This window comes from Phalangium opilio, unplaced genomic scaffold, assembly GCF_054372755.1.
Source record: "Phalangium opilio isolate 3A_F unplaced genomic scaffold, DU_Popi_V2 ptg000070l_1, whole genome shotgun sequence".
Taxonomy (NCBI): domain Eukaryota; kingdom Metazoa; phylum Arthropoda; class Arachnida; order Opiliones; family Phalangiidae; genus Phalangium; species Phalangium opilio.
Window position 1 is genome coordinate 10194466 of NW_028324182.1, and position 551445 is coordinate 10745910.

Sequence of the window (551445 nt, forward strand, 5' to 3'; positions counted from 1 at the left end):
TATGGGATACCGACCTCTTGAGGTACCGACCCCAATTGGGATACCGACCTCATGAGGTACCGACCCCAAACGGGATACCGACCTCTTGAGATACCGACCCTAAACGGGATACCGACCTCTTGAGGTACCGACCCCAAACGGGATACCGACCTCATCAGGTACTGACCCCATACGGGATACCGACCTTTTCAGGTACTGACCCCATATGGGATACTGACCTCTACGACACTGACCAACTTCGAAGATTGATCTTTTAGGTACTGGCATTCAACGGCGCTACCAACTGCGCCACGATACACGATATTGAACCCTCTTTGAGCTAATATAGTTGTGAATTTGAACTAACGAGCATAAAAGAATATCTCCGCACCCACCCGGTCTCGAACCCGGGACCTTCGGGGTGGTAAGCGGAAGAGATAACCATAACACAGCTTCGAATTTTTCCCCATGGAGTAATAACAACGGGAGTGGTTTTTTTAATAGTTGAAACAACCCCTTCAGAGCAAACTTACTCATACTTCAGAAATTACCCTGAATTTTTCTAAAAATTTCTAAATTTCCCTTAGTTTTTTGGCAACTATTTATTTTCTTGAGTTTTTCAGGTTTGTATGAACCCTGACAGTGTCCTGGTGCTAAAAATCGCATGATTCTGGGAGGTTTCAAGGCGCCAAACATCAAAGAAAGATCATTTTAATGGCGGTTTTTAATAGCCCAACTTATTTTACCCCATTTTGTTTTTTATTTTAGAGTTTATCATCAAAATTCAGGCTAAATAAATAAATTTTTAACTACTAAAGACTTTTCATGGGATGTCAGTTTTGGTTACTTTTAATTCAGTTTTGTCCCTATTTTATTAGTTATGATACCTTTCCCCTGTGAAGTGTGCCTAAAAACTTTGAAACAAGATGGTCAAAGCCATATTAACGTCTCACTCACAATCTATATCTATATAAATCAAAGTCCTGACTGACTGACTGACTGATAATCAACGCCCAGCCCAAACCGCTTGCCCTAGAAGGCTGAAAATTTGCAGGAACGTTACTCATAAGTAGTAGGCGCGTACTAAGAAAGATTTTTCCAATCCGCCGCCATCTTAAAAAATGGCGCCCAGAAATGTAAAAACTCTTCTCTATGCAACAAAGTCCGCGCGTTTCAACCAATTTCACAGATATTTGGTACACGGGTTTCCTTTAACCTATAGACGGACTTAATGGTCTTTAGGGTTCGATTTGTTGCCATCTTTTTAAATGGCGGCCAAAAACTAAAAAACCCTTCTTTATGGAATAATGTCCGCGTGAAAAGTAATAAAAATGTCCCGACGGGCTGACGGGCAAAACCGAGTGCCTTCGCTCCTAGGGTGCTACAAAAATATTAGTCATCAGTAAAATCTACCCATTCTTTGTATCATTTTGATGGAAGTTCTTATTACACGCGAGCGACGCCGCGGGTAACAGCTAGTCCAGGGCTCCCACAGAAATTTCTTAAAATAATAGTGAAAAAAGAGACCTTTCACGGTAAAAATAGGGTAAAATAAGGACCAAATTCTTGGAAATAGGAACCAAATAGAGACCAATTCAAAATCAAAATTAGATCTTTATTTGTACGGAAGTATCACAAAAAAAGTTGGGAAACCAAAATAAACCTCTCCGAGCCAAGACGAATTTACTTTCTAAACACAGTTCCACCAAACAATGAGAAAAACCGGAAACACATAGTTCAAATTGGCGAGATATTGCCAAGGTCATTTGTAAAGGTTATGGCGTTTAATAATTCCCTGTGGATCGGAGTGAGAATAGTTTTACTGTTGCAAAAAATTTTAGACGGAATATTAAAAACGGGAATTTTTGAAAATAGGGTGGTTTAGAGACCAAATGGCGATTTTAGGGTGGTTTAGAGACCTACCCAAAAAGTAGAGACTTTTAGGTATTTTAGAGACCAGATGGGAGCCCTGCTAGTCAGAAATATAAACAAACATTTCTTAGCTTAATTTTCTTTATTATCATTAAATTCAAATACATTTTTTTTTTTGAGATGAGGAATTTAAAGAGCAAAGCTAAATTACGTGGTATCCATTTCATTATTTTGTAAATTCTTAGTTTTATACAATTTCATGTGATTATCAGCGCCACCACTAACAATGTAATTAGAATCACCCCAATCACAACAAAGAATTCTATCATCATGACCTGACATGTCATAAAGCGGAGCTCTAGGGCTAAATATTAAAAAGAAAATTGTAAAAATGAATAAATTATTATAATTTAAGTTTAAAATTAATTAAAAAATAAAAATACCTTCTGGTGTCCCATAATTTGAAAACCTTATCGTAAGAGCCAGAAACAAAATGATTTTCTTGTGTAGGAGACCATTTTACGCAAGAAACCCAAGCATTATGGGAGGTAAATGAAGATTTGACGACATTTCCCTCTGAAATTAAATTTACATAAATTATTAATAACTTTTTAATTAAAATAAAGTATGTTTTAGAACTGATTTATTAATTTATTACCCTTTGTTCTGGGGTCCCATAAACGAACGTGTCTATCAGCTGAAGCTGTAATAATATTCCTGGAGAGTTCAGAATATGAAACATCAAAGATAGACTTGGATCCATTCTAAATAAAATAATTAAAAATATGAATAAATTATTAAAAAAAATGAATTAATTATTAAAAAAAATGAATAAATTATTAAAAATATGAATAAATTATTAAAAAATATGAATAAATTATTAAAAAATATGAATAAATTATTAAAAAATATGAATAAATTATTAAAATATATGAATATATTATTAAAAAATATGAATAAATTATTAAAAAATATGAATAAATTATTAAAAAATATGAATAAATTATTAAAAAATATGAATAAATTATTAATTGCTAATTAAATTTTATTACCAGTTGAGATTTAAGACCAGCTAATTCAAGATCCCATAATCTGACAGTATGATCTAAGGAAACAGATAAAATTTCATTTGTATCTGTCCATTGAACACCGCTAACTGCTTCAGTGTGTCCAGTTAAAGTAACAATGCAATTCTAAAAAAAAAAAAAAATTTAATTAAACCAATTAGTGGATTTAAAATAAAAACAATAATTAATTCAATTTAATTTACCCTGTATTTAGTTTTGCCATTATCAGATTTAAATTTTTTTCTTTGCATTTGTTCTGGTTCATCTGCACTAGAGGTATCATTATCATCATCAACAACTAAAGGATCAAAATAATTAATTAATTAATGATTAACAACTTGATTAAAATAATAATTAGCTTATTTAAAATGGGATTACTTGAAGACCAAAGTTTAATAGTTCTATCATAAGAACCAGTTACAAACTAAACAAGATTAAAATGAATAAAATTAGAATGTCTTGATTTAATGAGTCTTTAACCAATAATTTTTAATTACTTTTCCTTGGTAAGGTGCACAATCAACACAATCAACGCTTCTTGTATGTCCTTTACAAACAGAAACCCCTTCAATAGCATTTGAAACGTGATTCCATTGCCACAACATAGCAGTTTCATCATGTGATGTGCTTATAAAGGAGCATAATGGGTCACCAATTGTCACCCATGTTACTGATTTAACTGGCGCAATATGGCTAGGGATGGTCATTTTATGTTCTCCTTTGTTACTCCAAAGATGGAGTGTGTTATCGTAACATCCTGATAATATCCATTTATCACATGATTTTACAGCACTAACCCAATCATCGTGTAATAGACTATCTTCCGGTGTTGGGGCTGGGTATCTTTCCAGAAATTCAATTTCAATAACATTTTCCTAAAAATTAATCATTTTAATTAAATTAATTAACATTTTTAAGGTTAAACATACAGTGTTTATTTCCTTTTCTTCTAAATGCTGTTGCAATGAAAGACAAAGCAATTCAGTAGCAACTATAAAATCAAATTCAACAGCTTGCCAATCTTCGTGAGTGCCTAATGTTTAGTACAATAATTAAAAATATTAATTAAATTAGTTAAACATGACCAGAAACATTACAACATACTTTCTAAAATGGAATTAGCTAATAGATTTAACTCTTTTTTAGTAGAAGTCCCAGGAATTGAGAAGGGACTATCTGGAATTGAATATCTGTAAAAGAAAATGGGAAAAATTAATTAGAAAAAGGCAGTAAATTAATTAGATTTTACAGAACGTTAATTGCTATTATGCACAGCAAAAGCATTAGCTTAGGGCAAGGCTAAAAGCAACCAAGGCTTAGCAAAAATTAGGTTTCTTTCCGTAATAGCTTTATTTATTTCTTCTAAAAAATTTATAATTTTCGAATATAACTGGATTTAAAACTAAAATTTACTTACTTTTCATTTTTAGTGAATAAACTAATTTGAATTTGCGGTGAAATGCTGATTGGCGTGGTATTAGCGACTGCCATCGTGCATGCTTTATTCGTCTTTAAGCAGTCGACGTTCAACCATCCCACGTGATATTTTTCGGCCAATTACAAAGGCGCAATGCACCGCTTTGACTTATGGGATGGAAAGTACGGGAAAAAGTCTCAAAGGCGAAGAGAGAGAGTTCCGAATTAGTTGCATCTTTTTGATGTAAGCCTGGTAAATAACGTTCCGAACTCTTTAGATGATTTTTGCGTGTTAAAACGTATCTAGTTAAATTGACATTAAGCCTAGGCAGTGTGCATTAACGCGCGCGAAGTAGAGCATCACGCCTTTATAGGTAAAAACTTAACCCTGAGAAGCTAGGAGGAATCGCGAAAGGCCAAGGCTTACCGTTTTCTGAGGAGGGACTCCGAGGGAGTGCTTGTGAAAAGCCAAGAAAGAACGTGCGAAGTCCGCCAACAAAATTTCACAATGGCGATTTCGAACTTGTCATACTAAAAAAAACCGTCGGTTTTGGTGATCGTCTTCTATATACATTTGTAGTGAAATTTTAACCCCGGTTCAAGGGGTCAATCATGGCCTCTCTTTCTCTGAAAGGAAGTAGCAAACTAAAGAAGAAACATCTTCGTGTAAAACATCAAAAGGCCAAAGTATTCCGAGCAAATGAGCCTTTGCTATCAGTCTTCATGTGGGGTGTCAACCACACGGTAAGTTTACAATTTTCTCATTATATCTGTCGTAAAAATATATTTTGAATATTAAATTTCGGTTGACAACTTAGAATGACATTTTAAACCTAATTTTTAAGTTGCTTATACATGTCATTCATTAGCTATTACAAAGATTAAGTCACCATGAAGGTCAAATGTTTGTAGGGGTGTTAAGTTGTAGTATCTTGTCAGAAACAATGATTAGATTGTTTAAAATCTGAATACACTTCTGTCGGCGTAAAGTCAAAAGGGTTAACTCAGATATTATGGCACTTGAAACAGATAAACATATATAGTGGGAAAACATACATCTTGTCAAAGGTCAGAAATGATAGGTCTTTTTGATGATGGAATTAGTCTTTTTATTAATCTGTATCCCAGATTTAACAAAGCAGTCAAATGTTTGCTCAATGATAATGAAAACAAAATTTCATTTTTTATTATTGAAATATTTGGGTAGTATATTAGAAACATTTTAGGTAGGGTAGTATCTTATCTCTGTAATTTTTAAGCAACTACATTTTTGTGACAATACCATTTCCTTTAGCTAGAAACTTCCTTAGTTGGGTACAACTACGCAATTTTATTTTATTTTTTTTCCAGAAGTTTAGGGTGCAATAGAATTGTTGTTTGATGCATTTTTGGGTTGTTAGTAACACAGCATTGTCATTCTATATTTTTAGAATTTCATTATTTTATCTATAGAAAATTCGAATTATATAAAATCATTTCCTTATATTCTATTCCCCCTATCTAATCATTTAATGTTTCGACAGTTAGATGTAGTTGAAAGTCATAATCTAAATTAGTTTGGTATAATAAAATCAGAACTTATCCTGATCCTGTAAAGTGTAGCCTTATTACATAAGTTTATATATAAAAAAATATACTAATTCAGACATTCATTAGTTGAATCATAAACAGTCTAAAAACATTTTAGACTCTTTTAAAAATGAAAAAAAAAAATGTGCCACCTACTTGTTCAACCTTGTAATTTATGTGGATATGAGTTTAAAGAGCAATGATTGTTTATAATTATTTCAAACTGTCAACAACTTTCATAGAGAAAAACAAACAAACTTTATTTTAAACTTCATTTAGTTACTTTACAACAAGCTTATTACTATTATTATTGGTTCATGGATGACAGGGTTCCCAGAGTACCTGGAAATCCTGGAAAACCTGGTAAAGTCAGGGAATTTGAAAGAAGGTGTAAAAAGTCAGGGAATTTGGAAAAAGGTGTAGAAAGTCAGGGAATTTGAAAAAACGGTGTAGAAAGTCGGGGAATTTGAAAAAAGGTGTAAAACGTCAGGGAATTTGGTATTTGGTAAAAGGTGTAGAAAGTCAGGGAATTTGGTAAAAGGTGTAGAAAGTCAGGGAATTTGGTAAAAGGTGTAGAAAGTCAGGGAATTTGGTAAAAGGTGTAAGAAGTCAGGGAATTTGAAAAAAGGTGTAGAAAGTCAGGGAATTTGAAAAAGGTGTAGAAAGTCAGGGAATTTGTAAAAAGGTGTAGAAAGTCAGGGAATTTGAAAAAGGTGTAGAAAGTCGGGGAATTTGTAAAAAGGTGTAGAAAGTCAGGGAATTTGGAAAAAGGTGTAGAAAGTCAGGGAATTTGGAAAAAGGTATAGAAAGTCAGGGAGCTTGGAAAAAGGTGTAGAAAGTCAGGGAGCTTGGAAACAGGTGTAGAAAGTCAGGGAATTTGGAAAAAGGTGTAGAAAGTCAGGGAATTTGGAAAAAGGTGTAGAAAGTCAGAGAATTTGGAAAAAGGTGTAGAAAGTCAGGGAATTTGAAAAAGGTGTAGAAAGTCAGGGAATTTGTAAAAAGGTGTAGAAAGTCAGGGAATTTGAAAAAGGTGTAGAAAGTCGGGGAATTTGTAAAAAGGTGTAGAAAGTCAGGGAATTTGGAAAAAGGTGTAGAAAGTCAGGGAATTTGGAAAAAGGTATAGAAAGTCAGGGAGCTTGGAAAAAGGTGTAGAAAGTCAGGGAGCTTGGAAACAGGTGTAGAAAGTCAGGGAATTTGGAAAAAGGTGTAGAAAGTCAGGGAATTTGGAAAAAGGTGTAGAAAGTCAGAGAATTTGGAAAAAGGTGTAGAAAGTCAGGGAATTTGGAAAAAGGTGTAGAAAGTCAGGGAATTTGGAAAAAGGTGTAGAAAGTCAGGGAATTTGGAAAAAGGTGTAGAAAGTCAGGGAATTTGGAAAAAGGTGTAGAAAGTCAGGGAATTTGGAAAAAGGTGTAGAAAGTCAGGGAATTTGGAAAAAGGTGTAGAAAGTCAGGGAATTTCCGTTGCATACTGACTTGAAAATGTATAGTCACGGCCAACTAGGCACACCAGCTCAAATACGGGACAATTTTAATGTTCTATAGGCCTACATTAACTTTTTCCTGATAGTTCCTAATAAAGTTTTTTAACTACTAAATAGTAGTTTCAATTAAAAACTTAATAAAATTAGCACAATTGTAAGTACAAAGCTGATGATAAATTATAAATAAGGCATTTTAAAAGGCTGCATTCTTACTTTTCTGTTAGTGTAAGTTTGAAAATTGGTCAGGGAAATTGGCTTCAAATGGTCAGGGAAAACCTGGAAACAGGAGAAGTCAGGGAATTTTGAAATGAAAAATCTGTGGCAACCCTGAATGAAGTTTTTACTGTTGAGAGATCATTTTAGTCCCCGGAAATTAGGGCACATCGATTGATGGGTTGCTAGAAACAGAAAACAGAGTTTATAAAAACATAAACGGAAATTTAAAAGTTATTTTTCAGTCTGTGTGTCATAAAAAAAATGTGCTTTCTCTCTGTAGCTTTTGTTAGGGATTATTGTTTTTAACGGCATTTAAGTCAATTTAGGGTGGTAGTTATTTATGATGGTAAAAGAAGAAAGAAAGAAAGAAAAAAATGCATGTATAGGAACCGCTTTGATTTATAAACCTCCCCTGTCCAAAATAGCCGCGATAACACAATGGTAGCTCAAACACCGGGGATTCTGTCCTCGCCGCCGCTTTGGCCCCCGTCTACGCTGGTGGCTTCCTGTTTCAAAGTTACGTGACAAACTGCCCGAATTTTTACACATTTTTCCAGTCCAATTTTAGAGGCCTACCTTCCAGTGAACCCAGTTTGTTGTCTGGGTTGCTAAACTATAGCTTAAAAGGTTAGATTGTTAAGAAGTTCAACTAAAATACTGGACTGGAAGTTTTAAAAATTATGTAGAATGGTCAAGGAAAATTCTGGAAACATTAAAAATTATGTAGAATGGTCAAGGAAAATACTGGAAACATTAAAAATTATGTAGAATGGTCAAGGAAAATACTGGAAACGTTAAAAATTATGTAGAATGGTCAAGGAAAATACTGGAAACGTTAAATTTTATGTAGAATGGTCAAGGAACATACTGGAAATATTAAAGATTATGTAGAATGGACAAGGAAAATACTGGAAGCGTTAAAATTTATGTAGAATGGTCAAGGAAAATACTGGAAACGTTAAAATTTGTGTAGAATGATCAAGGAAAATACTAGAAATGTTAAAATTTATGTAGAATGGTCAAGGAAAAACTTTGAATATCAAAAATGTATTCGATACGATCAGGAAAAATATGAGGGGCCGGTCACTTAGTTTAATCGTTGTACACGGCTGTACCTTTAACTGTACTAAATTGATTTCCGGTAATCTTTAAAAGCCCTGCCCTTGAAACAGTGCTAAAATGATTACACATAATCGGGGTACAGGGTCTTTGACAGTGATTAGCCCCTCGGAAAAATACTTGACACGTTAAACTGGGACCAAAATTAATTATTCACAGAAAAGACTGGAAATGTTCAGTAGAATAAAAATGGTCCGAGAAAAGTTTGGGAATATTAAAAATTAGTCTAAAATTGATGGTCTATGGTATGTACTTCTAATTCCTCAAAACTGGTATCAGTTTAATTCGTGATATTATAGATTTATAGCTATTTAAAACGCCCAAAATCCTCCACAGTAATTTTGTCAAAGAGCCATTTAAATCCCACCTTCCCTTCTTCAGCTTGTATTACCACATGCCACAGCGCATCCATGGTTACTGTCCATTCATTACGCAAGCAATTAGATCGTTTTGACTGTCCTCAAAACGGGTTTCAAAATACTTTCGACGCTCGCCATCACCTTGGTTTTTATTTTTAAATTTTTTTACTTTTTGCGTGCGTCTCTATACCTTTCTAGAATTGCATAATTAAAGGGGTTGGTTAGTTAGTACCATCGAAGACAGGTACACCATTCGACAGTATTACATAGACTGACCCTACTTTTGAGTGCATAGTATTAACAGGGATAGATATAGTTTTAGAAGTAGGAATGGAGAACGGTTAGTATTAACTTCAGTCCTACTCATAGCCCAGTATAGAGCCCCTCCCTCCAACACGTAACGATAAGTTTAAATTATCTTATTGGCTGCTCACTTAAACTATGTTTTGATGACGTTGCTGACGGGGACGGCGCAAAATACGTTATTCCTTTTTACCTCTGTCGCTATGACCCGCCTCTTCTTTCATACCCATACGTCCCTTGGAAGGGGTCCAGCAGGACTTTGACGCGCGCCCTGACTACTCTGTTCTCCATTCCTACTTCTAAAATTAAAGCTATCCCTGGTATTAACTAGAAATAAACTTTCTAGTGTTATAGTACAGCTTTTCTTCTGTCGAATGATACTAGGGTAATGGAGGTGATTTTACACTTGATCAACTTTTGGTTATATAAACCAACATATAATGACAAATGGGATGCCCCACGGCGTAATTAGAGGCGGAGGCCAACTGTTAGCGATATAGATAGAAGAGAACGTCATCTTGTTCTGGGTCCATCGCTATAATTTCCTTCGTGACCGCAGTTCTTTTTGCACAGCGTGGAAAAGATGAGGCGGATGAATAAATAATGATAAACCTCATAGAGGTGAAAGTAGTAATTGCAAACTGTCACGCGGGAAAGGCCAATTGTCGCTTCAGCGATTTTCCAGCTCAAACTTTCTCCCCGCTGTTTAGTGTTTCTCCGCTCAGATGTATTATTTCTCGATAAACGCGAGATGGGGGACGGAGGGATAGGGAGAGAGAGAGGGTTACATTACGGACGACGGTGTCCTCCAAACCAACGCTTTCCTCTTGGTTCCGGACGCGTGGATACCCGAAACTAGCTCGAAACGGGAGCAACCGACCATAAGCATTTTCCAGAGATTCATCCTCGCACGCTCTTATGAGTCTAGGGATCCTTAGAGGCTGAAGGATGAAAATATGCTCTAAACTTCTCCCTCTCTCTCGCTTTTGGTCGGAGTTTTTTCTTCTTTATACTAACCCGTTTTTTTAATAGGCCGATTAAGTTTCATCTTTTATGACTGGGTCTAAATCTAATTAACTTTTTTTTTGGCTTGGTCTTTAATATTAATTTACCTGGTTTTTTTGTCGTCGTTCGTCGCACCGACTAAAGTAGATGTAAAGTAGTTCAGTTTGAATCAGTACTTCACTAACTTGCCCCACCAAAAGTCTGACAACACAGGAGAGAAATTTTCTCTAGCTCCTTTAGTTATAACTATCTTGATTTTTCCAAGAAAACCTACCTAGACTTTTTTTGTAGAAAAACACTTTTAAGTTTGAATATAAAAGCTTTAAATATATTTGAGGAAAGTTGCACACCAATACATCTCCCTAAAAAACTTTATTCTATGCAAATTTAATGTTGTTTTCGTATTGTACCAATTTTGAAAGCTTCTTCATAATTAATATTTGAAACGTTGTGCCTGGAAATGCAGTAACGCACGCAAGATCTTTCGCGCACTTAAAAGAGATAAGAAACGAAAATTTGGTCGATTTAGGCCAGCTAGGTAATTTTGTCCTTGGTCTAATCGCTTTTCGTATTAGTCAAATTCTTAATGTCCACCCAAGGTCTTTGTCCCTTCCCACACGATGGTCTTTACTACCGAGGAGTTGAACACTCGTCTGTAAATCTCTTAAATTCCCCAGGGAAAATTTACGTAGGGTACCCAAATTTTGTCAATATCCAACCCCCTTAGGTAATTATTTGGTTAATGGCTTTTGGTTGGCGTAGGAGTGCGACCTCATCGTCCCGAGTCAAAAGCCATACGGTATAATTGTCGCGTGGATACAGTAATTTCCACCCCATTGATGATGACAATATTGCGAACTCCGAATACGTTGCGACTTTTGTTAATTAACTCTAAACATTAGAATGAATTCCTCTTTTTTTTCTGGTTCAAAACGAGTTTACATAATTAAATTCTGGCGTATGTATGTATGTATTCTTTGTCCGTTATCGAGTCGGGTTGATGACGTATTGGTTATTTATAACGATGTTATTCATTCTCGAGAGATCGAACACTAATATAACAGTTTATTATTTGCCCCATAAAAGTAATATTAAATATTTTCAAAGTATATTAAACCGAAATAAGTGCGTCCCATTATGGTGAATGAAATAATGGTGAAGTTTTTCGGAATATAGAGAGCTTTCAGTTGGAGGAGGAGTTGAGTCTTGTGACATAATTTTCGCTGCCATATTGGTGGGTTTAAAGCAGGAATGAAGCTGAGACCACCCAATATGGCTACCAGAACAGGAGTAAGACTTGGGAGGGTGTGACGTACTACTAACCCATCTGAAAGCTCTCTATTCTGAGTTCTGAGGGAATTCCACAAAATTATATGAAGGGCAAGTAACCGACGTACCGAATTCTCTGACTATGTGTAAATATTATGAAAGATTATTAGAGCCATAAAAGCTACACTGCAAAAGAAATAAGCGCTGTAATAAACTTGTTTTTCTGTTACTACGACCCACCGACATGGTGTTAATTAAATTGAGTACTTGTAAGGGGTGGGTCTTCTTTATGAATATAAGCTTATCATTACTTGTCAATCAATAAAAGATCGTTTTATTTATTAATCAATTCTCAACCCTTTCAGATAAACGAACTGTCTCATGTCAATATACCTGTGATGCTTATGCCTGATGATTTCAAGTCTTTTCGAAAGATTAAAATAGATAACCATCATTTCAATAAGTACGCAAAATTTTTAATCAGTTTTGCACTCAAAATTTCTTTAGCAGCTCAAAGAGTATAGTAGTAATTTTAAATTAAAATTAATTTTACTTCTTGTTGGTTTTTATTAAAAGAGAAAATCTGCCGAGTCATTTTAAAGTGAAAGAATATTGCCCATTGGTCTTTAAGAATTTAAGGGAGAGGTTTGGAGTCGATGATAATGATTACGTTGTACGTAAATTTGTTAACTTTGAAAGCAAAACGCGACAATTCACCTAAAAACTTTAAAAAACACGCATTTCTTTCAATATCTCTGTATAGAACTCTCTAACGAAATCACAGCCTGTGTCTTTTCATTCTTCCGGCCGTAGCGGTGCTAGGTTCTTTCTGTCTTATGACAAACTTTTCATCATGAAAACTTTGCTCAGTGAAGAAGTTGAACAACTACACATTCTCATGAAACAATATCATCCTGTAAAACCAATTCTTTTCTTCTCAATCTTTTATATAGCAGTATATTCCCTTTAGTAACGATACATTATTTTATTCAAGTATGTTGTGGAGCGACACGGTAAAACTCTTTTGCCTCAATATTTGGGAATGTATAGGCTAACTGTAGAAGGAGCTGAAACATATATAGTAGTCATGAGAAATATTTTCAGCAGTCATTTAACGGTTCACAAGAAATACGATCTGAAAGTGTGTACCGTTTCATACCTATTTCGTTCATATATTTTTATATAGGGAATTATTTTAATAAAAATCGTGTATGGATTTTGTAGGGCTCGACAGTTGATAGGGAAGCTAGTGAAAAAGAAAGAGTAATTAATTGATTTGATTTAATTTTTCGAACATTCTAGAAAGGGCTTTATTTAAACGTGTGTATAATTTTTAGGAGAAAGATCTGCCTACTTTGAAAGACAACGATTTTGTTAGGGATGGTTATAAAGTTTATATAGGTGCCGATGACAAAGATAAGCTGATGGAAATGTTAAACGCCGATGTCGCTGTGAGTTAATCTTCAAAGGCAATGAAATCCGTCGTTCGTTCGTTCGTTCATCCCTGATTGTATTTGTTTTGACACAGTTCCTTACAAAAATGAACCTGATGGATTACTCGTTGTGTATGGGTGTCCATGATTGCGCTCGAGCTGAACAAGAGGCCATAGAACAAGAGAGAGAGGCGATGGAAGCCATGGAAGGTAGTGGCGGTGAAGGGGGTCCTGGTTTAGGTGGTCCCACCGATGAAGACGAAGACTCTGCTGGAAGTGGAGGCATTGGAGCTGGACCGACTCCTCCTGATTCTCCAGCTGCCTTGGGTGCCGGTGGAACAAGGGATAGCCTTACGAATGGAATTATAACCACATCTAGGGATATTTACACTATCCATAGTAGGCCAGGTAAGTGCATGAAGTTAATTAATCTATTACATACTTAATTGAACTTAATCTTCGATGGCGATTCTATTCCCCATCTATTAGACGCGCCCAATAAAGAGGTGTACTTTATCGCTTTGGTGGATGTACTCACCCATTATGGAGTCAAAAAACGAACGGCTCAAGCTGCCAAAACAGTCAAACACGGAGCAGCGGCTGATATATCTACAGTTCATCCAGAGCAGTACGCTAAACGTCTGATAGATTTCATCACTAAAGCTTTTGAAATTCAATAAATATATCACGTTTCTCTCGAGGGGGGGGGGGGCTAAAGAAAGGATAAAGACTTGATAAAAGGTAAACAAACAAACAAACATACAAAAATTGGAAGCGTTTAAAACCTAAAAACAACAAAAAAAAATACAAAATGCACAACACCTACCAAATTGAAAACAAAATTATGATAATAACAATTAACAACAAAAAAGCGTAAAAGAACAACACACATTATATATTCTTCTTTATCTTCTATTTAAAAAAAAAAGAAAATTATATATATAATACCAACATAAAAAGAATCAAATATTGATGGAGGAAAGAAAAAAAATTTACCGTAATATTTACAATCACCTTTTTCTCGCTATCCAAGAAAGTAAGTATTTCTCATTGGTCATCGTTCTTTATTCCCCTTGTATCTTCCTTACAAAAAATATATATTAAAATACGGCACATTGTTGAGATGATATATACCTTAAGAAAATTATAGATTAAATATATATAGCGACAGTTAATTGTCTTTGGGGAAAAAAAAAGAATAATTATCTCAGATTTTATAAGTAGTTTAATTTTTTCTTATTTTTTAAATGTTAATAAGTGGGCGAAACTTCGTATGATAGATGTTGTATTTTGGAAAAGAAAGAAGAAGAAAAATGAAAATTGATTTCTATACGTTTTTAGTTAATGAAAGTAAAAAAATTTTAATTCTAGATGTTTTGGTATATATTATATATCATATATTTCTCTATTAAGTATTTGGATAATTAGTTATCTATTTATTCGCGCCGTACGTCTTATGCGCTAGACTTAGTGAATAATAAAAATAAATATATATATGGGGTGTTTTTGTATCAAGCTCAGTTTTTATTTTTTCTTTTTTGACTTGGGCCTTTTTATTTTATTTTCTAGTGTGTTAATTAATTAGTAACCAATTAGGAAATTCATGGAGTTAATTAGATATGGGGGAACGATAAGGGAGTGTTAATAATTTAGCCTTAGTTTGCTTTCAACATTATTTGAAGTTTTTAAGTCAATTCCGATACAAGCCGTATGTAATAACTATCTTCCAACAACCAAACAACCAACCAAATCTGGTATGGGTATATATTTATATATACCCATCATTATTCAATCAACTCTGGTCTTAGAGAGTTAATTATTATAATAATTAATACTTAGTTCATTTCTTCGAAATATTTCAGTGTAAATAATCATTTATTTTCAACAACAACAATAAGATTTCAAAAACAAATTTGCCATTTTATAATATAAGCCTAAATGTCAAAACAAACAAGTTGAAACAACCCAGTGATAAAATTATGAAGATTTGAATTAATACACGCGCTGGATTCGAAAACGTTTTAATTATAATTTAATTATAATTTAATTATAATTTAATTAAAATTTCTTAAACACATTCCATAGGCCCCCATTAATTTTGAAAAAATAACTATTCAGGTTACATAACATTATGCCTTGAGAGAACGGCCTTTTTCTAAATATAAAAGGAAAAATATTAAAAAAAGAATAAACAACAATCTTATTACAAAATAATAGGCATTGAGTTAGTCTTAAAAACGAGGACTACTGCGCCATCCGCCATTTGTTTAGTGTCGTCTGCTAAATCAAGACACGTGCGTGATCGAGTGGGCTGTGAGAATTCAACCAATCCCTTTAGAGGTACGTGGTAGACGCGATTAAAGCAATGGCGGCGCAGTAGTCCTCGTTTTTGGACTAATTAAATGCTAATTATTTTGTAAAAAGAGATAATTTATTATAATTTTAATATTTTTCCTTTTATATTTAGAAAAAGGCCGTTCTTTTAAGGTATATATTGTTATGTTATCTCAATTTTTCCTTTAAAGAATTTAGTCTTAACAAACACCAAAAGTGAAGGGTGCAAAAAAATTATATATCTAGGATATGCAAGAATAATATAGGAAAGGTAAATAAACAAATTAAAATATATATAACGTTTGTCGCGTGTGTAATCATAGATGGTATCTAATCTTTGTACCTTTTATGGAAGGAAACGATCAAGAACTTAAAAATTAATATTTCTACCAAACCCTTTTTAGTATAATAATAATAATAATAATAATAATAATTAAGCGTGAAACCTCAAACCAGTATAGTTAATTAATATTTACTCGATCGTGTTTAGCATGCATCTTCAGAAATAAAACGTAGATTAAAGGGGAGAGAAATATCGTAATATTTCGCTGTTATATTCACCCTAAGATAACATAAAACAATCCATAACTTCTTATATTTGCAGCCAAAGATTAAATTTTCATTTTTTTTTTCGTCAAATCCTCGTGAAAATGTAATTTACCTTCAGAGCTTAATTTTTTTTAAAGAGACAGTGAGTAGGAATAAATTTTAATTAAATTGTCATCACAAGAGGGTGTAAAATCAAAAACTAAATTAAGATCAACAAAATTATTTTAATTGTTACACCCTTCGTACACTTTTATCCTAATTTTCACGTTACGTTATTTTTGTGTTTTCGCGAGATTTGTACTTGTTTCTCAATTTGCCCTCAGTATTTCTAATTTCATTTGGTGGGGTGATGTGCCAGCAGTATTTTGTGATTGTATAATAAAAATTAACGAAGAAACAAACAAACAAACAAAAAAAGAGATAGCGAAGCATATTGTCATGTAATTATTTCTCACCGATTTTCTCATTCATAATATTATTGTGTTTAGCTTTTGTATATATCATGTTTCGTTCCTCTTTGAAAATGATGTTGTTATACGTTAGCCAAGTTTTAAAGAAAGAAAGAAAAATTGTATAACTATATATATAAAAATTAAATTGGCTCGCCTAGAAAAAAAACACAGTCTACTCGGTAATGTTTTTACGTTAACGAACTTTTATTTTTTTCTATACATACATCAACTTCTAAAAGTTACATTACAAAAAAGTATATAAATTAATTAATTAATTAATATTTTATGAAAGAGTAGCCGTCTTGAACATCAGGAGTTTTGTGAGTTCCATCGCAAAATGGTGGATTTTTCGTTTGCTTGCAATTGCAAAACCAGTATGGTCTTGTTTCTTCAGCAACAAATGGCATGGGTCTTAAACTAATCCTTAGTTCTTGTTTTTTGTGTGTGTTATCGCAAAAAGGCTGTAACGATAAAATTAGACCAATTTTTAGGTCTAATAATTGATCTTTCCCTACTAATAATTGCAAAACAAATAGAAGTTTGAACCTACTTGAGATTTACTATGACCACACGAACACCAGTAATATCTTTTGCCTTTTTTGCAGTCATATTTGAAAGGTTTTTTGCTATAAGCCATTCCTTTTTTTGTAGTATGATAGATGGAATATATCTCCCTTTCTTTAGGAGGTTTCATTTCAGGATATTCTACCGGGGATTCATTATTTAAACTTTGGGAATCGGATGAGGATGGTGATGAAGAAGAAACTGATGATGAACTTGAAGAAAATCTTATACCGGCATTGCCAAGGCTTAACAACAACTAATGGAAATAATGAATTTTAAGGTGATGGAACAGTAATTGAATTGAAATTATAATATTTTACGTTATTTTGAAGAGAAAGTTGTTGAAAAGTGCAAATTTTTGAGCCCAAACCAAGTATATTTCGGTTAAGTTTTGCTCCACTCGTGCAGTAGACAGACGCCATGATGGATTACGAAAGTTGCAAATTTTCAACGGCAGATGGCGCTAAAACCTCGTGCGAAAATTCAAATGTTTGACATTTAGGGCCGTAACCAAGGTAACCACGTGCTTGTTTGTTTATACGGTCTTTTAACAGATTGCGAAATCGCCTTGATTCCACCACTTATATCGAGTGGCTATTATAAAACGCAGTTTAAATCTTATGTTTCGTTCAAAGTTTTCTATTTATCAAAATCACCGTGATGAAAGCGGAGAAATTGAAAGTATTTACAACTTGGTTCCAAAGGCTCCAGAGGTATTAATTAAACCTAAAAGGTAAAATAGGCATATATTTAAACGAAAGCTTAGCAATTAGGTCTAATAAAGGCCTTTTTGCCTTCAGATATTCCTCGGTTTATAGCGAAAAAGTTAGGGACGAGGTTAAAAGATGTAAATCAGCTCATAGGACTTTCGGTTTTTCTAAAACCCCTCTTAGTCCACCTAATGAATTTTTGAAGAAAAATTCTTTAAGATATTCATTACCAAGCTCAGGTAACCTTAAAGATAATCTCAAAATTAATCGTGGCTTAAATGGCGATTTATTTAAAATAAAAATTAAATTTTAAGCAACAAAATCGCGCCGATTTTGTCATTTGGAAACACGTAGACCATCATTACCACCCAATAAACAACGACCGGGGACTTGTGGCGCCCAGAGGAATTTTGTCTACGAAAATGCTCACAAAACAATTTCAAATTCCTCTAAAAGTAATAGTGTAAATAATTTTAACCATTCTCCATCTTCACGGGAATATTTGGGAAACATCCCAAAATACAAAAACAAAAAGGTAGGCGTATATATTTAGATTTTAAAATGAGGAATTTTATTCGCAAGTACCAAAACGAGAGAGTATTTTATTACGGTGTAGGACTATGGTACTGTACCCAAATACATTTACCAGTTCGTGGAAGAGATGAAAAAGAAGAGAGAGGAGGAAGAAAACAAAGAAAATTTGGACAAATTATCGTTGAGAAAACTGACGGAAGAGGAAAGAAATAATTTACTTCAAGTAAGTGAATAAATTTCAATATGGTTTACTTCATTTTTTAAACCAGGGGTGGCAGCGGGAATTATGATGAATTTGAATTTATTTTCAATTCACTCAAGAATATTGTAATCCAGGGCTAGGGATAAGAATAGGGACTTGGCAATTCGGGCTTAACTCCGCCCCTAGAGCCATTATGGTATGTTTTTTTTAACAGAATGAAAGCTATATAAGCTCCTCCTCCTGGTATATTTTTAGCACTAGTGAAAGGTAGTCTGGCGTTGCATGCAGATGTAGTACTTCCAAGTCCCTATAGGGAGCTAACAGTTCTGACCCTGAAACGTGACAAACGTCACACCCTTCTATCTCTTACTGGAGTTTCATCCCCCCCAACGGTTCGAAACAGTATTCTACGCTCAAAAATGCCAACCAGAGGGGGGCTGCGTGACGTCAGACTATCTCTTCCCCATAGCCAGCTGTTAGCTCCCTATAGAGTAATTTCGGTAGAGAGGGGGAGTGAACTGTGTATCCCCAACGTTGTAAGAGAGAATACTATTCGCTTTCGGAAGGCGGAATATCACTAAGGTATGAGATAGAGGGTTTTGGGAAAAGCTGCAGCTAGGCAATTTCGCTGCAATATTCCTGTGTAAATTTTATAAATTATTGACAAGTCAAATATTTGTTCGTCACCGAGTCACATTTCCTGGTTGAAATCATTTTAAAGGATTAGTTCCATATTCTCGACACATTTTTTATCGTTTTAGCGGATAAGATAGTGACGTCAAGTAACTTTTAACATTTCGACCTAAGTAGAGGTATTTATATTTTCTCAGTCCCTGGAGACTATCCCTTTGAAAAGGCCTTAACTTGCGAAAGATTTAGCTTGCTTATCGATCCCCCGTCGAGTTTAGTTTGTTCGCACGTCGCCCCTAGGCCGCTATATTTACTTTAGTGGTAAAATTTCAAATTATATTATATCGTAGATTTATAGGCGATTCTATTCTATTAGTAGCAAATGGTAGCAAAGAGGTCCGATTTTTAAGGTTACTTTTCTAGCCTCGCTTTAAAATACAGGGTGTTTAAATTAAATGACTGCTTTTAGGGGTCAATCAATGTTAGGGAGCCCTTCCTAACTATAAATGTTGCAGACCCCCATGTTCTTTGACGCATATTATACGCAGTTTGACCGTAAGAGCGCATCCTCTAATTTAAGGCTGATTTATTAGAAACACCCTGTATACATGAACCCAAAAGCCATAAATGTCGTCTATCAGAAGTCTAAATGCTAACAAAGAGGGTATAAAGAAGAGGAGTTGAAGCTAGCATCTTTGGCAAGGCAGTTTGGGAGTTTTCCCTTTTATTTTAGTTTTTATTTATTTGTTATATTATTCTCCTAATATCCTATAAACCAATAAGAGGGCGGAGAAAGATGCGCGCGCACAACAGAAGCTTACTGGAAAACTTTCAAAGCGAAAACACTTCCACTCCTCCCCGTTATATCCTCTTTGATGCTAATGAAAAGTACAAACGCTTTTTGTAAGAAAGGTTTTTTAAATGACCGCAAAATGTAAGTGAGAAAAAAGTTTCTTGTTTATGAGTAACTTCGCAAAGAAATTTCATCATCCTTTAAAGCGGTTTGGGCTGGGTCTTGATTATAATCAATTAGTCAGTCAATCCAGGACTAATACTAATTGATTTCTATCGTTTCAAATTGAAAAAAAAGGGTTTGAAACACAATTTGGGAAACCTTCAATGCCAATATCTCAACTTATCGGTGATAATCGATACGCCTTCGAAACGTAACAGAAAAATGTATTTGGAATCGCAAATTAATCAACTAGAGAGAGACATTAATATGCTCGAAAGACATCAAAATATAATGATTATGAATATGGATCGTTAAACTAACAAGAAAATCGTTTTCAAATATTTTATTCCATTTTTTTATCCCACGCATTTTAAAAATTAAAAATGAAAAAATATCGTTATTATTCTGTCCTCGTAGTTCGAGAATTGAATAAAAAAAATAATAAGAAATTAGAATTAGAAAAGTCTTTCATCTCTTTGACAAAAACTTAAAGAGTAAATTGATAATGACTTTTCAAATATTCCAAATAATTTGCATACCGAAATACTTAATCTCTATAAAAATTCAAAACTAGAAATTATGCAAATTTCGAAAATCAAAGCATATTTTTTTTCGAAATAATTTCAACCCTGCCTATATATGGGTATTAGCAGGGATAGATAGACTTTTTTAAGACTTAAAAAAGTCTATCTATCCCTGGTATTAGAAAAGTATAATTAGTACAAAAAAATGTCATTTGAACCTAATTTGAATATATTTATTTATTTAAATTTGAAACACGAATTGCAATGAATATATACTTAACATTTTTAATGTGCTCATTAAACGTCACGCTTAAACACGACACACACGAGACGAGAAACGCCATTAACTTTATTTTGTTTCAAAACTTTAAATACAAATATAAGCCTTAATAGTGTCAGATGATCTCGAGATAATTGCGAGAAATCGGGATGAAAGCCAATTTTCGCGGGCCATCAAAACATCATTCTAAATTTGTCTTTTGTTCTTGTTAAATGGTGTACGGGTGTGAAATGGCTCATCATATTTTAAATAAAAACCTCGTTGCCATTTTTAAATCATTCAGTGTCGACGTATAGTTCAACTTTTTGAGATGCTGGGCGGATAAAAACTATACTAGAAATCGTTTTTATTAAATATTGTAAATCATCAGCGGATATTTGCGTCACTGACAAAGCACCCCATCCTGTCCCCCCTCTTTTAATTTCCTCTCAGTTGAACTCGAAATACTCCCATAAAAAGGTATAGTTGATTAGAGTATCAGACCTGAATTTATTAAATTTTTATTAAGAATATCTAGGCCTAGCTTTTATTGTAAGAACGATGTGAAAGAAGACCTGACCCTGAAATCAGACTTTCAATATTAATATTATTTTTGACATTGAATTTATTCATGTTTAAGAGGCGACCTTACACAGTTGCTCGCCCGTTAATAAGGTTGTTAAATATTTAGAGAAGTTCCAAAAATCCCCTCGATATTTGGAATAAATTATTTATTATGCATCGGTTTTGTGTTTCCCGAAATTCCCTTTTAAATTTTTGAATTTATTTTTGGAAGTTTCGCTTTGTCCTGTTGTTTTGAAGTAAACAAACATTCCCCCTAACCTGAAAAGTTTTCTATTGAAAGTTCAACTTAAATTGTATTTGCTTTGTCATTGTTATATCATCAGCGCTGTTATTTCAAAACTAACAATGTATTGTTGTTTTTTTAAATAATATAATGATTTATTCATTATTCTCTGTTCTTCTCTACATGTTGAATAATAAACGAAAATATAATTGATATGAGCGAGTTGAACTGGTAGTTAAAATTCTAGCCATAAATTATCTGATTTTTGTTTATTATATTGTTGTTTGCTTAAACTATAATAAACAAATATATAAAATAAACAAAAACCGTTCTAAATTTTTAAATGTCTAACAAGTAACAACACTGTCACTGTTTAGAGAGGGGTTACGTTTTTTTAAAAAAACCCTCTTAAGTCGATATCTTGAATTCAGTGAACTAATAAAACTAATTTAATTTTTTTTTTCGATTTTACAGTGAAAAGGAAAGGTAAGGTAGTCGGTATATCACCGCTTAATCAAAAACACGTGCGCGACATATCTCCCCATCAAAACAAACCATTTCTCAACCAGCTGCGAGCGAAACTATAGCAAAGCCATTGAACCTTATCCCCCCACCTAAGGCATAGAAAACCACCATGTTTCTTCAATAAACACGCTGATGAAACTAAGAAAAACTAGGTTAAGTTAGTAAAGTTGTGGAATAGCTACTTTACTCTCAACTTAAGTTGTCAACTAAAAGCCAAGGAAAAAAAAAGAAAAATTGGCGAACTATTAAAGAGTTGTAAAAAATCGAAAGAGAAAGCCGCACTCTAAATTAGCAATTTAAATGGCAAGGACGAGCGTGGGATTATCATCTTCTCTTTGAAGTTCAGAAGCAAAATACACCGAGTCAAGAAGATAAAGATATAGTGCCAGCTGGTGTAATCAAAATTAGTGTAGGGCGTAAATTCACTTTGGAATTCCGCATCGCCGACCTCTTTCAAGATCTATAAATTGCGGTTGTTATTTGGGGTAAGAAAGATATATTATTATAGTATAAATTGCAAACCGGTAGCTAACTCCTAACTCGCCCTATATTGGCTTTGTTAAATCTTTAAGAGGCGCGCGCATTCTCTTACTGCACCTCCCCCTTGTTAGGGGCATAGCCCACTCGACCAGGCGCTCACTGACGCAAACTGGATTCTCGGCGGAAAATTCGGAGGAGACCGAACGGGAAGTAAGATTTGTTGGTCTACCTTCGTCGCTCTTAACTTGTCATACCTTTGATATTTATCCATTTGGAGGTTAAATTAACTTAAATAAATAAATAAATAACTTTCTTGGAGGCTTCTGATGTTGACCGTTTTGCGTCCGTTAGCGCGTGATCGAGTGGGCTATGGTTTTTGGCCAACGGAGGAGGGATTCTCGTAGAGAGAGCTGTCAGACTCATTCTGCGACTTTCTCTATTCAAAGAACGTCCGGCTCTTGGAACTCTCTAGGTCTATTGTTATCCGAACAATAACTATTTCGAAAGTGATTTACTTTTATATTGGCGCAGTCAACCCCGCAAGACACGTCTGTAAGCCGCGAATATTAATATAAACCTGAAATTAGGCTTAAAGTCCCCGAAGTCGACATCCGCAACCGCAACTAAATTCGACCTAAGCCTTAGTCAGTGTCATTCTGCCTCGGTTAAGTTTGTTTGTAAACATTTTTTTGGTCTTCTTGAGATGCAGTCGTAGTTCTAGTTTCTCGCGTAATTCGGCTTGTCGTGTCAAGGCTTTTAGTAATTAAATTTCGGATTGTCATAACGCTGGAAACTACGAGGGTTCACCCAACAACGATGATCCCAAAAGTTAACCGTGGCTTCTTGAATAAGTGAGTTATCTTTTTCGTTAAATCTTCTCTGAATGCCTCCTAAACTTTACGCGCATAGTAGTTGTTGCCATGGCACCTGTCATAAACCCGCTCTCTATATCACACCCAGTAATAAACGGCTTAGAGCTTGCACGAAACGGTACAATTGCATTATATCTATTTACATGAAATAACGGTCTTACCTGACTAATTAGACCACGGGGAGTTTAAAAAAAATCGTTAAAAAAATATTCGTCCGCCGGAACTGGGCCAAAACTTCGTTTGAAAATTTGAAATCACCAAAAATTCGCATCCCTATAGCTCTAGGTTAGGTTTGATGGATTCTGTAACTAGTTGCCACCTTTTCCAAGATATCGGTTTTTAAATTCAGTGCAGGTTAGGTTAGGTTACCTTTTCCTAAACATGAGTTTTAAAATTTAGTTCCTTCAGCCAAAATAATGCGCCTTTTCCAAATTATCGGCTATTAATTACGTTTTTTACAAGACTGAGTGCGGAATACGGTATACAGGAGTTACGGTAAAAACATGCAATTTTGAAATTTTCGAAAAAAAATTAAAAATACTTGCGGCGGGCCAATATTTTTTTAACTATTTTATTTGAACTCCCCATGGTCTAATTAGTCAGGTAAGACTGTTATTTCATGTAAATAGATATAGTGCAATCCTACCCACGAAACCTCAGATTTTCCTAGAAATATAGAGAAAGATTTATGACAAAACAGACAAAAAGATTTAGTAAAGTTACCCTTAGCTGTTAAACTTATGGGAACAAAACTTTAGCGCAGTGAACAGCCCCTCGTATGTTTAAGGTTATTTATTCACAGATGGGAACGCCGGTTTTATTTGATTTTTTAAGCACCATACAATTTTATATTATTACGCGGGTAACCAGGAACTAAAATCAGGGTTTTATATTGGCTAGAAATATTATTAGAAGTACCAGCTGTACTGTATATGCAAAATATAGAGGTTGGTTTTGACTTAATTTGTTTTTTTACGACACATACAAAGCGCGCACGAAACATAATTATACCAAACAGTACCAGGCCTTGTTATTCCTACAAAGAACGTAAACACTACATTAAAATCTCATTTAAACTTCGTGAATAATTTTTCTGAAATAATTGCTTGCTTAAATTACAAGGATACAAATATTATTGTACATGACCATGGATTAAAATTTCGCGTTATACATTTTGAACGATTTTAATTAAAATATTACGAAAATATTTAAAATGCATTCAAAGCAACGGTCCTAATATATAAATAAGTAAACACCCTAAAATCGTATGACCTTCGATTCGAATACGAGTGATTTCGTGAAAAAGTTTGAAAACGGGAAATTGCTTCAAATATCAACTCGGGTTTGAAAGGTTGAGTAAACTTTTTTGGCGTGAAAAAAAAAATTCTTAGTAATTCTATAGCTCCTTTCAATCTGTCAGAAATGAAATACAGGTACAATCTAAGTTCAGTTGAGTTGGAATCGATAATGGGATTGGGGGGGGGGGTGATTTTATTATACGAAATGGCGCGAGTTTTCATGGCAACCACAGTCCACAGCATCATCACGAATTTGGTTCTAGGAAATCCGGTTTCGGTTTCTCCAAGAAGAAATAATAAAAGAAAAAAGCTTCGTTGGCTTCTGTCCAAAATAAACTTGCAATCTATTTTTCTGGGAGCACGGCAGTGCTCCCAGCCAAGTCGAGCACTGACATCCTTTTCTCGAAGCAACTCGTGGCTCTTTTAAGCCCACTGTAACTTCGCTATGGGTATAGGTAAAAGTCTGAAATTTTCCTTGCCGCGAGGACTGTCAATTCTAGCTATAGTTTCCAAATTTCAAGATCCTACCCAATATACTTTTCGAAATATCGCAGGTGAAATTTACCTTATTTTGTCACTCACTCACTCACTCACCGATCATCAAAATTCTAAGGTACTTCTAGGGTAGATAGAAACTTAAAATTCAGGATTTAGCCTAGTTTTCATTTATTTTATAAAGCACAGAAAAATTAAAACATCCCGAAATTTTTATAAAATTGTTCTTTAGTTCTTTATTTTAAAACTAGATGGCGCTGCCGTCTTTTTAACAGTAATAGTGTGTGTTCTTGATGAAAGGACGTAATGGGCCAAAGTTAACCGAAAGTTAAATATATATTAAAGCTAATAGGTGTAGTAATTTAAAAGAAATGTGTCGTAACTGATGCTACATTCTTATATTAGGATATCGCGTACAACCTTTATTGCATATTCTCTGCGGGTCGAAAGGGGTAATTCAGCGTAAATATGGAGAAACGTTAGCGATTATATTGGTAAACGAAGTACCACGAGAGGGTCTTCTTTTAATATAACTACCGAAGTATAACGAGAGGGTCTACAAAAAGAAGTGAGATCCTATGAAAAACATTAACATGTACAAAAATGGGCCAAGCCTCGCTTCGTGCCCGCTCCGCCGTAAAACGTTCTGAGATCCCATGTAGAGCCAAGTCTGCCTTTTGTTCTCATTCAATCGCCAATTGAACAATTATGTTATAAATTAAGTCCTTTTCCTAATTAATAACCAATATTCTTTGACTCTATCATTATTATACATCTTTGTTCGTATCAAAAATATCGTGACTTGGCAAGCGCAGGTAATTACCTTATAAATGTGTACATAAGGTTATGTATAACTCACCTAATAAACATGTAAATAGGGTTATGCATAACTCACCATATAATTTGTACATAGGGTTGAGCATGACTCATCTTATAAACTTGTACATATCCCCTATACCATAAACGATTTAGTGAACATCCCTTCGATTATTTTAAAATCGGCAACGATTTAGTGACTTCCTTTTAATATTACTTACCTGCGATTGCCAAGTCACGATATTTTTGATACGAACAAAGATGTATAATAATGATAGAGTCAAAGAATATTGGTTATTAATTAGGAAAAGGACTTAATTTATAACATAATTGTTCAATTGGCGATTGAATGAGAACAAAAGGCAGACTTGGCTCTACATGGGATCTCAGAACGTTTTACGGCGGAGCGGGCACGAAGCGAGGCTTGGCCCATTTTTGTACATGTTAATGTTTTTCATAGGATTAACTCTTTCCAACACATATACGCTTCGTTACAAATTATAGCGCGTTTCTTGGGTGATCTTTAATTTCAACTTGGAGGAAGTAATGTGACGAGGTATCGCTACATAAGTTTTTATCGGGGAAATAAGGTGAAACGTTTTTACAAGAACATCTTTATTCGATACAATCCAAAACTGAAGTGAAGTCTTTTTCCTCTCTTTTTACCGAACACTCCTTTGACTCCAAAAAACCCCAAGAAACCCCAAATCCTCTCCGGTGGTCGAGCGAAAGGGGTGAATCATCTTTACGGAAAGTTTTCCAAATAAGGGCATGAAGTTCATAAAGGGACCTTCCCTAAAGTCACAGTGAGTAACGTAGGGACATTCACCGAAGTCCCCGTTACAACACCCCCCCACCAAAATTGGAGCACAACTGCGACAACACTCTTCATTATCTTCATTATACAATAGCAAGAAAAATTTTAAACAATGACAAAAATTGGCCAAACCAGAAAATAAAACAAAACAAAAATACAGTATATTGAAAATCCAAATACTAATTGAACAAACACAGTAACTTATGGTAACAAAAAAAATTAAGAAAAGCAATTTATACAACAAAAAACGAGTTAAGCTAGAACACTGATTGTAATATTTAATCTTATGTTTTACTACGTTTGTATGGCCCATATGACCCGAAAAAACATCCTGGGGTTCATCTACCAATTCCTGAATAACAGAAAGGATATCTCTCTTTTCTTTACTCGTTATTTGACTATCCCAATTGTGGGCTTCTTGTTCTACTGAAGCGACAGTACTAATCATCCCATCTCTATTTTTTAGTGGGTAAAGCGTTTCGTCTGAACCAAAACAATAAGACGAAAGATGGGGTTTGACATACAACCCGGTATATAAACAAAAATCCCATCCGAGTATAAACTCACTTTCTAACATTGGCGTAACTATTACGTCAAACCTCCAAGATTTATCTTGTATCTTAACAACAATCCTAGCTTTTCCAATGATTTCCAAATTTCCTTTATTTGCTACCTGCACCGTACCACCATTCCAAGGTTTCAATTTGTTATTACCCTTCGCCTTGTCCCACACTTCTTTGGGTAACACCGTTACATCCGAACCACTATCAAGAACCGCAAAACCATCCCAGGATCCCACTGAAACGGGAATTTTTGGTCTACCTTGCTCTTTTATAAGTTTTCTCACTGCTAGAATATTTAGGTCAATCTCATCTGAAGGCTTTAACGCCGCAAATGGTGACATTTCATCCCATGTTAGGTCACCCATTTCTTTACCTATTCTAATTTCATTCGGGGAATCTTTAACGACTCCTATTAAGCTAGCGTGAAATTGAGGACGCTCGTAATCCCCCTCCTCCAAACCCATTTGATTATTCACAAAACTTAACTCTCCATAAGCTACTTCTACCGCATTATCCGGCTGAAAGTCAGGGTCCCGCCCCTGACCGATAGCCGATACTTTGGGCATAGACGGTCTTTGGTTATCGTTCATACCAGGACAATTAAAAGATCTATGACCGAACCTGTTACACTTGTAACACTGTAAACCCGAATCTGGTTTTCTCGGTAAATAATTATTGGCTTGAATTTGGTTATTTCGAGTAACCGGATTAGGGGGCTTCCCATAATTACCCCAATTTTCGCTTCCACCCAAATTTTTCCTATTTACGTTATACCTTTGATTTGTTTGAGCGTTAGGTCTAAAAGTTTGACTGTTCCTATATGTTGAGCTATTGTCACTACCAGACAACGAGGGAGGTCTAGAATAGAAAACTCTATCATATTCTGTAATTTGTTCATTTAGACTTTGTGCCCTTTGAGCTGCCTCCTGCACTTCCGAAATTGATGGGCTAGGCGATAAACGCATAATTTGCAATAGATGCGGGTTCATTCCGCTCAATATTTTACTAGCGATGCTAGTTGAACTCATTTTTGGTTCAATTTGGCGACATAGGCGCTCCTTTTCTAACATATACGTTAGAACGCATTCATTTGGCTTTTGCCTCCTACACGCTAATTTGTCTTCAAGTTGATATCGGTAGTCGATACCAACAAACGCCCGGCAAAAACGGTCCCGAAATTCCTCCCATGTACCTAAATCGACATTTGCCCTGTCCCACCAAAGAACTAGATCACCCTCTAACATGCATTCCATTTTTTCAAATAGTTCCTTATCATTTAATCGCGATAATCTTCGGTACCTTTCCACGTCGTTTAGAAAACCCAGGGCATCTTGTCCAATGGCAAACCTTGGCATCGTTATATTGGCACTAGATGGACTCGTACTTGGACAGTGTCCAGCTACATCAGGTCTAGATCTAGTTTGGGGAAATGGCTCCACAATAGATCCCGCAGTGTCGAATGGTTCGGCACCAGCGTTCAGGTCACTATGAACTTCATAGATTTGAGTATCCGAATTTGACGAGCCCTGGGCTCCGCGTAACGTCTCGAAGTTTGGTGCTTCCAAATCCGCGGCCGCGTCCTTTTGAATCGAGGTTGCGAAACTTTCCAATGCCGCGGTGTTTAAATCTACGAGCTTTCTTTGCTCATTCAACAATTCTTTCATCATATCGCCCATTTGTTTGGTGACCTGGGTAGTTACTGCAGTCAGTATACTAGTCAATTCATTTGGAGTAAAACTCGAATTTGACTGGTTTCTCGCCGTACTCAGCCCTTCACTATTAGTCTGACTGCTGTTTTGGTCGGTCACGCTAGGTTCATCACCCATTTTTGAAGATTGGTTACGCGTCATCATTATTCTTTTGTTCTTCCTATGGTCCTCGACTTTAATATATTTAAATATACTTTTGGGTCGTGCAAATTTTCTTATAGCGACTTCAATTGTTTATATCCTTTGACTGTTCTTAACCAACGTCCTATTTCTTTGTCTTCAATTACCGTCCGATTTAATTTACCGTCCTATTTCTTTGTCTTCAATTCCCGTCCGATTTAATTTACCGTCCTTTTTCTTTGTCTTCAATTACCGTCCTATTTCTTTGTCTTCAGTTACCGTCCTATTTCTTTGTCTTCAGTTACAGTCCTCTTTGTGGTCACTAGTCTTCAATTACCGTCCGATTTGTTTTCACTAACCGTCCTATTTGTCTTCACTAACCGTCCTATTTATTATTTACGTCCTATTTATTAATCTTCATTACCGTCCTATTTTTTTAATCTTCATTACCGTCCTATTTATTAATCTGCCCGGCGCCTCCACCAAGTTATGTGACGAGGTATCGCTACATAAGTTTTTATCGGGGAAATAAGGTGAAACGTTTTTACAAGAACATCTTTATTCGATACAATCCAAAACTGAAGTGAAGTCTTTTTCCTCTCTTTTTACCGAACACTCCTTTGACTCCAAAAAACCCCAAGAAACCCCAAATCCTCTCCGGTGGTCGAGCGAAAGGGGTGAATCATCTTTACGGAAAGTTTTCCAAATAAGGGCATGAAGTTCATAAAGGGACCTTCCCTAAAGTCACAGTGAGTAACGTAGGGACATTCACCGAAGTCCCCGTTACAGTAACTCCTGGAAGCGTAAATACCTTCCCCCCATTTGTCTTTCTTAATTTTTATACCTTGAACTTACAATTGTTCTCTTAGATGATCAATAAAAATCTGTATAGTTATTTCCTCCAAAAAGATCTTACAAAGATGAAGTTTTTTTTATAGCCTAATTGGCGGCAAAGAGTCGAACCGTGTTTTCAGTGTCAATCATTTTATTCTATTATCGAACCAGCTGGACTTTTTTTAAAACTGTCAAATAGACAAAATTGAATCCAAACATGTGACATGACAATACTCCTGTTATTTTAGCAGAAAAAATAGTTCGTTTTTTTACACTTACAAGCTAAGCCTAAAGCTTAGAACACTTCTTTACGTTCATGCTTAGTAGGAAGGAAGTTGAAATGTAGGTCGTTCGTCTGGTTTACGGGCTGGTAAACAACTTTTCGTAAACATGTTTTCTATTCAATGGAATTATGAATAAGCGAAGGCGGATAGGTTATATAACTTCTCTTAACAACAATTTCAATAACATTTGAGGAATAATGAGCTCAGACACTCGCTTCAGACAGTAACACGATCTGTTGTAAGGCTTCCCATTGTTTCTTAAAATTCTTGCAAATTTGACTAGAGTCAATACTAAGCTGTCTTTACAAACTGGTGTTTTATCCCTTAGTTCTCGTATAAAATTCTAGAGATTATTTAAAAAAAAAAATACAGGACATTTTATAATTATTTAAATATATGTGGGCTGTATTATTTAAATTTTCAGCTTTCTTTATCATTTAGTTTTATTTTTGTGATTTTATTCGTAGGCATTTTGCCAACGGCATTCCATTTCCTGGGTGGGTAAGGGTTGCCCTTCGTGTTTTTTTCTGACAAACTTGTTGCCAAGGTAACAACCTCCTAAGGGAATTGGAACCCTTTCCTCTTTTGAGAGAGAGAGAGAGATAGAGAGAGTGGGCTGCTACCGCCTTGTCTTGTCAATTTTGTTATTGCCTCTCTGTTCTTGCTCTTTCTATCTTTTCCCGATACCTAGATACAAATGGAGAAAGACATTTTCTATGAGTACTCATTTCAAATATTTATGACATACCCATATGGTAGCCCCTGTAGTAAAGTCATTTTATATCTTTGAGGTCTAGCAAGAAGCGATATCTAGTTTACTAGGGAGAAGGTATAAATTCGCGCCACATTTCCAGCTTTATCTCCAGTCCAAACGTAGGTCCGGAGTTAATTAACCCCGCCTCTAAATTACAACCAGCATCTCATTGGTTCTTGAAAACTCACGTCAGCGCGACGCGAATGACGAAAATTACAGTCATATTTTCCGACTGAGGAGAGGCGAAATAGCCCGGCCTCCTTTTACGTCCCCCTTGTATTTTGAAAGGGGGACTGGGACTATGGCATCTTATACATTCTCCCTAGTAAACTAGATATCACTTTTTGGTGCAGCTATAGTTCCTCATTTCATTATTTAGTAGCCTTATCGATTTTCTCTTTCATTTTTGTGACATTTTCTCCCTAAAATTCCTTTGATCCGTAAATAGCTTTAATCTCAAAGTTCGATTTCAGAGCTATCGGTTGAAAAATTAATTAACGACGTTGTTAATCTCTCAGGGATAACCATTTCGATTCTAATATCAAATATACGCCTACGTGAATTAATCTTCGAACTTCCTCGAGTTGTTTTCGTTAAATTGCTAATTAGTTTTCTCGTTTTTCAATAACAGGTGTGATAAGGTATGTTCCATAAGTTTGTCACTGGTTACTGAGAGCTTGACGTAGGTGAAACACTCATAGGTTCTCGTAAAGCGACGCCTAGTGAGGCGTTGTCAAAGGCTTAGTAGTACAGACTAAATAGGGAGATGGACTGCAAAACCGAGTGTAGTCAATGCTCGAACTGTAAGTCTCTAGCATTACAAAGTATAGGTAGTGTCATACTTATGGAACATATCTTAGAATAAACTTATGCAGGTATTTAAAATGCGTAGTAAAATTTTGAATAATAATTTATAAGTGAGTTTATTATGACGTACGATTCTGAAACTTAATTTTCTAGTGTAAATGTTTTCAACATCATAAGTTTATAGAATAAGTCTTATAAACTTAACTAATGTCAAGGTTGTTTTGAAATGTTATACGTTTTCACGCTTTATAATTTAAAATGGGCTCTTCCGGTGATAAATAAATCGTACCTGATTATTAAATAAAGACTAATGACGTTGTTTTTATAATGGATAATAGACGAGCTTAAGCTCGTCTATTATAACTGACTCTCACAGTTGACTGCGTCCAGTTTAATTTAAAAACGTACAATAGAGCTATTCATAGTCATTTTTATTTTCATTGGAATATTTGGAGTTCAGTTTTGAAAGATGAAGACACAGATCGATAAGATTAAAACCGGTTAAAAACATACTTGTTTTTTAGATTTTTTAGAGAAAAACAACTTTTATTTTTTTGGCTGGTCTCGAAATATTTGCATGAAACGATAAAATGAACCCGCCGGGAAGGGAGAGGCTATATAGTTTTATAAAGTTTGTAATTAGGGGCCGTCCATTTGTTTATGTAATAAAAAAAAACACACAGTGAAACATACATGCATGTATTTGTTATAATAATTAATTAACAAAAAACCGGTTCGATTTAGGTATACTTAATATAATAAATTAATATTAAAATTTAATATATTTTTTAAAGCATGCAAATTTTAAATATAAATCTACTTTTAATACTGAATAGCTGACCCCTAGTCTATGGCAGAAAGAGAGGGGGATGGAAAGCCAATGAGGACAGGGTGAGGGAAACCACGTGACTATCTGGCGGCGGCGGCGACGACATAAGTGTTTTTTTATGTTTTTTTTTTTTTTGTTTCTTTCATTTTCCTCTATGAGCGGTTATAGATACGGTAGTAAACGTAGCGTAGTAGTAAGAGACGTATGGTTGTTATTGTGTCGAACCAACGATAGGCTGACCTCGTTCCAAGACTTTTAGAAATAAATTATAAGTGTTTTTCCCACTAATCGACTTTGAAATTATTATTTTGCACTTAGTGGAGGGTTTTGGGTATTTGTTTACGATCGCATTCGCGTCAATACCAAATAGTACAAAATAAATGTGAACTTGTTTGTGTGAAGGAAGGATCAAGACTCAGAGTGAGTCAGTGCAGTGAGAACTGAGATAAACAGTTGTAAGTTTGGAACTAGGAAGCTCGGAAGGAAGGAAGGCAATTGGATTTACTAAGCCTTGGCATCAAAGCAGTGAAAACGTTTACTACATAGATATATATACGGGTCTAGATACACTTCCCCTCTGTTAGGCCCTTTAAAAAATGCGGAGGTGAGAACTAGCAGTCGACGCTTTACGGCGGGGGAATTAGATCCAAACGCCATCTATTGAGAGTTTCAAGAAACAAAAAAACGAAAAATTCGAATATGGAAAGCGCGGGAAATTCGAATTAGGCTTAACTTTTCAAATAGCTTTACGTATTTTTGATCTCCTTTATACGTGTAATTATGTTCTTAAGTGAAATAAATTGTTTTTATGTAAAAGAAGTAGTGTTTTTAATGAAATGTTAGTGAAATAAGGCATTAAAGATGGTTAACAGTTGTTCTTCCACACATTGTCATAATTTATCAACTTCTGGAAAAGCAATATCTTTTCAAGTATGATTAAAAGTTTGTTTACCACCTCGAAACCAAATAATAACATTATAACTACCAAATACAATTGCAAAGCATCAGCACGCCCGCTGGCAAAAGTTATTTATCCAATTGTTTAGCTTTTAAAGTTCAGCGATAGATGGCGCACTAGGTATATTCCCCCGGGAAAATCGCGTCGACTGCTAGCTGTCATCTCCGTATTTTCCCCGATTCAGTAGGGTATCTAGACCCGTATATATATCTATGGTTTACTATCGGGAATTTGTACCTTTGTACGCGATATATATCTGACGTAAACAAATGAAATTTCATACTGATTAGAAACCAAAGTGCGTGTTTCTTGGAATATATATATCTTTAAACTTCATGATTGTGAAATGAATGTATCAAAAACGCCGTTTTAAAATGGAAAATTGATTATTTCTCATTGATTAACAAACGAAATAGCGTCGAACCCGCTAAACAAAGAATACCCCCGCCCCGAGATGATGGGAAAAGAAAACTTTTTAATAAGGTGCGGTTGCTTGTTTGCAAGAAATTTTAAATTTTGTTATAATGTGTCTTTGGGGAAGATATCTTAGTAAATCATTGGCACTTGTTTAAGAAAACAATTTCAGTGCTTCATTTTTGTTTTTGTGTTTTATGTTGATTAAAGTCGTCTTGTTTATTTTGTCTCGCTTCCATTCTCCTCCCAGTTGTGTGAAGCAACAACGAGATGATATCTCCGTCCAGTTACTTTTGGGAACATCAGTTTCATCTACAACATCATCTAATGAGTCGGATCACAATTTTCTTCTATGTGATTTTGACAATGGCCCAAAAGAGGTAAATATTACTTTTCTACTAGATTATTTAAGGTTTGAACTTCAGAACATTTGTATAAACTGTGTTGTAGTGTTTCATTCTGTCGATCTCCTAATAGACCATTTTAGAAAAAACATACAGAAAAACTGGGGTGAGGTCGCCATTGGGGGTACTCTTCTGGCTCTCGCCAATAAGCACCCAGTTAGAGGCAGTGCGAATTGGCTAGTGTAGGGCGTGTAGTGAACTCTAGGTCCGTCTGGTGTTGCTTCTTGGCGCGAGGTAGAAAGCCCCTATGGTGGCCTCGCCCCTGTGTGTTGGTTTCTCTGTACGTACTTTTTGAAATGGTCTATTACTCTCTAAACACGGACCTATAAAAGGATGAGGAAATTTAATATTAAAATTTAAGGAAATAGCAGGAAGCAAGATATTTTAATATTTTAAGTATAAAGTGAGGGAAGGTCATTTCAAAGTTAAAACCGGTTTTCCTTAAAAAAATGATGTATAGAGACCTTTCATTTGGGTGAGTAGTATGCCCGACCCTCCTAAGTCTTACATCAGTTGTGGTAGCCATATTGGTGGTGTTCACCTTTCCTCCTGCATTCAACCCACCAATATAAATTATCTCACAAATCATAGCTCCTCCCCCAACCGAAACCTCTTTATTGACAAATTTGTGTTGAAAATGTTATGTTGTCAGAAGACAATCGTAGATAAGGAATCCAGGGCTCCTGGAAATATTCAGTTTTTTCCTTTAAAATATCTTAGTTGGACTTTTTCCTGGAAGATGGTTCGGTTCAAAGGTTAGTTGTGGAAGAAAACTTGAGAGCTATTGACCTCTGTCACGTTTTGGCTTTGAAACTGAATGTCAGCGAGTCTTGTACATGGACATTGGTTGAGCAGTTAAGTGAAATGGGGATGGAGAGAACTCTGGAAGAACACGAAGAAGTCCTACAGGTTTACGCTGATTGGGGTCCCGACTCGTCAAAGTGCCAAAATAAATTTGTCTTTAGACAAGACTTCCGCAAATACGAGTTGTTTTTAAGTCCTCAACAGTTCTTCCCACTCAATATGTTGAACCTTGGTCCATCAGATTTTGATTGCCTTTCAGAATCAGCCGATGTGGCCAAAATGATTACTCTGCAGGTTGGTAGTATAACCTTTTATTCTTGCTAACGTTAAGCGCGACAATTACTTTAAATCTATCCTTGTATAAAAGCTGAATTATTTGAATTGGGGATTCTTGTATCATACCAGAAGTATATAATACTTCTCTTCGAGAGAAGTGTACCACAAAGCTGGGTGAGTGTAACGTCACTCTTCCCAACATCGGAACACTTAGAGCAAGGTTACTAAACCGAATCACATACACGATAAATAGTTCCCTCATCATTACTCTATTAGCGCTTAAATATTTGGCAAGACGCATGCGCTTGTGCATTTTTGTCCCACGTCAAGACAATCAAGGTTTGTGGGATGATTGCTGGGGATTTAGTGCCAAACAACTATAGAATTCACCTTACGGTGCGATGCCCATTTGTAGTTTGATAAGCGGGAAAGCAAACTAAAAGGGGGAGCCTGGGAAGAATGACGTTACATAACTAAAGCATTAAGAGGATAAAGAGTGTCATCCTTCTTCTATTATCCCCTTCTGATCATACTTATAGTTATAAAGTTACTTAAGCGGTTTTTGTTGTAAACATTATGAAGTGGGCTGATAGGGGTGATAAATATTCTTTAGAATATCTTAAACTCTGGAGAAAAACCACCACCGATACAGGGATTCATGTATTTCCGAGAATCCAGTAAGGCCTCTTGGAAACGTCAGTTCTTCAGAATTGATGGTGCCACACTTTACACTGGAGCATCAAAAGATTCTAAAGTAAATAATTACTTATTTTTAGTGGCAGGAATCCCGAGAAATTCCTAATTTCCTATCTTCTGTTTCTATTTTTTCCTCACCTTTGTACCACACTTCTTTTTATTTTTTCAACCTTAGCTCGAACCTTGCCGAGATCTGATTTACCATGATATCTACTGCCCCATACCCATAGAATCGGAGGAAAAGCCCACCTCCAACAAACAATTCGTGTTTTATTTAAAACCCTCGGGTTTCTGTGCCACCCAAACCAGTTCAGCCAGTTTTTACGTAGAAGCTGAAGATACTAGGCAATGTTGGGTGGCTACCTTAAGGTTAGCCAAATTTGGGAAAAAACTGAGGGAAAACTACAAGGAACTGAAAACGCGGTTTGCCGAAAGCGTAACGAATTATCAGTCGCGAAAAACTACTACTACTAGCACTACTGTCGATCCTACTTCCGATTACACACCTATGAAGACACTCGTCGCTATGGATTTCACTGGTGACTATGGTGGAAGGGTCATTGAGGATCCACGTGAAGAACAAGCCATAGCCGCTGCTGAAGGACACGCGTGGAGGGTAATTATTACCGAACGAACTTTAAATTTGTCATCCTGACAGTTACCAGTTAGTAAAAGATTTATATTTGCAGAGAAAGATAAGTTCCAGAACAACAACATCAACTTCCGGTACCCAAAGCTTAAGTCAAAGTCCAGTCTCTAAGGCTCCATTTGAATTTGGGGTTCACACTGCCCAACCTTGGTTTTATAGCGATTTATCGAGAGAAGAGGCCAAAACACTACTCAAAAAATATGGCACCGTTAACGGGTAAGTTTTAATTGTTTTCCCCATCATCAAAAATAACTTTAATAAATGGTACCAACACGTAGAGTCTTCCTGGTTCGAGAGAGTCACAGGCATTTAGGCAGCTTTGTCCTTGACTACATTTATAAAAATAATGTACATCATGCTGAAATCATTCCTGTAAGTTGCATGGTTTTCAACACTCGTGGTAATAGTTTAGTGCTCAGGTTTAGGCCTATATTAAAGGGACTGCAAAGAAGGCATCGGCGGGTGGGTAAAAATTATTTGAAATACGTCACAGACATCACGTGATGCCAAGATACAAAGACTCCTCATGGAGTGGGACTAGTTAACATCTAGTCCTTGTTTTTCGCGAGATTGCAGCGCCAATTCCATGAAGTGGTGGTTCTCGAAATAAAACGAACTAAGCTTCTTTGAACCACGCCTCTCCTTGGTCACGTGCCTCTGACGTATTTCAAATAATTTTTACCCACCCGCTGATGCCTTCTTTACAGTCCCTTTAATGGTTTCAAACAACGCTAAAGTTGGGGTTGCAATAAAAAAGGGGCGAAGTTGTTTCTCTCCATTATGTTGTTTAAGTTGTTATTTGTAAATATCATAAAAGGTTGAAGAAAGGCATCTACTTTGTTACTCCTTGGATAACGGCAAGACCAAATTCTATGACTTAATCCAGTTGGTGGAATTCTATCAACTCAATTTGGGATCGTTACCCACCAAGTTAACTCACTTTCTGGTACACCGACCCAAATGCAAAGATACCAACAAATAGATGGGGTTCCTGGAGGGAGGAGTATCATATCGCTCTACTTTATTTGTTTTTAATCTCTATAATCTTTTCACGTCATTGTTATTAGTCCTTTTGTTTTTATCATCGAAATCAGTAGGAAATTCCATAGAGTAGACGAGTCAATCAATAGAGTTGACTCGGTTTTCTTTTTATATCAGTTGGCTGTTAGATTTTTCTTCGAGCGAATGCTAATTAATCTTCATTCATTCATTCATTATTTATTTATTTGGTTGGTTTTTACGCGTTCTGAAAGAAATATGGAGGGAGTGAGACAGAGAGAGAGAGAGATACCGCGGACGTTTATCAGGTCCGGAGATTATGCTTAATGTCTGATTTGCCGAAATTTATAATTTGGGTTTTCTATATAAGTCGTTCCTTTTATGTCCAATCTCGGGGGTTATGAAAAACTTATCCTTCAAAGGTGGCTTTTATTAAATAGTTTAAAAAGAAATTGACCAAAAATACGTAACAAACATCCAAGAAGTCGGGAAATTAATTTCTAAGTCAATTTCTTATATTCTCTATCGACTTTATTCATAATACAAAGAAATTTCTTAATATTTACGTTACGTGTTTTAAAATTGATAAAAGAAAAGTGTATTTTTATTTCATTTCCTATTTTTATGAAAGTAGTAACGAGTATGGTTGATATGTTTGGTATGATATTGCAAGTATAATAAAAAAATGCGGGTAAAATAATAAGTGTGGGGTATTTTGAAAAGGTTGAAAGGTACTTTGGTTTCTTTCTTTGTGCGAGAAAAAGGAAAGAAATAATTGATAATTCTCTTTAAAGTATTCGTTTGTTTTTTATCTAAATTTTTCGTCCTTGCAATCTAATTCGAATTTTCAGTCATATTACATTATCAAAACAAACACCCAAATACTATGGTTTATATTAATTTATTAATTTCAATGAGGTTTCAAACAGCGATGATATGTATTGAAAAAGGTGAATCTAAAAACCTACACTCCCATCATGCTTTAAATTTCAAAGGGGAAAGTTCCAATTAAGACCCGGGCTAACGTAATCTATAGTAACCGGTCGATTTTCCAAAGCAGACATAGCCAACATTCTACCGCCGATAATCTTCACAAAAAAAGCTGTGATTAGCAGTTTTACAGTCAAACATGGATGCACAATAAAAAAATAATAAGCTGTAGCTGCTTAGTATGCAAAAACTCTAAAATAAAAATAATATCCATTTCTGAGCTGTAGGCGAAAAAACTTAGAATTTCATCAATACATTAATTCGTAACATACGCGTATTTTTCGAGGTTTTCTCATTATAAACGATTATATTTTACAGATATTGTCTTATAAGTTACAATAGATAATCTTAAGAAAACAAAATCCCCCCTAGTCTTTAAACAACGTTAGAGAAAGGTTTACTGCCACATTCCATATTACAAGCAATAGAAATGTTTAAGGAAAAGTTCAGGCAACATAACATTATACCTTAAAAGAACGGTTTTGTTCTAAATATAAAAGGAAAATTATTAAAAATTAAATTATCTCTTATTACAAAATAATTAGCATTTAATACTGTCTTAAAAACGAGGACTACTGCGCCATCCGCCATGGGTTTGCTAGCGAATGTTAAATCGAACCTCTCACGCGCGTGATCGAGTGGGCTATACCTTACACTTCCCTCTGAGCCTGTAAGAATTCAACCAATCCCGATTGGGATAAGAGGGTCTGGCTGTTAGACGCCACTAAAGCAATGGCGGCGCCCTAGTCCACGTTTTTAAGACAATTAAACACTAATTATTTTGTAATAAGAGATGATTTATTTATTTTTAATATTTAATTCCTTTTATATTTAGAAAAAGGCCGTTCTTTTAAGGTATAATGTTATCCTACCTGAACTTTAATCTTATTTTCCCAACCCTATGGACCCTAGCTGGTCTAATTAGTAACGTCCTATCATTGTGCAATACGAGGAAGGCCCGGAAAAGCGGCTTTACGGTTTTTAAAAAAAGAAAAATACTGAAACATTTTTACAAATTAAAACAGAAGTCTGTAATCAAGTCAAGGAAGTTTGCTCCGTGTTTCATTGGGGTGTAGGCCTACAATATATGGACCGTTCTTTTCAGTTCTTACTGACTGTTGTATGCCTACAGCATCGAGAAGATATGAATTTTAGAACCCCTTCCCAAAGTTATTATTATAGACTTCTGAATCTTGTACATAAATTTACTCTGAAAAGAAAGATTTTTGAAAGCTTTTTAGAAATACAAAGGCTTCCAACTGAGAATATAATACATAATCAAGAAGTTATATCTAGTATCTCAGAGAGAAGGTATAAATTCGCCAGATTTCCAGCTTTATCTCCAGTCCAAACGTAGGTCCGGAGTTAATCCCCGTCTCTAAATTACAACCAGCATCTCATTGGTTCTTGAAAACCCACGTCAGCGCGACGACGCGAGTGACGAAAATTACGTATTTTCCGACTGAGGAGAGGCGAAATATCCCGGGGGGGGCCTCCTTTTACGTCCCCCCTTGTATTTTGAAAGGGGGACTGGGACTATGGCGCGCGAGTACAAAGGCATCTTATACCTTCTCTCTGAGATACTGATATAACTTCTTGATATAATTTCTCAATGTATAAAGAATTAGAATTAGAAACAGACTCAAGCTACTCTTTTTAAATATTTCTAAGATAAAGAAACAAAACAAAACAGTTGTCCAAATTTTAATTATTTTTTGACTTACTCTCAAAAATTAATCTATGCATCTAATTTGGTAAAAACTATAAAGATTTGAAGATCGAATAGTAAAAAAAATTCATATCAGAATCGAGTTTGAATTGATTTGAAAGTTAACGAAAGGTTCTTTTTTTTTTCTAAGTGTAAACAGGAATATTTATTATTTCTGAGAAGTGTAAATAATTCTTTATTTCTGTTTATTGTTTGTTGTTGTTGTTTTTCATCCAACTTAATTAACTTTTTAAAACGTTTGACTGTATGATCCCTTATAAAAATCTATTTATTACATCATTGTGTGAACCATTCTTTTTATATATATAAAATTGAACAGTAATAATGGTAAGGTATTTGTAATTTACTTAGTAAAAAATAAAATTACATCCCTGATATTTTTAATAACCGAAAACACACGATGTGGAGTGAGTGTAAAATAATGCGTACGTGCAGAAGTGAGATGAGACTAGAAGTACTGAGCTAACCAAATTCTTCACTCGGCGAAAGTGAATATTCTTGATAACACAAGAACGGTTGGCCCTCTAGTAGCGGTTTCTGAATTTTCCTTCCAAAACGTGAGACGCTCGCGGTGGTAGACGGCCGAACTAGATTCAAGGAGCTGCGTCCGTGTTCGGCCGCTTTAGGTTGAGGGGAAGGGGGTAGGAAATGTTTTTGGAACTCGACCATTTTTTTTCTCAGTAGTGTAGGCGCGTGGGAAGCGGCATAAAATCCTCAAATTTGTTCACTAGTGCCAGGATCTACTATCAATGCTAGAGCCCTTCACTTCTAGTCTCATCTCACTTCTGGTACGTGTTAATTCAACAAAATGGTCATATTTTGATAAGCAAAGTAACTAATTATTGTACTACAATATAATATTATCAAGATTTCTCAAACTTGAACTGTACCTCATACAGGAAAAGATATAATTTTATTGTGCCAATTTTCCAATTGACGACTTCCTTTAGAAAAATAGATTAGCGCAAAATATTGGAAACTTAAAAAAAAAAAAAAAAAAAAAATAGGTGTGTATTTTTTATGTAAGAAAAAAATAGTCAAGTGAAATGATAACTTCTAATCATCTTATAGTAGTCTTAACTAATTGGCTGTTATTAGATGGTTAACTTATCTATCCATTATCAAGTAAATTCCTTTTTCAGATAAATCCATTAACCATAGCTGATTTGATTACAAGGTATCGTTCACGTAACATATTTACAAAACAGTTGGTACGTTGAGTGCAACTACATTGCTCGATACTTGTACTTTATTTGGTCTCGTAATCGTAACTCAATAAGCATAGTCTAGCTACCATTTTTATGGTAGTTCAATTGGACAAACATGCTTAAAAGAAATGTCCGAATATCAGTGCTGTCATTTTTATTCGGATTCAGTTCCTGGGTTGGAATTACGGGATTATGGCTTGAAATTCCGTTGATGGTTCAACAATTACCCGAAGGTCCTAATTTAGGTTCAAATTTATCTGTTGCGCTACAAGTATGTTTTACAAAAACATAGTTCGTTTTAATAACAAAATATGAATTCATTTGATTTTTTAAAAAGGCTGCTAATGTAGCTTGTATAATTTATTGGGTGATATGGAAATTTTATCCAACTGAAAAAACTGAAGAATTATCCATTCACGTAATGATTGGCATTGGATCTTTGAGTTGCATGTTACTGATTTTCTTTTGGTCAGCGACCACCGTGATTAATGGGTTGCCATACAGTATCGCGCTTTATATTCTATCATTTGGATTGTCCATCGTGGATACAGCTTCGTCTATAACGTTCTTACCTTATATGAGTCGCTACGAGTCTGTCTACTTAACTCCTTTCTTAGCCGGTGAAGGAATGGGTGGTTTTATACCGAGTTTGGTATCACTGGCGCAAGGAGTCGGAGAAGAGGAATGTTACAATGCAACTCAAATTAACAGTGAAAATATCACCGAAACGGTTTGGCTACCCATAACTCCAAAGCCACGTTTTTCCGAAGAAGTTTTCTTATTTTCTTTATTAATTATTGTGGTTTTGAGTTGGATTGCGTTTGCTTTTATGAATCATAGTGCTTTCGCTCTAAGCAAAAGAAAGCCCAAGGTAATAATGAACTTTTTTTGGATGTCACTGATTTTAATAATAATTTTGAACAGCGTCCACTTGACGTAAGAGATCATGATGAATACCAAGAGTACGAAGTGAATTCGGTTAATTTGAAAAAAATTAACAAACATAGTAAAGACGAAGTCGAATATAGTATGGAAACTAAAGTAGTAACACCCAAAATTTACGCGAAGTTTCAAAAAATATCGAAATTCAAATACTACTATCTTATGAGCTTGCAATTTTGGGCTTGTTTAGCGACATTTGGTATTTTCCCTGCGTTACAGGTAAAAGTAATTAACTGAAGTATATTAAAACTTGTTGTCAATTAGGCTCTAATTTGATTATTTATTTAGCCTTTTTCTTGCTTGCCCTATGGCACCAGCGCTTTTCATTTGGCCGTCACCTTCTCAGGGATGGCTTACCCAACTGCTTGTTTCGTTGGATTATTCTTGGAAATTAAATCAATTAAAGGTGTAACATTAATCACGGCCCTAGCAACTGGAATATCGGTCTATCTCTTAATAACGGCAGTTCTGAATCCAAATTCGCCTTTGAAAGATACCTGGTTTGGTAAAACGCTTCTGGTAAGCAGGTAAAATTATTGCAGTGATATAGTTCTAGTAATATACATATGTCCGGCGTTAGATTCTATCTTGGACATTATTCACTGGACTGTTTTCTTACGTAAAAACGATGATAACTGTAATTTTGAGTGACATGGGTCACAAAGTTTTGTTCAAAGTTGGAGCCATAACTCAAGTCGGGGGTTTTGTAGGCTCAATATTTATGATGGGACTTGTTAATTGGTCAAATTTATTTAATGAACAAGTTTGCTTTTAAAGCAGTTTATTTATTAGCGAGTACAATCTGAAACATTACTACTTTAATAATAATAATAATTAAATTGTTACAAACAAACAAAGCAAACCACCGTATTACATTGCCAATAAGTTACATAATTTTATTCTAAGAGAGTTCAAAAGGTTAGGCTTCTGAAGAAGTTGGTGTTACAGGCCCGAAATTCAACCATACTGTATGATTAAGCCAAACAACGTGTGAATCTCTATTATCTTGACTTTGAAGTTGAACCACGACATTGACGAAATCTTGCTTCATCTGCAAACCAACTATGACATCTCCATTCTCAATCTTGGGTGTTACAGTGGCGTAAAATCCAATTTTGTTTCCTTTTTGGAAAGAAACTATATTTGGGTCGTATCTCTGTCCCAATCCTGAGTCTTGAACATCGTCAAACTCTGCAGTATCATCTCTGGCCAAAATTGCAAAATCTCCTTCCGGCATTTCAATCTTTCCAGTTTGATCATCATTCTCATCTTGGTCCAAAGGTAAGAAGGAGACGTGTGCAATGTGGTTTGTTGGATTGCACAAAGTTAAAATGACTCTGGCAGTCTCATTGCATCTCAGTTCCGGTACTTTCTTAATTCTAAGCTCCACAATGTGAAAAAAGGCTGTCAGTTGAATTTTAAACTTGATCGAAGAAGGATTATATTCTGGTTTGCATAAATTATGCTCGCATTCCTTGCAACGTTGCGATTTCTTGATAAGAAGGCTTTTATGACGTGGATAAAAGTCGCTAGTTAAAGGTGGTTGGAATTCGGGTTGAATTAGTCTTTGCTTTATGGTGGAGACTGTGACCAAATTGACGGGTTGAGTCAAGATAGATTCATCAAAAGGTTCAGTTTCCTCAACAGCTACGGAAGGAGCTGGTTCTTCCAATTTATTCTCTTCTTCTTTAAAACTGGATAGGCTTAAACCTGCCAATTTCTTAGCTACAATGGCTGACAATCCAAATTTATCAGAGAAATTTACACATCCAGTTCTTTGGGTGATTTTACGACGTTCTTTATCAAGTTTTTCTTGCTGAGCCATGGCGCGATAATGTTCCAAGAGATGGTTAATCCTTTTAATATAGATGTTTTCAGGATCAGGCCAGCTGCCAGTGGCCACAGTTTGATCAGGGATCCCTACATCCCTTGAAGTCCACCGACAAAATCCACAGACTAAGTAGTAAACTTTCTTGGGTGTAGTTTTGCTTGGATCTTCAGGATTTACAACTTGAACGTTGGAAGCCCTGATGGACAATGTATGCATGCAACTGGGGCAATCAAAGCAATTAGCGCATCTATTCTTTTTAAGCCTAGCTTCCGGAGAAGGCATATATTCCAGACAATTTGGGCAATAATGAGAATCTACTTCATGTGATACGCAATCACTGCATCGCAATTTAACGCAGTGTCTACAGAAATATATCTTCGTAATAGGCCGTTTTTCGTTACATGAACATTTGTACAACACTTTGTCATTCTTCAGAACTCCAGCCATCTTTCTAGGCGTAGTTTATTTGACAAGCCAAGGCCCAAGATACAAAACTTCTGTTGAAAATTACTAAGGATAATATTCGAAACTTTTTCACCTACAATAGTTCGTTAGTTTCATCTAATACAGTACTGTTTTAATTTTATTTTCCTTCTTTAATACAATGTTTATAATAATAAATATATGCTATTTAAAATAACACGTAGCTAGAACGCCCGACGCCATTACGTACAGAGGTCATGACTCATGCGTGTTTTCCAAAAATTCCCATCATGCCAATCGGCTGCACCCAGTGCCTCTCGCGGATAATATTTAAACAAAGTAAAGCAATTTCTACTCCGCGTTTCTCAACTGTCATTTCACATAAAAAAGTTTTATTTCGGTTTGGTTAACTGTAATTATTAAAAGTTGACAGTGTAAACTAAAGTGTAATTCGTTGGAAGAAAGGGTTCAAGATCAACTCAAAAAAGTAAGTCATAAGCTTTATACGTTTTTGTTTACAATAGTTCGAAAATTTGGTTGTTACGGTTTGAGCCTTGGTGACAAAACAAAGGAAATTTTAAGCCTAATGCAATGATAGTGCTTTGTTAAATTTGTTACCTTTGTATGATCGTATCAGAAGTAATTTTTTCTTCTGGTTGTATTGGCAAAAAACATTTTTATATTTTCGGGCGTTGATTTATGAAAAAAGAAGCGATTTCAAATTTGGTTCAAAATTATATTTTATTCATCAAATCGTGTTAAATTCGGTTTTCTACATAGGTAGTTCAATATTTACAGCTTTTAGCGCATCAACTACCCAAGTAGGATAATTTTTTTCGGGGTAGACATTAGCCATAAAACTAAGAACAAATTTGGGGAATGTACCATTTTTTACATTTTCTCTTATACTCTTCATCAAGTTCATTTGGTAGGCCACATTGTGCACTGATACCAAATGACAAGCGACAGTGTTCTTGGTCACTATGTGATGCAAATAAGCCCTAGTATATCGACGACAAGTCGAACATTGACAATTTTCGTCTATAGGTCTAAAGTCATTCTTGTATAAGCCATTCTTCAAATTCAGGGCACCACTAGGTACTAGGGCTGAACCAAATCGCGCTGTTCGGGTGGGAAAAACGCAATCAAACATATCGCAACCCAAAGCAGAGCAGACCACAAGGTCTACAGCAAAACCAACACCCATCAGGTACCGAGGCTTATCCCTTGTAAGGTGGTCGGTGCTTAAATGAACCATTTTCCAAAAATCCTCTTTACTTTCGCCCCCACTCAATCCACCTATTGCAAACCCGGCAACATCTCTTTTAATTAGTTCTGCAATACATTTTAAACGAAGGTTGGTATCCAAACCCCCTTGAACAATGGGAAAGATGTTTTGACTCTCTTTCCGGGTATGAGCTTCCATGGAACGGTCTAACCAACGAATGGTTCTGTAAACGGCTTCTTCAACCCTATCCAAATCAGTAACAGTACTGCTAACCACGTCATCTAATTGCATCATGACATCAGCCCCAATTGCGTTTTGTATCGAAATTGATTCTTCCGGGGTCAATAGTATCTCCTTGCCATCGTAGGGAGAGGTGAAACGTACCCCTTCTTCAGTCAGTTTTGACAATTTAATCAAGGAAACCATTTGGAAACCTCCACTGTCTGTTAACAGCGCATTCTTCCAGCCCATAAACTTGTGCAAACCACCGGCTTTCTTTAAAGTTTCTTTACCCGGTCTCATACCCAAATGATAAGTGTTCCCCAAAATCATACGACATCCCAATTCTTCGATTTGTTCCGGTAACAATCCTTTCAATGTTCCTTGGGTACCAACAGGCATAAAGACTGGAGTTTCTATTGTAGCGTGTGGCAGAGTTAAAACCGACGTTCTTGCTTTTGTCGTTTGACATTCCGCCAAAATTTTGAAACTAAGGGGATGTTTTATTGATGGTTTTAAAGCGGACATTTCAATAATTTAGAACGGTATTGAAGTATTGCGCAATAACTTATAAATTTGGCCACGGGAGAGAAGCCACGTGTTTTTGTAAAAGAGCAGCCTTGGCATTGTCGAATGATCGAATCTTGGCTCTAGCAGACAGAAAAATAGTACTGACATCTGCTGGATGTAACAGTTTTCGCAAATCGCAGCCGTTTTTCGCGTTTAGGCGGTTTATTTGACGCGGAATTTGCGGTAAAAGTTGTAAATATTAAGTTGAACGCGGTTAATTTGTAGCTAAGAAGAAATAAGAGTGATTCAAGGTGAATATATACAAACTTAACTACCATCTACGATCATATATTGATTCTTGACAATGATATGATGGCATATTCAATATTTGACAGATGTGTTCCTTGGATATGTTTCCTTCACCTCCGCTTAAAGATAGAATAACGATTTGTGAATTTGAAAGTTTACTTATTGATGGACCACCTGATTCCGATGTTAGGAAATTTACGGATAAAGCTGAACTTTATCCCAGGGTTTTTTTAACTGCTGATGCTCTCAGGCCTTACGCTTCCAGAGAAAGCGCTGAAAGTGCCTTTTTAAAACATGAGACATCCTTGTGGAAGAATTTACGACAAGCATGGTTATATCTATTATAGATTTTTACAATTTTAATGTAAAAATTATTGATGTAATAGCAATTTATCCACATGACAGGAGTGAACGAGGGATTTTGGGAGTTTTAAGTGAAGCTTCCTTGATGCCTGAACAAAATTACTGTAAATGTAACTCAAGATAATGAAGGGCCATCTTAAATAATTAGAAAACTTAATTACAGATACAGTAATACTAAAAACTACGGCTAAAACTATTCTTCCATTTTATAACTTTCTACAGTCACTTATGTTTACAATCTACCCTCATTTAAGCGTAAGATAGTTTGCACAAAGATCATAATAGCTAAAAGCTAAAATTGTTAATCATACATTAATTAGATGAACAGGGAAGATATGTTGTCAGAATTTACTCAGGCTCTCGATTGGCAAGTTAAATTATAAATATATTGAACCCTTTCCTCTCTAATCATAATTAGTTATTAATTATGTTATATAGGAAAGATGGTGTCATTCGAGCTTGTGCTTGGGATCCCATGACTATGAAATTCGCAGTTGCTTTTAAAGACGATTCAGTTAAAGTTTATAATTCTCCCAATAATATCACGCCTCTTTTAAAACATACTTTACAAAAGGACATAACTTCCATGGCTTGGAAGTACGTTCCCCCTTAATTACTTTATTCAAAAAGTTTTCCTTTTGAAGTTTTATAAATAGCGCCTTGAATTTTCTAGACCTTACTGCGCATCAATGTTAGCATTAGGTTGTCAACGTGGTGTTATTCTCTGGCAACTTGATCCAACATCCTTAGTCACCAGGTCACTCTGAAGGTTGTCAATTTTACCTTTGACCTTAAATTAAACCTAGTTTTAATCTTTCATTAGGCCATCGTCAACTTGTATGACCTTATTATCAAGAAATGGTCACTTGAATGTTAGTAGCGTTTCTTGGCACCCAAACGGAGATTTTTTAGTTTCAGCTTCACCTTGCGATACTTCTATGCTTGTACGATCGTTGTTCATTTTGTTCTTTAAAAAACTTATATTAATAACTGTAACAAATCTGAAATTTTCTAAAAAAAAAAAAAAGATTTGGGATGTGGCCAAAGAAGAATGTACTCCATTGCAACGTTATAATGGAGGGGGTGTTAGTTTCGTACGATGGTCACCTGACTGTTCTAGAATTTTCGCAGCCACCCCTTCTAATATTTTTCGCGTATGGGAGACGCATTCTTGGACTTGCGAAAAATGGACCAAGTTAATTTCACGTTGCCAATCCGCTTGTTGGAGCTCTGATGGAGCTCATTTACTTTTTGTTACCAAAGACGAATCGACTTTGTATCTTATTTCTTTCGGACCTTCCAGCCAAATTGAACCGTTTAACGTTGTTGGGTCGAAAAACGCCATACCAGTTGCTGATTTACGCGAAGTTACGTTTTCTATTGATTCCAGGGAATGTTATCGGTAAAAAAAGCAACTTGCACTTTGCTTATACGTATATCTGCAATTGATATAAATATCAATTTCAATTATTAGTGTTGGTGGTTGTGTTCAAAGTTTGGCTTGGGATAATACCGGCGAAAGGCTAGCTGTTTCATTCAAAAGTACTTTTACACTTAACATCGTTATTTAAATACCATATTATAATTAAATTAAGTACTTGTTTCAGATAATCCGTTAATTGCAGTTTTTCGAACCAGGATTACACCCTCATTTGAAATCAGTCCTTGGTATAATCGATGGTGTTGTGTAATTAAAGTTAATAGCTAATTAATTAATGCAATTGATAATTATTTTTAGTGGCTTTATAAGAGGGCCAGTTATGCAAATCCCTCAATTAATGGAGTTTCATCAGAAATTTTCGTCTGGTGCTTTACTCACAGTTGTTAGTTTTTTTGTAATGTACATTAATCTCAACTTGGTAATTTCTATGAAATAAATTGAATTTTTTTATCAACAGTGTTGGTCAAACGGAGTGATTACACACACGCCAATGTTATTCGTCCCTAGTAATCTTTCGTCTATTCCTAATTCGAGTCCACCCAGAATTGTACCGCCTCGATTTACCTCTGAACATAATTTGAGTTTGGGATCGAACCATATACTGTTTTCGACACCCACCTCAAATATACAGTGAAATTCTTCAGTTTTTTGTAATATTGTTTGAAATAAAGCTTTTTTTGTCACTTTCTTTGTACCATTTTTCTTGTGAAACAAAACAATTACGCGCCTTAAAACACGTGGTTTCGTGTTAATGTTAAAACTTGAAACTTGAAAATTCAACATTTTTTATTTTGGCATTAAAACTTTAAAAACAATAACCATATTATGGTTTTAACAAAATCTTTGGCAGTATTGCGTATAATTAACTTTAATTTATATTAATTTTTGGCTAGATTAGGCCTAACTTCCTATACTTTATCCGAAAAAGGCACAAAATGGACGCTTATTTCTTGCTTCTTTTGATTTTATATATTTTTTTGCGAATGGTTGTGAATATAAGTTTATTATTTAACTTTCATAAGTTTGACACTGAAGTGGGTCATAGATTCTTGTAAAGTGACGCCTGATGAGGCGCTCTCAATGACTTATCACAGACTAAATAAGGAGATAGATTAGAAATAGAAATACGCCTGTCGTTCGGAAACTATTTTCTTTTTCAGGACGTCTATATGCGTTATTATAAATTTTAGAAAGTGTCGTATTTATGAAAAGAGTTATGGAAGACAGCAGGAAGCGAATTTTAAAATATAGTTTGATTCTTATAGGAACTTTTTGTCCCTTATTTCTTTGATAGATAAATACAAATATCTGGCGACAATTCCTCCAACAAAAGACGCGATCCAAAAGACAAATATGTGTCCCAAGTTTGACATTCCTTCGCAACCGAATTTTAAACCAGCCGCTAAGATTGGATTGAAGAAACCACCGGTCGACGTTGCAGCTATCGAGAAATGTTGATAATAATGTAAGTTCAACTATTTTTTATTATTATGGGTCTTAAATATTACCTGACAAGACCAGTATGACGGTTGTGATAGCGTTAATTGGGTTAGCTACACGGTCGCTAAAGTAGGAAGAATTTAAAGCCACAAATCGACTGATGAATGAAATTACCCCTTCGACCCAAGCTCCTTTCAAAATTGACACCTGAAATTGAAATTTTCCAAATCTTTTTATTTTTTTATCGATAAGTTTAACCCATATCGTTTAATTGGGGACATGTCCTGATTGTTTTAACCACGAGTAATAAATGCCGTTGGGAGGGAATGATTTTAATACCATAGCTACCTTGATGCAACAGTAGTATCTAGGTAGCTATGATCATACAATTCCTTGGGAGTTCGTTGCAACAACGCTTGCTAATTGTTTAATTAATGAGTAGAGGCCAAGTAGACCTATATCATCCTTAATTAATTAAGGAATACAGTCGTATATATTTAATTGATATAATATTAACGTCCTAAATATGGTCAAACTTTATACCACCCCGTTGTTCAATAATTACCCCGATAGAGCCGTCACATCCGTTCCTCAGGTACCTCAAATGATGTGGCATAGTTCCCTGAGACCATATATACCTCGTGTACCTACGACAATCAATAATCGTTTTCGAGTATTTGAACCAATTAAATGTCACTATAAGAACTTTAAAAGTACTTACGTGTAAGCGTATTTCGCGGCCAGTAACTCTCCAATTAGTTTGCAAGTCGAAGTTATCCAACTGTAATTACTGTCGAGTAAATGCCCCTCCAAGAAATCGCTGGGACACGCGTCCGCACCGCACCAACATTTCCCCCAGAAAAAGCACAACAAAAACAAAACCAAACCGTAGGCCCATGAACCGTGAAGTTCGTAGACAATATCTAGATAATTATGGTCGTCAAGTACTTGCGTGAGTTAGATTCGCGGTAATTCCTTACCTAATTCGGCACAGTCCGTAATCAGCTCTACAGTGGCTATGAATTCCAAGATAATTGCGGCAAGTCCTCGAGGAAGAGGCAAGACAGTTGTTATCCTTCTCAATATTTGAAATAGGACCGTATTGAAAAACAGAACCCCATATGGTACCAGGGCCCTGATGGGTTCAAACTCCATGTCGGTTTCGGCCCCCATATCCACGCCACGAACCCTCTAGGGTCCTCCTTTTAAGAAAACGCTATTCGTCTTCGATAATACCACTGAAGAAAGATAACAGATATTGCGTAAACCGTATGCGCGTCTCAAGGTTTCTTAGATAACATTTGTAAGAAAAGATTATAATTGTAAAATACCACGATAGTTTACGTACCTGTTAACGAAGTTTTCCCCTTCGCTTGATCTTGGTGCTGGTTGGAATCCTTCGGGACTGGAGTTGTTGGTTTCTGAGTTCCAAGATCAAAAACGGGATCAGGATGAGCTAGGGCTATTTCTATCATCTTCATCCTCGGATGGGCCTCTTTTCTCTCTTCGTTCCGTTTATTTTTAGTTATCTTTTTTATTCGTGGACAAAATTTTGGGCAACTTGCCCGGAATAGTCAAAGGGGAAATCTTTTTCATCGAGCCAAATGAAAGTGAGGAAGGCCAGGAACCTTGGCTCTCATAGTAGTGAAGAGACATTATGGTAGTCTATCCGGAGACATCGGGTTTTGTCATTTTTACTTGTACAGTAAAGGATTGGATAACTTAGAGGATGGGGAGGACTTTGATATTGTTATCAAATTAAACTGTTTCAATTGGTTCTTCGACGTGGAATCAATGACACTTTTAGTAACTAAATATTCACTTTTTATTTTTTTCTCGAGAAAGTGTGGTTTAAAGAATACAAATTAAAACACGTTAATCATGGCGACGATGCAATTACCGAAATTAGAGTAATTAAGTCAAATAAGAGCTTCGGATTTTTTTTTTGAGCGTAGATTTGAGTTCTTTTTGTATCATCGCGTCGCGTTTTAGTTTCTATTATATAAACTCTAGGGGTAAAAATAAAATAATAAATTTGACGAGCGAAATGGACGAGTTATAAAGAGCGAACGCGATCGGTAGAAAAGAAATATTTACAAATTGTTTTCTTTCTACTTGTAATTAAAGATTGTGTCCTATTATTATAGCGACACCATTAACGGCTCTTCTTTTATCATTCCATTTCGACGCGCGATCTGAAATATTTTAATCAATAATAACTGTGTTTAGTAAATATCGGTATTTTTATGATGTAATGACGCGAGAAGTCCTCCGAAAATCTGATATTAATTTATTCAGTTAGGTACTTAATTGTTTAATATGAACGGACTTTATTTTGCTGAAGGTATTGATTTTAAAAAAAAGAGCGTACGCATTGTTCCGGCAGCGCGAATTCTATTTTAATCGAGTCCTATTATCTCAATATTGTTGCGTTTTGGCTTTCTTATTTCGACACGGCTGTTGGTCTGTTCCTGCTAAGTGGGTTGGGACGCGCTCGGTTGTTGCTGAAGAGTGGTGCGCGAGTTCTCGTACGGAAGAGTGGATTCCTGCGAGGAGCTTCCGTGGTAGAGGAAGCGGCCGCTTCCGTGGGCTCGGATTCGTCCTTAACCTCTTGATCGGCTTCATCATCTTCGGGAACTTCGGAAGTAGCTTGGGTCGAGCTCTGACTTCCGCTCTCTGTCGTGGCGGCTTTAGAGTCTTCTTCTGGTGCGGCGGAAGAGCTGACCGCGGTTTCCTTATCCTCTTCTTCTTCAACCTTCTCCTCAATTACGGGCTTGTTTCTCGAGAAGGGAGACGGACGTCTACCGGGGAGTCGTCCAGTTGGGGGACGCGTGCGTCCAAAGAGGCTAGACGTTCTGGGAGATACTCCTCCGGGTCTTGGTCTTGGGGTACCTCGAGAAGAGTACTTTTCCGGCGTGGCTGTTGTGGTAGTGGTAGTTGAGGTACGAGAAGCTCCTGATCTGGATGGGGTAAATCTTCGACCCGAAGCGCCGAACCTTCTGGCTGCTGCGGTGGTAGATTCTTCGGGTTCTGGGGTGGTGGAGCTTGTCTTGGTATCTTCCTCATCTTCATCTTCTTCGTCCTTGGGTGCGGTGGTTGTAGTACGTCCTCTGGGACTAATTAGAAAAATATAGTTATAGTTTTGGATGAACTCGTCTTGGGGATTATTTAGATACTTACCGGGTTGGCCTGATGCGAGTACTCTCTCCAAAACCTGGTCTTCGGCCCCTGGGACGAGGGGTTCTTCTGGTCGAACTAGCAGATGCTTCGGTGGTCGTGGAACTAGTAGCTGGGCGTCTGCTTGGTGAGATTCTATTGGAATTTCCTCTGAAACGGCTCCTGTTTCCGTATCCTGGTCTTCGGCTAGTTGCGGTGGTTGTCGTTGGTTCTTCGGTGGTGCTGGCTTCGGTTGTTGTTGTGGTTTCCGGTTCAGGTGTTTCGGCTTTCTTGACTTCGGTCTTCTTGGCATCACCGACGTCATTGGCTTCCTCAGCTGGTTTTTCCAACGAAGCTTCCGACGTTTCTTCGAGAATCGAGGGTGTGGTGCTAGAAATTTCGGTCAACGGGGCCTTGGTTTCGACGGAAACTACGGTATTGGCGTGGGTTTCGGGGGTGACGGCGTTGGTAACTGCCGTTGTAGTTTTGCGAAGGTCGCCGTGTTTTATGATTGGAGCTCTGGGAATCTCGCTGTTTCCATAACGGTAAACGTTTGGAACTGGAGATTGTTGAGGTCCTTCTGACACGGAAACGGAGACAGAAACCGCGGTAGCCGATCTGGGTGGGGAGGCGGTGGTCAAGTAATCGTTGTGACCGGGCAATACGTTGTGGACGGATCCACTTTGGTGAGAAGCTGCGGCTGAAGCTGGTCGACTTTGAAGGCTGTTTGGAACCCCGTTGGCCACGACGTTGCTTCTTCCTGTGGTCTTATTGGCGTTATCGTACTGTTCCAAATTAGGGATGTCGTCAAAGTTTAGCGTCAAGTTGTTCTTTTTATTTTCGTCATCGTAGTAATAGTAGTAATAGATGACGTATTCATCGTCCTTCTTCTTGTTACTGGCATCCTTGTCCTTCGCGACGGCTCCCTTGTCGAATTGGATCTCGGAAGCGGGCGCCTTTTGAATGGCTTGAGCCGGAGCTTGCCCCGAAACTACCTTACCCTGTCTAGCGGCGTCCGACGTGAAGGACGTCGAGAAGGAAACAGGTTGGGCGTTGGAATTTGAATTAGACGAAGGTTGCTGAACTCTTTGGGGAGAACCACCCGACGAAGGAACCGAAGGTTGTTGGGGAGGCGAAACGTACTGTCTTTGTTGACCTCCAACGTAGATAACCTGCGGATGGATTAAAGTTAGAGGTTAGAAAGTCACGTACGGACTACATTTTGAAGGGATTACCAACCTGTTGGTTATTGTTGTGTTGGGATTGTGGGAGCGACTGAGAGTGGGAAGGTTGTGATGGTTTGAATTGAGGCGCTAGGGGTGGTTGGTACTGAGGAAAGTTCCTAACTTGAGGTTGTTGCTGCGGTGGTTGAGATGGCTGCAAGACGTTGGGTTGCGAATGACCAAAACTACCTTGATTGAAGTCTGGTTGAATGTGTGGTATCAACGGAGGCCTTCCGGGTTAGGGACAACAATATGTCTCAGTTACGTTCTTACAGGGGGGGATTAACGATCTAATAACGTTTTACCTGTAAGGTTGCGCTTGAGGCGATAATGGAGGGCTGTATCCTCCGTGATTTTGAGGTTGAATTGGAACGGAGTAAGGACTGGGGGTGGCCGGAGAATGGTTTTGATTTTGAAGGGCTCGAACGTAGACGCTGTAGTTATCGGGAAATTGCGTATGACCCCCCTGGGGCGCCGTTAATACCAGCTGAAAAAGGAACGCCAACACCCAGAGCTGGTTTTGCCAGCCGAACCTAAACGATATAAATTAGAGAATTATATAGACAAGTAAAATATTATTTTAACCCTTAAGAGTCCAAAACCTCAAAACCTATATACATAGATAAACGAGGTGCGCATTCGAGACCAAATTTTTTAACTTTATCCAAATCAATCAATCGTCTTTCCAACGCGGCCTACATTTTAAACACTTCTATAGCCACTATTCTTTTTAGTAAACACTGCTAAGACTACCTCAGACCGTCGGAGAAAAGATTAAAATGCCTGCGAATTAATTTTTGTCGGCTAGACATGACTTTATTTTTCCGAGTAAAAGAAAACTTCCCGATGAACTACTAGGCTTTACATACTATTGTAACGCGTTCACTCGACTCTAATTTGCGAATCCACATAGTTTGCGTCACTCGTCATTGTTCTGATGTCTTTCTAACTGTAATTTCATTGATTGGTAGCAACGCGAGGTCAGGTGCTTGCACCAAGTTTAAAATTCGTCATAGTCTAGCTCTTTCTACAAATCTGCCTATAGATGCGTTGAGAAAATGACTACGCGGTGATTCCTAGTAACTGTATGCATTCCTGCATTTAATATTAATTAAGAAAACATTTCAAACAAAACAACGTAAATTCCCACGTATTTTCAACATCAAAACGTGTCTATTGTTTAAAATTAAAAACCCTCTTAACTTGGATTTAAAAAAATAAAACTCAAATTTTTTTTCTTTTTAATATTTAATATATTCTGGTTTTAAATTCCATTTTAAAACCCTTTCTGTTACAAACACACAGAAACCTAAATTAATCGGTTGGTTCCGCAGCTGGATTTAGGAATTAGATTTAGTGTTACACGTCGGCAGGCACGTTTAAAGGAAGTTTGCAATACCGATAGAGTTTAGTAGATTCCGTTTGGTTTAGCAGGAAAAAGGGATAAATTGAATATACGATGAAAAGTTGCCAAAGACAATTAGCAACCTTATAAAATGCCCCTGGAATTTTTTTTTGATACTAGAAATTAAAAAATCCCAAAACGACATAGGCGTTACCAATATCGAAAGTTAATGCTACATTTTTTTCCCTTAAAATTACTTCCCAGTTTTTTTTTGTTAATTCAAATAAAGGGAAGACGACAGTGACACGAATTTTAAATTGAATTTTTAAACAATTAAATAAAAATTAAAGCGAGATTAAATCAACCTTAACTTTGATCTCGACTAAAATTATATCCCTTTATTATCAAAATTTACATTAAATTAACCTGTTTTTACGTAACTTTTATATTCAACTTAACGTTTCTTACACTGTTTAATTTTAATTTTATGAACTATCTATAGGCCCTATTTTCACTTCATACTTGATTTTAAGCAAGTTCAATATGCATCTATACCCATGTTGTTGTTTACTATATAATACCTATCATTTTCCCTAACACCAATCGAGAAATTACTAAATTTACATAATTGTTTGCGGCAATATCTTCATCTATTTATTTACATTTTAAAAGAAAAAGATTTAAGAAGAAATATAGTAACTAGCCTGGTTTCAAATTTATTTTTTAAAGGCATCGAAAACTAGGCCTAATTAACAACTTTAGTTTAAAATTTAAATTTTGCCTAAAAATTTCACAGTACTATCGTAGTGTTATGTGCTATTTTCACTTTCCCTTTTTGCTAGACCCTGTATTAGTTGTGGTTGTATTTAAAAATTTGCTGGAAGACATGAGTTTTAAGAGGAAGCTATTTTACTATTGACGTCTGCACTCACAGTCTTTTAGCCCCTAGGGTCTAAATGCTGCGGTAATATTAATAATTGTCGCTTTACATTAAACCTGGGAGCGAATTCTATCAAGTATGCGTGCGTTTCCCAAACGGGTTTATAACGTTGCTCGGCGCGCAATTACGGAAGTTTTCTTTTTTCTTCTATACATCACTGACCTACTTTTATAAATTTCTGTTTCTTCGAAATATCTATCAACTTGGCTTTTAGAGAGTTTTCGGTATTAATAAATACCTCAATGTAAAAACCCAGTAACATAATTTATGTATGTGTATAAAGGTCCTGACTGCCTTATTGTCTGATAATTATCAATCAGCCCGAACTGCATGCTTTACTTGGGACTTTTCTTCAATAGCTGAAACTTTGATGGGACATTTTCATATTAAGTTAGGGAGGAGTACTGGCTAAGAAATATCCGCTTAGATCGTTGAGAATGACGGTATTGCTGAAAGCTGTAACGAATAACGTGGACCACTTATATATATGATTAATAACGTGGACCACTTATATATATGATTAATAAAGTGGACCACTTATATATATGATTAATAACGTGGACCACTTATATATATGATTAATAACGTGGACCACTTATATATATGATTAATAACGTGGACCACTTATATATATGATTAATAACGTGGACCACTTATATATATGATTAATAACGTGGACCACTTATATATATGATTAATAACGTGGACCACTTATATATATGGTTAATAACTTGGACCACTTATATATATGGTTAATAACTTGAAACACTGATATTTATGGTAAATAACTTGAAACACTGATATATATGGTTAATAAATTAAACCACTGATATATATGGTTAATAAATTAAACCACTGATATATATGGTTAATAAATTGAACCACTAATATTAAATATATGGTTAATAACTCGAACCACTAATATTAAATATATGGTTAATAACTTGAACCACTAATATTAAATATATGGTTTTGGATTTGAATATATGCCGATATCTTTGAAGGTACTGTTAGGTTAGGTAAGACAAGTTTAAAGTTACGTAGTTGTTGAATTAAATACGCCATAATTTTCCATTTAAGAAAGTAGTTAAGTTTTTTAATTTTATTTCTGGAAGACTAGCCAAAACTCGTTTCTAAGACCAGCCCTATCTATATAAAAGTGGAACTGGTTTTTAAATTCAATCGACCACATTCTTTTTTAAAAATCCTTCGAAGGACATTCGTTTTACCAGGAACTTCTTAATAATAATAATATGTTATAATTTCGATTGACTTTTCTTTTTTCGCTATCGGGTAGGAAAAATTAAATTCTAACGAAATTCCTGACTGACTGACTTACTGACTGAAGAATGATCTAGTCACGTTTTTGAAACGCTAGTTTTTGGCATCTAAACCGATAACGGTATTGAGAGAAAGGGAGTTGCATTTTAAAGAAAACCGTTAACTCATGATTGCTATCGCGGAGTGTACCCCTCGAGCACCGGTTGTTTTTATAAGTCAGACTGGAATCTTTTAAGAGTTCCAGACAAGACTCTCGTGTATTCCCTTTGCTTTCTAATTGATATGGAGACATTGAGGGGTAAATCACTTCCAATTAAAATTGGCGTGGCATTCTTTTGTTTGGACATGAAGAGTTATTTTAGCTATTATTATCATCAAAACGATAATTCAATAGCAATTTAATCACGTTTTTAAACAGGACGTTTCTGATAAGTCTGGCTAGCATAAATTAAGGGGGATGCGAGGGGGTAGACGCTTTGGATCTCTGTGTAAACCTGAGTTCAAAAGAGTTCAGCTTTTACGTGCATTGAGTTCAAAGCCTTCGGAACTCAGAGTTCAGCTTTGACAGTACATAGAGTTCAAGACATATTGTACACCTGAGTTCTCAAGTGTCTACCTCCTTAGGGGGGATGTTCTTGGGGTGCACGACTTCGATTTTGAGTCGTAAATGTAACTTCTATCTCCATTTTGGCGTCCTGGTAACTGTTTTCGAGTTATGATTTGACTTGTGTTTTGGGTATGACCCCTTAATTAAATTAGAAATCATTGTCTAAATCAGTTTTTTAATTAAATTTAAGGGGTCATCCGCAAAATACTCTGGTCAATCATACCTCGAAAACAGTGGCCCGGATAGAAGTTATTACATTTTCGATTCGAAATCGTGCACCCAAAGAACATCTCCCTTAATTTATGCCAGGCTTATCAGAAGCATCCATTTCACCTATTATCGTCATAAAAACCATAATTCAATAGCAATATATTGCTTCACGTTTTGCGCTCTATAACTTTATTTGTTTGGGAGCATAAAATTAATTACTAGCGACGATTACCTTACTTTTAAAATTCGTTATTCGTCATATAATCCGGAATTTATAGAAATTTCTGGTACAACGTTTTTTCCGGGATATTCGCAAGTAAAAGAGAGAGAACCTCATTTCGTTCGAGCGCTCCTAATTACGTATGCGGCCGAATTTAAAAGATTCCCTTACTAATGATTTGTCGCTATCTTTTATTCTTCGTCGTTCATTCGAGGACGCATTCGAGAAGTTTCTTTGTCAGAGCTATATATGCCTATACCTAGCCTCTTAATGTTATTCATTCATAGCGTAAAATTGTGATCTAGGTATAGCTATTTAACTTCCGATTAAACCGTGCACGCGATCATTTGGATTCGCTCGAATTAATTTTACACACCACGTCTCGTACGTAACTCAAGCGTGCCATTATTTTTAAACTCATTTTGTTTTATTCGGGTACATTCCGGCCCCTGGACAAGCGAGGCAAGGACGCGCGTCATGGGAATGCGATTTTTATTTTTGTAAATTTTTCTTTTCAAGACGTTGTTGATTTGTGCAGAAACATTTACTGATGTGTTTATCACGTGGTAGAAGCTCGGAAAGCTGACAAATATGACTTTAGAAATATCGAATTTATTTGAAACGTTATCACGTGCAGCTCGAAGATCGTGTTTATCACGTGGTAGAAGCTCAGGAAGCCCAAATTTTCCTTTTAAGTGTATTGGAATATTTCAATAGGGAGCTAACAACTGGCTAGGGGGAAGAGATAGTCTGACGTCACGCAGCCCCTCTCTGGTTGGAATTTTTACTGTTTCCAACCGTTAGGGGTGATGAAACTCCAGTAAGAGATAGAAGGGTGTGACGTTTCAGTGTCAGAACTGTTAGCTCCCTATAGTGCGTATTTGAAAGTGTATGACATCATGGGGGTATAATAACCGAAATATCTAGGCCTAATATTTTATTGAATGTTTTTGTTTTTGGTCTCATGTTGTTATTTCTTAGTAAAAACCCATGCATAGACGATTCCTAAGGGCGTAGATATATTTTAACCTAGCCCGTGTACAATTGACCCAATTAAGAAATACATTTAATAATAGTGTATATAGGAATTCGTTAAAATAATTTCAAATTAAGAGATAAAATAAATAAATTATTATATCGTTTTTTGTAATAAAAATGAATTTTTTATTTTAGATTGCGTTAGTTCAAGCCATGTGGAACTTTATTTGGCGACGAGGTTCTTATAAATCGTAAGTAAGTTTTAACGTACTAATATTTCTCTAATACCACTCGACTCGAGTTGGGTGACCACCCTTGATCAATAACACTCGGCGTGTCCATACAATATTTGTTTCGAAACGTATTGACGTAATTACAATGTGTCGACTCAAAATTGGTATCAATATTTTACAAGCCAAACCCCTTAATAATATTTTGATATTATGAAGTCGTATTTACCAAGCAGCTTGGAAAATGTTTTTAATTGAGGTCAGAAAAAACCCGAGATCGACGTATTTGAAAGGTTTTTTTTTTTCTTAAAACCTCCTAGAAATAAACCTAAGTAAAGTGTATGTATGTATCTATGTACCCTTTCGGTTCACGAAACGTGTTAGAATTAGAAAATGAAAAAAAATTCACTCTTCTGGAAAATGGGTCGCGAATATAAACTTCGATATGTCGAACGAACGAACGAACTAACACCGGTTTCGGAAACTAGTGTTGAATTTTAAAAGATATAAGTTTGTTTACAGTGTTTTAGAAGTTTGTTGTGTCAATGGAACACGATTGTTTACGAGTTTTAGGTTAAGGAAAGTTTTGAGTTCGAAATTGAATTTGCATTGTTTTAGAGTCGGATACGTGATGCTAATTTAGTTTAATGATATTCGTATCTATTAGGGTCATCTTAATTAGTAGTAGCTAACCGCGGAAGCTGCGGATCCTGGTTTTTTAAGTTTAGTCATATATTAACAATGCCGAAGAGTAGACAGTTGTGTTGACAATACAGAAAAACGTGTAAGAAAACGTTTAGCGCTCTATATCTTGAGAATTTCTCGGAATTTAGCAGTTAATTTATGAAAATTTCAAGCAAAATTTCGTGAAAGTTTTTGGGATAATTGGGACGAGGGAAATCACCTCTGAAAGTTATAAACTTTCCAATGAAAACCTTAATCGCAATTGCATCCATCATAAGGCAACGAATAAACAGAAAACCCTTTTAAAAACCTAGAAAACTAAATTGGAAACAGGATCTTGCTATTAAATTTGTTTGCGCGAGGTAAAATCGTACATTTTTTTTCCAATTTTCATTTCCAAAGTAGGTTTAACTCGTACAATAAAAGTTCTTGCGAAATTTAATCTTAACGAAGGGCAGAACACTTTGACTTATACACTCTCTAATCTCGCGTTCTGAATGAATTTAGCCCACAACAATTAACGTAACGAATGAATCACAATTCACATGAAGTCAAACAAGGGATGTATAGGGGAGTTCCCTTTCGTTTGAAAAACTTTCTAGGCTAACTTTCTTTACAAGTTTTCTCGAATTGTTTAGCCTTTAAACCTTGAGGGTGTCATAGTGTTTTACGCTCCCACATATATATCGTTGGCGTACAGCGCAGGGCGTATATTTTAGACTCATTCTCGACGCGACACCCTTAAAACCCTAATTAAGGCTTTCCATTTTTATTTTTTTTTTGTCTTTATACTTTCGGTTCTGTCGGTCTTGGAATTTTACTTCTCGTTTTTTTTTTTGTACCTGGCGGCGTTTTAACTTGAAGTGAGGTTTTTATTCTTTATTGGAAAGTGTGTCAAGCGAAGAACGAGTGCGTTCTAATCTCTCTCTCTCTCTTTCTCTCTCGCTCCCTCTTTCCCTCTCTCTCTCTCTTTCTCTCTCGCTCCCTCTTTCCCTCTCTCTCTCTCTCTTTCTCTCTCTCTTCTGGCTGCATCCCATTTTTGCGCCCCGACTTCTAAGAGAAATTAATTACGAAGAGAAAATTTGATAATGATTGTGTTTTTCGGCTTTTCCGTTCGCGAACTTTCTTTCTTTCCTTCGTTTACGTAGCCTTAGGTTGGTTTGTTTTATATATATATATATATATGTATTTTTATGAGGGGAAATGAAAGGGGTGATTATTGCGTAATTGATGATAAAGAACAAAATGGGTTTCCCTTCAGAAATATCCTGGAAAGAATAGCTTCTTTTTGTGGCTTATCTCTATATGGGAATCGAACGGAAATGGAGTCTATTGGGAGTGTTGTGATTGTGTATTTGTATCGAGGTTTCGATTAGTTCGGTGAGGAAATTTGCTCTCTATGAGTCTATGGGAAATTTGTTATTTGGGTCCCTCTATGAGTCTATGGGAAATTTGTTATTTTGATCACTTCTATGGGAAATTTGGTTATTTTGATCACTTCTATGGGAAATTTTGTTATTTCGATCACTTCTATTGGAAATTTTGTTATTTCGATCACTTCTATGGGAAATTTTGTTATTTCGATCATTTCTATGGGAAATTTTGTTAATTTCGATCACTTCTATGGGAAATTTTGTTAATTTCGATCACTTCTATGGGAAATTTTGTTAATTTCGATCACTTCTATGGGAAATTTTGTTAATTTCGATCACTTCTATGGGAAATTTTGTTAATTTCGATCACTTCTATGGGAAATTTTGTTAATTTAATCACTTCTATGGGAAAATTGCCTAAATGCAATCACTTCTATGGGAAAATTGCCTAAATGCAATCACTTCTATGGGAAAATAGCTTGACTTAAATCACTCCTATGGGAAAATCGCTCAAATTGAGTCACTACTCCTTGGGAAAACTGCTTAAATTCAACCACTCCTATGAGAAAATGGCTTAAATTAAACCACCAATCAGATAAAATTTATTTATTAAATCCCTTACATGAAAAATAACAAATATTCTCGAATTGGTATTAATAAATAAATAAATAAATACGTTATCGTTATAAAAACTTGTCCCAAAAATTAATTAGACAGTCTACCTTCTTTCCAAAATGGAAAGAATATTATTGATTCGTTTCTTAAGACCTTGATAAAAATAATTTACTTTAAATCTTTTTCTGTCTCTCCCTACATCGTCGTCTTATTTCTTTCAAAGTCGCGATGAAAATTTGAGATAATCTACAGACATTTAATGCCGTTCATTAATTCTACCCAGTACTAGGCTAACTCTAGATATACTATATCCAAGTTTACGGGAAAGGAAAATCAAGAGAGAAACTAATATATAATACGTAACCTTGATTCGCGATCTTGTTTGTACCATACGACGATTATATACCCCATATTCGAGAACGAAGACAGTAGGGTATGTAATTTTAAAAAAAGAAATACATTTTAAAAGGAAACCACCCCTTTTTACAAGCGCGTGTGCAAATTTTCATATTCCAGTTTTTCAAAAGGGTACGAGGAATTCCGCCTAGATAACTAAGTTTATATCTATATAGAAAGGTAAAACAGAGAACTAGCTTAACTATTTGGGTCGCGTTTCGTTTCAAATTTCTCCTTACCTCTCTCTCTCGCTCTCTCTTGACCTTTGTTCGCGTTTTTTTTTGTACCCATATCTAACCATTATTGACCTTTTCTTACGGTCGTATCGTTAGTGACGTATATATCCCCTTTTTTTTCTTGAGACGTTTTTCGTTTAGGTAAGGGAAACTGGGCCGTCCAAGAAATGAGAGAATATACTGTGTATATATATATATATGCTCTTTGTTTGTTACGCGCCTCTTTTGTTCGGTAGTATTTTTTTTGTTTCTTATAGTGGAGCAAAGGAGATTAGTGTCAACTTTTTGCCCCCCCCTCTTTCTCAATCCCGCATTTTTTCTGCGTTTTATGCTAAATTTAACAACCCTTAAATTAAGTGTAGTTGTTCTAATAGATATCATGAATATAATGTGTAGAAATTGAGACGAAACTCGGATGTAGAGGTTTTTTGCTAATGATTCTAAACTGAGAGTATCCTCGTTTTTCGTTTTGTATGTCTATGCAGACTTTATCTATGCTAATTTATTGACTGGAATCAATGGGTAATTTTTATCTTGTGAAAGGATTGAGTTTATTGACCCCCGTCTTGCAAGAAATCAGAAAACGTCTCCTTTTCATTTTAGTTTAACTTTGGAAATTTGCAGTATATAGTGTTGTCAGGCATTTTGCGAGTAAATTTAGTTAAATGCAGAGTTAAACTGAACTGGTAACCTTTCTGTTGACGTTTAAATTTTAATTTGGCAAACATTGGACTAATAAAGAACTATAACTCCCTTTAGTTAAAATATTCAAGTTCACCAGAACATCAATATATCGTTCATAAAAATTTAAGATAATTTATATGAATTTTATAATGCGTAATTGACAATTGAAATTTATCGACCTTACGCTTTGAAATTGAAATAAATCCTTCTAAGAACTTTCAGAACTGTTAATAAAAAGCTACAGACTTCAGTTTTAAATAATGATAACTCTAGAAACCCTTTAGTAATTCCGAATACACACCCAAAAAAAAGTAAACTTGATTTTGTTTACAAGAATGTTTGGTTCGAGGTCTATAAACTCTTAAATTATCCGAAATAGATTCCTCCTTCGCACGTTATGCACCAACGATTATTAACATTAAAGTCTGGGGTTTTTTTTTTTTTTTTCAACATTCCCATGCTTCCAAATATCTTATTTTCTTTTAATAAAAACGAAAATTTTCGCATGAAATATCGAAATACGCAAATTTGACGTAGTTTATTCATTCCGGTTTTTTCTCAAACTTATTCAGGGATAATCTGAAAACGTTAAGGCGTTGTTGTAGTTCTCGGTTTCAAGGACCTCGTAATTTATTTTTCTGGAACGAACACTTGCGCTAAATTTTTGTTACGTATGGTGTTCTCTCTCTCTCTTTTTAGGGATATCATGCTGTGAGAACATCCTTTCTTAAACCCTAAATAAAAAAGAAGTTGATCCTGTCGTATACATTCGACTCTACTCGACCCCGAGTTTCTTTCAGGATCATAAAACGCCCCAAATATTTTTTTGTCCATACCTCGTTTTCCTTCGTTCACTTTTATTAAAAGATTGAATGAACTACTTAAGTTAAACTTCTCCTCGGTATTAATTTCTAGGATTTTAGAACAATCTTGAAAATTTTGCCATTAACCGCTCCGCTCTTAACCAGTTTTAGCCGGTATTTATTTTTTACTTTTAATTAATAAATTATTACACTTTAATCGGGATAGGCGAAACCTTCGATATTATAATAAGGAACAAGGCGACTTTAATCGAGGTTCTATCATGATTTTTAGTTGTTAATGAGGTACGACACTTGTACATATTGGAAATAATGAATGATATGTCATCTGTCACGTGTCAGGCTAATTTACCATAGTTCGTATAAACACTGATTTAATCATAATTAACGTCGTTAACGCCCAAAAAAATATATTATTTGTCATGAAAATTTTTTTTTTTACTTCCAAAATGTCATTTCCTCTTATTTAAAACCTCGTTTTTCGAGCCCTTAGGATTATTTTTCTTACCCCCAATTTTTGCAAAGAACTAAGCATGGCTTCTAACAACGTACGCTCAAATAATAATAATAAAATTAAAAAAAAATTATATATATTCGGAATTTCCGAATTATTTTTCCGTTTTGTTAAATAACGGAAATTCGCGTTTACAAAAATCCGTTCGCACGTGCAAAAAATTTTTTTTTATTCAAAACCGCAACTTCCTTCCGAAATAAAGCTTATATTTAATTTTATTTTAAACGAAAAATTACTTAATTATAATTAAGTTAAATGGGTATATTTAACTTGTTCTTTGAGTTAATTAATTTCAACCGCATCCTCTGATAAAGGAAGTAAAGAAATAATTAATTTTTATGTTCTCAGGCTATTCTTATCTTATTTAAAACAAAGACTTTCGCTTTCTTTTTCTTGTGTGTGTGGTTTTGTTTGTTATCAACGCTCTTTATGAAAGGGCGTTATATACAGTACACTTTGTGTTTATAATCAAAAGCTTATATTTCCTTGAAGGTTTATGAATTAACTATGAATTTTTATTCAGACATTGGGTGTATATTTATATCCACCTACAATAGTCATTGTTTAAAATAATATTTAATTTTAGAGTGTTTGTTTAATTGTTTTAGATATTTCTAAATAAATAAATTCACAATAGCTTGAAATTCAGAGGGAAAACCCTTTCTACAGGCGCCTATGGGAGTTTAATGATATTTTAAAGCCCCTATCTAGTAGCTTTCCCGTGAAATATTGGTGTGTAGCAGTGGAAATCGTTTGCAGGGGCTAATATAGTTAAAAATGTTTTTTTTTTTTTTTTAAATATATTTTCAAATATTCTCCTAGAGACTTACTGACCATAAAAATACACCTACATTTATTTTTATAAATCAATTCAACCAGTTTTAACACAGTATACCTCTACTACAAAACCCCGCAACTATTTATTATATAAAAATAAATATAATTTAAGAAAAAACTAGTCAGTCTTGTTTCGACTTTCGAGATCGTAATGATGTGTTTCTTTTCTTTCTTTTTAAATTTTTTTTTAAGGCGACCAGTTTCGCCCGTTACTCCGGATCGTGAAACAGAAATAAATTTCATTTTCTTATAGGCCTAGGCCTAAATCTCGCGTCTAAAAGGGTTATTTCGTGATTATACAGGGTGTTCCAAAGAGGGAGGGTGATTGGACCGCGATGTAGAGTTTGGTTCTATGAATAATTTTGAGTTGAAAATTTATAACTTCTATGAAATTAATAATTAAATACCATAAAGGTCACCCTAAATAAGTTACGATTGAAGTGGTTTACCGAGTGACCCCTTAAAATTAAGTATGGTACTTAAAGATAATGATATAATTTAATTATAATTAACGGGTTATCTGTTGTAAAACACTAGATAGTCGCAACCTATAAACTGTGGTCCGTAATACAGTTAAAATATTTTAGAAGTTACATTTTCGGCTCAAAATTGGATACCCTAGTTTTACTTAAAAAATAATATTCACATAATAATAATAATTGCGAATAACACTAATTGCCGTCTGGGACTAACTTAATTATTTCTCTATAATTGCATAGATGTCTTTATCAATTTTATTGTCTTTTCGACTCAATGGGTCAGTCTGTGTCTATGTTTAGGAAGGAACTTTTGTAAAATTTTCACCGGTGGATGTTCTAGTTAGCTCGTAGGGGAAATTAAATAAAAATAATATTTTCCCTGTTACTTTAATTAAAGAGTTGTGATCTTATCGTCGTATTTTATACGATTTGAAGTAAAAAAAAATTTATATTGAAGTCACGTTCAATTATGGCTTCTATCCGGCGCGCGTTATTTTCACTTGAAATATATAGTTTTTATCAGGAGTACATCAGTATTTTTATGGGCTAAATCCTGTTTCTAATAGTTTTCCACATTTTGAAAATAATGTAATTTATCTTTAAAATTGTTTCTGCATGTTTATTCGCTGTCTTGCAATGGATGCAATTGTGATAAAGGGTTTATTTAGAAAATTTATATAGCTTTCACGGGTAATTTCCCCTATCTTTTAATTGATTTCCGTCCCAATTATCCCAAAATTTTCATAAATTAACTGCTAAATTCCGAGAAAATGCCCTAAATTTTAAGTGATTTCATGCAAATTTCGCGAGAAGGGTGATTCCCAAACTTTTAATTGATATCCGTTCTAATTGCCTCAAAATTCACGAGATTTCGCATAATTTTTATGAATTGATTAAAAATTTCCAAGAAATTCCACCCGATTTCACTTGATTCCATGCAAATTTCGCGAGATTTCCCTATCAACCAGACTTAAGATCTTCCATAAATTATAATAAAATAATATTTCAGGAGATTATAGACTTTCCAAATTAATTTTAAAAATAAAATAAAAAAAACGATTATAATTAAATATCACTTATAATTAATTTGGATAAAGTTGAAAAAAAATTAAATCCGAAAAACAATCTAATTCAAAAATTAAACTTACCCTAACATCTTGGTGTTGTTTTTTGTTTCTCAAAAATTCAAATCCTTAATTAAAAAAATATATAAATATATATCAAAATTATAATAATCCAATCAGTTTGCACATAAATATAGTCAGTTGTTTTCAAATCGGATCAAATATACGCTACGTGTTAAATCCGAGACTGATATTATTTGTAAGTGGCGCACCGAAAGTAATACGCGCGCGATTGGTACCAAAGCGCGTTCTGAAATGAAATCCCTAGGGAGGCCAACTCGCACCAAACCAAACCAGAATTCTTCGAGGACTTCTTTTTCTACTGGTAATTTTCTCAGTCGATCTTTTTTTTTATTTCGTTAAGTTCTCTCCCTTTTCCTACATTATTTTTCCTCCTACGATTTTGTTGGTTTTATTTTTTTATTTTACAGTTTTAACTATCGAGTCTCGATCGAACCAGGTTTACCGGTGGTCGATTTTTGACAAAATGGCGGACCAGATCGAGCCGACACTGTTATATAGGGTGCATCGCAATGACCTCGATTTTGGACGAATTTTTAACTTTTTCTTTTTCTTAAAAAAAATGAAGAAGCGAATGCGGGATGGGATTTTATATCTTCACAGTGGTTCTTAGTTTAAAGGAGTATTATCCTATAGTAGTTAAAAAAAAGTTATAATAATTTAATTTTGAGGGTAGTATACATATAGATATGATTAAATGCATGCTTATATAGGAAACACCAAAAATTCAAGGGACTATTAAGGGATGTACTGTACAGTGTGTTATGTATGAATGGGCGGGGTCTATATCAAGCTTGTCTTCCGTCAAATAGAGCTCTACTGGGCATGCGTGAAGTTCGTAGTGTTATCAATAGAGAGCTTTCGGTTGGAGGAGGAGCTGAGTCTCGTGACATAATTTACGCTGCCATATTGGTGGGTTTAAAGCAAGAATGAAGCTGAGACCACCCAATATGGCTACCATGAACAGCGGTAACACTTGGGAGGGTGTGACGTACTACTATCCCATCTGAAAGCTCTCTATAGGCGTGAATCTATCCGCCGTCGAGTTGTTCCACGCTTTTAGGAGAATCACGTGACATTACTCAACCCAATCACTTTTTTCAGGAAATAGTAACACTGCTACTTAAAAATATAGTTCTTGACACGCCCCTAACATAACACGTTATGGTTGTGTATGCCTTTAAATACAACAATTAGTAACCCTTAACGAAAGTTCAATGATGTTGTCCCACCTCCTAACCCTTAAACTGCGTCGACGCTGCATGCAGTTATCACATTCGTTCTATGTTTAATCAACTTATTTCACCCTCTCTTGAGAAAGAACCCAATCGCATTTTACGCGATTGATTTTCGTTTTTGACACGCTTGGTTGGCATCGCTTGAATCAGATTTTCGATGGATTCTATTATGGCTTTAGGGCCCCAACTTCTTCGCCCAAAAGATCCTCCTTCGCGGCCGTTTCTCTGATTTATACATTGAGGAAATGTGGAACTCTCGTTTTTCTGGGCCCCTGAATATCTAGAATGAATGTTTTATTTCTTTCTTTTTTATGTTGAAATTCATGTCTGTCTCACTTTGGGAGGGTTTTTATTTAGAGTTTAGCGTTGGTGTTGCGTGTGAGTTGGTCCTAAACAACTTACTGACATTCGCTTTCCTCGAAAAAGTCATTTTTAACCGCGGCAACCTACGATTTAAGGATGTATCGAAGGGTTGTGTTGATTTTGGAGATTTGTTTTTAATCCTTTGGAAACCCACGATAATTGGATGGATCTCTATGGGCTACGGATTTCTTAAGAAGTTGAAATCAAACGGCTACGGTTTCTAACACTAATTAACCTAAGGCGCCAAGAGTTGAGCTTAGCAAAAGCTTCAGTTGACATCGTTGTCTAATTCACCGTATTCACGATGCGTGTGACAAGGCTTAACACGCCATTTTTAACTGGCAAATCTGCTTCTGAGAATGAGGCGTCGTCCGCTTCAGAGTCGAACCGTTTCAATATTTTTAACTCTGAAGCGGATGACACGTCATTTTGATGCGAATTTGTCAGTTAAAATTGAAAAAATGGCGTCTTAAGCCTCGGCACATGCATCGGGAATAAGGCAGATTGAAAGTGAAATTTCTGAAGACTTACGAAATCAAAACATTTCGTTATACTGAAAACTTTCTCAATTGAACTTTTGAACTCTCCCTCTATCTTCCTAGGGCACGGTTCTTCAATGAAAAAGTTTGATCTTGCTAGTTTCTGTTAATAAATATCTCTATAACTAAATCATCCTGTGTACCTTCCCCCCTGTTTCTTTGTAGTTACTGCTAATCACTTTTAAATATATATATACATTTTCTTCTTCCACTTGGTGTTCTGCGCAATTTGCGGGCCAAATTTTTGACACAGTTTCCGAGCGTTCACTTTGCCCGAGGCAATTCTGTCTTTTCTCCATATAATAAAAAGCGAGTAAAGATACCCGAGTTTCTCTCTTCTGAAAAACGAGAAATCTTTTAACTTTTGCCCAGTTTGTTGGAAGTTTAGGCACTGACGTTTTCACTGTATCAAGAAGTGATATCTAGTTTATTAGGGAGAATATATAAGATGCCTAAGTATTCGCGCGCCATAGTCCCAGTTCCCCTTTCAAAATACAAGGGGGGACGTAAAAAGAGGCCGGGCTATTTCGCCTCTCCTCAGTCGGAAAATACGACTGTAATTTTCTTCATTCGCGTCAAGCTGAGGGAGGTTTCAAGAACCAACGAGATGCTGGTTGTAATTTAGAGGCGGGGATTAATTAACTCCGGACCTACGTTTGAAGTGGAGATAAAGCTGGAAATGTGGCGCGAATTTATAACTTCCCCCTAATAAACTAGATATCACTTCTTGGCTGTGTATTGCTGGTTCTCCGATAGAAGTTAAGTTTTGTTCGTCGCCTTAGGGAACTTTTCAACGACGTTTACCTGATTATAGACCGTATAAATGAATTATAAACTTAATATTTATCGTAGAAATCCTCGGATTTTATTATTTATCAGGGAGGACGACTTTAATACGCACCAGAGATTAAAGTATATAGGGCTGTTTTAATTTTAATATCGGTCATTGCCGAATATATTCAAACATGATTCCTTCGTGTGTGTTTTGAGAAAAAGTGTATTTAGTTTTATGGTTTAACTTGGCTCATTCATTCTTCAGACGTCCTTCCTGGAGATGAAATTAAAATTAAGTCCTCGCCCCTCAGAAAAATAATTTATTGTGACTCCGAGCTTAGTAGAAATAAAATTAAGTCTAGAAGAAAGTTATGGTTGGAGAATTAACTTGAAATGTGCAGTGTGGAAAAGATATTAAAAGTGCTTGCTATTTTTCCAATAATTGGCGATTTTGTATTATCTGTAATAATAATTGGTAACTACTGATAAAATGGGCAAAAAAATGTTAGGGAGTTTGAAGAATTTCAACAAATTACAGAGGTGTTGATTAAAGTTACTAAAATATCTGGTCGGTCACTCCGCAATTAATGTTTTACATTAAAAATATGCTTTAAAAATGCGATTTAAACTAAATTGTTTACTTATAATAACACTCTTTATATTTAGAACAATAATTGGGCCTAAAAACAGTAGGAAAAATAGTAGAAAAAGGTCAGGGAAAACCCTGGAAAAGTCAGGGAATTTGTATATGAAAATTTCTCTTGCACGCTGTACAATGAAAATATTATTAATACGCGTGCTGCTTTTGAGACCCGGTCTTTTTAAACTTTCGTTGTTTTTTCTCTTTCTTTATCTCCTTTGTTTCAATTGCATGCCGGGAACGAGTTTAGTTCTTTGTTTCAATCTTTCGCTAAAGTTCTTTTCAAGTCACAAAATACTTAAAATATTCCACCGCGCTGCGAAAGAAAAATCTGAAGAAAATATATAGGTTGAGAATGAGGCTGGTGGTCTCATTTTCATGTTTATTCAAAACGATTTTTAATTCCATTCGTTGGAAGTTTCTACATCAGGATTTTTGTTTAATTAGATGCGAAAATTGGTAGATTTATTGATTAAAATTCATCCTTTTTTCTTAAAGTATCTCCGCTTATGAATTCCAATAAAGCTCATTGACATCTGTTTAAAGATCCCATCAATTGACTGACTAGCTCCCAAATTTGAAATCGCAATTCTCTAGACAAATTATCTTTTATTTTTAGTTTTGCTATGGAGTGTCGGGACTCATGGGTTTTATTTTTTTATAAGAGATTCGAGGGAGTTCTCAAACAATTACCAAATACTTAATTGGGACTTTTTTTAAACAGTTAATTCAAAATTAAGCTGACTTTAAAGAATTGATCCCATACCTGCATGGGACGTCAGAGATTCAGGTAAGTCCTTGCAGGGTTCATCTAAACCTGGAAAGCTCAGGGAAATAAATAGTTGACAAAAATTCAGGGAAAACTCAGGGAAATTAAAATGTTGACAAAAATTCAGGGAAAACTCAGGGAAATTAAAATGTTTTAGTAAAATTAAGGGAAAACTCAAGGAAATTAAATTTTTTAGTAGAATTCAGGGAAAACTCAGGGAAATTAAATAAAATTAGTAAAATTTAGGGAAAAATCGGGGAAATTAAAAAACAATTAGTAAAATTCAGGGAAATTTAAAAAAATTAGTAAAATTCAGGGAAAACTCAGGGAAATTAAAATTTTTTTGTAAAATTCAGGGAAAACTCAGGGAAATAAAAAAAAATTAATAAAATTAAGGCAAAACTCAGGGAAATTAAAAAATTAGTCAAGTTCAGAGAAATTTAAAAAAATTTAGCAAAATTCAGGGATGGGGCTTGAAAAGGAAAAAAAATAACTTGGAAAAAAAAATTTAACTTTGAAAATTTTGTGATTTTAATATGCATAAATTCCATTAATGAAAAGCAAAAAATCACTATTATCAAAGCGTATCCCGTATCGATGTCACAATTTCCGGATGATTTCATTCGTTGTTTTTTTTTCAGGTGTCGATATTTTTTTTTCTTTCATCGCCCTTTCTTTCCCTTATTCTTTTTAAAGAATATTATTTATTATTGTCGAATTGGGCCATCGACTCGTACAGTTTTAAGTAAATCTTCCCGCCAAAGAAAGAGAGAGAGAGATAAGATTCCAATCGGAAATTAAAAATGTTTTCGGGCCTTTCATACTCTAATTGCGCGCCCTTTATTTCCACCGAAAAATTAATACAGCAAGGCGTCAACTTTTGTCTTAATTGATACGGAAAAATTAATTTATTGCCGTTTTATACCATTTTTTTATTATTATTATTTAAGAAATATAACGAAACATATTAACCTAGAAGTTAAAAGTAAAATTAAGCTTTTTTTTTTGCTCCCAAAAGAGCCAAATTATTGGTTTGCATAAACGCTTATTTCTCAAAGATTATTTCACTTAGAGTCGTAATTCTTTTTTTCCTGGCGTGTAGGAAGGTTTGTTCTGTGATGTCTAATTGTAATCAAAATTGAAAAGTTTATGCTGCTTGTTTTAGAGTCATTTAGCAATGTCAATAAAAAATTAAAATTCAAAAATATTATTCTAATTAGAAATGGGAAAAAATCAAGATACTTCGCGTTAATATACTTCCTTCACTACATTTTTTCCGTCCTCCAAATTTCCGATCTGTGTCGATTTTAATTTTTAATCGAAGTTTTAAATAGTCACCCGGGAAAAAAATTTCGTGAAAACTTAAAAGTAAGAAATAAAAATTAAATAGCATTGAATTACAGTCCTATTTTTTCCACATCATACGGTCGATCGCGGTTGTACAATTAAAAGTACTAAAACGGATTTTTTTTTTATTTTAAATTGTTTTACTAATAATTAAAGTGTCCCGATTAACAACCAATAAACATTTCTGATATTGACGTTTCATTCCCCTTTCCCCAAAAATATAGATTAGTAGCCATTAATTAATTGTTTAAGTAATAATTAACGCGTCCTCGTTAACAACAATAAATATTGTTGATATTTTTATGTCGTTTCAAATTTTAAATTCTTCTAGTTAGTTTTGACGGTACAATTAAATTTAAATAATTGATAATCAGAAAAAATAATTGATGATAGTAGACGATTAATAATAAGAAGAAAAATAAAATTTAGGTCAAGGAAATATAGATTTCTTTAATAAACGTTATATATCTTATGGAATTTTTGAATATACCATTCCGTAAGTATAAGAAGTTTATCTCGTTTAACTTGAATAACTTCTTCCGCGTATCTTGAGAGAAGAAATAAAAGTCAAAAGAAGAAATTATGGGTATAGAGCCAGATTTTAATATCCCTTGCTTGTAAAGAAGCCGGGCGAAGGTTAACAATATCTGTAGCGTCGACTCTGAATATGAACAAACACTAAAATTCTGATTTTAAAACCGGTTAATTAAAGAAACACAATGCGCTAGAATTTTTAATCGAAAGAACGTATAAAAGAATGAATATAACCAGGGATAGATAGACTTTTTTAAGACGGAATTCCCAACGGTTAATATTTACTTCAGTCCGACTCATAGACGAGTACATAGCCCCTTCCTTCAACACGTAACCAAAAAATTAAATTTTCTTATTGGCTCACTAAAACTACGTATTGGTGACGTTGCTGACAAGGAGGGCCAATAATACGTAATTCCTGTTTACATCTGTCGCTATGACTACGACCCCTCTTGCGTTGTACCAGAGCCCACTCGATCCGCGCTCCCGGACGCTGCGCTGCTCGCGCTATATAGCGCGAGCAGCTTACGTCGTGATGCGCGTGATCGAGTGGGCTATGGTTGTACAGAAAAGCATCTTTACAGGGGTTCAAAATGAAGCTGTCTAAAAGCAAGGGTACGGAAATTATTCGGGAATTGTTTTTAATAGCAATTAAGAGGTAGGGAATTTATTGCCGGTGTTTTGGATTTGGAGTACATCTGTAAGGGTGAAAAGTGTTCGCTAATTCTTTCTAAAGCCAATCATGTCTACTATCCTCATAATTTTGTAAGCGAATTTGATGAAGTTAACCAAGGCTTAGTGAATGGCCAGGAGTTTTGTGAGCTTAGTGTTTTGTTAAAACCTGTTCGTGTTGTAATATCTATGAAGGCTTTTAAAGCATCACTACAACTTCATCAAAGAGAAATAAATCGTATTTCAAAATGTGTTTTGGTTTCAAGCCCTATGTCTTGTGTTACTTCCATTTTTAAACAATGTTCTTTCAAAAATTACAATCGGAGCCCAATCCATTCCAACTTGGCAGACGACGTTTATTTGACCCGGATATACATACAACGCCATAATGAAAATAAGACCCGCCTCTTCTTTCATACCCCCCCCCGTCACGGGTAAGGGGGTCGTGGACTAGGACGCGCACCCGAATAACCCTGTTACCCATTCCGTCTTAAAAAAGTCTATCTATCCCTGATATAACAATTGGAACCATGTTTCTATCTACAATATTTAAGAAGATACAAAGCGATTAAGTTTAAGCAGGGATAGATTTAATTTTAGAAGTAGGAATGGAGAACGGTTAGTATTTACTTCAGTTATTCCGACTCATAGCCCTGTATAGAGCCCCTCCCTCCAACACGTAACGAGAAGTTTAAATTATCTTATTGGCTCACTTAAACTACGCTTTCATGACGTTGCTGACGGGGACGGCGAAAAATGCGTAATTACCTTTTTTACCTCTGTCACTATGACCCGCCCGCCTCTTCCTTCATACCCCCCCCCCCCGGTCCCGTGGAAGGGGGGGGGGTACCCACATTACTCTGTTCTCCATTCCTAATTCTAAAATTAAATTAAATATATTCCTGGTTTAAGTAATGGATGGCACTACGCGTTAGGCTTTCCCGCCAAGCACTCACTGGGAGTGCCTCTATTGGTCGAATCCGTCATGTGGTACTAGGCGTCCGTCCAATAGAGGTACTTCCCAGTGAGTGCTTGGCGGGAAAGCCTAACGCGTAGTGCCATCTATTGCGCGCCATTACAGCAATTTTATTCCTTGTATCTTCTTTAAAACGAGAAATATGACCCATTTGAAAAAAAAAAAAAAAAAATCAATGTTTACTACTCGAAACATAATATTATTTATTTAAAATTTGCGGATATCTTTTCAACTTGAAACATAAATACATAAATATTCTTACGGATATTGAACACCGGGATTACCTTTTACGATGTTACGGGCTGTGTATTTATTAAAAAAGAAAACAAGATTACCATGCGAAATGATAAACCTCAATGGAAGAAGGTACGCTTCTAATATAATACCTCTCCGTGACATACGTCACTGGGAGAGGTAAAAATTGAGATTGAGGCGAGTATTTTATGGGAATTGATTATAGCCACTACCATAATCCCACCCCCGCGTCCTCGATTTTCGAACAAAGAATCAAACCATATTTCGGGAGATGAAGTTCTTTCTTTAGAAATGTCTGTGAGGGAAACTCCATCCAGTGGGTACCGGCGAAATTACTAGGCTTAGATAGCGACACCTTGTTTAAAATCGACCATGACAAAAGAAACATAAACTTGGCCAGAGGTTAGGCTTAACAAAAAGAATTGTTTTGTCAGATGAGAAATGGACTTGTTGACATCTTCGACGACATGAAACAACTATTGCGGAAAAGGTGTCTAACATTTCCCGTGCGTTCTCTCAGTTTGTTTATTGGGAATGGGAAATATGTTCTCTGGCTGCGCTTCATTTTATCTTAGGACACGCGTGACGTACCTAATATATTTTTTTTCTGTTTTTGGAAAGTATCCGACTTCTTTTTAGGGTCTCACGCTATCAGAAATGAGGTAAATTATTCGCTCCATTAATTAGTTTTTCCATCTTAATCGACCCATTGTTTTAAATCTTAATTAGAAATATCATGGGCTTTTCTTCTTAACAATATCATTGTTATTTAGAATAAAAAATAGGTCACAAATAGGCCAGTATTAGGTTAACTGCGAGCCTTGTAAAATAGACCTATTTTGGCGCGAAATGCCTAAAATAGGCGAGTGACACATTTCTACACAGACAGTATAGAGAATATGTGAATATAATATACACCTATATGTGGGCGCGGTACACTAATAAACCTTACACACTTTTTTATCAATTTAATCAATTGCAAATTATTTTATTTAAATTTATTTCCCCGGCAAAATTAATTATAACAGGAACCAGGGATAGATAGACTTTTTTAAGACGGAATGGGTAACAGGGTTATTCGGGTGCGCGTCCTAGTCCACGACCCCCTTACCCGTGACGGGGGGGGTATGAAAGAAGAGGCGGGTCTTATTTTCATTATGGCGTTGTATGTATATCCGGGTCAAATAAACGTCGTCTGCCAAGTTGGAATGGATTGGGCTCCGATTGTAATTTTTGAAAGAACATTGTTTAAAAATGGAAGTAACACAAGACATAGGGCTTGAAACCAAAACACATTTTGAAATACGATTTATTTCTCTTTGATGAAGTTGTAGTGATGCTTTAAAAGCCTTCATAGATATTACAACACGAACAGGTTTTAACAAAACACTAAGCTCACAAAACTCCTGGCCATTCACTAAGCCTTGGTTAACTTCATCAAATTCGCTTACAAAATTATGAGGATAGTAGACATGATTGGCTTTAGAAAGAATTAGCGAACACTTTTCACCCTTACAGATGTACTCCAAATCCAAAACACCGGCAATAAATTCCCTACCTCTTAATTGCTATTAAAAACAATTCCCGAATAATTTCCGTACCCTTGCTTTTAGACAGCTTCATTTTGAACCCCTGTAAAGATGCTTTTCTGTACAACCATAGCCCACTCGATCACGCGCATCACGACGTAAGCTGCTCGCGCTATATAGCGCGAGCAGCGCAGCGTCCGGGAGCGCGGATCGAGTGGGCTCTGGTACAACGCAAGAGGGGTCGTAGTCATAGCGACAGATGTAAACAGGAATTACGTATTATTGGCCCTCCTTGTCAGCAACGTCACCAATACGTAGTTTTAGTGAGCCAATAAGAAAATTTAATTTTTTGGTTACGTGTTGAAGGAAGGGGCTATGTACTCGTCTATGAGTCGGACTGAAGTAAATATTAACCGTTGGCAAAAGGAGATGATCCAAAGGACATAGCTTTCCAGCCTAGGAATGAGGGTAATGTGTGTCAGGTTTTCTCTAACGAACGTCTCATCTCGAGTGTTCCTAAAACGTGATATCCCAAGGCTAGGCCGAATGTATTTACTGTAGAGTAAATGGTAGTTGAACACCCAAAGTTTTTCTCTACTAACATTTTTTCTCGGCGCAAACTAACATCAGCCGCGGAAAGCTGGGTCTCGCTAAAGAAATTCCACCCCCCTTAAAAAATGTACGAAACTTAAATTTTTCGATGGGAGGTTGGGTCCGCTTGTGATGAGCTTTTCGGCCAATAGAGAGACGTAGATCCGCTCGCGTAGATCTAAGGCGATCGGAGTTTACGTTATGGCGGAGCAAGTTAGGTGTAAATGTATTAATTTAGAAATGGATAAAAGGCTCTCAAAATAAACTCAGAGTATTTCCGCGCCAGAAAAATATAATTCCGTCGGCTTTCTCTAAAAACGTTTGCACACCACACGCCATAAAAAACGCAAACACAGTGCACTTGGATGAACCCTCCATGCTTGAACTTACTCGATAAAAAAATTAACCCCGCCTGTTTTACTTCACTCTCCACCGCTGTGGAGCGCTGCTTCAAAAGCTCGTTTTCGGTCGTGGCCGATATTTTAGAAATTTTATCTCTTCATTCACGCGAGCTCCGTTGGAAACTTTAAAAAGCTTAACGTCAGAACTTTCAGACACAGAGGCTACGGCAAAAAATCTTACATAGGAACTTGGTGTAAGATTATTCTACTTGTGCCGTTGGGAATTCCGTCTTAAAAAAGTCTATCTATCCCTGAGGAACATTGGCGGGATAATCTAATCTGGGATATTTTAATAATAAAAGCGCGTAGGTGTTGTTGGGGTTTTGAAAAGGCCGATGCACTTGTCTTGGGATGGATATCAGGCATTTTAATCTGGTGCTTTTATTATGGACTAGAATGTGTTGAAAATTGAGAGAAAAGGGTCGCGGCGCGCGCGCATTTGACCCAGGCCGAGTTTTTTCCTCGCTCTGTCCGTAACACCCACTCGAATGTCCAAAAATAATACGGGTCACTAGCCCCAATTCTATTTTCTCTCCTCTCCTCTCTTTCATGCTTAAGGGAAATTTCAAACTCGGAAGTGATTCACCGGGAAGAGGATATACAGGGACTGAAGAGTGAAGAGAGGAATAAGAGCTTCTCCAAAAACTAATCTTCCTTCTCTTCCCTTCTCTTTCCCTTCCTAGATTTTCCTTTTTATTCGTTTATTGAGTTTTGGCGGGAATTTTTAAGCCTAGTCTATCGAGAAATGATTTTATGCTAAATTTACGGCTTATTCGTCTTTTTGCCTTTCATGTATTATAGGAGAAATATGTATATTTCCGATCTTGGACTTCCTAAAAACCAAATCGATCGAAAATAAAAAACAAGAAAAGTAACAATTACCTAATGTTAAGAGCTACGTGTGTAGATGTCACTCTATAAAATAGTGTGCTACCACGAAGCTAGGGGGGAAAAACTGTGACGTCAATATTGGGTCCCGAATTTGTATTGCCCAAGCTGACGACGTCTCGCGACTGCCAATATGGTCGCCTGAAACTAAGGTAAGAGATAAGAGCATGTGACGTCACTACAAAGTTCGTGGTAACACACTATACTCATAATTTTAAACCTCACCTAGAAGATTTTGAGCACAATATAAAATCACAACCACAGCATTGGATCCTCGCGCAGCACTCCCATGGAGAAATAAAAATGGTAGTCGTAGTTTCCAGCGGAATGGAATCTCCTATTTTTATTGCTCCTTGCTAAGGCTGCGCGAGCACCCTTTGGAATTTTCCATAAGAGCCGGTGCGTAGTTAGAATAGGAATTTCGACTATATTCGCCTATTTTCAAATCCCCAGAGAAACTTCTTATAAATCCAGTTCATTTACTGAACTGCCGTGTTAGACATTATTAATACAGGAAAAGAGTTCAAGTTGCGCTTTGCCGCATAACCCAGCGTGCACCCACAACAACGTTCCTATAAGCTACGTTGTTATTATATAACCACACACGTAGCTAATAATAAAAAAAAGCGCGCCCAAAAGATTTCTTCTCCTATATGGGGACCACCGTCCAATAGAGAGCGGCGAATTGGATGACGTTGCCGGTTAGAAATATATGGCCGCCATTAGGTATGTTGGTTTCGCGTCGCGACTTTTATAAGAGGCAGGTTATGCAACAGTTTAGTTGAAAAAATTAATTTCGAGCTTTTCAAAATGATTGGAAGATTGACTTTGATCGAAATACGAATTAATTCGCGAATGGCAACCGCTTAAAGCGGAAATTGTTTGACTGGACGAGACTGGTTAACATGAAATCGGAATTGCTGTCAGTCGACGATACCAGAAAACAAAAGCGGCGCGGCTGCACCGGCTACGAAACGATGTCGAAAGCCGCGACTTTAAACGGGCGGGTACCGGCTTCTAGCGCGGGCGGCGCGCCGGACTTTCACGACTACGTATCCCCCCGACTTTCTCCTTCTTCGCCGCCCATTTTGACCGACGAAAGCGGTGCTGGTCAAAGGGGTGATTGTACCCCCCGAAAAATCGCCCCTTGCGAAACCGATCACATTTACGCCAATTTTAGCGGCAATAACAATAATAATAATAATAATAACAATCGCAACAATGTCAGTGAGCTGGTCAAGATTCCGGCTACGAACTTGAACGACGAAACGCAAAAATTGAAAGAAATACTATTCACTCAACTGGACGTGATTCAACGTCAAAGGGAGGAAATATCGCAAAAAGACCGCGAAGTAAATAGACTTAAACAAGAGAAGGAAGCGGTAGGCTTATTTACTTTCATTTTATAAACAAATTTAAACCAACCCCTCGGTTCCCGCCTTATCAGGGTTATTTTTAGACCAGGAGTGGGGTGGGGGGAATGGGTTATTTGACAGTAGGTCAGACTGACAGTTGGCCAAATTTTCTCTGACACGTCCCGCGATGGTTTTCAATGATGAGAAATTATAGAAACCAAAACGTATTTATTCGTTTATCCAGTTTTATCGACCTTGATGAGTTTATAGGCCTCGTCACGGTCGGCGGCTTTTTTAAAGGTCTCCTGGTTTGGGTTTAAGGCGTAGTAGGCCTACAGTTTGCGACTTTTGGATCGAATACGAAAGTAGGCAGTAGAAGGGAGAACAAAGGACCATGGGAACAATTCGAAAGTTTTATCAGGGACGCAAAATCGATAAATACGCGAAAAACATTTAAAGGCCAAAAGCACGTGCTTCGAAAGAACGAAAAAATTGAGATAGTGTTTCCTTATTGCGTCATTAAATTATTTTGGAATAAAGCAAAGTAATAATGAAGTAAATACAAGCCCTTTAAATGATTTTTAAATTATCGCGATCAAAGTGATTACGTCATTTCCGTCAGGTGAGATCATTTTCCGCCCCTCTTCCCTCTGATCCTCGAACCCCTTTCTCTTTTTTACGCGCTAAACTCTCTCCGCGCCCTAGACCCGGAGATTGCGCGGGAAATGGCGAGAGAGGAGCATGTGCGCCTTAGCTAAAGCTAATAATAGGCTTAACTTTACGTTTCTTTTTTTTTCTTGTTTTTTTCTTTTGCCGAAGTTTGCTAAGCCTACTTCAGTTTTTGTTGTTTGTTGACTTCAGGATTTTATTCTTCCTTGTTTTCTCTCGATAGTCGTTATTGTTTAATGATAGGAATTAAAGGAACACCCTTAAAAAAGTAAATATGAATTTCGCTGTTTTGTATCAATTTTGTAGGTACTTTTACAAGGTGTTTAGTTTGAAAAATCATAATGGGACAATAGAGAGCTTTCGTTCGGGGGAGGAGCTAAGATTTCTTAGATAATTTACGCTACCATATTGGTGGATTCAATGCAGAAGGAAAGCTGAAATCCACCAATGTGGCTGCCAGAACATTGCTAAAACATAAGAGGGTGTGACGTACTACTTAAGAAAACTGAAATCTCTGTACGTTTAGATAGCGCGTCGCGACTCGCTAGCGACCTTGGCCCTTGGCTTCTAAATTGCATCAAAAATCATATGCAAACATAAATTGTCATAATAGACATAGTCCTAGGCCTAATTAGGCTTAACATTGATTAATACCTGTCAATTATCCGCGTATCCCTAGTGAAAGGCTTGAAATAATGCTTTAATTTTTGCATATAACTAATTATTACAGGTATTTTATTAATATTTAAAACTTAGAAAAGAGTTAATGGAAGTTTTTTTTTGTTATTTTGCTTTTGTATTAGCTTAATATACGCCTGGAGCGTATGGAGCGTCGAGTCTCTTATTTAAAAGAGCAACATAAGAAAAGAAAATCTTCTTCAGATATGGGATTGGAAGGCGGGCCAAATTGTCCAAACTCTATAAATAACTCTAGTTACACACATATTATTGGAAATTCATCACCTATAATAGGCCTTGGTTTTAATGAAGATCTAAATTCAAAGTCGTTAACTAGGTCTCGGAAAAGGTAACGGGGAATCTTTGTAAACTGCGTAACTTATTATCAAGAAGTGATATCTAGTTTATTAGGGAGTAGGTATAAATTCGCCACATTTCCAGCTTTATCTCCAGTCCAAACGTATAGGGTCCGGAGTTAATCCCCGCCTCTAAATTACAACCAGCATCTCATTGGTTCTTGAAAACTCACGTCAGCGCGACGCGAATGACGAAAATTACGTTGTATTTTCTGACAGAGGAGAGGCAGCGAAATAGCCCGGCCTCCTTTTACGTCCCCCCTTGTATTTTGAAAGGGGGACTGGGACTATGGCGCGCGAATACAAAGGCATCTTATACCTTCTCCCTAATAATCTAGATATCACTTCTTGTTATTATATAACTAATTATAAATGTTTGAAAAATCCTTTAGGAATCGTTATTCTACAGAATCTCTTAAAGAAACTGTTAAAACCACCGATTTTGCCTCACCTGTCAAAAATGATTTTAGGTGGTCTAAATCTTCATCAGGCATTTCAACATCTTCTACCAAACCGCCCGATTCATTTGAATCTAATAATAACAAAAAAACTTCATCGGTTTCTCAACAATTCATTGGTTCTCACAGAAGATTATCGTTATCGGTGGAGTCTAAAAACCAAGATGAAATGTTAACCGATAAACCTTACCACACTTTATTGGACATTTCATGCCGATTACCGTTACCTGAAAATAATTCCAAAACATGTTCCACAATTGAAGGTAAGTTAAGTAACGAAGTAGTGTTTAGAATTAGTACAAGATTTCATTCAAAATTAATTAATTTAAATTTTAGTTCCAAGTTGGAGGTATCATCCTGTGACAAGTTGTTATCAATTAGAAGGAACAGAGGTAGATGATAATTATTTATTTAATTTAATTAATTAAGCACATATTTAATTACTTATAATTGAATTAAAACATTTTTAATAAAGAATATTGACGATGACATATTTCTGAAAAGACATTTAAAATTAGAAATTGATGAAAAAAGGAGGAAAAGGTGATAATTTTTAATTAATCTTATGTTTTAATTGTATTTTTTAATTAATCTAATGTTTTAATTGTATTTTTTAATTAATCTAATGTTTTAATTGTATCTTTTAATTAATCTAATGTTTTAATTGTATCTTTTAATTAATCTAATGTTTTAATTGTATCTTTTAATTAATCTAATGTTTTAATTGTATTTTTTTAATTAATCTAATGTTTTAATTGTATTTTTTAATTTATCTAATGTTTTAATTGTATTTTTTAATTTATCTAATGTTTTAATTGTATTTTTTAATTTATCTAATGTTTTAATTGTATTTTTTAATTTATCTAATGTTTTAATTGTATTTTTTAATTTATCTAAAGTTTTAATTGTATCTTTTAATTAATCTAATGTTTTAATTGTATCTTTTAATTAATCTAATGTTTTAATTGTATTTTTTAATTAATCTAATGTTTTAATTGTATCTTTTAATTAATCTAATGTTTTAATTCTATTTTTTAATTAATCTAATGTTTTAATTGTATTTTTTAATTTATCTAATGTTTTAATTGTATTTTTTAATTTATCTAATGTTTTAATTGTATTTATTTATTTAATTTAATTTAATCTTAATTATTATATTATTATCAGATGGGATATTCAGAGATTAAGGGAACAAAGGCAGGTTGAAAAATTGAGAAGAGGTAGAATTGCCTCTAGAGAGGCAAGAAAAAACCAAGTTGCAGAAAGGGTTTCTACTTATTTTCCAGCTGCAAGTGATGGCAAGTTTCTATTTATTTAATTAATTAATTATTAATAGTTACCAGCAATTTAGTTAATTCATTTTTATTATTCCTTTTCTAGTACAATGTATTGAAATCTCTGAAAAAGTTCCAATTGTCGCATTTGGTTGTATCATTCCTGATGTAAAACCAAGGTATAAAACTAATTAGTAATTAATATTCCTTTAAAGACACTTGACTCGATTCTTTATTACTTGCAGTAACTTTTCCCTGAGTTGGTTTTCAGTAGCGAACAGGTTAAAAGATGAACAAAGTAGAACTATAAAGAAAGTTCCGAGAGAAAGTAGTACTAGAACTCTATCAAGGAGAGGAACCTGAATAATCATTCATATTACAAAACCAAGACGTCTTGGCTATTTGGCAATTGGCAATTGGGGGATCGATTTTTGTTTTAAATAAATTTCAATCCAAAAAAAAAGGGAAAAACAAAAAATGATCATGATCATGTTATAAAAAGAAACTAGTCGTTCTAAGTCCATTGAGCTTCTTCGGGTGTTAATTATGATCTATCTATTGAAAGAAGGAACTTTTTAAAAGAGGGTTTTCGAGTTGATTGACTCTTTTAAGTGACAAAAGAGACTGAGCTCCAGTTTTTATCTTGAAAGAATCAAAGGAACACTTTATAGGTAACACCCTACAAAATGTGCAGGGTCCGTCTGTCCTGTCTGTGATCAGTCACACATCACTCAGCAACCTTGATGATCCATACCATAGCCTGTTGTAAAAATGATCGCGTGGTTTTTATGTAAATAAGTTACATTTTTTTTAATTTCAAGTACAGTAGTAGGACTCTAATCATGCTCCCTTGGAAAGCTTCGTTAAAAACTTAAAAACTGGTGTTTTAATTTCATTTTCTCTGAAAAATCTCTGAGGGGCTGATAAAAAATGAAAATTGAAAAACCCAACCATTCAATTGGTCATTGGTCACTGAAACAATTCCAATTCTCATTTATTTTTGATTGAAACAAACGAAGAAAGAAAAACTAATAATAATTTGTTATCTGGAATTGTTTTTTTAATTATTTTTATTAAAAGCACGTAGTGCGTCTTTCTTTTAATTAATTAATTTGCTGAATTCAGTATTAAACTGATATTTTTTTTTACCTCATTGTTTTTTTCTCTCTTTCTTCTCTCTTTCGATGACTAAGGATAAAAAAATGTGCCTGATAGGGAGTAATAAAATTGTTCATTGTAATTTGTCACTTGTCACTTGTAATTTTTCTTGCAGTTGGTATACTAATTATTTAGAAAATACCTACTTCGTTTTGTTTTGTTTTGCTGTGTGCAGGAGGATTTTTTTATGGAGATTACTGCGTTCATATCATTCATGATTCATCTATTTCCAAGAAATAGGTAGGACAGAGGGACTCCTACCTTTCCCTCGAAATGGTGGAAAATATTATAGAGTGGAGGGCTAGATTTATATTATAGAGTTTATGGGGGAAATTCTTTTTTGTCATGTCATGTTAATTAAAGATGTAGGAGGAGCTTTGAGCTTGTATGACAATTGACAATGTGGATGAGGACTAAACATCACCAGGTCACATCACATATCTTCCCACAATTCCCTGTATCACCTAACCTCTCCAATTTCTTGTTACTTTTGTTGTCTACCATGATAGGATTTCTTCCTTTCATTTCCTTTAGATAATTTTAATTAGAAGTTGGTCTCATTAAGCCTTTGCTTTCGTCAGAAGTATATAATACTTCTCTTCGAGAGAAGTGTACAAGCACAAAGGGGGGTAAGTGTAACGTCACTCTTCCCAACATTGGAACACTTAGAGCAAGGTTACTAAACCGAATCACATACACGACAAATAGTTCCCTCATCATTACTCTATTAGCGTTTAAATATTTGGCAAGACACGCTTGCGCATTTTGTCCCACGTCAAGACTAGGTTTGTGGGATGATTTCTGGGGATTTAGTGCCAAACAACTATTGAATTCACCTTACGGTGCGATGCCCATTTGTAGTTTAACGAGCGGGAAAGCAAACTAAAAGGGGGGAGCCTGGGAAGAATGACGTTACATAACTAAAGCATTACGAGGATACAGTGTCATCCTTCTTCTATTATCCCCTTCTGCTTTCGTTTACATACAAACCCTGATGAATGATGATGATGATGATGTCATCATAAGTTACGTAACACCTCATTATTTGCCTCCCAAGTACAATAATCTACCAAAATACTCGGTTTAATTATGAAATTGCCTATTTATATCCTTAAATTAGACACTTTTTGTAAAAATCATGTTACATCTTTAATAAAATGGTCTTTTTTTTCGTTTTATTCTACATGTACATGAAATAGTTAAGAAACAAAAAAAATAAAGCAAAGAATATTTTGGAAATGTGGCAGACATTAGTAGTTTTTTTTTGTCTTCAAAATCAAAAGTAAGTTGTTTTATGAATATTAATAAATGAAACGATGAACAATTCAAAAATTTATGAATGATATTTTTTTTTTCTTTTCATCTGTACAGATAGCCAGCACGGAGATTTTTTTTTTTTATAAAGTTACTTATATGATGTGATAAATTACGTTTTGAGGAAAGAATCTTTTTAATTTTTATCGAATAATTCTTCCGTTAACAAACGAGAAACATGTATGTATATCCTCAAAAAATAAAATTTTTAGGAGAACTTAAAACTTGAATGAAATTAATCTCCCCCAATTTTTAAACTGACAAATTGCGCTGGCTATAACTTTCTTTCATATTGGAGATATTCATTATTCATTACAATCCGCCTGTTTGTTCCTGATAAACTTCGATAACATCGTCATTTTCCATTTCCAACTGAAAAAAAGATGGTGGTTAACAAATAAACTCCCTCCATGATGAAGAGGGCTGTGAATTATACCTGCTTTGGTGTTTCATCATCATTTATTCGTCTACCGTCAAAGAGAAATCTTAGAGAAGTGACTGGAACACCCTGAAAAGAGATGGATAAAAATATTATCAGAGATGATATGAGCATGGATAAAGAATGCGTGTGAGGAAATTTGTTTTCACTCTACAGGATCGGCAACTCCCTATCTCGAACGACAGCTTATTCTGTATATACTCTGTTACAACATCGGTTGTCAGCACGCATAAAGCTAGGTCTCTATGTAATCTAGCCTTGCGCGTGCTGACAAGAGACAAAAAACTTCAGGATATTTTAAACGATTTTAAATCCTGAAGATCCTGAAGTTTTTTGTCTCTTGTCAGCACGCGCAAGGCTAGATTACATAGAAACCTAGCTTTGCGCGTGCTGACAACCGACGTTGTAACAGAGTATATACAGAATAAGCTGTCGTTCGAGATAGGGAGTTGCCGATCCTGTAGCGTGAAAACAAATTTCCTCACGCGCATTCTTTATCCATGATATGACAGTTTAGATTGAAGGTGTCAATCTAAAGGTATTTACCACTCTTTCACTATAGGATTTTTTTAATTTTCCCATTTGAGTTGTCATTTTGACTCTAAAGTGGATTTCATTGCTGTCCTGTGAATGCAAGAACAAAGATCTTTCATTAGAAAACCAGTGTAAGATTTACTCAAGTATCAATTAAATTTTTCTAATTTTATAACTTCGAGGATCATTATCATTATCATAACGTGATGACAAAGGCGTAGGAATATATTTAAGCCTTGGTCAATGGCGCCATTAATAGTTAACTAGTATTAGTTAGTGTACACAAGGGTTAGGCTTAGCGAAAACTCCCAAAGTTTACCTGTCCCACAACTTTCAACTTGATGTATTCCGAGCCGGAATCACCCGTTTCTGCCTGTTTAATTAATAAGAAAGTATTTAAATAAATAAATTTAATAGATATTCATTTAAATAAATACTACGTACCTGATGTTGGTCGGACATTGTTTTAAAATCTCTCGCAACCGCTCTTTTCCGTTAACTAGAGAAAAGAAGAAAGCCTTCAATTTTCAAGGCACAATTTCCACAACGCCGGCTTTTTTTCTATCTTTCTTTAAAGACAGTCTCGATCTTTAAATTTGTCGAACTCTATTGGCTAGTTTGGACCAACGAAGTTTGAGCATTGGGTAATTCTAGTAACCTTGTTTTTCATTGGTTAAAAATCAAATGACGTTTTGATCGAGACTGTCTCGTAGCACATGGTTTCCGGCTTTCCCGCCGAAAAATTTCATTAGCAACACGTGCTAAAAATTATTTTTCTGTGTTGTATAATTGTATTTTTCACGCTTTGCTTAACCTTTTCCTTTGAAATTTTTCAAGATTTTGTTGTAATTTTGAAAATTTCACACATTTAAAAATGAAGGAATCGAAGAAAAAATCGCGAAAAGCAGTAAATATTTATAACGAACAAGGTTTTATTAGAACTATAGACGATGATGAAGATATTGACCAAGGCTTAGAAGAAAATGATCCTAATCACGAAGAACGTGATGGCTCGGGAAGTGACATGGAAGATGAAGTCAATGAAAAATCAAAAATAAGTCTTTCTCTGAATTCCAAATCATTTTTTACTGATAATTTCCATCAGCAAAATGTATGGGAAACCTTAAAAGAAATGAAAAAGAACCAGGTCCCTCAAGCCAGTAAAGTCATCATTGAGGATGAAGACCAGGACAAAGATATGCCAATGGATTTCAAAAAAACATCAGACAAGAAAGATCTCTTAAGGGAAAAGAAGAATAAAACTAAAGGATCAAAGCTCGAAAATCCCGTAGAAGAGAATTTCGAGAATGATCATATGTTTTCAAGTGATGATACTTCATTCCTTATGATGAATCTATCAAGACCTTTACAAAAAGCCATTCAAGCTATGAATTACATCCATCCAACTAGAATTCAAGCTTCTACGATACCAGTGGCGCTATTGGGAAGAGATATCTACGCTTGTGCTGCAACTGGAACTGGAAAAACAGCAGCCTTCATGTTACCTGTACTTGAGAGACTATTATTTAAGCCCAAAAGCAAACCTGTTACCAGGGTTTTGGTACTTGTACCCACAAGAGAATTAGCTGTCCAAGTGTTTCAAGTTTCACAGCAACTAGCCCAGTTTACCCAGATTGAAATTATCTTGGCTACTGGTGGCTTGGATGTAAAAAGTCAAGAAGCAGCTTTGAGAAGAATGCCAGACATAGTGATAGCAACACCAGGAAGATTGATCGACCACCTTCAAAATACACCTAGTTTTACTCTTCAAAGCATTGAAGTTTTAATTCTGGATGAAGCTGATAGGATGTTAGATGAATTTTTCGCCAGTCAGATGAAAGAAATTATCGATCAATGTGCTCCAAGGAGACAAACTATGCTTTTCTCTGCCACCATGACTGAGGAAGTCAAAGATTTAGCCGCTGTTTCATTGAACAATCCCGTGAAATTGTTTACAAACAGCAATACAGATGTTGCTTGGAACCTGAGACAAGAATTTGTAAGAATTAGACCCCACAGGGAAGGTGACCGTGAGGCTGTGTTAGCCGCTCTGGTTTGCAGAAATTTTGGACAAAGAACCATGGTTTTTGTTCAAACAAAGAAACAAGTTCATAGACTAAACTTGTTGCTCCAATATCTGGGAATTTTGTCCGAAGAACTTCACGGAAATTTGAACCAAGTCAAAAGATTGGAAGCTTTAAGAAAATTTCAAGAAGAAGAAGCTAATGTATTGGTTGCCACTGATGTAGCTGCTAGAGGACTGGACATAAAAGATGTTAGAACCGTGATAAACTTCACCATGCCCAACACAATCCAACATTATATCCATAGAGTTGGACGTACAGCTAGAGCAGGCAGGGGAGGAAAAGCCATATCCCTTATTGGGGAATCTGAGAGAAAAATGTTAAAAGATGTTCTAAAGAAGACCAGAAACGTCATCAAACAAAGAGTTATTCCCCAAGAAGTCGTTCTAGAGTTTCAAAACAAGATCAGCAACCTAGAGGATAAAGTGTCCCAATCTCTAACAAATGAGAGAGTAGATGCTGCCCTGGAAAGCTCGGAAATGCAAATCAAGAAAGCTAAAGAAATGATGGAAGGGAAAGCCAATCAATTATCTCAGAAAAGAAGCTGGTTTCAGACATCTAAAGAAAGGAGAGAATCTGAAAAAGCCATGCGCCTGACTCCTAAAGTTCCCTCCAAGAAAAACAGGGGCAAGAAGATTGAAAGCAAAGACCAAGCAACTGACAGGGTATCCAGGGAGTTAGAAAAGGTGGCTCAATATCAAGCCAGATTTGTCAAACGCTCTCAGAAGCCAAAGAGAATTAGAGCAATTAATGAACCTAATGAATCTAAAACTAAAGTAATTAAGAAAAAGAAATCTAATTTTGAGGATGAATTAGTTAATACTAAAAGGCAATCTGTTAAAAAATTTCGATATATGTCAAAGGAAAAGAAATTTCCTCAGAAAAAGATGAAAAATCAACCCAAAAGAAAAAATAAGAAATAAAGTTATGTTATAATTCAGATAATTGCAGTCAAATCCATTTTATATAAACTGGAGTGGGTATTTTCAATATGTATTTTTACCTCTCCGTGTGACGTAGTCCAGGAGAGGTTCTGTAACGGCCGTGTCTGTGTGTGTGTGTGTGTGTCTGTGTGTCTGTCTGTCCGTTGTTACACCCACGTGACCGCGTTCGCAGTTTGCGTATCGGAGCAAACGTGTTCGCCATTTCCGAACTGCTTTCACAGTCACGGAAATGGCTCCTCTACTTGAGTTCTCACACCACCAATCTTCTGGTCTTTGTCCATACCACACGGACACTAGTCTGTTCTTACTGGCTGCTAATCACCACCATCTTCTGGTCTTCGTCCATTCCACGTGGACACCAGTCTGTACATACTGGCTTCTAATCACCACCATCTTCTGTTCTTTGTCAATTCCACATTGACACCCGTCTGCACTTACACTGCCTTCTAACACCACCATCCACTGGTCTTCCGTCTATTCCACATAGACACCAATCTGTATCATTGGCTTCTACTCCAGTATCATCGTTTGGTTTTAGGATATACGCGGCGATCAGCTAGGGTTACGAGAAACGTCTAGCCTCCCTAAGGTAGGATCGCTACCAAAGGTTTTCGCATTTGCGGTTTTTCCTTACTATTATAATGGAAACGAATCGTATATATACCCCAAAATTTGAAGAAAGCGGGAAGAGGGGTACCCTTCACTTTAAACGTCAATATTAGCAAAGTTTGAGAAGATAATAAGTATAACTTTATTTTAAACGATTTAACTATTATTAATGTTAATTATTGAAGATTAAAATAATTAAAAATAATTATATTTATTTAAATATTAAAGATAAACCTCTCGTGCAAAGAGAGAGATTATCATTGCCTCCTATATCTACCAAGGCCCATGCATGCGATATATTTCCTTCATTGCCTCCTATATCTATCAAGGCCCGTGCATTGTGATATATTTCATTCATTGCCTCCTATATCTATCATTGCGATATATTTTTCAAAACAACAACAAAAATGGGAAGCTCCTCTCAGAAACATAATAATTTCATTTCTCTGTATATGAAATGAAAATATGGATAATATTGCGCTCCTTTAATGGTATGAATCCTTGCCTGTCTATTAATATTTTACGTAGGAGTAATACGTTTTTAGCGAAGTTTAGAGAGGATAAACATAAGCGAGATTGTTTCGGAAAAAAAATACTGCTTCCACTAATGGGTTTATACTCCTTGTTACTGTTGTATAGAGTAATCATGATAAAAGCTTAAAAAATTACGAGAGGACAGACCTTTTTTATCCTCTTGTTTTATTTTTAATAAGAATATAAAACATTTATTTTGTATCAAAAAATATTTTTTGCTGCTAAGATTGCTTTTAAAAAATCCAAACGGTTAGGCGTTGGTAAAAAAGACAAATGATATTTTTCAAATCTAATGAGATAACGCCCACCTAGTTGAAAATTGCCCTTTTTTTATCCGCGGGAGCCATTCTTAATGAGAATTTCGATGCTAGTAGGTTGTCAATTAAACTAGCGGTATATTATTGTTGTTGGAAATTGGATATTAAGTGGTTGTAAAGAGCCAGCAAGTTTTTGCCACTTCTTTTTGTGAGTATTTGATTTTTGTATGTAAAATGGAGGAAGATAATGTTGAGACTAAGGATGAAATGTGGAAGCGCAAAGCGCGGGAAAGGATGAGGGCAAAAAGGTCGACGTTTTCATTGGATACTTAAGGTTATATAATCTTCTCGACACGGAGAGGTAATATTTTGGTTTTCCCAACTTGTTTTATATATCTCGAGATTAGGGTGTTGAACACGTGTACATTTAAAAATTAATAATTTCTCTCGATTTTGATTTTATTCACCCTTTCCATGATGCAAACAACACGTGGTAGCACGATGGCGCGTGATTGGTCGATCACGAATGGATGAGGTGACAATAATCCATTGTGATTGGTTGTTACGAAAATCAAAGCGCGCCACCTTTATGATAAAAATTCTTAGCTAATTTTTCCGGAATACGGCGGCCGAGTAGAGTACTACAGACGCGACGGGCGACGACGTGTACGCTGTGCCGTTTACCGATAATCATTCTATCGCTAGTTTCGGCGACGTCAAGGCCGTGAAATTGTTTACTACCAAGATAGTTAAATTTTTATCGGAAAATTCTAGCCGGCCAATATACTGGTTACGTTACGCAGGTGCCACACGGAAAATCAAAAATTTTCAGGTAAATTTTGAAGTCTTTCCTAATTCTAATCTATGGTTTAAGCCTCGGCCTAGGCTTACCGCGTTCATTTAGTAACTAAAAAATGTGTGTTTTCATTTGAAATATTTACATAAGAGGCTAAGAACATTAGAACAAGCGTCTTAAATCTTTTACTTTAGAAGGCCAAGGCCTGTTGTTGATAGCGTTAAGAATTTTACATCCCATACCTTAGACTGGGCTTCGCTGAACCTGTATTCTGACCTATGTTGACCTCTGAGTCTGAGGGTTTAAGCAAAAGGGGTTTAGTGTTCGATCTATTATTTTATTACCGATTTTTTCGATTCTTAGTCATGTTAAGTGTTTTTTAAAACCAATAAATTACGGTCCTGAATTAGGCTACTAATTGTTATTACTTAGTGTAAAGTTCAAACAAGGTTGTACTTGAAACCTTTTGCATACTTGCATCAGCATTCAGAAAATTAAACGTTTTATATTTGAAATAGTTTTGCATAAGAAAAATCAGTTTTATTAATTTTTTCTCGCATTTTATTATAAAATTATGGAAGAATACTAATACATAGGTGTAGAAATCAAACATTACATCGCTTTGTTAGATCTGTTGCCTGTAATTGGATACAATATTAATAAAAAAAGGCGTTTAATTAATTGAGATCCATGATATATGCTTAGGTGTGAACGCGAAAAATATACAGCTGCATACATTTTTAGATAGAACCTTGCTATATACTAGGGCAATGCAAAATGAGGTTAATGTTATATTCTTATTTCCTTGAAAGTGTTTTACTAGTCATGATATAAATCGTATATACAAATTTTAAACATAATTTCAAAATTTACTAATTAATATATACAATCCAAGGAATAGGGTGTTTCAAAAATGGTACTTTTTACCATCTTTTAAGTTTTAATAAAATCGGTAATTTTTACCAATGGTAGTGTTTATAAAATCCACGTGTGTCAAGGTCAATTTAAAAATAAAAGGGTACTTTTTCATGGGATAAACCATTTACCTTCTTGGGAAATTTTAGTTTGTAATATTTTATAATCTAGGGACCAATTACTCAATAAACTCGTACCTTGACAGTGATTAATTTTGACTCCTAATCGTGTACATAGAATCTGAGAGTTATTAGACCAGTTATATTGACTTGGCATGAAAAGTAAATTTTGTCTTTTGATAGAAATACGCGTATTACCTTTTGGTGTTGTTCGATAACATCGAAGTAGATTTATTTTTAGATAAAGCATGTTTTCGGTATTTACTTAAAGAAACCATGCTTACAAGATAGTGTGCGATGAAGGGGCCAGAGAAATTTCCTCCCCCCCCCCCCTAACCGTTTAACTTTAAAAACGCGCTTGGGAATTGCTCGTAATTTGCGATAGGATCTCAGAGGTTTGAAGCGGAAGGCTCTTAAGCTTTTCAATCTCCGCTGTAGATAGGGGTTTATTTGCACCTGGGGTCCACACGGGATGGGGTGTGTTTGCACTAACAAATGACTGGCATGATTTATCTGCACACTATCTACTGTTATTTTTATATATTGTCCTCTGTCCACTTCTTCGGGCGAAACCACAGGGGAGAATTGCATGCCCTTGAAATAGTTTAAAAGAAGAAAATGTAGGTGGTCTAGAATTTCCCTCGAAAGTAGAGTAGCACTAGTAGGGAAGGGGTGAAGGAAGATTTTACTATCTTGAAGAACGTATTTTCCTTCACACAAAAGGGAAGAAAATGTTTTAAAATTCTTCGGGGGTTTTCCCTGGGTAATAACTCAACTTGCGACAGTATAAGTAACGTCACAGTTCACACGTCACCCTTTAACTTCTACTGGTGGTAGAAAAGGTGGTGTCAAAAGGGAAGGGTTGTTTTGTAAAATACGATCCCACCTGAACCCACTGCACTGTCTATTTTTAGTTACTTTTAAAGCGTTTTATACGGTTTTGGTTTATAAAACCGGCTTGGACATTTTATTTTACAGTCCACAGTTTTTTCTAAAATATGTCTGCCAAAGCTATTTGCGAAGCCTCAGGCAAGGATCTGCTGAATCGTCATTTACCGGAAGGAATAGCTGCAAAATGTCAATTTGCTTCAATAACTGAAAACTCTTCCTGGGATTCTGTCATTAACAATAATGCTTGGCTCAACAATACCGTGAGTGATTCCAAACTTTTTCTTCTTTAGATTTGAACTTTGACACTCGGGGGCGAGCGATTGAAAAGAATTGGGTACTTCCTGATAGTGTTTAAATTGCTTACAAAATTATACCTCTACCACTTATTCTACGGTGTCATTAAAAACTCAATAGATATTTGTGGGACAGAGAAATATTTCATTCCTAAAACTTCATAAGGAAAAGGGCAAAGGCATCTTCTACAGTTTAAGTTATAGTGTCGTCGTGTTTCTCAAGGATTTTTTTTTTTTAAAATGTTTTTCGCTTTTTTCCTTATTGGAGGGGAAAGTAAAATAATAAATTACCAGACGCATAAGATTACGCTTGAAGATCAATCCTTTTTTTTATTATTATTATCGGAAGATAAGACTTGACCTTATTCATTGATAATGGATCAATAATGTCTCCGTGAACTAGAAAAATATGTGCCCTTTTTTTGTCTTTAATCGCGGAAAGTTAAAATTTCTCATTTCATTCCTTGTAATTGGTTTGTTTTCCCAAAGTTTAAAATTGGTTTTTATTACAATTCAGTAACCGAACTTTATTATTATTATTGCCGATGTTTCAATCATTTATTTCAAGCAGGGATAGATTTAATTTTAGAAGAAGGAATGGAGAACGGTTAGTATTTACTTCAGTTATTCCGACTCATAGCCCAGTATAGAGCCCCTCCCTCCAACACGTAACGAAAAGTTTAAATTATCTTATTGGCTCATATAAACTACGTTTTGATCACGTTGCTCACGGTGACGGCGAAAAATACGAATTACTTCTTACCTCTGTCGCTATGACCCACCTCTTCTTTCATACCCCACCGTCCCGTGGAAGGGGGTCCAGGACTTTGACGCGCGCCCATATTACTCTGTTCTCCATTCCTACTTCTAAAATTAAATCTATCCCTGTTGCAAGCAAAATTACTCTTTTTTTTTCTGCAAAAAAGAGTAGGGATGCTGTTATATATTGAGGAATAATTTTTCTTCAGTTTATGGGTCTCTATAATAAATTTTGGGGAATTCCATTATTGGATTCTCAAGCATTTATTTTTTCCGTGGAATTTTTTTCCCTTATTGTTTAGTCCAGTCAATAAGAGCTCATTTCCTATATTGATTTTTCCCTGCTTCCGTGGAATTTTAGTGTTATGACGCGCAGTTCCATTTTCCCTCTGCTTTCTCCGCACCCACCGCTTCTCTCCAATTTTTATTTATTATTACCACGGTACCATCTCAAGTCTTTGAGGGGTTCTTCAAAATTGATGGCTGTGGAGAAGCCTTATTACATCAAATTCCTGTTATTTATTTTTCGCACTCTTTTAAGTATAGCATAGCTTATAAACTTGGTTGGGGTACAGAACTTTAATGACATTAATTTATAAAATTAGGTCGTACCCCGTTGCTATGCAAAGCAAGCAAATATTGTGAAATTGTTTTTCTCCTATGTTGTTTTTTTGGAATTTCTTGGGTGCTTTTGAAATACATTTTATCATAAACGATAATAAAAAATTAACGTATTTTAACATTAAGTAATTAAAGGCATAAATAAAGTTTGAGGTATTACCAAGAAGCGATATCTAGTTTACTAGAGAGAAGGTATAAATTCGCCACATTTCCAACTTTATCTCCAGTCCAAACGTAGGTCCGGAGTTAATCTCCGCCTCTAAATTACGACCGGAATCTCATTGGTTCTTGAAAACTCACGTCAGCGCGACGCGAATGACGAAAATTACGTATTTTCCGACTGGAGTGAGGCGAAATAACCCGGCCTCCTTTTACGTCCCCCTTGTATTTTGAAAGGGGGACTGGGACTATGGCGCGCAAATACTTAGGCATCTTATACCTTCTCCCTAGTAAAATAGATATCGCTTCTTGGTATTACTTTAGTAGGATTTTATGTAAAACAAAACACCTATGTTAAAAGTTGAGTAGTTATCCAACTTGTAAACGTGTATTATTTGCACTATTAGAAATTGGTCGTTAAACCCGATCAATTAATCAAACGGCGAGGTAAACTGGGTTTGATTAAAGTTAATGCCGATATCGCCGGCGTTAAAACCTGGGTTAAAGAAAGAATTGGAAAAAATACCCAGATTGGTAAAGCGAGTGGAAAACTTCGAAATTTCATTATCGAACCATTTGTTCCTCATAATCAAGTATGAGATTATAACTGTCAATCGCGAGTTTTATTAAGGAGCTAAAGGCTTAATTTTAATATAAAATTAGGATGATGAAGCCTACGTTTGTATCTATTCTCATCGACAAGGAGATACTATTTTATTCCATCATGAAGGGGGTGTTGATATTGGAGATGTCGATGCTAAGGTTTTTATCTATTTAAATTAAATATTATCGAACTTAAGTGTTGGTGATATTAAAGATTCCATCCGCCCACGCGTTTCTAGGCTTCTAAGCTAGAAATTGCAATTGATACAAAACCTTCGAAAGAAGAAATTAAAACCAAACTTATCAACAAACTTGCTTCAGATAAACAAGAGTAAATTTTATCAAAATCCTTTATAGATCAACTATGAAACTTGGTATTGAAATACGATTTTTATTATAGAATCGTTGCAAATTTTATATTGGCTCTTTATGACTGCTACGTTGATCTTTTCTTCACCTACTTAGAAATCAACCCCTTGGGTATAAATTTAAAGACAAATTTTACCCGTTTTTTCCTCGTGTTCTTGAAGAAGAAAAAAAAAATGTCCTCTTTTTTTTAGTCATTACTCAAGGAAAAGTATACATTCTCGATCTCGCTGCTAAACTTGATGCTACCGCTGAGTTTATTTGTAAGCAAAAATGGGGGACCATTGATTTCCCACCGCCTTTTGGTAGAGACGCTTATGACGAGGAAGCTTACATCGCCGATCTTGACTCTAAAAGTGGCGCTTCTCTTAAATTAACCATTCTGAATAAAAATGGTCGAATTTGGACCATGGTGGCTGGAGGTGGTGCTTCGGTTATTTACAGTGATACTATTTGCGAATTGGGTGGGGCTTCCGAATTAGCTAATTACGGAGAATACTCTGGAGCACCGAGCGAGGGACAAACTTACGAATACGCTAAAACCATCCTTAGTCTTATGACCAAAGAAAAACATCCTAATGGTAAACATTCCTTCAGAGTCCATCGGAAATTCTTGAACTTGTTAACCCTATCTTCTCTACAGGCAAAATACTTATTATTGGAGGTGGTATCGCCAACTTTACTAATGTAGCAGCTACTTTTAAGGTGAATATCCCAACATTCTCGCGCTTTAGCTCATAACAGAATGTTGGGAAGTAACCTTTTGAAATTTTCAGGGCATCGTGAAAGCCCTTAGAGAATACCAAACCAAACTCGTAACCCATAAGGTTTCAATCTTTGTACGAAGGGCTGGTCCCAATTACCAAGAAGGATTGAGGGTTATGCGCGAGGTTGGAAATACTCTCGGAGTTCCCATTCATGTTTTTGGACCAGAAACCCACATGACTGCCATTGTGGCCATGGCCATGGGGAAGAAATCTGTGCCAGAAATGCCAGAACCCAATGTGACAACTGCTAATTTCCTTCTACCTGGTGGAATGGAATCGTCCAATTCCGTTCCAGGAACCCCAAAACCCGATCATAGAAAAACCAGCCAGATTCTTCCTCCGTCTGCTGTGGGAGTTCCAACTAAACCTCTGTTTAGACCAGTAAGAAACAACTCGGGTCATTCTCTAAATTCCTCGGAATACCCATCTTTTTACTTCATTGTAGTCCACAAAAGCTATTGTCTGGGGATTGCAAATCCGCGCTGTTCAAAGTATGATGGATTTTGACTTTGTCTGCTCGCGAAAAGAATGGTCTGTAGTTGCCATGGTTTACCCCTTTACTGGAGATCACAAGCAAAAGTTTTATTGGGGTCATAAAGAAATTCTTATTCCAGGTAACTAACTACCTTTCAGAGCCCGAGAAACAATACAAGTCCCTTATGAATCCTTTTGTTTAGTTTACAAAAACATGGCTGATGCCATGAAAAAGCACGGTGATGCTGATGTCATGATCAGCTTTGCTTCATTGCGTTCCGCTTATGATAGCACCTTAGAGACTTTAGAATACCCTCAGGTTAGCTGTTGTATATCTCTCTCTGTCTCTCGTTACCTGGCACGCGACACTAACTAACGCCGAAACCTAGATACGTACAATTGCCATAATCGCCGAAGGTATCCCTGAAAACTTAACCAGAAAGATGAATAAGATTGCTGAAAATAAAGGTGTAACAATCATTGGACCAGCGACGGTGTGTACTTAAAAATACAACATCTCCCCGAAGTCGGTCTGTACTTAAAACCAATGTTAACAGGTTGGTGGCATTAAACCAGGGTGTTTCAAAATTGGAAACACCGGAGGCATGATGGACAACATATTGGCGTCAAAGCTTTACCGACCTGGAAGTGTCGCCTATGTATCTCGATCTGGAGGCATGTCCAATGAACTGAATAACATTATTTCCAGGGCAACAAATGGTGTTTATGAAGGAGTTGCCATTGGAGGCGATAGGTAAGGCTTTCTAATCTATATTTCTTTTACAGGTAGCTAAACTGAGCGTTTTCTTGTACAGGTACCCAGGAACTACCTTTATGGACCATCTACTTAGATATCAAAGAGAGACTGATGTTAAGATGCTGGTTTTGTTGGGAGAAGTTGGAGGTGTTGAGGAATACGAAGTTTGCGAAGCATTAAAAGATGGACGAATTAATAAGCCAATTGTCGCGTGGTGCATTGGTACTTGCGCTGGAATGTTCACCTCTGAAGTTCAGTTCGGACACGCTGGTGCTTGTGCTAATAGTGAAAGGGAAACTGCCATGGCAAAGAACAAGAGCTTAACCGAAGCTGGAGCCCATGTTCCACCTACCTTTGACGAACTTGGAAACACAATCAAGTTAGTTGAAAATATTATAAGCATGAACTTGTTCTAGGAACAAACCTTACCTTATCTTCCAGACGCGTTTATGATGACTTGGTGGCTTCAGGGGACATTGTTGTTCAACCCGAAGTTCCTCCACCCACTGTTCCCATGGATTATAATTGGGCCAGAGTATGTTTCAATAGCTCAAGAGTGCAACGTTTTTCAAAACTGACCTGAATTCGAATCTCTTAAAGGAATTGGGCTTGATTCGTAAACCAGCTTCATTCATGACCAGTATTTGTGATGAGAGGGGACAAGAACTCGTTTACGCTGGCATTCCAATTACCCAAGTTGTTAAGGAGGAATTGGGAATTGGTGGAGTGCTGAGTTTGTTGTGGTTTCAACGAAGATTACCTCAATATGCTGGGAAGTTTATAGAAATGGTTTTAATGGTCACTGCCGATCATGGACCAGCCGTCTCGGGGGCTCACAATACCATCGTTTGCGCCAGGGCTGGCAAAGATCTGATTTCTTCTTTAGTTTCTGGGTTGCTAACCATCGGAGATAGGTTCGGAGGAGCGCTGGACGCTGCTGCTAAACAATTTAGTGAGGCTTATGATAGTAACATGATTCCCATGGAGTTTGTCAACACCATGAGGAAGAAGGGAGAACTCATCATGGGAATTGGTCACAGAGTCAAATCTGTAAGGGTGGTTGGAGTTAAACAGTAGTTTTCTACATTTTTATAACTTCAAATTTACTAAAGATCAACAATCCAGACAAGAGAGTTCAAATTTTGAAGGAGTTCGTCAAAGAAAACTTTCCAGCCACTCCAATTTTGGATTATGCCTTGGAAGTTGAGAAAATAACTACGTCCAAAGTAATTTAACTGATCCTGTTTAATAACTCGATCGCGTTAACTTTAATCAGAAGGGGATAATAGAAGAAGGATGACACTCTGTATCCTCTTAATGCTTTAGTTATGTAACGTCATTCTTCGGAGGCTCACCCCTTTTAGTTTGCTTTCCCGCTCATCAAACTACAAATAGGCATCGCACCGTAAGGTGAATTCAATAGTTGTTTGGCCCTAAATCCCCAGCAATCATCCCACAAACCTCGTCTTGACGTGGGACAAAATGCACAAGCGCATGCGTCTTGTCAAATATTTAAACGCTAATAGAGTAATGATGAGGGAACTATTTATCGTGTATGTGATTCGGTTTAGTAACCTTGCTCTAAATGTTCCGATGTTGGGAAGAGTGACGTTACACTTACCCCCCTTTGTGGTACACTTCTCTCAAAGAGAAGTATTATATACTTCTGCTTTAATTGATTCACAGAAACCAAACTTAATATTAAATGTTGATGGACTGATTGGAATTGCTGTGGTTGATCTATTGCGCAATTGTGGTTGTTTCACTCGCGAAGAAGCCCAAGAATACATTGAAATGGGCGCTTTGAATGGACTCTTCGTTTTGGGCAGGACTATTGGCTTTATTGGTAATTAATTATTAATCTTATAAGTTTTAGTCTATTTTCAGGAAAGAGGAAACCTTTACTACAATTTTTTTTAAATATTTCATCCGATAAAGGCCATTACTTGGATCAAAAGAGGTTGAAGCAGGGTTTGTATCGTCACCCTTGGGATGATATCTCATACATTTTACCCGAGACTGAAACTATGCCAGATGACACCAACGCCTAAATAAAATAAAATAAAAAAATGATAATAAAACTAAATTATAAAACCTATTATTATTATAGACATTTATTTCCCTCCCCCTCCCCCCCCTTCGCCTTAATCGAGGCCATCCTGTGCACTGCGCAGACAATCATATTTGTAACGCGTCGTTGTTACGTACGGTTTTTCATTCGTGAACATGTATGTATCGTACTTACAAAAAAAATATTTCATTAGGTATAAGAAATAAGAGAGTTACGCTGGTTTAACGTTAAATAATATTCTTAAAAGTGGTATTATGGCTTTTACAAAAATGAATAACACAACATAGATCATATCAGTAACTTAACTATTAATATAAAATATGTGATAGTCTTAGTTTATAGAACCAAAAATTAATATTGAGTAACGATTTACTTAAAAACAGAAAGTTCTATTCGATGTTTAGGAGGTAAAAGTAAATCTTCGTGATGTTATATTTAAAAATAATTATTAACTTTAAAGTAAAATAAATTAATTAATTCTAGGTATATTAATTATGAAAGAAATTAAGCAACTGCAAACATTCCAAATGGTTGCATTTACAATAATGTGGTGTTATGTTATTAATTATTATTATTATTATTAATTGCGTAACGTAACAAGAGGTTTAAATGAATTTTAAGTGGGCTCAAGTTGTGTTTTTTTTATTTGTTTAAGAAATTTATTGTTTTTTTACACGAGTTTTCCATGAATTTGTTTTTTTTTTTTTTTACATTGTATAATTTCTTTTTTGGTTAAAAAAAGAAATTAAATAGGTACAAATGAATGTTTCTGGGCCTGTTATGATGATTTAATTTGGTCTACGAGTGACTTATTACATAGTAATTCTTGGTATTGGGGTTTTAACGTGTGCCAACTGAATTTAGTAAAATCCATCTATAAATAGTTCAAGTTTTTTAGTTGGATTCTTTACTAAATTTGAGGTGAGTAAATTGACCTTAATTTCTTTTTTTCTTAAAAGGGAAACATTTTTGCACCAATTTTTTAGTTTTTTATGTAATTGGGTTTCAGTGTTATACAAGCATTCATCTGAAATTGTGAGTGAAAGTAAGTACGGTTTTATTTTTTTCTTAATTTGAAACATTCAGGTAATGTAACATTATACCTTTAAAGAACGGCCTTTTTCTAAATATAAATTAATAAATATTAAAAACAATAAATGATCTCTTATTACAAAATAATTAGCATTTAATTTGTGTTAAAGACGATGACTACTGCGTCGCCATTGGTTGAGACGCGGCTGCGAAATCAAAAATCTTACGCGCGTGATCGAGTTGGCCCTTTGTTTCTTATTTCCAGCCCTGTACTCTAACCTCTCTCAGCCAATGAGAATTCAACCAATCCCGATACGGGTAAGAAGTTCTGGCTAAAAGACGCCACTAAAATAATGGCGGCGCCCTAGTCCTCATTTTTGAGACTAATTAAATGCTAAATATTTTGTAATAGTAGTTCATTTATTTTTTAAAATATTTTTCCTTTTTTATTTAGAAAAAGGCCGTTCTTTTAAGGTTATGTCATGTGACTTTTTCTTTAAGCTTACTAGGAAAAATTTCGGGATAAACTAATTTATTGGGACATAAAGGAAAACATCCGCACATTGTAGCTTCTAACCTAGTAAAGAAAAACAATAATAAAGCTTTATCTTTCATCATTATCTTAAGGATTTACGTGGGAAATTTGAAAGAAATGGATTGTCTAACATTGAAACTCCAAAAAATTCATGATTTGCTGTAGAAATGACGACATCAGCTGAGTAAAGTACGTTGTAATAGTCCTGTTTTGTCTCTTTATATCCCCAGTTAATAATTTCGTCTTTCAAAACTTCCTTAGCTTCGTTATAAATGGCTATAATGTTTAATAAATTGCCATAAATATAAATATGCTTTGTGTTTATCTCTTCGAAACTTTTTACCAGGTACATCCTGAAATATTTCACCTAATACCGATAGTTTAAATGGAATGTTATCAGTTTTAAGTTGAAATAGTATTTTGAAAAACAGTTCTGGGTTTTTATCGTGTTCCCTGAAAGTTTTAATTAGCACTAAAATTATCGTAATTGGGCTAAATTGTTGCGTAATCACCATCTATGGGGCCAAACAATGTGAAGTTCTTCGTGTTTTTGAATTTCTTTCACGCGAGGAATGTTCATTTCCAAAGGAAAATATAAAACTTGACATTTAGGCCTAATTTCGTCTACTAAATTTTTAGGCCTAAAATCGGGCATGATATTGAAAAACGAAGGGATAGCATTCAAGAATGATTCCTTGTTGTATTTAGAGTTGAATATGACACGATCCGCTACCAAACTTAAATAAAAGTAAGACCTTAGTTATTAGGCTTAGTTTTAACAACTATTGGTTTTAATTATATTTCAGTTTTCAATACCAGGAAAGAACTTGATTATAACCATATTGAAAATCCCTTTCTTTTTGTTTTTGTATAGGATAGCCTAAAATGTTAATTTAATGAGTACTAATTAATTATAATTTCATTAATTTCAATATCTTTACATAGTTGATTTTCATGAAAGTAGATCACTTTACGTAATCCACTCAAATCATTTCTCAAAGCGATAAGTTCCGCTAGATTTAAAACTGAACTCGTAAACAATGTTCTAGAGTTGAAAGAAAAATAATTTGTAATTGTTTTTAATCAAGTAGCAATAATAATATAATATTAAAATTATGTCAACTTTTTTAAAGTTTAAATTTCATATCTGGTTTTTAACTGGCCATTTTACCGGTTCAATAAAGGATGTGATTGGTCTAGCTAGAAGTGACGTAGAAGACAAAGGGGGAGATCATTCAGAAGTCACGTTCCCTAGCACCTAATACCATTGCGCGGGGTATCCGTACGTCCCCCCCATGGTCCCCCGTACTATTCGCGTAGTAGCCGAGATGATCGGGTCGTTTTTAATTTCGCGCTTGTGAAAATTCCCAAATTGGATTACTTTACTCAATTTGTAAGTAAATTTTAAATAATATTTTATTAGGTATTTAAAGACCAAAATTAGCGCTGTCGATAACTGTTGGTCTAGAAAAGCGGTTAAAGTTTAAACTTCGATTATGATGACTATTCTATTGTTCGCCAAGGCTTCGTGTACCCGCGTTTTTGCCAAGGCCCGATAGAAATGTCAAAGAGAGGGCAAAGCCCTGTAGTTTTGAGAATTTGGAAATATCGATGCTATTAATCCACGAATCTTACCTGTACTTTTCGTTCTTTGGAATTTGTTGGCTGAAATAAAGAGCGGATGTTCTTGCCCTCCAATGCCATTTTTTCGCTGGCAGAGTCGAAATAAATTCTATATTTTCCAATTCTTTTAGTTTGTCAATTAGTTGCTTATGGGATCCGCCATAGAAAGGCTCAATGATAAGCGCCATTTTGGGTTGGGCCGCGTTATTTTACGTTGGGGATTCTGCAAGTTGCGGTTATATTGATCTAAATAAATTGTAATTAATATTATATGAAATAAACTCTTATTACTCCAACCTGTTTGAGTTTTAAACCTATCTATCACTCTGAAAAGGGCTGAAAAGCGGGTAATTTACCGCGATGGCGCTACTTTATTAATCTCGTCAAGAGGGGGAAATTTTTTCATGTTATTTCGGGTTCCGTCAGTCTATCTCTAAAGGCCGAACAGTTAGAGTAGGGTGGGAAGAATTGTCGTATATGCTAAATTTTGTAACGTTATCCGAGTTTTCTAGAAATATTCTGTTCATTCGTAAGTACCTAATTGTTATCTTTATAATGAGGCACTAATTAAAATTCCAAGTCTATACCCCCAAATACTTTTACTTAATTCCTTGAAGTTGGTGTGAGCCTAGGCCTCTCCTCTTCGAGGCGTAACCTCTAGGCCTATTCTGAAATTCTTCAACTTATTAAGCTGTAGGTTTATTAAACCTTTTCATCAAAATTTAAGGTTTTTAAAACGAACAGTGTTAATTGTAAGAGTAAAGTTCAAAGTACTACAAACGTTGAGTGTCAAAATTTACCAGTTTTTATCTTTGGACATTCGGAGATAGGCTTTTCCAGCTAAGAGATTGTCATGTAGAGATTATGGTATCTAGAGTTCATTTTACAGGGTTCATACAAACCTGGAAAAATCAGGGAAGTAAATAGTTGACAAAAACTCAGGGAAATTTAGAATCTTTAGTAAAATTCAAAGAAATTTGCGTGAAACAGTGGCCCAGAAATTAAGCAAAATTTTCATAAACATACCCTCCATAGGATTAATATTACTCTAAATTTTGGAAGCTCATAACTCTGGTTCTACTAGAGATATGGGGATGTCCTTTGAGTATGTTATAGTCCTATCTGCCCCCCATCGAAGCATACTAAAAACTTAGGGCTATGACAAACAGTGGCCGAGTAATTAAGCAAAATGTTCATAACCATACCCTCCATAGGAATAGCCTTAGACCCAACTTTGGAAGCTCATAGCTCTGGTTCTACTTGAGATACGGGGATGTCCTTCGAGTACGTTATAGTCCTATTTCCCCCCATCGAACCATACTAAAAACTTAGGGCTATGACAAACAGTGGCCGTGTAATTAAGCAAAATGTTCATAACCATACCCTCCATAGGAATAGCCTTAGACCCAACTTTGGAAGCTCATAGCTCTGGTTCTACTTGAGATACGGGGATGTCCTTCGAGTACGTTATAGTCCTATTTCCCCCCATCGAACCATACTAAAAACTTAGGGCTATGACAAACAGTGGCCGTGTAATTAAGCAAAATGTTCATAACCATACCCTCCATAGGAATAGCCTTAGACCCAACTTTGAAGGCTCATAACTCTGGTTCTACTTAAAAAACGGGGATGTCCTTTGAGTATGTTATAGTCCTATTTGCCCCCCATCGAACCATACTAAAAACTTAGGGCTATGACAAACAGTGGCCGTGTAATTAAGCAAAATGTTCATAACCATACCCTCCATAGGAATAGCCTTAGACCCAACTTTGGAAGCTCATAGCTCTGGTTCTACATGCGATACGGGGGTGTCGTTTGAGTATGTTATAGTCCTATTTGCCCCCCATCGAACCATACTAAAAACTTAGGGCTATGGCAAACAGGGGCCAAGTAATTAAGCAAACTGTTCAAAAGTATACCCTCCATAGCAATAGAATTACACCCAACTTTGAAGGCTCATAACTCTGGTTCTACTTGAGATACGGGGATGTCCTTCAAGTATGTTATAGTCCTATTTGTCCCCCTCCCCCCTTCCTTCGTTAACATTCGCTCCATAGGATACTAAAAAACCTAGAAACTTCAGGGAAGTATATGGGGGAAAACCTTGAAATCGCAGGGAAATTGTTTTTTCCAAAAGTTGTATGAACCCTGTTTTAGGTTTTTTTAGGATATGCTGTAATTTTCAATTCCAAACCTATTTATAGGGATATAGTACATAGTTAAGTATGTGTACTGTAAGCTAGTGTTTCAATTTAATTGATAAACACTTTTGCAAAAGTGAATCATTTTGGTTTGGATTTTAATGAGCAGTTTGATAAAATTCGAGATTTCAAGAGAAACATTTTATAATTGAGAAATATTTTTTTTTGCACGAAAAAAGATGTTCCGTGTTTTAATTTGAATTGGGCCTTAGTTTAAGGATAACACAAATTTTTACCCCATTAGGATGGTTTTTGGCAAATAAGCCAAAGCAAGTATTCAAATGAACGGCGGTGAGGGCTCCCCTTCTACTTTGGGGGGCGGTGACAACGACTTAGTCGCTGATTGTTCTGGTGTAAGAACTACCGCATTGAATGGTCCAGATCGTACAAGTTCAGCCGGTAGTACTCAGGATCAAGCTTTAAACCGCCATTACCAGGTGCCTGACGATAAAAAGGTTAATTGGCAGTCATTTCTATATAAGCCTCGTTTTTTTTTTCATTTAATTTTATAAAAAAACATCAGCATGCCTGAAACGTTTAATATTGTTCCTCAAGAAACTAGCTTACAGTACAAGTACTTAATGATTCCGTTTTAAGTAAAATTACAGGACACTATACATTGTTCTGGGGGGAATTATTAATTAGCCGAATTTAATTAATGTTAAATATATTTCTATGAATTAAGTATTAATCCTTTCATTTTCTTTGCAGAAACCCACTGTTTTTAATCGTCAAACAAGTCAAGGAAATGGAATTAATTACAAACAAACAAATGGCGCTTATGTCTTAGTGAATAAGGTGAGAATTTTTCACATATTTTTCCCCATGTCCTTTACCTAACTTGTAATCGCGGTGACACTGTCTCAGAGATGTAGTGTTAGTTTTAGGAACATTAGGGACTCTATAATATAGTGTTAGTTTGTCATTTGGGGATTGGAAGAAAAGGGTTTTTATTGGCATTGTGCCCAATAAAGATTGAAAAGAATAAGAAAGACATTGACACCACGTGACTGGTGTCGGGAGATTTTCGGGAAATTGGTTTAGTCACTGCTTGTTATAAAACTCTTTTTAGAGGTGCTTCAACCTCTAGATTCGTCTTTTGTTATTTATTCCTATTTATCATTAATATTTTGGGCTTCATCATTGATTAATAACTATCGAAAGCATTCCATCAGGATCAGTTTTTTTATACCAAACCCAAACTACCAATACTAAAATTAAATTAAATTACCAGAAACATTAATGTAATGGTTAGTTCATGAAAGTTTTGACAGAACCTTAGTTATTGAAGTTTATATCAGTTCCAATAGTCCCTATTCCTTCACCTCCCGATTTCCAATGGACCCTATTCCTTTACCTCCCGAGTTCCAATGGACCCTATTCCTTTACCTCCCGAGTTCCAATGGACCCTATTCCTTTACCTCCCGAGTTCCAATGGACCCTATTCCTTTACCTCCCGAGTTCCAATGGACCCTATTCCTTTACCTCCCGAGTTCCAATGGACCCTATTCCTTTACCTCCCGAGTTCCTAAATAGTCCATATTCCTTTACCTCCCGAGTTCCTAAATAGTCCCTATTCCTTCGCCTCCCGACATCCAACAGTCCCTATTCCTTCGCCTCCCGACATCCAACAGTCCCTATTCCTTCGCCTCCCGACATCCAACAGTCCCTATTCCTTCGCCTCCCGAACTCCAACGGTCCCTATTCCTTCGCCTCCCGAACTCCAACGGTCCCTATTTCTTCGCCTCCCGAGCTCCAACGGTCCCTATTCCTTCGCCTCCCGACCTCCAACAGTCCCTATTCCTTCGCCTCCCGACCTACAACAGTCCCTATTCCTTCGCCTCCCGACCTCCAACAGTCCCTATTCCTTCGCCTCCCCACTTCCAATAGTCCCTATTCCTTCGCCTCCCGCACTTCCAATAGTCCCTATTCCTTCGCCTCCCGAACTCCAATAGTCCCTATTCCTTCGCCTCCCGCACTTCCAATAGTCCCTATTCCTTCGCCTCCCGAACTCCAATAGTCCCTATTCCTTCGCCTCCCGAACTCCAATAGTCCCTATTCCTTCGCCTCCCGAACTCCAACGGTCCCTATTCCTTCGCCTCCCGAACTCCAACGGTCCCTATTCCTTTACCTCCCGAACTCCAACGGTCCCTATTCCTTTACCTCCCGAACTCCAACGGTCCCTATTCCTTTACCTGCCGAGCTCCAATTGTCCCTATTCCTTTACCTCCCGAGCTCCAATTGTCCCTATTCCTTTACCTCCCGAACTCCAACGGTCCCTATTCCTTTACCTCCCGAACTCCAACGGTCCCTATTCCTTTACCTGCCGAGCTCCAATTGTCCCTATTCCTTTACCTCCCGAGCTCCAATTGTCCCTATTCCTTTACCTCCCGAGCTCCAATTGTCCCTATTCCTTTACCTCCCGAGCTCCAATTGTCCCTATTCCTTTACCTCCCGAGCTCCAATTGTCCCTATTCCTTTTCCTCCCGAACTCCAACGGTCCCTATTCCTTTTCCTCCCGAACTCCAACGGTCCCTATTCCTTTTCCTCCCGAACTCCAACGGTCCCTATTCCTTCGCCTCCCGAGCTCCAACGGTCCCTATTCCTTCGCCTCCCGAGCTCCAACGGTCCCTATTCCTTCGCCTCCCGAGCTCCAACGGTCCCTATTCCTTCGCCTCCCGAGCTCCAACGGTCCCTATTCCTTCGCCTCACGAGCTCCAACGGTCCCTATTCCTTCGCCTCACGAGCTCCAACGGTCCCTATTCCTTCGCCTCACGAGCTCCAACGGTCCCTATTCCTTCGCCTCACGAGCTCCAACGGTCCCTATTCCTTCGCCTCACGAGCTCCAACGGTCCCTATTCCTTCGCCTCACGAGCTCCAACGGTCCCTATTGCTTCGCCTCACGAGCTCCAACAGTCCCTATTGCTTCGCCTCCCGAGCTCCAACAGTCCCTATTCCTTCGCCACCCGAGCTCCAACAGTCCCTATTCCTTCGCCACCCGAGCTCCAACAGTCCCTATTCCTTTACCACCCGAGCTCCAACAGTCCCTATTCCTTTACCACCCGAGCTCCAACAGTCCCTATTCCTTTACCACCCGAGCTCCAACAGTCCCTATTCCTTTACCACCCGAGCTCCAACAGTCCCTATTCCTTTACCACCCGAGCTCCAACAGTCCCTATTCCTTTACCACCCGAGCTCCAACAGTCCCTATTCCTTTACCACCCGAGCTCCAACAGTCCCTATTCCTTTACCACCCGAGCTCCAACAGTCCCTATTCCTTTACCACCCGAGCTCCAACAGTCCCTATCCTTCACCCCACAAAGTTTTGTCAGAACTTGAAAGATAAACAATGAGTTTAGAAATAACTTGACACTTAAAAACATTTTATAATACAGTAGTTTTTTTAATAGTACAATTATGTGTAATTTTAGTCAGTCTTATCAATGACGGTGTATATTTTATTTTAATTTTAGCAAGTTCGTCCAAATTATCAGAGCAACTATAGTCCTAGACCGAGATTCTCAAATAACGGTTACTACAGTATGACCCAATCCAGCACTTTAATGGCCAGTAATCCAGCAGGTGCGGGATTACCCAATATGTCATACAGGGTATCTTGTATGGGTCCTTACATGCCTCGCTACTCTAATCCAAATCCGCTTCCTATGGGGCCTTACTCTGGATACCAGCAGCAATCAGTTGTAAGTCATTAAAAAATTTCTTTTTTCTTCTTTAAGTTTTGGGGGTAAATACTATAAAAAAAAGGTGTTTACATTCGGGTAAAAAATGTTGTTTAGCCAAGGGGAATATTCACTTGACTACTTTGTATATTGTAACCCTGTGTTTTGGAAAAAGGGCGCTAACCTTTGCCCAACCAATGAGCATTATTCTTTAATGTCAAAAAAAGCCTACAAATTCTTCGATTTTATTTTACAGTCTTCGCTACTTAATTTGATTAGTGTAGGAGGTTTTTTTTTTAAATTAAGAGCGGTAAAAATGGTGGGTGCCTAAATTTCTGTTAATACAATGTCCCATGTATGAAATGAGCCAAGAATTGGATAAGTTCTGAGCTCATTTAGACGATTTGTGGCATTGTTCTTGTAGTAGTTAATATAAAGAATTTTTCTTGGCACACTTTGCATGCAGGAGGCATTGCTCCGTTTAATTGAATTTCCCAATAGTACGCGCTACTGCCGGGGAAAAATAGTTTTGGGAAGATGGCACCACCTTCCTGAAATTTTTATTGATGGTTTCTTTAGTGAGAGAATGTGTAATATATCAATCCTTGGAATGGGTCACGCCTTTATTAAGCCTTAAAATATGCGTTTACGATTATTTTTTTGTGGATTAAAATATATAGTTTTGTTTGAATTAAATCAGGTGAACTGTAAAAAGTTTCCATAATTTCGCAGTGATTAAAATCATGTTGTAATTGCTAAGTGATTAGAGTCATGTCCATTCTCGCGGGCGATATTCTTGGGCTCGTCCCCTTTTTTATTTTTTTAGTTTCGTCCTAATTTGTTTGTTGAATATAGTGCGTAGGTGTTTCCTGTATTAGCAGTGAGGTTAGAATCTAACCGCGAATTTAGTATTTTGCGAAGTAGGTGTAGGCATATTTATAAAATATGACCTACTCAAAATAAATAGGGGATCATGGGAAAAGGAGTGAATCGATGTCGACAAGAGGGATTGAGTGAATTATTTAACTAGTTTGACCATCTTGTTAATATTTGGGATGGAGTAATAACCGCCGATGTAGGGGTGGGACCTCGAAAAATTGGCGTCTGCGAAGTTCGTGCGCGCGCGCGCGTCCTAGGTCGCCGCCGAGCGGCGTAGTTTTTTGGGGGGACCGGCATATTACGGCTTCGAAGGAAAGAGCGGCGGTGGGACGAGGGAGGAAACGTCGGGTGAGTCGGTCGGAATCCATCTTTTAGGAGCGGTGTAGGACGAGCGTAGAGAGACTAATAAACCCTTCCGGCAAGCTTCCGATCCTTTTGTTTTTCGTCGCTCTCGTTTTTATTCCACCATGTCGGCCGAAATATTTATTTTCTGACTTATTTCGTAATCAAGTCGCGCCATTTTAAGTATATTTTCGCGTCGCTTTCGCGCCTGATAAGTCGGGAGTGATAAAAAATACGCCGATTAACTAAGCCTAACGGAAGGATTTAAGCCTAAAAATCGGATACGGTACTATTTGGCTCTCTCTCCCTCCCCTTCGGTCCTTGTTTTTTTGAGCCTTGTTTTCCTTCCACTGATGGTGCCGGATTTTCTCGGTGATTTGTTCCTACGCTGCGGAGGTGATCAAAGATGCAACATTCATCGTATCAACAGTCTCAACAAGTTTCTTACGGCCGTAACGTTTACGCTCGGTCCGAACCAAACTCCAATAACGCTCAAGGCCGTACGGGTCCGAGGCCCGCCAATGTCACGGCCGCCGCCGCTTACGCGAGTGGGGGCAGCTATACCCTGAAAAAGGTGAGAAAAAAAACCAGATCAAATAAAACGAATCACTCCATCCCTATTTTAAGCCTAATTGACCGTAAATTACGACTATTAACTATGGCCAGTTAGTGACGTAAACCATTATGACTGCCGGTAATGCGCCGCGATATAGCTCCGTTAAGCCTTGGCTGGCTTCTTAAAAACCCAGCCCCCTCCCTTGTTCACCCGTATTATATATATTTGTCATCAATTATGGCGCAATAGAGGCGGGTTTCAATGATTTTTCTCGATAACGAATAAAGCCAAGCCATTCGTACACTTCATACATGGATTTATATTCATAGATATGAAACTGGCTTACATTTTCCGTATTTTCAGAAATGAAAAAAAAAAATTTAGCATGTTGGAAATATTTAGTCGGCGGTTTTTTATTAGGGGGGGGGGTGTTAAACCCCATTCGACATGGGTTTTTTCAGTCCGTCGAAACCATTAAAATCCCTCGATAAAAACCCCTAAGCCTTTGATTTGGACAAAACCTTTAATTAGAAGCCCTTGAGGAAGTTATAGACTGGGTTTATTTTTTTTTTATTATTTTTTGAAAAATGTAATTTAACATTTCTTTTTTTATTGATTTCGAAGGTCATTTTAATTCTGCCGATTTTAATTTCTATCATGATAGCTAGCTAGTTTAAAGTGTGGTTGGTCCAAAGACCTAGTCCTTAGTTTCAGCCCCCCCCCTCTCTTGTATTTACTTTCACAATTAAAGGGGGAATAAAAGGTAATTTTTTACAGAAATTGTTAAGTAATATTTTGTTTCTCTCTTTAACTTCCTTCTGTGGGTTTTTATTTATTTTTTTTAACGGCAAAGCTGCTTGCTAAACTAAAAACCTTGTCATATCAACTTTCCCCTCCCCCTTTTCAATCAAATGGAACTTTGTATAGTGACACTTTATGTTAACTTCCCTATAGAGCATTATGTAGTCAAAGGCAGGGAGTTGCCTTTACTATATTTCTGTAAATAAAACTTGCCAAAGCTTTAGGCTAAGGTTATCCTCCAAATTTTAATCGCCCCTTCCCCCCCCCCTCTAGGGTTTTGGTTATATACTTTCCCTAGTGTGTTTTACAATGTACATGTAAAGAAAATGAATTTTGTTTTGCATTTTTTTTTTTGAAAGCCCTTGTCGAATTTTGGTAAATGTATAAATTATGCAGGACCTTTTCTCTCTCTTTCTTTCTCTGTGAGACGATGACTTCCTCAAGAACTTTGGCTATCTTTTTTTTATTTTCTCATCTACATCTCTGCTTAGCTTGCATCTTGATCTTTGAACCTTTAGACTTCACAGTTTTATCAATATACATACATACTTCTTTTGGAAATCGTTTTATTTCATAATTTCTAAAGGGAGGGTGAATAGTTACTGAAATAATTTGTAATACAGAATTGATTCCTTACAGTCTGTTATAAATTTTGGACGTTTAGGGTGTAGGCCTACTCAAGAAGCGATATCTAGTTTACTAGGGAGAAGTTGTAAGATGTGCCTAAGTATTCGCGCGCCATATCCCCGTTTTTTTTTTTTTTTCAAATGTATGTAACTTATCGCCTTTAGCCATTTAGCTCGCTCGTCCAAGAAGTGATATCTAGTTTACTAGGAAGAAGTTATAAGATGCCTCAGTATTCGCGCGCACTATAGTCCCAGTCCCCCTTTCAAAATACAAGGGTGGACGTAAAAGGAGGCAGGGCTATTTCGCGCCTCTACTCAGAGTGGGAAAATACGTAATTTTCGTCATTCGCGTCGCGCTGACGTGAGTTTTCAAGAACCAATGAGATAGAGCTGGTTGTAATTTAGAGGCGGGGCTTAACTCCGGTCCTACGTCGTTTGGACTGGAGAAAGATAGAAATGTGCAGAGTTTATACCTTCTCCCTAGTAAACTATTCTTGGACGGTCTTCTGTAGTAGTATTAAAGTACCTTCCTATTGTTAGCAAAAATCTGTAATGTTTTTAAAATAATCCAGCGTTTGTTAAAGACGTTTAATGATTAAGAGAAATTATTTACTATATTGGGGGGGGGGGGCTATATTGAATATATCTGGTTTGATTGGGTCTTAATTGGAATCCGTTTGTAAATTAATCGTGAATATTTAGGATAACCTGTAAATTTTCGAATATCTTACCATCCATTTGTTGCAAATATTATTTCACTCTCCCTTTGATTGAGGTAGTCATACATAGATATGGAATTTTTATCCTTATAATACATCGATCAAGTAATTTCGTCAAGTTCCCGAAATTTATTGGTATCTAAGGAAGATGACATTGATATAACCCCCAAAAAATATGAAAACCCATCTCAGTATATATTATATTATATATTAAATGATTAAATGGAATTTTTCCCATTGGATTTATTTTCTTTTTAAAAACTCCATCATAATTTTTAGTTACCATCGAACTGGTTTTTAATCGAGTTTGCCAGCCACCCTGTTCTTTTTACTTTTCCCCCCAAATATCTTTAGGTCCTAAATTAACTCAATCCTTCGTAACTTCTCTCTCTATCTCTCTCTCAGAGGAAACTCTTTACATTCAATAAGGGAAAGAGACAGAGAGAGAGAGAGAAAGAGAGAGATTGGTGTAATTAAAATATTTTTATCGTTCTACCATTTTTTATTATTTTGTTAGAAATGAAAACGATTGAAGAATTTTTCATTATTGAATCATTGAAATAAGTTTAGATATAAAGGGGAGGGAAAGAGGGGTTTTAATAGTTTTATAATGAAGTGTCGAGAGGTAGTTCACTTGTGAAAAGAGGGATTTTTTCTTGATAATGTTATTCATATTTAATGATGACATTACGCCCCAAATGTTCACAAATTCGCCTAAAATTTCACGAGATTTCCTTATATTTAATTAGTATTAAGATATTCCGTGAAATTGCCGCCCTCCATTCCTTTCACATCTCACGAGTTCTCTGTTTAGATCTCGTGTTCACGCTGCACATATAATGTGATTCTTATTCGATGATGACATTACATCCAAATGTTCACAAATTCACCTCAAATTTCACAAGATTTCCTTATTATTAAGATATTCCTTGAAATTGCCCCCCCCCCTCCATTCCTTTCTCATCTCACGAGTTTTCTTTAGATCTCGTCTTCACCCTGCACATCTAATGTGATTTCCAGGCTTATTTAATGATGACATTACATCTAAATGTTCACAAATTCACCTCAAATTTCACGAGATTTCCAGGCTTATTAAGATATTCCGTGAAATTGCCCCCCCCTCCTTTCACATCTCACGAGTTTTCTTTAGATTTCGTGTTCAGCCTGCAGATATCACTAAATGATTTAGCCTCTAATATTGTGACACTATCTCTTCTCTTGCCTCTTGGCGCATTTTCTTCAGGAATTAAGTAGTTGAATGAGTCCTCTCTCAACTCTTTTTAAATATTCCAACTCGCGTTTGTCGTATCATAAGTTTATAAGATATGTTCACCATAAGTTTGTTAATCTCTGGTTACAAACCGGAGCTTGTCATGAAGTGTTTGAAGTAGGTCATAGATTCGAGGTAAAGCGACGTCTGGTGAGGCGCTGTCAAACGCTTAGCTCAGGCTAAATAATAAGATAACTGCAAAACCACGTGTGGTAAATTTTCAAACTATAGCTCTCAGTAAAGCCGCGTTTACACGAGACACTTTGGAACCGTTTTGAACCGTTTTGGAAAGACCTAACTAATTTTTAAAAATATTTGTATTTTCTCGTGAAAGATCTCTGGTTTTAACAGCGTAATATTCTTTTTTTTTGTACATTCCAAAACGGTTTAAAACGGCTCCAAAGTGTCTCGTGTAAACGCTGCTTAAGTCTCTAGCATTACGAAGTATAGGTATTGTCATACTTATGGAACATTTCACTTATAAACTTATGGTCGTATGTAGATTCGTGTAAATTTGATGCGAATTCCATTAAGAAATCCAAGTAGTTGTATATGCCGCCTTCCCGTCTTTTCAAATGTTTCTTGAACTTGTAAGGTTTCGTCCGTCTCGAAATGGAAATTTCGCGATTGCCATAAGTCAGTCTAGATTATTTTTAACGCGTTTTCAATTTCCGCCGACGGAATTCTTACATTCTAATTTAGCTTTATACCTATTTGCAATGAACGTTTTGAGATTGTAGGGACGACGAGACAACTTGAAAATGATTTGAGATTGAAATTAGGCGATTTTGATTTTAGTAAATAGGTGTTTGGCAATTATGGCATAGCTCCGCCCCTTGTCGCCATTTTGGTATAAATTTTTATGGCAACGTAGAACCTATTTCGGCCCCTTTTCGACCCCCTCTTGGTGTCTTTCCTAGAGTGAGGTTGTTTAATGAAGTACTGCCATGTCTTTATTATGAAAATTGTCAACTCTGTGAGGTAACAAGCGATATGAGTATGATTTATTATTGCAACTAAGACTCGAGATTAAAAAAATTAATAAATATTTTAAAAATCCTTGAATGTTTGTTGTTCAACGGCGGCTGGTGAAACTAGTTTGTTTTTCGTGCCGACAGTTCAGTACTTAATTTGAAGATAGTGTTTAATACGCCGCGACTATAAGCAGCAAAAAGTGACTCTAGTGTGTTTAGACCATTTAGTATTAGTAGCCTTTACATGTACCACTTAAATTAGAATTTTTTTTTATTTTCATTATACACGTCTAGTTCTACGAAACAATTAATATTTTTTTGTTTTTGGCAGTCAGCCTTATGCTCCTAACTTTAAATCCTTTAGTTAGTTGAATAGTTGTTCTGTGGAAATTCATAACTAAAACACTAAATATTTATGCGTTGTATTGTAGAATGTAATATAACTGTCAACGTAAGTGTACGTGCTGTTTTTCAAATGACACTACTAGGCTGCACCTTATAGGATGCAAGTTTTATCAAAGCCATAGCTTTGTAACTGAATTTATCTCCCAATCCCTGTTTTTTTAGACCTCGGTGGTTTAAGAGAAAACCCTGGTCACTCGTAAATCTGTCCTCAAGATATCTTAAATCGCGGGATTAAATTGAAAATGGTTTACACAGTGAAAGTAGATTCAAACGAAGTATTCAATTCTCGTTCTATAAAGATTAATTAAATTTGTAAAAGTTCTCTGAAGTCCAGTGCAAGCTGCTTTGACGCAGAAACTTTAAACTTTGTTGGGACCTTTATCTCAAGTAGGGGCAAAGAAATATTTTTGGCCAATTCCGTGGCCATATTGGAAAATGGGCCCCCAGAAATTCCTCGGGAAATAGATAGGTGTTTAAACACATGGAGGGTTCATACCATTTACACCAGGAGGCCGGGCTTGCTACCTGGAGGACAAAAACCCGTCTGCTTTTGTCCTTCAGGTGTAAATTGTATGATGCGTGTGAAGTATCTATAACCTGCCTACGTTTTAGCCGCTGACATTAAGTGTACTTTATTACTATATCCCATAGACCGGCCCGACTTTGCGGTATTTGATATGCAGCAATCTTTTATGAAGATGTGTATTAACAGCTTTCTCTACTCCTAAACTAGCATTTAAAGTAAATTCCACTAGCTTAATAAATTGACTTAAAAAATCAAGCTGCACATTTCAGTTTATCTCCTTTAGTAAAGTTATATCAGGCTGATATCAATCCCTGACTTTCAAATTTTTTAAAAAGAAAATATATATATATATATATCCTAGATTCTTAAATCGTAGAATTATAATTTTTTGTGCGTGGTTTGTCTTATATATACAGTGTTATATTTTCATGGTCTCTCTCTGACTCTCTCGCTTTTGGTAATACCATGGTTACCCTCCCTTAAAAAATCATCCGAGTGAATCGCCTGAACTTATGTGAAGGAAGCCTCACCGCAACTAGTTAGAACCCAAATGGAACTCGAGATTCACGTTTAAAGATGCAGTAGACCTTTCCATTAATTCCAGAAGGGAAGCAAACACCACAGGGGGCGGGGCGCGACTTCATGGGTTATTTCCCTGGCGTCAAGAAGTAACCGCTAGAGGCAGTCCGAGTTGGCTAGCCTCCCATGTCATGTGTAGTAATCACGCGTTGCCTCTTGGTTGGCGCTAGAAAAATACCCTCAAGAGGAAGGCTGTGTGTTGATTGGTTTTCTATGCAAGTAACTAATGTAATGGTCTATTGGGATGTCGTACCTTAATCCCAAGATTTTGCTTTGTCCACTATTCCCGGGTCCCCTCATCATACATCGCCTCAGAGCTCATGGAAACCACGATATGTTCTCAGTTTCTCTATAGGTTCTTTCTTGCCTTGGGTAGTCAGAAAAGCAAGTTTTCCCTATCCTATTCCCACCTCCCTTCCCTTTCCCTATGTCAGTTTTCCCACATTCCTTTTTTTACGAGTATTTTCTCCGGTTTCGAGAAAAAGAAAGAAAAAATATTTAGAAGATATATATAAAGAAGTACGTTACTTGAAGTAACTGTTATAAACAGTGGTTAGCTTGGTGTTTTCCTTTACCCTGTTTGATTTTTAGAGGACACTGTAAAGGGATTTTGTTGAAAGTGTTGTTAAGCCTGGTTGATGTGTCGTTTAGGTAGTAAGATCGTTATTTCGATCCATGGTCAAGCTCAAAAGTATGAGGATGTTTTTACTATTGATTTTCAGTGGACAGCCTTGCATTTGAAATAAACTAAATGTATATCACCAGGGATAGATTTAATTTTAGAAGTAGGAATGGAGAACGGTTAGTATTTACTTCAGTTCGACTCATAGCCCAGTATAGAGCCCCTCCCTCCAACACGTAATAACGAAAAGTTTAAATTATCTTATTGGCTCACTTAAACTACGTTTTGATGACGTTGCTGACGGGGACGGCGAAAAATACGTAATTCCTTTTTACCTCTGTCGCTATGACCGGTCTCTTCTTTCATACCCCTGCGTCCCGTGGAAGGCCAGGGGGTCCGGGACTATGACGCGCCCAGATTACTCTGTTCTTCATTCCTACTTCTAAAATTAAATCTATCCCTGCTTGATCCATGCTAAGTATGTAGTATCATTGGGTAGAAGACCATTTGAAATTAAAAGACTATCGTTTCTTAAGGCGATACTCCCCATTAAGGCTTGTAAAACTCGAGTTATGATTGTTCAGAGTCAGTGTTCATCTCCCAACTTCAACTTCCGGTAAAATGGAGTTCGAGTCACTCCCCCTTATGATGAAGTGGCCCGTACTACTGTTTTACATCATTTAATAGATTTCCGATCAAAACTTCTTTATATTAATCCAATGGCAATCTCTACCGGTAATTTTCTTTCAAAAAGAACTCGTTTCTTAAAAAAGGAAGAAAAAAAATGAAGTTCTTTTGGCTACTATGTAGAAGAAAGCTATTTTGGAGAATGTTTCTTGTTTTTAGAGAGACCGTGTGGTTCCGCCTCCTATTTTGACTTACGGGGGTCTTTGGGAGAATGCCTGGCCGACCGACGGTCGTTCCTTGAAACTAAAACTTGAAGGGTTTCTACTTTCTACTCAGTCTACGAGCGTGTTTTGGGTTGTTTTTTTACCATCCTCTTTAATGTTTTTTTCGACTGCCCAAGTTGCTGCCAGTTTATTCGACCTCTTTATGTGGCACGTGAAGTCTTAAAAAATCCACACTTTTTTTCGTTTTTTCGTCGGAGGCTCAGTCAGTCACTCGTCTCAGGGAGCACAAATCCTATTTTTGTGCTCACTGCTCGTTTCGATCGATGAAAAGTTAAAAGATACGATACTCAGCTTGTAAAAGTCTGGGTTTAGTTTCAAACCGTTTAAAAATAGGCGACAGGGTTTCATGATTCATTAGTTTGAACGAAAGAAATTATTTGGGTTTTTTTTGTCTTTCTTCGGTTTGAAGTCTGTGTTGAATCGTCTTAACCAACAAACGAACACCTTCGATTTTTTAATCGGATTTAAATTTGAATTTTCAACACAAAGTTATTATCGATTTTTATGTCAAATACATTGTATTCCTTTTGTAGTATTGGCTGTTAGTAGAGACATGTGAGTCCGTAATTTAACCTTCAGTAAATTAACAAACAGTTTCCAGATTAGGAAGCTCTGAATCAAAAACATTATTATTTTATTATAACGGGTTAATTTACCGATATATCGGTTAGCAATCGGTAAAAATAGGTCGATATTGGTTTGTTTCATTGGGTTAGAACTGTAGTCTCGCCGAGTTTAAATAATCTGTATCGATTCCAGTAAAACTTCGATATCAATATCGGTTAATTTACAATATCGGCTGTTAGATCAAGTTGTACTATTTCATGAAATGCGTTCAGAAGTTTTGAATGATCTCTTTTTACAATTCTTTTATACTGATGATAATTTAGTATAAACGTTTGGGTTGGGTTGACCAATTTTAATTTTTCTGAATGATAACTTAAGCGTATTTACACTTTTAAATAATTATAATAATATTATTATGAAAGGGGTGATACTCGAAAAAGGCGTTTTAATAATAGTTTATGGGTTTTAAAAAAATCCGTAGAGCGAAAAGTTCTTCAATATTTTTTCTTCTAAAAATCGACGACAAATAAGGTGTGTGTTTGGGTTGGCTGATTACTTCTTCAGAGTGATCGTGACATTGTCGATTAAGACGAGCTCTCTTTTTTCGGTCAACTTGGCAGCAGCATCAAACTTTGCATTGACGTTTGAACGATTCTTCCGACTTTACTTCAATTATATCAAGAAGCGATATCTAGTTTACTAGGGAGAAGGAGTATAAATTCGCCACATTTCTAGCTTTATCTCCAGTCCAAACGTATAGTAGGTCCAGAGTTAATCCCCGCCTCTTAATACAACCAGCATCTCATTGGTTCTTGAAAACTCGCGTCAGCGCGACGCGAATGTCGAAAATTACAGTCATATTTTGCGACTGAGGAGAGACGAAACAGCCCGACCTCCTTTTACGTCCCCCCTTTTATTTTGAAAGGGGGACTGGGACTAAAGCTCGCGAATACTTAGGTATCTTATAGCTTCTCCCTAGTAAACTAGATATCGCTTCTTGATTATATACACCCCCTTGGATAAAATACCTCTGAAAATGGGTGATGGTTTTTTTATTATTTGGTAGTGGGTGGCGTAGAGGTTTGGTTTGTTAAATACGGACCAACGGTTTCCTGGGATGAATGATTTCCTGGCCCTTATTTCCATGTTTTAATGGGAATTTTTATGACCTTAAATTGTATTTACTTTAAAAGAAATAAACTTTTTGGAAAAAGAAGTACCGAAAATATCTAAAATTAGAGGTTGGTTCGATATTCAAACGCAATGTTGCGGTTAACGTGAATTCTCAAGAGATACCCAGAGGGTAGACGGGGTATTGCAGATATATATATTCATTTAATTCATTGTTGTATAGATTCACGGTATCAGATATAAAATTTCCTGATCATATATGACTCTACGTTAAACGTCTGATACTTTTATGTGATCTAAACCTCTTGAACATATGAACGTACGAACTTTGAACACGTTTTCATCATTATTAAAGGCGCTAATATACTAATTTTGATCAAAATTTAGTTTTTCGTGATCATATGTAACTGTACATTAAACATGTGATAGATTTGTGATAAGATTAAATTAAGTTTGAACATTTTTTGATCATTATTGAATACGGTAATATATTAATTTTGATCGATCAATGATATAAAATTTAGCTTTCCGTGATCATATATGACTGTGCATTAAACATCTGATACATTTGCGATCAGATAAAGTTAACTTTGAACGGGTTTTGATCATTATTGAAGACTAATATATTATTTTTTATCGAACAATGAAATACATTTTTTTAATATAAATTTCCATTGCACCTTGAGTACTAAATCTCTTTCTGTTTAAGTAAGCATTATCGTATGATTTTGCGTATTTGGACAGCTATGATAGATATAAAGGCCCCAAATGTCTGCATAATAATTTGTTTTTAAAAGCAAGCTGCTAGAATTCTTTCAAAAAATATATAGTCAAACCTCGCACGGCATGCACCATTGTCTGTCCTTCGCTCGTAGTATAATATTAAAACTAAAAATAAAACACTCCATTTCTTATTCTAGACTCTAGCCATTGGATTAAATTTGAGATAATTAAGCTTAATTGATGACAATAGTCTTTCTCTTTCCCTTTCTATCTCTCAACAGTTTATTTAGTTAAGTTATGAGAAGAAGATGGCTTTGAAGAATTTTTTAAGTGCGGTTTTTTTTATACCAGGGCTGAGCATCATCTGGCGGATCCATTACATTTTAGAATTGTCCAATTTTGGTTACAGTCTGTTTCTGTCTTCCTTTTGTACCCCTTTCTCGAGTTTAATACAAAGCCTTTTCACCGAGGGGCTGTTAACACACTTTAGATGATGTACACCTTGCGTAGACTCTTTTAAAAAGTCGTCTGCTCTAATTAGGGTTGTGGGTTTGGGTACATAGACATTAGAGTGGACTTCAATGTTACTTGGTCGATATGATAACGTCTTGTTGTCGACACACCCATCAACAAGGCCGGAAATAAGGAAAATTTCTTATTTCTGTTTGACTGGAAAATTTATAGGACATTGTCGACTTAAGTGTGCAAAAATAGTGTCGCTCGCTTTTCCTGAGTCAAGGTATCAAAACTTTAATGGTCAAATTGTCCAGTGACCCCCCTTAGTTTAAAAAAAATTATGGGATATTTTAAAATTTTATTGGAAAGTGTCCTGTGCTTATTTCCATTCCTGCCCATCAATGCTCCCTTTAAAGACAACAAGGTGATGAAACACCAGACTCTATTTTACCCCCCTACTTTTTCAAAGGTTCTCTTCATCCTTGGTAATGCACCGAATTCGCTAGTTAGTAGCCCCTCGGATTTTACTAATCTAAATACAGTTGTTGAACGCTCATCTCTCTCTCTCTCTCTCTCTCTGCTAAGTCTTGATTAAAACTGTAGAAATTTATGTTTAAAAACTTGCGCTTCGTACGCAACGAAGCGTTAAGGCTAACTATAAGCATTTTATTTTATTTTTAGTGGGGGAACCATGGGGGGGGGGAATATAAACGTTTTAAATGCTTTTGTTCCAATTATTTTACGCGCGCCGATGTCTGGTAATTACCTTCCGTTTGTTCAAGGTTGAGGCCGGGCCATTCTTTTCATAACTTCTCTCTTCTCTTTTTTTTACCGCGTACCTTTTTTTTTCTTTTTTTTTTCTTCGAAAAATGTGAATAACCCCAAATTCTAAGAAAAAACAAATAACCTTTTAGAAAAGTTTTGGGGTTCTTTTTTTTTAAACTAAAATTGTTAATTTGTCGTTTACCTTGGTTTATTTAAAAACCTTATTATTTTATAATTTTATTTTCACTAGGCCCCTAGTTCTGGTTTATATTATAAGGGCCGAATTTTATTGGTACTATACCGTGGGAAAGAGATGGCAATTTTTATCTGTCACGCGTTTAACCTTTGCGATAAAGTATATTCAGAGTTCTGACGTGCTGTCTAAAGTGTCAATTTTTTGAACCTGATGTTTTATTATTTTTTTTTTAAATCTTATTTAAGCTAACTTTGATTTTGTTGATAGAAGTACTTGATATAATTAATTAGTCATAGAAAAATTTTAGCCGAACCAAAGTTTGACTATCTATACATAGTTCACACTAATGGCCGTTCCCACAGTGTTGCCAGGCCGATGGTGATTGCAGAGAAAAGGGCTACCTGTATTTGACCCCTTAGTACTTTAAATAGCCATAGAACTATTTTTATGGCCGTTCCCACAGTGTTGCCAGGCCGTTTGTGGGTCAAGAATGAATGGCTAACAGTTCAGTTGAACTCAGTACTTGACCAAGTTGACTCACAGAGGGCTTGACAACAGTGCATTGAAGTTAAGGCTTTGGTAAGGGTAGTGACGAATCTTCTGGAGCCCCCTTTGACCCCTGTGACCCCACTTGTTATTTTGACCTCTAGTTGACCTAATGTAAATCGATGTATAGTTTCCCTTTAACTTTAACTTTAACATTTAATAGGAAAGTAACCTTATAGGAGCCATATCTATTAATTAGGATTTTGGAAATATTTGCCAAAGGGTTCGATACATGTTTTTTTATTGCATCTTTGAGATGGAATCCAATAAAAATAACTTGTTTTCGCCTCCTTTCAGGTTTCCTTCTTAAGGAATGGTGTTAGGAGGAGGGAGGTAGATGGGAATGGAAGGAACCCCCCATTCTTTATGTATTATAACCTAAATTCCTTTTATAGGGCCATTATTTTTGTTGAATCCCGTCAGATCCGGAAAGTATATTGACTTTTATCCCCGCCCCTCCCCCTTTCCAATGAGGTAATGGTCCGTGTTTATTACGTCAAGATGCTGGCTGTTTTAGCCCCTTCTTCCCTGTAGCTCTTGCCTACCTTACTTATATTTATATTTATTTTTATTTTTTAAAAAATTTAAATACTATAGTTAGGAAATGATTTTCATCTCTCGTGGTTTTCTTGTTTCTGTTTCGACTAGGTTAACTACTATAAACAACCTTTACTAACATCCGCTTATATTTAAGGGGGGTGTAATGGGGGTGGGAGGAAAGACTGTAGGGTGCCCTTGGCCTACCAGTACCGGTGGCAACATATTTTCCCCCTGAAAATTAAGGTTATTTACCAGTATTTCCTCAACCTTTCTTAATTTTTTTTTCTTGTTTTCTTGGTAGAAGGGGCTGAAGAAATAGTTTTTTTTTAAACTTTCTTCCTTATTTCGTTTTATTTCCACACCAAAAATAATGATTTTTAACCATAAAATGACTGTGAAACCATGAAAAATATTGCGTTAAAGAGAGTGCATGAAATATTTTTACGCCATTTTTTTAGTTCGTAGTTTCAAAATACTTCAAATCTCATTCTGGGTTTTCTGGTTGTGGTTACGATTTAAATATTATGTACAGGGGTGTTTCTGATAAGTCTGGCCAGCTGAAGGGTCATCATTAAACACGCAAATCTAACTCTAAAACGGTGGCCCGGACCGTAAAAATGCCATGGAGATAGAAGTTACATTTTCGACTCAAAATCGTGCACCCAAAGAACATCACACTTAATTTATGCCAGGCTTGTCAAAAACACCCCTGTGTAAAGCGTATTCTTTATTAGTTTTTCTGTATTTTAACAGTCAAAAATTCTTGGTAGTTGTAATTAAACGTGTTGTGAAATTGGTATAAATATTATCCCACAAAATTAATTTGCATCCTCATATCCAAACCCCTTTATTTCCTCCAAGTACATCATACAAGGGGGGGGGACATGATTAAAAAAAGTTTACAAAACGATATTAATTTTTTTAAAAACATTTCTCAAAGATTAACCCTTGAGTCAACTTTCCCAACACTAATTCAATTATTTTTGGGGCTAAAGCATCCTGTTTCTATCCCAGACGCTAGAGGCATAAACTTAAGCTTCAAGCTAGCCCAAACCCACTCGCGTAAGAAACTTAACGTCAATAACAATAGAGAGACAAAAAGTTAATATGATGGGTCGTTGAACTATCTTCTAGACTCGAAACGTAATGTTCCCTTAATTCCTTATTCAATTTAATTTTAATAGAAAATTAAACCTGATTATAATTTGAACCTTAACTCACTCAAACTTGTTCAAATATCAATTTGCTAATTGTACCAGTTACCACCAGTATTGGTACCAGAAGAATGTCAAAGACCGAGTGTATGAGTAGTATTAATGTATTTCCGAGAATTATCAGTATATTTTTAAGGCTCTTTTAATCGGGTTTCGCCGACACAGACTGTTACTTCGGCTTAAAGGAAAAGTTCAGGTAACATTACATCATACCTTAAAATATCGGCCTTCTTCTAAATATAAAAGGAAAAATATTGAAAAAGAAATAAATCGTCTCTTATTACAAAATAATTAGTATTTAATTAGTCTTAAAAATTATCAAGGACTACTGTGCCATCCGCCATTGCTTTAGTGGCGTCTGCTAAACCGAACCCCTTACTCTAATGGGATTGGTTAAATTCTCACAGGCTGAGAGAGGTAAGGGTAAAAGGCAGGGCATAAATAAGCGCGTGATCGAGTGCAAGAATTCAACCAATCCCTTTGGAGGTACGTGGTTTCATCTTGTAGACGGCGCTAAAGCAATGGCGGCGCAGTAGTTCTTGATAGTTTTTAAGACAAATTGAACGCTAATAATTTTACTACTGCGCATCCGCCATTGCGTTAGAGTTGTCTGCTAAATCGAACCTCTTACGACCACGGGAGTAACGGGATTGGTTGAAGAGGTTCGATTAAGCAGACGCTACTAAAGCAATGGCGGCATGCGCAGTAGCCATCGTTTTTAAGACTAATTAAACGCTAATAATTTTATAATAAGAGTTCATTTATTTTCTTTTAATATTTAATTCCTTTCATATTTAGAAAAAGGCCCTTCTCTTAAGGTATAATGTTATGTCACCTGAACTTTTTCTTTAAAAATTTTCTTTAAAATAAAAAATAAAAAACTGCCGGTCGCGTAGAGCTTATTTAAAAAGTATAAGTGGAGAAGAGAAGGAAGGTCTTGGAATTTGGAAAATGTAGGCCTAGCGTGCGCCACCTGCTATAATGTTGTAGTTAACTTACACACCAGACTCCTCATCTCATCTCATTCGGTAATGAGTATCTAGAAGAAATTTTTTAAGAACCTGTTCCGCCTGCCCGGGTTGAATGAGACACTGTCGATTCGAACAAATTTTTTTTTAACTCTTCAATCGTTCATATACCTCCTCCTTCCTTCCCTCCTTACTTACCCAAAATCTTATCTTTTAAAAAGCTAGTTTTAACAAGCGTCCATCCATCGTTCATATTGTTTCCTCCAGGCAATTTGCCACTCGGTGTTACACTACAACTGATTTAAAGAATTAAGTTTGTACAGGTTGAGTTCGCGGCGGTGTTGTTTAAACATCTTTTTTATCGAATTTGAAAATCCGGTGAAATTACTGTTGAGTTTACTTTCAATAGATTTTTTTTCCAATGTTTTGAAAGAGAATTATATCTAAATGTTCTGTTGTTGTTTGGAAAAAAGAGTAGAATTTGAAATTGTTGGTTGTCATTAATTTATAAACATTAGGTCCGCTAGAAAAAAAATAATTAATGTTTGTATTGTTACAAGTGAAAACTTGCTCTTGGGATTTTTTCACTTTTTAGTTCATCATTTCAAAAGCAACAAGAGAAATTCTGAAAAACGCCTAACCATAAACAAAAACCGGTCAAATTGATTTGTTGTAACTTAGTTTTGTTTTGCTGTATTTTGTCGAGATCGGTTGTGTTGTATTGTTGGGATTTAGTTGTGATTGAATCATTTCAATAGATAAGTTGGAAATCAAAACACGGAACGGTAATAGGCGCTCGCGTTCAGTATTAACTCCAGATAAACGGGAACTTTATGCGAAAATGCAATCAAAAGTGACCAGTCGTTATAAATTCGGTGCAAATTGTTGTTTTATAGGCATATCCCCCTCGGGTGCCGGCTGCTTCACCTCCCAACTCTAGCAACTCTGGCTCCGGATCTCATTCTGGCTCTGGCACTGGCTCCGTTTCTGGATCCGGAAGTTCTGGATCTGGAGGCGAACAACTGAGTAAAACTAACCTGTACATAAGGGGTTTAACCAACACTACCACTGACAAGGACCTTTTAAGCATGTGCTCTCCGTAAGTTTAAAGTTCAAACCGTTGAAAACTATCCGGTGATCGTTATTAAACACACAAACGCCGTCGGTAACCATTTTCCACTTGGACATCTTTTTTATTCGTACAGTTACGGGAATATTATATCAACGAAAGCAATATTAGATAAGAACACAAACAAATGCAAAGGTACGTGTGTTGTAGGGCTATATTCAGTCTCGTCAGTTGTTGGGGAAAAACTATCAATTATAAAATGATCATAATTGGATTTGCCTATTTTTCTTTCCTTCTTCGTACTTAAGGATATGGCTTTGTTGACTTCGAATCTCCTGCTTCGGCAGAAAACGCCGTTAAAGCTCTGCAAGCCCAGGGCGTGCAAGCTCAAATGGCAAAGGTAAGCGGTACCAATTTAGTTAATAATTTAAGGGTTAATATTAAACACTAAGTTAGGCATAGTATAAAGAGGTAACGAAAGGTTTTTTTTTACGATTTATTATTTTTTTTTTTTATTTCAAACCCCGCAAAAACCAAAACACAATTCAACCATAAATAAATAAGCGTACGCTAAAAGGTTAACGCTTAAGTCAATTAAGTTTGACTTGGCTTACGTACTTATATAAAAGAAATCGCTCAAAACATCATAATGGCTTTTTAGGCAATCATTTTTTACTTAGCTCATCATTATACATTATTCTACCATACCTTGGGCTATATCTTTATGCGCCTTTCTATCTCAATTTTTTTATTTATTTATTTATTTAAATGATTGGCTTGCCAAAATTATAGATATTATTCTAAAATATAAATAAAATAAATAAATTTGATTTCCGTAAATCGGATATAAAAAAAAAAGAAAAAATTTTCCAAAACAATTTTGATCGAAAAGCAAAATCAATTGGTGTTGTTTCTGTGCCCTCTTTATCCGTCTAGTGTCAGTCCCGAGCTAATACTGCACCCGTGATGACTTTAGATGTAATGGTAAGTTCATTTGTTCCGATAGATTCTCCAAATTAAAATTTTCAAATACAACTTAAAATAAAAAAATAAAAATTATCAGAAAATAAAATACCCCCTATCTCCCACTTTATTATTATTAATTCAATGCATATTTTACGAAACACCTTTTTTATATTTATCATTAGTTTATTATTGTTAATTAGTTGATGTTGTATTTCCTTCCACCACCACTAACACGGGCATGCGTTCGCGCTAGTTACCACATTATCCATTGTGAATACGTTAATCGGTGTTACTGTTTTCCTTTTTATAATAAATATTCTTGGTAGTGGTAATTCATTGGAAACTTAGCATTAATTTGCATGCATGTTTGCCCGCCGCATTCATTTTTTATACCTTTGCAATAATAACTAACCTCTCTTTCACATATCCATTATTATTATATATCACATTTGATTGTTGTATATATATATATAGTTTTCATTTATTAATCTATTATGCGGCTTATTCATATTTTGACACCCGCTAGGCATACAATTTTTTATCTGTAGTGTCGAGAGTAATGTTACGACGACTTATTTTTTTATGTCGTTATATATTACTCCTGACATTTATTTAATTTTATACGCATACACTTGATTGAAACAATTTATTTTAATTGCGCAAATGCAAATATATTGATTGCATGAAGAAAGTTTTGCTTTAATAATTATATTGCAACTGAACGCTCGAAATTTTAATTTTTATTACTTATTATTATACTTTTTAATTTTTTTTTTTTTTGAAAAAAAGCTTGCGTATGCTGTTTTTTGTGTAAGAAATGAATAGTAGCGAATCTCCCATTGAATATTTTTCGTGTACCTTTTTTTCTTTTTGTTGCCTGCGTGTATTATCTCCTTCTCCCCACACGCATTGCGAACTCTTTTGACTGTAGTGTTGTTGTAAACAATGGCTCTTGCAGCAACAAGAACAGGATCCGACCAACTTGTACATTGCCAATTTGCCTATATACATGATGGAGCAAGAGTTGGAGCAAATTTTAGCTCCTTACGGATTGGTCATTTCAACTCGAATATTAAGAGATAGTAACATGCAATCCAGAGGAGTTGGTTTCGCTAGGTTAGTTAAATACGTGTTTTCCACACATCAGCAGGGTTGCCACGGGTCAGGGAAAACCTGGAAAAGTCAGGGAATTTCAAAATGGGCCAAAAAGGTCATTGGAAAACTTAATGTAGAGAGTTTATTTATTTTTAAGCACTTAAAACGTGCTGTAAACATTTACACTCTCGGCCTAAAAATAAAAAGGTCAGGGAAAATCGCGGAAAAAGGTCAGGGAAAACCTGGAAAAGTCAGGGAATTTGAAAAGGGGCCAAAAAGGTCATTGGAAAACTAAATGTTGAGAGTTTATTTATTTTTAAGCACTTAAAACGTGCTGTAAACATTTACACTCTCGGCCTAAAAAGGTCAGGGAAAATCGCGGAAAAAGGTCAGGGAAAACCTGGAAAAGTCAGGGAATTTAGTTCGGAAAATTCCGTGGCAATCCCGATTAGTGTCTAGACTACTTTATCATGTAACAAAAGCCCTATAGTAACCTATTGGCTCAATAAACACTACTAACTCTTGTTCTTCTTACGCTTGAAATTCCGCAATCTTTAGAATGGAAACTAAAGAAAATTGTGACCAAATTATATCCGCTTTCAATGGAAAACTTTTACCGGGTTAGTTTACATAGAACTTGACTCGTAATATCTTATCTAGATATTAATCGACATTTTTATATAAAAATATTAAACCAAAAGGGTCAAAAGAGGTTTTACTCGTTAAGTTTGCTGATGGTGGTAATAAAAAAAGGAATCAATATAAAAATCAGGAACAACGGATATGGAGAGAAGGGGAGGGAATTCCTCTGTCCTACGAACAAGCGGCTATGCCCCAAAACGGGTAAATATAATATTCTGACCAAGGGCTATGGAAAAAGAGAATTTGTCGTTTAAAAAACAGTTGTTCCTAAAGCGGTTTTTTGAATACCAACAGAGTGGCGGCGCAGTTAGTGGCTAGCCCCATGAGTAGCTACCAGAGGCCCTATCCTGGGCCCATTTCCACTTACCCATTTCCACCCACCTACATTCAGGCTTCTCCTCAGTACATCGTTCAACCCCATATGGGACAGGTACTACTACTTCCACTCATTTCGTTTCGTTTCGTAGTCCTTTCGTGTTGTTGTTTCTTCTATAAAAAACATCGCGTTTAAATAGGTGTTACCTTCATCTTTGGATCCCAATGCTCTTCATTACGGTCCAATGATACCCCAACTTACAGCACAGATGTCACAGCTCCAATTGTCAAACACATCGGTACAAAAACTAATTAACTATATTATTTTGCGAAGGGCAATGCGAAATTAACTTAACTTAATTTCTTTTGTAACGTTAATTAAGTATATGGCGGCAGCTGCAGCTAGCGCTCCTCATCCTTATGCTGGCCATCCTTCAGCGGCGCCCATTTACCAACAACCCGCTCAGTTGGTTCAGTCCATATTAACGGAAGTACGTTGTTGTTTCTAGGTTTAAGATCGCGCGATGCTGAAGCTGTTTCTGAGGAATATTTTGTTTGTTTGTTTCTTTGTTTCGTTTTTGCAAAATAATAGGATCCCGGTAACCAAGGTGTTGTCTCGGGTCCTTCATCCGATGAACAACATCAATACCAGGGCTATAATCAACCAAAATGAAATCTAATTACCATGTTCCAATTTTTGATTTAGATAATATTATTATAAAGAAGGGTAAGTGTCTTGTACTTCTTTCCTACACTTTTAAACGTTGTGGTAATACTAATATTGACAGGGTGACCATTCTTTCCTTTATCTTTCATTACCTTCCGATAATTTCGTCCTGTTTTTCATATTGACAGGGTGACCATTCTTTCCTTTATCTTTCATTACCTTCCGATAATTTCGTCCTGTTTTTCAAGTGTTTAAGTTGTGTTTCATCGTAATATCCACACTTTGAAATGGTCACCCCGAAATTGTGACTATCATGTTATAAAATGGTTTAATTTTACTATGTTTAGTTGATGCTGAAGATCTGAGAGAGACTTGTAAAAAAAAAACAAAAAAAAAACAAACGGAAGTTAAAAAACAAAATAATATAGGAGAGAAAACCCTCGGAAACCTTTTTTTTATTTTTTTTTTAATTGATCTACGTGCATGATTGGGTTTATTCTAAGAAAATTTCTGAAAAAAATCCAACACAAGACACTTAAATTAATTATTGCGTTTCATAAAGAGGGTCAACATTTTTTTTTTTTTTTTTGGTCCTATATTTGATGATCCCAGTTTTTCTCTTTTTTTTTTTAAGAATTGTTTGTGTAAAAAAAAAAAAAAAATATTGTGGAATTTACGGGAGGGTGCTCTGCAAACCAAACCAAAACCATACGATGATGATTTAAAATAATAATGCCATTTTTTTAATTGGTTTTAATACCATGGAAAGATTGAATTTTAGAAAAGTGTATTTTGTGAAGAGAAAGGGGGGGTGCAGCGCAAAACTAAGCCCAAAAAAAATTAAACAAATTTACGCCTACTTTTAAGGACATTAACACACACGACAAAAAGTTTAAAAATGAAATGACAAAACCCCTAAGAAAAAAAAATTTAAAAAAAAATATTCAAAAAAAAAAGACAAATATTTGTGTGAAAGGGCGAAAGATATTTCTTCCCCCCCCCCTCGTTAATTTTTTTTTTCAATGATCCCCTCCCGTCTTGTGCGTTTTTTTGTGTTAATTACGATGATTCCTCATCAAAGAAAATCCCTTATTACCCAACCCTATATATTGTTCACCATTGATCATCATCCCTCCAACTTTACCGCGAGAAATATGATGGAGTTGAGATGTAAAAAGTGAGTTTTTGAACATTTATTTTTTCCCACACCCCTTAGCTTATTCCTCCTGTAAATTTAATTAATTTTGCCCTAAATGATTCCCATTGTTTCCCCCCCCCCTCTACAACCCTTTAAATCCCAACCCAATTTTTTTAATTAATTAATGAATTGCGTGATGTCTTGTACCACCCCGGTTCGCAAGGAATGTTTAGTTCTAAATCCTCGTACTTGTTAATTTTTCCATTTTTTTTTTCTTCTAAGTTTTAAATTAATTAATGTTAAATGAGGCAGAGAATTTATTTTATTATTCTAAACTGAAAAAAATAAGATGTCATGAAAATATTTTATACAAAGAAAAGAAAATAGTAATGTTCAATATTACAGGCCTTGTTTTCAACATCGATAGTGTGTGCTTTATCGAAAAAGGTTTGTTTTGTTGCCGATTTTATTTCACACAGATTCTGCTGTAATTTTAGGGATTTCTTGTTTCCCTATTTAGAATTATTTAAGTGAGAATTAATGGTTTTAACGCAAAAAGATTTAAAAAAAATTAATAATAATTTAGAAATGAAAAAATTAATTACCATTTTATTAAATTAAATTAATTTAAATTGAATTGAATTGAATTAGCAATGAAAAAATATACCGGTTAATTAGATAAATAATAATTTAAAGGATCCAATCCCAATTTTTATGGAATTTAATTAGTTAATTTAAATTAAATTAGGTAGAATGAAATATTGATTTACATAGATTTTTTTTTCCCCTTATTTACCTTAATTTAACGAATTCAAATTTTTATTTTTAAATTTTAATGGTTAATTTAAAAAAACGGCCACTATGGTGTTCCTAATATAAAAAAAAAAATTAAATTAAAACCTCTTTATTTTCTTCCATTTTCATCCGCCGCGCCGCGTTGCGTTGCGTTAATTTTCTTAAGGAAAGTTCTACGTTACGTTTTTAATTGTTTGTCGATCGAGCGCCTCAAATGATTGATTTATTTCGTCAAAAGTTATCATTCCCCCTTTTTAATTAAAACCTCAAACGTTAAAACGATGAAAATCAAATCAAATCTAATGAATGAAAAAAAAAAAAATCTTATTTTTCCATACCCGTCCCTGTCTTTGTACGTCCTATTTCCTATATTTTGGTACCTTTTAAACAAATACAAGAAAATACAAGAAAAAAAAATGAATTTTTGCACGTGTGGTTGTTGAATTGAAAGATTGCGCGTTTGTCAAGATGGTGGTAAACAAACTAACAAACAAACAAAAACTGAGAGAAGAAGATAAAAACTTTTACAAAACTTGTTTCGTTTCTTATAAAGATGAAAAAAAAAACAAACAACAACAGTAGATTAGGCACGTAGAAATTTAGTGTTTCTATTAAAAAATCAAATTGAAAATGGGTAAAAAAACGAACCATTTTTAATTGCCGATTTGCGATTTTGAAAAATTTCCCCAAATGAAATCACCCCATTTTTCCCCCGCCTGCCTACCTGCATACCAACCAAACCCAAATTGAACTAATTATTCATTAAAACAAATGAAGAGAGTTGAAATTAACATTTTGAAATTATAACAGTGTCAATGATGATGATGATGATGATGATGATGAAAAGAAAAGTTTTTTCGGAGATATGATTTTTCATTTTCGTTACAAAATAATGATAATAATTGATTTTTTTGCGAAACAAAACAAAAAAAAAAAACAGTGCGGTGCCTTTGAATAAGTTAAATGAGCCCGGCGAATGAGATATGTGTAAAATTTTGACGTTTTTAAGGAAAACAAATAGAGCTTCTTTACCCGGGAATTTTTTTATTCATTCATTATTATTATTATTATTAGGACTTTTAAGAATTTAAGGTAAAAAGAAGCGGCAAAAAAAAAAAAAATTTCTCGATACACGCCCGCATCTCATCGAAACGTTAGAAAGACTTTGTCTTCCTTCATGTTTTGTGGAAATTTGGAACCTACAATTTACAATTTCTTTCGACTCAAGAAATATATGTCAATTGGCGAGCGATGTACGTACGTTCAATTCAAAGGGGATAATTGTAAGGTCTTTTGAATTACGATGATAAGTTTTTCGTTTTGAGAAAGAAGAAGAATGAAAAAAAAAAAGAATTTGAAATTAAAAACACGTTGATTGGAAACGCAACGCTTAATTGCATGATTATAAAAAGAAAAATTACGATTACGATTACGAAGTTGGTTGTGTTTTAATTTTAACTGACATAATGGGGCGCAAAAAGAAAGAAAAAATTGAAGACAATTTTATTTACTGATGCTTTTGAAAGGTCCTAAAGTTTTTCTTCTTGAAATTTTGGTATTTCGAGAAATGGTTAAGTAATGAATAAATTGTAAAAAAAAAAAAAGAAAAATAATGAAAGAAATTTTTTGGGGAGTTAAAAAAGGGTGTTTATATTCCTTCTCTCTCGACAAAGTTGATGATTGTTTTCGTTTTTATAAATTTAAAGAGTTTTTGCAAAAAAAATTGATTAAAAGGCGCGAATTGTAATCTGCGATATTTGTACTCAACCCTACTACAACTACATACAACATACACACTGACACCGGAAGGAACACTTGAGTTTTGAAAATATCTCGTTAATACCGGTTATCTACATACACATTATAGAAATAAATGATAAATTGTTAACTTAATTTTTTTTTATAAAAGCCCTAAAACAAAGAGCCAAAATAAGATATAACTTAAGAAAACAAACACAAAAACGAAAACATGCCAATGAGTGGAGTAAATTGAAGTTATTATTCGTTTATTTTCACGAGTTATGGTCTAAGATGTTGGGGAAAGTGTCCGAAAGCGTTAGAATATCAATGTTAAGAAGTTAAAACAGTATAGAATAATATTTTTTACGTTTCGAACAAGAAAATGATGGAATTATCTGTGATTTTTATTTGAGTCCAACAAGCAAATAGCAGTAGCATGAAACATGACAGCAATTGAATGAAATAACGAAGAAAACTCATTCCCTCTGAGAAATTAGCGAAGGAAGTGAATGGTAACTTTTTGACATTCATATTTAAACGCTTATAGAAATTTTTACAATATCTTGATCATAAAGTGTACCGTTCCGTTATTTTGTCTAGTTTTAGAACATTTTAGTCTATAGCTAAAGCGCGGAAAATAATTTTAAGTATAACGACAGCAGCTGCGAAAGACAACTAGAAAAGAATATTGTTACTAAGAATATTATAGTTTTTTAGGTTATTTTTTAATTTTCTCTCACGGAAAATTGTTTTAAAGAAAAATGAAAAAAAAATATAACCTAAACTATAGTTTACTATTTAAAGTGTGCCTGAAACAAAGTAAAATACAATTGAAGGATTAAAAAAAAAAAAAAAATAATAATACAACCACTTACACGTAACGAAATAGATTTTTGCTACAAAAAATGATTAAAATAAATAGATAATATAAGTAATATAATTTTTATTCCTTTTTAAACAAAACAAAACAAAACGTAAATGATGAATCTTTAAAAAAAAAAAAAAAATAAAATAAAAACCTGTACGTCTTCCCCCTGATAAAAATCCTAACTTTAAACTATGCCGTTAAATTAAAAAAAAAACTATTGAATATTTAACAAAAAAAAAAACATGATATACACCTCGATAAAAGTCTCTCAACGAGGTCTCTTATTGGATTTAAATAGCTTTGTCAACTGCTGTGCCAGTATTTTAATGCGTGTAAACTCGAATCTGTACAAAATTAAACGTGTGTACGGAAGTATTCTACCTTTTTCCGGTCGATAGTTAGTAACGTTTTTGGAATTTAAATAAATAAAAAAAAAAGGTTTTCCCCGATAAAAATAAATATTAAATAATAAATAAATGAAGAAAAAAAATCTTAGAACAAATAAGTCAGTGCCTTGTTAACGAAACATATTGGCTATTTTGCCTTAAGTGCGTAAATTTAAATAAAATAAAATAAAAAAAATGCTGATGTAAAATAAAATTAATAAAATCTAACTTAATGGGGGAAAAATAATCAGTGATATTTAAAAAAAAAAAATTCGATTTTTTTTTTTTTTTTTTTTTTTTCCTAAGAAAAAAATCTGACATTCCTAAGTTATTTTTAATTTTTTTTTCTTTCAGTAACAAATCAAGGCTCGCTAATTATAATTAAAACTTAGATTAAATGAGATAATTATTCAGTTCGTTAAAGGGAAAATATTTAAAAAGGCATTTGAAGAGCTTTAAAGCGACTTTTTATACATTCCGCCCGCAATTTTTCAATTTTTTCAATTTTTTGTTTGCAGAGCAAACAGTGATATTGAATATTAAAAAAAAAAAAAAAAAACAACTAATAATACTAAGCACTATTAATTTCTAGGTAGTTTACTTTTAATTTAAACACACTATAACTGATATTAAAATTAAAATTACAGTACTGGCAAGAGGTTACAGAGTCTATTTTTTGGTACATAATCTTAAAAAATAAAAACTACTACTACTACTATGATCGAGTAGCGCTGTCGGAAACAAAAAAAAAAAAAAGCTATTCGAAGGATTAAATTAAAAACTGTAAGATATTTAAAACTCAAAAACACGGAGCGATTTCGATTTCGATTTTGACATCGTCATTAAAAGCAAAAAAAAAAAAAAACCCTGAAACAAAAAAAAGGGGAACTTATTAAGTGATGGAAAGTTTGTAATCTAAACAAAATATGTTTAATACTATGTAACAACGTAAAAGGGTTGTTAGAAAAAAAGTTTTGTTAAGGGAAAAAAAGAAAATTCTTTAGATTTAAAAATAATTTATGTTGATTGATAAAAATGATTTTTTTTTTTTGAAAGTCTGTGCGAGTTAAAAAAATCTAGCCAAAATCGAAAAATAAAAAAATAAATTAACGTAAACCAAAGTTTAACAGTACGTACTGCGTGTTATTTTTTTCAGTTGCTCACACGATGCGAAATGTAAGAATATATATTTTTTATAAATAGTGACAAAGAAATTAATGATATAAATGAAGAAGAAAAAGCTTTGTTTTAATCTTTACTCGGAATTTTATTTTATTTATATTAATTAACTCGCACAGATCTTAAAAAAAAAAAACATTAAAATAATTTACAGAGAGCTAAAGTAAATATCCCAACTTTTTTGAGAACGTTAAAAATGGACAAAATAATTATTTAAAATGATTTTTTATTAATAATTATTGTTTTTTATTATTATTATTATTATTTTGTTGCAAACTGTACAAAACAAACTACAAAAAAAAACAAGAGAAACGCGTGAATATATTTTGCAGTTGAAACTGCACCTGATTTAAAAAAGGGAAATTTTCAACAAATTGTGGCATTTGAAGTTACATGAAAATTCTTCGAACTACTTGCGCCATTTTTTTTTTTTTTTTTCGTTTAATATTTTTATTTGTTATTTGTACAGAGAAAAAAAAAGATTGTGTGGTTTTTGTGTAGTTTTGTGACAAAAACTTTTACGATGAAGATAAAGACAAAAAAAAACAAAAAAGAGAGCGCGAGAAAGAGAGAAAATGCGAACAGTTTTCCCAAAACTTCCAAAATTGGGAAACATATTTTGATCTTTAATTTTTTTTTCGTTTCGTTTCTTTTCTCCTTCCTCTATCCCTCAAGAAAAAGGTGCCGCTTTTTCACAACAAACAAACAAAAAAAAACCAAAAAAAAAGAGTAAACAACAAATAGCCCTTCTGTTAAAAAAACAAATTGAAACGAAAACAAACAAATGATGGATGTTTTAAAGACAAACCAAGAGAAAAAAAACTGAAAAGTCGTGTTTTTTTTCACATTTGTTTTTCCCCAGCAGAAAAAAAAGATAATTAAAAAAGTGAAAACATGAAAATATAAAACCGATTTGAGGGAGGGGGGTTCCTGAAAAAAATAAAGGGGATAATTTTGTTGTTGCTGAGGAAAATAAAAAACTTTTGAATGAAATGACAAAAACAAAGGTTTTGGTTTTTGTTATTTCTTTAAATTTTCAGCGTTTACTCGTAAGCTTATATCAAACTAAAGGATAAGTTCAGGTTACATAACTTTATACCTTAGCCTGAAGATGCGAGTTCATGGTTTGGGCTAGCACACGCCACTAAACCAATGGCGGCGCAGTAGTCTTCGTTTTTAAGAACAAGTACATGCTAATTATTTTGTAATAAGAAATCCTTTGTTTTTTTGAATATTTTTCCTTATATATTTAGAAAAAGGCCGTTCTTTTAAGGTGTAATGTTATGTTACCTGAACTTTGGTTTAATTACCTCTCCCATCATAGGCATACTAATACGAATACGACAAGTAAAAATTACTTGGAAATGTTTATTATACAAAATACGACAGATGAAAAGGCTTGGAAATGTTTATTATACAAGCATTTGTAAATATTACAAAAAAAAAGGCCTAAATAGTGACACACCATTATTATTGTTATTATATCACAGTACTATAATTTAAAAACGTTGACACTTTTGTATGTAGCAATTGACATTATCGTTATCTTCTAACGTTTTCTTAAATCCCATTTTTGAGCAGATTCGCTGTTGCACATTACCAATAATACATGTTCACCTTTTTGAGGCTTTTCCAACCCCAAACAGAGACCAGCGGCAGGATTATAAATAGGAGTATTGATACTAGTGGAATGTCTCCAATCCTGAAGACCACCCATTTCGTGGCATTTATACAACCTTTGGAGTATCATTTTAAAGATATTTAGATCATTTTACATAAAGAATCCATGACGGAAAGTACCTCGGAAACTTTTCCCCAGCGTCTAAACACAACAAATACGCTAAACGAAGATCATTCTTCTTGGTTTCGAACCAAGTTTGTTTTTTAATAGGAGAGCAACGTTGCAAGTATAAAAGTGACCCTTTGGAAGTAACTTCTTCCTCAGATTCTATGCATAAATCTGTACCAGCTAATTGTATCTATGGCCGGTAATAAACATTGTTGGTAAACGTAATTTCCGCATGGTTTGTATGATGTTAAGAAATAATAACCTGGTATTTATCTACAATTTCAGGGGGATCTCTCCTGAAACTGGCACCAGCCTGTTTCCCATTAATCAATGGAGTATCAACAACTTGGACATTTTTTTTCTCTGATGGAAGTTTGAGGTCCTTATAGACGTTTTTGACATACCAGTCAAAACTTTGGCATTTAAGATTTTTTCGAAGTTCTACCCGTTCTTTGACATTACCGTAAGGCTTATCCCTAACCTCTGGACGAATTTTAAAGTAATATTCCTGTAAATTTTGCAAAAACCATTAACCATAATCACTTATTGATTCTGGCTGAAGAATAATACAATATATTCGTCCATCCAGACATGGGCGACCCTAAGGGAATTTTTTGTTAGAGTATCTTCACCACTGGAAGCCCCATAAGGGCGTCTGTGTCTGAAGACGTGACCAACCCTGGAACACGGAATTATTTCAAGACGACCACCACACATCCAAACCTAAAAATGTCAACTACATTAAACTGTTTGAACAGTTTTGAGGGGCTGTAATGCTATACCCGAAAAGACAACTCCAGATTTTCCCCACCCCATACATCCATCCCTTCATCGTATTCCCCAATATGGTTGAAATACTTTCTGTTAACAGCAAATAGACCACCTGCCATTGTCGGAGATCTGTATAGAGTTGTTGTTTTAAATGTAAACCTGATGTTTCTTATCATTCAGATCTTACTCTATTGGTTTAATAAAGTCAGATTTCTCTTTCAGCATATCGGAGGCGACACTTTCCCACTTAAAATGTAAACCCCAATTGAAACCCCCTTTGACAATGGGTGAAGCGGTATATTGAAATGTGTCGGGATTAATTATATCAATTATGGGACACACTATAGTGGAGTTGCTGGATTTAATTCTGGTTAAGAGGGGTTCCAACCAGCCCTCATTGGTTTCACAGTGACTGTCCAAGAAAACCAACACCTCTCCAACTGCTTGACGCGCTCCAAATAACCTGGCTCTTATCAAACCCGCTCTTTCGGGCGTTCTTAAGAGTTTCACTTTTGGAGCCAGTTCTTTTTCCATATATTTTTGCAATTTTTTGATCAGATCTATAAAGAGAAGACTGGCATTTAGATGTTGAACCATCTTAAACCAGCTTGGAGCCTTAGGGCTGTAAATTGCCTGAATCGCTGAAATCATCAACTAATATTATTTCTTGAATGAGATTTTCCGGACTTCTGTCCAACACTGAATGAACAGTTCTCAAGAGTGTGGATAATGCCTCATTGAAAAAACAAATTATGACACTTGCTTTTGGCAAGTTGCTGTCGTATTTCTCTTTTTTACACCTTGGAAAACAATGGATTAAAGGATTTTGGTGTTAAACCTCGAGTTTGTTACCAGATTCGAGGCGATGTTAACTCACAAATTATGTCGGGTATCAGGAATGCTTCTATGATACATCAAGCGATTGCTTATGAGCAAATTGAAGGCATGTTTCAAATAGCCTTCATCTTTTATTCTTTGGTCTTCAGGCTCTTTTATGACACCCATCATAAGGAGATCCGTGTTGTTTGTACCTATTTCGCTGGTATGAACCACGCCACTCGGAATCTTTTTACGTTTTTTAATACGAAACCATGACCCCTCGTCTTTTAAAATTTCTTTGGGGCGTTTTATCCATTGAATGCGGTTATTACTTTGACCATGGATTATTTCATTGTCCTCCTCATTTTTATAATGGCGAGGTATTAGTTTAACTTTGGGACTGCTACTTAAATTGCTTCCATTCACGCTGATATAAATATACATGACAGCGAACCAAATAACCGAAGTAAATAAAATACCAAAGAAAAATGACTTAAAACGCACGGAATGGAACATGGTTCTTGGTTTATGGCAGCGGGTCGTCGTGCTAAATTTTCGTGTTCATGATCTTAAAATTAACATTTAAACAATTTGAATTTGAAATCGTCATCAATACATCATCGTCATCAACCCAGTGACGCTGGATCAGGGCGGGAAATAAGTCTGTATTTTCTTAGTTAAACTTGTAAAATTATAGATACTTATCAATCATAAAGTGTGGATTTCGCTTAATATAAAAAGGAAATTATTTTCATTCAACTATGAATTATAATTACAATTATAAGTAATTATTCGATAAAATTTGTATTCAAAGTAAGTGGCCTTATTTCCACTCCTGTTAAGACGCAGCCATTATTCGTATCAATTTCATCTTTCATTCGCGAAATTTTCATCAACGACAATGGTACGTGGTTTTCGAACGTCGCGGTTTGTGAACGATGGTAAAATTAAGTTATCAACTATTAAGAACCAAGTTTCAAAGAAGTGAAAGCACCAAGAAATGGATTATCTAATCATCTAAGAGGGTATGTAATTCTTTAATTAGTCTAGACCTAGTTTATTAGTTAAGCGCTCGAAAATTGTTTTGAAACTAAGCCTTGGTTCGCTCGTATTGTCTGTTGTGTTGGTGCGAAAACCGATTGACATTGCGTCATACGCGCCACAAATACGTGTTCGTAACGTTATACATTATAGACAGTTCGAATTTCGCGTAAAGGTATAACTGTAAAGTGATTTTTCTCGCGAAGTGCGGTGTAAGTAATGGATAACAATATGGAACAAGGTATTGCTCAGCTGAGAGAGGTTTTTAATAGCTTTGATGAAAAGCAGACTGGCTTCCTCGGAAAAGATAATCTTGTTAGTTTGTGCAATCAGTTGCAGCTGGGAGCGCAGGCAGACGTGTTAATTCGACACCTTTTTCACGGTAATATAAACGGTAGAGTTGACTTCAATGATTTTAAAGAAGGGTTTATCGCGTTATTGACTTCCGGGAGTGATGACCAAGACCACGCGAGTTTAGACGAAGAAGACGATGATATGGATTCTGTTTTCGCGTCAAATCGAGAAGTTTCACCAAAATTCGTTCTGGGGGCGAAAAAATATGGCCGTAGGTCTCGACCCGCGTCTGTTATTGAAAGTGACAGTATTGACCTTTCAGTGGAGCAATTAACTGAAACTGAGATATATGTAACTTCTTCCACAAACTCTCTCGTGAAACTCGCCGAAGTTAAGAGCGACCATTCCAGTTTATCGTCTAATTCTGATTTATCCGAGACAAAACTTTTGCAAAATTTGGATTTAAAAACCAACGCGTTATTGTCAAATGAAACTGAGATGAACTTGTCTCTGCCCTCTACCCCAGAACGCGGACCGCGTTTGCACTATCCTTTAAGTCGAAACTCGTCGTTTCAAAGCCAGTCAGAATCTGAAAACCTACTTCTGGTTGCCCCGGAAGAATACTTGAGAAATCTATGGAAGCGTCTTGGAATTGGCAAAAGTGGGTACCTGAACCTGGAAGAGTTGGGTTCAGTATGCAGTCATATTGGAATGGAACCCACTAACGAAACTGTGGCCCAACTCTTTGAGAAATTGGATTGCGACCGTGATGGAAAGGTTACCTTTGAGGAGCTTCTTCAAGGTCTATTTCAACACGAGGTTCCTGATGATGGAAAATCACCGGTCGCGTCTATATCGGAAATGTCCTTTACCAGCAGTCCAGTTAACCATAGGGTCTTTCGCCACGGTTCCCAAGAAGAGACCCAAGTTTCCGAGCCATCAACAGAAGCTGGTATGTTTTCCTCTATAGACCCGGAAAAAGGTGGCTATGTTCCGGCATCCGCTATAGTAGATTGGTGGGAGTCTCTTGGAATTCCTTGCGGCCTGCAACTCCTTAAGGATCTCGGCTTCGATGTCAATTTGCGAATAAATCTGCAAGATTTAACATTACTCTTGGAGGAAGAGCTGACCAACGCCAGTTCGGATCACGTTTACCAAGTCGCCTTGACCACATTGCAGAATGAAGTTAGACACACGAAGATCATGGCGGCTCAACTTAAAACCGAAAGGGACAAACTTCGAGAATCAGTCGTGGAAACGAATGAAAGGGCCGCTCTTCTCGCCCAAGAGATTGACGACCATCATGCCCGACTTGAAGAATCTTCCAGAAAAGAAATATCTCAATTGGAGAAGAAACATCAGGATCAAGTTCGAGATCTTCAAGAAGAGCTACGCAGGGAACGAGAGACATTAACCACTCAAATGGCTAACATTAAGCAGCTACTTGAAAAGGAATTGGAAGCCTCGCGCGAAGAAGAATCGAGTTTGAAAAAGGAATTACTGGCCCAGAAGGCCGATAATACGCGACTTGAAAAAGAGCTTCACGATATTTTATCCAGGCTATCAGATTCCGAAGATAGAAACGAACAGTTACAAAAAGAGCTTGATTCCTTAGCGGACGTCCGTTTAAAACTCTCGGAATTCGAAGCTTCGACGAACGAGGACAGATACGACGCTTTAAACCAAGAGATCGAGGACTTGAGAAAACAGAATAAAGATCTTCAAGACCACACTTTAGAATTAACCCTGGAGATTGAAAACTTGAAAATAATGGCTAATTCGGGGACCAACAATAAACGATCGCATAATCGTAACAGCTCTTGGTTAGCCGATTATAACAAATGCACTTCTGAAAGCGCCATGAATGGAGCCTCCAGTTTTTCACTCAAAAGACGAGGGAGCGGCTCCTCTTCGGATGGCAACTCGGAAGATGATAGCCGTATGGTTGGCAAAGTTAGACGATGTTTTTCCATCAACTCCTACAATGGAGAACCAATGGCCGAATCCTACGAAGAGGGTTCCTTTTTGGACGAAGATCAGATGGGTTTCACCATTGCAGTCCCTAAATCGGAAAACCAAAAGCTATCGACCAGTAACTCCTACCCGAAATTCACCGAAAATGAGGCGAGGGGAGAGAAATTTTCCAGTTTGCAATCGACCAAGGAGAAAAATTTTGATGGTAATACTTTTGACAAGGACGAAGTCATCGCCCGTCTGCGAGAAAAGTACCAGGGCAAACTTAACTCCCAAGAAAAAAGACTTGAAGAAGAAATTCGATGCCGGAAAGAAATTCAACTTATGATTGACTCCATGAAGAGTGAAATTCAAAACACCGTTTGCGAGCTATACCAACTGGTACAAAACTTTTTCCAAAAGTCCGAGACCGTTGACAACCCGGTGATTGTCTCTCTAAAGAAGAAAATAGAAGATAGATTCTCCAAAGTTCTTTTAATGGCGGATCGTAGCTCTGACAAAGAGAATTCCCAGTTTCCCGAACAAAGCGTCGATTCGTTTCATTCAGCGTGTTCCGTCGACTCTAATGACAGTTACTTCGAAGGACAACCGAGTAAAATGGACACTCTTCTTCGAGATCTTTACCTAGAAAATGGTAGACTCGTTAAAGAGCTCAAGTCAGCGGAAGAATCTAAACTAAAAGCAGAGCACAGCAATATGAAATTGCATTACAAGTGCAAAGTTCTACAGAAATTGGTCGCCGATGTGACCAGAGCTAGCATCAAATAACATTGGTTTTTTTTTTTGGTCCATAACACGCTACGGTTTATTTTAATTTACCAGGTGCTTTCACTATATAGGATTCAGATTATATTTTAGGAGATAAATAAAAAGAAATGTTTTTACGCGGCTATATAGGCTAAATTAATTTTATTTTTGAATTTGTATAAAATTTTTTTTGCGATAGGGTAGACGAAAAAAAAAAATGAATATCCTTGTTACTAAAAATATGCAAATTTTTACGCTTCATAAAGCAAGAAATCGGGATTAACTATGTTAAAAATGTTCGTTGGAAAGACCAGCAAATTTTTTTTTATTCAATGCTTACGAATGATTTGAATATGGTGCAAATTTATATCTTATGTAAATACAGGTTTGCTCTTTATTATAATATTGTATCAAAATTTAATGATTTAAAAATTAACACCAAAACAAAAATTTTAATCCTTGTTACGATGTTACACTACCCCATATTTAAGGCACAAAAATCTCAATACCTCGTGTCAGTTATTATTAAGAAGAAAAACAAATGTGCCACTTTATGATTTTAATTAATTAATGTTTTTTAATCATTTAAATTAATTTAAGCATTTTTTCTCGTCGGTGCCAGCCATTAAGGATTTAAAATGTGATAAAACAAATGCAAAAATATGCTTAAATATTTCTCTAGATAGTAATTTTTTTATTATTATTTTTCAAATGCGCAGATATCCTATATAAATTTAGAATAGTGTTTTATTTCTTTTTTTCTAAAACAAACGCCCGCTTAAAGGTTAGTGGGTGAATTAAACCAGTTTAGAGACACTCATAGAGCCGCCCAGCTACCTAGCTCTCTATCTCTCTGTGACGACAATTTTTCGAAACTTTTTGGGTGCTAACTAACTATAAGATATAGAATATGAAGAAAAATAAGTATGTTAAATATAATATTTAATACTTTATTCTCAATACGCGATTTAGAAGAAGAGAAAAAAATTATACGTAGTATTCAATTCCAATTCTGTAGTTAGCTATTTTTAGAAAGAAATTATTTATTTTCTATTTTCACTCCTCCCTATGTCTATCCTTGTTTTTTTGTATGAGCTTTTGTTTCTCCTTTGTGTTTAAGTATGTATTACCCTAAATTTAGTCTAAACTCTTGCCATTTCTAGAATATTATATCCGCGTGTAAAATATATATAGCTGGTCCTAAATTTGGGGTCATTTGAAAAATTGCCCTAAGGATGATTTATGATACGGGGATGTTTTTGGAAAAAATTCTATCCAGAATTAACTCTATTGGTAGAAAGATTTATGGGCCTTCTAAAAGGGATTGTCCACGATTGAAAGAACTCCTTGAAAGTTTGCTATATTAGTCTATTGTGGCGAAATACCGCAGAGCTAAACGTTTTATGGTATTTGTCAAACGCCAATTTACTAGATTTCTTTTATGTTTAATGAGAGTAAAAGTAACCTTTCTAGCTAAAGATCTAGTGTGTTATGGTGGAGGTTTTAGGCGTAATTACGTCATCCACCAAAAATTTTAAAATTTATACCCCTTTTAAACTTTATATTCTAATAATCTATGCAAAGCATGTATATTAGAAACCCTCTTGGAGGTATGGACCGTAAAAAGGATACCCCGGTCTTGAGTTTTTCATTTTTAATCAAAAGAGCGTATAAAATAATGTATATATTAATTGGAACCATGTTTCTACCTAATATATTAAAGAAGATACAAGCAATTAAGTTTCCTTAATGGACACTACGCGGTAGGCTTTCCTGCAAGGCACTCATTGGGAGTACCCCTATTGGACGAATTCTTCAGGTGGTACATGGTTCCAATTGACGTATTTATTGTTTAATACGCTTTTTCGATTAAATAAGAATATTTTTAGCTTGGATTATTCCTTTAAAAGAAAGGGCCACGCTAGAATTTTATTCGAAATATCGTATAGTAAAATCGTAAAAATTCTGAATCAAGAAGCGATATCTAGTTTACTAGGGACAAGTTATAAATTCGCCACGTTTCTAGCTTTATCTGCAATCCTAACATAGGTCCGGAGTTAATCCCGCCTCTAAATTACAACCAGCATCATCTCATTGGTTCTTGAAAACCGACGTCAGCGCGACATGAATGACGAAAATTACATATTTTCCGACTGAGGAGAGGCGAAATAGCCCGGCCTCCTTTTACGTCCCCCCCCCTTGTACTTTGAAAGGGGGACTGGGACTATGGCACGCGAATACTTAGGCGTCTTATACCTTCTCCCTAATAAACCAGACATCGCTTCTTGACTGAATATTGTAGACTGACCTGTAGTTCGAATATTCGTTATTTTACATTACATATTTGGTATAAAAAAAATAACTATATTTTAGCGTGAACCTTTCAATTAATGTTTTTAAGCTTAGCAACCAGTTTGTTCTAACTGACTGACTGACGTGCTTCCCAACATCCTGGTTACGTGTATTTTTATTTTAAAAATGGCATAAGGGTACCATTTTCGTGAACCTATAGGCGTGTGAACTCCCAAGGTAACCCACCAATTTAGCTTCAACTTGTATATTACCATATTTTAAACCCTAATCGTGTCGTGTTTTTCCAGTATATTTAAGTATTCTTTTTTGTTACCTTTTCAAGGTCTTTTATATCTTGTATTGTATCTCGCCTAAGATCTTGTCCCAAAAAAAAAATGTTAACAGAGATATGAAAATATTTAACAATTCGTAGTGGTATGTAGGTTGTGTAGGCGAAATTGTTTAGCATCCCAATTAACTAACGTTCCTAAAATTTATTGTTTTTTTTTATTATTATTGAAAAAGCACACCACCTTAACCGTGGCCTATTTTTAATTTAAAAAAAAAATAAATTTACTAATTATTATTTTATTTTTATTTTTTGTGATTTCCACGGAAATTATATGGCAGGGTTATTAATTATTAATGTTTTTATACAAATTTTAAAAATAATTTATGCACCAGCTTTTATGTAAAGCTTTTTTTTCGGTATTAAGAAACTTGTATTAAAAAAAAATACAACAAAACCTATTTAACTTGCGTTTTTGTATAAGGATTGTTTTTAAAAATATCTATTCATCATTTGTTCACTATCCAATTCTAATTTTTGTTTAATTCCACCTTTAGCTTTAATTGTTAATGAACCTATGAGTTAAAATATAATTAGCTGAATGTTGTTATTTTTTAAAAAAAATTCAAAAGGAAGTTAGTTAACCCGAAGTTCTGTTTTCATTAGTTTAAAGGGACTGTGAAGTAGCCAACGTCGGATGGGTAAAATTATATGAAATACGTCAGGGACACGTGACCGAGGAGAAACTTAGTTTTATTTCGAAAACTAGCTCTTTAGGGAATTGGTTCTGTAATATTGCAAAAACAAGGACAATATGTCGAGTTCCATCCATACAGAGTCTTTGGATCTTCGTTTCACCAAGGGTTTCACGGGATTCCTGTGACGTATTTCAGATAATTTTTACCAACCCTCCCTTATTTGGAGTCCTTTTAAAGGGGTTTCAAAAGTGCCTCGCACACACACCCCTTCGTATTGCCTCCTTCGCGTCTCAGTTTTCGAAAAAATAAAAATCCCACGGAGGTTAATAAACTACCCCTAACGAGGTACTTTAGTAACCCTTTAACATCAAGTTAATTAACTTCCGTTAACGAGTACCAACCAGCGACGCAAGCGGTCATGAAGCAAATGGAGGCGCCGGAAATCAAGGATCTAACCACGACGGAGGACAATTCTGACCTCCTTTCAGGTATCAATGACCCCAAAGTTCCCAAAGCTAAACCCAAAGAGGATATTGTGTAATATCCACACACGGAATATGTTGCTATAACGGCCGATCGGTGCTAAAAGTATTTTTGTAAAATAAATTGGCGTAGGTTAGGAAATGATCGATGGAGTTAGTACCCTCCTACATACCGATACTATTCCCTTATTTTCAAAGTCAATTAATATTCGAAAGGCAGACGTGTTGGAAAATATTAAATTTACTCCCACTAACCACGCAACCGCACTGCAATCTTGAGGTTCGACACCCATAATGTAAGCCACCGGTAGAAATAACTTAGAGAACATCCACTGTAATTGTAAAATATGTCTTGGAGATTGGCATTTGTAACGTAATTGTTGTTTTTTCTCTCCTCCTTACCTTCAACGATATATTTTCAATACCCACTAAGGAACCAAGCCACGTGGGTATTCGGTTGACGAAGCTGATGAAACTGCCGAATGCCACCAACGTGGCGCAAATTCGCGCCAAAAGCATGGCGCCGTCAATAGCCCCAACTACAATGGCTTCCAACATTGACTTACATTCCCTAGAAAGTGAAAATGCGCGCTGTAATTAGGTAGTTCTGCTATTTCTAACCAAACAGTTATTAAAAAACTATCCAACCCTTTGTACACTCCGATATTCCATACTCTAGTTTTACTTTTCCCCGTTTCTGGGTAGAATAACTTTGAGAACGCGAATGATCCACATGTGGACAGAATGGAAGCCGAGATCATGTCCACGGCGTCGACCTATCGAAATATTTTAAAATATATTGTGTCCATATGTTATTGTTAGTTAACCTTACACCAAGTTGTATATAAGCCCCTTGAACGCTTCCTGGTACATTAGCGAAACCAGCCGCCATGACCACGTGTAATTCGGACAGTGTCATGTCTTCTAGATATGGCTTGATAGTCAAACAAGCCATGGGCTGCTCGAGACGAAAAGAGAATTGACGGATTAACTGTATTGAACTCTTATCACCAAGCCATCGTTACTAACCAGACTCAAGGCGATATTTGACGCCACTGCCATGGACTCGCATACGCTGGTGCCCATAATCATTTCCAGGAACCATCCTATTTTGACAACGACAATTTGCATCACACCGTAATGGTAAAGAACGGACATCCATATGCTGACGAAAATTATCGCCGTCAATGTCTTTAAATTTAAAACAACTCGTTTAATTCAACGTCCGAGAAAGATTCCTGCCTTTAAACTTACCTGGAAGGCAAAAATATGCTGTTTCGTACCACCATCGGTAATTTTCCCGCTTACTAGGTAAGCGAACAAGGCCTCGGTACCGTAATTGGTATTACCCAAGAATATTGTAATCTGATATTCGATTATTTCTAGAATAGACCGTCCGAAAGTCGACCGGATGAAAATAAACCCGAAAGCGTATTGTAACGCGACACCCCATAAAACCGGTCGCCATTTTACCTAGCCAAAGGTAAGTTCATTCTTTTATCAGCGACTTAGGGAAGATGCCTTTGACACCTACCTTAGTCCTATCCGCCGAGAATACGTAACCAAACATAAGAATAATGACAACACCCGCTGCGGACATTAAACGAATTCTATTTCCGGCTGTATCAATCACCAGAAATACAACTAATCCAGTATATAAAACCACCCAACATGTTCTAGAATGTAAAAAGTTTCGAATTAACGCGTCATACCTTTAGAATAACAGTCAAGTCAACAAAGTTTACCTTCCTAATATTCGGTACCAGTTACTTTCACTAGCCCGTTTATGCGCTCTTTTAATTTTTCTCAATGTCGGTCGAAGAATTCGCTTTCTGCACGCGCTGTAGTATAAGACTATGACGTAAACGATTAGTGTAACTGTCACCAACAGTCTAATCCCCTGACTGTTATTAGTGCGTCCCCAGTGTAGAGAAATGGCGTAACAGAGGAAAGCGTTGTAGAGAACGAATAAGGTAACGTACATGGCGCGTTTACGGTTCTTGTCGCTCAATCCTTGAACGTAATTTCGAATTAGGTGAACGTATGATAATAGAAATCCGCAGGTTTTCCTTTGAAAGATGCTTTTACGACGATTTATTCGGTTACTGACCACGTAGATCGAAGCTTTACGTTCGTCCTAAGGATATGCTTGTAAATTTAAGTACCAACGACCATAATAATGTCTATCTTACCGATTTGACCCATCCTTCGAAGTTAGTGTACATATTTGGGTCCTCAAAATGGTTAACATTTTCCTCATCGTCAAAAGAAAACAAAACTTCGGGTTCTTCCGTTGATTGTGGGTTTTGACAAACGGTGTCGTCAAATCGCGTAATGCGTGTAGCAGGCGCCTCATCCTGGTCAGACTCGCGGACATTAAGTTCATGAACGATACTAATTCGTTTATTGGAAGTCATGTTTGGTGATGGGTCAGAAGAACCCGCGTAACTCTCTTCGTTTTCCTTAAACGAAACCATGTCCGCAACCCCCTACGCGATGCGATTCTTAGTTAACTGAATCTCATTCTGAATTGGTACAGCCCCAGGTTCTCTTCGCACGCATTCCACCCCATTATTCTAAATTATATTTACGTCAGTCCTGAATTGTTTGTCAAAAAGGAAATGACAATTTATAATTTTTTGAGTCCGAACGGAAAAGGGATTTATGTTTTTAATGTCAAATGAATTTATTTCGCTTTATTTTAAGGATGTCGGCCTTTTTTTATCTCTCTCTCACTCCTTTCATAGCAGGGTATTTGGTATTGAATAAATCAAATTACCATTATATCATATTGAACAATAGAATTCTCTTATAAAAAAACAACCTCAAGGTGAAGTTGCATGGTTTTAATGGTTTTATCATTCATCTCCCTTCGCAATTAAAAAAGACTAATTTGAAATGAATGTTGTTTTCGTTTAAAAATAAATACTCCGTTTACTCAACAACTTAATAAACTATGTATACACGAATTCAATATATTTCAATGTACATATTGGAAGTGTCATTAGATGGAAGATAGTCCGTTAGACCTTCGTTGATATCTTTTGTCAAAGACCCTGAAAATGTTATTCAATCATGTACTTTAAATTTTTGGAGTGAAGCGGTATTTATTGCGTCACGAACACTTCACACTTTCCAGCCTAACTCTTACTCTTACCTACAACGCACGCGGTCATCAAACACGAACAAGTACCGGCCACCATGGCTCTCATAACAATGGAGGACAGTTCAGACTTGCGTTCAGGTACCAAGGCAGCCAATGTGGCGTAAGCCATACCGACACTTGACAGATTGCAGAAACCACAGATGGCTATTGTAGCCAATAGCTCAGATCGATCCTTAGAAGTTAGGAGTCGGTTAAATAATTAACTCGAAATGAAAAACTCCCAAGGAGATATAATAACCCTTACAGTCAGCATCTTACTATGCTTCATATCTCCCATAATCTTATATCCTGCCATATTAGTAAATAGGAAATTAACAGCTATTAACCAAGCAACTTTGCCACGATCGTCCCGTTCAACCCCAATAACGTAGGCTGCCGGGTAGAATAGTTTTGACATTAACCACTGCAAGGACATCGTATTAGACTCTTTTGAATTGACTAAAGAAAAAATTATACGTACCTTGGCTGACAGAAAATCCATTCCTACAAGCTCTCCAAACCAACCTGGCAGGAAGTTAATGAAGGCGATGAAACTTACAAAACCGATTAAGTTGCCAGCCAATTTCATGATAAGGGCCATCCCATTCGAGGCCCCAGTCACGATGGCTTCAATGCAAGACTTGCTTTCTCTGAAAAAATCATCAGTAAATTTTTTATTTCTTAAAAAGTTATAAATGGATATGAACTCTCACCCCTTATAAACTACGATGTTCCATGCCCTGGTTTTGCTTCTCTCAGTTTCAGGATAGAAAAGTTTAGAAAAAGCCAAGGAGGCCGGGCCTGATAATAATGACGCGATCAAGAGGTAATTGGCGCGGGCCTAAAATATGGTTCAATTACAATAGGGATTAAAAACCAAGATCCTTCATTTGACCTTACCCCTAGTCGAACGTACGCCACGAAGACATTACATGCGATGGTTGCGAAACCCCCTGTTAGAAACGCGTGCATCTCCGACTTGGTCATGACTCCCATGTAGGGTTTGATTGTCAAACAAGCTTCTGGCTATGATAAGATAATCGTCGTTGCATAACGAACCATTTAAAATAAGAGAAACCTACCATTGTGAAGATTATATTTGCAGCTGCCGCCATTGACTCGCAGCATGTTGTGTCCATGGTTCTCTCCAGCACCCATCCGACCTTCATGATGATTCTTTGCATGATTCCGAAATGATAGAGAACGGACATGGTCATGCTAATGAAGATGATGACGGTGAGATTCTATTAACCAAAAATAAAGAATTATTCGCCACTTCCGAGTGACAAGGTTGCTTTTCGCCATCCTAGCGTACTTTGTAAATGAAAATGAAGTCCGTGGGGGTGTCCACGTCTAACAATTTTCCCGTGACCAAATACCCATAAACGGCTGAAGTGCCGTATCCGGTATAGTTTAGGAACTCGATTATTTTCATTTCCAGGATGTTAAGAATGTTTTGTCCAAGAGGCCAACGTACGAGCAGAAGCCCCATGCAGAATTGAATGAAAAGACCCCATAAGATAGGTCTCCATTTAACCTATGAAAAACAACCAAATTAACGGAATTAGATTTATTGGATCATATAAACGGAGTTAAGCCAAAGGTCTCGTACCTGAGCCCGATTGTAGGAGAAAACGTAACCAAATACCAAAATTATGCATAAACCCACTAAAGAATGGAGGCGAAGTTTTTGATCAGTCGTGTCCGTTATTATGAAGATTAAGAATCCCACGAAAACTACGCACCCGGCAATTCTAAGGCGGAAAAATTGTTAAAAATGCTTTTCTCGTCGGGTTTTACGAAGTTGTTCTTACACTTTTAGTATATGCATTTCGTATTCGTGATAAAAATTCTTGATTTTGAATAGGGTTTTGATTTTGGCCCAAATGGGACGTATCACCCTTTTCTTTAGAAATATTTGGTACAGGATGACCGCGTACGCCAGAAATGTCAAACTCAATAAGAATTTCATGTCACTTTCGCGTTCTTTATGCCGAGAACCGTATCGAAACGCGAACGCGACGAAAATGTTATAGGCGACAAAAACGGACAATTTCACAAAGAGTAGGAAACGTTTGCCGCGACTGTAGTAAAGTACTTGTGACCATCTTAACATGAACCTCGAAAGAAGTAATTGTCCACCAGATAGAACGTACATGGAACCTCGTCTCTCCCGTACCTGTTTTGGAGGTTATTTATTACCAATTACCCTGATGAATTCTAGGCCTAAATATCAACAAACTTACCTGAAAAGTAGGTATGTCGGTAGAGCTATAGATATCCATTTCCTGACGTGACCCCATCTTTTTACCACCTTAATTACACTGTTCCTATCTCAAACCTCGTATCTATATCCATTTTAGCAAAGAGTAAAGGCGTTCAAATTCACTGTCAAAAGTTATTTATAAATTTTGTAATCTTTGATTATATTTCGAAAGATTTATCTTCTCTAATTAATAGATTATCACCACCACCACCACGTGTTGGTGATAATCTTAGGTAATCACTCAATTGAACAATATTATACTTTTTCCTTCGAATTCTGAAATCACCTTCATTTGTAAGGTTGACATTTTGATTATTTACACAATCTATTATCTTGTAATAAATTAAACTTTGAAATTATGGAATATACATCAAGGTCGAGAGGTATCGCACGTGCGACGTTTTTGTAGAAGCTTAATTTTTGGATGTCCAGTTTGTTTGGAGTTGGGTCAATCTAAAGGTCAACTGATTGGTAAAACTAAAGGGTTGCGCGTTTCCAAACTAATTCAGAACACGCCATAATTTACAATTATTCTACTTCTAACCCAACTAATTTTAAAACAAACGTTTTTGGCCACATAATGTGCGATAAGATAAATGCGAGCGTTCCACCTTTTTTTTCGAAACTTTTATCAGAAAAACGAGGTATTTGAAATAAAATTACCCATTTTATTTAGCCAGAAAATTACTGTCATCTCGAAGTAGCGAACTAAAGTGAATGACACGAAGTAGAAGATAGTACTATGTAGTTTTACCGTTTTATTTGACTTACTTCGTGGCGATTGTAGGCATATGTCAAGGATTCTAGTGTTGTACATGCAATCAGTAAAAGCTGTTTCAATGTCGTGCTGTACCTTTGATTGTTTAAGTTAGTATTTTCTATTGAAATTGAAAAAAGGGTTGTCCCGAAATCAGCCGGTTTTCCTCACGAAAAAGAAGAATTAAACTTATATTTACTCTTTTCTAAAGATGAAACGAAAGTGATTGCTTGGCAACTAATCAAGAGTTTTCTTACGTAATATGGTATAGATTGTACCGCTTTCTTAGCCCTGCTTCAATTCAAATAACATCCCAAGTCACTCAAGGAGTATCTCAGTTTGAGGAAATTCCACGATATCACTCAAGAGTAGTTCAAGGAACTTTATTTAAAGGGATACATCAACGGTTGACAGACAGTCTTACAAATATTTGCATAATCTATCTTGAATCAATATAGCTCAAGTTATAAATATCATTTTAAATTCGATTTCAACCTTAAGTACAATTTGAAAAATATGTGTGAAAATGTCACCAAATCAGAGGGGACCTATTTCTATAACCCTATAAATTTTTCACGTCTTTAAATTTTAACTAGCAATGATGGGTTTGAATAAACAATTCCGAATCCAAATTGCCTTTTAAAGGGATGTAACCAAGAGTTTGTTACTCACCGTTTTAAGTTAGTTTCTTCCATTGTACGTACCATTTTGGAACACTTGACCGCCTGACTGGCGGCGTACAAACAGAAATTCTTTGGAATAATGAATATTTTCACTTCCATTGTGGAAAATATCGCAAGGTAATGAAAATATTAGTTTGTTATAGAAAACCCTCACGTACCAACCAAAAAAAATCCAAAATGTAATCGTAATTTGAATTTCAAAAGTGAATTAAACTGAAGCTGAAAATGATTTAGGTACTAAAGAGATCAAAGGGTTTTTTTACGCTTTATCAAGTGATTCAATAGTTGCTTCTGGTTAATTTAAACCAAAATGACGACGCATCTAATTGAGAATAATTATTATAATCGCACGATGTCCCATCCTGTTTTTCACGCGCTAGAACCTTCAACTTTTCATTAAATCTGGAACGGTCTTCGAATGATTATTATTTTTCTGATTTGCCTGTTGAAGATACATTCGGATATGTTATAATCGCGAATTTGTTTTTTTTTAACATATGCTCATTAATTAGAATAATTGGGCCGATAAAATAAAGGCGCTATATTGAATAAGTATTTTATTAGTAAGAAGACAAATCTTATGTAATCAGATGGATTCCATCTGAATCGGTACTTTTATTATTATATTAATAATATACATTAATGTAAAATTTTCCATGATTCTAGTTCGTCTATATTTACAAGTCTAATTCTTCATCCTGTTTTTCCCCAAAATTTGGCATTGAAATTTTGGCGACAAACTAAGCTGAATCGTATAAAAACATATCTTCACGTGACTGGTAAAATTTGCATGTGTTCATCCGATATGGTTTTGCGAAAGGTTTCGTCTAAAAGAGCCCCTGAAATAATTGCGTAGTCTGTTTAATTTTAATTAATTGGATTGGTATAATTGCTTAATAACTATACCAGCTATGCAAGCTGTGGTAAAACAAGCCGCGCTTCCGGCAATCATAGCCCGGACTGCTACTTTAGCAAGGTCACTTTTTCGGCTGGGAGCTAGTGTAGTTAATCCACCTAACATGATTCCGATGGAACCAATATTGGAAAATCCACAGAGGGCAAAAACAGAGATGGCTTCCGAACGAGGCTGATAATTTGAGAATGAATAATGGTGAGAGCCCTGAAAAAAAACTTGAGTTTTCTGTGTATTCTTACAGATAAACCCCCATGCTTCTGCATAAACGCCAATTCCTGGTACGCCACGAATTCATTTACGATGGTTTTGAGACCGATTAGTTTTCCGACATTCTCGCATTCAATCCAGGGAACACCCATGATGAAGGCCAGAGGGCGGAATATTTGCGATAAAAGCCACTAGACCATGAAAAAAAAACAACTTATTTTCGTTCTCGTGAGACGTTATGTATTGGAAGTTGATATACACAAAGAAAATAAACTACACTTACCTCGAAAGTTAGAAAATCCCATCCGACTAGAGACCCGAACCAAGAAAGGTTCGAATTTAAGAAATGAATGCCGGCTAAGAACGCGATTAAATTGGCAGCTATGTTGGCTACCAAAGACACTGCAGTCGCGGCACCATTCGCCGCGGCTTCAATGGCGTTTCTTTCAGACCTTGAGAGACCAAGTCTTCAGTTACGCGATCCAAAAGATCCTATGTTTTTTTTAAATCTTACCCTCTTTCAACCGTGATGTCCTCACTTTTAGTCTTGCTGACCTCAGTCTCGGGATAAAAGAGTTTAGCGTAACCCAATGCAGCAGGAGCCGACATCACAGACGCGGACAGTAAATGGCTAGGATTAACCCCGAAGTTGATGTAAGCCGCCAAAACTGAACCGGCTACCGTCGCGAAACCCCCCGTCATAACAGCGTGTAGTTCTGATTTAGTCATCAGGGATAAGTAGGGCTTGATCAATAACGGGGCCTCAGTCTACAATACAAGCCGAACTTGGTTACATAGATCTTGATTACCATGGATTACGATAAATACTTACCATTCCCAAGAATATATTGGCCGCGGCGTTGGTCGATTCGCAAGCGGTGGTTCCAATTGTCGCCTGTAACATCCATCCGACCTTCATGACCAGGACTTGCATAATTCCGTAATAGTACAAGATGGAAATTACGAATGAAAAGAAAATAACCGTACTCAAAACCTGGAATAAGACGAGAAAATATGATATACGATACATCTCGTGGTATAATAACTATACCAACCTTGAAAGCGAAGATGGGGAGCTGATCAGGAAGGTCTTGAAGTTTCCCCGTCACTAAGTACCCGAAAACGAATGCGGAACCATTGTCGGTAAAGTCCAGGAAGGCTTTGGTTTTGTTACCCAAGCACTCGAAAAAATCCTGACCGACCTTCCATCGCAGGACTATTAAACCCAGGACAAATTGAAGAAACAGTCCCCATAGGACATGCCTCCAGATAATCTATAAAGATAAATAATTTCGTTGCAATTGTAGGTAACTAATAAACTGAAAACTACTAACCTTTCTTGGGTGCGCTGAGAATATGTAACCAAAAGCTAGAATAATTATCAAACCACCGGCCGAAATCAGTCGAGATGTATTTTCCCTCGAATCGTAAACCAAAAAGGCTGCTATCACGATACCTATCACCGACCAAGAAACTCTAAAAAAGAGGGATGATCAAATTAAACATTTCTCTTTCAGATATCAAGTCAAAAGCGTCTTCTTACCGGCTGAACATAGGATGATTGATAACTAAAGATATTTTATCCTTTTTCCTCTTCAAAGCTTTGGAAACCGGTCCGAAAAGGTATGGTTTAACAAGGACGTAATATACGATTAGAAAATAAACGAGGGCCGTAAGCAAAACCAGGAATTTCACTCCATCACACCACTTTTTCGTGACGTTCCATTTCATGTGGATGGCGAAACCCAAGTAAACGTTATAGAGAACAAAGATGCAAAAGCCAACCACACTCTTGATGATAGTTCGATGACGGTTATAAAATGCCTTTACGGACTTCTCCACGAAGCTCAAAGCTCGCGAGATAACATTCTCAACCATGTCCGGGGCAGGGTGGGTGGTTTCCAATTGGTCCTCGTTGTTGCTGCCGCTACATCGGTCATCTTCTCTCGAGGTAACCGACTGGTCGTCCTTGGATCCTCGTGGAGTTAGGTTGACTTCTCCGCGATTTGTCTTGCCATTTTCGATCTATGAAAGTATAAATTTGTCATTGGTACACGTTAGTGTTAATAACTGACGAACGAAGTTGGAAGCAACCGAACCTACCACTTCCATTTCGAAAATGCAAATGAAGAGGAACATGTCAACACTTACAAAACTGTTTAGATTTTAAGATAATAATATCCCTGAACTTCAGACGATTTAATCAAAACATTTTCTTCTATGGTAAAAATCTTTAGCTGACACTTTTTTATCTCCCGGGCTTTGTATTTTGACACTCGTCTAACGCGAGAGACCTTCAAAATCTGTCCCTCCCCCTCCCTTGTACAGGTCTGAATATGTAAATCAGTCATTTATATCTTTCTACTAATTTCTCAATACTTAAGAATGCCATCAAAATAACTAAAGCACTTGAAATAATTATCTCAGCCCATGTTTCCTATTTGTCACAAGGAATTTACTCAATACCTTTTTGAGAAATGAAAAGAACTATCGATATGATGCTTGTACTTACTGGTAAATCATCGATGAAAGCTGGATTGACGTGTTCCAACTTTGACCCGAAATGGTTCAATGCGTCCTTATCCCTGTTCAAATTCCGTTGTAATTCTTCTTGGGACCCGTTCAGTTCTGGTTTATCACGTGTGTCCGAAAGGGATATGGACACTTGATCAGTCTTTCCATCATGGTCTTTGGTTATCACATTTGGATCCATGACTTAGATCCAAGATTGCAAGCCTTTGAGGTTAGAGTATGGTTTTCGACATGATGGTATCCGAATCTTCAAAAGGCAGATGATTTCGTTGCCCACGATTGTAATTCCAGGATTTTAGCGTACTTTTTGATGGTTAAAAAGTAACAGTTTGAAACGGGAAAGGCGCTCCCGATCCGCGGTGCCTGCCGAGGTCGAAATAGAACAAGGACACAAAGATGCGTTTGGGGTTGTTTTCCACTCCCCCGCGTCCCGAAACTCTTGTTCAAGCTATCCGCTTCGAAAACGTATCCTACCAGAACGAAAATAATCAAAACATTTAAATTTTTATTTCAAGAAATGTTGAAATTGGCGATAGAATTTTTCCTCGTGAAGAGAGATACGATAGAATGATGAACGCTATGTTATCTCTAGATCAGTTGTAGCAGAGGGTCCGAAAACTAGTAAGGGAATTATTTGTGATTAAATAGCGTGAAACAACTCTGCCATCGTGTTCAGGGACATTCTAAGGAACATTGCCAGCACGATAAAATAATTTAAACACCTACTCCCTTTAACCCTTGCTAGAAATTAGTAGAAATTATTAGGAAACGGATTTCGATAACCAATTTTTGCATTGTTCCCTTATCAATACGTCATATGCTCGTAGATATTTTTGTGAGATCATATGAATCTCTTTTCAATAACCAGTGACATCAGTAGAGTGGAGCTCAGAATTCTGGCTTGCTAAATGTGCTAGGGTAGCGTGAACCCGATTTTAAAAAATTATTTTATGGTTTGAGATATTTGATGTCAAAGATATCACGCAGATCACAATGAAAAATTAGTGCTGGTAATGGGTGCCAGGCAGAAATGAAAAATAGTCCTCTGAGTTTTATATCCTTGGGGGGGGGGGGGTATCTAAGTTACGCATTAAATGAACACCTTTCAAGACTGCTCAAACCCGCAGGTTTTAAGACTTTAGTTTCTTCAGACCCCTGCCCCCCCCCCTTTCTTCCGTGTCCCTGTCAATATTCAGAGGAACTGATAGAAATTCTTGATTAATTGATTCTTTGATGTAACTTTATCGCTCAACCAATATAGTCTTTATCGCTCTTTAAAGTGGGCAACTTGAAAACATCCGTGAAAATATATCGAATTTCGTTATTTTAGTTATGGTTTCATATTTTTCAATGCGTCAAAGTGAAAAATATCTCACAATTTCCTTTTGGAAATATCCTTGAATTATTCTTTAATTTATTCCAAAACTATAAAAGGTCAAAACGTTATCGAGAAAATCTATTAAATTGTTCGAATAATATTGATAATCTAATATTCAATAGAAAGTTTCATTGAAGTAAATTGAAACGGAAAGTCACACAAACATGGTTGTGGAGGTGAAGAGGCAAAAAAATAAATATATATATATATATTAGACCCGTATTTGTGCCATTTTTTGCATCAAACTGCGCTCTATATTTGAAAGGGTGACCTGATTTCACGATAAACGTATTCAAATAACAAAATGTAATTCATAATTCACGATTTAATTGAGGGATGATTAATATAAATTTCAAAATACTGCGTAATTTAATTAATACAAATTTTCAAGGCGAAGCGAAAACACTCACCTTCGTTTAGTTTTGAACGAAGAAATGCTAGGCTTTACTATACTTTTAGCGCGTATTTAAACTAACAGCTACCATCAAACGTGTACAGCGGGTTTAAAATAAAATTTTTTCGCTTATTTTTGACTTTGCGTAAGTACACTCTTTGATGATTCGTTCTTTCTTCTCTCTAGTTTTTACCTGACGAACTCTCATAACGATTCACCTGCTGTTTCGTCATGCCCGGTATAACAATATAATAGTTCTCTTTTATTTTGTCGCGGGAACACAAGCAATTCGTCGGTATTAGCGAAAAAAATAGGAGGGTGAGCGAGGGGGTCTGGAATGGAGGAGGAAACAGGATAAGGAAATAACGTCATTTGGCGCGAAAGTTACCTAACTTGTATAATGGTTTTATCAAAACAAGATGAATGTAATTTTCGCTTTTATGTATAGGCGTGGATATACTGGAAATCAAGGGATGATTTTTTCAAGTAACACGAGTTACGTGTCCAAACGGCAAAACCGGCTTTTTATGTAACTGGAATTTATCCATAAAGTCATCAAAAATTGGTTTGAGTTAAGTCCTGATTATGTCAAAATACTTGTAGTTAGTTGTTTAATACTTGTGAAGTTTTTAAAACTTTTATAAAAACGTTTTTGTTATCTGAACATTTGTTATTGCTGTTTAAATTTTGCGCCTTAAAATTCAACCAATCATCTCTCGTTTAGTTCCAACCAGGGCCATACATAAGGATTTTATTTTTTTACAGTGTTTGCTCCAGACTTAGAAATAAGGATAATTTTCAAACTAGTCCTTGGGACCAGTGACCCTCCTAGTGTCCTAAATAATAAACTGGTCTCCGGAGTGGTCCCAGCCTTTGTTCTCCTATAGATTTGCCATTAATAAACTGGTCCCGAGGACCAGAAACCCCCACTTTTTGAATTAAAAAACTAGTCCAAGCCATTAATAAACTGGTTTTGGACCGGTGGACGTGTGCTATTTCTAAGTCTGGTTTGCTCCTGCCTGCCCTGCGGGAGTTGGAGCAGCGAGCAGTACGGTCGGTGACGTCTCGTCTGTCGAGTAATAACTTGAAAGCAATTAATTAATATATGTTTTAGTTTAAATATTCGATAAGTAGTCGGGATATCGCCTATTGAGCTCATCAAGGTAGGATTTGGTGAGTTTCTTTATTTGTTGGTAGAAATTTAATCGCCAAGGCCTGATTAACGCTTCGCGAATCGCGACGGTCGGACGGTATGGTATACGGCCCGGGCCTCTTTTTTCCCTGTGCCGACGGGTCGGGCAATGGCCCGGTGGCCGGGGCTTCGAATCGTGTGAAACTAAAGCGCCTATAATTATTACCGAATTCCCTATTGTTAATTGTTGATCAAGGGTTAATTTAATATAATTGAGTCATTAAAGCAGTACTAGAACCTGAAATTTCATGACATGAATCTATTGTAGGGAAATTATTAGGTCTCAATCTTCTAGGGATCGCTTTAAATGTATAAATGAATTTGAAAAACCGCGTAAAGTTAAGTTTCAGCTAAATTGGATGATCAATTAATCCATCTCCACATTCAACCAGTATTTAGGTGGTGAAAAATTGCATCTATTGAGTTATAAAGGTAGGCTTACTTTTCTCACCCTATGTTAGTATGATGGTACCAACCTCTTTATCATAAAACGGAGATTGTTTTAAAAAACAGATAAATTAATGGAGGATACCGAGAGTTCCACATCTGTCGAAGACCGTACTGAAGACTATGCCGAGTCTCCTACGAGAGATGCCTTAGCGGAAGGTCTTTTAGGAGTTTTGAAACCTTCCATCGAAGCGTTAGATGAACGTGTCAAATCCACCAGAATAAGTCAAATGGAGCTCCGTCAACAAATTGATAGTCTCGCCGATGATCTTAGGAAGATATCTGAAAATCAACAGTTGCCATTTGACTTGGATGCTTATGTCAAGAAGCTAATGAACTCTAAGAGAAGAGTTATGCTCGTTAGCAATATATTGCAGAATTCTCAAGAGAGACTTAACAGAGTTCATCAAAGTGTTTCTAGGGAAACATCCAGGCGTAAAGCTCTTCTTGAACCTGGTACTTCTTCAGCCTGCATAACACCAACTACTTAAATTAAATTAATTGGCTAAAATCAACTCCTGATCTTTATTGTCTAATTAATTAATGTTACAGTTAATTGTCATTATTATTTTAGAATATTATTTTATGATGCATTAATCATCTGTTAATTGTCAATTATATTAATGAATATATTTATACATCAAAGCCTAAGTTCAAATGTAAATGTGGATGAAATAAAATAGTATCAAATGTGAAAAGTTGTGGCGTTTTTAGTATATTGCAACACATTGTGTCCTTTTAAAGGAAAAGTTCCTCTAACATAATATTATACCTTAAAAGAACTTCCTTTTTATAAATAAAAAAAGGAAAAATATTTAAAAAAAAACAAACAATCTCTTGTTACAAAATAATTTACAGTAACTAATTAAAACGGGGACTACTGCACCATCCGCCATTTCTTTAGTGGCGTCTGCTAAATTGAACCACTTACCCAAACGGGATTGGTTGAATTCCCACAGGCTAAGAGGTAAGGGTTCTGGGTAGCAGACGCCACTAAACGAATGGCGGCGCACTTGTCCTCGTTTTTAAAACTAATTAAATGCTAATTATTTCGTATTAAGAGGTTGATTTTTATATTATTTTTCCTTTTATATTTAGAAAAAGGCCGTTCTTTTAACGTTGTGTTATGATGTTAGGTAACCTTTTCCTTTAAGTCTAATGAATACTGAACATTTTCAGACTGAAACATAGATATGACTGACTATATTCGAGGAAAGAAAGCTTATACAAAATGGGACGTTGATGCTGAAAATGTCGACTTGGATCTACCTAGTGATGGTGGTCGTCAGCATCTTCATCATAAACCAAAAGTGATTCGTCCTAGTTGGTCTTCCGGTGCCAAAGGAAAGACCGTTAAGGTTGATCTCTTTTAAAAGCGCCCGACTTTTAAATTAATTTGGGATGAAAAACAACAAACTTAAAATGTTTAAAACAGATATTATTCGTCATTGTCACGTTCCTTATTGGTCTTATATTGGGATATGTTGTGAGGAGAGGTGTCCATGAAGTGATACAACACAGAATCTCCACCACATGCATTGATGACACGGGGGTTTATATGTACCAAGATTTCAATGGTCGATTTTTTAAAAAGAGTGTCAGTAACGAAAGCATAGCCAATTTTTTGAAGTAAATTCTATACCAATTCCCGAAGTTATATAATAATAATAGTTAATAATAAAGTTGTAATACGACTTTTAACCTCAAAACCCCAGAAACTTCAGTTCTGAAGTACATAGAGTTGGTTCTGAAAGTAATCAGAGGTTTGGGGAGTTAATTAGAGATACGTGGAAAGAATTTGGGTTCAAAACTGTCAGAATTGAAAAGTTTAATGTCCTAATCTCACAGCCAATCAGGTAGCTAAGCTTCTATAAGTTATGTTAGTTCCTTTTTAAAGTACTTCGATTCTGATTTCAACTAAATTAATTGCAGTAATCGCCCAAGTTCTGTTAGTTTATGGGATGGAAATATTGAAAGAACAGTTGCTAGTTACGAATTTGAGGAAGAACAGGACCCATCTTCTATTCCATATTTAGCGTATTCACCAAATAAAACTGTTAAAGTAATAACAAACGAAATATTCTGCGTGTTGCGCGATGAATTGACATTGTAAATTTTTAGGGAAAACCCGTCTACGCGCATTTTGGTCGCCCTGAAGACTTTGAATATTTAAAAAATCAAAGCATTTCCGTCAGAGGAAAGATTGTAATTGCGCGAAATGGGAAAATTCATAGAGGACATAAAGTAGCTTTGGCAGAGAAGATGGGTGCCATTGGTGTCATACTCTTCTCAGATCCCGCTGATGTTGTCCCAGATGGAAGTGACTTGGCTCCTGATGGACCGGGTCTTCCTGGTGATGGGGTTACAATGGGTTCCTTGAAACTATCACCGGGAGATCCTTTAACTCCATTGACACCTTCTGTCGGTTAGTTTTAAGACAAAACCATGACTTTCAGTTGAATATTAAGGAAATGTGAATGGTTTAATTGTTTCAGAGGGAATTTATAGAATTCCTATTACTGAAGCCAATTTTCCGTCCATACCCGTTCTCCCAATTGGATATAGCAACGCGCACGTTATTCTACAGTAAGCTAGCTAAACTTGTTAGGTTTGGTATGGTTATCTGATAAGTTATACCTCAACATTTCAGAGGTTTGGGTGGTAATGAAGCTCCGGCTGATTGGCAAGGAAAATTAAATATAACGTACAAGTTAGGTCCTGGTTTCAAAGCTCCTTCTGACAATTAGTACGTTTTACAATGCCCCCCCCCCCCCCTTGGCTATAAACTCAGTACTTGAAGTGTTTTACTTCGTTTCCAGTGAAATAATAATAACAGTTAACAACGAACTAGTGTCCAATGACATTTTTAACGTCATAGCCGCTATTCCTGGAGAATATGAACCAGGAAGATACGTCATAATTGGATGCCATCATGACTCTTATACTAATGGGAGTAGCGACCCCAATTCAGGAATGGCCATTTTAATGGAATTGACCAGGGTTTTTGGGTTGCTTTTGAAAGAAGGATGGAAACCAGGTCGAACTTTGGTATTTGCTAGTTGGGATGCTGAAGAATTTGGTGTCTCTGGATCGACCGAATGGGTTCAATATCATGCCAAAGAACTTCTGCATCGTGCAGTTGCTTATATAAACTTGGATGTAGCCATCTCTGGGAATTATTCTTTGATGGCTGTTGGAAGCCCACTTTTGAGACAAGTATTAAAAGAAGCCACGTCTGACGTTAAATGGCACGAAGAGGGAAGAGATGAGACCAATGTTTATGAAGTTTGGAAAACCAGAATGCCTCAGGATAAGAATAGTGCCGATACCGAACCAGAAATAATAATTCCAGGATCTGGAAGTGATTTTGTGGGATTTTTCACTGGACAAGGAATTTCCACAGTTCATTTACAGTTTATTGATAGAAATACCGTGAGTTTCAAGATATTTTTATAATAGGCATATTTTTTGTTAACCTTAATGAAAACATTAATTCTTTTAGTTTGGTGACTACCCTCTGTACCACACAATTTACGACCAGTTTGACATAATTGCCAATTTTGTCGACAGAGAGTTTAATGTGGCACAAACTTTAACCAAAATAATTGGAGTTTTATTGATGAAACTTACAGACAATTTACATTTGCCTTTAAAAGCCGAGGATTACGCTGATCACGTACAAAAGGATTTGAACGCCTTTGTCCACAAATATAAAACGCTTTTTTCTGATAACGACATACCTCTTGGTAAATATTTTACTTAATTAGCATTTACCTTCAAATCAAACGTTATTTAACAGGGATAAGCTTCATTAGCAGTTTATTACAGAACCCAATATAATAAACTTCATGGTTCTAGTATAATAGCATTTAATTATACACCTGTAATGGTTTTGTCTTTTAGAACCTTTGGTCAAAGCTAACGAACAGTTCAAAAAGGCTTGCCATGAATTCCATGATAATTATGAGACTGTTAATAGAAATAAGTAAGTATTAACAGAAGTATATGATACTTCTCTTCGAGAGAAGTGTTCCACAAAGCGGGGTAAGTGTAACGTCATTCTTCCCAACATCGGAACACTTAGAGCAAGGTTACTAAACCGAATCACATACACGATAAATAGTTCCCTCATCATTACTCTATTAGCGTTTAAATATTTGGCAAGACGCGCTTGCGCATTTTTGTCCCACGTCATGACGAGGTTTGTGGGATGATTGCTGGGGATGTAGTGCCGAACAATTATAGAATTCACCTTACGGTGCGATACCCATTTGTAGTTTGATAAGCGGGAAAGCAAACTAAAAGGGGGGGAGCCTGGGAAGAATGACGTTACAAAACTAAAGCATTAAGATGATTCAGAGTGTCATCCTTCTTCTATTATCCCCTTCTGGTATTAATGAATAAATAAACATTTCCTTTTAAATTTAATGATATTTAACACGTTTTCTTTAGTTTGCTTTTGGCTTTAAGGCAATATAACGATCGTCTTATAGAGCTGGAAAGATCGTTTTTACTTCCACCAACTGCTTGTAGTTCGCAACCTAATTTTAGGTAAGTAATTAATCTAATAATATTTTTAATTTTATCATGATTAATTTGAATAAAACACTTAAAAAACCTTTCCCTTCAACAAAAAGACACGCAATCTATGGCCCAAATTTAAGCAATGTTTATGAAGGTATTGCTTTCCCTCATTTGATTGATGCTATCGAACGAGCCAAAGTTGATAACCAAACTCAGTCCTGGAATAAAGTTAGGGAGCAATTATCATACGTTGTTTACGCTTTAACATCCGCGGAAGGTGTTCTTAATAATCAAATCCTTCTTAAGAAAGAAGAACTTTAGCTATAAGGGTTGAGTAAATAAAAACAAAAACACCTAAGGCTTATATAATAAATAATATAGTAGCAAATGTGGATGAGAGGGAAAGTATGACAATGGCCATAGAGCCTGTGTTAAAAAACGCGGACATCTAAGTTTCGCCAATAACTATTTAGTTTACTAGTGCCTGATGGACTTGCAAACTCGCGACTGAAAGTAGTTCCGACATTTATGCTCCTTGGTTTAACCATAGCCCACTCGATCACGCGCATCACGACGCAAGCTGCTCGCGCTATTGCTAAATTACCGAGATTTGTTTTAAACGTATCTAGTTTTACGTGCTCTTCTATTGCTTCGATAACCTTACTTAAATCCATATTATACCTTCAAATACCTTTTAAAACATTACCAGCTACTCTTTCCTGACTACAAACACAAATCAAGGAAGTTCTAGCATACACAATAGCAGACGACTGTAACCACGTAACCGGGAATTAACACAAGACCTATTTTAAGGGAGTGAACAGGCCCAGTATAGCTACTCCTATAAAACGGTCAACTACGGCGAAACTCTGATGACTCGCCACTTTTGGCCATTTTCATACTTTTCCTCTCATCCACTTTTGATAGTAGGAATTTCTTTAAGAAACGCATTCCAAGTTATTGAATCTCGAGTTCCGATGTTCGACATTGCCAGCCTCTCTTTAAATGTTCTCTCCAAAGATTAATTAAGAAGTCTTTAATTAAAAATATCAAAGGGGCAATAATAAATTCCATTACTCTAATAATAATATAGTATATATATAACTTTTAGAGTATAATTACAAACTAAAAATAATATACATTTACGATGGTAGGTAAGTAATCTTGCATGCCGGTACCGGTACCATAGGAATTGGTAGCTATATATCTAGATTAAATTAAATTGGTGGATAATTTATCATTTTTATTTACCAGTAATCAAAATTAATAGATAGTTTTCACACATGGAGGATTCATACCATTTACACCAGGAGGCCGGGCTATCTGGCGGACAAAAACCCGTCTGCTTTTGTCCTCCAGATAGCCCGGCTTCCTGGTGTAAATGGTATGAATCCTCCATGTGTGAAAACTATCTATAATTGAACATTTTATTTGATACTGGAATTCTATTTCCATAATTGAAGTTTAGAGTGACGTACGATTCCGATATCTCGAATCAAAAATTACCTTAACCAATTAAAGTATTAAAAATAAAATTTAACGAATCGAATATCCCAGTTGCTCAAAATAATAGCTTATAATTTAAATTTAATTTATCTCCTGAAATGAAAATACGTCCCTATTTTGCGTAAATAAGTTTAGTTTCAAGCTAATCCCAATTGAAAATATCTTGGATATGAATGAATGAATGAGGGGATAGTATCGAGATGGAAGTATTTTTATAACTATATACTTTTTGTCTTGTTGGTTGTGATATATTATATAATTAGGCTGCGTAAAAATTAATCCCCTACTCTTCCTAGTCAGTTTAATTCTTCCAATGGTCTAAAAAAACTAACGGTGGTATGCTGTGAACGTGTTAATTGGTTAATTATTATTTAAATTTAACCTAAAACCATTTTCCCAATATGTTAATTAAGTTATGGGATAAGAACGTCGGAGTTAGTGAATAGGGACTTGGCAATTCGGGCTTAACTCCGCCCCCAGCGCCATTATGGTATGTTTTTTTTTAACAGAATGAAAGCTATATAAGCCCCTCCTCCTGGTATGTTTTTTAGCACTAGTGGAAGGTAGCCTGACGTTGCATGACGTAGTACTGCCAAGTCCCTATTCACTCCCCATCCTCGCATACTTTATTGAGAAACTTCGTCTGCTTATATTTTGACTCCACCCACAAATTCTGTATAGAGCTATTTCAGTGGGGGAAAAATTTCGTCTGCTACGAAAATTGGGCCTGCCTTTGGCGGACCAGGGCGGCCATTTTGTGCAGATTTTCTCTATGGGCAAATAGCATTGGTGACGTAGCCATTACCCCCTCTGAAATAGCTCTATATAGCTACTTCTAGAGATCGAATTTGTGGGTGGAGTCAAAATATAAGCAGACGAAGTTTCTCAATAAAGTATGCGAGGATGGTACTAGAGGCTAAAGCTATGATCCGACGTTCTTATCCCATAAATCCGTTTTTGGTTGTACTTATGGTGAATATTTTACTAACAAAGGTCTGATTTTTTTAGAGTAGAGTGTTCAATTTTTAATATTTAAAATAATAATCAAAATTAAATTAATAATTATATATATATAGTTATCTATTATCTAAGTTGTTAAGGCACATATATATACATATATTATTATGATTTAAAGAAATATATATTTATTTACTAGAAATATACAATTTTTTGACAGTGAAATATTTTTTTATTATTATTATTGCACTGTTAAATATTTTATTTTATTTTAGCCTCTTAATTGTGACTAGCAGTATTTCTTTTACAAAACAATGTAAAAACTAAAATTGGTATTAAAACCTTTTGTTTTTGGTAAATAGTAAGAGGTGTACTATATTATGGTGCGATACGCGTACAGTATCACAAATAAGGTGAGAAACTATAGGGATGGGGGGGATGGAAATTGAATGTATAGCGAAGATTATAATTGATTAGCAAAGATTAAAAAAATAGAAATAACAAAAAAAAACTTAATTATAAATGAGAATAAACATTTGGGGAGGAGGTAATGTTAATTAATTAATAATAAGATTATTTGGTAATTTTAAGTTTTTATGGCGAGATTACTTCCTCTCCGAACATACACCGTCTTGGCAAGCTTGGCAGAGTTCGCTGTTATGAGGGTTACGAGGTTTGCCTGGTCTCCGATTTTTTTGTATTGGTGCTTGGCAGAAATTGTAATATACTTGGCCAACTCGATGATAAATATTAATAAGAACCTGTAGCGATAATAATCATATCATTAGAAGAGTTTCTAGAAACATTAAAAAAGATAATAAGTGCGAATGCAGAGAAAACACCGTCACTAACGTCAGAAACGCATCTTTAAATTTCGCGCGGGAAACTTAGTGGAACGTTTAGCGCATGCTCTTCCCTCCCCCCCTTCCCGGCAACCTATGAAATTGACACGTGACCATTGGTGAATTGCGGGTTATTCTCGCGCCCTTCTTTGTTCGATGGTACGCGTGGTTTTTGCAATAACCCTAATTCGATTTAAACTCGAACGAATTTTAATGAAACGTAAGTAATAACGTACTTTAGTAACTTCTTCCGGGTACCACATTGCCGGTTCGAATTTACCAGCTTTACAACGTTGACACTGTTGCCCGTATAATTGGAAGAACACAAAGCCCTGGTTAAACGCGTTGAGTATGAACCAAAAGGTGACTCTACCCTTCATGGATGTCCACCCATGGCCGCAACCCTGAAACGATCCAAGTTTTTCGTAAGTACCATTTTATTTTATTATTGAGTGTGGGTGAAAGCCTGTCATCGTATAGCTACATGTTAAATATGTATGAAGGTCAAAAGGTCAAGCCTTAAAAAATGTATTGGTAGATTCATTTTGGGGTCTTAGATGCCACGATGGTTATTAATAATTTTCCCTTATTGTCTCGTTTACAAAATAACTAAGCTAAGATTCATGAAGCGAATTAGCTTTGGGTTTAAGTGAAAAAGCGGTAATTCTATGCCCAGTCACGATGAACAAAAGGTTTTTATGTGAAAGCACGTAAAATATCCAGCATGATGCGACAGAATGTCATTTTTACTTTTAGCCGAGCCATGCAATAATTAGTCTTTTTCAGACCGAAGTTGTTGAATGCGTAATAATTATTCTCCATAGCTTCTTTTGTTTTCTGGCATAAATACCCTAATTTATCAAAAAAATAGCGGGGGGCGCATCGTTAGACCATGTGTTAATTTTAAAATGAAAGAATAAGCCTTGGCTAGTGTCTTAGACGAAACGAAAATGAATCGGGTAAGGTTAAAGTTCATCCATAGCCTCAAACTTTGGGTTTGGGACTTCGTGTTTTAGCTTAATTTAAGTGTGTAGTTGAGTTTATATGATCGTAAAGATAGTTTTTGCTCTTACTTCGCAACAAAAACGAACTTTGGCAGAATCGACGAATGTGAACCAATGTCCCTCTAGTTTATGCGTCAACATACTTAATTGCCAATTTTGAGGAAGAAATTGAGAAAATAGTTTGTGAAATTCGGAATACCAGACTTGTTCCATGCCACTGTAAAGCAAACAATTACCCAAAGATCAGCTGATTAATTACTTAAGTTAATTAATTATAGGATTAATTTATGAATATTCCCAGATTATAAAAAATATGTGATAAAAATTCTGAAATATATTATAGCCCATCAACTATACATTTCTAGAGGGTAAACGTTTCTTAACTCGGTCGACTCGACCAGGGGGTGGTTGAATTTCAAACCAAACTTCATAGCAGGTGCTTTTTATTGACTGCATCCATTAATATTTATAGATAAAACAAATTTAAAAACTAAGTTCTGTGTGTTTTACGAGAACACCTATTGTAAAATTAGCATAAATTTATTCGGCAAGAGCTCTTAAAAACTATCTAGAAATCGCCTCTCAAGTCTCTCCCTTACCACCCCCTCTCTGTATTTTAATAAATCACAGACAACTCATTGGTTTATTCATGAGGACATTTTCATACCGGGCGACATATCCGAAATGTCGATCCCAAACTGCCAAAACAGGAGAAGGCAGAAGGGTCTCTTCGCTTGCCCGATTTTAGAAGAGCATAAAGAGCGGAAGTCGACCCGGGAGAGACCCCATACGTTGAAAGAAATCGTACATTCCCCCCCCCCCAATAAAAACTTGACATAATATCATGACGATATATATCACACTGCCCATTAAGTTTTGTTATGTGCCACTCTTTATGTTGAACAGATACTATCAAATACTAGTGGCTTCTCACGTTATGGGTGCAATTTTGGGAGGGGTTTCGTAAATACACCAATATTTTGTTGTATATTCCCATGAACCTAATAATAGACTTTTCATTTTATCAGTCAGTTTGAGGTTGGTAATCATCCGAAACAATCCATGAACCCTAAAATAGATGCTATTGTTTTGCCATTTCTCGCCTGAGCGATCCCCCTTCCACGACTATTGTGATATTAAGATTTAATTGTTACAAAATGGGACTATTTATTAAGTTTATAAAGGTCAGGAATGAATGCAACAGCATCCGTTATGACCCCCACCCTTGCCTTTTCACGAGAGGAAAGAAAAAAATATGTTACGTTATGTTGGTCAAGGGAAAAATGGGCGCTCGACATAGTAAAAAAACCGTTAAGGAGAATGTTTCAAAATGCGTCTGTAACGGCTTAATTTTGTTTCGTAACCTTATTTTGTCACCTAATAGTATTTAACCTCGCTAATTGCCATCTTAACCTCGGTATGTCAGAATTATTGAGTTTACAACACGTTCTGGAAAGTCCTTGATAGATCGGTGGTAACACTTCTTCCCTAACCACATGTTTAAAAATAAGAAACCTCGCAATAACCAGAAGGGGATAATAATAGAAGGATGCCACAATGTATTCTCTTAATACTTCAGTTATGTAACATGATTCGTCCCAGGCTCACCCTTTATGTTTGCTTTTCCGCTCATTAAACCTCGGATGGGCATCGCGCGGTGTTAGGGTGTATTCTATAACTGTTTGGTACTAAATCCCCAGGAATCAACCCACAAACCTTGATTGTCTTAACGTGGGACAAAAATCCACAAGCGCGCCTTGGCTAATAATTTAGCGCTAATAGTGTAATGATGAGAGGGAATGTGATTCGGTTTAGTAACGTTGCTTCAAATGTTAAGGGATGTTGGGAAGAATCATGTTACAATTACCCCGCATTGTGGTACACTTCTCTCGAAGAGAAGTATTATATACTTCTGCAATAACCTATTCAATGTTGCCAACTTCTTCCCTTGTTGGCATTATTTTGTTAAACCTGATTAGAAGAAGCTTCAACAAACTTTGAGTCATACTACCCCTGAATTTACATGAAAATTAAAAGGCCAAAAAAAAAATCCAACTTACTATGACTGTTTCCACGTGATCATGGGACAGAATGACGGGGTCGGGGTAGGTAAGGCATTGATAACGGTGGCCTGTTGTTGAAAAGGATAACTCAACATTTGACTTGTCAGAGTCAGTCCTGGATGGGTAATTGTAGGATAAGGGGCTGCCGGACAGTAAGTAGTCGGTGATCCGGCGCAGGCCACCGTTTGACACAAGGGAGCCGAGCAGACCACCATCGGGACGCTTGAAGCCCGACTTGTCACTTGAATCGGAGGCGGCGGTGGTGGTGGTAATGGTCCTGGTAAAGGCGGCGGAAGAATGGCTTGTAGAGGCACGGCAACTCTTTGCGTGTCCTATGACGCGTCAGGACAAAAAAAAAAAGAATAATAGATGGTAGAGAAAATCCCGCGAATAACTGTTATAGACAACGACTATCTTCTCGCTTCCCTGACAACTAACTAAACGTTTTGTCTGATTTCAAACTTTTAACGTCGGGGTGTGACACTAAGTTGTTTTTAGGCGGATACCACGTAAAGTTGGGTCACGTGACACCCACTTTCGCTTGGTAGGGTCTCTCTCGTACGCCAGGTATATTATACCTGACTCCCGAATATTTTTGCGTTGGGGAAGTTATTCACTCGCGTTGCACCCTCCCCCGCTCTCGCTCAACTAAAATTCTTTCACCTATGTTTTATGGATGATCTATCCTCCTAGCCCGGGACATACGCGGCGAAAATGAAAACGGAATTGTTGATTGGTAACGATGTGACTATACGGTGAGGTTTTACTCTTGTCAGAGGGGCGGCTCACTATACCTGGAATTAACGTACCATTACGTGAACTGAGGTTTTACGAGATAGTTTAACGTCATAGCTGTTCCCATAAGGTTTAATATTGATTGGTGTTATATTATGCCTGTACAGAAAAATTTATAAATGTGGTTATCCCCTCACTCGTCCCAACTAAAATCTAATGGGGATGTATAGCTAGGTGTTAATTATTATTCCAAAATATTCCTATACCTCTACCTTGTTTTTGTTTTAAAAGGGAAATTAGTCAAGTTTTTATATCCGATTTTAATTTATAACCAAACTAAGTGTTTGGTGCGTGGTAGACGTATATTCATGCGCCTTTGGTGGCTTGGTTGGTTTGCCTCGTAATTCCGGGGCTTTTCTTTTTATATATATTTATATAATGGAAACTAAGCCGCTCAAATACTGTAAGGGTAGCGTTTCAAACTCTGTCTTAAGCTCACGTCAAGTGTCCAATCCCGTCTGCATAATAATAATTTACGCCCCATTGCGTATATACCTAAAGATCAGAGTCAAATCATGATATAACGTAATTTCCGGTACCTTATAATTTGTCAATAAAGGGAGGTCAGACTGTCTGACCTTTCGCCAGAGATTTCTACCTCAAGTCGTGTATACAATTGTCTTTAAACGGGGTAGTTTGGGAGTGGCCTTTAAATTACGTAAGATGTCTTAATAGGTTTAGTAACATTTTCGAAGGATATTTATTTCTCTTACCACTGCGTAACGCTTAAGTAGTTTTCTATAAGATATATTGTTCTTTTAATATCAAATCGACATCGGAATATAGATTTTAATTTATAGTTTTTACCGTTTGTTTTGTTTTATTGGTAGGAAATGCGTCAAAATGTTAAATAATTAAAAATTGATTCTTTTGTAGTATTAACGAATGACAATGCGAAAAAAATATATGAAATGTCCCCCTACACTTAGATGAGTATAGACGCTATGTGTTTAGAAGCGAGGTTGCCAATCCATCCCATTCTACTGCCCCATATCCCCAATGAAATGGAACTCTTCCTATATTTTCGATTGAACGGCAAAATTTTATTAGAAGTAAATTAAACGCGAAGCTATTGATTTTATTCTTACCCTACGCTCTTTCCCATTTAGTATCTTCATTTTGAGGTGGTCGTAACTATACGGTAACGTAAGAGATCTTGGGGTTTTATGTGGTAGTCTTATACTTATACCCTTTGCAACGATACTAGATTTTTGAGGTTCTGTTAAACCGGGTCCGAAACATAATGATTTTGGGTAATGCAATGCAATGAAAAACGTGGCCACTATTCTCTTATTGCATCTTTGTTATGGTAAGAGATTCAAAGGTAGTCCTTGAAGTATAAGACAGTTCTACTTCCAGTGGCGTTTAAAGGAGACTTATGTCACCTCAGTGGCTCCCAAAATGGCGGAAATTGCCTGACAAAATAACATACTTAGAAACAGTATTTAAGCCAAGATGTTTTAGGCGGAGTATTTAAAAGAAGAAATTTTCTTTTTTGAAGCGCTTTGAGGTCACTAACCCATCAATTTTTGTACCAACCAAAAGTTACCAGAATTCGTTTAAGCCCAGTTCTTGACTTAATGGTTACAAAGACGTCGAAGACTAAGTATTAACGAGGGGGTGAAATAATTTGGTAAAAAAGAGACACCACCCATGGATGGATGGTTCATATACTGACATTCATTCTTCAGTTATAGAATAGGGGGGGGGGGTAAAGTTACGTAACAAAACTTGAGTATAACCATCGACAATTATTTTTATTACTCATGGTATTTTAACTTTTTTTATTAAGTGAAAATTTTAAAGTAAACTTCTACCAGACTTTTTTCTCTAAAGCATTTAAACAAGGGTTCGTACATAACCTGGATAAGTCAGGGATTTAGTTTGGTTGATCAAACCATGCTTCGAGCAATGCTAAATAAGGGCCAGGTCACCCAGGTGTGATGAAGTGGGCTCTGCGGGTAAACACCTTAAAATGGTCAGGGATATTGGCCGAACCTGGTCTAATAACCTGGCTAAGTCAGGGATTTAAAGTTTTTATCCTAAGAAGCCAGGGATAGGGTCAGGGATTTACTTGGGTTAATCAAACCATGTTTCAAGCAATGCTAAATATGGCCAGGTGTAATTATGAAATGGGCTCTTAATGGTCAGGGATATTGGCCAAATTTGGTCAGGGATAGGCTGGAAAAGTCAGGGATTTTCGATACAAATATTTCGTCCGAACCCTGTAAACTCGCTTTGGAATAATTAAATTTTTAAGATTGTAAAGGTATTTCTCTTACTTGGGTAACTTCGACAGGCGCTGTTTGTAGTTCGGTGATGGTTTCGGTACCCATAGTTGAAATACGATATCCCAATCGATGATTGAAGTAATCGAGACGTACCCAATTTCTCTTCGTAACATACGCCGCGCGATTAACTCGCGGCGGTTAACCTTTTTCTTTTATTTCATGCCCGAGAAATTGTTTTTTTCTCTCTCTCTCTCTCTTGGTCCTCGAGGTACGGTACACGACTTTGGAATCCAAATCCAACTCGAGATTCGGTAATCCTAAATAGAAAGAAACTGAAATGAATAGTTTCGCTGAGTCAGTAGCTATGTACAGTGTCTGAAGAAAAAGAACACCTTTTTCCCACTGTCCCACCCGTTTTGCATTTTTAGAACGTGAGTTCGCGTATCTTTTGACTGTTTTCTTATGATCCTACCATGTTCATATATCCCCCCGTATGTTAATAATATGTCTCTAAGTTTATAAGATATGTTTGACTCTTCTTACGCACTTCGTAATGCTAGAGACTTACAGCTCGTTCTAGTTCGAGAACGACAAGTGAGAATTGAAGTCCTACACTCTCGGTTTTGCAGTCCAACTTCCTATTTAGTCTGTTCTAAGGCTTTGACAGCGCCTTACCAGGCGTCACTTTACCTCGAATCTATGACCTATCTCACTCACTTCATGACAAGCTCCAGTTTGTAACCAGTGACAAACTTGTTTAACATATCTTGTTTATAATAAATATTCCTGGCCTGCTTGTATAATTGTTGTATTGCGACGGCTGTATTTCGATTTTAACACAAGTGTTGGTCCCTCCAAGATTTTCATTAATGCGAGGACATAAACTTCTGTAAGAATTATTTTACTTATGGTTATACCTGTAGGCCGCGTCAAAGGTTCACTGCGAAGAATTCCGAATAGCCTGGAAAGCCTAACATCTTTTCTTTGGCGGAATAATGAATAAAAAACTGTCTTTAAGTGTTACGAGTGAAAACATTTCGCATCTGACCCCGCCTTCCAATTGGTATGTAAGGTTATTCCGTGGTGCGCTTAATGCTTATGTTGATGTAACGGGTCGACTTTTCCGGGTTTCACGAGATACGTGTAAATTTAATTATTTTTACACTGTATCTTGATTGGGTTATGAATTGGTACTAATTTTGCATTAGATGTTGACATTTATTGTAAGAAAATTTAATTTTTCTTGATCACTGTTAGAAACGAAGAATGGAGAATCGAATGATCAAACGTGTTCAATAGTTTTCTAATTTGGTATTGGAAAATTTGGGCTGCTCTGAATTACATTAATTTAAAACTCTAGTCGTGACCTTTCACCCCAACATGGTAACTTTCACGGACGTTTGTCCTTTATCTAAATACTCTACGTTTAACAATAGCTTTGAATAACAAGTACATAATTTAAATTATTTAAATTTTATTTAATTTATTTACATCATCATGGAGGAGAAAAAAAAACGTATTCTTAAATAAAATAACAAAAATAGTTGCGCGACCATCTAGGCATTTAAAAAAAAATTAAAAATTATCTTGTCTAATATTATTAATTAGTTTCGAATTTTCAAGTCTCGCTTACGGAAGTTGCGGTGGACGGAATTCGTTTGGCTAAAATACATCCTTATTTACAATTAGGAGTAAAAATAAAATGTCGTACAGTAAATTTATAATTAAAAACTAAACTCTATTAATTGGCGAGATTCTTTAAGTTAAGCACAAACAATTTTGGACGCGTCGTTTGAGATCTTGCAGTCGATATAGTGAGCTTGGAAAATATGTTACGGGTTACGTATGTACCCCCGAAATAAATTAGATAATATTTATCGATTGATCTTTCGGGGTTTTAATAATTTTGTTCGATAGTTCTCGTCCAACCACGTTTATTACGTTTGGCGAAGATAGTGGTTGAAGTTGGTTTATGTAGTTTAATTAGTTGGTGGTTTGTTTAAATTGGCTTGTTAATTACTTCCTTCCTTGACTCTTCACGTTTGACCACTGAGTTGTCTGTTGAATCGTAATTCGTCGCAGTATCTTCGTGGTTTTCTTGTGACCCCTTGACTGTAAGGTTAAAGTACTTGCGTAAGTTGGACGTTACGCTTTTAAATCCTAACTCCGCTTACCATCTAGTTTCTTGTTTAAGACGGCAGAAATTTAAGTACAATTTGCCATCGCTACCGCATGTAGGATCTAAGATAAATGTTTAAATTAAAGTTTTCTTACAGATCATAAACTGAGGACTTTCGTGGCGACATTACCCGGAAGTGGGAGACAGAAATCCGGACATTGTTGCGACCTCAAGCACTGGCTCAATTCGACGACCTGAATATCTTGCCTGGGATTGTAAAATTGGACAACATGCCGACTAACATAAGGTTTTTCGCTTTTCTTTTTTATTATTTATCATTGTTTGTCTATACGAGAATCCAGCAGGTTGGATTCTGGTATAGTTCTCAAGCCTTTCATGTCCATATTGGACTTGAAGGAAGTTATGTCTTTCATTTGGCAAGACATTTCGCGTTTGATTCAACTGTTCTCGAAAACACCAATGTTGGGTGTGGTTTTTTTTTCTTCATCAAATTAGTTTTAGTTCAAATGTAAATGGAAGATTGGCGAATTCGAGAACAGGTCTTACATTAACCAAACGTTTGGTAATGGTTGTACCAGGAAATTATATTAGTGAAACGGGCAATTCTTATTGTAGCGCGATTATATTAGCTTACTACGTAAGTACCTTAACAACCATTATAATTTCCTGTTGGTACTAAGCCGTGTGAAAAATAAGCTGTACTTTAACAAGTACAGTTGTAAAATTACCCGCAAGTACGGCGTCGAAGATGGCACTCGCTCATGTATAAAATGCCATCACTTCCACAGACCTATAAGAATGGTTGTTGGACTTAATGACCGCACTCGGTTTCAAATAAGAACGATCTAGTGTAAATACGTACTGGTGTGGGGTTAAACTCGTGATAACATGTATCGGGACATGGTTGATAATTTCTGAATTCTGCTTGAGAAAAGAAACTACTTAGTTTTTGTCTGGATTAGATAAGACCTTAAAACGTTTTCGCTACCTTTTGCTCTGGAGTAACAGATTTTTAAATCTTGAGCTTCCATCTTTTTGCCGCAATTTCTCATGCGCATGTGGCAAAGATTTCTGTAAATTCTGTTGAGACAAAAGTATAACGTTAGAATTTGACAGGTGTTTTAGTGTTCTGGCTATAACGTACCGGAAGTCGTTGCCACAAACAGGATCGTAGATATTTAGACAATCAGATGGACACAAGTAATGTTTGCCTCTGCATAGTTCCCATGGTCCTACGGTAGTATTGGTCCTATTTTCGGTTAGGAAGGGGTACCAGAAATTAATTCCTATGCTTATCATGGTGGAAGTGACGCGACTCAAGTACTTACCGGAACATACAGCTTATCCTGTGAAGATGGCATGTTGATATGTAAACCTCTCCATCCGCTGTAAAATTTATCAATCATGATTAGGATGTAATTTTGGTTGACTTAATGTTAATTAGTTTTTGTAACTTACTGCCACATACTGGTGACTCGGTGGGGTCGATCTCGTTGCAAGGCAAGTTGCAGTTTATGGGTTGTTCAGGGTCTTCTTGTTCCAAGGGAGCGATAGGGTTGGGAACGTCAATATTTCCTAAAACCTCTTTGCGGGCGTTGAGAGACTCTTCGTTGTACGCGATTGGATCTCCTTCCGGTACGAAGGTGTTGCTACTTCCGGGAAGCTCAACTAGACGAACATTCTCGATCTGACCATCCGCTGTAATTACCGGAACTTGGATCATTGTGGGGTAGGGAAGTGGTTGCTCATTAACGCGTTCTTCCGAAGCTTCAACGGGTGGGGAATCTACTTCCGGTTGAGGATTGGGGGAAACTTCTTCCGGGGCTGTTTCAATCTTAGAGTTTTCTTCGTTATTAGTATCGCCCACAGAGACCTCCTCGTTAAAATTTTCTCGACCAAACTCATTTGGGTCCTCTAGTCTTTTAGGTGAACGTTGGTTCTTTTCCAAAGCGGCTGCCTCGATGTTTTCGGCACTTTCAGATGCAGGCGATGGGGGTGGCGTCGTTGTTGTGGTTGGTTCCACATCTTCGTTAGGTTGGCTAGTTGTAGAGGGAGCGACTGTTTCAGTAACAGTAACATCTCCTTCAACGGGTATGGATGAAGTTGTAGTTGTAGTGGGCACAACTGTCTCAGTAACAGTAGAATCTCCTTCCACAGGGACAGGTGAAGTTGTAGTTATAGACTCAACTACCTCGGGTGCATTTTCAGTAACGGGTGTAGTTTTTGTTGTTGTAATTTCTTCGACAGGCATTGTAGTAGTGGTCGCGTCATTAGCTGACTCGGAAAAGCTACTGGTGGTTGGTGCTTCATCGGCGGTTGAAGCCGTAAGGTCAACAGTTTCGATCTTAACCGTAGTGATTTCGTTTGAACCCACTGTCGTTACCATTTCGCTATCAACCGGGGACTTAGTTCCCTGGACCACAGACTCGGTTGTCGGTTGAGGAGTGGTAGTTATACTTGCTTCGCTTGAAGAGGATGTTGCTGGAACTTCTGTCACGGTGTTTGGACTCGCTTCGGTAGAAGGAACGTTTGTTGTACTGATTAGAGAAATTGCATCCGTGGAAGATTGGGTTGGGGCCGCTTCAGTGGTTGTAACAACTACTTCTTCCTTTGGAGCCGCGGTTGTAGTTGAGGTAACAAGTTCTTCATTTTGTGTTTGCGTAGTTGTTTCTAATGGCGCCAGCGTGGTTGTTGGATCCATGACCATCAGAACCTCAATGAATTGATTTCCGGTTCTGTTAGATGCGGCTCGCGCTAAAATTTCTTCGGAGCTGTCTTCCTCGCTTGATTCATCTTGTTTCTTTGTTGGTGGGTTTAGAGTAGTGGTGATGGGTCCGTCTTTATCATCCGATGAAGTGTCTTCGCGCGAATCGTCGTCGTCACTTTTTGATGTAGTAGATCCTTCTGTTGTGGTAGTTTTTTTCTCGTCCTCTTCAGAAGATTCTTCACTAGAATCCTTGTCCTTTTTTATGCTTGGTGTGTCAGTATCTGTAGTTGTTTTCTCTTCACTGGAATCATCTTTCTTTTCTTCTGAAGAGTCTTCGTCCTTCATATCTTTACCAACCCTCGGTTCGTCTTCCATTTCTGGGTTCTTTAACTTTCTGGGGTTTCGAATAATCGTGGTCAACTCGGGGTCGATGGTAGTTGTGCTTGGGCTATCGATGTCGATGGTAGTAGTGCTTGGGCTATCGTTGTCGACTGACAAATCCGTCGTTGAGGAAAATTCCTCGGTGGTTGATTCTACTGATAAAGTAGTGGGCTCTTCCGTTTGGGATTGGAACGTGGTTGTTGATTCTGACTCGGGTAAATCGGTGGTAGTAGTTGTTTCAGTATTTGAAGGCAAATCGGTAGTAGTTGGGATTGACTCGTCCTCTCGGCGTGATAACCTGTCTGGAATAGTGGTGCCTTCAACGCGTACCATGTCATCGGTGACGTCATTTCGGGACGTTTTTGGTTGTTCAGTTTGGACGGTTGCGACTGTAGTTGCAGGTTCGCTTGTGGTACTAGAAGTAGTAGATTCTTTTACCTCTTGTTTGGTTGAAGTCTCGATACTGTTGGAAGCTTCAATTGGGCTTAATGTGGTTGAATCTTCAACTCCTCTATCCGTCTTACCCCCGACGGTAACTTCCTCTTTAACCTCAATGGCTACTTCGGTTGTGGTAGTCCCAACTTCCGGGGCAACTTCCTTAACCGTTGTTGTACTTTCGATGTCAGATTCTATTTTAGTCTTCCCACTAGAAGCAACCTCTAATAAATCTACTTCGGGTTTATCTGTTGTCGCTTTCGGAATTTCAGTCGCAATTTCGGTTTTAAGTTCGGGTTTGGATGTAGTGATAGTTCCTACCGACTCGGAAATTTCCGTAACTACGTCGATTTTTGTTGCAAAGGTCTCATCTTGAGCTGGAATGCTTCTGGCTTCTAATGTTTTTTCAGTCTGTGAACTCTGTTCTGTTGATGATACTGGCGTAGTTTGGCTAGTTGTAGCAGGGCTGGCAGTCGTAGTTGCTTCTGAGGCATCGGCTGTTGTTGAAGCTGGGCCAGCGGTCGTGGTTTCTTCTGGGGCATCAGCTGTAGTCGTACTCGTAGCAGGGGAGGCACTCGTGGTTACTTCAGGGGCATCAGTTGTAGTCGTAGCAGGGGAGGCAGTCGTAGTTGCTTCTGGGGCATCGGTTGTAGTTGTAGTTGGGGTGGTAGTAACTACCTCGGTTGCATTGACTTTGACCGATTCGATCGTGGTAGTAGTTGTCATACCCACAGTTGTTTTGGCTTCTTCGGTTGAGGTAGTACTTGATACCGTAGTAAGACTCAATGTACTTGTAATTGGCTCTTTATTTTCGATTGTTGTAATACTTGGTAATGTAGTAGGACTCAATGTAGTTGTTGATGGCTCTTTACTTGATAAAATCGTTGTGACTTCCTCAACTGTCGTCGGCATTTGGGATGTGGTAGTTTGGGCCTCTTCTAATTTCGCTCTCTTAAAGAAGGGTGAAGCCGTAGTTGGTTCCGTTTCCTCATTGACCGAGGTTACGACGTTAATTACTGTTACAAAATCTTGTTTCTTAACTTCCTCGGTAACTTTATCTGGTGCGGTGGTTGTCAAGGGAGCTATAATTTAGAAAAGAAAAAGGAAGAAAATGTTAAATCGTGGTCTTCTTTATTTCTTTATTAGTAAGGAATTAAATCAAATAGTACTGCAAAGGACCATATCTACGACATAATGTAATTAACCAACATGGTTAATTGTCCTTAATTGAGATATTTCTAGTTTTTCACCAGGTTCCTACATGAACCTACTGTATAATCGGTCCACGTTTTAAAAATACTTTGAAGTAACTGACATCAGTGGGTTACTTGGTTGATAAATGCGTCTGGTTCCTCTTTTTTTAGAGACGATTAGGGATAGTGTTTAAAAGAAGCGGGAGCCAGGTTTAATTTACTGTCGATCTTTAACCCTCTAGAAAACCTTTAACCTTTTACTGGGCCAATCGCGCTTTAGTATCTCGATTTTTCTTGGCTACGTTTGTCAGGAATGTATGTCGGCAAGTAGTTAAATAGTTTTGGGGATGTTCCAGGCTTCTTAACCTAAAGTCAAGGTGAAATAAAATGTAGAAAAATTGACCCCCATGTGCCACGTTCACACTCGATATAAATTTAAGAAGATTAACGATAAGTGGAAAGAATATAAAGAAATAAAAGTAACTTTTGAAATTACTGGAAAAGTCTTAAGATATAAAATGAGGGTAAAATGGTGATGATTTATATTTATTACTGATTTCTGGTTTTCCAAAAACCATGCAGCTAGATTCGTGTGATTAACTTTATCGATATAATTATTTATTATTACTATGATTCAAAGGTAGTTTTAACAATTGTAAAGTGAACTGAAGCGCAGGTTAAGCGGAGTAATACATAATGTTAATGCTAATGGGTAAAAATATAGTACTAACTTTTTAAACCGTGAGTGTTTTGGGTGCACGAGCACTATCATATATTACTACGCGTGCCGAATTTTAATTGCGCAAAAAATATTATGCAGTTATCGAAAAATTGTTTCCGGAGATGATTTAGTGTCGATTCTCGAGGCGTTATGTTCCCTACCCCACGTTTCATAATTTTCTGTAATTTTTTAATAGACATTTTGATAATTGCAGTCCAATCTAACCTTAGGGCTACCAAATTCTCTTTTATCTTGGTTCTCCGTTGGTGTCAAGAATTTTGTTTTTTCTAACTTCCGTCATGCCATGACTCTAATGTCTAATCGGATAAAATGAAATAAGCATTTTTTCCCATTTTTTGAGGCGCGATATGCCTTGTACAAAAATTTTTAAACTTATGTAATGAAACCGTAAAAAAACTCGGAAGTTAAAAGTTTATTTTTTTGTCCCGAAATTCTTCTTATGAATTTTATATTCAATCGTAGACTAGTTATAAATGGACTTGTTCCCTCATAATGATTTCCAACCCTAGCTATTAAATTACTGGGAAGCTAGAGTCTATCTTTTCGTCAAACTCTATTACTAGTCTCTGGTTTTCCCATATGCAAATTAATTTTTACGTGGTTCGAAAACCAGAATCGATTAACCGTCCCAAACTGGTTTTTTGTTGTTTGGGTTGTTTGAAACTTAAGAACGGAACCGTATAGTTAATCTCACGGAAATGAAGGAAAGTTTAAAGGAAGCTTTAATCACGTCTCTCATCAACCATTAAGAAAGAGTGAATCTTATTTGATTTATATTTTTAATGCCACATGTCATGCATATACACGATCAAAATAATGTTTTAAAAATTTTTTTAACTAGACATAGAGTAAGCAAACATTTATTTTTCCCTATTCCTTCTGTATCCTTCTGTAAATTTGAACTTTCGTTATCAGATAATTTTTCACGTGTAAATGATTGATATCCTTATATGACATGTTATTAAAGTGAGGATAAACCGTTATGGAAAGACCCGGGCTTGTCTGTCTCTCTGTTAGTAACGCTAGCTCTTTCGGGGCGGGGAGCTCATCCATAGACCCCTTTGGTTGTGAAAAGGGTAATAGCAGAAGGGAATAAGAGAGAAGGGACACACTTTATATCTCCATAATGCTTTACACTCGTAACAACAGTCTTACTAACCTCAAGTCAACTACCGTTCACTGATTGGCTATCTAACTTCTGTCTTAGCTGTGACGTCACATAAGAGGGTGAGTCTCGGTTGACGAATAAAAAGTAGTTTTGTTTACAACTTTACATTGAAGGAGATAAAAATGGCCGAATTTCATGTTGATAAACGAAATCAAGCTGTGAAATTAATTTAGATACACGGGAATTGAGAACATACCAAAATCAGATAATTTGAAGGCATTAAATAGATGAAAACTAATTATTCTGAATTAATATTAAAAAATAAAAAATTAGTTTCAATAAAATACATACTTGAGGTTATAATTACACAAGAACGAAACATCGACAGCCCTAAGCCTTTGGAGAATGAAAATCTAGCAGACAAATAGACCGCCTGATACCGCGGAGAACTTAAAGAACTATTTTTGCAGTAAATTGGTTAAAAGCTGTGTACTTGCGCAAAGTTTTCGCGGTTTTCTTGAGGTTGGTCGGACTCTCGTTACCAAAGCAGGCTCTAATGTCTCCCTTCTCTCTTATTCCCTTCTGGTAATAGGCAACCCTCACTGTCGGGACATAGATCGATTTCCGTCTCTGCGCATCTCTCAGGATACAAAACGCCTACAGCGCAGGCGCTGTAAAGCTGGACTTTTATCCCCGCACCCTTTCCCTGTTAGAATGACCTAAGTTGAACTACGATGTCCTAAGTTGAACTTTCTCTCTAGAATGATGTTTCTACTAGATAATGAAATGTTTGGTTTCGATCCATCACCGTATTTTTCTTTATGCATCTCATCTTTTCTTTGAGATGAAGGCGCCAAAGTTAAGGTCATTGTCTAATTTTTGTCCTTTTAGCTCTAATTTGGCCTGTAGGCGCTTTATTTAAAAAAATCAAGAACCAGAAGAACCGGAGAATAGCGTTGCAAAATACTTATTACCCCCGCTCGTAACTTAATTAGATTCTCGAAAAGAAAATGGTAAATAGGAATTAAGCTATAAACCCAAACTGTATTTTCTCTCTAATATAATTTGTTCTGGTTTTTTTTTTCTAAGGCGTTTAGAAATTTTTAAAAATAACGGAGCAACTCATTAGAGTTGATGCTAGGAAATATTTTGTTTCCTACGTTTTAATGTCGTCAGTGTAATTATATTAAACTCGAGTCTTATTTGAATATATTATCCTCAGGCTATTCGCAATTAGTTAACGTTAATGATTTTTATTTTTTTTTTCCGATTGATTTCGACATTGGAATGAAAAACCCAAAATTTGAAACATATTTAGAAGTTGACATTTATTACCTATGATTAATCTATTTAATGATTTTAAAGTGATATTAGTAGAAGTAGATTAACGCGAAATTCTAAAAAAAAAAATAATCGAATATTCGGTTTAAGAATCTAATAATTCGACACTACACGTGTTTCGGATTTATTGGTTCATTTTCTGATTAATTAGAGGTGTATTTAATCTATTAACCCGATCGAACTTTATTAATTTTCTAGTTCAATTTCTTTCGAAAAAAAGGGGTCAAAATAGTTCGTCACGGTGACATTGATGTCAATTAAAAGGGCGCGTTAATTATTAAGACTGGCGCCATATTGGGTCATAATATTGTGGTTGTATATGGATTTTTATAAAGGTGTCGGTCGGATTTTAATCACTATCGATGAATTATGGCTTGATTGCGAAATTTTCCTTAGTATTTTTTTTCTTTTTCTATGAAAGAATTGTAAAACCACCGGAATGTTTATGATAATTCTCAACTAGAATTTTTACGGGGTCAATTCTCGTAAAGAAAAATGATTATTTTTTCCGCTACAGGCGATGATTTTGAGTGACCTTTCCTTGTAATATATGTTGAGGGTTTCGAAACGGTAATCTGCTGTTGTTTTTTAAAATCGATTAGGTCCCTTCCCTTGAAGGAATAACGAATTTTACTTATTTCGCAAAAATATGTGTAGTTTTATTATTTATTGATTTAGGTAAGGATGAGTCATATCTATTGATTTAAAGGGATACTTCAGGCTAGAATATTTTATATTTTAATCGAAAGAGGGTATGAAAATATGAATATATCAATTAGAACCATGTTTCTATCTACAATATTAAAGTAGATACAAGCAATTAAGTTTCCGTAATGGATGGCACTACGCGTTAGGCTATCCCGCCAAGCACTGGGGAGTACCCCTATTGGTCAATGTCCAGATGCTAGTAATTAATCTATAATAGTGCAATGTTTAAAGTTCTTCACGTGGGTGACAATTTGCGTACCCACTAACAAGTATCGACATTAAATTATACTATAACCTACTATAATCCAATTTATCCTTTGATTGGAAAATTTCCAAAAAAAATTTGAACAAAATTTAAGGGCGTTTCAAATAAAAATTAATTAAAAAAAAGAACCGTAAAAACTTCGACCTTTCTTTGCTTTTTTTTTAAATCCAATCACGCCCGCGTTTAATTTTTTTTTTTTGGTTTAAACTCCTTGTATAAAGACTGAGAAAAGAAAGGCTTTATTTTAAAAATTAGTCGACGAACAAAGGACATTGAAAATTAGATTATAGACTGTTTTATTAAAACCTTTGGGTGTTGTTACGTATTACATTAAACCGTGACAGCTAGCACACGCTTTTATTAAGTAACCTCAATTATATTCTTTTTTGAATAAATCGATCGTAACTAGTTTATATCATCGTCGGCATTGACAGCTTGACCTTAGTTTAATTTAGATAATAGAGTAATCACGATTTTTTTGGTAAAAAATAAACCCCTCTAAAGTGGTGGTTGTTATTTGTAACGTTTGTTTTTTTGGCCGAATATATATATAGGCTAATGACGAAATTTGTACAAACGACACAGAAATGTAAGATTTATTTCATTTGTTTTTGAGAAACTCATTTTCCTTGCTTGAAGTATTTTGTAAATTATTTTACGTTTGGTTTGACAACTGGTGAGCGATTGAGTTGGTTTTAAGTACTTGGTTTAAAGTACTTGAATTTAAGGGGGATATATATAGTTATTTTAATTTGGTTTGTCTGTATATGGAAATAAATTTTTAATAATTTTATTGAAATTCTTTAACGGTGCATGCAAGGTTATTTTGTACCTGGGGCTGTATCTGACTTTGGTTGTTGTAATGATGCTTATTAACGGAGAGGTTTTAAGAGGAAAATACACCTGAGAATTTAATAGAGTACTTGAAATAAGGTTTTTTTTTCTTTTTTGAAGTGGGAGATAATTTTCCATTTTTTTAAAAAAAAAAAATACAAGAAATAATTTAGTGTTTAACGGTTTTGGTAAATATTCATTCCTTAAGTTAAAAGTTAATCTTTAAGTAAGGCTCTATTAAACGAAGTCTGTAGGGGTCAGTAGGGTTAGTTTGACCTCTAGCGCGTAAGTCTTGAACCTAACTAACGTTTATGGAAACAATAGTTCAAATTTATGCTTATAAAAAATTTTGATCGTGAAAATTCCAACTCTTTTACCCAACATTCCTTTGGTACTAAAATTTTAAATGCAAAACTTCACCTAATATCACCCAAAAACATTTAAATTATTCGATGTTAAATTAGGCTTGCAGTAAAAAAAAAGGGATTTTTCATTTCAACCAACCCGAGGTGCCGTTCACTCAACATATTCTATGAATGCACCAATAGGGATTAGACCATGGCTTAAATAGTAATTAGCCCCTCGTGGTATATCCTGAGAAAAATGAGGTGAAGAGAAAGAGCACTTTTGCCTTAACCACAATGAAATAAACGGACCGTAATTCCGCTTTTTCAAAAAAAAAAGCGAATCCGAATTCTTTTTGTAACTAAAGCGGAATAAATATTTAGGAATTAACTTAATGAAGGGGGACGATGGAGAGAGGAATAAAGTGTGGAGAACGTAATATTCCATGGACTGGAAAGAGTTAGAATAATAATAATAAAAAAAATTGTCGGTGTAACGGAGCAAATCGCAATATTGGGATTAAGTGGCACCCACTGACCTATTACTTTAAATTGACCTCTCAGTTCCATCTTAGAACACGCGGGGTCTGACGTACTTTCTTTTAATTAATAAAAGGTCTATAAGATGCTTTTTGTTTTGCTAAGAAATTGGCTTTCGTTTTTGGGATGAGTTTTTTTTTTAAATTACCGGTTTCTAATTTTTGTATAAAGAGGGTGGAGATGATATTCGTGGCTTCTTAAAATACGATGTACAAAGAAAGTATTGACCCATTTGTTGTTGTTGCTGCTTGATTAGTGGTGTACGGTACTCGCCACTGCCGGTTCTTTTTTTTTTTAAATCTTATGGCCAAAAGAAAAAAAATAATAATAATTTGGCATCTGTTGCATGATTTAACCTCTCGTTAAAGGGAAAGTTACGAAGTATTTTCGTTTAATTTTAAATTATTCTGATGGGTTTTAATATTAATTTAATTTTTTGTCATTGATGGACGGTTTATTGAAGAATTTTATTACTTTTGGTTTTGACCTATACTTGACCCTGAAGGTACTGAGTACATGTGCCAATCTATACCAAATGTTGATTTCTACGCAGTTTTTAGTAGCTATACAGTTCTGACTTTGTAGGTAATTTTGATCCTAAAGATACAGTATCTTGACCAGCTTATGATACTCAAGATACTGACCACACGTTCTGTCACAACGTTTCGATCTGACCCTAAACATATTGACTACGCGTTGCTTCGCTTTCTATGCAATTTTTACTAGCTACAGTTTTGACCCTTCTATGTAATTTTTATCCTAAGAATAAAATAACTTGACCAGCTTTGATACTCAATATACTGGACCACGTGTTCTGTTCCAGCGTGTTGATCTGACCCTAAGCATATATTGACCAGGCGTTAGTTAAGTTTCTACACAATTTTGACCCTTTGGAAGTTAGGATATTTCATAAAATTAGCAACGCTACAAATTTAACCCGCATTGACCCTAACGATATTGACCACACATGGGTCTGTCTCACTACACCTTTTGGACCACTTATAATTAACTATATATCTACTTTCCCTTTAAACACTCTAGAATTTAACTAAATAAAAAATAAATAAAAAACCTTCCGAAAATTAAAATATTTTAAACTGGATAAACTAGAATTCTCGGCATTCTTTAAATACGTTAGATTATGAAAAAGGAAAGGAACTTATTTTTCGGGCATTGTTACGTATATAGTTCTGGTCCACCCCCGTCGTTTATATCTTCCATATTCCATTGTAAATTACGACTTCGCAAGTACTTGTTTGTATATATATTTTTTTCTTAACAACGCGATGATATTTGGAATTAAATAGGCCTACCTCGTTTTATAACGTTTCAATTGATTGAACAATTGAAATCGAGGCTGATTTTTTTTAATATTCCCTTATGAAAGTGTTACGATGTTACGGCGTTATACGAGGGGTTAAACACTTCCGTAAATAAACTACGCGATTATACTAATTTTATTGAAATATTAATTTAGTAAGTAGCCCCACGATTTTATTAATATATTCGAGAGAAACAATATTCTTATTTGTTTATTTTTTTAATATACTCTGTTTTTTAAAGGCGGTTTGTTTTTATTTTAGTTTTTTTTAACTAAAAGGGTTGTGTAGAAATTATTAAAAAAATGTTTCAAAATACAGGAAGAAACAATGTTATTTATAGGGGAATGAACTTAATTTATGAAAGAAATTAAATTAAATTATATCACGATCTGTTTAATTTTAAATCAATAATAATTAGTTTTTATTAAACTATATTTTTCGTCTGAAGATAATTATGATTGTTCTCTCAGCTCGGTTAATTTTAGTTTATATTCCATATAACATAAACAAGCTTAATTATTATTTAATCTTAAAATAAAAAATAATTATCCGGGAAATTTAATTAACAAAATAAATAATTATAAATCTTACCTGATTTAACGGTTACCAAAATCAATGCCCAAGCGACGATGAAACCGCTTAAAATTCGCAACTTATTAGTTGCCATAATTATCTTTCACAGTCACCAGCTGGTCTTGTTAGCAACGAAAATAAAATCCAAATAAAAAAAATACCGACTCGATGCAATTTTCTATATAAACACGAATTTTAAAGTTTTTGGCGTTTTTCCTTAAAAAGTTTAAAATATTTTAAATTCACTTTCTGGAAGAAAAAGCCTCTCCCAAAGCCAAGATATTGGCGCCTCTCTTTTTTAAGGACAGTGTCTATCTCTCTCTCTCTCTCTCTGATCTCTCAAAAGTCTGGCTGCTGGTTCAGTCGGTGATCAGAATGAAAATGCAAGGCCCCTTTTCTCCGGCTTCTTAAAAGTTCTCGACCACTCAACTGTTCAAAGCAAGTTAGTCCGTTCGGTACTACGGTTTTTGCCCCTCTTTCTCTGTGTTAAATATTATCCTAATGCAACAGGTATGGATGGAATACGAAAAAAGACCTAGCATCTGCTGCTACTTTCGCTTAGCTTAGCTTACGACTTTCTTGAGAATTCTGGAACATCTTAGCGACCCCCTATTTCTTTTATATATAAGGTGTAACTTTCGTTTTAAATTCATATTTATTGAGAGAATTATTTAACCCCCCTTTTTACCCCCTTGATGTCTTCACAATGAATTTTATCTTGCAAATGATGTAATGATAAAATTTTTTTTTTATTATTATACCCAAGTGAATTAAAGATATGTCTCATGGACAACTTAAAATTCAGGCTTCCTTTTGTCCCTACGATTTTGAACAGTAATTTATCTGGTATTTAGTCGTAAGGGGAAAGGTGAAAACGTGCCCCCATTTTTATCAAAAATATTTTATGGGTAAACTGAAATTAAAATTAGTGTTAACCTTTCCATGAACTTTAACCCTAGCTTAGATGATTTTGTTATATATGGTAGTTGAAATTTTTATATTTATGGAAGCCATTCTTTGTGATGGATGCTTTCAATGGTTAATTTTCTGGTTTTAAAGATGGCGTAATTAAATTTAGAGTTAACCTTTCCATGAACTTTAACCCTAGCTTAGATGGTTTTGTTATATATGGTATAGTTGAAATTTTTATATTTATGGACGCCATTATTTTTTTCTGGATGTTTTTGGTTAATTTCCTGGTCGCCATTTTTAAAGATGGCGTAGGGACATATTTAAACCAAAAACCATACAATCCGTCTTTAGAATATATAGTCTGAACTTTAATTGATGTTTTGTGGTAACTTATTTAATTATTATTTATCATTTCATTTAAACCGCGTATTAAGTCTTAATTTTATTATAAATAATTATAGTTAAATTTAAATTTTAACGCTAATTTCGGGAGGGATGTCCCATTAAAGTGTGTGTAATATATACGTCATCAAGGTAATTTACCTATGAATTTCATATAACCTCGAACATAGATAGAGGAAATAGGTACTTATACTCAGGCTTTAGGCGTTAATTGTGAATTAAATTCTAATCAAGTTTAATGACTAAAATGAGGTGGGGGTAAGAATAAATTACGAAGAGTAATCTAAGGGGTAATATTTTTAAAATCGAAAATAATTTTTATTTCGTTTTCTCCAAGAAATATATTTACAAGTTTCAGTCATCCGTTACAAAACAAACGCGTAATTCGTGTGTTTCTTCGTGATGGTGTTTTTTTTTTTGTTTGTAGATATTAATCTTTCTAAAACGGGGTATATTTTAAGAAACTGTTTCGAGATCTCGAGGTTACATTTTTGTTATTATCAAAAATGGAGACCCTCCCTATGCCTTCGAGCAGACCTAAATTAACTATGGTTAATTTTCTCTTATTGTAATCCTTTGAAATTGAAAGTTTTATGATGACGAAACTCTTTTCTTTCTCTCTATCTTCTCTTGACTCGACCTCGTACGAAATTCTTGGACGACTTAATTTAAGGTCAAATAAATTCCCATATATATATATATATATATATATATATATTTATTTAGTTTAAGAGGAACTTTGTGGGCAATTAAGTTAAATTGATATAATAGGGGGAAGGTGAGGCACAGTGATACGTAGTGTTAAGTCCCGTAAGAAAAAAAGTAGTGTTTGAGTAGGTACCTTGGTATTCATTATTTATTGCTCTTATTAAGGCCCATTCAGAAGTTATTTTGCTCACACTTAATTACACACGTGTTAACGTCTACGTAGAAGATTCTGATTCACGGACTTAGTTTGAAAATCAACTTATATGATACTCGTTCTGCGTCGTCCGCTTTCACGTCTGAACAGGGAAGATAACGAGGAACTCGACGAGAACATAAGATTTTAATTTTGTCTGCATGGGCCTTGACAGTAAAATTGTGATTTATGTGAAAATGGTTAGAATTCAGCGAAAAAATTAATATTTTTGTCAAACATTATCATTTTGTCGTCACAAAACATTCTTACGCTCAATAAAAGTCCAGCTTTGAATAAAAATTCCCCCCTATTATTGTACACACAATATCGAGGGATAAGGTACTTATAAAAAACGTCGCAGTGAATTACCCCTTGGAAAATAACCCCATGTTGAATCAGAGACTCTGAGAGGCCGTTGTTGTTTTCCTTCTTGAAGTATATTTAATAAAAATTTATGTTTATTATTGATTCGCAGTTTAGTCTTAGATTTATTATACGAGTATGGCTGTTTGCAAATTTACAATTGATCTATTGTTGAAAAATATTCTCATATTTGAATTGACCCAGTTGAATTCTTTGAAATGAACAATTTCGATCGTTTAATCCATGAATTTGCCTATAACGACTGCAGCGTGTATCGATCATCGAATAATCAATCAATGTTTATGACTTTAAAGTCAATGTAAACCCTTTGATAACAATTATCACGGCGTATCTTTAGTAAATTGGTAGTCATTTCACTCTCCCTTTCGTGTATTGGGAATCAGAATTGATAGAAAATTCGGGACTTGAAGCGAGTTGCCGCCGTGTTGACCAACTGACCCAATGATCGTAGAATATGAAAGATCATAAATTTTTTTATTTTATTATAATACGAAATGCCAATCTTAAATAATATTAATTTTTTTAAATATTGGGTAGATTTAGTTCTACTCCCCACTCCACCCTCAATAACCGTTTCCCCCGAACCCGAACGTGTTCTCTTATATAACTTTCTAAAAGAACGAAACGAAACGATTAGTTTAAACTTTAGTTAGAAATTGGAATTATTATTTAGTTTTTAGGTCGATAATCGAGAAAATTAGAATATATATTACCGTTTACACCCTAAACAACCTCAACCTGTTTTGAACTTTCCGATTGGTGTTTGGAACTTTGAATTTATTGTGAAATTTACTTTAAAGATTTATTGAGAAATTAATGGCAAATTATCCACCGCCTGAAGCTACGTATAGTTAAAATGTACCTGAGTTTTGGTTGCTAATTTTATGGTCGCCATTGCCTAAGATGGCCGTTGATAGGGATAAAGAAATCTTTAATTCTTAAAGTGGGATAATAAGATTATTGTATTCGTATTTAATTTGGAAAGTACTAATTACTGTATATTTTTGAAGTCCTGTTAATTGCATGCTTATTTACGAAGTATTAAGATCAAATTCCTGTTGACTCGAGTTTAAAAATGAAATTTAAATTCTTTATTTTTCAAATAAGAGGGTATACATCGTTTTGAGACTATGGAGGATTCATACCATTCACACAAGGATTCCACGCTACTGTAAGGACAAAAATACATGCTTCCCAGACTACTTCGTCCTTAAAGTAGCCTGGCCTCCTTGTGTAAATGGTGTATGAATCCTCCGAGTCTTAGAACCATGTATTGGTTAAAAACAAAATAGGAAAAAGTGACTAGTCCGTTATAATAACTTGTAATACACCCTTCGGTGTTACGAGAAAGAATTTCGGCGTCTTACGTGTACGTGACAAAACTTGGTGAATAATCCCCATGGAGTTCTACTCAGAAGGAAAAATTAAATCGTTTCTTTTTAAATAATTTTTTACCTTCCTGATGAAATAGATTATTCGATCATAGTCAAGGTCGGATCCAGTCAGTTTTCTGTTTTAGGGAGAGAGTTTGGTTGGGTTGGGCTCGATCCCCGTTTTCTTTTCAAATGTATGTAACTTATCGCCTTTAGCAATTTAGTTCGTCCAAGAAGTGATATATAGTTTATTAGGGAGAAGGTATAAGATGCCTAAGTATTCGCGCCACGCCATAGTCCCAGTCCCCCTTTCAAAATACAAAGGGGGGACGTAAAAGGAGGCCGGGTTATTTCGCCTCCCCTCAGTCGTAAAATATGACCGTAATTTCCGTCATTCGCGTCGCGCTGACGTGAGGTTTCAAGAGCCAATGAGATGCTGGTTGTAATTTAGAGGCGGGAATTAACTCCGGACAGGCTACGTTTGGACTGGAGATAAAGCTGGAAATGTGGCGAATTTATACCTTCTCCCTAATATCACTTCTTGGCTCGTCGCACATGCACCAAAGTGGGATTATATTTCTTTTATATATTTAATTTTTTTTTAGTGCGTGATTGCCTTCGTTATCACGATACCGGTAATATATTTTTTTTAACAAAAAATGTAACGGTAAAAGTTTCGTCTCTAAACCGCAAGGTCATCGTCGTGTCCATGGTTTCGTTAAGTTTATCACGCACACCTTGTCAATTATCTAGCCCCTGGATCTATAGATATGTATTTAAAAATCAAATTTTAATGGATCATATATATATACAATTATGAACGAACCTGGTTGGTAGGTTGCCATCGCGAGCTGACAGACAACCTGTCACTTATATCATGGTTTAAATGTTATTTATCAGGAATATTCTTAACACATTTCAAATTCGATCTGCTGATGTATTTAAAAAGGGCAATTATTTGAAGTTTCCTCCACGACGATGTCTATTAAATAAGTCAACCTACGATTTTATTTACCGGTCTGAGTTTTAAAGAGAGGTTGAAATGTTACTCGAGGGGTAGATCACTTCTGGATAAATGAAGTGAAATTACTTAAGTCAGAGTAATCATAATCTCTGATTTGATGAATCCAGTATAAACATTTTGAAGGTATCTAAACATATCTTCGGTGCTACCTTAAGGTATCGGTTCACCTTTGTTAATAGGCCTATTGAATGACATACCTTATCGGTAGATCGAGCTCTGTAGCCTTGACAGAAGAACAATTACTCGAAATTGAGGACATCTTAAGTGATGTCGTTTTTGGAACTGATATTTTTAATCATTATTTAATTTTCCTTTTTATGTTTTTATTCGTCTAATTATTATTAAATCGGATTTAATCAACTATAAGGTGACCCACTCCTTGGTAAAACTTTTGTTTAAACAATTGTAACTTTTTAACATGTAGGCTAATCCCTAAAAAAATAATAGCTAATACCTTATGCTCTTGTAGATGGGCGTTTGCCGAGTTAACACCCTGTAGGTAAATACTTCGCCTTATGGGTGATACCAAACGAGAGCGAGCCATTTATTTGGACATACGTCGGTCCCAGGTTGGATTCCCACTATTGGTTCTATCACACATAATGCGAATTCGTTTGCTTACGCACATGTCGCGGTTAAATTTATAGAAATTCTGGGTTTGTCTAGGCCTACATAAATTTGGACAGTTCCAAGCTTCTCAAGGACTATATAAAGTACTTTCTTTTCAAAAAGGGAAATGTTTAGCGGCCTCTGAAACGACTCGATGTATCATTTACTTTAAAAGGCATTTTCTGCAGGAATTTCATGTCGTGTCGTGATTCTTAGAAACAAATCGTGAAAAAAAAACCTTACTTTGTTCAAAGTGGATTTTGTTGTTTCACAATCATTTGAAAGCTCATTTAACCTTGGGACGGTATATCCCGTAATCCCATGAGAGTAGAGTTGACGCGACTCTATTAGCGAATGGCCTACAAGGAGTTACAACTCAATCCAACCATGCTTGACCATTATGAAGGTGAATAAATAGTAGTTAAACAAACGTGAGGGATGTGGAATTTAAACCTCGTTGCAATAGCCTAGGTCCCCCTTTTAACAATGGTTTAAATTGTCGGTTAAAAAAGGGTATATACTTCAAAATCAGAAATTCAGAATGATGTACAGATTATAGCAAAGGTACGGCTGGTTGATTTTGTCGGTTTAAGCTTTTTGTTTGCGTGTAAAAGAATATGATTAGTGTGTTTATCTGGGGACTTTAATTTCTTCTTGAGAAAAATGCTAAAGTCTAAAAAGTATTGCGTCAATTTTTTTCTACCACGGATAACCTTGTGAAGGCCGTTATTTATATTTCTTAAGATCAATTAAGCCTTTTCCTGTCTACTACGAAATAATAATCGCTTTACGAGTTAATGTAAGGTGGAATTAACGTGTTCTTGAATACCGAATTTATTTTTCTATGGAAAACTTTACTGGTCCTTTTATAAATCCGTGTAGGATCATTTGCGACGAATTTATGTGAGTCATCTCCGGTTCTTTCCTTTTTTTTTTTTTTTTTTTTGAGGTCCCACGACATTTTTTTTTATTTTTAAATTACATTTCAGACTAACCTAACTCTCCCAAACCCATTTTTCTCAGATTTTTATCAGGTATGAGGAGGCACTGAAATAATTTCACTTTCGCTATAGATTGAAATGGAATTTCGTTTTACCTTAAATTTTTTACTTCATTATTTATTAGAATCTCTATTATTTGATTTTTTTTTACAATCTCTAGAAGGTTCGAATTGCGCATTGGAATTTAGATAACTGCAGTTAATTCTGATATTATTTTTCCCCAGAAAGATGAAACTATTAAAATGTTATTTAATTTGTTGCGAATTTGAAGGAAATCTATACTTGGAATTTGAAAAAATTTCTAATATTTCAGGATGATGGGCGAGGTTTAATCTTAATTCGTTTATCCATTTTTCTCGAAGTGTTAAGGTGCGCGTGAATTTCACTTGAATCATCGTCACAAAAATTAGTGAAATAACTTCTAAACACGTGCGAGGCTTGGGCCTAGTTAGTGAGTGGGTCATAACTAACTAAACTTAAAATTGCCTTTCTCCAAACTCAAAACTCCACAGAGCCTATGTAGGGTATTCAATTTCAATTTCAAAAAAATCTAGACCAAATATTAAATCGCTGATTTCAAGAAACGAAATGAAAAATGGAAATCAATTGATTTTTCGTAAAATTGGAGAAAAATTTAAAAGCATTCAGAGAAAGTGGAGCGATTCGAATTGAATGTTTCTAATTGAAATTGAGCCAAGTAACCCTCCGTTTCTGGGTCCTCTTTCTATTATAACCATTGTTTCAATTAACTATATACCATTTTAACAAAAACGGAATTAAACCTAGACCTTATTCGTCAATCAATTAAGTTAATATCTATGCGACTAAATTCAATCTATAGTAAAATTAAAAATAATTTGAGGTCGGTATTATATTATATTATATTATTAATTTATAATTGTTTTAATTTAAATTTACTTGTTTTATAGGCTAATTGTAATCAAGGGCTGAACGGATTAGCGCGTGCAAAAATTAAGATTAATTTTTCTCTAAATTCTTAACGCGAATTCTGTTTTTTGAGTTATCATCTCTCCACGCCTAGATAGAAAAAAGGGTTATTAACTTCTTAATTAAAAAAAACTCGTTACGGCGAAAGTTAGAGGGTGGCATTAAAATAAAAATTAAATTAAACGCATACCATTTAGTTTTTTTTTTCTCTCTCTCCAAGCCCCTTTTGTAAACATTTTTCAAGCAAACTTCAACCTCAAAAAGTCATATTTTTAAGTAGTTCAGGGCATGAAACATTCTAGTAAATATCTACTAAACAAAAATGCAATGGCAATGTACTACTCAAAACCGCCTCTATTGCAGTCTTAAATATCACTTAGTTTTAAGCTGAATTTAGTGGCAATGCACCTTTTAGTGTCTCGCTTATCAAAACTGAAGTTAAAATAATATTTTTCACCAAGAGATGATAATGAAGCTATTGGTTATGAGGGCCTGAGAAACTGGTATCCATGCCTTTTGGTTGTAGTATCATTTCTAATTGAAATTTAATTCAGTTTAAACTGAGTCGAAAATTATTTAGATCACTGGTATTAAAATATTTTTGTTTTAAAAGCTTACGAGTGCTCGTTTCCGGATTGAGGATACGAAGGGGGATTTTTAATATAATGTAACCTTTAAGACGATAAAAACCTTTCTCTCTCTCGCTCTCCCTCTCTCTCTCTCTCTTTAGAAATGTAAAGAGTTATGCTCTTAGAAACAAATACCTAAGGTTTTGAAAAGCAACGTCGTATTACTTTCTTGGGTCGAGAAGAGGGTGTGACTGTGTAATCTCTAATTGAAAAAGGGAGCCGGAACGTGTCAATGATTTTATTGAAAGAGCAAATATAAGCTCCATTTTTATTAAAGGTAGCGTGAAATGGAATAAAGTTCGGATTTCTGACCCTTTATTATAAAGTGAAAATTGACCAACCAACTTTTTGGGGTTTAGGGATGGTTTTTAAGTGTATTGTAGCTCTAGTTCCACCGGTGATTTTAGACAGGGGTCAAATGAATGGCGATATTGTGAAATATCAGCAGGGTTCATACAAGCCTGGAAAACCGGGAAATATCAGGGAAATTGATTTTAGCGTCAAACGTCAGGGAAAAATCAGGGAAATTTCAAATAAATAGTGTAAATGTCAGGGAAATCAGGGAAATTTACGAGGATAGTGTACTTTTCGCCCAATCCAGTTTATTTTCGATCGAGGTAGCCGAAAGAAAAATAATTTTCGTGTGATTTAATAATAATAATTTCCAGCCAAAGAGATGGCCCCAGCGGTACTCGCGTTCCCTCTGAGTCCTCTCAAGGCCATGTTTGTAGTGTTATTAGCATAAAATTAGGGGCACTTACACCTGGAAATATCAGGGAAAAACCTATGAAAAAACCTGGAAATGTCAGGGAAATTGATTTTCCAGATTTTGTATGAACCCTGTATCAGCTATTATAGTCTGCATAAGTTTATAAGATATGTTTGTTACTGGTTACTCTGAGCTTGTCATGAAGTGACGTGTAGATGAAACGTCATAGATTCTGAGAAAGTATAGGCTTTAAATTAACATTGAATTCCTCACAGGAGTGACCATTGAATATCTAATTTCTAAACTCTTTATAAACCTGATAATACTTCATTGTACCTTTATTTCCGATATCGCTTAACATAAGCTTTCACATCTTGCATTTCAATCACGTACCAATATACCAACTACTGAAATTCCTCCCAATTCAACGATTTAATTAATTGATATTCAGCACTACCCGAACCGATCTCGTTTGTCTTTTGAAACCAAAGCTCGAACGAATGTATACATTTGATATTTAAAAAAAATTAAGAATTCAGCGTTGAAAAAAATGTTATTGTGTTGTTTAATACAGCTTGTCATGATTTTATTGATTTAAAAGCAACACGCCCCCTTTCTTCCTTAATTCTTTTAGTTTATATTTCTGTTAAATACACAAAGCTTTACTTGGAACAAAAAAAATAAATTAAAAGTTTCAATTGTCTTTTCCCTATTAAGCCTTTTCTCTTAAATAGTTCCGTAAGGATATACCAGATTAATTATCACGATTTTTCTATATTTAATTTCTTTCTCTCTCTCTCTCTCTTCTTTTAATTCTTCTTATAAACAGTTTTTTGACGAGGCTATGCGGGTGCTTGGATTTTGATCATGTTTAGAACCAACTTCTTTCGGAAATATAGAATATAACCGTTGTTTAAGTCGCTAGTAAAGTATATACTTTACTTAGATTTACCAAGGATTTACATTGTAACTTTCAACCAGTATCCAGCTTGGGTTTTTCTTACAGTGTTGAAGAGATCGGTTCAACACTTGATTTGTTTGGAAATCGCGATACTTCCGAAGTCTGCATTCTAAATTGCCGAGCTATCAAACTGGGAGCTTGTACAATTAGATAGTAGCGAAACTCATTTGATTTTTTTTGATTTTTCATGGTTAATTACAGATAAATGTAAAATTAACAATAAGGGATAAGGACCTAATTTCGAGCCACATAAATATTGTATCTTTCAAGCGTTGTAATCTAATCGTTCACTTTTAATTATCCGTAATTACTCATTTAGATGATAAGTACTAGCAGAAGTGGTATGATACTAGAAGTATTGAGCTAACCAAATTCTTCACTCGGCATTAGTGAAAAGACTTGATAAAACACAAACGGTTGGCCCTCTAGTGGCGGTTTCTGAAATTTCCCCTCCAAAACGTGAGACGCTCGCGGTGGTAGACGGCCGAACTAGATTCAAGAGCCGGGTCCGTGTTTCGCCGCTTTAGGTTGAGGGGAAGGGGGTAAGAAATGTTTTTGGAACTCGACCAATTTTTTTCTCTCCGCGATGGAAGCGGCATAAAATCCTCAAATTTGATCACTAGTGCCAGGATCTACTATCAATGCTAGAGCCCTTCACTTCTAGTCTCATACCACTTCTGGTACTAGTAAAATCAGAGAGTTTTCGCTTATTTGTAACTGTGCACTGCAAGTTTTACTAGGTCTGTGGTTTAGTATACCGATTTGTTTTGTCGGAAGTATGGTAATTCCGGGACAAAAGTATACATGCTGGTCTGCTCTACTCCACACTGTATATCCCATAAGTCCGCGTTGTTTGTTCAAGAACCAAAAGGATTTCTCTTCAAGATATATTTTAGGTTTAATCTGATTGTTATAATAACAAGTCGGACGGATTTATCAAATGAACAATAAATTTAGTGTTACATATTTTAACATAACAATGAGGTGATTTTTCTTTGGAATGAAGGCTAAAATAATCAGCTTTAAAATCTATAATTCTGGTGTTAAATTTTATTTCAAGAAATCCTAGGGAAAGAAGCTATTGTCTGTCATTTTGTGATTAAAACTTTATTTGGCGCACTTGTTGACGAATCTGTCATCTTTTCTCTGCTGATATAATTTAGTACTGGCAATCTTATTTGCCAGATTCTCAGAAATTTCTCAAACCTCTAGTGGTATTCGAGTTTTTTTACCTTTGACCCTATGCCTTATCATACGATTTAGTTTAGTCCTGACTATCTCATTTCCTGGCCACTTATTTTTTCTAGACCCCTAGACTTTTAAAGAAGTCTCAAACCTCTAGTGGTTTTCATGTGGGCATTCATCAACCTACTTGCAACCTTTGACCCTATGCCCTAGCATACTAAACTCATGCAGCCAACACTAGGTTCAGACACGAATTAACTTAGTATCAATAAAAACAAAAAGATATCCTTAGTAGTATGTATGATATGAAGAAAGAAAGTTAAAGTTTATAATATTGTTTGTTTAACCCATATTTATTAGAGGATTGACGAAATCCCTCTTAAAACTTTGTCCCACTTTTTGTTATATCCGATTATTTCCTTCGTAAATTGTATCTTCCCACTGTTATAACTTTCAAAACGGAAGGATTCCCCTAGCACGCAAAACATATTTATGTCTGTAGGAGTTAAATGGATATGGATTCAACTGTCACGCCCGCGTGTCCGACATTACATAAATTTACCTTAGAAACAAAGCGAAGTGAAGCAAAGACTGGGCTTCCAATTTCCATCACGAAGCGGTTTGACATTCCGCCAACACACGATTATTATCCTTTTATAATCGACTTTAACAGCACGCGCCCAAGTAAATTGAGTCTCGAATTGCGTACTCTTATTGGTCATAAATTAAATGAATCATAAAAGAAGCCCCTTACCTAACTAAACTCGACATATAGAAAGGAAACTTGTACAATTCAATATATGAAAATGGTTTTTACGAATCTAGTTTTTCACGGTTCCGTTCTTTTGTGAATCAACCAAAACAAATCAGACTCTAAGATGCCTTTATTTTCAATCCGGAATCACCAGTTTAACCAGTATATATTACGTATAATTTGAATAATATGAACGCATTTCTTTTTTTTTTCGGATAATAGGTGAAGTTGAGGCAATATACAGGGTGCTTTTAGCGTTGGCGTCTTGGCTTATCCACCCTGTATCGTTGTAAGGTCAAAATGGAGGTTACGGTTTCCTGCGAAGTACTGGGAGTACTCCTATTGGACGATTCCGTCATGTGGTACTAGACGTCCAATAGAGGTACTCCCAGTGAGTGCTTCACTGGGAAGCCTAACATGAAGTGCCCATTACGGAAACTTAATTTGTTTGTATCTGTTTTAATATTGTAGATAGAAACATGGTTCCAATTGATATATATTCTCTCTTTCGATGAAAAAAGAAGAAGAAATTCTAGCCCGGAATATATACCTTTAACGATATAACCCCATATAAGATTATGAAAAATTTATTAATATATTCAAGAAGAATGAGATTGAGATCACGTCGTGAACTTAAAGTTCAAATAAACTCTAAGAATACCTTATAATATTCAAGTTGTTTTTGTGCATAATTTCTATCTTACTTTTTTTACTGGTTTCGAGATAAAAATATATAATATACCAGACTTTTGACTTTACGCAAGTTTTTTAGTTTGTAGATACAATCTACACGAGGTTTAGACTGAGAAGTCGCGGTTTTTTCACTGTAAACCAAATAGAAAAAAAAAACCAACTTACAATGGAATCTAGCAGATATTTGCCATTTTTCATCGTTCTAATTTTATCATATGGTTCGTAACTTTCTCTTGATTTTTTTTTTTTCACACCTCTTTCTGTCCGTTTTTGAAGAAGTTCTGACTGAGGTATTCTTTAATGTTTTTGTATAACAATTTTAACAAAAATCTCCCGTTGTTTTTTGTTGCGTCGAAAAATATATATTAAGGTTCTGTCTTTGTAAGCAGTCATTTGTGTCCCGAGGTGAACGACGCCGTTTGTGGTGAAGATGGTCGTATTTATCAAAATCCTTGTTTTTTAAGGAATGCTGGGTAATATTATGAATCTGTTTAATTCCACCAATGAGTGAGGGTTTTTTTTTCATAATTTCAAGTTGGTGGGACACATGCTCTCTCTTTCAATTTATCTCCAAAAATGCGTTATTAATATTAAAATTTATTTTAATTAATACATACTGCGGTCATCTTGGCAAATGGCTGCCAGAAAAGTTAATAATATGTTGGACTATTAACAACATTCCGCTCATCACTTTTTACAATCTTGCACAAAGTAAAATTTTCACAGAATTTTTTATAACAAGTCAAGTAGTAGATATTTATTTTGCTAGTGGATAAATATTCATGGAGAAAATTAGTAAATTCAAGGCGTAAAACATGGAACAAAAAAAAGGCTTAAAATAGAATTCATTATTCATAGAAATTATATTTTAATCTTCGCACGCTCTTCATCTTGACCTCGGTTTTAGAAAATGAAAAAAAAAAAAATATTTTTTAAATGTTTTTCTACTTAAAATTGTTTTAATTCAGTACCACCCTGCAACAGCTAGTTTTGTTTCTTTTATTTATTTATAAGTAGTGTTATGAAATTATTTTTAAACCCAAAAAAGAAGCTTGAACTGCTTCGAAATGGTGGTGGTTAGGCAGGCAACTGTTGACTTTTGCCTTATTGATGCCCTAGGGAAAGTTGTCCGATGTCTTGGACTACGAGACGTCTGTCTTACCAACTTAAATGGATGGATTTTTAGCGTTCTTTATTTCTTTTTTTGGTTAAAAAGTTTTGGGTTTTACCTTAGCTGTCTGTTCCCGTGGGTGTTCTGTAATATATTGCTAGTTTTTATACGATACGTTTATTAAAAGGGTTCGTCCATCCACAGTGTAATAGGGGAAACGCCTAAACCTTTTTTAAGTCTGGATTTTATTTTAACATTTTTAATTTCTGCATGCCTTAATTATTTTGATAGTGTTAATGAAGCTAAGGATTGGAACGTATGCAAAAGTAGGCCTAATAATAAAGATGGTGATGAAAGTTCTGTACCGTGCCCGAAAGCGTGTCCATATATCTTAGACGAAGTTTGTGGCTCTGATAATAGGATATACTCTAATCCTTGCGAATTGAAACGAGTTAATTGCGGGTAAGATAATCCTTGATAAGTAATCCCCTTCGCTTATCTGTCGCTAGAATGTAAATATATTTTTCGCAAAGGTCAAAACCTACATACGCATTTTGTTTCTTAGTTTAAGCTTTTGAATATCCTACCTTCGAAGGAAAGGACCACGCTACATTTTTTTATGCGAAAGATAACGTTTGAGCAATGCCATGAGCAATTAAGTTAACTTTGGCGTTACCAAGAAGTGATTGAGAAGGTATAAGATGCCTAAGTATTCGCGCGCTATATTCCCAGTCCCCCTTTCAAAGTACAAGGGGGACGTAAAAGGAGGCTAGGCTACTTCGCCTCTCCTTAGTCGGAAAATACGTAATTTTCGTCATTCGCCTCAATGAGATGCTGGTTGTAATTTAGAGGCGGGGATTGACTCCGGACCTAGGTTTGGACTGGAGATAAAGCTGGAAATGTGGCGAATTTATACCTTCACCTTAATAAACTAGATATCACTTCTTGGCATTACCTACGCATTAGGTTTTTGTAAAACACACAGGTGGTATAGTACTTGTTTTCCAATAGAGTTTTATTCCCCAACGTTATCTGCCTCATGCTTCTCAGATAGACCTAATCGTACGCTAACTTCATTGCTCGTATAATTTTCAGTAAAATTATCAGGTACAGACATATTATTCATTATTTTATATGCACTTTCGAATAAGAGAAAAGGTTTTAGTATGCAATTTATTTTAATGTACTTTGAATTTCCAACCTTGGCCTGACTAATGAAACAAACAGAAGTTTTATTGTCGTGTTGGTAAGAAATACTAAAAGAAAACAGGATGACTACTTAATTTTATTTTTTTTTTTTTTACCCTCCCAACGTGTTTATTTCCTCAAAAATGCCAATAAATCTCCAGTCTTTGAAGAAAAAAAGGGTTGTACTTGTCATGCGTTATCCTTGCGTTACTTCGTCCCCAATTCAGTAAGCTTGATGACTGTCTCACGCTTTTAATAATCTCAAAATGATAGCCCTGATCCGTCACTTAATAACTATGCATCTCTATAGCATTTTATTATCAATGAAAAGGGGAGTTATAGTTCTTAATCTCATGCTTAACGCGCATCCTGTTTACTTCTGAGAATGTGTTCGGATTACGTAATGTCATGTTCGTGACATAATGAGTGTTTTGCGTAATTTTAACAGTTTGTTTTTGATATGCAGAAAGAAGATTCGCGTTATTCCATTTGTGGAATGCAAGAAGAGATCATAAATTGTTTCTACGAGAAGAATATGATTATGTTGTTCAAATAAAACGATGTTTGTCAGGCAGTGAAATCTCTGAGTGAATTGAAACACACAAGTTATATCTAAATCTTTTAATTCACAAAACTCTTAAGGCACATTTCCTTAATTTACAGGATTGCAACATTCTCTCTTTGTGTTAAATTTGTAATTGAACTTTTTGGGCTCGAAAATGAAGCTTTTTAGCATTCTCCCCTAGACTTGACGTAGACACTACGGATTCCGCAGTTTTGGGACCTGTTGAATTTCATGTTAATTTCTTGAATAGCGTGAAATATATATGAGGTATAATGGGGTTTACCTCATGACGCATTCAGTGGCGTAGGTCTTTCCGTCAGTGGCGCATACTGGGTTGTATTCCATGGTGCAGATGCTTGGGCACAAAGGGTGGTTAACACTTCTGCAGGTTTCGAAAGATTCGGCTTCCTCAACCCTAAATTAATTTGAGATTTCAAGGAAAGTACTTGCTTTACGATTGAATAAGTTAAGTAATTACTCGGCGAAACGGCGAAGACAGTCGTTATCGTAAACCTTTCCGTCAGCTCCGCAAATTGGGTAGTAGATCTTGGGGCAAGCTGGTCCAACAGCGGCCTGTTGAACTTGGCACTCGGACATTTCAACTTCTTCGACTCTATTAAAATAATCACCATTTTCATTTTTAAATTCCTTGTTTTAACTAAGGAGAGACAATGCGCGTGTCAAAGTGACCATTAGACTTAAGGACGTACCCAGCGAAACGGCGGAGACAATCGTTGACGTAGACCTTTCCGTCAGATCCGCAAGTGGGACGGTAGATCTTGGGGCAAGCTGGTCCAACTGGGGCAGATTCTGCTTCGCATTCGGACATACGACGGGTGAACATCAATTTACCGCAGTTTCTGGCACGCATGCTGCATTCGTTGCTGTAAACCTTGCCATCACTTCCGCAAACTGGGGCGTATTCCAGGGTGCAAACATCGGGGCAAAGTTCGGGGTGACCGCGACAAGTTTCGAAAGAATCGGCTTGTTCAGCTCTGTAGAAACAATGCCCTTATTAAGTTGTTCATCCTTTTAGGCAATTTTTTAATCATTTTACCCGGCGGCTCTCAACATGCATTCGTTGCTGTAGACCTTTCCGTCAACACCGCAAACTGGAGCGTAAATAGCGGGGCAAGCGACTGGAGCAGATTGAACTCTGCAAACATCGAAGCTTCTGGCTTCCTGGACACTATACAGAATCATAAATTAGTTAATTAATTTAGCATTAAAATCGGTTAGGAAAACAAATTACCCAGCGCTTCTCAAGAAGCACGAGTTTCCGTAGATCTTTCCATCGACACCACACCTTGGGTTGTACTCCAAAGTGCAGATACTGGCAGCGGCTATTTTAATTACCATTTTTGTTTATATAGTTCATTTGAATCATAATTTAATTGTTGTTTACGTGTACTTACCACAATAACCGGCCAAAGAGAGCAATAAGCAAGCAACAGCGGATTTCATGGTTAGGCTTCTAATTGGGAATACTGGGTTTTCCTCAAAGTGAAAGAATGCGACGATAATTTGTCCTTTTATACTCTTTACTGTTTCCGTTTTTATCCAGTGGGACACGTTCTCACGATAATTACCGCAACCTGTATGAGATAACTTATTTCCCAAAGAACCATCGTCAGATGTTTTAATTTCAGAATCTTAAACCTTTACCTACAAGGTCTAAACACTTCAGAAATCAAACGAAAAATTTTAAAATTGAAGAAAACTATGAATTTTACAACAGATTTTATTATAAAATGTTACATAATTTGTGGGAATTTGAACATAAGATAGATTGTTCGATAAGTTATCGGGAAGTTTCTTTCAAATTTAAAAATTTAGTTAAAAGAATGTTTCTGGTTGAAATCAGAGAGGGACATTCTTTTGGATATGAGCACCGGAATCCATGGCCTGCAAGAACAAATACTCAATTGGTTTTGAAATCCCCGCTGTAAAGTTTTGTATTTGAAGACTTAATTTAAAGTTTAAGACGAAATGAAATCTTAGTACGTCTTTCATTCCTTCTAGTTGAAGGAAGAAGATGATGAAGTTACTAAATTGAAGCTTAAATTTCAAACTGAAAATTTTATAATATACTAAATTGTATATAACGTAAGGCCAATAACTAACTAAATTAGTAAATGTATTTTAAATTATAATATTGTAAGACATAAAGAGCGTAGATGTCGGTAATGTCTTAAACAAATTTCAAGAATGAGGTCTTGTGACTATTGCCTTTGCCAATTCGGCGCGTAGCTTAATGAATTCACATCACGTCTCACGATATCCTTGAACTAAAAACCAGTATTTTAATAAATGTGTTATGTTACGCTATAGTAAAAGTCGGAATGGAGCGCTGTTAGAGTTCAGAGGCTTTTTTATCGCGCCGGGATTATGGTTCATGGTCTATAGTATAGCTGCATATCAATAACGTTTACAACTGTACTGTTATTGGCGACGGTCTTTTAATCAAATTGTATAGTATAAACATTTATACTATATATAATACTGTTGCCACCAAAAAATTGATGCCATGAAGATAGTACGGGTATAGCGTTTGGGTCTATGAAACTAGACTGGAATTGTAGACAAAAATGGAATTCGTTTTGGGTGGAACCGCCGCCTGTATGGCCGGTATTTTCACGAACCCCTTGGAAGTGGTCAAAACTAGGGTCCAGTTACAGGGGGAGTTGAAAGCCCGCGGGATGTACTCCGTCCATTATAAAAACGTCTTCCACGCCTTCTATACTATCGCCAAAGCTGACGGTATTGTCGGGCTACAAAAGGGATTGGTGCCGGCATTGTGGTACCAGTTGTTTATGAACGGTATTCGATTGGGGACCTACGATTGCATCGAAAAGTTGGGGATTACTAAGACGAAGAACGGAGATGTCAGCGTGCCAAAAAGTATTTTGGCAGGTGCCTTCGCGGGGAGTATGGGTGCCTTCGTCGGAAGTCCTTTTTACATGGTATATAATGACGTCATTTCAATTGTTGTCTAGCTCTGTGATAGGTCTCTAAGGTTCTTCCTCGTACTATATAGATCAAAACTCATTTACAAGCTCAGTCGGCGCCTTCCGTGGCAGTTGGCCATCAACATAGCCACGAAGGAATGACGCACGCTATAAGAACCATTTTTAGGGACTTCGGATTCCTCGGGTTATGGAGAGGAGTCAGCGCCGCCATGGTTAGAGTTACTTGCGGATCTAGCGTACAATTGGCTACCTTTTCGAAATGCAAAAACTTGACTGAAAATTCTGGCGTATGTTTTAGTATCTTACCGAGTAATTCTAGCTACTTAAAATTACGATTTATGTTTAGATTGTCGTTAAAGATAGTTGGTTAGCCGCGTTATCAGCTAGTATGATGTCCGGTGTCATGGTTGTCGCTTGTATGACACCCATGGATGTTGTCTCAACGCGAATGTACAATCAACCCGTGGATACCAAGGGGAAAGGCTTAATTTATAAGGGAGTTCTAGATTGTCTGACTAAGATATTCAAGAAGGAAGGAATCTACGGTTTCTATAAAGGGTGGTCGGCGTCTTTGCTCCGTACTGGTCCTCACGTTGTTTTGAATCTCACATTCTGGAGCGAGCTCAAAAAATTAGAGAGAAGACTTCGTTCGCCGCCGCCACCTATACCTTGTTAAAACGTTGCCTAATTTATTTAATTTTAACTTCAGTTATGATATTGTTAAGAGTTTATTTTATACACTATTATTCTACACTCGGAAATCTCATTATAATTATCATTTTATACCAATGTTACTTACTAAAATATACTATGAAATAAATTTTTACGAGACGAAATATATTGTTTTACAGACGGCGCTATTGTGGTTAATTGCCTCTTTACACGTTGGAGATTAGCAGGCTTATCAACCTTTAAAGTACAGGCGTGTTCTTATAAGCCTTTTATCTCGTGAGTCATAAGTTAATCGCTACTTACTTATATAAGTAACTCATCGGCGATTTCTTCCAGTGATGAAAACCATTTATTAGGTCAATCTCGTAAGTTTTATAGATAAGCAAGGATAATAGAGCCTCAAACCTAATCTAGTATCTTAAATTATGGTTACTAACGTCAATACGCATGTTTAACTTATTGGGACTAATCATTTACTTATGAATATATTATAATATTGATAAGAAACGTAATTTGAGTGCTATGTATACATATACCAGTTTGGAAACTCGGATAAAGGCGATTTAAAAATGGAATACGCTTTGGGTGGTACGGCAGCCTGTATGGCTTGCCTCTTCAGCAACCCCTTGGAAGTGGTCAAAACCAGAGTCCAGTTGCAAGGCGAATTGAAAGCCCGCGGGATGTACTCCATCCATTATAAGAATATCTTCCACGCTTTTTTCACCATCGCCAAAGCTGACGGTATTGCCGGTCTTCAAAAGGGATTGGTACCGGCATTATGGTACCAGTTGTTTATGAATGGTATTCGATTGGGGACTTACGATTGCATTGAAAAGATGGGGATTACTAAGACGAAGAACGGAGATGTCAGTGTACCAAAGAGCATCGTGGTCGGTGCCTTTGCCGGTAGTATGGGTGCATTTGTAGGAAGTCCGTTTTACATGGTATTGTGTGTCAAAATGTTAGACAATTTCTGATGAATTCTAAAGAAGTTTTGGATACGCCCTAGATAAAATCTCATCTCCAAGCTCAGTCCGCGCCCTCAGTGGCCGTTGGACATCAACATGGTCACAAAGGGATGACACACGCGATACGAACCATATTCAAGAATCACGGGGTATTTGGGTTATGGAGGGGAGTCAACGCCGTCGTTCTTAGGATATCTGGCGGATCCGGTGTCCAATTGACAACCTTTTCCAAATGCAAACATTTGATCGAAAAATCAGGCGTATGCTTCATTAATTTATTAATTTATTTATTTTCTTTTTTGATTATTTTTTAATTATAATCTTGGGAATATTGGTTCTTTAGATCGTTGCTAAAGATAGCTGGGTAGCGGCCTTAATGGCTAGTATGATGAGCTCGATGATGGTAGTTATTTGTATGACACCAATGGATGTAGTTTTGACGCGAGTGTACATTCAACCGGTGGATTCAAGTGGAAAAGGGATCATTTATTCAGGGGTCCTTGATTGTTTTAATAAGACATTCAAAGCGGAAGGAATGTATGGATTCTATAAAGGATGGTCAGCTTTATTACTTCGTAGTGGTCCTCATGTAGTTTTGAGTCTCACATTCTGGAGCGAACTGAAAAAGTTAGAAAAAAGACTTCGTTCGCCAACGACACCTTAATGGTGTTTTAAAAAAGAAATTTTAAAAATAAAACAACCGCATTTCATTAGGTGCCATAGATATCTTAAATGAAATAGGCCTAGAAATTTTAACTAACTCTCGGTTCGTTATCGGGGGTAGTGACTAGGTCAAAGTTTGGTGTGGGAAAGGCACAAGGTTTCTAAAAGTCCGCCTATTTGTTATTTCCAATGTTAGACTGACCCTAAAGAATATCTGAATTTTTTCATTGAAGTTAGGAAGTTAGAACATCGATTGATTTAGAAAAGTACTATACTTTTAATCTACAATTTGTAGTAAACTTAAAAAAAAATACATACATTATTATGAGGAGTGGAACTAAAGTTTCCAGAACTGATTACTTAAAAATAAAAATAAAAATTATACAAGTAAGTTGTAATACCCCAAGTCTGATAAAGTAGTATATCATATTGATACGTATGACACTTCGTAGTCTGCTTAGAATGAATTTTAATATTTTTATTATTTTAGTTCTGTTAATTCATTGTTTTTAATTCATGAAATAATCTAATTACATATTTATTTTTTAAATTGAAACATGTATATGTATTCTTTTAAATTCTTGTTTGGAAATTAACTTTCTTTTGGACACGATGAAATTAAAATTAAAAACAAATTAAATATATACATTGATAGTGGAAATAAAATGATGATAGGGAAAAAACTATAATATAAAAAAAATATTGATTTTACAATAATAATACTCGATCGGAGTATGTACAACCCCGACGTTAATTCACTCTGAATTGATAATTAAAAATTAGCTAATTAACTATATTAAAATCCTCGCCCTCAAATCACAAAATAAGAAAATAATCAGCTTTTTTTATACAGAGGGTGGGTATAGTTAATGGTCGACTACTACTAATAATAAATTAATTACTTAATATTTTGACACTTTTTATTGTTAGTCTGGTTTTGAATTACGCACGGGATGTAACATTCTTTTTTTTTTGGGCTGGTTTAAATATCTAGTCAATTTTGATTAATAATGACCTTATTTTGACTAGATACCTTTTTTTTGTGAGATTTGAGAGAACGAGGGACATTTAATTCGGTTGGTATATTTTGTTTTTTTAGTCATTTTTTTTATTTCTTGATACCTGGACAGAAAATAAGTACTGGTCAGTTACCCGATCCGTGGTACAGTCCAGTTTTAATTAATTAAATTCAATTAATATACTTTTAACGTTGTCCGTCAATTAGGTAAGAATCTAGCCGACATCTGTGAACGTAAGAGGCTATACTGACGTCATCCGTATCTCGTACACATTTGTAGGACGGGGCGCATTCGCAACTGTAATTTTTAATTACTTTTTAATCTATAAATTAAGATTTAAATTAAACTTACGGGCTCTTTATGTAGTAATCCAATGCTCGATTCTCTTTCTTGTAAACGTACCATCCGCATGGTGTAACGTCATCGCAATAACCAGTGCTTCTCTGAAAAACCATGTAATTATATACGTTATTAGTTGAGTTATACCCAAAGTGATCGTTAGTAAATATAATTTCGCCTTAGTTTAAGATATTTATTGAAAATAAGGTGTACAGGGTGTTTGTGATAAGTTTGATATACATTAAAGGGGACGCTGCGTTCTTTGGGTCAAATGAGTGGAAAGTGCACCAAAGAACATGTTGGGGTCTACAACGTTTAGTTATACCAAGAAGTGATATCTAGTTTATTAGGAAGTAGGTATAAATTCGCGCCACATTTCCAGCTTTATCTCCAGTCCAAACGTAGGTCCGGAGTTAATCCCCGCCTCTAAATTGCGCGAATACTTAGGCATCTTATACCTTCTCCCTAATAAACTAGATATCACTTCTTGGTTATACCTAAGACATGGGCTCCCAAAATATTGACTGACCTCTTAAAATAAGGAAATAGTCACATGGGGAGTAGTTTATTTTATCAGCGTACGTTAAAAGTCGCGTTATGGTGAGAGAGATTGAAATATTGGCATACGTGCGAGATTAGCTTCCGAATTTTTCCACCCACACGTTTATCTAAGTTAAATGCAGTTTTTTGTTTCTTTCTTGTGCTATCTTATTTGAAGTAAATTTCATGTTTTTGTTTATATCGGATAAAGAAAACTATTATGAGTTCAAAGTTTAACAACCTTGGTTGTTATAAATATATATATGGGGCCAACGCTACGTGAGAAGCAAATATTCCCAAAATTTCTGTTTGACGCAGATAGAACACGTTCTTATCACGTGACAAGTTACGTCTTACGAGAATCACGTGTGATAGATTAATTAATTTGAAGTTAATTAGGCGTACTGATCATTATTTGATAATGAGAGTTTCTTTTTAAATAATGAGCTTGCCAATAACGGAGGAGGGGGGGCGCTTTCTTTTTGTCAACCGAGTGATTTCTATATTATTGATGATGAAATCAGGAAATGGGTGGTATTAATTAAAATATTGTATTGACGTCATTGGATTTACAAACGCGCTCAAAGTTTCAAGTCCAATCAAATTAGCTTTCAATATTTCATCTTAACTTAACTACAAAATTAAATGCTCTATTAAAATAGAGAAATGTTTATTAATTTTATGCAGGGTGGTGTTTGTGAAAAGGTTGGTAAGAAATTATGACTTCAATCATAACTTGAAAAACAGTGACCCTACAAATAATCATAGAACATTTTCAATTCAAAATCTCTCAAAGAACATCCCCTCTAATATCTCACAGACCTTTCAGATACACCCTGTTTAAATTAATTAACCCATTTATCATGATATTTTACGATGAAAACAAAACGATTTTTGATTGAAATTTATCTACAGATTTGTTTTATATTGCCTTATATTAAAAAGCCTTGACCGCGTGTTCTTCTCGATAATTTTCCATAACAAATCGCTCGCTTAACATTGAACTTTACACTTATTTAAGTGTACACTTAAATTATCATTTTCCATCAACAAGAACGGGGATATGTTCTAACTTCTCAAACAGTGGAGGGAGCTGAAGTATAGAGCTATATCAGTTGAAGGGGGGGGGGGAACGTCACAGTTGGGCCTGCCAATAAACGGAACCGGTTTTCACCCTCCCTCCGTGCGGGCCGCTGAACAACTCTATGCTAAATTTCCCGCAAAATACGGCGCCTAGGCGGGGACTAGCGAAACCCCGCCTCAAAATATCTCCTTTCCCCCCGAATTGAAATAGCTCTATAACAGATAATATTGCTTGTAAAACCTGAAGAGCCGTTGTACATATGATACAACCTAGCTGTTAAATATATTTAGGTCTACAGTTTAGTATACCGATTTCTACCATCAAGGTTTTCAGAAGAAAAATAAAACACGCAACAAGCATTGGATCTTATCTCTAACCCTATTAATGGATTGAGATTTTAAGCATCTTTAATGTAGTAGTAGGTGTGAATGAAGTATCAAAAAGGCTTTTTGAATGAATTGAACTTCGTAGAGTATGTTAAAGAGATACGAACGTAATATGTTCAAAGAAGAAATATAATTGCGTAAACGTTTCTTTTACCCTACCCCTCAATTCACGATGAGAAATGTAGTGTATCAAACTTTCGATAAAGTTTATGTTTGCGTTCCATTCGAGAATTTATTAAATCGTTACTTGAATATTCAACTTCAAATGGAGGGGTAAATTTTCGTTAGAAACTTTCCTAAGGCTTAGTTACTTAGAGTAATCAATGTTGACGCTTTGAAAGCTCTACCCAATTGACAGTGTTTACACGTAAAATAACCCTTTAAAGCCGTGGGAAAGTTCTAAAATAATAATTTTACTGGGCTATAGGGCCGGGATTTTTTTTGGAGGGGGGGGGGTTCTTGTACTACCTTTCCCGGTTTTTTCACGCATTGTCGCGATGAATCACGTCATAGAAAATAAACCTTTAACCAACTGTATGATAAATATTGAATATTCATGGGATGATTTAATAAATTTGCCTTAATCAATTAACTGGAAAAAGACTCCGTCGTACGTAATAGGGCGAGTTAAGTGGGGCAGAATTTCGAAATCGATAAAGTTTATAGTATTATTTACGAAACGGAATTAACTGTAATGTCACACTATATCTTGCGTATATCTGTAGTAAAAAAAACTATTTGAAAACTAGTCTATTCCGGTAATAAATGATTATAGCGCAATTTGTGAATGAGGCCCTCGATGTAATATAAACAAATTAAATAGTATTGATTGGAATCAGTTTGATTGATTAAGATTGTTTCCTTTTGTTGTGCAAACTTTGACTTTGAAGATGAAAGAGATTGAAAGGGATTAACCTAGGGTTGTAAATTTTCCGGAAAAATAAAACGCGGAAAATTTTCCGCTAATCGGAAAAATATAAAACTAGCAATTATGTGAGCTTTGAGTCAATTTATCTAACTTTTAAAGATTTAAAACATTCTCCAGTTATTTTGCCATCTTTAGTAGATCTATTAAAGTACTGGTACCACCAAATATTAGTGGTTGATTTTCCCATAATTTGTGACTTTAAACAGGGTTAACAAACTTAATAACATTAACAACATAACACCTCGTTTCCCTTACAATGACGCAGACGATCACTATCCTTTATGCCTGATAATTTTAGTTTCACTTGGGTCTCTTAACGGTTAGGTCTCGACTCTCTAACGCCTTATACCGTCATAAGAGCAAACAGTAACCCTATGCTTGCAAGCGATAGCAAATGAGTGAGCTTTTCCTATAGAGAATAGGGGTCACTAGACTCTGTGCCCTTGGACAATTTTTTACCCCTCCGAATTCACCTAAAACAAAATAATGAATGTTTTGAAAAGAAAGGCAATTGAAAAATTTTAAAGTTTTAACTTTTTAATTGAAAAACCGGTAGCGGAAAAATACGGAAAATTTTCCGGAAAAATATAGCTCGGTCATTTTCCGCGGAAAATTTTCCGACTTACAACCCTAGATTAACCCCATAGTCTATTTTTTTTATTGAAACACTCTCTCCTTAGACTTGGTTGGTAAAAATAAGAGTAATGTACTAAGCGGGGGAAACAAAATCGGAACAAGTTGAGAGAAAGACCAGCTCCCCTTATAAGGGATTAAGTGTCGCGAAGCAAACATTCTATCTAATCCAGGGGGTTTTTTATGGTTGTTTCTCAGACTTTTGTTTGACCTCTACAATATTGATTGAAAGATTAAGTATGTCTATACTGCTTTTGATTTGAAAATCGTGGGAACGTGTTTTGAAGATACGGCATGGTATTTCTACACAAATAAGTAACGGAATTAATTTTTTTTTTTGATAAACATAGTTTAGAAACTTTGAAAGGATCATTTGCATTTAAAGTCAAATTAAGAAATTTAGATTAGGTTGTTTTAGTGATTTAAAAACCCCTAAAATTTAGACAAAAATTGGTGGTTTTTTTTCTTATAAAAGCAATATACCTGCAATTTAGGCAAGTTTAACAAATGGACGTGTCCAGTTTAATTAGTGTAATATTTACACATGGATTTTTTTTTAATTTTAAGCTAAAGTCTCCGTATCTTCCAACTATGGTTATCTCTCCTTTTTACTGCCAAATTTTAATTCCCCTCTTCAAGCTTCTCTCTCGCGCTCTCTCTCCTAAGAATTTGATCGGACCCAATGCCTTCTCTCAATCCCCCTTCTACATCTATCCTCTTCTCTTCATCTTTTCCCCTTGTTTTAATTTATAGAAAACTTTCTTTTGCAATTAAAATATATTTACCTTAATCATGACGGATTTGCAATTGGCCGGGCAGATAAAGGTTGAAATCAGGAAAAGCGTGGCCAGGGTTGTAATAACGACACATATCTGGATTGAGTTTCGACCCATGGTCAAGCGGTAATAATTTAAATTTTAAAAATAAACAAAATTAAGTTTGGAAGATTTTTTCTTTTTGGTGGTATAACTGATAGATACGAGACTGTTCCGTGGCCGGTCTCTTCCGCGCTGTTTGATAGTAGTTTATTATCGGTTCTGGTTGGCACTTCCCTTTTTATAAGGGAGACAAAATGGATTTCGTATCCTTCTACCCCCTCCCCTTCTTTGACTCTAGCTTCTCCATTGGCCAAAAACTCGATTCTGCGCAGTTAAGAATGAATATAGGCGCGAACATAGAAATCAAAGAAAATGAATTGAAGAAAAAAAATTCTTGGTAAAGGGGCTAGTTAGTCATTACAACAACTTCTCCCCTGGGGTACATTCGACTCTCGCCAAGAATTAGTGGAAGCCCTTAATTGCTATAATTACAAATAAAGAGAAGAATGGGCGGAGGAATTGGACGGACTAGGAGAATCGTACGACTTTACGTGACTTTAATCAGGAGTTTTAAAGAAATTTTGGGGACGCCGCGGTTCTCGTGATGTTATGTAGATTATGATGACGAAATATCTATCTTTTGTTTCGTAAATGGGACTTAACGAGGATGAGAAACGATCTAGGGAGCTCGGTTGGGGAATTCGTTGTTTGTTGTAGTTGTACTATAGGCCTATAATAGGAATGAATTACGTTTGATTTCCATGAATTGTTCGACAGCACGCAACCCTAATGCCAGTTGTCTAAATTGAATAAACAGGACAGGTGTAACTAATAGCCTCACAGTAGATATACATCATACGATGTATCTAATTAAGGGTCAGTTTATGTACCTTCCTAAGTAGCGGCGGATGATGTTAATTCCGGAGGGGGCGGGGAATAATTTGGGGGTTTCCCTCGCTTGAACCCTGTATTAATATGTATGTTAATATCGAACATCGAGAAAATTCCAAACCAAGTTTGATCAGAGTATACATAGTTTTTATTATCTCTCTCCTTATGATACTATGTATCGTTATAAAAAAATTCCCAAAGTAATCTAGGGTTATTCTTATGACTATTTCAAGTTTGTGTTGGTATAATTTTATTCCAAGTTTAAAAATATTTGTTATGCTAATTTAGAGAAGAGAAAACAGGGTGGTTAATCCTTTCGGAGAGATATTTTCTAAAATAGCATGTTTTTTTTTCTTTATTTTCTAGTTGATGTCAACGAACGGAGAATTGATTTTTGTCTATCTTTTTGTCTGTAATCGAAATTCTCCGAAATTGTACTCTGAGATTGTTTCGCTTCCACTGAAAGGACGCTGAAGTACAGATGACCATACCAAAGGATAAAGGCGGGAGTTTTGCTATTTCATGATAAGTCTAATCTGAAATGGAGGAACGTGCCAAAGTCATTTTCACGTACTATTTTCCTCAATTAAAGATTAGCTCCTGTACATTTCATGACGAATGACGTCATAGGTTGATTTCACCGCTATCCTTTGTTAATCTCGCATTTGCACCCATGCACTTGCGGCGGCAACAATCTTTAAATCTATTGAAGAACCCCGTTTTGGCCCCGAAAAGTTAAACCCCCTAAACTCCTCTTAAGAGTAGGCCCCTTTTCAAAGTCTCCACCATGGCAATGTCAAGATCGTGAAATCCAAGTTTTATCACTCATAGCAAGCCATACGGCTGGCTTTTCGGTCTTCTTGAAAATTGTATCGCGTCCTGCATTTCGGTAACAGATGGTACTTTTTGGTTCAACTATGACTCTTTAAGTTTCAATAGTAATTCTGTTTTTGCACACCCTGGGAAACTCGGAAGTGACCCCTAACTTTACCCTTGTCCATTGCCCTGTGACAGCGGTCATAAAGGAGTGAAATATATAAATCATACTGCCCATTGTCACCACCAAAAATAGGGCTTTTTTTTGTCAAGGTGTTGAGGTCGTCCTAGGTATTCCTGCGGGATCGGGAGTTAAGACTTCTTTACAAAACCTTTTCGCAATTGTTGAGATTTTTCAATTCATACCAAGTTTCGAACTCTTTTTTTTTAGGCATGCGATAAAAGAGTTTCCTGTAGGGTTTCATTCAATGATACATCTAAACGTGCCTTTTTTTTAAAAATAAAATAGACCTGGGATAGCACCACGCGTTATTTCTCTATTGCAACCAACGCGGTATGAAGCTAATGTCTGCCAATACTACCAAACATAAGAAGCCTATTATTCGGGTAGCCTTTTTAGTTGGCTACTTTTTTTTTGGCCATAGAGTAATTTATTTTCTATAAATGGAAACATCATAAGCCTCCTTGGTGATATCCCCCCTTTTGGGGCCGAATAATATGGTATTCTGTATTGCAAGGTTGACCCCAAGCTGGTGGATACACAGTTCACCTTAAGCCACGTTCACACTTACACGGGAAAGCGATTCGAAGCGATTCAAAACGCTTCCAAAGTCAAGTATGAACAAAATTGGTACTCGAGAAGCTAATTACAAACGCGGTTTCTTGAAGTTGCTTCGCGAACCAACTTAAAGCGGCTTTGAAAGTTAGTTTCTAGTTTTCAGGGGTATTTCACATGGGATGAGACAAGTATTATGGGTATTTTCTACGGCCTTAGCAGACAACACCAACGAAAAGATAAGCAGACAGCACTAACAGGAGGGCAGGGGAGCGTCTTAAGCTGTGAACCGAGACTGTTGAAAAGGCTTTGAACTGGTAAGAAAGAGTGTTTCAAAACTAATCGTGCAGACGAGTTGTCAACTGACTCCCGTGCAAGTGTGAACATAGCTTTAATAATAGAAAGGTATAAGCTTGGCCTTTTCTTAAGGTTTAATCAGGGATAGATTTAATTTTAGAAGTAGGAATGGAGAACAGAGTAATGTGGGCGCGCGTCATAGTCCCGCAAACCCTTCCACGGGACGGAGGGGTATGAAAGAAGAGGCGGGTCATAGCGACAGAGGTTAAAAGGAATTACGTATTTTTTGGCGTCCCCGTCAGCAACGTCATCAAAACGTAGTTTAAGTGAGCCAATAAGATAATTTAAACTTTTCGTTACGTGTTGGAGGGAGGGGCTCTATACTGGGCTATGAGTCGGAATAACTGAAGTAAATACTAACCGTTCTCCATTCCTACTTCTAAAATTAAATCTATCGCTGGTTTAATAAAACAAGTACGTTAAAAATTTCGCTGTTAAACGACTTTTGATGGGTTACGTAAAGTTTCTCACACAAGGTCATTTTGTATGTACCACATATCTCGCTCGGGCACGTTGACGGTGACTTAAGGAAGAATGTTTTAATAATTTCTCGTGTCTAGACTTGTGAAGTCTCCAAAAAATGCCCGAGTACTACTAGTAAAAATTCTCTTCTAACTACTACCGATACTCTTTTCGGGGTATTCAATTAAAAACAATTATTCCTAATGTTTAATGTCTGGCATCGTCTACATCTTTAAAAATTCTCGCGTAACACGTTGAAATTGGAATGAATTCTTTACAGTATTTCTCGTAATATATTTGTTTTAAATTGAAGTGGGTTAGAAACTTAGAATAAATAATCTGTTCTTCAGAATTACGCTGTTACGCACACGCTTACGAAACTCATTGACGCTCGTAATAGTTATGAAAGTGAAAGCACGTGCAACTTTGCCACGAAGATAGTAATAGGAAGATAATGGCGGAACAGAGCGGGAATTTTTCTATTCTTTCTTTTTCATTAAACGTGTTGTTTTCGTTTTGGAGTTTAATTGAATGACGTATTGACCTATGCCATTATATTGGTTTGGTCAGGAAATTAAAGCCGTTATAAGACTATAATTGCATTAAGACTAAGATGTATATATCTTATAGTTTAAACCATCTTGTTGTTTTCATTTTATTTTTTTCGATGTAAGATACCAATAATGAACATTGGAGCACTTGATTCCAACAATAATATTATGTTGTTTTCTATTCTTTTTTTACTATGTAAGATACAGAATAATGCACATTGGAACACTTGATTCGATCAATAATATTATGTTGTTTTCGTATTCTTTTTTTACTATGTTAGATACAAAATAATGAACATTGGAACACTTGATTCGAACAATAATATTATATTGTTTTTCTCTTTTTTTTTCATTTTTTTTTTCAATGTGAGATACAAAATAATGAACATTGGAACACTTGATTTCAACAATAATAATATAATTTTTTTCACGAAATATTTGAATTAATTATTATAAATTGATTCTCGAGAAATCATCAATAAGGTATGGCTTAAATTTGTTTAAAATTCTTTTCATAACTTCGATAAAAAAAGTTTCGTGGAATTTATGATTCTACGAAATTTGAGATCGACAAACGATTGATATTTCCGATTTAAAAATTTCGTATAGCAATTTTTTTTTTTTCAAGAGATGAAAAGACACTCAGTCTACAGTTTACCTGGAATTTGCTTAGGGAAAGAATGTGGATTTACCTTTCTAGACCCTCTCTTCATCTTTGGGACTGACTCACGCTGGTATACCGAATTTGGAATACGTCAAAAACCTCAGTTTAACCCCCTCAGGCGCTGTTTTAATTCGCTCTAAAAATATTATATTTATATAATGTCATAAATTAATAATCTACCTTTAAGTTAACATGTCTTAATGAGATCTGTAGAGAAGTGTCTCTACAATTGCTTTTTTTTCGAAGCGTAAAAACATCAGAAGCGTAAGGGGTGGAAAAGTACCACGTGATTCGGGTTAAAAAGGCAGCGCCCACAATAAAAAGGGAGACCCTAAGCTAACAATTTCACCCAAGGGAGTTAGGCCATCGCCATATATACTTCTCTTGGCCACGGGCAGCGTTACCATGGAACGAAAAATCTCGATTTCTCTTAAAGGACCACCGTCAACAGAATCAAAATATTCGTGTTTTCTGTACAGGGTGATAGATTTTATATCAAATATTATCCCTCTTAAAGGATTTAATTATTAAAAATTTATTTAAAATGTTATTACAAAAAGTTCAAATTGTATAGGATAGCCGCTCAGATTTTAAAGATTCTAGGTTTAACCTACGTGCAGCGCCTCTCTAGGGAATTTAGTGTAACTATCGACGCCGGCTGATCGTAACTTCGGCTTATTTCTAGGAGGTAGACCGTAGCTCCCGCGAGTGCGCGGCGGGTCTAGCCAAGGCTTACAGGATTTGTAAAGGGAAATTTTTCGGATTATGTTAGTTTTTTCTGTTAAACAACTTGAACATCCAAGAATCGCGCATCGTTTATTGTAAGGCATCGCAAAATAAATCTCGATCAAAAGGTAATTAACTAGCGATAACGGATAATTGAAAAAATTAGCCGAGGCCTAATACCACAAGACCGCCGCCATAGAATGATAGAAATTAGATCAGTCAGCGGAAAACCGGGAATGAAACTCGACGCGAAAGAGATGGCGCTACACGTAGGTTCTTTCTGGCGGTCTAAACTAAACTTTTTTTGGGGGGGTGAAACTGTATCTTTCGTTGTTAATTACCTAATTAAATTTTTATCGTATTCTGATGAAAATTGGAGATTAACCATTTTTTGGTGTCCTCTAAATATTTTCATGGTTTTTAAACAAATTTTTTCTGGTGACGGTTCTCCTTTAAGCGCTGACCATAAGGGAATTGCGGGGTAGACACTGCACTAAAGTACTAATGATGGACACTTAAAGAAGATTATGTGCTTATGATAATATAGGCCTGGATGAAATTTTTCTTCGAAATTTTGGCGATTTTCTTTCTTTCTTAGAAAATTTGTTCTAAAATCGGTGAGAGTTATTAGAAAAAAAATTAATGAAAATTCATTTTAATAAAATGGAAACAAAGAAGGGGGAACGATGAAAAGTGGTGTCTCTTTTTATTAAGATGGGCTTTCATAGGTGTCAGATTTCTTTTAGATTCTCGAGATCCATTATCCCTGACTAATAAATGAAATCTTGGATCTTGATAACTATAGATTCCTCGGAAGTGGATTCCCCTCAAACAAAAGGCCGGATTTTGAAACGTGAAGTCTTTCAATCAGAGACTTCTCCAACTTTATCAGCTAAAGATATACCCTTCCCCTTCCCACCTTCCCATTCTTATCTCTAATCCAAGGGGTCGGATACATACAACGACATCCTAGTAATATTCGTTCGGTAACATTTGGAAGATTACTATTTTATGATTTTTATCCCCCAAAAGTTCTGACGTGCCAATTTGTCTTCCCATGACTCATGGAAGAGTCTAGAGGCTAGAAATGATTGAAAAGTTTGTTTCGACCTTGATATCGGACCTACAATTTAGTATATCAATATCATCATTAGAAAGAGGACCATTTTATCTATCACACAGATCTTAAACGTGTTTCCCATTAATGCCACAGTTGTGACATTTCAAAATTAAACATTCTACATGACCTATTTTTAATAACATAGTTAAGGCTCTTCATATACTTCTTAATATATATATTTAACCATTTGAAGGTTTTATATATACTATTTAACTATGATTAAAGTTAATTAATTTGCCGTTATTCATTTAAACAGGACTATTGTTCCTATTTTTTAATTCTTCAGACGAGAAAAATCGAGGGTAGCGCCTTATCATAAATAATAATATTTCTTTTTTTGCATTGACTAGAGTGCCCAAAAAAGTTCACTGACACCGTAATATCTTCAAATATTAGGACAAAGTCTGATATTGCAATCTAGTGAACCATTCGCGCATTCGCGCTTTAATTTTATAAGCTTCTGATACGTAACAATGCTCTAAAGACCTAATCAAGGCTGATGATTCAAACTGTCTCTTCTATACAAATTAGCATGAGTAAATAAATAAATGTTACCAAATAAGTGACTTTATTTGTATCCGGAGTTACGTAAGATTATCATAAATCACCAAATCTTACATCTCAGCGTAAGACCTACTACCATGACTGAAAATGCCACTGTAATGTTAGCCAAAATTTTTAGGTAAGTACTAGCAAGGGGCGTACTATTAGCGTCGAAAAGATTAGCATCGAATGAGAATAGCGTCGAAAATTTTATGTTGGAGCAATAGCACCGAATGGAAGTGAATCGAAAATCTTAGCATCGAATAGAATAGTGTCGAAAGGAAAAGCATCGAGGGCGTCAAGCCTGCCATTGGAATAGTGTCGAAAATATTTTATAAAATTAGGATTAATGGCGAAAGGAATATCGCCGAATTTATGTGATTGAGATTAGTATCGAAAAGATTTGTATTTAAGTAAGCCAATACTTGACATTTGCTCATCAATGAAAAATAAGCTTTTACGACCACTCTCCGATTCAATTTTCCAGCGTAAAAATCCCCTCTGTGCAGGGTTTTAGAATACCTTGGGCCAATGTGTACCTCTTTGGTAGGATTTTAACACAACCAACACTTGATTCTGATTAATTAGACCACGGGGAGTTCGACAAAAATTGTGAAAATATTCTAAACCCTACGCAAGTTGGTCAAAAATGTTTTGGAAAATTTGAAAATTGCATATTATTATTGAGACCGTTGACCGCCTAAACGCGTTCTGCACGCAATCTTGAAAAATTACTAGGGGAAAAACATAATAACAAGGGCTCGCGACGGAAATATAGCTATGAAATTTTAAACACCGCTGAAAAATTTACAATTCTTATATCAGGATAGAAAAATATTTTGAAGAAAACTCCACTTTGAAAAGTAAACAATATTTTGGAGAGAGGTAATATTATTTCGAAACGTAAATGAAGATAACAATATTTTGGAAAAGGCATAACATTATTCGGAAAACTAACTCAATGTAAACATCCATATTTAGGAAAAGGCATAATATTATTTGGGAAATAAATGAAGATAATCAAAAATATTTTGGAAAAGGCGTAATATTGTTTCGAAATAAATGAAGATAAACCACAATATTTTGGAAAAGGCGTAATATTATTTCGAAATAAATGAAGATAAACCACAATATTTTGGAAAAGGCGTAATATTATTTGGGAAATATATGAAGATAAACAACAGTATTTTGGAAAAGGTGTAATATTATTTTGGAAACTAAATAAATGAATATATCAAATTTTTGGAAAAGGTATAACAATATTTGGGAAGTAATTGAAGAGAAACAACATAAAATTTTGGAAAAGGCGTAATATTATTTCAAAACGTACATGAAGATAAACAACAATATTTTGGAAAAGGCGTAACATAATTTGGGAAGCAAATTAAGGTAACCAATATTTTGGAAAAGGCGTAATATTATTAGGGAAATATATGAAGATAAACAACAATATTTTGCAAAAGGCGTATTATTATTTGGGAAATATATGAAGATAAACAACAATATTTTGGAAAAGGCGTAATATTATTTAGGAAGCTAAATAAATGAAATTATCAAATTTTGGAAAAGGTATAATATTATTTGGGAAATATATGAAGATAAACCACAATATTTTGGAAAAGGTGTAATATTATTTTGGAAACTAAATAAATGAATATATCAAATTTTTGGAAAAGGTATAAAAATATTTGGGAAGTAATTGAAGAGAAACAACATAAAATTTTGGAAAAGGCGTAATATTATTTCAAAACTTACATGAAGATAAACAACAATATTTTGGAAAAGGCGTAACATAATTTGGGAAGTAAATTAAGGTAAACAATATTTTGGAAAAGGCGTAATATTATTGGGAAAATATATGAAGATAAACAACAATATTTTGGAAAAGGTGTAATATTATTTTGGAAACTAAATAAATGAAATTATCAAATTTTGGAAAAGGTATAATATTATTTGGGAAATATATGAAGATAAACAACAATATTTTGGAAAAGGCGTAATATTGTTTAGGAAACTAAATAAATGAAAATATCAAATTTTGGAAAAGGCATAATATTATTTAGGAAACTAAATAAATGATAATATCAAATTTTGGAAAAGGTATAATATTATTTTGGAAGTAAATGAAGATCAAAAAAAAATTTGGAAAAGGCGTGATATTATTTCGAAACGTACATGAAGATAAACAACAATATTTTGGAATAGGCGAAACATAATTTGGGAAATAAATTAAGATAAACATCAATATTTTACAAAAGGCATAATATTGTTTGGGAAGTAATTGAAACATTTTTCTGAAATATTTTTCCAAAATAAAATTACACCTTTTTCAAAATTTTCTTGTTTATCTTCATTTACTTTTCGAAATAATGTTACGCCTTTGCAAAATTTTGTTGTTTATTTTCATTACCTTTCAAAATATTTTACGCAGGTGTTTAAAATTTCATAGATTTATTTCCGTCGCGAGTCTGTTGTTATTATGTTTACCCCCTAGAATTTATCAAGATTGAGAGCAGAACGCGTTTAGGCGCTCAGCGGTCTTAATGGTGGTAAGTACATGCAATTTTGAAATTTCAAAACGTTTTTGATCAACTTTCGGCCAGTTTAGAATTTGTTCTCTTCGTTTTTCGAACTCCTCGTGGTCCAATTAATCAGAATGAAGTAAAATCCTACCAAAACGCATATTCGAAACTCCCACACAAAATTAGTAAGCTTCCGGCTCCCCAACGACTCTCCTTATTAAATATTGATTCTATCACTCTGCGACATAAAATTAATAACCTATGCTTAGTTTTTGACATTATAAATAACAACCTTGATTTAGATTTTTCGCTATTTTTCACCCGCCATATTAATGCAAGAACCCGTGGTCACTCACACAAACTAGTCAAACCTAGGGTGCTAACTACATTCCGACAAACGCACTTTGCGTATGCTGTTATTGACGATTGGAATTCGTTGCCCAATGATGTTGTCACTCTAACTACTAAATCCCATTTTCGTCGTAAATTATTAGACATTTTTCGTGTTAACTTGTGAGCTCTCTACTTCTTCAACCCTCCCCTAATGATTTTATAAAAATTACATTATTGTGCAGCGAATTCAATTTTCTAAATTTTCTGATATTGTTTTAATTGTTATCAGTGTTATTATTTAATTGTATAATTAGTATTATTATTGTTATACTTATTTTTATTATTTTGTTTTTTCTTTAATATTTACATTATTAACCGTTTGTTAGTTCTCATATTAATGTACTCCTCAACTCCTGTAGTGTCTTTCAGTAACATGGACTACACTTACGATGTTCACACATACGTCACATTGTTGACTTTGTGGACAGCACACGAAATAAATAAATAAATAAATAAATTCTTGGTCTAATTACGTCACTTTTTAAGGTAATTTAGTCAAGCTTTCATTTGTTTAATGAGGACTCAACGTCATTATTGAGAATAAATAACTTGAACCTAACCTCACCTCATCTGAAACTAACCGAACCAAACCTAATAAGCCACTTACCCATCACAAGCTACGTTTCGACTATAATGACGTTCGACATAGTTCCGTGTCGACCGTATTCCGATTTTGTTATTTTCATCCTCATTCCATTCGATACTAATCAAATTTGTCAAAATGTGGTTCGCTGCTAATCCTAAGAAAGCGAATTTTTTCGACTTTAAGGACGTTCGATACAATTCCTTTCGACTCTAGGTTAAATTAGTAAATTGAAGGAGCAACTCTCTATTCGACATTAATCAATTCGATACTATTATGCGACCCCACTAGCAAGGGCTACGTGGGCTGCGATATCTAATTCAGGGTCGAATGAAGGGGATAAGACGACAGACAACCTGACCCTTCTTTCCAAAAGATTAACCCTGTAGCGATAAGGTCAGGTTGCTTTCTTCTTCTAACCGGACTCAGAATAGAGCTTTGGTAAACGAAACCCACTGACCTAACGAAAAACGTGTACATCAACGTTTCTTAGACGTATTACACTTTAATTTCGGTAAGTTTAAATTTCACTTGAAGTTGCAAACGTTAATCTTAAAATGAAAATTGTTGAACACGTGCGACTTTTCCGGTCGAAACTGGACTTTTTTCGTTGATTTAAACTCTCTTTTATAGGAATTAATTTCCCTAACCAAAATCGTTTGAAACGAACAGGAAGACGCGCTAAATAGGATTTGGAATTTCAGAACCATGTGTTTCTGTGTGGGTGACATTAGATGGATATTGCCACTTAAGAGGTTATCCTGTCCTGTGACTCCTGTCACGCCGTTAATTTTTATTTTATCGAAACGGTTTTTGGGGTTTTGGTTCTCGTGATGTTTGTCACGTACACAAATCTAACACAATTCGCGAGAAAGTGGCGGGAAAATTATGGGTAGTTAGTAAGACGCTATTATAACAGGGGTGGCTATCCAACATAAGTGATAGGGTGTTTTTTTTTTAACTTAATTTTTGTTTACATCTGTGAATGTAATGTAGGGGGTTATAATGAAATGCCCTGTAAGGTTTCCCACAGTTCAGTTCAAACAGTTCAGTTTTCGGTTCAGTTCAGTTATTTTCGGTTTCAGTTTAGGGACTAAACTGATTTGATTGCTTCAGTTCAGTTTCAGTTTGCACATCTCCAAACTGATCAGTTCTCAGTTCGGTTCGGTTTATTTCTTAAACTGAACTGATGAAAACTGAACTGAAGATATATTTAAGTACTCTTTCGATCTATCGCGAGAAACGATATCAATACGTTCCCGCAAACATTAGTAGAACAATAGAAAACTGGCATCGTTTAGTATTGCATGCTGTATGATATTTTGGGGGATGTGTAGCGTAAAGTTACCTTATTAGAGTCGCGTATATTTCATCATTTATGTCGCATATATTTCATCATTTATGTCGCATATATTTCATCATTTATGTCGCGCATATTTAATTATGCATAGAAATAAGCTAATAATTTAAGTCCCGTGATTAGCTGGGACCCTCTGCAGAGAGACACAGGCTAAAAGAATACCAATAATTAGTAACTAAAAAGGGTATCGTATCGTAGATATTGAATTTCTGATCCACGGTATTTTAATATTTCTAATGTTGTTAATTTCAATAAGAACTGCTACTCCATGAAGAAGTAGTTCTTATTTAAATTAACAACATTAGAAAAAGGGTATCATAATTAGTTAATTAGTCAAAGTAAAATTGTTCAATGTTAATAATTAGTAGTTTGTGAAATAAACACGACTCTTAAGGTATGGCACTTAACGATTCCAAAATATTTAGTAGTAGTAGAAAACGTTAGCGGTTAATAGTTACAATCTGGGGTTTTCGGTTCAGTTCAGTTATAACTGAAAACTGAACTGATCAGTTCGGTTTCTTGGCTGAACCGAACTGATAATTTCAGTTCAGTTTCAGTTCTTGAAAATCCTAACTGAAAAGTTTCAGTTCAGTTTCAGTTTTAGTCCAAAACCGATTTGAACCGAACTGTGGGAAACCTTAATGCCCTGGTTCTAATTTGTTTTTAAGAATCCTGACTTAATTAGCTGTACGCGAACGTTTCACACATGCATCTTCCTCGGAACAACTTGTTTTTTTTAAAAAGTACAAGTCTATTTTACTATATAGAGTGCTGTCAGAAGCGCCGGTGTGACGTCACCATGCTATTTTCTCATAAAGAAAAAACGGTAACTGTCATGGCCGCCCATTGCTAAAGGCAGAGTTGTGACGTTTAACCTTGGATCTGACGTCACAACTGACAGCACTCTATAGAGTGCTGTCAGAAGCGCCGGTGTGACGTCACCATGCTGTTTTCCCATAAAGAAAAAACGGTAACTGTCATGGCCGCCCATTGCTAAAGGCAGAGTTGTGACGTTTAACCTTGGATCTGACGTCACAACTGACAGCACTCTATAGAGAGCTTTCAGTTGGAGGAGGAGCTGAGTCTCGTGACTTAATTTACGCCGTCATATTGGTGGGTTTAAAGCAGGAATGAAGCTGAGACCACCTAATATGGCTACCAAAACAGCGGTAAGACTTGGGAGGGTGTGACGTACTACTATCCCATCTGTAAGCTCTCTATTGCCAAGTTTGTCTGTCTCTCAGCCCTTTATTGCCCCCCATGTGTTTTGAGATACACTGAGAAATAATTGTAGGAATGTAAAGTATATATTTTAATTTAATTAATTAACACAATTAGCAACAAAAAAAAATCTTTATTATTTTTCATTAAATACGTTTTGATAAAATATTTTACAATGAATAAATATTATCTTTCTTTTAATTCATGTTTAATCAGAAAATCCCGGGTATTTTTCTCAGCACTGCAAAATTAAATATTTGTTATCATATTAACTTAATAAAAATCTTAACAATACGCACCATCCAGCTCTTATGATCTTAAATGAACCCATCTCTGATAAGTCAACAATAGTTGAACCCAATTTTAAGGGGTCTAAATGACCAAGTGGTCCTCCATCAATAATTAAACCTAATTTGGGCCATAATTCTGAAAATTCCTAATTAAACAAATTATTTTTAATATCGCGAGCTACTAAAGTATTTAATTATTATATTTAATACCTGAATAGTATGTGTACTTTCATGACAACTAATATTTGCACTTGTTAGTGCTAATGGCTCCCCGCAAAGTCTAGCTAGTTTTTGAATAAAAGAATGTTTTGGTATTCTAACCCCTACAAGTGGCGTATTTAAAAGAGGGTTTAAACTTTCACTTCTGTTAAAAAACAGAGTTACTGGTCCTGGTAATAGACCCTCCAATATTTCCCTATTAACAGTAACATTACTCCACCTAAAAAAGGTGTGAAACTTTTAATAAACATTTTGGGGCATATAATTAATATATTAAATATACTTTGGAATGTCAGAAATATCTCCCACACATATGGCTATGGGCTTTGCAGGATTTCTCTTTTTTATACTGTAAAGATTTTCAACTGCAGTTTCATTTTGGGCCAGAGTTGCAATACCATAGATTGTATCAGTTGGTAATGCAACAGCACCATTAGCTTTCAGAACTCTAATTACTTCTTTTAGTATAAAGTCTAATAATAAAGCCATATATGTCTTAAAGGTAAATTCGGCTTTTGAAATCTATAAAACTTACCTTCATTTTCATTATTATATTTTAAAATTATATACGAATTTGGTTTTGGTATCCCATGATTCCCATCAACTTCGTTATAACCATTTACTCTAGTGTCCTTAATTTTGTAGTTCATTTCGCTTTTTTGCGAATCTAATCTCGTTGAATTATACAGGTAGTTGTAGTGAAGTAAATTTGTTCGATTTACGTCAAGAGATTCCCATAATTTCCTTAAAATAGACCCATATTTACGCATGATTTACTGTTTACATCATCTTTCAATTTAAAATCAAGGGCCAAGGCTTAGGTCGCACATGGCAAAATATGCGTCACCGTGAGATTCACGTAAATTGCGTCATCGCAGGTGACGTCATCGGTATAAACCCGCCTCTTTAACCAGGGATGCCATATTGGGCTGGAAAGCCGCCAATTGGGCTTCTTCTCCAAAATATTGGCTGGAAATAAAAAGAATTGGCTGTTGGCTGGAAATTAGGCTTGTCGGGGTTTTTCTTTGGCTTTTTGTACTTAAAATACCGCCAATAGGCGAAGATCATTAAAATGTCCCAAAAACTGACAAATGGTACTGTAAAACCATTTGTGTATCTTATAATTCCTCAATTTATGGTTAAATAAAGTGGTTTCATTTTGTTTTGGGTTTTAAAAATGGTGTCAGTATGTAATATGCATTGAAATTTCTAAAAGAAAAATAAATTCCAAATTTTCACGATAAATTTTTGTCTTGTTTTTGGGCTGGATGTTTAGATCTTAACCAGTTTTTGGGCTTCTTTTCGAAATATATATTGGCGGTTTTTTGGGCTTGTTTCCAATTTGATTTTGGCGGGTTGAAGGTTTTCAATCTGGCATCCCTGTCTTTAACCGTCAAAGAAATTTGGCGGGAATCGTTGTCAATGTTTTGCAAGCCGATGAATATTTGGTGTCAAATATTTCGATATAAAGAGTTTTAATATTAAGAATAAATTGCAGGGCTTTGAAGTCCGAATATAAAAGAACCGTAAGTTAATATTCATTCTTATCAAATCTTAATTTCTAATGAATTGTTAATATGAATTTGAGAATTATGCTAAGCCTTGTAAGTTGTACATCGTATGATTCTGACTTGGACTGGTTTTTTTTGGTTAACAGTAACAAGTCAACAATGAAGTTGCGAGCCTCAGTGAGAGGGAAGAAACCCTTAAACACAAGTACAGAAATACTTGCCGAATTGTTTAAAGATCCAAAGCACATACAAACACGTGGATCTAAAGCAAACATTTCAAATGAACAAAAACCACAACCAACTTTTACGAGTACCAAAAGAACAAGGGTATTAAAACCACCGAAGAAAAACTTACCCACAGTTCCTAAATCCAAGAAAAATAAGGTCACAAAACCTTCGCCAGTAAAAATTGTCACAAAATCCCCTGTTAAAACAGTCACCACGAGATCAAAAGCCAATAAGACAAAAGCATTAACACCTAAAAAATCATCTAGAATGTTCCAAGAAAAGTTAGACGAGGAAAAGGCTCTTGATGAAGAAGTAAATGATACAAAGAAAAAACAAACACTTTGTAATCAAATTACTAACTACTTCAAGAAAGATCCAATCCCTAAGGAAGAAAGAATGAAAAAGGGCATAGTTTTAAAAAACACGAGAAAGAGTGTTTGTTTTGCCAATGCTTCGATTTTGCTTCAAAAATCCCCATCTAAAGTTGAAGAGGATCCTTATGAGTTTATCCCAGACTCACCTAAACATAAAAAACAAAACAGAGTATATCGTAAAACTCCAGCAGTTGTTAAATCTAAGATTAAAAGAAACTCAAATAAGGACCCCCCTCCGATATTGACACTTAATGAAGACCCTGTTATTGAAAAACCATTGCCAAAACCCTCAGATCCGAGTAAATCACCGGAAAAACAAACTTCCAAGGAAAAATTACCTAAAATTGGTTCTTTGAGTGATAAACCAGTTATTAGTGAACCAGTTAAAAACAAACCTGTACCTGCTACCACATTTATTAATATGGAACTTTCTAGTATCAATGATACAAACCATGAAAACTTAACTTCCCAACAACATAAGACACTTGATGTAACGGAGGATTGCCAAATATCCGAAATAACCCCGTTAAAAAATGACAGAAATCCTGGAGAGAATTATGTTTTCAAAACTCCTGGTTTGCCTTTGAAATCTACTGAAAACAACGTCAATTTTTTCTCTAAAGTGGCTGCTATTTCTACACCTAAAGAACTTCCCAAAAAACCTGAAGAATTTCCCAAAAAACCGAAAGAACTTCCCAAAAAACCAGAACTTCCCAAAAAACCAGAAGAACTTCCCAAAAAACCAGAAGAACTTCCCAAAAAACCAGAAGAACTTCCCAAAAAACCAGAAGAACTTCCCAAAAAACCTGAAGAACTTCCCAAAAAACCAGAAGAACTTCCCAAAAAACCAGAAGAACTTCCCAAAAAACCTAAAGAACTTTCCAAAAAACCTGAAGAACAAAATGCCGCTGCTAGAAAAATTATGGAATCTACACCTAAAGTTTCTAACCGTATTCCTCAACAAAAATCTCCGGTGAAACAGATTCCAAAAGGAAAAGACTCTGAAAATATATCTCCAGAGTCTTTAAACATAAGAAATGTTGATATATCACCAATAGACACTATCTCAGCTTCACCAACACCCATACACCCTGAAGATGTCGATATTTATGATGAAATTGATGATGAGAATGATTGTATTATGTCAGGGTCTTTCATTGACTGCGAGAAATCAGTTTATGATGATGAAAACTTGAAACGGGCCTCTACCCCTGAGAATAGTATGGTTGATCACAGTTTAGTCAGATCAGAGAGCTCCGTTGTGGGTAACCAATTGGATCCCTATTCCCTTTATGGCTGTCCAATTGAATTGTCTCCTGTTAAAGCCCATGAATCGGAAGATGAAGAAAATGGGGAGAATTTAAATATCAAGGTGAAATTGATTAAAAAAGGTGGTATGACAAAGATTAAGTCATCTTCAAATGAAAATCAGGGGAATTTTAGCCCAAGAAAGAGGATGAGGTCATACAGTGCTCATCCACGGAAGAAAAAGAAGGTAGAACCTAATGAGGAGGCTTATGAGAAATGGGTTAGTAGCTTCAGGGCTGAAATTGAAGAAGTGGAGAAAACTGAACTTATTTTTGATTAATTAATTAATTAATATGCCTTTATTTGTGTAATGATTTATTCATTGAGTAACAGTTTCTTAAAATAAATAAATTCCTTCAAATCAAACCTATTAATAAACTTAAAGTTTAAACCTTTGCATTTAAAAATTGTTTAAGCTTGCTTTTTGTACAATGCATCATTAATATTTGGTGTTTTTTTTTTTTTAATAAAATTTGTATTCCATTTCTAATTTTTGACCCGTTCTTATGCTTATTCTTACGCTTATTCTAATTCAAAATAGGGGCAAACACCCTTGGCCAATCAAGTGCAGAATCGAGTGGGCTATAATGCTATTGGTTGAAGTATTACGCGCATGCGCACTAACCTCAAGTATAGCAGCTCAGCCTCGTTGCCAGACGTACTATAATTATAGTACAATTCGATAATTTTAAGAGTTTTTTCGAAGCGTACTATAATTTTGACGCTGTACTATATAGTACACTAAATTCGATAATTCGGCTTAGGCGTACGATAATGTACTATAATTTCGAATTTAGCGGGAAATTGTACTAATCTGGGCACAAAAGTCTCGCTAGGTATAGAAAAAGGCGAAATAGGAGAGAGTGATACATGTTCATCCCATAGATATAATACACTTAAGGCCAAAGGCTAGATGTGAGAAACGCTTGGAGACGTTATTTATCTATCTCCCTCCGTACCCTTGTACTGATTTTAGTGTAAATACAAGATGAATCAGTACAACCGCATTGGCTTTACCGCTATTTTTGAGGCGATGCGTACGATAATTTTGGTTGAAAATCGATAATTTTTTGGCTTTGATACGATAGTTTGGTAATTTTCATCTGGCAACGCTGAGCAGCTGTCTGCTTAGTAATTTGGCGCGAAGTCTAAAGGCCCGTTTTCAATCAAGATTTTTTTGAACAAAAATAAACCTTTTTTTCAAAAGTAGAAGCCGAAAGCCGAAGTAAAAAATCTTAAATATCAAACTCATTTAGATATCTGCTTCTCGAAGGTTTAAAGCCTGAAAAGACGAAAAGCTTAATTTGAAGCTTGTTTGAAAACACTAAGATTTTTTACTTCGGCTTTCGGCTTCTACTTTTGAAGCAAAAGCTTAATTTTTGTTCAAAAAAATCTTGATTGAAAACGGGCCTTAACTGTCTTAGACCGCGTGTTTTGCATTTCGTTAGCAAACTATCTCAATTATCATCGTTAAATCATGGATACTCCGTTAATGACAAAGGTTAAATTAGTTAATACATGGTTGGAAGAACAATATTTGATTAAAGTACCTCTCGCGTGGTTAAAAAGTTGTATTCAAAAAGTTCTTGATGAACCAGCATTTACAATTACTGATGATGACAGACTAAAAAGCGCGGTTTTTAATTTCTGGCTTAACACGGATTTATGTGAAATTGCGTGTGATAAACTGCCCGAAAATCTCCATGACGTCCCTGCTCTTAAAATTGAAGGCTGTTACAATCTCCAAATTAATAAACTTCAAGATATCAGTCAATCTCCTTACGACCAATGGCTTAAACTAATTGGATATGATAATGAAAATGTCCGAGTTACTGCCGAAACTTTTAGTTTCAAGGAAGAAAAAGCCTCTAGAGTTTTGAAAATAGAACTAACTGATGGGTTTCAAATTATAAATGCAGTTGAATTTTCAACTGTATCCACTTTGTCAGTAAATACAAAACCAGGAACAAAAATTAGGCTATGTGGCCCTTTTAATTGTTACTGTGGTCAAGTAATGTTGACCAAGGAAAACGTCATTATATATGGGGGACAGGTTGAGAGTTTACTACAGAAAAATTGCCAGTACAATATATTGGCAAGATTATTAGGATACCCTGAGTTGCAAGACGAAGACGAAGCTTCTAAGTTAAACTCTAATACAATCTCAAATGAAACTGGCAGATCTGAACAGGAACAGCAAATATTATTAGAGAATGATAATGTGGACATGATCTTTGAAGATGAAGCGATTTTTGATTTAAATGATGATTTTGATGACATGATACAAAATGAAGAGGAATCTGCGGTTAATTCTAATAGTCACCAAGATTATGATGATGAACCTTATACCTATCTAGCAAAAGCTCTGGATTCAGAATTGACCTGTTCTAAATCAGTCTTTGTTAAAGCTTTTGTCGGAACTTTTACAGGAAAATTAGAAAGAAACGCAGAAAAAAACGAATACAGTTTGAATGTAGTGATTAATGATGGAACTATGGCTGTGGAAGCCACAATTTCTAATGAAGTTATTAAAGACATAATTGGAGTTGAAGCCAAAGATTTTAATCAAACATACGCGGCTAATAAGAAGGCTTTCACGAAAAAATTAGCGACGTTAAATACTATTATGAAAATAGAACTTAATCCACCTCCACTGGCTCATAAAATTCTCGCTTTTGAAGAGGATGTTGAGAAATTACAACAGTTATTGTTGAAATCATTTGAAATAGATTTTTCTGAAATTGGAATAAATTCAGACTAAAAATAATTGATTTGTTTGTTTTGATGTTAATAAAATTTTCATAATTATTATTAGGCCTATTGTTTTTTGTTTTTTTTTTTTCAAATTTCCCGGGAAGCAGGGAAGCTCCATCTGCCGGGTTGGTACGTAGGCCTGGAAATAAGCAAACGCTTTTATCTGACATTTGTCACTATCCTCGGTGTAAAAACATATTGAACCAGAATTAAACTGAGTTAGTTATTATTTAAAAAGAATCTATAAATTTAAAAAAATTTCACCATCTTCCTTGATTTCTCGGACAAATATTATCCGATATTTTCAAAATCGGAAACTATGCTTATTTCCGATCATACAGCCTACAGTTCCATTGGCCAAAGTCTGTCACATGTGCTTTATTTTCTGCTTGGACCTTTCTTTTATTTTTGGGCGCGAAACGTGGTTGGCTTCATTTGTTGCCTTCATATCGTCGTAATTTACATTTACATTAAGATAAATAAAATTTTTAAAATAGAGGGTGAGTATTTGATACAGTATCTTTCACTTACAAAAGCTGCGATCCCTATAAGAACTGGCATTTCTGTTCCTATTATTTTAACATCAATAGATAACAATATTTGATTAGGCTTAACTCCGATGATAATCAGTAAAATCTTCGGACGTGGATTTAATATTGGTCCAAAATATTGTCGAACCCTTTGGACAAGCTTGGTGTTAAGGAAAGAACAATCTAAAGTTGACAAGGACAAAATACTCAATATGGTTCGCGTCTTGAATGTTGCTGAGAAAAATGATGCTGCCAAGAATCTGGCAGAGATTATGTCCAATGGGAATTATAATAGACGGGAAGGTTTTTCAAAATTCAATAAAATCTACGAATATGATTATCAGATAGGTCGAGAAAAATGTCAAATGATTATGACATCTGTCTCTGGTCATTTACTTAATATTGAATTTGCTGGACAATATCGTAATTGGTTAGTTAATTTAATTAATTAATTGTTATCAAAACGGGTTATTTTAACGCATTTTTAATAGGATGTCATGTAATCCTGTTGCCTTATTTGAGGCGCCAGTTATCACAGCTTGTCCTGAAGATTTTACAAAAATAAAAGTAACAAATCTCTGATTGCGATCAAAAAAAATAATTGAGAATGGCAATTAAAACTAATTAATTAATTCCATAGAGAACTTTAGAAAGGGAAGCGCAAAATTGTACTAAACTTATTATTTGGACTGATGGGGATAGAGAAGGGGAAAATATTGGCTTTGAAATTATAGGGGTTTGTCTAAATGGTAATTAAAATAATTAACATTTGTTAATTATAACTTCAAACCTAAAACTTAAATTTCCGGGTCGTTATAGTTAATCCAAGATTAACTGTACTTCGAGCTCGATTTTCTGAAATAACTAATGCGGCAGTAACAAGGGCAATAAGCAATCTTCAACCTCCTGATAAAAATACCAGTGACGCTGTTGAAGTCAGAAAAGAACTGGATTTAAGAATAGGTTAATTACTTAATTTTAATTGGCTAGAACCTTAAATTATAGACTAGTTTTACAAATTAATTAATGACGTACTTAGGAGCTGCATTTACAAGATTCCAAACATTAAGGTTAAAAAAGGTTTTCCCTCAAGTACTTGGCGATATGTTGATAAGTTATGGGAGTTGTCAATTCCCAACTATGGGATTTGTTATCGAACGTTACAAACAAGTACAAAATTTTAAACCTCAGAGCTTTTGGAAAATTGAAAGTACGATATTATTTTTATTTTTTTTTGCAAATATTGCTTGATTAATTTAATTTAATTTAATTAATTTTGGTTAAAATTGTAGTTCAACATGAAAGGAATGAAATAACAACATGTTTCTCTTGGAAACGCGTCAGACTCTTTGATAGAGACGCGGTAATTGCTTTATACACGCCTGTCTGGAATGTACGCCATCTTTATTATTAAAATTAATCACCACTATCATTCTATGTTAATTAACCCGATTTAATTATAATTTTTTTAAAGAATCCAGAAGCCACTGTTCTAAGAGTAAACAGCAAGTCTAAATCAAAGTGGCGACCACTTCCTTTAGACACAGTGGCAAGTTAATTAATTAACTTGACTCGATCTCTGGATCGAGTTTTTTTAGTAACTTTTGTGTTTATGAGAATGTATTTACAGGAACTGGAAAAAAATGGGTCGAGGAAACTCGGTATTAATGCAAAAGAGACCATGAGGGTCGCGGAATCATTGTACACCAAAGGTTTCATTAGTTACCCTAGAACGGAAACAAATACTTTCCCAAAAGAAATGGACTTGGCCGCTTTAGTTCAGATGCAAACAGTTGATCCTAACTGGGGAGGTAATATAATTATAATTAGAGGTGTGCGAGTCCTCATTTTTAGGTTTCGAGGCCGAGGCCGAGTCCTGGAATTATAGAGTCCGAGTACTCGGACACGAACTCGAGTACCCGCGCAGGACTCGTTCCCGGAACTAGAGTACTCGCGCAGGACACGGGCTCGGAACTCGAGTACTCGCGCAGGACACGGACTCGGAACTCGAGTACTCGCGGAGGGCACGGACTCGGAACTCGAGTACCCGCGCAGGACTCGGACTCGGAGCTCGAGTACTCGCACAGGAACGGACTCGGAGCTCGAGTACTCGCACAGGAACGGACTCGTAACTCGAGTACAGGCGCAGGACTCGGACTCGTAACTCGAGTACAGGCGCAGGACTCTTTCTCGGAACTCGAGTACCCGCGCAGGACTCGAACTCGGAACTCGAGTACCCGCTCAGGCCTATTATTAACCTATTTCAGCAGCGAAATAAATAAACACAATCAACATTACTATTTAGATTTTGCAAGACGTGTGAATGAAACTGGTCCTAACCCTCGAAAAGGAAACAAAAGCGATAATGCCCATCCTCCAATTCACCCCACAAAATATACAGATAGTCTGGCTGTGCGTTTCCGCCACTCGCCTATTTAATTATAATTAAATTAATCATTGTTTAATTTTAATTAATCATTAGGGAAATGATAAGAAGATTTATGATTTCATTGTAAGACATTTCTTGGCTTGTGTCTCAAAGGACGCTAAAGGAATGGAAACATTAGTGGAAATTCGTATCGCGGAGGAATTTGTAATTATTTAATTGCGTTACTTGATTGAAATTTGAATCAACGTTTCTTAATTAAATTAAAAGTGTTAATACTAATTGGTTTTAATTAGTTTTCGGCTAAGGGACTCCTTATTCTTGAACGGAACTATTTAGAAGTTTATCCTTATGAGAAATGGAGTGATAAGGTTCTATAGTAATTAATTTATTTTAAATTAAATTAATTTAAGTGGTTTAATTAAAAATTTAAAATATAGGAAATTCCCGAGTATAAGGAAGGAGAAGTTTTTATTCCTGATCAAATTGAGGTCAGCTAGGTCTAATTTTGATCTATTTCTTTCGTAATTTGAAATAACTTTTATCAGAAGGGGATAATAGTAGAAGGATGACACTCTGTATCCTCTTAATGCTTTAGTTATGTAACGTCACTCTTCCGAGGCTCACCCTTTTAGTTTGCTTTCCCGCTCATCAAACTACAAATGGGCATCGCACCGTGCTAGGGTGAATTCTATAATTGTTTGGCACTACATCCCCAGCAATCATCCCACAGACCTTGATTGTCTTGACGTGGGACAAAATGCACAAGCGCATGCGTCTTGCCAAATATTTAAACGCTAATAGAGTAATGATGAGGGAACTATTTATCGTGTATGTGATTCGGTTTAGTAACCTTGCTCTAAATGTTCCGATGTTGGGAAGAGTGACGTTACACTTACCCCGCTTTGTGGTGGTACACTTCTCTCGAAGAGAAGTATTATATACTTCTGCTTTTATGTATTTAGATTGAAGAGGGAAGTACAACAGCTCCTGCACTTTTAACGGAAGCGGATTTAATTGCTCTAATGGAAAAACACGGAATTGGTATGATAAGAATTAAAATTAATTAATGGAACAATTAATTCTTAATTATTTAATTAAGGTACTGATGCCACTCACGCTGAACACATTGAAAAAATTAAAAGCAGACTTTATGTTGGATTAAACAATGAGAATCGTTTCGTACCCGGTGAACTTGGAATTGGATTATCAGATGGTGAAACTATTAATTTTTTAATATTAAAATTAATTAAGTATTTAACTAACTTTGAGATTTAAATTTAATTTATATTAAGGGTATGATTCAATGGGAGTTCAAATGTCAAAGCCAAATTATAGAGCTGAGTTAGAAGCTGATCTAAAACGTATTTGTGAAGGAGTAAAAAATCCTGAAGGTAATTAATTACTAATTAATTAATTTATATTTTTAAAGTAATTAAATTACAGTTTAATTATTTAATTTATTTTTTTATTTTTATGCTTAGATGTTCTAAGAGAACAAGTAGCAAAGTATAAAGAAATATTTATTAAAGCTGTTGAACAGGTAATTAATTATTTATTAATTAATTAATTAATAAAAACAACTACTTGTTGTTTTTATTTTAATTAATTTAAATGTCCGTTAATTAATTGTTAAAAATATAATTTAATTTTAAAGGCGGTTAAAATTGACGAAGAATTAGCCAAATACTTTGGGCAAGCCCAAGATGCTCCTCAAGACAATGAAAATCAAGAATTAATGCCCCAATCTGTCATGAAATGCCCAAAGTGTAAATCCTCCGATATATTTTTAAAACAGAAAAAGGATGGAAAAAGGTAAACTTAAATACTTAATTGAAACTAATTAATTAATTAAATAAATAAAAAAAATTAAAAAATTTTTATTTCAGCTTTTACCTTACATGTATGGGATACCCAGATTGTCGGACATCTATTTGGTTCCCGGAAAGTGTTGAAATGGCTCAAGTTACCAATGAAATTTGTCAAAATGTAAATTAACTTAGCTATTTTTACGTTTAATAATTAATTAATAAACCCCGAATTTAATCATTTACAATCTTTTACAGTGTCAAAATGACAATGGTCCGGTACATAAAATAAGTTTCAAGTACCGTCTATATAATATGATTGAGCAGTAAGTCTCCGTCTCCGTCTGAATCCAATTTTAATCATTTAATTAATTTTTATTCCAGGAATTTCATCCTTAATTAATTAATTTTTATTTTTTATTTTTATTTATTATTAAAGACATACAGTTTGTTTTGGAGGCTGCGATCGTAGGTGGTTTGAAGAACTTGATATAAAACCAATACAAACTAATAATACAACAGGACAAGGCGGTGTTGGTGTTGCTAATAATAATAATAACAACATTGTTAGACCCATGAGGAACTTAGATCTCGGGGAAAGCTGTTCAACTTCAAATAGAGGCGCTTCAACTTCAAATAGAGGCGCTTCAAGGTCAAGAGGCGCTTCAAGGTCAAATAGAGGCGCTTCAAGGTCAAATATTCAAGGTGGAGGAGGTGATAGACGAACAAAGAATGAAAGCAATAATGGAGGCTTACAAAGTTGGCTTACAACGTAATTAATTAATTAATTAAGAAACGTTTTACAAAAACTTCTGACATAAGAATGTGTAATTTTAATTTTAATTTTATTTTATAGTAGAAACAGGACAAACGAAAGTATAAACGATGGTGATAACATTCAAACACCGAATTGTAACTGTGGAACGCCGGCCATAAGACTAACAGTCAAGAAAGAAGGGCCGACTAAAGGAAAGAAATTTTACAAATGTCCTGAAACTATGGGACGTTGCGCTTTCTTTAAATTTGAAGATCAACTTAATGAAGGACACGACGGGTAATTAACTAATTATACAGATTTATATACGGTTTTATTCATTAGAATACAATAATGTGTTTGATTATAAATGGTTTTGCATGCAGTGAACCGCCGGAAACAAATGAGAAATGCAACTGTGGACTTCCTTGTAAATCGTTAGTTTTTGTTTTTCTCTTAAATTTAATTTAATGGTAATTAAAATTTATTTAAGGGTGTTATTACATATGTTTTAAATTACAGTTTAACAGTTGCAAAGGAGGGTAAAAATAAAGGAAGGAAATTTTACGCATGCTCTAAACCACGGACTGAATCGTGTGGTTATTTTAATTGGGCAGATGATACCACGTGATATAATTATTTTATTTCTTAATAAAGTGTATTGTATTTGTATATTATTTATTTTTTGAAATATTGTTGTTTTAGACTTATTTTTTAACCTATTTTACTTTTACTATTAAAAATAAGAGTTAATTTTAAACTTGGTTTGCTTATTAATTCACGTGTAGACGTAGAGTTTGTATTTAGCGCCATTAATGGCTTTTAGCACCATCTATTAAAGTATATAAGACCCGCGCAGGCGCAAGCCGCGCAACTTCGTTTCAATGGTTCGAAGTATCGGGAACACGTGGTCGTGCGCTTTCGTGGCCGATTTGATTAATATATGCAGAAAGGTATTTAATTTTAATTTTTTTCAAGCTTTACTAACAATTTCTAAGCTAATTAATCAATTATGGTATCCCTTGCGCAACTTTTTGTTTTGCGTGGTGATTTATAGTGCTTTGTCAAACTTTGAAACGCTAAGCCTTGGTCTGGTAAATAATTTAGGCCTACTAAGTGAAAAATAAAACTCAAGCGCAATAGTGCGAATTAACATAACCCTTAGCGAAAAAAAAGAATTGTGTAACATCATTTTTAACCAAACCTATTTATGCTCGCAAAGTTAGGCTTAGGGGGTCACGGTGCCCTTTTAATTTCTAAACCCCCATCCACGAGTAAAATGGCGCCGGTTATAAATGACGCGTCATCAGAGGCCAAAAAAGCAATGGGTTTGGCCACTTCTTCGGGTTGTCCAACTCTTAGCAAGGCATGCGATGGCGCACTTTGCTCCAAATGGGCTTTTTTGGGAATGTTTAAGCGCTCGAATATAGGAGTGTCGATGACCGCGGGATTGACGGAATTGACCCTGACTCCGTCGGCCCCAAGTTCGAGGGCCAAGTTTTTGGTTAAGTAATCCAAGGCGCACTTCGAAGCGCCATAAACCATAGTCATTACGTGCTTGACCTCTGACGCCACGCTGGAAACGTTGACGATGTTGCCTTTAGTTTCTTTCAAATAAGGAATTACTAGTTTGTTGAGTTTGATTTGCGCCCAGAAATTTGTCTCGAAGACGGCTTTAGCTTTTTCCATGTCGATATCTTGGAAAAAACTAAAATCCGCAATGCCAGCGTTGTTAACTAATATGTCTATCTTGCCGAAGTATTCCACCGTTTTTCGGACAATTTCCGACACGATTTCGTCATCGTTAATATCGCCTGGTACGATTAATACTCGCAATTCCTCTGATCCGGCTTTATTACGACATTCTCTGGCGACTTTGGCTAGATTTTCTTCGTTTCTACCAGTCAGGGTTAAGTTGCAACCTAATGATGCGAAATGTATGGCAGTTGCCTTACCAATTCCCGAACTGGCGCCCGTTATAATGGCGATTTTTCCCTTAAGACATACCATGATGCGTGGATTAATTTAAGACTCTTTGCGGACGTGTCTGATTTATACTTTAATGGTTAAACCTTTGGTTAAACGCAATATGTCAGGCAGATGCAAAGAGGTTTGCTTTGCTACGTGGAGCAAACGTTTTTATTCATGTACTGTGCACGGTAGTTGCATTACAGCGACGTTTGTTTTCCCTGTTGTTACGGTTTCTAATTACATCTCTGGATTTATTCCTTCCAGATGTGGGCTTTTTTGAACTAGCATAGCTTACGTTTATCAGATTTTAAATATTTCCTCATCTTTAATTCAACTTATTGCAATATTATAACTAAATCAAAGATTTTTTTCTTGAATAATGTAATTTTATTACTATATATCTTGCTACTAACATTACAAAATTTTCTTTCAAGTCTACTATATTTTGTGTAAGATGTGATATCGTGTTGGCAGACATTAGGCTTTAGCACCAGGGATCATTAGACAAAACCCACCGTCCACTAACATAATACTTCCAGTCTATGAGTACAAAAAATATAATACTTTATTAGACTGTGTAATTTGGAAATCAAGTTATGATAGTGTGTTGAAACTGTTTCCAAACTTTTCTTGACTCCAATATATATTTTGAACCAAGAACTTAAATCGAGCGTTCCAATATTTGTCAATGATAAGTATTTTAATTGAAACTAAACTTACCATGAAACTGGCGTCGTCCGAAGCCAAGAACGCGATGGGTTTGGCTATTTCCATTGGATCCCCCATACGTTGCAACGCGTGAATTTTGGCGCCGTCTTCCTGAAGTTTTTTCTCCATTTCCTTGTCTTTGACTCCCGCGGCTTCGAAGAAATTCGTTTTAATTCCTCCAGGGTTGATAGCGTTGACTCTGATTCCATCGCTTGCCAAGCTCAGGGCCGTGCTTTGAGTCAAGTGGTCAAGTGCCGCCTTCGAAGCGCCGTAAACGTGAGATTCGTGAAAAAGCCTATGAGAAATCGCACTCGAAACGTTGACAATATTGCCTTTGGTCTTCTTCAAGTGAGGGATGGCCAATTGCGTCAGGTTAAACACCGCCCGAACGTTGGTGTTCATTATACTGTCATAATCGGACAACCGAGTTTTCAATAAGCTAGGGCTAAATATTGAAAAACCCGCGTTGTTTACGAGAATGTCCAGTTTTCCAAAGTGAGAACTAAAGACATTAACTGTTAATTACAACCATTGAAATGGTTACCCATGCAGTTGTCTTACACTGTCTTTTGGATAATGGACGCAGCGTCCTCTTCCTTGCTAACATCCCCAATTACTTGGAGGACCTTATCCTTGGCAATTCCCGTCTTCAAACACTGGTCAACTGTCAGTTTCAACTTCTGTGCATTACGTCCGTTGACCGCAACTCCGCAACCTAGTTGCGCAAAGTATATGGCGGTTGCAGCCCCGATCCCGGAACTGGCACCCGTTATGAGAGCAACTTTGCCTTTCAAACACACCATTGTTTACTCTGTAAATAATCAACGGGAAATTGACAAAATAACGAGGAAATCGTCTAATCATTTTAATTGAAATTGAATGATTGATTAACATTCTCTCGTCTGCTAGGCGACTATTATACTACGTTGTTTTTTAATGACACTTAATTGGCATAACCAAGGACAGTTATTTAATGGATACCTAATAATTACCTACTATTCGAGGAAATTGTTTTCGTAAATTACGTCTATAGTCTCAAAGGAAAGTGGCGTATTTACCAATTTTTAAAGGGAGTATTAATATACGCTATTAAAATTAGCGTTACGAAATTGCATGGTTGATATCATTTCTGGAACCCTCGGAAATATTTCAAAGATTGATAAACTCAACTTATTGTTTTCTATTATTGCTAAACTAAGACAGTAATACCGGGGCAAAGTTGATAAAATAATGTCCCCAAAGGTTTTTAATAATAATCATAATTAAACTTAAGAAATTTAGTAATTACAATGGATTAAATCAAAAGACATAAACAACGGTGAAACCAAGGATTTTGTTATGGACAACTGTCAAAACGCAACTAAAATACTTATAGAAAACCTAATTATTCTACATATTCCACTGGATTAGGCAAAAAAACAAAAAAACCCGAAGGTACTAGCAAGAGCCTTTAAGGCACGTTTTCAACAAGTTCTTGGAGCGCTCTAGAAAAACCCCTTGTCTAGAACAAGCTAAGGACCACCATGTAGTCTTACCGTTAGTGGTGATTCCTGGAATATGAAGTCGCGGAGAGCAAACGCCAAATGATTTACCTCCAAAAGACATTTCGCGTATTTATGTAATGTTCATTATCTAAGCAAATGAACGCTGAATCTATAGTCATTATAAATTCAAGGATATCTATCCTTTGCGACGTCATAGAGACATTTGATTGTATTCTAATACTCGCGTGGGAATCCCAAGACGATGACTATGGGATTTTTTACCTGAATTTAAGCCTCTTGAAGGCATCTTAAAATAATTCAACTTTTCAATCATGTTGCGGAACATTAGAACCACGGGGTACCAGGGTTACCAAACGATAACGATGGTTTGGTATTAATTCATTAATATTAAAACAATGATATGGCGGTTTTTGGTTTGTGTATGTCCCATTTCAACAGAATAATTACATGGTTTAGTATAAATACTAGAAAGAACCCATTCATGAACTGAGAACGCTCAAAATAGAATTGGGTCCTAAGGGCTTTTTTCTAGAGCGACAATATGAAACCTAAGATATCTATTCAGTTCTTATATGAGTTCTTGATACTGTGAACAAGAGGTTCTCGATTGAAGAGATGTCCATATTGAATTTTTCTTATCAAAGTCAGCGTGTTATATTGTATTTTATACGTTTCATTACTTATTCATAAATGAAAATTATTTTAGTTTGTTTGTTTCGCAAGCACCTTAAGAAATTTTAATGATTTGACAATTTTTGTCTTGGGGGCAGGGAAAGAGAGGGTCGCGTTTTCGAGGGGCTATTCACTCAACGTCTAGATGTTGTAATTCTACTAAACTAAAGGTATGACGCGAAGTTTTAGAAGTAATACTCTCGAGTGTTGAACCCCTCGATGTTTATAAAACTCGCGCGCCTTGGCGGTGGTTCCTCACGTACCATTTTAAAGAACGATGACGTAAGTCTTTCAAGGTTAACTACTAATGTCCTTCAACAACTAAACAAAAGCGACTGGACAAAAAAACACGGAAAATAGACTCCGGACCCGTTTATATAAAAATGGGTAGCAATTAGCTTTGGGTTTGATTGACGTTTCAATGAAAATCTCTCAGATTCAGAGGAAGTCCGTTAGTTTTTAGATAAGAAAAAAATGAAATCGAAAATTCTCGACGAATAGCGGCGTAATAGCGTCACGGTTACTTAATAATTATAAAAATATAGAAACTATAAGTTTAAATCACGACTTTTATTCAAAATTTACTAAAGTACACGTTTATAAAATAAAGAAAGTGGAAAGTTATAGAAGGAAAAAAAAAAAATACCAAATTCCAAAACAGAAGAATGGTATTGAATCTGTAATTGTTTTGATTGTCCAGATCCTATTATTTCGATCCTCCTCAAAATTTCCCCGACAAATACCATAACCAAAATCAGTTGTAATCTTTTCACGAACAACGGGATGGTGTTTTTAATTTTTCAAGCAATACCCACCGTCAGCCAGCATAACGGTTCCAGTAATGAATGAGGCTTCATCGGACGCCAAGAAGGCAATAGGTTGAGCAATTTCGATAGGATCAGCCATTCTACCGAGGACATGTCCTTGCGCAACTTTAGCCTTGAATGCTTGCAGTTGCTCATCATTCATCCCAGTTTTTGAAAATATCGCGGTATCAACGTAGCCCGGGCTGATGCAGTTAACCCTAACACCGGATGGCCCTAGCTCCAACGCCAAGCACTTGGTCATATGATCCAAACCAGCTTTTCCCGCGGCGTACGGGAAAGCTGAGACAGAAGGACACTGTCCCAACAAACTCGAAACGTTGATGACGTTACCTTTGCTCTTCTTCAAGTGAGGAGAGGCGTTTCTAATCAGCAACAAAGGAGCACGCAAGTTGGTGGCGATGACTTGGTCAAAATCCGTGGCTATGGTGTACTCTAAGGGCCTTATTTTGGCAAAACCGGCGTTGTTTATCAGGATATCAAGAGAACCGAAATAATCCACCGTTTTTTGAATGATGCTCTCGCATACGGTCTCTTCGCTGACGTCTCCCAATACCACGAGAAGTTTGTCTCGGGGTAGCCCCTTTTTGACGCATTCTTCGAGAGTTTTGTTGAGATTCTCTTCATTTCGACCATTAAGAGACACTGATGCTCCCAGAGATGCGAAATGGATAGCCGTTGCAGCACCGATACCCGAACTGGCACCAGTTATGAGAGCGACTTTACCTGACAAGTTCGGCATGTTTGAGACTTACTTCACGAATAAGTAAACTCAAAGTTTGACTAATAAAGAGTCTTGAACGTTTCGTCCTTGTAATTTTGTAGATAATTTGAAAACGATTAGTTTTTGTACCTTTTCGAAATTTGGTCGTTAAGTATCTATTCGTAATTATACTTTTATCGCGTGACAATTTAAATAACGACACTCTGAAGCGATTTTATCTCTTTTTTTTTTGTTTTAGCAATGTTTTTGGCTATTGAAACGTTTAGAGTAATTTCAACGAACGACTTCGATGGATGACGATAATTTGGAAACTTAAGCGATCAGTCTTGTTGTTGTTCTTTTTCAAGTTTATTTTTTATGAAAATTTAGGTCCCGTTTTATCTTCGGAATTTACTTCCTCGTATATACGCGCTAATATAATTGACCTAGAAACTTTGACATTGAATCAAGGCACTAAAATCGTACAAGTAAATAGGTCAATATTCAAACTTGCAGTCGAAAGTTTAATTGTAATATTAAAATATAACTGATTTTTCTGTTATTTATTGAATGTGATATTTGATTTTGAGAAGCGAATAATAGGCAGTTAGAGATATTAATATAGAAATATGTACGAAAGTCCTACACTTTAGACTTAGAACTTTAAACTTTCATTTAATTTTCGTGAAATAATACTTATAAGATCTTGTGACGTAACTAAACGAAAGTACCGAAGGTTTAGGGTATTACACGTTCACGTACGCGTTTTTCTGCTACTTTCCTTCTAAAACTATTATTTTTATAAACTTTCCCAATTTGTTTTTCATCTCAAGCAAGCGAGTGAGGGAGATGTATCGAACCTTCGTTCCCTCTTTCTCATGATTCCAAACAGGTTGTTAGCGCGGTTCAGTTTGAAACAATTCCAAAGTATATTTATCTTACTGCGTTGCCTACTGAATAAGAATACTTAATCAGTAGGCAACGGTAACTGACAACACTCTCAAGTCATTTCTTGTGGTTTTAAAAAGGTTTTCAAGTATTTTTGGCTAAACAAACCGTGGAAGAAACAACATTCCTAATGTTTTTTTTGTTGTTGTTGTTTTCAAGTACCTTAATTGGCAACCATTTTTCATGTTTAGTAAAAAGATGAATAGATAAGGAGAGAAAATTATATTTAATCAACCCTTGTACCTCGAACCGTTCGTGACGCTTCTTGAACTTGTAGAGCCTTTTAGAGTGTTAACATTCCTTGGATAAGCTGACTTTCAGTGGGATTATAGGGGAAGAAAGTCTCTCAAGGACTATGTCTAAAAAACGATTTTTCAAGGCTATAGTTTATGTTTGTCCGAATAGATGCAAATTGTATCTAGAGACTGAATGTGTGAGCAGTTACTGTGGCGGTGAAACTAGATAATCATCTTTTTCAAGGGCATTTTTAATACCAACCGCTAGGGAGAAACACTTTGCGCATAAAGTTAGAGTTTCTGGTGTGCCTTAAAAGTTAGTAACAGTCGTGAACGCCTCTTATTGATTTCGGATATGTTTTGGTTCATAAACACGCGAAACATTTGTCGTTCCTCCTAACAACCGAATCGAGTTTGGTCTCGTGAAAAAGTTCTAAGGACTCAGTTCAAAAGGGTCGATAAATTCTTATCGCGTTAATCAAGTGTTGAAAGCTTTTCGGAAGGAATTCTCTTCGATTTCCAAAAAATTTGGTGTTCAAGAAATACGTCAGTTTTCGATTTGTAAGGACTTTTAAGGTGAGTTATTTACTATATGTTGTTAATGGGTCATAAATCATGACCCTAGTTTTGACGCGTTTGCTTATAGACATACTAAGAATGTCATCTGAAAACGGTCCGTTTTCCGACTTGAAGGAGAAAGTGGTGCTAATAACTGGTTCTAGTCAAGGAATTGGTGCGGCTGCTGCTGTATACTTTGCGTCACTCGGTAGTTACGTCGTAGTCAATGGACGCAATGAAGAAAAGGTCAACAAGACGGTTGAGGATGTCATTGCCGCCGGTTGCCCCGAAGATAAGGTCTTAGCAGTTGTCGCTGACGTTTCAGTTGAAGAAGACAGAGAAAGACTTATCCAAGAAACGATCGACCATTTTGGATCCCTCGATGTCCTCGTTAACAACGCCGGAATATTGAAAACGACTCCTAATCTCGTCGAAACGTCCATGGAGGATTTTGACGCTGGCTTAAATTTGAATCTTAGATCCCTGTTTCGTTTGATGCAGTTGGCGATTCCTCACTTGAAGGAGACCAATGGAAATATCGTCAATGTTTCGACCTCTCTGTCTGTCAGGCCATTCGTATTTTCTTATCCTTACTGCGCCTCGAAAAGCGCCGTGGACCACGTCAGTCGAAGCGCCGCCCTGGAGTTGGGTTCATCCGGTGTCAGGGTCAATACGGTCAATCCCGGATTGATCGAGACCAATCTGCATCTGAACTCGGGAAACATGGAACCGGAACAGATAGAGGCTTATCAGGAATCAATGAGAGCCGTTCACGCTCTCGGGCGAATTGGAAAACCCGAAGAAGTCGCTAAAGCCATCGCTTTCTTGGCTTCTAATGATATGGCTGGTTTTATTACTGGAAACGTTATGTTGGTAGACGGCGGCTACAATCTGATGGGACCAAATGTTCCTAGGGAGTAAGCTCCGACATTTATCACACCACAATATTAAATACTACATTGACGCACCAGTACTAATTTTAGCTCGTCAGTAGATTAATCAAGGATGGATTCGAGTCTCTCGACGTCTATCCTCGTCTCGTAGATGAAATTATTAATTGGAGAAATTCTTTAGCGCAATGTCTTTAACGTTAACTAAATTCTTAAGTCTAATAATTCGATGTGATAAGTATTTTAAAAATGTTCCCTTATTTGTTAACTGTTTCGTGATATATTTTACTCTAGGCCTATGTTAAATCCTTACATTTCTTAGTATATCTCTCCTCTCCTTCCCTTTTGTTCGTGTTAGCTATGAGACATTGGTAATTGTCTTTGCGAAAGTCGGTTTGACCTCCGAGGTCCGGTTGTTTGTTGGTCAATGACGAAGCCTGTTTATAGCTGGACTTGAATTACAATAATCGTTTCAACTTAATGTTAAATCAATTTCATATTAAATCTCAGTCGTTTGTATATGTGACTGTAACATTATATAAAAGTTTACTTGTTGCCCAATCTTAATTTATTTTATTTCTCGTTGAACAATGCACACTCTGACATTTTGTATAATCCGTTAAAAAAATTCAACCTCAAATGTTATGAGGTCTGTTGAGTTCTCCGTAAAGAATTTCTTGCTATACAATCCTAATCAAATAGTGCTTAGACTTAATTGATATTCAGAAAACACAACTTTGTGACAGATATGAATTAGCTTAATCATCAAAGTCATTTGTGTGAGAAAAAAAATTATCGGCGTTGCATTTTTGACTCGTCTATGGGAGTAATCCAGTAAATCCACCACCAGCTCTATAGGTTTATCTTCATGGAATTTCTTATCTTCAGTCGAGCTGACAACATAATTAGCACATAAGGCCACGTCGTTCATTTTTTCCCAAATATTTAAGTTTTCCAAAATTAAGACGTTAGTTGCTTAGAGTCTCTCACTGATTGAGTCATGTCACAGAAGCTAGCGAGATTAGTGGCTATAGTAACGGGAGCTAGTTCCGGAATAGGAGCGGCGACCGCCATTCATTTTGCTTCCTTGGGTTCTTCTGTCGCCATTAGTGGAAGGAAGAAGGAAAAATTGGAAAAGACCCGGGAGGAATGCGTCAAGGTGGGATTACCCAAGGACAAGGTCCTTTTAGTTATTGGAGACTTGACTCGCGAAAAAGACGCAGTAGCCTTGGTGGATAAGATAGTAGAATATTTTGGGAGACTGGACATCTTAGTCAACAACCATGGTACCTTACGCTTTGGCGTACCGTTTTTCAAGGTCATATATCATAGGGCTTCAAAATTTTAGGTATCGTCAAGGTTTCCGACGTTCTGACGGCCCCTATCAGCGACTTCGATGAAATTATGGATACTAACGTGAGATCTATTTTAAGACTGACGCAATTAAGCGTCCCCCATTTGATGAAGACCAAAGGAAATATTGTCAACGTCTCTAGCGTCGTGGCCCAGAAGGTCAATCCAACCATCGCCGCCTATAGCTTCTCGAAAGCAGTCATAGACCATTTGACCAAAGCCTTGGCGTTACAGTTGGGTCCCGAAGGCGTTCGTGTGAATTCTGTTAATCCTGGGTACATTTATAGCGATATTTATATAAATATGGGTCTGAAAGAAGACAAAGCCGCCATGAATTGGAATTTGGGAGCGCGCAAGCACGCTTTGGGTAGAGTTGGTTTGGCTTCTGAGGTCGCTCAACCTATCGCCTTTTTGGCGTCCCAAGAAGCCAGTTTCATAACCGGAAGTAATCTCCTGGTAGATGGTGGTTTTGCTCTTATGGGACCTAAATGAACCCAGCATTATTACTCTCTTGCTAAATGTATTACCGTAAACACTTCATAGAAAAATATAACACATTATGACAATCATAATTGTTGGTTTTCATGTGACCTATTATTGTAATTTTTTTAAGTACTTTTTTCATCTCAGCTTTTTGGTGTTAAGAGTGTAGTCTTATACAGTATAATAGTGCACTTTTTCGCCAATTTTGATCTTATTTTATATCTGGTCAATTTATATTCTCTCCCAACTATTAGATTCAAGAAATATGATCCATATAAAATGCGAGGTCTCGTAAGTTGTCCTTGAATTGAAAATCTAACCAATTTATTGCTAGACTAAGAGTATAATTATACTCTATGCCTCTACCAGCTCATATTTAATTTCACGCGAATGTAGACGACCAAATGTTTTATCGCTCCCCCCTCTCTTTCTGTTATATCCTCAAGAGGGCCCCTCTTTGGTCGAGGAAACGATAAGATATTTTAATCACACCCCTCATTTGGTATTGCCACTCTTTTCCAAATATTCAAGTTTAGACGTTAGTTACTTTGCGCTCGAAACGGATTGAAATATGTCACAGAAGCTAGCTGGACGAGTGGCTATTGTAACAGGTGCCAGTTCTGGAATAGGAGCGGCTACCGCCATTCATTTTGCCTCCTTGGGGGCTTTCGTCGCCATTAGTGGAAGGAAGAAGGAAAAATTGGAAAAAACCCGGGAGGAATGCGTCAAGGCGGGGTTGCCCAAGGACAAGGTCCTTTTAGTTATTGGAGACTTGACTCGCGAGGAAGACGCAGTGGCCTTGGTGGATAAGACATTAGATTATTTTGGGAAGCTAGACATTTTAGTCAACAATCATGGTACCGTACGCGTTGGCGTAAATTTATTACAACTCCAAAATCGTATAACATATAAGTTCAAATTTTCAGGTATCGTCAAGGTCTCCGATGTTCTGACGGCCCCTATCACCGAGTTGGATGAAATTATGGAGACAAACGTGAGATCTGTTGTAAGACTGATACAATTAAGCGTTCCTCATTTGAAGAAGACAAAAGGAAATATTGTCAATGTCTCTAGCGTCGTGGCCAAGACAGTCAATCCAACCATAGCCGCGTACAGTTTCTCTAAAGCCGCTTTAGACCACGTGACCAGATCTCTCGCTTTACAATTGGGTCCCGAAGGCGTTCGTGTGAATTCTGTCAATCCTGGATACATCTATACCGATCTTTATATAAATTTGGGTTTCAACAAGGAAGAAGAAGACAAGATTTGGAATACAGCGGCACCCAAGCACGCTTTGGGTAGGGTTGGTTTGGCTTCTGAAGTCGCTCAACCTATTGCCTTTTTGGCGTCTGACGAGGCCAGTTTTATAACCGGAAGTAACCTCCTGGTAGATGGTGGCTTTGCTCTTATGGGACCTAAGTGAACCCATCATTATTAACCTCTTGCTAATTGTATTACCATAAAGACTTCCTAGAAAAATTTACAATAAAGGAAAAATTAAACGAAATCTGACAATCGTTTTTTTTTTATCTTAATAACAATTTGTAATTCCCGCCACATTTGTATCGTGTCTATCCCATTGGTCCATTTCCTTCTCTGTGATTGGTCTATCCCCCTTTAAATAAAATAAAAGAAATAAAGAGTTTTCAAAACATTTCAAAATGGCTGGTCTACCAACACCACCTCCAATTTTAAAATCCGTTCAACCTTACATGAAAATCGCTTTGGAACATGATAATAGAGATCCAGTTGTCGCATATTGGTGTAAGTCATCTTTTTAATTAATTTTATTTCATGTAATGAATTAATAGCTGAAGTGGTGGGTACTTTAAAACGAAATGTAGCTAAGCCTTGGCATGGGGTTGGGTAAAGACGTACTAAGGTTTACAGTTTTCTGTAAGGAGTTGGTTTTGGTTTCGGTTGTTGTATGGTGAATATTTTGAAACGTTGTGGCCGAAACAAATTTTGGTATTTATTAGGTCGTATATACGCGCTACAAGCCGCCTTAAAGATTGACAGAAAGTCAAAAGAAAGTGTTCAGTTCTTAACTGCTGTTATGGATTGGCTTGAAACTGTAAGATTTCATTTATACTTAGACCATTAATGGTCTTAAATTTATGGGGATGCATATTTTAAATGTAACCCCCGATTTATAATAAGCCTATTGTAAATATCTATAAACATTAAGGCAAAGAAAACTAGCAAAGATAATGAAGCCATAAGTAATGAAGTTGTCGCTCAAGCACACATTGAAACTTATGCCTTGAAATTATTTCTTTGGGCTGATGCTGAGGATCGTAAAGGAAATTTTAACAAGTAAAACTAACAATTGAACGCCAAAAAAAATAAGCTTAATGCTTAAAGAAATAACTTTTCAATAGAAATGTTGTAAAATCATTTTTTACTGCTGGTGTCATATACGATGTTTTACAAACTTTTGGTGAATTAACTGATGAGGTAGATGTATTCTTTGCTTAAAACTTCAAAGGAAACTGGGGGAAATTTTATAGACTTTTATTGACTATGAAAACTTGTAAAAAGGTTTTACATCATAGAAAATACGCTAAATGGAAAGCCACTTATATCCACAACTGCCTTAAAAATGGAATTACCCCACAGTCAGGCCCTATTAGTGGAGATGGAGAAGAAACTGATGAATTTGGGGGTAATAATTATCATTCCGGTGTTGTTACAACCTTTTGTGACTTAACCAATAAGTGGTCTTCAGGAAAATTTGATTCCGAGGGTGGATTTTCTAATAATATTCCTGGAATAACTACTCAAAGTGATCCAAGAAATGTTAATATACCAAATCCAAGTGTTTCGGGAACCTTTTTTCCCTCAATACCTCAGTCTTACCAACCTAATATACCGAGCACACCGCCTCTGAATGCAAATGGAGTCAATACAATACCTAGTTCATTGGGAATACCAACTTCAGGGGTTCATGCGCCTCCTTCAACACCTAGTGGCTCTAATCAAGCTTCTCCTAGTTCCTCTCAAATAAACTATGGCCCAACCGCTGCCAGTAAGATTTAATTAATTATTTTTAATTTAGATTAAGTTTCAGGGAAATCACGATAGATGGCGTTATAGCGCCACCCCTATGGGAAAAAATATATCTTGGCGGAATTTTTGAATTTATCAGACATGGGGTATCCACTAAGTCCACTCTAACTATAATACAATCTGTCATTCAGATGGTATTCGTTTAAGCGCAGAGGAATTAACTAAAGCTCAAAAATTTTGCAAATTTGCTGGAAGTGCTCTTCAATATGAAGATATCCCTACAGCTATTGACAATCTGCAAAAAGCTTTATTACTCTTAGAAACTGGAAAAGCCGACTAAAATATTCTGTCAAAACCGCTACAAGCCTTTATTATTTTCCATAAAAATTATTTTTCAAATGCAACTGGGAGTAAACAAGGAAAAAAAACTTCAAAAAAAAAACTAATTGTTGCCATAAGCCTAAATAAACTCCTCTAAAACAGCATCATTGTTTCCAAAAAATTTTACATAATGATAATTATTGATTGGAAAATCGCCTCAACAACTCAATACTCATTGTGTTGTAAAAGAGTCAATATGGTCTCAATCTGAAGCTAAGCCTTGGTATAATTCATACACACACGCTCCAGTTCTTTTAAATCTACTTATAATTGTTTAATTATTGTACAAAATATGCTTCTAAAGTAACCAGAAATAAAGTTTAATATCTAGTTTAAAATAAAAATGTTTGGACAATCTTATTGCTTTGTTCCCTGGCCCAATATGGTATGGTTTCGATCTGAAGCTAAGCCTTGGTATAATTCATACACAGACGCTCCAGTTATGTTAAATCTACTTATAATTGTTTAATTATTGTACAAACATGCTTCTAAAGTAACCAGAAATAAAGTTTAATATCTAGTTTAAAATAAAAATTGCTTTGTTCCCTGGCCCAATATGGTATGATCTCAATCTAACGTGAAGCCTTGGTCTCATTCATACACAAGGGCTCCAGTTACTTTAAACCTACTTATTATATTTTAATTATTGTACAAAACATGCTTCAAAAGTAACCAAAAATAAAGTTAAATATCTAGTTTAAAATAAAAATGTCCGGATAATCTTATTGTTGTTTTTCTCTGGCCCAATATGGTAACCGTTACCGTATGGTCTCAATCTGAAGCTAAGCCTTGGTATAATTCATACACACGCTCCAGTTCTTTTAAATCTACTTATAATTATTTAATTATTGTACAAAACATGCTTCAAAAGTGGCCAGAATTAAAGTTAAATATCTAGTTTAAAATAAAAATGTCTGGACAATCTTATTGCAGTGTTCTCTGGCCCTGAGTGCAGTAGTGTCCCTTTGATTTTTATCATTACGCGCCCTTTTAGAAATTCCAGTCACCCATGGCTACTCGCGATTCATCGTGACGAAAGAAAGGCCTATAACGGTATAAGGTTTCCGAATGCCTGACGGAACTGTCGTCAGTTCTCGCGTAATATAGACGCCTTTATAAAAGGGCCCGACACCTATTTGGTTCTTAATATCTTATCTTGAATCGGTATCTTTTTCTATCAAAAAACTATCATTAAAAGGTTTTTTCCCCCCGCATAGCATCTGCCTATAAGTCTATAACCAGTACTTAGTCTTTGGGGACCGTGTCGGCTAGCCGGTCACTGTTCCTCTCCTGAATAGAACAGAATAGAAAATACCATTTTCCCTTTTTGGCGCGTAACTGGCGTAACTTACTAACAAATGGTAAAGGCGTCCCAGGGACATATTAGTATGGGGAACAGGCGGCAAACATCATAAAATCAGTCCGGGACTCGCGGGTGCTAGGGTGCTGATAACATTATCATTGGCGTCTAAAGGTGGATCAAGTTACGAGTTACGGTCAATCGTCGCGAGCCTGATCTAACCGTTAGGTTTTATTAGTGTTGAATTTGCTTATAATATTGGAACAATTTGAAGCCCGTAACCTGCAAAATGAAGAAGCGTTATTTGGCAAATTTTAATACTAAATAGTTTGGTCACTTAAGAACATTGGTGTGGGTAAGAGCGCGCTAATGAATGGAAGTAACTAATTAATTGGTCCTTGGCGATAATGGCGTGAATCAAATAGATACCATATGACCATCGAGCTTTACAAACACCATTGTTTCCATCACATATTGACAATACCGTCTTTGGAAATAATTCAAGTGATAGGAGTGCTTCTATATGGTCTGAGGGTCTATTCTTTAGTATCATATCAAAAAGGGGAACTGAAAAATAGTCCAAATGGCTGTGGCAAACAACTACAACTTTCGCGGTCTCTTCTCTTCAGGGGCTTCCGGTTCTTTGAGGGTCTTTTGGCAGCCAATTGTGTGGGAGTGATATTGGGATATTATCATCCCTGAGTAGGAGGAGGATCCTTTCAAGAGAGGGATCTCTTAGTCCCGGGGGACTAACTCGTCACTAACCTCTCTTCAAACGATTCTCCCGCCTCGTTACTGCCTCTAATACACCCATTCTTTTATGGAAGGCCATCCAGCCTGAATAAAAAAGCGACTCCCTAGATGGATCCATCTCTTTCTCTCCTCTCTACGATCTCTCGTCTCCATTTCGGTTCGGTTCGGCTTCGAACTATGGGACAATGTTGGACGTTCAGGCCGGCTTATACTAGCGAAACGGGTCCTCCTAGAGCTCTATCAGTCCCATTTTCCTAAAGGATTTTTGTCCTTTCGATTGTAAAACGCGTTAAATGAACGCGGGGATTAAAAGGAGATGAGCAGATGTGGCCCAGAATATCCCCCTTATAGTTCCTCGTGTACCCATCTTAAGTCCCGTTTGGTGACATGATACAACGCGCGAATCAAGAAGAGTCAGAGTCCGAGAGGTGCATCCAAACTTATTTTAATAGGTCCTCGTTTAGGTTTTATGGACTCTGAATATTCTTTGATTAGTTTCTCGTGGTGGTACCATTGTACATTTGGATTTAAGTCAAAGTAACTCTTAAGTAGTGGGATGAACCTTATATGGTTTTAAAGGTATTTACAGGTCACGCGTGACGCGTCATAGGCAGGCTGTTACCACACTTTTTTCCGTGACTCTTTCTTTACTAGTAATAATGCCAGAAGTAAATCAACACAATGTAATCAATACATTTTCCCGAACTAATTATTTATATCAGTTTTTTAATTTCAAATATTCTGCGAAATCTAAGTTAATTCAGTATGCTATCAAAGTCATTATCAAGGGTAGGATGTGTCTATTTAGTCTCTTTCTTTGTTATTCATAACTTCAATAAAATATATTTCTGTCTCTATCATAAACCACCGTACTTAGGAACGCGTGTCCTGCACGAGGAAAGCTAGGCCACGCTGATTTTTGGGGGTCCATTATGGACCAGGAGGAGCAGTCTGAGGTTGAAGCGAAATATGAGGGAGTAATAAAGGATATGGCATGGCCAGGGTGCGCGAGAGAAGTCTCGAGAGTTAAATGAAGAGAGTTTTTAACTCCTTCCGGTATAGGCTAGCTAGCTCGGGTTGATCCGGAAGAACTCGTCCCGATTCGCGTCGAAGAGTTTTTCGATCTGGCGCTCATTTTTCGGCGGAAGAAACTTGGAAACGAAAAGCGCTCGTGTGGAAAGCCACCTCCTATACTCAGATGTTGGTGGTGTTGTAGAATAATATATCCTGCGTGCACGCTTGGCCTCGAGGCGAAAGCGAAAGATAGTCCGTGGCACGCGTACGCCATAAGCCACCTTTCCCATCCGCTATGGGAAGTAATTAGACTATATTATAGGAAGTGATTTTTTTCTTATATAGCTCATCCTGTAATACATATTATATAGCCGTTGATATATATGAAATACTAGTAGCAAAAGGTATAACTTTCTGTATACTTTTTTGGTAGGAATAGTTATATTTTTCTGTGTGCCATTTTGCAAGAGGGCGATGGATTTAAAAAATAAATCTTTCTTAGCGACTTCCTACCATTTCTATATCTCCTATAATTAATAAGTTCAGCTAGCTAATTGGACCAAGTCATCTTGCGACCTATTGCCACTTATCTAACGCCTTTACAATGCATAGAGGGGTGGTGGCTAGCCCCTATGCCACAGCTAACCGACAGCGCCCTATACTAACTATTACCGTTAACCTCTGCAAGTTTTGATGGAAAGGAGAAACCGGGTTAGACCGCGGAGGAAAACTCCTTTAACAAGTGGGGAGAGAACTTGCAAACTCTACGCAGAAGGATTTCTTCCCAGATTTTTCAACCGGTGCCACAGTCCGGGAGTAACTTCCCTTCCAAATTTTGACTTCATGGGTACTAGATTTGGGCTCGAGTAAAGGCACTTATTAAGAAGAGAGAGTGTATCATTTTGGAGTCCTGGAATGGCTTTTCTATGTTTCAGAGTTTTGGCCCTATTCTTTCTAAGCATAACAATCAACCCACAAAAATCCATTTATTAATTAACCAAGAAGGGCAAGCATTTAGAAACTCTATGATAAACCGTTTATAAGCCATAAGCGAATGCGTTTCATTCCCAGCGTTATAACACCTGGATTCTGCATCAAAAGCCACAGTCACACGCACAAATAAATACTGCGGCGTTACAAAAAAGGTACTAAGATCAATACCTAACTAGAACGAAAAGGGCAATGAGGGGATTCCGTTTTTTGACAATTAGCAGATGCGTCGATTCATTTTGAATGAAAGCGACTCATTGTGTCGTCGTATTTTTTAAGTTATTACATTTACGAAGTCCCTAGCTCTTTTGTTAACACGAATCCCGGCCACCGTTAGCTAATCAACTTTCCCACATCCGTCAGCCGTATCGAGCTCTTCGTTGTAGGAGTGCGGTACCACGCGGTGTTAAAATCTGTGCGCGTGCCATATGGTCAACGAGGGCGAAACATCTCCAGACCTATTTGACCCCCAGTATGTATATATATATACTTGGCACCCTCACCTCTACGTCAGGTTACTCAGGTAGAACGAACCAAGTTTAAATGAATCACGGCCAATCAGGGTTGAAATATTTCGTCCCTATGTACAGTGTTTTAGCGGTGTTGAAGGGGAAGGGGCTATTTTTTTTATCGTAACCTTTATGAAGGTGGATAGGTGGGTGGGTCGACATTCAGGCGCCTTTTCTAATTGTATGACTCGACCAAAGAAGGGAGGAAGTGATTTATAATGAAGAAGGAAGATGAGTTAAATTATTTTGGGAAGTGGTTCATATAGGTTAGAGTTGGTTTACTTATGATTATGACACTATGTCAAAGATGAATTATACACTTCTTGAAAGAATGAATTTAATAACGATTTTATCAATACAATCAAAATAATCGACGTTTTATCAAAAAAATAAAACTTTTTTATCAAAATAATAAAACTTTTTTTATCAAAATAATAAAACTTTTTTTTATCAAAATAATAAAACTTTTTTTATCAAAATAATAAAACTTATATTAAACAAGTAAGTGATCAACCCCTCGATTATACATATTCTACCTAGAAGAAGATAAAATAATATTTCACAAATTTTAAAAAAAGTGACTCTATTTGTGCAAATATATATTTTACTAAATCGCGCCGGCCGCTTTGGATGGGAGTTTATACGATTCTCGTAAGGTTTCGAGATGACAATAGCTATGGAAGCAGTACACTGATTGTCCACCTCCTACCCCCTCCCCCAATTGACAAAAGTAGGATGAAGTCCCCGGGGATCTTTAGGCCTACCTGGACTAAACAGCTTCTTCTCACGGATGAAGGGACCACCTTAACACCCATTTGATTCCTCCATGGGTCCTCGAAAAGCGAAGCCAAGCCGAAGATCCGCATTTCTAGACTTCCATTTCAGTTCGATTGATGAAAAAAATCGTTGAATTCGTTCGTAAGAAGCTCAGTTTCTCGATTTTTAGATACTACAGATTGCAGTCAATAGTCAGAAATATGGGCCCCCGAAAGGTTTCTCGGTGTTACCCTTGGTTCTAAGTTCTAACCATTGATGAAAGGGGACTTTGGACTAGCGTACCATGGAAAGGATTTTTTGGGGATGGAGAATAGAAGTCGGGAGTGGCGGTTGTATTTTTGTCAGAGTCTATACCCCCTTCCTTTCATAAAGTTCCCCGCGCGGGTCGAAGCTAGTTTCTCGCTTCTTTTAAAGGATTAGTGGCGTTTGACAAATGAGGACAAATAAGGCAGATATCCCTTGACTGGAAAATTGACAGGCTACCTTGACAACCTCTAGCTCTTTTTTCCCCTTCCGATTTAGATTTACAAATATAAAAGGCAAAATTTTTAGACAGTGATTTTCATTTCTCTAAATGATTTTTCTTGAGGGTTTTGGAATTTATAAATACGTACGTTTTTTTTTAAATTTATTTTGATACAATTAAAACAAAACGTCACAAAGTTGGTTGAGTTTTTTTAAAAAAGTAATTCTAGTACAAATAAGAAAATAACAACAGAATAACAATTGGTTAAAAAAAGACCCACAAAAACTGGTGAAAGGCTAGACTTGTCATAAGAGATCAAGTAGATACCCCTAAAAAATTCTTTTTTATATCTAAATCACCCGAAAAGTTGTTTTTCTCAATCCAGTCAACTTTTAGGAACCTTATATTTTTAGAGGAGAAATTATTGTTAGTCAAAGAAAAATGTCCTACCGATGGATGAGGAGGTAACGGTATAGGATGTGATTTCTTTACCCCCAAAAAGGACACATGCCTTTCCTCTTTTTTTTGATTTTTGGGGAACCAAGACCCTTTGTATACGCGGTTCGGTGCAGATAGCGCAAGAAAACCTTCTTTGATCTCTTGGTATGGTACTTTTGCTTACAGCTTTTGGGTAAGAAGCCAAAAATGCCTATAACCTAACTTTTCCAAGAGAGGGGTGGATTACTTACTCAGAAATCTAAATTTTGTAATGGATATTGTTGCGAAAAACCGCGTTAGTGTCCATTCTCTCGGTATTCCAGCCAAAATCCGGGATATTTTTCAAGGCACCGCGCGATGAAAAGGCAAAAATGGATGGTTCGCCCCACCGCCACCCCTCGATGACTCGCGGAAAGGCATTGTACGGCCGACTTCATCAAAATCTCCTTAAAAGTCCCGCTGAAGAATGAAAACATAGCGACAAAGACGTCCAAAATGACAGGGGCGGGATAGAATGGTCCCTGCATGGATCCCAAAAACCGCGCGGACAAATTTCCAACCCTCCATTTTGGCCTTTTAAAAACGCCTCCCTCCAACGTTTCTTTTCAATGCGGGGATTTAGCATTCGAATGCATACGCCACCCCTACGCGTTTAGCGTTTAGGCTTAGCTTAGGGTAAGTGACAATAGAGCTTGCTTTTCATACAGCCGGCCGCGACAAAATGCTTCCACGCACGCACCCTCTACTCCTGTTTCGAACCCCGTACGTCAACGCGTACAGAAGTACTAACACTGTACCAGAGGTGGTTCACTGGTCCTCGTTCGCCAACTAGGAGGTTAGAGTTCAACTATCATGAAAAACATCGATTAGATATTTACGTAATTTGTATAGTCTTTTGTTTCGAAGTCTACCAGATTTAATTCAATTAAAATGCATATATTCCAAAAAATTATATTATTTTATTACTTTTATTAAGTCTATTACATAAAAACTTTCATGATAAAACGCAAACTGTAGATTTATATACATATATACACTATAGTATACCGTGTTTTGATAAGACTCTATCTGTAATGGAAAAGTTGAGAATCGTTTCCGATTAGAGTAAACAACTACGGTCTAATAGTTCGTAACAATTGTGACGTCCATCACGACCTAAAAATTTGTTTTTAGAAATCGTTCTTCTTGTACATATCGCTCAAACACTTCTCGATGGGAACACCGCCGATAGTACCCCGGAAGAAAAGCTGAATAGTATCGTTTCCGACCGTTTTCAGTTCAGACAACATGAGCAAGAGTTTCCCGAAGCGTGAGGGCTGATTCGGATAGGCGTTACGGTTGTATTGTCCCAAGGTTAGCTGCGCTTGGTCTTGTAAATGGGAGATCGAAACTGTTTCTCGTATTTCCCTCATCTCCGCTCCGCCGGTTGTTGGCAAAGCTAAAGAGGATCGAAAGGGTTAATCGGTGTGAAAAACGCTATGAATCAAAGCTTTTAAGGGTACAATCTTACTGGGTTTGAAAAGCACTATCGCTTTCAGACAGGCGTACTCCGTGACGTCCACTTTTAAACGCTCGAAATGGGCGATGATTTCTTGAAAGTTCCTGATTTCCTTCATCAAGTCTACAACTTTATCGGAAGACGAGGGTTCCGAAGTTAAATCTGAAAATGATGAAACGACTGTCTCAATAAATGTCACCAATGACATCTAGGACTTGGCCAAAATACTTACTGGCAGCTGCTAATAATGGAGCCACTTCTAAAGGCAACCGAAACTGGGCTGCTCCTAAAACAAATAATTCCTTCCATCCTTCTTCGAGAAGTAATAACTGATCGGACATGGGTAGTGCCGTGAAGGCGGGAATACTTTTAATCCATCGGACATTGGTGAACAGTAACCTAGCCGCCATTTCGCAGACGTCAGTTTGAGTCCCCAAAACGCCAGGCGGCGAAGGATGACTTTGTAAAGGAGGTACGGAAACAGGTGCCGGTGGAAGAGATGGTACCGCCATTGAGATCTCGTGTGGATACTATGAGAAATGGCCATTATCACTTTGTGAAATTTTATTAAAAAAACTTCAAAATTTATCAATTACTTTAGGTAACGGTTGACATATAATGGGTGGTCTGGGAATTGGTACCGCTGGTAATGTCGGGCTAACTGAAGATGCGGTTGAAATAGCGCTAGATCCGCACGAAGACCCATCCGGTGTCCTTTGTCTGGGTGGTTCCGCAGTTGAGGAACTGGCGCTCAAACTAGGACTGACCCTATTGACTAGAGCGGCTTGTTGAGCCGCCTGTTGCTGCTGCTGCTGCTGTTGTTGTTGTTGTTGTTGTTGGGCCTGTAATTGTTGAGCTTGTTGAAACATAAGATGATGAATAAGATGTCGGTGGTGTGGTGGCGCGTGAATCAAGGCAGGAGCGTGATGGGCGTAAGGGTGTCCTGCTGCCAGCATATTGAGAGCTGATGGGGCATTGTCCTTTAAATAAACCGCTACTTGTCTTCTTAGCGTTGAACTACGAGGTCCACGTTCGTGCTGAACGGCTACGCGATAGATGACTGTTAATTAACGTGTGGCCAAACTTATTGCAAGAGACTAACAGTTGCGTCATGCAATCAACCTAATACGCTTTAAAACATTGATCATACCATCTCTATTCATTCCGGCTCCTAAGCATTTCCTTAGACGACAAGACCGGCACTGATTCCTGTGAGTTTTGTCAACGGGGCATGCGTTGATTCCGGTACCCCGTGCTTTACAAGTATATTGACGATTGCGTCTAATCGAACGCTATTCGTGGGAAAATGGAACGTTTTAAATCTACTCTCCATACATACGGTGTAATAACAAAAAACTTACTTTGAAGAAACCGGCACATCTGAAAATATAAAGAGCGAAAAGTTATTAGTCGTATATAGAGTTATAATCGAAATGGAAAAAATACACAATGAAGTTATCGAAGCGGGATTTATTCTTAGCATACGCGACTATATTAGGTCTAAAAGCGTCTAAGTGGAAGATCGGTAACGTCCCCGAGTGCCTTTCTATTTAATATTTTTTCACCTAGAGATTAAACCAACAGCAAAGGCAGGGTGTACCCGTATTTAGTATAACCCGGTTCGTATGACAATTCATAAGAAAACTGTAGTCAAATTTCACGGTTGAAAAAATAACACGAGTCCCATGATGCACGGTTTGAGGGAACGACGCGACCCATTCTCTTCTACATTCGGCTTTTTAGCTCCTAAACATTATGTCAGAGTATATCCCGTAAAATTTGGCTTGCCCAACCGTTAAACTATAATATTTGAGTACCTTGGTTTGTCCCAAAACTTCCAACCAGTTTTCAATCGGATTTTTCGGGTAAAGCAAGGCTCTAAATGAATATGGTTATAGAACCATCATACGCGGGTATTGTATGTGACGGGATCGGTGTTGGACCAAGGACCATCGAGAAGTAAGAAAAAATCCATACGGGAACATTAGTAAATGGATTCGAGTGACGAGAGTCGAGCCAGGCACAGGGACCTCTTTGGAGCATGGTGTATTACCGTCCAATTCGCGCGGGGTGTCGGAACAAGGACAAGCTCTCGAAAATAATAAGCATCACTGACGTTAAAATTTTTACTGATTCTCCCGCACCATACTTTTAGTTATTCCTTTTAAATTTAGGCTATCATACTTCAGCTGTGTTCCCCTCATGCAGCCTAGAAAAAATCGCTCCTAAAAACAGAACGGAATGACGCAGTATGTTAGATTAAGAGTCACGTATTGTATCTGAGATTCTGATTCGTCTATTTCTCGTGGTGATTGAATTAGAAAGTAGGGTTTTATGCACGTGCAACTGCAACAACGGAATACTGATTGTTTAAGACAGTGTTTAAACTTTAGTGAATTTATAACTAAAAACAGTTTGACGATGGGGCATCTCGTTGAGCATTGGTGTGCGGCAGAGTAAACAGTTTTAAAGGCGCCCCTTAGAAGTAACATTCGTTACGTCAGATTTGGAACTAGACGGCTAGACCTAAGCTCTATAATATTTGCCACCTTTTCCATTGATCCTTATAGGTTATATAACTTGTTAATTAAATCACAGATGTGATGGGAAATGGATAAAAAATTATTTATATATAAATCTATGAAAAATCAATTTAGTTCAAATATAAAATGATATAATATGAAAAGAGCAGCATTCCGAGTCTTTATACGCGAGAAATCAATCCTTCTCGTCACCCTATTGGTAGACGAAATTAGCGAAGGGTGCGAATGGACCAATCGGAACAGATCGACCCGTGGGTATTATCATGGAAAATGTCCCCGGAGGGCTTCGAGTTAGGGGTCCAAAATATTCTAAAATGGTAATTTGGCGAAGCCCGTTTTGTACGCGGCTTTTAAGGATCCCGACGTTGGCCGGGTTTCATTGATACTGGCATAAAAAAGTATATAGTAGAATGTACAGTATAACAATATAAAAACGTAAAGCCGCCTTCCATTGGATCCGTTCAATGGAAAGTCGCTGAATAAGGGCGATGCCTTCAACGCGACTCCAAGTCCTATCCATCCATAGTCGACTCCGACCATCGGGATCAGAACCCAACCATCCAACGGGGCATTAAAAAGAGGTGATTTTTGACGGGACGTTTTGTGTCACTTTTCTCAGCGAAAAATGAAACCCGATTTCATTTCAGACGCAGTTTTCTCCACGATCTTGACTCAGTAGTAGCTAATTTTATAATGTCTAGCGAGTGATAATGTTTACTTCTTAGGCCACCGTAACTATTTCTTAAACGCTCTAGTTATAACCACTCTTTGCACGTTCAAGTACAATGACGTATAGAGCCTGCGACAGCGTGATATCTTTTAATCCATAAAATTGTCCTATTTTAACTAACTGATAATAGTTAAACTTTTGCATTAATTGATAATATTTAAATTTTTGAATTAACAGAAAATGGTTCAACTTTGGAATTAACTGATAATGGTTCAACCTTGGAATTAACTGATAATGGTTCAACTTTGGAATTAACTGATAATGGTTCAACTTTGGAATTAACTGATAATGGTTCAACTTTGGAATTAACTGATAATGGTTCAACTTTGGAATTAACTGATAATGGTTCAACTTTGGAATTAACTGATAATGGTTCAACTTCTCAATTAACTGTATCAGTTTAATACAACTTATTAAGAAAAGTGTCCTTTCTTAAGTTGCTTCTAAACATAATTAATATAAAAATATTTCTGTCATCATACATATCTAATTACGTAAAATAATACATTTATCACTTGCTCGCCTTCTTCATCACGACACGGGTAAACACTTCCTTCTCTCATCCCCAAAAGCAAACTCAGACTGCAACGAAATCTACACTATTTCACCCTGAAACTACACTATGCTCGGAAACTCATCCCTGCATTTAACCTTTACCGACATTAGCAGTCACTGTAGCTTTAACAAGAATGCAACCTCATCTTGGTAAACATTTTGGCTTAAATCCTAGTGAATAAACCTTGCCGGGGGTTATTGTAAACACTCGGAGAAAAATTTTCTTTCCGAGTTAACATCTGGGAACTCTGCCTCTCTTTTTGCTCGGAAATGGAGACAGGATAGAGAGAGAGAGACTCCTTTAAAAACAGCTAGATATATTTTTTCACGGATCCCTCGTGGATGCTGAACAGATCCAGAGAGAGAGAAAGAAAGAGAGAGAGGAGAGAGAGAAAAATAGATGAAAAGAGAAATTCAGAAGTGGCGAGATTAAGCTCGGAATTATTAATCCCTCTAAAACGGTTTGATGGTGTAGCCTAGAAAATAATCTATCCTATTTTTTATTCACCGATTTTTACATAATCCGGCTGTCGTATATTTATTTTTTTTCTGAGTTGAATATACCCTTACTCTATTGCACTCTATTTTACCCCAAAATGCCAGTTTTTCTCGCTTATTCCGACGCCTTAAATTATGGGAAATGGTTATTTTTTCTTTTAAATAATGCAGACAGAAGTATACGATCCTGTTCTAGAGGGTACTTGGTATCAGATTCTAAGAGGCAAAATAGTTTTTACAACCAAGTGGGAATAAGGCATAAGGTAAAGTTTGAAGTTGGTGGCCATTTTTCCATTGGAAATTATCACTGGACCAAAGTTTGTCCGACTTATGACTGATACGTGTACAGCAGCAAAGATACCCTGTGTTGCCCGTTTATTTATTTACGTTTTTAATACTATTCGGGCCGCCATTTTGAAAGATGGCGACTATTCGGGTAGGATATAGGGAACTATTGTAATAAATGTTAGTGAAATCGGTTGAAACGCGCAATCAACGATATTTCATAAAGAAGATTCTTTACATTTATGGTCGCCATTTTTCAAGATGGCTGCCGATTGGAAAAATATTTCTTAAGGGTAATGTTCCTGCAAATTTCCAGCTTTCTAGCTAAGCCGATTTGGGCCATGAGTTCATTATAAGTCAGTAAGTCAAGATAATCAAATCTTACCCGTCACACGCAAAAATGCCGTAATGTTTTCCGGAAGAATGATCTTCACAAACTTTACACGGAATGTCCAATAAAATGCGACCTGTTAAAAATAAACTAAAATTAGTTCGATGTTAATAACAGCTTGTTAGCGATACTGGTACAATTTAGGTGTCCCTCATTTTCCCACCGTCTACAAACACAATTTTGGGATTAACTTCCATTAATAAACACTTGTGTTATATTTTATTTTAGCTTCAAATGTCAGTTGGTTTGGGGTTTTCATAAACGGGAATGCAATGGTGCTTGACGTAAAACAAAAGTTCCCTCATAATCTAATTTATTTCTGACAGAAATGTGTTTGTGATATACTTGATAGACATGAATATATTCCATTTGAATAAAGGGACTATAGAGAAATTTCCTCCTGCGTTTTTTAACTCTATAACTGCTCTTCAGGGTTGCCAGTAACTTTGTCTGAATCGAACAGAACTACAAGATTTTCAGTCTCTGTTGTAGACTGCGATTGAATTGAACTCACAAATCATATATCATTGTCCATACCCACTAGCTATAATAATGTTTTCTATCCAAATATGGACTAAACTAAAGCCCTCAAGCCAAGAGCTCCTCTACCTCAGTTCAATATTCATGGAAAACAGAACTAATTCATGATAAAACGTTTATGACATTCTAAAAGACACACATGGAGATAGTATAATGACAGCTCCTAGTTTTGACTGTATCAGTTGTAACTCTGGGTTGATATCGACGCGTTTTTCATAGCATATCCGCCGTCACGCGTATTTGACCTTTACCTCCCGAGAGTGAGTTTACTCTTCTCTCGTCTCTGGCACCTGACCAATGACCACCTGGTACCCTGATCTAAACGCGAGATGTAACGGAGCGCGAAGGAAGATGCAACGTACGCTATTAAACGGACGAAGAGCATGCAGCATCCCATCGTTTCCGCCGCATCTTCCCGCCAAAATTTCCCGCTCTCTTGATCACGCGCCCATACCGGGATCCCTGTGAAACCTACCGGAGTATACTAGTGGTCTGTCATATCCGTGAACCAATATCCTCCCACACTTGGGTGCCATATTATTTATGTAGAGGGTCAATACCGGTACAGATTTAATTATGAAATCCGCGGGAAGTTAGGATCTTCATGATTTCTTTGCAGCTGTCATATCCTTTTACTATACCCATCTTTAATTCAAATATATTTGCGAAGTATTTTCATTGTCAAATTTTTTTAACGGGTTTCATTGAAAATGATAGCCACAATTTGAATTTTCAAATTCAAATTCCTTATTGACTTTCCATGATTTCCCTGACTATTTACCACTATCTTCCACACATTGACCTTTTCAGGCCAAAGGTTTTGATTTGAAATGATCAACATCAACATGGAATTTTTAAAACTCAAAAACCTTTCGCCACAGAAATCAAACTAACTTTCCCTGATATTTTCGCCCACATTTAATTTCCCTGACTTTTAAAAGTGTTCCCTTACCCGTACGGGACAACACTGTTAAAATTGCTTGACAAAATGTTTTCCTGTTCAGGTTTAACCTTGGGTTTGGTTTAACTAACTTCTCATTGTCTCAAGAACCTTTGTCAAGCAAAGTTGCAAAGTTGCAAAGTTTGAATCAATTTCATTTATCTTCACTATATGACAATCGTAAAATAAAACCGGCTTTTTCTGATAAAACTCTAAGCCTTACAGTTTCTTGTATTAGTTTTAGTTTTCAACAGATTTAAATGAACCTTTCTAAATTGCAACCAAATTGACAATGGCTCTCTCTTTAGTCAGGTTAGACGCAGCCAAATTTCTAATATAGATAAACCGATATTTAAAACTGTATATAACTTTGGTTACTACGTCCAACCTCCCAAAAATGAGTCCAGAATATTTATTAATAATCCTAAAACCTTAATTTTAATCGTACTTAAAGTTAATTATAAAGATTAAAATGAACTCACTTGATGTTCCGTTTATCTTTGGCTGTAAAGAATCGGCCATTTTCATATGGAATAACTGCATGAAATCCTCTTTAATGTTAATCACAATTAAGAGTTAATGTTAAAGTAATTGGATAGTACTAAAAATACGACAAGCTCGATAAAGAATCCACGTTCAAGTGATCATCTTTTTCGGGTAAACCAACACCTTATAGAAAATACGCTATTAGTCGGAGAGCTAGAGGTTAGGATGGGAACAGGGGCAAATATACTAGTTAACAAACGCCAGGGCCCCGGGCCGTAACCACCACCGAGCTTGTATCCTACAATGGTAGGAGGGACCCGAGAGTCACTGCGTAGATCCCGATTGGTTACTGCGGGTTCTAGTATCACACCAAACGTAACAAGCTGTCCAGAGTATAGCCTCGGAAGAGAGGAGAGATCCGTGTCATCTCTAGTGAATGGATTTTTTTCCAGCTATAAGTGTTGAATAATAACAATACTTTTGGTATTATTCTTGCATATGAAGAAGCTACAATCGAAATTGACGGCTCTTGTCACGCCCAACCATTTGAAATGATTCCAAAAACACCTTCCTTTTTAAGGATGTTGTTTTGAACTTTCAAGAAGTTGGAATTTTTGGCATATTTCTGGGTTTTTTTTATCTCTACCTTGACCTTTCACCTCTTAATTTGCCGTGGACTCTTTTTACTATTATGTGAATAATAGGGTAATAATTTTGCCAGCTGTTAACACTAATACTGACATTGATTTAATCGCAAAGATATTTATACACCCTTCATGTCGGATTATATTTAGACAAAAGAATAGCTCTTAGTTTATTTTCGTACGCTTGAGAATTAAGCTAGAATACAATTTCACGACTTTCCCCATCGGGTCAAGTCATTTGAAATCATTCCAAAAAATAACTTGTTTACAAAAAGATGTTGCTTTGAAATTTCAGAAGTTTGGGGTTTTTTTTATTTTTGTTGTTGAACATTTGTTGTGGGATTTCTTTGACAATTCACCTCTTAATTTGCCATGGACATTTTCTAGCTTTTGTGAGATATAAGCCTGGTTATTTCTGTAGTAGAGAGTTTAAGAAAGTAAATGCAGATCGTCTTGGCAAGAAGGTTGTATAGTACTATACAACCTTCTTGGTCTTGGATCGATGCTTTACGTTTCCATTCAAGTTTTTTATGTTTTTTAATTTCTTAAACTCTGCATTGATCGTGTACCAATTAGGAAACTTGTAGCCGCTTTATAGTTGTACCAACCTATTAGATCTTTCAAGTTATAATTATTTTTAAACTTGAGTGCAGTGTTGTCAGGCTCGCTGCAGGGACTCAAGTTGGTCAAGTACTGAATGAATAGCCTTTCTCTCTGCAATCTCTTGACTCACCAACGGCCTGGCAAAGCTTGAAAACTGTGGAAAGGACAAAATCACGTTTAGTGGAGACCATGTATTACCGAACCTTTTCCAAGAATTGAACGAGTAGTTCGACCACCGAGCAATTTTTACCATTTTAAATTACTTAGTCTCGGTGACAATCCACCCCATTTCAAGAATAATAATGCTTTAGTGGGTAATGCCTTTGAGGATAACTTTTATCCCATTTTCCAATCCGGTGGTCTGGTTTTTTCTTCAAATGTGGGTCCCTCTAGAGTATCATTCGTCCTTGGTCAAACCCATTTCGACTTATTTGGAAAATTGTTGAACGAAGCTAAGAAAAGATTCTAGAAAAAGACAAATCTCGAGATGGGATCTCCCATTCATCCCTACCTAACTTCCACAAGCTTCTTGAAACCTTTGAAACCGCAATCCGTTTATACAAAATTCGAAGCCATTGGTAACTACAGCAAAGACACGCGCTTCAGAAAGCAATATGTCAAGTCGGTCAACTTGGACCCCCGGACGTTTTGGACCACCAATTAGTTTTAGGGTGGGGCCCAACCCTCTTTTCTTGCAACTCCCGATCTCCGCGTTTAGGGTTAGTCTAGGTTTACTAAATGCTATTTCATCCTGACTTCATACCTAACGTAAATAACAGGCCTACCAAAGGTAGGGTTGATCTATGACACACCTAGCTTTGAAATAGTCCTTAAAAGGAACGGCTTATTCACTAGAAGCCAAGTTTATTCAATTCTCCCAAGAATATAAATAATAACAAATAAGTAAATTATTATTATAGATACCTATACTGCTTCATATGATGTTTTTTCACAATTTATTCATGATTTACTTAAATATATTCATAAGAGTAGGAATAAATAGTAGCTTTTCTTCGGTCAAATAGGTAGGGCATTCTATGGGTATTTTTCAATAGAAAACCATGCGTAGATGGTAATGATAATAAACGTCGGTTGATTTCCCTCGTGATTTTACTTGACATTTACGGGCGGAAATTCGCCTTTTATTCCCTCTTTTCTATTAATATTTAAGCCTTTTTTGAAGGTTAAGTTGTTGAATAGAAGGCACCAGAGAGTTAATTTAGGGATTGAACAGTGAGACGCTTTTAACACGTGTGTGTCATATCTCTGCCCTGGTCATTGTTATTTTACTTCTAGCCTTGTAGAAAATAATACATCACCTGTTTACACCAACCAGAGCCTGAGAAATTAAGATGTTTAAATCTTGGAGGAAATGGGTGAAAGGGAGTAGTAATATTCGTGGGCGATCTTTGCGACAATGGTGGTCTACTAGAGTACCTCGCGCGTGTTAACAACCCCCCCCCCCTACCTCTGAAGCTAGTTATAACAAATTAGCTTCTATTTTTTAGACACAGAGAGCATGGTATTGTCAATGTTCTTTTTACCGTACAAACGCTGAGGATTATGGGAACTTTGGGAAAACTTCTTTGCTGTAGGTGGGGGTATAAAGGCAAGGTTGTAGGTATGGATAATTGGACTCCAAATCAACTCTTCCTCCCTTTTGGAATCAAAGGTAATTTTCAGTTTACATCTTCGGGTTAGCTCGTAAAAGTCTTTGAGAAATTTAAATTTAAATCGTTTAAATGTGGAAACGTCAACAATACACTATGACGGTGGCTTTCTGTCGCCTTCAAAGAATAGCCTATAATTGTTAGCGTTTCAAAAACCATAACATCTCCGTGATGTTTAGAGTAATTATATTTTCATTCTTACAGACCTAGGTTTTTAATTGTAACCTTTAAATCTGTCGAAGCGAGTGGGCGTATTACTAAACCCCTCATCCTTTTTCGTTTTTTGATATCCAAATTGTGGCGTTATGGCCAGGCTTCCTAAACGACGCGTCGGACGGCGTTCCCTCGCCTCTCTTGACCTGACCCTCCTGGGAACCGATTGTAACCCGTACCAGCTGTGAATGACGGACCAGAGTTTTGTTCTTTCTATATATGATAGGAGCAGCTCTAGAAGCAAGGCTGTCGGTTGTCGGCGTTATGCATGGACGATGGGGGAAAGGTTTTTGGCGGCGACTTATTACGTGACTCGCCCGGATTTAATAGACTCAAAATCCCCCTCTAGCTATGGGATCATCCTATGAACGTCGTCTGCAGAATCACGCTGGGAAACCCCCTAATTAACTAGACGGTAGCCACCGCATCCATATATGGAGCTTCTTTCTAGTTCCATACAGTGATTTACCCTCTATTTAAAATCGGATACGTCGCGCCAGGTGACGTGATGGGTAACGATTCAAACCAGATTTATTCATAATCAAAATATCCCCCTCCACATTTTTTTGCCTCTCTCTCTCGTACTTCGTGATTGTTTTTTGAAATTAAAACTCTACCTGAAAATTTCGTTCAATAATGACCACTGCCAACGCGTGAACACGAGTGATACTGACCCGAAGGTCAACGTCCGTAATGGTGTTTGTAACCTAGAGGTCATGTTACTGGCTTAAGATTTACCTACATACAAATCTTTAGTGGTTAAAAGTCCTACCTTTGATAGGAACAACAACCTGTAATCCATGTACAAAGAATTTGGGAGTGATTAACCCCTCGGGTATGATAATAATGACATTAATTAATTTTCTAAGTTTTTTGTTTACATTTTAATGTCAACCTTGAATTTTCTCTTTCCCCTTCAAAAATGTCCGCCCAAATCATTGAAGAGTTTGACCCCCCAGACCTTATTATGCTAACCGCGTAACGAACTAGCTTATTAACAACCCCCTTTCATTAAAAATTAATTAGTTAATTGCTCTAATGCTTAGGAGTACGCTTTTTTTCTCTTTCAAAATGCGTGTCCGAAAACTAAACTAATTTAACTTATCCCTCCCGCCACGACACGACGGTTTTTGACAGAGAATTTGAATAGACTAGATTTTTTGGTCCTTGGTAAAGATCATCTTCAAAATCAATTATGATCCCAAAAGCCGACAAGTATAGGCACGGCTTCGAGAGTGTTTCTGATTTTGACACCCAAGTGTACTCGAGGTAAACTCGCCTTCAATTTTTTCCCGTTGACATATTTTTTAGAAGAAAAAAAATATTTTACGAAAATACTTTTACACATCCATAAAAGTCTTTCTATTTAATTCTATAACTTATTTTAGCTAAAATACAATAAAAATATGAAATTCGGGCATTCAATATATAAAATTCTAGTCTAGTCCCTAAGAAAAGTCTCGGAAATTTACTATTGGTGATGAAAAAATGTCACTCGACGTTTCGATGTTATCTCTGTCAAGTAAAGGAAAAAAAAAAACCACGTTCTTTTTAGTTATTTTCTTCAAAATGGAAGCCGAAATATTTTTTCTTTTCAATTTTCAAACCATTTTATTTCCAAATTCCAGTTATTTTTTCTTTATTATTATTATTCCCAATACATTGTGCCTGATTTTTAAAGCAAGAAAAAAGCGTAAAAATTTCCCTTTTCATCTTTGAATGGTGTGGTCACAAGGTGATCTATTGTCCCAACATGCTTTGCAGCTTTGGGTACTATTCAGGACCTTATGCGGTTTATAGAGAAATTCTCATTTAATGGTAAATACGAATTTTCGAACCTAACGACGAGAGACTGGATTTATGTGGCGCAAATTGTCATGACTTTTCATTGTAATTTTTGGTGATACTCCTTAAGTCTCTTAACTTTATTAATTTTTAAAGCGTTTAATGCAAGTTGCTGTTAGTTGTAATAAGTTTGTAAACGTATTCTAACTCGCTTAAGATCCTCAAGTAAAGTTCTGTCTCTTTAACTGGAACCCAAGTTTCGGTCCTTTTGGGTCCTTGATGTCACCTACACCTATACTTACCTTAGTACGGTGTTATCAGCCACCCATGTCTGGGTTCGACATCGACTGATGGCTACTGGATAAAGTACGGGGGAGAGAGATAGAGAGAGCCAGATTCTCTTTCATTCCAACATTTTTTAAAATACGAATTTGAAAGCTATAAAGTCCACATAATATACCTGCATGCGATAGGCGTGAAGATGGTGAACAAGATGGACTAAGCAATGGGTCATAATGCTAAAATTGTTTTACTCAAATGACACCCGAGATGTTTGAAAGAAAGGTTTGTTTCTTCGATATTTTATAATTGATTCTATTACTTTAAAGGCTATCAAATCCTTAAACAATAACAGATGGACCATGAATCAAAAATAATCAAGGAAGTTAAACTGTTCTTAAGCGTATTTAATCAGGGAAGTGGTTTACCCCTCGAAATCTTCTTTCAAAAACATCTCTCTTAAATCGTGATGGCTCACTCATTCTTGTTCGAATCACAATGATCACTCCCCTATACGTAGGAATGTCGTATGGGTCCTGTCCTAAGGGAGCATGGTTGAGGGCGTGGGAAATGTCGATACGCAATCCTTAGGTATACCGTATATTATAAACGTCGTCAGCACACGTGCTGCCCGTGTCATTTTTACCACCATTTTTTATATTCATTCTTGAGTGGCGAAGAGAACATAAAAAAAAATCAGCTTGTCAACTGCGTACCGCAAAAGGGTATTGAGTTTTGATGATTTAAGAAAAGCCAAGCGTCGTACGCGGGGGTACGTACAAACCTAACTAAATTATAGGTGACCACCATTTTTACTTAATTTTTTTAAACCTAAACTCCTACGGGTCTCTTGTTATATTATATAAACCATCGCTTAGGAATTTAAAGCACCTGGGATGTCCCATTGTTGATCTTACTTGATTTTCTCCCAATTTTTTTTACCTTAAATGAACGCGTCCAGTTGAAGTACTTATCCCTGGAATCTTTTCATAATGGGATGGAAAATGTATTAAGCTGAATATGAAGACAAAACTATAGTTTAAAACTCTTGCAAGCATCGAATAAATTCGTTATTGAACGACCACCATATTCGGATTAACAATAACGTAGAAAATTTATTTTCTGTACAACGCGAACATCTTTAACTTTTTTTTATATTTTTTTCTATGAATTCAACAATTATATCGTACCATTCTTGTACCGAATAATGGCATAAAATTGTCCCTTTGTGGTTATTGTCCTTCGGTCTTCAAGATGGTATAGTCACTGGCTTACTTATTCAAATCGATTTAAGTACTTAAATCTGGACTTAACCATGGTGATGGTGGTGGTGAGGTTTAGATTCCTCCGCGGGTTGACTGATGTAGTAGCCAAAAGGGGCGGATCCATGACCGTGGTGTCCGTGGCCATGATGACTTGATGGTCCACGCCATACTTTAACACTGACACGTCCATGATGGTGACCAGCTTCTACAGTCGGATTTGTAATGGCTACCATAAAGGCCACGGCCAAAACTGCTACTAAAATCTAAGAAGGTAAAATTACTTATTTCACTCAAGTACTTAAGAGATTACTTTATCCAAATTCAATGATTATACTTTACTTTAATCATCTTGACGAAGAAGTTTCTCTTTTGGCTTCTTTACAACTGGAACTTAAATGTTAGAATGGTAATATTTTTGAGAATCTTCCTGGTTTTATGTAGTACTCTAGAACTGTTACAGTTTCGCTTCGTGGTTAGGTCTCGGTGTCAGCTGGGGTAAAGTAATTTTAATTTCACTTGAAAGGGGGTTGGGCTTGTTCTTATTTTAATCGTACTTATCTTGCTGTCAAAATAAAGTACGTAATAACGATAATAAAAGAACTGTTTGGTAAGGTACCGTACAAGCGAGGATGTCTCCTGGCAACTTTTGTTTGTGGTTATTAGAGGAGGAAAGAAAGCGAATGGGACGAGATGGTATCTTAAGTTTTTTAATGACTCTTCATTTCACTCCTCGGTGAGACGCTTCAGTGATTATACGCTTGAAAAATCAGGTCATTCGTCTCGGAACTTCAAGTAATGGAATCTTCTAAGTCAATGTAAACATATTTAATGGTTAAAGAACAATTTATTTGAGATTTTTGAGGTCTTTGGGTAGGTATATATTTTTAATATCAGTGAACTAGAAAAGAATATTTTTGCGGTAAGAATTTACTTTCAAATATCACAAATATTACTTTCGTTGACTTTCGGAAGAATTCACGCATGGATAGTTCAAATTCGAATTTCGAGCCAATTTTTGTTTTTTCGCCGATTGTGCTGCCATCTATGGTTGGAAAAATGTTTCTGGCGCGGCGCCGTCTGTCGTCTGCTTATGACTAGTGTTGTTTCAGCCGTTTACCTTTACTGTGTCGTATGCGTTTGCTATTATTTTACTTTAAATTTGTAAAATAACCATAAATAATAATATATAATGCTTTAATATTATACGTAAGTTAGTATTTTAATCATTTATCACGTTTCTTATATGAAATTTAACGGTGTTGATGAATAATTTGAAAGATTATAACATATGACCAAGGCTTAGGGTTTATTGATCTAAAAATATTCCAGGGCAAGAAATTTTCTGAATTTCAATTTAAATCATAAAATTTCACTTTAATTAAACTGATAAAAAATGGAGGATGAGGATTTTAAAGAGCAGTTAGCTCTTGAAGCTCTAGAAAAACTTAAAGCAGAAAGCAAAGCCAAAGGTGAAGCAAACCCTTATGTTTATACTGATCCAAATGATGGTACAGAATATGAGTGGGATTTTAATAAGAAAGCATGGTTCCCGAAAGTAATTAAAATATGTTATTTCATTCTGTTAGTCAATTAAACTAAAGTTAAATCGCATTTTAGATATCTGAAGATTTTATAGCTGCTTATCAAGCCAATTATGGTAATTATGAGAAAGAAAATCCACCTCCATCTCCACCACCACCCGCATTACCAGCAGTTGCTGAACAAACACCGGGACATAGCCAAGAAAAAGGGAAACCTGGGGAAAAAAGAAAAGCTAATGAACCCAGTGAGGCTTTTTTTACTTGGCTCAATAAAGTATTATTATTTCAGTGATAAAAATTAAAGTATTTGAAACATTTCAGCCTGGTTTGAAGTTGACGATGCCCATAATACTAATGTTTACGTCAGTAACTTACCTTTAGATACAACGGAAGAGGAGTTCCTAGAATTGATGGGGAAATGTGGGATGATTATGAAGGATTTAACCAATAATCAGTTTAAGATTAAATTGTATAGGAACAAAGATGGAACTTTAAAGGGTGATGGATTATGTAATTATATCAAAGTAAGATTAAGTTTGGTTTTAATTTGGATAGAAAGTGTTTAATGATTTGATTGAATTTGAAAGGTTGAATCAGTTGAATTAGCTTTGGACATTATTGATGGAATGAGATACAAGGATAAAGAAATACACGTAGAAAGGGCGAAATTTCAACTTAAAGGAGCGTTTGACCCCACTAAAAAACCTAAAAAGAAGAAACCAAAGGATAAAGAAAAGGAGAAGAAAAAACTGGAAAAGTATTGCACAGATCTCAATTTCTAAAACAAATTAAAATTAATTTAATTTAATTATTCTTTAGATTATTTGATTGGAGACCCGATTTACTAAGAGGTCAAAGGTTAAAATGTGAAAAAACCGTCATCATCAAAAATATGTTTGATCCATCTGAATTTGACCATGACGCAACTCTAATTCTTGAGTATCAAAATGATGTCAGAGAGGAATGCTCCAAATATGGAGAAGTAAAGAAAGTTGTGGTTTATGATGTAAGTTTCAACTTTGACCCTTTTTATAAGGGTTTCCATAAGTGATCTTTTTTTTTGGATTATTTTTTTAAATTAGAGAAATCCAGAAGGCGTGGTCTCTATTTTATTCAAAGAGCATGAGGAAGCTGACCAGTGCATTCAAGTTATGAATGGACGGTGGTTTGCTGGTAGAAGATTAACTGCCGAGGCTTGGGATGGAAAAGCAAAATTCAAGATCCAAGAGACGGAAGAAGAATTAGAGAAGAGGTTGAAACAATGGGATGACTTTTTGGAAAAAGGGGAAAATGGAAAAGATGCTGAGAAGGGTTCAGCACAAGAATCGGTTGCCACGGAAACGCCTCAGAATATTACAGTTACTTCACCTAAAACTGAACAAAGTGATCAGAAAGAGTCGGAAGAAGATATCATCAAGAATGAAAAAACATAATTTTTGTTCCATTTTTAATTTTAATAAAAATAATATCATTTTCATGTAGTTCATTTCATTAATATCGATTGAAAATTATAAAATGTTATTCAATTCAATTAAAATACTTTTTTTTTTATGATAGCGTTGGCAGTTGATGCTAAATTCTTAGATAAGTTTACAGACTCAAAGGCTAGAAACTGCTGCTAGCCTAAAATAAGGGATTTCGATATTTTAGTTCGTACGATGACTCATAGATGGCGACACGTAGACTACTAGCGTAAAAAACACATTTCGATTTTTAGTTCGTACAATGTCTCATAGATGGCGACACCTCCACTACTAGCCCAAAAAAACGGGTGGCTATCATTACTTCCAAAGCCCGTTTCTTCCAAATCTCGTTGCTTCCAAAGCCCGTTGCTTCCAAAGATCGTTGCTTCCAAAGGTCGTTTCTTCCAAAATATAGTATGAAACATAGAATTTGTAGTAGGAAAATAGTTTGAGCTCCACCCAAATCTCTCGGTGCGTGGACAAATCTGTCGGTGCGTGGACAAATCTGTCGGTGCGTGGACAAATCTGTCGGTGCGTGGACAAATCTGTCGGTGCGTGGACAAATCTGTCGTTACGTGGACAAATCTGTCGTTACGTGGACAAATCTGTCGGTGCGTGGACAAATCTGTCGGTGCGTGGACAAATCTGTCGGTGCGTGGACAAATCTGTCGGTGCGTGGACAAATCTGTCGTTACGTGGACAAATCTGTCGGTGCGTGGACAAATCTGTCGGTGCGTGGACAAATCTGTCGTTACGTGGACAAATCTGTCGGTGCGTGGACAAATCTGTCGGTGCGTGGACAAATCTGTCGGTGCGTGGACAAATCTGTCGTTACGTGGACAAATCTGTCGGTGCGTGGACAAATCTGTCGGTGCGTGGACAAATCTGTTGGTGTGTGGACAAATCTGTCGGTGCGTGGACAAATCTGTCGTTACGTGGACAAATCTGTCGGTGCGTGGACAAATCTGTCGTTACGTGGACAAATCTGTCGTTACGTGGACAAATCTGTCGGTGCGTGGACAAATCTGTCGGTGCGTGGACAAATCTGTCGGTGCGTGGACAAATCTGTCGGTGCGTGGACAAATCTGTCGTTACGTGGACAAATCTGTCGTTACGTGGACAAATCTGTCGGTGCGTGGACAAATCTGTCGGTGCGTGGACAAATCTGTCGGTGCGTGGACAAATCTGTCGGTGCGTGGACAAATCTGTCGTTACGTGGACAAATCTGTCGTTACGTGGACAAATCTGTCGGTGCGTGGACAAATCTGTCGGTGCGTGGACAAATCTGTCGTTACGTGGACAAATCTGTCGGTGCGTGGACAAATCTGTCGGTGCGTGGACAAATCTGTCGTTACGTGGACAAATCTGTCGGTGCGTGGACAAATCTGTCGTTACGTGGACAAATCTGTCGGTGCGTGGACAAATCTGTCGGTGCGTGGACAAATCTTTCGGTGCGTGGACAAATCTGTCGGTGCGTGGACAAATCTGTCGGTGCGTGGACAAATCTGTCGGTGCGTGGACAAATCTGTCGGTGCGTGGACAAATCTGTCGGTGCGTGGACAAATCTGTCGGTGCGTGGACAAATCTGTCGGTGCGTGGACAAATCTGTCGGTGCGTGGACAAATCTGTCGGTGCGTGGACAAATCTGTCGGTGCGTGGACAAATCTTTCGGTGCGTGGACAAATCTGTCGGTGCGTGGACAAATCTGTCGGTGCGTGGACAAATCTGTCGGTGCGTGGACAAATCTGTCGGTGCGTGGACAAATCTGTCGGTGCGTGGACAAATCTGTCGGTGCGTGGACAAATCGGTCGGTGCGTGGACAAATCTGTCGGTGCGTGGACAAGGCTCTTTTTTGAATGTTTAAGTTTTAACGCGATGGCGCCAACATTACTTTATTAGTTTATGCCGAATTGGATATAAGGGCGCGAAATATTAAACGCCGTTTGTATAAAATTATATTACTATGCCTGTAGCTCGTGTTCGTAATTGTTAGCAATTATTCCTATCGTTATTAAGCACAAAATATGTCATCTCCAGTTTACATTAATGATAAACGGCATAATTTTATAAGATATGTTACGTAAGTCATATCAAATAATTTTCATGTTTACATCACAGATTCTCTCAATGTAACCACGTTAGAAACGGAGGGTTACGTTGTTTGCTATTTCAACAGTCCACATTGCCGTTTGTTTATTGGTTTGAATTGCTATGAATTGAATAGGTATTTGATTTAATTACTGGTATTCAAGCTAAACATATCTATTATTAACATATCAATATTAACATATTGTATAGATAATCTTTATGTTACCACCATGGATAAAGAATGCGCGTGCGGAAATTTGTTTTCACGCTATAGGATCGGCAACTCCCTATCTCGAACGACAGCTTATTCTGTATATACTCTGTTACAACATCGGTTGTCAGCACGCTTAAAGCTAGGAAATTTTAAACGATTTTAAATCCTGAAGATCCTGAAGTTTTTTGTCTCTTGTCAGCACGCGCTTGGCTAGATTACATAGAAACCTAGCTTTGCGCGTGCTGACAACCGATGTTGTAACAGAGTATATACAGAATAAGCTGTCGCTCGAGATATAGAGTGAAAACAAATTTTCTCACGCGCATTCTTTATCCATGTTACCACAAACCTAGCACAGGATATGATAAAAATTGAACGCAATATATTGGAAATTATAAAGAAACTCCTCTAAACATTAGAGTTAAGGTGAATTATTTATTAAAAGTCATTATATAAGCTTAATGAGCACTGACGACAAGTTAATTTCAACGTAATTAAGTGTAATTAACGTGAAATTAAACCAAATTATACATTTTTTGGATGAAAAATCAGATAACTCTTAATGGTGTTCTTGATTAAGATTGCATCTACCCAAGCCGTTGGTAAAGCCCGATGTTTTCTCTTTCACACTTAAGCTAATTTAAATTATCTCCAAAGTACCTTAATAGGCGCGAAATTCAAAACTTAAGCGTAAAATGAGAATGGAAAACTCCACTATATTTGCAATAAAGGTGAAGTATACATTTAAACTCATTTTATAACCTAAACGTACACTGCCAAAACACAGTCCTACGTTAATTTTAACTCAATTAAATATAATTAACGTGAAATTAATCCAAAATATACATTTTTTGGATAAAAGCTCAAATAAAATAAACTCTTCAATTATGATTAAAACTATATACCCAAGCCATTGGTAAAGCCCAATATTTTCTATTTCACACTTAAGTTAATTTAAACTATCTTTAATGTACATTAATTGCCGCGAAGTTCAAAAGTTTTTGGTTAAAAACTGAATATGTGAAAAAATATTAAACTGCACTAAACATTGCAATTAGAGTAAAAAATTCTAATAAATTTTAAGCTTAATCCACTTTAACGAACCACGCTCAAATTAAGATTAAAACATCACAAGTTTTTCGTACAGCCACAGTAGTTTCCTATTTCACTTTCAAATTAATGATCATAATAATGATCGTTAAAATACATGAAATGCCTATACAATAAAATTTTAGGGTAATTGCAATTAAAGTTAATATTTTATTGAAACTTGTATTATAATCTAAATACACACAAGATAAACAAGATAAGCCGTTAAATTAGACTTCATCAAGTATAATTTATGTGAATTAAACCCAAAACAGGAATATTTTGGGTAAAATCATGGATACCTTATAATTAAACTAACAAATTAAAATTAAAACTACACTTATCTTTCACCCAGCCTCCATTTTCCTGTTTAATTCTTACCATTAATAAAATTGTCATTTAAAAGCATTTTTCCCATTTTTAAAAGAGAGCCATTGAAAAGGAGCGATGTTTAAAAGTTTTGGGGCAAAATAGTGATTGTTCCGCAAAAGTCAAACAGTCACTCCTCTAAAGTTTGCAGTTAAGGAGAATTTCTTGTTCAAACACGTATAATAAACTGAAATAACACTAGTAAAAGAAGATAAGCCGTTAATTTCAACTTAAATAACCATATTTAACGTGAAATTAATCGAAAACAACTGGTTTATTTTTGGGTAACTATAGATAACCCTTAACTGAAATAACGCGAGTTGTTCTTTCGGCCTAAATGTTTTCCTATTCAGAACTTCCCCACTTTCCTTCGCGATCTTGGGGGCAAACCACATAGAGAAATTTTTATTAAAACATAGGTTTACAGGTTTATTTTCAGCGGTATTATGATTCACTTTAATGGTAGCAACAAGAAGAACACATTTTTTCAAGAAAAAAGATACGAAGCTTTGTATTATGGATAAACTATGAAACTACCTCTACTAATCATGAATGATAGTGTTTCAACATCCATTTAAAATTTGAATTTAACCTGTAAATATAGACTAATCTAGGAATATAATTAGGAATTACCAACCTTCGCGAACCATGAACGAGTGTTCCAACGTCCGTTGAAGATTTGAATTGAACCTGTAAATATAGACTAATCTAGTAATATAATTAGGAATTACCAACCTTCGCGAACCATGAACGAGTGTTTCAACGTCCGTTGAATATTTGAATTTAACCTGTAAATATAGACTAATCTAGTAATATAATTAGGAATTACCAACCTTCGCGAACCATGAACGAGTGTTTCAACGTCCGTTGAATATTTGAATTTAACCTGTAAATATAGACTAATCTAGGGATATAATTAGGAATTAATTACCAACCTTCGCGAACCATGAACGAGTTTTCCAACGTCGGTTGAAGATTTGAATTTAACTGAAAATATAGACTAATCTAGGAAGACAATTAGTAATTAATTACCTACCTTCGCGAACCATGAACGAGTTTTCCAACGTCGGTTGAAGATTTGAATTTAACTGAAAATATAGACTAATCTAGGAAGACAATTAGTAATTAATTACCAACCTTCGCGAACCATGAACGAGTTTTCCAACGTCGGTTGAAGATTTGAATTTAACTGAAAATATAGACTAATGTAGGAAAATAATTAGTAATTAATTACCAACCTTCGCGAACCATGAACGAGTTTTCCAACGTCGGTTGAAGATTTGAATTTAACTGAAAATATAGACTAATCTAGGAAAATAATTAGTAATTAATTACCAACCTTCGCGAACCATGAAAGAGTTTTCCAACGTCGGTTGAAGATTTGAATTTAACTGAAAATATAGACTAATCTAGGAAGACAATTAGTAATTAATTACCAACCTTCGCGAACCATGAACGAGTTTTCCAACGTCGGTTGAAGATTTGAATTTAACTGAAAATATAGACTAATCTAGGAAAATAATTAGGAATTAATTACCAACCTTCGCGAACCATGAACGAGTTTTCCAACGTCGGTTGAAGATTTGAATTTAACTGAAAATATAGACTAATCTAGGAAGACAATTAGTAATTAATTACCAACCTTCGCGAACCATGAACGAGTGTTCCAACGTCGGTTGAAGATTTGAATTTAACTGAAAATATAGACTAATCTAGGAAGACAATTAGTAATTAATTACCAACCTTTGCGAATCAAAATTCAAAAATGAGGGTTTCAACGTCCGCTGAAGATTAATCCAGGGAGGAAAGACTTGATTTATCGGTCGAACAAGCACAACTGGCAACCATCCGCCTTTTTCATATACTTCGGGCTTTGTGACTGAAATGGGCTATGAATCCCTTACAGCAATCCCTATGACGCCTCATCCTTTCCCCCATTTTCGGCGTTATTACACATTTTTCCTAACAACTAAAAATCTGTAATAATGCCGAAAATGTGTAATAACGCCGAAAATGGGGGAAAGTTTGACGCGTCATAGAGATTGCTGTATGACTTGTTATTTTCATGCCCCCTCTCACATAAGGCGAATATTTCTTAACTGAATATAGTTCAAAACACATTATTAAGCGTTAATAATAAGTTTAATTAATTTAATCCTAGGTTTTTTGGGCGGGATATTGTAGATAATGTTTTAAAATGTAGGATATAGTTATAATTGTGATTTTTAGACCGTTAGAATGGTTTTCACGTTTTATTTAATTAGGCTTATATTAATTAATAGGATATTTATTTTACAGTAGTTTAAGCTAATGAATCGAATGGCGATATGCAAAATAGTATGAAATTATAGGTGAAAAAAATATCATTGTACGACTTCAAAATAAATTTTTATTTCGACTTCCTGACCCTAAAATTAGTGAGGAAAAATAGTTTTTCTTCTTAAATCACTTTTATTACGAGACGTAATTAACGAAAAACGTAAAAATTAAATCCAGCGAATCTTAACCTTGCAAACCTATGAAGTATTTAGGGGTGTATTACACTAGGTTGAAAGCTGAAGTCGAAGACCACTTTTACAAAATTTAGTTTTTCGGTTTCTAATTGTAATTAGCTTAATTATTTAAGGAAGTGCATCAACTATGAATGTTTAATTATGCAATTAAACGTCCGAAAAGACAGCTTATACTTTTAATTTTTCGTCTTTCAAACATATTTTTGGCATTAAAATAGCAATAAATTTAAATGAAACTATCCGATTCTGACGTAAAAAACTGTTAGTAATCGAATAAAAGTAATCGCAAGATCCTAATACTAGCGGTTGATTAGTTGTTCCACTGATTACGGTGATCCCTATTTTTAAGTTCAACCTAACTGGTTTAAATTCTACTTTTGATCGATTCCTGTTACTTTCTGGTGTCCCCATGTTTTTCCTGCCATTTTGAAGAACTTGAAAAGCCCTATTCGCCTGATTCTGGTCCAACTACTGACTCTATCTTAAAGCGGTTAATTGCATTGAATTCGGTGTTAAAAACTATACAAATTGGCGTCAATATATTTTCAAAATATTCATATAATTGGCAAAATTCGATTTCCAGCTTTCGGCGATCGGTGGTCGATAGTTCGGAAATTGCTAGTCCTACGCTCTCGAAAGTGAAATTAATCTGATTTTTCAAACTTGAATTAAACTTTCATTAACGATCTATTAAATTTAATAAAGAGCGAAATTGCAATTAAAAAGTCATTAGCAAAATTCAAAACACTGCAAGAAACAAAACTAACTAACAAACAAACAATAGTAAAAATTCATTTTTATTACACTGGTGACTGATAACAAAAATCAAAACTGAATTGATTTTATACTTTAAACCACGTATAGTAGAAATGATAGGCTTTACAATTAAAAAAATAGTAAATACTGAATGAAGATTAAAGCCTAATTAAAATAAGTAAGCGTGAAAACCCATTATAACGGTCTAAAATCACAATTATAACTCCATACTACAGTATAAAACGTAATTAACAATATCCAGCCCAAAAAAACCCTAGGTTAAAATTAATTAAACTAACTTTTAAAGCCTAATAATCATAATGTGTTTTGAATTATAGTCAGTTCAGAAAACTTCGCCTTTAGTGAGAAGGGGGCATGAAAATAACCAGTCTTACGGCAATATCTGTAGCGCTTCCTCCTTTCCCCACATTTTTCGGCGTTATTACAGATTTTTCCTTGCCGGGAAAAATGTATAATAACGCCGAAAAATGGGGGAAAGGATGGCGGCTCATAGGGATTGCTGTATGACTGGTTTGCATGGCCCCTCGCACTATAGGCGAAGATTTCTCTTAACTGTAATTAAAAACACATAAGGCGTTAAAAATTAGTTCAATTAATTTTAACCTAGGTTTTTTGGCGGGATATTGTTAATTATGTTTTAATGTGTAGTATAGAGTTATAATTGTGATTTTTAGACCGTTAGAACGGTTTTTCACTTTTACTTATTTTAATTAGGCTTATATTAATTAATAGTTAGTAGGATATTTATTTTGGGGTAGTTTTTGCAACCTTTAGTTTTTCCAATTCAAATTTTCAATATTAATTTAATTTAGGCCTACTATGAAACAGAACAATTTAAAATCAAAAATTTGTAAAAATTTACTTCATATTAGGGATGCACCGATATATCGGCCTATCTTTTTAATATAGGTATCAGCCAATATCGGCTACATGTAAACCGATATTTCCGGGGAAACTTGACAAGATATAAGGTACTCAATGAATACTAATTGAAACACATCACACAAATTTATTCCCACAATTTAACATTTCCATTTAAAAATGCAAGGTTTTCCACAATCTCAGTTTTATACCGTTGTTCACGACTATGAGAAAGTAATTTCCCTAGTTTTTCATACCTACCACAAACAATCCTCAACGGCCATAAATGAAGAGGAAGTATATTAAAAAAATTAAATATTATGTAAAAGTTACAGATATCTATATTGCACATGACACGCGTTGAACTTTTAAAAAACATTTAAATACTATATCCACAAGGGCCATGAATGACACCAAATCTGTGCCTTAAAACGCGGACATCAGCAAGAATGACCCTTTCAAGGATTATCACGTAAATGATCACGAACCTTATGTCCAATTTCAATTAGCGTAAATTGAAATATAAGCAACTTTGGTTTTGTTCTATCAGAGGTGGTTCCGATTCGGACAAACTCGCAACTATTCAAGGCTCTAATGTACATTGACCTTTTAGAAAATATTTAAATATTATATCCTCAACCGCCATAAATTAATTTAAAAAATTTAATATTATATAAAAGTAAGAGGGTACTGTTCCTGATATCTATATTGCACGTCACACTATAATAGGAATGGTACAAGAAGCTTTTGCAAATCTATTTAGTAGAGAAACAATATTTTTAAAATTGAAATATAAGCAACTTTGGTTTTGTTCTATCAGAGGTGGTTTTGGCGAACTTCGGAAGTTGTCTTTGGCTTAGTTAATGGTCTGGGCTTGAAAATTGTTGGAACAATACTTTTCTTAAACCAATTACAATGTTATAAATGCACCAAAATAGTTTATGGTTTTTGTTAAAAGAAACTATTTTATACATAATTAATGATTATTGCTGTTTTTTTAATGAAAATAGTCATCACTTTAATAATTGCAGTTTTTAATGCTACTATTCATACACCAATTATTGTTGTTAGTAATAATTGAAAACAAGTAAGAACACGAGTTACAGACATTTTAATATACATGTATTTTATGAATACTACATTTCACATTTAGTGCTTTATATTAAACTCAGTACGAATCAAAGCGAAGAGGGGAGGCGGTAAAAAAAGCCATTCTTTGAGTAACTTCTATAATTTGTAAATATCACAAAAATAATTGGTGAACTGTTTTTAAATCGTACCTTTTTGAAAATTAATAAATGATTAGAACTGTAAAAAACAACATAAAAAACAATGAAAATATTACGTTTAAAAAAAACTGTCATTCTTTGAGTAACTTCTATAATTTTGAAACATCACAAAAATAATTGGAGAATTTCTTTTAAAACCGTACCTTTTTGAAACGTAATAAATGATTATAACTTTAAAAAAACATAAAGCATATCGGATGTTGTTAACAAGGAAAATATTACGTTTGAAGAAACTGTCATTCTTTGAGTAACTTCTATAATTTTGATATATCACAAAAATAATTGGTGAATATTTTTTCAAACACTACCTTTTGGAAACGTAATAAATTATTATAACTATAAAAAACATAAAGCAGATCCGACGTTAAAATTTCATTCTTTGAGTAACTTCTATAATTATGAAATAGCACAAAAATAATTCGTGAAAATGTATTTTCTTATAAAATCCTTACCTTTTCAAACCCTTCGTGGGATTAGGAGATTCAGCTTTTAAGATTTAATTGCAACCTTTGGAATACAGCCCAAATGTTAACGATTTTAATGATGAAAATTAAAAACTTTTAAAATTATTTTAGGATAAAAAAAGGAATCGGGCTTTTAGAACATTACATCATGCTTTAAACTTGATGGAAATATTTTAATATGGTAAGAGGTAAGTAAGCTAAAATTTTGTCATTTCTTTAAGCAAATAGTCATGAAATTAATAATTACAGTTTTTAATGTTACTATTCAAACAACATTTATCATTAACGTTATGTTGATAATAATAATAATAATTGCCAACAATCAGGAACATTGATATTAAGAAAGCATTTAATATTTCGCGCTTTATATTAAGCTCAGTATGAATCTTGGTATGAATAAAGTAAAGGTGGCGCCATCCTCTTAAACTTTCTTCAACAAAAAAGCCTCAAAGTTTTAAACGTATAGATTTGTCCACGTAACGACAGATTTGTCCACGCACCGACAGATTTGTCCACGCACCGACAGATTTGTCCACGCACCGACAGATTTGTCCACGCACCGACAGATTTGTCCACGCACCGACAGATTTGTCCACGCACCGACAGATTTGTCCACGCACCGACAGATTTGTCCACGCACCGACAGATTTGTCCACGCACCGACAGATTTGTCCACGCACCGACAGATTTGTCCACGCACCGACAGATTTGTCCACGCACCGACAGATTTGTCCACGCACCGACAGATTTGTCCACGCACCGACAGATTTGTCCACGCACCGACAGATTTGTCCACGTAACGACAGATTTGTCCACGCACCGACAGATTTGTCCACGTAACGACAGATTTGTCCACGTAACGACAGATTTATCCACGTAACGACAGATTTGTCCACGCACCGACAGATTTGTCCACGCACCGACAGATTTGTCCACGCACCGACAGATTTGTCCACGCACCGACAGATTTGTCCACGTAACGACAGATTTGTCCACGCACCGACAGATTTGTCCACGCACCGACAGATTTGTCCACGCACCGACAGATTTGTCCACGCACCGACAGATTTGTCCACGCACCGACAGATTTGTCCACGCACCGACAGATTTGTCCACGCACCGACAGATTTGTCCACGTAACGACAGATTTGTCCACGCACCGACAGATTTGTCCACGTAACGACAGATTTGTCCACGTAACGACAGATTTGTCCACGCACCGACAGATTTGTCCACGCACTGACAGATTTGTCCACGCACCGACAGATTTGTCCACGCACCGACAGATTTGTCCACGCACCGACAGATTTGTCCACGCACCGACAGATTTGTCCACGTAACGACAGATTTGTCCACGTAACGACAGATTTGTCCACGTAACGACAGATTTGTCCACGCACCGACAGATTTGTCCACGCACCGACAGATTTGTCCACGTAACGACAGATTTGTCCACGCACCGACAGATTTGTCCACGCACCGACAGATTTGTCCACGCACCGACAGATTTGTCCACGTAACGACAGATTTGTCCACGCACCGACAGATTTGTCCACGCACCGACAGATTTGTCCACGCACCGACAGATTTGTCCACGCACCGACAGATTTGTCCACGCACCGACAGATTTGTCCACGCACCGACAGATTTGTCCACGCACCGACAGATTTGTCCACGCACCGACAGATTTGTCCACGCACCGACAGATTTGTCCACGTAACGACAGATTTGTCCACGCACCGACAGATTTGTCCACGCACCGACAGATTTGTCCACGTAACGACAGATTTGTCCACGTAACGACAGATTTGTCCACGTAACGATAGATTTGGGTCGGGCATATCTTAGGAGTTTTCCTACTACCATATTTTTTTAACCAATCATATTGCAGGGGGCGTCATTTTGGAAGTAACGATCCAGCCAGCCGGCTCGTTACTTCCAAATGATTTTGGCTTTGGAAGAAACGGGCTTTGGAAGCAATGGGCCTTCCCCAAAAAAACAGATATTTAGATATTTTAGTTCGTAGGATGAATCATAGATGGCGACACGTGCTCAGTGAAGCCTCTAAAATTTCCCACGTGGTGCCACTGCCGCGCGGGAAATAATTTTACACGAGGCGTCTGGACATGCAGGATAATTGCATTGTTTTTCGGCGATATTTAAAATGGTAATTATGTCTTTATTTATATTAAATTAAGTTAATTCAATTATTATGGTTTGTTCTGAATGTATTAAGACAATTGTTTTCGATACATAATTTGGTTTATGTAAGATACCAACGTATACTTGCCCATGGTCTTAAGTACAACATTTTTACGACATAGTATTAAGGTTAATTTTAGTTGCGTGAAGGAATTTTTAAGGCGCGTAGAAAGCTTTTAAATTTGACAGTTTAAATTAACCTTACATAGACCACCCAAGAAGCCAAGCGGCATAAAAACATTATAATCTCTTTTTCTTCAATAATTCTTGAACTTGAAATTTTACAATTTCACCTTAAAACACCAAGTGGTTTTGGAAAATCCCAGCTTTTTTTGGGGGGGGGGGGGGTTATGGAGGGGGCTTACATGTACACGCACGCTCTTTAGGAGGTGGTTGTTTATCTTTAATCCTTCACATCTTTGGGTTAATCTACTTTCATTCAACAAATAATAAATCTCCCGGTCCAGTGCAAATAATAATAATAATCCCAGACTGTTAAAGGGGTCAGTTTTTCAATGTGAAGTTGAGAACCATTAGTTGTTTAGGCAACTAACGACCTTTAACCTTTGACCACCACTGATTCACGTGGGTTTATAATTTATAGGCGAATTTTCTTGTGGGAAATTTCCCCGTAGACAAATATAATAAGATTTATTTTTGATCCCTGTTATTACGTAATATAACCTTCCATTTCCCGCTAGGCTGACCCTAGTAAGTAACCTCTCTTAATTAATGTAGCGTGTCCTTTATTGCCGCCCTGGTCAGCGTCCCTCGAGTCTTGTCTCAAGGATAAGAGTATTCCTTTCAAGACTTTGGTCGTCTCTCTTCCGTTTGGGTAATTAGTTCCAACATCAGTTCCTTATGGGAGGGAGGACTAAGGTATCCCTTTTCTGAATGACGTCATTGTTGATGTCCCTCTTGCCATGAAGTCCATATTTTTGACCTCCAGGTGGTGAAAACCCCGTATGTTTGATTCCCCGGGACCCTCTTTTTCGCCTCTGTAACATCTTCGCGGTTTATTTTTTTGGAACGCGGGAAATTACGTTACATGCACGTCTTTTTCTGCATGTAGTTCGATAACCACACAAAGACACTGTTTATTTTCGAACCCAAAAAACGCGGCTTCCCGCCTTTGATATTAGAAACCATCGAAATTGGACACAACAACATTGAGTGGGGGCCCCCTTGTATAACTTTCTAGGAAAACCAAGACTTCCGTATAAGTAATCTTAATTAAGACCTTGGAATAAGTCAATTAAAAATAGACATAATAGGAAATTGGCGGCTTTGCCACCCTTAATGATTTACCAGAGATTAATAAGTAAAATTTAGGCCTAATCTGTATCTTTAATGTACTTCAACGGTACCAGGATAGCGCACATCCGACCTTGAAGTGTAGAAAGGGCGTGTATAAGTTAATCTTCACTGACAAGAGACCTTGTTTCTCTTAACTCAATTACACACTGCAATTCCGTCTATCCTGACTGTTGATACAAAACTAAGCTATGATATAAGCCAATGCCTAAAAATGGGTGAAGTTGAAACGACCTGCCCCCACGTGAAATGATTTATATTGCCCTGGCTTAAACCGACGGGGACAATATTGCCTACGTTATATAACCTCTCTGGTTTTAATCTATCGGTTTGGGGGATTTTTGATAAAAGATGAATTTAATCTTCTCCTCGTACGTGGCATCGCGATAATACAATTTGAAATTTAGTGACAGTCCCTGGTTGTTTGATATCAAAGCAAGTGGATGGGTGCACCACTTTTCATTTTGCCGGCTGAACGGTCGGTGTTGAACGCTATCCTATCCTATCCTATATTTCCTCTCCCCTTCAATTTTACGCTATAACTTTCTATCGTTTTTCCCGTCCTTTCTTTCTTTCGCGAACTCGATTTAGGGGGGACCAAAAATCCATCCATGAAAAGTTTATTCCTGAATTATATTTTTTTCTCCTCTCAAATTGTAAATCGAGTGAAAATAATTCGGTTGAAAACTTGAAACTGATCAAGAAAAAATATTTTATATTGTTTTAAAATTGTTATATGCCTATTTAATTTTGTTAAAAAATTATAATATGTAAGATATTCGTCTAAAGAGGCATTTAATTTCGTAATTCTTATCTTTTTTACTAAATAATAAATACTAAAACATTTTTTAAATTTCTCACAGAAAATTAATAGACCATGTGACCATTTCGAAATGTACTACGATTAAAATTCTGCGTTAACCTTCATTGGAAGTTCAAGTTCAAATCATTTGGTGCAGACTAGAGAGAGAAGATATTATAATTTTAAGGCGAGTTTCACAGTTTTATTATATTGCGAGCGAAATGGCAGTAGCTTTGAAAAAGCAATGAAAAATATATATATAAACTACAATTACGGTTTAAGCAGTATAAGTGGCAGTCCAAACGCTTTACTGACCAGGTAATTGCGACTCCAATTTATAAAAAAAAATAACAAGTAAAATAGATCCTCAAGGTATAAATAGATAAAAGGCCGGTTTTAAATTTCATCCTCGAATAAATAAATATGAGGCTTTAGGGTAATGTCCTACAACACAGATCAGCTGCACGTACATGGCTTCAGCAGCCATCTACTTACATCACTTATAAACACCTATAAAACACCCCCCTTTTGGAAGTTGAATTGTCGTATTTTCGAGTCGATGGAGTTTGCATGCTATGATCGTTTTCACGGTCAAATATATTTATAGAAGGATGTAAAGGTCCTAGCTGGGTTTAATTAAAACCGCTTGAACTGTCCACGGGGGATCCCCAGTCCGTGATATGATCCGTGAATAATCGCGTAATCGGTCCTGGGGTGAAAAACAGAAGCTAGATCGAGTAGACTCCCTGCTCTACAGTTGGGCGGGAAAAGTTTCTGACTGAATGGTCCTGGGTATTAAAAAGGAAGGACCGATGGTGATCGGGTATACGTACGCCCGATTAAGCGGGCACGTGCGACGCACGCGTTCTCGCCGACATGATAGTCGAATTAGTTACCCAGAAACGGAACGGTCATTATCCTAGCTCAGTTCAACTTATTATTTATAATCTGGTATATTGAATTTTGAAACTGAGTACAAGTGACGTTGTAGTTTCTTAGTTTTCGACTTGCAAACGGTGGTTGTTTTGGTAACCTCTTTGGTAACCAATAATACCACTTTTACACCCAACGATTACGATACCAACAACAGGAAATAGTAAAGGCGGTATCGTAGCTTTGTAAATAAGGGGATTATCTGTTCTTCCTTCACAAAGACGTTGCTTATACTTAGGTAACCGAGACAGACAACTTGGCTACTTGTAGGCAAACACCCACGTGGTCTTTCTATAACTGATCGTAACTTTGAGGTTGCAAAGCTATTGGTCAATCAATGGCTCACGAATTTAAGATAATATGTCATCCACGAAAGTTTCGAGTAAAGATAACTATAACCCAAAATATAATATTCATTTTCATTTTCCCCCATCGCATATGTGTATTCCCGACCCATTTCATGTTGTCGTCTCGTTTCCGGCGCATTTACCATGAAGTAATTCGGTATTCCACAAGTTTTTTATATCATGAAAGCTGTAAAATTTTAATTTCTCTCGTAAATCATAAAGAAAGGGTCCACGTAGAGTCTTTATAGTTGAGGTTTTATACTCGTGGTATATACGGAAAGAAGAAATTTCTCGCTTCTCACATATATTGTTCCTGGGGACACTCTTGACTTGATTTACCAGACATCCGTGTTGATGGCGGTGACGAATTTTTGAGGCTTTTTTTGTTGAGGTTTTTAGTAGGGCTAAAGTTGGGACTCGGCCCGTCATAGTATTAAAATTTATTTTGTACAGGACGTCTAGTAGTGTAGAGCTGGGTCTTCAGGCTAGACACATGGGTGTCCCCCTTTTTGGGATGTTTCATAGAGGAAAAAACATTTTTCACTCGGTTATGTTTATGGTTTTAAAGTTTATTTTTAGGCCTTGGTTTTTTTTTAAGTATACTGGTGACATTTCTTAAGTATAACGACGCGTATCCCATAAGGCAAATTAAATTTAGACATCCGTTGAGTTATCGCACCATTTGGACAACGTTTGATAGCTTAGTGTCAAATCTGAGATAAAAACGGAAGGAATACATCAATTACAAAATGTCTTTTAACTTCAGCATCTTGTTAAAATAGACATGTACCTGTACACTCGCTCGGAGAAGTTCTTTCAAAAAGGTTAAGCCTAATTTGAAATGAGCCTCGGATGCATTTACCATATAAAAAGATTGATTTTATCGACTATTGCACCGAATTACCCAAAAATCATTTGGAGCTTGACAAATAAGACGAGAAACAACCCCTTCATACGTTAATTCCTTGGTGAATTAAAATTAGGCTTAACTTTTAAAACTGTATCTGTAATCCAATCTCGAATATTGACTCAATCAACGGATCAGTTTAATTCCGGAAACCGTATTAATTCGTCTACAACTTGGCATAATCCTTGTCCCCCGCCTTTCATAACTGCAGGTGCAATATCACCATCACCCAATATCCCGCCTCTCCCATTTGATCATTTTACAAAACCATGAAGCGGAAAGGATGATATAAACCACCGCCGCGTAATCCGTATATTGATGACGCAAAAAAATTATATGACCGGGAACTTGGACCCTCTCAAAATTATCATTTCAATAGAGTACAACCCTCCCCTTAACTTTATTGTTATTGGCAGGTGCTCTACGAGTCATATAACCACGAATAATCGACATGTACATCATGATATAAGTCGCGACTTGTCAGAAAATCAATAATCTTTTGTGAAATATAGCTACTCGGTTTTAGAAAAAAAAATAATAATAATTTAAAATTTTAAACCTTATTTATTCGAGCCTGCAGGCTGAGAAATAAGAATTAACTCTTTTAAACTGGACATGTGGTCAAGAACTTTAATTAAAAAACTGGACATGGCCACTATAAGTGATTCGACGCATGGTTTACATAGACTCGAGTAATTGGTATCTTTAAACTTAGAAATATATATCTATCACAGAGTCAAACTGGTTACTCTTAGCATTTTAATTCCTATGGTACTATCTACTTAAAGTTCGTCTCTATCCTAACCCAACACATTTTAGAAAAAGCAATAAGACTTTAAATGAAAATAAAATATATCTCCTTTTCATACGCTCTTTTAATGCGTGTTCAAGCGTTACGTGTAAGTTGGACACGGTCCCTTCCAGCAGAGGCCTTAAGGCTACTTACATTCGGATAGATATATATGTATAATTCTTCTTACTCTCTCTCCATCTCCATCTCCATCTTCCCTAGCTCTATTCTCTCGCATCTTCTAAGATATTTTCCTTGAAGTAGTAATTGATATCCGTAGCAATTTTATCCTCTTCCTAGCTAGCTCTTGTACCATTTCTAATTTGACTCCCCATACATCCACCTCATCCCACCATCCCCACTGAATTGTACAGAACCCAAAACAGAAGAGATGCTGCATGTAAGAATACATGCACCGCTGATGCAGTAGTATAGCATCTTCGAGAAAAGGCGCAATAATCCGAGACTGCAGGGCTGCCTGTTGCTAATTAATTTTCTAACTGTCCTTCTCAGTTTTAACTTACTTTTCCTCCCTCGTCTGAACTCCCTCTCCCTCTCTTTCTCTCTCTATCTCTGTTCGCGAGCAATATGTTTATTAAAGATTCGTACTAAAAGTATAGTTTAAGCATATCAAGCGGGTTGTTGGGAAACCATCGCCAGTTAGCCTTATATAATATTAAACCTTCATTCGCGAATACTTCAATATACGTAATCGAGATTAGCTTTCCTCTTTCGCTCGTAGATGCATTGCTGGCTTTTGATGTTTGGGAAATACTAAGAACTGTAGTCGTTGAGCGGCTTGGTTTACGTTAAAATTAACAATTAGAAACCCCCTCTTTCAATGTCCGCATTCATTGCAAAATAAACCGCTTAAAGATTACGGGGAAGAATCATATTGCTGATGTGGGATGCAGTATCGTATAACTTTAGAGAAACCTAGGCCTAGTTTCCGAGGGGTGCCACACTCTGTGAGAAAATGACTTAAGATGCGTAAAGGCGAGTTACGAACTGTTCTCACTCAGGATCTTGTCTCGTGTTACGCCTCTCGTGTTTTTTCCAACTTCCTTTCAACAAACTTGGTTGGCGTACTGCTGCAGCATCGACCCCGACTCTAGAGCTTTATTTCCTACTGGTTTTACGAGGGTTCCGTTTTCTCTCCACCCCGGTCGATCCTTTCTTTCGATAAAGTCTAGATTCATTAAGAGGCGGCTTCGTTAAACCGCCTAACAACGCTTCCCTAATGACTTCTATAAGTACTTGTATTGGATGTAGATTCCACTCTCTGATTATTTCTAATAGCTCTCCCTATTTGTCATGCCATGATAAAATGATAATCATATAGGGCCACGCTACACGCTGCCAATCTATTTTAGGACAGTTTTATTGGTTGGTTGTACTAGGAGATTGTAATCCGTTTGAAGAAATAGGACGACGTTAATTGCGAAACGAAATTTTAGTGGTGTATTGAGGACTCGAGTGTTATTAGTCGATTTCGGATCGATTAATAATCGATCGAGTAAGGAAAATATTCCCGAGGTAAACATCGATAATTACAATATTAATCTGCAGTTACGAATTGATTAAATTTAATTGAAATCGATTAAGAATTAATTACAATTGTTCGGGAGAAAAACGTACGCGGAATAATCAAGAAATCGAATGTTCGTTGGTTTCAAATCGATTAAGAATCGATCGAGTAAGGCAAATATCGCGTAGAAAAACATCGATAATTATAATATTACTCTGAAGTTACGAATTCATTCAATTTAATTGAAATCGATTAAGGATTAATTACAAACCTTTGAGAGAAAAAGATACGAGGAATAATCGAGAATTTCGTTTTCATTCATTTGTTTCTAATCGATTAAACGAATTGAAATCGATTGAGAATTAAATAATTCAAATATCTGATAGGTGTGTAATGTTCTGATCTTACTAATGATGTTTTATGAATTTTATCCCGAGTTCTTGTAAGGTATATTAAAAGGGAATCACACTCTAGAATTAAACTTTAACGCGTGAAATTCTATGACTAATAATTATCCTTCAAATAAATAAGAAAACAAAAAGAAAAAAAAAAGTTCATTTTCACGCTCCCAACCATCTTTTAGAAGGAGCGTGCAAAGTATGTCCCTTCGTTGACACGCAAACTGCTCCACTATGCAAACAAATTCATTCCTAACGTTCCTTGTAAAAGTATACGACTCCCGTTGTATGTATGTGTATCAACCTTATACACATGGTTTTTTGGCTTCTTGACATCGCGGGCATCTCTTTTTTGGCCGCATTTCTGGGGACTCGGCGAGAAATTTGCCAAAACTATCTAGGCCTCTTTAATAAGCGTAACCTTTGAAAGAATTATCTTTTTTATACTTGCTTCGAACCTCCCCTAACTCATTAGATTATACGAATTTCTTCTAAAGTTTGCAAGTTCCTCTATAGCGATAGTCTTGAGTCTCGGAGTATAGTTTATCAAAGACCATGGGTTGTGTGTGTCTGACGTATTCGGTCCAGGGGTTTTTGCGACCTCATTTCCGGAAAAGGTCGTCTTAATGGCGTGTAAACTTGCTCGTCAAACAGTCCCTCCCTCCGTCTCAAAAGTGAATAAAAAATTACTTGTCCCGGGGTCCCGGTTGTGGTTCTCTTACCCTACATGTGAAATGACCTTTTTAACCTCTAAAGGCCGGCGGGGAAAAGTGCCACGGAGTCGTGGGACGTTTTAGCACCATGTGATAAACAAACCCTTATTAATTTATGTTCAACTTGATTGGACAGCACGTAATCAAGAATTCCAGGAAGGTCTAGAGACTAGACAATCAGTTGGCTTAGCACAATTAAAATAAACTCAAAATTATTTATATTCTCAAATTGATTTATTTTGAAAACTAACAACGTATGAAAGAAAAGGATAATTAATATCGTTATTTGAATATTCACAATTAATTTTATTTTTATTTTTTTTACAAACTTAGGCAGTATTTTTTCCACCCACATTAAATTTTATTTAAATGTTGCGGTTTGAAAAAAATGAATTATTATGAAATATATTTACAATATCTATATAGTTTAATTAATTACGTAAGACGAGCTTTTAAAAATTATTTATTTACATTAACGGGTAAATTATAATAAACCCTTGTCGTGTAACAGAAACAATTAAGTGAATTCAGGATTTAAAAATTAGGTTTCTGACTAGATTTTTTTTAATAATTTGAACGATAGAGAATGTTGTTAAATATGTAAAAATAAATGAATGAGTAAACATTGGGATCCTTTGACTGGAGGTTTAAAGTAGGCTTAGCTTGGTAAACACGTGCAGACGATATGACTTTAGAATCAGGGAGTGATAGTTCTACTTTTTCGTGCTATAGAGTATAGACGCGTCTTGCACATGCACTCCGTCTGGGTCTAGGATAGTTTTGGCTGCTCGGGCTTCCTTCGCTCGTGTTAGGAGCCCATTTATCATAAAGACACGCTCTCTTTAAGAGCAATTTTAACGTCTAGCCTGCCTTCTTTTAGTTCTTGAGGTTACAGTTAAAATTATACATCTTCAAGAAGTAAACCCCAAAAATTTCGTTATCCCAAAAAAATTTTTTTTTTTACTCTTAGTGTATTTAAGATTAATATTAACAGAAATAGTTTAAACTTAAATGCCTGAAATTAGTATTCATTCTTTTGTCAAGGGGCTAGTCATTCAGCATAATCTTTAAAATGCTAAAAATGATTACGCGTAAGCCGTAATATGTGAGTGATTAGCCCCTCGTTTGAGCTGATTTACTGTCAAAATTATTTGGGGATGTTTTTATTGATTTTTTTTCGTAGTTTATTGGATAACTTCAAGTTAATATATTTTTTACTTTTGTCGTAAAGCTAAACCTATCAAAATTTTTAAACCATGCATGAGTCGGAAGTAAAATAATTTACAGACGTGGTGTTTTCTTTAATAAATTATTTTAAGTTTATAGCTCTCGATTTTTAAAGAAAAAAGAAATTTGATTTTTTAATTACATAATAAATATGATAATCTATATACAGATACTTTTTATTTTGGCTCGTTTTTAAAACGAAGATATTCATCAATTCCGCACAAACATTCTTGGCCCGATATTTTCTTATTTATTGACCAGTTATCAGCGGTTTTGTTTATATTTATTATTGTTGTTTATTTAAAACCAATAGAGATCTTTGCTTGATTCTTGGACTTGCCCATCTAAACCTGAAAAATAATCTAGTTAGATTTAATATTAAGTTCGTATGTGCTCTTTTTTTTGGAAATATTAATTAACACTGTTGTAATTAAGCCCTTATCTAATTAGAGACGCAAGATGTATTTTTTATTATTAATTTTGGTTGGTTTGTCAATATTTGTTTCTCAAAATATTTGCTTTTAGGATAAACGCGAAGCCAATATATAGTTAATATAGTTAACAAAGCAAAAAAATAGACGATCACTGGATGGTGTGAAAAATATATATATGTGACCAAAAAAACCACCCAAACCACCACGCAAACAGCACTCAGGGGAAACCAAAAAGAATGGGTTAGTTAAAAAAGTGAAAGAACAAAAGAAAGGATAGGTTATGGTTAAAGAAACGTAGTTAAAATTAACAGTAAGTGGACAACTTATTTAAATGAATTGATAACTGCTTGGTATTTATTCTAATTTGAATTCATTCTGCTATTAAGAACAATTAACGATTGGGTTTATTTGAAAAAATAAGCCTTGGTTCATTTGATGTCTTATCTCCCTGAAACTTCTAGAATCTATTTTGAACTGCGAATGATAATTTTATCAAAAGCAATATGTCCATTTTATTAGGTCTCGCGTATATATTACTTCTAGACTGAAGAGAGAAAGAGAGAGAGTGTGGAGAGGATGATGGTTGCGTTGCCCCTAGCAACTGTCCCCTTCTTCTCTTGGTCTTCTCTCTTTCTCTCTCATCCTCTCCGCAGTCACTCTGGAATGCGCAATTAAAGCGATCCCGAGCACGGGCGATCTTCTCCGATATAAGGGTGAGACGTGAGGATGGGTGAACAACCCCCTAGCTTATGTCCTGGGCTAGCTTTCCTCTATCGGTTATTAATTACGTCAGCAGGGGACCTTTGCCGGTAGTGGCGCCGCCTATTGTCCATACGGCGCCTCGCCCCATTCATCTCCCAGCATCTCTAGGAGAATATACTCCTCCGCATCCCAACTCACACTCCGTCCCTTCTCTTTTCTAATCCTATATACTGACTCTCGCTTTTCTTCTTCTCTCTCTCCCTTGTCTTCGCGAGGTTAAACGTACGTTAGGCCTAAAATTCTACGAGAGCTTACCACCGAAATTATTACGAAAAGTTACAAAGTGTTCCCGCCGCATTTCTCTTATCTGTCTTTCCAACGTATAATCTAGTTTTTCCTTATTCTTTCTCCCCATTTTGGACTATTCTAGTCTTTTAGAGTTTTACCGACGGTATATTATTAAAATTCGTAAGCCTATTCTAGAAAATCAGAGATTCAACAAGAAGATCCAAATGTTATTGCCCAACTATCACGCATATTTTCACCCCACTACTTCCCACCAATTTTGCCAGAATAGTTATAATAGTCGCAATTTGTGTATTTAATCTTTCAGATAAGGTAAATAATGTGGTTGGTTTGAAGCTTTTTAAATGATTTCCCATATAGTCAGAGGTTAATTTAGGTCCCTTTAAATGGAGACGTGGGTTTACTCTGATGTAGAATACCCCTTAAAGTGAGATTTCACGCGTTACTCCAAGGAAAGTGGTTGGAACGCTTCTAAAGGGGCAATATCTGATTTCTTTTTGGGGGATTTCCAGGGTTCGATGGTTAATTAATTTAAAAATAATTCATCGATCCGTTTGCATTCAACTTTAGATTATAAAATAAATAGGGGGAGTTTTGAAATGGTTAGTATAGTATAAGAATGCTTTGTAAAGTTATTATGGCAGTCGCTAAGCCAAAGTTAAGATGGAAAATATTACGGGGATGGTGTTTAGTTTTAATTAAAAGTGCACTGAGATGGAAAGATAGAGAGAGCAATGTAGTTTGTTTTTTTCGTTAAAAAAATGTTGAGAACAAAACAAATGATAAAGAAATGAGGAAGTGAACGTACTGTTGGCGTCAGCGGGTTGGGGGGCCCGTTCGGCGGGTCCCCGGGATACGCTGACACGAAATCGGGCGAGAATTCGGGCAGTGGGCCCCCGTTCATCGATACGATCGGGGGCCGCTATGCATTGACTGTAGCTTGTACAATTCGTACATGTACGATCCGCTGCTTGCGGCGCCGCCATCTGAAGAGCCCATATATAGATACCATCATTAAATTAATTAAACAAAACTTAACTTTAACCAAACAAAGGTATAGCTCGCGCGGAGTAATATCCCGTCACCTCACACATTCACATCAGGGGTTTCAAAAACGCGCGCGTACCTCTAACGTACTTCCGGGATGGTTTTTGGGTTTTAAACGAATACAAATTGTCCGAGATGCTTACCGGCCATGGCACTCATTCCTCCGTACGTTGCGCCGTAGTTCGCCGCGTCCATAGCGTGGTGTCCTAATGGGTTGTGCGTTAGAGGCTCGTGATACCTCGCCGATCCCCAAGCAGCCGCGGCTTCCGATGGCCCCTTCTCTAACCCAGCTGCCGTACAACTCGCCGCCGCTGCCGCTGCTACGGCCGCCGATCTCATGGTGTTTCGAACCGAAGGTTGAAGAAGTAGAGATCCGTATTGGCTCGTGGCGAACCGGTTACTAGAAGCGACTGGACCCATTCCTGAGTAGGAGTACGGACTGGCCTAAATTCCAAAAAGTAAATAGGTTAATCAACTGATTGGTTTCCGTTTTTAACTACGTCTATACCTGAGATGTAAGGGTGTAATGCCACGGGTCGTTTTGATGATGTATATGTAGGGCGGCAGCCGCGGCGCCTGGTGTATGATGGTAAGGGTCCGTCGGGTAACCCAAATCGGAATGTCCCAAGGCGCTGCTTAAACCGGAGGGCCCGTGTAAACCGTGAGAATGGGCCCCCGATGAGGAAGAAGCCGCGCTTTGATGGTGGTGCAAATGTTGGGCACTATGTTGACTGATGGAGTTGCAATTCCAGAATGATGGTGGGAAATTCCGTTGCGACATTGGGGGTCCCTCTGTAGGAAAACGTGTCAAATTATTAGAACGAAAGATAATAATGAATACAAAATAATTATATGTGTTAGAGATCATATATTCTTTTTCTGTACGGAATTCAGTAAATATTATGACTCGGATGTATAGTTGACATTGCAAGGCGAAGAACTAATACGTCTAATACGAGAAAATTATTTAGTTTCGTTCTCAGAATATCTTCCTAATACGCAATCTAAATATTTGCGTATATTTTTGGATTGATTAGCTTTAAAAGTGTGACGTTTTTCCCCTCTCGAATGCCGTGATAATTCGCGCCAAATAAAATTGATGTCGCGCGAGAAATAACTCAAATATAAGAGATGAAACTTTTTTGCCAAAGAGAAGATAAGTAGATGGTCGCGCGCCGTGTGACACGCCACGGGATGAAAATTCGCGACATTTCTTCGGTAGCGTCATAGACTCGTAGGCCTACATCACTTCGCCTCCCGAAGAAATCGTATATTACGAAGATCGGAGCGCTTCAGGAATCCCTTCAAAAATTGCGAGGTTATTTCAGTTATGCTAAATTCCGACGCTCTCTAGTTCTTCTTCTTCAAAAAACTCTTAATGTGTTTTGTTAGGACGCCATAAATACGACGCGCTAACCTTAATTTAACCTCCTCCCCGATGTCGACTATAGCGCTCTCAATTTTAGTACACTCTCAAAACCCATCCCCCCCAGTTTAAAAAAAGATATCACTGCATGATGTTATAAAAAAAATGTTCAAAAACATCGAGGATTCGAAGAATGTTTTCCATCGCACGCGCTTTAGCTCGGCTCCCAAAATCTCGAGAGTTTCTCCGCGCCGGCCGGGATTTAGTCTAGAAGCCTAGCGGTTCAGAATCATCCCTTAGCTGCGTGCGTGGGGACAGGAATAGATTTCGTCTTCGTCTTTCTCCCAGAGAGCGTATCGAAACGTTACAAATGCCGAGGATATTCAGCTACGAGCGATTCCTAGGAAACAAAGAGACTCATTGTCTTTGTCGCCTCCTTTCTGCCTAATTTCTCCCATAGCTTTTTTAAATCCGACGATGGTATGAGAAACGAAAAGTTCTAGAAGAATTTCTTCAATTCTACCATTAATATTCATCTACAATCTCTGTATTCCGAAGACATTATCGTTCTTAATTTCACCTTTCTCGAGATGTTTAAATGAATTCATGGGGTCTATATTGCTTTGTGCGCGAGTTAAGCTATTGACTCTGTATACCATACAGCGCGTTTGAAGCTATTTACTCGGTATCCTGTTTGTCGAGATCGTCGAGTCTTTTCGGTAATCAAGAGTAACTGTAAAAGACAGAAGAGATGGGCTAACACTAATTATTTGCCATTTTCTTGTCGGCTCTATCTCGAGTCTGTCTCACGATGGGTACATGGATTCTATCGTATATACTCAGAGAATGTTGAAGTTTATTTTAAACTGGAAAATTGGCTGCATTTTTAGAGTGTTTTTACCGCTATAATATCTCTTTCAAATGTTTCACTAAATAAAAATTACTTTCTTCCAGTCAAATTCAATAGTCTTGAAAGTAAACAAATATCTACTTTTTAATTTCAAACTTTTAAACCAATGCTTAATTTAATATATAATACGAGAATTTTTAGTAATTTTTTTCGAAAGATCATATCATGCATATTAAATAATGAATGTTTTAATATAGCATATTAAATGAGATGAGAAATTAAGTAAGGCTTATCTGTAAGACAGGTTAAAGAAAAATACATCAGGTGGTACTTTTTCACAGCTAGGCCTAACCTTATTATGTTTATAAATAAATGCACTTTCGAATTTGAAGATCTTTTGTTTAAAAACCATTCAAAGGGTATATACAGTACAAACAGTTAACCAGGATGAAAGAATTTTATTGTAATTTAACCAGTGTTAAATTAATTCAAAACAATTACCACTGCGAGTGCATTCAGAATTTATCCACCCTTAAACAATGCTTCTCTAATTTCTTTATAGTTATTGTTACGGTTTAGACCCTAACCTAAAATGAGGCCAAATACGTACGTCTTCCATTTTACCTTTTGATTTTCAAACAAAAGATCAAGCAAGATGGTTTGAATAAAGAATAAGACATTCAAAGAGGCGCTGAAACCCTACGCTATTCAATTCCCCCAAAGTTAGTTTCGTTTATATACATATATATTTTTGAAAGAAAATAAAAAATTTCGAGTCTGGTCTGGTGGATTTTTGATTCTCTCGAGCCACGCCCCCTTGATTCGGCTTTTTTGGCGACATACAAGAGCAACTAAGCCTAGCCAAAGCAACATCTTATCCGAATGAGTTGAAGTGGAATGCAGCCGACGCATTCGTGGAACGCAAACTGGGCTCTCGCAAATGTAGCGTGTATACGAGTCGAGAGAAGAGAGAGAGGAGAGAGAGGAAAATGGAAGAGAAGCTCGGGAGAAAAGAGGATCATCCCTCTCCATCCCACTCTCCTCTTTCTTTTCCCAGCTTCGTTTCGTATTATAGTCGGCTCCCCGACGTGGCTATAGCCGCGTTCAAAACTGCGTTTTATTATACGTTGTCAGGAGGAACGGAGGAGAGACGAAGACGATATATCCCCTTCTTTTCTCTTCTGTATTTCTCCTATATTTTGACTTTCACGCAACGCTTCTCTCTCTCTCTCTTACTCTCCATCCTCTTTTCTATGATAGGCGCGATCCGCCTTACATATTACGAATTTTCAAAATAGGGGTGATATAAAAAGGGGTCGTTCCTTAAGTTTTCGTCGCTTTTAATTCTATTATTAAAATCTAAGCTTTTCCATTTTTAATCAATGATGATAATATGATAGAAACTCGGAATCTTGTTTACTCCCGTAAATTTCCCCAGTAAGAAATTTGGGCTTGCGTGGTTGTATATTTAGGCTTAGCGAATTGGAATTAATTAGCTGTTTAATTCACAAATATCAGTTTAATGCTTAGCAACATGGAAGGAATTAACTGTTTACCTCCAAAGATATCGGTGTATACCTAGCAACTTAAAAGGAATGAATTGTTTAATTTACAAATATCAATGTTAGGACTAGTAACGTGGAAGTAATAACGGTTTATCTCAAAAATATCGATTGTAGACCTAGCAACTTGGAAGGAATGAATTGTTTGTTTAACAAATATCAATATTAGGCTTAGCAATTTAAAAGGAATGTATTGTTTAATTGAAAAATATCAATGTTAGGCTTAGCAACGTGGAAGGACTGCATTTTTTAATTCCCAAATACCAATATTAGGCTTAGCAACTTGGGTGGAATTAACTGTTTATCTCAAAAATATCGATTGTACCTCTAGCCCTTGGAAATAATGCATTTTTTGCCTCATAAATATGAGCTTTTTCACATATCTACAATAGAGAAAATAGGTTTAATATTTATTAATGCCCTATCAATAGCTATAGGCCTAGGTACTTATTTTAAAAATTAAAACAAGAAATTATAAAGACTGAAATAATGTTCTATTATTTTTGCGTGTGAAGAATTTTTAGGAATAATCCCTAGCTAGGGGATTTAAGTTTTTTTCTCTCCCTCTTCTTTTTCTTTTGAGACGTTTGGGAAAGAGGCGAACTTGGAGCGTAAATAAAACGCATCGCGAAAGTTTGGTGTCACTGCAGCAAAATCAATCTTCCTCGCAGCCTCGAGAAACTCTTCCCGGACTGCTCTGCGAGGGATGGGGAAGAAGATGCTCGTGGAAAAAGAGACTAGAGGGATGTTAGAGGGTGTTCTTTACTCTCTTTCTCCCTAAGCCTTGGTTTTTACACGACCGATGATAGGATTGCCCAGCAGCTCGCTGTAACAGCCAGTTCTCCATCTCTCTTTCTCTGGCTAAAATGGTATTCAGCCTCATTAACACGAGGCAAAAAGCACCCCGAAATAAAAGTAGAAAACGTCCTTTGTACTTGGCCAAACTCGCGATTCCAATTAAGTTTTGTTTTCTAGGCAAAACTAGGCGAAACTACTCTGACATTTTTTTGTTTTTTTCCAAGATCTATTCATTCACTAATGACGGTTTTACCATTGCACAAAGGAAACCTTAAACTTGCGCTGATTAATTGGTCCAAGTTAGAAATATTTCAAAAATAATTAGTCCAATCCCGGAAACCATAGAAATTGCTGAATAATTGCGGTTTAAAATGTGTATAAAACTATGATTTTATACTTAGTGATGCATGGAAGGATTCGGTCTATTCCACACGGATATAATCGTAAATTTAAATTCACTGCGCGTTTAAAATTGCTACCTAAATGTTCAAGTTATCTCTTCCAGTTTTTTGTGACTAAAGAACAATAAAAAAGCTATTTTCTTTTTGACTTACGTTAACATGAACACACGCAGAAACCACGCAATTATAAAAGTACTTGTAGAATTTATGGGATTGGTTTAAGCTATACTTCTTTCTTAAGTATCTATGTACAGGATTTGTCCATTATCAGCGCTGTCAATCGCCAGTGAGAGTCTATACGACAAGAGAAGAGATAGATATAATAATGCCCGCTCCTTCCCATCTTAAAGTCGGATTTTCTTTTCAACAAATTTATATCGTCTGATTTTAAAGATAATTGACTTTAAGGTTTACTGCTAGGGATAAAATAAAACAATGTCTAATTAATAGTGGGATTTAATTCAATATAGCTTGACTTTTTAAATCGAAAATAAATCCCAAGTAACTTTAATTCTTTGATTTATAAACTGGATTTGTTTTTGTATAAAATATTTTTTTTTAGAAACATATTTAAAACGTTTTATGATCTAACGCAAAATTATCTTGTAATTTCGGTTTTAGTTTATCTAAATATTATTCTATATGGTTGGTTCATAAATGAACTCTGATTTTACGTTGTCAAAATTCAGGGTTCTTACAAACCTATAGAACCTGCATGGAAATGTCAGGGACATAATAGGGTGGAAAACCTGGGAAAGTAAGGGAAATATAATGGGGAAAAAACCCTGGGAAAGTAAGGGAAATATAATGGGGAAAAACCCTGGAATAGTAAGGGGAAATATAATGGGGGAAAAAACCCTGGGAAAGCAAGGGGAAATATAACGGGGAAAAAACCCTGGGAAAGCAAGGGGAAATATAACGGGGAAAAACCCTGGGAAAGCAAGGGGAAATATAACGGGGAAAAACCCTGGGAAAGCAAGGGGAAATATAACGGGGAAAAACCCTGGGAAAGTAAGGGGAAATATAATGGGGAAAAAACCCTGGGAAGGTAAGGGGAAATATAATGGGGAAAAAACCCTGGGAAAGTAAGGGGAATATAATGGGGAAAAACCCTGGGAAAGTAAGGGGAAATATAATGGGGAAAAAACCCTGGGAAAGTAAGGGGAAATATAATGGGGAAAAAACCCTGGGAAAGTAAGGGGAAATATAATGGGGAAAAAACCCTGGGAAAGTAAGGGGAAATATAATGGGGAAAAAACCCTGGGAAAGTAAGGGGAAATATAATGGGGAAAAAACCCTGGAAAAGTAAGGGGAAATATAATGGGGGAAAAACCCTGGGAAAGTAAGGGGAAATATAATGGGGGAAAAACCCTGGGAAAGTAAGGGGAAATATAATGGGGAAAAAACCCTGGGAAAGTAAGGGGAAATGCATTGGATGAAACCTGAAGATGTCAGGGTAATATAAGAAAAAAACCTAAAAATTTTAGGGAAATAGTTTCTATATTTTGTATGAACCCTGGAATTGTTTAAAACACAGTCGAGTGTAACTTTATTTGTTGTTGTTAATTGTCATACACAACCATTTATATTTAGCACAACCCATAGCGATAGTTCATTCACACTATTAACATTCAAGGATCATATATTTCTTAAATGAATTAAGAAACTGGTTTTTACGTAAAAAGTATATACGTATACATTTCTAGCTATGTCTGCAGAGAGCATAGAAACTCGAGTCTTGAAATAGATTTGGAAAGGGTAGAATTTTAGTCTATATATTTCTTTCTTTCTTTTCTCAGTTTGTCTTCTCTTAACTCTTTTTCCGTACTGCATAGGAAAGGCAAGTGCTCGCCAGATGCGATGCGACGAGATGTGTTCTTTTTCTTCCTTTAGCTCCCTTTCATTCAGCCCCCATTCCATCCTATCGTTTAGCAACGGGGTTAAATCTATCTTTGCCGCGTTAATATCACGACGTGGTACCTTCCCCTTATAAACGCGAACCGCTATTAGCAAGGTGCTAAATTACACTCGACTTCGTTTTATTTCGAGCACTTTAGGGAGAGATTGCTTTCTGATAATAATTACTTCTCGACTCTACTCTTTAATGCGTTTGATCCTCTCTACTGATCTTTCTGATACTTCATTCCCTCTCTCTCTCGAACCCTCTCCCAAGGAAGATGCTGAAAGAGCTCTTATATTCTTAAGACCCTTGCTGAAAAAGGTTAACTTTAAGTTATCACGTGATTTTTCTTAGATATAACAAAGTGGTCTTCCATTTTATGCGAAGTTTACCTGATTCATTTTATAAGTTAAGCAGGAATCCTCTGTTTATAAGTTTTTATTATCGAATCAGGGATAGGTTTAATTTTAGAAGTAGGAATGGAGAACACAGTAATCTGGGCGCGCGTCAAAGTCCCGGACCCCCTTCCTCGGGACGGAGGGGTATGAAATAAGAGGCGGGAGGGTCATAGCGACAGAGGTAAAAAGGAATTACGTATTTTTCGCCGTCCCCGTCAGCAACGTCATCAAAACGTAGTTTAAAACCTAGCCAATAAGATAATTTTAATTTTTCTTTACGTGTTGGAGGGAGGGGCTCTATACTGGGCTATGAGTCGGACTGAAGTAAATATTAACCGTTCTCCATTCCTACTTCTAAAATTAAATCTATCCCTGATAGAATCAAAAAAAGCTCTATTAACTTTGGCAGTTATTATATAATAATTGTTAATTCAGGATCAGAATTATTATGGCTGCCAATACTTTTAATCAACGACGATTAATTGGTTATTAATTATTACTGCTAATTATTCATTAATCCAATTATTAAAGGCATTAACCCCATGTATATCATCTGAATTAGAATTTTGATAACAGTGGGGGGTAGTATTAATCTACTTCTATGAAATGTCTTGAGCAATAAACAAGCAAATTATTTTGGCAGTTTTCCCTCAATTAAATTGTGTTCCTTTTTATATCAAGCCTCCTTAATGTGTTTCCGTATAAAATACAACTACTTTGATGTAAGATTAGCAAAGAAACTTAGTTCTTTGTTGTAGCTGTATTTAAAAAAAAAATAAAAGAGTAATTAAGGAGTATTGAGTTAGTCTTTATAAAAAAATTAATTGTAAAATATGGTTATATTAAAAAGCCAAAGGATGATTATGAAGTAATGATGTAAAGGAATTGAACCCTTGGTAAGCTAGCTACATTCTTTTCATATTGATCTATTTTTAGCCTATTTATTACCAGACCACTTTAGGGTTGAAATTATTATGTTCGCAGCACGTTTTTAACCATAGATAATATATTCAATTTGACATTAGTATTATCTCTCTTATTTCTCTGAGCCTCGTACGTGGAATAAACCCATCTCACATTTTATCACGAATTTAGTACAAGTTACCGGGGTTTAAAACCTAAGTAACATTAAGTTAAGTTGGGGCATAGCATAATACGTACGCTATCTTATATCGGAGCGTATCCTAATTTGGAATGTGGTCGCGTGACATTTTTGGACGACAAAAAAGAAAAAAAGGCGCGCGAGCTCGTCATGGACTTTTGCGTTTTTCCCATCATGCAAAATCATCGAAAAAATGTCTAAATTGATTGATTAGAACTTCACCGTCATAATAAAAACCTTTCCGAAACATTTCCAATATTGCCTTCAACGCCAGTTAAACGAATATGTTTACAATCAAAACAAACAAGAGTTATATAAGACTCCAGATCTATATACGTCATGGGGTCATACCGTCACACCGTCACATGGACTTTATATTCAAATATGGACTAAATTGTTCAGACTCAGAATTTTACTAGCCTCTTTAGCTGAGTAGGATTGAATTTTTGTTTCTTTTGGTTTTAGTTTTAGTTTTGTGTTTCGTAGTTGATTGGACAGTTTTTCAATTAATGTTACACCATTTGGGAGGGACATGGCTAACTTGCGATGGTAATTGTGGTAATTGAACGTTGGGTGGGAGGATGTGACGCAGTTTATTAACCATCCCGTTGTTATTTAAACTATTATTTTGTTAAAATCAGAATACAAGATATTTTGTTCGCCGTTAAAAGCATGCCTTTAAATCTATTAAAAGCCACGTAGAAATGGGATTTAATTTGACAACGATTTCACGCGTTGTTCAAATAAATAAATAATGGCTATTTAATTTTAATTTTCATTAAAAAAAAAACTTGATAAAATCTACGTTGCACAAAGTTGCTTAAGAGGCTTAATGTTCTACCCCATTAAATTATTAGAACTCCAGTCCTTTTACTGAAGCAGGTCCATGTAGGCTTAGCTACGCTTGGTAGTCCGTAAAGCTAGATTTAGCCAACCGTAAACAGTTTTAAGACTAGGGGGTTAAAGAGGAGTTTAAGTCTTACGTAGCTAGGACCCCGGAGGGGGGAGGTTTGAGTAGGTCCTTTCATCGCCATTTCAAAGGACCAGCCGCTGGCCTCGTCCATCCATAGATGTTGTTCGAGTCCAGTCGTAACATCCCTTGTTGTTCTACGCGTAACGAAATTACGACCGGTTTCGTTTTCTATGTGTACCTTTTTAAAACAAAATCTCTTGTCGTCTTAAAATTAATGTCGCTCATTTTGGGTCTGTGTTCTTATTTTTGGCGTGACAAGGCGCGGGCATGTTTTTGTCAGGTTTTATTTATGTCGCTCGTTCATCAAGACTCGGGTCTTTTTATTGACTTTATGGTATACAGCTACTAGATGCTCCAATCTCCTTTTAAAATCAGTTGATTTTTATACCTACGGGAGCCATTTTGCTACCCAAGCTTAGTTGGGCTCTACCTGTAATCATAAGTTTATAAGATATGTTCCATAAGTATGATGCTACCTATGCTAAGTAATGCTAGAGACTTACAGATCGAGCTGGTTCACAAACGAGAATTGACTACACTCGGTTTTGCAGTCCATCTTCCTATTTAGTCTGTACTAAACCTTTGACAGCGCCTTACCATAATCTATGACCCACGTCACTTCATGACAAGCTCTCACTAGCCATTAACAAACTTATGGAACGTATCTTATGAACTTATGGCTCTACCTATAACCGTGGTACGGATTATCGGTGTTCTTTGGGCGTGTTTGAATGAACTACTTTGATTTAGAATTTTATAAGTCATCAAACTTTGAAAATTAGATAAAAACCGGACGGATCGGTATGGTTAAATTTCGAGATTTCAGTTTTAATTTGAAAGAGTGTGTTTCAAACCAATAAGTGATAATTTTGATGTTTTTATTTTTAATTTCGATTTTTTAGATAGGGTTGTCACGGGTTAGGGAATTTAAAAAATGGGCCAAAAAGGTCAGGACAAAGGATTTTAATGTTTTACCAAAGTCAATGAATTCAATCTTAGTTACTAAATTTCCATAGTTTCAAAACATAACCCGAACAGTTAATTTATAAAATATAATATTACTTTAAATGTACTGTTAACTTGAACATTTTTTGGTCTAAAATCACGGGACTAAATTTCATGGAAAACCTGGAAAGTCAATGAATTTGAATCTGAAAAATTGGCTCCAACCCTAGCCTGGTCCCTTTCAGAAATTAAAACTGGACATAGACACGAGAAAAATTATTTCTTGATATTTATACCCCTTGTTTGTGGGTTTATATTAATTTGGGGTGGGATTTATCAAAGATTCTATCAAACTGGGTAGAGGTAGTTAAACTGGATAAAAAAATTTTCTTTATCTGACCAGGATAATTTAGTCGATCACCCTAAAGTTTTTATGGGGCTAAGCCGGGCCCGGTATACGATGATGTCTGTCACGAAATCCCTCTAAAATCCTAATATAAGTTTGATGGCGGTAAACGTTTTTTCCATAGCCTGTGGTGGATGCTGCATGGGGATCAGCGCGTCGCTGACGTGACGCACGGCTGGCGATCGCTATCAGCCTGTGCCGCTTTTAAAGTCAGCCTCCGAGACGCCGCTCATTCTAGGCTATCGACGTAATTTATACGAGGATAGAGATGAAGGAATAAAAAAAAGGTCCTCAAAAAGCTTAGAACTCCTAGATTTTATACTGTATCCCCATAAGGTTGCATGCCAATCTTCATTTCACATCAAAGAAGGGGAAAGGGGAAGAATTTCTACATTTTGACATGTACCGTCGCGAGACCGGTATTAAAAAGTTTCCAAAGTTTTCTTAATTATTTACGGATTTTTATTGAACCTTATCTAACATTTCGGTCAACAAAATTATCACATCCGTGATCTAAGAGACGTAATTGATTCGTATACGCTCTTGATCGACGTCCAAGTTTGCTCTCAAACTGAAACTATACGGTTGATTTATAGATGTATAATATATTGAATTTTATTGAAGAAGTTAATTAATAGTTGGTCCTTGATGCTTTAGAGAAGCGTAATAATCTAACTTTGATGGCATTTATTACGGATAATGTTCTTATAGAGAGTATAGTTAACACTTAACAGGAAGTGAAAATGGAGCTGGTCTTACCTTTGAGTCCCGATTTGCCCATTTCCGCGGCGTAACTACTGGGTTGGCTCAAGGCGCGACTGAAATGTTCATCGACAACCGCGGATAGGTCGCCGCTATAATAAGTGAAGATGACACAGTTCGCGGAGACGTATTGAGCTTCCGGTTGCTGGTGTCCCCCGGAAGAACAGTTCCCGGAAGTTCCGGCGGTCGCGTTCCCGCCATCGTTGCCCGAAGAAGGCGACACCCCGCTGGAAGATTGTTGTTGAGAGGAAGATGGTCCCGAGGAACCGGAAACGCTGGCTGCCGCCGCCGCCGCGCTCGAAACACTGGCGATGGCCGAACTCGCGGATTCGTGGTTGACCGGACTGTGAGATTTTAACTCTTCTTTCAATATGGGTACCGAGGAAGAATGCGAGGAGGAAGATGATCCTGCGGCGGCCGAGGCCGACGAAGAATGGTGCGAATGGTGATGGTGATGATGGTGCACGTAATGTTGAAGAGCTCCGATGCTGCAGTCCACGGCCCGTCCTCCGTAATCGCCACTGACCGAAGAAGAAGCGGAGGATGCGGCCGCCGCTACCGACAAACTCGATGAATTCTCCAGAGTGTCGAGTATCTTAGGCATCCCAAATTTCTGAAATTTTCCAACAAGGGACCCGGTAAATGGGAATGCGTGTTAAACGTCAAAAGAGGGCCGAAAGGGGGACGCGGCGAATAACTAAAGCACCAAGAGGGAAATTGGCGTTAATAGGTTTAAAAGGCAGAAATAGCGGAGGTGCATGCCATCAACTAGGGGAATGGAATGAGTCGAAAGAATCCAGAATGTTTAAAAAGGTTATCCAACGGCAGCCACTGGCTTTCTCTATACCGGAGACATGTAGGATTGGTGCCTCGGCCACAGGATAAGAAGGGGAGAGGGGGGATGGGACAATGTCAATATGTGACGCCGTCGGGAACCCTGGCTATGGTTGGTATTCGCCGGAACCGAAACGCTCGTGAAAAGTATGAGGAATTTGGGAAATGTTCGTTCCCGGGATACGCGGGAATTTTTCCACGTTTTAAAACCTCTTTTACCGTTTCCCCGATGATCCTTAAAGCTTTTTGCCTTTATACGGGAAAAAACAGCCTCTCCAGAATCCTTTTTAGCGAGATGGTCGGCCATTTCGCCCCCCTACGCCTTGATTGTTTTTACGAGGGTCAGAATACGCTTAAGAGTCTCGCTTGGGCCGGCGCCCCCCTACTCGTCCACCCCCTCTTCTCCATGCACCGCGGCCCTTTATCCGCGCTTGGCTCGGTGGTTATCCTATAGGCGAACGCGTTTTACGCTCTTCAGGAACGCCAGAAATGCCTTCGGTATTCTTGGGCTTTTCGGAATAATGAAATTTTTCAATGAAGCTACTCGGCGAAAGCTTTTCGACGCGCATTTTTGCTTCCACCAAAAGTCGCGTTCGGCGCGCGCCAGACCCATCATTTCGCTCGTGCTTGGAATTCCCGGGTAAGGTGAGAGCCTTTTTTCCCGGAGCTTAAAAAACTAAAGAAGTTTCCTAGTAAAAAAAAAAATGCCAGAATTCCCGGCTTGGAAAAAACACACTTTAGGTCGAGAGAAACACATTTCTCTCCGCATTTTACGCGTGTTTAGAATATAGTTTTCAATCACTGGCTCGGAAGAGGCATTTCTCTTCATTCCACCAAAAAATATCTTTAACGTATAATGTTTCCTTCGCGACTAGTTAGTTAATCGCGCGAAGTATAATTTACCTACCAAGTATACCAACCGGGGAGTTTGGTATGGTGCCTACTATTTTGGGATGGGGGTCATGGTCGATTTTTTTTCTTACCTTATGATCCACTAAAGACTGGTTTGAGGAATTAGAAAGACCCACGCATCCGGAAGGGCCGGCCAAATTGGCCGAGGTGGCCGAAGTGGCGGTGGCCGACGGCGAGAGTCCGCAAGCTGCCGCGTGGTGGGCATGGTGACCCGCCGATCGTTGGTGGTGATACGGGAAATAGGGAGAATAAGGCTGGTACATCACCTCAGCGCAGCTCATGTTGGAATAAGACCATCTCCATCTCTAACTGTTTTCGCTTAAGCTTTAAATCGTCGTCTCTCCCCTCGGGTTCGGCTTAAAGCCCCACGGAGAAGGAGAGGAAAGCGGGCCGAGATGCACCGGGGGGGGGGGTAAAAGTCACTTCCGGCCCCCCGCTTGACTCTTCCTCCTCTTTCCTCTCTTCCTCTCTCTTCCTTTTCGCTGTCCTCCGGATGATGGATGCCAAGGCGCCCCCTCCTCTCCCGATACTCATCCTCGTAATGTTCCCGAGAGACTGGAGAAGCTGACTCCGCCCGCGGGGAGGGGGGAGGAGCGAATTCCTCGGCTTCGGCTTCTATTCCGGAATCCCCTTTCTATTCCCCCGTCTTCCGAATCTCACTCTCTCCTCTCGGCTCGCTCGATCCCTTCCAAGAGCTTTTCTTCTGGACGCTCTCTAGCTGGCGAAGGCGCGTCATCGACTCGTTTCCACCAATCGAAGCCTCTCGAAACGCGTCCGGATTGACTAGCGCCTTAGCTTCTAGAATTATAATCGAAACTTATATCCGACGACGGAGAAATAATATAATTCTTTTCTCTATTCCATTCGACAATTTTTATTACGTTTTCCGAAGGAAACGAAAGAATTTTCGTCCTCGGTTAATTTTATTATTGGCTCGCTTATTCTTAATTAACAAAGGTAATTCGTTCCTAAATATTAAGACGTAAAAGTTTATCTTAATCATTTGTACTTAGTAATTAAGTTCTCCCGCGTTATACGCTATTCAATTTCGCAGTACACATTTCCATCTCTTCCTGTCACCTCAAAGTACTGGATTTATACGTCAACCTTTAAAATCGATGCTTTAATATAACTGTCAAGTTAAATTGACTATTTTTGGGGGTTTTACCCGCAAACTTATATATTTCCTTATATTTATCTATGTCTCAATTTCAATCTTTTTTTAAAAAAAAAATCCGATAAACAAACCGTATTTTATTTTCCTCTAAGTTGCACAGTGTGTTTAGAACTAAAAAAATATATTTCCAATTTAACGATTTAGAAAAAGCATTCCACGCATATATCTTAAACGTGCCAGGCCTCAATGGGTCAACTTAAAATGACACCAAAATATAAACTCTTATATAATCAAGCTTGTCAAAGCTTAAGGCGATGCCACTAATTTTCAAAGATGCGTATATGGATAATCCTTTTTTTTTTATTATTCAATCAGAATTTTATAAAAAAATATAAGAATATTTTTTTTTCTATTTGTTTGTTTACTGAAGGAAAAAAGGCGTAAAGATTTATAACTTAATGTTTTAATCGACTGCAATAAATTTTGTTGTGGCGCCAAGATCGTTATATTTAACTCGGATCGGAGTGGTTTTAATTTTGGTTTCTGACTATATCGTTTTTTTCAAGGAAACACTTTTTATATATTTTTTCTATCTACTTCTCAAAGCTAAAGTCTAAAATAAATTAACTGAAGTATAGGAAGATTATACAAACATTCCGTAGGTGTGATTCCTAAATATATAAATCTTAATTAATTTAATTAAATATCTCATTAATTCATTAAATGTCTAGCATTAATTAAAGCGTATGTTTTTGAGGTGTTGTTTACTGAGGTAGCGAGAAATTCCCTAATAAAGGCTAACTTTTCCGCGAACATCAATGTACGTAGGTGAAATCATTATACAGGGGCTCGTAGAAAATACATTAGGTTACTTCAGCCTGTAAGTTCGGCTTCATCATATCTAAACTTTATAAAACTTAAAATCATCTAGTTTGAAAAATTACTCTTAAATCTCGTTACTGTTTTAAAATTACTGGCCTTAACCCTGAATACAACTTTAAACCTAACCTTACGTAACTTATATTTGAAATTCAACCCGGTTAACTTCAGGTACGTCAACTCAAACGAGACTATAAACGGAACCTTTCAAAACATCCTCTTAGTTCCAAGAATTAGCGTTCTAGCTCAAAACTCCGAATGTGTGCCTGCCTCGAAGCGAACCCAAAACCGAAGACGAAAATCTTTAAAGCAGCTATTTCTCGTCTTTCGCGTTAGTCGGGTATTCCAAATACGCGGCCCGACCCGAAGTTTTCGGATAATTCAACGTAAGTTATAAGAAGACACGCTGCTAAAGTCTCTTATTATTCGTCAACGATGGCGGGCGGTGAAAGAGCTCTCGGAATTAGTCGGTGAAGATTTAAGTGTTTTCGACGAAATGGTTACGGCTCTTTTCATTTCTATCGGCCGTTATTAGGTGCCTCACGCTGTAAACTCTAAGACACTTGAGTTTCTATATAGAGCAGTGGGGAAATTGGCTAGGACCATCAAAACAGAGACTTGAATTATCGTAGTGCAGTTGAGCGTACTCCAAATAACTGGGATCTTTGGGACACACCAAGGCACTCAAATACTTGTATTTGTAGACAACACGCGTTCTTTCTCTCTAGATAGACCTCGAAACAAGATATTTTTCTTAAGTAACAAAAGTACTTAATATTAAAAAACAACTTAGCGAGGCATGATAATGCCGTTATCTCCGTCGTCTGCTTTGATTGAAGATCATTTAGCGTTAATTATATCATACAAGGGTAGAATTTTTTTCATTATCTGGGAACTTTTAGGTACAAACCAAGGCACTCAAATGCTTGAAACAAAATATTTTACTTAAGAACGAAGAGTACTAAATATTTAAAAACAAATTGACGAATAGACTGTTAATGGCGTTATTTCCGTCGTCTGCTTTGATTGCAGACCGTTAATGATATCATACAAACAAGTATAAATCATAGAATTGTTGTCATTATCGTCCGGAGAATTAAGTTTTTAAAGCTGATCTTAAACCTAACGTATTTCCAATTTCTATACTCTCAGTTTAAATACTTATTGGAGTGGCATCCATGAATTAATCGTCTTAGCTGTTTGGAAAAAGATAAAAAATAAGTGCCGGTAAAATTTCGGTGGTGTTAGCTTTTGGAAAACTAAAGAGTGGGAACTTCCAGCTCGATGCTTCTCGGTGACGTCTAAATTTTCCGCAACCGGAAATATGTATGGAATGAACTTTTCTAAGCGGCCGCGTGATTCGAATTCCATGGCATCCTTCCTCCCAACGAACGAAGTACCCTAGCTCGCGACTCAAGAAATTTCCAGCCTTTTTATACACTTCTGAAGTGCATGCTCTTAGCATCCCTATCTCTCTCTCTTACTCTCTCTTCAATGGCGGACAAGGTGGAAATATTCTTTATAATGCACTCCCAACCGCCTCGCTCTAGCTGCTAATACGCGAGCCTAGTTCTCATTTACTTTTTCTACACCCTCACCCACTCTCTTGACTCTTGCCTGCATGCACGTAAAATTTCCGATTTTTTACGCCCATATCCAATTTACTAAGGTTCTCTCTGACTTAATTAACTTCTTCGTAATTCGTTTTATCTGGTCTGTTTGTTGGTATTTAATTGTTATTGCTTTTCCTAGTTGTTAAATGTATGACTAATTTTCTTTTGTCGAGTGATTTTCAAAACAATATCATTTATTGTACAGAAACTTTATACGAAATTTATATTTATTTATAACCATAGCCACGTTACTTGCGCAAATTACGGTGTTGTATCATAGAGGATATACAGTAGAGGAGTGGACACAAATAGCCTTTACCAATGCGTAACTGTTCAAAATTTTTACCCTTCAAATTCGGTTTTTATACACATTGACTGATTGCCTTCTAAACAAGACATCATTATTGGTTGAAAAAAATATCGTCTGGCATAAGGTATCCTCTATGAAGGTGTGGAGTTATTTTTAGGCAAAGCTAACCACGTGCCTACAAAAGAAACATAATTACGGTTAAGTAACTTCTAAAACAATGTAACGAAAAGTTAATTCAACAACTTTTTATGGTAACATTAGAAAAATCTCTTTTAAGAATAATATCCTTGCTAAACTATAGTTTGGGTTTCCTATTTGGGTAAAGCTTGGTAGGACCGGGCGTTGATTATCAGTAAACAGATGGGAACAAAGCTCTATATCGCAATTATTTACATTTAGAAGAAGGGTGTTGTAAAAAATGCGAGATCAGTACCCGGGGTTAACATCACCACTCGACTCTGTCATCCTCCGAAGGTGACAAAATTTCGACGCACGCCGTTGACTTCGGAATGCCAAATCCTGGTCCTACATATTCCGCGTGTCTTCCCTGATCCTAGCTCTTCTAGCTTTCGAGTCAAATACCAAATAGGCATAGTTCTCCCGCCAAATTATTAAGAGCTCCTCGCGCAATTCAAGCGAAAGCACGAGCGTGCGGGCCAGGATTAGGCCTAAACTTTATGAAGCACGTTTATTATTAAGCCATAACGGCGCCAACGTATACCTAGTCATACCCAGCTCATTGTCTATCTACGAGTATGACTCTATCAGTGTATTTTTAGTCTGTCCGAGACATTCGTGACGAATGACCCAACATTTCTTTAAAACAGCTTCTTCACGCTTGACCTGTTAGTACGAATGTTATTGTTTTAGAATCGCTTGATACGAAGTAGCTGACATACCATGTCCCCGAAAGTAATTGTTTTCCTAATCTTAGATTTGTTTTGGAACTAGCCAAGAGAAACAAAACAGATAAGAGACAAGATTAAGAACTGCAATACCCGCGTCTGTAATGCGTACAATTTGTAATTATTTGTTTTACATGGAGTGTTCTACTATCTCATCGCGGAAGAACACTCGCTCGCTGTACAAGTTCCCGCATTTAGGCCTAACACCATGGAAAAGGTTTTAGAAAAAAGGCTTAGCATTTTTCAGAAGACTAGCCTCAGTTTTGTGTTGTCTATTGAACACCATCACTTTTTGAGGCAATTTTAGCAGGACAGTGATTCTCTTGAACTTAAGCCTACTGAGTCCCATTTTGATTATCATTTACCTGCAGTGTTTTACAACATTGACTGTGCAGGTTTTATAATTTTAGTTTGAAAAGGGGGGAGTGTAAACGAGATCTATTCGGATGTTGATGGTAGAATGAAAGTTATTTTTGTGCCCGCTTCAGTGACAAATTTACAAGCCTATCTTTTTAACTAATGACTTTTGGAGGAAAGAGGAACGAGGAGGAAATGAGAGAGGAAGAGAGTGAAATGCTTTTTTTAAGAGGAGGAAGAAGAACTGTAAAGGGGTTCAGTTTAGTTTAGTGAAAGAGAGAGGGTCGAAGAATTTTGCTTAGAACGCCGAGAAGGCAATTTTGCGCCCCGTCTCTTGGGGTCCTGAATGAAAAAGACTCCTTTAATGACGTTCCACCTACCATACTTCTTCTTCTTTCCTCTTACCGTATCCTTTCTCCATCCAATCTCCATCCTTTCCTCCTCCTCCGCATCTTAAAGAGAAGGTGGAAGATAAACTCTAATCATTTCTGTAAATTAAAGTGTATAATTTTAACCTTGAAATGAAGATACCGGATACGGAACCCATAGACATTTTTATGTAAAAGAAAAATTTACAGCAGATTAACACCTTTTCATCCTCTCTTTAATTATGTACCTAGGAGTATACATGTCCTCTACATCTTCTTTTTCTGAGAAAATGATATTTAGGATTTTCTCCTCTTATAATAAGAGAGCTTAAATATACCCTAAAATGAGCCTCGTTTCTCTTGAACTTAAATATAAGTATACCTTTCTCTTCGCGCTAACATCTTGCCTGATTTAATTCCATTTATTAAAAGTATAAGCCGTAAAGACGCAGTTTTTTGTATACGATTTAAATTAATGATTTGGAAAAATTGTGTGGCGGTGATTGAGGATTCGTTCGCCAACTATTAATTAATCAAGTCACTCACGGTTTATATACGGATAACACATTTTTCTATAAAGTCATTAGCTAATTTTAGATTAGAACGTAGGAGGAATGAAAAAATTGTCATTAAGGTTGAGATATTTAGTTTAAAGTGAAGGTAACGCAGACTTTATGTGTTGCGCCTTTACTGGCTCTTAAATTTGAAGAATCCATCACTAGGAGACGCGTCTCTACGTGAAATTTACCACTATTTTTACCAAGTCATGTAAACTTACGTGATATTTGCCTCGACTGTCAATATCTCATAAACAAAATTGTATTTTAAAATGAATGATGTGAGCATTTATTTTGTTACTTCGATTGACATTTCTTTACACGTGTTTCTGATCAGGCTTTGCCCCCGCCTTTTGGGGAGTCGGACAGACAGATAACAAGAAGGGGGTCCTATCTCGCTTTTTGGGGAACCAAGCCAGACTAAGGTTCAAAGATACATAGGAAATTTTCTCTCAGACGTCTTATAACTGTCAAATTTTGCTTAAGAACTTGTTAAAGAGCATCCGTATGGTATCGGATCGGTTGCTTGTTAGCAATCCCCTCGCAACCCATCCTGACTTGTCATTATCCCTATAGCCCTTCTAGACGTACGCGCACTGTACACACGTTACCGGACTCTTTTTCGCCAGATCACTCGTAACCTCTGACCCCGTTCCTATCTTTTAGTTTTACACATTGAGAGCGTAATTTGAACCCCAACGACGTCTGGATCAGCTTCCGGTCATGCTCAGTTTTGACATAACAGATTTCTAGTTCAATCGTGCAGGGTGCATGGAACAGGCCAAAAATTTATCTACCTTATGAAAACCTGTTCTTTCTTGACGAGGTGTTTGCTATTATGTCATATTACGCATACGCCCAATATAATTGCTATACTGCGTGGCAATTCAAATATCAAAACAAGGCTTAATAGATTTTATGTATTGCAATTGTAAAAGCGCGCGAAGTTTCAGTTTGAAAACAAGGGTTAGCTCCCTTGGCCTTAACTGCAACGAGCTGATAATTCATACTGTTAATGTTAATGCTTTCGTTGATGTTTTTCCTTTTTATATCTGAACCAAGTTCGAAATTCAAATAGCTTCTCGAGAGTAGCTTGTTAACAGTTAATTGGGGGGAATATTTTTATTTAGGTTATTTATTCCCGACGATAGTCGGTGTCCTTTCTGATAATATCGGGTCGTCATTCTTTTCGACAGCGCCTAGATTCGAATAACTCGTCTAAAACGAAGAAACACTAGACATCCGGGTTGCTATTGCTGATTAACTTCTGTAGCTTAAGAACGTGATGAGAATTTCATCTACCATATATTCCAAGATCTAATTTTTACGAGGTTGATACCGAAACAGCTAGGCGTGGGTAGACAATCCTCAATGTTGATACACTAAAATGTTTTTCAAGTGTTGAGCCAAGTTGAGGTCTAGGGGTATGTCCCACAAACTTTCATTTTGATTGTGTTTTATTAATACTATATAATTTATGCAAATAGAGGGGTCAAACAATTATAAGGTATTATCGCTGGAGAACTGAAAATTTCCATAACACTTTGAATTATCCTAGACCTTTCTCAGTCTGTTAAATATTTACTAGGATTATCTACAGAATTAAATAAAACAGATTAACGTTCTAAGAAAAAGTAGAGATGATCAATTTGGCTATTTTATTTTTCCAATTGAATTTTCTTTTATTTTGAAATTCAAAGCACGTCAACGATGCCAAATTCTTTGTCGATGTATATATTTTTAAATCCCCTTCTGGTCGAGATAGGCCTAGATCGTGAATTTCTGGGTAACTTTCTCTCTTGCAGTTCTTATTTAATAAAAGGGGTTTTTCTCTCTCTCTCTCGCTGGCTCGAGAAGCTAATCTTTCTACAATCTTTTTATCCCTAATTTATAGCTAAAATCTCCGTGGTTATAAATTTTCATTCATCGTTTGTTTATATCGAAGGCAATTATCCTCTCAGAGGGAGGTCATTTGTTCTAAGCCACTAATTTAAAGAATTTCTATTTTGACATAATTTTTTTTTTACCGGCTTTCGTAATAACTCGTGTTTGAAATATAATATCTTATTTAAACTAGGCCTAGTTTAATTGAAAGTATTTTTTTTCTTTCTTTTAAATATAACAGGGCTGTAAAGAAAGGGTTTGGTTCGTTTATGACTGGAATGTATATAAGCCTTTCAACAAACCAGATTAATGAATTAATTGATTAAAATTTAGTTTAATTTTTTTATTAAAGATTAAGTTTCGTTTTAAATATATACAGGGTGTTTCTTATAAGTCTGAAAGCTTAAATTAAAAGGGATGTTCTTTGGGTGCATGATTTTGAGTCAAAAATGTAACTTCTATCTCCATTTTGTAGTCAGGGACACTGTTTTCACAAAGTTAAGATTGTTCAGAGTATTTTACGGATGACCACTTAAATTTAATTAAGAAACTGATTTAGACAATGATTTCTAATTTCCAAACTTATCAGACACCCTGTATTATATCCTATGGTTTTCGGTTTGAATATGATGACAAATTGGTAACCAAAACATAACATAAGACTTCTTCATATTTTCGCACTCTCCAAATATCATATTTTACTTCAAATTACTTACTTCTGTAATAACAGTTATGTTAATACTTATTTAAACACGTGAATTCTGAAGCCGCGAAGAAATTTTACACCGCGTAAAATTCCGATTAGGATATGCTATGTTAAACCTATTAGCAACGACAAATATTTGACACTATTTCACCTTTTGCAATTTTTGGAAATCTTCAGACGTTCATACCGTATTTTTTTTTTCGTAAATCTAGACGGAGATTCGTATAAACAGCTAAAAGACCCAACACAATCTTAGTTTCTAATTCCTCTGTGACTTTTCGTAGGTAGATTTTTTTTAAAAGTGAGTTACACTTACACCACCTCTCCCTTACTTACCGAAAAGAATTTCTCGCATTTCGCTAAAACTTTAAACCGAAACTAGTTTCCATATCTCTTTCATTCCTCTAACTCGCTGGAAGTTTAAGATTCCATTAAAGGGATAGTAGGCCTTTAGTATTTAATTTCGACTAACATTAAGTATTTAATACAAATTGTGGCTTTAGTGGTCATTAAAACCGTATTTTCTAAAATAGGGCTGGTAAAATAAATATGTTTCGGTGGATGTAAAATTTAATGATAGATTTATAAACCACTATCGCTTTATCTTGGAAATGTTCTCAACTTAATTTTTTTTTATAGTCTTAGCTTGAAATTGTCTTACGTTAATAAAATATAGTGTAATAGAGATTGTTTTAAGGGAATTGAAAACCAGGAATACTAATGAAAAATCGGTCGGTTTTTCTTTTTTGTTAAATTCCTCTAATTTTAAGGGACGTTTTTGGTGTTTGGGAGCTTTGATAAATAAAATTGAAATCTAGGCCTAATTTAGCTCTAATCCGTCTTCAAACGCTTTTCTCGATACGTGATGGTGCAAAACAATATTCCACTCCTAAAAATAATCCTTGGCGTCACGTTAAATTAAAAACAATGCCTATTTCTATTATTTGTCTGGAGAATTGTTTTGGGGACACTAATCTTTGCAGTGCAGACTCGGTTTGGGGAAAATGACGCTACGGGTTCACGGCGTGTCAATTTGGACAGAGTGATATTTCATTGGTAGGATGTCGCGTTGAAAACGGGTCGTCATTCATCTCTCCTTCCACCACCCACCCCCCTTTTCCTCTCTCTTCATCCATCTCTACTCATCTTCTTCTCTTGGGTTTCCATCCTCTCTCCTCTCTACAGTAGAGGCAATAAGATGGAGAGAAAAGTTTAGAGGAAGCATCCCAAAGAGGCTTTTTATACGCATTTCTCATCGGACGCTGATGATGTGGCGGTTATTTTAGGAATGGCGTAATTATACCCTGACTTTTTGACGTATACGCACCTGGAGATTTTTTATTTTCAAGTTTTTTTTTATTTTTCATTTGTAAAATTTACAACTTATGCTCTAGATCTCTAATTTCTATTCTGGATTAGGATTAGGCTTAGGTGAAAAGCTAGTAAAGGAAGTATTGACGACCACCTTCTTGTCCTGGTAGCCATAATTTCTATTCTGGATTAGGATTAGGCTTAGGTGAAAAGCTAGTAAAGGTAATGACGACCACCTTCTGGTCCTGGTAGCCAGAAGAAACTAGCCAATGGCATTCATTCTACTTAAAATAATCCCGAAGTAGGCTTAATTAAGAACGGATTCTGTTGAGAAGTGATGAGCTGGATAATCGCCAATTGGGTTTGAAAAAATATCTGTTGTATGTTTGGGGTTATTACGATTCTTCGAATTTAGCTGTGACTCTTGATTTATTTGGGCGGTTTTGTTTTTTAAATAGAGCGTTTTGAGAATTGGCTTGGCTAGAAAACTAATTTATCTGGCATCCCTGCTTAGTCTTGAGTTTATAAAACTCTACAGGCAGGTTGCACACCCAAAATGGTTATCGTCTGCTTAGCTGTCCTTCCTTTATTTCTATTCTATTTTGTTTATTGCGACTTTTGCACCCTCGTGGTATCAATCTAAGCAATAAGATAAAATTCTTCGGTGTTTTTTTCTTTGTCGCGGTAGATATAAACCTTTAATCAGGGGAGGTCTAAGTGCTAAATACAAACGTATAGAACGCGGACGCGTCTCAAACTTAAGTCCGGGTGGTCCATTATCACGCTGGCCTCCGAATTCTGTTGCGACGTTTTCTATAACTTCATCTTGGGTAACCTTAGACAAATTTTATAGAGAGTAAATAGTACCTGTGGCTTTATACTCAGTGTCAACTTGTCACTGATCGAATAGAGGGGTGCCTGTATCGATAAGAGACCGTAAAACAAAAAATACTCGCATTAAAAACGCTTTTAAAAACATATATCTTTCTTGGGGTGAAATTTAGTCAAAACTCTAATTTTATCTAAACTTTTTTTTTTATATAAAATTTCCGAGTTAGCTGGCTTACCCTTGGATATAGTTTTAAATTTTACGACTTTAGACCAAGGGTTTCTTTTAATTTTATAATAAAATAAAATAAAATCCTTAAGTCTAATTACGAAACATATGTACGGATTAAGAACCTTAAGGTGGTCTTTGAACATAACCGTCTCTAACTTTAAAGATTCTCTTAGTTGATTCCTACGCCAAAAGCAAAGACAAAGTACAAAATAAAAAACAAAACAGCTAGAAAACCACAGTTGTCCCGTTTAATTTAGCTTTACGTTTTTTATAACGGAACTAGCTATAGTGAATCCACCATCACCAACAACACTACCACCACAACTTCACAAGACGTTTTGTCGTCGTTTATAAAAAGCTCCATGCACTCTCACGCACTGTAACTCTTATCTGATTGGCCAGTTTTTATCATTTGGTCACGGACGCTTTGCGGAGGGCTTCAATCTCTGTTTTCGCTAATGACCGACAATTTCGTGGCGCTAAACGCGGCGGCGGCAGGGAAGTCTTTTAGTGATTGTTATCGCTCCCATTCGTATGTGTACACCGCGCGCCACTATTCCACTTTCTTTCTTTCTTGTTAAAGTCCATATCTTCCTTTCTTTCCGACTGTCTGTGTGTTTCCTTTACGTAAGGCTTGAGGAAAATCATCTACTGTCTTGTCTACGTCCCTCCTAAGGTCTATTTTAGGCCAGAGTCGAGCTTTAGAGAAAAGATTTCGAATGAGGGTGATTTTGCGATGGAAAAAGCATTCTTTGTTTTTTGTTTTTATTTAACAATTGGAAAGTCACTCGAATTAAATAAAAATCATTATTACATCATCGGTTTTCTTAGGAATATGACTTGGCCTTCTTTTAGGGGTCGCCTCAAATGAGATGCTTGATTTTTAATGTCAGAGTTTACTCCAGGCACGGTTCAGAAGATTTTTCTTTTAATTATTATATATAGAGAAGTGGTACTCCAGGTTAACTTAGTTTTAGAAATTTATAGTTAGTCTTGTCCGTTTTATTGAACTATTTAAGTAGCTACTTAAATTTTGTTGCCATTTCTAAATGGGAGGTCGAAAATTCTATACATTCCTGTTAGTTTTTAAGTCTTTGGTTTCATTATCGCTTTTGACCGCTTGTGAATTTTAAAGAATGCAGCCTATTCTATAAAATAAACCTTTAAAAATTAGTTCAGCTTCAGTTTTATCTCTAAAAGCAGCAATAAGAAGTTGAAACCGGACTACCGGAGCGCGCTTATCTAACGGCCTTTAGTAGTTTGGCGCCACGATTTTTCCATCACTTCCTCTCCGTTCTCCTAGATCCATCTATCGCTCGCTTTCAAAACTTGGGGCGTTATTTTCATCTAATCGCGATTAACGTAATTTTAAATATATCTTATTCTCAATATTTAGGGTTAGTTAAAATTTTGAATAAACTGAAATGTACGTTTTTGTGTTTATAATAATATATTGTTGGTTTTAAAAGATGTCGCGAAAATCCAATGATTTCAAATAAAAATCAATGATGGACGAAGGAAATCCTAAGGCGTTAGGTATTCTCTGCTGTAGGAATATGCCTCTATTAATTCTTGTATTTCACTTGGCCATACGCGAGGTCTAACCTTTGTAGGTTTTAGGTGTAAATGTCCATTTATTTTTAATTTCTCTGAAGAATTATACTTGATACACATTCCTAAATCAACAAGAAAAATATATATTTACCTCTGGCATTTAGTTCATCTTCCCTATTCAAACATCCAGTTCCAACGATTATACTTTTTAGTCCAGAATGTCTATTTCAAGAATGCGCTGTTAATTGTTTCAATATTCAAATTTCTCAGAAGAATATGCAGGCTTCGCCTTCAAATCAAAATCAACCAAAAAAAAAATAATATTTCCCCTTTTTAAATAATATTTCGAATTAATCAAAATTTTATTTTATACAACGAAAACAAATACATCATTTACATAATTTATAATCATCTATCTAGGGCCTATATTTTTTTAATCTGTTACCGGTATTTAAATATTTAATCTTATATGATATTCGACTCTTTGACGTATAGACCTATTTAATAAATAATTCATATAATATTCTACATATGAGATCAGAAAGGTACAGTATATAAAGTGGATTGGTTTAAATAATATATACATACGTTCCATAGTTTAGTACACATTTATAATAAACCTCGCTTTACACGTGTTGTTTTTAGGGTATTTTCTCATTAGACTATTATTATTATCGCGTCGCACGTTCATTTCAGTTTATTTCGTCTATTTTGTGTTTGGAGAAAAAAAGGAAAGAAATTATGTTTCTGCCCTTTGCCTTTTGCAGTAGACACAAAGTCCGTCCATCGATAAATCGTTTTTCCCGTATTACGGAGGATGTCTTTAGTTTCGCGGCAATCGCGTGTTAAGGAGCCACTATAGTGGCCCTAGACTCTTGAAAAACATTGTCACACGAAAAAGGGAAGATTCCACTTTTACCCTCTTTGATTTTTCGCCTGACAAATTTCCCCCATTAAAGAGAGAGTGAATGAATGATCTATTTCAGTCGTTACCCTTTGTTATCTCTTGGTTAGGAATAAATAAGGGTCTTCATTGTGTCTAGAGGGATTATACGTAAGGTCGTGTTATTTGTGAATTCATTAAAATTATCGTTAAACCTTGGTTTCAATCTCGCGGCTACGACAAATAAGGGTCTTAATCGTGTCCAGAGGGATTCTACGTAATGTAATGTTATTTGTGAATTCATTAATTGTCGTTAAGCCTTGGTTTCAAAAACTTTGAATTTCGAACTTCGCGCTTGTTAACAAATTGATAGAAGTAACGCGGTCTACATCTTAGAGTAAGTACTAGCTTCCCAGTTCACCCTCTCTTTACGGAACTTGGGAGGTTTGATGGGTAAAACAAAGAAAAGGGACAAAATCTTTCATTTTCGTGCTAGAAATCCATCGGCGTCAAAGCGTGTCTAGTTTCCTGGCCCGTTCCGTTCTCTAATTGGAGGGGGTCGCGTATATGTAAGGTGGATGGGGGGGTGTGTGTTAGGCTTAGCGAAAGTTCAGTCGAGTTTCTCCAGGTGATACATGTCGGCCAAGAGTCTCTCGATGGGGATATCTCCGATTGTCTCTTTGAAGAAAAGTTTCTCCACGAAGCTGGTACTTACAGCACGCAAACAGGGAATCAGTAGGAGTAAACGTCCGAATCTCGTGGGTTGGCGCGGGTATTTGTGGCGGACGTAATCGCCCAAGATGCATTGCGCTTGATCTTGCAGCATTTCTACGGGATGCACGTCGCAAAGTCCCGGTAGTTCTATATAGTTTGTTTTTTTATTTAACCACACGAAAAAAGGAGAATAATAGAATAGGGTAAGAGAATAAAGAAAAAAGATAAAATTCGCTTTAGTTTTCATCCTTCCAAAGAAAAAATACCGCCCTTAATGGATGTTTTATGTTTACTACTATGGGCTCATTGAATAAAATACTTTCTAATGCATTTGTCGCATTGTTTTTAGCCCTAACGATGTAAAATATTTCTTCTAGTGTTTGTAGGAGAAGCCCTCATTTAGGGTGAATCTATCCCATACAATTCTTACGAGCGCCTGTAGAAATGTTTCACCCGCTACACACCAATGCTCAGGGAGAAGCTACCCACCAGGGGCTACGGGAAAAAATACATTACGAATTTACCTGGTTTAAAGAGAACGACGGCTTTTAAACAGCTGCACTCTGTTCCATCTAAAGATAACTGTCTGACCCTTCTCATGATTTCTTGCATGTAATGCAGATCTGTCGGGCTGTAACCTGGAGATCGGGTCAAGTTTCGCTCGGATGATCTTTGTTTTTGTTGTTGGTCCGAATCGTCCAAAGGGGATCCGGGCGGTGAGGGCGTTGAACGGGACGTTTGACCTCCTTGTCCGTTTTGTTGATTGTGGAATTTTAAGCCTGGTAGTATAGACATGATGTCCATTGTTACTGACCACTGAGCCATATTGAGCAGAAATAAATCTTTCCACGATTCTTCTAGTAAAACAACCTACGAAGAGATGGTTAAAGGGCTTAATTCGAGTTTTCATTAAGCCTAAATATATTGGTATTCTTACCTGATCGTTTTTAGACAACGTTTGAAAACTTGGTAAACATTTGACCCATCTAATGACCATAAAGAGTAGTCTAGCGGTGACTTCTTGTACGGATTCCCATTGGCCGCCGCCGATACTCGGAGGAAGTCCACCGAGTAAACCCGCCCCGTACAGGTTATGAAATCCCGCCCCGGGCGGAAGAGCACCGAGAGGAAAGCGGAAAGGCGGTGGAGATTGGCGATCCGCTGTCGCGGAACCCACCGCCGCTCCGGAAGCGACAGAGACTGCAGGCGGCATATGCAAAGAAGAGCACATTAAGGGAATCGGAGAGGAGGACGACGGCAAGTGTTGGACGCTCGACGGCGATTCCCCGTGACTTCCCGAGCCCTTAGCCGCCGGAGAAGGAACGGAGAAGGGATTCAAGCCGCCGACGAAAGAGGGAGGCGCCAATCGAACGCTGTTCCATAAAATCTCTTGCGATTTCTCGGCGTTTAATAGCATTTGTAGCAGACCAGGAGAAGCGTGGCTCAGGAAATTAGCCGAGGAGGTGGGCAGGTCGGGCGGAACGCTGAACATATCGCCCGGATGAGGGGATGGCACGTGTCTAGACAACGGAGTCACCGAAGCGCTTGAACCGTTTGACACTATAGATACAATGATTTTTTAATTATCATTACCAGGAGATAATTTTAATAACCCTAGTTAAAAATTACCTCTTCCTGAAAGAGACGAACTAGCAGAGGGTGAAGTTTTACAGAGATCAAAGGGTAGTTTATTGGCGTATATGACCGCGGCTGCGGCCGCCGCTGCCGCTACTGCCGACCCCGAGGAACCGGAAACTGGGACGGGTACCGGGTGACAGTTTATTCCCGGCGGAAAACCGGGGACTTTTGGCCCCAAATGCAACTCGCTCAAATGAGAAGGGTGACCGGGATGAGCCTGGGAATGATGCAGATGGTGATTGTGGTGATGAAGATGATGGTGGTGCGAATGCGGCCCGTTTCCTCCGTTGCTATGGTGATGATGAGGATGGCCCGATGGATCTTTAAATTTCGGTTTCCGTGGACCGCGTTCGTGCTGCACCGCTGCTCGCGAGATACAATCGAATAGAAGCAAATAATCTTATTAAATTCCTAGTAGTCAAAATGTAAATTGGGTATTCAGGGAAAGGCTTATAGACAAATACAATTTTAAATGCTAATTCCGCGTATGAAATGTTGCTTATGTACCTAAGTAACTTTCCGAAGTTCTGAACCTTAGTTAAAGCATTAAAATTGACGTTACTTTTACTGAATAAGTCGATTTTCAGACGGCTATCCTCTCTCTCAAAGAGAGTTTATTTCTCAAAAGTAGATTATCAGACTGTGAAATGCCCCTATGAGGTTTTCATTGTCTATGAAAAAGACCTAACTTTACAGTAACGTAAGCCGGAAAGCCCGCTTTACAAGAGGACAGAGTTTCGCGTTCCCAACAAGCTAAGAGAGCGATCCAATTTCGCTTATTGTTTGACAAAGATTTCACGAAGCGTGAAGTCTCGTTTCACGCCAAACAGTTTCGCCAACTAACTCTCCCGCATCCTTCCCTCCCTCCTTCCTTCATAGCCCGGAGGTCGCTCTTTGCCTAGCGAATATTTCGCTCTTCAGGGGAAATGAAGGTATAGGGATGGAAAGATGGAGTGAGAGAGAGAGAGAGAGAGAGAGGGCTTAACTCTTAGCTTGTTTATTCTGTCGACCACTCGGAAAAGGTTCCCTGCCCTTCCTGATGCTGTACGGACTTACATCAGGAGCGGACTTTTCGCTCTTTTCGCTCCTTAGCTGAGATGCCAAAACAAAAATTAACCTTATCCCGGCGCGCGACAGCTATAAGATCTCGCAATGTTTATTCGCAAACAAAAGCTCCGTGCTCTTACTTAGACGGAGCCCCATTTTATTTTAACACCTACAAATAAAAGGAAATTTTTCTTTTAAACAGTTTAAGACTGTAAAATCGCGAATAATAAATCTTTAATATTTAATATTTAATAATAATAATAATACACATTAACGAATTTTCCAGCGATAATCCTATTAAACAACCTTCGATAATTTTGCAATTTTAGAAAGCTCTCTGATTTAAAAGAACATCAGCGAGACCCCGGGGTCATCCAATCTAAACATTTCTCTATCCTGAATCTACTGAAACATCTATTGAAAATTCCACTTAGTACGGGTCAAATAAATCCCCATTTATTTATAGAAGTGGGTAGGTGCTAGAGTTCAATATTCTTAGGAAACGTTACTGTACTCTTGGTTAGAATGAAATCCGGCCCCGGTGCCCGGTGTTTCGAATCTAAACACGGATCCCGGAGATGTTTCCGCGATGAAGAGGATATATATATGTTTTGGAGATTATTTTAAGTAATAGAGCGTTACAACTCTATAATAAGTGAGAGGGCGTTAGGCTTAGCGGATATATTATTTTGAAAGCGAGAGCGCGTACGCGTTAAAGCTTTATGATTCTTATTTGCAAATAGATTAGCTCCGTTCTTCTGTTAACATTCACCACGCGACCTCGCTGCTCTCGACATTGCCAAAGCTGAAAGCCCGTAGCGCGTCAGAGAAAGAGAGAGGGGATTCTAGGAGGAGGTTGCTGATGGCGAGAACGGGAGAAGATGAGAAAGTGGCAGAGTTATAAGGCATAAACGGGGTTCTCTCTCACTCTCCTAACTCTTAGCTAAGACGGGCTGTAGACTAGAGTAATTCCTTGGCTTAAGAATAGGTCCCGGCCACGCTTTTATCAGAGTAAACATCCGGGAAAGAGAGAGAGAGAGATAGAGGAGAAAGATGGGCATCACGTAGTTAAGTACATATATTTCTGAATTCGAGACTAGAACCGGTGTAGATTTACTCGGTGAAGCGCGGGAAGGTTCGCGGCTCCTTTCGCTAAAGTTGGGCGAGAAGCGAACACGGTGGGTCGACTTTTACGGTTCCCCCTATCGCGATATCGGAAATCTTTAGCGCCAATAGGAAAGCCAGGATCTTGCTGGCGAGCACCCATCATCCGTCACCCCGTGGCGAATTAACCTGGGCCAACTAATTAAAGGGGAGAAAGAGGAGTGAGACTCCTTTTCCGAGTCAGCAAGTTTGCGAGTACAGTGCTAGTTTTCGGACGTTAACGAGTTAACGAGAAAAGGGAACCCAGAGAGAGAGAAAAAAAAAGAGAGGAAGGGTTATGGGAAAAAGTCTTTTAGCTTGAAAACCTATAGCTACACTATAGCTCTACTTTCTCACCCAGGGGAAGTCTATAACATGAAGTTATATTTTTCGAGCTAGGCCTAGTATCAATGTTATTTTTTGAAATCTAAGACTTATCCAAAATATTTGTGAATCCATTAACTGATAGCTGTATCTCTAGAACCCTTTGATCTAAGATGTTGAACATAGTTCTGTTGGGAAGTAGGTGTTAAGTAGGAAGTAGGAAAGCCTTCTGATCCGAATCCATTTTGGGGATTTGCGCTCCGAGAAGTTGTTACAAATATTATATTTCGCCTTAAATATTTTGACTATACTATTTACACACAGTACAGCCACTAAGATTCAATTTCAATATATAACTTGATTTTATCTTTAAATACGTTAGACTCTTAACCAGTTCATTCCGCTTCTAGCAATAGGTTTTCTAATTGATAAAGTAGTTACTTCGTATTACGTACTTTTACTAAGGACTATGAGAGACAAAAAAAAAAAAAAAAAGATTAGACTTCGTTCAGTGCCTCTCTTTTTGTCTAAAAGTTCGACCCGGTAATTTGTAACCTTGTCCAGATGGTCTGTCTCATCTTGGGACCGTTCCCTTAAATAATAAAACTAACTTTACGACAACGTCGCGACGGTACAATTTATTAATGAAGCTTCGCGTTAAGAGAAATAAGACTTTCCCCGTCTTGTTTAGATTAATTATTAAAGAACATTTAGTTTTCGTAATTGTTTTGTACCTACCTTCTTTGTTCATGCAAGCTTCGAAACACTTTTTAAGTCTACAAGCTCTGCACTGGTTTCGGTGCGTCTTATCAATTGGACAACGTCCTTTTAAATCGCCTTGCGCTTTGCAAGTATATACTCGGTTACGATGTATGCTTCTTTTGAAAAATCCTGAACAACCTACGGAGAATTTAATTTAGTTTGTTAAGTTTCTGTCTATAAGCCTAATTAGCCAAGGCTTAGTGAGCTTTTTGATTATTTGAATAGGAACGAAAATAGGTCGAGTGTTATTTTTATAATTGGTTAAAATAAACCTTGTTAGGGGATTAAGTATCGTGTTATTTTAAAAGGGATATGAGTGAAGGAGGGCGGGTGAAATGGCGTATGCCTTTTAATAGAATACGTACCGTCACAGCTGTAGATTCCGTAATGCTTCCCAGAACTTCTGTCTCCGCAAACACGACAGGGAATGTCCAGTAAACGGTCTCCTACCATAGAAAGATAACCAAGATGAACATTACAAGAAGATACAAACCCATCGGTTCCGAAAAATGATACGCAGCCCCGACCCAAGTGCGTTGTCCCGTAAGTTCCCTATAGGATAACAATAGAAGGACATAGAAAATCCATGTTGTACTATTCACTCTCTCTCTCTCCATCCCATCAAGTTGGCAAATATAGGTCGAAGTGCTATATAGCTATTTATCTTGGAATGTAGGTCAATTGAGGAAGGGGGGTCTAATGCCTGTAGTTACTCATTTCCATGTGTCTCCTCTGTTTTGCAGTTGATATAATACATGGACTGACTAATTTTAATCAAGAGTGCGAATTTTAAACTTAGGATAAACAAATTTCAATTACAATAGGGGTATATCATCACAATTTTGACATCAGTATTTTCAAAAATTAAAAACCAAAACCCTGCCCAAACCACTTTACATATTGAACTGCGACTACTTTTGTTTAATGTTTCTTTTGCTTGAATATACCGCCATAGAGGGCATAAAAGTAATTAAAACATCGTGAATGGCTAGCCTCCGTACGTTTAAAGTTTTACCCTTACAACGTTGGTTCTATTTGCTGGTCTTGGATATAAAAAACATCAACTCTTCTGATTGCACTCAAAAATAACTTCCACAAAAAAGAAATTAATAAGATGGTTTCGGATTAATTTTTGTTATCATTAATTATCTTGATCTTCGGATTTCCTTTTTTTTCTTTTGTCTTTCATACCTGTACTGAAGTAAGAGAATTACTTCTCATCGTTGACCGACCTTAATCTCAAATACTTTCGGTCTAAAAATCGACTAGGCTTAGCTATAGAGGCTAGTGCATGCTATATTCAGCTAATCAGCGCCAATATTAATTAAAAAGAACTCCACTCTTTCCACGCTTCTGAAGTTTTGATCCTTTTGCCACGAGAATTTTTTCGCGTCTCTGCATGGGGAGCGGGGGTTCGGCTTTATTAACTTTACCCTTCAACCCCTATCCCAAATGGTCGCGTGTTTCACTTGTTTTACTTTTGGAGACTCTGGTACCCAGAGGAGGTAGTTTTCTCTACGCTTTTAATGGAATTTCTCTAGCCTATCATCAGCGGTGTTGGGAGTATTGGGGTCTAGGTGCGTAGGGGCAGTACACTAGCTAGGCCTAGGCCCCCTTTTCTTAATGAGGTGGGAAGATTTTTCTTATGTTTGACTTGAGATTAGCGAGCGGAGTGATCCTTTACGACGTGGTTGAGAATCTTTTTGAGTTTGTTTGAATCCCCAAGAACTTTTCCCTCGTTCGCTTTGAAAACCTTTAATAGAGTTTCAAGCTTAATAGTAACAGTTTTTTTCTCGCCCAATTTACTTTCCTTCCATTGTTTATTAAACCGCGAATAACCTATTGGTTTCTTATCAGTTGTAAAGTTCAGTGTAGGAACGGCTGTAGATACCTCGGGTTAACCCTGATTGATTTCGAGCCCACTTTCGTTGAATATTCAATTTGGTATAAGAAAGGTGTATACTCTACTCTCTTCTTGATTTTTCTCGCCGTCTGAATCATGAATTTATAAAATTTTCCATGAGTATTGAAGTTATTGAGCAATGCTAATAAGTAAAAGATATCAGCGCGTTTTAAAAACACTATGTTTTCATTGTTCACTGAAGATTAGTCTAAAACGTCTTGTGGCATATTTCTAAACTTCGTATAATAAGAAAGATTCAGTTTAATCTGTCTGTGAATAACGCTCTCGGGACCTTCCAATATTGCTCTTGGAAGTATATAAATTCATGGTTGTACTATCTAAATTGCTTTCCCCAAAAAGGTATACGGTACATTCTAAATCTTATAGTCACCACTAAAGTTTTATCTTCTAGGCGTTTGTTTTATGAAGGGGGTATATGAGCTACCTTAAACTCGGGAACACTTTTAGTAATTCTAGAGTTTCTTGTTTGTCATTGGCTATATAGTCTTTTTGGCGCGGTTCCCAAGAAAGAGGTGGGTGATCAAGTATTAAAAGGATTAGAGCCTCTTTTTGCCATCTTCTAGGTTATAATTGGACCTTTAACAATATCTACTGTACCTTCTTGCTTGAAGCTTTTTAAGGTAGAAATAAAAGTTCGTGCGATTGAATTTCAAATGGCGTTAATTAGGTTCGCCGTTAAAAATTAACTGTTAATGAATATTCCAAATGGTGGATTGGAACCCACTTTTTATATTTTTCATTTTATTTTAATAGGTTTTCAATTAAAAGTTTTAAGAATTAAGATTTGTTTTAGGTAAGAATAAATTTTTGATTGTAAAGTTTTGAATTATTATGAAAATTCACGCGCGAGATTTCCATCTTTCATCTCTATCGCTCGAGTTCGAGCACCGGTGCATTGCGGGTTGACAATTTACAGGCGCCCGTAGGAAATTGCCTATGAATGAGCCCCTGTGCGGTAGCTTTCCTGCGAAAATATTTTTTCACGCGTTTATGGCATTTTTAGGCACTAGGCTTATGCTATGGATAAAATCTGACAGTTGTAGCTTCATACGACTTAAATAAGCGTAGTTAACATTAGTTAGGCTCTAAGCATGGAATATCAGATATTCAGTTCTAAATTATATATTGAAATTTCCAACGGTACCAATGTATTTAAAGTTTAACGAAAGATTGCGTGGTTTTGACATAAAAACCGGTTTTATATTGGGTTTTTTGGCTCCCTAAAGACATATCCAATAATGAACCAAAATTTTACTTACTTTTCTCCATTACAGACTCATTTATTCTCTAAAATCGTCTCCTCTTTCATCTGATCCATGACGTTTTCTCGGTTCCCATGCACTAAGATATTAATAAAAATAATTGTTTGATTTACAAAAATCAAGCTAGAACTGGGGACTCTAATAATGTCGGCAAAGATAAAAGCGTACGGAATAAATTACCTGAAATAACAAAGTCTTTCGTTGAAAACAAAATTCCGAGAAGTTACTGTTGTCAGGTGTTATTTTATGTTGTTATTCTTCGTATTCTTCGTCTCAACGAGTGATGGGAACGATTCGAGACGCAAATTGCGAAAATATAATCCTATTTCTCTCCTTTTGCTTCTGTCGACCCGAGAGAAACTGAAAGGGTGATAAGTCTTTCTCTTGACGCTGTCTGTACCTTGTTTATTCCGCCGACACCCGCGGCTTTCTTCGAATGGAGATACGAAAATGAAAGGGGTTACTTTGAGTGAGGAATGACCACTCGGTTATGTACTTTCTCCGCGTGGGGTAAGCCCCCTAAAAAAGCCGCTACAAGTTAGTTTTTCCGACCGGTATACGAACGGCCAATAAGCCAAAGGAGTTAGTAGTTACAAATGGCACCACTGACCAGGAACTAAGTTGGTTTTATACTCGTAACTCGGCCACCACCGCGAGTCTCCGGATATTTTCACCTTTTTTTCTTTCCGCCCCCTCTTAACCCCCCACGGGTCGTTTCTGTCTTAATATTCGTCTTGTTACGCGCAGGCGCCAACGAAGGCAGATGAGACGGCAACGTGGCTATAGCTCGCTGCTAGGAGGTTATACCCCAAATGGGGAAAGCGAGGGAGGGGGGTCGCGCCATATACGTCCTAGAGAAGATGGGGGAGTCGAAGGCTGAACAGCCACTGACGACGACCAAGGTAGGGGGAATTAAATTGTTTGGGAAAATACACAGGTGCTCTCCTCCTCCGTCCTTCTCTTGATCCCGATGCTCCGGGATTGGCAGAGGCTGCACGCGCTTCGACGCCGCGGGATGGGATGGGTGAAGCCGGACCGGCTAAGCCTCGCCGCTCTTTCTAGACGAAAACGGGACAAAAACCAGCGGGGACCAGGAGGAAACTGACGGAGGGAGGAGACAAGAATGATTTAAAACGAATGTGGAAGGGTGGAATGCTCATTGGAGTGTACATTAACCGGACGTTGTCCTTAAAAACATTTAAATCGTACCACGGAATATTTCACGAGATGGAACGAATTTAGGATCATATAATTTCAGCTTAACCTACTTTTATCCGCTCTATTCCCGATTCCGCAGTTCTTGGGGAGATAGAGTGAATTGTTTATGGTTTAGTCTCCCACCCATTCTCTCTTTTACTTCCTAACTTTAAAATTAATTCGATTGCGCAGTTTTTTAAAACATATCCGTAATTAATTTCTATTAATTTATTTCTTTAGAAACCTTTAATATTTTCCATTAATGAATGTAGATAGGCTTGGGTAAATTCCTTTCGTGCATCGAGGGAATTAAAATTTTGATTTTTGAGCCTTAATTTAGACCTTAATCGTTTGCCCTTTCTCTCAATCCTCTTAACCCTAATGGTTCTCTTCAAAACATTTTAATCTAAATATTAGGCTTACATTTACATGTGTTTAAGGTAGCAAGCCATGCCCTATACTGATTTAAATATTAGTACGAAGTAGGCTTAGCACTTTAGGAATTAAAATTAGAAATCAATATTAAGCCTTGTCCTGTAAGAACACATTTTACTCTCTCTTTTTTTAACATTTTTTTTTTCTTTTCAATTTTGACTCAAGTTTATTTCCGTTAAGTGCATCTTTTTTTGTCGCCAGTAACAATTAATCCCCGTAAAACAGCCAAGTGATCAAGGAAAAAGCTTTTGATTTTTCGTCGTCGTCTTTGGTGTCGTGGTCTCGCCCTCTAATGTCCTTTAGATGTCTTGAGATCTTTACTAAAACCCTTGCATCCGTTCGTTTACATAAGATTTCGGCTTTTTTTTATATCGCTTTCCCGCCTGTTATTGCAACTTAGGTTTAGTTCTGCCCCTTTGTTGCTTGGTTAAATGTAAAACCATTTAAATACACCCAACAGTTATTTCTAGAAAGGGTTTATATTTGAAGGTGATGCGTCCAGGGAAAAAGGGGTTCCAATGGGGTATCAAGACCAGCGTATTTTGCTAATGGAAAATCATGTTATTTACCATTGAAATTAAGTACTAGCTTCCATTTCAGCGTGTGAACTATGGTTAAATGAAGGTGTTATTGAACTTGTTTCAATTTTTGGCGCGAGAAAAGAAAAGTGGTGCTCGTCTTTATAGGATTACTTCGCTTTTGTTTTGTCTCTCCTCTAAAAGCGTAAGGTGGTGGTACCAGGTAGATGGTCTTAAGCCTTGGCTAACTTCATTCCTTAAAACGGCACTTTTACTTTGTTAGCTCTGCAAAGTGAATCGTTATTTCTTTTTCACGGAGGGCATCAAGCTTCGCTTTTCGAGTGTACCCGGGAGAGATGGAGAGAGAGAGAGTAAACGTTGACGCGCTTTTTCGCTCCTTGGAGGAGAGAAAAAAAGGAGCAACCTCTCTAGAGGGAGGGAGGGAGATTATCTTTACAACGTCAAATGGTAGATGAACCTATATGAAAAGATGTAGACCTACTTTTTGTCTAGCAACAATTTATAGCTAAGCTTAATCTTTATTCTTTTTTTTATTACAAAGAAATGTTACTTTCCAAGTTTCCATGAGTATACCATCACTTGAACCCAAAAAATCATGTTTCTCAATAATTTTAAGGTATCATGCAGAAGTCATTCGACACACTGTTGTTGACTCTCGAATTAAATTACTTGAAAGTAATCCAAAAATATACCTAATTTGGGAAAAAAAAAACTTTTAAGTAGTCGATTATTAAAGATATTTTTAGAAAAGATGGAAGATTTATCGTCTTGATTTTTAGAATATTTTGAAAACTCAAAGCCTCTTCTTCCCGCATTACCATGTTGTACTCCAAAAGCGAAAAGAACCACAACTCGGGTCAGTTAGCGCTGAGAAAGCACGAGGTAGATAATAGCTCGAGCATCTAAGGTTCGAGCCTTTTCCGCTAATGATCCTCCCTCTTCTCTCTCTCCCCCCAAACAAATTGTATAGGATTTCCGATTTCCGAAGAGAACCGTTTCCCGATACATCAATGACTTCCCCGTATTTCAAAGCTCATCTAGATCCGCATTGGATGCGGCTCCTTATCCGGAGAAAGAATCAAGTAGATAGGTTCGTAAGCGAAGGCGCGTGTTACACGCGGTATCGTTGTACTTCTTCGAAATATCGCCTCGTGCCCAGTTCCCCTGTTAATCGAACCAGTGATCATGTTCAAATTTGACGATGTTAGTTACGTTTCTAACTGAAGAACTCCACTCTAGCATTTGCGAGGCATAACTTAGGGTACTGAGCACTTACAGCTTATACTTGTATATTTATAGTGATTAATCATTCTAACACCAATTAAGTTTTTAAGATTTTAATCACCTTAACATGGTGTTAAACACTTTTTCTTGCCCTAACCTCTATGAACGTTACTAAATTTTAAATGAATCGCTAGCTTGTCTACACTATATACATTTACGGGGGAATTCCTATGATTTATGAGATCAAAAATTGTGGTCAGAACTCCTTAGGAGAATTTTGAAGGTACCTTGACCGAGGGGCGTAACACTTCAAATTCCTTGTAGGCTGTACACCAAATAATTAATTTGCTATAGATTATTAACAGGATGCTGCCAGGCTAAAGCTATGTTCTAATATCGTTAAGGATTTATGTCCTAGTCATGTCAATGAATTCTTTACAACAATTACGCAGAGTGAGTGGTCCCTCGACCTTAAGGATGCGAGCTTTTTAAAGTTTTTTCTTTATTTTTAGCCACATCGTATGATGGATATCTACGATAAGGCTATTAGTTTAACCTGCCCTGTAGTAATAGTAGTAGTCGTGCCATTGTCACGCCTTTGGCAATACCAGCTATTTTTTAATTTCCCTTGCTATATAATTGGTTAAATTTCATACTTTTGACTAGGGTAGAATAAAGTTAGTTTCAAAGAATAAAATGCCTCCTAAGATTCGAGAACGATGTGGCATTTATGTGGCCATACTTCGCCATCTTGTTATACATGCATTTGTGGGAAATGTTTCGTTGGGGCAATTTTTCTTTTGTGTGTTAGTGTTGTGTTTGAAGCGCCTTACCCCCACGTCATCTCTCAAATCGAGTCAAAATGTTCTCCTAAAACGTTTGGCTAAGAAGACTCATTGATCATTCGTTTTCCCTTTCCTTTACCGAGGAGAGAATCTCCGGCTACGTATTTTACATTTTGTAGTCATTTCAAGTAACGGATGATTTGGCTGAACAAATTTCGAACCACAAGTTGTTCCTATTTTAAGAATTTTTCAGTCAGGGTTGGGTTTTTACCTCTCCGAGTGACGTATGTCACGGAGAGGTTCTGTAACGATCGTGTGTGTGTGTCTGTATGTCTGTGTGTGTAACACTTTTGAGTAACACTATAAGAATTAAATTTCGCCTCCACACCCAGTGCATCCTCCCTTGTCAATATTTACGACACCATAGGCTACGTGACAATCGTCACGTAGTCGTTCGACTTTAAAGAAAAGAGTTACGCTCGTCTTAGTAGTCCTGAAGGAGCCTGCAGGTAGAAGGTGTGGCGGGAATTACTCTCTCGTCTATCGGACCTCACGATATGACCGACCGCTTATGAAACGTGCGAGAATGTCGCGCGTACGAACCAAGGACGAAATCGAAGAGCGCATCATCGAACTAATTAAATACGGTACCGTATACAGCCTTTTTATGTACTACTCAAGGAAACCAAAATCTGAGTCAAGACCAAGTGTTTACTTTTGAACTAAGAACGATATATATATATTATGTTTTCAATGTTGGCACTTAATGCTTAGTACCCTAGACATCCACTTAAAGAATAATGAATTAACAACTTAAATAAACATAATTAAATAAAAAGTGTCACATGTGTCTGTGTGTCTGTGTGTCTGTTGTTACACCCACGTGACCGCGTTCGCAGTTTCCAAATCGGAGCAAACGTGTTCGCCATTTCCGAACTGCTTTCACAGTAACGGAAATAGCTCCTCTACTTGAGTTCTCACACCACCATCTTCTGGTCTTTGTCCATCCCACACGGACACCAGTCTGTACTTACAGGCTTCTAATCACCAACATCTTTTGGTCTTCGTCCATCCGACATGGACACCAGTCTGTACATACTGGCTTCTAATCACCACCATCTTCTGGTCTTCGTCCATCCCACTTGGACACCAGTCTGTACATACTGGCTTCTAAACACCACCATCTTCTGGTCTTCGTCCATTCCACTTGGACACCAGTCTGTACATACTGGCTTCTAATCACCACCATCTTCTGGTCTTTGTTTTTGTCCATCCCACATGGACACCAGTCTGTACACCTGGCTTCTACACCACCATCTTCTGGTCTTTGTTTTTGTCCATCCCACATGGACACCAGTCTGCACACCTGGCTTCTACTCCGTCGTCATCGTTTGGTTTAAGACATTCGCGGCGATCAGCTAGGGTTACGAGAAACGTCTAGCCTCCCTAGGGTGGGTTGTCCACGATAGGTTTTCGCAATTGCGGTTGTTCTTGCTTTTAACTGTAGTTCGACACCCTTATATACTACCTATTTGTGTAAGGCGAAGCAACCGGCGTATGCTTCATTTCAAACGCCAATATTAGTCAAGTCTCTCAAGAATGTTTAATTGTTCTTTTTTAAAACGATGTAACGTTCAATAAGGCGAATAACTAACGAAGAAAATATTAAATATTAATTATATTCATTTTAATATTTAAGATAATCTTGTTTCTCAATTCAAAATTAATACGGAAAGAGTTAAAAAGCAGTCTATGTTTTTGTCTGTGTGTGTCCGTCCGTTGGTACAGTAGTTCGCTGCGTTAGAAGTTCGTTTTGTTTTGATGTGTAAAGGAATCCTACAGAACCATAATTTTCCCTTTATCCTTAATATAAAGTTAATATGTGGAAATATGTTTCGTAATTATGATGCATTTAGTACTTTTGTAGCTTTAAAGCTCTATTTCATTTTGATATCCCAAGAATATTTTTTTATATTATTATTTGAAATGGATGTTTATATATTACTTAAGCTATACTACATCTGTTTATAGCATAATCCTTTCGTTATTGATAACAAGAAGAACGCTACAATTTCGATCATATGAACTTTGATTTGTCAATAGGCCTAGTGAACCAAAAAGTAAACGCTTGGGTTTGGTTTTCGTTTCTGTAATGCAGAGACATTAACGGTTCAGAGTGGGCCGAAAGTTAAATACACTTTTATATAATTAGGCTTAGATTATATAATCATGGTGGAAATCTGGGCCGCGTTCAGCAGAGCCCAGCGCTGTTAGCAGTGTCCTACATAACGGGATTTTGTTTTTGAATTTTGACGTCACGGTGCTTAGCGCTGAGCTAGCGCGGTCTTCAAAGAAAATAGTCGGCTCTTTGGATAACGTGACGTAAAACGCATAGTTCTCAGCTTGGCGAAAAAACCATGGAGGAATTAATACAAATAGCTCTATGGGACTATATCTATTTAATTGGCGTGAAACCGGTTGATCACGCGAGAATTTTAAGAGATATGATAGTTTCTAATTTTAATTATAAAAGTTGTTATCTATCTCTATAAATATGTTATCATACAATTTTTGTTAAGCCTTGGTACCTTGCGTCATTTATAAAACGCCCATGACCGGAGAAAAGCTATGACGACAGAGCTCACCGGTAAAGATTTCCAAAATCCGCTGTCATTTTGGGGAGCTCTGCTGAACGCAGTCCAGACCAGTGAAAGGCATGATCGTAATCGGATAATAGCTTCGTGTTTTCATGCTTTTTATGGTACGCATTTACTTTCAGTGTGTGTAGCCACAAATAAGCTTTGGTGTTATGTAACGTTAACAGTCATGTTGACAAACTAAGAAAATCGTTGAGGTGAAACGAGAGGATAGTGTTTATATGGCAACGCTGTTGTGAATATGGCTTTGAACATAGAGGGCATACAGTTGAGGAGTAGAAAATTGGGCCTTTACAAGCACGTAAAGGTAATATCCCTCCAAAGTTTTATCTCTTCATTTCCCGTTTTTCCCCCATCGGATGATTTTAATGTGTACAAGTATATCATTATTGGATGTAAAATGTCGTCTGATTTACAGTATATTTGCTATGCTTTGTATACTGCTTTAATATTTCATAAATTTTAACTTAAGAAACATTTCCATATCTGGGTAAATAAGTTTGTAAGTAGTCGTCTTGACTCGGAGAGGTAATATTTTGGTTTTCCCAACTTGTTTTTTCTGTTCTTCTTTATCTTTCTTCTCGACTGTGTTGTAAGTCGAAAATTACGTATTCCCGCTATGTACCGCAACAAATTAGGTGTATAGGAAAAGTTATTTAAATAACATTGTATATTTTATTTAAAATATTTTTACCATACCGAATTTTTTACGGTTAGCTCTAAGTTTGTAGATTTATCTTTTTTTTCTGTTTAGGAATCATTTTTCATTTCTTAATATTATTTTAGGGGTAGTAATATAATATTTTTCTTTGGGTTAGTTTTGTATTCAAAGTAAAAAATTATATATTTTCTCCGCCGTTTTAACTAATAGTCCCAATGTTTTGTTACATTGAAAAATTTAACAAAATCCCTAAAGGTTTTTTGATGCTATTTTATGAAGTGAATGCGAATAAGCTGTTGGAATATGTTGAATGGATTCAAACCATCCGTACATTCTTAGCGTTTCATCTAACCTTTATAGTTCTCGACCACCAAAAAATTGCAAAGTATTTTTACGATGTTGGACTCGAAACTTGATTTTAAAATACCGTTATACCGCGTCATCAATAACGGTAAACTTTGTAACGCAGGGTCACGACATTTATATAGTGGGTCTTACCTTTAAGAATAAAACTAGCAGAACAAAAAAATACACTCTATTTCATTCGAGTAACGTTGTGCCACGCCCCTACACTCCCGTTCGAAGCATCATTAGGCCTTTGCTTGAAAATGCAACTTTCATCCTTCCTAAATAATTAGGGGTTATCTCGACAATTCATCTTTCATATTCTCTAGACATAGACCGAGGCTTAAGGGAAGTTTCTGTTTCTCTCTCAGAATGTCGTGCTAAGCCTTAGCTCCTATTCGAAATTCAATTAAAGTTTCGGATTTTTGAAATTTTGTCGGAGGAGAGGGATAGATTTTGGGGAAGATGGAAGGAAATCTTCTAAGGTTACGTGTAAAGCAATCCGCCATCTGAAACTAGCTCTAGATAGCGGCTTGCTGAGAAGATGCATTGGGAATTATAAGGGAATAGTGTAGGGATCGAGGACATTAAATCTTCCCATTTCCCACGTATCTTATCCTTCTCTTTCCCGGCCATCATCTTCCTTGAGACATATAATAAGGGATAGAAAGTTTTCGATTTTCAGAAACTACTTCGTCACGCAGGGGGGCTTAATAACAGAGTACGAATTTCTACATACTCAAGTTTAGAATCGTAAGCGTGCACCTGAATTTATAGTTGAGGTTTAAGTACGAGTTGACCTATACTCCACGAGAAATAAATTAGGCCTATAAATCTAATTATATCACTGTGAATATTCATTAATATAATTTGTATTTCATATGATAGATCTTTTGCTCATTCAATGACTGATGACTTTAGAAGCCATATTGACGTCAATAATGGGTTATGATACGAACTGCTACTGAGTATATTGGGGAATTATGATTCCCCGTGTTACTTCTATGTTTTTCTGAGCTTACTTTCGCTATAAGGGGTTATTGTTTTTAAAATTAAACATTTTGTATAAAATTTAGGGAAATACATATATTAAAACTATGACTGTACTTCAAGTAGGAGGATTTGGCGCCTGCAAGTATAGACTTTTATTTCGGTGTAGTCCCATATAATCCCTGTTGAAATTCAAAATTCCCATATAAGGATTGGTGGTAGCTCGCGCCAAATCGTCGCCTTTTTGCTAGAGCGTAACCGGGCCCGATTTATTATGTAACAATAGGGATGAGGACACGGATATGTATCATATAGCTAGCTATAGATACATCACGAGAGGGTAATCATATTTTTAAACGAAACTGCACTAGGGAGTCAGGGATCGTTCGTTCGTAGGGTATGATCCTGGACGCTGGAAAATTCTTTTGGTGTTAAGCGCCGGCTTGGCGCGTAGAAGGCGAAGGAAGCATCGAGCACCACCGGGATTAAGCATGATTCAATTTGGCGCCCCGGTTCTGCCCCAGTATACGCTGCGGGCCAATCGCGGGCTTACCTGTGAATCGTACCAAATGTCGACCTTAGTCACAGGCACCTTCGGGTTCCGTTCTCTCTTCCTCTTTCCATCGCCATCAAAAACCCCCGGCAACTTACTATAATATTAAGCTAAAGCTCGCTGGTGCAAGGGATGACGGGAAAGAAGCTGCGGAAAAACTTCGGGAGCCAACTATTCATCCGTTCTGTATAGGCTAAAAAGCTTTGTTGTAGCGGTTTTTTCTTCGCCCTGCTCCGAAAAGAGCCCGTTAACAATATAATGCCACAATGTGGTAACTACCAAGGCTTAAAATTACGGAAGGGTGGGCGGTTTTCACTGAAACATTGAATACATCATCGCCTTAACTTCATTGCAGTGTTGACAACGGGGATAAGACGGTAACCTGAGCCCCCGAAATATTGACCCTAGTATGTCTTTCCAGTGGTAGTTTGTGAGGCATGGACAGCTCAGTTCCCAAGCTGAACAATAGCTGTTGACCCCTCTTTGCTTTACCCTCCTTGTTCAAAAGTATTGAACTTAATTTCCGCGCAATAAACAAGCTTTCGTGATCATTTTTGAAAAAGCGGTTTATGTACAAGTAAACATTAAAAAGAATTGTACGTAGAATTTTAAATATTCTAAGATCAGCTTTTTCAAACGAAACGAGATGCATGTGGATTTAAGCGATTGAAGTTCCAGTTTATGAGAACGTGTGACTCTTTGATTGACAACAAATGGAGTTAATTCCTTGTTCCTCGGAGTTTTAGTCCGTGCCGTTTTCACTTCGAAACCTATATAAGAGGGTATAAAAGAAGGCTCGTTATAAAAGGGAAAAGAGGTAGCTGCCACGAGGGTAAGCGGCGAGACGGGGGCTCAGGATGTTTATTGATCACGTAACATCTTTCTAAGCGCTTTCGGGTGGATTTTTTCGCCCAACACGGACAAGAGAACAAACTGTGGTACGGGGGCCAAGAGTAAGGTTTATTATAACGGCGTTACGTTACTGACGGATTTTTTCTGACGGGGGATAATGCCCCAGACCCCCGCTCCGACCAAGGAAGGAGAGGGTGGGAGGTTAAGGGTTTATAATAGCGTGTACGAGGCTTAGGAAATGTTTCAGTCAAGCTATCCACCGTTTCCGTTTCGGAAAAAAAGGTCACCGCAGCCATTCACACAAAGGTCAAACGTATATACATACGAGACCGGAAAAATACCATGTTAAGTTGTCATGACAAGTGTATAGAAAGGGGCCAAGCGGGAGAGTTCAATTCTTTTCGAGTTTGTTTACATTTTTTTTTAATTATCCTGTGAAATTATCCCTTACTTATGGAGGGAGTTATTTTTTTCAGGTTGGCCTGGAAAACCGTCAATTTGACTTCTTTAGAAGAGAGATTTCCTTGAAAGCTCTATCGGAATTTTTCAAAAATAGGTCAAGTTGATGGTGGTTTTTTGGCAAGATTTTTAATCGCATGACTAATTTTTTAATTTCAGCATAAATATGAACTCTGTTTTAATCACTCTTTTTATTGTAATTTCGTAGTGTAAGGGGAAACTCTGTCGGTTAACTTCCGGTTGACGATTACCTTAACAACACGATTTAAGTTAATTTTTATTACAATTAATTGTCTAATACAGTTTTGCGAATGGTGAAATACATTTTAAATTACGGTTTGCACGTCCGTCCATGTTCACCGTTAATTGCAAGAGGTCTTCTATGACCACCGTTAATTGCAAGTGTCCTCGACGTAAGGATCGTCCGTACAATAACCTGAAAAGCTTGACAAGTAAGTTCCACATGGCAATTTATCTTATTTTCAATTTTCTTTATTTAATTGTATAGCCAGTAAGTTTTCGGCCCCAATTAGAACGCGGCGTCTACTCAAGTGTTTTAACTCGAAAATTACTTTACATAACCACATATTTAAGGATTTGTTCATGGAATTTAAATTGGACTTTATAATGGTAGCCAAGGTTTCTTTCTTTTACGTAATTTTCTTTTTATTCTTTTGTGTAATATTAAGGCACCTTAACCTTAATTGACGTTAGAAGGTTGAAGGTTGCTTTGTCAAGCGGGTTGAAAAGTCCCCATTTACTCTCTTTTCAAGTACAGCGAGTAAATACCCTTTTTCTCTTTTTCCTCGTGGTAATGGTAGGCCTAGGGAGGCGAAAGACTCCTTTTAGACATCGTCACGTTACGGCTTGTAGGCGTTTCCAGTTGAGGACCTTCCCGCTTCTCAAAGACCCAGCCATTTTTCCTTCGATTCGTATATTTTTCTTGACACTAGAGTTACTGTCGCTGTCGCTTGCCTGCTCTTAAGCTTGGTTTTCACTTGACACTCGCGGATGTAAACTAAAAGTGATCAAAAAGCAATATTGGAATTACACCAAGTTACTAAGAACATGGAGACATATCTTTAGCTTCTCGTGCCATCATGTATACTCAGAGGCGACAACAGTTCTTCTGCTAAGTTTTTTTTTTCTAACAATGATGAAATGTAAGAAGCTCGCTCTGGTATTTTCATATGAAATTGTTATTCGTGGAAAATGAATGATTAGTTTCTTAGAAAATAAAATATAGTTGTTTTTATGGTAGATAGTTATACCATGAAAGTTGAACAGCTTGAACGTATCGAAATATGCGAAAATATGTTAAGAATCTTCAGTTTCTCCATGTTCTTAGTAACATCAATGAATTCTTCGAATTTCGAACCCATGGAAACTATTCGTTCAAGGTTTAACCTTTTAACTACATTGGTACCTAATATTCAAGCTTCATTTCAAAGTGATACACGAGATATTTCTGTCGGTTTTGTCCTAAATGTAATTCGAAAGTGAAAACCATGCTTTAAGGAAAGGATGCGAGAGGAAAAAAAATATGAAAATATAGCCTCCGAGATGGGTGGGATTCCGGGACATTGGATAAGAGATAGGATAAAAACAATATGGCTAACGTACATTTAAACTCCCCTTTGCGGTATAGAATTGCTTGTTCCATGTGAAAAAAGAAATATATAGTTAACGTGTTTTGTCCTTTTACCTGATATATCACCTCAATATACCTCGAATACATTCAATTTCAAATGGGCTAAAATTTAAGGTACAAAGCCTTCTATGCCTAAAATAAAAAACTTAGGAGGACTGAATAATAGGACGGATTTTGCGTAATAACAAAGGCTTTTCTTTTCCCTTTCTCTAAAGTGAGGAGTAAGTAAGAAAAGAGAAAATTTTCTCGCTCCAGCGCGGTCGGGTTTATGAAAAAAAAAAGGTTAGAGTATAGCCAAGGGTGGTAAGACTTCTAACCTTTTTTGTATATTACGTTTCCAGCCCTATATATGGATTTTCACTCAACCTTCGAATCCATTATCCAATCCCCAGTCTTTGCTTTTCTTGTACCTGATTAACGCTATTTTTCCTCCCTCAGTGGATTTTTTTATACTAGAGTTGAAGGGGTCAAGCTTTTAGATTTTTCAATATTACTCATACAGTTGGAGTTATTAAATTATTTATAGAGTAGAGCTACATCGTTTCGCCAATTATCTTATTTATTTGGTCTGAGTGTTGTAATACTGTCAGTATGTCTCTAGCATTACATATCTTATAAACTTATGGTATTAGGTATCGTTGAAGGGGAATGAACAGAGCTATCACATGTTCAACAGAAACAGAGTTCTCTGTATCTCTTGTGGAACCAGAGTTATGACACTCCAAACAGAGAACGCTGTCATTTAAACTGGAGGGCCTAACTTTATGAAATTTCCCCTTTAATTCGAAGCTATATATGCCAGGACAAAATTTGCGAAAGAACATTGTCCTCATTTTTAAACGGGTTTAGGAAGATGTGGAAAGGTTCGAAGAGGGAGGAGGGGGTTGAAAATAAGAAGATTAAAAGTCCATTGGTGTCTTTCTGGAGGACGAGCTTGTAAGGACTTTACTGCTTAGATCATAGATCAGTTCTAGAGTTAGGAGCGAATGCGGGGGAGGAATCGTTTATACCGTTATGTTAGGTTCGGGAAGCGTAGGATAGGATGCTCGACAAAAGAGTCGGTGGTTGTTTCGCTTCTCGCGTCTAGAAGTTGACAGATAGCTGGGCTTTCAGCTCTAGCCGCGGCAGACTGGGTGCTGGGGAGAGTAAAGCTTCTGAGAAAGCTAGCACGTGGCGTGTTTTCGACTATCCATCCCTAGCTATAAGCCTAATTACGGAACGCGGTGGGTATAGGAAGGAGGTGATCTCCTAGCTGTTCGGCGCCACACACAAATTACCACCGCTCCTTGTCTTCTTGATACAAAAACGCCAGCCACGTTTTATTCATCTACTCTCCTTCCTCTTTGGTCAATAATGCGAAAGATAGCATTAGTACCATGAATTTATTCATTTATCCCATAAAAAACGAACTAAAAAAAAAAAATAGAACTCTTCTCTACCAAAGGACTTGAATAGAATATTTAAGTGGACGCTATCTCATTATACTGTTCACGGTTGAATTGAATCAATTCATGACAGCATAGTGTTGTTGTATGATCGAATGGTACACAGTTTCAATTCAACTGTTTAAATATTCGATAGTGGAATTTATTTAAAGTTTCAATAGATACTTCGAATTGAGGTCCCAATTCTAGCACGTAGCGTTTGACGTGAATAGGTCAAGGTGAATAACATATGGTGCATGTACGATAACTATTCGATCTTCGGGTCTTTTAATCTTTACATAGCTCGGCTTCCCTGTATGTCTTTTCATCCACCAAATTTCCAATACACTGAGCCCATCCTAGGCATGAAAGAAACCTCCCGGTTTTCTACAAAGCGAGACTCTACACTCTTCAGACGTTATAGTTAACGAGTCTTTGCCTCCCCGAGTCAGTTTTAGGGCATGGTTTCGCTTTGCCAGGAATTCTCCCGTAGCTTATTTATACTATTAGGTATCTCTTGGTTGGAGCTATTTTTCTTTGTGTATTCTGTTGGAGCGTCAAAATCATCGGAAAGAGAGAAATAGAGAAGAGATAATCTTTTTCGTACCTGGGTTTTCTGGCTGTTGGCCTTTTTCCTTCTTCTCTTTTCACCGTCTCTTTTCTTCCCCCACGCACTCGCCATCGTTGCTATTTTCGATACCCGAAAAGCTGAGGGTTATAGGGGTTGCATCGCGTTTAGCTCTCTTCTCTTATTTCGAATGAATGATGACATTGGATAGGAAAATGCATTATATATGTTTTTCTCCTACGATACCCGCCAAGAGGAACCCCTTACTAAACTTCTCGAACAGTTTTTGCCAGGTAGAATTGAGCCCCGTTCGCTTTGTAAACAGGTTTATTCAGATTTACATTTTTTCCGTGTTCTGTATTTGTTTAAGAGATTTGTTTATTTTGCGTGATTGCTACTACGTTCAATATATTTTAAAATAGGTTATCAATGACACTATGGGCCTAGATCAATTGAAAAATTTGATAGAATTTCCCACATGTTATTGAAGGACTTATTGCTTATTGATTATTTTAATTTTAGATTCCCAGGGTTTTGAAATGGATTTGATTAACTTGGGACACCCAGGGTTTTGAAATGGATTTTAATTTGGGACTCCCCAAGGTTTTGAAATGGATTTGAATTTGGGACTCCCGGGGTTTTGAAATGGATTTGAATTTGGGGCTCCCGGGGTTTTTGAAATGGATTTGAATTTGGGGCTCCCGGGGTTTTTGAAATGGATTTGAATTCGGGACTCCCGGGGGTTTTGAAATGGATTTGAATTTGGGGCTCCCGGGGTTTTTGAAATGGATTTGAATTCGGGACTCCCGGGGGTTTTGAAATGGATTTGAATTCGGGACTCCCGGGGGTTTTGAAATGGATTTTAATTTGGGATTCCCGGGGTTTTGGAATGGAATTTAATTTGGGATTCCCAGCTCCCTGAAATTGATTTAAATTTATGAAAATCCAGTGTTATGAAATTAAAGTTAGAAGTCCAATTAATTTTTAAATATCTCTTCCCTATTGTTACAGCCTAGTTTGAACCCGACTCGTTTTGTGATTCCTATCAGCTCAAAAGGCGATGAAATGTTTCTTTTTTTTTGTATGGATTTATGAATGATGGAAAACGAACTTTTTTATCTTCATCTTCTATACATTTCACTCCTCCCTCTTCCACGCTCGCGCTGCGATTTAAGCCTAGCTATAGTGGAATATTATAGCTTGATAGGGATGAACTCTGAGTCTAGGGCTAGCTAGGCTCGTTTGCTTTTGTGTGTAAAGAAAAACCTTCTCTTATGTAGTGGCATTTCTCGAAAAAAGAAAAAAAAACGTTGTAAGGATGAAAAAGTCGTTAGTTTTCTTTTGATGATGACGAGTTTCGATTTCAAAAAAGCAGAAACTTTTCCACTTGCTCCTCCTCGTACAGTATTTCCGAATTCTTGATCCTTACTTCCCCCTTCCCATCTTCTCTCCAGGTAAGATAAACCTGAAGATAATCAATCATCTCGTACCAAATTTCGAGAGAAAGGAAAGGAAAAACAAAATATTTGAAATGAAATGAGAAAGTGTATGAGCCAAATCACGAATATTCTTTATTTATATATTTTCATCGGTAGATATAATATTGCGGGGTTTTTCTCTCGCTGTTTGGTTTGTAATGATTGGTTTTTTCTTAATTGCATCCGTGCCAACTTATATACATTGAAAACGCGAATTTAATAATACAATATAGGTGATTTTCCATTCAAGTTTATATTCAAAGCTGCGGTAAAGCTTGAATAAATAAAAAATAAATATGTAAATAGATAAAAAAGCTGCGGAGGATATTAGGACTTAAAAGGTAGAGTGAAATAAATTAAGATTTATTGCGGGAAGTATATTGCAATGCTCATGTATATACATGCATTTTAAGCGCGTTTTGAAGCCGTCCCATTTTGAACTATTTCAATTAAAATATCTTTTAGTCCATTTAAGTTTTGTTTCTATTTTAGAGGCAGAAGAAAGGCACTGTACTTAAGAATGGCTTCTCGTTTTCTCGCAAATTGGAGGGAAACTTTACCAAGGAAAGGGCCGAAAGACCAAGTTCTAAATGAGTTTTAAGCTAAGTTTACTATCGTTTTATCCGAAGTGAGTTGTGTTTTTAAGGTCCTATATAAACTATTTTACAGTTTTAATTCACCTTTCCTTGTTAAAAGTGTGCGAGGCTTAAGGCAATTCTCCGTTTTAAAGATGGTGGTAGCGTTGTGATGGGAGGATCGCGTGTCGAGTGACCGTAAGAGCTAGCGAAAATCACCCCTTTGGTTCTTTAGGTATTAGCCTAAACACGGCTGCAAAATGTTTAAGGATGGCGGGAAAAAAAAGAGGAAAACAAGCTCTTTGCTTTTTGACATTCGTATAAGAGAACGTGAATGAGGATGGGTAGGAGGAGGAGGCTGAAGCTGAGGTTAACCTCTAACCGTATACCGAGAAAATAACCCGAAAGGAAGACAATACTACGATATGTTTTTCCCTTACATCTTTTTGAGACGGTATTATAGCAGACAAGATAGCCAAGGCAACATATTAACCCTTTTCTTATTTTTTCTACATTTCCCCACACATTGTACAGATTTATTTCCAAGAGTTATACCTTATAATTTATTCTGCAGATTTCTCCCTTATACGATTCTTCAGATTTCTCCCTTATACGATTCTTCAGATTTCTCCCTTATACGATTCTGCAGATTTCTCCCTTATACGATTCTGCAGATTTCTCCCTTATACGATTCTGCAGATTTCTCCCTTATACGATTCTGCAGATTTCTCCCTTATACGATTCTGCAGATTTCTCCCTTATACGATTCTGCAGATTTCTCCCTTATACGATTCTGCAGATTTCTCCCTTATACGGTTCTGCAGATTTCTCCCTTATACGATTCTGCAGATTTCTCCCTTATACGATTCTGCAGATTTCTCCCTTATACGATTCTGCAGATTTCTCCCTTATACGATTCTGCAGATTTCTCCCTTATACGATTCTGCAGGTTTCTCCCTTATACGATTCTGCAGTATTCTCCCTTATACGATTTTGCAGATCTTTTTGCAGGAGTTACCCCTTATGGTTTTTCACTTTTCAATATAGTTTTCCCGATGGTTCCTTCCGTTTTTGCTCAGAGCAAGAAGCATAAAAACCGATACTGTTTAAACATGTTAGGAAAAAGCCTTGTTGGTAGGCTTATGTATGGGAAAGCACCGCCTGTTGGCTATTAGCGCCCCGCCGGAGCGAAGCACCACTGTTTTTCGTCGGAATAGAGGACTCTTTTTAAGGGTCGTGTAAAATAATGTGAATTCCATCCACTCCCGGATGGGCACTGTACGCTCTTTACTACTCTCCCTTTCTCTCTTAGTGTATCCATTCGTAACTGGCTATGGATCGCATGTTACGTTCAATTTACGCTGAAACTTACGAGTACCTACACTCGAAAAGCTCCAGCCATTTTTTTCTTCTCCGCATTTCGCTTCTGGAAATCCTTTCGAAACTCGACAAACTCTACGAAGGCTCTTCGTCCTCATGGATTTTGTAAGGTATTTTAAATGACCATGGGCTTATAACAGAATATGATTCTTTATAGGATCTCAAGTTAAACAAGCTCAAATACAGTCAAATCGGATTAAAACTTTCCAGATGCACATTTGATAGTATTAAATGCGAGGTTGTTTATGGTTTTTTCTTAGGGATTTCTACTTCAAATTATGATCTTTTAATGCAATAACGCCATAGTTTGGCAGAAAATACTTCAGCCGTAAGTATGATGGTCAGGTGATGTGAAACAGACAAAACGTGATATCTGACCCTAAAAACGTACATTGAAACATAATGTGAAAAATCACTATAGTCTGTTGCCACGATAATTCGATAAGACTTATATTTAATCTATTCTAGGCTAAAAGGAGCTTTCGTTATATATCAGAGGAGTGTGGCGATCTGAATGGCAGGAGGTGCGAACTCATCCGATGAACAAAATACGCTTACCTTCACTTTGTCATGTTGACGCGGTTACAATTTTCTGTGTATATAGATAGTATGCAATAAAGGGGCTAGAGAAATTTCCTCCCCCGTTGCTTAACTTTAACCACGCTTCAGGGCTGCCAGTAAATTGTATGAACATCTCCTGCAGGTTTGGAAATGAATGATCTGAATCGAATAGAACTACAAGCTAACATACGCAGGTATCTATTAGTTCTCTGTTCTTTTCCTATTTTCGCTTTCAAACCAGAGGCGAAGAGAACTTTTTCCTTTCAGTATACTGATCTCGCTTTTTTAGCTTCGAAAAACGGGACTTTTCTATTTATAAGCCTTTTCGCTAACCGACGCAGATTCTCGCTACGTTTGAGCCCATGGTTGGGTTTTTTTTTACCGCACCACAGAAGCGAAATTCGCTCCTGATAAAGTTTGCCGCTCCGGCCACGCGTTAAATCACGTTTTCGGGCAATACAAGCCCCCTTTCGCTTACGAGGACTATCTCCCTTTTTTTGGCCAGTAACTAAGAGAAGGAGCGGTCAACCGAAAATGCCACGGTAAAACCCACATCAACTTCGGGACTCTCTGTGTTATTCTTTACTTCAAAGCCTTGCGGGGGATTCTTTTTTTATTATCATTATTTTTTCCTGTCTTCCGTTAAGGTTTTTAAGGTGTTTTTTACCGTGTTTCGTTTCCTTTTTTGAGTCATTTGCAATTTATTCTTTTTTCTTCTGCTTGTGCATAGATGGAGACAAAAAAGGACCCTGAATCCTTTAACTACTCTGCATTTTAGGGAACTAGGGTTCCATCTAGGATCGTTTCGTGGCGTTTCTATCATTACCTCTGTTGGCAGGCGACCTCCGTGCAAAATACCCATGGAAAACGGCACTAAATTTTGTGTCTGTGCGCTGTGGAAATTATTCTATAAAGCAATTTTATTTTCTATAAAATATAGTACAAGCTAGCAATAAAACAATATCGGAGGCCCTATCGTCTTCATTTTGTCAATTTTTACAAAGAAAAATCTCGGAGAAAAAGCTAGAGTTAAAGTCAGCAAACTCAATTTTCTTTGCCTATCTACTCTACTACACACGTTCCTCTCTCGCGATTGTAAATAAGAAACTCATCTTTTTCCAACGTAATCCCGTTTGGAAGAGAGATAGAGAGAAAAGGGAGGGAGGGAGGTCGTCGGAAAATAAACGAGGTTTAGGAAAGGTCCTGTTTCCTATCGGTAAAGGCGAGTTATACAGGTAGTGAGTGGTCCAGGCTAAGCCAGAGCCCAGCCATTCGTTTCGGGGGAGGCAAGGAAAATAGCTTTCGAACTCGCAACCTGAGCAATAGCTTTATATAGTCGAGTAAGCTAGGGCGACTGCCTTGATGGGCCTATGCCGTGACTAGATGACATAACGGAACGGGGTGGGGGACCGGGTGGTAAGCGAAGGAAGAAAGGGGTCAAATTTTGGTATGGTAGAGAAGCGAGGGCCCTGAGGCAGAGAAGTTATAAGTCTGGATGAACCAACCTCGAGGATCTATCAGTTTCGGGAGAAAACTCGAGCGTTGTGGGGGTCGTACGCGATAGTGTGGGAACTTACCGGGTGTATCTATGCCTTCTTTTACTCCGCGACCAGAGACTGACCCTTCTCTCACCCCAGTCTTTACGGTCCACTACTCGCGCCCTCTCCTGAAGTTACGTTACCAATGGGGATAAAGAGAGACCGTATCTTTTTTGTTTTACTTACTGCCTTTTTATTACTCGGTAGAGGTTAAATTTCGCAACAATACATAATTTTCTTAATCCTCAAGAAGGATGTCCCCGAGACGTTAATTAAATTGAAGCTCTTTCGTTAAATTAGAATTAACGTAGAAAGAAAAGGGTTCAAAATATATGAAGGAGTTATTGTAGCATTTTTATTTCTATTTATGAGATATCCAGTCCTGAAAATACCTTATTTCTTTGCCATAATCGATGAAATGGAGAAGGTTTTGATGGTAATCCGTTTTGAATTCGGGACTTTAGTGCTTCGTAACGCGCAGGATGTAAATCTATTTTGGGAACAAAGAGGGAAACGTCGTCAGGATGATGTAGGGAGATAGTTGAGATCGAATCCATTGGACAGGATATTTTCGAAATTTAAATCTCGTAGATTCACTCTTCTAGATCCTAGTGTTGACGAGAGAAATTGCATTTCAGGAGAGGAGCGAGCGGGAACGAATCCAACCTCCGATAAGGATTTGCATACGAGAAACTTATATACTGGAATCCTAGATGCGATTGCTCGACAAAAAGGAAAGGGTTTTGGGATCTGTTCGAAAATCCCCTTTCTGAGAAAGAGCTGAGAAAAAACATTACGTCAGAGGTTCATAAAGGTGGATTTTTATGTACGTGTACCGTGTTTGTTACCGTCACCCCTTCATGGTAAAAGTTCTGACGTTCAATAAAGATCAGCCAATAAACTGTTATTTATAAGATAGTATGGGACAAAACCAAAGTTATAGGAGATAATTTATGTCACTATAATTTCTTATATTATATAACATTATATTGGAAAGTTAGATTGGATCTCTCCCAGGCGACCCCAAGGGAAAACGCTATAAGTAAATGAATAACTAACTTTGGTTGATGAAGCCCACAGTTTTTGGTACCGTTTAAAGACAACTCTAACACCATTGACGAATTTCCCCGCCCTTGGTGTTTGAAAAAGGGCGAATTTATACTTTGACACCCATTTGAATGATATATATTTGGATTGAAGACGATTTTATCGACCATCAAAACGATTTACTGTATCTTTTAAATTCTCAGAAAAGGGTTAAAAAACGCAAATAAATTTTTTTTAAGTGATTTTAATAGAGATGGGCCGATACCAGTTTAAACCGATACCGATATGATCCGATACTTGGGAAACCGATACGTACCGATATTTTACCCGATCCTTCGATTAAACCGATATCAAACCGATACCGATATGGTATCGGTATCGGCCCATCTCTATACTATAGATGATTCTCGATCCAATTTCGGTACTTGAAACTATAAAACTGGCTTATCATACGAAAAACCCATTTTAGACACTAGTTACGTTATCCAAAAATAGATGAAAAACTGTGCTGTCTCAGAGTTTAGGTCTTATGGCGCCATCTACTCTCAACATAAGTATTTATTTTCTTCAAAAAATATCGGGTAGAACTATCGGTTCACTTTTAACCGATACCGATATGGCATTGGTATCGGCCCATCTCTAGATTTTATTTTAATAATTGCTGACCATTTTCAATCATAATTTTTTATTATTCAAGATTGTCCAAATGAAAGTAATATTAATAATAATAATAATAATAAAAAAAGTCAAAATTTCACATCAATTTATTAAAATTTCACATAAATTTATTAACAAGTACAATCATTAAATTTTACATTAGAAATCAAGTTTTATTGCCACAGCAAACTGAAAATATATAAAAAGAAGCAAGTTTATTTTATTTGCAATGTAATAGCAGCCCACAATGTTTAACGATGTATATGATATAAGGTGAACAGTTAAGATTTCAACAACAACAACCAAAGGGATCTAATAGTGTAGAGGAATTGTGTATTGTAAATAGGGATGCGTCATCTCTTGTCTTTGACTGTGTTTGCTATGAACATTAATTTGAGTGTCCAGATTCCAAGTAACGATTACAGGTAAGAGGTAATCATTTTTTTGCACTCTCAAGGGTAGGGCTTTTAAAGATTACGCGTAATCACTTTAATTCAGTCAAAGGTACAGTCATGTACACCGATTAAACTGAGCGACTGGCCCCTCGGCCTACTCTACCATAAAACAATTACCTTAATGGAGATAGTTCTGGCATGCCTGGGTCTGATCCTTTTTTAAATCCTACAAAGAATAAATTAAAGTTTTCAGTTTTTGGAAGTCGTGCTTTCGTCAATTATAACATAGACACGCGGTAGAGCCCCAAAGTCGGAGTCCAACTGGTCCCCTAACCATTCCCCTTTCTTTAACATCATCCTTGCTTTAACCAACCATAACTTCCATAAGAGTTTTAACCCTAGAAATTTAGGAAACCATAAAAACATACTTAAGCCTTGGCCATTTAAACTTACCAAGATACAAAACAGTCGGAATAAATCCTAAATGAAAGACTTTTTTGCCGAGTTCAAGAACGGCTGCCAAACGTTGTTTCGCTTCGGGGGACATTTTTGATTTTATTGCTATTATTTAATAAATAACTTCAAAGCTACAGTCGAAGGCTCGAAGCACGGTCAACTCCACTAAGGTGGTAAAGGCTAAAGTACAGAATAAAAGCAGACGCACCTAAAAGTGCCTAAGGTCGAAAATCTCTAAAATACTCATCCGGTGAAACGGCGAAAATACTGTATAACTACCGAAATACCGAAAACTAGGATTTTCTACCGATTTTCTTGGATATTTCAGTAATATAATGATTTTCCTATAATTTTTAAACCGATTTTGATATGATGGGCTTTTTATTATTTTTTTTAAATCCAAAAAATACATTTTTGAAGTCTGAACGCGACGTCTTGTTTGCTATTTTCTTCGTCAAGGCAAAGAACCTATATTTCATTACATTCATTATAAGTTTATAAGATAGTTTCCATAAGTATGACGCTACTTATACTTCGTAATGCTAGAGACTTACTAAGAGCTCTTCAGAATAAATGACTTTATCCAGTGAAAATCCTTTCCGAATTTTGCCAAAAGAAAATCTTGGGTGCGTAGGTTGTAACGTGTGATCCACCAGCGGTCAAATAGGGAGATTTCAGTTGGAGCAGGAGCTGAGTCTCGTGACGTAATTTACGCTGTCATATTGGTGGGTTTAAAGCAAGAACGAAGCTGAGACCACCCAATACAGCGGTAAGACTTGGGAGGGTGTGTGACGTACTACTATAACATCTGAAAGCTCTCTATACTGGAAAAAGGGAGTCCCATTAGAAGAGTGTTCTTTTATGAATCTTACCGCGTCCTAATTATCAAGTTAGTAATTTTAAAGTTAGGCTTAAGTGATATCTATAGTTTTGAGGAAGTTTAATGGCTCCATGCGTTCGCGAGTAAAGCGTGGACGCACTAAACAAGAGTGGACAATCAAAATTAGCTAAAGTTGAAATTTGATTTTGATTACGTCCTTGAACATTTGAGTCATATTTCCTTGTCCATCAGTTGTCATAAATTTACCTTAGTAATATCTAGAAATATAAACAAACATGACATTAATATTAAGTTTAAATTTGATCGGGAAAATTTTTATCTATAGCTTGCCAGCCTGTCATTTTATTATTTTTGCAAACGGGATATTGGGCGTGCCCTTTTCGTTATAAGGATCCGTGTAAGGTGACTCAAAGAACTCGTGAAAACCACGCTTCAATGGTAAATAATGGGTGATATTTTTAATTTAGAAATGCCATTTAAACTGACTTAATTGTTAATTTCCTGTATCATAAATGATGTGATAACTTCGGATTAAGTTACTTTACCATGAGTATATACACCATTGCGAGCGTGCGTTGTCAGTATAGAATCCATTTCTAATAGGCAAAATTCCAGTCAGTAAAGCCTTGAAGGAGAGAGTAATGGAGTGGAAACCCCCATACCTTAAGCGTTGCCTTTGTACCCCCACCTACGGCACCATAGTCCTCCCATCATTCCCAGCGGTTAGGTAGGGTCGTGCCGGACGAAATTGTAAAGGACGCTCCCTCTATCTCAAAAATAGAAGCTAGTTCTCATTCAAATAAAATGGCGCTACGCGGCAGCACTTAGCAATCGCCTACGGAATGGTAGGGGCGTGCGCGAGGTACACTGGGAGAGATATGGTGCCGCAGGTCGCCCATCATCATTTCCAATCCATCTGACTCCCTTATCCCTGGTAAAGCCCCTCTAGCTTTAAGAAATAGAGAAACGCTAGATAACTTATAGGTGTAGCATGGATAAAGAATGCGCGTGAGGAAATTTGTTTTCACGCTATAGGATAGGCAACTCCCTATCTCGAACGACAGCTTATTCTGTATATACTCTGATACCACATCAGTTGTCAGCACGCGCAAAGCAAGGTCTCTATGTAACTTAGAGTTGTGCGTGAAGACAAGAGACAAAAAACTTCAGGATCTTCAGGATTTATAATATCCGCGAGTTTTTTTAGCTCGAGTGCACGGACCTCTAGCTAGGCCTTAGTTTCAGACACGTGTGAAATTGCCTACAAACTACTGCACGTTGTATTGTGTTTTATGCTGTTTTATTGTGTTATAAACTGTTTTATTGTGTTCTATGCTGTTCTATTGTGTTTTTTTGCTTTTTCATTGTGTTTTATGCTGTTTAATGTGTGTTTTATTGTTTTTTTGCTGTTTTATGCAGTTTTATTGTGTTTTATGCAGTTTTATTGTGTTTTTATGCTGTTTAACGTGTGTTTTATGTGTTTTTGAGCTGATTTATTGTGTTTTGTGCTGTTTTATTGTGTTCTTTGCTATTTTATTTTGTTTCATGCTGTCTTATTGTGTTTTATGCTGTTTTATTGTGTTTTATGCAGTTTTATTGTGTTTTATGCAGTTTTATTGTGTTTTATGCAGTTTTATTGTGTTTTATGCAGTTTTATTGTGTTTTATGCTGTTTTATTGTGTTTTATGCTGTTTTATTGTGTTTGGGCTAAAATATTCTAAAAAAGTTGTGATATTAGTTAGAAATCTCTACGTTATTCCACAGTTAAAAAATATGTTTGATATTCCCTAGCTTTTTCTCGGAGAATGGACATTTAGGACCTAGGTTGTACAATCTTGAAGCTAAAACTGGTAGCGTTATATTACCTATAGCTATTTTCCACAGATTACTATTTTCCTTGGGGAAAAAACACGGGTACCATACAGGATTTAGTTTAAAATTTAAATTATTTGGTTTCTCAAATATCGCTAAAAATCTGTATCTTAGTTGTTCGGATTGTGGGTTAGTTAATTCTTTAAACTAACAAGGGAGATGGTTTCGAGTACGCGTCGAGCCTTACACTTCTCAGGATATTAAACGGGCTGTCCGAACCGTGGGGCAAACGACGGTCTTCCTCACAGAACTTAGCTTTGCGGTTGGGTAAAAAAGGAGGGGGAGGGTCGAACAGCCCCTTTAACTTCTGATATTTGTTACTGAGTTTCAGTTTAAAATTAAATTGCTAATTAAAGCATTCCTAGTATTAATACTAGTGTTTATGACGATAATGAGTTAAAAATGAACTTTTCTAATTTCAAAGAAAAATACAAGCATCTGCTGCATCATGACGTCTTCTTCCCAGTGACAAGCAGAGGGGACGGGGTCGACGCCATTCAGTGATAAAGGAGGGCTTCTCATAACACACGATTCGAGCAAGTTTCAACGAAGTTTACTTTTTGTTTTTATATCTATATACTTTTGTTTATACTTCATAAATGTACTATAGAATAAATAAATTGTTCGTCAATTTAATGAATCTCATTTTTTATTCCTTTCCTTGTCAATTAAGTTAAGGCATATATAGGATTTTAAAATGAATTAATTAGATTAAAATGGATTGGGAATATGAGTTAATTAGAGCTTCCCGGTAATCACTTTAGCACAGTTAAAGGCAGCTCGTCGAGGGGCTATTCACTAATGAAAATTTTCTTTTATTGCTGATTTTTATTTATGCTTTAAAAAAGGATAGGGATTCATTGGTGATTTAAAATGGATGGGGATTAATGGTTGCGTCTGGATTACGAGTAATCATCGAGGGGCTACTCACTAAAAACTTGTTAGCGATTTTAAACGGGATTGGGATTGTGGGTAACTTAGGGGCTACGGGGGTTGTTATTATTTTACTAGTTATGAACGGATTATTAAGCATTCACACATTTGCCGCTAGGGGAGCTGCAAACGTAGTTACGTATTTACTGACATCTAAAACATGACACAATTCTGCTAGACATTCGTGTAAGCAATAGATAGTTCATAAATTGCCGCTAGGGGCGCTGTGTACGTAGTTTCGTATCTACTGACATCTAAAACATGATACAATTCTGCTAGACATTCGTGTAAGCAATAGATAGTTCATAAATTGCCGCTAGGGGCGCTGTGTACGTAGTTACGTATTTACTGACATCTAAAACATGATAAAATTCTGCTAGACATTCGTGTAAGCAATAGATAGTTCATAAATTGCCGCTAGGGGCGCTGTATACGTAGTTACGTATTTACTGACATCTAAAACGTGATAAAATTCTGCTAGACATTCGTGTAAGCAATAGATAGTTCATAAATTGCCGCTAGGGGCGCTGTATACGTAGTTACGTATTTACTGACATCTAAAACATGAATAAATTTACCGCTAGGGGCGGTGTATACGTAGTTACGTATTTACAGACATCTAATACATGAAGAAATTTGCCGCTAGGGGCGCTGTCTATAATATTATATAGGCCTAACGGTGTGTTCTCTAATTTGAATTAGCGCCCACGTCACACTTCGAAGCGCCCCCAACGACGGAATTTACTATAAAACTCGGACGACACTTGTCCAGGTTTCTTTTCTCTCTGCGCCGGCGACCAGTCAACATCGTTCCTTGATCAGCTCATCGTAATCCTGACTTTCGAAGGCAGAATTGGATGGAAAGCCACGTTTTACGCTGAGTGTGGGACGTGACTCTAAGCTCTCCGCCATTGAATGTCCATTAGAACGTTGAAGACAACGCGAAAGGTTAAGCCTAGTACGGTATGTGTGAAAGTCATTCAATAATCCAAAGCCATCCAGCTAGCAATTTATTATTTTATTTAATCCTTGAGTTTAAATTATTTAGGTAGAGTTAATTGTTAGTTAATTATGTTTATTTATTGAAAATTAACTACAATATGTAGAAATTTCAAGACACGAGGTCAGTTAGACAAGGCTTAATTTAGAACATCTTAAATCAAGTACTTGGGCTCATATTAGGGGAAATAAAATTCCTTATCTATTTTAAATAATAAACCTCGACTGTTTGCAAATTGGATCTCATTTAACGGCGCGAAACTATATTACCTAAAATGAGTAACGTATGGTTAAACGGGGCCAGATTAGAATGCACTAGGCTAGGCTAAACCTTTTACAAAAATTTATCCGGGCCTGGCACTAATCTCCAAGTTTTTACTTTATGCCGTCGTGTTAATTTAAATTAACGAGGGTATTTTAGAATTATTACGCACAAATTATAGATTTGAGATTCTAAAATTTCATTCGTGGCAGTATTTAATTATTTTAGATAATGAACTACGGTCTATTTAATAAATTAAATGGTTTAAATTAATTAGGGTTAACTGTTAATAAGTTATCATTAATTATGGAGATTAAGTCAATTTAATAATTTTAAAATGAGCCACGAACGCGAAGTTAGGGCTTGAGATTTTTAATATATATTTACGTATTTTTTTTCTTAAATTATTTTAATCTATGGTATTGTTTCCGTGAGTTATTATTTTGTTGGGACCTTGAGTAGCCGTTTAATTCTGATATGGAAATTGCTTAATATTTAGTGCAATTCTTACATTATATTTATGGGAATATTTTACTTGGTTATTTTTCTTAAATTATTATTTTGCTAGGACCTTAAAGTAGCCCTTGAATTCTGATTTGGCTTAATATTTAGTATGATTTTTAAATTTTGTTTTTGGGAAAATTTTACAAAGTTTTTCTTCAATAATTTACGGAAACAAAACCATAGATTAAAATTATAATTTTGTTAGGCCCCTCTAATTCTTATTATTTGTTATTAATATATTTTCATTTTTAGACGCGATGACGTTCTTGGATATTCTGTTGCTGGTCATTCGGAGAAGTTTCCTAGCAGATGATTTCAATCTATGTTAGAGACGCTCATTCCTGATGACATCTTCCTTGGATTTGCGATACAAGATATTTTCAACCTGTGGTGGCCATGCAATCATTCTCTACAAAGATGCGATGAACATCACCGAAACTAGAAAATTCAAATTTTTATTAGAATTATATTTGCAACTACTTAATTTCTTTTTACACGTTCAAACTTCAATTTACGATACACTTTATATTATTTTTTGTTGAAAATTTTTGTAAACACCTTATTTTTTAACTTTTTGTTCAATAAATTATGCCTTAAACCACTTTTTTGTTTTCTTAAAAATTATTTGATTAAGAGGGAAGGTTTGAATTTTTTAGCTCTAAACAGATAGCCTATTATTTTTTGGGGACCCTCTTTTAAGCTTCTATATAAAAAAGGAAGCTTATATCCAAAAAAAGAAAAAATTAGCTAAAAACGAGCTTAAATTGTTTAAAAAGTAAAAAAAAGCCTAAAAAAGGGTCCAAAAATACTACCCTAAGTCCAGACCCTAAAAAATTCAAGCCATCCCCAACATCGAAACTTTTTTAAGAAAACAAAGAACGTGAGGCATGCAAAATTTTTTTATTGAGAAAAAACAATTGAGGTGTTTACAAAAATTTTCTACAAAAAAATATTTAAAGCGTTCCATAAATTAAAATTTGACCGCGTAAAATTAAATGGGGTAGGCTAGTTACCGATTAAATTTAAGAAAAAAATTAAGTTGCTTGGCGGAAAAACTTCAAGGTCCAATCAGTTTGAAGGCCTCGTTTTTCGCAAATCCAAGAAAGATGTCATCTGGATTGAGGGTCCTTAACATCGGATGAACTTCCAAGTCTACTTGAAAACGTCTCTGAATGACCAGCAACAGCTTATCCAAGATAATCATTCGCGTCTAAAAATTATAATAAATTAATTTCAAATATTAAGGCAATGCCTAATTTTAAAATAAGCGCTACTTTAAACCTAACAAAAAATAATAATTTACCGAAATAGTCCCATATATTTAATTAATAATTTAACGAAATAATCCCATATATTTAAATAATAATTTACCGAAATAATCCCATATATTTAATAATAATTTACCGAAATAATCCCATATATTTAAATAATAATTTACCGAAATAATCCCATATATTTAAATAATAATTTACCGAAATAATCCCATATATTTAAATAATAATTTACCGAAATAATCCCATATATTTAAATAATAATTTACCGAAATAATCCCATATATTTAAATAATAATTTACCGAAATAATCCCATATATTTAAATAATAATTTACCGAAATAATCCCATATATTTAAATAATAATTTACCGAAATAATCCCATATATTTAAATAATTAGCGAAATACTGGCGATATATTGCTAAGAATTTTTTTAGTAATCTAAGTTAAATTTCTTAAGCCTTGTTCAAATGTCTTAACCTCGTGGTCGTGGTTTATTTAATTTTAATTCAAAATTATTATTTAATAGACTGAATTTACGTAAATAATAATAATTAACTGCCTGTTTCATTAAAACTACTTAATTTATTAAAACAATAAGCTATTTAAAAAAGGCTTACATTTGATGCGCATTAACAAGTTTGTTTATTCCCACATGACCTCGCTGAATCGATTCCAAAAGAACATTCAATGGCGGAAAAGAGCTCTAGATTCTGGATTTATTCCTTGACGGCGAAAAGAAACATGGCTGATCGTCGGCGAAAGGCCTGATTTCCAAGAGCTGAGCAGGAAAAGATCTTGACTCCACAATGCCAATCGAAGAAAGAAATTTCGGCCGGTTACTCAAGAACAAAGTTCTCTCCCGCAACATTTACACCCTCAAGACGTTAAAAGCAGACGACACTAATTGGTGTAAATTCAACCAAGGAGTAATACCGTTTTTCCGTTGGCCTATTCCATGGAGTAATTTTCGTTCCAAGGAAATTACTCCATAGAAAAGGACAATGGAAGGTATGGAGCAATATTGTAGGAGACACCAAATTTTAGGGAAACTTTCATTTTCGCTCCGTGAAAATTACTCCATGGAAAAGGACAATGAAAGGTATGGAGCATTATTGTAGGAGACATTAAATTTTATGGAATTTTAAAGAAAGTTTCCTTCTCGCTCCAAGAAAATTACTCCATAGAATATGCCAACGGAAAAACGGTATTACTCCAATTAGTGTCGTCTGCTTTTAACGTCTTGAGGGCTTAAATCTTGCGGGTGAGAACTTTGTTCTTGAGTAAGCGGCCGAAATTTCTTTCTTCGATTGGCATTGTGGAGTCAAGATCGTTTCCTGCTCAGCTCTTGGAAATCAGGCCTTTCGCCGACGATCAGCCATGTTTCTTTTCGCCGTCAAGGAATAAATCCAGAATCTAGAGCTCTTTTCCGCCATTGAATGTTCTTTTGGAATCGATTCAGCGAGGTCATGTGGGAATAAACAAACTTGTTAATGCGCAGCAAATGTAAGCCTTTTTTAAATAGCTTATTGTTTTAATAAATTAAGTAGTTTTAATGAAACAGGTAGTTAATTATTATTATTTACGTAAATTCAGTCTATTAAATAATAATTTTGAATTAAAATTAAATAAACCACGACCACGAGGTTAAGACATTTGAACAAGGCTTAAGAAATTTAACTTAGATTACTAAAAAAATTCTTAGCAATATATCGCCAGTATTTCGCTAATTATTTAAATATATGGGATTAATTCGGAAAATTATTATTTAAGTATATGGGATTATTTCGGTAAATTATTATTTAAATATATGGGATTATTTCGGTAAATTATTATTTAAATATATGGGATTATTTCGGTAAATTATTATTTAAATATATGGGATTATTTCGGTAAATTATTATTTAAATATATGGGATTATTTCGGTAAATTATTATTTAAATATATGGGATTATTTCGTTAAATTATTAATTAAATATATGGGATTAATTCGGTAAATTATTATTTTTTGTTAGGTTTAAAGTAGCGCTTATTTTAAAATTAGGCATTGCCTTAATATTTGTAATTAATTTATTATAATTTTTAGACGCGAATGATTATCTTGGATAAGCTGTTGCTGGTCATTCAGAGACGTTTTCAAGTAGACTTGGAAGTTCATCCGATGTTAAGGACCCTCAATCCAGATGACATCTTTCTTGGATTTGCGAAAAACGAGGCCTTCAAACTGATTGGACCTTGAAGTTTTTCCGCCAAGCAACTTAATTTTTTTCTTAAATTTAATCGGTAACTAGCCTACCCCATTTAACTTTACGCGGTCAAATTTTAATTTATGGAACGCTTTAAATATTTTTTTGTAGAAAATTTTTGTAAACACCTCAATTGTTTTTTTCTCAATAAAAAAATTTTGCATGCCTCACGTTCTTTGTTTTCTTAAAAAAGTTTCGATGTTGGGGATGGCTTGAATTTTTTAGGGTCTGGACTTAGGGTAGTATTTTTGGACCCTTTTTTAGGCTTTTTTTTACTTTTTTAAACAATTTAAGCTCGTTTTTAGCTAATTTTTTCCTTTTTTTGGATATAAGCTTCCTTTTTTGGATATAAGCTAAAAGAGGGTCCCCAAAAAATAGGCTATCTGTTTAGAGCTAAAACATTCAAACCTTCCCTCTTAATCAAATAATTTTTAAGAAAACAAAAAAAAGTGGTTTAAGGCATAATTTATTGAACAAAAAGTTAAAAAATAAGGTGTTTACAAAAATTTTCAACAAAAAATAATATAAAGTGTACCGTAAATTGAAGTTTGAACGTGTAAAAAGAAATTAAGTAGTTGCAAATATAATTCTAATAAAAATTTGAATTTTCTAGATTCGGTGATGTTCATCGCATCTTTGTAGAGAATGATTGCATGGCCACCACAGGTTGAAAACATCTTGTATCGCAAATCCAAGGAAGATGTCATCAGGAATGAGCGTCTCTAACATAGATTGAAATCATCTGCTAGGAAACTTCTCCGAATGACCAGCAACAGAATATCCAAGAAAGTCATCGCGTCTAAAAATGAAAATATATTAATAACAAATAATAAGAATTAGAGGGGCCTAACAAAATTATAATTTTAATCTATGGTTTTGTTTCCGTAAATTATTGAAGAAAAACTTTGTAAAATTTTCCCAAAAACAAAATTTAAAAATCATACTAAATATTAAGCCAAATCAGAATTCAAGGGCTACTTTAAGGTCCTAGCAAAATAATAATTTAAGAAAAATAACCAAGTAAAATATTCCCATAAATATAATGTAAGAATTGCACTAAATATTAAGCAATTTCCATATCAGAATTAAACGGCTACTCAAGGTCCCAACAAAATAATAACTCACGGAAACAATACCATAGATTAAAATAATTTAAGAAAAAAAATACGTAAATATATATTAAAAATCTCAAGCCCTAACTTCGCGTTCGTGGCTCATTTTAAAATTATTAAATTGACTTAATCTCCATAATTAATGATAACTTATTAACAGTTAACCCTAATTAATTTAAACCATTTAATTTATTAAATAGACCGTAGTTCATTATCTAAAATAATTAAATACTGCCACGAATGAAATTTTAGAATCTCAAATCTATAATTTGTGCGTAATAATTCTAAAATACCCTCGTTAATTTAAATTAACACGACGGCATAAAGTAAAAACTTGGAGATTAGTGCCAGGCCCGGATAAATTTTTGTAAAAGGTTTAGCCTAGCCTAGTGCATTCTAATCTGGCCCCGTTTAACCATACGTTACTCATTTTAGGTAATATAGTTTCGCGCCGTTAAATGAGATCCAATTTGCAAACAGTCGAGGTTTATTATTTAAAATAGATAAGGAATTTTATTTCCCCTAATATGAGCCCAAGTACTTGATTTAAGATGTTCTAAATTAAGCCTTGTCTAACTGACCTCGTGTCTTGAAATTTCTACATATTGTAGTTAATTTTCAATAAATAAACATAATTAACTAACAATTAACTCTACCTAAATAATTTAAACTCAAGGATTAAATAAAATAATAAATTGCTAGCTGGATGGCTTTGGATTATTGAATGACTTTCACACATACCGTACTAGGCTTAACCTTTCGCGTTGTCTTCAACGTTCTAATGGACATTCAATGGCGGAGAGCTTAGAGTCACGTCCCACACTCAGCGTAAAACGTGGCTTTCCATCCAATTCTGCCTTCGAAAGTCAGGATTACGATGAGCTGATCAAGGAACGATGTTGACTGGTCGCCGGCGCAGAGAGAAAAGAAACCTGGACAAGTGTCGTCCGAGTTTTATAGTAAATTCCGTCGTTGGGGGCGCTTCGAAGTGTGACGTGGGCGCTAATTCAAATTAGAGAACACACCGTTAGGCCTATATAATATTATAGACAGCGCCCCTAGCGGCAAATTTCTTCATGTATTAGATGTCTGTAAATACGTAACTACGTATACACCGCCCCTAGCGGTAAATTTATTCATGTTTTAGATGTCAGTAAATACGTAACTACGTATACAGCGCCCCTAGCGGCAATTTATGAACTATCTATTGCTTACACGAATGTCTAGCAGAATTTTATCACGTTTTAGATGTCAGTAAATACGTAACTACGTATACAGCGCCCCTAGCGGCAATTTATGAACTATCTATTGCTTACACGAATGTCTAGCAGAATTTTATCATGTTTTAGATGTCAGTAAATACGTAACTACGTACACAGCGCCCCTAGCGGCAATTTATGAACTATCTATTGCTTACACGAATGTCTAGCAGAATTGTATCATGTTTTAGATGTCAGTAGATACGAAACTACGTACACAGCGCCCCTAGCGGCAATTTATGAACTATCTATTGCTTACACGAATGTCTAGCAGAATTGTGTCATGTTTTAGATGTCAGTAAATACGTAACTACGTTTGCAGCTCCCCTAGCGGCAAATGTGTGAATGCTTAATAATCCGTTCATAACTAGTAAAATAATAACAACCCCCGTAGCCCCTAAGTTACCCACAATCCCAATCCCGTTTAAAATCGCTAACAAGTTTTTAGTGAGTAGCCCCTCGATGATTACTCGTAATCCAGACGCAACCATTAATCCCCATCCATTTTAAATCACCAATGAATCCCTATCCTTTTTTAAAGCATAAATAAAAATCAGCAATAAAAGAAAATTTTCATTAGTGAATAGCCCCTCGACGAGCTGCCTTTAACTGTGCTAAAGTGATTACCGGGAAGCTCTAATTAACTCATATTCCCAATCCATTTTAATCTAATTAATTCATTTTAAAATCCTATATATGCCTTAACTTAATTGACAAGGAAAGGAATAAAAAATGAGATTCATTAAATTGACGAACAATTTATTTATTCTATAGTACATTTATGAAGTATAAACAAAAGTATATAGATATAAAAACAAAAAGTAAACTTCGTTGAAACTTGCTCGAATCGTGTGTTATGAGAAGCCCTCCTTTATCACTGAATGGCGTCGACCCCGTCCCCTCTGCTTGTCACTGGGAAGAAGACGTCATGATGCAGCAGATGCTTGTATTTTTCTTTGAAATTAGAAAAGTTCATTTTTAACTCATTATCGTCATAAACACTAGTATTAATACTAGGAATGCTTTAATTAGCAATTTAATTTTAAACTGAAACTCAGTAACAAATATCAGAAGTTAAAGGGGCTGTTCGACCCTCCCCCTCCTTTTTTACCCAACCGCAAAGCTAAGTTCTGTGAGGAAGACCGTCGTTTGCCCCACGGTTCGGACAGCCCGTTTAATATCCTGAGAAGTGTAAGGCTCGACGCGTACTCGAAACCATCTCCCTTGTTAGTTTAAAGAATTAACTAACCCACAATCCGAACAACTAAGATACAGATTTTTAGCGATATTTGAGAAACCAAATAATTTAAATTTTAAACTAAATCCTGTATGGTACCCGTGTTTTTTCCCCAAGGAAAATAGTAATCTGTGGAAAATAGCTATAGGTAATATAACGCTACCAGTTTTAGCTTCAAGATTGTACAACCTAGGTCCTAAATGTCCATTCTCCGAGAAAAAGCTAGGGAATATCAAACATATTTTTTAACTGTGGAATAACGTAGAGATTTCTAACTAATATCACAACTTTTTTAGAATATTTTAGCCCAAACACAATAAAACAGCATAAAACACAATAAAACAGCATAAAACACAATAAAACTGCATAAAACACAATAAAACTGCATAAAACACAATAAAACTGCATAAAACACAATAAAACTGCATAAAACACAATAAAACAGCATAAAACACAATAAGACAGCATGAAACAAAATAAAATAGCAAAGAACACAATAAAACAGCACAAAACACAATAAATCAGCTCAAAAACACATAAAACACACGTTAAACAGCATAAAAACACAATAAAACTGCATAAAACACAATAAAACTGCATAAAACAGCAAAAAAACAATAAAACACACATTAAACAGCATAAAACACAATGAAAAAGCAAAAAAACACAATAGAACAGCATAGAACACAATAAAACAGTTTATAACACAATAAAACAGCATAAAACACAATACAACGTGCAGTAGTTTGTAGGCAATTTCACACGTGTCTGAAACTAAGGCCTAGCTAGAGGTCCGTGCACTCGAGCTAAAAAAACTCGCGGATATTATAAATCCTGAAGATCCTGAAGTTTTTTGTCTCTTGTCTTCACGCACAACTCTAAGTTACATAGAGACCTTGCTTTGCGCGTGCTGACAACTGATGTGGTATCAGAGTATATACAGAATAAGCTGTCGTTCGAGATAGGGAGTTGCCTATCCTATAGCGTGAAAACAAATTTCCTCACGCGCATTCTTTATCCATGCTACACCTATAAGTTATCTAGCGTTTCTCTATTTCTTAAAGCTAGAGGGGCTTTACCAGGGATAAGGGAGTCAGATGGATTGGAAATGATGATGGGCGACCTGCGGCACCATATCTCTCCCAGTGTACCTCGCGCACGCCCCTACCATTCCGTAGGCGATTGCTAAGTGCTGCCGCGTAGCGCCATTTTATTTGAATGAGAACTAGCTTCTATTTTTGAGATAGAGGGAGCGTCCTTTACAATTTCGTCCGGCACGACCCTACCTAACCGCTGGGAATGATGGGAGGACTATGGTGCCGTAGGTGGGGGTACAAAGGCAACGCTTAAGGTATGGGGGTTTCCACTCCATTACTCTCTCCTTCAAGGCTTTACTGACTGGAATTTTGCCTATTAGAAATGGATTCTATACTGACAACGCACGCTCGCAATGGTGTATATACTCATGGTAAAGTAACTTAATCCGAAGTTATCACATCATTTATGATACAGGAAATTAACAATTAAGTCAGTTTAAATGGCATTTCTAAATTAAAAATATCACCCATTATTTACCATTGAAGCGTGGTTTTCACGAGTTCTTTGAGTCACCTTACACGGATCCTTATAACGAAAAGGGCACGCCCAATATCCCGTTTGCAAAAATAATAAAATGACAGGCTGGCAAGCTATAGATAAAAATTTTCCCGATCAAATTTAAACTTAATATTAATGTCATGTTTGTTTATATTTCTAGATATTACTAAGGTAAATTTATGACAACTGATGGACAAGGAAATATGACTCAAATGTTCAAGGACGTAATCAAAATCAAATTTCAACTTTAGCTAATTTTGATTGTCCACTCTTGTTTAGTGCGTCCACGCTTTACTCGCGAACGCATGGAGCCATTAAACTTCCTCAAAACTATAGATATCACTTAAGCCTAACTTTAAAATTACTAACTTGATAATTAGGACGCGGTAAGATTCATAAAAGAACACTCTTCTAATGGGACTCCCTTTTTCCAGTATAGAGAGCTTTCAGATGTTATAGTAGTACGTCACACACCCTCCCAAGTCTTACCGCTGTATTGGGTGGTCTCAGCTTCGTTCTTGCTTTAAACCCACCAATATGGCAGCGTAAATTACGTCACGAGACTCAGCTCCTGCTCCAACTGAAATCTCCCTATTTGACCGCTGGTGGATCACACGTTACAACCTACGCACCCAAGATTTTCTTTTGGCAAAATTCGGAAAGGATTTTCACTGGATAAAGTCATTTATTCTGAAGAGCTCTTAGTAAGTCTCTAGCATTACGAAGTATAGGTAGCGTCATACTTATGGAAACTATCTTATAAACTTATAATGAATGTAATGAAATATAGGTTCTTTGCCTTGACGAAGAAAATAGCAAACAAGACGTCGCGTTCAGACTTCAAAAATGTATTTTTTGGATTTAAAAAAAATAATAAAAAGCCCATCATATCAAAATCGGTTTAAAAACTGAAATATCCAAGAAAATCGGTAGAAAATCCTAGTTTTTCGGTATCTCGGTAGTTATACAGATTTTTCGCCGTTTCACCGGATGAGTATTTTAGAGATTTTCGACCTTAGGCACTTTTATGTACGTCTGCTTTATTTCTGTATTTTAGTCTTTACCCGTTAGAGGGTACTCGTCACGAAGGTTGACCGGGTGTGTGTGACTGAGTTCTACTTTACACAAAACTTCTGAAAATCTGAGAGCTTATGTGACCTTTAATTTTGCAATAAATAAATATAGATATACCTAATTTATTATTTTCCAATGGATGATAAAACTAAAAAAGCTCTGTTATTAGCTGGATTAGGCATCAGTTTATCCGCATCAGCAGCTCTAGCTTATTTCTTATTTAAACCTGATGGAGGTGATGAGGAATTCGCCCATAATATACTTGGCAAAGCTAAAGGAAGTTTAACCTCCTCCACGTCCAGACAAACGGTCATTAGATTAAAGATACCAAATGATATGGTTGGGGTCATTGTAGGAAGAAAAGGGGCCACTATTAAAGACTTACAGGATAAGACTTCTACCAGAATTAGATTTGAAGACAAAGGTAAACCTATACAATGTTAATATCTAAGGAGAAATTAAATAAAATTTATTTAATTCTTTGCTTGAACGATGATATAGAGGAAGGACACCTGGGTGACCGTGTTTTGGTCATACGAGGGTCTCCCGAAAATGCTCAAGAGGCTGAAACAATTATCCACAACATTATTAACGAACAACCCGAGATTATAACTGAAGAAATATTTATCCCAGTTCGAACGTGTGGTAGAATTATAGGCAGAAATGGTGACAATATCCGGTAATTACTACAAGTGCCAAAGTATATCTTCAGGGCCGGATTAAAGGGGGGAGGGGCAAGGGGCACTGCCCGCCCCCAGGCGCAAGGCTTGTTGGGGGCGCTTTATTCCCCCTCAGCAACATTTACTGTTCCTTTTTTTCTCGGCTTAAGGTGGCGCTTACTATCTCCCCCCCTCCCTCCCGGGTGCAAAATTGCTTAATCTGGCCCTGTATATCTTCCTTTAATGTTCCCTTATAAATTTTCTATAGACACATGTGCCACACTTCAAAAGCAAAAATCAATGTTGAGCGAGGTGGGGATGAGAGAGACCCAGATAACATGAGGCTGGTGACAATTAGAGGGACGAGGGAACAGATTGAAATGGCCATTTCAATGATAGATGAAAAACTGGCTGAAGAAGAGACCTTTCGTCAAAGAGTTAATCTATCTTCCGCTGGAAGAACCAGGTTTCAACAAAGATTGGCTTTAGGTTTTGATTCTGGACAAACCCTTAATGTAAAGAGTTAATTTTACGTCTAAAATCAAATAATACAGTTAACAGTACAGTTTACTTGTACAAAACAGGCTAACTCTCACGATGGTTACCTTCAAGAATGTTTAACTGAGCAATCTCCGGATGGCTTTTCGGAAGTTTTTATATCTTCCGTCGTCAACCCTTCCAAGTTTTGGGTTCAAGTTGTCGGTACCAAATCAATTGATCTGGATAAATTAGTCGATGATATGAGTGACTTTTATAACCACCAACCAAATCGAGACTCCAGCACCGTTGAAGTTGATGTCAAAGTGGGAGACCTCGTTGCCGCTCCCTTTGAGAAAGACGTCTGTTGGTACAGAGCCAGGGTAGAGAAAGTCATTACGGAGGAATATAGTCCTTCCAATGTACAACTGGAAATTTACTACGTTGATTTTGGGGAAATGGCCACTTTCAACAGACAAGCGGTTTGTCATCTTAAGCCCGAATTCAAGAGCTTGCCTTTTCAAGCCATTGAATGCCGTCTGGCTAATGTGAAACCAGAATCGGGTATTTGGATGCGGGAAGCCACGGATCTGTTTGAGAAATTAACTTACGCTGCCCAATGGAAAGTTATTATGGCTAAACCAGTCTCTAATCCATTAACCAACGAGAATGAAAAGAAAGTTACTTACGTAGAATTAATAGACACTAACTGCGAATTTGATATTCCCATTGCCAAAGAATTGGTCAAAAATAAGTTTGCAGTTTGGGATATTGCCGAAATTAAATGAATTACGCTTGTTAAATGAAAACAGTTGCATTGCATTTCCTTTTTATTGTTTAATAATTAAACGTCTAAGAGAAATCATGTTTGAAGTGGAATAAAACTTTGTAATTCCTTTTTACGTTGCCGAAGCCATTGAAATTTGCAATTTATTACATAGACTATTCTATAATAAGTTTTGTACAAATACCAAACAAACAAACAAACGCGAAAGAAAAAATATTGTTCGTCAAAGGATTGGCAAATTACGTAACGTACAAAAAGATCGAAGATACTAGCCAAGTTACCTCTTTGGTTTAAGGCACTTTAGTGATATGTATCAAACACGTAGTAATTTTAATACAAAAAGTATTTGTAATTCTTTTAGAGATTTTAGAATTTGCTATCTATTGAGTTTAAAACGAGAATACTATGAAGGTGGGACTATATAGGATATGCAACGACTTACTGTTACTTCATAAGGGACTTGTCTACTTTACTAAAATAACTGAATTTCTTTGTACAACAAGCTGGATAAATTACGAGATGAAGACCTATTTATTTATTTGTTTGTTTGCTTACGATAAATTTCACAAACAAAGTTACTATGGATATTTATAATAACATTTACATTTACTTAGTTAAGTTTTTAACAAAAAGGGCCAACAGAGTATATTGGTATAACTAAAATCAGGGGCAAATTTAATTTCACTATCATTACTATTCCCTTTTAATTTCATTTTGCAAGGTAACTAGTAACTACCCTTGATAATTTCAAAATAATATAGGATTTTTTTTTTTTTTCTAAACCAGCTAGAAACTTTCCTTAGAATCCTAGTTACCCGGGAAAAATGGTCAATTTGGCACGCAAATTACAGGTTTTTCCTTAAAATTCATTTGTGTATAGTTGAAAAAAACCCTTGTTAATTACTTCCCGAGGTTTAATTTAGGATTCTATTTTCTAAATTCTCCCCATTTAAAAAAAAATAATAATCCAATTGGCCATATGTCTAATCAGCGCCACTAGCGGATGGTCTGAAAACTACTCCCATAGAGTCTAGGTATATTTAAGCGGGTTTGCAGAATTTCCGTCAGATGGCGCGGCGTTCGAGCCACCTGGCTATGATTCTGCAAACCCTCTTAAATATACCTAGACTCTATGGGAGTAGTTTTCAGACCATCCGCTAGTGGCGCTGATTAGACATATGGCTAATTGGTCAAGACAAAAATAGCCCAATTAACATTTTAGCACCAATTTGAAAAGAAATAATTTAACACGTATAAAAGGGGGACGATTGGTGCGTATTTTAATTTGAAAAATATATCATAAACGTAATAATAATTTTTTTAATGTTTTCATTTTGCAGAAACTTAATTCCTCCTTGATCTCACTTAGTTTGGTTTAGTTTAGTAATTTTAAGAAGCGGTGGCGTATTTTAAGATGTGATTGTGACCGTAGAGTATTTTACTATTTCCTAATTTTAATTCTAACACCGGGAAATTTGGGAAGATCAGTTAAAGAAGTGAACAATTTAAAACGATGGAAGATTACTTAGAAGAGGTGGAAAACATTTGAAATTTGATAAAGATGTCTCTGTAAATGGATGAAAGGAGTTCACTTTTTTCACTCACTTAGTAACCATTCTCACACGCGTGTGTCCTGCCTTAATGGTACTGTATCTTTTCTCCATGAGAGAAAGTTTTACAAAACTGTTTATTTAATGTTTTGGCAAAACAATTTTTTCCGGTTCCTTAAGTTCTACTAGCACCCATGTATAAAGTTTTTTCAACACAAAATCTAAACGCTTATAACGAAGGCTATTCAAGCCATCAGTCTTAAATCTTTTTCGTCCCTTATATAGTTTATTGTACCTGTAAAGTGAAAATCAATGAAAATATTATTATGAAGGTACTATTCCTTTAAAATATCGGTGTATTTCTACAACACACCTTTCAGGGTTAGGTTCATCTTTACTATGCTTTAACATCTTGTAACGCGCGATATTAGCGGGATAACGCGATATTTGAAGTCCATGAAACCTTAATCTGTTTGACATGTCATCGTCTTCTCCACCCCAACCCCAAAATTCATTGGAAAAGCCATTGACTTTTTCCATGTGCTTTTTAGAAAGCGCGCTAACACCACCGAAGATGTCCTTGTAAGGTAACCTTAAGATAGAAATTTAGATGAAACGCTTGCACCTTTTAAAATTCTTAAGTTATTACCTATAATTAAAAATGTCAATGGCGACGGACATGTGCCTAGGTTGTTCGGGACAATTATACAAATTTCTATCATCTTCAGGGATTAAATCTACATCGTGAAAGACAAAGCATCCATAGTCATAATCTTTGGAAGCTTCGGCAAATCCAACATTCATCAATAGAGCGCGATTGAATTTTGTTTTACCAGCCTGAAATTGTTTTCAATTACTTATGAACTGATCTTTGAAAATTTACTACGTCTTTGTCGAAATTTCATCATTACTCTTATTGTACCTCTTCAATGACGTAAATGCCATAATCAATCTGTTGACGTTGTAACATGTGATGCATATTGTGAAGAAAAATCTTAAGATGATGTTCTCTATTACGATAAGGAACAATAATAGCCACTTTGCTTCTGGCTTGACACTTTGCCGGTCTATATCGGCCACCCAATTCTACTTTAGGAAACATTTTTTCCAGCTCATCTATATCCGGTGCGTTTGTTAATACCTTGAGTCTACCAACTTAAAAATGAACGAAATCATTAGCCGACGTTAAAGGGTTAAACCCGATGTAACTATGCACCTAAATTCGGAGGCACCAATGGACATAGAGGTAATTTACTATGTTCTGTACTTGATATATTAAAAGAAGTTGTAAGTTTGACCAATGATTCATTCATGGTTGAATTAGAGGAATTTTCTTTAGTTGTAAACGTAATATTGGCAATAGTTTCACTAAAATTGGCTATCGTTTGTTGGATACCCTTAAGTTCACTCTGGTTTTTAACATTAATCCCTAACACATTTTGAGCTGATAGAGATGAAACCCAACTCAATGAAGGGCTGATGATTTTAGGAATTTTGTTTTTGACTATAAGGTTCATCGCGTATTGAGAAAAGAAAAAAAAGATCACAACAACGAGTATGATCTTATAGCAATGTGTGCGACAATAAGTGACCAATGATAAACATTGGTGACAAAAATTAGTAAACATCTTCTATAGTTTTAGCGGCTAATAACCGGGACTTCATAGAAGATGATTTGGAAGAGAGCAATTGTCAGGAATTATTCTCATAATGTTGGTGATGCATTAAATATCGCGCTTCTACCACCACCAACATGTGAAAGCGTTTTTAAAATTTTCGGTTCAATTAGAAGTTTGGCTTTGGAATTCCAAAATAAGAGTCCAGTCAACATTCTGATACCGCATGTTTAAGTCTGCAAATATAAAACGATGATATTTAATTTAAAAATTCAATATAATAACACCATGACACACACACACTACACACAGTCACGCAGACACAGACACACACACAACACACACGAAAAAAAAATGATGTTCCTAACCAAGGCTTACGATAACTTAAAATCAAAACTTACACTATATTAACTCTATATTTTGATTAATTTAGATAGATATAAAGATAGTTATTAAGTATAACTCAAAACTTAATAAAATTTGAATATTACAAACATTAAATACGTAATTTAAATGTTTAAACTCACTTTGGAAAACTACTCCCCTCGGTTCCTTCTATAAGTTCCGTCTTTCTAACATCTCTCGCTCTGATTGATGGCTCGCTTGAAACAAGGATGACAGATACCATTTGGGTCTGGTGTAGTATTCTAAAATAATATAAAAGAGTTGAAACCTTTAAAATTTGCGAGATTTATTTTATTAGAAACATAATTTTTCATCTCTACCAACTTGTTTTCAATTGACTTCATGCTATTTAGTATTATTTGTTTGACAAATTAAAAACCGCAATTATGTAACTATATTGAACACTATTAAAATAATTTGTTTGAGACAAAACCTGTCTTGAAAAAGAGGAGGTGACCTCATTTCAAATATACGTAATTCAAGTTTTAGATAGAAAGAAAAGGTAAACTATTTCTAGGCATGCGATATGAAAATTGGAAGTGATAATTCCAAGCCTTATCTATATTATAAACCACTACCACCACCAGAAGGGTATAATACCGCGCAGGACAAATTCCAATTAGCGAAATTAAAATCGTAGGATGTAGAGTATGACATACCGGCTTTCTATTCAAGTTCTTTTTTAAATACATGTACCGTATGTCGGATAAAACTGAATAGGAGAAAAGTATGGTGTATTTTACCATGGGTAACATAACAAAAAGAAGTATATCACTCAACAAAAGGAACTCTTGGTGGTGGTGGGTACACATGCCCACTCCGTTTTCAAACACACAGGAATAGGGGGAATAAAAACCTTAGTTATATTAGAAATTTAGCTTTAGAGCAAGTCAACTATGACCGGGAAGTGTGTCATACTTATTAATATTACCTTCCTTATGATTATACTAAAAGGGATTCCTTCAAGCATTACATTGAATTGTCATGCTAATCCAGTAGTAGTCAACCATGGTTCGGAAGCCGTAATTGTTATTACCATTAATAACTAAGTAGGCGTGTTGATTTCAGCGCTATTCTACCAAAGATAAATGACTCGCTACATAACGAAGATCCAAAAATATTCAAGGGACTTGTAAACCTTGAAATGAATCTCCTATTCCATATAGGCCTAATATTCTTTATTTGAGAAAACATTTCTTTCCAATGATATCATATATATTAAGAGAGTAGAAAGGCTTTAAAATTTTGAGGGCACTGCTCTAGCTTGATTTAACGTAACAAGCGTCTTCAGTAAACATTGTGAGAGACACGTGTAGCTTAATTACTTATGGTTTCAAATATGTCATGGCGACCAGAAAATTAACAACGCCGCAACTCTTTCTCTACTTTGATCGTATACTCTTCGTTAGTTTGGATCACGAGCACCTTGCATGTGTAATCGACCTTTATGGCAATCTTAAGATTAACTGGAAAACAAGAATATCTCTTCCATGAAGTTTTCGATTTGATAAAAAAAGGAACCGTGAATTATGCCCTTGAGCTGTTTTTCGCGTGGTACAGTCACATCAGACTGAACGAAAAATCGAAAGGACTGTTTACGGCTTTCCCAAAGCTAAATTTTCCCATAGGAAGCTTCTGTTTACTTAATTATTTAAGAGGGAAATGAAAAGTCTTAGAACAAGTACCTCGTTTTTGTTCAAAACTTTATCAAAAAGCTGAATATAAAAAAAATGCATTTCATGTTCACGGACGGAGAAGTTCAAAAAACTGGTGGCCAACAAATTCGAGGGGTTCAACGCAACGCTAGTTTGGTTTAGAAGAGGTTTTGGTGTTTCAAAGGGATTTCAATATTTTAAAGTCATATGTTGGAATTTTGATGCCACATTTGGAAAGATTTTTAAATTTTGATGCCATATTCAGTAACGATTTATTAATTTTAATATTTGGCGAATTTTATTTGTGAAAGACTCAAAACGATAAAGATACTAAAGCGTTGACGAGTGTCGAACCCCTCGAGGATAAGGCTTGTTACGTGTGAAAGAATTTCAGAATTCTTTGATTTTATTTTCGTGGCGAAGGGGATTTTCCAAACTGTGGATTCATCTTTTTACATTTTGTATTATTATTATTTTTTTACATCGTGTTGAAAAGTGCGAAGTAAAAGTTAAGGAAGATTAAGGGTATGTTTGATATCCATATTTTTTTATTATTACTATTCTATAGCTGGGATTGCCAGGTGGTGGTTATCCTCGCATTCATCTCGAAAAAAAGACGAAAACACCTTTTGGAAAAGTCCAATTACCTTCTTAGAGAATTAAACAACACTTTTTAACCGCGTTTCCTGCTGCAACAGCGTTTTTTTTCTAATTATTAACGAATAAAATAAAAAAAAATTGATTCAAAAACATAATTTCCTTATGTGGTGTATTTTTTTTTAATTTAAATTTTACCTTTACGCCTTAAATACCACGAAACTAAATATATTAACTAACGAATAAAGCGGTAAAGGGTTGAAATAGATTAAATAGAGGTTATTATCAAAGGATATCTTTCATTTAGGGTTCATCGTGTATTTAAAGAAGAGAAATTTTTTTCTAACTTCATCTTAAGCTACTTTCACCTTCATCAACCTGTAATGAAACCTCAGGTATAACACGTCAGTCGTTACGTTAGTGTACATCATTCAACAAAAACAAAATGCGTTTCGTGCCCTCTCCAGAAGAATCAAAAACACTCAGGAAGTCGTGAACTTGATTGGTTAGAGAAGAATTTGCCTTTACCCCATTGAAGCATAGCATACACAAAATAAGTTTGATAAGTTTGGTTTATTTTTCAAGGTGATGACGGAAGAAATGACTCAACTCTCTGATAAGAATAAATACCATTAACTTACGAGTAGTTATTTACTTATGATTGAAGTTATCTATCATTTAGAAAATGAAAGCGAGGTCTTAGAACAAGCAGTGGAGGGAGGAACGCTTTTTTGTTTCGATGGTTTTCTCTACGAGTCTCTGGGAAAAATAATGGGTAGAAATTTAACAAATGGTGCCTTTTACCCCGTCAACCATACAGTCAGCCACCAAATCAACGATATAGCCCACCACGCTCGCAACCATCATTAAAGAGGTCTCAGCCTCGGGTCTTTGGAGTAGCTGCATGCGAGAAAGAGTGAATTCTTCAACGTCTTTTATTATGCAGCTTGGTTTACCAAGACAAGGGAAATCGACCAAGCATTTCGAATAAAAAAAATATCTTGAACCCAGAGTCTATTGTTCTCATGATGGAAGAAGTTTGGGGAAGCGAAAAGGCGCGAACCTTTCATTCGCGATTTTGATGGGATTACATATGGAAATGAGTTTATTCAACTGCTACGCGAATATTGAACTCTAGTTACAATTGTAAAATGTGGTTTTACTGTATAACTTTCTGAATGTTTCTCAAATACATAGTTTCCATTAAAGGGTGTTTTTACCGTTCACACAGTGCTGCCAGGCCGTTGGTTATGTCAATAGATTGCAGAGAGAAAGGATATTAGTTCAGTTTCACTCAGAGTCAGAACTGCAACTTGACTGACAGATGGCCTGAACACTGCACTGCAGTTTAATTTAAGCTGAAAGAGGGGAAGATATAAAACATCTATAATACTTCTCTCTACAACTATATAATCAGACCTCAGTGACCCCGGGATTTAGCTATATTTACTCGAGTTCTAGGCCGAGGTACTTCGTACCGTTTACATTATACAATGTTTCGATATTTCAGTGTTCTTGGCAAAATGGAATACATTCCTAGTGTGGATACTGGGTTGATGAGACGTGGAAAAAAAAGTTGTTGTCACCGCTCGAAAAACTAACTAATGACATTTTCATAATGACGAATTTCAAATAGAATTTATACGTTATCTGACAATAATATTGATTTACGGTGTCCATGAACCCCGGCCGTCATATTGGTAGCAAACGATCCATTTTGGATTTCGAGTGACACTTTTTTGACAACCATTGAACGCGTTCTAACACCGCTTTTTTAAACAATTCCGCTATTCATTATTAAAAAAAAAATATGAAACATCTTATGTGGCAAAATCAAACCACGGATTAAAATGGTTAGATATTCATTTCTAGAAACCCCAAGTGAAGGTATCTATAGCGCTACATTTGGCCCACAGTAGGAGATCGAACCGCAGACTATGAACAATGGAGATTAATATTTATAGTATTATTGCAAGGTTACAACGATTTTCCGAATTATTAACCTTGACAAAAGCATAACATGGTTGAGAAGAGCTTAACTTATTTCCTGGTAAAGTTAAATTAAATACATTAAAAGAGGTCCAGATAGTGCTTTCAAACATTTGTATTTATGTGTATACCAATCACGCAAGTCGGTGTTTAATCTTCCGCACGTACATCGCCTTATACATACATTCATAAACCAAAACTGAGCTTGCTAAATTATTGATCAATGTTGACCTTTTAAAAGTAGGTTGTAAGTAAAACATCATAAAGAAAATGTCACGTGTCATGTTAATCGGTTCTACACACGGGGAAAAATATGTTTCAGCATATCGTTCCATAAATATGATCGATAACTATATAGTGATCGTAAATTAACCGATATCGAAGTTTTATTGGAACCGATACCGATTTTAAACGATTATTTAAATTCGGCCTGATAAACGATTATTTATCCCAATGAAATCGATGTCAACTGATTTTAAACCAATTACCAACCGATCTTGCCGATTATTAACCGATATATCGGGAATTAACATCTAACCGATTAATCGGTAAAATTCGGTAAGCTAAGATTGAACTGATATATCGGTTAAAGTGCCATATCGGTCACTGATATCGATATCATATCGGTTTGTTCTGGTTTGTGCCCATCACTATCGGGAACCCATATAAAACCTGAGAGCGTATGAATATAGGTTCCATCAGGAGTACATTGTAACCCCCATTTGGGGGGGGGTGAAGGGGAGGGTTTTATGTATTCCTTGTTCCATGAGATTCATACTTTGCTCTGAGTTGAAATACGCTTGCCATTTACCACTTTGGGGGTTCTATCTCTGGTTCTATAAAATACAACTACTTTTCCTACGTTACAAGTTGAAATACTTATAAATTTTCAGCGTTAAAATATACTAAAGACTATTGACTTTATATTAGATTCACATCCGCCCCCTATGGTTAACCGCGAAACTCACGAGCCGAAACTGACTTGATTAAGGAAGCATAATGAAGCAAAAACGCGACTTCTTCCCTGTTGGTTTCCGATCTGCGCTAATGCTTTATAAAGACTCAACGTACCATGCACGCTTTATGCCCTCTTCCATTGTCTGTTAGCAATATGCCACCATGGAGCGATATTAAATAAGACATAGTGCATTTAACGCAATTTTAAAGGAACTTTTGTTCTCATTCCAAGAAAATTAGTCCATGGGAAATTTCTATGGAAAACGGCATTAGTCTATGAAACCGCGAGTTAATTACCATAGAAAACAAGCGGTTTATTAATTGGAAGTTTAATTGAATAAGAAAATAGATTTTTCTGATGACATACTTGAAAGACCTAACGTCGTTCGCGGTTTCTAGGAAATTTCTTAACCTCTCTACTATAATTCTCAGAAAATTTAAGAGAGAAAATAATATAGAGTTTGCAGAATTTCTAAATAAGAGGTGCGGTAACCAGGGATTTGCTTGTTATCTACTCCTTTTCTGTTTGCTTATACTCTACCCAAACAAAGTGAACTAGCTTTTATCTCTTAATGTTAGATAAAAACTTTTACCTTTTGTCAAACGTTTCACCGAGGGACTTTACTCGGTGAACAAGCTATACCGTTCATCTCATAAACCTCACCCTTGACAGAGGTAAAATTTACACGCGTAATCCGTAATCGGGACTCTGAGAGTGGTTATCCCCTCGGCCAAGTGGCTTTAAGGTTTAGACGAAAGACAGTAGTTGCACGTGTTTTCCCCCCTCAAGTTTCAAAAATTTGAATAGATTTATGTTTTGCATTTTAACTATCCGAGAAACAATACTGAAATATGGTGGGCGTAACAAACAGCTGGCGATTGACAGGTTTTTAATAGAGTAGTGGCACTCCATGTTAACTACCCATAGAGTTTAATACAGTCAAAGGGAGGGTGGTGCCATTACTCTATTCACTTCACATTTGCTTTTTCTGAGGTTTAGAAATGAAACGAAGATGACATTGATAAGTTTATTTATAGAGAGACTAACCTGTTACGTATACATATTTACTCCACGATCGATGTGCGCATTTCAATATAATTACCCGAAAATTAACATATAAGAAGTACTGTTAATTCTAAACTAACGGTAAAGTGGTTTCAGTTTTCAACTTTTCTGACCGAGTTTCTTGGTCACCCCCGCTGCATGACGTTTTTCAAAGGAATGCTGATAAACAATCGAGTTTTTCCTCCCCGCCACGTTAATGTTAAAATTTTAAAAATAAAATGCCGGTTCCTGTATCGTTTCCCCTTTCCTGTTACGTGCGTGTACAACAAGCAGAAATAACGGATATTATTTTTAATCGCGTGCAAAGTTTTGGTCTACTAATTTTTCGATATCGGAAATTTTCAAAGCAACGGAAGTTTAAAGTTTGGTTTAATCTCAATTTAAATATCCATTATTTCTGATTTTATAAAATAGTTTAGGAAAAAAAATAGGTATTTACCATTCATTTATGAATATTAGGATCTACCAAATTCCATTTTTCCATTAGAAATCATGTATTATTCGACGCGCACCTGTTTAGTATGTATGTACACCTGTCCGTACTACAGTCGTATGTCGTATCGCGTGTGTTTTCCCAGTACCTGCCACAGACGTTTTCCGTAAACTTTGAGCTTGGAGGTAGTGTTGTTGTGGCGGAGTGGAACGAACGTTGCCGTGCTCAGCCAGCGGGTTGCCATCTGGGAATATTTTATTTATTTATTTCCTTTTTGTTTTTGACTAGGAGTATAAACTTCTGCATTCTGGTATCAGATTTATTAATTTGAAGGTTAAATCTAGTTTAAAGTAGCCAATTGTTAAAGAAAAGCCTAACTTCCTGTACTCTTCAAGCCAAAGCAAATAAATTAATAAACAATATTACGCATTTACGCCTAAATAAGCTATTTTGAATTTAACTTTATTTCGTCTCCTGGGTACAAATCTTACATCACTGTTGTTTTCGTCTGCTTATATAGTTACGTCATCTCTCGTGACATTCTGACCTGTTAGGCTTAGTTCAAGTTAGTTGCACATCGGAGTTTTTGACATTTAGGGTAGAAAAAACAATTTTAATTACTTAAATTTAAATAAATCACTTAAAATCCATGGCCACTGCAGCTCCTGATAGAGGTAGAATTCTTGTAGAGGGTAAAGAAGAAGAATCTGATGGAGAAATTAACCCTATTCCACCTGCACCAAAACATAATATCCCACTTGGTGGTAGACGTCTACCCATGGTAATTAAGTTAAATATTTACGTTTAAGCATTAAATTAAACACTTTAATACGGATTTAAGGCTCCTCCCGTACCGCATGTTCCTCAACAAGGAGTCGTGGTTTCGGGAGAAGCATCAGAGTCTGATGAAGAAATTTGTGATACTAGATCACGTTCTATATACCAATCAGGTTCATAATTATTTTGTTAATTGACTAGGCTTATTAACATAAATCTTAACAATCAGATTACGATCTTGGCGATACAAGCCAAAGAAGCAGACATTCCTCTAGAGAAAGCAGTCAAACTGACTTGTCAAATTTTGACTTACCAAAATATAACACGTTAGTATAACCATATTGTCCATTGAACTATTAGTTTTAGTTACTTAATTTAAAAAAAAATTACAGATTACTGCATAAAAAACTGAGTAAGATCAATAGTTTATCTTAATTTCCAAATTACCCAATTAATTTTAATTTAACACACCCAATTAAATTAAATTAGGGGACCGTAATTTAGCCTTAAGGCAAGATTTAGTAGAAATGGCTTGCCAGCCTTACCAAACTGCTTCAAAGGAAATAAGTGCAATATCTCAGCAATTAATAAAGTCCCAGCTATTAGTTCAGGTAATTATCCAAGTCTTGCCCTCTCAAGTTAATTGGCCTTATTCCTGATCAACGCCACCGAGGCGTAGCGGCGACTTTTGGAACTATAATAATACGGTAGCCAATTACAGGTGGCGCTGGAGTCGATGGACTCTGATGGAGATCTGTTATTTTCTATGGTTTGATTATTACCGCTTCAACTTCAAAAAACTATGTTTTAACTAATTATTACTAACCGAATAATCTCCAAATAGACCAAAATCGAATGAAAACTTACTCCGAAAGTCTTATTTCATAATATTAGACAGAATAAGAAAGGTAAAATCAACTTTTAATACTTTTGAAACCATATCGCTCGTTAAGCCTTGGCTATTCAAGTGATTTAGAAAGACCAACAAAACATAGAAAATAACAGAGTCCATCCGCTCAAGCGCCACCTGTAATTGGCTACCGTATTATTATAGTTCCAAAAGTCGCCGCTACGCCTCGGTGGCGTTGATCAGGAATAAGGCCAATTGCATTTATATCTAACTTACTTTTAGGAGGTATCCTGCACTTTGAGAAGACTCACAAATGAGCTTTTCCAACTTGAAGATAAAGTTGATACAATAAGGAGTTGCAATCTTCTCCCAGAAATTCTAATAGCTTCAATGCCTCCTGATGAACCTTAAATCTTGTTAATTATAATTGATTATAATTACCTGGCAATAAAATAAAATGCTCGCCAACATAACATAGTGTTGAAGTTTGTCAAACTTAGATGTGTGATGCTGCACCTTAATCATTCCAAAATGAATATTGTTTCCGTTGATGCTCAATTTTTTTTTTTTGTGAAAAGCGTGTGGATTGTTGAAAAATAAATTATGTAAACCTATTCAATATTATATATTACAATTGTTATCTATGAATAAAAATTGTAAAGTGTGTTATTAATATTATTGACTTAAATATTGTGTATTAATAAAAATTTAATATTTATTAAATGGCATTAAACAACTAAATACCAAATAAATTTGTGTGGACTTGATTCATTTCTTATTTAAAAGGGAATTTAAATTAGTTACGGATTTGTTTAAAATATTAGAATGTGTCTGGATTCAACACCCAATCTCTAAAAACCCTTTTTTTTGGGGGGGGGGCTAAAATTACACCATATGAAAATGGACCACTCTTAGTTAAAGCCAGCAATTACTTGTGTATTTATACATGGGTTAAAAATTAATATTGTTAAGTAAGCGTTGTTAACTTTAAAGCAGTTTAAATATTTAATTAAATCACGTTGTATTTTAGTTAATTATATTAAATTATATTAAAATTAGTTAGCGATATGTTTTATTATTATTATTATTATTAGTTTATTTAACACAAACCTTCAAAATTAAATTAAAGGTTGAGTTAAACATTTTTATTTTAACCATCAATTTTATTTCGATAATTTGTTATAGACTCACAAGGCAACAAAAATTGAGTAGGCAACTATAATCACACGTTTTATTTATTTATTTATTTTTTTCATAGATTTGTTTGGTAAATCAATTTATTTTATGCGTATTTAAAAAATTCATTTGTTTAGTTAAGTTATTTTTATTTTTCCCCCCTTTATTTATTAAAACGGAGAAAAAACGCTATTTTTACTTTTGCGCCAAAGAAAGGGTAGAAAAAGTATCATTCTGACCCCTTATGGCTGGCCGGCTAGGTTTTTTTTTATTTTCTTGTTTATAGAAAACACCCAATGCGGTAATTTACGTGGTCGTTTTTAAACTCTTGGTTTTCACTCCAAGTAAGTTATTACTATATAGATATTATTGTTTATTTCAAAAAATATTTTAGGTGGCAATATTTAAATTTTCATAAAATTTATGAAAAATAAATCTTGGACTGAATTATTTTTCTGGACGATATTTTTTTATTTTTTCTTAAGGCCATCTTCGCTTTCTTTACCATTAAATTACAGCGAGGCGTTTTCAGTATTTAATTGAATATTTTAATTTAAGATTTAATTAAAAGGAGTGTGTATTATAATTTAAAAAACTCCTAAAAACTAAGAGCGGGTTTATATTTATATTTTAGTAAATTAGGCCTTTTTCTTAATTGTTAATTGGGAGGTACCGTTTTTAAATGTATTTATTTGTCGCCACAGCTTGTTCCCCGTTTTTTAAAAAATTGGTAAATGGCAGCTCGTTTAAATTTTTTTTGACTTATTGCGGGATGGTAAAAATTGGGATTCCGCGAAAATTTAATGTTGATTTTTGTTTTTTTGGTTTTTCAAATGGAATGGATGTCCCTAAGCCTTTAAAATCGACCCCCGATGATTTTTAATAATTTACCCCTCGCGTTTCATTAAGTATTTAAGTTTGTTGGTTAAATATAGTGGCGCAATTTTTATAAAAAGTAAAATAGGCCTACGTTTTTTTGTTAATAATAAAATCTTACGTTTGTTTACGGTAACAGCACCTTTCATTGAATTCAGTTCTTCAATTCGCGATTAATAATTATAATTATTTAAATAGATATATTATCGTATAACAATATGTTGGCGAAGGCAAAATAATAATAATAAAAAGATTAAATAAAAATCGGGTATAATTTGTCGTATTTTATAATAGTGTACAATAGCATTCGAACCAACACTAGTATTTTTTGATTTTTTTGATTCATTTTAAAATATTATTTCTCTAAAAATTTCTTATAACCAACTTAAGCGTATTTTTTTTGGTTAATATTTAATTGGCAGGTTGTATTCTTAAAAAAAAAAGAAACCGTTTTTTTCTTTTGTAAAAGTGTCTGATAATTTGTTATATAATTATTTCAAAGCGCGATTTTATTTTGCCTAGAAAATATTTTCTCTTATTTTGTGTTTGATTTTTTTTTCTTTTGGGGTAGCGCTTGTATTTTGATTTATTTTTACATCAATTTCTGCTTGGCGCATTCGGGACAGAGGATATCCGACGCGTCGGTGATGAATCCCTTACCGACCAAGGAGTTCTGGCACATGGCGCAGATGAAACAGTCATTATGCCAGTTTCGGTCCTCGAACGAAATGAAACGAGTGCCACCAATGCCTTAACAAAAAGAGACCACTTGGTATAGACCACTTAACATAATACACTAGATCGCTCCTTTAAAATAGGTTATGCGCACAGGCCTTGATTAACGTAGGCAATGGTCTGATGTATGTTTGTTTTTAAAGGGTCAGTGCCAAGCAGAGAAGATCGTTTCGGGAATGGGTAGTTTCAGCGCAAATATCAAGCGTATCGTGCAGGATGTTTTGATAAACTGGGGTAGAGTATAATATTTCAAGGGGCAAGTGATAATGTGTTAAGGGTCAAGCCACTATTTAAACCATTTTTCAACAGGGTAACTATCATACTACCATAAGACCAAAGCGTGGAAAATTTAGTGGGTACTCTCGCTACCTTAGATTGGTGACAATTACGGTATGCCAGTGCGTGCAAGGACTTCTAGGTAATTGGAAAAACAAATTTCTTACCTGTGATGGGCTTGCAACAGGCGGTACATCTCTTGGCGAAAAGTTCACCGAAGCAATCGGCGCAATAGGGCTTGTCGTCCCTGGAGGTGAATCGTTGACCAGCCAAGGAGGTGCTGCAGTTGGTGCAACAGAAACACTCTCTATGCCAAGGTTCGCTCCTGTATGTTACGCCACCGCTCGTGATGATCTACAAAATGAGATAACGCAAGATCAGAAATTGAAATGTTGGTGTCAAATTTATACTGGACTTACGTTATTGCACTTGATGCAACGAGTAGCGTATTTCTCTTCGTAGCAAGTGGTGCAATAGATTTCGTTGTCCCGAGGAATAAAACTACGAGTGCCGATGGCGTTTTTGCACATGCAGCAGCAGAAACATTTCTCGTGCCATTGATGACCTTTGTATTCCATCTTCTTCGTACCTAAATCATCATAGTTTACAAACATAAATGATAAGCGTCAATTTAAATTAGGTCTAATTTAATTTTTCTAACATTTTGGAAATATTTTGTCTTAAATTGAAAGAGCGTGCTACGCCTATAGAACTGTTTACCCGCAGCGCGCATAGTTTGCGGGAAAGTATACATACAGGGGCAAGCCGCTTATGTATTTTCCCCATTGCCCCTGTAGAAGTGTTTCACACACAATACACCAGTTCTATTTTAATACTTCAAATTTTTTAGGTTTGAACTCTGTTATTCTCAAGAGTAGACAAAACTGTTACAAGTGACTTTTTCTAACCCAAGATAGGTATAAAGATAGCTAATTATGTAAGATTTTTAAATCGTGTAAAGTAGGCTTAATTTAATTATATTTACCCGCCCTGAAGATCTCGCCGCATCCATCGCACCTAGTGGCGAAAGCGGCGTCATAGCAACCGGCGCAGTAAACCTTCTCGGCTTTGGAACCGAATGGCTTGTCTACTAAAGACATACGGCACTTGCTGCACAAGAAACAAGCTTCATGCCAATGCTTCTCTTTATACGACAAGTCCTACGTGACAAAAAACAAACGACACGTAATTAAAACACCCTTCTTTAAAGACAGAGTCATAAGCCATCATCTACATTCCCTAACTCTTCTCAGAAACTACCGGTGCGAGTTAACGATAATATCAGTCATTTAGTTGTAATTTGTCTTTCGCCCTAGTGTATGTATCCAGTTCCCGAAAGAGTTAAGCCTAATTCAAAATCTTCAACATCTTAACGTGTCATTTTTTCGGGGTTTTGGCTCCTTTACTTTGTTCACTCTAGTAAGGAGCTCGATCAGCGTTTATTTTTAGGGAGTACTTGTCTTTTTGCCAATGAAGGCCCTCAGTCTCAGACGAGACAAGACGAGATAAAGCAAAAAATCATAAAAAGTACAAGTTGAGGAACAGGTTGTCGTTAGTGTCTTTTTTTTATTTCTTTTTCGCTTGAGACTGAAGTAGAGAAAGGGTATAGCGTGATTGTAGGGCGAGCGAGTGAGTGTATACGCTAAGTTTAGGTTTCTCTCTCAGATCTCTTTACTCCCTACCGAATTTGGCACCCTAGAACATCGTTCCGGCAGCCACACCCTAATTCCAATGTTGCTTTTAACATTTATTCGACTTCGAGGGGGAGTCAAGACATTCTACATATTTAACTAAATATATTTTTGGTAAGAACTATCAAATATTCACGAAGGATATCTCAAGGACAAAATAGGCTACAGTCAAGGTCGTTTCTTAAAGATTAAGAGCTAAGAATTGGCTATACTGAAGTTTGGCGCCATTTGATGTGCCACAAAAACGCGCTGAAGGTTTAAATTTGACAAACAGTAAACCGTGGGTTCTTCTGATAGGAAAGCATGGAGGAATTAACATAATTTTAAGTTCGAACGTATCCATTCTTTTATCTAGACCCTGACATATATTACATTAGACATTTAGAACACCTGACATGATTTCTCCGCTCCCTCTACCCACAGGTGTCACGTGTTAGTCATTTGACGTACCTTGGAGTCGATGCCGATGGGTTTGGAGCATTCTTCGCAGCTATTGGCGAATACTTGCTCGTAGCAGCGGACGCAATAAGGGTGTTCGTCGCGTAGAACGTAACGCTGACCGGTCAGTGACTCGTCGCACTGCCAGCAGCAAAAATGACCGGAATGCCAGTCCTTGGACATGGCCTTAGTATACTCGCCCGAGAAAATGAGCTGCAAAATACAAAGAAACGAAACTATTTTATTTTAAAGTCCAAAAACACCCCAAAACAAGAACGTGTTAATATTAACCTTAAAATCACCAAAATTATTTCCATACTCGTATCAAATTTCTCTATTATGCCTAAGAACAGAGGGAAATTACCCAATTACAGATAAACCCAAAGTTACCCATTAAAATTTACAAAAATAGAGCTTGGAACGTTCATAGTATAATATCTGAATGTTCATCATTTTGTAGGTCAGTGTCTAAAAGCCAACATGGCGGTTGATGAAACATAGTACTTTTAACCTCTCTCTCTCGGCACAGTAGTTTATTTTTTATTTTCTCTTCGCGTTCCATTCCTCATCCCAGTCATCAAATAGTACCTGTTACGCCTTCCCATCAATCCCGTGTTACTCCTATATACTCTTACAAACAAGGCTTCCCTTTCAGTTCGCCTGTTCGAGAAATGTAGGTAAACGAGCTACAATCTCTATTTATAGCAACGCCCTTTCCCAAGGAAATCGCGAATTCTCGTTTCCTGAATTCGTTTTGAGATCCGTGTCTCTGGAATCGACGAAAACTTTAAAAATTGAAAACGAAATGGTTTAAATAAACAAAGACCATTTCGTTATTTACTCTTTTAAGTATTCTGGAGGAGATCTATTTAAAGACAAGCAAATAGTTCATCATATGACGAATCCTTGATTTTATACGTGGATATTTTAAATTTCAAGGAAGGGAGTTTAAATTCTTCCCACTTTGTTCTTAATCATTACTTTTATGGTTAATTTTACTTTAGCTGTATTGGATGTTAAATATTGTCGCACACTTGAAGTTCTATATTTAAACTTAAATTTTTCCTGAGTTACAGGGTTAAATCCTCTACAAAAATTTGGGGTTCAAAGGACCGCGTTTAGTTCAAATTTAAACAAAAAAAATTGAGACGTACATCATGCCATATTTTGAGGTGAATCGCTACCGTTTGAAAAGTATTGGATAAAAATATCGTCGAATATTTTGAAATATTATCTTCCCCAATAATATTTCATACTACTTTACAAGTTTCAAAGACCCAGTGAAAGCTGACGCGCATTTATACTATTTTATATCTCATAAGAAATTATTACTATTTTGTCAGGTGAGTTGACTCAGAAGTATCAAGAAGTATTATCAATGGTATCTAATTACATTTTTAGTCAAATAACTGGACGTGAAAATAGCCGGACGTTTTAGTTAAATGATAATGGAACAGGAAAAATCCAAGGACACGATGGTGGGGGATTAATAAAGGGTCGTAAAATACCTCTTCTTTTTGCTCAGAGACGTCCTGCTGTTGTCCATATTGCTGCTCGTCGACATCGGTTTCGACTTGAATCCTGGTCTTCTTCTTCACCTTCTTGACGCGCTTGACCTCGACTTCCTCGGACATGGTTCGCTCGTTTCGTAGAATACAACAAAAATAACTAAGAAAAACTTGGGGCTCTTCCTTCGCGCACTACTATCCCGAACAAACTCCGGATCAAAAAGTCGCCCGACGCTTCCTTTCGTTCGCAAAAACCGCCGTCCGCTTTTTTGTCCCAAAGGCACTCGCCCCCCTTGACTCTGATCGAGGTAGCTGCGAGTCTTCTTCGGTCGAAATGAGGGTCCGAAAACTTTTCCAGCTTCTCCCAATCCCTCCTTGGCAAGATCCTTATACTACACCACCCCCACCTTCTACCGAAAGAGACGCGAAGAGAGAGAGAGAGAGAGAGAGAGAGAGAGAGGGGGGGGAGGGAGAGAGAATTCCCATTCTTGCACCTCAGAAACCCTCCGGAGAGGCTCCTCCCATACGGATACTCTCTAGCGCCAGTCGAACCAGGGAGGACATACTCGCAGCCTCTTCCATCTTACAATTTTGTTTGAATGTTTTACACGCAGCCATAAGTAAACAAATCCTCCTCAAAGTTTAGACTGACAATCGTTTTAATTGTGGATTTGTCAGAGCTTGTTGCCTCCCTATTAGCGTATCCATTCTTGGGAAATCCTTTCCTCCCACAATTTTTGATGTCAAATCGTTCCATTACGTTTTCTCTTTTACCAATAGGTTTTTCCAGGAGAGCCTCGACGAAGCTGTATTCATTTCTCAGTAACTTAGTTGAAAATCATACAATTTATGGTAAGGAATACGTGGGAAGATGTGGTAAACTAAAATGGGATGCTCTCGATCTTCTAACCTCTATAAGAACACCTCGCTAAAAAATACTTCCGTCATACCATAAGTAACATAATAACCATAAGTATGACAATTAGCCAAAACTAACTAAAAACCTATTTTCGGACCTTTTACGTCATCATAAGTTCGCGCCCAGCACAGAGACCCCTAGCGGTGGAAAATGAAGCGACTTCCGCCCATATCGAAAATCCGGTTCAGAGGTTTAAACAGACGCCATTGAGATTTGAGTCAACGGTCCTAAGCCTTGGTTATATAGTTGATTTGTATTGACTTTTACCGACTTTAGCGCGGCCAGATTACGAAGTTGAAAGTTGCACTGGGTAAATTTAGTTACCGAATATTTAGACTTCAAAAGGCTTATCATTTTTGGTGCTGAAATATCCGACTTGTGGCAATCTTAAAGTCGAACATACAAACACCGCGACCGCGCGAGCTTGTGCAATAAATAGCAGACGAGCTATTTCCGACACAAATACGTTCAAGGAGATGGTTTATTGTGATTGGCTAAAATTGTAGAACTATGTCATTCGCCAAAGACCAGCATGAAGTACCCGACGGAGTTGCAAGTCCTGGCCTGATGTAAGTGAGAGTGTCAGTGTTGATTATAGGTTTCATTTTGAAATTTCCATTATTACAATAGGAAGAGTCATACTTATGTTTATTATGTTACTTATGGTCATACTCATCAGAAAATCAGAGGGCTTCCGAACTTTTATTCTAACACCCACTACTACATCCCAGTCATCATTTAAGCTTTGGAATCGTCATTTAAATTTCAACCATCCATATCAAGAGCTTAGAAAAAAAACCCCATCAGTTTTAATTTCAATCTTCATTAAAATTTTCACCTGATATTGTACTAAAAAATTTCAAACTAAAAATAGTTTTCGCGCCGAAATGTCATTAAAATATTTGGTCCAAGGTACGATATATACGAAAGTGCAAAAAGGAATTTAATTTTTTGTCTCTTTCCTCCCTCGCTGAACGTAATTATAGAAGATAACGTCACTAAGTACGAAAAGAACACGTGACTAGATGGGACGTATCGTTTTTATTTTCGAGTGGAAAGATTCCACGTACGCGTACGATGATGGAGTTTAACTTAACGTCTGGCGTCAACCCTCTAGCTAAGAGGGATGAAGAGAGGGGATAAAGATTTTGGAAGATGTCCCGAAATAAACCATAGGCCCCGTTTCGTTACCGGGTGTGTCGCTTCCTTTAAAAAAAAAAGACTGAAGTTTCGTCGGAGAATCTTCCAGAATGAACTAGAGAAAGTTAGCTAGCTAGGAGAGAGAGAAGGGATGCAATCTAAACTTACAGGCGAAAAGCAAGGAGGGAGAACCTTAAATGGCATCGGGGTTGTAGCGTCAGCGATCTCTTCCTAGGCTTACTACTCCGACGCGAACCGCTTTTCCTACATATCCTATAGGAGCGCAAACCACCCACTAACTACCAAAAAATCTTACAAAAACTCCCGGAATTAACAACCAGGCAATCTCTTCTCCTAAAACATGATTAATCGTGCTTCAGAATAAAATATTAAATAAGTCATTCTCCTTATTCTTCAATTTTTATTTTTTATTGCTGAATAAAATTACGCTAAATATTTTTATAATGGTTGTATTTAGGGTCTAATAGGTACTTATAGTGTTTTTGATCCTCGGTAATCGTTAAGGGCTCAGACATTACGTTAAGGATTAGTGACAGTTTGGCAAGATTCCCCCTCTTTGTGTGCGTGTCGTTTAAGAACAAATGTCGAAAAGAGTTCAAAGGACCAAAATTAGGTTCTCGTAATGTGACAAGAAGAGCTTTGAGTTTTCAATTTCAAATAGATTAGATATTGTTCGGAGATACAAATAAAGATCTAGGACAGAGTCTCTAGACGTGTTCGAACTGCTGCACATCAGTGTTCCGCGTGAAACAGACAGACAATCAGTGTTTTTGTATAGATACAAAACACATTTCAACTTCACACAGATTTGCATTACTTAAGCCTATTTTTTCAAACTTTAACACACCAAGTAATGTAAGAAGCATTCTTTTCAGAGTAAAGACACCTAATTGGTGGAGACAAACTGTCCAGGGGGGTCTTTCAGGGGAAAGGTGGCTGCCAAAATAAAAAGAAAACAAAAACATCCTCGAAAGAGAGAAGAAAATCAATTATTCTTGTCCTAACAGCTGAAGAACGATAGAAATTTCGTTTTGCTTCAAAAAAACCCCCTCACCCTGTGCTAAAATTCTCGCGCCATAAACTGCGTCGGAGAAGCGAGCTGTTGCGCTTAGCGTATTACCACAACTTTAAAGTTATTCCAGAGACAGATTTATGAATATTATTTTAAAGAATGAGAATGGAGCATAACCAATGGGGGCATATGGGTATTTCAATTACCCTTTGAATACTATAGCCTCCGCCTTTCACTGTGTTCAAGACTGACAGTGAAATTTACAGTCAAAAAGTAGACTTCATCCCAGGGGGAAAATTGACTTTGAAACTTTTTTGACCTTCAACAATGTTTTTCTATAGTTTCTTAGACATAGTTCGCCAACTTAGCAATTTGTGACTTATTACGAATGTACAATTGCAAATAGGGTTAGGCCCAATTCCAGGCTTGGTTACGCGCTCCTGGATAAGAAGGTGAACTGCTCAGAATGAGGAATGAGAGAAATAAAAAGCTTTTTAACGGTAAACAACCCGGAAACGTTCCAATCACGGATATATAGAAATTTATTCTTGGCTACTCGGTGAAAATAACTGAAAAGGCTGTTGCTCTTTCAATCTTTGAGAACAGTGAGCTACTTCGAGTGCGAATGGCTGCGTAACTCATACAAAACTCTCGAGAATCGTAGTCTAGCTGCCTTATTCCAATCCCAACCAGGAAAGACGTAAAACAAAAAATGGATTCTGCAAAACATTATTCACTAAGATTGTTCTACGAAGCTCAAAGTTAATGGGAAGAAGGCTTAAGGTAACTAGAAAGTATAAGAGCAATTATTTATGAACTGAACTCTAAGACTGAGACAGACTGTACAGTCACCAATGGGAAACCAGAAGTAGATCAACACGAAGTTGATAAGTAAAACGTGAAATTTTCTAGTGCCATTTCAAAAAATATTGAAGATAATTTTGAACGAAATATTTAGGTAAAGACGCTTGTAGCTGATACGTTATCAAATTAGATCAAGACCATTAAAAGTCCAATACAGAGTGCTGTCTTAATTAGAGAAGAAAACTTTACGTTGATATACTTCTAGTGTAGGATATAAAAACGTGTAAGAAGAGAGGAGAGGAGAGAAGAGAGAAAACGAGATTTTGCTCTTACAGGAGCGAGTAGCTATCTTTAGCCCAACTGGTATATAAGAGGTTCGCGAAACAGCCAGATTCATGCCTCGAATCCTTATCCTCTCAAAACCCAGTATACAAAATAAAAAAATTAAAGATTCGTTTTAAGAACTTTTCCACCCTCTATTTGCCACGTAGGTACTTCACATGTACCCACATTCCCCAAATACGCCAGGTCTATTCTAAGCCTCGAGATCATTTTTCGGCGAAAGTTAGGCCTCTTTGAAATATTACTCTTAACTCCATTAAAATTAATAGGACTTCATCGCCGCGTGCCCTAATGGCCAACGACCGTGAAGCCTGTTTGTAATATAGAAGCTGCAATAATTAGACGGAAATTCGATGTGAACCTTCGCTAAAGACCACGTTGAAAGATTAGAATAATTGAATGGGGATGTTTGAAAAGCGGTAGTAGGCCTTTGCCGCTGCTGGCTGCTTGTTGAATCTATAGAATTAATTACGAACACGGAAACTAACTCTGAACTTGGCGGTTTTCACAGAACCATAATGTAGACGAGAACGTGATCAAAACTACTTCGGCGTTTTCTGTTAAGCCTAATTTTAACAAAGGCTTGTTGAATCTATAGAATTAATGACGAACACGGAAAGTAACTCTGAACTTGGCGGTTTTCACAGAACCATAATGCGAGGATGCCAATTTCCGCACAATTTTAGAGAATCATAGCCCAATTCCGCACACTTTTTATGGCCCATTTCCGCACAGTTTTTACATTGAAATTTTAGTTCACCATTTTTTACCATAACCCATTTCCGCACAGTTTGCAAATAAAACATTTTTATTTTCTTGTTGATTAGGTTAGGTTCGGTTCGTTTAGAATTAAGTTTGGTTCGGTTGGGGTTATGTTTGGTTCGAATAGGTTTTGGTTTCGTTAGATTATGCTACAATATAGGCATGCTATTAAACTTGTGATTTGATCATTGTATTATTATTATTATCGATATAGTTTAGGGTTAGGTTTGGTTCGGTTGGGTTGGGTTAGGATCGGTATGGGTTAAGTTTGGTTTGGTTCGGTTCGTTTATGCTACAATATAGGCATGATATTAAACTTTTCATTTGACCATTGCAATATCACTATCGTTATAAAAAGTTAAGTGTATTGATAGACGTAAGCATTAAACCAAGTTTGATTTTGTTAAAAAATAGAAGTAAAAGGAGCATTTTTTAATTCTGTTTGTAAAATCTGCATTAAAAATAAATCTATCGTTAAATAGCATCGATTTTATAATCATAAAACCTCACATTTTGGCTATTTTCGGTCCAAACGGCCAGCAGCTTAAGTTTAAGGTTTTTAAAATGTAAGCAACAAAATAATTTTTTTTTGCAAACTGTGCGGAAATGGGTTATGAAAAAGTATGCGGAAACGGGCTATAGGTTTTTAAGGTGTGAAAAATAAAACTGTGCGGAAACGGGCAACCACCCCATAATGTAGACGAGAACGTGATCAAAACTATACTTCGGCGTTTTCTGTTTGTTAAGCCTAATTTTAAAAAAGATGAAACGAATCCAAGAAAAGCTCGGATTGCCATGGATACATGGACTATACAATTTACGAGACTGGCATTGGCATTGCTTTTCTTAAAAATAACAATCATAGTCATACTCGTGTCTATCACAAAACAGATGCTCCATTTCCGGATTTGATAAGACCGTCTGGTAAACACAACCTAACTCTTTATTTTACAACAGAATCTTTCGAGTTCTATTTTTCTTTCTTTATTTTAAAAAAATTCTCAAATCCACAATACAGTCATTAATTTATATATATTTTTCTAGGACCTAAATAGTTAAGCCGACCTGGAACTACCATCAAAAGTAAATTAATCTAAAAGTATCACTTTGGAAAGTGTCTGTCGAGAAAATAAGGCTTCCACGTTGAGTATTAAAACAACCGCGAACTGGAGCGGGTCTAATAAACGCGGTTAATCCCACTTCCTGCCCATGTCATCATCAATAATTTTAAATTAAATTACTTTTGATCAAACCTCCATCCCAATTTTAAAGAAAACAAAGAGCACCTTTCTATCTTTCCAAGGAATAAACGGAGCGAAACCTTGCAACAGAACTTCAAACGTAGATTCCAAAAATAGACTTAAATCCCATGTATATTTTGCAAGATACGTTTAAAAGAACTTTCAAAGCAACCTACAAAACATATCCCTATCGTGTGTAGGAAAAGAAAAAAAAACTGAAGACCCTCTGACCTAGTTAAAAGGTTTTTTTACAGACTCCTACGGCTTTTTCGGAATCGCTTTCAAAATTTTGCAGTGTTTGCAGCACGATTTACCTTAAAATTCTTAGTCTTCTTTATCTAGATTTTATTTTCTTCTAAAAGAAAATTTGAAAGATTTTATACGTGCCAAACTGAGAACGTAATGCATCAGAGGAGTGACAAAATTTGTATTTAAGGTTAGGCAGAAATCCAACTTGACATTATTTGCTTACGTTAGACTGGAGAACTACACGAATGAGTGAAGGATATTTTTTGTGTGGAAATTTTGGCGTTATGTAAAGAGGGAATTGAATACGGTGTGAAAGAGATAAAAATCAGGGCTGAAGTTGTCTGAAAAACACGATAATGATGAAGGCAGATATCGGTATGCTAAACTTCAGCCCCGTAAGATGTTTCTCTAGTAGTTATCAGTTATTATCTATACGTGCATAAGTTTGTAAGATATGTTCCATAAGTTTGTCACTGGTTACAAACTGGAGCTTGTCATGAAGTGACGTAGGTGAAACGTCATAGATTCTCGTAAAGCGACGTCTGAAAAATCGGTGGCAAAGTTCAGATAAAATAAATTAAAAACCCCTCTAAAATTTCCCCCTTTCTCGCTTAAAAATAAACCCAAACGATACAAATTTGCCTTTAAAATAAATATTTAAGAGAGAAAAAAAGCGACTTTTTATCTTTCATTTTCGCTGGGCAATAATTTTTTCACCCCTCTGTATAATAATTCGTCTCGCAAAAACTCTTAGGAGGCCGCTGTCTATTTTAAGAATTTTCTAAACGTATAGTAACAGCACCCTTAATAACTACCCCATATCCTACAGTTTTATCAGTACGTAGTAACTGCCACGTCTGTAAAATTCACCAACCCCTTTAAGAGCGACGGCAGAGATTGTTATTTTTTATTATAATAAATTAGCGAATGCGAACAAGAGTCTAAGTTTGTTTTTTCTTTAAAACAAGATGGGATAGTGACATAATTCGTCTGCTTTACAGTATACAAACGGGATAGTTAGGCCTAACAATCTATGGCTGTGGGATTGAGACTGAGAGAGGTGTAGAATAAGTGAAAGTATGAGAGTGTTAAAGTGACAGAACTTTCAGGCGAGACTAAATGCGTGAGAGGAAAAAGTTGCCAGAAAAAATCGTTCTAATGAATTAGTAAACTTTAAAAAAGAGGTTAAAAGTTTTTCCATCTTTTTGAATCGAAATTAAAGGGAATATAAAGATCAAAATTTAGGGTGGATCACGTAGTTAGGGAATTTTGACAGTGTTTAAGAGATGGTAGGGAAAATTGGCGCTAGATACGTTAATAAACAAGCCAGGCAGTGACGTCACATGTTTCTTTTTGGCCCCAAAATTTCAATTCCTTTCTACCAGATTCGCAGAAGTACTTTCTTTCGCCTCTACTTCATTTTAAAGCCCAAATGAGAAGTACAAAATAATAATTGTAAAGAATACCCAGATAGATAAATTAAACAAAATATCATTTCCAAAAAGGACAAATTCACGCATTTTGTCAAGGTGATCAGCCACTTTAAATTTAGAGAAGCCTCGGTAACCTCTGACCTTATCTTTATTCCCGAATATGATAGTTTGAAAGAACAATGAAAACTACTCGTATGAAATTAAAAGTGACATTTAGTCACAGATGGCCGAACAGAATTAAGTCCTGGAAATTTGAGGCCTCCCAATTATAATAAATAAAATTATACAGATCAAGATCCGGGTATTAAATCTAAACGAATACAATTGTAATTGGTACATCGTATCACTTATTTTAATTTTTTAACCTAATATGGGAAATATTTGGAACATATGTTTGAAAAAAAAATATTTAGAAATATGAGAAATTCTAATTAAGCGACGACGTTGCTAAGCGTCATCGCCTACGTGAAACAATTTTTCTTTTTTTCTAAAACGATTCCTCCGCAAAATATTTGAAGAAAGAGAAAGGGGTTTGGCCCACGCATCTACCGGTTTTTACCGAATAGGTGTATCTATTAAAAGTATTTCATAAATTCAACACAAAATTGTGAAATAGGACTTGAGATAATAATTGTTAAACTTCTAGAAGATATCTACTGAAATAGCTCACGATCTGAGAATTTGGCGTCACCTATTTTCAAGCTGACATTATTAAAATAAAGAAAGAGGTATTTTTAATGAATAACGGTTTTAATTAATCTAAAATATCTTTCTTAGAAATTTTAATATTTAATATTAAAACCTATTTTTAATTGGGGAAAAATTAATTTCTGAAGTAAATATCAGATGGCGAAAAGTACAGTTCCAATTTTAAAGTTAAAAGTTTATTTTTAGAATTTAAGGCGACTTACGAAGGGTTATTGTGGGATAGTTGCCAAAAAAACTGTAAGTCTGTCTCCAAAAACTTGGAGGTTTTAGTGGCAAATTTTGGGATGTTTAACGTGTAATGTCCGACCCCTCTCTCCCTCACTATAAAGGATGGAGGTTAAAAGTTCAAGTCATTTTGAACTAATAAACCAAAAGCTAAAATACGTTCAACATTATTTCCCTCCCCCGCCTTCCCGTTAATTAATTCCATTTCATTGAATAAGAATTTATCATTCATTAATCTTTCAAACATAATGTCATCCGAGCTAAGTCCAACCAAAATCAAAACGACTCCCTATTTTGCTTTAGTTATAAATGCGACTCGTTCGAAAGAACTCGTTGGAAAAGTTTTAATTAAAAGATATTGAATTTCAGTTCCAAGGGGCTTGAAATAGGACACGATTTGAAGCTCGAACAAACAACAAAATTTAAAAACAGTCTTGTTTTGACCACGTTTATAAGTGTTACACGTCAATTATAATAAAAGCTACTCCAATCTGTGTTCTTAATAACTTAAATTTGCGCCAAGGACTCCTGTTTAAGTGGAATTAAGTTTAACATTTTGTATAATTAATAAACATTGTCTATACCAGAATAAACCACTAAAATTCAGTTTTGTATTTAAGAAATACGTTTAACCATCCCAAAATGCAACGTTGTCTGTAAACCAAACGCAGGAATTAAATTTGTACATCCAAACCAAGTTACAAGTACTAACTACTTAGTATCACGTTATTCCATTAGGGAACTAAGTGCAGAACCGTTTTATCCCTAAGAGATTTTCCCTGAAGCGAAATAGATGGCTGCAACATATATATACGCACCGACGAGGTATTCTCATTGTTACCAGGTATTATTATTTACTCTTTAGATGGGCCATTTTAGATTGGGAAATTTGACGGGATTTACGTAATCCATTCGGGGAAGTTCGGAATCCCCCACGAAATCATTCCCACGTGCTAGGGAGCGATACGTAGTAAACCGTAGACCCCTACACATTTCCAGAAATAAAGTCGATATTTTAAAAAAGATAAAGCGTGGGGAAGACCTAACACGAGGCACCTTTTTACCCCCCAAGTAATAATGTACTTCATTTAATGTACTTCTAATTTAGGTGGGAGGAAAAACAAGGGCGAATGATACGACGCGATAGACAGATATTGGTAAGAACCATGCAAGATATTTCCCAAGGATGATGGGAGGAATTTGTCAGACCATTTTGACAGTTATGAAGTTGGTGGGAAAAGAAAATGTATTTCACTAGGCCTAATGGTACGTTAGAATGGAATAAACGGGAGGCCATTGGCGTATTTTCTTATTTCTTTTTCTTCTACCGCGGGCGCAAAAGGTGGGCGTATCATTTCTTGACTACGGGCGCGACTTTAAGTTAATAAATACATATTGAAGCTTCTGTATTTTGAATATATATAGTTAATACCTTTATTTTTATTGAAGGTTAATGATGGATTAATTAGGAATATTAGATGGATACGTAACGTAATAACCCGTGATTACTGACTGAAATATTTATAATGGTAGCTTTCTCCTATAGCGAATTAAAAAAGTCTATGCATTTTTTTTTAATTTTTTGAAAGACCGTTTTTACAAACCCTACGAAGTATCAATGGATATGAAAAGTTATATTACCAAGCCCTCGAGGCTTTTTTGCATAGTTACGACACTCCAAATTTGGTCAATGAAGGCTAGCTAGCATTTACAAGGACTTCTATTAAACTTTACTGTTCTCAAAATTTCTCTAACTCATATGTGGTACAGCAGAAATTGATCTATCACACCCTGACGGCTTTTCACGACATTGAGTTATAAACGAAGGGTCAGTAACTCGGTTTAATCGGTCGGTGTACAATACTTAAATGATTACCCATAATCTTTAATCAGCGTACTGATGAAAATGTGAGAGTGATTAGCACCTCGGTTTGAACTCTGTCCTACACACTAAAATAAGTTCAAACAAGCTCAATAAAGATTCACCTTATAAATATGAAAATGAATTCATAAACGCCCGTGAAAAATCTCTTCAAGCTTGAATAAACACTTAACAATCAACAACCAAACACGTCAATTCACATCTGACATTTAATTGGATTCAATCCAAACAAAATCAATTAGAATCCGGCGCTGACAAAGTCTAAATATTAATAAAAAAAATAAATAATCATACCTAAATATAGATCAGGGTGACTCGTCAGAACCTCAACAGAACTTTGAAAGAAAATAATCACATTGTAACTCGAAGCGTCCAACCAAAACAAGAGAGTATCCTTGAAGAAAAAAAAATATCGAGACGCCGCGGCAGCTTACAGTGACGAACGCGACTTAAATTGTTTCGCGCCAGAAGAAAACTGGTCTGACCATCGAATGCCTCACACTATGAATATGGCGTAATAAAGAACCCTCTTTTAATTCGCGACTGAAGGACAACTGCCTATCGTCGACTGGATGCCCGAGCGAGCCCTTTCTTCTATAAAACAAAAAAAAAGACTGGCTAGAACTACAGACAAGAGGTTGAGGCAAAGTGTAGGTTGTAGACCCAGATGGGGGCAACGCACAGTGGCAGGCAGCCTGGCTGACACACAACTACCCTACAGACAGAAAGACCTACTAAAACAAGTTCACGCCCATACAACTTTTTTAGTAACTAAGCCTAATTTTTTCCCCTTCCAGTTCAGATACGTAAAGTTCTCCCCTTTTGTTCCCCTTAAATTCTCAAAGCACTTTCGCTCTTTCAATTTCACCTGTAGCTCGGTCTGGCATCTTATTAACCCTTTTAAAATCTACTAGAAGAGGGGGCCAAGGGTGAAGCGAGGTATGGAATGGAAACTTTAACATCTGCTTATCAACATCCTTTCGATATGGATTGATGGCCAAACTTTACTTCGTAACTCTGGGACTTGAAGTATAATAAAATGGATAAAAGTTTTGCCATGGACAACCAATACCCATAGAACTTTTAAAAGATACATTAGGCCTAGTCTATATTATTTCGGCACCTACTAACCCATAGAGGATACTGTAATAAAAAAGCTCTTAATCTGCGTGTTTGGTTCAGGAAACCTTGCTAGCTTTTATCTAATCTAAACCTAACGCACGTCCGTCGGTATGGGGCTCAAGTGACACTATGACCTTTACCTTTAAACGTATCCTTCTAGTGTCCTTTTAACCATTAAGCCCTAAACTACGAAAAATAGGTTATAAAAGATAGAAAAGTTTACAGAAAAACCAAAAATATTGCATCGCTAACGTAGTAGTGAAATACAAGTTTTCCTAATTTCTGTGCCGTGACATACGTTACTCTTTGAGAGGTAAAAGGTTAATGTAGCGCGAACAAAGTATTATCAGGAAACAGATGAAAAGAAAAAAAACTTATTAATTTTCTTCCTAATGGGTTGGAGAAAATTAGGCGAAAAAAATCAGGTGTGGTTTGACGTTCGGAGTTGTGAGATGTCACAAAAATTAGGTCTAATAAACGTTTCGCCTGACACGCATTGGGACACTATATTTACTCTATACGGATATGAGTATGGATTTACGATAATTATGATAGACTGAAGACCCGAAAAATAATAAGATGACCCGCCGCGGAAAACCAAAATTACCGGAAGTAAGTTTATGTGCGGAGAACAAGGAACGCACACCCACTTCCGGTCGCTCGCGGTTTAGCTAGTCCAATAAGAAAATATAGAGTTTTCGATGGTCATAAAAAATGGTCTGATTTCTTAATCAGAAATGCATAAAAAATATACAATGCAGGGAGTGGCACACCCTAGCTGTTAAGTGTAGCTGACAATCACGTCAAATATTGGCCGACTTTTGTACAAAATCAGCGGAAGTAATATTTATGGATGAAAAGATGACCTAGTTAAAAACAAATGATTAAATACGTCTCCTAGTAGTCCACGCACGTGTAATCTCGTTTTGTTATTCTTGTCAAAGCGTAAAGCACGTGCTTTTTGATTTCCCGCCAACTTTTTGGCGGGAAGTTAAAAAAAAAAAGCGCAGTTAGAAAGGAAGGGTGTCGCCATCTATATTGACAAAAATAAACCATAAAAACCCGCGTAATTTAAACACGAAAATACACGTGCCAAAAATATACTATAGTTTTCCTGACTATTATTAATATTTCTTTCTTTAAAAAATGGGTTTAAATATGTAACTTCATTAAAATTCTTTAGTTAGGAAAGTCGGTTTCCGCTTCTTATCGCTAGTTGTTTTATAGTAATAATGAAAATATTTTGGCATCGGTCTCGAAAGATGTCTAAGGTTGGGAGTAGGCTTAGTTCAAGAAGGTTTTTAGTTTAAATAGAGGAGAGTTGAGAGTTACGAGGTTTTGGATGAAGAGGAGAAAAGTTTGAGAGAGAGATTACAATCTGTTTTGCGTACAGCGCGCGGAAAAAGAGTGATGACGAACAGAAGACTGTCATTACAGGAGAGAAAGATGGAGAATGATACCGTGGCAGTGGGACCAACATAACGCGATGAAGTTCGGGATAGGAAGAGAGGCATACTATTTGCCAGTGTTAATCCCTCTACAATATCATTAGCCGGTGTAAGAACACACGCACTGCACTGTGACTCCACTACTAGACCTCCATCCCGCCAAAACCTTTTTTTTTTTTTTTTTTAAATAATAACTTTCTCTTGAGGGATGAAACTGTTACAACGATTGATAAACTAAATAAGCAATATTCGAGGTAGGGGGGACTTTAGGAATATTACGTCTCGTCAAGAGAAAGAATGGCACTGAAATTCTTGAGATGTTTCGGCTTCTTTCTTAACGATTCACTTTACAAACTATTCATTCCAACGTTTTAGTTTTCCGACTGCCCATTTATAAAACCAGACAAACAAGACTGTATATGTATAGTATGAAAACCACTACACTAGCTTTTAGTTTTAACCCTATCTTCCAACGCTTACACAGCACACATCTGGTTCTAGGGTACTATTAGTAGAATTTAATCTAGGAAGGAGTAGAATTTAACGTAGAAACATACACGTTTTCTATAGGAAGATTTACCCCTTCTAAGGTTGATTTCTAAGCCTTAAGGATTAAGAGGCTAAGACAATGATAGGCCAATATAAGTTGGGTGGTAATGTTTTTTTTCCAAGCAGCTAAAACGTCAGTCAATCAATCATGCCATGTACCGAAGAGCCGAGTTCGCGGATTAAAAGCTCCAGGCAAATGGATCGAAAAGTGGAAAAAAATACAGTGTAAAGAGAGAAAGAGAGAAAACGGATGAAAATATACCCGAAATAGACTACTTTGTCTTAAAAAACCGACAGGATGGCGGAAAACGGGCCTAAAACGTTCTTATCTCGAGACTAAATAGATTCCTTTTCTTAAAAACCAAAAGAATCGAAGAAAAAAAGTCGAAACTTCCTTGTTTTTGGACAATTTAATTGTTTTGGTGCATACTTAAGTTCACTAAGTCGAAATTTAACTCCGATTTAGAACGTATATCACACAGTTTTCCCCTCCAACTAATGCATCACCCCAGCTCTTTTTTAAAAAGTTTTTCTTCAAAAAAAAAAAAAAAAAATTCACTTATCTTTTTCCAAGTCCCGACATAATTTGGCAAAGAGTTACAAATTATTCTAGCAAAATTAAGAATTTTCAATTTGATTAAATCAGATTCAAAGAAATTTCTATAAACGATATATTATTTTGTGTAAAATAATTTGTCCCTCGTAAAAATTAAAAGTTCTCCGTCTTAACCGGATTAAAATAATAATAAAAAAAAATCCTAAAAATAATATAAATTTAAACTCACCAATAAGGGTTAAAAATATAGTCCTTTCGTGAAACCGATTCACCGCCGCTTTACAATAAATCGAATTGAATTCGTTCGCGGTTCGAGATTTTAAGTACTTCGCGTTAGGATATAAGCAAAAAATGAAAAGAGAACTCCGTTCACTTTGGATAAAGGTTAAGAGAAGGATGAAGAAAGACTAAAGGGGAATCGAAATGGAAGGAATTAGGGAGCACCAAAAAATTCTATTTATAAATTTTTGGGTGGTGGTCTTGCACGCGCGACAGCTCGATGACGATTGGAACCAGCCAACTAGTAAGTTGGGGTCCCATCCATCCAACCAAAGAGGAAATGAAGAGCCTATCTCCAATCGGGAAACAAGCTCGGGGGTTGCGACCCCCGTTCTCCTAATCTTCTCACTTCCCCTTTATCTCTTTCCCAAATGTCGCTTCCGCCTATGCCTAAATCTACGGTAAATCGTGACCTCCTGACGTCACGAAACCTTAAAATAATGAGGACCTTCAGCTGGAATACGCTGACGCGAGCGGGTTTCAATTTTTTTGGCGGAACAGTACGCTTCTAACCCTCATCCGGAACAATTCGAAATTCCAGGTGCCACAATAGGGTCGAGCCAAGACATAACTCTCTCTTTCTAATCTCGGCTATGTTTCAATGACAATTTCTACAATTACACATCGTCCGTCGCGAATTAACGTACATTATACCACGTGACTAAGTTAAAATAATTTATAGTTCGTGAATGTATCTCGTAGCCTTTAAAGGCATACATACATACATACGTACATCGCGTTTAACTATACAACTTTGTGTGGGTAGTTATATTTTTAACTGGTTTCGTAAGAAGTACGGTAACGTTTCACGAACGTCATAAACCTAGTCACGTGGGTATGTCCTTCAACCTGGACTAGGTTCTTATATTCTTTGGTAAAACATGTATTGCTATTTTGGACTTTAGCCCGTTAGAAAATGAGCCAATAATATCTTGCCCCACGGGTTTGGGGAGACATTCGTAAAGTTATTTATCTATTTTCTCTATCAGAGTTTTGGGTAAAAAACAGAAAGATAAACAAACGCCGTAACTGCGAACGAAACTTATCAATTGATGGTACAAGTACATGGAGAGAAAAGCCAAGATTACCCGCAGAAGTAATTAAGAGAAAATGAGAATGGGGATGGGGTAGTATCCAGGGATCTGAAGGTGTTAAAGAGTCAATCCATTACTCGTGAAGTCCCATTACGAACTCTTTAGGGTAACATAGACTCCAACGCATTGTCCCCAACAACAAAGGGATCACTAACGACATTGGGCCAAGGTTTAAACTCCCTTTAAAACAACTGTTACAATACTTTTTCTAAAGAGAGCATCGACAGTGTCTAAAAATTAACTATTTTCATTTCGATACCGTCAAGTATATTTTCAATAAGATTTATATTTTACGACACCCATCATAAACATAGTCAAGAACCTCAAGGTTGCATTAATCAACGGATATTTAAAGTACAACCTTTTTGCTTTTTTTACCCAAGCGACAACTCGTAGCCCTGGATGTTATTTTTTCAAAAACAGGGTTGTCAACCCAGATTCGTGACAGACATGGACACATAATTAACAAGAAAATCGGTAAGGCTTACCTCGTCGCAGGCCGAACAGCGTGGTTTAAGTTGCTCGGCGTAATGTCTCTCGCAGAAGAGCCTCGTTTCTCTGGCGCAATAAGTCAAATCGACCAGAAGCTCGTCGCAGGCGTTGCAAACGAAACAAGCCGGGTGCCAAGCCACACTTTCACCAAATTTGGGAGCGATAATGGCCAGGTCACCGGATACCATGACACCGTGGCACTTGTGGCAATCCTGCACGAATAAAGAGATTAAAAATTAGTCACTATGGCTTAACCAGTATCGCTCAGTGTTATCTACTAAGCCTAATTAATGGTAGACAACACTGTCGATTATTTTTAAATGAAAAGTTTTAATTACCAATGATTGGTCCAGGGCATCTCGAACGTAACCAATGTCGAGTGCTATTTCGTTTCGAGCGTTAACGAACTCTTCGTAATTGGAATAGTATTCCTTTTCGAGGAACTTGCAATAGGCCAACGCCAAGTCCTGCTTGGGCAACTGATGTATTAACTGCTTATCGCGGTATTTTTCACCGGGCGTCCCCAATCGTGGCACTTTGTGGTTTGGAAGTTGACTAAAATATTCTTCGATCTGTCAGAAAAGAGAGAGAGAGAAAGAAAAATATACAAACTAACTAACAACGTTTACAAAATATCCAGGCTCACCGTGCACCACTTGTACCCAATACCCAATAAAAAACTATTTCGAAATAAAAAGTATACAATGCACTGTAACTTATCACATCTACTCCTACACAGACACAAAAAATAATAAATATGTACATTCTTTAGACGTGGTCGCACTAACTTTAAGAAAACCACATTTTCCATTTTAAAAAAATTAGGCCTAAAATTTTAATGTGGTTTCAAAGATGTCATATTTTGATACGACTCATGGAGATCAGTAAGCACATGCTATAACTTTAAGTAAAAGGGTTGAAGCGATATTAATGTGAACGTATCCCAAGGCCCCTAACCGTTTCGTAGACCCAGAATGACCCATACAGGCTGAGGGGGGGGGGGAATAAAGGAATACCCATAGGCGCTCATAAATAATCGAAAGGGATTGGGTCTATCTTTCCCCAAATCTAATAACAGTGCAAGGAAAAAAACGTCCTTATGTGCCTAAAGAAGAAGAGGGTGCCTTTGGTAAAGCCAGTATAATAGCGTCACAGCTCGGGCTCAAAAGGATTTTTTATACGTATATATCATTTTTCTCATAAAAACCTAGAGAGCTAATGCTTTCTTTAATAGTAGTCTGTCGATCGAACGACCCACCGAGTATTCTTTACTAAAACGGTGCATCTTGTTGAAATCAATACGTGGATGGTAACATCCGAAGTAAATAAACATCCAGAAGTTTCGCTATATTTCATCTAGTGCGAAGGGACACGTGCATCTTTCAAAAATAATAACAGAGATTTGATAACTTTGCGTGAATCTACTAGAGTTCTGGGGACTTTAATATCCTTAGTGTATCAAAAACCTTCTACCACAATATTTCGCGCCAAAATTTTACCTCATCAGATCATAAATATAATAACAAGGATAAAGAGATGGTGATAAGGATAAAATAGAAAATGGGTATAATATCATATAAACCATCAAAAGCCACAAAGAAATAGGCCAAAATAAGTTTATGTCCCGCACCACTAAAAGGGATTTCAAACTCGCAGCTGTCTTTTGGGTTTGGGTTTCTATGGTATCTGGTGTTTATTTTGGAATTGTGTCTACTGGGTAGATTAACAATGGTTTTGTTGCACTTATTTCACAGTAAAAATGTATCAACAAATTTGATGTTTTATCTTATTGGAATTTCAGGTAAACCTTCTTAGAACTTTGGAGTAAAAATAATCTAACCAAAATCATTAGGGTTCGAGAAAGGATTGAGGCCGATCTAAATCCGATATTTGCCAAGAACACATTGTTAATCCTATTGCGGATGATGGAATAGAGAGAGAAAACAGACTTATAATAAATACCTTTTCGCTAGAAAGTCCTGGAGGTACCCAAGAATATCCTTCCTGTAAACTCCGTTCTTTGGAAATATTTTGGGTCGGGTCCGGTGCAGGCTTAAAGCCAATACGGTCCCGGACGTTGACGAACTCCTCGTGGTAAATGTCGTGCGATTCCCGGGGACATTTGCAATTGTTGCAAACTTTTCTATAAAAAAAGATAAAAGACAAAACATTTCATTTTTACTTTCGTTAAAGTTTGAGAAACATTATACTACTTGAAATATATAATATTTTAGACATATTCATGACCGAAAATAAGCTATATATACAGCGCTCCAAATATCTTCGATGATTTTCACTGAAGTCCCTGAATCTAGAACTAGACTCACCATCCAATACTCAAAAAATGATTGCTTCTATTCAGCAATATTCGCGCAGTTTAGTGAGAGTGTTTTAAATCGCAACTGCGCTATTGACCAATCACTCCGACGAAGAGATTTACGTAAGCAAAGAAGGCAAATTTTAAGACATATTCATAACAGAAAATAAGCTATAATACATTGGTTTATACAGCGCTCAAAATATCCTCGTTGAATTTCACTGAACTCCCTGAAACTAGAACTAGACTAGCCAACCAATACTCCAAAAAGATTGCTTCTATAGAGCAATCTCCGCGCAGTTTAGTGAGAGTGTATCAGATCGCAACTCGACTATTGACCAACCACTCCGACGAAGAGATTTTACGTAAGTAAAGAAGGCAAAGTTGGTCTGGTAAAGATACATTTATCAAAGCGATTGCCTTGTGACGTACATTTACGGTCCCCATTTCTCGCGGGACCTTATCAAAAATGGCGGGAAAGGAAAGTTATAGGAGAAGGGGTCAACACGCGAGAACTCATTTCCCTTCGCTTATACCTGCCAATAATATATAACCGAGGCTTAGCGAAAGTGTCAAAGAAGATCATTCGGAGTCCAGCAATGTCCCAGAGAAAAATCTCTGGAGGTTACATCATCACGCGCTGCACAGAAGCGACGTGCGTGTATCGTTAGGGGGGGGTGTCTGAAGACTGAAGTCCCGCGAGAAATAACGACTAAATATAGACCAGTACCAGCGCGTGACGACACATAGAAACACCCAAGGATAGGTCACGGGTTCTAACCCTTTTTTCAACGACCATATAGGCAACGACCAAGCAAATATCATAATATCGCGCCAAAAAAAAACGCGGGAAATAGACTCTCACATGAGGGCATAGAAGCCCATTAACCAGAGATTATGTGAGATAAAACAACTTTAATATGAGCGATGAACTCCTGATAAGCTCTCCCTGTACTTGTTGGCATATAATACCCCTTTAATAAAACTTACAATGGAAATTTTAGTCTATAACTTCAGTTTTATTGGTTTCAGTACCGACTCCATGCTCAGTGGAGCTCGACAGAGAGCAAGAAGTCGAGCCTTTTTCATAATATCATATGGGCAACGATCAGATCAAATATTTGACAATGATGGATAGACAATGTACAGCGTTACTGATGCTAATTCATTTTGGCCTATCACCCACAGTTTCTTCCAAAGACATCTGCTTTAGACGTTCCTCCGTTTAAGATATGATCAATGGAGTATATCGATTAAATTTTGTAAGGAAAAAACCAAAACAAGGGAGGTTTTAATTGAGTTGGTTTAATTAATTTCTTAATTTGGTGTTCTTAATTTTCTTTATGATTGATTGAAATGGGGTAAACCAGTTTTGAAACAAAATAATCAGTAGCACTTGGTATGAGGATGAAATATTCATGAAATGAAACGGAAATAAATGAGATGCCTAAATATAAAATTTCATGGACAAATAATCGATACTAAACTTGAATAATATTAAAAATAAAATGCAAATGAACGCTTATCTCGCGCCTTGGTTTGCACGCGTGCGTCCCTTTGAATATGTCGAAGCATTCTACAAGCATGTTTCTCTATAAAGTTACACAGACGACGGAAGAAATGGGTATGGTAAACCGCAGACCAATGAAACTGTGTGCATAAACAAGAGGCATATAGGAATTATCAATTATCAACGTATTTTTCTCTCAAACAAAGTTGTCTTCTTGTTGTTAATTTTGAGTTATCTAGCTGTAATTACTCATTAGGGTGATAATTGATAACTACTACCGAAATCAAAGGTATCTTTCTTATTCCCAACTGTATGCCAAAGCTATTTCTTCCGCCGACAGTACTGAGATTTGCAGACACTGAGACAAGTAAAAGAACAGATCGCTAACTTCAAACGGAAAGAAACAAAAGAAGAAAGAGTAAGAGAGGTGCCTACCTGTTGCACTTCTGCATGGATAAAAAGAAAAATAGACCAAAAAAGACAAGAGAGGAAAAGAGAAGAGAAAGTGGAAAAAAGTTGATTAAGAAACGTTTAAAAAAATTGGTGCGGATCAGAGATAGAAAAGCGCCCGTTATTCTAACTGCCAGCTAATAAATTCTACCCCTCTTGACGTATTTTTAAAACAAGCAGAGTAGAAAGTATAAGTTTTCCTAATATATTTTTTTTTATTTTTGGCCGACCGTCCGTCTCAAGACAGTTTAGTCAGTACATTGGCACGAGCTAGGCGCGCGAGACTAGAAACTCTACTCGATGCTCCACCGAACGTGGCCAGAGAAGATCTCCCGCGCCCTTTTCGCGCCTTTTCCTCTTCCGAACTCCCCCACGGCCACCACCACCACCACGAGTTGAGCAGGGAAAAAATCCCCCTTCAAGATTTTCCAATACAAGACAAAATATAGAAAGAAACTGCGCATGTCCGGTAGGGAAAAAAAGGGTGCGAAGAGAAAATTAAAATTGTAACTATTTTTTTTAAGAGTGATGCGTTTACACTTGATTAAAAAGATAGTTGGTTCTAAATGAAACCGGTTAAAGTGACAGTGAAATGATAGGAAAGTGATCAATGTCACCAACTTGAGTGATTGTAGGCCTACAAGAAATACGCTTTGAAAAATAATTCAACGTAGAAGACATCATGGACCAAGTGTAGACCAATGTTTACAATATTTCCAGGAAACCTGATTGTAGGCCTACAAGAAATACGCTTTGAAAAATAATTCAACGTAGAAGACATCATGGACCAAGTGTAGACCAATTTTTACAAAATGTCCAGGAAACCTGATTGTAGGCCTACAAGATATGCGCTTTGAAAAATAATTCAACGTAGAAGACATCATGGACCAAGTGTAAACTAATGTTTACAATATGTCCAGCAGGGAACTTCTCATCTATAAAATGATGCTACATTTCACATTGCAGACGAAAATATTCAATTAACAAAGAATCCCCCCTTAGGAGCGAGAATCCAAAAATAAAAAGGGATTGGAAGATGCAAAAAAAGAAAGAAAAATATATGCCGGAGCTAGTTTAGTTTGGAATTTTTACTTTTCCAACATTGGAAGATAAGAAAAAGCTTTTAAAATTTCTATTGCCTTCCACGATGAGGGGTATAAGAAAATCTAGGAGAAGGTTTAAAAAACTATTTCGTGGCCTTAACAACCAACCAGGGCTATTAAATATCCACAAGAGTGAAATTCCCGTTAAGGAAAAAAGGGTATTTCGGTTCAAACAGAAGAAGAGAGAAAGAATTTCAGAAAAGGAGAATTGATAGCCATGGAAGAAATTGGAAAAAAGCTAAAAGACTATTCTTTTTTTCCTTTCTTTCTTTCTTGAAAGAAAAGATATTCAAAGGAAATGGTTCTGAAATAATAAAAAGAATTTCCTTAAATGTATACCTAGGAAAAGTGTCAGGTTACAATGAATGGGAATGAAAATGTCAACAATTGTTAAAATAAATGTAGATGATCCTATTTATTGAAGCAAAGTTTCGGTTAAGCTGTTGAGACTGGACGTTGATGATTAGTTACTCAGAAACTTAATAAATAAATAATTAATTCAAACCGTACTAAAATTTGGTTACTATTCCTCCAAATACTTCGCTCTAAAACTATCTCGAGGTATTAATGATCCCCTAAGTTTTACTAGCACGCCCTAACACAACCTTGGTGTAATGTTTACCTAAAAATTGGAGGAGGGAGATGAAATGGAGTAGTAATCTCCGTGGCCCTAGAAAAGAACCTAGTTCTCATGAATTAGCTTCAATTTTAAGATACAGGGGGGTATCGTCGACGTTTACGTACCACGCGACCCTACCAAAACGCCACTGAGTATGCTGGGAAGACCTCGTTGCCGCTACGCAGATGGGGGGAACAGAGGCTACGTTATAGGTATGGAGCTTTCTACTCCATCTAACCTTTTTCCTCCAAGCTAAAAATTCGCGAAACTGGCAGTTTCTGGGGCCAAAACCACGCATGGGCCAACAATAATATTCCAATATACTGTTAGTTATTTTAATACATCCTAAGCCTAAATCTGTAAAATTTGAACACGCGCGAGAAAGGCTTTTTTTGTGCCAATGTTAGAATAGGAGAAAAACGACTATTTTGAGAAGGAAAAAAGGCAAATTTGAATATAGTGTATAAGATTTTTTAGATTTATTCATGGGAAGAGCTGACGTTGATAACTCATAGTAAATCATTTTATATGGGTCGGATTTAAAAACTAATGAATCGTATTCATTCTACCCTGAGTCCCAAAACATTGGATGATTGTGAAACTGTAGAAAATGCAACATGCTTTTCATTAGCATACAAATTAAAATATTCATTAACGCTGGTTTTTTTTAAACGACGTCACGTGACTAGTGACCGAGATAGAACAGGCTTTTCATATTAAGGATGTGCGGTATGCTTCGATATTCACGATATAATTTAATAAATTCTTTACAGACGTTTGGACAAGTTAGAAAGAAGATTTTTTCGAATTTGTTTAAAACCGTTTGAAGGGGATTCTGGGTAAGTAGAGAGTGATTTTGAAGGAAGGAAGTCCCCGACCTTTGAATTACAAAGTAGCTTTTCTAGGTCAACCGGCCTAAAGTACTTCCGTATTTGTATTCCATAAAGCAGAACGAAGGGAGTCTGTATTTATTTAATTTCAAATTTCGTTTTGCAACTAGAACTAAAAACATTCGGCTGTTTCTATATAACCAGAACCCCAGATGTCAGGAGTTCCTGACGCGAATCTATTGAACTTGGTACTATCACCAAACCGTAGTAAATAGAGTAGTGGCACTCCATGTTAACTACCCGTAGATCTTAATACAGTCAAAGGCAAGTACGTGCCATTACTCTATAGCCAATACCAGGAGTTCATAATAACCCCCCTTCGAAGGGTTTTTTTATGAACTCCTGCCAATAGGAGCCCCTCTATAAATTTTCAATAACGCCTGTAGAAATGTTTCAACCGCTTTACACCCATGTTCAAGGAAAAGCTACCCACCAGGAGAGTCCAGAGTACTATTGCCAAAACACAGTTTTATGACCATAACTTATTTTAAACATTTATCTTTCGCAAGTACTTAAAAAGTAACCCTTCTCTAACGTAAGGCGTTGGGAAGATGGTGATATGTACTTAGTACCGTTATGTGCTGGATTAATTCGAGGCCAATAACGTTTATCTGTAAATTCAAGAAGTGATATCTAGTTTACTAGGGAGAAGGTATAAATTCGCCACATTTCTATCTTTATCTCCAGTCCAAACGTATAGTAGGTCCGGAGTTAATCCCCGGCGCCTCTAAATTACAACCAGCATCTCATTGGTTCTTGAAAAATCACGTCAGCGCGGCGACGCGAATGACGAAAATTACTTTGTATTTTCCGATTTAGGAGAGGCGAAATAGCCCGGCCTCCTTTTACGTCCCCCCTTGTATTTTGAAAGGGGGACTGAGACTATGGTGAGGCGCGAATACTTAGGCATCTTATAACTTCTCCCTAGTAAACTAGATATCACTTCTTGGTAAATTCTAGTGATTCTCAGCACCATAGGATGAACAGATTATTATGTAATAGCAACGGACAAAGAGAAAATGTTTCTTATTTATAATAACAGGGCTCCAAAAGTACTTGGCTTCAAATAGTTTGTGTAAATAAAATATACATAAGAGATTTCGCAAACAAGGTCAGAAAAACCTAGACAACAAATTGAGTCATTTCTCTTCGGGGGTGTTAGCTTAGCTGGAAATAATCCAAAAGAAATTTTAACTTTCGTTCCTTGCCCCCTATCGACGAAAAATATGACGAATTACTTAAGATCCAACTCAAAAGACTACTTTACGAGCCAAGAATTTCAATCAAAAAAAATTTAAAATAAAAAATTGTGAAAAGAAGTCATTCTTTTAATATTTTGCGAAGCTAAACGAGAAAGAGTATTGGTGGCAATTACAGTGTCGGCAAAAAGAGCTTTTATGTAAATTAGGTATGCTGAGCTAAGTCAGGGATAGATTTAATTTTAGAAGTAGGAATGGAAAACGGTTAGTATTTACTTCAGTCTATACTAACCCAGTATAGAGCCACTACCTCCAACACGTAACGAAAAGTTTAAATGATCTTATTGGCTCACTTAAACTACGTTTTTATGACGTTGCTGACGGGGACGGCGAGAAATACGTAATTCCTTTTTACCTCTCTCGCTATGACCCGTCCCTTCTTTCATACCCCTCCGTCCCGGTGAAGGGGGTCCGGGATTTTGACGCGCGCCCAGACTACTCTGTTCACCATTCCTACTTCCAAAATTAAATCTATCCCTGCCTAAGTTGAAGAGCAGCTCGCAACTTAGTATAACCCTACGTATTTTCCAATCAATTATATTTGTTATTGTTTAGCTGGAATTCAATTTGATCGAATTTTTCGTTTGATTAAATATTTAAAATTATTTCTGAGATGCACGGAAAAATGTGGCAATTGAATACGGCCCTGTACGTTGTAAGACATGACCTTTGACCTCAAAAATAATTCGTACGCTTCGTTATTTCAAGTATTCGCCCCACGTCATTATAACGGTATGAAGTATAAATCTCATCATACATCTTTTCGCTTAAGACGGAATTTTGATGGGTAGTGTTGAGTTCTGGCAGATGAACCTTAGCATGCACATCCGAGGTAGATTTATCATCAAAATGAACCAAACCCCTTGTCCGCGTTACGTCGAAGCTCCAAAAGAGCATGCGTATAAGAGCGTGTTTTGCCGCTTTGCATCTATTACAGCTAAATATAAGATTGCTATAGGCAAGATTTTTCATGGGAAACTGGAGTATTTTTAGTCATATCAAACTCTCCAAGTATAACACAAGAGAACGGGTAAAAAATGAGACTAAAAGGCTATAGAAATATTTGTAAATTAATCCGAAATTATGAAACAGATATTTCATCAATAACGAAACTCTTAAAACTAATTTTGCAAGGAGATATTTTTCCAGTCCGGGAATTTCAAAGAGTTTAATAACTTCTTGCTAATTAATTTCTGCGTAAATGGATACGCTTTCAAAGTATATTCGATGGGACAGCCTGCGAAAAAGGCTTAGGTTTTGATGGAGAAATTCCAAAGGCCTACTCCTTGGGCTAAAAAATTCGAAGCCGTTTGTTTAACAACGGAAGTCTATATGATCTTAGCAAGATATTCCTGTCAAAAAAATGATCCACACACTCTAGAAAAAAAACGCCTTAGACCTAAGGTTACTTGACAGTGAGTGATCTATTCTCGATCTAGCCTGAATCACCACAGGGTTAAGGCCAATTTATTCTCGCTTTAATGCCACTAACTGACAGTTACGCCCGCGTTTCTACGCGTTAAAAAATAATCCATTTCAACGGGGTAAACAGATCTATGGAAATTGATCAATTTGTTAAAACACCATAAATATTTCTAGACAAGAAAATGGCTAAAAAAAGCGGGAAATATACAAATTTGGCGGGAAATAAGGGACAGCGAATCTTGTTGAACCGAGTTCAAAAATTGGTCTAGTGACTAAGCATATATAGTGTCATCAACGAAAAGAAAACATTACGATGTTCGAGAGACTCACTAAAAAGTGAGTCTGAATTGTAGGTAAAGTTTTAAAAGTCAAGCCAAGGCTTAAAGAATACTTTTAAGTATTCACAAAGCGTGATAGAGAGAGAGAGTTCGAAGTTCGGCCTAATGACGAGGACTTGAAATAAATATAACCCAGTTTCGCGTTTCACTCTCCCTTTTTTAAGAAGTTAAAAGCATCTTGAAATAGTCATGAAAAATCGCGGAGGAGGTTGAAAACATGGTTCGCGCCCAGTTAGTTCCGATAATAGGTCTTGGGTGAGTGTCTTTCTATTCTAAAACCTTAAAAATAAAGCTTGCTATTTCCCTTACCAAGTCCTTAATAATAAACTGATTAAATCAGCACTCTAGCTTTCAAAAACATCTTGGCTAATTGCAAAACGTTTGCAATAAAAAATGGGACAGTTCATACAAGAAAAATGGGGCTTCATGTTCTTTAACTTGAATTCGTAGCCATATTGGGAGATGGCGGCTAAAACGTCTTGTATATTTTAATAATTTTAAAAGTAGCTTTACACGGTGAACATCGGGTGCCTTAACTACTTCTAAGTTAGCAAATTACTAAATTGCTTCGTGTTTTAAAAATGCATGGGATATTTGAATGGCTAAAAGCCTTGCACTACATGAAACAAGAATGGGCGGCATTCCAAGGAGCACAACCATTCCTTTTGAATAACGCCATTTAAATTTTTAACTGCGTACATAACACTGAGCTCAACAACCTCACAATGGTTTTTATCGCTTTAACCCTTTAATACGTCTAGACCATATTGCGCTATAACAATTACAAAACATTCGTAAATATATTTCTCCAAGCTTCCGCTAATTGTTTTTACATCACGTATATTTTGAAACTTCCAATAACAAGTATTGAATTTCAAAAGTTCATCCGCTACCCAACCATATTAGGGAGATTCTTTACAAACGTTGTAGGATCAATATGAATAAAATAATTAGAGCTAAATCAAGGGCAAATAGACCTAGCCTTCAGCAAGGTTAAGGATCCCAAAATACCACAGGGTCCTATATAACATACTCACAATCGGCAGACAGTGTTGTTTATGTTATATCTAGCTCAATTTACGACACTGTGATAATGAAAAGTCCACACTTGCCCGATTATTCTCAATAATAAATTTACTAAAACGGACGCTTAGGTTAGAAAAATAAAGAAACAAAGAATCACCACACCCATAGGCGAAGGGGATTGGTTAGGATTACGAGATGATACGGCAGAAAGGGTTAAATTTACATAGACAAAAGTACTTCGGAAGGTAAAGCGATGTCACTTCCCAACAGAGATAACGGTGGAGAAGATTAAGGTGTTAGGGTCGGTTATGAGGATGTCCATAAAACTGATTAATATTCTCGTAAGGGACTCTAGAGAATATAGTCGCAACTACACGGCTCTTTCCTAATCAGAATTAAAAGGGTCTCCTAGAATATGGGTTAGAAGAACCGCGAGCCGGCTTTAATGCTATGCTACAATCGCTATAATTCCCTCTACAAATCAACGTTAATAAACAGAGATCTCTGATGGGAATAGCAAAAGTTAATTTTTTGTTCTTCAGTTAATCCATCACGAGATTACCCTTGCATAACTATCCGCGTTGAAAATTAGCGGTGCTGCATGGGGGAGGGGGGAGAATAGACAATGTAGACAATGTAACAGTTGTTGGAGAAAAAAATATATAATGCCAAAAAACTTTTAAGGTCTGAGAAACTTCTCCAAACATCTGTTGCGGTTCTTGTTGTACCTACAACGTTGTGATTAGCATTCCTAAGTGCACATAACCCGAGGGGGTAGACATTTGAGAACTCAGGTGTACAATATGTCTTGAACTCAATGTACTGTCAAAGCTGAACTGTGAGGTCGAAGGCTTTGAACTCAATGCACTGTCAAAGCTGAACTCAGGTGTACACAGAGATCTAGAGAGTCTACCCCCTCGACATAACCCAAGCTTGTTTTGACAAATTTCATATTTCGAATAGATGTAGAGGGACAAATCACCGATTCCACTGATCATGAATTGATTTAATTGTACTTGAATATCGCGTTAACTCTCTTGTCAAGAAACTCTCGTACCCTGACACGCAATGACCCTAGTTTCTGAGTTGACAAACCCAAGATGAAAAGATGACAAGGGCTTAGTCGCGTTTGACAATCCTTACACCATACCTTAAGGTACCATGTATACCGTCGTAGGGGGGTAATCACTGGAGTCTACTTACGGATTAGCGGCGGCTGCTGCTTTATCCGCTTTCTTTTTTCTTCGACCCTTTAAAAGGGACGCCATCTATCCGGCGAACTTTTGACGTTATAATGGGCTCGAAAAGAACTTAAATCACCTCCAAAAAAGAGTTGAAAAAATTTATATTCCCAAATCGCGGGGGTGTCGAAAATAATGTATACGCAATACGCTGCTCCTTCCTTTCCCGCAATTTCACTCCACCAATCACGAGCCAGACGCGAGTTTTTAAAAAATATACATCAACCGACAACCCGAAATTAATAATCGACTACCGACACTAAATTAAAAGGAAGAAGGTCTGGAGGTACGACGAAGAGAACTTTCTGACTTTGCGGAGTTTTTTTAAAAAAGCCGTGGAGACTTCAGATACACCGGGATAGTACGCCGTTCGTAAGTTGCGGTGGTTAAAAATCAAGGGATTGAAAGCTAAAACATATCCCTACAGAGATGAGCTAGGGGAAAACGCCCGGGATCATTCGTATGCTCCAAGTTTCATCTCAGGGAGACTACCATGGGTGAACCCGTATAAAAAATACGCGTTTTTAAAAATAGCTTTTTTGTCCCGCCACCTTTCTCCCTGCCGGAACCTTAAAGTACTTTGCCAAGTTTTAAGGACTAAAGACTGAAAGTATCTTCCCGAACTCTACCCCGCCGAGAGGAAGGATTTCGAACCTACTTGTAGGAAGGAACCTTAGGTATAACCTGCAGGGCGAAGAACATCGGATTCTTAAGGTGCGTGAAAGGATTGTAAATTCAAGGCGCATGGACCCCAGGACCCCGCCGCGGTCCTGGCATGGTAAATTATTACAAAGTTAACTCGGGCCAAGTCTTCCCTAAACAACGTATTCATATCATAACTAACCTTGAACTAGGCTTATGGATTTTTTCTTTTTAATGTATCTTTTGCCAAAATTTTGCGCTCCCGGTTTTGTAATGGGTTCGTAATAGAGCGATTAGTCAAGAAGTTTTTAGTTTAAATGAGAGTCATTGTTCCTTCATTTTTAATTTTACACGTAATTTTAATTACGGTAAAATTTAAGAAACGGCACCAAAACCCCTGTCCCTGTCCCTGTCCCTGTGCCGGACGCGTCCGCGAAACGAACGCTTACGATAAGAGAGGGAAACCGGTCGCGTCCGCGAAACGTACGCTTACGATGAGAGAGAGAGATCGCTAGCGTACGCGGTGGCGATACGAAGCTCCGCGTAGAGAGAGAACTGCCTGCCTGGTATATTAGTGAGAGGGGGAAGAGGGAGAGGGGGCATCCCGCTCGGAGAGAGAGGAAAGAAAGGTAGTTTAAATCTCGCGGGCTTTTTTGAGTGAAGGGAAACAAGATGATAATTTTCGTGCATTACTGCACTTTTTTAATTTTACACGGAATTTTATTCCGTTAAAATTTAAGAAACGGCACCATGCGCGTGATACATCAGAGATTATGCTGAATGGTTAGGTTAGGTTAGGTTAGGTTTCGTAAAATAGAGGGGACGGTTTACGGTCATAGTGATTTCTGGTTTAGGGGATCCAGGATTTGGTTTTAGATACATTATTTGATTCGTATGGTTTTGAAAAATTATACTTTAGTGGGGTGCACAATTTAGTTTCATTAATATTATTTGAAATGTGACGTTATTAGAAATTAAGAGGATACACGATTGCGTTTCAGAAATGTTTTTAGTTGTACGATTTATTGGAGATCAACTATACGGGGGGTCACGTGAGCCGTGTAAAATTACTATTAAGGCCCAGCCCTTGGGCCATCTTGTTCCAAACGAAGTTTTAAAAGCCACGCCTAAAGACAGAGACAATTACGAAGGTAATATAGGTTTAAATGGAAATTAGAGACCCTTATTTACGTGACGAGGGTAAAAGTTAAACGAAATTAGATGAGTCACAAGTAATAAATAAACAAGGAAGAAAACCCTAAAACGATACCTTTAACTTTCGTTATTCTAAACCAAAAGATTTGTCGTTTCAAATATTTCAAAGTGAAATTCAAATAAGTTTGCAAGAGGTTAAACAAGAATCCAGTTGAAACTTTATCAAAATTGATATAAAGATATTCCTACTTTGATTGGGGCATCAGAATATCATTATTACTGGGGATTCGCAGCGCGTATATTAGGAAACTCGTAAAACAAATCAATGGAGAAACTAGAACCAAATCGCGGGGGCCCAGAAAACCACCGGGAGATTTCTAAAGAATGAAATACTGAAAGGCGAATAATGTCACGAGAATTGTCAGCTATGGGATACGAAATACACGCTTTACGACTTCTACACAGTCCTGAGAAAATATATAGGAATAGCTGAGAATCATCAGAGAGACTAAGGGGAAAAGGAAGAGTGAGACAGAATCGTGTGTGTTCCAACTTCCAAGGAGAATTCTTCAGCATTTTCTCTAGACCCGTCCCGAAACTATAACCTTTTTGCTTTCTTGCATGTTCCTTTGAATTCGTGAATGGTTTCTACGGGAAACGTTTATAAACGTCTCAACGGTATTCGTCGTGTGATTTAAGGGATATTTTGCGCCTTTTTTCACTTTGGTATGTCACAAAGGGACACGAGGAAAATAAGAAATTTAACCCTAAACTCGCTCGGAACGTGGGGATTAAGAAAAATAATATAAGACCCCAGACACAGAGTGTTGATATTTCTTACCTCCACATATGAGGGCTGAATCCCGGACATTTGTCTCGACAGGTAAGACATGGTTGTCCTTCGTCAATTTCCTGTACCAATACACCCTAAAAAGAAAGAAAGATTTGTATATATAGTTTGGCAAAATAAAATAAATGATAAAATCAAACAATTACGAAATTGCAGTAAAAAATATATCAATGGAAGCCAAAAAAAGATAAAATACTTCGGTGTCAACACGATTGAGTTGTCAAAAATGTCCTTGACCCAATGGTTATTATTGTAAATGAGCATTTGATATAGACAAAAAGTGTCCGAATTTTCTCGCGCACCCGGCTAATACCCGATCACGAGGCTATTCCAACGCACGCTATGCACGATAAAAGGTGAAAAGTAGGGCAAAACAATTTCCGCAAGTAATCCCATGCAAAATATAAAAAAATTAATAAAGGGGGCGATTATAATAGTACCGCCCAAGGTGCTAGCGCTGACAATAGACCACTAAGAATTATTTAAATATAGGCCTAGTACCAATAACATGACAAGCAAAAACGGAAGGATGGACATTAAGGCTAATTCACACAAGAGGGGTGTGATAGACGGCAACCCGACCCAACATTGAACCTAATATATAACTCTAATTATACCTAAACTAACCTAAGGCAGCATTAATATTATAGGGTCTAAATTAACTCGACAAAACCATGTACGATCCAACAAAATTAGGCTTAACAAATTAAAATGTTTCGGGGGTCCAAAGAGGCCGTGTTTGTACCTAGTACGTTTAATTACTGTACAAGTACTTACGTCAACGCGTTCCGTTGGTAAATTATAAGCAGCGCGATAATAAACAGGGCAATAAGACGCCGAACTCCAATAATTTTCTCCGGGTGTCCATTTAGACAAGTTCTTAAAATTAGTTACTGATGGAGTGGTTTGATTTTGAAAAACGCTCGAATAAGGTTTAGGCCCTAAACTAGGTCTCCTCCACAGTAAACTCGGGCTATTATTACTAACATTATTATACACCGAAACGGGACGATTAATCTTATTGTCATTGTTGGTAGTAGTTACACCGCGAGACATTTCTGCTGAGTAAAGGCGAAATTACAAGACGTCGAAACTCAGAAACGGATAAACGTTCGACATGCTCCTTAGTACTAGCTATGACGGCGAGAAATTGGTGGAGATTCGCGCCAAAAATATTATAAAAAGGTTTTATCCATGGGGGGATAAAATAATGGGGGGAAACGAAAGAATGGCTATCGTATCTGTGGTCCTGGTCTAACGTCATGGACACTGACAAATGATCGGACCATACTTTGTCTCTCTCTCTCACGCAGCATCCGGATGAAGATGAGGGGAGCGAATACGTATAAGATTACCTGACCAGGCCTTTTTCATCGATTACTCTGTACCGCGCTGAACACCGTGTTGTCCGATAAAAGGTAATGAAAACAGGGGAAATTGAATTTAACCTACCATGTTTTTAATAATCACACAAGGTACTCGGGAGTCCCAGACTCCTAGACAATCCAAGAATTTCGTGTTTTGAAATCAACACCCGATGTAAGACTACCTTCACCCTTTTTTTAATAATAATCAAGGTTTCTCTGATAAGCTTTCCTTTGGCGGTCTTATCAATATTTAGTCAATTTTGTTGAAAGTAATTAATGTGTAAGGTAAGGAGAAAGTGGTAACGGGTAATGACGTCATTACCCGTATCTCTTACTCCACTGTTAGTTACGTATTGAATGTATATTTAGCCTGACTCAATCTCGGTCACCGCGCTTGACAAATCTTCCTAAAGTGGTTGATAAATATACAATACATAAGAAACGCAAATGCGGGCATGGTTTTGATTGTTATTAAAAAGATACGTAATGTTGCTTTAAGCCTTGGTGTTCGTTTCGTTAATTTAGTTGGAAATGTCATGATAGTTAGAGCAAGTTAGAGAGCTTAAGAAAAGTACCAAAAACTAAACCAATCAAAGGAGACTCTCAAATTTAATCTCGCACTGTAAAATTATAAGATTTGAATCTACTTGAACGCTCAGAAAAATTTCTCGAATTTCAAAAACTTAATTGATATTTTTTAAATTGATAAGAATTGAGCCCCTGTCCGTTAGTTTTCTAATTACTTTTTCAATATTTACTTAAAAAAATAAATCGTGTTTCTCCATCATCGTGATTTTGTTTCCCGCCCTTTCAAAATATATTCATAGAAAATAATGAAAAAAATATAAAGGAGTGAAAATTATTTCGAGGTTATCACGAAATATTACAGAAAACTACTTTTGGTTTATACATAAATGCCTTATTTCTTTCACACAGCTGCTATAGTGGGGGTTTAATGTTAGATACAGATTATATCTAAAGATTTATCTAGCGATTTGAATTAACAGACGAATTTAAAATAAATCACGATACGTTGTGTATTGTGATCGTAATCTATGCTAGAATTTGAAAGGGTTGCTTATATAAGCCTAAATTTATTCAAATTCAAAAGGGGGTTGCTAAATAAGACTAAATTAATTCAAATTCAAAAGGGTTGCTAAATAAGACTAAATTAATTCAAATTCAAAAGGGTTGCTAAATAAGACTAAATTAATTCTAATTCAAAAGGGTTGCTAAAGCCTAAATTCATTATAGTTTTAAAAGGGCGCTCAAGCCTAAATTCATTTTAATTCATATGGGTTAAACCATTAAGCCAGCGCCCAGTATTTAGTAGTAAAATCAAAAATTCAAAGCGTATCGACAGCTTACCATGTAGCAAGCCGGCTTTGAGAAGCCGCGGGGCTAAGTTTTACTTTGGAATGCGCGTTATAAATCAATGGAGATCCATGACACCTTCATTAATTTTAAAACTAACCTTTCGGTAGATAAACACAGTTAAAATTTATTACTACAACCTAATTAAACTCATTTACACGGAAAAAAAGAACGTAACTCTCGTACATTGATACAGTGGCGCACGGGAAGTTGCCATCATATACATTTCCTTTTAATATATATATATTTTTATTAATATGGTATTACGTTAAAAAAATATATATTTTTTTTTCATAGAACCGGTCCGGTTGCCTAGTATTTTAATTAATTTTCAGCATAAGTAGCATAGATATTGTAAGTATCACATTTTCAATTGCAGTAACGCTAACTTAAGTATGGCTTGTTACCATGGTAAAGATAGTCCAGGGTTTTATTGTTAAAAACGGGATGGTCAAGTCGAAATAAAATTATAGTATGCCAAGATGTTTATTCCTATTGGCTCTGCCTTAGCAGCCCTGGGTCACTTCTAGGAAAGTTTCGACAAATAACAAATTGGTTTCGAGAAATTAAGTTTACTCGGAAACGCAACTTAATTATTGTTTAACGTCATACTTAAAGAAGTTATGTTACTACTGTTTTAGTGATAACATTACAGTGAACCGCTAGTGACATCGCCGGATTTGCGAAGAAGTGTTTAGTTTGGATATTTAACGATAGAGGAGGTGGAAGAGGTGTTAAATTGATAAAGAAACCGAAAGAAAAACTGTTAATAAATATTGTAGGGGTACCCACATTCTAAGCTTTAAATATTACCTCTAGAACACGTGATTCGCGTCCCTCTATTGTATCTATCAATTGTCCATACTTATAGTTTTAGGTCTCAGACCAGGAAAAGATGGATACACTCTATCGCGGTTGGTTATTTGATCGGGAGTTTTGGCATGATCAGCGTTTTTTCGCTGTAAAAATCTCTTCTGAAACAACGATGACTTATAACAAACATCGCGACGTGCCAAGATACACTGTGTTTTTCCGTTTGGTGTTACAAGGAAGATTGGTTTTTAACTTCTTATACAGATAAATCGGCAGAAATATATTTAGAAATGCAGCCAGATGTCAGTAAACACTTTTTCGTTAGAATCTTCAATTTTCAATATAAAAACAATCATTAGAGGTATTGTAACTATCTGTACTAAAACGAACCCTGCATTGGAGGAAATGACAATACCACACCAGGGAGAAATTAGGTAAGATGGAGTAGCATGGCGATTGGCGCCCCGTGGCATTGAAACTCTCCCAGTGCACCTCGCGCACGCCCTATCCTTAGGTAGGCGATTGAGTGCTGCCATTGTATTTTTATGAGAACTAGCTTCCATTTTTAAGAGAGAGGGGGCGTCCTGTTCTATTCCTAAACGCTGAGGATGCTGGGAGGACTTCGGTACCGTTCCGTAGATGGGGCTACAGACTGCAACGTTAAAGGTATCTAAGTTACCACACCATCGCTCTCTCTCCTTTAAGATCACACCATGCGGGTAGGGTAAAGTGAATTGTAGAAAAACATTTTAACTTGTGTACGATAAGGATTCTTAAACCTTTTCAAACAAAAAACTCGCGCCATAAAAACACATGGCCATAAACGACGAGGACAAATTTCAAGTTGTTGTTTTCCTATCGAAAGATAGTTAAAACGACGAGTTTTGAAGTAAAAGTCTTGCTTAGGCAAACAGTCTCTAAAGCCGAGAGTGTGTCGTTCAAAATAATAGCTTTTATTGCACGGAAAATCTGGGTTTATAGACGTGACAAAAAATACACCACCGTACTGTTAACGATGTGTTTTTAACGATCAAAGGAAGAAAGGTTTTTCGGGAAAACAAAGATAACGGCCTGATCAGCTAAAACGTCTTGGCTAATTTCGAGATACTTGGCGAAAAAGCGAGTGACAGGAGAATGGCGGGGCAAACAGACGTTAAGACAAGCTATACACAGACGAAGACCGTTATTTGTAAGTTACAAATGGATTCAAAAGATAGAAGTTGCCCGAAAACAATTTCGGTCCACGCCACGAAAAAACATAGCTACTCTGGAGTTCAGAAGTATATGAAGCGTGAGGTTGAGGGAATACGTCGAACTAAATGGAGACGATAACGTTTAATTAATCTATTTCTTAAAGAGAATATTTGAAAGGAGTAGCAGTTCCTCATAGCTTCGGAATCGGGGCCACCCAAGGTCCAGGGAGCAAGGTTTTTCAATAATCATTATTGACATCATACACCGCCAATTGCAACATATTTAAATTTGCATAAATTGTTTTAGATTATTTTTAGAAAATATGTACCTTTATACTATTTTTGACAGTATATATATATAAATTCTCGTTAGGACTAAAGTAAAGTTGAAAAAACCAGTGACTGACAGACACTAATTGAAAAATCTGAGCTGTTAAGCGCTTTTTTTTCTTCTCTAAAGTATAGCGTAGCTTAAACAAACAGATACATCCGAAATTTTAAAATTACGCCAAACTTCGAATTTCGAAAAGCACCCAACTTAATGAATAATTACTTAACAATTAGAAAAGTACCACCAACTTATACTCATTCAAAAACCACCACTTCCGGATCCCAAAATAAAGAGGTACTTAATTTTTTATTTTATTTTTTTAATTTTCATAAGAGCATTGGAGCAACCCGCAGAGATAGATATAGTAAGAGAACTAACTCGAGCTAAATTTAGGAATTAGAAAAAGCTAAGAGGTATGTCTTTTTTAACTTGCATTTTACACCATTTACTTTCAGAAAGAAAAATTGAGCGGAAAAGGCTTAAAAATAGAGAAAGACAGCAACTAAATAAAATGAATTACGATATCTTAACCCCTAAACGAGCCCCACAGTTTTCGTAGCTACCATAAGCACACCTCTTTGGTTCATAGCTTGCAAATATGAATAACACATAAAACATACAAACACACATGCATGCAGGCTTAACACATCCTAGATTTGTGTCGTGTCAACGAACGAACGAGCCAACGAATCAAAAGAAAGATAGAAACAACGAAAACGTCACGAATCGACTCTACCAATCACAGTATAGATTTAAAACTATGTTTTAAACATCACAACAAGAGTCGTCAATTGATCATCAAGTCAAGAAGAAGACTGTTAAATCCTTACCAGTCGTTTAAAAATCGCCTGAGCCGCCGGTCGCAAACAACACATTTAAGTTTAATTAATTAATTAAGTTATAAAGAAGTTCTTTCTAATTAGTAATTAACACGGAGAGAAGATAAGATAATCACCAAGTAGATTTCCCATCTCTCTTTAAAGTCTTAATTGAAGATTCGCGAACTCTTACTACTATTTCAAACGTTTAACATATTTTGGGAAAGACCTAGTCTTAGGAAAAGAGAGTGAGAACCGGCACCGAAAATAGGAGAATACATAAACACAGAATAACAGTACGCCAAAAAACCTTAGGCTCTGCAAAATGAATTAGAAGTTTAGAAAACCGCGCACTGCACTGGCTTGGGTATAAAAAGTTTCCAAACTAAAACACGCCGAGCGAGAAATATTCCGTATTGAAATAACACTGGTTGTAACCTTTCTCCTAGATTTGTAAACGAAAGCTTTCTTTTTCTGTCAATTATTGTTTTTATTTTATCCTATGTATTATTTATTTTTGATGTCGGACAGACAGATGATAGGGTAAACTGGTACCGGTAACTTGGGAGCACGTGCGTAAAGGATGTTGGACCTAAAGGATTGAGAGGAAGGAGGATGAGGATGCGGAGGAGCGGGGAAAAGAGATGATGGGATGAAAGATGCTGATCCCTATGCTGGCTGGCTGCATGAGAAGTCTCCCTCCATTCTATCTCACATGGGTTTCTTCCGAATATTTTTTTTTAAACTTCCTCCCGATTTTCCTCCTCTCATTTATAATACAGGGTGGTTTAGATTGGAAAAAAGTTCAGTTTATGTAGAGATAAAGATGGGGGAAAATCTCAGTTTATATGGAGATAAAGATTGGGGGAAACTATGTCTGTAGAGATTTGAATATGAAAATTTCAGAAATGGCGCGAAAAAGAACAATTTTGGAGAGTTTGTTTTTTGATCTAAACCATGCTTATAGACATGGAGCTACGAACTCCGTATAGGAAGAGATGTGCGAAGCGAGAAGAAATTTTTTTTAAAACAGGCAGATACAACCACCATCGTACGAGTATAGTTAACCTCTGAAAAACTTTAGAAGCTGATGGGGCAATTTCGATTATTTCGGGGCAATTTTTCTTTTAATAAGAAAGGTGTTGCGTGTGCCAACGCTGAGTATACGAAATATAATATCGAAATAATAAGCTACATAAGCGCAATTTTCACGAGGCAATAAAAACTAATGTGAATTACAAGTTATTTTAGGGGTTTTAGCAACGGACATCAAATTTCGCCTTTTGAGCTCCGTTGAGTGGTGACAAATTTCTAAGCCAAAGCTGACGCAAGCATGGAGAAATTAAACTGTAGAGATATACCATACCTACTTTAAATTTGGGGTTATCCGTAATAATGTATTAAAAATTTACCTAATAAATGACGAAACTATAAAATTAAGCGTGTCACAAACGAAGGGGGAAATCAAAATTTTGTTAAGTTTCTTTTTTTTTTCGTGGAATTTCATAAGCGACATTAAAAATACGCAGCAGCCAATCAAGTTTTATCTTTTCCCTTCTTATTATTCTTCGGTTACACGGCCACGCGAAAAAATATTAATTAGACCTCACTTAGTTGGGTAACTTGGAGAGAGAAAAAAAAAGTGGATATTATCATAAAAGCTTCCAGCTATTAAGAGCAAAATGTGTAATTATTCGACTATACGTAATACTATAATACGGATCTGTCAATCTCTCTCGCTCCCGTAAGATTTATAGAGCCAGCTTTTGGGGCTAAAAAGGAATTGCATTGCGCGACGGTTACAAATTTTTCCATTTCAGAGAAGCGTATTAATGTAAACAAAAGATTTCTTTTGAAAATCGGCAAAATTATAAAGAACTAATGAAGGATTGTCAAAATTTGCGTACACCATATTATAATTTTCGGTGTTGAAGGGATTGCTTGAAAGGTTAGGTTAGGTTAAACAACTTATGGTGTAAATGATAAAATATTAAACGGTCAATATTCGGAGAAAAAAAAACTCAGTTTTGGAACAGGTACGTTTCTGCAGCAAAAAAAATATGCCTAGTCTGAACTTGAAAGGAGAGAGGGATGCATGAGCCAAAACCTTCGTATCTATAAGGTTGCAGTCTGTACCCCATCTAAGGCAACGAAGTCCTCCCAGCATGCTCAGCGTTTCGGTAGGGTACCGAAACGTTTAGTATGCCTGCCCCTGGTTCTTACCACTCCATCTTACTTCTTTCCTGCTTGGTCTGAAGAACGTACCTTTAGTCTTAAAATGAATGTGTCATTATTTTAAACTACATTACAATTTCCTTTAGATATTCTCGAAAAGATCAAAGAAAGAAAGAATAGATTCAAATTCACATTGAAAAGCGTATAACAATATCAGAGGTATTTTCAATGCGAAGGTATAATATTAATGAAGCGTGAAATTTAAAGAAATATTCCAAATTAAATTTGACTTTTAAAAAAAGCCAATTTTCTTCTCATTAATATTCAACTTTCTTAATAACTAAGTGAATATTCATATTGAAAAATTGGGAAGAAATACACGGAATATATTCCAAGATATTAGCGAAACGACCGAAAACCGCGTACGAAACAGTCTGGCGCTCTAGACACAAGTTCTTTCGAGCAAAACGCGAGAAATTCTAATTTTGATATCCAAATTTGAATAAAGACAGTATAGATATTTGATAAATTCACACTCAACGTCTAAAGGCTTTGAAGTACACGTTTCACGTTCAATTTCTTAAGAGCCATTTTAAATTTCGTTTCCATTATATACCATAAATCTTTTATACGCACCATCTAAGAATTAAGTTTATTTAAAAAAATTGTCATTTATAAGAATTAAAAAGAACTAGGCAAAATATAAGTGTGTGTGCGTCCAAGACCTACATTCGACTCTGATTCGACAAGAGAGAAAAAGAGGCAACATTTATAGGTATCAAGTTACAGTAAAATTCAGGGTTCCTAGTTTTAACTGGCAAACCGGCACAAGGCCCCATACTATAAAGAAGAATTGTATAGCTTCTTCAGCTTCGTAGTTACTGGAAGCTTTTTTACTTTTTACAAAACCATTCGGTTTTTAAGTAAAATACGGGTTATTAAAGGTAAAGGGAAGTCAGGAAGTCTTCGGATGTGAAAGTCTTTATACTGACTGATAATCAGTAAATGGGTTTACTTAGAAAGGCGCCATTTTGGAAAATGGCAGACAAAGACCTTCAACCTCTGACATCAAAAAAGCGTGTTTACTATATTCTATAGAAGGGGTTTTCCGATGTGAAAGTCATTATACTGACTGATAGTAATTGGGTTTACTTAGAAAGGCGCCATTTTGGAAAATGGCAGACAAAGACCTTCAACCTCTGACATGAAAAAAGCGTGTTTACTATATTCTATAGAAGGGGTTTTCCGATGTGAAAGCCATTATACTGACTGGGTTTACTTAGAAAGGCGCCATTTTGGAAAATGGCAAAAACCTTCAACAGCTGATATTAAATACGCGTGTTTACTAGATGCTATAAAAGGTTTTAGGTTTGAATATGCCGCCATGTTTTAAAATGGCGACCATAAACGTAACCAAACTTATCCGTACAAGCTTAACCGTGGTTACCGCAATAGTTTCCTATAACTGTTATTCATAATAATCTTTCCTGACTTGCAGAAAATTTGGGTTATTGAAAACGTGCCACTATCACTTTACTATGTCGATAAAAAAACAAACTTCGAAATCATTTCGTCTTTTTTTTTTTTCATCTTTCAGAATGACGTCACGAAATTTCAAAGAAGAAGAAGCAAAAAAAGAACTTTGAGAAAGAGAGGAGAGTTAATTCCATATACGGACAAGAAACCACGAAATAATAATAACAGAAAGAAATATCTTTCTTATATAATGTAAACGTCTTGAAATTAAAGCAGTACGTACTGTACGTCTGCTTCTTCTATTTAGGCTTAACAATACCAAGACTATGACCGGGGATATGGGGGACGGGGTGGTGAGACCGTGGGTGAAATGGATGGGAGTTTTACATCCATGATTTCTTCTTGCACGGCTTATCATCGCCATAATAAAACTCTAATTAGATGCATAGGAAACAAGACGTGCCTTTTTATACAGACGGGATTAAAGTAAGACTAGGGGGAGACAAGGCTTAACTATGTAAATAACATTTTTTTTTCTTCATAGATACCTAGGCCTATTATTACGTAATATATAAGAAAAAAAACATACGCGCGTGACTTTGAGTTAAAATTCGTGATTATCCTCTCGTGGGGGTCAACGATAAAACGAGGGAGACTTGACCTTTCGTTGACCTTCCGCGGCGAATTTAAAAAGAAATAAAGAACCACCCATATTGAAATATACAATATACATTTCGTTTTCCATAATTTTCAAGTTTTGTTTTAAAAATATTATATGCGGGTTATTATTGCTATTTAGTTATATATACAGTGACGTCACATTATAGTTTTCAAGGGGGGGGGGGTAAGGGGGGAGGTCCAACTAAAAGACATCTTGAAGTAAGTACGAGATGTTTAAAAATATAGTTTTTTTTTTAAAGAGTTATCGCGGAGTACGAGTATGTTATTTAATTTTTGAAACAAGAAATTCTACTGTATTCAATTCGGGCTTTTTTTACGAGGTTAAATTCTATATTAGTTAATTCATAAACATCAACTGATGTAGACTCTATAGCTCCTAGTACTTTAAAATAGCATTTTTCAGCTTTGAAATAATATATATTCGTTGAAAAACGGACATTATTTTTGAAGATAAATCTATATTATACTTCATACCTGCAATTTTATAAGAAAAATTTAATAACCAATAAAATCAGCCACAATAGACCATTTCGGTGTAACTATAAAAGGGAAATGATTGGGAATAAAACTGCCTTCCATTAATGTCACTCTTTGACGCATGAGCTGTAGGCTTTCTGTTTCAAGAGAGAACGTCATGTCAAGTCTTGTATGTCCAGATACTGATAGATATCATTTTAACGCGCAATTCAAACCAATTTTGCACCTAAACTCATCGGAAGAAATACGAATACATATCCTTGACCCCAATTCAATTTTAAATAATTACAAGATTACCTACTGATTGCAAATTGTAATGAAAACACAAGGGGTAGAAAAGGCTTGAAAATTGGTTTCGTGCATTCGTGCACGCGTAGGAGGCGGGTTCCCGCCTGATTCGTGCAAGACCATCGTCCTAGACATACTTGTTTAAAATTTTTAAAAATGAAGTAATATTTCCCCGCGCTGTGGTGACTATCGGGTCAGACTTTAGCCCGGATAACGAAATAAGCAGGTGTTTTTCTGAGGGACACCACATTCTTCGCGGCGATTAACAAGCACCAGGGTCCGTAATTACGCGGTTCATCAATTATCGTTCACGCTCTTTTAATGAGTTAACGTGGGCGCGCGCCAGCCGACCATTGCAGTTTTTCCTCCGCTACCTATGACTTCATCCCGGATAGATATTGCCAAGATGTATCGAGGGTTCAATACTAAACAGGCAACAAGAGTTCCGCTTCGAAACATTTCTAATCCTGATTACTCGCTCGTAAACTAGCTTTCATGATATTTCATGATTAGGAAAGAATGAAAGAACACACGTGTCAAAATATTAAAATGGTGGGCCAATATCGTGGTAACCCCGTCAAATATTTAAAGAGAAGACTAAAGATAAATATAATAAACACACAGAAAATTGACCGCAAAAGGTATATATACATCTCGTTATGCAGGGGAGAGTCAAGAACTATATTTTGAAGTAGTAGAGTTACTAGTTTCTGAAGTAGTGATTAGGCAATGTCAAGTGACCCTTCTAAAAGCGTGGAATGACTAAGCGGCACCAGTTGATAACGCTACGAAATTCACGCATGCCCAGATGGAGCAGTTATTGGGTAATGTCACGTGTCTCTTTTAAAAGCGTGGAATGGCTAGGCAGATAAATTCAACAGAAATGGCGATGCCCATTCGCAATGCACCAGTTGATAACACTACAAATATCACGCATGCCCAGTAGAGCTCCATTTGATATTTATTGTTATATTTAAACCCCGCTCCTACATAACTGATCGTACATCTCTCTTTAACACAAATATGGTTTCACCATCACTTTAGAGAATCTATTTTTAGCTATGATCTCAAATTAATTTAACGATGACTATAATTTACAATTTTGTTTATGAAATAAAAAGTGTTAAAATTTCGAAAAGGGTGCCTATTCACGGCGTCTGATCACGATTTTAACTATACATATAAATAATGCCTGACAAGTTAAGTGTTTCTCTTTAAACCTTAAGATACCTCATTAAAATTCAAGGCAAGCTTTCATATTATTATTATTATTAAATCAATCTAAGAAAAAACACAATAAGCAAACATCTCGGTAGCTCGTTAAGTGTATAGCAACAACCCAACAACCGGTATTGTCGATTGAAAAGAAAGAAAGGCATTTTTAAAAGAATAAAAACTTTTGCTTTTGCAAAGTTGCAAATTAAATTTAAATAAATGAAGCGGGCTTTATTTCTTATTCCAGAGTAGTATGACCAATCCTAGGCCAATTCAAGGACGACGGGAACTCTAGAATGTAGCCTTTTGAATAAATACACAAAGTTTTGCGAGTACTAAAAGTTTCGAATTTCGTCTGTGACTGCAATAACAGTTAAAATAATCGAGAAAAAGTCGTCAATATGAGCGCGATTTACGACTGTGACCTTAAAAAAAGTGACTTAATGCAGTAACAGCAACGCTGACTCCAAGTCTGTATTTGTATTTATGGAAGGAAAACATAGTGTGCCAATAAGACACCTTATCTCCATTCCAAACTTAACCCTCTCGTCAGTTTATGTTATATCCATATTCAATCATATTCATTTCACATCGTCGTTGTTTTTATACTTCATCAAAACTAACCTAAATTTTTTAGAACTGCATGCCATAGATCAAAAGTTCAAAACTATGTTCTCATATTCTTAGATATACGTCAATGAATACTAAACAAGTTCATTTGATATGTTCCTTCCAAAAGTTTGTCACTAGTTACTGAGATCATGTCATGAAGTGAGGGAGGTAGGTCATAGATTCTCCTGAAGCGACGCCTGGTGAGATGCTGTCAAAGGCTTAGTACCGACTAAATAGAACCTAGTCCTGCAATGGAAGTCCTGCAATTTTACCGAGTGTAGGACTTCAATTCAACACGAACTAGCTCGAGCTGTAAGTCTCTAGCATTAATACGAAGCATAGTTAGTGTCATACTTATGGAACGTATCTTATAAACTTATGATACTCGCTAATAGATATAAAGTTTGCGTGTTAATTGTCCGTTTGTAAACGTTTGACCATTTTTAATTCAATCAACATCGCAGTACGTGTTACTTCCTCGTACGTTTTGGGTGGCGAAAACTTAAAGATAGTCGACACCAAAAGAAGATGAAAAAACATCACTTTTCAAAGACGGATAAACGGGTTGTCTATAGGTTGTAATTTCGATTGCAAATACACATCTTAATTTTTAGTTATAAACCGAAAGTATCAATGTAACCTTAGGGAGGGAATTAAATAATACGTACATATATATACGAAATACTCTTCGGAAACGGCATTTAAAGATGATCGAAAGGCGTCAAGTACGATTCAATTTTTCCTATTAAGTGTTAATTACATAGCGCCAAACCCAAAATTACCGACAGAATTCGACGTACTCTTCCCGCTCTCGCTCTCTCTACAGACGAACTACAGCTTATTGAACCCTATGCTCAATTTATTTAAAAATACCAAGAATATTGATGAACAGGTTAAGGGTACGGGTCTCCTATTACCGTTTATCAATACATCAAATTATTTTTAGTGATTACAGGCAAATTAGTGTTAAAATTTTTACCAATTATGCAACATTGAAACGCAACAACCTTTCTTCTTAGCCGAAAAGCGAGGTCACGTGTTTGAGTAAAGAGAGTAATGTTAGCAGTTCAGTTTGAAACAGTAAAGTTGTTTTAAGATGATACAACGTTTGACTTAAGATGATACAACGTTTGACTCTTATGACTCAACTATGAATTGAGTAAATTATTTATGTAGTTTGAAAAGAATTTCGATGTACTGATTCAACAAAATTGTTAGTTGATGGGTAAGAATATAATTGAACGGTGATCCATTTTCGTGAATCATCTTGTTGAGTCAAAACACGTGTATTGTATTGTTTGAAAGAATATTGGATTTTCTTACACTGAAGTTAAAGCTAAGTAAAAGTGGGACGCAGATTTTCTCTATACTTAGCTCCTCGAATGTGAACTACTCTGCAATTCAACAGTCTGTTCAATATTCATGGTATAATTTAATATATTTTTAGTGTCATTTAAATATCAAGGGAAGACTGTAGATACATAGAAACTCTGAAAACCTAACTTGAGTCTAGCGAGTAAAAAAAAATCGAAAATTTCCCGATTAAATCTTAGACTCTCTAAAGAGGGACATAAGGAATAAAAAAAAAAGAATTTGGAAAGATTTTGGCCCTAAACTCTAAAACATTTAAGTCCCCTTAGGTCTTAAATAACGAAGTTTTTTACTGCCTTTACATTGCCGAATATATTAAATTCGACATGAAAAAGAAAAATGAGAATTTTGGAAAAGGAAGGGGGAGATAAAACGAAAGACGACTATTTCCAATATATTTCAGTTTATATCAAACATTTTTTGGGGCTAAAATTAATTTTCCCAAAAAATTGCACGAAAAATATATAATTTCAACATAAAAATTTGGAATTTTAAGTATCGGAATTATTTTCAGGATAAACAACTCTGTCTGGCCACGAGCAAAGTTTGAAACTAACAACCTATAAATTAATAATGAATGGGCATGGGCAAACTTTGTTGAACATATCCCATAATATTATCATTTAATTTAAACTGTATATTACCTAGCAGGTACATTGTACTGTTGTGATATACATTTAACAATTCATTCATTCATAACTTGACCAGGTGTAGGAGTATTTTTAATGTAAGTCTTACATGAAGGGTTATGAAGGGGGTAACAACACTTGCCATCATGGTTTACTGAAGTATTCGGATAGATACTTATACAGGGTGTTACTGATAAGTCTGGCCAGAAACTAAGGGGGATATTCTTTGGGTCGAAAATGTGACTTCTATCTCCATTTTGCCACAAGGACCACTGTTTTCTTGTTATGATTTGAGTGTTTTAGGGATGACCCCTTAATTAAATTAGAAATCATTGTCTAAATCAGCTTCTTAATAACATTTAAGGGCTCAATCTTAACTCTAAAAGACTAAAACAGTGGCCCGGACTGCAAAAGGTGATAGAAGCTACATTTTCGACGCAAAATCGTGCACCCAAAGCACATCCCCCACAAAAACACCACACCAGGCTGTATATCGAAAGATTCTGTACTATTTTTGCCAAGTGTTGACCCCTTTGGGAGATAGTCATTACCTCCTCGTCATCCTCTTCGGATCCGTACATCATTCTCCATAACTTCCAGGCGCTGGTTGTCCGAGCTACGAACATTTTCGACGGCACATAGCGAGACTTATCCGGGCCATTTATCAAACTTGGGCCGTACGGAGAATTAGAATTCATTTAAAAATCGAAAGCGAAAAACCACTGCGATTAAAAACTTCAAGGAAAAGAAAAACACGAGGGAGAGAAAGAGAGGCGCGTTCCACAAAAACGCGTTATACAATAATAATACCAGCGTTTAAAATATTATTTAATACGATACGGTTAAGGCGATAATCCACAAAGAAAGAAAAAAGAAATTGGGATAACCGGAAAACCGGCGTTTATGGGAACCAGTCTTCCGGCGCCCAACAAAATTATGGGCGGGAAAATATGATCGGAAATGATGTCAACGTGAAAAGTCGACCATTAAACGATAAAACGTTCGCATTTACAGTAAAGTACCTTGCGCGTTTAAATTATAAGGTAAAACGTGTTTTGTAATCTCAAAGACAACGTGCTGTGTTCCTTTCTGAATGAAAATAAATAGGGCAGATTTATTGAATGAAGGTGTTAGTATTACCATAAGATATGTTCACCATAAGTTTGTTCATCTCTGGTTACAAACTGGAGCTTGTCAAGAAGTGAGTGATTCAAGGTAAAGCGACGCCTGGTGAAGCGCTCTACTAAATTGGACCTAGATGTACTGCAAAATTAACCACCGAGTGTAGGACTTCAATTCTAGCTTTTCGTTCTCCCTCGAACTAGCTCGAGCTGTAAGTCTCTACCATTACAAAGAATAGCTAGTGTTATACTTATGGAACATATCTTATAAACTTATGGTTATAGGTAGAGCCCAACTAAGCTTGGGTAGCAAAATGGCTCCCGTAGGTATAAAAATCAACTGATTTAAAGAAGAGATTGGAGCATCTAGTAGCTATCACTTATAAACTTATGGTATTACTAATTTTTTGAGGAAAGATAAATAATAGGAGAGAGTTATATAAGAATCTCGCTTCTAAATAGGTTAAAATAAATATGGAAAACACCTATTAATCAATAAAGATTAATAAGTGCGAAGATGATTTATAATTTTTTTGCCAATAGATAATTAAAGAATAAATTTGGGGAGGGAAAGTAAGAAAAAAAATAGATAATCATATATGAGAGAATGGGCACGAAATTCATGGTTGTTTCGCGCCTGTTATGTTCCAATATCGAATAATAAAGACCGTGCAAACCACAAACACTCTCTTTGCATTACAATAAAGAAGATCACAACTGATCTGTCCTGTGGGCATTTACAAAATACACTTTAGATGGACCAACATTGGCGTCGTCATAAAAGTGAAATTAACTGATCCAGATTCATATAGAATAATTAAAAACTGCAATTACGGGTTCCTCTGCAGCATTGAAATTTCAAGTTCCTTCGTTACTGCATGCAATGTGATCCGAATTTCATTTCGATTAAATATTTGTATTGAAATGAAACATAAATTTTAACGATCTAGACAAACTCGGAATGAAACGACTATGTATATCTATGACGACTTTTAAAATATCTTTTGCACACGTATAAGGTGGTCCCCTAAATACCCGTCGTAATGCTGGTCGAGCTCCCGCAATTGATGGTTGTAATGAAAAAATTATAAAAAAAGAATTGAACCCGAGGGAATGATGGAACTCCATGACTTTTATATACATCTAAAGATTCATTTTTAGACTTTTGAGACTTCAGCGATCATTCTCGTTTTTGGAATATTATTCTAGACAAAGCGGTTTCGCGATTTCTAAAGGGAAGTTAACAAGACTCGCAAAAAACTCGCGAGTAACTGATAATCAACCGCGAAAACTAAACAAATTCACCTACGAAGAAAGCTGAAAAAACTAGATTTGTCGGTACCAAGAAGTGATATCTAGTTTATTAGGGAGAAGGTATAAGATGCCTAAGTATTCGCGCGCCATAGTCTCAGTGCCCCTTTCAAAATACAAGGGGGGGGGGGGACGTAAAAGGAGGCCGGGCTATTTCGCTACACTCTCCTCAATCGGAAAGTACGTAAGTGAGTTTTCAAGAATCAATGAGATGATGCTGGTTGTAATTTAGAGGCGGGGATTAACTCCGGACCTACGTTTGGACTGGAGATAAAGCTGGAAATGTGGCACGAATTTATATCTTCTCCCTAATAAACTAGGCATCACTTCTTGTCTGTACGTACAAGATACTAAAATAATCTTTCAATTGGCGACCATCTTGGTGAAATGGCGTGCATGCAATAAAATAACTAAAAACGGGATAAACTGCATGGCTAACGAGTTATACAATGGATGTCTGATTATGGTTTAAATCCGTGCAGTCAACTTGGAAAATTGTACGCTACCTTCGGAACATCTTAACCTCAAATTACACGTTCATATTTCAAGATGAAATTGCGTCACCATCTCTTTTAAAATTCATTATTATCACGATGTTGGGATTAAGGCCCTTAGGTGAACGATATGTTTGTATTACCCAAAATACCGATTTTAATTATTGTTATTAATGGTTTCTCTGTTATAGCCAAAATCACCATCAAATGTCAGTATAGAAGAATATTACAGGCGGAGGGTTACTTTATACAAAACTTCATAGAGAAAGATATAGTTTTACGACTTTTTACTTTGAAATTGACATTTTAGTAAGTAGCCTCTCTCACGAAGTTGATTGAAAGGTCGAAACCGTATAGAGAGGAACTTGAAATTCCGACACGCTATCAACCGCTTGTTTTAAGTTACTTTGAAGAGAATAAATGTTAAAGATTTTTAATTACTAATGCAAACAACCGCCCGGATATAACCAATTAACTTTTCATTATCGGGAAGAGAGATTACGTAACCAAGCTACGTACTAGAGCGTAACGTCTACCACAATGGCGACGTGAATAATTGAATAATCAAATTTAAAAGGAAAACTATTTATTTATTTATTTATATGGCCAAGGTTTAAGAACGTGTGGTAATTTTATTAACATAATGATAATAGAAATTCTAGGAAAAGCGTAGGAGTTATACATAGTATAATTAATTCAACCGAAAACCGTCTTAAAGGGAGGATGGAACTACTAATAAATAGGCCTAGCTAACTTGAAACCATTTGGGATTAAATTAAAACGATTTTAATTTAAAAACTTTACTCTAAATACCGCAAAAGCTTGGTTCGTATTTATTCTCAAATCAAACCTTAACGTCTTAGCCCTCTAGCTCTATACGCAATCTTAAGCTCTACACGTACCTAAAGCTTGAACTACTAATTTCGAATCGTAAATTAAATAACATTTTATATAAAAGGAGAAATTAATTTATTCGTCAAAATTTGGAATTATTTTAAAAAGTTGGGGGTTGGAAAAAATATAAAGGTTGACTCGGGTAACGCGTATAGTATAGTACACCGCCGAAATCCGTACATAAGTGCTTATTAACTTCGAATGCATTAATTAAGAGAGGCTGTAATTAGTCGTCGCGTGACAGAACAAATGACAAAAATGGGCTCGAGTCTTCTCAAAATGTCGCCCCGAAAATGTAAAATTTTTCTTTACCAAAAAATTAATCTACACTCGACAACGTGGGGGATCGCGCCACCAATGCGAGAAATATTACAAATGTCACCAGTAATAGGTCTAATTTTTTTCGTTTTTAACTTTTTTTTTCGCTAAACCGAAAATGGAAAATTTATAGATTTTTTCCAATAACCTTAGTAAAGAGATTTAAAAGAAAAAAAAATAATATTTATAAATTTTAGGGGGGCCAAAACCGGATGGCTGGACGGCCGGCGTACTTTGATGCTAAAAGTATGAATTTATTTCTATAACATCATGAAAATTACACCTCTAGTGATTGGTAGTTACATCAGTAATCTGTGCGAGCCAGTAATTTCCTTTGCGGCCGATTATTCACTAAAGGGATTTTTTGCAGTTCCTCCAGTGTTGCCAGGCTGTGAGTTAAGAGATTGCTAGCAGTTCAATTTCACTCAGTACTTGACCAATTACTTGACTCACAGAGGGCTTGACCACACAAGCTGAGAGAGATGGGGAGGGATCTATCTTTTCTTTTTGTAAATTAAATACAATTTAAAGGTCACTAAGTCCGTTTTGAATGGTCAAAGGCAGGGCCGGATTAAAGGGGGGCCGAGGGGGCACTGGCCCCCGGGCGCAAGGCTTGTTGGGGGCGCATTGAGTTAAACTATTCCCCCTTAGGGACATTTGCTGTTCCGTTTTTTCCGACTTAAGGGGGCGCACACTATCTCGGCCCCCGGGTGCTTAATCCGGCCCTGGTCAAAGGTCATTCCATTGACCCTTTGCGTGTAAAGAGGTCTTTCGAGTCGTACACCTGACTATAGATTACTTTTAAACCGAGGGGGTAGACGCTCTGGATCTCTGTGTACACCCGAGTTCAAAAGAGTTCAGCTTTGACAGAGCATTGAGTTCAAGACAACATATTGTACACCTGAGTTCTCAAATGTCTACCCTCTCGTTTTAAAGATTCTTGAAAGGATAGAATGAGTTCTTTTACTAACGAAATAAGTTTCGTATTTCGCTCTTTGATTTATTTCTTATATTTAGGGGAGTGTCCCTCTTTTTATATCAAAATATATATATATTAAAAAATTTATCGTCGGGAAATATTCTTGCCCCGGATGAGGATTTAAAAAAAAAAGAAAAAAATTGGCCAATAATAAATTGTAAAGTGCATTAATAATTTACGCGGTAGTCTATAGGTTATAGGAAAAAACCTATTATGTCGAATTAATATGATTAATGAATTATTGGCGCTACATCTACAATCAAAGTACAACCTCCCGGGGTGAAAAAGGCAAGAAAATTCGTAGAGAAAAAATGCTCTTGAGGTGGGTTTAAGAAAATCCCCTTTTTAAGAGCAATTTAACTAAAGATGATCCTTCTCAAATATACCTAACGTATGTTTGGGTCTAATTTTCAGAAAGTTTTTTCCTCCAGATTTTATCCTGATCATTTCAGATACTTACTTTCATTTCTCACAATTTTAAATTTTAACTCTTTGAATTTTACCATTTTTCTAGGTATTACAGACCATTTAAGTGTAAAATTCAATGCATTTCCCTGGTTTTTCCTATTTCAGGCCCATTTTTAACAAGAAAATATCCCGTTTTCCCTGATATTTTAGGTCTATTTTCAACAAGGAAATATCTAGTTTTTTCCTCTGACATTTTAGACCAATTTTCAACAAGAAAATACCTAGTTTTTTCCCTGATATTTTAGGCCAATTTTGAACAAGGAAATACCTAGTTGTTTTCCCTGAAATTTTAGACCAATTTTGAACAAGGAAATACCTAGTTGTTTTCCCTGAAATTTTAGACCAATTTTGAACAAGGAAATACCTAGTTGTTTTCCCTGAAATTTTAGACCAATTTTTGACAAGGAAATACCTAGCTTTTTTCCCTGAAATTTAGGCCAATATTTAATCAAAGAATTCCCTGATATCCCTGACACTTTAGGCCAATTTTAATCAAAGAATTCACCGATATTCCTGACTAGTTTGAAGTCCTTAAAGGTTATTTTCAAGAAATATATTTAAAGTACTTATTATCAGTTTCTTGGGGATTTAAAGAGTGAAGAAACACTGCTCGTATATCAACACTATATATATTTATATTCCCAACCCCGTATTTAAATGTCAAGATTAATCCCGATATCAGACAGAGGCCATAAAATATTTTATCTCAATCACGCAATATATTTCTCCGAGTATCAGGTGATTTTTATTTAAAGCGATTCTTGACCTTTCAACGACCTTTTTTAAGATAATAATTGGACAGAGAGAGAGAGAGAGAGACAGAGAGGGGCACAATAACAAATTATTATAAAGTCTTCTATGCAATTACGCCAAGTCCAATGAATAAAAGGCAAAGCATTATATTGAATTTTTCACGCTTTAAAAATAATGGAAAACGGAAATGCCCCCTTTTTAACCGCAGACGGTGGTTACCTGCCACGTAAGAACTCAGGTATTCCCATCCCATTATAAAACTTTTCAACTTTTGCAAGTTCACGCGGTGTTAACGTTCTCTGGAGTATATAGACTCGTCTCTATAAAGCCAAAGTCAAGCCAAAAATCGGGACTTTTTTGTGTCAATGCATTGTCTGAACTTGAAGTTACATTTACCCTCCCTCCCTCACTCTCTACCTAAACCAAAAATATTCTAAACAGACCCCAAAAAAAAACGTAATAAAAACAATGATGGATTGAGATTTTACCCTCCTCAAGGACGTACGTAAACTTAAACGTATTCTATTCCAGAATGGGAATAAATAATTCTTTCTGACTGTTTTTCGGTCTTCAAGAGGCCCTTGTATTTGTATTTTCTGTACTTTTGCTTTTTCTAACCATATATGGTCATGATACGAAAGTTTATGAGGTTTTTTAAGTAAATACCGATCTGTGACACGGTTTCTAACGATAGATGATAAAGAATTCAGATTTGGTTGGCTTACTATAGCTTAGTTCGGAAGAGGTTCAAATAACACGTGATACCGACATTTCCTGGTGTATATCAAGCCCTTTACTGGAAAGTATTAAGTAACAAATCCAGGCTCGAATAGACATAAAAAGGGTATTGCAACTTCTATAGACTATTTTGCGCGGGATGGATCACAGGAGGTCAAAGGGGCAATGAAATAAATGACTTACGGTTTCTTTAAAAATTTCAGCCGATGTCTTTTTGATGTAAGAGCAAGGTAAGTTATTGTTGACGGCTGAAGCGGGCGTTGTCAAGCCCACGTTAGTATTGTTAAATGACGTCACTTTCACCGTCTCAAATGGTTCTTCGTGTATATCCGCCACTGATATTTCCACGGAGTCCGACATGGCTGTGGTCTCTTCGAAATTACAACTTTGAAATATTCGTCAGCCGCGGGGGAACGTCGGGATTAGAAAAAGTTTAAAACTCGACGACCGACACCGAGAATAGTCTCGATAGTTTTTAGCCAAAAACGGAAAAAGAACGAAATGCCGCCGCCGGCGACACGCGTTAAGCCTAACTCGTTTCTCTCGGGGAATGTTACGAATCGACATTCGCGCGCTAACATATATCTTTTCTCTATTTGCTCTTATCTTCCTCCGGAAAGTACGACAGGCCTAGAATCGACATTCATTAGCTCGGAACCGCGTGGCGTGGGTGTCATTAAAAACGGGCGCGGAAATATACGCGCGCTTTTCACCCTCGACGCAGAAATGGCTTCAAAAAGCGCGCACGTGCTATTTCCCGCCTTTCCACTGCGGCTGTGAGTCGGTCAATGCCAGCAGATGCCGGACCGTCGTCTGCTGTACTACCAAAGTTTTTTTTTTTTCTTTTTTAATTTCCTCTACTGCGCCGTCAAAATAGAAAACCCCCGCCAATTTCAATCCCCCGTTTACCATGCTCGTTCGCCAAATAAATTTTGTCTATAAAAGGAGGTTGAGAAGGAAACGTAATATACAAATAACACGCGAAAAAATTATATATAAAAGTGCTTCCCCTAGTTGATTGGGTAAACTAACGATTTCTTTGAGGATAAGACCTAGATTTTTGTAAAAGAAAATGTCTCAAAACATCTAGACACGTGGTTGCGGGGGAGAGGAGTGACGGGAAACTGTGTAAAAACGCGTAGGAGTGTTGTAGATCCGACACGAGAAATAAAACTGTTACAGGGTTACGCAATTTATTTTGATAAAGGAACGTTGTCATACTTAATATTTTCATATATAAAATACCAGCGAATGAATTAAGAGTTTTCCAACTTTCAGTTCTGTTCATTATCCCTTTGAAGACCAATTAAAACTTAAGTAAATCTTTTTTTTTTCTACGTCATTATTTAGTAAATAACACCCCTAGTTTAAGCGCGCTTAAACTGAAATTTTGTCACGGGCTCTTCAGAAAAGTAATCAGATCACCTCAAAAGAATTATACGAAGGTTGCACCAAAAAATGAAAAAATATATAATATAATGTAACGCGTTTAATTTCTGTTATTTTGGTTCACGTAAATTGTTTTAATAATGGGTTTTACGCTTTCACAAAAGGGGGACGTTATAATTATTTTAAATTACATTTTCACCAAGCGTACTATGTATTTTGTGTCGTAGAAAAGAAACAAGACATACACCAATAATTAGGCCTAGTAAAAACAGATCTTGACTAACGCGAAGTTATTAAATATGATTTAATACCAGTATATAAGTTTATGAGATATGTTCAACGTAAGTTTGTTACAAACTGGAGCTTTTCAGGCATGAAGTGACGTAGGTCATAGATTCGAGGTAAAGCGACGCCTGGTCAGTGGTGAGACGCTGTCAAAGGCTTAGTACGAACTAAACAGAGAGCTTTCAGATGAGATAGTAGTACGTCACACCCTCCCAAGTCTTACCGCTGTTCTGGTAGCCATATTGGGTGGTCACAGGCTCATTCCTGCTTTAAACCCACCAATATGGCAGCGTATATTATGTCATGAGACTCAGCTCCTCCAACTGAAAGCTCTCTATAGAAAGATGGAAGTCCTGCAAAATTAACCATGCCCAAGTGTAGGACTTCTCGCTTACGTCGTTCTCGAACTAGCTCGAGCTGCAAGTCTCTTGCATTACGAAGTATTATACTTATGGAACATATCTGATAAACCAAAAGTGGAGGATAAACTTATGATACCGGGTAAGAAAGGAGAGGTAGAAGTAGGTTAAGATGAGGACAAATATACTTTAAATTCATCTACTTTTGTACCTTCCTTAGAAGTTGTCGGATTTTTTTATATTTAAAAAGTAACTAATATTCAGAGGTTTGGCCATAAAATATAAGAAAACATAAATTTCATAATGACACTTGGATAACGAGGCGAAAATTGGCAGTTTTTTTTGTCGATGGGCAAAATGATAAAATAACGACCCCGGTAATCTTCATAGATATTTCTCTTCTTTCTTAATTATCTTAGTGTGTCGAGTTTTCTATTAAAAACTAGGATCCCGATATCAATTAAGACGATGAAATTAATATAGAGATACCCCAAATTAATTGCGAGCTAAGTTAAAATTAAAAACACCGGGGTTTCTTTTTTCTTCTTTTTTTATATAACTTAGTAATATTTCATATAAATAATGTCCAACCACAGAGTTAGGGCTCATTTTAATCCCATTTTTGGTTTTCAAGGAATGAAAAGATTGAAGAAGAAAAAAAAAGAAAGGGGATTGTAATTATCGGGGACAAGTCGTCTTTCAAATTCGCCCCTCTTGTCATTTAAATAGATTCTAACTTGTCCAAAAAATTAAAGGGCTGGTAACACGTAATTTTTTGTGGATTGAGTCAAATATTTCTCAGCGATGCCTTGACTGTTTTCGATTATTTCTTTTTTTAATTGAAGATATTTAAAAGAAAGGTCAGTGGCCTGAGATATTTAAGGTCAAAGGTCACCATATCGAAATTTAATTTAAATATTTTAAAATATAAACAATAGGGCTAAGTAGAGAGCCTTCAGATGGCATAGTAGTACGTCACACCCTCCCAAGTCTTACCGGCGCTGTTCTGGTAGCCATATTGGGTGGTCTCAGCTTCATTCCCGCCTTAAACCCACCAATATGGCAGCATAAATTATGTCACGAGACTCAGATCCTCCTCCAACTGAAAGCTCTCTATAAGTATCATCGCGTCACAGTATAGAGCTATCTCAGCTGTGACGTCAGTGCCTAGGTAAAACGTCATAGGCTTAGCTTTGGCAGTGGGCGGCCATGTTTGGTACCGCTTTGGTTCTATGGGCAAATAGCATGGGTGACGTCACAGTAAGGGTTCTATTCCACGTGGACATGATTATTTCGCGCCAAAAGCCATATTATATAAGTTTATATCCATAAGTATATCGTTTTCCGCTTTTGTAGAGTATTACTGTATCAGAGATACTATCTATTTAAACTATAGAGGGGGTTTTCTGCAGAGTCCAAGAAGTTCCGAAACTTTGTCTTTGATAGTATATGTTTTAAAGAAAAAAATTCAACAAACTTTCCAATACCTTTTTGCTATAGTAAAGACCAAAACATGAATAATTCATGGTCTTTGGGCAGCTTTGGGGCTACGAAACGAGTTTAAATAGTTATACTCATGGCCCTTTTTTCTCTCTCTCTATCTCTTTACTTCTTAAAACTAATTAAGTGGGGGGAATAATGATTAGAAGAGGGGCAACGGAATTTCTAAATTAGCGAGTTTAGAACTATTATGGTTTAAATACATGTTTGTTGAAAATTGTCTGTTATTACGACCAAAAAATTAAAAAAAATAAAACATTTTAAAGTGATTTTCTTTCAACATCTCAACGGGCGCTTCAAAAATAAATTGGCCAATCTTAAGCCCGTCTTATTAGACAGTTTAAGTTAAACGCTTTAACTAAATTTCCCCTCCACTTTCGTTGGAATATAAGATGCCTTAAGCTCCCTAAATTGAACTTCAAACCTCTAGCGACCAACTTAATGAATGACCATATCGCTGTTCCCCAAAAAATTGCAAGCAAACCATATAATTTTAGGGTAAAGCTGAAACTATACCGCCATTTAATTAAAATCGAAGTTTTTGGGGATATTAAATAAAAAAATATTCAAAATTATGTTAAAAGAAATGCGGGTAAATATATTTAAAAAAAAATGGTACTAAATTTAATTACAACCCCAACTATAAATTTTTGGGGAAAGATTTTGACGAAATTTAAAAATTTTAGGTGTAGGACCTCTTATATAATTTGGAACGGGGATGTCTTAAATCTTGATTAAATTTTTGCTACTAAACGGTCATATTTTTTTTATTTTTTTAAATTTTGGTTAATTAAGAATTTTGGGTAATTATTACATTTATCAGATGTAAATCATCTCCAAGTGTAGGTTTTTTTTTCTAAAGGAAAGGCTAGCACAAGAATTTTAGAATTATGTAACCCAAGTCCCACTCCCAATGTTATCTGCTTCACAGTTAGGCTTGAGAGAACTAGGGTTCAAACAACTTTTGGAAAACTGAATTCCATGAGTTTTCCAGGCTTTTTCCCCATATATTACCCTGAGTTTTCCAGGTTTTTTCCCATATATTACCCGGAGTTTTCCAGGTTCTTTTCCCACTTATTGCCCTGAGCTTTCCAGGGTTTTTTCCCATATATTACCCGGAGTTTTCCAGGTTTTTTTCCCATATATTACCCTGAGTTTTCCAGGTTTTTCCCATATATGGAGTAAAAACGGGAGTGGTTTTATATTTGCAGCAACCCCTTTAGAGCAAACTTACTCAAACCTTACAAATTTCCCTGAATTTTACTAAAAATTCTGTTTTTTTTTGACAACTATTTATTTCCCTGAGTTCTTAAAGTTTTCCAGGTTTGTATGAACCCTGAGCATAGTTAATTCCAATAAAAACACAAAACAACTCTTGTTGACCTTTCCTTTATCAAAATTGTCCATGTTTTCTTATAAAAATTAAAAATGTCTGTCTTTTAAGGGTGTTAAGTAGGTACTAAGCACTCTTTATCTTTATAATCCCAACAAGAATAAAACAGTTCTAGGCCTAGATTTAATTCCTTATCAAAGGGACTATAGAATGATGTCATCATGTCACTGATATGTTTAAGGAGGCAGCCAGTCTAATCTAAATTTATGTCCTACTCCTTGCTCCTGTTAAGCCTAAAACCTGTCTAAATAAGTCAATAAAACCACAAATATAAGATTTTAAACTTCTTTCTTTATCAAACAAATCCCCTACAATATTTTATTTTTATTTTCTTTTTTATTCATATGCTTAAAACTAAAATTTACAAAGTTGTTGATGTATCTTTCCCTGATTTCTGTTGAACATCATCTAAGGTTCCAATTTCCTTAAGGAATGCTTCTTTATCCTTAAAGTATTGTCTAAACCAGTCGATATTCTCAATTTTTCTTTCCACAGAAATATAAGGGTTTTTTGATAATCCAACAATTACAAGTTCCATAAAATGTCTAATTGGACCTTTAGTTGGAAATCCTTCTAAATGATGTTCCAAAAAGACGTGTTCTTCAAAACCAACTTTGGCTTCTTCATCCAATCCTAATTTTAATTATTTAAAATGATAAAATATCTTATGTAAATTAATAATTAATTATTTTTAAATTAATCCAATTCTAATTTTATTTAATTAGAATATATTTTATTTAATTTAAATCTCTTAAGAAAATTAGGTTTAAATCAGGGGTGTGCGAGTACTCGTTAAGTTCGAGTACTCGGTTCGAGTATCGAGCCGAGTACTCGACTCGATACTCGATAACAACACATTGAGATACTCGAGACAGATTCGAGTAGCTTTTTAACATTTTAAATACTCAACAAATACTCGAGTCCGAGGCTTACAATTATAGCAGACGATGAGTTCATGATCATTTATTTTGAAAATCACCTGTTCAATGTTTAATTGATCACTAACAATCTTTTTGAACTAGTTCGATATTAGATAATTGAACATCTTCGTTATTTTCAAGAAATTTACAAAATTGCTACTCGACAAGTCAATATTTGAGACTCGATAATTACTCGAAAGAACCAAAAAATTTGACCTATCTAAATACTCGATACTCGAAAGTATTTTTGAGACTCGGCTCGATACTCGATAAGAAATTAGTTTCGATACTCGGACTCGGCTCGAAAACGAAAAAACGGGACTCGCACACCACTGGTTTAAATTGATTTAAAATTAATATTTAATTACCAAATTCGTTATTAATGGGAAAATGCCAAAGTTTCCCTTGTTCAGTCCATCTTATCATTTCTTCAAAACCATTTTCAGGAGGATGAGTGACTAAAAGCTTCAATTCTTGTTCATTTAATCGTTGCCAAATTGTTTTAGGTTCAGTTTCAGCTTCATGGGCTACATTTTGAAAGAATCCAATGGGTTCTTTACCAAAAATATCAATTTTTTGGCTAAAAATTCAGATTTGACAATTAGTAGTTAGAATACAAAGTCATAAATGGATTACTTACTATGGAACTTTTATGGGTGATTTTAACATTCTATCACTAACACTCCTATACTGGGATGATTTGAAACCTCTTTCATTGATAGGGGAAGCCCTGTCTTCTTCTAGAGTGTCAATTTTATCACTGTATGGCTTTGATTTACGTTTTTCTCTATCAATTTTCATTCCAACAAACAGATCACTGAAAAAATTTATCTATTTTTAATTTGTATTAAGCATTATAAATTAATGTAATTAATTAAGTTATTACCTTAAATTAGCAGCAGATTCTTTATCTTTAACTGCAGCTGTATCTTGACTTTTAAGTCTCTTTAAAAGTTCTATTTCTGTTTTCTTAATGTCCCCTCCCAAACTCTTAGCTACATCAGTTATTGCATCTTTTATTTTGTCCTCCTCACGTTGAGAGCTCCTAATTAATCCAATCAATACTTTATCCTAATTATTTGACAACAGAAAGTTAAAGAACATCTTACCTTTCCACAGAAAAGGCAGATTTTTCAACATATTTTTGTTTAACTTGTTCTTTTAATTTCTTAGAACCACCAGGTTTGGCCAAATCAAGTTTAAATGATTTAGTTTTTGCTAATTTTGAGTCCTCTATCTGAGAAATTGAGAAAAAGGTATTTTTTTACGCGGCAATTACAGGAAGGGTTTCAATTTCCCTTTAAAACTAGCCACTAGTGGCACTCCATGTTAACTACCCATAGAGCTTAATACAGTCAAAGGCAAGTAGGTGCCATTACTCTATTACATACTTTTATGCTGGAGAGTAAAGAGGTTAATTTCTTAGACGCTTCAGACTTGTTGGAGGTTTTTTCCGCTTTAATATCGGAACTTTTCTTAATTTTCTTTTCATCGTCACTGTCGCTGCTGTCATTTTCAGTAGAATATGATTTTAATTGAAGTTTAAAACACCCAAATGAATTAATTTTACTCCTAAAAAAATATGACCAAGGCTTAGCGTTAAATATCTATTTTTCGCTTTTACGTTTTATTGTTAATAAACCAAAGATTATTAATGCATAAAGGATCTCACCTTTTAAGTATTTTAAACGATTGCTTTTGAAAAATATTAAAAATAAGAAGTTGTCGAACAGTATTCAAATTTCTTGTTGAAGCCATGTCTCAAATTTCACTTTAGAAGAAACAGACGACGAATATGAGGTGCTCTCTGATTGGACAATTTAATGCCACGTGCTATTGCAACCATTGAGTTGAGAAAATTACCACTAGAGTGGCCTTTCATCCGCTAGGATATAATACCCAATTAACTATATCACGCGCTTGTGGCGCCATCCATTGAGTTGAGAAAATTACCACTACAGTGGCCTTTCATGATTCATCCTCTAGGATGTAAGACCATAGATATATATACGGGTCTAGATACACTTCCCCTCTGTTAGGCCCTTTAAAAAATGCGGAGGTGAGAACTAGCAGTCGACGCTTTACGGAGGGGGAATTAGATCCAAACGCCATCTATTGAGAGTTTCAAGAAACAAAAAAACGAAAAATTCGAATATGAAAAGAGCGGGAAATTCAAATTAGGCTTAACTTTTCAAATAGCTTTACGTATTTTTGATCTCCTTTATACGTGTAATTATGTTCTTAAGTGAAATAAATAGTTTTTACGTAAAAGAAGTAGTGTTTTTAATGAAATGTTAGTGAAATAAGGCATTAAAGATGGTTAACAGTTGTTCTTTCACACATTGTCATAATTTATCAACTTCTGGAAAGGAATATCTTTTCATAAGTATGATTAAAAGTTTGTTTACCACCTCGAAACCAAATAATAACATTATAACTACCAAATACAATTGCAAAGCATCAGCACGCCCGCTGGCAAAAGTTATTTATCCAATTTTTTAGCTTTCAAAATTCAGCGATAGATGGCGCACTAGGTATCTTCCCCCGGGAAAATCGCGTCGACTGCTAGCTGTCATCTCCGTATTTTCCCCCGATTCAGTAGGGTATCTAGACCCGTATATATATCTATGTGTAAGACCCAATTAACTATATCACGCGCTTGTGGCGCCATCCCGGTGCAACCAAAGGAACTAAAAGAAAAGGCGGGAAATTTGACTGATTTCAAGAATAAATTTCTTATCTACGATTTGAGATGGCGACACCATCGCGTGATAACGCAAAGGGCGCCATCCCGGTGCAAACCAAGGGAAATAAAAGAAAAGGCGGGAAATTTGACTGATTGCAAGAATAAATTTCTTATCTAGGATTCGAGATGGCGACACCATCGCGTGATATGGAAGCTGTGCGTCCGTCCCGATTTTTTCAAAAGTGTCCCACGTACCTCAATAGGCAGATTAACGCAAAGGCCACTCTAGTGGTAATTTTCTCAACTCAATGATTGCAACTTTGCAAGCAGACGACGTAAGACCAATGACACGAGGTTCTGACATATGGTAAATTTTTAAAGTTAGTACTTAAATTATCATCAATTAAAATGAATAAAGTACCGAAATCAAAGCCCCAATTAAGTCAAGCCTTCATAGAAGACTTTATGAATGGTAAAATTGGACCGGTAACTATCAGCATTGCAATTGCTGTGATTGTTGTGTTTATAAGCTTAGGTAAAACCAAAACCATCTTAAATTAATGATTACATAAATAATTATAGATTTATAATTATTTTTTTAGTATTTTTTTGGTGTCAAAGACGTAATAAAACTCAAAGGAAAAGCATTTTGTTAGTAGGATTATCTGAAGCTGGGAAAACACTACTTTTTTCAAGAGTAATAGATACCCTATTAAAAAAATTAAATTAATTAATTACCATAAATTAATTGTTTTTTTTTTTGCATAAAGCTTGTTTCAGCTAAAAGACCCGATTCATATACTTCTATGAAAGAAAATATTGGCACAATAGCTATTGGAAAAAACAATAAACCCATGAAACTAGTTGACATACCAGGAAGTGATAGAATTAGACCAAAATATTTGGAAGAATATAAAAACACAGCCAGAGCAATTATTTTTGTAATTGACAGTCTCAACTTTCCCCGGGAATTAAGGGATGTTGCCGAGTTGTTGTACATAATTTTGACTGACAAAAGTTTGGTTAAAACGAACCCACCAGTTTTAATTCTTTGCAACAAACAAGGTATAAGTTTGCCTTGTATTGTATTAAAGGGAGGGTGAAGTAGAAAATCAAGTGATTTTTTATCGATTCTTCTACTAATTATAAGACCAGTCTGCATAGTGAAACATTTACACCAGGAAATACCAACTCCGAATGATTTTAAAATTCAAATTAGGTTCAGATTTTAAGGATAATTTTAAACAAGGACTGCCGACCAATCGCGTAACGCCCTGCCTTTATATTAACAAAATTCTCGTGGTACGTTCCGCGTTGAATGAAATTTATCACGAGATTTGATAAAATTAGGCGCGCTACGTGACAATCGTGGGGCGAGACACGGAGCGTGCCACGAGAATTTTGTTAATAAAAAGGCAGGGCGTTACGCGATTGGTCGGAAGTCCTTGTTTAAAATTATCCTTTAAATCGGAACCTAATTTGAATTTTAAAATCATTCGGAGTTGGTATTTCCTGAATGTTTCACTATGCAGACTGGTCTTATAATTAGTAGAAAAATCGATAAAAAATCACTTGATTTTCTACTTCACCCTCCCTTTAAAAGGTTATTTAAACTAACCCAGTTTAAATTCTCTAATAGATGAAACTATGGCTAAATCTGCAAAGGTCGTCCAATCTCAACTTGAAAAGGAATTGTAAATATTTCTGACTAATTATGGAGAGTAATTACTAATTAATGACAATATTTTTTACAGAAACACTTTGAGGACCACTAGAAGCGCTGCTTTGGATTCTACTCACGATTCTAGCAATAACACAGTTTATTTAGGACGCCGAAATAGAGAATTTACATTCAATGATTTGAATCTCTCGGTAGAATTCACGGAATGCAGTGCTAAAGAAGAAAATGAAGATGATGCAAAATTGCAAGGATTGAATAATTGGTTGAACAAATTGTAATTAATTTGCGGTGTAATGTAATTAAAATCTCGAGTGTTGGTCTACGTAACTTTTTTGATAAATAAAATATTAAATATTCAATAAAAATCTTATGTCTATTTGATTATCGCCCTATTATCAGGAGTAAACAAAAAAGTGTGTGTGTGTGAACTGTAGGCTATTATGACTTCTTGGTAGGCCTAACCTAATTTAATAGTCTTGACTATTGTAATTTGTTTCGAAATATTTAATCATTCTTATGTGAATAATTAAATTTAACGGTTTAGGCTTCATAAAATTTAAAATTGTTTCCTTCCAAAGGGCGTAATTTAAAGTAAACATCATAATAAACAAACGTCGTTATCGTTATCAACACGACAGTTGCTCATTCTCGCCAGATAAGTTATATTTATTCTTGGTCGCTAATTTAATAGTCTTGATTATTGTAATTTGTTTCGAAATATTTCATCATTCTTATGTGAATAATTAAATTCAAACGTATAGGCTTCATAAAATTTAAAATTGATTCCTTCTAAAGGGCGTAATTTAAAGTATACATCATAAACAAACGTCGTTATCGTTATCAACACGACAGCTGCTCATTCTCGGCAGATAAGTTATATTTATTCTTGGTCGCGGTTTACTCGTGGCATTTTGAACAGGGACGACGATGGCCACCGAACGTGGTTATGTTTCCCTGCTTTTAATCGCGTCTTTTTTCGTAATATTATGTTGCGATTTCACTTCTAGCGAATCTTATTTATTCGAAAACAATCTAGGAATAGCATTTGAATTTAAAATCCATATAGACGCGGGTAAAGAAGAATGTTTCTATCAATATATTAACCCCGGTTCTTCCTTATACATAGCGTTCCAGGTAAGCCTTGGTCATAGTAAACATCTGTTTACTCCGGAGTCCCGGGGTTTTGACAGGTGTCAATAAGTTTTAATTGACGATTTAATTTAAGGTAATGCGTGGAGGGGATGGAATGGCCGGTTTCGCGGTTAGACATCCATCTGGACAGCATGTTTTGCCTTATTCGTGGCAACCAACAGCCCAATATGAAGAGGAAAGCGCAAATCCAGGGGGATATTACGAACTATGCATCGATAACTCGCTTTCTAGGTTTGCCGCGAAGTTAGTAAGCCTCTACGTTAATTCTTTTAAACGTAATGAATGGGAGAGTTACGTGAAAGAAGTGGAAAATTTGGATGTAACGGTTGATAACTTCACTGTAAGTTTGTTTAAAAAAAGGTCCCTTAACGCTTTAAGACTAACGGGAGAATGAATTTCTTTAGGGAACATTGAAGAAAGTGGATGAAAGAATTGGCGAAATGCTTAAATATCAAGATCAATCGCGTAGATTAGTGTCAAGGGATTGGTATTTAGTGGAAGGCAACAATAAATACGTTCAGTATTGGTCTATGGCACAATGTTTAGTCATTGTCGTCTGCTCAACTCTACAAGTCTACTTTGTTAGGAAATTATTTGAAGTTAAAAGTGTCACGCCAACTTCAAAACCTCGAGCTTGATACTAACTATACTAACTAGTTAACTATAAAAAATAACTTAAAACTTAAAAGAGATCATGAACTATAACTTAAAGGAGATCATGAACTATTTAACTATAAAAAAATTGCCAAAATATCTCAGCATCTTCCTTAACTATCATTCCTTTGAAATATTAGTCTGAAATTTAATTTACTATTGTTAATATAACTATTAACTACAAACAAACAAAAGTATTTTAAAAGTGCCTTTTGTTTTTGTTTTTTTCCTAAAGTACGGTATTCTCAATCATTCTCTCTCTCTCTTTCTCAATCCTAAACTTAACTTAAGATGAAAGGGTAAATAAACTACTAAGCATTTAAATTAAAGTCCTAATTAGTAATTACAAGGGGGTAAATTATTTTTTTAAAAAAGAAATATTGGAGAAAGGAAATATTATAAATAAATAATGAAGACGATAAAAGTTGTTTTTTTTTTTTTTTTGGGTGAAAGAATTTTTATAAACTGGGATTATTTTGAGAAATGAATAAAAGGTTCAATTTGTTTTTCTAAATGATTGATCGTTTGTTATATTGTGAAAATGATTTTTACATTCACATTCACATTAACATGAAATGTAAATGCAATTTTTTTTTTGGAGTCTTTAGTTCTTTACTTTACCTCGGTAAAATTTTAATTTACCATTTGTCCATTCTTAATCGTAAGATTCAGCACGTCTATACCAGAATCTGGCTCTGAAGTCATCGCTACAAGTCAGGAAAGCTGGTCCTGTTGGGGAATGAGAAATAAACCTCACAACATTGTTGTGACCTAAAGATAAAAGACGTTGTCTCTCTGCATTCCTGGCATCCCAACTGCATAAGCTTGTAGTTTTCTCATCAGGAAACAGTACTAATGAAAAGGAATAAATTAAATAATTAGTATTTAAATTAGGCCTAGCTAGTTCTTAATCTTCTTACCAAAGTCTTCGGTATGATTAAAACAAGCTTGGGCTCTGTGCATTTGTTTGCCAGTTGCACCAGCACCAGTGTAGGCAATTAAACAACGGGACATTGATAACTCCCATAGCTTAACTAAGGAATCCTTTCCACTACTCAGGACATACTAAAAATACAAAAAAAGTTAAATGAATTTCAGACCAAATTAGTTGGAAATTGTTTAATAATTAGATTACTTTGGAATTTCTTGAGAAGACAACTGAACATATTTCATTTCCCTCATGAGCTTGTGGGAATGTATTGATACATTTGTTGCTAACACCATCCCATAATTTTATGTCTCCATCTTTTGAACCAGTTACGTATAAGTTGGCATTAGGGCTGTATTTAACCATGGTAATTGGACCCTTATGTTGGTCTTCAGCGCAACTTGACACAAAGCATTGTGTAGAATGAACATCATAAAGACGTACTGAAAATTAGTCAGAATTAAACTCATTAAAGGGAGGGTGAAGTAGAAAATCAAGTGATTTTTTATCGATTCTTCTACTAATTACAAGACTAGTCTGCATAGTGAAACATTCAGGAAATACAGATTCCGAATGATTTTAAAATTCAAATTAGGTTCAGATTTTAAGGATAATTTTAAATAAGCACCTCCGACCAATCGCGTAACGCCCTGCCTTTTTGTTAACAAAATTCTCGTGGCACGTTCCGCGTTGAATGAAATTTATCACGAGATTTGATAAAATTCGCGCGCGACGTGACAATCGTGGCGCGAGACACGGAACGTGCCACGAGAATTTTGTTAATAAAAAGGCAGGGCGTTACGCGATTGGTCGGAGGACCTTCTTTAAAATTATCCTTTAAATCTGAACCTAATTTGAATTTTAAAATCATTCGGAGTTGGTATTTCCTGAATGTTTCACTATGCAGACTGGTATTATAATTGGTAGAAGAATCGATAAAAAATCACTTGATTTTCTACTTCACCCTCCCTTTAAGAAGTCTTTAATTACTTCTTAAAAAAAAGAAAAAACAACTTACAAGTTGACTGTTGTGTCCCAACCAGTAAATAATCACCAGAAGGATGAATGGACATGCAACGAACAACTTCAGCTTCTTGAATGGTTTTGAAAGCTCTCTTGACTGATGGTTTGGAAAAGTCAAAGAACTTGACAGTCAAATCGCGACTGCCAGAAATCAGTACTTGTTCGGAAGGATGGAACTCTAAACAAGTGACTTCTTCAAGATGGTCGTACAAAGTACGAATAACTGGATGAGTTTCCATTGTTTGTTGGGTTGATTCTTGATTGAGGACATCAGCTGGCATGGCACTTTTGGCTAACATACGATCTACATCTAAAATCTAATAAGAAAATAATTTGTTATAAAGTTTAGGGTAGGACCTTATAACTTGATTCAAAACACACTTTAATAGAAGCATCCGCTGACCCAGTAGCTACCAATTGACCTAATTGAAAAATTAATATTTTCACAAATGAGCAATTATTTTGGCTTTCTTTGATGATAATAATTATTAATTACCATCAAAACTGAAGGCCCCAGCCCTGCAAGGTGCTTTATGTGATGTAACATAACATGTCTCATAACTAGCCGGTTCAGCAGCGAGTGACGGAGCTTCAGTTTCATATTCTAGATCAATACCAGCCCCTGGAGCTATTCTGTCTGATCTAATACTTTCTTCAGCTTGTTCCTCTGTTTTAAATTAAGTTATAGATAATATAAATCTACGCGAAATCAAGGGGACAGAAGCCAACCAACCTTTTTCAAGTCTAATCCCCTTCGTGACAACATGCAAAAGTCTATCAGATGGAGGACATGGTGGATGGGCTTTTACTAAGTTTGAGAGACTGACAGCCAAAGTTTGATGACCATCGTAGAATAACTGACTGGGAAATTTAATAATTTAATTTAATTTAATTCTTTTTTAAGAACATTTAATCTTCTAAATGGTAAACAAATCATTTAAATTATACATCGCTTTCTGACTAGGAGGATTGACTCATTTACACCAGGTGGCGAGGCTATTTGGTACTGCACTTTGTCCGAAAAGTAGCCTGGCCTCCTGCTGTATATGGTATCAGTCCTCCTAGTCTGAGTAACATCGTTAAGCCTTGGTCATATACGAAAGTTTTGAACTAATATTCCTACAATTTTATACAAACTATAAAACACAGGCGTGAATTACCTTATTATAAGTCGATAGAGAACTTCTCTTTCTTTAATCCCAGGTACGGAGCTGAGCATTTTGATTCTGATATTTAAGTAAGCATTCACTTCTGTCTAATTTAATTTAAAGTGTTTGAAGATCAGCCGACACAAAACAGCCTGGCAGCCCGGGCTATTGTCAAGAGCATAATTTATTAGCGTCCTCTATTAATAGTGTGTATTACTTTGCAATTAAATATTTTAACTTAATTAAGTTTATAATTTAAAATAATTAATGCATCCAGATTTTAATTGGCAGTTTAATTCGTAGATAAAAATATGTATAGAAAATTGAAATACACCACCTGCATTACTCAAGTGAATGATGGCCCGGGTTTTTCAAAATCATTTCTCGCGTCACCCAAAGTTTTCAATAACCAAATCTGCCACAAAAAACTTAGTCTTTGCTGATCTTCTTTATAATTAGTGAATGTATTCCTAAATATCAATCTTTATTCCGTATAATAAAAGTATTTGTTTGTGTCCCCTAAATGATACCTCAATAGCTTTTGTTCAATCATTTGTTAAGAATTGTGGGAACACGCCACATGTACCTGTACAACCTGGGCCAACTTATTGTGATAGCGGCAAGATTTGTCCGAGACGTTGGAAATTATTGTTGTTCCCAAGCTTGAAGAAAACTTCAGACCTTTAGAAAGGAATTTTGGTGACCTTTAGAAAGGAATTTTGGTGGTTTTCAAGCCGCTAAAACACAATGAGTAGCGGATATCTAAATTTTATACCAATCCGTGATTCCCGAATTACTTTTTAATGATACCCGTTTTAAGAGCCATGAAGTCCAAATTTTAGTAAACAAAAATAGTAACTTTAGCATTGAGCTAAGAGTCGAGGGGCTAATCACTCCCAGATTCCTTACCAATTAACCATAATCAGTTTCGCACTGTTAAACGTTTAGCGTAATAATCCTTTAGTACGGTCAAAGATCCAGCGCGTACACAGATTTGTAGGTAGAGTGATTGGCCCCTCAGTATACCAGTATCCTGTTATAGAAATACCATATTCACGTACTTCCCGCGGCCCATATATTAAAATCTTACGTATCACTATGTTCCTCTGACCTCCGGTTACGAACAAAGGACCCAAAAACTAGGTTTTTCAAACGACATCGCTCGAATATTCGAGCCACTGCCGATTTGAGAATCGAGTGATACGAAACTATGGCCAACAGCTCATCCGCCGCAAGAGCGGCTCTAGGTTTACTGGCCCTAACATTAATTTTCGATTTCATCACGATAGGTACCATCGCGTACGCGAGTGGATTAGTCGGGGACAGAAAAATCCAAGTGGGACCAACTTACGTTACCTACACAATTGGATACGTCTACAGAGGATCTTGGGCCTTTTACACCGCAAGTAATAAATAACTACTGTTTTGCAATATTACACTAAGATTTTATATTATAATACTAATGTTTTAGGTAGCGTCATTGTTCTTTTCGTTACCTCATGCTCCTCAGTGTTGTTCACGGTCCCCTTGATATTGACTGCCTCTGGAGATGAAATGTCCATGGAAGTCACAAAGTCATTCTTCTTCGGATTGGTAAGCAAGACGTTTCTCAAAGTAGGCATTTGAAAGAGCGAGGTAGCCCTCAAATTGGTGTATTGTTGCAATGGTCAGACTAACAGCGATAAGTTCTTCTAACCGCTATAGTCGCTTAAAGTGTTGAAAAGCTTTTAACGTCCATGCATTGTTTTCGCAGTACCATCTTATCATCGCCGTTTTCTTGTTTTCGAGTAGCGTAGCATCTTTGGCCTTTTTCTCGGACGCTTACTCAAATACGTAAGTATATTTGCCATTAAGCCTAATTATGTTTAAGCCTAAAATGATCTATTATTGTAGGAACATCAATTGCGTTATTGCGGGGGCTTCTTTTGGTATCATTTCTTGCGTTTTCCACGCCTTCGCGGCGTTAGTTGGCATCGGACGACCCAGTCGAGATTTACCAGGAAGCAGGGAAGATCCGTAGGGCCAAAATCTTTTAAACAAACAAAACCCTCTACCGAGCACTAACCACCTAAATTTCTATTTCGTAATCTTGTACATCTTATATATATCACTAATTAAAATACCTTTTTGTTATGTAACATCGTTTCTGATTGAACTCTCTTTTTTAGGTCCATTGGTGGTCGGTTGAGTCGATTTGAATCGTATTTTTGAATATAAAAATCATTAACAATTAAATGTAACGCGTTAGTCTTAATATAAAACGTTTCCAATAGTGTCCTTGGAAATATTTAAGTCATATTTAAAGCTAATCATTATTTATTCAGTACACATGTATTTCCGTAGACCTCAATAAATTATTCATTTGATTTTAATACGCGAAGGGAATGTATTAATTTCGAAGGGTATTCGAAAATTAGGATGATATTGCTAAAAACAAAAAAATATCGAAACTATATCAGCGTCACTTCCGTTCTAGAACTTTGGCAAATATGCAAAGTTCTTGTTTATATAACTTTCCTTTTCTATAGATATACCGCGTTTTAACTAAAAATAAACCTAAAAAGAAAACTTAATCTATTTTGAAGTATGTCGATCCTAATTGCTTTCATTTAAAATTCCCACCACCGTTGTCGAATGTCGGGTTTTGAAATTCCGATGTAGATGGTTTGTATAATGGATTTTCGTCCTTAAAATGGATTAGAATATAGTATTATGGTATTATATATTTTTTTACACTCATGAAGGATTCACACCATTTACACCATGAGGCCTGGCTACCCGGAGGACAAACACCCTTCTGCTTTTGTCCTTCAGGTAACCTGGCCTTCAGGTGTAAATGGTATGAGTCCCCGGCTACCTGGAGGACAGAAACCCGTCTGATTTTGTCCTCCAGGTAACCTGGCCTTCATGTGTAATTGGTACGAATCCTCCATGTGTGTAAATTTCACGCAACATTTCGTTCTTTGCTGAGGCCTATTGTCATACCTCATTCCATTGAGCTTTCTTCCGTTCCTGTTCGAACTTGGCGTATTCTTTATTATCATGGATGGTTGTGAATACCTTCCAAATGATTAGCAAAATAGCTCCAATCAAAACGATTCCACCCGTCACACCCAAAACGATATACAAGACATTGGGGCCCTCGGGACATACTGCGATAATAAAAAAGAAAAAAAAAAACAGAAGATGTAATTAGTAAAACACACGCGCCATCCTCTTGATTAAAAATTGAATTTTAATTATTTTTTCGTCTTAGTTATTAGTTATACATAATTCAACGAACGTCACGTCACGTTCTTTAAAACGGTGGCCCCTGTTCAAAAATATTTTCCATCATAAAAAGGTGTCGCGACTATTTGATCTTTCGCTTAAACTATCGTTTTTGACAACTTAATTATATATAGTAAGTTATTCTCGGGGTCCATTCTATCGCTAATAAAGACATTTAGGGACCAATTAATCAATGGTTTTTAACGCCTCTCTCTTTAATTATCGGTTTCTTAAAATCTGCTATTAGTCCGTCGCAATTTGTCATAGATAAAAATACCTTCCACAAATGAGTTTTTTATGGATATGATTAGAGGTTTTCTTAATTATAGATTCCTAAATGAACCAGCAGGCATCGAATTTATACTAATAGCTAGTAATAAGTCTTTCTATCTTACAAGCAATTAAAGTAAATGTCACTTTCTTACTCCAATCGGATGTAAAAACACTTGCGTGATCAAGGTACAGTTATGAAGATGTGAAAATAAAGCTTTGTTATTGGAAAATTGAAAAAAAAAGTAGATCTGTAGCTCTATCGCGACTGGTGTTTTTTTAAATACTTTACTATCCCTTTAAGGTAACAGGCTGTTTGACCTTACCTTTAGTCTCTTGTACATAAACGACAGGGTCTTGACCAGGTGCGTGTAAGTATTTAAAGTTGAAAATGCAACCATCGCTCTCGTCTTTGTGTTGACAATGTTTACCCTCGTTTTTTTCCACATCTGTATTAAAAAAAAATTCATAACCGATACCCCAGAAGTATATAACCAAAGTTCCACTTGCCTTCGACCATATTCAAGTGATTACGGACGTTTTCGCATCTTTCTTCGCATTCTTTCAAGTCAGCGTATTTTCCGGTTTCGAATGTTAGGCATTGTACACAATCTTTGTAGAAGTCGCATTGTTTCGGGCATCCCTAATTATAGCAACATTGTAGAAATGAAGACAGTAGCTTTATGGTTCAGTTAACAAAAATTACATACCGTGCATTCTTCGCAATAGGAACCAAGGTATCTTTCTTTGTCAGTTTTGGATTCGCACTTGCATTGACCACATACGCAATTACCATGATCGCTGCAAAGTTTCTGCAAGAATTTACCAGAAAATGATAAGGTTCTACAGGTTCAAAATTAATTTCACTTTTAACTAACACCATCGGGTCCAATGCACGACGAGTTTCCGGTTTTGCACTGGCACGCGGTTCCTGTCCATCCTAAGTTACACATGCAGGAGCCACAGCTACATATTCCGTTTCCTAAAGACGTCAAAATTCGATTCATCATACTTCGAACAGGCAAGTGCAATAATACAAACCCCCACAGATTTTCGAATCGTGTCGCTCGCATTGAAAATTATTGCATTCGCAAAATTCTCCGCTTATAATTTCGTCCTTATTTTGTCTTTCGAAACATTCGCAAACACCGCATCTGCATTTTCCGCTACCAGAACATTCTTTGTCGGTGTCCCCTGGTCTACGATACTAAAGATTAATAAACTCGTAAAAACCCGATTAAAAGGTATTACCCAATGCAAGACTTGGAATCCTTGGCATCGTCACTTCCTTTCAAATCACATTCGCATAAGCGACCATATCGGTTTTCGTTACAGCTACAAATACCGCATTCAAAGGTGCCATTGCCACCGGAACATAAAGGACTATTGGGAATCTTCAGAAGAGATAAATAAATGAACACAAAACTTTACAATAATATTGACATTCAATACTTCATTTTCAGGTTTTTCGCAATCGCATTCGCACATCATATCCAATTCTATTTCAATGTTCTCGTTCAGGCCAACAGGGTAAATCTGTATCGTTTTATTAGTCCATTCGTTCCTGTCCTTCGGGCAAGCTGTCACCGCGATTTCAACTTCGAAAGAAACCTATATAGATTCGTGTATTTTTCTAAAAAATAAAGTACATATTCATGACAGAAATAAGCGCAAAACTTACGGTAGTTCCGACCTTCAAACCAGGACACGCGTTGCGTTCTTTCATAGTTCCACTAACAAAAAAATTAAATTAATATCAATTATGATTTAAATACATTTATACTTACTCTAAACACTCGGAATAATATTTAACAAGAATATGGTTCGATGGGTTATTGTCCTTCAATTCAACGGACGATGTAATTTTCTAGAATCATGGAAATATTAGTTCGATTACGTTTATTAAATGAAGGTGACTCACATTGTATTGATCCCTGACTAAGTTAACTACGTTACTAGAATCGCCTTCGAGCTCTCCAGTGCTTGCACCTTCAATTAGATCAGCCAATTGTCTATACAGATCAATGACAGCTCTCGTCACCGCAAAGATGACGTTAATTTTATGTTTTTGTATTTGACGATTTAGTTGACTTATAGATGGGTAATCTTGACTCGTGCTTTCGTAGTAGTAATTTTGGGCGTCTAAGTGACACGTTTCATCGTTTGGTTTGACAATTCCCCCTAACTGAAGTTATGAAAAAAACGTTGTCAAAGAAACCTTGAAAGCGGACTGGTGAACCTTTACTAACCAATCCATCCCCTGCTTGATGAAAGCTACTATCAGTCGAGAAAACTATTATTTTTCTAGCCTTCGGTCTCCACCCAATTCGATTCTACAACGATAGTCAACATTACTCCAAAGGTTTGCGCGGAGACTTTGTATAAGAGCGTCTTTACCTGACAAACGATAGCCTGCATCATAGCGTCAAACCCACCTGTAAAGTACGTCGTAGTCACCAGTTTCACTTAAAATTTAAATAAATTCTTAACCATAAACTTAGACATAAAAACTTAACTTCTGGGTTATCTAAATTTCCGGATATTGGAGCCTTTTCAACTTCGACGGCGAAACGACTAGTGTCTGTGTTCAAGGGTAGTTGGTTATGAAAACCGTAAGGTGCCGCGCATTTGTCGCAAGGTTGTTGAAGCCTGCAGAAAGGTTGTTATAAACAGTACTTACGATTTTGTTACGAAACAAGACCTACTTTCTGGGAACAGTGCTGACGAAAGGCATCACTTTCTTGTCCACAAATGAACCAAACCCCAAACGAAAATTAGATGTCAGGGTGACCATAGCATCGGATAACTTGTTTCCAAGTTTGCTCAAATTTCCCTTGTCGTCTTTCATCGAATTGGACAAGTCCATGAGGTAGTACATGTCCATGGGGTAATCTTCAGCTTGACGGAATTGAACCACGAATCGTTCGGGTTTGTCTACAAATGAGATTCGCGTTCGAATAGACAGTTACAAGCAATAAAAACACGAGTAAATACTTGGTCTTAGCTTGAGACGGATACGTTGAGGCTTTAACTGAACCGGGTCAACATTGACAGTACCTACATTACTCAACGCCTCATTCTATAACGATAAAACAATCCAATTGACAATAATCACGAGGTCTTGGGTGAAATAAATTTTTTTAACCGCGTACTTTGGGATAAGTAATTTCATTTTGTGGGTAGACTATTTCGGATTGGTTGCAATACTTAATGATATCCACATAGCGACCGCACCTTTTAAATCCCTTCTTTTCAAATGTATCATCCTTTAATATATAAAGAATTAGTGTTTAGGGAGGGTTTCATTTAGTTTAGACTAGTTTTATGTATAGGCATACAGTTTTCGTGCACCATGCGCAGCTTGGATGAGCCTCTATGCATGTTGCGCAAGTATTGGGGGACCCAATACATGGGTTACTAAGTATTTCACCGGGGTTTTCTTTAATTAAAATCATTTTAGTGTATTTTTTAAATAATTAAAAATAGAAAAAGACTATTATCTTACCTTGACTATAAGAGATACTAAAGGTTACAATTAAAATTAGGAGAACGGTTATTAACTGCTTCATTTTTGGTGATTAATTTGAAATGAAATATTTAGGCATAAATACAAGCTGGCACTGTTTTACTTCCGACGCATTTAGACCAATGTACGTTGAAGGAACTGTGAAATAGGCCTGATAAGGCGGTAGAGGTTTCACTTCCTGTTACCGCCTGTACTTACGTCTCAGGAAATCGTGGAAATTTGAACATTTAATTTTTTTAGACTAAATATGGTAGTGGTTGCGAGAAAAAAATATATGCTCATACTGTAATGTTAGGCCTATTTTCGCGACTGTTGATCATTAATAAAATTATTATTTATTTATTTATTTATTGAAATTATTGTACAGAATCGAACCGTAACTTGAAATTATTTAAATCTCTTTCCAAGTAATGATGATAATAAGGACGTAAAAATGTTACTTCCTTCCGGACAATCTATAAAAATGAAACAAACAAACAATTTGTTCTATTGCCTTGTAAAAATCGCTTCAATACAACGATATTTCAAGCCTACCTTTCTTAACTTCGGCAAGGATTAATTGCTCATTTTGACCGTCCAAAATATAAGAGAATGTAAATATACAGTCGTCACTCTCATCTATCAAGGTGCAGAGTTTTTGATTCTTTTGATCCTCTGTATTGCAAGTGAAATTTTATTATGTTTGGACGAAATAAATCAAAAATTAAACATACGTTCTATTTTTTCAACTCTAATGGGAATGAAAGAACAGTTTTTGCATTGTTCTTCCGTTAGAACACCAGTTTGAAACATTTGACATAGGACGCATTCTTTGTAGAGATCGCATTTTCCAGGGCAAGTCTACGATGAGTTAATTTGTAAGATAAAGCGTTTTGGATTAAAACTAGTTATATTTACGGGGCAATCTTCGCATAAGGGTCCGCTGTATCTTCCTTCTTCAGAATCACACTTACAGCGACCACACTCGCATAAACCATGACCACTGCAGATTTTCTATTGGAACGAAAATAAATTAACGATCTCTATCAATAAATATAGAACTTACTCCACTGGGTGATAAACAAGTGTCTTTACTATCTTGACAATCGCAAGCTGGTCCTGTCCATCCCTGCCTGCACATGCATTGACCACATTCGCATATCCCGCGGTCAGGGCCTAATTATCGATAAAATTCATCATGACGCGTTACCTACGATATATGTCAACTCAAAGCTAGAGAGGAACGAACCTCCGCATAGTTGTCCATCTGCACGTTCGCATGAAAAGTTGTCGCACTCACAAAACTGACCATAAGTCCGTTCTTCCCGGTTACCCTAAATTCAATCGATGGTTCAAGTACAAATAATTGACTTGTGCAACTGAACGACTGTAAACTTACGCGAAAAAAACAACCACATTCTCCGTCAACACAAATACCACGACCAGAACAGACAACAGAATCTCTGGATATCTTACAAGCACTTTCGTCTGGTATCATTGGTATGTCGCATTGGCGACCCAATATATTACGGCCACATTGGCAAACTCCGCAACTAAAATTTCCTTTCAAGCTACATATTTCGCTGTTGACTTCCTACAAATTTACAGGCTATTTAATAAAAGTTTTTGCCGATTTTGAAAAGGAGTTTTATATTGGAAATATTATTTACCAAATTCTCAGGGTTCTCACACTCGCATTTGTATTGTATAATAATACTAATTGTCAATGATTCATTCAACCCAACAGGATAGATTTGAATATTACTGTTCAAATCATTTGCACATTTTCGGCAAGAATGCGCGGTAATTTCGACATCGAAGCAAACCTATGAATTCATAACTTTTATCTTGAAATTCTTCATTTTAATAGTGTGATAACCGAAGTTCATCATGGCTGGAGTATTTAAGCAATATTGCAAAACATGGATTCGTTACCGTTTGTCCTTCCTGCAAGTTTTCGCAGCGATTTCGTTCTTCAACTACTCCACTGTTACAAGAGGAGAAATACTTCACGCTTATAAAACTCGAATCAGAGGTGTCTTTCAGTTCCAATGAATCATTTTCGGAACCTCGTGGTTGTCGGTATTGAATATTGATACGCATTGGAGCCTCTGGTCACGTCAAAGACAAGTCACAAATGACGCTATTGTAATTTAAACCCCGCTTTCTCAGAGAATACTTACTAGGTCTCAACTTTATTCGAATATTTTGTGGCCGTAAATGTACAGAGTCTTGGTCATCCCCTAAAGAACGGTCCTAAGAAACACTATTACATTTAATAAACCCGAAAAAGCTCAAAACCTTTTTACGCGTTAACTATCAACTTAAACTTGCCATCAAGATGGACATCTCATTAACCGGAAATATAATAGCCGATTGGTTACATGATCGATCCAAATTGGAAATGTGATCGCAACGTGAACCACTATAATCCTATAAATCAAGTCGTATTTGTTTTAATTACAAAATCTCGGAAAATATTATATAGATTTTTATTTGTAATATTCTGGAACAAGGGGCCAATCATCCATCATTAAAATTATTTCGCGTAACCCCTAATCAGTGTTCACGGAATCTTGAGTGATAATCCCCTCGATTTTAGTCTATAGAGTGCTGTCAGTTGTGACGTCAGATCCAAGGTTAAACGTCACGAGTCTGCCCTTAGCAATGGGCGGCCATGACAGTTACCGTTTTTTCTTTATGGGAAAACAGCATGGGTGACGTCACACCGGCGCTTCTGACAGCACTCTATACCCGAATTCTTTCGGAAGCTTAGAAAGTATCTTTATTTTCAATGACATATAAGTGCTTTTTTTGCTAGTCTTCTCGGGTCGTTTCAAGGTCAATGCCAATCACTTACCTGTTGTGGACAGAAAGCGCAATTGGGATCGGCTTGAATACATTTACCGCAGCTTTCCTCAGATCTACATGTATATACTACAGGTCCATCTGAAAATACTCGTTTAAATCGTTGATTGAATAACAGCACGATCATAGGCAACTGCCGTATTTATCGACTATACTTGGATTCCGAAAGGCATACGATGTAGACAAAAAACAAATGCACATGAACAAAATAAACGAGTTCATTTTAAAAATCTTTATTTTGTAATTTTTTTTTCTAAGAGTTATGCGATGAAACTAATACACATTTCATCTAGTTGTTAGTTGAAAACGACTGGGCCGGTTCATTTGGGTAAAATTAACAATTACGTAAGTCCCATATCAAAACTGTAATTTGACAATGTTTAATTGAAAGGAAACGGGCGTTTACAGATAAACGCAATCTGTTTCCTGCCCACAAGTCGCTCATTATTGATTTAATAATTAAAAAACGTCAAACTTCAGCGTAATTAGTTCAAAAAAAAAAACCTTCGAAATTAAAACTAATCCTTTCTTTACTTAATATTAAAAATAAAAGCAATCTGATAACTTTTGTAAATGCCGCAGGAATTCATTTCAGATCAAAAAAAAATTTAGATTACATTCCAGTCGGAGTTTGCTCTATAATCGAATCTAAGTATACGATTTAAATGCATTTGCCAGTAGAGCAAACTAAGAGTGAATCTGAAACGACGCACTTTTAAAAACAAGATGTTCAAGACGAGAATGAACTTTTGCTTTGATCAAAAAACGTATGGCTTTTTAAGTTTTCTTTTTTTTTGTTTTGTAAATTGGCACAGCTTTAGCATAAATATATTTTGTTTGCGGTAAAAATAACACAAACACATTAACCACTTTGTTGAATATTTTGGAGGGAAGCGTTATAAAAAGAGTTTTTTACTTTTCCGCCAATCAGTTTTGGTTGGCAAAATTATTAAAGTGACTAACTTGGCTGGCTGGTTAAAAAATTTAGCCAAGGCCTATTACCTTAAAATTTGCATTGCGTCTGACGTAAAAATTAAGGCCACGCCTATTTTTTTTCATTAAAAGTTTAACAATTTAACAAGGCATTTTAAAGTCCTCAAAATATATGGGACGCGATTTCTTCCACGAAAAACTTTAATTATAAAGCGTTAAGTCACGTTATTTTTTTCATTTTTTTAAATTTAAATACATATAAAATTTATGTACATTTCTATTAAAATCTTTTTAACTAACACTAACCCTTTATCTCTACGAATTCGAAGAAATAAATTTGTAAAATTACAATATATTTCTACTATAAATATCACTACAGCGGGCGGAAACGTTTTAGCTACCTACTGAATGGACGATCTACTATTTTTTAAATCGGAAGCGCGAAGACGGAAGTGGTTTTTTATCTTTATAAAGTTCACAACACGCAAAAAAAAAAATAACATTTAAAATACAATTCCCTACCTAGTTAACGATAATTAATTAATTAATTAATGATTAGTTAGACTTAAAATTATAATACACGTAGTGGGTAATTAAATGATAAATCATTTCGATCTTTCTGTTGTTTATCGTCACTTACTTGTAGCACCGACGAATTTAGGATATTATTTACAGATGGCGCGCAGGTTAAGGCATTTCTTTATATAAAGATGGGGGTGGTGGATAAGACGCGTTTAATTTTTGCCACCATAAGTAGGGTTTTGAAATACTGAAGTTGCTTGCTTGTAAATTGGATTCTCGCCCTATATAAATATACAAAGCGCAATTTTGTATTAATAACCATAGAAGGCAATAGTGTTTGTACGATATTTTTGGATAAACATTTAACTAAAGGCTCTTTCAGACGATCCAACTTTTTGACTTAGCTTGATGAGTCAACTCGAGTTGAATCAACTAGTTGGATCGTGTGAATAGACGCTGGATGAGTTTAGTCACCAAAAAGTTAGCTAGGAAAAATTGGATGAGTGATCCAATTTTTGCTGACTCAACTTTTTAAGGGCATTTCTCCAGCCAATCAAAATGAATTAAAAAAAAAAGCCTTTTTCGCGGGTTAATTCGTAAGTGCCAAGGTAGGTGGCGCTTAAAAAGTTCCATCTGGCGGTAAAAGTTTAGTCGTGTGAATAGGAAGGATTTATTTCACTTTTCCCTTCAAAAGTTGGGCAAGTTGATACAACTTTTTGACCCATTGAGCTGAGTCAAAAAGTTGGATCGTCTGAAAGGGCCTTAAATCATACAGGGGCGCGAAAGATTTTGCAAACTCACCGTATCCCATTTGGCCATCTGCCTTTCCTTTTCAAATTTGGCAAACTCCCGGCGATCGTGAATGGTAGTTAGCAACTTCCAGATCAGCAATAACGCCAATCCAATAGCAACAATTCCACCAATTACACCCAAGACAATTGCTAAAATATTAATTCCTTCCGGACAATCTATATAGATAATGAAACAAACAAGTTGAAGTTATTTAATTGGCCATATGTCTAATCAGCGCCACTAGCGGATGGTCTGAAAACTACTCCCATAGAGTCTAGGTATATTTAAGCGGGTTTGCAGAATTTCCGTCAGATGGCGCGGCGTTCGAGCCACCTGGCTATGATTCTGCAAACCCGCTTAAATATACCTAGACTCTATGGGAGTAGTTTTCAGACCATCCGCTAGTGGCGCTGATTAGACATATGGCCAATTGACTTGTAATAAACTAAAAAAACCAAGTTAATATTAACGAAAAAAATACTTTATAACAAAGGCTACGCCACCTACCTTTTGTAATTTGGGCGTATATCAATTGCTCATTTTGATCTTCCAACTTGTACTTGAAAATGAATTTACAGTCGTCGCTCTCGTCTCTAAAGATGCAGATTTTTTCATTCTCTTCCTCCTCTGTATTGCAAGTGAAATTTATTTCATACAATTGGAGTTTTTATCAAAACTAAACAAAAATTAGTTAAACTTACGTTCAATTTTTTCGACTCTAATGGGAATGAAGGAACAGTTCTTGCATTGTTCTTCAGTTAGAACACCAGTTTGGAACATTTGACATTGAACACAGTCTTTGTAGAGATCGCATTTTCCAGGGCAAGTCTAAGACAAGTGAGCGAAGTGTTATAAAAAATAAAGTTTAAACGCGTTCAATTAAAATTAATTAAGATATATTTACGGGGCAATCTTCGCAAAAGGTTCCACTGTATCTTTCTTCTTCAGAATCGATACACTTACAGCGACCACACTCGCAAAAACCATGACCACTGCAGATTTTCTATTGAAACAAATAAGAGATTAGTAAATTGATGTAATAATACGCGTCACACCTTTCAACATTAACATTAACAAGTTCGGTAAGAATAGGAACGTACTCCATTGGGTGCAATACAAGTGTCAATCGTATCTTGACAATCGCAAGCCGGTCCTGTCCATCCCTTCTTGCACTTGCAGGTACCACATTCGCAAGTACCATGTTCTTCCCCATTACATATTTTTCCATCAGCACGATCGCAAGAGAAGTTATCGCATTCGCAAAACTGTCCACTAATCTTTTCATCAGGATTCTGATTAAAAAAAAATTAATTTACCTTAAAGATTAATAAAAATACGAATTATGTAAAAGCTTACAAGTCTAGTGAAGCATTCGCAAACTCCACAACGACAAACACCGCGATCCGAACAAGGTTTCGTGCTATTTCCATAATAACACTGAGCTTCATCAATAGCTTGATTGGTGTCCTTAGAATCGCATTCGCATTCCCGTCCGTATCTATTGTTATAACAGGTACAAACTCCGCATTCATAAGTACCATTACCAGATGAACATTTATCGCTGTTGGGTATTTCGTTCCATGATTTTTCGCACTCGCATTCGCAGATCATCTTCAAGTCGATAATCAGGGCTTCGTTTAATCCCACGGGATAAATCTGAATTGTTTGGTTCCATAATTTGGGGTCTTTGGGGCAGGAAGTCACTTCAATTTGAGCTTCAAAGGTAACGTTAGTTCCAACTTTTAAACCCTTGCAAACGTTTCTCTTTTCCCTTTTTCCACTAAAGAAAAAAACCCACAATTTAATCCAGTTTGTTAACATTTAAATTAAAAAAGACAAAGAAACATACTCTAAACAAGTCGAGTAGTAGCTTATTTTGACGTCGCTAGTAGCGTTATCTCTCAATTCCACACCAGAGGTAATTCTCTATTGTAAAGAATAGTTTTATAAAGAAGATGAACGCTTAAAACCCATTGCAATACAATTTAGCAATTATAATAATAAATTGTAAGCCTCTTCCTCTGTATTAGAAGATCAACGAGGCGCCTAAGCAATCGTTTTACATCCTCAATACTAAGCATTGAATTCGAAAAATATTTCGCTAAATAGTAAATACTCTATGAAAAACATTTATATTCATAATTATTTTCTGAAAATATTTTTTCCCACTTAAATAGTACTTAAACCAAAAAATTATAAAATCCTAAATTGTAAGCCTTGGTCAAGAATCTCGTGGCGTTTTCCGCGGGAAAAATATAATCACGTGATCGGCCGCCATTTATGGAGATCGGGCCAGAAATAAGCACTCAGGACCAGACTTAGAAATAGCACACGTCCACTGGTCCAAAACCAGTTTATTAATTGCTTGGACTAGTTTTTTAATTCAAAAAGTGGGGGTTACTGGTCCTCGGGACCAGTTTATTAATTGCAAATCTATAGGAGAACAAAGGCTAGGACCACTCCGGAGACCAGTTTATTATTTAGGACACTAGGGGGGTCACTGGTCCCAAGGACTAGTTTAAAAATGATCCTTATTTCTAAGTCTGCTCAGGACACTGGACATTTTTTAAATGTCCCAAAATGTTTTTAAAAACTAAGGAGGTCACTGGAAATTTTGACAATGAAGATGGGACACTATTTTTGCACACTCCAGTGTACTGTCCTATAGGTTTTCTATACAAACGGTGGGGGGGGGGTGGAGAAATCACTGCGCACATGTCCTATAAGAAATGTTTATTTCCGGCCCTGATTGGAGAGAGGGATTTTGTTTTGGCATAGCCAACTCGATCACGCCATGACAATGAGCGAGTGGTTCCAGGTTTAGAAATTGGTTTCCAATTTAATTAAATAGTATTGAAACAAAAATTAACATTCTGTGTCTGAAAACAATGAACAGTAGCCAATGACAATGGCAGCATTGCACCCCCCTCCCCCCCCTGAAAATTCTAAATATGGCAACCTTCGTACAGGGCTGGAAATAAGAAAGATTTATCCGGTGTGCTTATTTCCAGCCCTGCCACCCTAGCGGCGCTGCGGCGCGCTCTTCCATAGGAAAAGGACTGCTCACAATCAAAGGCTTATCACAATCGTTTTACATCTTAACTATTAATCAATAAATACTAAAAATATACCTCTAATTATATAATAAAAGCATTTACGTTTATTTTCCACAAATATTTCTTTGTAATTTCAAGTATACGACCCCAAACACGCAAAAATAGACAATGTAGTAAAGGTTTTCTTACATCATACTGTTCTTTGACTAAATCCACAACATTAGAGGAGTCATTTTCCAATTTCCCGGTACTAGATCCCTCTAATTGTCCACTCAATTGTTCATAAATGTTCAGTTGATTCGCGGTAATGGCGAAAATAACTATGACCTTGTGATCTTGAATCTTTTGATTTAACTGACTAAGAGACGGATAATCCTGATGAATACTTTCCGTGTAATAACCCTCTTGATTTAAATGACATCTTCCATCATTAGGCTTAACAATTCCTCCCAACTAAAAGATAAAAAATAAAATAAAGAACATTATTTTATCTTTCAAGGAAAAAAACTGCAAAAAATAAAAAATTAAAAGATAAATAAATTTAAAAGTACTTTTCCATCTCCGGCATAATGAAACCCACTGTCAGATGAAAATACCAACATTTTCCTTGATTTTTCCCTCCAACCAATTTCTTCCTGCAATAGCAATAAGGAAAAACTAAATATAATCAGAAGTATATAATACTTCTCTTCGAGAGAAGTGTACAAGCACAAAGGGGGGTAAGTGTAACGTCACTCTTCCCAACATCGGAACATTTAGAGCAAGGTTACTAAACCGAATCACATACGCGATAAATAGTTCCCTCATCATTACTCTATTAGCGATTAAATATTTGGCAAGACGCATGCGCTTGTGCATTTTGTCCCACGTCAAGACAATCAAGGTTTGTGGGATGATTGCTGGGCATTTAGTGCCAAACAACTATTGAAGTCACCTTACGGTGCGATGCCCATTTGAACTTAGTTTGATGAGAGGGAAAGCAAACTAAAAGGGTGAGCCTGGGAAGAATGACGTTACATAACTAAAGCATTAAGAGGATACAGAGTGTCATCCTTCTTCTATTATCCCCTTCTGATATAATTTATATTATCATGAATTAAATAGATATATTTGAGTTATTTCAGAATTACTTGGCAAACAATAGCTTGCATAATAGCGTCAAATCCTCCTTCGGGTGCATCTAAATTTCCAGATACTTTAGCATCCTTGACCTTGGTGGCAAATTTCTTGGTATTCAAATCCAAGGGCATTTGGTTGAAGAATCCGTAAGGAGCGGCACATCCAGTGCAAGGCTCTATCAACCTACGTTACCGTGAAAATTTTAGTTTAATTCTTAAAATTTCAAGATTATAAACTTACTTTTGAGGTACAGTGCTGACATAAGGCATGACAGTCTTGTCAACAAATGACCCAAAGCCAAGTTTAAAGTCAGATGTGATATTTTGCATTTTTTCCGCTAAAAGATCACCTAACAGGGCAAGTTTATCTTTATCATCTTCCATGGATTTTGACAAGTCCATCAAGTAATATAAATCAACAGGATAATCTTCAGCTTGACGGAAGTCCACTGTCAGTTGGAATGGCATATCTTTTCACAGAAGAAAGAAAGGTAAAAAACAAAGCTCAACAACCTTTTAAATTAATTTAATTTAATTTAATTAACTTACTTGGTTTAAGTTTAAGTTGAATTCTTTGAGGTTTGATTTGTACAGCATTTTCCTTAGTCCCCTTATTACTGAGTTCTTTATCCTGTTAAGAATAAACGTTAAAAATAATTCATAATAGAATAAAATAAATAGATCAAGAGAGAATAATTTTTAAAAATAATTCATAATAGAATAGAATAAATAGATCAAGAGAGAATAAATTTTAAAAATAATTCATAATAGAATAAAATAAATAGATCAAGAGAGAATAATTTTTAAAAATAATTCATAATAGAATGAAATAAATAGATCAAGAGAGAATAATTTTTAAAAATAATTCATAATAGAATAAATAGATCAAGAGAGAATAATTTTTAAAAATAATTCATAATAGAATAAATAGATCAAGAGAGAATAATTTTTAAAAATAATTCATAATAGAATAAAATAAATAGATCAAGAGAGAATAATTTTTAAAAATAATTCATAATAGAATAAAATAATAGATCAAGAGAGAATAATTTTTAAAAATAATTCATAATAGAATGAAATAAATAGATCAAGAGAGAGAATAAATTTTAAAAATAATTCATAATAGAATAAAATAAATAGATCAAGAGACAAGAGAGAATAAATTTTAAAAATAATTCATAATAGAATAAAATAAATAGATTAAGAGACAAGAGAGAATAAATTTTAAAAATAATTCATAATAGAATAAAATAAATAGATCAAGAATAAGATACTCACAATTGACTTATGAAATTCACTCTGAGGAAAGATAACACTGGACTTGTTGCATTTTTTAGCAATGTTACTAATGAAATCACACCTTCTACTTCCATCTAGAGTAAAATCCTAAGTAATGATAAAGAATTATAATTATTTTGATAATGATTATGCCTTTTAGATTATAATTATTAATTTTCTTACATCTTCACTACACCAAGCACAATCAGAAGCTGCAGTAATACATTGTCCACAGGTTTCTTTGGTTATGCAAGGGTTACTAGTTTGTTTTTCTGAAACTGTTGAGGGGATATTTCTTAATTACACCATAAACTAATATAATTAATTAATTAATTAATTAATTAATTATACTAATTAAAGAATCTTAACTTACATTGGCATGTGGCAAGTAAGCCCAGTAAAATTAATGTGAAACAAGTGACTATATAGCTTGCCATTTTTTATATTTGTATTAAATTAAATAAGGCAACCTAAAGAATTTTATAAACAAGGTAATTAACACAAATTAACTTAAGATAATCAATCCACTTTGGACTGGAGTGGAGTTTGGAACCATTAGAAAACTACAGCAGAAGTTATTTAGTGATAAAGAGTTTTGGGTACTAAGAGAAGAAAACTAGAGCTGAACTGTAGGTTTTTATGAATATTCATAGTTTAATTTAATTATCTATATGTTAAAAATAGCAATTGGGTTTGTTTTAATTGTAAAATTGCCTACAGATGGTCCGAAACATTAATTAGTACCCCCATAACCCTTCCCATCCCCTCCCCTCAGAGGCCATGGCATCGTTTATAGAAAATGATTAAAACCAAAGGCCTTGGCCATCTTTAAAATTTATTATTATAATTAAATGTTCAAATCTTACCGTTGAGAATTCTTCAAATACCGTAATACCGAACGATAAAACTAGAGTGACTATAACATTTAAATATATTTAAATAAAGATTAAAAGTTGCAATTTCCTTTCCTAATCTAAAACACAGTCCCGGCCCAGCCCATACTCGTTTCACAAAAGAAACAACTGTTTCTCTCCTTGTCCAATTACGGACTTCTTTAAAGACTTTACGTCACCGGAAATAATGACGTCACTTCATTAAAATATCAAGCTTTCTTGACAGTGTCATAGAACCTAGAGATGCCGCTTTATTGCAAGTTCTTCCTGGAATAGAGAATATTGGCAGGATACTTGTTAATAGATAAGGATAACACCAAAGATTGGCTGCCGGTGACATGTGAAGTGTTCGACCTCTCTAATAGAAGGGGCTAGAAATAAAGGGGAAAGCAAGCGTGTGTCACATTACCTTACTTACGCGTGGGGGTTTCCCCGCCTTTTCGAAGGAAATGGGGGTCGAAAAACATTGAATTTGGTACTGGTTGGAGAAAAGAAGTGAGATGGAGTGGTAAGAAATTGTCTATAACGTAGCCCATGATCTCGACAAGTCAGAAACGAAGTCCCCCAGCTAGCTTCTATTTTTAAATGGCTCTACGCGGCAGTGCGAGCCTGCGATGTACACTTTCATTGTCTCACATGGCCCAGACGGCGGAGCACGAACATTACTACTCCACATCACCTCTCTCCTCCAAGATCTGAGTCTCTCACGCTTACGGCGTGTACTGTATATACACATACCGGCTTTTCGAGCCTTATGATATTGTGTCGACTACATAAAATTTGGTACGAGGGGAAAAATTATAATCGTTTAGGTAATTATCTGGCCTTGATTAGATCAAGGGATAAAATAAACTTTAGAATATTTCTGGTTTTGACTACAAGGAGGAAACAGACCCAAAAAATGGAGACGCCATCAGCGGCTTATATACCAGAAATTGTTCATTCAAGGGTAGTGTACAAATACCAACCATTTTCCCGCCATTTCTTGACGTGAACCCAGTAGAATAAGCTTCCGTATTTTTCACACGCAACTTACCAATATTAATTAATTTAATTTAGGAAATGGAGATTTCGCCAACAGAAACTGCCTTTGAAACCCCAATAGGCTCAATTGCAGCCAAAGTTTGGGGTCCCGAAGATGGTCGACCCGTCATAGCCATGCATGGTTGGCAAGACAACGCTGGAACATTTGACAACTTGATTCCTTTGTTGACTGGAGACTTAAGAATCGTCGCTTTTGATTTCTTGGGTCACGGTTTATCCTCTCACAAACCACCCGGTGAAACATACAGGGTCCTGGATCATTGCCAAGAACTACAGTACGTAGTCAGACAATTAAACTGGAAGAGATATACCATCTTGGCTCACAGTATGGGGGCATGCGTTGGTTTATTGTACGCGTCAATGTATCCGGAAGAAGTTGTACAATTTGTTTCATTAGACCTTTTAAAACCACCAACGGGACCCTTATCCCAACTGAGAAACCAAACAAGACGCCTGTTTGACATAAGAATGGATTTGGAAGAGAAGATTAAATTAAGCCCACCATCTTACCCTGAGGAAGAAGCCTTGCATAGAATGGTTCAAGGATCAATGGGTTCCATTGATGAAAAGGCTGCGGCTGTTCTGATGAAAAGAGGGGTTAAATGCGTAGATGATGAGAAAAATGTTGTTTACACACGTGATTTGAGATTGAGATGTTCATTTTTACCCAAAATTGATTATGATTCTTACAAAGCTTACGCCATTCATTTAAAAATTGAGCTGTTAGTAATAAAAGCACGAAACAGCCATATTCAAGATCCCCCTCACATAGTTGAGGAATTGAAGAATTTATACAATGAAAGCTGCACGTTCTTCCAATGTATCGATGTTCCAGGCACCCATCACGTTCATTTAAACAACCCTGATGTAGTTGCTTCTCATATTAATACTTTCCTAGCTAGACCCCCACCCAATAACGAATCTAAACTATAAGAAATTTAAATTATTAAACTTTAACTACTTAAAAATGTATCTGAATTTTTCCTTCTTCCCGATGACGTGATGGCCAAAGTAAACTTGTTTAAGCCACAACACAAATAAAATGAATGTACCAACAAATAAATATCAAGCGAATGTTTCTTTCTAAGAATCTTTTGAATATACTTGATACTTACTATTCCATATATCGGTAGTCGGTACTTGTGTGGGAATCAATTTTAAAATATATTAATTAAATTGAAGTATTGTTTTCTCTATTGTTAAAAATATTATTCAAAACTGTATAACGATGACTGAATAATAAACATCTTTTTTTAATTATCACAGTTAAAAGAACTGGATATAATTATATACAGAACTAGCTGTTACCCGCGGCGTCGCTCGCGTATAATAAGAACTTCCATCAAAATGATACAAAGAATGGGCAGATTTTACTGATGACCAATTTTTTTGTAGCACCCTAGGAGCAAAGGCACTCGGCGTTGCCCGTCAGCCCGTCGGAACATTTTTTATTACTTTTCACGCGGACATTATTCCATAAAGAAGGGTTTTTAAATTTCTGGCCGCCATTTTAAAAGATGGCAAAAAATCGAGCCCAAAAGAGCATTCAGCCCGTCTATAGGTTAAAGGAAAGCAGTGTACTAAATCTATGCGAAATCGGTTGAAACGCGCGGACGTTGTTGCAGAGAAAAGAATTTTTACATTTCTGGGCGCCATTTTTTAAGATGGCGGCGGATTGGAAAAATCTTTCTTAGTACGCGCCTACTACTTACGAGTAACGTTCCTGTAAATTTTCAGCCTTCTAGGGCAAGCGGTTTGGGCTGGGCGTTGATTATCAGTCAGTCAGTCAGGACTTTGATTTATATAGATATAGATTTGTATTGCACAGATTTTTTTCTGAGATTACAGTATATTTAATTTACATAGGAAGTTGGGAATTAAAAAATAATTATCGAAACAATTTGGCATAAAAAAATACAATTATAACAACACATTAACTTGATTGAAAAATCATCTGGCAGCTTCAACATCTGGGTTATTAATACTATTTCTGTCAAAACCGGGTTGTTCTTGAGGAACCGGTTCTTCTTCGGCAATTGGTTCTTCATCATTCATGATCGGTTGAATCTGATCAACGGGAGCATCAGGATTTATCCATCCCTTTTTAATTAGGAATGGTCGTATAAAGACGTCATTGTAAAGACACATTCCAACCATAAGAACGAGAAAACCAATCAGTTGCAAGTAACTGAATTTTTGCCATTGGACGGCCATGGAAAATAACCAGATGACAAGTGTTCTGACACTGTCCAGAACCATTCTCGTTGTGGCGCTTAATTCTTTTGTTACACTGATTCCAGCAAAGTTAAAGAAGGCAATGCTTACAACAGTTCCTGGAAATGATTGAAGTTCAATTGATGAGTTTAGTTAGTTCAGAAGTATATAATACTTCTCTTCGAGAGAAGTGTACCACAAAGCTGGGTGAGTGTAACGTCACTCTTCCCAACATCGGAACACTTAGAGCAAGGTTACTAAACCGAATCACATACACGATAAATAGTTCCCTCATCATTACTCTATTAGCGTTTAAATATTTAGCAAGACGCGCTTGCGCATTTTGTCCCACGTCAAGACGAGGTTTGTGGGATGATTGCTGGGGATGTAGTGCCAAACAACTATTGAATTCACCTTACGGTGCGATGCCCATTTGTAGTTTGATGAGCGGGAAAGCAAACTAAAAGGGGGAGCCTGGGAAGAATGACGTTACATAACTAAAGCATTAAGAGGATACAGAGTGTCATCCTTCTTCTATTATCCCCTTCTGGTTAGTTTTAAAGAGTTGTTTGTTTACCAATAACGCCAAGTTGAACCTGCCAGCTGTTATAAATTTGATACAAAGCGTCAATTGGATCTTCCATGCAGGAATTTGGATTGTCAAAGAAACGATTTCCAGTTGGAATATAGTTCATGGGAACTAACAGTAGGAGCAATGTTACAAAGCCAAATAGACCTGAAAAAGAACGAAATTACGTTATTGAAAAGCTCCTTTCATTGTTTGACTCTTTAAGTACCTTCCCATCCAACAGCTTGTAATGGTGGAACATCTTTAGATGACACAAATTTTTCTTCAATTACCATTTGTGTCGCGGTAATGATTTGACCCAAAACAATAAGTAAATCACCTGAATTAAAATGTTACGTTATATATCATAAATATAACTGATGTTAAATTAAACCCCGAATTAAGTTATACCGGTTATTAAACTGTTTATTCCTTTGATACTTTCATCACTACTACTGAAAACAATATCGGACACACCGACAACTAAGAGTCCGGCAATTATGAATAAAATCCCAAACCATTCGTATTTTTTTAAGACGCGATTTAAAAATGCCACTGATAAAAGCCCAGTGAAAACAATGACGGAACCTAAAAATTAAATTTGATTTCTGCATAAATATTCAAAGAATTTATGCCAATTAGCCTTATTCCTGATCAGCGCCATCTACCCATAGCGGTGACTTTGAGAACTACTGTAAGCGGCAAGCCAATCAGATGTCGCTAAAATCTGGTGACGTCATTTTTGGTAAGACCCTGAGAGTGCCAGTCAGTGACGTCACCAGATTTTAGCGACATCTGATTGGCTTGCCGCTTACAGTAGTTCTCAAAGTCGCCGCTATGGGTAGATGGCGCTGATCAGGAATAAGGCTAATTCGCGCGTCTTTTCATTTACCTCTCAACATCTGAAAACTGGAAGCATAGGTTAAGTTCAAACCAACGTACATAATAGAAGTTCCCAACAAATCGCACATTGCTGGTGCGAGAAATATGAAGGGGGAGAAATTTTGACTGCCCTTTATTCCAGTTGCACATTCTGCATTGGGGTCAATTGCTCGTTTTCTCTTGTACAATGAGAACATGAGTTTAAAGGCAAACAAGCAAAATAGTTCGCCCATAAACATTCCAACTGCCTATTTAAAACTTATTAATTAAATCTTAAATTAATTGCGTAAAATATTAATTATACCTGGACAAAGGGGTGATTAAACGGTCTCTCTCCTAGTGATTTGTCTCTCCCCACTGCTTTTGCTTTATCAGCGAACCTAAATATGCCACGAATTAATTAAAATTAGAATCAACATTAATGTTAATTTTAAGTAATAACAATCAACGAAATTAATTTTTAAGCAGTTACAATTAATGAACAAAATTAATTTTTAAGCAGTTACAATTAATGAACGAAATTAATTTTTAAGCAGTTACAATTAATGAACGAAATTAATTTTTAAGCAGTTACAATTAATGAACGAAATTAATTTTTAAGCAGTTACAATTAATGAACGAAATTAATTTTTAAGCAGTTACAATTAATGAACGAAATTAATTTTTAAGCAGTTACAATTAATGAACGAAATTAATTTTTAAGCAGTTACAATTAATGAACGAAATTAATTTTTAAGCAGTTACAATTAATGAACGAAATTAATTTTTAAGCAATTACAATGAACTAAATTAATTTTAACTAATTACAATGAACGAAATTAATTTTAACTAATTACAATGAACGAAATTAATTTTAACTAATTACAATGAACGAAATTAATTTTAACTAATTACAATAAACGAAATTAATTTTAACTAATTACAATGAATGAAATTAATTTTTAAGAAATTACAATAAACGAAATTAATTTTAAGCAATTACAATCAACAAAATTAATATTAAGTAATTACTTAGTTGCGATGGTATTAATTGATCCTGTGACTACCATCATTAAAGCCAAAAATATCTGATACTTCGACCAAGCCATTTTGTAATGAAGTAATGTCGATGTCTACTCTACTGGTATGGTATTGTTACTGAGGAAACACCCCCTTAGATGTGATGACCTAGAATTGGGTAAAAATTGTTTTCAAAAGAAGCTGATTCTTTTCAATCGTGAAAATGAATCATCTTTACTCACTGTCAGTGAATAATAAAATGTGTCACTTCACTTACCAGAAAAACAAAGAAATTAATTTATGAAAATTTTCTTTGGTAAATCGGGTTAACATACTACACTACACGATCATTACAAAGGCTTCCACTAAAGGGAGGAGGACAATAAACCCGTGAAGATTTATCACTAAAAATGCACTTTAATCGCTATCATGAGTTTGATTGAAGTGATAAAATTTCATCATGACAAAACTAGTGACAACTGACAAAGGAAAGTTACACGCCAAGGCCCAAAATTGACGTTTTTGAACAAAGAACAACATAAACACAAAGATTGCCTGTCACCATGGAGCAATATTTACGGAGACCTAGTTCCAATGTAATGCACTTTTACGGAACCTTAAGTTCTCACTCCGATATAACTACTCCATGGAAAACAACATATTACAACTAACATTGAAAACGTAAACAAATAGTAGGAGGAGCACCGATAATAAACTCAGCCAATCGGGAGTAGTCGTACATTCTACAAGAAGACCACAACGGTCTTCGCTTCCGCCATTTTGAGGGTATTAGGGTGGAGCCATTTTTAAACCGGAATTTCTCTGTCTTCCCCTCATCGAAATCAGGTTTCGTAGCTCCTCCCCTCACAGTAGCTTTCTATTAAAGAAAAATTTGACCCCCCCCCCTCTCTGGAAAGGATAGACCACGCCCGGCCCCGTACACGACACGTACGTTTGTCAAAAAATCAACATTCGTTTTGTATGATCTTTGTCATTCCTTTCAATGGAGGTTAGTGTTTAGTTTTGAAGATTTTTATGACGTGACGAGTTGAAAAGCATTAAAATGCTTGACTTCGCAATATTCGCCATAACATTCGTTGTCTTTCTAATTCTGCTAGTGTTCTATTTATACCCTGTAAGTTAATTAACTAAACTTCATAATAAAAATTAAGATAAACCATTGCCGCCTCTATTGTACCGCCTCTATATTGTGTACCGCCTCTATACAATATAGAGGCGGCAATGGAATGATAAACTCGTAATTTGGTACAAATTATCATTATTATTATTGAAAGGGCTCCAGAAAACAGACAACTATTCCTGGTTTGGATCCATCAGATTCCAAGTATAACCAAAGCTAATTTTAATTAAAATTAATTGATAAATCATTAAATCAGATCTCATAATCTCTCGCTAGAGATGGAAACATTTCAGATATCCTTCAAGCTGGTAGCTTTCCGGAATTTTTGATTAATTTACATGAACAATACGGAGACATTGCTTCATTTTGGATGGGAATGCAGTTAGTCGTTAGCATTGCTTCTCCAAAATTGTTTCAACAACAATCTCACGTATTTGATAAACCTGGTAAAATCACGTGTTGTTGTCGGCCAAAAGAACCACTTTTTTTTACTTCAAATTAAAAATTTGACAGCTGAGCTCTACGCATTATATCGACCCCTTGTTGGAGAGAATAGTATCATGTACCTAAATGGAGCTGAAGGTAGAAAGAAACGAGAGATTTGGGACCAGTTTTTCAGTCACAGTCAATGTGATAAATTAGTGCCTCATCTTGAAAAAGTACTTGTTACAAAAGGAAAGGACACACGTACTTGTTATGCAAAAATTCCTAACACATTTTCGAAAAATAGTTAATCAAGGAATTGGTTGAGAAATGGCTGTCTTTACCCACTGATCAACATGTCCCAGTTTTTCAGTATATGGCAGCCTTAACCATGAAAGTTGCAACTCAACTGGCACTTGGAGATTTAATTCAGGATAAATCCATATTGGAATTTAACAAAAATTTTGAAATTGTAATTAACAGAAATTTCTACAGTAATCTCCTCTGTTCATTATTGAATTGAAAATTATTGTTTTCTGGACAGTGCTGGACTGAACTTGAAGCCAGAGTCGCTGGTCAAATTCCAGAACCCAATAGTCCAAGAGAAAATAGACTTAAAGAGGGTAACTATAGACAGGGGGTGTAGTTTAATATGGCCCCTCCCCTTTCCACCAAAATGGCGGCAAACTTCTGATTGGCTAAGCAGAAGCATGACTTTCAATGGGGGATAATTCCACCCCTTTGCCTAACTTGAAGCCAGAGTCGCTGGTCAAATTCCAGAACCCAATAGTCCAAGAGAAAATAGACTTAAAGAGGGTAACTATAGACAGGGGGTGTAGTTTAATATGGCCCCTCCCCTTTCCACCAAAATGGCGGCAAACTTCTGATTGGCTAAGCAGAAGCATGACTTTCAATGGGGGATAATTCCACCCCTTTGCCTAACTTGAAGCCAGAGTCGCTGGTCAAATTCCAGAACCCAATAGTCCAAGAGAAAATAGACTTAAAGAGGGTAACTATAGAGGCGGTGTAGTTTAATATGGCCCCTCCCCTTTCCACCAAAATGGCGGCAAACTTCTGATTGGCTAAGCAGAAGCATGACGTTCAATGGAGGATATTTTCACCACTATGTTCACACCCTATGACCTTGCGCCTTTCATCGTTGCAATAAATAACTGATATTTTATCACTTAGGTGTGACTGAACTACAGAAATTTGTTAAAAACGCCATTAAACAGTCAAAGACCAACAAAAACCAATCCTCAAACACATTCATTGCAACCATGATTAATGCAGGATTAACTGAAAATGAACTTGTAGATAATGTGCTAACTTTCATTGTTAAGTTTTACAGCATGGCTTCTGGTTGGTATATCATCACTTCCCAACTTTGAAAGTCATTAATGTTGGTTGAAAATTTCAGCTTTAACTTGGTCACTATACTTTGTATCAAGTCACGAGGACGTACAACAGAAGCTTTACAAGGAATTAACTTCGAAAAAAAATGATGATGAACCAGTTTCAATTGAAAGCTTAACAAATCTCAAATACTTAAAATGTGTTGTAGACGAGAGTTTGAGAGTTGCAGCTATTGAACCCTGGACTGCTAGATATCAAGATTTGGATGTTGAAATTGGGAAACACATTATTCCTAAAAAAGTATTAAGTTTTAATTGCATCATCAACACAATTAAAGTATTAATATACTTTTTAAATTTTTAAGACTCCCATTGTTCAAGCTCTTCAAGTTGTTCAACAGAATGAAGAGAACTGGAGTATTCCCAAAAAGTACTAATATTTTTAGTACTTTTTAAAGGGAGGGTGAAGTAGAAAATCAAGTGATTTTTTTATCGATTCTACTACTAATTATAAGACCAGTCTGCATAGTGAAACATTCAGGAAATATGATATCTCCGAATGATTTAAAAATTCAAATTAAGTTCAGATTTTAAGGATAATTTTAAACAAGGACTGCCGACCAATCGCGTAACGCCCTGCCTTTTTGTTAACAAAATTCTCCTGGCCTAAAGAAATTTATCACGAGATTTGATAAAATTCGCGCGCTACGTGATAATCGTGGCGCGAGACATGGAACGTGCCACGAGAATTTTGTTAACAAAAAGGCAGGGCGTTACGTGATTGGTCGGCAGTCCTTGTTTAAAATTATCCATAAAATCTGAACCTAATTTGAATTTTAAAATCATTCGGAAGTATTTCCTGAATGTTCCACTATGAACACTGGTCTTATAATTAGTAGAGGAATCGATAAAAAATCACTTGATTTTCTACTTCACCCTCCCTTTAAGTAAAATATGTTCTAGAACCTTCTTTCCATTTCAGTTTTGATCCAGAAAGATTTCAAGGTGGAAAATCGTTGGATTTAACTGCATATAATCCTTATGGATTTGCAGGAAAAAGACAATGTCCCGCTAAACCATTTGCAAACTTCCATATGGCAATAATCATCAAAGAAATATGTTCCTCTTTTAAACTAAATTTTGTCAAAGGTCAAGTAGTCATTCCTAAATATAGAATGTGTACTAGAACTGAAGATGAAGTATGGTTGACTCTTAAAAAGAGATGAACTACGATGAAATGAATTTGTTTCCACTTCTAAATAAATATCTGCCATTGTTTCGTTTTTTGTATCCTAATTTTTAAAAATAAAGAACTTGGGTCTTTTTTTTCATAGAAAATTGACGTCTTTTTTAAAGCTTTACAATCATTGAATTTAATTAATTAATCAGACTAAATTAATTGTTATTAATTATATATATATATATTCTTTTATAAAAGTAATGCCAGTAACATTTATTATCACAACTAGTAGTAGTTTTAAGTTTAAACATAAAATATGCTAATTTAAGGTGGAATTCATAAACGTCGGACGCAACGCAATTTAGTACAGGCAAAGGCAGGACGTCGTGCGCTAAAGACGGAAGTTTGCGCACGACGCCCTGCCTTTGCCTGTACTAAATTGCGTTGCGTCCGACGTTTATGAATTCCACCTTTAATCAGGGGAAGCTATTAGCTAATTATATCAGATCATAAGGCACTCCTCTATTAATTAAACCTAAATTAAAAAGTACAATAAATTTAAATTAAATTTAAAACATCGTGTGAAAGTATTTAGAAGTTTTGCCTTATGGTCCGTGGTTGCTTAAATAAGTAAGAAAAAAACCCCGGAAACAATGTTAAATTTAATTTTAAAGCTATGTGAATGTGAATGTGTAAGTGACAAATTATTTATAAAATTACTAATTTAAATTTAAATTTAGCAATAAGGGAATCCTGAAATATAATTTCTCTTTGTGCCCACACACTCGTATTAATGTTTTTTTTGTTTTTTTTACCATTTACAATTATTTTACAATATTTTTTTTCTTCACAGTCTGAGAGAGACATTACCGCGCCCATGTTTTTAATTGACTCCAAAAACCCCACTCATATATTTTTTTCTTTGAGTTTAGATCGAAGCCTAGAGATTGTTTTCCTTAAGTTTAACATGGGCTATAGTTACCAGGTAGTAAAAGTCTGTAGAAAAACAATATTACTGCGGGACTATATACTACAATAATAGTTATAGCATTGTTGAACATAAGATTGTTGATTATCAATGTCAGATTTTGCCAATTTAAAGCCTTTAGATTCTTGCATATTAGATTCCCATAATCCAGGGGTTTGTAAAATCTGAACGCAGGAAGAAAGTTGTAGTTTAGTTTAATTTAATTTCATTTCATGGGGTGGTCAGATTCATTTTATCTAACTGACTGCGGCAGTTCAAATTACAATTTTTTTGTCCCTAATCACAGGGTTGGCGGGTTTTCCCCAGTGCCGGTTTAAACCGTCCTGGGAAAAACCTATTGTCCCCAGTTTTTCCCAGTGGCGGACTGGTTTTAAACTTTTCCTTTCCAAAAAAAGAAAGACAAGGCGCGTTTTATCGTTTCAGACCCTTAGTTTTGTAAAAATTTTTAATTTTACTTTTAGTTTTGGAAAACTGCATCTCTACTATATATGAATGATTAAGATGCGAGCCGCACAGAAAATATTTTTTTAATTATTTTTTAAATTAACTGACAATAAATTTAGTTTAATTTTAAATAACTCTCAATATAGTTAATAGTTATAGGACAAGCCTGGGACATAGGATGTCATATGGCAGATTTTTTTGCCGTAGATGGTTTTGACCAGTTAAAACCGGCCAAAAAGTGGGAAAAACTAGTTTTTCCCACTTTTCCCACTGTCCTGGGAAAAACCTAGTTTTGGACGGGAAAAACCCAACCCTGCCTAATCAAGATATGTATCAAATAACAAGTACCTTTTCTACAAGTTCTTCAAAAGCATCTTGTACTCCATCACGTGTTTTAGCACTAGTTTCAATGAAGAGCATGGAATGCTTTCTAGCGTATCTTAAACCATCTTCTCTACTAACAGCCCTTTCAGACTTAATTCGGTAGAATTAATATATTTGTTGCTCAAATTTTGAAATAAATTTTATTAAGTATGTTATTACTTTGTCTATTTTGTTGCCAACAAGCATTTTAATAATATTTCCATGTGTAGTGAATGTTTCTAATTCATTTAGCCAATGGTCCAATTTTGTAAAAGTTGCTCTATTTGAAACATCATAAACTAAAATAGCACCATGAGCTCCTCTATAATAATTAGGCATTAAAGTTCGGAATCTCTCTGATCCTGCAGTGTCCTGTGCTTGGAATTATTTTTTTGGAGATTTTTAGAACCAATTATTTTAATTAATACCCTACTAATAAGCAACAAACCCATATAGCTAATTTTGCCGTGTTTCCTTCTACACTTAGTTCTTTCACTTTAAAATCAACTCCTAAAATTCAGATGTTTTAATACTAATTTTTTAACTAAATAAATTAAACATGAATGATTTAATGATGTTTTACCAATTGTTGCACTTAAACCAGGATCAAAGACATCATTTGTAAACCTCAACATCAAACTAGGGGTAATAAAATCATAACATTAATCAGTATGACAAGGCATTATTGCTATAAAAAAGAGGGCTAAAATTATGCCTGCCTTGGGTGCATACACAATATTGTTAATGTGATATTAGCATTTTATCTACTGATTATTTTAACATCTGTGTAGCCCTTCCCATGTTCCCACAACCCAACATTGCCTTACATGGGCTTTACACTTGACAACTTAACAGTTAACACCCTAACTATTTTGGGGATGATAAAGCAATTAACTAAGATTTTTTTCCTTATTTATAAGATTATATACTTAGGGGCCCTTAGGGGGTTTCTATCTGCGTAGAAAATTAATTTAAAGCCCTCGCAAAGTTCTCAAAGGGGGGAGGTAAATACAATAAATATTAAAGCCTTGAAAAAATTGCCCAAGGCTTATCATATCATCAACACATTCAAAGAAAAAACCATAGTTACCTTGATTTTCCGACATCACTTTCACCAATTATTAAAATTTTTAGCGTTGTTAATATTTCTTTATCGTCCATTGCACGGCAATGTGAATTTTCCCCTATTAAATATTCGTTTAATTATGATCCCTTTGCTACCGATCTCTACGCCTAAAAACTTTATCTTCTTTTGTTCATATGACGCAATCAAGCTAGTCACGATCACGTGTGTCCAATAACGAGTCGTAATTGGCCAGACTTATATGAGGTCAATTAAAGAGACGAAATTGGCGGGAATCTTCGATGGTGACAAAAGGCACGAGCCTGGTATAAATAACGTTACTTCACTTTAAATATCCAATAAAATAATTTAGTATCAAAGTTTTTGAGGATGGAAGAAGAAAGTGCCTTTGATAAGTGTTTAACGATGCTTAGCAACTATAAAGCTGAAACCAAACGTAAGACTTGACTTCTTAAAAAGTATATGAAATAGTGAACGTCTTCCTTCGTTAAGCCTTGGACTGTCACTAATTCTTGAATCTCAAAGAGTCAAAGTTCACTAGGCCTTTAAGTATTTTTAAAACTTTCATAGGGATGATAGCTGAAGCGAATAAAACCCAAAGTTTAGCGCAAGATATTCTGAAGGACGAGAAAAAATTAGAAAAAATTGTTAAAAGTAAGCCTAATTTGGCAAGCCCGCCCCCCTAAAGGGTTTCACAAGTCCCTGGCGGATTTTCTAAGAACTAAAACCTAGATTGGCAAGCGACTTGTGGTTGTGAAACCCTTTGAAAATATAAATTAAGCATTTAAAAAATCAACTTTTAAATGCAGAAATACACCAACTTGAATCTGTAAAGGAGAAAACAAATGAAAAAGTGAACAAAATCATGAAAATGTACCAGGATTATTTGGGATTTAAACTTTCTCAAACTGATGATGAAGATACCATCATTGTAATTACTCTAACTCAAATATCTCGTATAGATCCTGAAAAGAAATTCCAACTAAAATACAATGTAAAATCCAAAGAAAGTACGAAATTAAAAAAAAAAAAAAAAAAACAACCATTGAAATTTTAATAATTTCTTTTTTCTTACCAAAGTCATTTATTGCCGCCCCAATTTAAAAAATTTGGACCAATTAAAGGCAATATTATCCACAGAAGAAAATCAAGAAAATCAGAATGATCCAGACAATTGGCCTAAATTTTTGGTAACCCTTAGAGAAAGCTGGAAATCTTTAACAGATTAAAATTTTTTTTATTCGGATGGATTTTGAAGAAACTAATACAATTTTAAGTTAATTTTGTTTGTATAATAATTTGAATACTCGGAGAACCAAATTGTATACATAATTAAATAGTTACGCTTAATTAATAAATTTTCAAGTTGACTAGAAATTTCTAACCTATTGATTCTGAATGATTAATCTAGGCCTATAATCATTAATTAAAATACAAGGGGGTTTCAATTATCTAAAATCACAACCCTTTAATGGATAATTTAATTTAAATTAAAGGCACTTAACTAAACTTTAAAAACATCATCATAAACAATTAAAAATATAGAATTTTAATTAAAAATTTAAAATTCTTTTTATCGAAACCACATTGATTGATTTGAATAAAAATGTGCAAATATGAGTTGACAGACAATTAAAGTTTATTTTGATTGATACTTAAATACTGCAAAGGTGAGCAACCAATAGAATTTAGCGTAAGTTGTGAGTAGAAAAAAGGACTGGGTTGAGGTTGAGGTAAATTCACTCCTAAAATTTTGCATTTGTTAAAATGACGTCAACTGCTTCATCAATGAGGCAAGGAATATGTTATTGTATATAAGGCACACATAAATAGGTTTACACCATAAGTTATTAGTTATTACCAAAAAAATGACTCTTCTTAAGGAAAAGAGGTAGTTTGAAGTGATATCATATATTATTATAAAAACAACTAATTTTTAACTAGTAGTTAGTTGCCATCGAAAGTTATATATAAAACCAAGTCATTAGATTAGGTTAGGATAAATATAATTATTTCTTTACAGGGTGTCTTAAATTAATCTTAACTATATCAGCACCCTGAAGCGCTGTTGTTTTATCACGAATTTTATAATTCTTGGACGTAAGTAGCTGGAAAAAATCCAATTTTCCCATTTAATTCGCCGTGCCACCACTCGTCCTCCTTCCGGTACAACGTGATAATGTCCCCTTTTTGTAAAATATTTAATAACTTTAGAATCCATAACGGAATTCATTTATTTAATTCAGTTCCAACAACATCAATGGGTATTTTTTATTTTTGAAAAAATGCAGTGCAGCTGCGCGCGATTTTAAACTATAGGGTGTTTTCGCGAGAGTAAAAAGGGAGAAGAAATAGGGGGCGAAAACCGGTTTTCAGGGGATGTCAACATGGCGTCCTAACGTGGCCAGAGCGGGCAGCCGGCAAGGGGAGAGGAAAGGGGGTAGGTAACTTGACGTCACGCGCAAAGACCCTATATACTACAAAGACAAAGTTCAGGTTACATAACATTATAAAAGAACGGCTTAAACTAAAAATATTAAGAAATAAAATAAACAATCTATTATTACAATATGATAATTAGCATTTAATTAGTCTTAAAAACAATCAAGGACTACTGCGCCGCCATTGCTTTAGTGGCGTCTACCATGCGTAACTCTAAAGGGATTGGTTGAATTCTTACAAGAATAGCCCACTCGATCACGCGCGTAAGTTCGATTTAGCTTATTTCCAGCCCTGTACTCTTACCTCTCAGCCTGTGAGAATTCAACCAATCCCGTAGGAATATTAGGTTCGGTTTAGCAGACGCGACTAAAGCAATGGCGGATGGCGCAGTAGTCCTTGATTGTTTTTAAGACTAATTAAATGCTAATTATCATATTGTAATAAGAGATCATTTATTTATTTTTTAATATTTTTCGTTTTATATTTAGAAAAAGGTCGTTCGTTCTTTTAAGGAATAATGTTAATTGTTACCTGAACTTAACTTTTCCAAGTAAGACTACAATGATCAAAAATGCATCTCAATAAAGCTATAGTACTGTTCAAGGCAATAGGCTTGTTCTAATATATTTTAGCCCCATAGGTCAAAACATTCAGGAATATAGAAATAAAATAGGCACACTCATGCTCATGCCAAAGAGGCAAATAAAAACATAATTTTGATACACTCAAATTTACGTTTTTATACTCACACATGAGCACACGTGAACTTGTCTCGGGTACGTGCGCGCATTTCCACCTAAAAATTGCAGCGAATTGGATTGGAAATTTTTTCATTTTGCAATCTGCGTTATTTAATTAGCCCACCACGCGAACTTTGAACCCTTCCATCCATGGCGAGATTAAAATTAATTAACTTACCGGGATGAATGGATAACTCATCATCCGTGTTTCCTTCAAAGACATAGAGAGCTCGACAACGACCAATGGTATTATTAAGTCCTTCATTAAAGGATCTATTGAGCTGAATTTCTATTTTCCAAGTGGAAAAACGTGAAACAAGTTGTCAAATAAATAAAAATAAGCCTTATGACTTACGTTCTGCAGATAAATTTCGGCGGTGAGTTTGAACATTGACCCAATCGGGAGCATCTGGTTCTGGAGACACTCCACTATCTGGTGTAGTGTTTGTTCTGGCCCATGGAGGTATTTTTAGAATGACTTGAGACATTCCCTTTTTAAAAAGTATTAAAGTTACAAATAGACCTGTAATCAATTAGCCTTATTCCTGATCAGCGCCATCCACCCATAGCGGTGACTTTGAGAACTACTGTAAGCGGCAAGCCAATCAGATGTCACTAAAATCTGGTGACGTCATTTTTGGTAAGACCCGAGAGTGCCAGTCAGTGACGTCACCAGATTTTAGCGACATCTGATTGGCTTGCCGCTTACAGTAGTTCTCAAAGTCGCCGCTATGGGTAGGTGGCGCTGATAAGGAATAAGGCTAATTGTTAGTTACTAATTATTATTTTTCTCTTACTTGTTTGTCCCTTTGTTTGACTATATGAACAGAGAGAGGATGTGTTGGACGTGGACGATTTTCTAAATCGGCGATTGTGCATTGGACTTTGTATTGAAAGACTTCCAAATAATTTTGCAATATCTGAATCTAATAAAGAAATTTTTAAAATGTAGTGCAAAATTCTTTACAAGTGATGAAGCTTAAAGCAAAAGTTCAGTTTACATAACATTATACCTTAATGTTCTCTTATTACCAAATAATTAGCATTTAATTAGTCTTAAAAAACGAGAATTGGTTTAGAGGCGTCTGCTAAACCGAACCTTTTACGCCTACATGATTGGTTGAACTCTCACAGGCGGAGTGAGTAAGGGGCAGGGCTGGAAATAAGCTAAATAAAACCTGTTACGCGCGTGATCGAGTGGGCTATACCTGTAAGAATTCAACCAATCCCTTTAGAGGTACTGTTTCCATACCCACTAAAGCAATGGCGGCGCCCTAGTCCTCGTTTTTAAGAATAATTAAATGATAATTATTTTGTAATAAGAGATCATTTATTTTATTTTTAATGTTTTTCCTTTTATATTTAAGGTATAATGTTATGTTATCAGCCTTTTCCTTTAATTTTGGGTTACATAAACATACTTTATCAATTTCACTATTGATTAGAAGATGGTTTTCTGTATCTGTAAAGTTCTGAGAAGTATTTACACCACGAGACAATGTCCGAACACCTTTTTATAGTTCAAAAGAAATTTAGTTGCAAACCATAGTTAATTAATTAATTTTTTATTCCCTAAACAACCTTGAATTTCTTTGGCATGAAGTTCTAGTCTCTGTTTGGCCATATTTTGATATTTTTCTAGAACTTCCCTTCTTCTTTCTTTCTTCATACTGTTACCCAATTCTTCGGCCTTTTGGGAAGATTAACTTCATTGATTTTTTTGTTCTTCCACAGGGTTCGTACAAAATTTTTGGAATGAAATTCCTAGCTGACTTTTCCAGGTTTTCCCTGACTAAATCCCACACAAATTTCCCTGACCATTTGCAATAACGTACATGGCGAAAGTATATGAAAACCAATCTATATTCACTCAAATAATTTTTGCACGAGTTATTTTTATAAAAATTAGCCAATTAATTCGTTTAAATTTAATTTAAAGTAAATCATAAATAACCTGAGCGAGCGAAGCGAAGCGAGCTCCGCGAATTTGGGGCTTTGCTCAAATCTCAGACAAAAATGTTTCTGATCACCATTATACTTTAAATTTCCCTCCAATATATTTTTCCCTGACATTTCCCTGACTTTTTAGGTCCATTTTAAATTTCCCTGACTTTTTAGGCCCATTTTCAATTTCCCTGACTTTTTAGGCCCATTTTCAATTTCCCTGACTTTTCCAGGTTTTCCAGGTCGTGTACGAACCCTGTTCCAAACATCTTTTTCATTGCAACTTACATAAAAATCTGGCAAAATTTGTTCAGGAGCACTAGGAACTGTTCCTTTGGCATCCATAACAACAATTAAATCACTTTTGCAATCTATGGTAGCTATGGCTTCAGTTAGACGCCCATAGTCCTCAATCATTTTTGGGCCAATTACGCTTATATGATTACAATATTTTTGGACTAAATCTTGCAGAAGAAATAGACGTTCCTCTTCCAATTTTTGAAACTGTTCACTGGCTTTACCTACAGCTACTTCCCAATCAATTCTTGCCCTTTCAGCTTTTAAACAAGATAGAAAATAATCCTGGTCACTTTTATGAAAGTTTTCTTCAGCTTTTCTACGTTTCTGTTCAAGCTAAACAAATTAATATTTAATAAATTAAATTTTCACATCATTATTTTTCTTTTACCCAAACATTAATTAAAATTATCTAAGTACTTTAGTTAACTCTTTATCAGATATAATTTTTTTCTGAGATCGTCCTTCTGAAGTTTGCTCTTGCAATTTTTCATTTTCTTTCGTCGCTACGTAGCTTTGTTTTTTACACCTATGTTCTTCACAACGTTTTTCATGATGTATTCTATGAGCTTTGTCAACAGTTGACTCAATCTAAATAATATATCCCGTATGAACTAAACTACGCTTGTAATTATACATCGATGTTCTTATTAGTTAATTAAATTATTACTGATTTTCTAGATTTGTGTTGACTTTCCACCAAACTTTTAAGTTGTTTAGTTATATCTTCAGTAAAACCAATAGACAAATTCCTATGATTATAATTATAATCAATGGTGGCCTCTATTTTAATTTATTCTTTAAAGGGAGGGTGAAGTAGAAAATCAAGTGATTTTTTATCGATTTTTCTACTAATTATAAGACCAGTCTGCATAGTGAAACATTCAGGAAATACCAACTCCGAAAGAAATACCAACTCCGAATGATTTTAAAATTATTTCAAATTAGGTTCAGATTTTAAGGATAATTTTAAACAAGGACTGCCGACCAATCGCGTAACGCCCTGCCTTTTTGTTAACAAAATTCTCGTGGCACGTTCCATGCCGAATGAAATTTATCGCGAGATTTGATAAAATTCGCGCGCGACGTGATAATCGTGGCGCGAGACACGGAGCGTGCCACGAGAATTTTGTTAACAAAAAGGCAGGGCGTTACGCGATTGGTCGGAGGTGCTTATTTAAAATTATCCTTAAAATCTGAACCTAATTTGAATTTTAAAATCATTCGGAGTCTGTATTTCCTGAATGTTTCACTATGCAGACTGGTCTTATGATTGATAGAAGAATCGATAAAAAATCACTTGATTTTCTACTTCACCCTCCCTTTAATTTCATACTTATGAAGTTCAGCTTCATTTTCAAGAGCAACTGCAGCAACTTGCCAAACATAAGCAGTTGCTCCTAAAATTTCTTTTGAAGATTTTTGAAGTTTGGTTGCTAATTTTTGCAAACCTTTAGAATAAGTGAGCTCTAATTCCGCTCTGTTGAAATTATATAGTTTACCATAAGTTAATATTTGAAAGAGATCGAAAGTTTCAATGGAACAAAATTAACCTTTCCTGAATTATAGAATAAACTTCCTTGGAAAATTCGCCACCTTGTTTAATGTATTTACGTAACTCTTCAAACCCCTGTGCGCCCTACATTAAACTTAACCCATTAACACAGTTTAAATTTTAAAGAAATAATAAAAATTAAATTACATACAGTAAAATGATCTCGGAAACTATCGATCCCATTAGCCATATCGACTTTTCACTCATAAATTACTTAGGATTAAGTTGATTTCGATGTATTATAAATCTCTTTTGAATTCTTAAAAGGTCACCGTGGTCACAACACAAAGGTCATAATGTAATTCTTATGGCCAAGGCTTACAGTGTTTACATTTATATTATGATCTCATTCATGATTCAACAAATCGACATATGCTTAGGAATTTCACACTAAATCCAAGTTATATTTCTTTTTTTTTAAAAATATAACTCTTATATTTATTAAAAGTCAAAAATTTTAGAAAAAAAAAGAAAATAAATGGGCGCACCAGTTTCACATACGTTGCGATGATTGACCCTTGACCCTAGAGGAGAGGAGACAAATTTTTAAAGGGCCGAGTGTTAATGATACACGTGGGTGTACAAACTCGTGTTCAACTTCATCATTCGTTAATACTTAAATTTAGACATTATCCTAGTAACTAAAACTTGAAACTAATTATCTACGCCTTAAAGAGTTATCATGGGTAAAGCTAGCCGCGCTAAATGGAGAAAAAAACTAATGACGGATGATGGTAAGCCTTGGCTAATGAATGAAACTGAAACTAAAATATTGCATTTACGCGTATGGTCCTTTAATTTAAACACGGTACCAAAGTTAATTTTAATTAAACAGGAAGGAAACTACCAGAAAAAGTTAAAACTGATCCTAAGCTTCTAGACAAATTAATAAAAAAGGCAGAGGAACATGTAGAAACATTTGAATATGAATTAGCCAAAAAATGTTATGAAGAAGCTCTTTCTGAGGATCCTAACAATGTGGGCGTTTTGGAATCATACGCGGGGGTATTATTAGAGTTGGGAGATATAGATGATGCTGAAAAGGTGTGAATTCTGATACTTAAAACTAAGGAAAAGAATTGAAAAATTAAATTTTTCAGACATTATTGAGAGCTACAACTATCACTCCCAATGAGGGCCACGGAAAATATTTCTCCCTTGCTCAGATATACAGCGGAGCTCAATCAATTGAATATTATAACAAGGGGATAGAAATTATTAAAGAACTTGTGAAAGAAGATAATGAAACGGGAAATATAGGGGCTGCCTCCAATACTGTAAAGAATTAAAAAAATAGAGGTTTTCTGCGGAAACTAAAACTCTAATTTCACATTAGGATCTGGCTAGCAAAAAACTAGATATGTCAAACGCATTTTGTTCAATGGCAGAAATTTATATGACAGATTGCTGGTAAAACTTAGTGTATATAACATATTTTGGCCACCAACCAACCATCCAAGAATTTTGTACTATAGTGATGATGAAGATGCCGAGGAAAAATGCAAATTATATATTCAAGAGGCTATAGATAGTTCACCTACAAATCCAGAGGCCTTACAATGTTTAGCAAATTATCAACTAATAAAGGGCAACTTTGATGTTAGTTTTATAGAGAATGATAGAGTAATAACAAAGAATGATAGAAAATGTTCATTAATTCAGGAAGCCAAAGAGAGTATGGAGAAAAGTTTAAATTTGTGGCTACCGAAGTATCAAGAGGCTAGGGAAAACAGAGAATCTACTGAAGACGTTTTAGTAATTAATTTATACTAATTAATAATTATTAAGTTCTCTTAAAGGGAGGGTGAAGTAGAAAATCAAGTGATTTTTTTATCGATTCTTCTACCAATTTTAAGACCAGTCTGCATAGTGAAACATTCAGGAAATACAGACTCCGAATGATTTTAAAATTCAAATTAGGTTCAGATTTTAAGGATAATTTTCAAGAAGGTCCTCCGACCAATCGCGTAACGCCCTGCCTTTTTGTTAACAAAATTCTCGTGGCACGTTCCGTGTCTTGCGCCACGATTGTCACGTCGCGCGCCTAATTTTATCAAATCTGGTGATAAATTTCATTCAACATGGAGCGTGCCACGAGAATTTTGTTAAATGGAAGGCAGGGCGTTACGCGATTGGTCGGAGGTCCTTCTATAAAATTATCCTTAAAATCTGAACCTAATTTGAATTTTAAAATCATTCGGAATTGGTATTTCCTGAATGTTTCACTATGCAGACTGGTCTTATAATTAATAGAAGAATCGTTAAAAAATCACTTGATTTTCTACTTCACCCTCCCTTTAAAGATTGTTTAATTACATCTTTCTCTGTAGGATTGTCCTCTCAGTTTTGATTCAAGAATATCAACCAGTAAAATGTTAATAGAACTTGAAATGTTCAATGTATGAATGCTGAAGTGATTTCTAGTTTTAATTGTTTAACTATTGTATTGTTAATTAATTATAATTAAATAATTTCAGGAAGCTACAGATATCCTTGATGGTTTATTAGACGAAAATGATGAAGTAGTAGATGTTTGGTATCTATTAGGCTGGCTTAATTTCTTAAGAGGAAAAGATTTCTATGGGAATGCGAGATATTATTTGAATCAAACAAAAGAAGTTTGTTGTTCTCGTTGTTGTTAATTGTTTAGAGGGGACTTTAAATATAATTAAAGTTGTGATTAATTATATTTAACTTTTCAGGTGTCGAAGAAGTTAGGAGATGAAGATAGAGAACAATTAGATCATGTAGAAGATTTATTAATTGAAATTGGTCCTGAAGATGAAAGTGAAGATGGGGAAGATGAAAGTTTTATCAATTCTGATGAATGGGAGACTGAAGATGAAATGGAACAATAAATTATTAAGAAATTGTGTTCACTTTTTTTTTTTTTTTTACTAAGAAGAATTGAATGTTTGAAACTTTGAATAAATTTTAAATTAATTACTGATTGACTACATCCTTAATTAATTAATATCATTAATAAGATTTTTTTATACAAAAGTTGTTGCCAAAGAATGGCAAAAGAAAAAATATACAAATCAGCAATAACCTTTCCCCCAAAAAAAACATTCAAACCCTCAGCCTAATTAATTAATTATCTAGCCTTAAAAAAATAAAATTATAATTTAAAATTTAATTTAGCTATCCAAATTAATAAATGCAGTTCAGTTTTCCTTAAAGGGAGGGTGAAGTAGAAAATCAAGTGATTTTTTATCGATTCTTCTACTAAATATAAGACCAGTTTGCATAGTGAAACATTCAGAAAATACCAACTCCGAATGATTTTAAAATTATTTCAAATTAGGTTCAGATTTTAAGGATAATTTTAAATAAGCACCTCCGACCAATCGCGTAACGCCCTGCCTTTTTGTTAACAAAATTCTCGTGGCACGTTCCGTGTCGAATGAAATTTATCACGAGATTTGATAAAATTCCCGCGCGATGTGATAATCGTGGCGCGAGACATGGAGCGTGCCACGAGAATTTTGTTAATACAAAGGCAAGGTGTTACGCGATTGGTCGGCAGTCCTTGTTTAAAATTATCCTTAAAATCTGAACCTAATTTGAATTTTAAAATCATTCGGAGCTGGTATTTCCTGAATGTTTCACTATGCAGACTGGTCTTATAATTAATAGAAGAATCGTTAAAAAATCACTTGATTTTCTACTTCACCCTCCCTTTAAATTATTTAAACCTTTTGACTAGTTAAAAAAAATATTTTTACACCCCTTTAGTTACAGATCACCTTCTGAAAAGTTTATCATATAGTTTTTTTTTGTCGTAGTAGTAGTAGTAGTAGTAGTTGTAGTATAAAAGGCACAGGTTTTTTTTACATCTTTTACACTTGATGCTGCAAAGCTTCTTGCACAGCATCTACTTGCATAATGACACCATCGATAAATGGTCTTTGCAAAGAATTAACTTCAAGCATAGAACGAATTAATCCATGCATAGCACCGGAATAACTATAATAAAGAGAGTTTGGGGGTTGTTTTAAATTATAGATTTAGTAGTTAGTTATTCCTTTGTTAACTTATATACCAAGTGTTTTCTGGAAAATAAATGTTCCCACTCATGACAGCTAAGGCTATGCTGTCACCTTTTTCGTAAGCGGAATCAAAAGGGGATTTAAAATAACATATGGCATAAAGAACGCAACCTAAAGACCATATATCTATTCTTTCATCAATACTGCAATGGCTTTCAACATTAAATAATTCAGGTGCTTTGTAAGGCATGGAACATTTTTCAGAAGCCAAATCCTACAAAATTTGCAAAGATTATTTGCAAAACTATAGAGTAATGTCAGTTCTACTATGCAAACGTCATACCATAGAGTAGTGTCGGTAGAGGGGGGAGTAGACTGTGTATCCCTCCCTCTAGGCGCGCTTTTGTAAGAGGGGATACTGTACGCGCCTGGTAGGGGGGGGGATGACACTGAGCTAGAGCTAGACGTCAGTTCTACATATGCAAACGTCATACCCTTCTATCTCTTAGCTAAGTGTCATCACGGATGTGTATTGTAGAAGGAGTAGAGACTAGGCCTCTAGGGCCTAGACATAAGCGTACTAGTGCTCCGCGCACAATTTTCGCGCATACCGAGCCAATGTAAACAATCTCTGACGTCACGTGTTTTAAAGAAGGCGTCCGTTTTCTTCTTTCCCGGCTTAATTCTTTGAACATTTTCCATATTATAATTAATATAAATAGAAATAATAGTAAAAATAAAAATTTAAATAAGATTTGCAAAGCGTTGGGAAACTCCCGTCACCCGGACTCCATACACAAAAGACCGAGGCTTAACCCTCCTGAACGTTCGTAGCTCGCGGCCATCTTTATTGTTTACATTGGCTCGCCTAGGTTTGGAGGGAGGGTCAAAATTCATACCCCCCTTTTTATGGACAAATAAGGTCTAGTTTATTTTTAGTAGAGGGGAAGCTACGAGTCTCTACTCCTTCTACAATACAGCTCCGTGGTGTCATCCCCCCTACCAGGCGCCTACAGTATCCCCTCTTACAAAAGCGCGCCTAGAGGGAGGGATAAACAGTCTACTCCCCTCTCTACCGACACTACTCTATATACTTTAAACTGTTTAAAGTGCAAGTACCTGTAATGATTGAGCATCAGCATTTTTTCTAATTTCAATTCTGGCCTTACCCATGGACCCAAAATCCATCCAGATTGGTGTATCATCTTCACTTAAAACCACATTAGCAGGTTTTAAGTCCCTTAATTATTAGATTTAAGTATATTTTATGTTCTATGAGTTATTATAGTTGGTTAGCGTGTATACCTATGCACTAGGGGATATGGTTTGGCTGAATGAATAGCTTTAATTCCTTCACAAAGTTGGCGAAACAACCTCAAAACTCTATCTTCTGATATAAAATGATTGCTTTTGGAACGTATTGAGAGTTCATCTTGCAAGGTACCTCTCTTATAATAAGGTAATAATATCCTAACTTCACTACTTAAAGATCTTGCGGAAAATTCGGGTTTGGAAAACAGATAAAAGTCTACGCATTTGATCAGATTAGGGTGATCAAAGAGATTATAATACTCTGCTTCTTCAATTGCTACTCTCTCATCTTCTTTGGAATGACAACCTATCCTTTTCATGGCAAAATACCTCTTGGCTTCAGTATCTTGTACAAGGTCTACTACACTAAATCCTCTTTAAAAACAAATGATGCGTAATTATCAATTATTAACTAACAATACACCTAATGAGTGAAAAAATCGCTCACCCTTCACCTAAACGCGTTTTCACAGTGTACTTTTTCTTGTTTACTTCAATGGTTTCTTTCCCACAAGCACAACCCATGATTGTCAAAGGCTTAATATGTACGCTCGGAAAACTAAACATGTAACCCTCTCTCGGTCACAACCTGTCTAATTTCCTAGATATAAATCCCCGCTAATTATACTTACAAAATTTAAAAATATTTATTACTATAATTAAAATACGTTTGGCAATTAAATACAGTCACACTACGTTAATCAAATTCCATGTCAGCAAAAATAGCAGACAACAGTGTATGGGGAGTCGGAATCAGGGCCGGAAATAAGCACAGGACACCATCCAATAAAATTTTAAAATGTCCGATAATTTTTTAAAAACTTAAGGGGGTCACTGGACATTTTGACCAATTAATATTTCCGAAGTTTTGATTGATTGACTATGAAGATGTGACCTTATTTTTGCACACTCCAGTCAGTGGACCATGTCCTTTAAGAAATGTTACTTATTTCCAGCCTTGGTCGGACTCGGAATGGTACGTGTTCCCCAGGAAGTTGTGTCAGGGGCGAGTCAACATTTTCCACTGGAGCGGGGGCAAAATGGCTTCCAAATATAAAAGTCCCATCACGGAGCTGTATTGTAGAAGGAGTAGAGACTAGGGCATACACAAAAGACCGAGGCTTAACCCTCCTAAACGTTCGTAGCTCGCGGCCATCTTTATTGTTTACATGGGCTCGCCTAGGTTTGGAGGGAGGGTCAAAATTCATACCCCCTACATACATAAGGGGGGGGGTTTAACCTTCGCGTTTCGCCCCCTGTGGTTGGCATGACACGCGCCTTGAATTATTGGGAAAGATAATCAAAATACACAATACACATGTGGTTGTTTTTTAATTATACCAACTGATGAAAAATCCATGATATTAAGCTTATTTATAAATTTCTTAGAAACTGGCAGTGATTGTTTCAAAGTCTATACATAATGTAATGTTAGGTAAATCACATAATAGTTTTTTCTTCCTAATTAATCTACCCGAGAAATAAAAAATTAATTATAATTGCTAGATCCAAGTACATGATGTAAATAATTGAGGGATAAAAAAAATAATAATTTAAACTCCCTCTTTTAGGAACTCTAATGAAAGTATAATAAAAATTTCATAAATATATGAAATGTAGGCCTATGTCAACAAAAATAATTTATAAATAATATTACAATGATCGTACATTGTATCTAGCAAATATAATAACAACAGAAAAATAAAATCTGTACACGTGATTATTATTTTGACTATAAAAAAAAAGTCTCTGTCCGTTAATTTTTTATCTTGAGACTTTGCTTAAAGAACCCGTGAAAAGAAGAAGCAAAGGGCCAAGAGAAATAGTAATTTAAGAAGAGAAAATTTCCTATTACGCTACAAGTGATGCACAAACTAATTAGAATCTTAATCCAAATTCGGCTTTTAGGTGCTGGAACTGAAAACAAAATGGTAATAATTACTTAATAATTTGTAGAGAGAGATGTGAGAGTCCTGGACTCTTTACAGGTATCAACATAAGGACATTATCTCTCTCTAAGGGCCCAAGATTCTATGTTACGGTTGAAATGTATGCATGTCCGATTTGGTCAGCCATCCGTCTCATCTCAAGTGGTATAATAATTGTATAGCCTAAACAGAGGCCGAGCGCATTCGCTGCAGAGTAACCCGGCATTGAACATTTTTCCTTCCTTCAAAGATTCCTTACGACAGCGCTTCGTGATTTTTACTAAGCGCGAATTTACCTCTTGTGTCTGAGAGAGCTGGGGGGGTTCTGGAAATTCTCTTACTTATTTTTCCCCTCAGTCCTTCCTCTCTCGCGTCTCGCCACTCGCCTCCCCGCCTGTTTTAGTTTGATTCCCAACCGCTTGGGAGCGTTATCTCAGAGCTCGACTCTAGACCACGACCGGCTTAGGATATCGGTCGTGGCTGATTTTGAAAATTACTTTTCTCTCCCGCGAATTTCACGAAAAATTCGGAAGGAGCCCTTATACAAAATCTACGTCACATCTAGCAGAACTAGATGTTTTTGTTAATAGATGCGCTTGGGCCCTTAGAGAGATGATCTCCTTATGGTATCAGCCTAAAGAACAGACACCACCGAGTGATAAAGAAAGGAACAAACCAGCAGTCATTGTTGAGACTGATGACATGGCCTGGCTTCCTTGCCAATTTGGTACCCTAGTCAAAGGAGGCTCATATGAAGAAGGGGTGTAAGTAGTTTTTGACATTTTTTCAGAATAAAATGAGGGTGGCCATGAACGAACCGAAGTAGCAGAATTAGTTTGCCAATCTACATTAAAATATGAACCTCAGGATTAAAGGTATGTGCCACCAAAAGTATAGAGTAATGGCAGCCCTCTGCCTTCGACTGTATTAAGCTCTATGGGGAAATAACATGGGGTGCCATTAGTCTATAACTCCATAGAAGATGTTTACCAGCTGCACTTGTAGCCCTGCTTTGTTGAGATCCTGTAACAGAGGGAGGTGGTGTGAAAAGACCCGATGTTTGGTAACCAGCTGCAGCGTAATTCATGGCAGTTCTTTCTTTAGATGTAATCTCTGGATTATATTCATTAGGCAAAGACCAAAAACCACCAGCCACCCAGCTTGAATGAGTAATTGACCGAGGATTGAATCTTGCTGGTCTTAAAACTGGGTAGCTTCTTTTACGTAAATGGCTTATTTCAAATTCATAGCCAATATCACCTTGATCTTAAAAAATAAGTGAATAAAATTAAATTAAATTAGCAATCCTGAAATAATTATTTAACCTAAGCATTAATACTATAGGCCTAAGTATTTTCTTACAACAAACTTTCTTCTCATTGGGTGGTGTGATGTGAACTGCATTCAAACTAGCATCCAATGGGAACAACTCATCTCTATCTCCATCCTCATCAGTTGAAAAACTTTCATCCAAAACATTAGCGTAAATATCTTTCCCATATGAAGGACCCAATTCCGATTTTTGCAATTTGAAAGTTGTAATTCTATTCCTGTCACAAGATGAACTATGAACCTTAGTTTATATTTCCAGAATAATAATTTTTTTTTGACCTTATACCTTTGACTTTTAGAGATTTGCTTCATTTTAAAACAATAAGCAACCAAGCTAAATACTCCGATAAATATTATCATCAATGGTTGGGCGTATATTACGTAGCCATGATATAAATCTTGACTAATCAATTCCTCAGAGTATAAAACTTGTAATGTGACCCAGAAAAATGTCAACAGCGCGTCATTAATATGCCATCTTTCCTTTCCAATTAATCCGACAACCAATGTTGTTGAAATGAACCCCACAAAGAGTGAAATATGGTTTTGTGGAAGGTTTTCAATAAGAGATGATGGTATTTCGACATAAATTCGCTGTTTAGCTTGTTGAAATTCATTGATGGCTTGAATAAGTAGTGGTATAAGAGAAAGAAGACTGATGGCCAAGAAAATGTAAGTGGCTTTGGGTAAATTGAAAGATTTTGAAGGTAAGGGGTCAATGTTTGAAGAATTTCTATAGTAACTAGGTGGTAATGAGTTCCGGAGAAGATCATCTTGTTTTGATAAGAATTTTTGGGTGTGAATATCGCAACGCCAACAAAATGAGTAAAGTTTATCCAAATGATTGATATAGTTCCTATATTCTTCATCTTCTCTCTCCTGAAGGTGAAAACAATCTTTTAATATCATTAATATTAAGTGCAATGACTATATTCCATAACTCACAGTGTTGATTGAAACAAAACTAGATATCATTCTCATCTTGACAACCTGATTAGAGTTACACTGGGCACATAAACCATTTGAACCAAATTTGCTTTGCTTTTTCCCCTTTGGACTCTCTCCCATAATGGGAAAGTTGAGATTTTCATCATATTGAGCTGGTATGGGTTTATTATAATCCCCATCCTAAAATAATATGATTAAATCACCGAAATCTCCGGTTAACTTAATCAACAATCATACATCCTTAAATCCATTATACTGTTCACATGATAAACAATCCCAACAATTCCGATTCCCATAGGGAACTTTGCTTTTTTTCTGGCAAAACCAACATTCTACTGTCACAGGAAACTTTGGTCTGTAAATTTAAGTATGTATTTAAAACGTCATGACATTAAACTAAGAAGTCGTTCAGAGACAATGGTTATAGCCTGTCTGACATTTAGGACCAAGTTAAGAGACCAGAGCACATGGTGTGGAAGGCCCGGGCAAGAAACAAACCAAGGCTTACCTGATTTTACGATATCCTATAATTGCGAGAAAAGGTATGAGGAAAATAACTACTGCTATTAGTAAACAACCGTGCAAACTGACCAACTTAACTAAATCTAGAGAAACCATTTATTATTAATCTTTTTCTATGGTTAAAAAAGAAAGTATTTCTTAGGCCGAAAAATATTTAATGGCGCCGTCTTTTGCCGCCAAAACTGATCCCGAGTCCCGACGGGTGACGGTCCCGAGATGAGTCCGCAAAGGAGCAAGTGCCGGCCGGGAACGGCGGGAAGGGGGATGAACCGGTGAAATACCGAAAGGCCAACAAATCGTAGGGCCAACCAACCATCGTGGACCATAAGGCCACGGGACCAGAAGGCCAACTTATTAGGCCCCTCCTATAAACTACCAGCAGTAGGAAAATTTCATTAGAGAAAAATGGGTACCCTCTTAAAAAGGGAATTTGGGCGGGGCATGGGTGGAGCAAAAGCGTATCCCCATTCCCGGTTGAGTATCTAAAGGCCAACTAAAACGAATTTAGCAAAAGGTCTGTTGGCTGGAAAATGGTATGTAGGCTGGAAAATGGTATGTAGGCTGGAAAATGGTATGTAGGCTGGAAAATGGTATGTAGGCTGGAAAATGGTATGTAGGCTGGAAAATGGTATGTAGGCTGGAAAATGGTATGTAGGCTGGAAAATGGTATGTAGGCTGGAAAATGGTATGTCGGCTGGAAAATGGTATGTCGGCTGGAAAATGGTATGTAGGCTGGAAAATGGTATGTAGGCTGGAAAATGGTATGTCGGCTGGAAAATGGTATGTCGGCTGGAAAATGGTATGTAGGCTGGAAAAGCAAGGAGGGAAGCATTAAATTAAATATATAACATTAATCTTCCAAGCAGAGACCTCTCGTTAAACTACCTGTAAACACGGGAGCCAAGGTTCGTGGTAAAATAATCACTTCTCGAATCACGTAGGCTACGAATTGGAGTCCTTTTTAACCTGTAATTTAAGGCATGGAAACATCTTACATATAATATTTAATCGAAAAGTAAATTATTGTATGTTTATTTAATTCATAGTAAATATATTAGATGAAATATTTTGAGGAATTAAGTTTTTGTTTAAACTAGGTAAAAGGAATAAATATAGATTAAGGCATGACAGATGGAGCCATACTTGTTATTTTTCTTTCAACGTTTGTTCTTGGCCGCTTTTTTCAAAATCACTGATAATGGAAAAACTAGAAGAAATGCTCGTTGCGCTAGCGTAATTTTTCCTCAGTTCTTTCTTGCTGCACTTAGGTAGAAACTAGAATCCCATCCTATAGAAAGCAATTTTGTATCAGAACGACAGTCAAATTAACCCCAACCTGGCTCCTTTTTGTTGGCTTACCCCATGAAATTTTCGAATTGGCCCATATATCGGAAATTACGATAGACGGAGCATTAATCCCAAACAGCCTCACACTTTCCCCAAACTAGAGTGCTTAGATGTAATAATAAATAAATAAATAAATAAGTGCTTACCAAAAGAGGTGGCTAATTCGTTCAATAACTATTTTAGTCAAATAGGATCTAAGCTAGCCGAACAGCGACGATAACGCAGTATACCAAAAATCCACGAAGTGTATTTTTTATCCCAGTGACCCCTTTCGATATCGTTAATGTAATTAATTCATTAAAAAAACTCCAAGGCTGTGGGATGCTGTCAGCAAGTTTATCATTAAACCACTGGCACATATTATAAACCTATCATTAGAGTCGGGAGTGTGGCGCACTCATGTGAACCAAGCTTCTGGGTGACAAAGTTTGAGGGAATACGACACTGTCAGACCTTCTACCCTACAGGAACTGACCTCCCCGTGTCCGCCGGAGGTGACTTGACCCCAACTTCCCTTCCGTCACCTCCCAAGTAAACCTCATATCTTCCCCTGATTAATCACATACGGAAGGCTATCGCCTCCTCATGCTCGACCACTCCCTTAGAGGTTACCGATCATCTCTTCCTATCACTCTACCTGGTGCATAAAGCCCTCCAGCTAACGCACTAATGGAAAGGGGAAAAAAAAAAAAAAAAAACCCTATCATTAGGCACAGGGGTGTTTCCAGATATCTTTAAAAGGGCCATAATCATACCAATACACAAATCAGGAAAAAAACTGATTTACAAAACTACAGACCCATATCATTACTCAGTAACATCTCAAAAATTTCGAAAAGATTATAAAAAACCAACTATCCCAGTTTTTAGAACAGTCGAATTATTTATCAGAAAATCAGTATGGCTTTATGAAAAATCTAAGTACAGCTGACGCTGTTGTTGAGGCTACTGAGCTAATATACGGTGCGGTAGGCAAAAACAAAAGATTAATTGGGATATTCTTGGACATAAAAAAGGCCTTTGACACCGTCTCGCACCCCATTTTGTTAGATAAATTAGAGAGAGCAGGAATCAGAGGTGTTGCTTTAGAATTGTTTGAGAGTTATTTGTTAGATAGAAAAGCAGTAGTTAAAATTGGAGATGTACAGAGTAGCCCGTTACCTATACGATTTGGTGTACCACAGGGAACTGTACTTGGTCCCATCTTATTCCTTATATACATAAATGATTTATGTAACCTTGCAATCGATGGAAAAATAATATCCTTCGCAGATGATACCACCCTGCTAGTTGAAGGTCCCGATTGGGACGAGGCATTCCTCAAAGCCCAAGAAGACATTAATAAAGTAACATCTCAGTTAGACCTAGACATCCTAACACTGAACATTGAGAAAAAGAAATTCATGTGTTTTTCCTCCACGCCTATACTCATTGATAATTTAATAATTCACTCAGATAACGTTTGCAAGGTATCACAGCCATGTAATAGGAAATGTTTTAAGCTAGAGAAAACGGATAAGATTAAGTACTTAGGAATTACACTTGACTCTAACTTAAAATGGAATTATCAAATAAATAATGTTAAGAACAAGTTAAGGATGAGTTTTAGGAAGTTCTGTGCTGTTCGGAATTTTTTAGATATAACTTGGATAAGAACCATATACTATGCCCTGATTCAATCGGTTATTTCTTAAGGATTATTGGGATGGGGAGGTGCCTACGATAACTTAATCGATCCCTTGTAAGTAATACAGAGGAAAATCATACGTACCCTATATGCTTAAAAAAGGATAACTTAAACCCAAGACAACTATTGTATAATGAATTTAAAATCTTCTCTGTAAAACAATTATATGCAAAAAATATTTTACTGTATACCTTTAAAAACAAAAGAAGACTAATCCCTCAACTTAATTATAATACGCGGTTTATCTCAGAAGGTAATCTTTTTAGTGAACGAACATATAAAACTATAGGTCAAAGATACGCCTTGCACTTAGGCCCTAAATTATTTAACCTATTAAATACAGACACTAAACATATTGAGGATTATAATGTTTTCAAAAACCTAATTAAAATATGGCTAATTACTAAAGGATTATCACAACTAAACCTTATGTTAAAATCTTAAAATGTTTTCCGAATCTCTCCCATAGAAATAGGAATTGAAAATATGTATAATCAGTAACATAACAATGTATGCTCCACAAAGTCTTTAATTATTTATTTTGTAATAAGCCCTGCCACGAACAAGCATCTCAGCTTATGTGGCGTAGGACAGTGAATTATTGAAAAAGAAAACAAAAATGTACACACAACGAGCGCTAATAAACTAATAATAATAATAATAATAACTTCGGCCACAAATAAATGGACCGTTGTTTGTTTTTTCTAATTAAGTTAGCTATTGATTTGGTCCTTGTCTTAAGACACGTGCGATAATTCTCCTTCCATTGACGACCACTCGTAGCCACACCAATCTTCTGGCTTGATCATCTTCCGGGACCTGAGCATTGGGCGGACGGGGAACGGCATGTAGAGGGGGGACAACATGCGGAGGGGGCGCAACATGTAGGGCCTGATCGGCATGCAGAGGGGGGACGACATGCGGAGGTGGCGCAACATGCAGGACCTGATTGGCATTCGGGGCCTGAAGGGCGTGCGGAGGGAGCTCAACATGCAGGACCTGATCGGCATTCGGGGCCTGAAGGACATGCGGAGGGGGCGCAACATGCAGGACCTGAAGGGCATGAGGAGGGTGAACGTCATGCGGGGCAGGATTTTCATTTCGGGCTTCATTAACGCGGGGATTAACAAAATGCTTTGCCCTGCTTAAAAATTGTTCCACAGTTATCCGTTGTCCGTCCAGTTCTCTCGTTGCTTGTAGAATATTTCTAAAAATGTGCATTTTTAGAACCTAGTGCTTTCTGAGTTTTCACCTAAATGTTTAAGATATCAAATAATTATTGCTTACCTGTTATTAGTTGCATATATCTTGCTAGGATATTGTCTTATTCTACGCCCAAAGTCCACAGCATTAACATAGTCGCTTTTATGGCTATTTTCCACTAGTATTAAGTTTTCTGAAAATAATCCTTTTTAGAAACTGAAACAAGGGATCTATGCGTGTTTCCGTTTCCGTAAAATATACAAACCTAAATAAGCCCAAATATTTGGTTGATTAGTGGAAAATATTTTGTTAAGCTGGGAATGAAACGCTTCCACATCGTTGTTTGTCCTTCTTTCCAGCCCATGGACAGACAATCTCCCGATTCCTACAATATTAATCCAATAATCCTGGACGTAACGTATTAAGGTATGAAGAGCTTGGATCTCTGGATGATTTAACTGCAATGAATTCGAATATAAATGGTTTTAAAAATCAATAGATTCAGATTTCACTGTTAAATTGAAGCAACGCTTCCTGCCAACGAAACACTCGCGGCACGCGCTATGTGTACCCCCGGCTGATTACTACCAAATTAGTCACCACCTGTAGTTTAAACAGTCGAAGGCGAATGGAAAATAACTGCCAATGCAAGAAATACAAACCAAATGTTGCTGGTTGATTTTTGCTGCAACGTGGTTCAAACCAACTTGAATTTGATGTTCCGGCAACAGCGGAAGTGCCATGATCATTTTTATTACCCCTCTTGCTTGATCAGCTCTTTGTTGTTGATAAGGGTCTCGTAAAACAGGGTTATAATTGTAGAGAGCCACTAGAGGAGCTGTTTTCACCCTTCGGAAGATGGCCTGTTAATGAGATAGCGTATTTATTACAAAATGTAAAGCAACATAGGTTTTATGAAAAGAGTTCCGAGACAGTATACAAAACGTTTCTTTCAGAAGCAGTTCACAAGAATCTTTATAAAACGGAACACTAAAATTCCAATTAGAAAACTAAACCAAGGCGCTCACCTGTGAGAAATGAAACCAGCATCCGCCAAGACGAGCACCTGGGAAATGTCGTCCAAGACAATTTTGAAGTCCCATTTCAAAATCAGTCATAATATGACGCGGGTTGAGCAATGGATATTCTCGCTGTATGTATCCAAAAAGCTCATCATATGCGGCTTCTGCTTTGCTGGTCATCAATGCATAAATCCAACCAAAAACCTAACAGAAATGAAATGCGATACATTTTTGTTCATTTCAAAGTTGAAATCATTCATCTCAAGAAAGAATTGTATCAGATGGTCGATGAAATTAACAATAGCTTAGAAAGGGTGGAAGCATTCGCTGGTGCGAAGATGCTTCTCCTAAAGCGTTGTATTAACTGCAAGTATTCTAAATAGAAACTTACGTGGCTCCGGGCATTACCATCCGGGTTGAGCGAGGCAAAGTGAATCGTCACGAGTTGAGCAAACATTTGAGGGACCTTAAACGTCCCATCTACGAAAATTGCGTCCATTGCATTCTCCACCAAAGGTCGTTGAGACATGAAAAATGAAACAAAAACAATAGAGTTAAATATAGGTAAGAAAACTTTAAAAAATTGATTGCCCGTCAAATCGTTTCTAAATGGAACCCCTCGTTCTCCTTCCAAGAATTCAGCCAAGTCCCTGGGAGTCTCAGGTAAAGGTCCTGTTGGAAATCTTGCTGCTCTGGCTCTGTTCATCATGCCCTTATGCATAGGGTATGCTTCGCCCTCAATACCATGGCTGTAAAATGGAATAATTCATTAAACTTTTACTACTCTATTAACTGAAAACCGGCGCAACATAAAAGAGGACTGAAGATTATGAAAAATTATCTGTTTTAAGTTACGTATTTGTCAAAATCCTCAGCCTGCTTTTGATTGTGCCAGAATAAACCCATTCCAGACCCATAAGTGAAGCTAATTATTTATGATTATACTTGTATATGCCTTAAATTTACGTATCTCGAATACCCCACGAACTGTGACTTTACCTCAAAATAATTACACTTAACGTAGTCTTTCTAATGGAATTGATCGCCTTATTCATCAACCCATAGTGGTGACTTGGAGAACTACTGTTAAAGACGAGCTAAAAATTGCTCCGACCCGTTAACCCTAGTTAGCCTACTCATAGGCCACTCGATCACGCTTGCTCCACGCGCTATAGAAGCCCGTTCAAAGAAAATTTTTTCAATGTAAACTCGCGTATCACATAGGATCGAAGAATGTAGAGGTAAAATTTCAAAGGCGACATTTTTAACATGGGCTTCTATGGGAGAGAACCTGTTTTTTGGCCCTAATTTCGCTTCTACTGGATCAAATATCTTGAAATTTTAATGAGACGTGTATTAAACAGTTTGTTATTATCCAGTAAAGTTTCAATTTTATAGCTTTAATAGTTTTTTTTATAAAAAATGTTTTCCAAAGTCATAGTGATGGGTTTAGAGCTAGTGCTTAAAATATCTTCGGATCTAATGGTCTGAAAGACCTGAAATTTTACAATGAGGTGTATTATGACCTATTCTATTATACTAATAAGGTTTTAAAATTTTATAATGGAAAATGTTTTATATATTAATAAATTTCAAAAATTAGCTTTATATTAAAAAAATAAAATTTTAAAACCTTTTTAGTATAATAGAACAGATCATAATACACCTCATATTAAAATTTCAGGTCATTCGGACCATTAGATCTGAAGATATTCCAAGTACTAGCTCTAAACCTGTCACTATTACATTGGAAAACATTTTTTATAAAAAAACTATTAAAGCTATAAAATTGAAACTTTACAGGATAATAACAAACCGTTTAATACACGTCTCATTAAAATTTCAAGATATTTGATCCAGTAGAAGCGAAATTAGGGCTAAAAAACCGGTTCTCTCCCATAGAAGCCCACATATGAAGCACAATTAAACCAGATTTCGCAAGCAAATTCAATTAATAACGTCGAAAATAACATTAAAGACTATAACCATAAGTTTATATGTTCCATAAGTATGCCTTTTCCTGTCCTAAGCCTCACCAGGCGTCGCATCACGAAAATTTATGACGTTATCGAAGTGCTAATCAAATTAATTTAACTAGTCAAATATTAAGTTTAAAATATTTAATTACCGGGCACGCTCCTCGTCGAAGATAGCCTTCAGAGATGAGTTATACGGGCTGTCACGTGCTCTTCTTCTCAAGTCCTTGTAGAATCGCATCCTTCTCATGTAGTCTCCAGGTGGTTCATGATTGTGCTCGTGTTCCTGTCTGACGATTAAGGCTGGCGCATTCACATTCAAAACAGCCCTAACTGGGCATTCGTTTATTTTTTTGTTGTAACACCTTAAATATCGTGTACCGTCCGGTTTTCTGTTGTCAATACAGAACCCGTACCCGTCCTGTACATAAACTTCGGTTTTGTCTCTTAGACCCACCAGAACTTCCATATCTAATCTTACGAGACGAAAAATTTAGCATAATTAGAAGCTAACAGAACGCTAGAAAACGTTACTCATTACCTTGACAGGCGTCTTAACAACTTTTTCAAATCCAAAATTCAATTTAGTCTCTGAGAAGTGATCTAAATATTTGAGAAAATGTGAATAAATGCATGTAAAATTGAAGAATTTTGTTTCGTTGGAATTAAGAAAGTGCACACAGAGAAACCAACACACAGGGGCAAGGCCGCCATGGAGACCGAAGTTTAGAAATTCCCATATGCTAAGGCAGCTAAGCCAACACGCATATATATAAATAATCCATGTAGTATAGTGAAATGCGCGCATAAAGAACAAACAACTCTAAAATTATATTTTGTTTATACCTCCTTGAATCCAGAGTTCTTACAAGTCCCAAAATTTCAGGGAAATTGAAAATGGGGCGAAAAGGTCAGGGAAAAGTCTGAAATTAAAACCTTTATATTAATTTTCTTGCCTTTTTTGCATTTATGGTGTGAAGTAAAGTCCCAAAATTGCGGAGCTCGCTCCCCACGCTCCAGATTTTTTTATAGTTAATTAAATTTAATACAATTCAAACTATAGTTGTAACGATAAAGTGATGCCTCGAATAAGCTTTTTTTTTTTTTTTTTTTTTTTTGAGAAACTGAGAAGTAATTTCTAAATGCTAGTGTTATAAATTTTCCGCTAATCGGAAAAATATAAAACTAATGTTGGTAATTTTTAAACTTAATTACCCACATAACGCAAGCCTATGATCATTGATTTTTACCCATCCATTTCAATAATAATAAATAAATTTATTATTACCAGAAGGGGATAATAGAAGAAGGATGACACGCTGTATCATTTAATATTTATTTCTTTTTTATTTTATTTTCTGTACCTGATTCGGGACACAATAAGCCCTTGTCTTTCTTCACCCGTTAATAAAACCATTATTATTATTATTATTAATATAATACTTTAGTTATGTAACATGATTCTTCCCAGGCTCGCCCTTTATGTTTGCTTTCCTGCTCATCAAACTTCAGATGGGCATGACACCGTGCGGGGTAAAGTCTTTAAATGTTTGGTACATGTCCTCAGCAATCAACCCACAAACCTTGTCGTAACGTGGGACAAAAACCTATAGCGCGATGGCAAATAGTTAAGCGCTAATAGGGTAATGATGAGGGAACTATTTATCTCGTATGTGATTCGGTTTGTAACCTTCCTCCAAATATTCCGATGTTGGGAAGAATCATATGTTACAATTACCCCGCTTTGTGGCAGACTTCTCTCGAAGAGAAGTAATATACACTTCTGTTATTACGAGGTTATTAATGTCTTAACAAACTAAGTTTTCAAACTATAAATACGTCTAACTAATTCGTATTGAAAACAATACTAACTTAACAGTACAGATAGTTTTCACACGTGGAGGATTATAACATATACAATAATACAACAGGGAGTTGAGGCTTTCTGGAGGACAAAATAGCTTGCATTTTTGTCCTCTAGGTGGCCTTACCTCCTGGTGTAGATGGTATAATCCTCCACGTGTGAAAACTATCAATTATAAGCGCGACATGGATGTTGGGGGGAAATGCAAAGGATGTCAAAAATTAACATAAAGTTCTAGGGGATGCAGTTAGCTTTTAGGCCATACCGTATATCCTTTGTCCAATTGATCCAAATGACCTGAAATTTTAAAGAGCGGTGTATCTGTTCTATTGTACTAAACTGGTTTGAAAATTATAAATTGGACCACTCTAAAACTTTGGAACCTTTATAGTTCAATAGAATATTGAAATACACCTCTCATTAAAATTGCAGGTCATTTGGATCAATAGGACAAAAAATATACGGTATGGCCTAAAAGCTAACTGCCTCCCATAGATCTTAGTGTTAATTATGGACTCCTTTGAATTTCAATCAGTTAATCCCGTCATCGGACCAAAGAGTAGGTACTTTCTCTATGATCGGACACGCCTCTGTAGCCTGAAAATGGGATGTAACCTCGTAAATAGGGTATTGAACGGGGTTATACGGGATTTACGAGGTAACCTCCCTCTTTTCGGAGAGTTCTTCTGTCAAAGCTACAGAGGCGCGTGTACCGACTCGGAATGTGAGCCACTAACAAAGGCACGCCGGCTTGTACCGACTAGCTATGGCAGCGCCCTAAAGGTAGCCTCTCGTAATCTCGAAAGAACTTGTCTTAGAAATGGCTCTTTTCAATGGCGAAGAGAGGAAAATTCACTGTGTTCCTCCCCTCGATCTATTGAAAAAATCCATTTCAAAGCCATACCTTACCTTAAATATCTTCGAAGTTCTTTCAAGATTGAGGTTGTATCAGGAATACATGGATTTTTTTTTTTTTTTTTAATCCATGTATCCCTGGTTGTATAGTGTCAAGCCAATGAACCTTTGCTAAAATACCTAGAACAAGCTTTTACTATGCAGTTAAGGTGACTGTTTATACGTTTTGATGCAATGTCAGGGTACTTAATATGATCGGGAACCGTAAAAAACTTACTCTACACCTCGAGCTAACTTTTTCACAGTCTTTTATGGTGCAGCTTGGCATTTCAACAATTTATTTTCATTCTATTCAAAGGAAAACACACCTTCGGGGCTGTCACCCGACCAAACCTTCTGCTTCTTTCTCCCGTATGAGTCTCATTGGCTTGTAAGCCTATACCTCTAGCAACCAATCATTTGGCGTGACTGATCGATCAATACAGTGAAGTTTAGAGAAAGGGGCACAGGATGATGTATCAGATATATTTTTAATTATAAAATTAAAAATATCGTTAATAATTGGATTTCAACCACACCATTAGGTTTATGAAACTATTGACCCTTAGAGGCCCAAAAATATATGAGTGAACTTTAACTTTAAAACCTAACTGGTAGTAATTAAAACTGTCTTTGTGGACAACGACAAGAAAACCTTCAGATAAGAGCCCACATATAATTTAATGAAGAAACAGATAGACATCTAAAAAAATTAATTATATATACAGTAAGGTTGAGTTTCGTTAGTTTCAGTAACATGCCACCTTTTCCAAATTTGTCTTGAGCCTACATTTATTTCTCATTTCCAAATGATATTTTTGGCGATTTATCTTTACCATAACTGCTATTTTTGCTTGAATTCCATACGCATTCGGTTTGGTTGCTATTCAATAAATACTTAACAGAACATTGGGGAGAGGGTGTTTACTCGATAAGAGCATGGTGAATATGACAAATTATAAACACGTGTTTATCTAAAATATTGAAGAAGATACAAGGAATAGACCAATCCATTATTGCCATGGGGGAAGCCAACACACAAGGGGACGAGCTCTCCACACAAGGTGTTAGGCCTCGCGCCGAGAATCGCCGCTAGAGGCAGTGCGAGTTGGCTAGCCTCCCTCGTGTAGTGAGTTATGACAAAGTAAAGAGAGTAAGCTCCTACACTATATCTTAGCTTCACCTGTTAGCTGAACAACTCTATATCGACAACGCATAAAAGCTCCGCTTTGGCGACGATCCACATCAGTATTGCTTTAGACTTGTTAGCTAGAAGTATTACTTGATTTCAAGCGCTATGGAGGAAGTTGATGGACTGAGAGGATCCCGCGTTTACATCTACCAGGATTATGGATATTTGAAGAACAGAGGTGGTGGTCAGGTAACGTATCTAAAATGTATGAAATATATTTCTGGTTGCCTAGCCAAAGGCAAATTAATCGGACGTGGGAACGATCGGCGTTTCATTGTTACCGCCAACCACAATCACATCCCGAGTTTGAGAAAGCTGGACAACTTGAGGCTCTATTCTAAATTGAAAATGAGGTCTTCGGATGCAATTGAATTTCCCTTGCGGTTGAGAGCTATATTTGACGAAGAGAAAAACAGTGGAAGGTAAGGCCCTTAAGAAACTGCTTGTATAGCTGGAAACCTTATAGAACATTACGTCACAGTTAACCTTATTGTGTTTTTCAACACTCATGTAAACATTTAAAAGGTATCCAAACGCAAACTGGAATTATGATAGGGTTCAATTCATGATGAAACAGGCGAGGACCAGCGCCAGAGCTAGGGAAAGAAGGAGAGAAAGAGCTAGAGTAATATTACTTGAGATAGGTATACTTCAAGGTTTATTTATTCCCGTGAAATAAATTCTTAGTAATTAGAATACTTGTAGATGACGATGATGAGGAGCTACCCGACGTCCAACTAGGCCCAGTACGTGCAGGACCCCAAGTACCCGTAGAACCCCCAGTACGTGCAGGACCCCAAGTACCCGTAGAACCCCCAGTACGTGCAGGACCCCAAGTACCCGTAGAACCCCCAGTACCAGCAGAACCCCAAGTACCCGCAGAACCCGCAGTACCACCAGAACAACAAAGGGTTCTTGGACTGGATGAGCTTCCAGATCTGGTAGAGCCTGCGCCAGCACCAGCGCCAGAAGTACCACAGCAGGAACGAGAAACATTCCTAGGGATTTGCGCCATTTGCCAAACCAATGAAGTAGGATGGCTGATAGTTCCATGCGGCCATCTCGCATTTTGCCAAGAATGCGCGGATAGGATTTGGTATTCCCCTCAGGGTTGCTGCCCGTTTTGCAGAGCTCCTGTAGATATATTTTTACAAGCCAGGCTTGTTTAATGGGTATGTACTTTTTAAATCGATTCCGGCAATGACACTCATTATTATAATTTTTATTTTATTTTAGGTTCAACTGTATTGGATAACAGTTTTATCTTATTTTCCATTTTTATTATAATTTATTTTTGGGATTAAGCTGAAACGGTCCATTTATTTGTGGCCAATGTAAGCACTTTAGTTAGGGGGTACTAATGAGGGATTTTACCCAATAAAAAAAAAAACCCAAAAAAATAATTAAAAAAAAAAAAAACCCAAAAAAATAATTAAAAAAAAAAAAACCCAAAAAAATAATTAAAAAAAAAAAAACCCAAAAAAATAATTAAAAAAAAAAAAAACCCAAAAAAATAATTAAAAAAAAAAAAACCCAAAAAAAAAAAGTTTTTTTTAGCTCAAGAAAATGAAGAAAGTAGTAGCGATTCATCAAAAATGAGCCCCAGCCATCCAAATATTGTACGATATTAATTGTACGATTTACAATGATTCTAAGTAGTTTGACTAAATATCTTTTCTCTTGCAGAGAGATATATGCTAAGACGTTGGAGAAAGAAGAAGAAGAAAAAGGAGAGAAAAATAAGGGCTGGGGCCAAACTTTATTTAATGGTTGTTTTTACACAAACTGACAATCATTGAATAACTTTCGTCCCCAGTCAGTTTTTATGCTGCAAACCTAGAGTTAATTGGTTATAAGATATGTTCCATGAGTATGCGGTAAGCTATACTTTATAACGTGTTAGTTTAACATAAATTTGTAAGATATTTTCCATAATAATGTCACTCCATGACTAGCTCTCAGTAAACAGGGGACTACATATCTTGCAACGGTATTTACGCGGTAATAGTGTTCAATTGCAATTAAGGCTCATTTTCATTGGCGCTTTAGCGTGAAAAAATATAGCAATAACTACAGGATTGTACGTTTTAAGAGCAATAACATTAATGATGAAAGTAACTTGCACTCCTGTAGTTATTGCTCTAGTTTTTCACGCTAAAGCGGCAATGAAAATGCACCTTTAGACTTAATATCGAAAATTATTATCGTTTGTTCCATGATAACCAATCTCGACATAAACAAAAATGCATGGTAGGACTAGCAGTTTCTGAACTATGGACCACCGATTGTCGAAAGCTGGAAATCGAATTATGCCAAGTATATGAATAAATTTAAAAAAATCTTGATCCCAAGTTGTAGAGTTTTTAACACTGAATTCAAAGCAATTAATCGCCTTAAGATAGAGTCAGGAGTTGGACCAAAATCAGATTTTTCAAGTTCTTCTAAATGGTGGGAAAAAAATGGGACACCAGAAAATATCAGTGATCGATCAAACAGTGTGAATTTAAGTACAATTTAAACCAGTTTTTTCGAAATCAGTAAAGAGCGCAGTATCTTAAAATAAAAAAGGGGGCCCCCTAATACCAAGAACGCGTGAATCAACAAAATTTCCCCGCGTGTCCACGCTGCTTACAATAGGAATTCTTAGATCTAGGCTCTCCTCCCTGATCTAGGTAGATAAGGACAGGGCAAAGGCCTTTTATCAAAGAGGACCTAGCTTCTTTTTACATCTTTGTAGGAATACGAAAAGGGGTTTTTCCGTGACGTTATTTTTCTTGGGCTCTATCATAAGCAAATAAAACTGAGTATGGTTAAATATATAAAAAATCATGTTTCGTTACAAATGGGTCACGTGACAATATCCAACAAAAAATTTCCGTCAAAACTTAGGATGATTAAGATTGTTGCTCTGATTAAATCACTTGATACCAAAAATACACTGGGAGGCCAGAGATCGTAGCCTTTTCTCTCGCTTCCCAGTTAGGTTGTATTTAAAAATGCGGATAGCCGTAATTAGTGGAACAACTAATCAACTGCTAAGCCTACGGTCTTGCGACCACTTTCATTCGATTCCTTACAGGTTTTTACGTCAGAATCACATAATATCATTTGAATTAATTGCTATTTTAATGCCAAAAATATGTTTGAAAGACGGAAAATTAAAAATATCGTCTGTCTTTTTGGGCGTTTAGTTACAAAATTAATTAACAGTAAGTCGTGGAGACCTGAAATTAACACCATTGGAATCAGGAGATTCGGAACATTCAGAGTTCATGTGCTTTCTTAAATCATTAAGCTAATTATAATCAGAAACCGAAAATAACCAAAAAACTAAATGTTATAAAAGTGGTCTTTGATTTCAGCTTCCAACCTAGGGTGACACCAGTTTATACTTCATACGTTTGCAACGTTAAGTTTCGATGGAATATTTTTTACGTTTTTTGTTAATTACAGCTCGTAATTAAGGTAATTAAAGAAGAAAATGATTTTTCCTGACTAATTTTAGAGTCAGGAATTTGAAAAAAAAGGATTTCAAAGCGGTACAGTGATATTTTTTTACACGTACTTAATTTTATACTGATTTGCAAATCACCATTCAATTCCTTGGTTAAAATTACCCCAAAATCAATATCGGTTTAATTATTATGGGCCTAATTAAAGTATTTATATGCGAAAACCATAACAGCCGTTCTAACGGTCTAAAAATGACAATTATAACTCTATCCTACACTTTACAAAATAAATAACCATATCGCACCAAAAAATGGCGATTAAAATTAATTAAACTATTTTTTAACGCCGATTAATGGGTTTTGAATTTTACAAATTTCGAGCATTGGCACCTAATGTTATTTTCCAATAGAGATTAATACTACATTTCCACTGTTACTACTTTGTTTAAAAAGAAAAAAAACCGACATTTCTTTGCCTCTGAAGTTCAGTTGACATTTATTATGACAGTGCTAGCAAAGGCAGAGAAGAATTACAAACCCCCATATGTTCACTAACTACTAGGGTTGACATAAATCATGGCATTTGGAACTGTGGTTGGGGGGTTGACAGACAGGGAAAAAACATGGAAAAAAGAAAAATGCCTAACCCCCACCACGGAGAATGAATAACCCTCCTTGCCCCCATTATAGCGATTTTACTTTACTAACCTTGCCTTGCCCCCACAACCCAGGCTCCAGCCTCCTTCTTTCTCACAACACTTTAGGAAGCGTCCACCCGGGAGCAGCACTGTAGCTTAATTTAGCCAATAGAGCAGCGTTGCCAGACGTACTATAATTATAGTACAATTCGATAATTTTAAGAGTTTTTTTGAAGCGTACTATAATTTTGACGCTGTACTATATAGTACGCTAAATTCGATAATTCGGCTTAGGCGTACGATAATGTACTATAATTTCGAATTTAGCGGGAAATTGTACTAATCTGGGCACAAAAGTCTCGCTAGGTGTAGAAAAAGGCGAAGTAGGAGAGAGTGATACATGTTCATCCCATAGGTATAATACACTTAAGGCCAAAGGCTGGATGTGAGAAACGCTTGGAGACGTTATTTATCTATCTCCCTCCGTACCCTTGTACTGATTTTAGTGTAAATACAAGGTGAATCAGTACAACCGCATTGGTTTTACCGCTATTTTTGAGGCGCTCAGAGCGTACGATAATTTTGGTTGAAAATCGATAATTTTTTGGCTTTGGTACGATAGTTTGGTAATTTTTATCTGGCAACGCTGCAATAGAGTAGTAGTATTCGGTATGGTCAAAATTCAAATCTGCGAGACCGCAACGGACGGTTCAACGGTTGCCGCATTGCATTGCCATTGTGCTTGCCTTTGTGCTTGCTTTGGCTTAGGGCGCGGTGCTTACTGCTTAGGGAAGTGAAGGTAACAAATAACTATTTCAAGAAATAACTATTGGACATTGGGATTATTTGATTCAGCGTTCACGAAGACAGGTTAGTAATTAATAATTACCTTCCTGGAGACACTTTCAGGTTAAAAATTAAAATTTTTTAATCGACCTTGGAACACTATCATTCAACTTCGCGCTCACTTAAATATGTAATTATTCGTGTAAATTTTCCATGTCATTGACTGTTACTATGATTATTATTATGTGATACAATGTGATGTATAATATTTTACTGTGATATCACTACTGTGATATTCTGAACTGTAAGGCTTATAGCCCTAGTTCGTAATAAACCATGAGCAAAAATGGTGGCTAAAGCACGTTACTAATTCCTAATTACTTTCCTAGAGATAAGTCTAGACTTTCAGGTTAAATTCAAACCTTCAATGGACCTTGCAAAGCTAGGTTAATTAATCATGATTACTTTCCTAGAGATAAGTCCATATTTTCAGGTAACCCTTCATTGGACGTTACGGAGCTATCTCTCATGGGTTCAGAAAGCTGGTTAATCATAACTACTTTCCTTGGAAAGTCTATGCTTTTAGGTTAAATTCAAACCTTCAATGGACCTTGCAAAGCTAGGTTAATTAATCATGATTACTTTCCTAGAGATAAGTCCATATTTTCAGGTAACCCTTCATTGGACGTTACGGAGCTATCTCTCATGGGTTCAGAAAGCTGGTTAATCATAACTACTTTCCTTGGAAAGTCTATGCTTTTAGGTTAAATTCAAACCTTCAATGGACCTTGCAAAGCTAGGTTAATTAATCATGATTACTTTCCTAGAGATAAGTCCATATTTTCAGGTAACCCTTCATTGGACGTTACGAATCTCTCATGGGTTCAGAAAGCTGGTTAGTCATAACTACTTTCCTTGGAAAGTATACTTTCAGGTTAAATTCAAACCTTCAATGGACCTTGCAAAGCTAGGTTAATTAATCATGATTACTTTCCTAGAGATAAGTCCATATTTTCAGGTAACCCTTCATTGGACGTTACGGAGCTATCTCTCATGGGTTCAGAAAGCTGGTTAATCATAACCACTTTCCTTGGAAAGTCTATGCTTTCGGGTTAAATTCAGACCTTCAATGGACCTTGCAAAGCTAGGTTAATTAATCATGATTACTTTCCTAGAGATAAGCCCATATTTTCAGGTAACCCTTCATTGGACGTTACAAATCTCTCATGGGTTCAGAAAGCTGGTTAATCATAACTACTTTCCTTGGAAAGTCTATGCTTTTAGGTTAAATTCAAACCTTCAATGGACCTTGCAAAGCTAGGTTAATTAATCATGATTACTTTCCTAGAGATAAGCCCATATTTTCAGGTAACCCTTCATTGGACGTTACAAATCTCTCATGGGTTCAGAAAGCTGGTTAATCATAACTACTTTCCTTGGAAAGTCCATGCTTTTAGGTTAAATTCAAACCTTCAATGGACCTTGCAAAGCTAGGTTAATTAATCATGATTACTTTCCTAGAGATAAGTCCATACTTTCAGGTTAAATTCAAATCTTCAATAGCCATTGAGACCATATAAAATGGTTGATTACTCCTTAAGTCAGGTACGTAATTTCTAATAATCATCCTAGAATAGGTTGAAAATCTCCTATGGACGGTTCGACCATTAATGATTCATGAAGGCTGGCCTTAAAATCTAATTAAGATCCTAGAGATACGGTGCACGTGCAGATAAAAATTAAGATCTTCCATGATTGAGGAGACCGTACAAGATGGTTAATTAAGGTCTCTACCGGAGTCTCTATGCTTACACGTGCAAATGGCAGACCACTTTTTACCTCTACCAAATCTACAGTGCCAGTGGAGCCCTTCAATATATGATAGGTTTCAAATTTTATGCAATGACTGGACGCTATATAATCAATGGATGGTTCATTGTTTATGAATTGTTAAATAAAAGCCTGTGTATTTTTTCTCTCAAACTAAAAGCTACAAAGAAGGCTAAAGGGTATAATGAGTTTTCTAAATTACATACAATTCACCCATGTGATAGTTATCTGCCCATATTAAAAAATTCGTTACAGTTCAATTATTCAAAATTATTAGAAACATTTCAACCACCTATGGGTGAAAATGCTAACCTAGATTTGATGTAAAGAAAGTATGTTATAATGTGGTGATATACACTTATGGTATTCACCTTTCTCCTAAATAATAAATGAAGGTATGGCCTAGTTCTTAAGATGCACTTTTATCTTAAAACTAATGGCTATTACTAGGCCTAATACTCGAGACTTGAATCCCCAAAATTTGCGTATTGAGCCTTAGCCACACCACCGCCACCTAGAGTGGCGGTGGCCACACCGGCAAGCCTATTCCCAAATATGACTAGAAACAATTTAAAAACTTCATCTTGTAAATAGTATCATTTCTAAAATATTTTACTTCATTAATCACGTTAAAAGTTCATAGAATAATTCCATCTGGAGACTGGAACTCTATGGAGAAAAACGTAGGTAAGAAAATTTAATAAATATCATTAACGAAAAATGAATTTTCAATAAAAAAAGGCAGCTGGAACATTTCCCATAGTAATCACACCTTTGTTTACATATAAGTCACTTCGTTGACTTCGAGGGCTGGTATAAATGAACAAATAAATACTCCGTTAGTCTTATATGGGATAGGTATGATAGGTTTGGTTTGGTCTCTCAAGCCAAATTCCATTGGGTGCTCGCGGAGCGCTCCCATGGAGCAATAAAGCCAGGAGATCCTGATTCTGGAAACTACTACTCACTTTTATTGCGCTCTGGGAGCATCCAAAGGAATTCGGCATTAATATCAGGGTTGACCGAAGTCCAAGAGGAAAGATATTAGGACATATCCACGTGCAAAGCTGACGGATTCATATTCGTTCTATACGTATATTCTAAAAAAAAAACACTCGTGTTGGTGTGATCGCTTATCAGTGATTTTGAAAAAAGCGGCCAAGAACAAATGTTGAAAGAAAAATAACAAGTACCTATGGCTCCATCTGCCATGCCTTAATCTATATTTATTCCTTATACCTAGTTTAAACAAAAACTTAATTCCTCAAAATATTTCATCTAATATATTTACTATGAATTAAATAAACATACAATACTTTACTTTTCGATTAAATATTATATGTAAGATGTTTCCATGCCTTAAATTACAGGTTAAAAAGGACTCCAATTCGTAGCCTACGTGATTCGAGAAGTGATTATTTTACCACGAACCTTGGCTCCCGTGTTTACAGGTAGTTTAACGAGAGGTCTCTGCTTGGAAGATTAATGTTATATATTTTATTTAATGCTTCCCTCCTTGCTTTTCCAGCCTACATACCATTTTCCAGCCTACATACCATTTTCCAGCCTACATACCATTTTCCAGCCTACATACCATTTTCCAGCCTACATACCATTTTCCAGCCTACATACCATTTTCCAGCCTACATACCATTTTCCAGCCTACATACCATTTTCCAGCCTACAGACCATTTTCCAGCCTACATACCATTTTCCAGCCTACATACCATTTTCCAGCCTACATACCATTTTCCAGCCAACAGACCATTTTCCAGGCAATGGTTGAGTTGGCCTTTCGATACAAAGACTTTTTAAAAATAAAATTAGCCACTCCTCAAACCACACTAGGCTCCGCCCAAAAAACCTCTGTTTCTGAATTTTCCTACTGCAGAACAATGGGCTGGCCTTATAAAAAGTTGGCCTAGCGGTACCATAGTTGGCCTAACGTGAGGTTGGCCTTTCGGTTAGTTTACCTTAGGTTGAGTTGGCCTTTCGATACTCAACCGGATGAACCGCTGGGTTTGTGGGAGGGGGAAACTTATGGTAGGGCAGGAAATAAGTATTATAATTTAAAAAAATGTGGTTCAAAGTTTAAACCTAATATGAAATAAACGTAAAATAATTAAAAATAAAGTCCAATTTATAACAATTTTTTGTTTGGTTATCCGAAAATAAGTTTATATTTTTCGTTGTTGCATTTCACCAATGAAATTTTTCTTTGTTGAGCCTTGGCAGCGATTTAACACACAATGGACCTCCTGCACACAAAACTTTGACCTCCGTGTGGGGTCTGTAGCAGCTTAGGGGGTCGAATTTTCTTTTGAGGTACAAATGTACCGAATAACGGCGGCGGGAAATTCAACCAGGCGCAGTAGCAGCAGCGTGATTTCTATTGTTCAAAAATTCCAACGCTATTTATGCAGCGAGAAAGAAGAACCTAACCCATTATTGCCAACAAAAACGTCTCTGGTTACTTCACCAGTTATCCCTGGTAAAGGACCACCCCCAGAAATTGGGGGTGAATGTTGCATGTCAGGATGTCAAAACTGTGTATGGATAAAATACGCTGAAGATACTTTAGCTTATTACGAAGATGGTGGAGATTTAGCAATGGCTGAGATTGAAAAAATAGAAGATTCTAATTTAAAAGCTTTTATTAAATTACAAATAAAGTTGAATCAAATGAAATGAAAAATTAAATTTATTATTTCAATTTATTATTATTATAATTATAATTAAATTATGAAGACTGTTCAAGAATTTCTATATAATAAAAGAAAGGCAAAACAAAGATTATGATTGTAGACTATACCTAAATATTTTGTAATAAAAAAATTATGGTCTTAATTACTTTGAACAATATTTTTATAAGCGATGGAAACGCTAGAATCCGGATTTGTTTCCAAAAATGACTTCCCTTCATCGCAATTTTTTCCTATAATAGGATCTAAAGGAATTTTCCCTAAAACAGAAACGCCCATTTCTTCCGCTAGTTTTTCACTACCACCAGTTGTTGGTGGAAATATATCAGACACAGTCTAATATAGATAATATTTTTTTCAATCAAATTCTGAGAACAACCAATTAAAACTAAAAACTAATCTAACCTTGCACTTTGGGCACGTAAAGCCACTCATGTTTTCAATAACACCCAAAACATTTACATTTACTTTCTTGCAAAAGTTTATTTCCTTTCTCACGTCCAATAATGAAACTTCCTACAAATTTTCATCCAATGAACATGCACTGATGAACAGTTACTTCTGACCACATACCTGAGGTGTTGTTACTATGATGGCGCCGTCCAAATTACAAGATTTTAAGTACTGAACGATGGACAAGTGTTCATCCGATGTTCCAGGTGGTGTATCCACCAGCAAATAATCCAATTCACCCCAATCAACATCCCTTAAAAATTGCTTAATCATTCCATTCTTTTTTGGTCCCCTCCAAATAATCGCGTCATCCAAACTACCCAGTAAGAATCCGACAGACATGACACCCAAATTTTCTTCAACAAACTAAAATAAAATATGTCTATAAAGGTAATGGATAATGGACAACCATATCCATCCATACCACTGGTGACCATCCTGAACCACTTTGGTGTACCTTTAGAAAAAGGTTCATTAAGTATTATTACTGAAGTACTTTAATTATTATTATGCATACAGCTTCGCCTTCCAATCCCATAACCCTAGGCATCGAAGGACCACAAAGATCTACATCCACCACAGCCACCTATCATAATTAATTTTACTTCTAATGATCAACTGCGTGTGCTTAATTAAAATTATACATTTTTGGAGGAATCATCAGCAGCGGCTAAAGCGTGAGCTAATGTTGCCGTGACGGTGGTTTTCCCAACACCACCTTTACCAGATAACACCAAAATTATGTGTTTAACACCCGATAACTTTTGCTGAATGACACTTATATCTGAAAGAAATATTTTCTTAAGATTATATTTATTGTAATGGTTTATTGAACCTCGGAATCAAATCAATTTCATATTTTTGAAACACCTGTCATATATTATATTATTACTAACCAGGATCCGGTCCTTTGGGCTGTCCAGATGCGCATATATTCTGATTTGGACATCCTTGACAAGCAGATGCTTTACCCGCTTTCTCACTTTCTGTTCCGGGACAATCTGTTTCATAGATAAACGATAAAAAAAAGGAAATTATTCTTAGGTTAAATTTGGATAAGTCAGTTGACGAAGGAAATCAATCAATAGTTGGCATAATTTTCATAAAATACACTTTTATTCAATGACAACGAATGAAAACAAATGGTCAATTAAAAAATTCTCTCTGTTAAATTGTAACTGATTCCTTAAAAAGTAATAAAAACCAACAAAAATATTTTTTTTCTTTATTAAAACAAGCGAAAAGGTTCATTGTTTCGTCACGAATTTAACGTCTACAAGAATTAATCTTTTTAGATTAATGTTATTATCAAATACTCAACAATGAGGGAGAAACGGGGGAACTAGACCATCATTTCTCTATACTATATAATTTTTGTACCGGTACCAATATTAAATGGTATATAGTAATAATGATAATTTTATTTAGTAATTTTATCGTCTTTCTTTGATTTTCTCAGAATATACGTTTCTTCTCTTATCTGTTTCAGTAGAGTTCTTGACATGAAAACGGTGTTCTGATTTTGAAGGAAACTAATGAAACCACTTTCCCCCATTACAGAAATCGGTACAATTTCTAGAACCGTAACTGGAACGCTTCTCTTTCCAGTTTGGAAAACTAGCTCTCTGACTAGATCTAAATGGCTGATTACTTTATTACTCCACTGTCCACGACCGTGGAAGTTTTTGAAACACCATAAGCATGGTTCGTTAAAACGATAATGCTGCGGAGGGGCGACTTTACATTCAGCAAACATTGTGGCAAAAAGAAATAAAATTCCAGCGGTGAACCGACTCAAAGCGGAAGTTATTCTTAGAACTACGTCATCTCCTTCATTTGCCATTTGTAAAATGCGAACGCATCCCTTCAACATTAGACCTTTGGCTTTCTCTGGGTAAATACCGGAATTGTTTTCTTCCAATCTGTCTGGTGAATTGGTTTCGTAGACAATTTTGTAATGACTGGAAGACAATGTGCTTGGTTCTTCTTCAATTTGGCTACTTCCTTCGGAAGACTGGCTTTCATCAACTTCTTTCAGTGGTTCCAAATCCTCTTTAATTGGCTTCAAGTCATTTTTCAGTGGATCAGTACGTAGTTGCCACGAAACAATCTTGTTTGGCACAATATCATTCCTAGTGGCTTGTGATATGTCAATATTCGCAGTTTTCAGTTGTTCCTGTAGTTCCTGAGTCCAATTTTTGCTGTAGTATTTTTTCAAATTTTTTCCTCCCGCGCTGGTAACTAGATATTCATTCCAGACAGCCAGTAAAACAGAATGACATAGAACTGAACTAGAAATCTTCTCAATCTTTCTTCCCAAGGTGATCATTTCACGGGTTAATTCTTGAGTTTTAAATTTGGCAATGATGGGATCACTGGTATCGTATTCGTGTTTCCAGGTTTCACTTTCAGGAGCAAATTGCTTTAAAACATTTTCAAATTTCTGCAATTGCTTCATGCGACTTGGTAGGCTATTTCTTCTCTGGTTCAAGCTACCTTTGCTAGTTTTGTAGTTGCCAAACTGTAGCAGCGATAGGAAATTAGATGACTGCTCTGTCGGAACTAATCTACTTTCATCAGGGATAGGCTCCAATTTATAATGAGTTATGTAATACTCGGCGCAAAATTCTTTAACTTTTGCAATGTATTTTCCTTCACCTTTAGCCATTCCTTCGAAAAGAGTCAAATTCCTTCGAATTTCATCTTCTTGACGGTTTTTAAAAAAATTGCAACAATCTTCCAGCTGCTTCTTGAAAAATGCGGGAATCAAACTTTCTTTGAACAGCGCCTTTTCAGTGTAAACGCTTCCATCAGGATGGACCATGGTAGATCTCCCAACCAAAGGATGTCTCAAATAATACAACTGTATTTCCATCATCCCTTTGTAACCCAAACAAACGACATAGACTTCTGAATTTCCTGATTTACTGGTGGCGGGTTTAAAGACATGGACTTCTCTGAAGACGCAGTTAAGCAAATACATCAAGCAAATCGTTTCTGATTCAAAAAAGGTGAACATCTTCACCACCAAGCTTCCACTGCGCGCTAGTACATGAAGACTAGTAACAATTTCGGCGTAATGCAGGTGTGCAACTGCAGCTTCTTGTTCTTCAGGGATGTCTTGACAATCTATACTTCCATCTGCTGTGATCAAATGAATAGGAGTTTCTCCAACAGCTTCTAGTATGTCATCAACATATCTGGGTTCCATGATGTCTCCAGTGTTGAAATGGCCAAAGTTCCAATGATCCAATGTTTGGAATAAAAAACGATCATCCATGATTGCAAAACCAGATGAGTTGCCTTCAAAATAGGGGTTCAATGTGTTTGCCATCCATTGCCAATTGATTTTGTCATAGTTTAGCTTCAGGTAATGATTCAGGGAAGTGACAAAAGCTCCAGGAGCTTCACAGAGATGAACAGTATTGAAAAATTCTCCAGGCCTGAGACGGGTTGGTACTACTGGATAGTTGGATATTATTTCATAGAATTTGCACCAAGCTTGAGTTAAAAGCTCAGGTTTGATTTTTTTACGTAGTGCTGGTATAACACCACTTGTACGATGAGTAAATGAGGTATGTTCATGCCATTCTGCAGGATCTTTATCACTTAAACAGTCTTTGGTTTCATTTAAATCTTTTTTCAGTTTTTGCAGTGATTCTAGTTGCCACAAATCATCTTTATACCAATCAGAGAGCGGTGGAAGCTTGTAATTACACTCTGGTTCTTTGACAAAAGTGAATTTTTTCTCAAACATCAAATTAGTTTCAACTAATAAGTCAGACATTTTTCAGGACAGATTGATTTGTTCAGAATTCTTCAGGATTTAAAATGAAATGCAAATTTGCCACACTCAGCTTTTTTGTAATCAATAAGATTAGGTTTACAGTTTTTATTTATTTGTTATTTTTGGATAACAATTGTTAATTAAATGGATTAATTTTAATAAGAGCATACCATAGCATATGGATGAAAACTAAATAGATAACGCGACTGTCGCGCTATTTTAAAATTTCTGTATTCTAGGACAGTTCTAACTTCTAAGAGTCAACTGAATGATCTAGATGTAGCATGATAATAATAAATGTTTTATCAGTCATGCAGTTGTGCAAGCAAGTCTCTCTCGCGGTAGAGTACATAAATTCTGTTAAGTTACAAGGACTTCGACTTGAGTGGGTGTTTGTTTGTTACCGCCCTGGGGGAGTGAAGCCCTGAGCAACACGTTGGGTTGGCTTAGGAAGTTAGGCCCGATTCAAGTTCCAATAGTACAAAAGGGATCGCGATACATGTTTCTCATAAGACAGCGTAACTAATAATTAACGACAACTAAGGTACACGACCTAGATGCGCGCGATTCTACTTATTAATTAGTTAAACTTATTAAATTAACATACAACATAAACCTTATAAAATTTAACCCGTTCGGTAGATTCGAATCTGTACTTACGTTCTGGCACGTCTTGCATCATAGCTAGTCAGTCATACATTAATCATTCCGATTCCGTACTCTATCTACTGCCATCTATATTTTTATGGAACCTCGTAAACCCGTCTCTTTAATTTAAAGTTAACGAAAATTAATAATAATTACGGTTCGTTATTAACTATTATTGATTATATCAATTTAACAAAGAAATACCGCGGACGAACAAACAACACTACCATCGACATCTCAAAGGCCGCTCCTTTATGACCTCCATGACCTCTGTGACTGTTTTTCTATCACGTGACCCACTTCCCGGATTTGACAGATGGATGACAGCCAAAGGCTTAATGGAAGGCCGCGTGGAAGCGATGGAATATACAGTAAACAAAAGTTTGAACCCGGTTTTAAATGGTAAGTTTAATTATATTTATTTTTAAAATAGATTTTAATTTTTCTTGAAAACAAATGACAGAGCCTTTCTTCAGCGAAAGGAGTAAAATACTTAACTTTCACCAGGATTCGAAAACCAATGAAAATGAAGTACAAACCTCACTACAACATCATGAAAACGGACTTATTTTTTGGAAAAACGAACTCGACGCATCTATTGAAAAGTATATTAATTTAACAGATTGTTTAGAGGTAAATATTAATTAATAATAATTACAACCATACATTAGAGTGGCTTTGGAAAAAAAGAATTTAGAACATTGTTTAGCCTTTATTGAACACAATCATAATCACTATAATAGTCTGTTGGATTCTGTGAAAAGATGCAGAGATTTCAGACTCTATGGAAATCTTAAAAGGGCTGGAAATCCGTCAGATGAAACGGATAAAGCCTTATTTGATGTAAAAAATTATACTTCAAATAGTCATGGACTTGCATGCATGTTCCTATATAAATTTTTTATCATTAGGAATATCAAATCCTACTTTCATGTAGCCAAACTTGTGTAAGATTAGGAAGGCAAGTTCTTGAACTAAAGGGGTAAACTAAACAATTAACCATGGATGAAGAATGCGCGTTAGGAAATTTGTTTTCACTCTACAGGATAGGCAACTCCCTATCTCGAGCGACAGCTTATTCTGTATACACTCTGTTAAAACGTCGGTTGTCAGCACGCGCAAAGCTATTTCTCTATGTAACGTAGCTTTGTACGTGCTGTCAAGAGACAAAAAACTTCAGGATCTTCAGGATTTAAAATATCCGCGAGTTTTTTAGCTCGAGTGCACGAACCTCTAGACCTTAGTTTCAAATAGGTGTGAAATTGCATACAGTCTACTACACGCATTTGAAACTAAGGTCTAGAGGTCCGTGCACTCGAGCTAAAAAAACTCGCGGATATTTTAAATCCTGAAGATCCTGAAGTTTTTTGTCTCTTGACAGCACGTACAAAGCTACGTTACATAGAGAAATAGCTTTGCGCGTGCTGACAACCGATGTTGTAACAGAGTGTATACAGAATATTCTGTCGTTCGATATAGGGAGTTGCCGATCCTATAGCGTGAAAACAAATTTCCTCACGCGCATCCTTCATCCATGAATTAACTCTAATCCCAGACAAATACTGACATTTAAGTTAAATTATCTCCATCAATACAGTGGCCTTGAAAATATTGAATTAGATTTAATTGAAGATTTGGAAAAGAAAGTTTCTTCTCTAGCAACAACATTCCAATGTGAAATGTTTTTCAAGTCTTCAACCAACATTAAGAATCAAACTGAGAAGTTAAATACCATTAAAGAGGATAATTTTCAATACCAACCCTCTAATGAAAACATTCCAGTCAATCTAAGATCAGAAAGTACAGGAGGAAGTTGGTACGAAGAAATTTTCAGACGTTTAGAGCGAGCGAGGAATACTCTTTCACAATCCGCACAGTTCAGAAACAATGTCAAAGACACTTTTGATGAAAATACAATGAAAATAAATAATGCTTGGCATCAAGCTAATGCTAAAATACAATTTGACAGCAAAGTCTCAGAAGCTGAGAGAGAAAAGGCAATTTACTTTTTAACTCACGTTTCAAATGATCTAGCAACTACTCGTGAAAGAATCTCGGCTTTAAAAGGAGAGATTGAGAAACATTCTCGTAATTTGGAGGCTGCCTTGAAAAGAGTAGGGGTATATCAATTAAAACCTGGATCTGAGCATATACCTGATGAACCCATAATTGAGTAATTACACAAAGACTAAGATTAATTAATTTAAAAATTAAATTAAATTAATCTTTATCTTTTAGAATGAAAAAGCAGCTAGAAGCTACAACCAAAATTATTCAGTCATTACAAACCTCTTTGGAAGAATGTCTAGAACAAGAGAAGAAACTAACAGTAGTTGAAAAGGAACTTCGTAAGTCCTTAACCAGAGCTACAAGAGTACTTCATACCCATCATGATCAAGTCTCTGGTCAGAGAAGATCCATTAATCACGCATTACCAATCAATCAATTGACCCAATGAAATAAAAATAAAAATAGTAAAAGAAAAACCACAATAATAATTGTGATAATTCAACCTAGATAACTAAAATCATAAAATTAGGTTTTTAAGTTGAATCAGGAACAGTACCTTTTAACTTGCTTAATTAGCGTTCTTATTCCTTATCAGCGCCATCTACCCATAGCGGCGACTTTGAGAACTACTGTAAGTGGCAAGCCAATCAGATGTCGCTAAAATCTGGTGACGTCACTGACTGGCACTCTCGGGTCTTACCAAAAATGACGTCACCAGATTCTAGCGACATCTGATTGGCTTGCCGCTTACAGTAGTTCTCAAAGTCACCGCTATGGGTAGATGGCGCTGATCAGGAATAAGGCTAATTCATATCTAAAGAATTTCGAGTGCATTTGTGGGGTAAAAATATGCTGTGATGTTTTATAATAGTGCATGTATTTATGCATTTGTTTATATTTAATAAATTATTACTATGCACATACTTTGGCTTCTCCTCTTATTGTATTTATTAAAATAATAATATATACACGTGTAGGAGTATAAGTTTTAGACTTGAATCAATGCATGGGGGAACAGTCAGGCCTAACCTGGGGGTTTAGTTGGGAACAGGGTTTATTGTAGGTTAATTACAACAAACAACATTAGTTCTCTTATATTTGAGCACGAAACCTATACCTATAAGTATCATTTGGTACAAGAACGAACTGTACCTTTTACAAATAAATTTACATATAAATAGTAGTGATCCCCGTGACCTTCCTCTTAAATAATTGGGATCTGTGGTTGCCAACCTGACTTTACTAAAAAAAGACTGGCCAGTAGGGTTTTAACTGTTATTACCATTACCACAGTAGTTATAAAAATAAAACGCGGTTTTTAATACTTCATATCATAAAGTATATTAGCTCGTGAAATCTTTACTAGAGGACTTTTCCCTAAGAGATATGATAGGCGCTGAACGGTATCCAATAGGTACCGCCTTATCTCCCGATTGCCGAAAAGACGGACCGTGCCAAAAGCCTTGAAGAGAATTAGGACCACATCGCGGACGTCGCGGATTAAAATCTTTAATGGCCCTCTTATAATCGTGAAACAGATTGAAACAACTACCCGAGTTGATGATGGCGTTTTCCGGACGACCAGGAAGTGAGTTATTATTGGCGGACGACAATAAATCCTGGACTGTCAACTCACCACCGTTGTTATTGTCCCACACATTTCCGGTTTTGTCCCCTAAAATGGTGATGGTAGCGAATTGGGGTTTCGTCAATGGATTTGGCGGAGTTTCTGGCTCGGGTACTTGTTCATCGGCTAAGAGGTAACTACTGTCGCCGACATCCACTTCACCTCCGCTACCGTTTTGAGAAAATTTCGCGACACGACCCAAGGTTATCGACGGACCGATTCCCGATTGCCGGCGGTAATTGTTGTTAATACTGTTATGTAATAAGTTATTGTTGTTCGCCATGGACTGTTGTTGGTTCAACCCGTAATTATTCGCGGGATAGAGCTGAACTTCGAGCGAGTTTGACTGACGAGAAAAATCCCGGGCGGAATCACCGTTTATAGACGCGGGTTCATTGTTTTGGTGGTGGTGTTCGATTTCAGTTACAAAGGTTGTGATGTCATCCCCGCCAAGATTGGTCGGGCGACGATGGTCACGTTTACCTACCAACCAATAAGTCCTCATAGCTCCTTTGCCCTGAATAAGTATAATACTCGTTTGGATATACTGAAAATAAATGGACAAAACAAATACCTACCTTAACTTGAGTCATGCCTCTTTCCACTAATTGATAACCTCCTTGAAGTTTATCCAAGATCTGTTTACACTGCTCGCTGACATGAATTTTTAAGGCTAAAAGACCCAATTACATGTTGGCTTTTGTACAGTATTCATGACAATGGAACATACCTTCTCCACTGCTTTCCATTCTGGACGCGGTATTGACGGTATCCCCGAACAAGCAGAATCGTGGCATTTTTAAACCCACAACTCCAGCAACGCAAGGACCTGCAACGACAGATCCAGTTTTATCGGCACTCTACCGCGTATGCGTAATTTCAACCTTACCCGAATGGATTCCTATCCGCAACTTCAGAGTCTCTCCAGGACGATGTTTTATTTCAAAGTTACGGATGGCACCAAGGAGCACCAAGGCCATGGAAGCGATTTCACCAGCGTGGGCGTCCCCGTTTCTAAGGGGTAATCCACTAACCACCATATAGGCGTCTCCGATTGTCTCTACTTTGTAAACATCGTAATTTCCCACGATAGAATCGAAACAAGTATAGAGGTCATTCAAGAGTTCGACCACCTGAAATGGCGTACTGTTGGCCGACAGGGAAGTGAAACCCACAATGTCGCTGAAGTAAATAGTAACGCAGTCGAAACTCTCCGCCTCCACGGGTTGACCTTTCTTTAATTGTTCGGCTACTGGCCTTTTAAAGACATTTAAACAAACAATCACTTTTCTAGAAGGGGTTACTAAAGATCACCAGGTGGTCAAGTTTAGAGAGCATCTTTCAACGTCTGGTTATACCACCTACTTTCCGAATAGCCTATCTAAGCTTTTCTATCATAAACCTAGACAATGCATTTTAAAATTGCGCAAAACCCTCAATCATTTTTATCCGTGGAATTCTTTGAAGAAGCGTCCCCCTTATCTCGCAAAAGAACAATGATTGATGGTTTTTAGAGTTACTTACTTTGGCAGCATCCTCAGCAATAGATTCTCCGTTTTTTTCTTCTCCTCCATCAACTGGTTGGTCCGTTCCTGAACTAAACCCTCTAAATTACTGGCGTACTTCTCCATAATCGTCATCATATTGTCAAATATATTGGGTTTCCTAGAAAATTAAATTATAATCAATCCGCGTATAGTGCGGAGAAAATTAATCAAAGAGCCTTAAGGCTTTCACGCGCTCAAAATCTAATTAAAAGTCTGTATGATAATCGATGGAGCTTACAATCCGGCTTGCATTTCTCGAAGTCTGGTGTTGATAAATCTAAAGTCGGGTCTCTCTTCCGGATCCTCGTTCCAGCATTCTTTAACGCAAGTTTTAATATATTCCGCGCATTTGGTCAACGTTTCGTTGACCGGCGGTCGATAAAATTTGTTGTTGTTCAGACTGGGCGATATTACTCTTTCCAAAACACCTAATACCGTCGGAATTATTTAAGAGGATTACTATAGGATCGAACTGTCGGTGACATTTTGGGAGTTATTACATTTAACAGGGGGAGAGTTGTTTCCCCAGGGCCCTTGTCTCCCGATGATTTCGAATAAGATAATACCGAAAGAGTAAACGTCTCCCTTCTGAGTTCCGCGAGAAGGAGGATGAAGGGCACGAAGTAACTCTGGCGCTCTCCATAAAAGACCTAATAAAAAACACCATTACACTTCGTACGTGGGCGCGCGTTCGGACTAAAGCAAAAACCTTATCGATTGGTCAATTTCCTCGGTAAAATTCAAAGGTTTTTACCGATATTTGCGATTCTGAACGCGTCCAAAATAAGATAAGACAGTTCGAATAGTTTCTCTCATCCCGACTTATAACAAGTTACCAGGGTTGTAACCCCAAAAAACCTAATATCATTTCCATTTTGGTTCAGCTAGCTTCAACAAGTAGAAACTAAATCGTACCATAATAAAATTCCTCCGTTATTAGTAAGCCGAATGCAACCCATCTTTAACTCTACTGAAAGATACACTTGGGACCAACCAAAGACACGGGAAGCAATAATCTCGTTTACAAGAAATCGAGAAAAAGGAGCTTGGAGACTAACTTTGACCAAGGAACCAATAAAAAGCAGACTTTCATTCACAATTTCCCACCCTTTTCCACCTTAGACTTGATTTACAGTCCATTCAACTTCTATAACACATCGCTACATAGCTAAAGTGGGTGTTTTTTCCGAAGTAATATCTTGTCTGAAATCTGTCTTTCCCGGCAAACACCTCCGTTGGCTCACAAGGTTGAATGGACTTTATATTAAATGTGGGACTAAAACAAGAACTTTGCAACCCTACTAACCTCTCAATCTTCGTAGCTCAGTTTCAGCTGGGGCGACTTCCTGACCCGCTTTAAATTCGTGTAATCCGAAATCGGTGATTTGTAACACCCAACGACTGTCCACCAAACAATTGGAAGATTTCAGATTTCCGTGAGAAATGATGGGGCTATCATGCAGATAAATCATTCCCTTGGAGATCAAAGCGAAACCAGACAGAGAAAATGGAGATACAAAGAGATAACATTGTTAATTACCACTCGTCTTTTGTCTAAAGATAATTAGGGTTTATATGGGGGAGGGGTAGGCTGATGCTTCGTATGTGTGACCAATTAGTTTATCTCTGGTCTAATGAGCAAATAAAAGAGGACGTTACTGGGGAGAGAAGGAGAGAGTCAGGAGGGATGCGATTCTCTTAAATGAAGATGAACTGTCTAGGAGACGAAACTAACCTTGATTAAATCAGCGACAAGCGAGGCGACAAACATATTATCTAAATCCAAATCCTCATTTTTGAGAACATCCTATTCAAATGGTTGCCGGGAAACAGAAGTTAGACAGAATGCAGCAGTAGGTAATAAAGATTTTAGGCTTTATGACTTACTTCTAAACTTCCCCGGGAACAGAATACAGTGATAATACAAATATTTGGCGAATCTACCGATGCACCGATAAAAGGGTTTACGTTTTCGTGTCTCATTTCGCGAATCTATAAAAAGAAAAGGGGAAAGAGAGAAAAAAGGAGATATTAGCTCATCCATTTCTTTTTATTAAATTCTTGAGGTGTTCTTTCCTTTTTATCATTCTTATCTCGACCATCCGGGAAAAACTCCCATAATTCTTGTTGCGCGCCCGTTTGTAATTATAAATGATTAACTCCTTACTTCTGGCATCATTTGTAATTTGAGATACGCGGGATTCGCGATCTACGTTCTAAATTTAGGACACCAAAACATATGGGGTTTGATCTATTTATAAATATATTCAAAATGACGAAGAAACGTCGGGATCTTTTTAACGTTGTCACAAAACCTACTAATATACCAATTTAGGCCCATAATACACGGAAGTTTGAGCCATTTCGCGCGATTGATATGAGTTGAATGGAAAAATGGTGTTATTCTCACCTCAATCATTTCCTTACGGAGACTACGAGTGAGATCGACGCTTTTCTTGTAAATGTGCTTGATAAAGACGACGTTGCCCTTGTAGAATCCAACAGTCGAAGGAGTTCTATTTCCCCAACGCCACCGGGTCTGCAATCCACTTCCGGATTTGGTTAAGTTTCGGTCCTGGATAAAACGGAAGCCATCAACCGATGTCCTATCGCTGTCCGCCGTTTCGGGTTGCTGTTGCTGCTGTTGTTGCATTGAAGTCGAATCGGAACCGCAACTGATAGTGTTTCGAAAGTTTTGAAGGCAGTATTCCGAGTCGGTGCATAAGAGAACTACGTCCTTCAAATCGACCTTCCATAAGAGGCAGGCTAATTTGTGTTCGTACCTGTAGTGTCTTTAAGAACAGATAGGTGGTTCACCTTGTGTTTCAATATAACCTTTACCCCCTCTTTAAAAGTTAGGCTTACAATTAAGCAGTGACGTCAAAAATAAAGACACCTTTGTCAGATAAAATATATATTTTATTTGCTTTGGTATAGATGGCTTCCTAACTAATTTCGCGCTTACAATAAGGCACAAAGGTGGCTTTTATTAAAATGACGTCACTGCTAAACGTGGCCTGACAATGGCAACGTAACAGCGAAAATATCTGCCTCAAATCTACAAGGTAGTCTTTCAATAATTAAGTTTTTAAAATAGATCTACAGAACTTGGGAGAGTAGCGCGGTTGTTGAATTGCGTGGGGACAAGGAATTTGTGGGTCTTTCTGTTAAGATGGTTCCGCTTATCCAAACCCAATATGAATTACGTTTTCCGTACCTAAAGACGAAGAAAACTGCAACGACCAGTATATAGGCGCAAACGAAACAGATGATTATCAGTCGCCAATCTGCAAAGTGCCGGGGATGAAATTTCAGAAACGTCTAAGATCTACGATTCATTTCGTTGATGGTAGAGAGGTTTTATTTATTTACCTGGACGATCGTCGCAATGCTCTCCGTCGAATCCACACTTTGGTTCACTTTGAGGAGGTGTACCCGATATCCAATCGATCTCTCGTTCCAAATGCAAGACCTGCATTAAAGATAAATCTAGATCTCAAGAGAAGACTAGATTCTTCAATAAATATATATATATATATATATATATATATATATATATATATATATATATATATATATATATATATATATATATATATATATATATATATATATATAAAAATAATTCCTTAAGTAAAAACTCTCAACGTAATCCGAGAAAAGATCTCGAAGAAATATAAACTCTAATAAATTATAAACTAACTACTACTAATTAAATATTTACCTTCGCAAACAAAGCGCGAAAAAGTAAAAAAAAAGCTTTTCACTAATTCTAGTAATCGATAGCGATTGTCTCTTCTAGGAAAGACGTAAGGAAGAATCCCTTCAAAGCTTTTCCATAACGAGGAAAAAATTCGGCCTCTTTCTCTACCAGTAAAAAATTCCTTCCAAGAAATTGGCGCTAACGGTAACGAGGATTAGATGAGAATAAAAGAATGGTTTCTTCTTTTTTTTGTTTCTTTTAAGAGTCTGGACTTGGCGATATTTTTCTCATACCATTTTATGCATTTAAAAAAGATTGAAAGAGACGCGCGAATGCCAAAAAACTGGGAAAAAACCAGCGGCTCTAAATTTAATACACATAGTCCAAAAAAGAAAAAAAATACAGGAGAGAGATGGTGAAATAAAATGGTATAGTTAAAAAGAATGATAGATCTCTTTTCCAGTTTGGCATGATTCTTTTTGTGTTAACCAACAATTGGACCTGTTGCAGAGCTTAAGCACGTTAATAAATAATTATTTTCTAATGATGTTCGTTTAACCTCAGCGTACATATTCCGAAACTAGGCATCAAAAAAAGGGGGAAACAATTTCTCCACTGAGGCAAAAATTCCCGTCAAACCCTAGGGTATTTTCATTCCCTTTATTTAAAAAGATACTATGTATTGGTACCGATTGAAATAACAATATTATTCTACCACAGAAAATTTACATTTTAAATTAGGATTAGATAGAAACCTTTTTCAATATTCTCAACGTAAAACCATGGGCGAATGTTTAAACAAACATAAAAACGTTAATACAAATATCTCACGGGAAGTTTGGTATTGTTATGGGTAAACCTTCCAACTGGCATCATGGCTTTCTGATCAACCAAAGACAATAGAGTGTAATTTCCTTCGGCATCTCCCGATTCGTCCATTAGAATATTGAATCCTAAAATGCCTAATTAAACGCAAATAAATTTAAGCCTTAAAAAATCGCCTACACCGTAACTTAAATCTAACTTACTTTCGTACGATCTATTTCTGATGGCGTTAAAGATGGCTTCACCATCGTATTCGGAACCGTTGTTCTTCAAAACCTCCGTCAGAGCACGGGCATAAATCATTACGGCGTCGTAAGCCAAGGCAGCGTAAATCGGGGTCTTTGTTTTGATACGAAAAACGTGTTGGGTTGTTTTATACAATTGTATAAACTAGGCAAGGATTTATAAATATTCCAAGGGTTTATTTAATCTTACCGCGATGTGAACGATCGGGTGGAAAGGAACGTTAAACGGTGGAAGACCGCAAAACTGATAAACTTGACTCTGAAAAAGGCTGTAATCGGGGTTGGTGGGTCTAGTCGGGGTCAACATCAAAACGGAACGAAATGGCAAAGGGTCAAACTCGTTGTTGGATTTGGTGCCCTCCGTTACTAAACAGAGTTAAACCGAATACTTTATTAGATCGCGTTTGGGCAATTAAGGATGACTTTTAATTGCTCAAACTAAGTGTGGAGGATCGACTTCACTCACTAGGTCGAATGTATTGAAAATCACGATTTGGTTG

The 551445-nt window shown here is 36.2% G+C and overlaps 73 protein-coding genes and 15 long non-coding RNA genes across 148 annotated transcripts in view; 43 read left to right on the forward strand and 45 right to left on the reverse strand.

The window, feature by feature from the left end:
* Nucleotides 1-1974: 1974 nt before the first annotated feature.
* On the reverse strand, nt 1975-4468 carry LOC149661507 (ribosome biogenesis protein WDR12 homolog). The gene is made up of 10 exons (XM_089843006.1): nt 4336-4468; nt 4023-4108; nt 3848-3951; nt 3416-3793; nt 3297-3342; nt 3122-3216; nt 2904-3044; nt 2510-2615; nt 2295-2427; nt 1975-2215 (listed from the first exon to the last, which is right to left on the reverse strand). The coding sequence occupies exons 1-10, from the start codon at nt 4407-4409 to the stop codon at nt 2059-2061; spliced, it is 1320 nt and encodes a 439-aa protein (XP_089699132.1). The 5' UTR covers nt 4410-4468; the 3' UTR covers nt 1975-2058.
* Nucleotides 4469-4943: 475 nt separating this feature from the next.
* On the forward strand, nt 4944-16588 carry PIP4K (phosphatidylinositol 5-phosphate 4-kinase). Its single transcript, XM_089843007.1, has 9 exons — nt 4944-5078; nt 12020-12117; nt 12231-12327; nt 12418-12570; nt 12649-12795; nt 12879-12917; nt 12992-13105; nt 13183-13495; nt 13577-16588. Exons 1-9 carry the CDS (start codon nt 4947-4949, stop codon nt 13765-13767), a joined length of 1284 nt encoding a protein of 427 aa, XP_089699133.1. The 5' UTR covers nt 4944-4946; the 3' UTR covers nt 13768-16588.
* A 14-nt stretch (nt 16589-16602) lies between these two features.
* On the reverse strand, nt 16603-17453 carry LOC149661509 (uncharacterized). Its single transcript, XM_089843028.1, has 3 exons — nt 17307-17453; nt 16973-17242; nt 16603-16883 (listed from the first exon to the last, which is right to left on the reverse strand). Exons 1-3 carry the CDS (start codon nt 17406-17408, stop codon nt 16698-16700), a joined length of 558 nt encoding a protein of 185 aa, XP_089699154.1. The 5' UTR covers nt 17409-17453; the 3' UTR covers nt 16603-16697.
* A 5576-nt stretch (nt 17454-23029) lies between these two features.
* On the forward strand, nt 23030-41124 carry LOC149661510 (growth factor receptor-bound protein 14-like). Of its 2 annotated transcripts, none has more exons than XM_089843035.1 (8): nt 23030-23464; nt 34434-34563; nt 35308-35685; nt 36281-36421; nt 36539-36979; nt 37053-37228; nt 37291-37384; nt 37830-41124. In XM_089843035.1, exons 1-8 carry the CDS (start codon nt 23430-23432, stop codon nt 37992-37994), a joined length of 1560 nt encoding a protein of 519 aa, XP_089699161.1. In that variant the 5' UTR covers nt 23030-23429; the 3' UTR covers nt 37995-41124. The 2 variants fall into 2 exon arrangements, with proteins under 2 accessions (XP_089699161.1, XP_089699162.1); XM_089843036.1 differs by lacking the exon at nt 23030-23464 and adding an exon at nt 33991-34252.
* LOC149661511 (uncharacterized) lies at nt 30097-33346 on the reverse strand. The gene is made up of 3 exons (XR_016368918.1): nt 32272-33346; nt 30417-31108; nt 30097-30325 (listed from the first exon to the last, which is right to left on the reverse strand). It is a non-coding gene; the product is annotated as an uncharacterized LOC149661511 (long non-coding RNA).
* Nucleotides 41125-41275: 151 nt separating the features above from the next.
* LOC149661512 (solute carrier family 52, riboflavin transporter, member 3-A-like) lies at nt 41276-43655 on the forward strand. The gene is made up of 5 exons (XM_089843787.1): nt 41276-42227; nt 42276-42832; nt 42880-43099; nt 43169-43399; nt 43461-43655. The coding sequence occupies exons 1-5, from the start codon at nt 42054-42056 to the stop codon at nt 43653-43655; spliced, it is 1377 nt and encodes a 458-aa protein (XP_089699913.1). The 5' UTR covers nt 41276-42053.
* On the reverse strand, nt 43645-45409 carry DCTN4-p62 (dynactin subunit 4). Its single transcript, XM_089843037.1, has one exon. It carries the CDS (start codon nt 45156-45158, stop codon nt 43800-43802), a length of 1359 nt encoding a protein of 452 aa, XP_089699163.1. The 5' UTR covers nt 45159-45409; the 3' UTR covers nt 43645-43799.
* Nucleotides 45410-45856: 447 nt separating this feature from the next.
* Tgt (tRNA-guanine transglycosylase) lies at nt 45857-47217 on the reverse strand. Its single transcript, XM_089843034.1, has one exon. The coding sequence runs from the start codon at nt 47107-47109 to the stop codon at nt 45907-45909; it is 1203 nt and encodes a 400-aa protein (XP_089699160.1). The 5' UTR covers nt 47110-47217; the 3' UTR covers nt 45857-45906.
* A 6-nt stretch (nt 47218-47223) lies between these two features.
* LOC149661515 (aladin-like) lies at nt 47224-49887 on the forward strand. 2 transcript variants are annotated; one of them, XM_089843032.1, is made up of 13 exons: nt 47224-47402; nt 47487-47731; nt 47806-47873; nt 47927-48018; nt 48084-48130; nt 48202-48360; nt 48437-48520; nt 48587-48707; nt 48792-49165; nt 49238-49305; nt 49371-49431; nt 49502-49586; nt 49662-49887. In XM_089843032.1, exons 2-13 carry the CDS (start codon nt 47487-47489, stop codon nt 49836-49838), a joined length of 1581 nt encoding a protein of 526 aa, XP_089699158.1. In that variant the 5' UTR covers nt 47224-47402; the 3' UTR covers nt 49839-49887. The 2 variants fall into 2 exon arrangements, with proteins under 2 accessions (XP_089699158.1, XP_089699159.1); XM_089843033.1 differs by having other exon boundaries at nt 47227-47402; nt 47806-47867.
* A 576-nt stretch (nt 49888-50463) lies between these two features.
* Nucleotides 50464-51911, reverse strand: AQP (aquaporin). Its single transcript, XM_089843788.1, has 5 exons — nt 51625-51911; nt 51366-51567; nt 51210-51291; nt 50713-50851; nt 50464-50645 (listed from the first exon to the last, which is right to left on the reverse strand). Exons 1-5 carry the CDS (start codon nt 51815-51817, stop codon nt 50464-50466), a joined length of 798 nt encoding a protein of 265 aa, XP_089699914.1. The 5' UTR covers nt 51818-51911.
* Nucleotides 51912-52451: 540 nt separating this feature from the next.
* On the reverse strand, nt 52452-68834 carry LOC149661517 (uncharacterized). The gene is made up of 5 exons (XM_089843041.1): nt 68622-68834; nt 55329-55556; nt 55040-55253; nt 53825-54972; nt 52452-53760 (listed from the first exon to the last, which is right to left on the reverse strand). Exons 1-5 carry the CDS (start codon nt 68627-68629, stop codon nt 53088-53090), a joined length of 2271 nt encoding a protein of 756 aa, XP_089699167.1. The 5' UTR covers nt 68630-68834; the 3' UTR covers nt 52452-53087.
* A 1500-nt stretch (nt 68835-70334) lies between these two features.
* LOC149661518 (uncharacterized) lies at nt 70335-71020 on the reverse strand. The gene is made up of 3 exons (XR_016368919.1): nt 70956-71020; nt 70751-70861; nt 70335-70454 (listed from the first exon to the last, which is right to left on the reverse strand). It is a non-coding gene; the product is annotated as an uncharacterized LOC149661518 (long non-coding RNA).
* Nucleotides 71021-80801: 9781 nt separating this feature from the next.
* On the forward strand, nt 80802-86171 carry msl-1 (male-specific lethal 1). 2 transcript variants are annotated; one of them, XM_089843052.1, is made up of 8 exons: nt 80802-81486; nt 82962-83185; nt 83585-83913; nt 83987-84042; nt 84126-84193; nt 84818-84948; nt 85031-85103; nt 85170-86171. In XM_089843052.1, the coding sequence occupies exons 1-8, from the start codon at nt 81040-81042 to the stop codon at nt 85285-85287; spliced, it is 1446 nt and encodes a 481-aa protein (XP_089699178.1). In that variant the 5' UTR covers nt 80802-81039; the 3' UTR covers nt 85288-86171. The 2 variants fall into 2 exon arrangements, with proteins under 2 accessions (XP_089699178.1, XP_089699177.1); XM_089843051.1 differs by having other exon boundaries at nt 80810-81516.
* Nucleotides 86172-87358: 1187 nt separating this feature from the next.
* LOC149661520 (small ubiquitin-related modifier-like) lies at nt 87359-88959 on the reverse strand. Its single transcript, XM_089843054.1, has 5 exons — nt 88814-88959; nt 88689-88742; nt 88382-88459; nt 87833-87904; nt 87359-87768 (listed from the first exon to the last, which is right to left on the reverse strand). The coding sequence occupies exons 1-5, from the start codon at nt 88829-88831 to the stop codon at nt 87709-87711; spliced, it is 282 nt and encodes a 93-aa protein (XP_089699180.1). The 5' UTR covers nt 88832-88959; the 3' UTR covers nt 87359-87708.
* Nucleotides 88960-89129: 170 nt separating this feature from the next.
* Rs1 (Dead-box helicase Rs1) lies at nt 89130-91398 on the forward strand. The gene has a single exon (XM_089843042.1). It carries the CDS (start codon nt 89244-89246, stop codon nt 91374-91376), a length of 2133 nt encoding a protein of 710 aa, XP_089699168.1. The 5' UTR covers nt 89130-89243; the 3' UTR covers nt 91377-91398.
* Nucleotides 91399-93222: 1824 nt separating this feature from the next.
* ATPCL (ATP-citrate synthase) lies at nt 93223-102768 on the forward strand. The gene is made up of 19 exons (XM_089843038.1): nt 93223-93629; nt 95606-95778; nt 97758-97943; nt 98014-98112; nt 98193-98284; nt 98354-98433; nt 98514-98900; nt 98963-99024; nt 99096-99467; nt 99532-99700; nt 99764-99879; nt 99950-100054; nt 100118-100314; nt 100376-100696; nt 100759-100852; nt 100918-101367; nt 101430-101543; nt 102004-102163; nt 102256-102768. Exons 2-19 carry the CDS (start codon nt 95626-95628, stop codon nt 102366-102368), a joined length of 3270 nt encoding a protein of 1089 aa, XP_089699164.1. The 5' UTR covers nt 93223-93629; nt 95606-95625; the 3' UTR covers nt 102369-102768.
* On the reverse strand, nt 102441-106010 carry LOC149661523 (tRNA-queuosine alpha-mannosyltransferase). The gene is made up of 10 exons (XM_089843053.1): nt 105876-106010; nt 105591-105801; nt 104897-105000; nt 104772-104835; nt 104468-104692; nt 104299-104408; nt 104087-104231; nt 103927-103997; nt 103324-103415; nt 102441-103262 (listed from the first exon to the last, which is right to left on the reverse strand). The coding sequence occupies exons 2-10, from the start codon at nt 105764-105766 to the stop codon at nt 103167-103169; spliced, it is 1083 nt and encodes a 360-aa protein (XP_089699179.1). The 5' UTR covers nt 105767-105801; nt 105876-106010; the 3' UTR covers nt 102441-103166.
* shep (RNA binding motif single stranded interacting protein alan shepard) lies at nt 105199-139641 on the forward strand. Of its 7 annotated transcripts, none has more exons than XM_089843044.1 (16): nt 105199-105348; nt 108024-108234; nt 108491-108577; nt 111253-111480; nt 128672-128874; nt 128981-129039; nt 129153-129244; nt 129781-129828; nt 130769-130926; nt 131464-131525; nt 131607-131748; nt 131821-131977; nt 132063-132161; nt 132246-132353; nt 132455-132589; nt 132877-139641. In XM_089843044.1, exons 2-15 carry the CDS (start codon nt 108061-108063, stop codon nt 132533-132535), a joined length of 1698 nt encoding a protein of 565 aa, XP_089699170.1. In that variant the 5' UTR covers nt 105199-105348; nt 108024-108060; the 3' UTR covers nt 132536-132589; nt 132877-139641. The 7 variants fall into 7 exon arrangements, with proteins under 7 accessions (XP_089699170.1, XP_089699172.1, XP_089699173.1 ...); XM_089843046.1 differs by having other exon boundaries at nt 131842-131977; XM_089843045.1 differs by lacking the exon at nt 105199-105348 and adding an exon at nt 105968-106107.
* Nucleotides 139642-140027: 386 nt separating this feature from the next.
* On the reverse strand, nt 140028-142674 carry LOC149661525 (polypeptide N-acetylgalactosaminyltransferase 11-like). The gene is made up of 8 exons (XM_089843043.1): nt 142073-142674; nt 141829-141995; nt 141383-141755; nt 141207-141324; nt 140995-141147; nt 140687-140932; nt 140436-140614; nt 140028-140371 (listed from the first exon to the last, which is right to left on the reverse strand). Exons 1-8 carry the CDS (start codon nt 142528-142530, stop codon nt 140185-140187), a joined length of 1881 nt encoding a protein of 626 aa, XP_089699169.1. The 5' UTR covers nt 142531-142674; the 3' UTR covers nt 140028-140184.
* Nucleotides 142675-142898: 224 nt separating this feature from the next.
* Nucleotides 142899-149103, forward strand: LOC149661526 (ninein-like protein). Of its 2 annotated transcripts, none has more exons than XM_089843039.1 (2): nt 142899-143039; nt 143110-149103. In XM_089843039.1, exon 2 carries the CDS (start codon nt 143275-143277, stop codon nt 146089-146091), a length of 2817 nt encoding a protein of 938 aa, XP_089699165.1. In that variant the 5' UTR covers nt 142899-143039; nt 143110-143274; the 3' UTR covers nt 146092-149103. The 2 variants fall into 2 exon arrangements, with proteins under 2 accessions (XP_089699165.1, XP_089699166.1); XM_089843040.1 differs by having other exon boundaries at nt 142905-143039; nt 143209-149103.
* Nucleotides 149104-152765: 3662 nt separating this feature from the next.
* Nucleotides 152766-156317, reverse strand: LOC149661527 (uncharacterized). Of its 4 annotated transcripts, XM_089843058.1 has the most exons (14): nt 156199-156317; nt 156014-156120; nt 155906-155950; nt 155223-155364; nt 154791-155155; nt 154589-154730; nt 154292-154513; nt 154059-154220; nt 153877-154002; nt 153690-153817; nt 153458-153626; nt 153242-153400; nt 152989-153169; nt 152766-152887 (listed from the first exon to the last, which is right to left on the reverse strand). In XM_089843058.1, the coding sequence occupies exons 4-14, from the start codon at nt 155277-155279 to the stop codon at nt 152802-152804; spliced, it is 1797 nt and encodes a 598-aa protein (XP_089699184.1). In that variant the 5' UTR covers nt 155280-155364; nt 155906-155950; nt 156014-156120; nt 156199-156317; the 3' UTR covers nt 152766-152801. The 4 variants fall into 4 exon arrangements, with proteins under 4 accessions (XP_089699184.1, XP_089699181.1, XP_089699182.1 ...); XM_089843055.1 differs by lacking the exon at nt 155906-155950 and having other exon boundaries at nt 153242-153626; XM_089843056.1 differs by lacking the exon at nt 155906-155950 and having other exon boundaries at nt 153242-153626; nt 156014-156278.
* A 943-nt stretch (nt 156318-157260) lies between these two features.
* Nucleotides 157261-161037, reverse strand: LOC149661528 (uncharacterized). The gene is made up of 10 exons (XM_089843059.1): nt 160318-161037; nt 159349-159830; nt 159140-159281; nt 158861-159079; nt 158638-158799; nt 158320-158573; nt 158089-158257; nt 157838-157996; nt 157589-157769; nt 157261-157521 (listed from the first exon to the last, which is right to left on the reverse strand). The coding sequence occupies exons 1-10, from the start codon at nt 160516-160518 to the stop codon at nt 157451-157453; spliced, it is 2040 nt and encodes a 679-aa protein (XP_089699185.1). The 5' UTR covers nt 160519-161037; the 3' UTR covers nt 157261-157450.
* A 2086-nt stretch (nt 161038-163123) lies between these two features.
* LOC149661529 (putative N-acetylated-alpha-linked acidic dipeptidase) lies at nt 163124-171100 on the forward strand. Its single transcript, XM_089843060.1, has 13 exons — nt 163124-163272; nt 164928-165106; nt 165184-165377; nt 165464-165604; nt 165681-165810; nt 165870-166173; nt 166244-166334; nt 166399-166494; nt 166568-167180; nt 167251-167494; nt 167652-167733; nt 168201-168299; nt 168386-171100. Exons 2-13 carry the CDS (start codon nt 164942-164944, stop codon nt 168591-168593), a joined length of 2367 nt encoding a protein of 788 aa, XP_089699186.1. The 5' UTR covers nt 163124-163272; nt 164928-164941; the 3' UTR covers nt 168594-171100.
* Snapin (SNAP associated protein) lies at nt 163141-164446 on the forward strand. 2 transcript variants are annotated; one of them, XM_089843062.1, is made up of 3 exons: nt 163141-163282; nt 163694-163733; nt 163815-164446. In XM_089843062.1, exon 3 carries the CDS (start codon nt 163823-163825, stop codon nt 164237-164239), a length of 417 nt encoding a protein of 138 aa, XP_089699188.1. In that variant the 5' UTR covers nt 163141-163282; nt 163694-163733; nt 163815-163822; the 3' UTR covers nt 164240-164446. The 2 variants fall into 2 exon arrangements, with proteins under 2 accessions (XP_089699188.1, XP_089699189.1); XM_089843063.1 differs by lacking the exon at nt 163694-163733 and having other exon boundaries at nt 163144-163282.
* Nucleotides 171101-171271: 171 nt separating the features above from the next.
* LOC149661531 (receptor-transporting protein 3-like) lies at nt 171272-178035 on the reverse strand. The gene is made up of 5 exons (XM_089843061.1): nt 177722-178035; nt 174642-174976; nt 172651-172798; nt 171814-171981; nt 171272-171496 (listed from the first exon to the last, which is right to left on the reverse strand). Exons 1-5 carry the CDS (start codon nt 177773-177775, stop codon nt 171341-171343), a joined length of 861 nt encoding a protein of 286 aa, XP_089699187.1. The 5' UTR covers nt 177776-178035; the 3' UTR covers nt 171272-171340.
* A 1094-nt stretch (nt 178036-179129) lies between these two features.
* LOC149661532 (uncharacterized) lies at nt 179130-192746 on the reverse strand. 2 transcript variants are annotated; one of them, XM_089843064.1, is made up of 10 exons: nt 192322-192746; nt 181269-184415; nt 181139-181196; nt 180955-181059; nt 180799-180890; nt 180673-180731; nt 180539-180600; nt 179980-180086; nt 179845-179911; nt 179130-179782 (listed from the first exon to the last, which is right to left on the reverse strand). In XM_089843064.1, exons 1-10 carry the CDS (start codon nt 192395-192397, stop codon nt 179707-179709), a joined length of 3849 nt encoding a protein of 1282 aa, XP_089699190.1. In that variant the 5' UTR covers nt 192398-192746; the 3' UTR covers nt 179130-179706. The 2 variants fall into 2 exon arrangements, with proteins under 2 accessions (XP_089699190.1, XP_089699191.1); XM_089843065.1 differs by having other exon boundaries at nt 179980-180056; nt 192322-192744.
* LOC149661533 (uncharacterized) lies at nt 179957-236036 on the forward strand. 4 transcript variants are annotated; one of them, XR_016368922.1, is made up of 2 exons: nt 179957-180096; nt 223113-223229. XR_016368922.1 is itself a non-coding variant. In XM_089843069.1 (2 exons), the coding sequence occupies exons 1-2, from the start codon at nt 180080-180082 to the stop codon at nt 235824-235826; spliced, it is 2061 nt and encodes a 686-aa protein (XP_089699195.1). In that variant the 5' UTR covers nt 179964-180079; the 3' UTR covers nt 235827-236036. The 4 variants fall into 4 exon arrangements, 2 of the variants coding, with proteins under 2 accessions (XP_089699195.1, XP_089699196.1); XR_016368921.1 differs by lacking the exon at nt 223113-223229 and adding an exon at nt 219929-222919 and having other exon boundaries at nt 179958-180096; XM_089843069.1 differs by lacking the exon at nt 223113-223229 and adding an exon at nt 233783-236036 and having other exon boundaries at nt 179964-180096.
* LOC149661534 (uncharacterized) lies at nt 195923-200358 on the reverse strand. The gene is made up of 4 exons (XR_016368920.1): nt 200266-200358; nt 200048-200166; nt 197102-199947; nt 195923-197037 (listed from the first exon to the last, which is right to left on the reverse strand). It is a non-coding gene; the product is annotated as an uncharacterized LOC149661534 (long non-coding RNA).
* LOC149661535 (thrombin inhibitor rhodniin-like) lies at nt 204710-207661 on the forward strand. Its single transcript, XM_089843082.1, has 4 exons — nt 204710-205006; nt 205159-205261; nt 206191-206361; nt 207554-207661. Exons 1-4 carry the CDS (start codon nt 204955-204957, stop codon nt 207600-207602), a joined length of 375 nt encoding a protein of 124 aa, XP_089699208.1. The 5' UTR covers nt 204710-204954; the 3' UTR covers nt 207603-207661.
* Nucleotides 207724-209273, reverse strand: LOC149661536 (uncharacterized). The gene is made up of 7 exons (XM_089843076.1): nt 209068-209273; nt 208905-208995; nt 208710-208841; nt 208363-208647; nt 208131-208265; nt 207936-208067; nt 207724-207871 (listed from the first exon to the last, which is right to left on the reverse strand). The coding sequence occupies exons 1-7, from the start codon at nt 209114-209116 to the stop codon at nt 207817-207819; spliced, it is 879 nt and encodes a 292-aa protein (XP_089699202.1). The 5' UTR covers nt 209117-209273; the 3' UTR covers nt 207724-207816.
* Nucleotides 209890-211307, forward strand: LOC149661537 (solute carrier family 25 member 35-like). Its single transcript, XM_089843072.1, has 3 exons — nt 209890-210615; nt 210690-210908; nt 210968-211307. Exons 1-3 carry the CDS (start codon nt 210241-210243, stop codon nt 211295-211297), a joined length of 924 nt encoding a protein of 307 aa, XP_089699198.1. The 5' UTR covers nt 209890-210240; the 3' UTR covers nt 211298-211307.
* Nucleotides 211691-213607, forward strand: LOC149661538 (solute carrier family 25 member 35-like). The gene is made up of 3 exons (XM_089843073.1): nt 211691-212237; nt 212303-212521; nt 212605-213607. The coding sequence occupies exons 1-3, from the start codon at nt 211863-211865 to the stop codon at nt 212923-212925; spliced, it is 915 nt and encodes a 304-aa protein (XP_089699199.1). The 5' UTR covers nt 211691-211862; the 3' UTR covers nt 212926-213607.
* On the reverse strand, nt 213178-218896 carry LOC149661539 (uncharacterized). The gene is made up of 4 exons (XM_089843083.1): nt 218639-218896; nt 214295-214386; nt 214127-214240; nt 213178-214046 (listed from the first exon to the last, which is right to left on the reverse strand). Exons 1-3 carry the CDS (start codon nt 218744-218746, stop codon nt 214129-214131), a joined length of 312 nt encoding a protein of 103 aa, XP_089699209.1. The 5' UTR covers nt 218747-218896; the 3' UTR covers nt 213178-214046; nt 214127-214128.
* LOC149661540 (uncharacterized) lies at nt 224333-230047 on the forward strand. Of its 7 annotated transcripts, XR_016368927.1 has the most exons (5): nt 224333-224491; nt 224680-226926; nt 227001-227106; nt 227214-229549; nt 229669-230047. It is a non-coding gene; the product is annotated as an uncharacterized LOC149661540 (long non-coding RNA). The 7 variants fall into 7 exon arrangements; XR_016368925.1 differs by having other exon boundaries at nt 227001-229549; XR_016368929.1 differs by having other exon boundaries at nt 224680-226720; nt 226789-229549.
* Tcs1 (Threonyl-carbamoyl synthesis 1) lies at nt 231730-233359 on the reverse strand. Its single transcript, XM_089843077.1, has 5 exons — nt 232661-233359; nt 232409-232598; nt 232117-232345; nt 231916-232052; nt 231730-231857 (listed from the first exon to the last, which is right to left on the reverse strand). The coding sequence occupies exons 1-5, from the start codon at nt 232893-232895 to the stop codon at nt 231803-231805; spliced, it is 846 nt and encodes a 281-aa protein (XP_089699203.1). The 5' UTR covers nt 232896-233359; the 3' UTR covers nt 231730-231802.
* A 150-nt stretch (nt 236037-236186) lies between the features above and the next one.
* Nucleotides 236187-238313, forward strand: LOC149661542 (recQ-mediated genome instability protein 1-like). The gene has a single exon (XM_089843071.1). It carries the CDS (start codon nt 237024-237026, stop codon nt 238305-238307), a length of 1284 nt encoding a protein of 427 aa, XP_089699197.1. The 5' UTR covers nt 236187-237023; the 3' UTR covers nt 238308-238313.
* Nucleotides 238314-238411: 98 nt separating this feature from the next.
* On the forward strand, nt 238412-244538 carry Top3alpha (topoisomerase 3-alpha). Of its 3 annotated transcripts, XM_089843067.1 has the most exons (25): nt 238412-238800; nt 238909-239260; nt 239322-239397; nt 239471-239579; nt 239650-239793; nt 239870-240040; nt 240123-240223; nt 240305-240379; nt 240461-240641; nt 241136-241242; nt 241313-241423; nt 241513-241587; nt 241657-241707; nt 242182-242260; nt 242319-242432; nt 242512-242610; nt 242701-242759; nt 242874-243031; nt 243106-243205; nt 243283-243350; nt 243464-243676; nt 243716-243796; nt 243881-244078; nt 244165-244215; nt 244301-244538. In XM_089843067.1, exons 1-25 carry the CDS (start codon nt 238620-238622, stop codon nt 244407-244409), a joined length of 3063 nt encoding a protein of 1020 aa, XP_089699193.1. In that variant the 5' UTR covers nt 238412-238619; the 3' UTR covers nt 244410-244538. The 3 variants fall into 3 exon arrangements, with proteins under 3 accessions (XP_089699193.1, XP_089699194.1, XP_089699192.1); XM_089843068.1 differs by having other exon boundaries at nt 238413-238800; nt 238891-239260; nt 243464-243796; XM_089843066.1 differs by having other exon boundaries at nt 238413-238800; nt 243464-243796.
* A 1546-nt stretch (nt 244539-246084) lies between these two features.
* LOC149661544 (uncharacterized) lies at nt 246085-247318 on the reverse strand. Its single transcript, XM_089843078.1, has 3 exons — nt 247019-247318; nt 246470-246959; nt 246085-246289 (listed from the first exon to the last, which is right to left on the reverse strand). Exons 1-3 carry the CDS (start codon nt 247258-247260, stop codon nt 246227-246229), a joined length of 795 nt encoding a protein of 264 aa, XP_089699204.1. The 5' UTR covers nt 247261-247318; the 3' UTR covers nt 246085-246226.
* Nucleotides 247319-249185: 1867 nt separating this feature from the next.
* LOC149661545 (uncharacterized) lies at nt 249186-251453 on the reverse strand. Its single transcript, XM_089843080.1, has 2 exons — nt 251353-251453; nt 249186-251271 (listed from the first exon to the last, which is right to left on the reverse strand). Exon 2 carries the CDS (start codon nt 250198-250200, stop codon nt 249427-249429), a length of 774 nt encoding a protein of 257 aa, XP_089699206.1. The 5' UTR covers nt 250201-251271; nt 251353-251453; the 3' UTR covers nt 249186-249426.
* Nucleotides 251454-251780: 327 nt separating this feature from the next.
* LOC149661546 (uncharacterized) lies at nt 251781-253354 on the forward strand. Of its 2 annotated transcripts, none has more exons than XM_089843075.1 (3): nt 251781-251921; nt 251992-252820; nt 252887-253354. In XM_089843075.1, exons 2-3 carry the CDS (start codon nt 252003-252005, stop codon nt 252900-252902), a joined length of 834 nt encoding a protein of 277 aa, XP_089699201.1. In that variant the 5' UTR covers nt 251781-251921; nt 251992-252002; the 3' UTR covers nt 252903-253354. The 2 variants fall into 2 exon arrangements, with proteins under 2 accessions (XP_089699201.1, XP_089699200.1); XM_089843074.1 differs by having other exon boundaries at nt 252898-253354.
* Nucleotides 253355-253442: 88 nt separating this feature from the next.
* Nucleotides 253443-255315, forward strand: LOC149661547 (uncharacterized). Its single transcript, XM_089843081.1, has 3 exons — nt 253443-254079; nt 254142-254421; nt 255166-255315. Exons 1-3 carry the CDS (start codon nt 253794-253796, stop codon nt 255170-255172), a joined length of 573 nt encoding a protein of 190 aa, XP_089699207.1. The 5' UTR covers nt 253443-253793; the 3' UTR covers nt 255173-255315.
* Nucleotides 255131-256136, forward strand: LOC149661548 (uncharacterized). The gene is made up of 2 exons (XM_089843079.1): nt 255131-255486; nt 255556-256136. The coding sequence occupies exons 1-2, from the start codon at nt 255201-255203 to the stop codon at nt 256050-256052; spliced, it is 783 nt and encodes a 260-aa protein (XP_089699205.1). The 5' UTR covers nt 255131-255200; the 3' UTR covers nt 256053-256136.
* A 118-nt stretch (nt 256137-256254) lies between these two features.
* On the forward strand, nt 256255-258363 carry Vta1 (vesicle trafficking 1). The gene is made up of 7 exons (XM_089843084.1): nt 256255-256393; nt 256609-256703; nt 256818-256945; nt 257011-257086; nt 257171-257294; nt 257358-257657; nt 257830-258363. The coding sequence occupies exons 1-7, from the start codon at nt 256291-256293 to the stop codon at nt 257976-257978; spliced, it is 975 nt and encodes a 324-aa protein (XP_089699210.1). The 5' UTR covers nt 256255-256290; the 3' UTR covers nt 257979-258363.
* A 6842-nt stretch (nt 258364-265205) lies between these two features.
* LOC149661550 (nuclear receptor subfamily 2 group E member 1-like) lies at nt 265206-273103 on the reverse strand. 2 transcript variants are annotated; one of them, XM_089843085.1, is made up of 8 exons: nt 272729-273103; nt 270761-270842; nt 267126-267144; nt 266915-267056; nt 266361-266824; nt 265997-266294; nt 265777-265926; nt 265206-265704 (listed from the first exon to the last, which is right to left on the reverse strand). In XM_089843085.1, the coding sequence occupies exons 1-8, from the start codon at nt 272787-272789 to the stop codon at nt 265436-265438; spliced, it is 1485 nt and encodes a 494-aa protein (XP_089699211.1). In that variant the 5' UTR covers nt 272790-273103; the 3' UTR covers nt 265206-265435. The 2 variants fall into 2 exon arrangements, with proteins under 2 accessions (XP_089699211.1, XP_089699212.1); XM_089843086.1 differs by having other exon boundaries at nt 266361-266809; nt 272729-273100.
* Nucleotides 273104-280267: 7164 nt separating this feature from the next.
* On the forward strand, nt 280268-282213 carry barc (RRM1_TatSF1_like and RRM2_TatSF1_like domain-containing protein barc). Its single transcript, XM_089843087.1, has 7 exons — nt 280268-280397; nt 280521-280746; nt 280809-280977; nt 281054-281256; nt 281320-281489; nt 281552-281738; nt 281815-282213. The coding sequence occupies exons 2-7, from the start codon at nt 280585-280587 to the stop codon at nt 282163-282165; spliced, it is 1242 nt and encodes a 413-aa protein (XP_089699213.1). The 5' UTR covers nt 280268-280397; nt 280521-280584; the 3' UTR covers nt 282166-282213.
* Nucleotides 282214-282390: 177 nt separating this feature from the next.
* LOC149661552 (uncharacterized) lies at nt 282391-284447 on the forward strand. Its single transcript, XM_089843789.1, has 3 exons — nt 282391-282411; nt 282643-284275; nt 284314-284447. Exons 1-2 carry the CDS (start codon nt 282391-282393, stop codon nt 284092-284094), a joined length of 1473 nt encoding a protein of 490 aa, XP_089699915.1. The 3' UTR covers nt 284095-284275; nt 284314-284447.
* A 3360-nt stretch (nt 284448-287807) lies between these two features.
* On the forward strand, nt 287808-291048 carry LOC149661553 (uncharacterized). The gene is made up of 2 exons (XR_016368930.1): nt 287808-290216; nt 290294-291048. It is a non-coding gene; the product is annotated as an uncharacterized LOC149661553 (long non-coding RNA).
* Nucleotides 291049-291452: 404 nt separating this feature from the next.
* LOC149661554 (uncharacterized) lies at nt 291453-293849 on the reverse strand. 11 transcript variants are annotated; one of them, XM_089843095.1, is made up of 4 exons: nt 292107-293849; nt 291848-291902; nt 291618-291703; nt 291453-291538 (listed from the first exon to the last, which is right to left on the reverse strand). In XM_089843095.1, the coding sequence occupies exon 1, from the start codon at nt 293723-293725 to the stop codon at nt 292292-292294; it is 1434 nt and encodes a 477-aa protein (XP_089699221.1). In that variant the 5' UTR covers nt 293726-293849; the 3' UTR covers nt 291453-291538; nt 291618-291703; nt 291848-291902; nt 292107-292291. The 11 variants fall into 11 exon arrangements, with proteins under 11 accessions (XP_089699221.1, XP_089699223.1, XP_089699220.1 ...); XM_089843097.1 differs by having other exon boundaries at nt 291618-291731; XM_089843094.1 differs by having other exon boundaries at nt 291618-291785.
* Nucleotides 293850-302079: 8230 nt separating this feature from the next.
* Nucleotides 302080-319488, reverse strand: vg (transcription factor vestigial). Of its 4 annotated transcripts, none has more exons than XM_089843099.1 (6): nt 318790-319488; nt 316970-317585; nt 306018-306301; nt 305653-305953; nt 305271-305448; nt 302080-303370 (listed from the first exon to the last, which is right to left on the reverse strand). In XM_089843099.1, exons 1-5 carry the CDS (start codon nt 318997-318999, stop codon nt 305363-305365), a joined length of 1497 nt encoding a protein of 498 aa, XP_089699225.1. In that variant the 5' UTR covers nt 319000-319488; the 3' UTR covers nt 302080-303370; nt 305271-305362. The 4 variants fall into 4 exon arrangements, with proteins under 4 accessions (XP_089699225.1, XP_089699226.1, XP_089699227.1 ...); XM_089843100.1 differs by having other exon boundaries at nt 302080-303382; XM_089843101.1 differs by lacking the exon at nt 305271-305448 and having other exon boundaries at nt 302080-303382.
* Nucleotides 319489-332430: 12942 nt separating this feature from the next.
* Nucleotides 332431-341043, reverse strand: LOC149661556 (nuclear receptor subfamily 2 group E member 1-like). The gene is made up of 7 exons (XM_089843790.1): nt 341034-341043; nt 338216-338296; nt 337827-337988; nt 334566-334937; nt 333874-334496; nt 333461-333806; nt 332431-333083 (listed from the first exon to the last, which is right to left on the reverse strand). Exons 1-7 carry the CDS (start codon nt 341041-341043, stop codon nt 332833-332835), a joined length of 1845 nt encoding a protein of 614 aa, XP_089699916.1. The 3' UTR covers nt 332431-332832.
* A 17421-nt stretch (nt 341044-358464) lies between these two features.
* On the forward strand, nt 358465-359467 carry LOC149661557 (uncharacterized). Its single transcript, XR_016369114.1, has 2 exons — nt 358465-358914; nt 358967-359467. It is a non-coding gene; the product is annotated as an uncharacterized LOC149661557 (long non-coding RNA).
* A 3234-nt stretch (nt 359468-362701) lies between these two features.
* LOC149661558 (uncharacterized) lies at nt 362702-365242 on the reverse strand. Of its 3 annotated transcripts, XR_016368933.1 has the most exons (7): nt 364967-365242; nt 364635-364900; nt 364498-364561; nt 364018-364287; nt 363461-363931; nt 363185-363233; nt 362702-362801 (listed from the first exon to the last, which is right to left on the reverse strand). It is a non-coding gene; the product is annotated as an uncharacterized LOC149661558 (long non-coding RNA). The 3 variants fall into 3 exon arrangements; XR_016368932.1 differs by having other exon boundaries at nt 364018-364561; XR_016368931.1 differs by having other exon boundaries at nt 364018-364900.
* On the forward strand, nt 364630-366812 carry LOC149661559 (uncharacterized). Its single transcript, XR_016368934.1, has 2 exons — nt 364630-364742; nt 366601-366812. It is a non-coding gene; the product is annotated as an uncharacterized LOC149661559 (long non-coding RNA).
* A 4641-nt stretch (nt 366813-371453) lies between these two features.
* LOC149661560 (uncharacterized) lies at nt 371454-373093 on the forward strand. Its single transcript, XR_016369115.1, has 3 exons — nt 371454-371652; nt 372234-372430; nt 373007-373093. It is a non-coding gene; the product is annotated as an uncharacterized LOC149661560 (long non-coding RNA).
* A 2413-nt stretch (nt 373094-375506) lies between these two features.
* Nucleotides 375507-377891, reverse strand: LOC149661561 (uncharacterized). The gene is made up of 2 exons (XR_016368935.1): nt 377765-377891; nt 375507-377689 (listed from the first exon to the last, which is right to left on the reverse strand). It is a non-coding gene; the product is annotated as an uncharacterized LOC149661561 (long non-coding RNA).
* Nucleotides 377289-377892, forward strand: LOC149661562 (uncharacterized). The gene is made up of 3 exons (XR_016368936.1): nt 377289-377352; nt 377419-377684; nt 377758-377892. It is a non-coding gene; the product is annotated as an uncharacterized LOC149661562 (long non-coding RNA).
* Nucleotides 377893-378646: 754 nt separating this feature from the next.
* LOC149661563 (tudor and KH domain-containing protein homolog) lies at nt 378647-380723 on the forward strand. Its single transcript, XM_089843103.1, has 4 exons — nt 378647-379095; nt 379173-379350; nt 379599-379845; nt 379915-380723. Exons 1-4 carry the CDS (start codon nt 378807-378809, stop codon nt 380593-380595), a joined length of 1395 nt encoding a protein of 464 aa, XP_089699229.1. The 5' UTR covers nt 378647-378806; the 3' UTR covers nt 380596-380723.
* LOC149661564 (beta-1,4-N-acetylgalactosaminyltransferase bre-4-like) lies at nt 380625-391023 on the reverse strand. Its single transcript, XM_089843104.1, has 7 exons — nt 390869-391023; nt 384288-384407; nt 383361-383996; nt 383067-383299; nt 382794-382981; nt 382518-382736; nt 380625-382439 (listed from the first exon to the last, which is right to left on the reverse strand). The coding sequence occupies exons 3-7, from the start codon at nt 383770-383772 to the stop codon at nt 382286-382288; spliced, it is 1206 nt and encodes a 401-aa protein (XP_089699230.1). The 5' UTR covers nt 383773-383996; nt 384288-384407; nt 390869-391023; the 3' UTR covers nt 380625-382285.
* Nucleotides 391024-391409: 386 nt separating this feature from the next.
* On the forward strand, nt 391410-393241 carry Blos3 (Biogenesis of lysosome-related organelles complex 1, subunit 3). 3 transcript variants are annotated; one of them, XM_089843111.1, is made up of 6 exons: nt 391410-391643; nt 391704-391812; nt 391869-391965; nt 392032-392051; nt 392129-392250; nt 392361-392743. In XM_089843111.1, exons 1-6 carry the CDS (start codon nt 391512-391514, stop codon nt 392412-392414), a joined length of 534 nt encoding a protein of 177 aa, XP_089699237.1. In that variant the 5' UTR covers nt 391410-391511; the 3' UTR covers nt 392415-392743. The 3 variants fall into 3 exon arrangements, with proteins under 3 accessions (XP_089699237.1, XP_089699235.1, XP_089699236.1); XM_089843109.1 differs by lacking the exon at nt 392361-392743 and adding an exon at nt 392772-393241 and having other exon boundaries at nt 391411-391643; XM_089843110.1 differs by lacking the exon at nt 392361-392743 and adding an exon at nt 392772-393241 and having other exon boundaries at nt 391411-391643; nt 391722-391812.
* A 127-nt stretch (nt 393242-393368) lies between these two features.
* On the reverse strand, nt 393369-453201 carry Lmpt (four and a half LIM domains protein limpet). Of its 4 annotated transcripts, XM_089843105.1 has the most exons (10): nt 452372-453201; nt 430284-430369; nt 417430-417610; nt 415806-416039; nt 415464-415679; nt 397694-397894; nt 396538-396712; nt 395972-396141; nt 395720-395906; nt 393369-395291 (listed from the first exon to the last, which is right to left on the reverse strand). In XM_089843105.1, exons 1-10 carry the CDS (start codon nt 452546-452548, stop codon nt 395134-395136), a joined length of 1785 nt encoding a protein of 594 aa, XP_089699231.1. In that variant the 5' UTR covers nt 452549-453201; the 3' UTR covers nt 393369-395133. The 4 variants fall into 4 exon arrangements, with proteins under 4 accessions (XP_089699231.1, XP_089699233.1, XP_089699234.1 ...); XM_089843107.1 differs by lacking the exons at nt 415464-415679; nt 415806-416039; nt 417430-417610; nt 430284-430369; nt 452372-453201 and adding an exon at nt 413832-414075; XM_089843108.1 differs by lacking the exons at nt 415464-415679; nt 415806-416039; nt 417430-417610; nt 430284-430369; nt 452372-453201 and adding an exon at nt 410222-410343.
* On the forward strand, nt 433761-440615 carry LOC149661567 (uncharacterized). Of its 2 annotated transcripts, XR_016368938.1 has the most exons (3): nt 433845-435664; nt 435826-436881; nt 439961-440615. It is a non-coding gene; the product is annotated as an uncharacterized LOC149661567 (long non-coding RNA). The 2 variants fall into 2 exon arrangements; XR_016368937.1 differs by lacking the exon at nt 439961-440615 and having other exon boundaries at nt 433761-435664; nt 435826-437624.
* A 4184-nt stretch (nt 453202-457385) lies between the features above and the next one.
* On the reverse strand, nt 457386-459892 carry mRpS31 (mitochondrial ribosomal protein S31). The gene is made up of 7 exons (XM_089843164.1): nt 459707-459892; nt 459426-459606; nt 459144-459271; nt 458921-459079; nt 458675-458851; nt 458403-458614; nt 457386-457747 (listed from the first exon to the last, which is right to left on the reverse strand). Exons 1-7 carry the CDS (start codon nt 459790-459792, stop codon nt 457476-457478), a joined length of 1215 nt encoding a protein of 404 aa, XP_089699290.1. The 5' UTR covers nt 459793-459892; the 3' UTR covers nt 457386-457475.
* Nucleotides 459893-461018: 1126 nt separating this feature from the next.
* SrpRbeta (signal recognition particle receptor beta) lies at nt 461019-462766 on the forward strand. The gene is made up of 5 exons (XM_089843113.1): nt 461019-461255; nt 461323-461417; nt 461491-461785; nt 462360-462414; nt 462475-462766. Exons 1-5 carry the CDS (start codon nt 461129-461131, stop codon nt 462677-462679), a joined length of 777 nt encoding a protein of 258 aa, XP_089699239.1. The 5' UTR covers nt 461019-461128; the 3' UTR covers nt 462680-462766.
* A 508-nt stretch (nt 462767-463274) lies between these two features.
* Nucleotides 463275-464552, forward strand: loj (p24 family member logjam). The gene is made up of 3 exons (XM_089843114.1): nt 463275-463535; nt 463627-463893; nt 463958-464552. The coding sequence occupies exons 1-3, from the start codon at nt 463329-463331 to the stop codon at nt 464189-464191; spliced, it is 708 nt and encodes a 235-aa protein (XP_089699240.1). The 5' UTR covers nt 463275-463328; the 3' UTR covers nt 464192-464552.
* A 242-nt stretch (nt 464553-464794) lies between these two features.
* On the reverse strand, nt 464795-467477 carry CstF50 (cleavage stimulation factor subunit 1 Cst50). The gene is made up of 8 exons (XM_089843112.1): nt 467319-467477; nt 466892-467019; nt 466655-466825; nt 466540-466580; nt 466154-466475; nt 465343-465578; nt 465128-465272; nt 464795-465059 (listed from the first exon to the last, which is right to left on the reverse strand). Exons 1-8 carry the CDS (start codon nt 467375-467377, stop codon nt 464863-464865), a joined length of 1299 nt encoding a protein of 432 aa, XP_089699238.1. The 5' UTR covers nt 467378-467477; the 3' UTR covers nt 464795-464862.
* A 54-nt stretch (nt 467478-467531) lies between these two features.
* On the forward strand, nt 467532-469669 carry LOC149661572 (uncharacterized). Of its 2 annotated transcripts, XR_016368939.1 has the most exons (5): nt 467532-468712; nt 468778-468899; nt 469060-469139; nt 469200-469389; nt 469475-469669. XR_016368939.1 is itself a non-coding variant. In XM_089843115.1 (4 exons), the coding sequence occupies exons 1-4, from the start codon at nt 468517-468519 to the stop codon at nt 469324-469326; spliced, it is 525 nt and encodes a 174-aa protein (XP_089699241.1). In that variant the 5' UTR covers nt 467532-468516; the 3' UTR covers nt 469327-469669. The 2 variants fall into 2 exon arrangements, 1 of the variants encoding a protein (XP_089699241.1); XM_089843115.1 differs by having other exon boundaries at nt 469200-469669.
* On the reverse strand, nt 469605-471853 carry LOC149661573 (integrin beta-PS-like). Its single transcript, XM_089843626.1, has 6 exons — nt 471725-471853; nt 471557-471658; nt 471357-471489; nt 471173-471295; nt 470292-470458; nt 469605-469992 (listed from the first exon to the last, which is right to left on the reverse strand). The coding sequence occupies exons 1-6, from the start codon at nt 471851-471853 to the stop codon at nt 469912-469914; spliced, it is 735 nt and encodes a 244-aa protein (XP_089699752.1). The 3' UTR covers nt 469605-469911.
* LOC149661574 (integrin beta-PS-like) lies at nt 471827-476155 on the reverse strand. The gene is made up of 21 exons (XM_089843627.1): nt 476022-476155; nt 475751-475945; nt 475601-475685; nt 475418-475527; nt 475270-475365; nt 475086-475212; nt 474907-475026; nt 474813-474827; nt 474352-474368; nt 473999-474112; nt 473841-473925; nt 473552-473780; nt 473364-473495; nt 473244-473283; nt 473096-473179; nt 472768-473031; nt 472634-472713; nt 472528-472579; nt 472299-472457; nt 472098-472240; nt 471827-472045 (listed from the first exon to the last, which is right to left on the reverse strand). Exons 2-21 carry the CDS (start codon nt 475847-475849, stop codon nt 471853-471855), a joined length of 2244 nt encoding a protein of 747 aa, XP_089699753.1. The 5' UTR covers nt 475850-475945; nt 476022-476155; the 3' UTR covers nt 471827-471852.
* Nucleotides 476156-476635: 480 nt separating this feature from the next.
* LOC149661575 (uncharacterized) lies at nt 476636-477441 on the reverse strand. Its single transcript, XR_016368954.1, has 3 exons — nt 477375-477441; nt 477212-477300; nt 476636-476784 (listed from the first exon to the last, which is right to left on the reverse strand). It is a non-coding gene; the product is annotated as an uncharacterized LOC149661575 (long non-coding RNA).
* Nucleotides 477437-486044, reverse strand: mys (position-specific antigen beta subunit myospheroid). Its single transcript, XM_089843132.1, has 17 exons — nt 485785-486044; nt 485292-485388; nt 485102-485196; nt 484919-485026; nt 484190-484271; nt 483882-484110; nt 483653-483824; nt 483074-483157; nt 482712-482975; nt 481316-481392; nt 480823-481246; nt 480567-480758; nt 480371-480469; nt 480168-480294; nt 479974-480093; nt 479476-479642; nt 477437-478955 (listed from the first exon to the last, which is right to left on the reverse strand). Exons 2-17 carry the CDS (start codon nt 485353-485355, stop codon nt 478887-478889), a joined length of 2373 nt encoding a protein of 790 aa, XP_089699258.1. The 5' UTR covers nt 485356-485388; nt 485785-486044; the 3' UTR covers nt 477437-478886.
* Nucleotides 486045-486330: 286 nt separating this feature from the next.
* LOC149661577 (putative serine hydrolase) lies at nt 486331-488130 on the forward strand. 2 transcript variants are annotated; one of them, XM_089843170.1, is made up of 3 exons: nt 486331-486623; nt 486694-486760; nt 486871-488130. In XM_089843170.1, the coding sequence occupies exons 2-3, from the start codon at nt 486713-486715 to the stop codon at nt 487786-487788; spliced, it is 966 nt and encodes a 321-aa protein (XP_089699296.1). In that variant the 5' UTR covers nt 486331-486623; nt 486694-486712; the 3' UTR covers nt 487789-488130. The 2 variants fall into 2 exon arrangements, with proteins under 2 accessions (XP_089699296.1, XP_089699295.1); XM_089843169.1 differs by having other exon boundaries at nt 486332-486760.
* Nucleotides 488131-488684: 554 nt separating this feature from the next.
* Tango9 (transport and golgi organization 9) lies at nt 488685-491951 on the reverse strand. The gene is made up of 8 exons (XM_089843163.1): nt 491796-491951; nt 491531-491686; nt 490824-490899; nt 490530-490767; nt 490049-490225; nt 489867-489977; nt 489647-489805; nt 488685-489188 (listed from the first exon to the last, which is right to left on the reverse strand). The coding sequence occupies exons 2-8, from the start codon at nt 491605-491607 to the stop codon at nt 488806-488808; spliced, it is 1221 nt and encodes a 406-aa protein (XP_089699289.1). The 5' UTR covers nt 491608-491686; nt 491796-491951; the 3' UTR covers nt 488685-488805.
* Nucleotides 491952-492498: 547 nt separating this feature from the next.
* Nucleotides 492499-495775, forward strand: LOC149661579 (cytochrome P450 20A1-like). The gene is made up of 10 exons (XM_089843157.1): nt 492499-492653; nt 492814-492863; nt 492936-493105; nt 493173-493318; nt 493390-493554; nt 493627-493705; nt 494274-494444; nt 494503-494738; nt 494803-494867; nt 495420-495775. The coding sequence occupies exons 1-10, from the start codon at nt 492582-492584 to the stop codon at nt 495661-495663; spliced, it is 1398 nt and encodes a 465-aa protein (XP_089699283.1). The 5' UTR covers nt 492499-492581; the 3' UTR covers nt 495664-495775.
* Nucleotides 495776-496262: 487 nt separating this feature from the next.
* On the reverse strand, nt 496263-498659 carry LOC149661580 (ras-related protein Rab-18-B-like). Its single transcript, XM_089843189.1, has 6 exons — nt 498503-498659; nt 497996-498051; nt 497861-497922; nt 497593-497784; nt 497398-497523; nt 496263-496769 (listed from the first exon to the last, which is right to left on the reverse strand). Exons 1-6 carry the CDS (start codon nt 498571-498573, stop codon nt 496641-496643), a joined length of 636 nt encoding a protein of 211 aa, XP_089699315.1. The 5' UTR covers nt 498574-498659; the 3' UTR covers nt 496263-496640.
* A 109-nt stretch (nt 498660-498768) lies between these two features.
* LOC149661581 (uncharacterized) lies at nt 498769-499873 on the forward strand. 2 transcript variants are annotated; one of them, XM_089843192.1, is made up of 4 exons: nt 498769-498932; nt 499067-499150; nt 499306-499490; nt 499577-499873. In XM_089843192.1, exons 1-4 carry the CDS (start codon nt 498866-498868, stop codon nt 499598-499600), a joined length of 360 nt encoding a protein of 119 aa, XP_089699318.1. In that variant the 5' UTR covers nt 498769-498865; the 3' UTR covers nt 499601-499873. The 2 variants fall into 2 exon arrangements, with proteins under 2 accessions (XP_089699318.1, XP_089699317.1); XM_089843191.1 differs by having other exon boundaries at nt 498773-498932; nt 499306-499506.
* LOC149661582 (nostrin-like) lies at nt 499715-505996 on the reverse strand. 3 transcript variants are annotated; one of them, XM_089843154.1, is made up of 14 exons: nt 505797-505994; nt 505626-505733; nt 505473-505558; nt 505256-505399; nt 504590-504671; nt 504340-504510; nt 503911-504255; nt 503260-503368; nt 503100-503188; nt 502476-502604; nt 502034-502169; nt 501857-501967; nt 501688-501734; nt 499715-500682 (listed from the first exon to the last, which is right to left on the reverse strand). In XM_089843154.1, exons 2-14 carry the CDS (start codon nt 505662-505664, stop codon nt 500629-500631), a joined length of 1542 nt encoding a protein of 513 aa, XP_089699280.1. In that variant the 5' UTR covers nt 505665-505733; nt 505797-505994; the 3' UTR covers nt 499715-500628. The 3 variants fall into 3 exon arrangements, with proteins under 3 accessions (XP_089699280.1, XP_089699279.1, XP_089699281.1); XM_089843153.1 differs by having other exon boundaries at nt 505626-505994; XM_089843155.1 differs by lacking the exon at nt 501688-501734 and having other exon boundaries at nt 505626-505996.
* Nucleotides 505997-506069: 73 nt separating this feature from the next.
* On the forward strand, nt 506070-508424 carry LOC149661583 (uncharacterized). Its single transcript, XM_089843171.1, has 9 exons — nt 506070-506208; nt 506310-506518; nt 506575-506751; nt 506811-506884; nt 506950-507073; nt 507137-507229; nt 507805-507873; nt 507952-508092; nt 508177-508424. The coding sequence occupies exons 1-9, from the start codon at nt 506157-506159 to the stop codon at nt 508330-508332; spliced, it is 1095 nt and encodes a 364-aa protein (XP_089699297.1). The 5' UTR covers nt 506070-506156; the 3' UTR covers nt 508333-508424.
* Nucleotides 508425-509264: 840 nt separating this feature from the next.
* Nucleotides 509265-511741, reverse strand: LOC149661584 (serine/threonine-protein kinase 16). 2 transcript variants are annotated; one of them, XM_089843176.1, is made up of 6 exons: nt 511410-511741; nt 511226-511336; nt 510772-511152; nt 510586-510706; nt 509520-509740; nt 509265-509443 (listed from the first exon to the last, which is right to left on the reverse strand). In XM_089843176.1, the coding sequence occupies exons 2-6, from the start codon at nt 511300-511302 to the stop codon at nt 509317-509319; spliced, it is 927 nt and encodes a 308-aa protein (XP_089699302.1). In that variant the 5' UTR covers nt 511303-511336; nt 511410-511741; the 3' UTR covers nt 509265-509316. The 2 variants fall into 2 exon arrangements, with proteins under 2 accessions (XP_089699302.1, XP_089699301.1); XM_089843175.1 differs by having other exon boundaries at nt 511226-511740.
* A 351-nt stretch (nt 511742-512092) lies between these two features.
* On the reverse strand, nt 512093-515755 carry LOC149661585 (transmembrane protein 201 homolog). The gene is made up of 8 exons (XM_089843138.1): nt 515494-515755; nt 515223-515340; nt 514983-515165; nt 514324-514916; nt 514068-514255; nt 513696-513971; nt 513382-513549; nt 512093-512694 (listed from the first exon to the last, which is right to left on the reverse strand). The coding sequence occupies exons 1-8, from the start codon at nt 515601-515603 to the stop codon at nt 512534-512536; spliced, it is 1797 nt and encodes a 598-aa protein (XP_089699264.1). The 5' UTR covers nt 515604-515755; the 3' UTR covers nt 512093-512533.
* Nucleotides 515756-515782: 27 nt separating this feature from the next.
* On the forward strand, nt 515783-521959 carry LOC149661586 (uncharacterized). Of its 2 annotated transcripts, none has more exons than XR_016368958.1 (3): nt 515783-516522; nt 519958-520639; nt 520701-521959. It is a non-coding gene; the product is annotated as an uncharacterized LOC149661586 (long non-coding RNA). The 2 variants fall into 2 exon arrangements; XR_016368959.1 differs by having other exon boundaries at nt 520704-521959.
* LOC149661587 (uncharacterized) lies at nt 519053-525872 on the reverse strand. 4 transcript variants are annotated; one of them, XM_089843135.1, is made up of 10 exons: nt 525739-525872; nt 523589-523665; nt 523284-523345; nt 522895-523213; nt 521158-521515; nt 520773-520970; nt 520407-520607; nt 520010-520202; nt 519829-519937; nt 519053-519748 (listed from the first exon to the last, which is right to left on the reverse strand). In XM_089843135.1, exons 4-10 carry the CDS (start codon nt 523209-523211, stop codon nt 519259-519261), a joined length of 1866 nt encoding a protein of 621 aa, XP_089699261.1. In that variant the 5' UTR covers nt 523212-523213; nt 523284-523345; nt 523589-523665; nt 525739-525872; the 3' UTR covers nt 519053-519258. The 4 variants fall into 4 exon arrangements, with proteins under 4 accessions (XP_089699261.1, XP_089699262.1, XP_089699260.1 ...); XM_089843136.1 differs by lacking the exon at nt 525739-525872 and having other exon boundaries at nt 522895-523032; nt 523108-523213; XM_089843134.1 differs by lacking the exons at nt 523284-523345; nt 523589-523665; nt 525739-525872 and having other exon boundaries at nt 522895-523218.
* Nucleotides 525873-526004: 132 nt separating this feature from the next.
* Nucleotides 526005-527990, forward strand: LOC149661588 (uncharacterized). Of its 2 annotated transcripts, none has more exons than XM_089843179.1 (5): nt 526005-526629; nt 526678-527114; nt 527218-527336; nt 527398-527864; nt 527929-527990. In XM_089843179.1, exons 2-4 carry the CDS (start codon nt 526798-526800, stop codon nt 527859-527861), a joined length of 900 nt encoding a protein of 299 aa, XP_089699305.1. In that variant the 5' UTR covers nt 526005-526629; nt 526678-526797; the 3' UTR covers nt 527862-527864; nt 527929-527990. The 2 variants fall into 2 exon arrangements, with proteins under 2 accessions (XP_089699305.1, XP_089699304.1); XM_089843178.1 differs by having other exon boundaries at nt 526006-526629; nt 526691-527114.
* Nucleotides 527991-531685: 3695 nt separating this feature from the next.
* Nucleotides 531686-535409, reverse strand: LOC149661589 (uncharacterized). The gene is made up of 5 exons (XR_016368957.1): nt 534710-535409; nt 534592-534637; nt 534367-534498; nt 534171-534208; nt 531686-534067 (listed from the first exon to the last, which is right to left on the reverse strand). It is a non-coding gene; the product is annotated as an uncharacterized LOC149661589 (long non-coding RNA).
* On the forward strand, nt 535410-536245 carry LOC149661590 (oxidoreductase-like domain-containing protein 1). Its single transcript, XM_089843195.1, has one exon. The coding sequence runs from the start codon at nt 535730-535732 to the stop codon at nt 536087-536089; it is 360 nt and encodes a 119-aa protein (XP_089699321.1). The 5' UTR covers nt 535410-535729; the 3' UTR covers nt 536090-536245.
* On the reverse strand, nt 536082-541141 carry Nubp1 (NUBP iron-sulfur cluster assembly factor 1). The gene is made up of 9 exons (XM_089843177.1): nt 541001-541141; nt 537450-537554; nt 537198-537337; nt 537071-537139; nt 536978-537010; nt 536674-536919; nt 536506-536616; nt 536250-536436; nt 536082-536161 (listed from the first exon to the last, which is right to left on the reverse strand). The coding sequence occupies exons 1-9, from the start codon at nt 541020-541022 to the stop codon at nt 536139-536141; spliced, it is 936 nt and encodes a 311-aa protein (XP_089699303.1). The 5' UTR covers nt 541023-541141; the 3' UTR covers nt 536082-536138.
* aft (cap methyltransferase 2) lies at nt 537648-540984 on the reverse strand. Its single transcript, XM_089843133.1, has one exon. It carries the CDS (start codon nt 540338-540340, stop codon nt 537974-537976), a length of 2367 nt encoding a protein of 788 aa, XP_089699259.1. The 5' UTR covers nt 540341-540984; the 3' UTR covers nt 537648-537973.
* A 101-nt stretch (nt 541142-541242) lies between the features above and the next one.
* On the forward strand, nt 541243-543921 carry LOC149661593 (uncharacterized). The gene is made up of 6 exons (XM_089843162.1): nt 541243-541390; nt 541452-541593; nt 541660-541831; nt 541900-541970; nt 542586-543161; nt 543227-543921. Exons 1-6 carry the CDS (start codon nt 541243-541245, stop codon nt 543444-543446), a joined length of 1329 nt encoding a protein of 442 aa, XP_089699288.1. The 3' UTR covers nt 543447-543921.
* Nucleotide 543922: 1 nt separating this feature from the next.
* Nucleotides 543923-551445, reverse strand: part of Gyc32E (Guanylyl cyclase at 32E) — a 49256-nt gene continuing 41733 nt past the window's right edge. Inside the window, exons 5-21 of the mRNA XM_089843130.1 lie at nt 551412-551445; nt 551136-551311; nt 550904-551039; nt 550707-550837; nt 549545-549644; nt 549390-549459; nt 548583-548964; nt 548060-548164; nt 547908-547979; nt 547479-547647; nt 546673-546822; nt 546411-546600; nt 546150-546290; nt 545515-545882; nt 545356-545454; nt 545204-545298; nt 543923-545142 (exon numbers count right to left, since the gene is read on the reverse strand). The exon at nt 551412-551445 is cut by the window's right edge and continues 119 nt beyond it. Coding sequence (XP_089699256.1) covers nt 544342-545142; nt 545204-545298; nt 545356-545454; nt 545515-545882; nt 546150-546290; nt 546411-546600; nt 546673-546822; nt 547479-547647; nt 547908-547979; nt 548060-548164; nt 548583-548964; nt 549390-549459; nt 549545-549644; nt 550707-550837; nt 550904-551039; nt 551136-551311; nt 551412-551445 — 3219 coding nt within the window. The 3' untranslated portion in view covers nt 543923-544341. The remainder of the gene's footprint in view (nt 545143-545203; nt 545299-545355; nt 545455-545514; nt 545883-546149; nt 546291-546410; nt 546601-546672; nt 546823-547478; nt 547648-547907; nt 547980-548059; nt 548165-548582; nt 548965-549389; nt 549460-549544; nt 549645-550706; nt 550838-550903; nt 551040-551135; nt 551312-551411) is intronic.

Excerpts from the sequence above, each read along its gene's own strand:
- LOC149661580 (XM_089843189.1), bottom strand. The coding sequence starts at position 498,573 with ATGGACGATAAAGAAATATTAACAACGCTAAAAATTTTAATAATTGGT. Across the intron at positions 498,052-498,502 it reads AGTGATGTCGGAAAATCAAG|TTTGATGTTGAGGTTTACAA; the intron begins GTAACTATGGTT and ends TATTACCCCTAG. Across the intron at positions 496,770-497,397 it reads TTGAAGAACTTGTAGAAAAG|ATTTTACAAACCCCTGGATT; the intron begins GTACTTGTTATT and ends TCCTGCGTTCAG.
- LOC149661550 (XM_089843085.1), bottom strand. The coding sequence starts at position 272,789 with ATGCAGTTATTCCATATGAAAATGGCCGATTCTTTACAGCCAAAGATA. Across the intron at positions 266,295-266,360 it reads TATGTCAACCGTTACCTAAA|TATCCACACGAGATCTCAAT; the intron begins GTAATTGATAAA and ends CATTTCTCATAG. Across the intron at positions 265,705-265,776 it reads GATAGTGCTTTTCAAACCCA|CTTTGCCAACAACCGGCGGA; the intron begins GTAAGATTGTAC and ends GATCCTCTTTAG.
- LOC149661573 (XM_089843626.1), bottom strand. The coding sequence starts at position 471,853 with ATGAATCGAATTTTGACGTCTTTAGGAAACGGAATATGTAGCTGTGGC. Across the intron at positions 471,659-471,724 it reads CGTGCATTGGACCCGATGGT|AAACTTTGCAGCGATCATGG; the intron begins GTTAGTTAAAAG and ends AAATTCTTGCAG. Across the intron at positions 469,993-470,291 it reads AGAAAGCTCAATGGAATGAG|GACGAAAATCCATTATACAA; the intron begins GTATGACAATAG and ends ATCCATTTTAAG.
- aft (XM_089843133.1), bottom strand. The coding sequence starts at position 540,340 with ATGTCTGACTTATTAGTTGAAACTAATTTGATGTTTGAGAAAAAATTC.
- Tgt (XM_089843034.1), bottom strand. The coding sequence starts at position 47,109 with ATGTCCGCTTTAAAACCATCAATAAAACATCCCCTTAGTTTCAAAATT.
- LOC149661539 (XM_089843083.1), bottom strand. The coding sequence starts at position 218,746 with ATGGGTCGAAACTCAATCCAGATATGTGTCGTTATTACAACCCTGGCC. Across the intron at positions 214,387-218,638 it reads GCAAATCCGTCATGATTAAG|AGAAGCACTGGTTATTGCGA; the intron begins GTAAATATATTT and ends ATGGTTTTTCAG. Across the intron at positions 214,241-214,294 it reads GATTACTACATAAAGAGCCC|TTGCGAATGCGCCCCGTCCT; the intron begins GTAAGTTTAATT and ends TAAAAATTACAG.
- mys (XM_089843132.1), bottom strand. The coding sequence starts at position 485,355 with ATGGCAAGCTATATAGTCACTTGTTTCACATTAATTTTACTGGGCTTA. Across the intron at positions 485,197-485,291 it reads CTTACTTGCCACATGCCAAT|TTTCAGAAAAACAAACTAGT; the intron begins GTAAGTTAAGAT and ends TCCCCTCAACAG. Across the intron at positions 478,956-479,475 it reads AGATGGCCAAATGGGATACG|GGCGAGAATCCAATTTACAA; the intron begins GTGAGTTTGCAA and ends ATATTTATATAG.
- LOC149661536 (XM_089843076.1), bottom strand. The coding sequence starts at position 209,116 with ATGAAATCCGCTGTTGCTTGCTTATTGCTCTCTTTGGCCGGTTATTGT. Across the intron at positions 208,996-209,067 it reads CTCTTTGGCCGGTTATTGTG|CCGCTGCCAGTATCTGCACT; the intron begins GTAAGTACACGT and ends TAATTAAAATAG. Across the intron at positions 208,068-208,130 it reads TGTCTTCGCCGTTTCGCCGA|GGTTGAGGAAGCCGAATCTT; the intron begins GTAATTACTTAA and ends AAATTAATTTAG.
- LOC149661552 (XM_089843789.1), top strand. The coding sequence starts at position 282,391 with ATGACTCATAGATGGCGACAC. Across the intron at positions 282,412-282,642 it reads TGACTCATAGATGGCGACAC|TTTGAGCTCCACCCAAATCT; the intron begins GTAGACTACTAG and ends GTAGGAAAATAG.
- CstF50 (XM_089843112.1), bottom strand. The coding sequence starts at position 467,377 with ATGCTCAGCTCCGTACCTGGGATTAAAGAAAGAGAAGTTCTCTATCGA. Across the intron at positions 465,579-466,153 it reads TGGGACACAACAGTCAACTT|TACGTCTTTATGATGTTCAT; the intron begins GTAAGTTGTTTT and ends ACTAATTTTCAG. Across the intron at positions 465,273-465,342 it reads TCTTCTCAAGAAATTCCAAA|TATGTCCTGAGTAGTGGAAA; the intron begins GTAATCTAATTA and ends TTGTATTTTTAG.
- LOC149661582 (XM_089843155.1), bottom strand. The coding sequence starts at position 505,664 with ATGGCTAATGGGATCGATAGTTTCCGAGATCATTTTACT. Across the intron at positions 505,559-505,625 it reads GTTTCCGAGATCATTTTACT|GGCGCACAGGGGTTTGAAGA; the intron begins GTATGTAATTTA and ends AGTTTAATGTAG. Across the intron at positions 501,968-502,033 it reads CCGAAATTTATCTGCAGAAC|AAATTCAGCTCAATAGATCC; the intron begins GTAAGTCATAAG and ends CTTGGAAAATAG.
- Top3alpha (XM_089843066.1), top strand. The coding sequence starts at position 238,620 with ATGCTTATTTCCGATCATACAGCCTACAGTTCCATTGGCCAAAGTCTG. Across the intron at positions 242,760-242,873 it reads TTATTAAAGCTGTTGAACAG|GCGGTTAAAATTGACGAAGA; the intron begins GTAATTAATTAT and ends TTAATTTTAAAG. Across the intron at positions 244,079-244,164 it reads CTTAATGAAGGACACGACGG|TGAACCGCCGGAAACAAATG; the intron begins GTAATTAACTAA and ends TTTTGCATGCAG.
- Lmpt (XM_089843105.1), bottom strand. The coding sequence starts at position 452,548 with ATGTCGGACTCCGTGGAAATATCAGTGGCGGATATACACGAAGAACCA. Across the intron at positions 430,370-452,371 it reads CTGAAATTTTTAAAGAAACC|GGTGTATTGGTACAGGAAAT; the intron begins GTAAGTCATTTA and ends CTTTCTTTTTAG. Across the intron at positions 417,611-430,283 it reads TTCAGCCCTCATATGTGGAG|AAAAGTTTGCAACAATTGCA; the intron begins GTAAGAAATATC and ends CTTTTTTTATAG.
- barc (XM_089843087.1), top strand. The coding sequence starts at position 280,585 with ATGGAGGATGAGGATTTTAAAGAGCAGTTAGCTCTTGAAGCTCTAGAA. Across the intron at positions 280,747-280,808 it reads AGAAAGCATGGTTCCCGAAA|ATATCTGAAGATTTTATAGC; the intron begins GTAATTAAAATA and ends ATCGCATTTTAG. Across the intron at positions 281,490-281,551 it reads GAGAAGAAAAAACTGGAAAA|ATTATTTGATTGGAGACCCG; the intron begins GTATTGCACAGA and ends ATTATTCTTTAG.
- LOC149661584 (XM_089843175.1), bottom strand. The coding sequence starts at position 511,344 with ATGTTTAGTTTTCCGAGCGTACATATTAAGCCTTTGACAATCATGGGT. Across the intron at positions 509,741-510,585 it reads CTGATGCTCAATCATTACAG|GATTTGGCTTCTGAAAAATG; the intron begins GTACTTGCACTT and ends CAAATTTTGTAG. Across the intron at positions 509,444-509,519 it reads TATTTTCCAGAAAACACTTG|TTATTCCGGTGCTATGCATG; the intron begins GTATATAAGTTA and ends TCTTTATTATAG.
- Tango9 (XM_089843163.1), bottom strand. The coding sequence starts at position 491,607 with ATGGCTTGGTCGAAGTATCAGATATTTTTGGCTTTAATGATGGTAGTC. Across the intron at positions 490,226-490,529 it reads CAGTTTTCAGATGTTGAGAG|GTTCCGTCATTGTTTTCACT; the intron begins GTAAATGAAAAG and ends TTTAATTTTTAG. Across the intron at positions 489,978-490,048 it reads AATAAACAGTTTAATAACCG|GTGATTTACTTATTGTTTTG; the intron begins GTATAACTTAAT and ends ATTTTAATTCAG.
- LOC149661588 (XM_089843179.1), top strand. The coding sequence starts at position 526,798 with ATGGAGGAAGTTGATGGACTGAGAGGATCCCGCGTTTACATCTACCAG. Across the intron at positions 527,115-527,217 it reads GAAGAGAAAAACAGTGGAAG|GTATCCAAACGCAAACTGGA; the intron begins GTAAGGCCCTTA and ends AACATTTAAAAG. Across the intron at positions 527,337-527,397 it reads AGTAATATTACTTGAGATAG|ATGACGATGATGAGGAGCTA; the intron begins GTATACTTCAAG and ends GAATACTTGTAG.
- LOC149661574 (XM_089843627.1), bottom strand. The coding sequence starts at position 475,849 with ATGATACCAGACGAAAGTGCTTGTAAGATATCCAGAGATTCTGTTGTC. Across the intron at positions 473,180-473,243 it reads TGCAGGCTATCGTTTGTCAG|AATCGAATTGGGTGGAGACC; the intron begins GTAAAGACGCTC and ends CTATCGTTGTAG. Across the intron at positions 473,032-473,095 it reads ATCAAGCAGGGGATGGATTG|TTAGGGGGAATTGTCAAACC; the intron begins GTTAGTAAAGGT and ends TCATAACTTCAG.
- PIP4K (XM_089843007.1), top strand. The coding sequence starts at position 4,947 with ATGGCCTCTCTTTCTCTGAAAGGAAGTAGCAAACTAAAGAAGAAACAT. Across the intron at positions 5,079-12,019 it reads TGTGGGGTGTCAACCACACG|ATAAACGAACTGTCTCATGT; the intron begins GTAAGTTTACAA and ends CAACCCTTTCAG. Across the intron at positions 13,496-13,576 it reads CACTATCCATAGTAGGCCAG|ACGCGCCCAATAAAGAGGTG; the intron begins GTAAGTGCATGA and ends CCCATCTATTAG.
- LOC149661593 (XM_089843162.1), top strand. The coding sequence starts at position 541,243 with ATGACCTCCATGACCTCTGTGACTGTTTTTCTATCACGTGACCCACTT. Across the intron at positions 541,391-541,451 it reads TTTGAACCCGGTTTTAAATG|AGCCTTTCTTCAGCGAAAGG; the intron begins GTAAGTTTAATT and ends AACAAATGACAG. Across the intron at positions 541,832-541,899 it reads CGGATAAAGCCTTATTTGAT|GAATATCAAATCCTACTTTC; the intron begins GTAAAAAATTAT and ends TTTTATCATTAG.
- LOC149661523 (XM_089843053.1), bottom strand. The coding sequence starts at position 105,766 with ATGGCGCTTATCATTGAGCCTTTCTATGGCGGATCCCATAAGCAACTA. Across the intron at positions 103,416-103,926 it reads TTATCCCGAAATTTTTCCTA|ATGAATGCTTGTATAACACT; the intron begins GTAAGCTTAAAG and ends TCACAATTTCAG. Across the intron at positions 103,263-103,323 it reads TAAGAAAAAAAGAAATTAAG|ATGGATTTTACTAAATTCAG; the intron begins GTCAATTTACTC and ends AACTATTTATAG.
- LOC149661554 (XM_089843095.1), bottom strand. The coding sequence starts at position 293,725 with ATGGTAGTAGGAAAACTCCTAAGATATGCCCGACCCAAATCTATCGTT.
- LOC149661563 (XM_089843103.1), top strand. The coding sequence starts at position 378,807 with ATGGATGATAAAACTAAAAAAGCTCTGTTATTAGCTGGATTAGGCATC. Across the intron at positions 379,096-379,172 it reads AATTAGATTTGAAGACAAAG|AGGAAGGACACCTGGGTGAC; the intron begins GTAAACCTATAC and ends ACGATGATATAG. Across the intron at positions 379,846-379,914 it reads ATTCTGGACAAACCCTTAAT|GCTAACTCTCACGATGGTTA; the intron begins GTAAAGAGTTAA and ends TGTACAAAACAG.
- LOC149661585 (XM_089843138.1), bottom strand. The coding sequence starts at position 515,603 with ATGGTTTCTCTAGATTTAGTTAAGTTGGTCAGTTTGCACGGTTGTTTA. Across the intron at positions 515,166-515,222 it reads AGTATAATGGATTTAAGGAT|GATGGGGATTATAATAAACC; the intron begins GTATGATTGTTG and ends ATATTATTTTAG. Across the intron at positions 514,917-514,982 it reads GTTTTGTTTCAATCAACACT|GAGAGAGAAGATGAAGAATA; the intron begins GTGAGTTATGGA and ends TTTCACCTTCAG.
- LOC149661526 (XM_089843039.1), top strand. The coding sequence starts at position 143,275 with ATGGATAACAATATGGAACAAGGTATTGCTCAGCTGAGAGAGGTTTTT.
- LOC149661583 (XM_089843171.1), top strand. The coding sequence starts at position 506,157 with ATGGGTAAAGCTAGCCGCGCTAAATGGAGAAAAAAACTAATGACGGAT. Across the intron at positions 506,519-506,574 it reads ATATAGATGATGCTGAAAAG|ACATTATTGAGAGCTACAAC; the intron begins GTGTGAATTCTG and ends TAAATTTTTCAG. Across the intron at positions 507,874-507,951 it reads TAGAACTTGAAATGTTCAAT|GAAGCTACAGATATCCTTGA; the intron begins GTATGAATGCTG and ends AAATAATTTCAG.
- LOC149661520 (XM_089843054.1), bottom strand. Across the intron at positions 87,905-88,381 it reads AATCCTATAGTGAAAGAGTG|GGTGTTCCAGTCACTTCTCT; the intron begins GTAAATACCTTT and ends ATCTCTTTTCAG. Across the intron at positions 87,769-87,832 it reads ATGATGAAACACCAAAGCAG|TTGGAAATGGAAAATGACGA; the intron begins GTATAATTCACA and ends TCTTTTTTTCAG.
- LOC149661510 (XM_089843035.1), top strand. The coding sequence starts at position 23,430 with ATGATCCCAAAAGTTAACCGTGGCTTCTTGAATAA. Across the intron at positions 23,465-34,433 it reads AACCGTGGCTTCTTGAATAA|TTGTGTGAAGCAACAACGAG; the intron begins GTGAGTTATCTT and ends TTCTCCTCCCAG. Across the intron at positions 34,564-35,307 it reads TTGACAATGGCCCAAAAGAG|TTGGACTTTTTCCTGGAAGA; the intron begins GTAAATATTACT and ends AAAATATCTTAG.
- LOC149661579 (XM_089843157.1), top strand. The coding sequence starts at position 492,582 with ATGCTTGACTTCGCAATATTCGCCATAACATTCGTTGTCTTTCTAATT. Across the intron at positions 493,319-493,389 it reads TAGTGCCTCATCTTGAAAAA|TTAATCAAGGAATTGGTTGA; the intron begins GTACTTGTTACA and ends TTCGAAAAATAG. Across the intron at positions 494,739-494,802 it reads AACACATTATTCCTAAAAAA|ACTCCCATTGTTCAAGCTCT; the intron begins GTATTAAGTTTT and ends TAAATTTTTAAG.
- LOC149661537 (XM_089843072.1), top strand. The coding sequence starts at position 210,241 with ATGGAATTCGTTTTGGGTGGAACCGCCGCCTGTATGGCCGGTATTTTC. Across the intron at positions 210,616-210,689 it reads TCGGAAGTCCTTTTTACATG|ATCAAAACTCATTTACAAGC; the intron begins GTATATAATGAC and ends CGTACTATATAG. Across the intron at positions 210,909-210,967 it reads ACTTGACTGAAAATTCTGGC|ATTGTCGTTAAAGATAGTTG; the intron begins GTATGTTTTAGT and ends ATTTATGTTTAG.
- LOC149661515 (XM_089843032.1), top strand. The coding sequence starts at position 47,487 with ATGTGTTCCTTGGATATGTTTCCTTCACCTCCGCTTAAAGATAGAATA. Across the intron at positions 47,732-47,805 it reads AAGAATTTACGACAAGCATG|GAGTGAACGAGGGATTTTGG; the intron begins GTTATATCTATT and ends TCCACATGACAG. Across the intron at positions 48,361-48,436 it reads ATAACTTCCATGGCTTGGAA|ACCTTACTGCGCATCAATGT; the intron begins GTACGTTCCCCC and ends TGAATTTTCTAG.
- Snapin (XM_089843062.1), top strand. The coding sequence starts at position 163,823 with ATGGAGGATACCGAGAGTTCCACATCTGTCGAAGACCGTACTGAAGAC.
- LOC149661529 (XM_089843060.1), top strand. The coding sequence starts at position 164,942 with ATGACTGACTATATTCGAGGAAAGAAAGCTTATACAAAATGGGACGTT. Across the intron at positions 165,605-165,680 it reads CTAATCTCACAGCCAATCAG|TAATCGCCCAAGTTCTGTTA; the intron begins GTAGCTAAGCTT and ends AATTAATTGCAG. Across the intron at positions 167,181-167,250 it reads AGTTTATTGATAGAAATACC|TTTGGTGACTACCCTCTGTA; the intron begins GTGAGTTTCAAG and ends TAATTCTTTTAG.
- shep (XM_089843044.1), top strand. The coding sequence starts at position 108,061 with ATGAACGGCGGTGAGGGCTCCCCTTCTACTTTGGGGGGCGGTGACAAC. Across the intron at positions 132,162-132,245 it reads TCCAATTGTCAAACACATCG|TATATGGCGGCAGCTGCAGC; the intron begins GTACAAAAACTA and ends ACGTTAATTAAG. Across the intron at positions 132,354-132,454 it reads TTCAGTCCATATTAACGGAA|GATCCCGGTAACCAAGGTGT; the intron begins GTACGTTGTTGT and ends GCAAAATAATAG.
- LOC149661531 (XM_089843061.1), bottom strand. The coding sequence starts at position 177,775 with ATGGGTACCGAAACCATCACCGAACTACAAACAGCGCCTGTCGAAGTT. Across the intron at positions 172,799-174,641 it reads ATCACGTGGAAACAGTCATA|TGGCATGGAACAAGTCTGGT; the intron begins GTAAGTTGGATT and ends TTTGCTTTACAG. Across the intron at positions 171,497-171,813 it reads ACCCGGAAGAAGTTACTAAA|GTTCTTATTAATATTTATCA; the intron begins GTACGTTATTAC and ends TTATCGCTACAG.
- DCTN4-p62 (XM_089843037.1), bottom strand. The coding sequence starts at position 45,158 with ATGGCTGGAGTTCTGAAGAATGACAAAGTGTTGTACAAATGTTCATGT.
- LOC149661581 (XM_089843191.1), top strand. The coding sequence starts at position 498,866 with ATGGAAGAAGAAAGTGCCTTTGATAAGTGTTTAACGATGCTTAGCAAC. Across the intron at positions 498,933-499,066 it reads CTATAAAGCTGAAACCAAAC|GGATGATAGCTGAAGCGAAT; the intron begins GTAAGACTTGAC and ends AAACTTTCATAG. Across the intron at positions 499,507-499,576 it reads CAATGTAAAATCCAAAGAAA|TCATTTATTGCCGCCCCAAT; the intron begins GTACGAAATTAA and ends TTCTTACCAAAG.
- msl-1 (XM_089843051.1), top strand. The coding sequence starts at position 81,040 with ATGAAATCGGAATTGCTGTCAGTCGACGATACCAGAAAACAAAAGCGG. Across the intron at positions 81,517-82,961 it reads TTAAACAAGAGAAGGAAGCG|CTTAATATACGCCTGGAGCG; the intron begins GTAGGCTTATTT and ends CTTTTGTATTAG. Across the intron at positions 85,104-85,169 it reads ATTCCTGATGTAAAACCAAG|TAACTTTTCCCTGAGTTGGT; the intron begins GTATAAAACTAA and ends TATTACTTGCAG.
- loj (XM_089843114.1), top strand. The coding sequence starts at position 463,329 with ATGGCCACCGAACGTGGTTATGTTTCCCTGCTTTTAATCGCGTCTTTT. Across the intron at positions 463,536-463,626 it reads CCTTATACATAGCGTTCCAG|GTAATGCGTGGAGGGGATGG; the intron begins GTAAGCCTTGGT and ends ATTTAATTTAAG. Across the intron at positions 463,894-463,957 it reads TAACGGTTGATAACTTCACT|GGAACATTGAAGAAAGTGGA; the intron begins GTAAGTTTGTTT and ends GAATTTCTTTAG.
- LOC149661548 (XM_089843079.1), top strand. The coding sequence starts at position 255,201 with ATGTCACAGAAGCTAGCTGGACGAGTGGCTATTGTAACAGGTGCCAGT. Across the intron at positions 255,487-255,555 it reads CATTTTAGTCAACAATCATG|GTATCGTCAAGGTCTCCGAT; the intron begins GTACCGTACGCG and ends TCAAATTTTCAG.
- LOC149661547 (XM_089843081.1), top strand. The coding sequence starts at position 253,794 with ATGTCACAGAAGCTAGCGAGATTAGTGGCTATAGTAACGGGAGCTAGT. Across the intron at positions 254,080-254,141 it reads CATCTTAGTCAACAACCATG|GTATCGTCAAGGTTTCCGAC; the intron begins GTACCTTACGCT and ends TCAAAATTTTAG.
- LOC149661538 (XM_089843073.1), top strand. The coding sequence starts at position 211,863 with ATGGAATACGCTTTGGGTGGTACGGCAGCCTGTATGGCTTGCCTCTTC. Across the intron at positions 212,238-212,302 it reads TAGGAAGTCCGTTTTACATG|ATAAAATCTCATCTCCAAGC; the intron begins GTATTGTGTGTC and ends GATACGCCCTAG. Across the intron at positions 212,522-212,604 it reads ATTTGATCGAAAAATCAGGC|ATCGTTGCTAAAGATAGCTG; the intron begins GTATGCTTCATT and ends TTGGTTCTTTAG.
- Nubp1 (XM_089843177.1), bottom strand. The coding sequence starts at position 541,022 with ATGATGCAAGACGTGCCAGAAC. Across the intron at positions 537,555-541,000 it reads GATGCAAGACGTGCCAGAAC|ATTGTCCCGGAACAGAAAGT; the intron begins GTAAGTACAGAT and ends TCTATGAAACAG. Across the intron at positions 536,437-536,505 it reads TTACGTGCCCAAAGTGCAAG|ACTGTGTCTGATATATTTCC; the intron begins GTTAGATTAGTT and ends TATCTATATTAG.
- Rs1 (XM_089843042.1), top strand. The coding sequence starts at position 89,244 with ATGAAGGAATCGAAGAAAAAATCGCGAAAAGCAGTAAATATTTATAAC.
- LOC149661587 (XM_089843135.1), bottom strand. The coding sequence starts at position 523,211 with ATGGAAGTTCTGGTGGGTCTAAGAGACAAAACCGAAGTTTATGTACAG. Across the intron at positions 520,608-520,772 it reads GCTGGTTTCATTTCTCACAG|GCCATCTTCCGAAGGGTGAA; the intron begins GTGAGCGCCTTG and ends TCTCATTAACAG. Across the intron at positions 520,203-520,406 it reads AAATCAACCAGCAACATTTG|TTAAATCATCCAGAGATCCA; the intron begins GTTTGTATTTCT and ends AATTCATTGCAG.
- ATPCL (XM_089843038.1), top strand. The coding sequence starts at position 95,626 with ATGTCTGCCAAAGCTATTTGCGAAGCCTCAGGCAAGGATCTGCTGAAT. Across the intron at positions 100,697-100,758 it reads GAACTTGGAAACACAATCAA|ACGCGTTTATGATGACTTGG; the intron begins GTTAGTTGAAAA and ends CTTATCTTCCAG. Across the intron at positions 101,544-102,003 it reads AGAAAATAACTACGTCCAAA|AAACCAAACTTAATATTAAA; the intron begins GTAATTTAACTG and ends ATTGATTCACAG.
- LOC149661527 (XM_089843055.1), bottom strand. The coding sequence starts at position 155,279 with ATGGGGTCACGTCAGGAAATGGATATCTATAGCTCTACCGACATACCT. Across the intron at positions 154,514-154,588 it reads TCTCCTACAATCGGGCTCAG|GTTAAATGGAGACCTATCTT; the intron begins GTACGAGACCTT and ends TGTTTTTCATAG. Across the intron at positions 154,003-154,058 it reads CAAATATAATCTTCACAATG|CCAGAAGCTTGTTTGACAAT; the intron begins GTAGGTTTCTCT and ends ATCTTATCATAG.
- LOC149661572 (XM_089843115.1), top strand. The coding sequence starts at position 468,517 with ATGGCCAACAGCTCATCCGCCGCAAGAGCGGCTCTAGGTTTACTGGCC. Across the intron at positions 468,713-468,777 it reads TTGGGCCTTTTACACCGCAA|GTAGCGTCATTGTTCTTTTC; the intron begins GTAATAAATAAC and ends CTAATGTTTTAG. Across the intron at positions 469,140-469,199 it reads TCGGACGCTTACTCAAATAC|GAACATCAATTGCGTTATTG; the intron begins GTAAGTATATTT and ends CTATTATTGTAG.
- Tcs1 (XM_089843077.1), bottom strand. The coding sequence starts at position 232,895 with ATGCGTAAATATGGGTCTATTTTAAGGAAATTATGGGAATCTCTTGAC. Across the intron at positions 232,346-232,408 it reads GATATTTCTGACATTCCAAA|GTGGAGTAATGTTACTGTTA; the intron begins GTATATTTAATA and ends CACCTTTTTTAG. Across the intron at positions 232,053-232,116 it reads AAAGTACACATACTATTCAG|GAATTTTCAGAATTATGGCC; the intron begins GTATTAAATATA and ends TTGTTTAATTAG.
- LOC149661509 (XM_089843028.1), bottom strand. The coding sequence starts at position 17,408 with ATGGCGTCTGTCTACTGCACGAGTGGAGCAAAACTTAACCGAAATATA. Across the intron at positions 17,243-17,306 it reads AACTTTCTCTTCAAAATAAC|TTGTTGTTAAGCCTTGGCAA; the intron begins GTAAAATATTAT and ends TATTTCCATTAG. Across the intron at positions 16,884-16,972 it reads GTGGTCATAGTAAATCTCAA|CCTTTTTGCGATAACACACA; the intron begins GTAGGTTCAAAC and ends TTATCGTTACAG.
- LOC149661528 (XM_089843059.1), bottom strand. The coding sequence starts at position 160,518 with ATGGATCCAAATGTGATAACCAAAGACCATGATGGAAAGACTGATCAA. Across the intron at positions 159,831-160,317 it reads CTTTCATCGATGATTTACCA|ATCGAAAATGGCAAGACAAA; the intron begins GTAAGTACAAGC and ends ATACTTTCATAG. Across the intron at positions 158,800-158,860 it reads TCCCCATCTTCGCTTTCAAG|GTTTTGAGTACGGTTATTTT; the intron begins GTTGGTATAGTT and ends GTCTTATTCCAG.
- LOC149661517 (XM_089843041.1), bottom strand. Across the intron at positions 54,973-55,039 it reads AACACAACAATAACCAACAG|GTTATCTACGTTGGAGGTCA; the intron begins GTTGGTAATCCC and ends ATCCATCCGCAG. Across the intron at positions 53,761-53,824 it reads ACTCGCATCAGGCCAACCCG|TCCCAGAGGACGTACTACAA; the intron begins GTAAGTATCTAA and ends TTTTCTAATTAG.
- LOC149661564 (XM_089843104.1), bottom strand. The coding sequence starts at position 383,772 with ATGTTTACTAATTTTTGTCACCAATGTTTATCATTGGTCACTTATTGT. Across the intron at positions 383,300-383,360 it reads ATTGGTGCCTCCGAATTTAG|TTGGTAGACTCAAGGTATTA; the intron begins GTGCATAGTTAC and ends TTCATTTTTAAG. Across the intron at positions 382,982-383,066 it reads GCATTTACGTCATTGAAGAG|GCTGGTAAAACAAAATTCAA; the intron begins GTACAATAAGAG and ends AAACAATTTCAG.
- LOC149661556 (XM_089843790.1), bottom strand. Across the intron at positions 337,989-338,215 it reads CGGAATCTACAGCTGTGACG|GTTGTTCAGGATTTTTCAAA; the intron begins GTACGTATTCTA and ends AATTCTCCGTAG. Across the intron at positions 334,938-337,826 it reads AGCTTGCATGAACAAAGAAG|CGGTGCAGCACGAACGCGGT; the intron begins GTAGGTACAAAA and ends TCTCGCGAGCAG.
- LOC149661535 (XM_089843082.1), top strand. The coding sequence starts at position 204,955 with ATGGAATCTAGCAGATATTTGCCATTTTTCATCGTTCTAATTTTATCA. Across the intron at positions 205,007-205,158 it reads CGTTCTAATTTTATCATATG|GTTCTGTCTTTGTAAGCAGT; the intron begins GTTCGTAACTTT and ends ATATATATTAAG. Across the intron at positions 205,262-206,190 it reads TGTTTTTTAAGGAATGCTGG|TGTTAATGAAGCTAAGGATT; the intron begins GTAATATTATGA and ends TTATTTTGATAG.
- SrpRbeta (XM_089843113.1), top strand. The coding sequence starts at position 461,129 with ATGAATAAAGTACCGAAATCAAAGCCCCAATTAAGTCAAGCCTTCATA. Across the intron at positions 461,418-461,490 it reads AAACACTACTTTTTTCAAGA|CTTGTTTCAGCTAAAAGACC; the intron begins GTAATAGATACC and ends TTTTGCATAAAG. Across the intron at positions 462,415-462,474 it reads TCTCAACTTGAAAAGGAATT|AAACACTTTGAGGACCACTA; the intron begins GTAAATATTTCT and ends TATTTTTTACAG.
- LOC149661577 (XM_089843169.1), top strand. The coding sequence starts at position 486,566 with ATGATATTGTGTCGACTACATAAAATTTGGTACGAGGGGAAAAATTAT. Across the intron at positions 486,761-486,870 it reads CAGAAATTGTTCATTCAAGG|GAAATGGAGATTTCGCCAAC; the intron begins GTAGTGTACAAA and ends AATTTAATTTAG.
- AQP (XM_089843788.1), bottom strand. The coding sequence starts at position 51,817 with ATGGGGGCCGAAACCGACATGGAGTTTGAACCCATCAGGGCCCTGGTA. Across the intron at positions 51,292-51,365 it reads GCCGCGAAATACGCTTACAC|GTACACGAGGTATATATGGT; the intron begins GTAAGTACTTTT and ends TGATTGTCGTAG. Across the intron at positions 50,852-51,209 it reads GATGTGACGGCTCTATCGGG|GTGTCAATTTTGAAAGGAGC; the intron begins GTAATTATTGAA and ends TTTCAATTTCAG.
- LOC149661546 (XM_089843074.1), top strand. The coding sequence starts at position 252,003 with ATGTCATCTGAAAACGGTCCGTTTTCCGACTTGAAGGAGAAAGTGGTG. Across the intron at positions 252,821-252,897 it reads GGACCAAATGTTCCTAGGGA|ATTAATCAAGGATGGATTCG; the intron begins GTAAGCTCCGAC and ends GCTCGTCAGTAG.
- LOC149661545 (XM_089843080.1), bottom strand. The coding sequence starts at position 250,200 with ATGCCGAACTTGTCAGGTAAAGTCGCTCTCATAACTGGTGCCAGTTCG.
- vg (XM_089843099.1), bottom strand. The coding sequence starts at position 318,999 with ATGAGCTGCGCTGAGGTGATGTACCAGCCTTATTCTCCCTATTTCCCG. Across the intron at positions 306,302-316,969 it reads GGGCAAATCGGGACTCAAAG|AGGGACCCCCAATGTCGCAA; the intron begins GTAAGACCAGCT and ends GTTTTCCTACAG. Across the intron at positions 305,954-306,017 it reads ATTACACCCTTACATCTCAG|GCCAGTCCGTACTCCTACTC; the intron begins GTATAGACGTAG and ends TTTGGAATTTAG.
- LOC149661542 (XM_089843071.1), top strand. The coding sequence starts at position 237,024 with ATGGATACTCCGTTAATGACAAAGGTTAAATTAGTTAATACATGGTTG.
- Vta1 (XM_089843084.1), top strand. The coding sequence starts at position 256,291 with ATGGCTGGTCTACCAACACCACCTCCAATTTTAAAATCCGTTCAACCT. Across the intron at positions 256,394-256,608 it reads TCCAGTTGTCGCATATTGGT|GTCGTATATACGCGCTACAA; the intron begins GTAAGTCATCTT and ends GGTATTTATTAG. Across the intron at positions 257,295-257,357 it reads AGAAACTGATGAATTTGGGG|GAAAATTTGATTCCGAGGGT; the intron begins GTAATAATTATC and ends AGTGGTCTTCAG.
- LOC149661512 (XM_089843787.1), top strand. The coding sequence starts at position 42,054 with ATGCTTAAAAGAAATGTCCGAATATCAGTGCTGTCATTTTTATTCGGA. Across the intron at positions 42,228-42,275 it reads AAGTATGTTTTACAAAAACA|GCTGCTAATGTAGCTTGTAT; the intron begins TAGTTCGTTTTA and ends TTTTTTAAAAAG. Across the intron at positions 43,100-43,168 it reads GTATTTTCCCTGCGTTACAG|CCTTTTTCTTGCTTGCCCTA; the intron begins GTAAAAGTAATT and ends TTATTTATTTAG.
- mRpS31 (XM_089843164.1), bottom strand. The coding sequence starts at position 459,792 with ATGGCTTCAACAAGAAATTTGAATACTGTTCGACAACTTCTTATTTTT. Across the intron at positions 458,852-458,920 it reads GAATCTGCTGCTAATTTAAG|TGATCTGTTTGTTGGAATGA; the intron begins GTAATAACTTAA and ends AAATTTTTTCAG. Across the intron at positions 458,615-458,674 it reads TCACCCATAAAAGTTCCATA|CCAAAAAATTGATATTTTTG; the intron begins GTAAGTAATCCA and ends CTGAATTTTTAG.
- LOC149661507 (XM_089843006.1), bottom strand. The coding sequence starts at position 4,409 with ATGGCAGTCGCTAATACCACGCCAATCAGCATTTCACCGCAAATTCAA. Across the intron at positions 4,109-4,335 it reads TTATTCACTAAAAATGAAAA|ATATTCAATTCCAGATAGTC; the intron begins GTAAGTAAATTT and ends TTTCTTTTACAG. Across the intron at positions 3,343-3,415 it reads GTGCACCTTACCAAGGAAAA|TTTGTAACTGGTTCTTATGA; the intron begins GTAATTAAAAAT and ends AATCTTGTTTAG.
- LOC149661525 (XM_089843043.1), bottom strand. The coding sequence starts at position 142,530 with ATGTTCCATTCCGTGCGTTTTAAGTCATTTTTCTTTGGTATTTTATTT. Across the intron at positions 140,933-140,994 it reads TCTGGATGGACGAATATATT|GAATATTACTTTAAAATTCG; the intron begins GTATTATTCTTC and ends CAAAATTTACAG. Across the intron at positions 140,372-140,435 it reads GCTGGGGAAAAGTTTCCGAG|GTTGTATAAATGCCACGAAA; the intron begins GTACTTTCCGTC and ends GATACTCCAAAG.
- LOC149661590 (XM_089843195.1), top strand. The coding sequence starts at position 535,730 with ATGTACCGAATAACGGCGGCGGGAAATTCAACCAGGCGCAGTAGCAGC.
- LOC149661532 (XM_089843064.1), bottom strand. The coding sequence starts at position 192,397 with ATGGCAACTAATAAGTTGCGAATTTTAAGCGGTTTCATCGTCGCTTGG. Across the intron at positions 180,891-180,954 it reads GTTTGTGGCAACGACTTCCG|AATTTACAGAAATCTTTGCC; the intron begins GTACGTTATAGC and ends TTGTCTCAACAG. Across the intron at positions 179,912-179,979 it reads TTTCTGTCTCCCACTTCCGG|ATCCTACATGCGGTAGCGAT; the intron begins GTAATGTCGCCA and ends CATTTATCTTAG.
- LOC149661544 (XM_089843078.1), bottom strand. The coding sequence starts at position 247,260 with ATGGTGTGTTTGAAAGGCAAAGTTGCTCTCATAACGGGTGCCAGTTCC. Across the intron at positions 246,960-247,018 it reads TCCATTATCCAAAAGACAGT|TTCTCACTTTGGAAAACTGG; the intron begins GTAAGACAACTG and ends TAATGTCTTTAG. Across the intron at positions 246,290-246,469 it reads CGGACGACGCCAGTTTCATG|ACTGGAAGTATTATGTTAGT; the intron begins GTAAGTTTAGTT and ends TTGTACTCATAG.
- Blos3 (XM_089843109.1), top strand. The coding sequence starts at position 391,512 with ATGGCCACTGCAGCTCCTGATAGAGGTAGAATTCTTGTAGAGGGTAAA. Across the intron at positions 391,966-392,031 it reads GACTTACCAAAATATAACAC|ATTACTGCATAAAAAACTGA; the intron begins GTTAGTATAACC and ends AAAAAATTACAG. Across the intron at positions 392,251-392,771 it reads AGTCCCAGCTATTAGTTCAG|GAGGTATCCTGCACTTTGAG; the intron begins GTAATTATCCAA and ends ACTTACTTTTAG.